The 507,458-nt window shown below is 39.8% G+C and overlaps 1 protein-coding gene across 1 annotated transcript; it reads left to right on the forward strand.

The window, feature by feature from the left end:
- Nucleotides 1–126,061: 126,061 nt before the first annotated feature.
- GMDS (GDP-mannose 4,6-dehydratase) lies at nt 126,062–486,189 on the forward strand. Its single transcript, XM_089518792.1, has 11 exons — nt 126,062–126,451; nt 174,081–174,125; nt 175,516–175,603; nt 176,664–176,773; nt 233,908–234,100; nt 235,666–235,770; nt 249,046–249,173; nt 394,104–394,222; nt 406,565–406,661; nt 482,749–482,817; nt 485,611–486,189. Exons 1-11 carry the CDS (start codon nt 126,299–126,301, stop codon nt 485,671–485,673), a joined length of 1,170 nt encoding a protein of 389 aa, XP_089374918.1. The 5' UTR covers nt 126,062–126,298; the 3' UTR covers nt 485,674–486,189.
- The last annotated feature ends 21,269 nt before the right edge of the window (nt 486,190–507,458 follow it).

Raw genomic sequence — 507,458 nt, forward strand, 5'->3', positions numbered from 1 at the left:
CCTTCCCTGAAGAAACTGGTTTGAAGAGAGAAAAAAAAGTAAACTATGCAAAGTCTGGAGCCAGTTGCAAGGTGAGGCTGGCTTTCTAAAAACCTGTTGCAAGCATTTCCCCTGGTATTTTGCTGGAATGATTTAAAGTTGCAGCCAACTGGCAAATACATGTGCTTTTTTTTAAAAAGAGTATGCCACAAAGAAAACATTTTTATAAGCCTGTTTTAAAAATTATATGTAAAGGAAACAATTTTTTAAAACTGTGGTTATTTTCATGATCACAAAGAAATGTCACTGCAGGCATCCAATTCAAATGCAATTCCCCCAACTAGATTTATGTAGCAAAAACTGCACCTTTGTTCAATAAGAAACAGGCAAAAAGACATGCAGCAGACTGTTTTAAATTAATATATTTTTAATGTTATAATAGTGGTCCAAATGGCCAACAAATTAGAGCACATAGGTTTATGCTTCACTCTTCTCCCTCCTGTTCTGCTAATACAATGCAATCACTTTTGCACAACTTTTAAAAAAGTAGAACAGTGAAGGTGGATTTGATCAGATTGACATTCTTCATACTTCAGTAGGATTCTGGGAACTGTAGTTCTGTGAGACATTTAGCCTTCTCGGTTAGCGAGTCTTGTGCCATAACAAACTACATCGCCCAGGATTCCACTGCACTGAGCCATGGCAGTTAAAGGTGTATCAGACTGGATTACTTCTGCAGTGTGAATGCAGCCTTAGGCAGCAGATTCTGGGAAATTATTTGGTCCCTCAAATTATGTGTGTGGATTTGTAGACATAGACATCATCATCATTATCATTATCACCCCACCCTTTCACCAGAACTGGAACTTGGGGGTGCTACTTCTTAATTTATCTGCTTCATATTTATCCAATTCTGCAACCAGACTACCACATTCAAGGTAGCAAAAGACTAATCAAGTTATTTGGGCACCTGAGCCAGAAACATTTTGTTTATTTACTGTGTTTATTATTCATTTTTTAAAAAGTAAAATCTTATAAGAGCATTTTCCCTTCGCCAGTTGTAAATATATAGCAATGTAAATAACCTACTGTTTGAGACACTTGATGATGGCTGAAATCAGGTTCACCCTACTGAAAGGTAAGCTCGGCAGGAGCTCTCTAGTGTTTCAAACTGGGATCTTTCAGAGCCTCACCTGGAGTTTCCAGAAGTGGATTCATGCGACAAAGTATATATTCTACCAATAAGCTTTGGCCTTTCCTAAAAACCACAAACTTGTAGTGGATCTGATCCAAAGACCATTAAAGCTCTGATTAACATTTTCTTAATAAAATATTTCAAGAGGACAGACCTCTTCAAAGAAGAAACTTGAAATTTGTTATATTATTTTTGGCATCATTCTAGTTCTGTTTCATTCTCTTCCATCTCTCCTTCATTGACTATCTTTTCAATAAAGCTTTTATTGGGGGAGTTTTCGTGTTTTGTGGCAATATTCTCTTTTCTACTTTTTTAATTTAGGAATATGAAGCTGCCTCTGCTACTCAGTATAAAGACACCCATGCAAGAAAACCACTTATTTGAATATGGATCTGTGGCTTTTCTCTAGAAATTTATTTTTTCCCTAATTTATTTATCTATTTAAAAGATGTATATAGGCTGAGTCTCTTTTATTTGGAATTTCAAAATGTGAAATATTCCAAAAACCAAAACATTTTCATGGGTGGCCGAGACAGTGAAACTTTTGCTTTCTTATGGCTCAACATACACAAACTTTGTTTCATGCATAAAATTATTTAAAATATGATGTATAAAATTACCTTCAGGCTATGTGTATAAGGAGCATATGAAACATAAATGTATTTTGTGTTTAGACTTGGGTCCTATCTCCAAGATTATATACCTATAAGCAAATACAGGTATTAGAAAATCCAGAATACCTCTGGTTCCAACCCAAGCAGACTCAGCTTGCATACCATCCTAGATACAAAATATTCTAATTCTAAAAATTTAAAATATCCAATTAAATTAACAACGGAAATATAATACACAAAAAAGAATAGTATAATGGGCTAGTTTGGACACGACTTCAAACTGTATTTTAGTGTTACCTAAATTTAGCTTCCTACCTGCTGCCACTGTCCATCTCCAATGCAGATGTGAAGTCCAGGAGCTTTTGCCTCCATTTTAGATTAAGCACATCTCACAGTTAAGTTAATAAGAACTGATAAATTTGTTAATATTAACTGTGGTTTGGTTGAAATAAGTCAATTTCAAGCTGTTGATTATGAATCTAACTTGTTGAAAAAGTTAATAGTCACCAGATCATAAGGTCTGGATGACAAGCTAACTTGGAATTAACCTGAAATGGAAGCTTCAGCTTCTGTTCTTTTCATGGCGATGCAGAGAAGCATGAAAGTTCACCGGCGCTCATTCTCATAACACTAAAGTCAATGGTTTACAATTACTGGGGGTGTATTCTGTGGAAATCATTGGCATGGGAGTACTACAAGTTACTTTCTAACAAATATAACAAAATAAAACCAGATGAGGTGATGGTAATAGGTCTCTTTTACATGCAGAATTAATGCATTCTGACATTGCTTTTAACTGTCATGGCTCCATCTTATAGAATTCTGGGATTTGTAGTTTGTTGTGGCACCAGAGCTCTCTAACATAGAAGACTGAATACCACACAAAACTACAAATCCCAGAATTCTACAGCATTGGCCATGGCAGTAAAAATGGTGTCAAACTGCATTATTTCTGCAATGCAGATTAGACCATCATGGACACTAGGGTGCAAAAAGGAAAAGGAGTAACAAATACAGCTAGAAAGAAAAAGAGAGTAATAAACCTCAGATTTATGCCAAATGAAATAATTTATCCATAAATAGAGATTAAAATTGTGATATAAATTTTGTCATCAACGAAGGGACAAGCAACACTGATATCATGCACTGCGGCCATATCAGAAATAGCCAAGGTTCTTTTTAAAAAAGGTAAACTATATACATTTTTAAACCTATTGTATTTGTGAAAATATTGACTTAAAGTACATACTGATATTCCTTACAGTCTTTTTTTTTTATATACTAATAATAGTTAGAACCCTGTTGATCAGTTCTAACTAGAATATTCCCATTCAAACAGTTGTTGGATGGTGAGTTAACATATATGTAAATATCATCAATTCAGTGTTTTGTTTTGTTGTAAGTCAGGAGTAACTTCATAATTCCATGGCCCATAGAAATCCACCGGGTGATCGTTCAGTAAGTAACACTCTCTCAGTCTCAGGGGATGGCAAAGGCAAATTTCTGAACAAATCTTGCCAAGAAAACCCCATGATAGGTGGAAACAACAACAAAAATAGGATTCAAGGCAACATTTATATCAAAATCCTTTAAGTAGAGGAAATTAGCTCCACCAATGTACACAGATCATTGTCAGCATAACTGAACCTGTGTGACTTGTGCTAAAAACAGAAGTATTATATTGCAGATGTTTAGAAGCACATAGCAATCTATTAAAGAGTCAAGCAATGTTATATGACTTTTTAAAATGGCCTGTGTGTTGTAGTTCTAAAAGAGTAATGTTAAATAGACAGAAGCATTGACAGGCCAAACACCATTACATAGGGACATTGAAACAGTGATGACAGGTTGGATTACACATGACAGTGGCTTCTCAGGAGAGTCTGAGACTACTGTCACCACTGCCACATCATATGAAAGTACTATTTCTTTGAACCAACATCACTACATATGTAACATCATATAATAGCTGTAATCTTTGTGAAAGTGGAGGCATAAAGAAGCATCGCACTATTATATTTATTTATTTATTTATTTTTATTTCATTTCTATATCACCTTTCTCCCAGAAAGGGAACCAAGGCAGCTCACAAGAAAAAAAATATTTTTAAAAATTAAAACAATTAAAATAATCTAGATGAAACAGTATAAAATTAACACAAAAGAGTACAAAAGTTAAAAAAAACTAAATATGTAAAACACAGCAGAGTATCTACTTTATTTGTTATGGTTCTGTCATAGGGTATTGTAAGCTTTGTGGTTTCATGATATACCTATGATTTCTCTGCCCGAGAGGTATAGTGTATTCCCCTGAACTACAACACTAGAGATCACAGGCACCTCCTCACCAAACTATAAATCCCAGGATTCTATAGGATCAAGCCACAGCAGTTAAAAGCAGTCTCAAACTGCTACAAGGCTGTAGCGCAGATGACAGTCCGGAAGAAAATTAAAACATTTTAAGTTTTTGATATGTCTGCTGGAACATAGGTTCATATTTCTACAAATGCCTCCTCCCTCCATAAAAATCAATGGTGGAGCCATGTCTACTCTCTCTTGGTAGGGCACCTGATTCTAGATGACCTCCATGTTCTTAGCTTCAACTTCCATTTCTGTGGGTTACTGTTAGAAAGGTTAGCATGGGAGATAATGTACTTCGTTAAAACACATAGCAAAATTCATTAAAAAACAGAATAATGAAGAATCATACCCACAGCAAAACCCGATGATGTCTTTGTAAAACCCATTTTGATGGCCTTAAAACTGTTCACAATATCGACTTTGAAGCCAAACAAGATACATGAAATTGTTTTTGTAGTACAGACGTAAGGGAATAAATGACAAAAGACAAGAACACAACAAAATAAAAATCAGTATTATATACAGTTCCTCATTTTAAGAACTTAAATGCTTAAGTCTAGATACATAGCCTTTTTATATTGTTATTAACATTTGAAAATAAATGTCAATATTCTGTTGTTTTTATTCTTTTTGTGTGGCTTCAAGTCATTTCCAACTTAGGGCAAGATTTGTCCAGAAGAGGTTTGCCGTTGCCTTCCCCAGAGGCTGAGAGCTACTTAGTAAAGCATACTTGACCAAGTAAACTCCCGCCAACCATGCGCTTCTCATTGGCAGAATGGAACTCCTTCTCCCAATGTATCAATCTAGTTACCTATTTTTATGCATCTGTAACTGTTCCATATTAATGAAGATTTCATAGTCACAATTCTGATATAATTGCCACAATTGTAATTCCCCCTCCAAACTAGTATACCAGTCATTAGCTGCATGGGGAGAATTTTACCAGGCATTAGCTGCATGGGTCCATTTTGCCAGTGATTAGGAATATGGCTGACTGATATTTTTCTCATGGGGGGGGGGGGAGTTCTGGCAAGGAAAGGTTACTAAGGCCCAATACAAACTGACACAAAACGCTAGCCTCGGGCTGATTTCAGGGCTCAAGAGAGCAGAGTGTCCACATGTTCCTGAGCCCTACCGTGCCATAATGGCTTGTCCCCATCCACATGGGGCCCCCATGATGGCGTACACATGGCGCAGCATCCAAATGGCATAGCAGCGCACAGACATTATTGTTGTATGCAAGGGCGCCAATGGGTTCTTTTTAGGGCTCCTGGAGGCTGCACCGTTTCGTTGCTGCAGCCTCCGTGTCGTGTGGGACAGAACGGGGTGGCATTTCGGTGCTCCTTTCTCCCCATCTGTATTCCTCCTGAGTTAATTATACTTAGGGACGAAAAAGATGAGCATTCAGGAGCAGCTCATTCGCCCCAGTGCCATGGCAAACACATGCCATGGCCCGAGAGCACCTTCTGCCATGGCCCCAAATGGACCACAGCAAGGAGCGGAACAGAATTGCTCCTTTTGGGGGTGGTTTTGGGGGCCCTTAGGTCACCCCAAAACAGCTCTGGGGCTGCTTCTGGGCACTTTGTGGAAGTGCATCATCTAAACACCATGCCCCCAGAGCGGCTGGAAGCTGCCCCTGTCTGCCCATCTGTTTCAGGCTTTAGCTAAGCATATTTAAGTAGCTGAAACAGAATACTGGCCAATATCTTTTCAAAAATAAACAAAAATAGAGAAAATTCATATGAAATAAACAAAAATAGAGAAAATTCATATGAAAGGGAATGAAATCCAGAGATTGCCAGTCCTGTATTTTAGCATAAGCCTGTTGTACAAAAGATTTACATAACAACAAAATGAGTCCTGCAACAAAATATTGCAGTTGGAACGCTCATATTTGCTTTTCAATCATGCCCTTCTTCATTCTATTTCCTCATCCATACAACACATGTAGTCATTCACCATTCTGTAGACTCTGAGCACACTTAATCCTCACTGAGCTGTGTTTAACTCCTTGGAATGCCGATAGGGTTTTTTGGTTTTGGTTTTGTTTGGTCTGTTTTTTAAAAATCCTTCATTACCTTCACAAATGTAGGAGAGCTAAGCCTACTGATGCTTCTCTCTTGTGCACAGTGCCATTGGCATTCATGCTTGAACATCCAAAATAGAGAGGATCATGCTCACCTGGTGTCTCTTCTATAAAATTAGGATTGAAACCTAAAGAAGATTAGCACTGGTGGAATCCCAGTACTTTACAGAATGTGAGCTGTACTGAATAGCACAATCTGTGCAAGTACACAGTGGTAACCATCACTTTTGTCTGAATCCTTGGCAAATATGCACAAGATAGCATATTTAATCATAATGCATTGGTGCTTACATTTGGAAGAAGACAAGGATCCGTTGCTACAATTAAATCTTCAGTCAGATGTTAGGCAGGACAGAACAATCATTACAGTCCTATCACTGAAATCTTTATCAAGATGCTACACTCCAGTGATATACCAGTTGTTAGAGGGCGACCTGGATGTTCAAGTACAACTTTACTATAGCCTTTCCTTTCTGTCTTTATTTCTTTATTTCAGTGCTACCTCTGTTGTCTTTGCTTAGGTTGTGTAATAGATTCTGGTATCAGAAAAGGTCTCTTGAAACACCAATTCTTTTATTCAATTGAGGGAGAACTAGCAGCTCATCTTTGTTTAATTTACAAGGACACAGGAAGATATGTGACAGCTCAGGTCATAAAGAGTTCACCCTTTTTAGACATATACACTTTTTATAGACACACATACATATATCTGAACACATGCAGAGAAATCTCTGATTGCACTAATAGCTTTTATTACTTTTAACATGTACTCACTTAGCCAAACAGGTGAAACTGATTTAGGCCAGTGTTTCAGGGCTGTTGTTTTTTAAATAAGCCCAAAGGCCAAGCAAGTGAATTAGATTTTTTTGTACACGTGCAACAAGGCCCTGGCTTCTCATCCCAGTTTGAAATTTGTGAGAAAATTCAATTTGAGTAAGCACCCCTTTTTTCCCCCTTCCCCAGCTCTGAGGCAAGCTCATGGCCACCTGAATCAAAACCAGATGTACTTATCAAGCCTAAAGATAACAAATTGCAGCTTGAGATCCTGTCAACGGCAGACCACCAGAGTACGGGTTACAAAACTCACTCAACGCGTGAAATTCTAGTCCAATACATATTAATGCTCAGCAGATCTGGAGCCAGGCATCTTCTAATTTTGAATGTGCGTGTGTGGATTCTGAAAAACATTCCTGCATTATAAACTGGTCATCTGAGACTGTTTAAGTAAAATCTAAAGGCTCAGTTGCCTTCTAAGTCCCCCATTCCTTTTTACCCCTAAGAGGACAAAGACTGGTCTTTTCAAGTCTGCCTGTAGCAGGGGATGGCTTGTTTGGGCAAGGAAAGCAGGTGCCTTCTCAAGCTCAGAGATCTGGTGTGTCAGCAGTGACCCAAGGTCTTGGGTGGCCAGCTTCACACTTGCATTTCCCCAGTGTCAGCCGATATACCTACCACCCACATACTGAAAGATTCCAGCAAGTTCAGAAACTTTCAAAGGATCTGACCTTTTTCTCCTCCCTCCCCTGCCCTTGCCAACTCATTCCTCCAATCCCTTTGGAACAGCCCAGTATATTAAGAATCTTTGGCTTTTGCTTTTTATAAACAGCAAGACTGAGGAAAACATTTGAAAACTCAGGCTGTGTAACATTAGCTTTGGGAAGATTATTAAAATGCAGCCATGTAAACAAATGATGCCTCAGATTCCTAGATTTCTTTTTCCGTGGCCAAAGAGAAGGCTGGAAGGGATTTAATTGATGTATGTTTTTCTCAGAAAATCTTAGTTGCTGCTCCCAAACCAGTAGTGTCCATTTCGAGGCTACAATGATCCACTATCCAGTTGCTTTCTCATCATCTTTTTCAAATGGTAGTGGCAGCTTTGTGTTACCACTGGTTCGGATTTCATTTAGTTGGAAGCTTTTGCTAATATTTATTAGCCATGCAGATTCAGACATTTGAAAGTGGTATACAATAATTAAAAGCAATAACAAGAATAAGAATAAACACAACTACCACATTTACATTGTCCATGAAAACAGATGGTGGGATTATATAGGGAAAACATGTAAAAATGGGCACATTTTCTACATTGTTGGAGCATGTCCAATTTCTGAGGAAAGGGTAAATAGTGGGTAGCACTACATAAAATGCTCTGCTCTGTACAGTTACAGAATGGCTCTCCGAGGCTTGTGGTATTCCCAAAAGGACTTCTCCAGATGGCCACAAAGAATGAATGAATCTGTATGGGAGTCTCTCAGATAACAAAGTCCCAAGGACTTTAAGAACTAAGAATAATATGGCCCAGGAGCTAATGGACAGCTAGTGCACTTTCTTCAACAGAAGTGTTGTGGGCCAGAGGTAGGTTATCTCTAATCAGAATCCTTTCCAAAACAATATATAATACTTGCAGCTTCCAACCCTAATGGCAACCCAACATAATGTACATTGCTGTGGGTTACAGGTGGTTAGATCACTGTATCCAAGCTATTACTTTCCCAAACAGCTGTGATTGGCATACTAGTTAAAAGGCAGTATGAGGCACTGAAATCACCAGGGCACTGAGAGACAAAGAGTATTCTCAGGATGCAAATTTGATCCCATATAGTATAGGAAATACGATTTCCCAGATGAGGACAAGGAAGATCATCCCACAATGCCTCCATTGTCCCAGGATTCAGCCTTTATTTTTTAACATCTTAGTACACTGATAAGGGTATTACTAGAAATGTAGCATTTTACCTTAGGATGCAGATCATTCAGAGCAGGCAGATTCCCATTAAAATTATCTAACCAATTGTCATGTATAGCAGCTTCATTTATATACAACTTCATACCATGCTAAGGAGTCTCTAAGTGATTTACAACTGTAACCTGATATTTAAAGTTTACTCTGAAATAACAACTCTTGGGTTTGGTCTCCTTGGGATTGCAACCTACATTTTTTGAAACCCTAAGCACTTATTCAGTAGGCTATACGTCTCATATATTGAACAGAAGCCGCTGCCGCGTGGTAGAATTAATACATTTTGACACTGTTTTAACTGCTATTGCTCAATGTTATGGAATTCTGGAGTCTATGGTTTATTGTGGCATCAGGACTCTCTGACAAAGAAGGCTAAATATCTCACACAACTACAAATCCCAGAATCCCATAACACTGAGCTATGGTAGACATAGTGTCAAGCTGTATTAATTCTGCAGTGCAGATGCAGCCAGAGTGAAATGACAGAGACATAAAAACAATTGTTGATCCGAACTACATAAAGGCATTGAAATTTATATACATCTTGACCTATCAAGTTCTCATTGATTTAGTGGGTATACTCTAGTTGGGAAATTTATTTTTTTAAAGTAAACATATTCTGTTTCAGTATTATTTTTTACTTGTATTTGGAATGGACATGGTCCTCTGCCCTGCCTGAATCCTAGAGAAAATGGATAGATATTGTGTACCTCTTTACATCCATTGCTGGGATGCACAAGGGGAAAGTGAAGTACAGTGGGACCTCGGTATCTGTGGACTTGCCCTCTGTAGACATCCGTGGACCATCCATGGACAACAAGCCTGCATTGTCCCCAACAGTGGCATGTGCACGTGGCCACACCACCATTCGGGACAATGAGATTGAAGTCCTTGCTTCCTTTCTCTCTCCCCCTCGCTCCCACTCTGAAACTGTTGGGCCAGCCTTGGCTTTGAGGGAAGTTCACAGGCGGAGGCTGGAGCCCTGTTGGTCAGAGAGAGCTGCAGCCAGGCCCGGGGCTTGGGTCTCGGAGCCTAGGGGTTCTGTCCCAGGTGTTGGGTATGGGGGGGTGGCTCTGACTCCTTGGAGCAATGCGTCATCACCATGGAGGAGCAGCTCTAGCCCCAGGCTCTGGTGGCAACCATGCTCCTGCTCTCCAGGGGGCTTCTCCAGTACGTCTGCCCAGGGACATGGTGCCACCTGGGTCCTGTTGTCCCTAATGATGATGTGGCCATGTGCATGGGTCACTATGGGGACAACAGGACTTGAGCATCCACGGATTTTGGTATCCGTGGTGTGTCCGGAACAGATCCCCCATGGATACCAATGTCCCACTGTACTATTGTACTGATATCCTACTTGTGGGTATCTAATGAAGAAGTAGTTGGCTGCTGTGCAAACTGATTGCTGGATGAGATAAGCTTTTGGTCTGATCCAATATGGGTCCCATAGGACCCTATTGCATGGGGTTAAAACCCTGGCTTATCTTTCCCAAATTTAGCACTAATTTGGGAGGCAACCAAGTCCTATCACACAGAAATCACTGCCAAATTGCTGCCCGGATCTGTCCCAGATGCAGCCCAGGTCCTGTAAGCTGCTATGGCGGCCCCTTTTAGAAAATGGAAACTTCCAACTTCTGAAAATTGCCGCTGAAGCAGGGATGGACCCGGGCAGCAATTTCTTTGCAATGACACCCGGCTGCCTCATGAATTAGGACTGAATTTGGGAAAGGTAAACCAGGTTTGTTTGTTTTTTTGCCCCATTCAATAGGGTCCTTGGAGTGATCTAGCAAGCATGGGAGGGGCAGTTCTAGAAAGTCTCTTTCTACAATTTGTGACTGACAAGTACAAGATCCCTTTGCATACCAATCCAGACATACACAGACATCTTGGAATTCTTGTTCTCCTTCTCCAACTCCAAGTTCATTCTTATTGGGAAGTCAGCCAAACCACCATAACCATCACATTCATTTTGAAAAGTGGGTTGAAAATGCAACAGATTCTACAAACAAATAGGAAGGCACTCATGAGCCCAATTTATACAACAATCTGCCCAATTTGGAAATAACATAGTTTTTGACTCTACATGTTTAGCCTTCCTAAATATGTTGCTTTAGATACATGAGGGAGAGGGAGGTTGCATACTATCTTTATCAGAAGAAAAGATTTGCTTGCTGGCTAATATCTTGAATGGGCTTACAGCTGCCAACTCATGAAGAACTGCTCTTTTGCCTTTATTAACTTTGCAGACAGAAATTCAGCAGGTGTAGCTCATTCCATTACAGTATTATTCTTTAGCAAGAATAAATGCCTGCCAAACCGCTCTTTGACACACAGCTATTAAAGGCATGGGAACGCCCTTCATGATCAAGCTTTGGCAAGACAAATTTAACATAAAATACAGTCTTCCAAGCATTTGCGTGGAAAAAAACCTGAGTAATTGCAAATGAAATATAAAATGTGTTCTAGTGATAAATGGAGCATGACAGCCGACGTCAAAAATGCTGGTGCAGAGGAAATAACATTTGTGGAGCTGCAAACCTATTTCCTCAGCTTCTTTAATTGACCAAAAAAGAAATATCCTCATAAAATCCTAAGAAAATTACATATGCACTTCTTCTACTTTGCCACTAATGATACCCTCAGACAACCTTTGGACAGAATAAGCCCAATTTCTGGCCTAGCATTTAACTACGTTCTTGTCAGAAAACTAAACATGAGGGTGGAAGCAACCAAACATGAAGGAAGAGGTTGAGGACAAATGTAAAATTTGTGTGAGGAAAAGCAAACAGGGAGAATGGGAATCACTAAATAGATCTAGCAAATTCTCTGGCCATATGCTTGGCTTCCTGAATGATACAACTGCTGTGGTTAGTAGTGCAGAAGTTTATCCCCCCACTCTCCTCCTCTTTCTGGTTATGTTAAAGAATTATGGGAAATAGAAGCCACTTCCGATATGAAGTGCTAAGCTATGTTTTCTTTGTGTTGCCCTAAGAAAATGCAGAGGGAATTTTCTCAACTATGGAGGCTGGGAAAACAAACCAATCCACCTAACACTGACCAATTAGGATGTTCTCAGATCTGTATAAAACCACAAAAAACTTTTGCTCCAATGGCAATTTTCTCAACTTTAAATTCATTTTGAGCTAGGGCTTGTTAAGTCTTTGCCTGAACAATTATATTTTTAGTACCAGGACTTAGAGCAGGAATGTGAGAGGGAGTAATAAAGAACATGTGCAGAGTGCCATCCAATCACACACATCTGGGACTATGTGGAAGAATATCTTTGTAAAAGGGTCTATGTCACAGGTGGCATCTCTCTTCTCACAGTGGGATCCCTGTTCACATATGCCTGCAGCCTTTGGAATCCCTCTGAATGTCAATTGCATTTCTCCAGTTGTTACAATAATATTTCCCCTGGTTCTCTGCCAACATACAAAACTACAAAAGTAAATATGGAGCTCATTCACATATGTGAGTCTATTAAAGGAGGATACAGAGAAGAATCATAACCCTTAACTCTACTGACTGATAGGAATTAGGATGAGGTAGAAATAATCTCCACCAGCAGAAGGGACACATCCACAATGGAGATCCAACTCACTACCACTGAAAGTTTTGTGAGGGTATGGGGGCATTCACACTTTCTTTATTTTGTCCTGAGGAGATGCGGATCACTGCACTGATGCATATCAGATTTCTTGTTACCATTTTGTTTTGGGTTTGCGAATCTCCTTGAGTCATTGTAACCCCTGTGTTATTCACACATACCATCATTTCAGGTTAAAATGGAGCCACCTCCCTCCCTTTTAAGGTGAAGCAATGATCCAGGGTGATCTGAAATGATTCAGATGCATATTCATGCTGTTGACGACACAGATCTTTCAGGAAAACTTGGGGGAAAACAGTATTGAATATCCTGGGTTAAGTGGGGTTTTTACCAGCCCCCCTCCAAAGTGCATCGAGTGCATTCGGGATGTGTGTGAACAAGAAGGATTCAACCCGGATTTATCCTAGATTATTTCTGCATTGTGAATGGAGTCTATGTCTACTGCTGGTGGTGTCCTGAAACAAAGCATTGTGTGATGAGATATGGGGGAGAAGACTGTGGATTTCCTGGCTTCAAAACCCACATCCAGTTCCCCTGAGAAGTCCCTAGGACTGGGCTGTCATGGCCAGCCAAGATCAGCTCTCGGAGAATCCGGAGGAGGATGAGCCTCTATATTAAAACAGAATTTCTGTCACTTTTATATTGCCTCACTTAAGTCACTTTTAGTTATGTACCATTTGTAAAATTAGAATTGTAACTCAGTTTAGAATTGAACTTTTTGGAGCACAGATTCATCCATCCTCTTATCTTACAGAGTAACTAAGGGTGGGTCTACACCAGCTAGAATACTCCAGACTCCTCCCAGAGTATTGTGACTCTGGAGTTGTTCCGAATTCCCCATTACTACTGCAGTCTGGAGTGATGCTGGGCAGCTGTCTATGCATGCATCCAGTTGTCCACCTGTGCTGGTGCTGCTGGCATGAATTGTTCCCTCTGAGATGGAAAATGAGGTGCCTAGTATCAATCATATGACTGGGCACCTCATTGTGAGCTCAGACAACGTGCAATGTGGCACAGCAGGACATGTGTGTCAACAGTCACCTAACATCCTTATGGGGTGATCTGGATTTTCTTGGAAAACCTGGAAGAAAAGGTAAGTCTTTTTAATTTGTTTTAAGGGAGGGATGGGCCTGATTTCATGCAGAACTGGCTTCATGTCATGAAGACAATCTGCAGTCATATCAAGGCTTTAGCCCTTCGTTGTAAGGACAGGGCACCATGAGAGTGCATTTGGCCCATGTAGATATGCCATTAGACTAGTTGAGAGTATATTAACCAAAATGAAGGTAAATTTCCACCAGTCATAGAGGGGGATATTACTTGAATATGCTAAACCCTGCAGATATATCCCCATTCTGGTAACCCACATCACATCACTGCAAAAAAAGCAGATCTTATAGGAAATGCCATAAAAGGTATAGGCCTTTGAATGAAAATACAGAATTGCTTTCCAAAGTTAGAAGTCAGCTTGCATCCTTAAGGAGAAGTTTATATTCCAAAGAAAGTGAGTTGATCCAGGGCCACAACCATTTAGCCTTAACTAGTACTCCTGACCTTTTTTACATTTGTGTTTACATTTTCTTGTTTCATAAATATTTCTTCTCTGTAGTCAACTACCACTAACATTTTTATTTGGAAACCCTTGTCCTCCCTACTCCAAGTATTCTGTTCCAAATCCAAACTCTGCAGTGAGGTTTTTTCCATCACAGTGGCAAATCTTCAGATTCTAGAAGCCTTTTGTGCACAATGAGGATGTCAATGTCTGGGTATGAATATAAATGCACAACTAAGCCTAAAGTAGAAGTGAGACAATTGCATATTATTTCTCTTTTGAACTCTGTCTTCTCTCCTCTCCTCTTCTTCTATTGTTCCCTCTGCTGAATTTCAGCAAGTTGGTAACCTCCTGTCTCATCGTGTTTCTATTCCCCCTTCCTTCTTCTCCTCCCTCCTTCAATTTCCTCCCCTCAAACTTTTTTTCTTCTTTTCTCTGTGCCTGTGCCTGACCTCATCCTGGTTTGTGGCCTCCCAGGGTGAGAGAAGAAGCTGCTGCTGATCTCTCATAGCTCCCAAATCTCCACCACCAGATAATGGCCACGTCTCTAACAGTTCCTTAGTGATGGTTCTGCTATGACTCAGTGGGGAAGTAGCTGGCGAGACTGTAGCGAGGGAGGGGGGATATGGGGATGATTTCTTTCTTAGGAAACGTTGTTCCATAATGCCAAGAAATAGTAGCAAGGGGGGATTAATAAGACGACAGCCACACTTACCTAATTTGTGGAAAGATATGAATGAGTAATCAGTTCATATCCACCAAGTGTAATGAGAAACAGGACAGGAATATGCAGCGGATGATTGTTCCTGGAGCTGGTTTATACCAATTGTGGTTTTGAATTGTTTTAAATCATATGTGGGAATCATGAGACCCTTCAGATTTTGTTAGAGTGTACCTCCCAGCATTCCTTACCATTGTCTCTGTTGAGGTAGTCTGCTGGGACTTCCAGTCCAACAACATCAGTAGAGGCACTCCTGAGCCTCACCCCTATTTTATACTACACTTTTTAATTTAGTTCTGTTTTAAAAGTTGATCTAAGTTTTGTGTATTAATTTTATCATTCTTTTATTTAATATTATTGTACTATCTTTGGGTAAAACACAGAATCAGATCTATAAACAAAGAAATAAATAAAACATTTCCTAGATGACATTAAGAACTCAGTTTGGAGCACTATATTGAATACACATGCTAGCATCCCTCCTCCATTTACAATCAGACCTCCTTAACCACAGAGACTGCATCCACAGATTCCATTAACCACATCTTGAAAATACCCCCCTCCAAAAAAAATCCCAAAAAGCAAACCTTGATTTTGCCATTTTTAAAAAATAAGGGATACTATTCTACCATGCTATTATATGTAATGGGACGTGAGCATCTATGGATTTTAGTATTCAAGGGGGCCCTGCAACCAGTAGATACCAAGGATCACTTGTATTTATCTCCTTCTTTTCCTTATATGTGTTACCTGCCCCTCTTTCTATTACATCCTCAACATGAGCCTGTGAAGTAGGAGAGGCTAAACAAGTGACAGGGTCCAAATCCCAGCAAGCTTTGTGAAAGAGTGAGGGATTCAGCAGTTCTTTCATGCTATATAATTATAACACTGTGATTCCACTTTAACTGCCATGGCTACATCTTGGGGAATTTGTAGTCTGACAGAGGAGTCTAAAAACACCTCCCTAATTTTCAAATTCCAGGATTCTATAGGATGTTACTATGGCAATTAAAGTGGAATCATAACACTTTAATTGCATGATGTGAAAGGGCTTTTGGTCACTCCCTGACATTCTAATCACTGCACTATATAAGCTTCCTTATCATGACCTGAATAATATTTTTATCTCTGGTTGAGTATTAGGATGGTTCTATTTACACCTGTGTTTCTTACATGGTTGCTGGTGTCAGGGGACACATAAACAATTGTACACCAGTTTACTCATTCATACCTGAAAATTATTCATGTCCAATTGTATGAATGGGTTATTTGTTAAGAACCAACAGTCAGTCAATCATGGCCATTTTTTAAAAAAATTAACTCACTAAAACAGTTGTTACCAGTAATATCTCAGTTCTCACAGAGTTTCTTTTTCCTAAACTAGTGTACTTCTTTTTATTGTTTTAACCACATTGAGCAAGCAGATTCATGATAGAAGGAAGCACTGCTGGAAAAAAAAACTGGATATGACCCAGCCCAAGTTAAAAACATCAAGTTGCCCTTAATTTCAATGGGAAAGTCAAATGTGTGACTGTAGCTCCTGATCTTTTACATTATTTCTTCCCACAACCAACTGATCTGCCTTGAGGATTAAAAATATAGGCATTTAGACCATCTGATGAGCAGACTCTTCCATCCAACATTGGCCAGCAAAAGAAATAACAGCTCATTTTGTGTGCGTAATGTAGTGACATAAAGATAAACAATGTGGTGAAAGACAGATTGTGGAATTACTAAAGTTTGCAGGAATAGGAGGGGACAGATTATCAGCGTATTTTTTTTCTTTTTAACTAAATTTAGGACCCTATCCTGTGAAGTTAAAACAGTGGCTTACCTTTCCTGATTTCAGTGCTAATTCAGGAGGTAGCCATATCATATCACACAGAAATCACCACCTAACCACCGCCAGGATCCATCCCAGATGCAGCCCAGGTTGTCTAAGCTGCTTCAGCAGCCATTTTTCGAAGTCTTTTTCAACATGAAATCTTCTAAAAACGGCTGCCGAAGTGGCTTAGACATCTGGGGTGCATCTGGGATGGACCTGGGCAGCGATTTGGAAGCGATTTCTGTGTAATAAGACCTGGCTGGCTCCTGAATTAGCATTGCATTCGGAAAAGGTAAGCCGCTGTTTTAACCCCATGCGATAGGGTCCTTAGGATGGCTGGCCAGGGAAAGAAATTACTTTACACAAGAAAACGTGTTGGTCAAGATTTGGTCTCTGAGTTCCTTGCTCAGTATATAGCTTTTTGAGCATACAATAGATTCAGCAGTTCAAAAAAAGGAAGGAAAAAAAAAAACACACCAGAGAGCTCTGATATAAAGTCATAAAATATTTTAAACACCTATTGACAGATCACACGTGAATAATCCACTAATACTGTCAGGAAACCCCTGGTAGATAAAATTCAGCAGGCTGTATCTAATGCTGGGCTTTTGCTCAGATAGGAATGGAATCTGATGGAAGGCTGGAGGTGCTCAGCTGTAGCCCCAACTGCACCCCAAAAAACTGCTCCAGAGGCCTTTACAACCTCTCACATAATATCTTCTTTGAAAAGAACCCTGCCGTAAAGGTAGAGGGACAAAAATCTTGATGCTTCCAATACCATTTATTGGATTAAGGCCAAGGATTCTAATCCCCAATAGATTAGATTACTATGGACCTACTCATTTTTGCACTTCCACATCAATGTGAAAACTGAGACACAGTTATCCTCTGATAGTCATATCATGGAGTTTTGTGGTGGAATTCTCCAACTCAAGAAATGCATACAAATAATGTATATATTAGAGAAGACACATAAAAATGTATATTATAACTTAGAGTTATTGAGAGGGTGATATTTACCCTTGTAAAGGAACCCATGGAAAGTGGGGTGTGGCTCAGACAGCATCTGAGGGTGATACAGAATTATTATTATTGTGTCCCTCTCACACTTAGCTGGCCCCTTTTCAGCATATCAATGGGGATGCTTTGATTGAGAGTTCCTGCATGGCAGAATGGGGTTGGACTGGATGGCCATTCTTGGGGTCTCTTCCAACTCTAGGATTCTAGGATTAATTAATTAACCTAAGGAATCAATCTAAAGATCTTGGCCTCTCTGCCCTCCTGCCTTGGAAGCAAAGTCCATTGGAAGACCTCTGGGTTTTACTTTGCAAGGAGTTTTTATTTTCCTTATTTTTGACTTTTTAAAGGAGTTTCCCCAAAATTCTGCCAGAGGATGAATTGGGGCTGTGGAGTCCTATGGCTCTGCTCCAGGCAATGCTAGACTGCAGGCCCCATCATCCAGCAGCACCACAGACTGCTGGGAACTGCAGTCTAATAAGGCTGCACACTGCAGAAATAATCCAGTTCGACACCACTTTAATGCTATGGAAAATCCTGGGATTTGTAGTATGTTGTGGCACCAGAGCTCTCTGACAAAGAATGCTAAATATCTCACAAAACTACAATACCCAGATGTTGTTGTTGTTATTTTCTTAAATCCCGCCTTTCTCCCAATATACGGACTCAAGGTGGTGATTTTCCATAGCATTAATCTATAGTATATCTTTCTACAATGTAGATGGACACCTCCATTACATAATTTGTTGGGGATGCTTTGCCTGGGAGTTCCTGCATGGCAGAATGGGTTGGACTGGTTCAGGGCCCTTGGGATCTCTTCCAACTCTATGATTCCATGATTCTATAGCACTCTGATCCTACTGTGATTTTAATTGTTTTTAAATGTATAACATTTTAAAGTTATAAAGTCTTATAATGCAAGCCATGCACTGATGGACTATTGCACAATAATTTTGTATTTATTGATTTTATACCCTGCCTTTCTCTCAAAATAGGATTCTCTTAAAGGGATTTGTTTTTTATAAAAAGAAAGGAAGGTATAATGTCTTGGAATTTAAAATTATGACAGATAGATAGATAGATAGATAGATAGATAGATAGATGAGTCTTGGAATTAAAAATTGTGTGCATGTGTGTATGTAGAGTGTGTGTGTGTGTGTGTGTGTGTGTGTGTTGGAATTAAAAATCCCTCTTGGAAGTGGGAATGAAATGTTGTGTGGATGAAGCCTGGGTTCTTAGCTCAGCTCAGAAGTTGGAATGCAATGTCTCAAAGCATGAGCAGAGTGTCTCTGAGCATGAACAGAGTGGCTGCCACTCATTGCTTGAACAGCTGCGCTTTGCTTTATCGAGCTGAATTTATCTGATGTAAACGCCTTCAGAGGAAGGACTCAGTTTGCATCTGCACTGAAAAAAATAATCCAGTTTGATGCCACTTTAGCTGCCCTTGGCACCATATTGTGGAATGCTGGGACTTGTAGTTTGTTGTGGCACCTGACAGAGAAGGCCAAACAGCTTCTCAAAACTACAAATCCCAAGATTCCATAGCAGCACGGAGCCATAACGGAAGTTCAAGTGGTGCCATTCTAATGTAAACGCTCAACCCCTTTTTGTGTCTTGGGGGGGGGGGCTCTTAGCCTCTCAAAATGGTGGCACTTAGTCTGGACCCCCCCTTCCCAAAATCCTGGCTACGTCCCTGTCCCATGTATTTGGGTTAATGTGCTTTTCTCATGGGAAACTTCCTAGTGTTCCAAAGGTCATTGTGACTTTTAAGACATACCTGGCTCCAGATATGAAATCCCACATACAATGCTAGGGGTGATGGATATGCTAACAAGTTGACCCTATCATGTGATTTTCAAGATTTCTTCAGAGGAGCCTTTGCCTTTCTCTGAGGGTGAGAAACAGTATAACTTGCTGAAGGACACTCAGTGCGTCTCTATGACTGAGTGGGGATTTGAACCCCAGTCTTCCAGAATCTAGTCCAACAATCAAACTACTATGCCATGCTGGCTCTCCAGCTTTCCATACAGATATGAACTATAGGGATATCATGTTATATTGTGAAATGGGCTTGATTTATTTCTGTTTCTGGTTTTTGTTATACCTTCTTACAGATGATTTGGTTTCTTCTTCTTGTCAGCCACCTTAATACTAATTAGAAAAAACAGCTCATAAATAAATATCACAGTGTTAATAATGAGGATGATGACAGTGATGACTAGTAATAGTTGTAGCAAAGGTGAGATTAGCTGTTTAATTTAAATGGGGCAAAATGTAATTTGGGGAGAAGGAAAATACCTCATTGAAATATAACATGGACAATCCTCAGTCCTCCCATTGACTTTAGTGGAGCTGCTGTGTGCCTCAAGCTGTAAGCAGCCCTGTCCACATGCAAGTGAAGCCAGTTTTCAAGTGGTTTAATCAGTGGGTCTGAGCTGGCTCATATTCAGGTATTCAAGTTTGTGGATCTCTCTCTCTCTCTCTCTCTTAAACTCCAATTTAAACAGCAACATACATTTACTTCACAATCCACATCTCAAAAAACTGCCCTGCAATTTTGTTAAGTATGAAGTGAGATGGTGGTGGTTGGGATTGTGGCAATAAATTATTATGAGTTAAAAACTCACATTGCATTCTGAATGCTGTAAAATGTACATTAAATCTGTGGTTTTCATACCCGTAAATAGTTCTTATTATATCACAAAATAACGATTCTTTGTTCGGGCTCTGAAGGTAGAAATTAAAAATATATATTTGCACATATAAACATGAATGTACAATTTGGTTCTTATAATAAGGTCACATTATGCTATAAAACAATTTAATGTAAAAATGCAACCCTGTCCCCATTTTTAGAAATTAATGCAAAGTATGATGAGGTACCCCTGAATCACACTGAAAGCAGTAAAATATTATTTTCCTTCCTCCTTCTTGCTAATTATTTTCCAGTAACAGAAACATAGTAATAGGCCCTTGCATTTGCCAAATAAGTGAAAGTACAAAGTATGATCTGTATGGAGCTAAAAGACCTAGGAGCACCTGCATCTAGTATTACTCAATGTTCCAACAAAATCAATAGACCCCTCCTTAAAGCCATTATATTAATTAGAATTGCTATATTAAGCCTACCTACTTTAAGAGGCATCTTTCTCCTACATCTCACTGGAGTCTCCAAGATCAAGAACATCTCTTGAATGCATGCCAATCTCAAAATGAATCCCAGTGGTGAAACGTTTAAGGGAGGGTGGGAAATGTTTGGCCCTCCAGATGTTTTAGGACTATAGCTCTCATAACACTTTACCATTGGCCATGCTGGATTGGGATGGTGGAAACTGTAGACCAAAATTATATATTATAGCTTTTGTAATATATATACCTGCCATAACTAACAGCGGTTTTCTCCTTGTGAAACTCAATGGTAATTGAGTAACTGGGTTGTCAATAATATTGATCAATGTGTTTAGTCAGAGACCAAAACTCTGTTAGTGAAAGACCTACTTATATCTGTGGAATGACAAAGCCTGTGCTGCTCTAGACATTGCAGAAGTACAACTACCAGAATTTCAGACTATTGGCTCTACTAAACATTAATGAAGAATCTGAAGTTCAACAACATCTGAGGAGCTAACAGGTTCACTTCCCTTTTATACATGAAGTTTTCACTTGGTCATTCCAGTCACAATGCTTTCCACTGGCCCCACATCTATCTATCTGTGTGTGTGTGTGTGTGTGTGAATAATCACATTGTATGGGTGGATACTGCACTCCATTCTAGCCCAGGCCCCAGTGAGACCTGTTCTAATGAAGGCCTTTGAGATTCTGCAGCAAACCCCATTCCCAAGTGATAGTGGATTTGGGATCCTTTCATACCAGACAATTACAGAAATATAATTCTGCTTTTAAGTGTTATGAAAACAGTCTATGGCATTCTGGGATCTGTATTTAGAATGATTTCTAAATATACCCCAGTACAAACATCAAGATTCCATAGAATGTGACTTTTTTGACAATTAGAGTAGAAATATAGTGCTATAATTGAATAGAATAAAAGGCCCCTGCTGTGAAATTCAGAGCCAGTGTTGAAGCATCTCTCTGGGTTCCAAGCAGCGACGTGCCTCTAGTGACAGAGAAATGAGGGTTTTGTCCCTCAAATAAGAATTTTCCTCCCCAGTTTCTCCCCTTCATTCCTTAAATGTCTGACTTTGCAGAAAGTAATACTATGCTCTATTGAAATTTTAAATTACTGCAATTCTAGATATTTGAGGAATCAAGGAAATTTTCATTTAAAGGGCAAAAATCTTATTCTGTCCTCATTCATTCCTCATTCTGTCCTGGCCCCCCAGTTACACCTATTCTTCCAGGAGTCCAGTAAGTTCAAGTCTATTGATGAGCAATGTATGCTTGGAAGGAAAAAAGCTCTCCCACAGACAAGCAGATCTGCTTGAACAAAGATAGCTGAAAGCCAAAGGTAAGAACAGAGATAACCAAATCAAAACTCTTTCAGATTCAGGGCCAAGTTCAGTTTCAAAGAGGTTCTATGGTGCTGCAGTCAGCTGGGCAAGGCAAAGGGCAACCAAAACTACAAACATATTTTAGACTGAACATTTTTCTACTAGTAATCAAACCATAGATATTAATAGTATTTTAAAATGGTAGTAGGCTGCTGGGATACCCCAGAACGAGCATGAGGAAGTAGGCATACCTTTTGAGGAAAGCCCAGAGGACCAAATTGAGATCCTACAAGGCCCACCTTGAGCCCCAGAATTTGAGATGCCTTGTCTTTGCCTTAAAGGCCAGCTTCCATAACCACCACCAGACACCATTTTCTATTTGAATAAACACAGGGGTTGACATTGTTTCACATACCACAGATTGTCATATTTGGGCTGTGGCATTTGGTCAGAAGTTTCTGTTTGGTTCCTACTTTCTTGTTAAAGTTGCTTGAACTTACACTGGAATAACGCACAGAAAAACAAGTCCTAATTCAGATACAGTAAGAATAAGGTTGTCTATCATGGGCACAAAATAATATCTGAATAGCTTTGGGCCTATTTAAAACCAGACACCATTCTTCATCTATATATTTCAGGTCTCTCCACTTCCAAAAGTCAGTTCTAAATAAGCTCCCAAGAGATTGCTCAGCTAACCAAAGCATTTAGGGTTTCCACAACAAGATTCATATTTTCCCCAGTTTCTCTAATTTTGAAACATTTGGTCTTTTTTAGAGCTACTGCACTTAAACATAATATCTTGGCCTAAAAGAAAACCACATTCAAATAAGGACAGATTTCAGGAGCACTAATGTAGAACCTGATGCTTTAAGAACCTATTCCATTACTAGAAGGATGCTAGCTATATATACAAAATGCGGAGTAAATATTCTCTGTGTTTATTTCCAAAGATACTATGATAGCTACAGTAATTTCTTTAAAAAACTTTCCTGTGCTAGTAAAATAATTACATTTGCCCTAAAACACTCTTTGGATTTTTCCTCATTCCCAACAGAAAAAAGACTCCATTAAAGTAGTATATATATGAATGAGGGGTGCATATATTGGGCAAAATTGTGCATAAAAACCATGCACTTGGGGAAACATACATGAACATTCATGAGAGTTTTCATTGGGATACTTTTTAAGAAGCCACATACTGATATGGGAATTGGTTGAAATTTGGGGTAAGGCCAAGAAGAGGGGTCAGAATAGGGGAGTGTTTCTATTAATAACACATTTAACCTTACATTTGCAGAAAGAGAGAGAGGGAGAGAGTGAATAGTCACTGTGGTTAGAAGACCTCAGCTGTTCCTGCATCCTTGTGAAAACTGTCTCAATTTTTCATTGCATTTCCCCCCAAACCTCATTTAAATTTCCATCACTTCCTTTGCTTAGATCACTTTGCAAGAGTTTGCTTTTCAGTGTGCATTCGTCCTAATTTATGCATTTTTGTAAACCCTTTGTACATAAAATGTTTGCACATATTTTTCAATTGCATACATTTGCAGAATGTAATTATAGGTAGAGATTTAGTTTCTAGAAGATCTCACCACTTGGTTCATGTAGATGTTGAATATTATGTGGCACAAAACAGAGTCATGGGGGCTCCACATGCCGCCATAAAACAATGCCACTAAGTCCCATACCAACAAGATGGTCCATAAGGATACTATGATTAATGGCACTGAGATCCACTAAGATGCCAAAGAGAACCAGGGATACACTCTCCCTGTCCAGTGGCAACACATTCTGTATAAGAAAAGATCCTGAAAATGTGTAGGATTTGTTTCTTGGTTGTCCCAGCTGGTGGGCACACAATGAAAATGACAAATTGATTTATGTAGCAAGCAGATGTATACAAATGGAATATTTATTGGAAAGCAAAATATTTCACAACAATGTCCCTAATAGACAAGTAACATAGCAGGGGAATAACAAAAGATTTCACAGTATGCTGTAAAAGCTGCATGAATAAGCATCTGGAGAACTGGAGATGAAAACTTGGCATGAACCACCTACCTAAAAATGTTGGATGTCTTTTGCAAATGGCACATTCAACATGGATTTTCTTTAAATCCATACTATATGATTTTTTTTAAAACTGGGACTAGTTCTTACATTTAAAAAATTGCTTTTAGAGGCAGTTTGTAATCAATCATTCTTTCCAAAGTTACTGACTAAAGAACATGATTGTGGTATGAAAATGAGGAGGGAAATCTGCATTGCCTCAGAATATATCTTACAGCATAGAAGGATTATTCTGCTCTCAGCTATTTCGGCTATTATTCTGCTTTCAGCTATTAAAATGGGAAAGGTATTTCTCATCAGTTCGATCATTCTTTGCTGCTCTGTCTCATCATTAGCCATCTTCTGTTCCTTGTCCCCTCTCCAATTTGGCTCCAGCCAAAGTTGCTAATGGAAGAAAAGTATTGCAGAAGTACCATTCTTGGAGAAAGAAGAAATTTCCATTTTAAAACACTTTATTTTTATTTATCTTCTATACCAGTTCAGCAAACTGTGGTCCTGAGAATGCTGTTGGACTGCCACTCACACCAACCCTAACTAGCAGAGCCAATATGCTAGTGAGGAATGACAGGAAATGCATTTCAGAAACAGCTAGAGTGCCACTCATCACCCACACAGATCTATATATTTGGCATCTTAAGAGTTACAAATGTTTCATCTTCAAAGGTCCATTCCTTTTTCTACTGTAATTTAAATTGTTTATCATGTATTGGTTTACCATATTTCGGTATGTTTATCCCATACTTCACAGTACCAGGGCTCAGGAATAAAAACTGATAGCTGGTAAAGCAACTTTTTAGACTATTACTTGAAAATTAAACCACTTGTATTGTAAAAAAAACAAACAAAAAAAAAACAAAAGATATTGAAAACAGATTCATAAGCTAATTCAGAGGATTCTTAAAATGAAAATCTGTTTTAAACCATAACTCTTATTACTAGGCTTGATGGATGACCAGATAAAGAGGCAATATCAGGAGATATTATATTACAAGAGTGCTGCAGCAAGATTGTTATATGCCCAAAGGTGGGAAAATGTTGAGATTCTGATAGTAGAAGATGGTGGTGAAGATGTTTGATTTATTGGAAATGGACAAAATAACTACTTTGTTAAGGTACACGCCAGTAGACAGATTTGTGGAAGAGTGGGAGTCTCTTTAGAATTTCCTTCAGCAGAGTATGAAAAAATATATACTGGTAGGTTTTGAAAAGTAATTGTTCTTAGTTGTTTTTAAAATATATTATTATTATTATTATTATTATTAACCTTTATTTATAAAGCGCTGTAAATTTACACAGCGCTGTACATACAATCTTTTAGTTAGACGGTTCCCTGCCCTCAGGCTTACAATCTAAGAAGACATGACACAAAAGGAGAAGGGAGTGGTGGTGGGGAATAGGATCAGGTCCAGCAGATCTTCTCCACCTCCGAGGCCTGGACCAAGGCAGATGGACTGGAGGAAGGGCTTGGCTTCTTAATGGATGGTTAAAAGCAGGCTTCCTGGGTGAGAGAGGGGCTCGCCTCTGGGAACGCTTCTCTAAACAATATAGTTTTTAACTCAGTTTTGAAACTGGGTAGAGAAGTGATGAGGTGTGCATGTGGGGGAAGAAGGTTCCAGGAGTAAGGGGCAGCAAGCAAGAAGGGACGAATTCGGGAGGGGGCAGTGGTGTGTGTGTGTGTGTGTGTGTGTATATATATATATATATGTATATAACATTTTATGATTTACTAGAAAGAAGAAAATCTAATTATCATGTAATGCCAATGAGAGAAAAGCATGAAATCATTTTTACTATCTGTGTATATATGTGCGTGTTATGTGTTTATAAAATGCTGTGACTTTTTTCCACATGTGTAGCGACTTTTTATTAACTTAATAAAGTATACAAAATTACTACCGAATGATACCTGTATCTGCGGGACTGATACCTGCAGTTTCATTTACCCATGTCTGAATTTATTTTTACCCATTTATTTGTCTTTTTAGCAGTCAACAGTATCCTCAGAACCACATCTCCAGCACCGCATCTCATGTGAGTTGAGTTTTCTTTCTATCTATCACGTATCTTTCTAGCCCTAAGCATTTCAGATAAGGGAGTCTCAACCTCTAGTTTCTGCTATTGTTCCAAATGACATTATTGTCTGCATAGCAAATCTATATTTTTCAATTTATTTTTTAGAGAACTGTGTTTAGTGACCAAAATCCATTCTGGCAGATTTCTGACATACTAGTTTTTTGCTGTACATTCAGGAAATTAAGGGCTTTCCAGATGATGCATCCTCCACCACTGCCTTTCAGCCTTTTGCCTCCCATACTTCTTTCTGTCTGATTTCATATATTTATGAACAAAAATATCTTGTTGAAAAAGCATAGCATATCTAAATCAGATCCAGGGTAGAATTTTTAAAAAGTGGATATACTCTTGGGGGATCAACATTTTGAAGACGTTTTTGGACTATCCTCCTGGTGAGATTTCTTTTGTCATTCCACTGTGTTGCCTTCAGGTCATCACAGTCTTCTTTCCACATAAAATTCCTTCTGGGGGGACAATATAGTATATATGAGATCTAATTCATATTTATTAGTCTTACAAAAGACGTTGGGTCCACTTTTACACAACTGGTGAATGTTCTGTCTCATAAACATTCAGCAGTGATTTAAATGCTGTAATAAAGCCTGAAAGGAATTTTTTCTGCCTTTACAGTGGGGGTCATATAATATAGAGAAGAAAATTAGAAGTCATTTCATAGCTACAAATATGTCCAGGTAATTTATTACATCTACATGACCCAACTTTTTATTATTTTATATTTTTCAATATAGTAAATTCACAAGTAAAATAAATAATGGCCACAGTCAAAAAGTCAACAGCTCTGAGTTTTAAAAATAAAGCAAACACTTTACTGAATAAAAAGTGCTCTGCACACAGAATAACATTCTTGATCGTTATGGTGTCTTTTTTGATGTGGCTTGGAAGAGGAACACTAACACACTGGGACATGGTTTGAAGTCAGGTTGTATACTTCAGCTCTAAGGTTCTCTCACTAAACCCAGAATCTTTGAAGATGTAGTGAAGTGGTCCCACTACATATTCAATATCTCATGGGCTTTCCTGCCATGTTAGGAAGTGTTAGTAGGATCAGAAGCACAAGTGGTACAGAGCTATATCAAATTTACTTTGGATAATGGTGTGGTAGTGAAGGAATCAATAGTACTCTGAGCTTTGTCCCTAGCAAAAGCTAGTCTGTAATATTCCGTTTATAGGTATAGATAGCCCAGAAGACATGAGCAGCCTAGCAATAATTGTGACTACAGGGTTAAAGAAATGCAATCAGAATTAATGGGTGGGAACCTTACTTAACCATGAGCATTGAAATCAGTGAGGATTAAGACACTTATTGTTAAATTGTTGGATTCAGTATTTCTACCTAACCAGGAGTAAATTTTCAAATCTATGCTCACTTTGTGGAGGGAGAGTTACTGATAGCAATGGCATATATTTCTGAGTTGAAAAACATAGGACTGATTTATAAGTTTGTCCAGCGCGGTGTGTTAAACTGGCAAATGTTGGCTTGGCCTACAGTCTGAGAGTTCAACTTCACAAGAAAATGAATGTCTGTCCTGACAATGCCACCAATATCTGTTAGCCTCTTCCCTGACTCTTCCCACAGCCCCCCTCCTGCTACAATTCCTATTATTTCACAAAGCCATGTCAGAATCCAGTTTGAAGCACAACAGCTCAGACCTCAGTAGCTTAGATGCTTCCTTACAACATGCCACCTATCTTGAGAGTTTGCTATGCATATTTTGTAAATACAGGATATTTTTGTACCTCTCTGCAGTATGAAAAAGTGGCTCCTTTCTGTCCTTCCAAAGTAGCATCCCATCACACACAAACACAAAACACACAGTACAGCAGGGAAATAATGTTTAATCAGATATTGAATTTTTAAGCCACTATTGTGTTTATAACACATATAGACAAAAGTAAATTCTGAGATAGTTCACATCAGTATTATTTGAATCAGTTGGTTAACAGCAGTCCTGTACATATCTGCTCAGAAGTTCCAACCAAGTTTAGGGTGTCTTAACCAATTTAATTTGTGATCTGCCTTGGGTCCCACTCTGGGAGAAAGGCAGCACATAAATCAATCAATAATCCATTCTAGGTTTTAGCATTTAAAGGAGCTATCCAACATGCTGAATTCATCTGGGGGATAGATGCAGTACCTTGGACAGCTTTTAATGTTCAAACTAAAATCTAGAGTAGATTTATCACTCTCTTGGGATAAAGACCATTAGCCATCACTGCTGTTGCATCACAGACAACATCCAGGAATTGACTACTGTGGCAGGGATCAATCTGCCAATGCTCTGAATGAGGTGACTGCTGAATGATCCTCAAAGGGCAGTGAATGTTTAGTTCTTCATGAATGACTGCATGGGACTTTGCCTGTGTTCCTCAGCAACTGGGTACATTGAGGCAGACTGCCACAAGAATCTGATTGGCCTTGGCATTATGCACCTTAACTGAGGGTGATGGAAGGGAAGTATCATTTGTTATTTTACCCCAGGCAGCAAAATGCACTGGACTGGTCCTCTGTAATTCCATTCCACAATAACTATGGCAACAGCTTGCAGCACCTACAGAAGGGATGGGAATTGTGTAATCCTCTGGGAGTTGTTAGATTGCAATTCCCAGCATTCCTCATGACTGACTATGATGATTTGGGCTTCTGGGATTTGCAATCCAAGAACATCAAAAGGCTGCATGAGTCATATCCCTGACTTACAAGAAGAATTGTATTTTCTCTTATACCAAAGTTTGTGCTTATAGGTGCTGAAGTGATGAAAAATGATAAAGAGAAGCATAATTTTGATTGAAGGAGTACATAATATGAGAAGATGGACGGACGGACGGACGGACGGACGGATGATACATTCAGAAAGCTAACCATCCAAAGGCTTTGTTGTGGAAATATTTTCTTTTCTTTTTGGTATTATATTTGATGTTTCTCTTTATTAGCTTACAGGGCAACTAGACACTTTAAGCTTGAAAGAAATTAGCTAGCCATGGACAGTCACTATAATCAGTCTACGCTACAGAAATGTTTAGTGCTGCAAACAGTGCTAAAATAATTCATTGCAAGTATGAAGCTTTATATGTAGCTTTCCTTTACCTGCTCATGACTCAATAACAAGGAACGTAAAGTCAAAGTAACATATTTATCTTAAAGTATGCCCTCATTTGCAGTTGTCTGTTCTCCGAAGCCCACCTTCTGTTGCTTTTAAACAGTTTAAAGTATCGTGAAGTCAAGATTGTTTATCAGGAGATATAATGAAAAGGAATGGTTAAAAAAAGGAGGAAATAACTTTTTTTTTAATACACACCTAGGGAACCAATTCAAGCAAGTGCAGGCAACATGAAAATAAATAATGGATGGTTTTAAACAGTGTAGTAAAAGATGTACTGTCTCAGGTGCTTTGGTAGTTGTGCGTCATTCTGCCTTCTCTTGAGACTGCTTAAACTTACTTGCTGCCCAAATATCCTCTAGAAACCATTAGTCTATATTAAATGCAAAGCCACTAAATTCTTTCCTAATGACAAAGTCATTCAAATGGATAGTTTCAAAGACTTTTAACCAGTCTTGTGCCAGATATATATTTATAGAGAAACTAGGCTTGAACTATACCTTCCCTGAGTAAACCTTTCAAGAACCGAAATGAAAGTTTCTCAATGCCTAGAGACAGGGGGAAGGGGAGTAGACAAAGGTCAAAGCAGTCTCTCACTTTTAAAACACTTTTCAGGCGCCAGTCACCCCATTTGCTATGAGTCTGCCACCTGTTACTTGCTAGTTTTTAGTGGTTTAATCAAGAAGTATTGCCATTGGAATAGCCTATGATACAGAGAGATGGTCAACTTGTCCACTGAAGGCTCTTTCACACTTTTTAAATTAAAGCAGTGTGATTCCACTTTAGCTGACATGGCAACACCTTACAGAATCCTGGGACCTACAGTTGAGGAAGGGCCATTTCAAGTTCTCCATCAGAGAGCTCTAGTACCTCACCAGGCTACAAAGCACAGGATTCCATAGGATGCAGGCAGAGCAGTGAAAGTGGAATCTTAGTATTATAACTGTGTAGTGTAAAAGAGTCCACATTCTCCTTTCAGACTGGAAGGTGACTGTATCCAGCCCTGCACCTCACTCCTAAACCTGTCACAATTTTCCTTTCTTATTGATTTTTTTTTTTACAATTACCAATTTTCATAAACTTGTCCTGTATAGCATCATGCTAAGCATGCAGCCTTCTCTGTTGTTCTGTTTTAAATGTCAGGTACAAACAGTAGTGGTAAACATCAACGAAGTACCCCTTTGGATTAAGCAGTGAGTTTTCCTGTGGAGGAAAATAAAGTCTGAAAATGCTTGGGCAAAGTCCTCTGAAGACTTACAGATTTAATGAATCTTGTGGTGGTGATGTGCCTTCAAGTTATTTATGACTTATGGTGATCCTAAGGTGACTCTATCATGGGATTTTCTTGAACTGAGAGAGTGTGACTCACCCAAAGTCACCCAGTGTGTTTCCATGGCCAAACAGAGAATTGAACCCTGATCTCTAGAGTCATAGTTCAACACTCAAACCACTACACTACACTGGCCCTGTGATACTCTGTGGTGCTCTTAATACACAAGATATTTGCACTTCATCCATTTTGGCTCCTTCTCCTTCTGCTGAAGTATTTAAATAATAAATAAAATAAAATAAAATATTTATTTATAGCCCGCCTTTCCGCAGATCAAGGCGGGTTACAGCATATATCATTACAGCATAAAAACACAATAAAAACAGCAAAAGTTACATTAAAATGGCAGAACACAATTTACAAATAACAGTATCCAGCTAGCTTAAGATATACAGACAACAGTAACAATGAGGGGGAGGGGAGGCTACATCAGGGGCAATTAGGGGAAAGCCTGTTGGAATCACCTGGATTCTTTTACTATTGCCTTTTCCTTTGCACAAAAGCCAGCTATTGCTGAAAATTCTAGAAACCCCAAATCTTACTATTGGAAAACATAGGAGCATATTGCTTTGCTTGTGTTTAAGAATACTGCCATTTAAGACAGCTACTGTTGTAAGAACACAATTTCCCTTCATTTTTTTTGACACAAAAACAGTGAATTGTAAGCCATTGTAAAGAAGCAAAACACTGTTATAAGAAGACTAACAGTGAAGGACACAAATTACAACCGAACTGAAATGAATCTCTCTCTCTCTCTCTAACACACACATACACTAAAATCCGCCAAGCTCAGAACTGGCAGACGGGGCATTTCCTGCTCCTTATAACCCGACATCCCAACCAAAATTTGGAATAAAGGCACATTTAAGTGTGACCCTGAGTTGCCACATATCTCTCAGAAATGTAACAAGCCACTTAATTACTGGGACCACAATATAAACACAGACCTACTGAGGAGTCAGTCACAATATGATACTATGCTCTTTGATTCCAAGAATAAACTCATCAGAACTGAACTTTGCTGCCTGAAAATGACAAAACACTGATTTGAAGTACAATCTGCTCTCTGTATTCATGGATTCTGCATGGATTCAACCATCCATGACTTGAACATTTTTAAATTCCAAAAAGTAAGCCTTAATTTTGCTATTTTATATAAGGGACACCATTTTTTCAACACTACTATATATACTGGGACTTGAGCATCCATGGATATTGGTATCCACAGGAGCTCCTGGAATTAAATCCCAGCAGAAACCAAGGGCCCGCTGTAAAACAGCGATCACTGACACCACCTTTTCTACTTTAGCCTTGCCCAGCTTCTGTGTTCTTCTGATGTACTGGACTTCAACTCCCATCATGCAGGATGGAGATGGAGGGAGTCTTAAGTCTATGGGAAGGCACCAGGTTGGTGTAAGGGTGCTTATTCATTCCCCTTGTCAGCACATTGAAGCATGGTGGACAGTGAAATGTATCATTGCAACTTTTCTTTCTGAAGAAGTGGAATGTAATCCTACATGTTTATTGTGTGGTCATCCAAGGCTTTGTAAAAAATGTCTGTAACGATGGAGATTGAAAGGCAGGAGAAGGGAGCTGTTTAAGCTATCTTGCCTACATTAAAAAAATCAATCTAAATTTGTTCAGAAGCCAAATAAAACACAGTTGGCTAATGGGTCTGCTTCAAATGTAAAATCCTATAACAGCTCCAAGTTTATTAGTGCCCATTTGCTGAACAAACCTTGGCAGTCAGGCGGATTTTCCATTGGCATTAGGAGAGTTAAAGAGACTATTTGGCAGGTCCAGCTTTCAGCAAAACCTGAATCTAATTCGAAGCCCTTGCTAATCTCTGTGTCTGGATAGATCTTTGTTGAAAAGTTCAACAGTTCCATTGAGTGGAGCTAAGCAGATATTGAAAGAGACAGATGGGAGGCAAGACTGGAGGGAACGGAGCCATAGTTTGTGTCCCAAATGCCAATTTCTAGCCACTGCAGTGGGGATTAATGGTGGGCCAAGCTGCCCCTCCCTGTCCAAATTTTAGAATGAGGCCATTCAAGACAGATTAATTTGGAGGAGGTCTGCATGACGCCACAAATAAATCTAATCCAAAATGAGCCCCTTTCTGAATTGGCAAGGTCTCTCTAAGCCCCACTATGTACCCAATAAAGTCATCCGAAGCATGGCATTGCCCATCCTGCCACAAGTTCCTCCTCCCTGCATTCCTTTTCTAAACTTACCAGATGCAAGAGGGGGAACATAGAAGGGTTTCAGGAACCAGATGATGAAGAGTTTATCAGGAAAAAAAAAGTTGCGAGCCCTGCAGCTGTGCTAAAATGATTGAGTACAAGTGTTTCATATTTTAAAATATTACTGCCTAGATAACTTGTTATTGAGTTTATTAACCATACAGTCTGGCAATCAAGCTATATTTAGGCACTTGGTGTGAAGCATTATATTGTATGTATGTATGTATGTATGCATGTATCTAATGGATTTATATCTATCTTTCTCACAAAATGGGATTACACACTTAAAGCACTGATCTGAATCAAGTTCAATTTCTTCCACATTCAAATTTTTATGATCAAGCTTTTCCCATCCCAAATATGGAGGAATGTACAGTTTTGATAAATTTATTTTATGAACTGAAACAAAAATTTCATCTCAATCTCGCTTTAAATCTTTGCGATGATGATGATGATGATGATGATGATGATGATGATGATGATGATGATGATATAGATCTATTTGTATACCACCCAATCACAGGGAATCCGGGCGGCTAACAGCAAGCCACAGATGCAAAGCACTTCTCACAAAGAACCATGTAGGAAACACTAGAGGATGCCGTGAAGTGGAATGGAATTTCTGTGGCCCATGAGGCTTGTGGTTAGCCCACTATGGTACTGTCTGGGTGTCCAAAAGGAAAGAGAAAAGCAACCAGGCTGTGGTCATAAGGCTAGACTTCTTTGAACCCATGGGAAAGAGTGACCAGATTGCTGAGGTGTATACATTCCAAACATCCTTCTGGCTGGAAATCCTTTTATATTTATTTTCTCTAAAGTGTTCTGCTGTTTTATTTCTGCTCTGATGTATATTTGATTTAACAGTCTGATCATAAACATGGATCCTAAGACTGTTAAACAATGGGACCTATTGTTTGCTGGACGACATTAGGCATAATTTTACCAATAAGAAAGAAAATGGGAGTGCACTTTCTCTCTTAGTTCCCTTTGACCTTTGAGGGCCTTTTATAATTATGTAACAAATCCTTCTGGGGAGGCCAGCAGTTGGAGGCTTTAGTCTACAGTGATTTTGCTCCTCTTTAGGCTCCTCATTCCTCCATAGACACCTCACACTAAGTGGTATAGGACAGCTGTGGTTCTATGCCATAGAAATTACATTTCAGAATCTCTTCAGGACTCTTTTGTATACTCTGTTTTTTAAACATCTACATCAGAGCAGGGCACACGTAGAGGGACAAAAGGCCATTTTTGTCCCCTCAAGCCCAACACGGGCTGCAGTGCTGCTATGTTAGGAAACCAGATGTAATGGGGTAAACCAGAAAATTAAAACCAAGTAATTAACTAATTAACTAATTAATTGAGTAAGTAAGTAAACTAGAAATAGTATTTCCCCCAGCCTCGTGTCAGTAAAGTTCTATGGTAAACCTATGTCAGTAGCTAAGATGACCAAACTGAGGCTGTCGCACTTCAGACACATCATGAGAAGGAAGGACTCATTGGAAAAGACAATAATTCTGGGAAAGGTGGAGAGAAGTAGGAAGAGAGGAAGGCCACAAGCTAGATGGATGGACTCTATTAAAGAGGTCATGGCTATGAGATTGCAGGAATTAAGCCGAGCAGTGGAGGACAGAGGGTCTTGGAGATGTCTCATCCATAGAGTTGCCATGAGTTGAGATCAACTCAAGGACAGTTAACAACAAGTGTCATCCTGTACAGACAACTCAGGGCAACAGCCCTGGGTCAGGATACAACAGACCAGATGCAGATCTGGAGGATTCAGCCAAATCCTGGCCCCAAAGGCCCTTCATACAGTCTAAAAAGATCAGCTGTTTGCAGTGCAGTTTCTTTGAAACTCTGCAGAGACCGCTGTCAAACCAGACAGCCCCGTGCACCTTCTCTGCCAACACCATCATGTCCACGCTGAAGGCCCCAGTCACAGTCTGTGATGCTGGAAGGGGGCATCTGGCCACATAGGTGTAGCCAGGTGCCCTGTTTCTGCCCTTACAGGCTGTTGTGGGGGCCTTCAGAGCAGATGCAATAATGGTGGTGGCAAGTAAGAAGTGTGCAGTGGCGGTAGCTTCATAGCACAGAGGCAGGCAGCATGTGAACAGCCAACCATCACAGTGCTGGCCCAGGGACTGAACAGGGTCAGAACCATAGGCAGGATATCACAGAGTTGGCCTGTGGTATCCTGCCCATCTGTTCAGAACCAATGTTCCAGTTACCTATTCAATTTTTTTAGTGATTTTTCAGCTATTTCAGGGTTTCTGCAAAACTGCATTACAATGAAAAACTGCTGCATGTAGAGTCACCTTGAATTCTTTTTCTAGGTAAAAGGCAGGATCGTGGTGATGGTGGTGGTGATATTAATCATAACTATGGTTGAGTTTGGATTATAGATCTTGCAATCCCTGAAAATAACAGAATCAAAAACAAAGAGATGGAAAGGGTTATGAAATATTAAGACCTACAAACTAAGAACCAGTGCCTTTAAAGCAAAAAAACAACTATTCCCAATAGTGGGAGCAATCCCAGACAGACAAATGTCTGAATGATACCCAGGTACAAAAAGTGGCGCTGCTTGGAACACAAGCACATTATTTGGCAATTCCTTATTGATTTCTCGATGCTTTGATAGAATCCAAATCACTGATAGTCCAAAATGCCAGTCAGTAATGCCTGGTAGACTCTGAAATGGAGAATAATTATATTTTTCATCCAAAATGTGTTTATTAAAGGTGCTGGAGATTAAAAACAAATACTGTGTATTAGCTTCTTTAGATGAACACAGGAAGATTGTTTATATCAAGTCTAACAATTTGTCCAGTCATTCCGTCTGCTATGATGGCGGCCTTTCCCGTTATCTGCTCCCTTGCCTTTTGTAAAGGGTTTGCCAGAATTGCAGAATTACAGATAGGGTATCTGGAACATTTTGTATGCAAAACATATGTGATGCCATAGAACTATGATCTATTCTCTTTCATTGGCTTATTTTTGTTAACATCACCATTCCAGTAAATATAAAACCTATTCCAATTGAGAAAATAAATTAGTAGTTATTTTCTAGTAGCAGCTATGGATTCTTTTCCATCCCTCTCAGAACATCAGCAAACATATACATTTCAGCAAATGTAAGTTTTTCCAACCAATCACCCACTTTTCATTTTTTAAAAAAATCTGCTAGCCACCTCTGTTCCTGCTTCAACAAACAAATAAATTGCAGACACATCATGATTCGTGGGTATTAAATCATCTCTAACATCTAAAACCATCCTCATTTGAGATAAAGGTTATGAAGAAGAAAGGTGAAAAATGCTGTGCTAAACATTTTCCCAGTTAGCTTTTTATCATGTTAACTGTCTATTGTGGATATTTGGATTCATTGCCAGCTGTTTGGACAATAATGTACAATCCACATCACTGCTTTTGATCTTCTGACAGGGCTTATTTTTGTTGTCAAGATATAGGGAAGAGTGGAGTTGGAAATGCAGATTCTCATGTCATATCATGACTCATTTTGTGCATTTTGTCTGCAAAATCGGTTCCACAGCACTGGCTGTGTTCTGTCTCTTTACTTACAATGCTTGCCTTTAGTCAGAATGAAAAGTTGACTTGTGTTCTCTGTTTTAAGCCTTCACTGGAGACTAGACACCAGTGAGAAGAAGATGAGCTTTATTAGTCTTTTCACACAGCATGGTGCCATCAGCTGGATCTTTCTGTTAGCCAAGACATGATAGATGGCAATTCTTCTCAAGTTTGCAATGCAGACCGCCTTAGCCTCTGTCCATCCAGCTAGCAAAACACTAGGTCTTGCCAAGACAAACAGCTCAAGGTATGAACATTAACAGTAAGCAATAATTGTGGTGCGAAACATTCTCAGGAAAGTCCAGACATCAAGGATACTGCTTGGAATATCTTGAATGTCCAGCATTCTTTTACACTGAGCGGGGAAAAAAGGGGTCATACAACTGCAGTGTGGGAGACAGCAGCCAAAGAGGAGGACATGAGTCTCAGGGAGCCAGCCATCAATTTTCTAACTGTGGCTGACTGAGGGGAAACTGGAATGTATATTACAGTGACTTCTGACGCCAGCCTCTGTTATGCACAGAGTAAATTTCTTTAAAAGAAAAATCCCAACTATTAATAGGTCTTTTCTTTTTAAAAAGGGATCCCTTGTAGTTTTTAATCATTTTCATATGGGATGGGAAACCACCCATAACATTCTGGTGAAGCTATTACACGGGCCATTGAAATAAGCCCATGTTTGCTAATATGCAGAAATAGTAGATTAAGAGGGGGCGTAATTTGTATCATTTAATTTGTTGACATGAAGATCTGCTTTATGCTTAATCCCATCACTAAAACTATACAGCCTGAGATGACTGATTAAAATCTATGTAATGTGAAATATCAGAATGACGTAAAATGAACAAGATGGACTCCTGAGAAGATTGAGAATTGACCAAAATTGAAAGAGGGATTAAAAATAAGGATGTTAACATATTAGATGTAAAGAACATTGCAACAATCTCTATCCAGCAGACCACATAAAGCCAAGAAGCAAAGGTATTGAGCCTCCCAAATTTTAATTAACAAAACCAAGACTAGTTGGCTAACAGAGCTCACCTCTTCTTTAATATCACAGGGATTACACTAAGAATGTTTTGTAAGGACAAACTTAAGTTTGCTTTAAACCCCTACCCCACCACCACTACCCCAGTGCTATGCAGAGGATCCCGATTAAGCATGGACTGGTTCAGAGACACACAAATACAAACCAAAGGCCTGTGCCAATGTGTTCAAAACTCCATTAATGAAGAAATCATCATTATTATTATTATTATTTTTGCTTTTGACAGAATTGGTTGAAATTTGTAGTGCAAAATTTGCCCTTCTATTCTAATGAAATTGTTGTTTACTTTAAGAGAACTGACTATAACACTTTACATCATTAGCAGAACTGGATGAAATATGCAGCAACCTTTTTTTCCTTTTAAGCTGACAAAAAACCCCTCATCACTTCAGATAATGGGGGAAGCTCATTTGCCACTGCCTTGACTGGAAGCTAGTACTTCAGATACAAAACCAGCACACACAACACACACACACACACTCACACTTTCCCCTCTCTCTCTATTATAGATAATTACAAACAGTATGGGGATATTGTTTCAAGGTTTATTTGTAATGGCTGCATTAGGCTGATCAAATGTACACTTTTTCCAATCTGGAGTTAGGCTTATAGAGTGGGGTGGTCCTCAGTGAAAAAAATGCCAGCATGATTTGATGTGTGAGGCTTTCTATATCTATGACCCCAGGCAGTAAATACCAACTTTTATTCACAGGCCTGGAGGATAGTTAATTAGAAACTGATAAAACAGGTCATCTGGACATCTTATAAGAGGTTTAACCAGCTTACTGGGAAAAATCCATACAACATTTTTATAAAAATCAGCTGTCAAAAAACAAAGTGAAATCATTGAAGGGAAATATATTTTTAAGGCCTCACTTCTGTGTTGTGAAACCAGCTGGGCTTTTACAAACTATTGTTTTTCAATAACTCCATTTCATTTATAGTCCATGTGTATTTCTGTATATAATAATGGCTGTGGTTCTTTTCAACATTTGGAAAGCATGAAGCTTCTCCAGTGCACTTACACATCAGCAGTCTTGTGGTGGCCATTCCAAGCCATTTTGGATCATGAAGGAGCTATGCCCACATGCCAGACTGACCTTTATGTAATCTTATTCTCTTGAGAAGACAGCTATGGGTCTTGAAGGGCCAGTGGGGGCAGAGAAGCTGGCACAAGGCCCTTCCAGACCCATAGGGTTAGGGTTAGGGTTAGGGCTAGGGCAAGGGCTAGTGTTATTGCTAGGGCTAGGGCTAGGGCTAGGGTTATGGACATGGTTAGGGTTTGATGAGACATCTATGGATCTTGAAGGGACAGTGGGTGGAAAAGCCGGCACAGGGCTGTTTCTCTGCTTCCCGGGCTGTTCTCTCTGAAGGGCTGGTGGGGTGTGTGTGGAGAAGCCAGCATGAGGCCATTCAAGAACCACAGCCATTATTATATACAGAAATACACATGGACTATAAATGAAATGGGGTTAGGGTTAGGGTTAGAGCTAGGGCTAGGGTTATTGCTAGAGCTAGGGCTAGCGCTAGGGTTTGGGATAGGGTCTGAGGAGACATCTATGAATCTTGATGGGATGGTCGGTGGAAAAGCCTGCACAGGGCTGTTTCTCTGCATCCCAGGCTGTTCCAGACCCATAACTGTCTCTGAGAAGACAAGTATGGCTCTTGAAGGGCCGGTGGGGGGGGGGGGTAGGGTTATGACTAGAGTTAGGGTTAGGGCTACGGTTAGGGTTTGAGGAGACATCCATGGATCTTGAAGGGACAGTGAGGGGGGGGAAGGACAGCATAGGGTTGTTTCTCTGCTTCCCGGGCCGTTCCAGACCGATAGCTGTCTCTGAGAAGAGATTTATGGGTCTTCAAGGGCCGGGGTGGTGGTGGAAAAGTCAGCACAAGGCTGTTCCAGACCCATAGGTTAGGGTTAGGGCTAGGATAGGGCTAGGGTTAGTGTTAGGGTCTGAGGAGACATCTATGGATCTTGATGGGACGGAAGAGCGTGCACAGGGGTTTCTCTGCTTCTTTTGCTTTGTGCTTTAAGTGGATTCTGCTCACAGGTGATTTCTTAGGCAAGATTTGTTCAGAGACTGTTTTCCATTGCTTTCCTTTTAGGTTGAGAGAGTGTGACTTGTCTTAGGTTACCAAGTGGGTTTTAAAGGCTGAGTGAGTATCCGAACCCTAGTATCTGACAGTGTAATCCAACACTCAAGCCACAACACCACACAAACCTATATATAGATCTTACAAGTTCAATACTAACCAATGTTTTACATGCAAGGCTAGTTAACACACACATGCACAGAAATTAGGCATGTGCCAGGCTGCAGGAAAAGTCCACATACTTTTGCCCTTCCTTCCCTGCACTGAACATACAACAGAGGACATGGAGCTGAAGGTTGTTCACATTTTAATGCACACTTTTTTTTACAATTTTGAATCCATACACCAAAGGTTCCCAAACTTTTGTCTTTCAGATGTTTTGTACTTCACCTACCAGAATCCCTCTCAGCCATCTAGCTGGGGGTTTTGGGAGCTGAAATCCAAAACACCTGGAGAACCAAAGTTTGGGAACCATTGTCATAGACAAATGAAAACACAAATTATACTTTCTGCAAATTGAACTTCTATAAATTCCACACTGGAGGTCTGCAGTCAACAAAATGTAAACAAATCTCTGTATATTAGGAGGAAATGCATATCTGTATATTTGAGATCATGTGTAATTGGAATTTTTTTTTAAAATGCTCAAAATTTTAGACATGCCAAATTTATGGATAAATTAATTAAAATTAAATTAAAGAAAAATTTAAAGAAACCAAAGTTGCAAGTTTGTCTACCGCACATATTCTGGATGGATTGCATGAGAAAATAATATTTTAAAATGCATGTTTATTAAGAAATCCCTTCCCACACGTGTTTTGGAAGGATACATGCTGTCAAATGTTCTCACATAGATGCATGGATTTCTTTGATTAATAGAAATATTTATTCATTTATATCACATCTTTCTCCCAGTATGTAAGAGAACTTGCAAAAGTTAAAAACACATACAAAAACCACAAACATTTATTATTAAAATACATTCAGATTACTCATAAAATGTATCTGTACATTTTTATCTATTCTTTTTGTGAAAAGGGTTGTAGTGAATACTCATTTTCTTGCCCCCAGCCACAAATGTCGATAGATTCAGACACCCCACTGAAAAAAATGGAAATTAAGATTCTCCCCCTCATTTTCCTATCAATTTTGTTGATTAAACAAGTGAAATAGACAATATGGAAGTGTCTGCCAGAATTTATACCATTGAGATTTAGTAATATCCATATGTAATTCAGATTCTTATTGTAGTTTTAAATCTACCATTAACATCAAGATAATAATTTGATATAGTGTTCCATGCACAAAGATACACAGATGCTCCTGGTTTGTTAGAAGATACTTCTTTAGCTTGTTATAAGATTCTTTCAGGTCTTTGACATAAGTTCATATTTGAAATATGAAAAAGAATTGTCCATATTTCTCTTCTCCACAGTCTCATTTTGTATGTGGACTTTTCTGAGATTGCCAATGTGCATATGCTTTGTAGTAATCTTCTGAGGATTTTATTACACACAGCTGTTAAGCCATCATAAAAATAGGGAAACAGTTCTTTAGGTAATACCTATTGCACAATGCCTTCTCTGTCTTGTTGCTGCCTTGTCTTTGAAGGCTTGTTAGAGCACACTTACCATTAATGGGGAAAACCCATCAATAAGATCCCAATCACACTGGTTTAGCATTAGTCTGCAGGTGTGATAAATTACTCCTGCAGCAGTTCCCGGACTGGTCCGTCACATAGTGTCAGATCTCCTCCTTTCCCCTTTCCTTGTCCCCTTTGCTATTCCAGAACAGCCTCATGTTCTTTTAATTTTCTTTTCTTTTCTTTTTTAAAAATAGCACAACTCTAGAATTCTGGACCATGCCAACCACTACCAAGTCAGGATGCACAGGGAAGCCATTGAAATCCACAAACACCTGGACAGTTTCAACAGGAAAGAGGAAACCCTTAATGTAAACAAGGTTTGGCTAACAGTCCTGAAAAATAGCAAGATAAAAGACTCATCAAATGCAAATGAGAAATCTCCCAGCAGACAATGAGCACAATCAAACAGACACTAATCCCATTTTGCAGACCCTCCCACCCTGAGGCCTGCCATTAGCAACAGAACAATACACATGCAAATCACTCCTGCCTTTCCAGGTCACACAATATATATACCCAAGTCCTTTCTAGGCAAGCATTCTCTGAAGATGCCAGCCGCAGATGCTGGCAAAACATCAGGAAGAAACTCTTCTAGAACATGGCCACATAGCCTGAAAAACCCACAAAATCTATGGATATCAGCCATGAAAGCCTCCGACTTCACAGTAATTCCTTTATTTCTTCATCCCAAATATTGTTTAAATTTATCTTCTTGATGGAAGTACATGTGTAACAGGAAGGAACACAATGGGTACACCACTACTGCTAATAGGAGTTCCATGCATGAATAATTGCTACAACAAATGGTTTCACTACTAGCAGGATTTTTCTTTTATGAGGAAGAAGTACTAGCATGTCATATAGACGACTGCCTTCTTCCCTCTCATTCATACCCACTGGACTTTGGTATATGCACAACTTATTTTTGTGAGAAATATTTTTCATTTCTTTTGCAAATGTTTTGCAGGGTATTTTGCATAAATACAGTGTTTTGTGTGTAACTACAGTCAAATATGAGAATGTTTAACAAAAAATGTCACAAACTGGGAGAGGAAAATCATCAAAAAGTTCTCAAAACTTCTTGAAATCTCACCCTCAAAGGAGAAAATTTATGAAATTAGTTGGTTTTATATGCAAAAATCAAAAGAGTGAAAATTTAAGTCCTTTGTTGTAGATGTTTTGAAAGAGGCATAAAAAGCAAAAGGCTGAGATGTGTGCAGAAGGCAGTGTAGGTGTGCACGAAAGCCCCTCCTGCATTCACTGAAGATGGCTGAAGGAAGATGTTTAGCTGAACTTGTAAAGAAGCAGTACTTGCTGACAAAGGGATTTTTGGAACTATAGTCCCAAAAGTAACTTTTCCAAGTGCTATTTCACTGTGATGCAGCACAGGTTTCATGAGTGCCAGAAGTCTTCTATGTGCATGCAGCTGAATGTCCTCTGAATCTCCCTTCAGACCTTTGCACCGAACATAAGATAGACTGGATCAGAGGAAGCCATATCTGCAGGACAGGAACATTGGGAAAAGAGACTAGTATGAATGGCCCTGGAGCTTTTAGTTCGAACCCACTCATTCATCCCTCTGAAAACTTGAACAGGGCTAACACTGAAGCAGATGGACCAATAGTCTGACTCAGTGTAAAGCAACTTCATGTCTGTGGATGCTCTGACAATGAGTTCATTGTATTTGGTAAGAGAATCTTGGAAAGCCAGGCCCAAGCCATCCTTCAGGGGAGAAATGTGTACAACACTGGTGATCTAATATGCCTTTTAAGTTACACAGCTTTTAATTTACCAGCACTATTCATAGTTGTCATTTTTATCATTTGCAGGACTCATTTTAGAATCTGGATTCATTCATTCATTCTACTTCCTTTGGTTGGCTTGGAAGAAGAGACCTCAGTCACACTGTATGCATGGACTTGGGGAGCAGTCCTTTTATAGGCATAAAGAAGGCAGGGAGATGTATTTTGAGAAAGAGACAATTTGTAGCCCTGCTGAAATGCAGCATTCCAGACAAACCCTTGGAGAGTTTCAAAGCTCACAGTGTTGGCAGTTCTCTCCCTCCAAGAATGTGAACGCTTAATACTGGTGCTTTGCAAAGTGACCTGGTAAAGCAAGCATGGAGAAAGGGAATCAGAAGATTGTGACAGGGTTGTGTCAGAGCAGAGAATGGGAAGGAAAGACATTGCAGGGCTTCGTCCGTTGGCAGGTGGTGCCCTCAGTGCCTGGATCCATGCCTCATGCTCTTAACAGCCATAACCAATAAAGTTGTGGTCATGTTTTACTCCAAGAGGGAGCATGTTTGTGTTTTGGTTTGGTTCGCTCCCCTCTTCTCCCTCTTAGGCACAACCTATTTCTCATTCTGTTAATTTATGTACCATGTTTAGAACAAATACACTCTGATGGATGCAGTGGTCAGAAAATGAACTGAATACATTGTAAATATAATACCAACATGTGTCACTGACTACAACATCTGTGTTGCAACAACTGTTTTGTGAATGGCCCCTGTTAATAATATAATAATTGTTTGTACTTTCTGCATATTATTGCCCTCTGGTTTTACAGTTTACCAGTTTTCTACACACACACACACACACACACGGGGGAGCATGTAGAGAGAGATTGAGAGTGAGAACCATGCATATGCATACTTGCAGCTTAGGGGAGCATTAATTGCATTTGACAAAGCAGTGCTTGAAATTAGCTACTCGTCTTTACAAACATACTTTCTTGTAATTTATCACTTTTTATAACAATTCAGTTAAGACTATAATTTATTGCCAGATTTTAATGTAACTCCTTCTTTGTTATAACAATAAGGAGATTACTGCACTACACTCTTAAAGAGTTGCTATTCCACTTAAACTGTCTCCTATTGTATTTTGAGGTTTTTAGTTCAGAGAGACCTAAGAGCTCGCTGGCTAAATATTCTAAGTGTCCTCTTCCTAAACTGCAAATCCCAGAATGCATCAGGAGGCAGCCAGGACAGTTAAAGTAGAATAGCAGAAGGCCAATATTGGGGGAGAGGGGAGAAGGGGTTAAATGGAAATGGCTATGAAAATGTATGTGAAATGACTATATATGGTTGTTGTTACGATATGATATTGACAAAATGTTTTAAATAATAAAAATTATTTGCCAAACATCAAGAGTGTAGTGTGATAATCTCCTATCACCTCGTGCCTTGGATGCTGAAATGGTAACAATGAAGATTCTCACACTGGCACTCACCATGGGTTAAGTGCCAGTAAAGCGCTGGGAATTTTGCGTTAATAGGAAATGGCTGCTCCATGAACGATTCAAGGACGGAAGAGGCGAGGGGACGCTTCACGGATGTTTCAGAAGTGCGACCAGCTTTCACCCCCTTGTGCTTCAAGGATGTTTTACCGGCACTCTACCAGCGCTTAAACCACAGTAAGTGCCAGTGTGAAAATCTTCAATATGGCTGGGAAGGGTATGTACAGTAATGGAGAGAAATGCAGTGAGGAAGGAGGGAGAGATATGTGCTTGTCCCTCTTTCTCTTAGCTCCCTTGAGAGCCACAGCAGCAGAGAAGTGGTGGCTCCAACAGCAGCACTACAGCCTCCCCCACCGCACAGCAGGAGGAGGGACCAACTGTGATCCCTCCTCTGAGATATCACCCGGTGTAGACTGCATCCCCTGCACCGCCCCAGTGACTGCTCCCACAGATTGGAGCCAAGTGACCACCCTAGTTCACCAAGGAGCTGGTGGTGATGAAACGAGGGGCCAAGACTGGAGCAACACTGGCAGAGGACTTGGAGTACGTCCAACCGATCACAAGCTAGAGATCACTGGAAAGCCTATGCCATGGCGGTGATGGCAGCAAAGAAATCCTTCTTCGCTGCCCCCATTGTATCTTCATAGTGTCATCCATCAGCGCTGTCTTGAGTGGTCAGGAGCCTTTTGCATTCTGTTCCACAACAACAACATATAAACCACTCAACAGCCTGCTATGAAGAATTTGAAAGACACTTTCAGGACCAACAACCACTAGGATTCACTCTGACATGAACACTGTAGTTGAAATAGGTCCAGTGGGTGTAACCTTGGTCCCTGCTTGCCCTATGCTATTTCATATGTTTCGTTTTGTACAATCTTAAGGATATGGACGGGATCCAAGGAGAAGTGAGTGCCACCACATGCATGATGAACCCATGACCTTCCTAGTTGTTGAAAGCAGCCCAGAGGTGGACCAATGGATTGGGTAAGTGGAGTAGTGAATGCCTCACTACAGCAAGGGAGGCTTCCATTTTGTCTATATCATACCATACTGGAGAATCCAGACTCTAGTATTCCTTTTCTGGGCAAGGTATTGGAGCTTGTAGTGGCATCCCAGCTCCAAGGGTTCCTGATGAAATAGATTATCTAGATCCATTTCAGTCTGGCTTCAAGCATGACAATGAGACAGAGACAGCTTTGGTCGCCTTGGTAGATGACCTATGCAGAGAATTAGACAGGGGGAAGTGTGTCCCTATTGGTTCTGCTGGACCTCTCAGTTGCTTTTGAAACCATGTTATGTGGGTTGCCCCCTGAGATAGGGATGGGGGACATTGTTTTACAGTGGCTCTGATCTGGAGGGGCAGACTCAGAAGGTAGTGCTGGCAGATGCCTGTTCAATACACTGCTTATTTGGCACACTGGTCACTATCCTATATTGTCCCTCAGCTCTGTCTCCCATGCTGTTTAATATTTATATAACTCCATTGGAAGAGGTTATTTAGAGTTTTCGGGTTCAGTGTTATCAGTACACACAACCCTATTTCTCTTTTCCATCTGATTACAAGGAAACTGTTTCTGTACTAAACCAGTGTTTGCTGTCAGTAATGCACTGGATGAGGGTGAACAAATTGAAACTTAATCCAGGCAAGACACAGGTGCTTCTGGTCAGTTGGAAGGCAGATCAGGGAATTCTACCTGTGCTGGATGGCGTTACATTCCCCCTGAAATCTCAGGTTTATAGCTTGCGTGTACTTCTGGACAGGCCTTTGAATTTTAATTATGAAGCAGTTGTGTGTGTTTAAAGTGGCATGCTGCATTTTTAATCTTGTACAGGAAATTATGTTTGAAATAAGTTTTAAGTATTTTAACTATTTTAATCATATTTTTCTAAAAATATATCATTTAATTCTTTTTTTAACTTTTGTAAATGTATGTTTTAATCTAAAAAAAATTAATTATTGTAAGCCACCTTTAAACCTATCTTGGGACAAAGATGAGCTATATATTCAATGAATGAATGAATGAATGAATGAATAGATAGATAGATAGATATTTCACTGTTTGTTTGTTAAAATATCTATGACCCACCCTATATCAAGAGATCTCAGACATAAAAGTTTTCCTAAATATATCTAGTGTTATATAGTGGTTAAAATGGTAGACTGGGACTCAGGAGATCTAGGTTGTAGTTCCCCACTGAGCCATGAAACTCAGTGGGTGACCACTCTCTCTTAGCCTGATCTAGCAATAGCAATAGCAAGTACATTTCTATACCTATCAGTGAACTAAGCACTCCCTAAGCGGTTTACAATGTGCAATCTAATTGCCCCTAATGAGCTGGGTATTAATTTTAGTGACGTACTGAAGGATGCATGGCTGAGTGGACCTTGGAGTCCTGTCTGGGATCGAACTCACAACTTTGTGGCTGCGGTACAGGCATTTAACCACTGTGCCACCAGGGCTTCCTATCTCTTCCTATCTCACAGGGGTCATTGTGATGTTTAAGGTGGGAGAAAGAGAGATATATACACTTCCTTGATTTCACTAGAGGAGACGTGGGATATAAATTAAACACATTAATTCATAAAATGATTTACTGAATTATTTACTTCTTTGGCCTCAACTCTCAGCATCTCCTTGGTAGAGAAGGTTCTGCTGTATGTATCTCTATCACCAAATCACTCTTGAAGTGGAATGCACCAGAGTTACTAGGATTGCTTAATATATTATCTTACTTTCTTATCTCTTCATGGGCCATTGCTTTGCAATTGTCTCATCCCATTCAATCCCTTTAAAATGAGACTGAAGTATAAGGAAGGATTCGAGCTGATGAACTACTCTTAACGACCCTGAAAATAAACATTTTGGGCTTTCCACATAGAATCTGTGAAGAGAGAAGATGAATATTGGTAGATGATGGTTCTATTAGACATTTAAGGGCTATGTTTTCCACTCAAGGGTCAAGGACATTTCTTTTTCTTTTTAAGAATCTTAAAACACATTCTTTTAATTTTCAGGGGTATGTCAAGTCTTTTGTAACAGATTAACTAAAGTTTCAGCCTTAATTATCTTTCTGGGTAGCCTGAAACATTTTATGTCATTATTATGATATCTCAAATAAATGGCCAAAATTTTGTACACTTACTGAACATTAGCCTGTCGCAATGTATGTGCCTACAGAACTGCAAATTGGCTGTAATTAGAATGATATTCTGTGTCTGGGCTATGTCATGCTGTCTGAAGAAATTATTGTCCTAAGATTTCCTTTTGCCGTGAATGAACATGAGAGGGTGCTGTTGGATTTAGTGTGTCAAGCACGAGAGAGAAATCTAAGTAAACACAGCTTTGTTATCTACACCATATTGCTCTCGGTAGTCTCATTAAATTTTATTTTTTTAAAAAAAGCCATGCTTTTCGGTTATAAAAAAAAATCAATGATTAGTTCAAGATGTAATAGCTTCTGTTTAGCTAGTAAGTGATCATGGGAGTTATATGAGTTGCTGGTCTCTTATCACTCATGTTAGAGGGTGAAAGATGGCAGGCACATTTATAGATACTGCAGAAAAAGAATATTTAGGTCATGGTTATTTTGCATAGCTGCACTGAAAATAATGTGCTATATATTCAATAACGCATTATTTTCAAGGACTGTTCAGGTCCTTAAATACTGGTGTTCAGACATTATGTCCCAGGTACCCTTGCTGCAACATAGATAACTATGCTTTTGTTTGTTTCCTGGCAGCAAATAGCACAATGAATTTGTGTTGAGATGTCCTCCTCCTTCTCCTCCTCCTCTTCTTCTTTCCCTGCAAATGCTATGGGGTTTCTCTCTTATGATGGCACATTATAATCTGTTGATTACATTGGGATGTTCACATGAGATGCTCACATGAGATGGTCATGTGAGAAGAATCCTGCTTCAGTGCTCTGGCATGAATGAAATGCCTATATAACTCTTTTCTGATTCTGTTTTTCTATACTTTCTCATATTGTTATTTATGTTTATATCCTGCTTTCCTCCAATGAGCTCAAGGTGGTAGATAACACTCTGCCTTCAGCCTCATAACCATCCTATAAGGCTAGTAGTCAGGCTGAAAAACAGAAACAAGCCCAAATGCAAATCTTGGAAGCTGTACATTTTGGGACTACAAATCTCAGATTCTCCTAGAAGACATGGCTATTGGTAATTCAGAGAGTTTTAGTCCTAAATGTTTTCTTAGCTCTGGCCAAGTAACTGTAATAATCATATAAATGCAAAGTCTTTTATTATGGTGCAGTATTTATCCTCACAGCACCTTAGTTGTTTTGTTTTTAAATATAAATGAGGAGCAAATAACAGTATGATTTTGGGCTATACAAACACTTCCTAACTTTGTTTTACAAAGGTACAAAGGCAAAAGATTTATACGATCTGAAGAGAAACCAGAGTTTTACAACATTTGCTGAGGGGTAGAACAAAAGTGCAGTTAGGCAGTTTTAAATTTGGGATTTACTGACCTTACACAGTGTGACTGTATAATTAGGAATTTGCATTTCACCTACTTCGAAATATAGTACAAAATACAGCACTCTTGTAATTTTGTGGAGCGTGGCATTTTACAAATTAATAATAATAATAATAATAATAATTATTATTATTATTATTATTATTTGTATACCGCCCTCTGGCAAACCAATCCGGGCGGTTGACAACAGTAAAATATAAAATATAACAATTAAAAACACTTTATCCCTCCCCCCCTTAAGACAGTATTAAACAGTATAACATATTAAAAACACAATATCAAAGCATAAAAACAATTAAAAACTAAAACCCCTGATATCCCTCTGTTGATCCTCAACCATCACTAAGATGGGGCCACGGGAGGAATGAGGGAATCAGGGAACCTGGGCCGGGATGGTTAATCTGGAAAGGCCTGCCAGAAGAGATCCGTCTTGACCGCTTTTTTAAAGCTGTCTAATGATGTTATCTGACGGATCTCATTCGGCAGGTCGTTCCAGAGTTTGGGGGCGACAGCAGAGAACGCCCTCATTGAATGGAGCCCTGGGTTTCTGACCCACTACAGAGGAGTCTCTCTCCCCAAAAGAATGAAGCTTCTACAAAATTTCCTTACACAAAATGCATTTTTGAAGGGTTCCTAATAGGAGTGTTGTGGAGCTTTTGAGCATAACTAAGTGCTGCATATGCAGGACATTTCTGGGGCTCACTCCAAAACTTACAAAGTTTTATCCTTATTAGTATGATCTGATACTTTTAGTGTGTTTTGATTTAAAGATTCAATGCATACTTTCAAATGTTGCTTTTAGTGCAGTGTTGCTCTCCATGAGGAAAGGGAACAGCAAGATTCATTTTAAATGTTTCAAATGTTGCTTTTAATGCAGTGTTGCTCTCCATGAGGAAAGGAAAGAGCAAGATTCGTTTTAAAGAAAAAAAACGTCTTTCCAAATGCAAGTTTCTTTAGCTTTCCAGAAAACTATAAAATTCTCAATACAAGTTTGTTATTGTTGTTGCTGTTGTTATTGCTGTATGCCTTCAAGTCATTTCTGATCTATGGCAACAATAAGGCAAACCTATCATGAGGGTTTCTTGGCAAGAATTGTTTAGATGGGTTTGCCTTTGCCTTTCCCTAAAACTGAAAGAGTGTTATTTGCCTAAGGTCACCTAGTGGGTTTCCATGGCTGAGTGGATACTAGTCACTACATGACTAGAGTAAAGTCCAATACTCAGACTACTATGCCACACTGGCTCTCAGTCATTTAAAACCTACAAAATTATTTTTATCAAACTGGCCTGTGTTCTGGATTTTATGCATCAATAATAGACTGATCTATAATGGGTCAGTAATCAAAATCAATTTTGATTTTATGGATCAAAAACAGCTTGGAGGCAGGAAGACAACATTCTGTTTTGTAAAAACCAACCAACCAACAAACCAACCAACGCAAAACAAAACAAAAAACACAGTATTGCAGAACTTGAGTTCTTATTCTATGTTTCCTTGGCATTCCACTTTCTTTCTTTCATTTCATTCTTCTCAATTACACTTAGCCAAGGCAGCTGTATTTATATCTGTGCTTCCGTTCCAGATGGGAGTGAGGCATTAATAAATATTCGGATTATAGATGGACACAAACAGTGCTATAGGCTTGGTTCACTACAGCCTCTGCAGTATTGCTTCTTTTACATTTTATTATGCTTTTGGTTTTCTTATTCTTTTTTTTTATTAAGTCACACGTGGTATATTGTACATCTCCTTCCTTATGCAACATTCTTTCATTCCACATCTAGCCATTTCTATGCCACTGCACCACACATCTCTGGGGATTTTGTGAATCGAAGGTGAGACAAGGGAGTGGGGCTATGGGGAGAGTTGCCTGCCTCAGGCTTGTTAACTTGAGCATACTCTCTCAAATTTGTTTTCTCAGCTGGTGGCACGCTACAACCCTGCCCCAATGCCATCAGTCCTATAGTGAGCTGTTTCATATGGGATCCAAAGTAGTTTTTAAGGCAGAGTTGAAGGTAGAAGAAAAAGAAAATTTAATAATAGCTCAGAGGCTGAATCTCTGTATTTTCTTAGCATATTGAAATATGTGCTGTATAAACACTGCACATTCCACCTGCTGAAATATTTGCCAAAACAGGTCATAAAAGGGAATTGTTCCTTTTTTAAAAATGAACATCTTCATTAAGTACTCACTACTGGCCGAATATGCCACCCCACTGTCTCTGCCCTCCAACCTACAAGTTGGGAGGGAGCATAAATCTTTCCAATATTAAGTTTCCTAATTCAACTCTTATTGTCATGTCTAGGACAGCTGAAAGTTTTATGCTGCCTGAGGCAAAGGACAAGGCAGTGCCCCTCTCCCATTCCATGTTCAGAAGCTCCCCAGAAAGACAGCTGGATCTTATTATTGATTAATTGTTTTTTTTAGAAATGTCCATATCACTGCTCATTTGCAGAAACCCCCCAAATGTTTGTAGCCATAAAGTGTTACATAAAACAATAAAATAATCCAACAAAATCATGATCAAATGGCACATTTTAGGGCAGAACTCCAAACAACTCATGGCTAAGGGAAAGCCAAGACAGAAAGATTAGTTTAAATAAGCATACTTGCATTGAGGTCTGGCATACTACTGATGGGTAGATCATTCCACAGACTGGGTGCTACCACAAAAAAGGCCTATCTTCATGTCACCATGAAAGAGAAATCCATAAATGGCAGTATTGACAACTATCCTGAATATCAAAGTGGCCTGGCCTGGGAGGTTGCTCAGGCAAAGTGGAGTGATGAATAATCTCACCCTGGGTAATAGAGAGTTATATATACCAATACCAATACCTGAAACCTAGGTTGGTAGTAGATTGGCATCCAACAGAGATCCTTTAGCACAAGTAAGTGCATGTTTAGGCATCCCAGTAAGTAACCAAGCCACTTCATTCTGCACTAGCTGAGACTTTGAATCAGCTTTATGGATGGCCCACATATATTAGAGTAATCCAGTGGTCCTCAAAATTTTACCCTTGTCACCCCTTTACAAATACATGCAGTCGTTATGCCCACCCTCCGCTCAACATAGTATATGAATAAAAATATTTTATTTGTTTAGTGTGCATATTGTCACACATTCATGTATATTCATATTTTAGCATTTTATAAGGAAATAGCTCTCATCTTCCTCCTCCCTCCTCAGCCATAAGCTCCAAGCATCCCCTAGCCTTTCTGTTCCATTCCAGGACAGAAAAAGTTTGGAAAGCGGAGGACCGGGGCGGGGGGGAGGGGAATCAGATCCTCCAAGTGTCTCATCCTCTTTACAAATCTCGTGTCACCCCTGGAGGACCAGCCTCAAAGTTTGGGAACCACTGAGGTAACTCAGTGCCAATGTCATCAGTGTATGCAGGATGTTGATCAGGCTATTCGTGTCCAAGAATGAATGAACCATTTTTGTTTTGCGATTTTACCCTCCCAGGTAGTGAAAAATGTTTCTTTTATAATAGCATGCAATTTTCCTCATTTATGTATCTTGCATTTAGCATGCTTTGGTTTGTGATTAGTTATTAGCAGGTAAGCATGGATTTAACTTGCAAATCTGAACACTGAAGCACATATCTGTGAGGAAATCCCATTGTGAGAGGGAAAATGAATTAACTATAAGGGATGCACATTTCCTTTAACATCTAGTTTGACTTGTAAGAAAAATCCCTAATTCCTCTCCTACTCTGACAAAGGAAAACATACTAGATAAATCTGATCAATGCACATGTTTTAAGTACTCATAAATGAAGTAAACTGGAAAGTTGACCACATAATTTTGTAAGAGGTGATGCTTGAACCTTGACAGATGTGGAATCCTTTTTATAGACACTTGCAAAGCAGAATTGATCAAGATCATAAATAAAACTAGACAGACTGTTTTCAAGATACAGCTAAGCAGAGGTTAGGTGAACTTGGTATTCTAATTTATCTCTAAACCAATCAAGAAAACAATTTATTGGATGAGAAACCAGTAACCTTCATGATGCCATTGGATTGCAAGTCCAGTTATCTCTAAACACTGGCCATGCTGGCTGGGACTGATGGGAACGGGAGTACAACAACATTTTGAGGGCCACATGTTCCCTAACCCAGGATTAAGAGAATACATTGGGAGATAAGAAATCCTGATTCATGTAGGAATAGTATAAAATAAGTGAATATTATTAATCCTTTGGTGTATTGCTGGTAAAGGCCAGAGAGGTTGAGAGATAAAAGCTAGGACTGAAAAAGAAAATGGTTTGATTCATATTAAATTTTTCATTTTTCCTCTCACAACTGGTAATAGCCATCTTTCCTCAGAATAGAAACTCATAACATTCATGATGTGATGTGTTTCAGAGGAGAAAATCTGCTGAAACCATGTGTACATTTTTTAAAAATATGTGCATAACAGAAATACATGTATTTGAAAATGGGTCACAAACATGTCAGTGGGAGACAAGCTTTTAAAATGTATACATTAATGAAGATGAGCGCAAACGTTTACACATTTAAGAGAAATATGCACAAAATATGCATGCTTCATATGGCAAGACAAAGTAAATAAGCCTTGCAACCTGATACACAACTTAGATAGGACGAGAAATGCTAGTGGGATTCTAATAAATACAATGAAAACAAGTCTGATGGATTTTCACATCCTTAATCATGGTTTTCAAGTGAGTTCCTGATTCATAATTCATACTCTTAGTCATTAAATCATTCCATTTCTCATGAGGGCCAGTCCTGCAGTTAGGCAGGGTATATGCAACCCAACAGGCAGCAGATGCTGGGGAACTCCATGATAGTTTTCCTCTGTTTGGGGGCAGAGCTGGGACCTCTAAGCTAGCCTGTTGGCTCCCTTATGGTCAGTGACATCATTTCTCTTCCAACATCAATAGACGATTCAGATCCTATTTGAGCTGGCCTCTTTACAAATTTACATTAAAGGAAAAAAATATTATTCATTATTATTTTATTTATTTATATCCCAGCTTTCTCCCATAATAGGAACTCGAGGCGGCTAACAAAATTTTAAAACAGTACAAGTTACAAACAATGCAAAGCATTACAATGTAAATACAAACTTTAAAAAAAATTAAACAATTTTAACAAAGAATATGTCTCGGACTGATCTTGCTTTTATAATAATTGTCTCTCAAGCATGGCACAAAAAATCTTCCCACAGTTTGTGGTGGAGCAATAATGCTGCTGGTCTAATTTAGAAGATGGTTATTAGGGTTACAATATATGTAAAAGGGAGCCACCGTGGTGTAGTGGTTTGAGCATTGAAATATGACTCTGGAGACCAGGGTTTGAATGCCATATAAACCCACTGGGTAACCTTGGGCAAGTCACAAACTCTCAGCCTCAGGGGATGTCAGTGGCAAACCTGCTCTGAAGAAACCTGCCAATAAACCCCCCATGATAGCTTCCCCTTAGGGTCGCCATAAGTCGGAAATGACTTAAAGGCTCACAGCATCAATGCTATGGTGTGTGTTATATGGATGCTAAGACCAGGCCTTACTCTTTCTTTCTTATCCAATTTTCCAAAAACAAGGAATCCCCTGACTCATATCCCTTCCTGTCCTTCAAAATGCACAAGAGCTTGGAAAAGTTGAGAGTTGTAGTCTAAAAAATAGGTTTTCCAAGGTCTTGTGCTCTTGTTTCCCTCTGTTTAAGAGCAAAACTGTGAGAGCTACCTGTTCTGGCTGTTGCCTCAGTTGTGATGGGTGACAGCAGTCTCCCAGTCAGAACATCCCCTCCATAACTTTTCCACACTCTAATTTACACTCTTGAGAATGTCTGACCTTGTTTATAAAGCAAAACCATGTGCAACTGATTTTGCAGCTTGCAGCAAGCATAGTTCCCTGCAAAATGTTTTGCCCATTTCCATCATGCCTGAAAAGTGAATCATGCACAAATATCTTTGGCACTTAAAAAACACCCTTCCCCTTTCTTCCCAGCAGGGTGACCATGCTTCAGGGACTAAATGTGAAGAGAGGGAGGAGGAGGTAAAGGAAATAAATAATCCTCTCCACCCTTCCAGGCACAAAAAGAAGTTCTAGTAATCAGTCAGATGTAAGAAGGTCAAATGAACAATAACAAAAGGTACGGCATAATGAAGTGATGGGTGTAGTCCCAACTTGAATGCCAGAGTCTCTTGCCAGCAGAAGCAAGAATGAAAAGCAAGGTAAATGATGTCACCAGGAGATGGGTTTTAATCCCCTTAAGGCAGGTGGTTTTCTCTTGGAAGGTACTCTTGACATATTATTAATGATTGAATTCAAAATGTGTCCAGTTCTACAGTTCTCAATATTAATCCTACAGAGGCATTCACCTTGGACTGAACACATAAACCAGGCATGCAAACTGTGTTGTGCTTCAAGTTCTCATGAGCTGCAGCTCCCAGCTTTCCTCATCACTGGCTATGGTGGTTAGGACTGATGGGCATTGCAGTTCAGCAACATCTGGTGAATCACTCCTACCTCTGAGCTATAATATACAGTTGGCCCTTCTTATACACGGATTTTTTTATACACAGATTCAAGCATACACGGTTTGAAAATGTTCCAAAACAGTATAAATTTACCTTGATTTTCCATTTTTTATAAGGGACACTATGTCATTATATTTAATGGGACTTGAGCATACACGGATTTTGTTATATGCGGGGGATCTTGGAACCAAACCCCAGTGTATAACAAGGGTCCACTGTAACAGCCTTAAGTGAGTGGGTATAAGGCAACAGCTGAGAAGTGTGTGTATTCATTATTCCCCAAGAAAAGGTCATGGAACTAGAACATCAAGTATACTTTCAAAAGGATAGCATTTCATCAGAAACAGCCAGAAATAAGATACCATTTGGTAACTTTGCTAATCCATTAGGCATACATTGGGCAATCAAGCTATTATTTGGAACATTCTTCTGACAAGGAAACAATATCCCACTGAGTTTAGGTGTGGTTTATCCTCAGACAAAACATAGCTTTCCAGAAGTTTTAGGTTGATCTGCAAGTATATGGGCCTTTAAATGGCAGCAACCAGAATTCTCCTTATCATACTAATAGCATCGTAATGGTTTGCAAAGATATTGATCATGCTATGATGCAACATTTGAAGTAAATTATTTTTATAGGGAGTTACAGCTGCTGTCACACTACAAAATTAATGCGGTTTGACATCACTTTAACAGTCACGGCTCCAGCCTATGGAATCTTATGATCTGTAGTTTGTTGTGGCATTAGACTTCTCTGACAGATAAATCTAAATATCTCACAAAGCTACAAACCCTAGAATTCCATAGTACTGAGTCACAGCAGTTAAAGTGGTGTCAAACTGCATTAATTCTCCAGTGTTGATGCAGCCTATGTGGTCCAAGGGTACAAAATACAGACAACATGATGCTGCTAATCAAAATTAAGTCTGTGGGTTTTCAGTATTGGATATGAATGCATTTGACATCTCATGTACATTGAATTGCATGATGAGATGTATCAGAACAGCAAGCCCAGAGGTGGAATCCAAAACAATTTGAAATCCTCAACTGTCAATAATAGAAATCATTGCTTTTTCAAAATAAATCACAGCATTTAAAAATGTAACAGAAACTATCATACCAAAATGACATCTCCATGAGTTCATGTTTCCAGAATATGTTGGAGGTAGGAGTAAACAACTACTGATATTTCATCTAATGATGAAGTATAAAGACTTGCAATTTAAACATGTCTCAAAACTAATGTGGCCAGTATTATAGTGGGTGCTAGGACAAGATCTTGTGCAGAGGTCATTTCAAGTGGTTTTGGTGTAGTGACAGGCCTACTGTTTCTAAAACAGTTGTTGTTGTTTGTTTTTAACTGCTGTCAAGTCAGTTTGACCCATTGCAACCTTATGAATGAGCAACCTCCACGACAACCTGTTATTAACAGACATTTTAATAACTTTTTACTCAGGCCCATGGCTTCCTTGACTGTGGAGCTTAGTGCACAGCAAAATAAAGTGCTCCTGAATTCAAGCCAAATCTGGGCTGGCTCCTGGTGTTATTGCATGATTTTTACTGCCCAAAACTGTCATCCGGGTACAGCCCGGCTCCAATACTGGTCCCTGAACTTGCTTCAGAGCCATTGTTCAAAGCTGGAAAGCTCAATAGTAAAATTAGTAAACATAAAACATGGTAAAGACCCAAGGTCACTTGCTTCACTATTGCGTTTTGCCCTTTGATTTCAAAGATTGCATTTCATCTTGCTACCAAATACACTTTGAAATCTGTCTGCATGTGGATGGGATACTTTTTGATCTAGATTCTACATAGTGACTATGAAAGTTATGTGCTCAGCGTGGTGTAGTCTTTTGAGTGTTTATCAATTGTGCCCCTTCAGATGTTTGTGATTGCAGCTCCTACAATCCCTTACTACTGTCCTATGCTGTCTAAGGCTTATGTGTGTTATACAGCAGAAACATCTAGAAGGCCACAGTTGCTCACACTAGTGTAGATCAGGGGTCGGCAACCTCCGGCCCGCGGGCCGGATGCGGCCCGCGGAGGCCTTCTAGCCGGCCCATAGCTGCTGTTGCCGCCGCCGCCGCCGATTGCAGCTTTTGCCGCTCTGGGCGCCGCCATTTTGGGTGAAAAAATGGCGGCGCCCAGAGGTGAAGTCTCGCGCGACCTCAGAAAAGGTCGCGCGAAACTTCGGCCTCCAGGAGGCCCGCTGCGGCCGTCGGAGGCCTCAAACAGGGCTCCGACGGCGGCAGCGGGCCCCTCGGAAGCCTGGAAGGAGCAGGCGGAGCCGCCCGCGCAGGTGTCCTCCTCCTCCTTCCCGGCCTCGGAGGGCCTCCAGGCCCCTCAGAAGCCTGGAAGGAGCAGGCGGAGCCGCCTGCGCGGGAGTCCTCCTCCTCCTTCCCGGCCCCTGAGGGCCCCCAGGCCCCTCAGAAGCCTGGAAGGAGCAGGCGGAGCTGCCCGCGTGGGTGTCCTCCTCCTCCTTCCCGGCCTCTCAGGGCCCCCAGGGCCCTCAGAAGCCTGGAAGGAGCAAGCTAGGACGCCCGCGGAGGTGTCCCTCTCCTCCTTCCCGGCCTCTCAGGGCCCCCAGGGCCCTCAGAAGCCTGGAAGGAGCAGGCTAGGACGCCTGCACGGGCATCCCTCTCCTCCTTCCCGGCTTCTCAGGGCCCCCAGGGCCCTCAGAAGCCTGGAGGGAGCAGGCTAAGACGCCCCCACGGGTGTCCCTCTCCTCCTTCCCGGCCTCTAAGGCCCCCAGGGCCCTCAGAAGCCTGGAGGGAGCAGGCTAGGACGCCCGCACGGGCATCCCTCTCCTCCTTCCCGGCCTCTCAGTGCCCCCAGGGCCCTCAGAAGCCTGGAAGGAGCAGGCTAGGACGCCCTCTCCTCCTTCCCAGCCTCTCAGGGCCCCCAGGGCCCTCAGAAGCCTGGAAGGAGCAGGCTAGGACGCCCGCACGGGCATCCCTCTCCTCCTTCCCGGCTTCTCAGGGCCCCCAGGGCCCTCAGAAGCCTGGAGGGAGCAGGCTAAGACGCCCCCACGGGTGTCCCTCTCCTCCTTCCCGGCCTCTCAGGGCCCCCAGGGCCCTCAGAAGCCTGGAGGGAGCAGGCTAGGACGCCCGCACGGGCGTCCCTCTCCTCCTTCCCCGCCTCTCAGTGCCCCCAGGGCCCTCAGAAGCCTGGAAGGAGCAGGCTAGGACGCCCGCACAGGCATCCCTCTCCTCCTTCCCGGCCTCTCAGGGCCCCCAGGGCCCTCAGAAGCCTGGAAGGAGCAGGCTAGGACGCCCTTGCGGGTGTCCCTCTCCTCCTTCTCGGCCTCTCAGGGCCCCCAGGGCCCTCAGTAGCCTGGAAGGAGCAGGCTAGGACGCCCTTGCGGGTGTCCCTCTCTTCCTTCTCGGCCTCTCAGGGCCCCCAGAAGCCTGGAAGGAGCAGGCTAGGACGCCTTCTCCTCCTTCCCGGCCTCTCAGGGCCCCCAGGGCCCTCAGAAGCCTGGAAGGAGCAGGCTAGGACGCCCGCACGGGTGTCCCTCTCCTCCTTCCCGGCCTCTCAGGGCCCCCAGTGCCCTCAGAAGCCTGGAAGGAGCAGGCTAGGACGCCCTTGCGGGTGTCCCTCTCTTCCTTCTCGGCCTCTCAGGGCCCCCAGAAGCCTGGAAGGAGCAGGCTAGGATGCCCTCTCCTCCTTCCCGGCTTCTCAGGGCCCCCAGGGCCCTCAGAAGCCTGGAAGGAGCAGGCTAGGACGCCCGTGCAGGCGTCCTTCTCCTCCTTCCCGGCCTCTCAGGGCCCCCAGGGCCCTCAGAAGCCTGGAAGGAGCAGGCTAGGAGCAGGCTATCATCATCATCATCATCATCATCATCATCATCATCATCATCATCACTCTGGGGGCGGAGCATGCGGCCCCGCCCCTGGATGGTGGAAGCTCCACCCCCAGCACACAGCCCCGCCCCCAGAGGGTGGAAGCTCCACCCCCCAGCTTCGGCCCCCCCAGTTGTCTGAGGGACAGCAACCCGGCCCCTGGCTCAAAAAGGTTGCCTACCCCTGGTGTAGATGAAAAGTTTAAACATGAGAGCATTTGGCTAGCAGTTTCGTTCGCTCCACTCCATTCTACTGCACTTCATTGTTTGCCATTAGTTTACATGCAGTAGAGACGGGAATCAATAATGCCATGATCTAACATGACTTCTCCCTCCAGGTAGACCTGGCACCCCGGTATGGTGTACTGGTTAGATTATGGGAGACCATGGTTTGAATCCCCATTAAATCATAGAAATCCACTTGGTGACTTGGGCAAGGCTTACTCTCTCAACCTCAAAGGAGAGCAATGGCAACCCCCCCTCTCAATAAATCTTACCAAGAAAAGCTTGAAGGTCACCAGGAGTTAAGAACAGCTGGAAGGCGCACAAAAACAACAACCAATATATTTGAGGGAAATGAAGCTCACATCTTCCCCATAAAGGATTTGGGACTGGATCAGAGCATGTAGTTTCAAAAATTAGTTTTTGAACTGTAACTCCCAGTAACTATGCTGGCTGGAGATTCTGGAAATATGTTAGCTAAGACTTGGGTCCCATCTTCAAGATATCTCATGATGTATTTATATGCAAATACACATATTCCAAATCTCTTCCCCCCTCCACACACAATAAAAAAATACTTCTGATCTCAAGCATTCTGGATAAGGGAGACTCAACTTGTACTTTATTAAAGGAGAAGTAGGACATCAGATTAAACTATTTGCCAGCTCAGAAATGCTGGACTCCTTGTGAAATCTGAATGTAGAGTCAGATTTAATTTCCCAAGAAATGACATGTCTATTTATTTTATTATTATATCTTTGGCCAAAAACAGAAAGGAAAGCAGCAGCAAACATTTGTCCTCAGCAAATGGAGCACACTGACTTCTACTGTCTGCTGCAAATCAGTGGAAGGGGAGGGATGTTCTGTTTCTTCTCACAATATCTATATCACACACTTTCACTTACATCCAGCCTCAAACTGTTTTTGCCATGGGAATAAAGAATGGAAAATGTGTGTTTATCAGAGGAAAATCGTCACAAATTAGTCAGCAATGATAGAAGTAAGAAGCTGCAAACCAAAAGTGTGGGGAGGGAGGCATTACATCTCAGCTGTGCCTTCATTTCCAAAAAGATTGGAAAGAACTGAATTGTACTGTGCAAACATAACAGAGGAAGGAAATCTGTGACAGTTCTTCTTTTTTTTAAAGAAATGCTCATTTAACCAAAACAACTCATTTTCCCAAATGTGTCCTTAAGGAAAAATTAAGATCTGTGCATGTTTAAATATATTTTCAGTGCAATGAAATGTCATACCTTTTTAATTCCGTTGCTCATGATCAGAAAAGCATATTACCTTGGAAACAAAAAATAGTGTAAATTTGGTATTATTATTATCCCACATTTCTTCCCTTCACCTTTTGCGACTCAAGGCAGCTTCCAACAATTAACATAGGTAAAAATTTACAGCACATAAAATTTAAAAGTGACTAAATTATCAAAAAATACATTAAATTAAACCAGTTAAAACAGAAATCATAAACATCAAATAAAAATCCTGCACATTATGCAAGGTCTGTTTTTCTTTAACAACAACAACAACAAAACCCCTCAAAGGTTGCTGGAATAAAAAGAGCTTCATTTGCATGCAGAAAGATGGTACTTATTATTATTATTATTATTATTATTATTATTATTATTATTATTTAGAAATATACAGTACTATGGACCAGTGATCACTACAATGGACAACTGATCATTTTACTGATTTCACCTTTTCAGCATCATATCTGAGGTTGGATTCTAATAGGCAAGTGGCATGTTGAACATCTTGTGTGAGCGATCCCTGCAGTGTGGCACATACTGAAATGGTAATGTAATTGCTTCTACACACACCCAGCTTGCAACTGAACCCAGCTTTGTAATTAAGCCACTGAAATGCTGTCAGATCTTGGTAAATGTGAGTCAAATGGAGAGCTGAGTACATACTGAAGCTATTAGATGTCTGCTTTTACCACATGTCAGATGTCACACCCATGATCTCTTCAATGCATATTCTTAGTATGCTAGCTGGGTGCTGTGAATTGTGCCTCTGTCAGTCTAGGCAAAGAGCTGTGTGTACTGCATAAATCTAATGGAAAAGTAGAAGCCACATGATGCTAATGCAGGGAGAGCAGAGAGCAATAACATGCAGTGGATGTATTCTAATTCTTTACCCTCACAATTTTAACTACCGTATATACGTGACTATAAGGAGATTATCACATTAGCTTCACTGCCAGGACAGACCCTTAAGAAAGTTACATCCTGAGTCTTTCCCGGCAGTGAGGCTAATGCGATAATCTCCTAAATCAACCTCATATATAAATCAAGAATAGGTTTGGGGGCAAAAATTATGGATTTTGATATGACCTGTCGATAAGTCGAGGGTAAAACTTAGAGGAATGTAATAAAGGAGCTAAAGAATGATGCAAAGGAAAACAGTGCCCAAGAACTTACAAAATTCCAGCAAGCATAATTGTTTGTGCTCACATTAAAGGCTGCATGGATGAGAGAACAGTGCTTCCAGGACAGATTGTGCTCTTGTTTTCAGCAGGGGATGGTTCCTTTTTTAATGAGTTAAAGTACTTGTATTGGCTTGTGGATATGTTGACTCAAGTTTTGGGAGTCAATTTTCTGACTAAAATTTCTACAATTATACACAAGTATATTACTTATACTTATTGCATGTGCGTGCATGTGCATGTGTGTGTGTTATTCTTTATGATATATGTGCCTCTGTGTATGTGATTGTTATGCTCTTCTCCCTCTATCTCCCTCTCTCTATGTATATATTCTCTCTCTGTGTTTAGTTCTTTCTACTCTGTCTGTCTGCCTAAAATTCAATATAAACATTGGTTCATTACGTTTTTGTTTAATTTTGTTAAATTTTGTTAACTGTAATATAATATAATATTATTATATTATATTAACTTTTGTGTGTGCATGTGTGTGTTAATGTATTTCATAATAATATAATAATCATACTAATCACACACTCTGGTTTTGAATAAGTCTGTTTCTTACCTTTTTTATATATAAATTCTTCAAGGATGTGTCCGTTTTCCCACATAACAATAGGAGGAGGAGATGACCCCAAAATTTTTCAACCCTATTCTTTGAAACTCTTCCAAAATAGGTGGCATATTCGCTTTGCATATATTTAGACAATTTTGCTCTTAAGAATATGATTCTAGCTCTACTTTGACAATTTCTTCTTCAGAAAACCCCCAAATATTACTTTTTTATCCAAGAGGGTAGAATATTTTCCAGTAAATCTTAAGATCTGATTCCAGAACATGTCTGTAACTGAACACTTCCAAAATATTTAAATAAAATCAGCGTGCGCTGCAGGTCAGTGTTCAGTCTAGGACATTGCCAACAGGTATCATACATCCAGTAATATATATATTTCCATCGATAGGTGACAAGATACCACTGAAACAGAACTTTGAGGAAGGATTCCTTGAAAATAGAATAGATCAAGTCATACCATTATTCTATATAATTAAATAATTTTGAGGTCTCGTTTTCCTCTCAGCTATAAATTTCTAAACATCGGAGTCTGCATTTTGTAAAGTAGTGTTCTTGATATAATTTCTGTAATTTTTTTAAAGATAGTAGATTGGATCCAAATTTAGCTATACTTTAGAGTAGAGTCATGGGAATTAATTAAATGTTTATAATTAAATCTGGATCCAACACAATAATTTCTACTGGGAACGGTATGTTATTCTGAAAGAATATTCTAACTAGAGTTTGCTGTAGCATGCATGAGCCAGCTGGTTTTCCAGTATCTCCTATGAATAGATGGGTCACATCTAGCTCAACTGTAACCATTTTGTGGAATGAATCTTCAAACCATACCCTAGTTCATGCAACTGAACAATCCACAACATCCATTCATAATTTTTTTTTGCCATGGATCTTGACATTTTGAGAAAAGAATTGAAAATGACAAAAATATTCCTTTCATCATTATGCGTAAATATTGTACATTGTTTCCTGCATGGTCCAGGTTATGGCCAGAAGGCATAACACTGTATTAACCATTAAACCATTAAACTGTGAGTCACTACCTGATCTAGATGATTAATGCTCTCTGTATTTTGGAGGGACAGGGCTATATATAAATAATATTTTCAGCGTAGAACAACAAGTAGTACTGGATACCTTTTTATGGCAAAAGCCAACCCAAAGCACATCAACATGGCTTCTGTGTGAAAAAGGTTGATGAACATATCATAGCTTAAGAGCTATTCCTATCATGCGATGGAGTGAAGTAGTACAGCAAAGAAGAGGGTGTAGGTAGGGGTAGCACAGTACACTTGCAACCTTTTTTTAAAAATGCCCAGACTAGGGGGAAGATGGGGGGTGAAACACATAATATATCTTGGGAAAGGTAATGTCCTGTTATTGTTAAAAACTGCTGGGACCTCATTAGTGACTATGAAAACATCATCTGCAAGTTCTGTAAGGTAATAAATCTACAATGGTCAACTGGGGGGGCGGGGGGGAGAAGAAAACAAGAGTTAAGAATATTCTGGGCTCTTTTTCCCCTCATACAGCTGTAAGTCAGGCATTTCCACATTGCCTAGCCAAGCAGCTTCCAAAAATTATAACTGATTATGTGAGTTCAATACTCTGCTGAAGTATGGTAAGATAACGGATTCAGGTTTTCAAGACTGTAAATGACAAATAATTCCTCATGGGTCTGCAGTCTTTGCTCCCCTAGGTCCTCTTTTCTTTGGCTTCCTCATCAAGTGCTATGCATTATGGTAGAGCTGGAAGACACCACAAGGCCCGGTTATTTTTACTGCATAGCCAAATTTCATGTCATGGGTTTTGCACTTGAACGATACTATGCAGTTTTCATGCACTTGCCAAGTTTGTTTAGGGAGGTTTTGTTCAAAGATTTGGGGAGGGGATGACAAAAAGCGATGAAAGGCAGAGGATGGAGGAGGAAGAGTGTGATCAGAAGCCATAGGAAAGAGCTAAGAGAGAGAGAGGGAGCTACTCAATAGAAATAAGCCCCATATCCTGTCTTCTGGGACATCTGCTTAAAGTAATTTTTTTTTCACAGCTTCCAGTAAACTATGGCCAGAGTTTTTGTGCACAGTGGTTGGAACCAGTTCACTTTGCATTTTGAATGAAAAGTGGACTGCGCAAGAATTTCAACACTGTCCAGACTGCTGTCCAGATGTGTACATTTAGGGAAAACTTGGAATGCACACACTTTTGAACTGCCAGTCTCTATCTTTAATAGATACAGCCTCTAAGACGTGTGTGTGTGTTTAAATATCAGAACAACCCAGGATATTCATTATTTCAGTCAGATAATCAATGAACGCAATTGCAGATAGTTCCCTTGATGAATATTGTTATCCATGCCAATTATTTCTTTTGTCTGGGATTTGAAAGTGAAATTAGGAACACATCTGCTTATGTGATACAGCCAAACATTGTCATTCAACAGTTTGGGAGCACAAAATGAAAACATTTAGACCACTGATTGCCAAATACATTTTTTAACCTTGCTCAGATTATGTGTCACAAACAACTGTGTTGCTAATCAGCTGCCAAGAAAATAATCAAGTAATTGTCTGTGATTAAAAAACTCATTGCTGGTAAGACTGGACATGAAATTTTCTGCAAAGGCTGGTGTCATAGCTAAATTGCTCTCAGTTAATAATTGGATTAATAATACCATGAATCTAAGTCATTCCATTGCAACTAAGGAAATTCCTACCTAAGTTGTATTTATGGAACCTTTCCAGAGTTCAAAATTCATTTACATTGATTTCTTTCAAAACGTTTGCTTGAGCTCAGTACTTTTATGAACTAAAAAGAGGCAGAAATGTTTGACTAAGGCCCTGTTCATACAGTTTCAGGAGCTACTTCATACAGGAAGAAGGAAGAGCCCTCCCTCCAGTCCATCTACCTTGGTCCAGGCCTCAGAGGGAGAGAAGAACCACTGGATCTCATCCCCTTTCCCTCCACCATTCCCTTCTCCTTTTGTGTCGTGTCTTTTAGATTGTAAGCCTGAGGGCAGGGAACTGTCTGATTAAAAATAATAATTGTAAGCCGCCCTGAGAGCCATTAGGGCTGAAGGGCAGGATATAAATACCTAAATAAATAAATAAATAAATAAATAAATACTTCCTCCAGTATGATCCTTGTTGAATAAAATGTTAAAGTATTTTAGTATGTGAATCATTTCCACCAAGTAAGATTTACATACACACCAGGAGGTACCCACGGGACCTAAGTGTTTACATGCTTTCAGAACACTACTTCATTCTAAATCATTATTATTCCCATTAACTGAGGGAGAAAGCATTGTTTCACATTCATTGACATTATTTAAAAGAGTGAAAGGTTCTAGTCTATGAAATATGAATTCACAACATAATGTATCTAGTTGACTTTGAGGAGCTGACACTTTTTAGAAAATTAATCATCATAGGCTGCATCCACACTGCAGAAATAATCCTGTTTGACACCACCTTAACTGCCATGGCTCAATGTTATGGAATTCTGGGAACTGTCATTTGTTGTGGCTCCAGCTCTGGTGCCACAACAAACTACAGTCCCCAGAATTCCATAGCACTGAGCCATAGTCAACATTTTATCATTCAGTCCCAATACCAGGTTAATATGATGGAGTATAAACATTAAAGAAATTGCAGCTTCTGCAAAAGAAACAGTGGCAGAATGTGAAGGAAGGAAGGAAAAACAAAACAAAACCAGAAACACCAAATACTTGACCCTTGCATCTTTTCAAATGAATTCTAGTTCCCAAAAAAGTTATGTTAACCTTTACATTGGTCCATGTCTCATTCTTATTTTTAAAAACCAGAATGTTCAGTTTTTCATCCATACCTGAAGGTTCAATGGATAGCTGTGCAGTGTTCATAATAGAACACAAAACATGTAATGTTTTTTTTCCCTTGATTTTGTGAACCTCCTTTTAACTTTAGTGAAACAAATATTCATTTCACTGTAATGCAGAGGTGTAATATATTCATTTCACTGTAATGCTGAGGTGGTCAGGTACTTCACGAATCTTCATTACAAATGTGCTCTGAAAAAAAATATGCTGCTGGAGGTTGCTGCCAAAGATCTTTTAAAAATCTGTCTAAAAGAGTTGGAAAAAATAAAGCTGAGGATGAAAAATAGTAATTAGGCTCATGTGCCAGTTAGTAAAGCCATCCATAATGTCGAGTCTTTGGAGCAAATGAGCACTCTTAATGACTGCCAGAAAGTTTCAGCCCACCCCGCAGGTCATCCACGGGTGCTGCTGATCAAGTGCCAAATCTGTGACTCTGCCATTTTGGGCTCATGTTCAACAGCACTTTTTAAAAAAAATCCTGCTATGTCAATGATGGTTATTTTCAGCTATTGAATCTTTGGAACCTGAGTCTGCTAGACTGTATGCTACTGCGCTGGAAGATTATTTGTAATTAAGCCAAGGAGGCTTGCCATTGTTTTGTATTTTAAAATGCCAGTATCTCTCAAGACACCTGAAAACACCAACAACAGAAATGAGACGGGGGATGTTTGGCTTCCCCCCCCCCCAAAGGGAACTCCTGTTCTGACCTTTGGCAATCTCTGAGATGACTCATGCTACCCGTTTGACTTTTATGAGTATTTGGCTAATAATACCCAAGAGTTAATGAAAGAACATGTCAAATTATGCCTTTGCTTTCTTGAGAAGAGCTTCTCATTTTCCTGGGTGTTTGCATTAACAAGTACAAATAACACTGTGCTCCCCCACCCCATTAAGATATTTTAATAGTGAAATTCTAGCTGCTATGGCCACAGGGTTTTGGATGACAATGCAGGCATTATCTAGGAGATGGGCAGCATTTGTTGGTATTAGAAGATTGGTCAGCTATAGTAGTATGCATGGAGAAGTACCAGAAGTGGGAAAAGGGTGTTTTCTCTGAGACCATTTGCAGAGTCCTGAACTTCCTACTAAGAGAAACTAGGCTGGCTTTCTCCCTGTTGCCTTTCCACCAGCAGGCAAAGGCTGTTTTTTTTATAAAAGGATTTTAGTAATTGACATCACTTGCAGAAGAACTGGATTTTAACTGGATGGCTTTATTATTATTATTATTATTATTATTATTATTCCTTTTACTTCATAACCCCCACCTTTCCCAATTTGGCAGGGACATTCCTGATTAATCCTTTCTCATACTTTTCAACTGCTTTTTAAATGTCCCAGTTTCTCTCTTCTCCTGCCACTTTCTCCTTTCATCCTTCGCTTACTTCAGTCGCTTTAAACTGAGTTCAAAGTGCAAAAGTAGTTTGTACTCAACAAGGAGGGAGAGAAAGGAGGAAAAGCAGTGCCCTTCCCAGTAGACTCAAGCAAAAGCAAACTGCAGCAGCCTCTCCTAGTTTATGTGCTTTTCTTCAGTGATACCTTTTGCCATCTTGACCACACTCTGATATCACTTGGCCACACGGGCCCTTGTTTTCATTTGCAAAATGTTGGAGGATATGTTATTCTTATGTGTTTTAAATGTGTTATGCCTTTGTTCATTTTATGTTTTAGTAGTATTTTACTATTAAATGTCAAGTCCTGTTTGTGGCAAAAAAGTAAGAAATAAAATGTATTAGACAGATGAGGCAGACTGACAGACTCTATGAGGCTGATTGATGTTGGATATACATGTCCAAATTTTCAACATTTCAGTTCAGAAAAATGGTTTCACAATTCTCTTTTTCTAAAAGCCTCCCTGGATTATTATTTCTTTCGCAGGATATGTAGTTTGTTATTCAGCAGGAACACTGTTCTGGATGCACACATCTGTAAGGTATAATATTCCTCATGCCACAATAAGCCAGATAGTATCTAAGATACCTTATGCTTTTTTGCAAAACTGATCCATAGCTCTTTCCTCGCCAGCTGCACAAAACCCAAACTGCATTCCCTAGCCCTCTGCAATCTTAAAAATGTAACAGTCCCAGAGAAACTCTCATTATGAAAGGCCTTTCTCTGACCCTGCCTGAAACTTATTTTCAGACAAAAGCCATGCAAATCAGTAGTGAGTAAGATAAAACAGTGGAATTAAAGTATGTAGCCATAAAACCTCTGCATGGGAATACCTTTGCAGAACCTCTGGAAATGGCAGGTGGTCCAGAATGTAGCAGTAAGAAGGCTGGTGAATAGTCACCTGTCAGATCATATTACACCTATAGTTCAACTGCAAGGGCATCACTTCCATTTTTCCCTCAGGCGCAATTCAAAGTATTGCCAATGATGTTTAAAGTCCCACATGCCATAGGTCTAATCTGTACTGCAGAAATAATGCAGTTTGATACCACTTCAGTTGCCATGGCTCAGTGCTATAGAATTCTAGTATTTGTAGTTTGTTATGGTACCAGATCTCTCTGACAGAGAAGGCTAAATAACTCACAAAACTACAAATCCCAGAATTATGTAGCCATTGAGCCATGGCAACTAAAGAGGTGACATACTGCATTGTTTCTGCAATGCAGATTAGACTTCAGCTTCCGACTACCTCAAGAAAAGCCCTATTCTACCCCCAGCAATGATGGAGTGAGCGTTTATGGAAACAAGAGGAAGGTTTTCTTAGTTGCCACAAGTTAATTATGGGACACTTTGCATACAAGAGTGGCAACTCTGTCCAAAGGCATAGCTGAGGGAAGGAGGCACAATGAAGACATTACTCTTCCAAATAAAAATTCTGCCTCTCCCATGAAATTTTCTTTCAGTCCTCAAATTTTGCTTCCCTTTTCTTTGGATGCCTTAACTGCATTTCCAGATGCTTTGCTGAAGTGTTATGTTACTACATTTTGGGGATAGGAGGAAAATTGCATTTGGGAATCAAAATTATTTTTCTGAGAGGCAACACTTTCATCCACCACCACCACCCCAAAACACACAGAGATAAATCCCTGATCTGCACGACCCAAATAAATCAGCCTCTCCCATTCTTTCAGCAGGGAGACCATACAATCCACAACCCAAAGCACGGTTCTGGTGCTAACAAACCAGATGACATCTGGCGCATTCAGCACCAGAACTGGGGTATATCCTCCTTCAAATGAATTAAAATACCTTAGCAGTTGCTCTAGATCTTCCCAGAAGATCTAGAGCCCTCCGTTCCTTTGCCAGGCAGGTGTATCTTAGCATGCCCTCCCTTTGCTGCCTGGAACAACTGCCCTGTCACTAGTCACTCACTCTGAGGTCAGAACAAGGTGCCCAGTCATGTCATTGTCACTGGGCACCTCATTCTGACTTCAGATCAAAGTGACCCACCATGGTAGCAGGTGCACCAGGTGGCTGAGCATGACCCACATACGATCAGCTGCTTGGTATGAGGTAAAAGGGAAGATCAGATTACCTCCAGGGCCAGGATATTCTATACTGTCCCTCGAATATCCTGACCAATGCAGACAGAACCTGAGTTACAGTATTTTACCATATGAAAAAGACTTTCCTGTTTAGGTAGGTGTTTGCTCGTGAGCTTTATCTAAAATTTGACTGTATTCTCCCTCGGTTTTCATTGTTTTTGCTCCGCACAATGTATTGTGCTGTATGTAAGTTTGAGGTAATCTATCATTGGTTTCAATTGTTGTTAATTATCCCAAGTGGTTTGTAAATGTTAGGTGGAAGAAACATATTGCAATGCTAAATAACACCAAGAACAGGTAGAATCCCAAATACATTGGGTTGGTGTGGGAGCCACAAAGGTAACATTGAAATTGGATCTTACAACACAGTGGAAGCTATAAGTACAGTACATGCAATTGTATCAAATAGCTTTAAGCACAGGTTCGGCATATTATGCTCCATGAAGTCAGGGCTTGCTCTACTTCATTAAATCCTTAGCTCTTTGGTTCACTCCTCAAAATAAAGCTTTTCAAAATAAATAAAGCATTTCAAGGAGACAACAAGGAAGTACTATCATTGAGCCTTCCTTGCTTTCATCTCTTGAAATCACATTAAAAGATGTATGATAAGGCAGAGTTCATTGGCGATGCTTTCACCTCTCATTCTATTTGTAGAAAGGTGACTCATCAATTAACTGTATATTTCTACACATAGCAACAGCTATATTAAGGTTACCAAAGCAAAGCCACTGTTCTGTGCCTTGCTCATACTTTCACTTCTTATTCTGAAAATATTCCAGATTAATTTTTGTTCATGCAATCAAATGAGAGGATTTTTTAATATCCCTGTTCAGATTAACAAGGAATCCCAAAGTGTTGCATACACAATGAAATGAAAATGAAATGTATCATTATTATGCTGAGATATTCATTCCATTGTTGATCACTTCAGACAGGTGCCATATCTTACCACTTGTTTGAATATCTTTGTTACAATTTTCTTTTTCTTGCATATAGCCAAAACTGGTACATACTATTCCAGATTTTTGTTGCTGAAGTCTTCTCTTTCTTATTCACACTTTGATATCTTCTTTTGCAGCTTTACCTTTCCTAACCTAATTTTGAGGATCCGTTCAGATATAATGATTTTATTTAAGTAAACAAGAGTTGTAGAACTTTTAGTCAGGAAGTCTGAAGTGGCCCAAGAGGCTTCCCTAGTCATCTGCCATCCTTCAGATACTATCTGTAGCAAGGAATGAGTGATAAGATGTGATTTAAAGATAAGCAAACTTTCAGTAGTGTGCAAAAAACTAGGTTGTGGTTTGTAGGCCAGAAGGTTGTTGGGTGGAATTGATAAGGCAAGAAAGCTGTTCCTTTAGGCTGCTTTCAGTAGACTTGCATAGAACTGTGTCATACTTAGATGCTTTGTGGAACAATGTCCAAACTGGTTAAAATTACCACTGGCCTTGCAAATTTTTCTTTGGCCAGCTGCCATGCCTGTTGTCTTATACATTATTGAAATTTATTCCTGGGTTTGAAAAACATTTCTCAACCTAGCAAGAAATTACAGTGCGCCTGCGTCATATGCGGGCGCATTATACGCTGCATTCAGCATACACTGAAAGCAGTGCCAGAAAAAGTGGCGGCATGCACCGGAAGGAACAATAAAGCCACGAGTAAAATTTCTTTTACACGGGGGGGGGGGGGGGGTGGTGGTGGTGGTGGTGGTGTCTGGAACGGATCCCCACGTAAAAGAAGGGTGCACTGTACTGTTTTTGGTCTGAGAATGAGCTATCTACCCATGTCCTCTTTTTCCACCCCATTACTGATATACCTCCCATACAGGCCAGGGCCTTGGACATACACCCCATCTTCTTAAACTAGCTTCCATCAATTACAAACTGGGAAATATTGCTTGAAACCAAGATTGTCTGAATGTGGTTTCTTCCCTGGGATCCTCCAAGGACCACAATGACTGCAATTATTGTTGTTGTTAATCTCCCAAACATCAACTGGATATAGGCAGATATACACATCTGGCTTTCAAAAGCTGGCATTTTTACATTAAATAGAGTAGCCCTCCCCAAATAAATTATTTTAAAATTGAATTGCTAGTGGTGGAGGCCTCTGGAAAAGGTAATTCACCTCCCTTTTGGGGAAAGAAAATGGGTAGTCTAAGGAATCTGGAAGTGTCAAGGATCACAAATACAATCCGGAGAGGAGTACATATCATGCCGGGGCTACAATTTCCTCATCTTTGTTTCAAACACAGCATATAAATCAGGATATGAAAGCAGAACTAGAGAATTTAAAACTAGAGGGTAAAAACTGCAATCAGTGTCATTGTTGTTGTCCTAATGAAATAAATTTCCTCCCCACTAAAAAAGGGATAAAGAAAATATGCTACTCTTTAAAGGGGGAACTGTGCATATGCTCAAAGAACCACTGTTCCTTGTTTCTTTAAAAGAAACATTGTTCTGCTAGATGAAATTATAGTTTGCTATGTGCAGAGGAAGTATGAGGTACCAGATTTTTTGGCGGGTTACAGACCGCCAGAAAGTACGCGTGGAGTGCGTACTAGGGTTAGGAAGGGGTGGTGCTTCCACACCCCCTAACCCTAGTATGCGCTCCGCACGTAGAAAATGGTGGCGGCCGTTCCACACGGCCGCCGCCATCACTACGTCACGACTGTGCCGCCTCCAAACGAGGCGGCACGGTTGTGACGTATTGGGGCACCAGGGTGCCTAGGGCACCTAGGGTGCCCTTTTCGCGACCCCGGAAGGAGCTCCGTTTCGGAGCTCCTTCTGGGTTTGCATTGCTGGGCGCAGCCTTCAGACGGCTGCACCAGCAACGCAGAGGAGAAAGGGGCCAAGTGGCCCCTTTCTCCTCCTCCACGCCGTCACCGGGTGTCCTTGGGGCTTGAAGCCCCAAGGACACCCCTTTCCAGGCCACAGGAAAGCGGCCTTTTGCAGCTTCCCCGCAGCCTGGAAAGTGGCGGATTGGGGCCTCGGAGGCTGCCAGTCTGGCAGCTGAGGCCCCGATACAGCGGGGAAAGGGGCGGGTGCACGCCGCCCCAAACGGGCGGTCTGTAACCCGCCTTTGAAAACTAAAGATGACAAATCAATCTGGAGAGATGAAGGATAGGCCACTGTATCATGGACTCTTCTGTCAAATGATGTCAGGTTCTAGAAGAGCTAGCTACAAACAGTGTCTCTAAACGCTCTGGCAAAACCCACTATAACTTGTCACAGCTGCAGTATATTCATAAAGCTCTTTTTAAAAGTAAAACTGGGAAATAGTAGTTCTGTCAAAACTAAGACAGAACTTTTTCTTGCAGGGGAGGGGGGGGAATCACTGCCAATTATTCTATCATCTCAGCAGGAGTGGCAACATTCAAAAGAGTAGTTTGAGAGAATATGTCATCACAGTATGTTTTGAATAACTGACTGTATAATTAATATTTATAAAATTATACTTGTAACTTGCTGTTGTTTTATATTTTGTTGGAAAGAACCTTATGTTTGTGGATTAGGCAGATGATTATTGCATAGTTCTGTATGTCCTAATTTCCTCTGTAGCTTTTTTTTGTTAAGCACAATCTAATTGTCTCATATTTTGGATAACAAGACATTGAAAAGATACCAACTTTCCTGTGGATGTAAAAAAAACAAACAAACCCCCAAAACATTTCTGTCTAAATGCCACAGGTAATTCTCAGGAAGCACCCTGTAATTCAAACCTAGATTCCTTAGGCACAAAATTTGTACATTTGTATTTTAAGGAGAACAGATCTTACAATGAGAGTACTGAGAGCTGGTGTGCCCTGAGGATTATATATATATATGTATACTCCTAGCCTCTGTCAATTGTAAATTGGGGTCAAGAACCTGTCTGGGTGGAGAAGGCACAGCCAACGCTTTCCTGAAATCTCTCTTTGTGCCAGGAAATAGTCACTCCACCCACGGCTCCTACGACTGAGCCAAGGTGTTGCAGGGACATCGGCTGTACTACAAGGCACGCCCGTGGAAAAATAGTTTTATAAAGTATATCCCGTTCTTTAAACCTTCCATTTCATATGGCTGAATTAAATGAGGGTGGCTTTTTTAAATTACCATGGCTAGAGTTTCGGTTTACGGTCTGACCTTAAATAAGTAAAACTAAACCTATTTAAGCTGTCATTTTTCATTATAATACAGAACAGTTAGGAGAGGCATTGTTAGTTTAAGTAAGAATTAATTCATATTACAATCCAGTCAAACTCAAAACATTCTTAAGATGCTTTGAAAGTTGATAGAGGAGATATAAGTGCATCCTTAATTCTCCCACTGGGTATGTCTACAGTATCATTTTTAATTGGTTTTATACCACTTTATGTCTTGTGGAAATTCTCCAAAAAATCCTGGCAACATGTAATCTGGGTTCAGGAATGTCTCTTGGTAGAAAAGGCATGGCTGATGCCTTCCTGAAATCTCAAGCGGTTCTGTAGACAGATGTTTCCACTGCTATGGGAAAGGGGTCTCAGCCTATTTCAGATGGGCTTGCATTCTTCTAAAGGATCATATTCATTGTTGAAGGAAGGCTCTGAGATTTTGCCTTCTCACTTGCAGTTATGGTAGCTTCCATGATACAGAGTACTTTTAAACAGATTGGGCTGGTATACAGTCTCTCCTAAGGCAAAATGGATTTTGCACTACCACTCCCAGTGTCCCTAACCCAGCATACATCTGCCCAGGCTGGCTGGATGATTCTGTGGTTTGTAATCTAAACAGTAATTTTTTTCACTCTGTCCTGAGGAAAGGTAGTCTTTCTATAGTAATCCATGCTTTGATAACCTCTTCTTGAAAATAGCATCGATACTTCAGTTATTATAGGATGCAGCTACTTAAGATGGGACATAAACCAGTCAGAAATGTATCTCAGCAATGTTGAAAGCACAGCAGTGTCTTCCAGTCTATTTCTGATCTCAGGTCAAGCACCCCAAGTACCTAAAAAGGCTGCTTATTCCTGTGTGTTTTGTCAATGCCTCCTTCAAGACCTCCAGATCCTAAGCATTTTTCAATCAGTAGAACTGTCATGTGTGGATTTACAGAGAATGCTTTTTGAGGTGTTGCAACTGTTGGATTCTAACTTCCTTGAAACCCTAGAATATACTTCTCAGGTGAACTTTAGAACAGACCTTCAATTTTGCCATATAGCAGCATGTAAAATATGTAATACACTGAGTTGCAGAAGAAAAAGTAGTTTTTCGGGCTATACAGACTAATTACATTTTGAAAGGTTTGAGTTTATGACGAAAATCGTCTGAAAATTGCTTAAGGGATAATTCATCCACTGTGTTTCCCCAAGTCTCTGTATTAAACGTCTATGAATATTTGGTGTCTTGTTTTAGTTTTACACTTCAGCAACCTCGCTGAAATATAGTGCCAGCCTATTATGAATTCATTTTGGTGTGCTATTCAACATTGTCCAAATGTGCCGCCTGACCCTTTCTTTATATGTAGAACATATTTTCTTAATATTATTCCCTAGTTGCTCATTTTAAGCCTTTTTGTGTGTCATGGTTGCCATCCCTTTCCAGGAAGGTTTCTGTACGTTTTCTGGCTGCACAGCAGGCAGCTGCACATTATATGAAAATGCAGCTATGCCAACAGCTTTCATGTGTTTTATGTCTGTCAATTGCCAGAGAAAGTGGTAAACCCACTGTTTTTCTACTGTATGACAGATGGCAGAAGTACAGGTTACCATATGTAGAGAGATGTTGCTCCTTCTGCTCTGTTGAAAGATTCCAGATATGGGGGTAACAGTACTGGAGAGAATAGCCACCTGATTCCTTTCTGTCACTCCACAAAAGCAAGTGCAGAGAGTGCCTATGGGTAAGACAGGTATGGTGATACGCAAACCTATTTTTAATTCAGCGCTGAACAAAACAGATACATCTGTCTACCAAATGGCACTTGAGACATAGTAAAGAGGTATGTGATCCAAGAATAATCTTTCTTAATTTAACATTTATGTAACAACTGTCAAGTGTTGACAAAAGTAGTTCCAAAGTGTCATTTCCAAAGTGAAACAACTCCATTAAAACCGATCAGTAAGTTTAATTCTATTACCACTGGTCTGAAATATGGGTTTTCTATCACATTATTGTGTTAATTCACTTGTGAACAGTAGGATTTCCCCCCTTATCTGATTTTGTGAATAGTTGCTATACCTTCAAACATTATTCAACATAATTATCACAAACTGTACTCTGTGTATTTCCTTCACATGCAAATTGTGTATGACTTTTTTCAATATATCTGCTGTATGAGGATAACACTTGCTACATCTAATGAAGTACACCCTAGTTCACAAAATGTATGCCATAATAAATGTGTTATTCTTTAAAATGCCACAGTATTACTCTCACATATTTCCAGAATACTGCCGTTCCATAATCCCTTTCATTACATCTTGTGGCCCTCTACATTTATCATGGGCTACGCTGGCTAAAGCCTCTGGGACTTCCACTCAAATAACGTATAGAAGACTATATGATTTCTTCTCCCTCACCCAACAGTATAATCTGGTTTTTAAAGTGCAACTCAGAAAAATGTCCTGTTTAGGCACTGTCTGTGTTGGCTAAATAAAAAAGTTTTCCCCATCCTCTCAGTAGGGAGTCCAGATGACACAAGGCCCAATCCCCAAGTCTAGTGCAAACAGACCAGATAATGTCTGGTCTGTTCAGTACCAAACCTGGGGTGTACTCTGCTTTAAAAGTATTTTTCAAAACTCAGTTTACTCTGGATCTTCTCAGAAAGTCTAGAGCCCTCTCTTCTAATGCCAGGCAGCTGTTCTCATGTGCATCCTGCTGTGCTGCCCATCACCAGAGCCACAACCATGTATCGCTTGCTCTGAGGTCAAAACAAGGTGCCCAGTCATCTAATCAAGGCTGGGTGCCTCATTCTGACCTCAGTGCAAAGTGACATGCCATGACATCATCAGAACAGAGAGCTCCATTGCGAAAAAGCCAATAAAAACTGGTCAACCATCCTCTAAAACAATGCGGAGAGTTTACAGATTAAATTGAAAAAGGAGCCAAAAGTCCTCCTCCTAGGAATGATAGATACAAAGTTTGAAAATGAATTTGGGAAAATCCTGTACTACATGATTTCATCAGCCAGGATTTTATTTGCAAGAAAATGGAAGGAGACGGAGATCCCAGACACCCAGGAATGGAAAATGAAGCTCTACAATTGGATGGAATGTGACAAGCTAACACTATTCTTAAGAGATGCACCAATAGAAAAATTTAACAAGGATTGGGGTAGGCTGTAATACTATCTGAAATCAGCATAAAATCTGTATGTTAAAGAGAACCCAGCCCTAGTAGTTCCTACCAAGTTAGGTTAAGCAACTAATCTAATCAAGTATAGGTATATGTAGGAATCTATAAGATCTGATTTAGATATTTTATAATTGTGATGATTTTGTTATATGCTCAACAATATACAAAATCCAGGAGGAAAAAAACCCAGGTGAAGCATCAATTTGGACAGATCCAATGCACATGTAAGATAGAGCTACATAGAAAATTAGAGTGAACTAAGTAAAAGATATTTGAGAGGTTACTGAAAAAAGGAAGGAAGCAAAATGTTATGTCTAAAATGATTGAATTAATGTAGATGTCTAAGGTTTCAAGATAGGAAATGATGATGATGTGTATAGGTGCAATTTGTGTCTATGTTTTTTTTCATTTGTTTGTTTGTCTGTTTGTATTTTTTATTGTAGATATGGCCTGAATGTTTTATGTTTTATCAATAAAAATTTAATAATAATAAAAAAAGAACAGAGAGCTCCAGGTAACAGGAAAGTCAGGGCAGCTCTGGGAGCAGGATACACCAGGCTGCTCCTGGAGTATCCTGGCCTGTGTAGACACCACCTTAGTTTAATGAGGTTTAATCCCAAACACAAAAGGTTTTAAGATTAAAGGTCCGTTTTATCATGAGATTTGCAGTCCAGGAATATCAGACACTACTAAGTTTGCAGCCTACATACTCTGTCTCAAACGGCAGGATTTGAATTTGTCAGTGGCCATCTCTTTTTGAAGATAGAGTTCTGTCATTGCAAGTGTACAGTTAGAACTGGCCTTGGCTAATGGATTTTACTGAGCTCTGATCCAAATTAAACTCTATAATTCAGTGCTTGAGTATACTGTTTGCCAGAAGTTGAAGGGAAAAGTGGGAAGGAAATTTTTAAGTTCTGTAGGTCTAAAGGTTGAGCCCTAACTACAAAAATTAAGTTCCTTCAGTTAGGTTTCTTCTTCAGTTTCCATGTTGATGTTTACTCTAGATTTTTTTTTAAAAAATGGAAGACATCTTTAATTTGCTAGACCTTGTCATTCTACACAAGCCATCCAACTTGACAACTTGGGAAGGGGGTATCAAAGGCCTTTCTCACACAGGGGAGTCCCTCTGTACATTGCATTTGTACAAAATGTATGGTTCTGTCTTACAAAAGAGCCAGGTCTTGTTCAGAACTAAGTAATGCTATCAGTTCCACAGGGTGGATCCTAGCTAAGTGGCAAAAATTAAGTTTCCTCTTGGCTGCAGTGCAAAAATGTTGATATGTCCAAACTTTGGAATAGTGTTTTGCATCAGCTGCATGCTGTGTCATTATTAATACAAAGCAAGGTCTTGAAAGGGTAACACTTGGCCATTAAAAGGGCACTGCTAGCCAACTCACCATGACAAGGCTTCGTGTTCTGCTGTCCAAACACTGGCTGAAATTAAAACCACATGGAGGTACAAAAGTTTATTCCACCCCCTTAGGTGGAATAGCTATGCACAGTATCCTCTCCTACTTGGGAGCCCCTAGGGATATTTCACGTGGACTGCGAGTCTCCGCAGTCTCTAGATCTGCCAATGTAAAGTTCCCAATGAAAACATTGGTGTTCAAAATCACAGCATGGCTTCAGGACCACCCTCATCCAATTAAAATGGCTTTGGCAATTATAGCTCTCTTCCCACATGCTTCATCAAAAAGCTGAAGGCGGCGGGGGTGAGGAGTTTTCAGGCCAACACTTTGAAATCACCAGAAGATTCTGAGTTAGGTTTATCAGGAATACAAATTAGGAAAAACGCACACAGACAGTGTTCTGTATGAAGTGCTGTCTTTTACTGACATTAAGCTTCAGCACATCATAAGTATGTATGTGGGAACAGCTAGAAATGTGGGGACAAAAGGAAAATTTCATTGGGATTCATGCAGAATTCTTCTCATGGGGCAATGTCCACATCCCCCCCTACAATAGCTACATCCCCGTGAAATAACTGTGCTGAGGACTTTGGGCGGGTGATTGTTGACTATCATTTGAGTGTAGTCACTCTTTTCATTTCCCAAACATTTTTTGTTTAACATTCTCTTGTTTTGACTTTCTTACATATCTGTTAATTTGACTAGTTATCTGTTTGTGATTCTGTGCGTTTTAGATAGCAAAACATATTCCCCCCCCCCCCCCCAATTTCAAGTTGCCTCCATCTGATTTGCTTTCTCAGCATGATTCATTCTTTAAAATCATCTTTCTAAGTATTCTTTCTCAGTGAGAAGAGAGAGTTTTGTGCATGTGCAGTTTTAGTCTGGCAACGGACACGTTGATTTAATTGACAAAGAACATATATAGTTGTTATATTTTTAATAGTATGGAGCAAAGCAAAATATAGTTATTTTATTGCCCTTATTGTTGTGCAGTTAAGCCACTCAATTTAATTTCTGTTAGATCTCCTTGTTAGTTACATTAGCAGGTTCAACAATTATGGTTCCCATTACATTGGATCAAAAGCTGAACTTAACCACAAGACATTAGTAATACAAATACACATGAAGCCCTGAAGGAAAGGGGAAAGCAGAATGCTTCTCTTCACCCCAAAGTAAGACTTGGAAAGGTCAGTTGTTTTTGGTGGTTGTGGGAACAAGCTTGCTTTGCTCCAATAAGACTTGTAAGGGTTCAAAATGGGGGAGCTGGAGGAAGACTGATTCTACCGGGGGGGGGGGGGGGGGGCTCTATTTAAAGTAACAACAAAAGAGCATCAGCAGCACAGTGGCAGACCAGCCACAGAGATGGAAGGAAGGAGCCGTCACAGAAAGGTTGAGCATTGTTTGAGATCTCTTAGAAATGGCAATGATTCCCCGGTTTTCTTCCTTCACTATTGCCAGGGCGTTACAGTACCAGCACCCTTTTCAACCACTTTAAGAGGCAGTGTGAGGAGAGTATGCAGATATGTGAAAAACCAAAAGAATAATAGTTGCATTTTCATTTCCCAATGCAAGTCATGGGGAATGTAATGGCCATTTGGATACTTTAATTTCAATTTGGATTTGAGGGTCCAGGTTGGCTTGAGTCCTGATTAGTTTGGACTGAATTTGACTTCTGATTGAATACCCCATGCACGGTCTTCATATGAAGGAGTCCTACTTATTTTACATGATTATCAATGAGAATGAAATCTTCACTGAACTCAGCATGGCTTATTGCCAGGGAAATAACGATAGGTTTGAAATCCCCTGTTTGGGGATTGGAGATGTTGATTAACTATTATTCTCATCATACCTTACTACTAGCTAGGCTAAGTAGAGCTGATAGGAACTGGATTTCAACTGCCTTTATAGGAGCACAGGCTCCCCAGTTTTGTTTTATATCTGTTCACTGACTCCCAAGTCCAATGTAAATGTAATTTTTAAAGAGCTTATAACATTGGTCGTTGCTGTACTGAGTGTTGGTAGGTTACAAAATCCCATTTTCTGTCGTGAAGGGAAAATGTGCTTATTTTCACATCATTATTCAGATTCATGACATTCTATAGGCAGTTAATACTGTGAATTACTTAACCAGATGCGGGATTTTTCAATGTACCTTTGTCCCTCAGAAAATGAAATACTTGGGAGCTGCCCTCTGAAGTAGGCTTGAGTAGCTAGTGAGAAATTTCTAAATATATACCAGCAGTAGAAATTGCCTGGATAGATAACTACAGCCTTAGGAACCCTCTCCTCGTGAGAGTCCCCAAGGTCCTCCCTGGAAATTTAAGTAGAATGCTACCGTAGTTTAATATTTTGTCTTGTTTTGTTTTGTAATAATGTGTATGTGATTATGTTGTTTTAATTTGTTGGTTTTAATTATAATTGATTTAATAACTTTTTAAGGGGGGAGGGAAGTAGATTTTGATGCATAATGTATTGTATTTTATTACTGTTAGCCACCCTGATTGACCTCAAAGGGGCGGGATATAAATAAATTATTATCATAGAATCATAGAATCATAGAATCGTAGAGTTGGAAGAGACCACTAGGGCCATCCAGTCCAACCCCCTGCCATGCAGGAAATCACAATCAAAGCATCCCCGACAGATGGCCATCCAGCCTCTGTTTAAAGACCTCCAAGGAAGGAGACTCTATCACCTTCCGAGGAAGTGCATTCCACTGTCGAACAGCCCTTACTGTCAGGAAGTTCCTCCTAATGTTCAGGTGGAATCTCTTTTCCTGTAGCTTGCATCCATTGTTCCGGGTCCTGTTCTCTGGAGCAGCAGAAAACAAGCTTGCTCCCTCCTCAATATGACATCCTTTCAAATATTTAAACAGGCCTATCATATCACCTCTTAACCTTCTTTTCTCCAGGCTAAACATCCCCAGCTCCCTAAGTCGTTCCTCATAGGGCATGGTTTCCAGACCTTTCACCATTTTTGTCGCCCTCCTTTGGACATGCTCCAGTTTCTCAATGTCCTTTCTGAATTGTGGCACCCAGAACTGGACACAATATTCTAGGTGGGGCCTGACCAAAGCAGAATACAGTGGCACTATTACTTCTCTTGATCTAGACACTATACTTCTATTGATACAGCCTAAAATAGCATTGGCCTTTTTAGCTGCCGCATCACACTGTTCACTCATGTTCAACTTGTGGTCTACTTGGACTCCTAGATCCCTTTCACACGTAGTTTCATTCAGCCAGGTGTCACCCATCCTATATCTGTGCATTTTATTTTTCCGCCCTAAGTGCAATACCTTACATTTCTCTGTGTTGAATTTCATTTTGTTAGCTTTGGCCCAGCTTTCTAGTCTATTCAGGTCATTTTGAATCTTGATCCTGTCCTCTGGGGTATTAGCTATTCCCCCTAATTTGGTGTCATCTGCAAATTTGATAAGTATGCTCCCAATTCTGTCATCCAGGTCATTGATAAAGATGTTGAATAGCACTGGGCCCAGGACAGAGCCCTGTGGGACCCCACTGGTCACTTCTCTCCAGGATGAAAAGGAGCCATTGTTGAGCACCCTTTGGGTTCGGCCGGTCAACCAATTACAGATCCATTTAACAGTTCCTTTGTCTAGCCCACATTTTACAAGCTTGTTTGCAAGAATGTCATGGGAAACCTTGTCAAAGGCCTTACTGAAATCAAGATATACTATATCCACAGCATTCCCTTCATCTACCAAGCTGGTAATTTTGTCAAAGAAAGAGATTAGATTTGTCTGGCATGACTTGTTTCTCTGAAACCCATGTTGACTTTTTGTGATTATGGCATTGCCTTCTAGATGTTCACAGACTCTCTGTTTAATGATCTGCTCCAGAATCTTTCCTAGAACTGATGTCAGACTATCTGGACGATAATTCTTGGGATCCTCTTTTTTCCCCTTTTTGAAGATGGGGACAACGTTTGCCCTCCTCCAGTCTGCTGGGATCTCTCCTGTTCTCCAGGAGTTTTCAAAGATTATTGCCAATGGCTCCGATATTACTTTTGCCAGTTCTTTTAATACCCTTGGATGGAGTTCATCTGGACCCGGAGACTTAAATTCATTTAGATTAACAAGGTGTTCCTCTACTATCTCTTTACTTATTCTGTGCTGAAATTCCCCTATTCTGTCCTCTGCTCCATTATCCTCAGGTTGAGCACCCTTTGCCTTTTCTGAGAAGACTGAGGCAAAGAAGGTGTTGAGTAATTCTGCCTTTTCTCTATCTCCTGTTAGCATTTTGCAAATAAATAATAATAATAATAATAATAATAATAATAATAATAATAATTATTATTAAGACCAGCTGAAGACATCAGAGGCACAAGATATCAGAGGCATGCCTCATTCCCATTCCATGTACAGAAAGTGAACAAACTAGAAGTTGACTCTTACCTCAACACTGTTAAAAAGCACATCTTCCACTCTACCTGACAGCTGCAGGTTAATTTAGGGCAGCAAGTGACAGGTCATTTGGCAAGCAGAGGGTCCCCCCCCCCTTCCAACAACCTTATGTTTGAAGCAGCTGCTTAATCCTGACTCATGACAGGTTGGCCCTGATTGTTAATCCATAAACCTAGAATAATTACTGAAAATCCAACTGTAAATTCGGACTCTATTTTATTGTTGCTGCTGTTTGCCATCAAGTTGACCTTGACTTATGGTGACACTATGAATGAGAGCCAGCGAGGTGCAGCGGTTTGAGTATTGGACAATGACTCTGGAGATCAGAGTTCAATCCCCTGCCTGGCCATGGATACCAACTGGGTGACCTTGGTCAAGTCACACACTTTCAGCCCCAGAAAACACCATGGTAGATTTGCCATACAGTCAGAAATGATTTGAAGGCGTACAATAACATACGAATTAGAGGCCTCAAGAACCCTCTTCAGGTCTTGCAAACTTTGGCTGTAATTTCCTTTACTGAATCAATCCCCTTGTAACTGAGTCTTCTTCTTTTTCTACTGCCTTCACTTTACCAAGCAGACTTGTTGAATTAGTGGGAACATGGTAACTCAACAGTTATAATTTAGTAGCTCTGCTCTAGCTAGGATTAAGAACAGGACTTAGACCTAAATTACTTATGATAATAATACTGCCATCCCATTAAGAAATGATAATGCTTCTTTATGTACAGCAAACCAGGTTAGATTGTATGGAGAATTCTTCATGATTCTGATGTACCATATGAGTTGAAATTGATGAGGATTCTGCTTTTGAACCATATTCATATCTCTCAATATACTGATATGTCAAGACTGTAGTCATTTCCCACAAGGACAGACAATCATGTAGTCTCCCAGTCCAGAAATTTAGCTTGTGCTCTACTAAACCTCCCGTCAGTAAGAGTTGTTTGACAGTGGAACATACTCCTTCTTCGGAGGGTTTTAAACAGAGGCTGGATGGCCATCTGTCAGAGGTGCTTCTATTTTGAGTTCCTGCATGGCAAGGGGTTGGACTGGATGGTCCTTGTGGTCTCTTCCAACTCTATGACTCTAGGACATTCATGTGTACTCAAGTCCACATCTCTTTTTCCCATGTAGTTTGCCACTTTCTTTCAGTCATGAAAGGATCTCCATGTGCAAATGAATTTTCCTGTTGATGGACAAAGGTTGATGAAAAAACTTTTGACAGGTATGGTGGTCTGTGTGCAATTCAGATCCCCTGCTGCATGCATGCAATACCTGTAGATTAGAACAAACATCTGGAAAGGAGAGAGAGAGAGAGAGAGAGAGAGAGAGAGAGAGAGAGAGAGAGAGACTGCATTACATTCACACTTATGAAAGGGAATCTGCCTTTTGTTCTGGCAGCTGATTTCTTTTTTTTACCCTCATATATATGTTAAAGTGATCAGTGACATCATGCCCCAAGCTTCTCATGCTCTTTTCTCTATATGACCCAGTCTGACAGGGTAACTGTAACACTGATCCCAGTACAGCCATATTATATCCTATTGCATTTGTCTGGGAATTAACATTTCAGTCAGAATAATGAGCCTCAACACAGCTTTCCATGTCAAAGTAATAGAAAAAGTCTTTAGCAATGTTTTACTCACATTAGATAATAGCATATTTATGTCTTGAATATATTATAAGAGGGAGTATTTTTGGCATTGAGAAAAGCTGCAAGAGGAGGGAAAGATAGCTTTTACGCCACAAAATTAATACTTGTAAGAACTGATTTTCCAAATTGCTTTCTATATAAAGAAGGTTTTTGTGTTTTGTTCCTGTGTGGTTCAGACAATGAGTAATTACATCTCCATTATTGTCAGTTATAAATCTTTGTGAGGCCTAGACTGGATTGAAGCCTTCTCACTGACTGGGATTAAAACTATCAATTACTGTAGCACATCAGTAGTAAAACATTAAGGGCATGTGTTCTGCTTTTTCTAACAGTGTTCCGTCTCTCTCTCCTATTCCTACTACTCTAGCTTGTAGTATCATTAGTAAATCACAAAAGACTGTGTGTGTGTGCACGCGCTTTCCTCTGGAATTCTTCAGTCATGATGTACTTCTTCATGTAATTTAACATCAGTTATTCTTTATTCTCAACCTTTATACAAAGGTATAAAAACAAGAACTGGTATTTTAATAAGTTATAAAAGCAAGGTTGATTCCTAAATTCTCAGCTGTATCAAATCATGTACAAGATGAAACTGAAGTGTAACAAAAGGTCTTATTAGTTTTCTGTCAGGGCATTTTCAATATTCTTCTTATTATTGCTATTTTTTAAAAATTAAAGCCTCTGAAGTCTTCTGCTTCATCATCCACTATCTCAGATTTGTAATTAAATAATTCATGCATGCAAAAAGGAAAAAGTAACTTGCAAAGCAGTTCTTGGATCTGGGACGGAGAACATGTGGTCAGATGTTGGACAGTGGCTTTCATCAGTCCTAGCCAGCATAGCTAATGTTGAAAGGTACTGGGAGTTGCCTTCCAGCAATATTTGGTGAACATGTTCCCCATGTCTGCCTTACACAGTAGCTGGTCAACCTATACACATGTAATGGGCAGAAAACATCCATGCTCAGTTTATGTTGCACAACCAATTTTGATAATAGAGATTTAACAGCCAAGGAAAGCAAGTTTAGTAATGTAAAGGAGGATATTCAAGCATTTTCTCATATTCAATACCCTATCAAAACTTTATCAGCCACAGTGAAATTATTCACTCTTGGGCAAGATAAAAAGAGCACTTTTTGGCTTTCACAGACACAGACACAGACACACATGGTGGGGCAGGGGAAATGCCCCAAATTCCCAAAATGTGAATAATAATTGAAAATACACAAACCTTCATAATCTCACCCAATTGGGAGAAAATTTATTATCGCATGGAAAAATGAAATATACAATCATTTATATTCCCTAACTGAGGTGATATATAAAGACAAAAATCTATCAGTGATACCTTTATTGGTCAACCAAAATGCACAATATACTTGTTGCAAGCTTTCAAAGCTCCATAGGTTGTCTTATCTTTCTTAAATGGCCAACTCAGCTATCTGCATATTTTCTTTAACAGAAACTGTTAAAGGATTGCTTCTCAATACAAGGTATTTGAAGTGGATCAATGGATTTGGCTGTTTATTGGAGAGTTCATATTGCTTCTCCATATATGATCAACTGGTATATATTAAAATACGTTCAGATATTATAAAACACTATAGACCTTCAGCAACTTTCTTTCAAAGGAAATGGAACCTGGGTAAATACAGTCTAATTGCTCTGAGATGTTAGTGTAACACCACTAGTTATGAAAATGTTTAAATAATGCTTTAAATAATATAATCATGCTTCGACTTTCAATCCTGAGCTCCCACAAGTGTAATCTTGTTGTGGTGGTATGGCAGTTCAGAGATAGTAAGCAATGTATGTTCAAAGGCTGATCCCTCCCACTCCATTGAACGAATGTCCAAGTCCTTGTGCACAATTAAGGTTAGAATGTATCAGAGCTCCAACAAATCTAGAAATCCCTATGCTTGGGCCTTTGAATGAGCTTACTGGTTAGTAAGCGTGTCCCTGTTGGTGCTCTTGGACATCTCAGCGGCTTTCGATACCATAGACCATGGTATCCTTCTGGAACGCCTAGTAGAGGTGGGAATCGGGGGCACTGCGCTCCAGTGGTTCCGATCCTACCTCTCTGGGAGGTTCCAGATGGTGCAGCTGGGAGACGTGTGCTCCGATAAGAGGGCCCTTACATCTGGGGTCCCTCAAGGAGCCATTCTGTCTCCCATGCTTTTCAACATTTACATGAAACCGCTGGGAGAGATCATCCAGAGACATGGGGCGTGGGGTTATCAGTACGCTGATGACACCCAAATAGTCTTCTCTATGTCTCCAACTGATGCAGTGACCGGGGATGGCATCTCTCCTCTCGTGGCCTGTCTGGAGTCGGTAATGGGCTGGATGAGGGAAAACAGACTCAGTCTGAATCCAGAGAAAACAGAGGTACTTGTGATAGGTTCCCCTGGTCCAGGAATGGCGGTGGTTCCACCTGTCCTAAACGGGATCACGCTTCCTGTGAAGGACTCCGTGCGCAGTCTGGGGGTGCTCCTTGATTCGTCGCTCCACCTTACATCTCAGGTGGATGCGACGGTCAGGAGCACCTGTTATCAGCTTCGGCTGATACGCCAGCTGCGTCCCTACCTGGGCCAGAGGGACCTTGAAACGGTAGTACATGCTCTGGTAACCTCTTGCTTGGATTTCTGCAACGCGCTCTACATGGGGCAACCCTTGTACCATACCCGGAAGCTACAATTAGTACAGAATATGGCAGCCCGACTGGTCACTGGCATATCCAGAGCCAGTCATATAACACCAGTGCTTAAAGATCTGCACTGGCTGCCTATTCGCTTCCGGGCGCAATACAAGGTGTTGGTCATTACCTATAAAGCCCTAAATGGCTTGGGCCCAGGATACCTTGAGAACCGCCTCTCCCCATACAATCCGCCCCGCATTCTCAGAACATCTGGGCAGCAGCTATTGAGGGTTCCAGGGGCCAGACTAGTGTCTACCTCTAAGAGGGCTTTTACCATCTCGGCCCCTACCCTCTGGAATTCCCTGCCCATTGAGCTCCGCTCGGCTACCTCCCTAGTCCAGTTCAAAAAGGGGCTGAAGACCTTTCTATTTAAACAAGCTTTCCCTGAAGCAAGCCCCGACTAACTTCTCCCTCTCCTCTTTTCGTCAGCAGTGGCAAGCTGGCTAGAATGGTTTTAATGGATGTATATGGTTTTTAATGGATGTATATGGTTTTTGTATTATGTAAACTTATGAATGTTGTACACCGCCCTGGTTTTTAGAAGGGCAGTATATAAATAAAATTTTTATTTATTATTATTTAAGAGTTGCACATACCAAGATATTTTGCTAGATTACATTAAATTATTCAACCAATAGAACAGGTAACCTTATTTGCACACTGCTGGTATTTTGACGGTGTTCAGTCAGAGAAATAATACGGCTAGATAGGATCCAGGATTCACAAGGTCAGCTGGGGCATTTGCCAACTTTCCTTTCCTGCCGTAGCCCCTCATGCCTCCTCAAAAGCTATTCCAGAAGATTCCCTGAGCTTCAGAAGTTTTGTAGCACAAGGGGATACAGTGAGAAAAGAGTCTGGGAAAGCACCAGTGAGTGAGAAGAACATTGTATGTGAACTTTGGAACCTATCCACGAGCTTTAAATTATGTAACACTCACATAATTCATAACTCAGTAAGACTAAAACCTTGTGGTTCCACCCTCCCAGGGATAGAAACAGGTAAGGACTCCCAAATTCTGCCATGGATTTAAAGGCTAAGCCTTTTCTCTAGCCTACTGTCCAGCTGGCTGCAATAAGGTGGACTCCAAGTATGCTGCACAGGAGGCTGGCGAAGGGGGAGTTAAGACACTAAGAGAAAATGGGTGATTTATTTTATTTATTATTTTATTTATTGCACTTATATCCCACCTTTCTCCCAAATGGGACTCAAGGCAGTTTACAATAATTTAAAACGATACAGCTAAAGCACTAATGTACAAAAGTTAACAAGGAATTAAATATTACTAATATTAAAAACATGCTAGAAAACAGTTAAAACACAAATGTATTTAAAATGTGGTTTCAACAAAACAAAACAAAACAAAACAAAAAGATTAGAGAATAGCACATCGTTTACACACGGTGCCATAAAATTCACAATTCAAAAGCCTGCCTAAATAAAAACGCCTTTGCCTGCTGGCACAAAGAGTGCAGGAAGGAGGCCAACTGGATCTGGGAGGAGTGATGGAGAAGGCTGTCTCCTAAGTCCTCACCAACCATGCCTGCAAAGAAAGAAAGCCCTCTCCCTTCCCCATCTTAAGGCTCAACAACCTGATCACTGCATTTCAAACCTAGTGAGATTTCAGAATAATTTCGAAAGGTAGCCCTACACTGAGCATGTTACAGTAGTCCAATGAGATGTAATCAAGTTATCTCTTATCCTAGCCAGATCCGACTTCTTAAGGAATGGGCAAAGCTAACGTAAGATACAGCTGCTAGATCTCCTACCTCAGATTTGAATGTAAGCTTTCAAACCTGTTTTGTTTAAAGGGGCAACATATTCGACTAGATTGACACATACCAAAGAATCCATGTTGATATCTACTTGTAATGCCCTCACAAAGTAATGAGTCATTCCCTGTTCTTTAAAGTAGCCCCCCATCATGAGATTGTTCTCCATGAATCTCTTAGCTCCAATTACCTCTCTATGCATAATAGGATGGCTACAATTAAATTATACCTATTAACGTTCAGAGCTTTCAGTTCCATAATAAATAGGCATAGTAGAGCAAAGAGCTGTAGTTTCTTGACTTGTAAGATTACTATTTTATATTTCTTTCATAATGACTTCTCTTAGCTCTTTCATAGGTGGGTGGACAGATGTTTGCAATTATGTCCCTATATGTGGTCCACAGGTATTCCAGAACTGAAGAGTCTGGCTTTTTAAAAAATATTTTCAAGAAACCAGCTGCCACATGGCTTCTTACAGCCAAACCACACCAAGTGGAAATATACTAAAAAGATGGGTAGAGTGAAGTACTTCTTTAAAAACAGAAAAATGACTCATGCTCATAAAATATAATTACTGTAGTAATTTCTTTAAAATATACTGGCTGACGAAAAGGGGGAGAATTTCAATTGCCTGTTCATTAGAGGGATTTTTTCCCCTCTTGCATGGTTCTGTGCCCATAATTGGCACAAATTATAAACTTTCTGTCCTAAGAAGGATTTCCTAATTTGGGGGTACTTGCTAACATTATCTTTCTGACTTCAGTGCAAGGTGTGATAAAAATTGTTTGGGAACAACCAGGATCCAGATAATACTCAAAATACTTATTTCAAATTAAGCATGGGGGTTCTTTAGCAGTTTTAAACTTCACTCATGGAATGTGGCTGCTGATAGAAGGATGGCTTATATCTCATCCATAGCTTCTTGACATCTAGGTAAATTATGTATTCATTTAAAAAGAAGAGTCAAGTCTTTATGACTACAGATACCATCATAACAATATGCAGTAAACAATCATTAATGTCTCATTCTCAGAAACTTTGTATTACTTGTATTAACAGAAAGCAGAGTAACTTCATTTATTGTGTTTATGGCTTCTGCCACATGGCAGCTTGACATAACTTTAACTGTCACGCTTCCATCCGATGGAATCATCGGATTTCTAGTTTGCTGTGATGCCAGAGCTCTCAAACAGAGAAGGCTAAGTATCTCACAAAACTACAAACCCCGGGATACAGTAGCATTGAGCCATGGCCATTAAAATGGTGTCAAATTGCATTAATTCTACAGTGTAGATGCAGCCTATGAGTGGCAAGTCAGATTGTCACTTCTACACACTGTATTATTCCATTTTAGCCCTAAATAAAATGTATTATACCTTGTTGTGTTGTCAATATTATTATTGTTATTATTAACCTATTATGGTATACATACCCCACAAAAAGGGGAATGTATAGTGGCAAATAACAATATATAGTTCATGTGGAAAAGTGGTGGTAAATTTCAGAACAATACAGCACTATCTACAACGTCCTGCAAATTTGTTTTCAAATAAATAAATAAGATATTAAGCTTGGACATTTTTAGAGGAATATTTTTCTGAAAATATTTTCTGAAACCACTTGTGTGCCATGCATGCTTTTAAAGATTAAAGCTATTACTAGCATTTGGAAAGTGTGTGTGTGTGTCATTTAACAAACTGTTTTGATAATACTAAATGGTGAGCAGCCTTCTCGAGTAAGATTATCTTGTAATAGTTTCTCAGCAATATGTGGCAGGATAATAATGGGCTCTTGAGACACAGAACATATCCTTTTATTATTTTATTTTCTTGGCCATCGTATCCCATTTCTCCTGCGTGGGCGCTTCCATCATGACAACTTTGGAAACAGGTTGACTTGCACTGCCAAGAAATTCACCAGTGTGGTAACCGTAAGTGCTGCTATGGTAAAGAGTCAAACGTGGGTGGAGGGAGGATTTAAATAGGAAAAATTAATAGTCCCAAGGAAGGAGTAAAACTCCAGCTTGAACCAAGTGAGCTGGAGCTACTTTGGGGGCTATACATTCTCTTGGCATACTCCCTTTGGCCTGGGTCAGTTGGGTGAGGAAAAACACACACTTTGATGACTTGGTCTCCTCTTGCAAAAGAAAAAAAATCTCCACTATTTTGGACAGCATTTTGGAAAGTAATAAAATCAAATTCAGTTCATAACAGATGCTGTTTGATCAAGCAGAGCCTTCCCTTCTCCTGCCAGCACTCTGCCCAGGGACTGAGATATATGTTTTTAAAATGCCTACTTTTCATGGATAGCAGGATGAATTCTTTTATATTGTAATTAATACTAATCACAAGGCCAGATGCTAATTTCTTGTATTCCTAAAATTTTAGTCCCTGTATATTTAAGTACTCTGCAGCTGAATCCTAAACAAGTTTACTCAGATGTAGGTGCCTTTAATTTCAAGAAGGCCTATGCTCAAATAAGGACAGTGTACTTCTGCCAATTTTGGCAGCCCTGTCCTTCCAGCAGCAATCCATTTACCTAAAACCTGGTCCACCGGGCTGTATAATTCAGAAACATGTTTTGGGCACCTCAGTGGATTGCAATAAGAGGAGGAGAAGTCCTGATTCTGCTGGCATCGAAAACCAAGCATCATACCCTTCAATGTTCCACAGATGAAAATCAAGGTGTGTGTGGCCAAGCCACATCAGATTATGGTCAAGTTGTCAAAAGTTATTAATGAGGAAGGACGAACCAGCCAGGAAGAGTTTGCTTTTGCTTGTGCCTACTGGGAAGGCAAGAATTCACTCTTCTGCCCATCCCCACTGAGTTAACAATGTAAACTACTTTTGCTCTTTGACCTCACTTTACAGCAGCTGACGTAAGCAGAAGAGAAAGGGAGAAAGGTGGAGAGAAGTGAGAAACTGGGACATTTTAAAAGCACAGAAAAAGTGGGATGACAAAGAACAAATTGATACTGTCTCTGCCAGAAAAAGATAGTTGGATCTATATCCCAGTGTGTGTGTTGGATTGCAGCCTATATATATCTGAGGCTGAAATCCTATGTGCACTTACTGGGAAGAGGACCGGACTGAAACCAGAGGGATTTTGAAGAAAACATGCTTAGGCAATTGGCATGTGTGTTTAGCTATGCAACCTCTTCCATTTCATTAAACACAGAATATTTTCTTTCCTGACATTCTGTAGGCTTTAAAATAGAGGGGGTACAACATACTGAGAAGTGGTTGGAGTTAGAGAAATACAACCATATACCCTGGTACATTGGGTCAAATTACTGCTAGATCTTTCTTATATTTGCCTTTAATAGTGTGGGTGGTATGCTAGTGGCAATCCCACTGGCCTGGGAAACCACAAGTGCTTCCAGCTACACGGCATGTTCCAACTCCATCTTTTCTAAGCTTGAAATTCATGTAGCTGATCTCCCAGTGAGAATGGCCACCATTATGTGGTATGTTATATAGTGTTAGAATGAATCACATTCACATTCAAGAAGCTTTATATACACTCAGGGGTTATACAGACCAGCCATTCATGAGGATGTCATAGGTTGACAGGTGGCTTACTTGGTGGCTTACATTCACCAAGTAAGTACTATATATTGAAAATCCCAGATTATTACTACTTCTCTAGTTTATGAATAGCTGCTGTATCCGGACTGCTAGTTTGTGTGTGTGCATTAAGACAATCTGCCATTGTTGCCAGCATTAAAATATTTTTTTTTGTACAAAGGGTAGGGACAGAATTTTAGAACTCTCTTTGATTTCTGAGTATTTTTAATGATGAGTTTTTATCCTTCTGCTCATTTGCTTAGACACAGCTGCACCAGGCTAACAAGAGATATGCATACATATACCTATAGCATTTGCCCCTCACCCTTATCAAACTTTAGAAATTATATGTTTTTGACTGCAGTTTCCAGAATTCTCCAGCCAGCAGGATCACTGACTATTCTGGCTGGAGGATTCTGGGAGTTTTCGTCCAAAAAGTAACTTTTCTAAATTCTGGAATTTGTCCTACATTGGGTGGATGAGGATGTGCATTTCATTTCACTGTCTTGGTGTATGTGTGATACAAAGTATGGAAAATTAGGAAGAAAACATGGAAGATTTGTTAATTTTGTTCACTAATTTCTTTGGCAAAAGTAAACTTGGTAATACCACAGGTGCAGAGCCAAGTTTCTTCACAACTCTTGCTTTTTGGCAAACTAGATAAAATTTGTCAGGCGATGAATTAGTTGCAAGTTAATTGCATAGGATTATCAAAAGCAGTACTAAAAAATAAAATCCCAGTTCTAGGCAAAAAAAAAAAAAAGGTAAATGCATGGTAAAACCCAAAGAAGACTATTGCAGATGGACCATAAGGGGCCAAACTGACAAGGAATGAAATGTGGAGAGAATTCTGGTCTGGAGGCATCCAAAGAACTAGATGACTGTTTTTCTTTCTTATGAGTAATGCTGAATGGATTTGAATAACAATGTAAATGAACTATAAAATCCTAGGGGAAGAACAGCAAATTATAGCTTATTTGCTGAATCCCTGAAAGAATCCTGTCTTCTCTTTTAAAATGATATAGAAGAATAAGTTTTAAATGGCTTTTTTTAAAGTTGAAGATGTTATCTTTTAACATAAGAATTAATTAACCTGCCAGATCCAGCAATGTATTTTCCCATGTTTGAAAACAATACAAAAAACCTGTGTGTGTACCTAAAATCCCTTTCCCCACCAAACACAAATTCAGTAACACTGGCTGCTTAAATCATAGAACTGCCCAAACTTCTTGTGTCACTTGAAAGGAAATGCAGTAACGTATATCTGCAGTCAATCCATCAAACACTCTTATTTCTACCAAATAATGTATATCTCAAGGGTCAGTTGGATAACTAATTGAGGCCCTTTCCACAAGAAACATGTTTCTCAGGTCGCATATCCTGCCCAGACGGCAAATACAATGGGAAAACAAGACTACTGTAAAAGCTGCAATGAGACTCAGGAAAAGCGACATCCGTTGTGTCCATGAATAAATGCTGATGACCTGGAAAGCCCTACTCCCCCCTCAATAACAACAAAAAAGTACTGGAATATATACATTAAGCAATGTGCCAGGAGTCCATTGGGCTTTATCATTCAGTCTGATCTATGACTGTTTATAATACAAGTGAACCAGCTTGTTGGAGTAACTGACCTTTGGAGCTGTTCCACCATGACAATCAAGAAAGAAAATTTAAGAGGTCATTAAATGCTTTTACACCTTTGGCACTTTGGCAAATGAGTCCTTGCAGACGTCTATGTGCATAAAACATGACACATCCTGTCTAGAAATAATTTTCTCAGGGCATTTAAAATGACGGGCAAGCCATGTCCAATTCAAAGTCAAATACAGTCCTATGATTCTGTCCAAGTGGTTGCTTTTTTATTACCATCTGTGAAAATTTAAAAAGATAATACTACCTTTTTTCAATTACAATTTCTAAAAGGCACTCTTGCAGTGTTTCTCCAAGCACCAGAATATTGGAAGGAAGCAAAGACTTCTATGTAGTGGTAAGCCGGCAACCATACATATTCTTGGCTAACAGCAAGATCTATTAAACACTGGGAGCACATATACTGAAGTACAATGTAAGAAAGGTTGAGACTCATGTAGTCCTCTAGATATTGCTGGACTGCAACTCCTAGCATTTCTCAATATTGGCTAAAGTGTTTAGACTCAATGGAAGCTGCAGTCCAACATCACCTGGGCAGGGAAAGGATTCTTACCCCTGGTGTATATTTAATGATTATTGTAGATAAGAATTCTGTCTGTTTCACTTTACCCACATTCAGGAGTTTTTTTTTTTTAATTAATAACTCAAGTTGTTTTCACAAGGTGAATTTTTTAAATTTTGAAGAACAGATGGAGGCAAAATTCTTTTCCCTTTGGATCAGCCGGGTTCAATGGGTATGGCCGTCCTTGGTGTGGACAGGATCATGTTGATCATTCCTGTCTTTTAGATGTGAAAGATACAAGCAAGGTGGCAACTTGAATACACCATAATCCACATGGCTGAGCACATAGGTGGCCCTTGTGGTCTCTTCCAACTCTATGATTCTGTGATATGATTTAAATATTTTGAAGACTTATAGGCTTTCAAAGTCCCAGGCCAATGAATCTTAACTGGTTTTGGTTTGTTTCACATCCCAGTATCTTAAATCTTCCTATTCTAAATAAGCAGACATGATTTATGAGTTATAAATTCTTATAAAAAGAAAGTGAAACAAAATTCCCACATATCCTAGTGGTTATGGTGATGAGGATATAGTGCATATATATGTGTAGACGCCTCAAAACAGTCAAGAAAGTTTGATGGTCAGAGAGGAGGAGGAGACAGGGAAGGGATATCCTGGAACCAGGGTCATCTCTAGAGGTGTGCTTGGGGTGGGTGTGTGGACTGCACCAGATGACACCCTAAGGAGAGGTGGTACCACTGCTCCCCAAATATCTGCCTTTGCCAGAAATAGGCAATGGTGTTCCTCTATGTCCCTGTAAAACACTGAAGAGATGGTGTGAATGGTGCAAGTCTCCATGGGAGGAGAATGGCAAGCCCCCCCCCCTTTTAAATTAAATTTATTTTTAAATAAAAAATAAGAAAATAAATTTTAAAAATTATTCTTATATTTTTTTAAAAAATCACATCTTACCAAATTTTCACTTTAACCGTAATGTTGGCAATACATTCAGTGATATATGGGAATTACGACAGATGAGTAACATTAGTACAAAAACATAAGTAAGGATTCTGTATGGTGTGTTAGGGAAGGAGGTCAATGTGGGGGTGACACCATGAATTACTCCACCACGTGATGCCAACCCTAGTGATGCCACTGCCTGCACCATAGAAGGAAGAAGATAGAAGTGTGAGGTGGGCTTAGGGGGAACAAGTGCTGAGGAAGCAGAAACATAGTTAGTAAACAGTTGAGGAAACCAAGGACTGCAGGAAGAAAAAGAGGTGGCAGAAAGAAAAGTCATCCCAGGTAAGAAGAGCAAAGGAAGAAAAGGACTGATTGTGGGCTTAGAAAAGGAAGAGTAGGAGAAGCATGGCTAAGGCTGTCAGTTGGATTAGGACCAGATGTGGACTGTTGAAAAAAAAAAAAACAGATATGAGGGAAGCAAGGGCCAAAGGAAAAGAAGGTGGGGCAGTATATTGAAAACTAACATTCCACAGAGTCTGCATTGTTTTGACTACAACTACTAACATTGATTCCTGAACAAAAAGGTGTTTTTGGCATTCAGAAAGATAAAGCTTCAAGTTTGGGGACACAAGTTATGGAGCAGCCACTGATGATTTAAAATCAATAGACAGACAGAAAGAAGTTGTTCTTAATTATGATGAGATCCATCTACTAAGCCTGTAATCCTGGGCACACTGATCTTTGAATTCGCTCCATTTAATACAGCAAGACTTACTTTGAGTATTATTATTAAGAGAATTACATTTAAAAGATTTATGGCAAAAGCACGCAGAAAAAGCCCATCCACTTCAGTAGTGCAAAAGCCATTGGGATGCACTGCAAATGCTGAAGTGAAGAAATTTCAGGACACCTTGCAAAAACTATGTAACATATATAGTTCTGTATCCAAAGAATGCACAGTATGTCTACAATTAATTTAGCAATGGAAAATAATGTTTTCAAAGCCAAACTCATAATAGACTGTAGCTTTCAATCACTCTGAGAAAGAGACCTTCGATATCATGGACATGACAGAAATTTAAAACCCAGCATTATGGTTCCCAATACTACAGCAATGAACAAACTAAGAAATGGATGCTTATTTTCCCTCCCTGCCATTTCCCTGTCTCTCTTTCATCCACACATACATGTTCACATCGCCACTCACCAACTGTAGGTTTTTGTGGATAAGACAAATAGGGTAAGATAGAAGAGAAGATGAGATATCTCAATCCCAAATTTCTCCCATTTACTCTGTTTTAGAGCACCAGACTACAACCAAACTGCAGGCGCCGGCTGAATTTTAAAAGTGTTTGCATTTAAAGAAACAGACTTGTAATTCTATTAACACCACTCTCTAAAACCTCACAACACATTTTGCAGCCAAAAATGTCAAATTCTTCTTCCAAATAAAGCAAATGACACGCAAACAAAATCCCCTACTTCAAAAAACTGCACACCTCTGAAAGATGGCTCCTGGCCCATGAATCTCAAAGTTCAAAAAGACCCAGTTTTGGCCAGATAATCATGCAGAAGCACTTTGTGGCCACGGCTCAAACCACATTATATGTGACAGCATACGGCAATTTTTCAAATGGTCATCCAGCTCTGAATGGTATCATTTTAAAAGTCAGAATATGAAGTTGCAAGGAGGGAAAAAAAGTACTGCATCATTGTAGTTTGGTATTCAGTAGACTGGGTGAGGGAGAACAGTCCCCTAGAAAGGTCTTGCATAAAATTTAAACTGAAATGAAAGAGAGATATGCAAAGCCCAAGTATATAATGGCATCATGATATCCTTCTCAGTCATTTAAACCACACCGCTCAAAAGAGGATTCTGATCCATGACATCTGAAATGGTGCAATTTTCTTCTCATCATGTCCTACAACTGGCAATTTGGTTTGATACAGAAAAGAAAGATAATCAAGTCACAGAAAATCATGTAAAGAATGCTCCCAGAAAAAAGCTTATGCTAGGAATGATGGGGTGTTTTGTTATACTCATTTCAAATCCTTTATATCTTGAACTTATCTTAACACATTAATACTGTTGTAAATGCCATTTTAAATGTATCAGAATGTGGTTTCTTTGACATTTCATATTAATTTCAGTAATATAATTTGTAAATTCTCTTGATTTCCTATCTTGGGAAAAAGACAGGAGATAAAAAAAAAGATGTTGCTGCTTATTTTAAAAGCTTTCTTTTGAGAGCTAATATCAATGGAAGGCTGCATTTTCATTTCAGTACTGGAAAGCAACTTTCACTCCTGAGGTTTAGAATTTTAAATTACAGTAACTGGGTTTTAAATGAATAGATTTAAAATAACATGGTTTTAAAAGAGTAGATCTAAATCACAGATGTCATCTCAGAGAGGCAGCAATTGTTGAAACCTTTATCCAGCAGTGTATCTCAGTCTGTATCCACACTGCAGAAATAATCCAGTTTGACACCACTTTATCTGCCACGGCTCAGTGCTATGGAATTCTGGGATTTTAAGTTTTGTGAGATATTTAGCCTTCTCTGTCAGAGAGCTCTGGTGCTACAACAAAGTGCAATTCTAAGATCCCCATAGCATTGAACCATGACAATTAAAGCTATAAATGGATTATTTCTGCTGTGTGGATACAACCTTAGATTTTTGGACAGGCATGCAAACATAAATGTGCCAGAAGAGTTAATGCTGATCTGTCCTTGAGCAGCTTTTTTTCTTGTTATAATTTCCAAGTTCATCCATTCATAAGTATGTCAGTAGTTAGCATCATGCACAATGATGAGGGCAGTCCTTATGCTACCGAAGTGCTGGATTTAAATGTGTTACTGATTTAAGAACTGATTATTTGGTAAATGCTGGAAAAGCACCCACATACATGTGCCAAAAAAAAAAGTATCAGAGAAAATATTTTGTAAACTAGTTTTTAAAATACATATGCAAATGTAACAAAATTGTAACGGGCATCCATTTTAAAACACATGCTATTCTACACTCTTTAGGATTTTAATTGTTTATATTATATGTTTATTACACTCATTCTGGAAAACAGAATAGATAATTTAAAATATACATGTGTGTCTTTTTCTAAATGAGGCCAGTAGGTGGGAGTATTGACTATGCCAGGACCTCCTTGTTAGGACAAAACTAAATAGAAATGTTTGATTTAATCTGAGCTATGCTTAAGAAGCACCCACAGAAGAACACTAAAGAAATCCTAGTGCTTAAGAACACTTTTCATTTCACATACCTTTTGTTGATATTAACTGCCCTGAAGTCGATTTCGATCCATGGTTATCCTGCGGAAGAGACATTTCTAAGAATCCCTGTCCTCCACTGCACTGCTCAGTTCCTGCAAATTCATACTTGTGACCTCCTTAACAGAGTCCATCCATCTAACATGCAGCCTTCCTCTCTTTCTGCTTCCTTCCACCTTTCCTACCATTATTGTTTTTTCCAATGAGCCATGTCTTCTCATGATGTGACCAAAGTATGACAGCCTTAATTTGTCATCTTGGTATCTAGGGAGATTCTGGCTTGAGCTGCTCTAGGACCCACTTGTTTGTCCTTTTGGCAGTCCATGGGATCCTCAGCACTCTTCTCCAGCACCACATCTCAAATGAATTGATTTTCTTCCTATTTTCTTTCTTAACTGCCCAGCTCTCACATCCATAAACGGTAATAGGGAATACAATGGCTCATACAATTCTAACCTTTGTGCTCAGTCGTATATCTTTGCATTTTAGTTTTTTTCCTAGTTCTTTCATAGTCACCCTCCCATCAAACATTAATAAGAATGGGGTCTGCAGCCAGGGACGCATACTACAGGAATTCAATTTCAAAGGATCTGCATTTGAGAGAGAGATCTGGAATCATATTTTAAAGAATAAATAAATAAAGGATTCCCAACCCTACCTATTTTTTCAAGATGTAGTTGGACTGTTTCAGATATTTGTTATCAGTTCCACACTAAATACAGAGTTTTGAAGGAGATTTTCATTGAGATTGTCACAAGAAAGATAGGGACTGAAGTCCCCTTTCCCTGCTCATTTGCTCAGTGGTATCAAAGATACGATTTCATGTTAAATGCAATAACACCTTTACACTTCACTCCTGTGCCCATTTTCCTGGGAGTAAGCCCCACAAAACTCAAAGGAATTTGCTTCTGAATAGATAGGAATAAGAATGCACTATTAAGACATTTAATGTTGCATCCAGTTAGCCCCCTAGAAAGTGGTTAGCCAATACTTAGAATGTAGCAAAGATGACAATGCTAACCAAATGATGTACAGAGTCCAGGAGAAAGGGAGCTGGGAGAAAGCCAGGAGAAAAAACATGGCCTCAGAGTCTTTCCTTTTGGCAGCTCCAAACACCTTGTGAACTGGATCCTTGTGAATGATTATATAGTTAATATGCATATTATATTTTATTAATCTAACTTCCTGTTTTCTGTGAGCTGCTTTGTATAAATGTGTATTCTGAAAGACAAGATATAAGTATATAAGAGAATCATCCAAGCCATGGAATTCCCCATCACCATGTATGGAATGAGAGCTGGACAGTAAAAGAGGCAGACAGAAGGAAAATCAACTAATTTGAAATGCGGTGCTAGAGAAGAGTTCTTAGGATACCATGGACAGCCAAAAAGACAAGCAGATGGATCTTGAAACAGATCAGGCTGCAGATGTCCTTAGAAGCCAAGATAACCGCCTTGATCTGTTGGAAAGGCGGTATATAAATAAATTATTATTATTATTATTATTATTATTATTATTATTATTATTTAATGAGAAGGCATCAAACACTGGGAAAGTCAATGGTGCGTTACAGACTGCACCTTTTCCCGACAGATCGGGGCCTCAGCTGCCACAGCGGCAGCCCTGAGGCCCCGATCCGCCGCTTTTCCAGGCCGCAGGAAAGGGGGTGTCCTTGGGGCTTCAACCCCAACAGCAGCTCGGGCCCTTTCTCTTTTGTGTCGCTGGCGCAGCCGTGTAAAGGCTGCGCTGGTGACACAAATGAAGGAAGGAGCTCCGTTTCAGAGCTCCTTCCTGCGCCATGGAAAGGGCGCCACAGGTGCCCTTCCGCAGCACCAGGACATCACATCTGCGCCTCCCTGTTTGGAGGCGGCGCGGTCGTGACGTCCAAACGGCGGCGCCCAAGTAGAATGGGCACCGCCATTTTGTACGTACTTTGTACATACTAGAGTTGGGGGCGTCTGAAAGATACACCCCCGGGCAACCCTAGTACATACACAGTACATACTAAAGGCCCCTTCTGGAAAGGGTCAATGATGCTAGGAAAGCTAGAGGGGAAAAGAAGGAGAGGAAGACCACATCCTAGATGGATGGACTCAATCAGGGGGACACAGGATGGGCTTGCAGGAACTGAGTAGAAAAGTGGTGGATAGGAGTTCTTAGTAGTGTCTCGTTCACAGGGTGACCATGGGTTGAGGTTGACTTGAGGGCAGATAACAAAATATATATATCTGTATATTCAGAGGACAATAGCAAAAAACTGGGACTTTTTTTCCCCAATTACCTTGAGGTTGCAAAGCTACAAGGAAACATATTAGGACTCTTTAGTCACTTTAGGAATTCAGACCTGCAAAATTCCTAAAGTGACTGAAGAGTCCTAATATGTTTCCTTGTAGCTTTGCAACCTCAAGGTAATTGGGGAAAAAAGTCCCAGTTTTTTGCTATTGTCCTCTGAATATACAGTGGGCCCTCGCCTTACGCGGGGATCCGTTCCGGATCCCTCCGCGTAAGGCGAATTCCGCCTATGCTCAAGCCCCATTGTAAACAATGGGGCTCATGCATGGTGGTGCGGCGGCGCACGGAGCGCAACGGGCGTGCGCACCCATTCAATTGAATGGGAAGTGCCTCCCCTTCTGCCCCACATGCAAGCCGCGGCTTAAGCACATATGCTCAAGCTGCGTAAAGTGCGCCCACGTATGACACGGGCACGCTGTACAGATATATATATTTTGTTATCTGCAAAAGCCACTTCACAAATCCACGACTGGAGTAGTACTTTGGGTATCCCGCATAGTCTCTATGAGCCTTGGTGGCGCAGTGGTTAAATGCCTGTACTGCAGCCACTCATTCAAAACCATAAGCTTGTGAGTTGAATCCCAGCTAAGGGGGCTCAAGCTCAACTCAGGCTTGCATCCTTGCGAGATCGCTAAAATAAGTACCTAGATTATTGGGGGCAATTAGCTTACAGTTGTAAATGGCTTAGACACTGTTAGTTCAGTATGAAGCGGTATATAAATGAAGCTGTTTTGTTTTTTGTTTTGTCTCCACAAATAGGAGAAGAATGACTGAGCTTTTCTACCCAATAAAGGCACCTGTCCCCTCTACCAAAGGCTCCTCTATGCATTTCCTCTTTTATGGTGGTGCCTTATGCACCATTCAAAAGAAAGAAAGAAAGAAAGAATGAATGAATGAATACAGGGCAATGATGCAGCTCTCCGAATATTGTTAAATAGCAACTTCCAGCATTCCACTGATTATGCTGGCTGGGGCTAGACTTGCAGTCTTGCAGTCCAACAACATCTGGAGTGCCACCTGAATGCTATCCTCGATATAGAGATATGCCTTCAAATATAATATTCTTAGATCTAGAGAATGCTAAGACCTTGGTGCTCTTAAGAAGAAACTTTGTATCTTCTGTAGTTCTGGAGTTTCAGTCTCCAGATGTTTTTGACTTCAGCTATCAACTGGTCTAGGTTTCTGAAAATCCAAATACTGGAATGTCAAATGCCAAAAACCACTGCTTTGTGCATTAAAAAACAGATCCTTGCTAGGGCAGGGACAGAGCAATTAACAACTGGGCTCTTCCATAAGAAGATAAGGAGAATAGACTACAGAAAAATATTATAATGGCAGCAAGTGTGTGTATTCATATTCTCCATTTCCTCCTTATCCCAATGTTCACCTTGAAAGCTCATTATTTCAGGGTTTAAATCTATTTATCACTGTAGCCCTTTAACAATTCTCACATAATTAGATTGACAAAGTGAGGTCCCTTTTCATACCAGATGCACCATCTGGGTTTAAAGCATCTATCACCTGTTCCTTCTACCATAATTTATTTTGACTTTTAAGAATTTATTAATCCCAAGCTTCACATCTACATCTGCAATATCAGTACCTGCATTTGTTCTATCATTCACTTCAATGTTTTTACAAACTATAGGCTAGTGACAATTTTGGAAATTATGAGATGTTTAATGTTGCATGACTGACTATCCATAACCTAAAGTTTTATTTTAAGAAGAGGTAAAATGTGTATGTCAAAAGGTGATGCAAGTGCATGTTACAAAAAATAGTCTCTTTTACATTTTTTTTTGGAAGAACATATGAATAATAGGCCCTTTACAGATAAAAGGGTGGAAAACATCTCCATTAATGAACAGTCAACTATATTGGTGAAGCTGTCATTCAAACTGTTAATCTTTAGGGGCCAACTATGATTTTAATACTCATTTTTAAAATACACATTGTATATTTGCTAATGGTTCTGGAGAATCAAAGGTCAGAGTTTCCTCCTTTTCCTGCCATGCCTGAATCCAAATGTCACTAAAATGAAGTGCTGCGAAATCTGAATATGTTGGAGGGGACTCATAAAAGTGGTTCATGCCAGTATGGACCCAAAATCATTCAGCAACTGAGTAGAGATTTAGGTGTATGATGCAAGGGAGAGGATAACTACAGCCTACCTTACCCACATACAGAAGCTAACTGCACTGGCAGCTGAATCTTACTTCAGCATTGGCAAAGAGAGCATCCACCACTGTACATAAAGGCTTAAAACAGAAAAGGCGTGTGACACACACATCTCAGTCCTCCACGAGAGAGGAAAGGCCAGAGCCTCAGGAGAAACATGGGAGATAGGTGCAGCCAGCATATGCTGCCTAATGTTAGGGGTGGCCTTGCTCAGTGAAAGTGAATTCCAGAGCCCTGGTGTGTGTATAACCTAAACCCAGATTAGGATGCTCTTCTTTGTTGGACAATCTGGCATGTTTAATAAATATTTAATCCACAACACCTTGCTCTTACATTACTTTATGGTGCTAGTAAGTAGGACAGAATGGTTACATTTTAGAGAACATAAGGCTTTCTTGTTAAACCCAGTACACTGAAGCAGGAATCTACACGCTCAACTTTGTCTAAGAAACCAGCACATACCACCCAAATTCTCATGTATTATAAACCAAAACAAAGTCATTGCTCAAGCAAGCAGCCGTGAATCAGATAGCAAATAAGTACTGTAATGGCAGGCTTTTCTTTTCAGAAAAGAAAAGATCTCAAACTGTGTGAGTGGAATTTTGGCAAGAGTCGCTTATCACATCCCTGTAGCACTATGACACAAGAAGCTGCACCTGCCAAAACATTCTCTTATGCGCAGCTATGGAGGTACAGAAGTTTATTTTCTTGGAACTATTAGGTTCAGGAATTAGGGCTATGAGAAAAAGGGGGAGGGCTGACTATCTTTATATTAATTTGATCAAATTTGCAGTGGTGGTGGTCACCATCCTAAATATTTATTTGAATAGGTTAGTCATCTTTGATAATTACAGTCTGAACAAATAACCAGATATAACATGCACTTTATTTTCCAAGTTTGTCAAAAGTAGCATGGCTTGGCAGCACAACAGCTCAGAAAGACATTCATTCAAACAGTAAGGTTTTATTTTTCCTTCACACACAAACCGGCAGAGGCTCTGCAAAGTTTCAGATAAAGGTCCTTCCCAAAACCTGGAAGTAACAATTTAGAAGTGATGTAGTTTCTTGTAATGTGTTATTTTGGGGGACTAAGGGGGGGTGTACCAAAGTTACATTTCAAAAGCAAAGTAATGACTAGAATCTGCTTACAGTAATTTATGTTATGTTATGAGAGGCTGTTTCACATTTCTTTTTCACAGGAATTTTCCAACTTTTATGTCATTCCCTTATCCCCATTTCTTTTTAAATAATGTAATGGAGAAAAAGTAATGATCTACATACTGACTAACAAAACAAATTGCTTATTCAACATTGTAATAAATAATCTCAATTTAATAGTTTTTACATAGTATAATAAGTAATTTTAAAAGTAACTTTTTAAAAGTAACCAAGGTCTGGTTTTGCCTGGCTCCTGATGAATGACACCATGGTTTATCTATGCAACACCAGGGTATTAACTACACAACTTCTTATTTAAAAGTTATGTCGTAACCATTTTATTTATTCCTAATCAAGGACTACATTTGCTTGAATGAATGTTCAGAGAAACACGTACCATGTAACAATTTAAGGAAGCATTCCATATAGTGTTGTTGCTGTACAAAGAACGTGTCTTTATTTAAATAAATTGCACCCTACTTTTTGAACTATATATATATAAATATATGGAAATGTTGCACTATTTTTGTTCTGCTTACCAACACCAACCTGTTACTGGAAATAAAAGTTGCTCATACTGGAAAAATGTATATTTCTGGAGAGTCTACAAAATTGTGTACATTCTATAGTTTCCCATTACCCATATTTTATTATGCGGGACTGTTCTGACACATCTAAAAATTGGAAGGGTAAAATGTGTTGCACTCACAGTCACCAGATGCAAAAGTGGATTTCTGTATGTTTAACAACTGTAGGAAAAAAACACATTTTGGCTGGTACAGTTTGTCAGGCAAGAGTGAGAAAAACTGCACCTACTGAAATGTCTCTTTGGCCTGCTATTAAAGCCTTACTTTCCTTTCCTTTCTGTCACGGTAGTTAGTACCTCTGAAGAAGATATGGATTAAGCAAAGCATCTGGAAATCAACCACAGTATTCTTATAGTTTTTAGAAATTCAAAATCGTATTAACTGTGCCTTCATATTTTTAACCATGGCAGTGCCTTTCAGGTGTAACATCATCTCATGTAAAATAAGAACTGTTTCTTATTTTAATTACTTACCATTAGTAGTCTGATACACAAACAGGTAAATAACTGCAAGCATGCTTTATCTCCTACAGAGATGTAAAGTGGGTAAATCCTTTTTAATTAACCCTTTCTGCATAAAACTATTGTGCGTTTATAGACCTCCAATTAATTTTTTACTTAGTTCCAAGTTCAGTCTATTTGTATATTACTATTCCACATTTTCAGACAAAGAGACTGCTATGGCTTTGAGTTTCTAAGGGCCTGAACAGACAGGCCAAAATAAAGCTGCTTTGGGAGTGTGCTGTTTCAATGATGCATGCATCCTAAGAGGCCGGAAGCCGCACTAAAGCTATTCTCCAGTCCTAAGGAGACAAATCTTATCTCTTTCTTTGGTAAGGTACTATGGAGGTCTAAATATCCTAAAGGTTCCAGATCCTGTCTGATCTTGGAAGCTAAGCAGGTCAGCCCAGGTCAGTACTTCGATGGGAAACCACCAAGAAACATCAGGCGGAATTGGCACAAATACCTCAAGTATTGCTTGCCTAAGAAAACCCTGTGACATTCATCGGGTTGTCATAAATTGGCAGGCAACTTTAAGGCACATAGACAATGTACTATGGAATCCTAGGATCTGTAGTTTGATTAGCTACTTAGACTTCTATGCTGGAGAATGCTTGTTTCCCTAACTTCAGTACTATAGCTCTCTAGCAGATAATTCTAAGTACCTCACTAAACTGTAAATCCTAGGATCCTGTATTTGAAAGTTGGATTCCAATCAAACAGGATATAGACTCTGGCAAAAGACTTTGAACCTTTGGCATTGAAGCTGAGATATATATCAAGTGGTATTTAATTGATGTATTTTAATTCTATAGATTTATGTTTTAATTGTCTAAGGGGAATCCACAATTGTGCAAGGCAAATGTGGGCAGATCCATGCAGCCAAAGCACAATTACCTCTAAATGTATGAGAAAACCACAAAGTACAATTTTAGGCAAAAGAACCTTGAAGCACTCATGCTGATAATGCGATTTTTGTGAAGCAGTTCTGTACCATATTGGGGCTTTCCCCAACCACTTTTCCATAATGATCAATGGAGTGCCTGCCTTCTGTGCCAGGGCAGGAATAGAACAAAATTAGGTGTGTTCTCACTGTTCTAATTGGGGGGGAAAATTGAACTATTGCAATAAAATAATGCATGTGAAACCGAAAAGGCTATTTTTGTGTGTTGACTAATAAATACAGCTTTCTTTTCTTCACTATTTATACTCCCACACCCATTTTCAATAGCTACTTTTGTTTTCAGCATACTGATCATAACTGAAAAGTCCCCACAAAAAAAAAAACCCAGCAGCAATCTGGGTCTAACGCAACAACACTTATGTAAGGAGCTGAAAATTATAGAAAATCCTGTTCTCTGAAATACAGAAGATAACATGCCCAGAGGAAATGGCTCTCTCTCAGTGTATCATAGCCATTAAAATAATTTAATTGTGTATAATTTTTTTTTAAAAAAGAAGGCTTCCCTTTCAAAAGTGACCTTATCCACAAGCTTTGCATAGGAAGTCAGATACAGTCTTGCCAATAACCAATTATCACTGAGGGAGGTGGACAAGCATCTTGAATACGTCTAGACTAAACCATAAGTGTTCTTGGAACACTAACAGGAACTTTCGGCTTCGATTCAGAGCAGTAATTTCCCCCCATATAAAAGTAATTTGAGATATTAGAAAGAAAGAAAAAAACAGTGAATTTCAAGGGCCTGAGCTATCAGGAGCCAAAAATATTTTGCGCTTCATGAAATATATATGGAACAAAATATCAGCTCAGGGTGCAAAAGAAAATTTTACAAATTTTGTATACACAGGATAAAATGCATTTCACTATGCTTCATGATGATGCAGTCACTAGTAAGTGCTATATCCAGTGCTATGAAGCCCATAATTCACCTTGATATACAAAAGAATGGAACAGGCTGAAAAATAACTAAATCACGGAAGATGTAGGTCATGGAGTATGACCAAAGTAAACTAAAACTTTGTCATGTCCAATATGTAAGGTTGTCGAAAAAGAAGTCATACCATGCCTCCATTATTTCATCCTCATCATACTGTTCAGAAATTATTGAGAGTGGTGAGAAGCCTCTTGTGACCAGGCTCAGAGAAACCAGTAGTGGAGCCTTTGTTGCCTCCTAAAACAGATTTGCAAGGCACTTCAAGGATTAAGTAACTCCTATTCAATCAGAACTTGATACCAAGGTTATCACAGAGTCTGAGGATGTGTCTAGTGTGTCATCTGGTTAGGTTTCTTGAGATCAGTATTGGTTGTGGCAGCCTGATGATGTGGACAATATGCTTGAATTTGTCCATCTCACCGCATGTAAGCCTGGCCCTTGCCCAGCTTGGCTAATGAAATCTAGCAAAAGTGAACTACTCAGGTGAGTCCAGAAGATAGTATCAGGGGAGATGATTGCTGCTGTGGACATAGCAGTGAGACACCCTTTCCTGAAGAAGGCCTCTCTGAACTTCAAACATGTGACAACTACCATCCCATTGGTTATATCCTGTTTTGGGGCAAGGTGAGCATGTGATGGCTGGACAACTTCAGATGTTCTTGGAAGGAACAGATTCTGGACCCATTTCACTCTGGTTTCAGGCTAAGGCACAACATCAAATTGTCACTCTGAATGACAACTTATTCCTGGTGAAAGCTGGGGAAACTGTTACTCTGGGCCTGAACAGACAGGCCAAAATAAATCTACCTTAGGTCATTTTGGAGGTATGCTGTTTAAATGCTGCATGCGTCCCAAAAGGCTGGAAGCTGCACCAAAGCCACGCTCCAGTCCTAAGGACTGGACTGCAGCTTTGGTGCAGCTTCTGGCCTCTTAAAATGTATGTGTCATTTAAACAGCGTACCTCCAAAGTGACCCGAAGCTGCTTTATTTTGGCCTGTCTGCTTGGGGCCCCAGTTGATCTTTCCAGTAGCTACCATTGATCATATTATCTTACTGTACCAACTCTGCTGGAAGGGAGAAAGAGTGTTTGCCACTGGTTCTGCTCCTATCTGCAGGGTCAGCTTCAGAGTAGCATTAGGAGATTCCTGTTCAGCCCCATGGTCATTAAGCTGTAGGGTGCCACAGAGCTCCATCGTGTCCCCTATGCTGTTCAACATCTATATGAAGATACTGGGGTAGATCATAAAACGTTCTGCGGTGAGGTGCCATCAGTATGTTGTTCTTGTCATTGGAATCAGCTGCAGTGCCTAGATGCTGAATGGCTGGCCTGCATGAGGGCCAATAAACTGAAGCTAAACAACCATAAGACAAAGGCTCTGTGGATTGCAGATATTCGTGTTTTGGAATTGGACAAGTGATCTATCCTGGGTAGGGTGCTCCCACTGAAGGAGCAGCCTCAGGGGAAGGCAAAGGAAAACCTCACGTAAACAAATCAGAGTAACTCACTGGTTGCCTATTAACATGGATACCCCAGGATGTCCATCTCTCTGTTGTTGACTGTTTGAATTTAGACGATATTTTATTATTTCTTATTTGTTATATATAATGTTGTTAATTGGGAGGGAGGGGATAACGAGTTTATCATTGTATTTTAATGTTGTATTCTACTGTGCTGTAAGCCGTCTCGATCCTGCTGAAGAGGCGGGGTAAAAATAAAATTTCTATTCTATTCTATTCCATTCTAAATCTTCTCAAGAAAACCCCATGATGGGTTCGCCATAAGTCAGAACTGACTTGAAGGCAGACAACAATATCAACAACATGAATTTCACGTAGGGTTTTCTTACACAAGGAAGAGTCAGAAATAGCATTGCAGGTTCCTTCCTCTGAAATACAGGCTATGGCGATGCGAAAATATAAAAAGTCATAGAATCATAGAGTTGGAAGAGACCACAAGGACTGCCCAGTCCAAACCCTTGCCATGCAGGAAATCTCAATCAAAGCATCCCCTGTGACAGATGGCCATCCAGCCTCTGCTTAAAGACCTCTAAGGAAGGAGACTCCACTACACTCCAAGGGAGTTTGTTCCACTGTCGAACAGCCCTTACTGTCAGGAAGTTCCTCCTAATGCTGATGTGGAATCTCTTTTCCTGGAGCTTGCATCCATTGTTTCGGGTCCTGTTTTCTGGAGCAGCAGAAAACAAGCTTGCTCCCTCCTCAATATGACATCTCTTCAAATATTTAAACAGGGCTATCATATTAACCTTAACCTTCTCTTCTCCAGGCTAAACATCCCCAGTTCCCGAAGTCATTCCTCATAGGACATGATTTCCAGACCCTTCACCCTTTTAGTCACCCTCCTTGGGACACGCTCCAGTTTCTCAATGTCCTTTTTGAATTGTGGTGCCCAGAACTAGACACAATATTCCAGGTGGGGCCTGACCAGAGCAGAATAGAGTGACATTATTACTTCCCTTGATCTACACACTATACATCTACTGATGCAACCTAAAATCGCATTGGCATTGTTAGCTGCCGCATCGCACTATTGACTCATGTTCAACTTTGTGGTCTACTTGGACTCAAAGCTGCACTACAGACCGCCCCTTTGGGGCGGCCTGTAGGCGCTCCTTTCCCTGCCGGATCGGGGCCTCAGCTGCCAGAACGGCAGCCTCTGGGGCCCCGAACCGCCGCTTTCCAGGCCGTGGGGAAGCGGCAAAAGGCCGCTTCCCTGCGGCCTGGAAAGGGTTGTCCTTGGGGCATCATGCCCCAAGGACACCCGACGGCGGCAGGGACAAGTAGAAAGGGGCCACTCGGCCCTTTTCTGCCTTGTGTCGCTGCTATGGATTCACCAGTTTGAGAAGAGGATTTTAAAAATCTCATCACTTCATACCATTCACAGCAATATCATTGCTGTGAATGGACTGACCTCTTTGGCTGTGCAGGAATACCTAGGATCCGAGAGCTGGAAGTTACTACTAAGGGCCATATAGGCCTAGCCTCTTTGGCCATGCAGGAATACGTAGGATCCTAGACCTGGAAGTTACTACTAAGGGCCATATAGGCCTAGCCTGTTTGGCTGTGCAGGAATACCTAGGATCCTAGACCTGGAAGTTACTACTAAGGGTCATATAGGGCAACCCTCTTTGGCCGTGCAGGAATACATAGGCTCCTACAGCTGAAAGTTACTGCTAACGGTAATATAAGCCAATCCTCTTCGGCCGTGCAGGAATACAGATAATTCAGGACAGTGGGAAGGGAAAGGATTAACTGGGATAATTGGAGAGTTTGCAATGGAAGGAAGCTGAGGATGAAGGGGAAAAGGGAAAGAGAAACTGTTACATTATTAAAAGCAGCTGAGAAATGGAGAGGTCAGAAGGTCTGAAGAAAAAACAAAGCAAAGTGCATGAACACACAAATTACTATTTAACATAACCATTTTTTATTATAAAATAACCATACTAGAACTGTTTTTTGCCAGCCTTCTTGGACTCTCTGCTGCTGGTTTTGCCTCTTTGGCCTGCTGCTGGGCTCATCAACAGAGAGCTGGTTCATTATCATCCTCCCATTCTCTGCTGCATCATGCTCTGCCTCTGGCTCCCAGAGTCTAGTTCTGGATTATTGGGAGCCCTCCCCTTTCATGTTAAGAGAGGGAGGGAGAGGGGAAGGGGAAAAGGGGAAGAAGGGAAGGAAGGAGGGGAAGGGAAAGAAGGGAAGGAAGGAGGTATGGGGAAGGAGTGAAGGAAGGAGGGGAAGGGGGAAGGCGGGAAGGACAGAGGGAATGAAAGAAAGACAGAAAAACGGAAGGAGGGAATGAAAAGGAAGGAAGGAAGGAAGGAAGGAAGGAATAAAGTAAGAAGCAAGGAAGGCATGAAAGAAAGAAAGGAAACAGAGAAGGGAGGGAGGAAGTGATGGAAGGAAAGAAGAAGGGAAGGGAGGGAGGGAGGGGGGAAAAAAGAAAGAGGGAAGGAATGAACGAAAGAAAGAAAGGAAAATGGGAAGGGAGGGAGGAATAAGGGAAAGAGGGAGTGAAGGAAGCAAAGAAGGAAGAGAAGTCAAAACCCAGATTGTGAAATGGGCGCAAAATTTTGGGACAAAATATAGATTTTGATCAGTGGGAGAAAACAGGAGTGAAGAGATTAAAGTATACTTTAAGTGTTAATTACAAAGAAAATTATTGTAAGATATATTTACGTTGGTATAGCCCCTTTAAAAAGGCAAAAATGTTGAAAAACACAAAGAAAATTTGTTGGAAATGTGAGAAAAAAACATGGTACGCTATTTCCTAAGTGCTGAAACTAAAAAAATACTGGAATGAAATACATAAGTCAATACAAATTATATTAGAAGAAAAGATAGAAAAAGACCCCAAAATGTATTTACCTAATATTATCTCAGATGATAAATTAGAACAAAAATATGGGAAACTACTATTTTATATGATTTCAGCTGGCAGAATGGTTTACACTCAGAAATGGAAAATGAAGACAACACCTGATGGAAAGGACTGGTTGATATTATTATTATTATTATTATTATTATTATTGTTATTATTATAAAATTGTATGATGTTATAGAAACTGATGAATTAAGACATTTATTAAAGAAGAATTAAATGAATACGTCTCAAAAGCAATGGGAGCCTTTGATAAAAATTTTAAAAACAGAATGAGGAAAAGACTTTGCTTTTGGACTGGAGTGATAAAAATATTGGTAAAAGAGCAACCACAAATAGATGGACTTTACAATCATGTATGCGATTGTAGATACTTCTTGAAAATGGAGTATGTTTACTTTTAGATTGTAAGTCATATATATCACTGTTAATAATGTCTGGAGACCTCATTTAATACTAGAAGGCAGGAGATCTCAAGTAAAAAGAAGGAAGAGTTGATATGGTTTAGACATATAATTAGATTTCTCTGTGGTTTGTTATGAAAGAAAATGAATTGTATGTGCGTGTTTAAATTTTATATATTATATCTTTTTAAAAAGTTAATAACAAATATATTTTTAAAAAAGAAAGGAAGGAAGTAGATGATAAAGGAGAAGTGGAAAGAGGAGGAAGGAAAGCAAGAGGAGGAAGAAGAGGAAGGAAGAGGAAGGAGAGAAAAGAGGAGAAAGAAGAGGAAAGAGGAGGAAGGAGATGAAGGGGAGGAAAGCGGGAGAGGAAAGCGGGAGAGGAAAGAGGGAGAGGAAAGAGGAAAAGGAAAGAGGGAGAGGAAAGAGGGAGAGGAAAGAGGGAGAGGAAAGAGGAGGAAGGGGTGGAAGGAAGGAAGGAAAGAAGAGAGAACTATATCCCCCAGCAGCCCCTGCCCACCATGCCCTTCCATCCTGCCACTGCTGGTCAGTTGGCTGGGCTCCCTAAGCGCCAGCCAACTTACCAGCAGTGGCAGGATGGAAGGGCATAGTGGGCAGGGGCTGCTGGGAGATATAGTTCTCTCTTCCTTCCTTCCTTCCACCCCTTCCTCTTCTTCGTTACTTCCTTCTTTGGTTAAGCTGAAGTTTGAATCCAGTCAGAGCTCAAAGCACCTGGCTGGACTCTGAGAGTTGAAGCCCCAGAGTTCAATCTAATCCTGGGTTTGGGGGCTAGTGCTCCCCGTGTCTTCCCCATTGGTGCAGAGCTGTGTCCTGTCACTTGAACCCGGCAAAGGCAGCTCGACCTGGATAGCACATTTTAAGCCTGGATGGAACCAGTGGGATTGTCCTGCCCCAAATGGGGAAATGTCCACACCCAACATCCGAGTGCCACAGCTTGGAAAGGCATGATGGCATCCTTCTTCTCCAATGCCCTCCTGCTGCTGCCTGGCCTCTGCTGCCTTCTGTGCCCCTGGTGGAGTTGGGGGAAGAGGGAAGGCTTGCTTCTGCCTTGGCTGCTGGTCTTCCTGAGGGCTGGAGGAATGGCTTTTGAAGCTTCCCACTCCTGCCATGCTCTCCTGCTGCTGCCTGGCCTCTGCTGCCTTCTGTGCCCCTGGTTGAGTTGGATGAAGAGGGAAGGCTTGCTTCTGACTTGGATGCTGGTCTTCCTGAGGGCTGGAGGAGTGGCTTTTGAAGCTTGCCACTCCTGCCATGCCCTCCTGCTGCTGCCTGGCCTCTGCTCCCTTCTTTGCGCCTAGTGGAGTTGGGGGAAGAGGGAAGGCTTGCTTCTGGCTTGGCTGCTGGTCTTCCTAAGGGCTGGAGGAATGGCTTTTGAAGCTTCCCACTCCTGCCATGCCCCCCTGCTGCTTCCTGGCCTCTGCTGCCTTCTGTGCCCCTGATGTACTTGGGGCAAGAGGGAAGGCTTGCTTCTGGCTTGGCTGCTGGTCTTCCTGAGGGCTGGAGGAATGGCCTTTAAATCTTACCACTCCTGCCATGCCCTCCTCCTCCTTCCTAGCCTCTGCTGCTTTCTTTGCCCCTGGTGGATACGGGAGAAGAGGGAAGGCTTGTTCTGGCTTGGCTGCTGGTCTTCCTAAGGGCTGGAGGAGTGGGTTTTAAAGCTTACCCCTCCTGCCACGCTCTCCTGCTACTGCCTGGCTTCTGCTGCCTTCTTTGTCCCTGGTGGAGTTAGCGGAGGAGGGAAGGCTTGCTTCTGGCTTGGCTGCTGGTCTTTCTGAGGGCTGGAGGAGTGGGTTTTAAAGCTTAGCACTCCTGCCACGCTCTCCTGCAGCTGCCTCGCCTCTGCTGTCTTCAGTGCCACTGGGGTAGTTAGGGGAAGGGAGAAGGCTTGCTTCTGGTTTGTCTGCTGGTCATCCTGAGGGCTGGAGGAGTGGCTTTTAAAGCTTACCACTGCTGCCATGCTCTCCTGCTGCTGCCTGGCCTCTGCTGCCTTCTGGATTATTGGGAGCCCTTCTCTTTCATGGGAAGGGGGGGGGAGAGGGGAAGGGGAAGAAGGGAAGGAAGGATGGGAAGGGGAATAAAGGAAGGAAAGAGGGGAAGGGGAAGGAGTGAAGGAAGGAGGGGAAGTGGGAAGGAGGGAAGGAAAAGGGATGTAGGAAAGGAAGGAAAGAAAAAAGAGGGAAGGAAGGAAGGAAGGAAAGAAGGAAGGAAGGAAGGAAGGACAGAGGGAATGTAAGAAATAAAGAAAAATAGAAGGAGGGAATGAAAAGGAAGGAAGAAGGAAATAAAGAAAGAAGAAAGGAAGGCATGAAAGATAGAAAGGAAAAAGAGAAGGCAGGGAGGAAGTGATGAAAGGAAAGAAGGAAAGGGAAGGAAGGAAGGTAGGAAGGAAGGAAGGAAGGAAGGAGGAAGGAAGGAAGGAAGGAAAAAAGAAAGAAGGAAGGAAGGAAGGAAGGAATGAAAGAAAAAGAAGGAATGGAGGGAGGAATAAGGGAAAGAGGGAGTAAAGGAAGCAAAGAAGGAAGAGAAGGGAAGAGAAGGGGGAGGGAGGTAGGGAGGAGGAAGAAAGAGGTAGAAAGGAAGATAGGAGGAAAGAAAGAAAGAGGGAGAGAGGTAAGGAAGGAAGGACAAACGGAAGTGAGGGAGGGAAAGAGTGGGAGCAGAAAGGGAGGAAGTAGAAAAAAGAAAAGAAGGAACGTGGGAAGGAGGTAGAAAGAAAGGGAAGGGAAGGGAGGGAGGGAGGAAGAGAGGAAAGGGAAGGAGGAAGCAAAGAAGGAAGGAAGGAAGGAAGGAAGGAAGGAAGGGAGTAAAGAAGGAGAAAAGAAAGGAGAGAGGGAGAAAAAAAGAGGAGGAAAGAGATGAAGGGAAGGGAAGAGGGAGAGGAAAGAGGGAGGGGAAAGAGGGAGAGGAAAGGGGGAGAGGAAAGAGGGAGAGGAAAGAAGGAGAGGAAAGAGGGAGAGGAACGAGGGAGAGGAAAGAGGAGGAAGGGGTGGAAGGAAGGAAGGAAGGAAAGAAGAGAGAACTATATTTCCCAGCAGCCCCTGCCCACCATGCCCTTCCATCCTGCCACTGCTGGTCAGTTGGCTGGCGCTTAGGGGAGCCCAGCCAACTGACCAGCAGTGGCAGGATGGAAGGGTATAGTGGGCAGGGGCTGCTGGGAAATATAGTTCTCTATTCCTTCCTTCCTTCCACCCCTTCCTTCTCTTTGTTACTTCCTTCTTTGGTTAAGCCAAACTTTGAATCGAGCCAGAGCTCAAAGCACCCGGCTGGATTCTGAGAGTTGAAGCCCCAGAGTTCAATCCAATCCTGGGCTTGGGGGCTAGTGCTCCCCTCGTCTTCCCCATTGGTGCAGAGCTGCGTCCTGTCACTTGAACCCGGCAAAGGCAACTCGACCTGGATAGCACATTTTAAGCCTGGGTGGAACCAGTGGGATTGTCCTGCCCCAAATGGGGAAATGTCCCCACCCAACGTCCGAGTGCCACAGCTTGGAAAGGCATGATGGCATCCTACTTCTCCAACACCCTCCTGCTGCTGCCTGGCCTCTGCTGCCTTCTGTGTCCCTGGTGGTGTTGGGGGAAGAGGGAAGGCTTGCTTCTGGATTGGCTGCTGGTCTTCCTGAGGGCTGTAGGAGTGGCTTTTAAAGCTTACCACTCCTGCCATGCCCTCCTGCTGCTGCCTGGCCAATGCTGCGTTCTGTGCCACTGGTTGAGTTGGCGGAAGAGGGAAGGCTTACTTCTGGCTTGGCTGCTGGTCTTCCTAAGGACTGGAGGAGTGGCTTTTAAAGCTTACCACTCCTGCCACGCTCTCCTGCTGCTGCCTGGCCTCTGCGGCCTTCTGTGCCCCTGGCTCAGTTGGGGGAAGAGGGAAGGCTTGCTTCTGGTTTGGCTGCTGGTCTTCCTGAGGGCTGGAGGAGTGGCTTTTGAAGCTTGCCACTCCTGCCATGCCCTCCTGCTGCTGCCTGGCCTCTGCTCCCTTCTTTGCGCCTAGTGGAGTTGGGGGAAGAGGGAAGGCTTGCTTCTGGCTTGGCTGCTGGTCTTCCTAAGGGCTGGAGGAATGGCTTTTAAAGCTTACCACTCCTGCCATACCCTCCTGCTGCTGCCTGGGCAATGCTGCGTTCTGTGCCACTGGGGGAGTTGGCGGAAGAGGGAAGGCTTCCTTCTGGCTTGGCTGCTGGTCTTCCTGAGGGCTGTAGGAGTGGCTTTTAAAGCTTACCACTCCTGCTATGCCCTCCTGCTGCTGCCTGGCCAATGCTGCGTTCTGTGCCACTGGGGGAGTTGGCAAAAGAGGGAAGGCTTGCTTCTGGCTTGGCTGCTGATCTTCCTGAGGGCTGGAGGAGTGGCTTTAAAGCTTACCACTTCTGCCACGCTCTCCTGCTGCTGCCTGGTCTCTGCGGCCTTCTGTGCCCCTGGCTCAGATGGGGGAAGAGGCAAGGCTTGCTTGTGGCTTGGATGCTGGTCTTCCTGAGGGCTGGAGGAGTGGCTTTGAAGCTTTCCTCTCCTGCGATGCCCGCCTGCCGCTGCCTGGCTTCTGCTGCCTTCTTTGCCCCTGTTGGAGTTTGGGGAAGAGGGAAGGCTTGCTTCTGGTTTGGCTGCTGGTCTTCCTGAGGGCTGGAAGAGTGGCTTTTGAAGCTTACCACTCCTGCCATGCCCTCCTGCTGCTGCCTGGCCTCTGCTGCTTTCTGTGCCCCTGTTGGAGTTGGGGCAAGAGAGAAGACTTGCTTCTGACTTGGCTGATGGTCTTCCTGAGGGCTGGAGGAGTGGCTTTTGAAGCTTACCACTCCTGCCAAGCTCTCCTGCTGCTGCCTGGCGTCTTCTGACTTCAGTGCCCCTTGTGTAGTTGGGGCAAGAGGGAAGACTTGCTTCTGCCTTGGCTGCTGGTCTTCATGAGGGCTGGAGGAGTGGCTTTGAAAGCTTCCCACTCCTGCCATGCCTTCCCGCTGCTGCCTGGCCTCTGCTGCCTTCTGTGCACCTGGTGGAGTTGGAGGAAGAGGGAAGGCTTGCTTCTGGCTTGGCTGCTGGTCTTCCTGAGGGCTGGAGGAGTGGCTTTTGAAGCTTGCCACTCCTGCCATGCCCTTCTGCTGCTGCCTGGCCTCTGCTGCCTTCTGTGCCTCTGGTGGAGTTGCGGGAAGAGGAAAGGCTTGATTCTGACTTGGCTGCTGGTCTTCCTGAGGGCTGGAAGAGTGGCTTTTGAACCTTACCACTGCTGTCATACTTTCCTGCTGCTGTCTGGCTTCTGCTGCCTTCTTTGCCCCTGGTGGAGTTGGGGGAAGAGGGAAGGCTTCCTTCTGGCATGGCTGCTGGTCTTCCTGAGGGCTGGAAGAGTGGCTTTTGAAGCTTACCACTCCTGCCATGCCCGCCTGCTGCTGCCTGGCTTCTGCTGCCTTCTTTGCCCCTGTTGTAGTTGTGGGAAGAGGGAAGGCTTGCTTCTGGTTTGGCTGCTGGTCTTCCTGAGGGCTGGAAGAGTGGCTTTTGAAGCTTACCACTCCTGCCATGCCCTCCTGCTGCTGCCTGGCCTCTGCTGCTTTCTGTGCCCCTGTTGGAGTTGGGGCAAGAGAGAAGACTTGCTTCTGACTTGGCTGATGGTCTTCCTGAGGGCTGGAGGAGTGGCTTTTGAAGCTTACCACTCCTGCCAAGCTCTCCTGCTGCTGCCTGGCGTCTTCTGACTTCAGTGCCCCTTGTGTAGTTGGGGCAAGAGGGAAGACTTGCTTCTGCCTTGGCTGCTGGTCTTCATGAGGGCTGGAGGAGTGGCTTTGAAAGCTTCCCACTCCTGCCATGCCTTCCCGCTGCTGCCTGGCCTCTGCTGCCTTCTGTGCACCTGGTGGAGTTGGAGGAAGAGGGAAGGCTTGCTTCTGGCTTGGCTGCTGGTCTTCCTGAGGGCTGGAGGAGTGGCTTTTGAAGCTTGCCACTCCTGCCATGCCCTTCTGCTGCTGCCTGGCCTCTGCTGCCTTCTGTGCCTCTGGTGGAGTTGCGGGAAGAGGAAAGGCTTGATTTTGACTTGGCTGCTGGTCTTCCTGAGGGCTGGAAGAGTGGCTTTTGAACCTTACCACTGCTGCCATACTTTCCTGCTGCTGTCTGGCTTCTGCTGCCTTCTTTGCCCCTGGTGGAGTTGGGGGAAGAGGGAAGGCTTCCTTCTGGCATGGCTGCTGGTCTTCCTGACGGCTGGAAGAGTGGCTTTTGAAGCTTACCACTCCTGCCATGCCCGCCTGCTGCTGCCTGGCTTCTGCTGCCTTCTTTGCCCCTGTTGTAGTTGTGGGAAGAGGGAAGGCTTGCTTCTGGTTTGGCTGCTGGTCTTCCTAAGGGCTGGAAGAGTGGCTTTTGAAGCTTACCACTCCTGCCATGCCCTCCTGCTGCTGCCTGGCCTCTGCTGCTTTCTGTGCCCCTGTTGGAGTTGGGGCAAGAGAGAAGACTTGCTTCTGACTTGGCTGATGGTCTTCCTGAGGGCTGGAGGAGTGGCTTTTGAAGCTTACCACTCCTGCCAAGCTCTCCTGCTGCTGCCTGGCGTCTTCTGACTTCAGTGACCCTTGTGTAGTTGGGGCAAGAGGGAAGACTTGCTTCTGCCTTGGCTGCTGGTCTTCATGAGGGCTGGAGGAGTGGCTTTGAAAGCTTCCCACTCCTGCCATGCCTTCCTGCTGCTGCCTGGCCTCTGCTGCCTTCTGTGCCCCTGGTGGAGTTGGAGGAAGAGGGAAGGCTTGCTTCTGGATTGGCTGCTGGTCTTCCTGAGGGCTGGAGGAGTGGCTTTTGAAGCTTGCCACTCCTGCCATGCCCTCCTGCTGCTGCCTGGCCTCTGCTCCCTTCTTTGCACCTAGTGGAGTTGGGGGAAGAGGGAAGGCTTGCTTCTGGCTTGGCTGCTGGTCTTCCTAAGGGCTGGAGGAATGGCTTTTAAAGCTTACCACTCCTGCCATACCCTCCTGCTGCTGCCTGGGCAATGCTGCGTTCTGTGCCACTGGGGGAGTTGGCGGAAGAGCGAAGGCTTCCTTCTGGCTTGGCTGCTGGTCTTCCTGAGGGCTGTAGGAGTGGCTTTTAAAGCTTACCACTCCTGCTATGCCCTCCTGCTGCTGCCTGGCCAATGCTGCGTTCTGTGCCACTGGGGGAGTTGGCAAAAGAGGGAAGGCTTGCTTCTGGCTTGGCTGCTGATCTTCCTGAGGGCTGGAGGAGTGGCTTTAAAGCTTACCACTTCTGCCACGCTCTCCTGCTGCTGCCTGGTCTCTGCGGCCTTCTGTGCCCCTGGCTCAGATGGGGGAAGAGGCAAGGCTTGCTTGTGGCTTGGATGCTGGTCTTCCTGAGGGCTGGAGGAGTGGCTTTGAAGCTTTCCTCTCCTGCCATGCCCGCCTGCTGCTGCCTGGCTTCTGCTGCCTTCTTTGCCCCTGTTGGAGTTGGGGGAAGAGGGAAGGCTTGCTTCTGGTTTGGCTGCTGGTCTTCATGAGGGCTGGAAGAGTGGCTTTTGAAGCTTACCACTCCTGCCATGCCCTCCTGCTGCTGCCTGGCCTCTGCTGCCTTCTGTGCCCCTGTTGGAGTTGGGGCAAGAGAGAAGACTTGCTTCTGACTTGGCTGATGGTCTTCCTGAGGGCTGGAAGAGTGGCTTTTAAAGCTTACCACTCCTGCCAAGCTCTCCTGCTGCTGCTGGCCTCTTCTGACTTCTGTGCCCCTTGTGGAGTTGGGGCAAGAGGGAAGACTTGCTTCTGCCTTGGCTGCTGGTCTTCATGAGGGCTGGAGGAGTGGCTTTGAAAGCTTCCCACTCCTGCCATGCCTTCCTGCTGCTGCCTGGCCTCTGCTGTCTTCTGTGCCCCTGGTGGAGTTTGGGGAAGAGGGAAGGCTTGCTTCTGGCTTGGCTGCTGGTCTTCCTGAGGGCTGGAAAAGTGGTGTTTCAAGCTAACCACTGCTGCCATGCCCTCCTGCTGCTGCCTGGCGTCTGCTGCCTCCTGAGCCCCTGGTGGAGTTAGTGAAAGAGAAAAGGCTTGCTTCTGGCTTGGCTGGTGGTCTTCCTGGGGACTCGAGGAGTGGTTTTTGTAGCTAAGCACAGCTGCCAGGCCTTGCTGCGGCTGCCTGGCCTGTGCTGTCTTCTGCTCCACCATTGCTTAGCCACCCACATCCACGAACACCAAAATCCACATCCAGAAAAAGACTCGAAGGCTCCATGGCAGATCTGTAGACGGAAAGATTCTTCTTCAAGAGTGGGGTCTTCTTGACCTCTCAGGCTGAAGACCAACAACGGCAGAACCAGGAGAGGAAGCCGACTGGATCCAGCCGTGTTGGGTTCTCAATGCTCAAATGCCCAAGTGGATGCATTCTGGAACCTTTTGAGCCATGTAGCTGACCTGCCATTGTGACTTCATATGACCTCACAGTTCTGCTGAGCTGTGATGGTTGACTCAAAGATATATGCCCTTGTTACTCTGTAAAATCAGTGTCTCGCAGCACCTTTGAGACTGAAAGAGATAATTTGGCAGGAGGAGCTTTCCTAAAGTCCAATTGCATGAGGCCACTATGACCAGGATGTGGATATCTGGTCTTATAGTATAAGACCGTAACATCTGTTTTATTGTATTGATAAAATCAGTTCCGCCTCCTTCTCCATGGATTCTCCAAAACAAACCAACTTATTTTCATTTTTATGTGTTTATGGTATTTCTAGCCTGCTTTTCTCCTGGGTCAGGCTATTGGCAAGGAGGGGCTGATCTGAGGCAGAGAACATGGGAAACTCTCTTTCTCTGTGTCCATCAGGGTCACAAGATGGGAGCCCCTTGCCATTTATCGGGATTTGCGGAATTAGCAAAAACATCCTTCCTCCAGACTTTAAAGCAGAGCACTCCTTAACGCTGTGTCTACATCACACGACATCCCATTATTAGATCAGTTTCATGCCAGCTGAGCCTCCATCCTATGGAATCCTGGGAGTTTCAGTTGTCTATGATATTTTAGCTTTCTCTCTCAGAGAGTTCTGGTGCCACAACAAACTACTGCACATCCCAGGATTTCTATCAGATGGAGCCACGGCACTGTCAAGCTGCATTATTTCTACAGTGCAGACGCACCCAAAGTTAAACCTTCACTGGAAACGTGGGCTGTATCTACACTGTGGAAATGAACGCAGTTTGACGCTGCTTCAAGCGCTGTGGGTCAGCACTACAGAAAGCCTGAGATGTGTAGTTTTTGTGAGATGGCTTTGGTGCCACAGCAAACTGGGCATCCCAGGATTTCCATAGGATGGAGCCGTGGCAGTTGAAGCGGTGTCAGGCTGCATTGATTCTGCAGTGTGGCAGCAGCCTGGGCTTGAAATGGAATTGCTGCTGTGAGGGTATTTCTATTGCTTATTGACAACTATTTAAATATATTTGTAATTGTTTAAATATTTCGCTAAATTTTGTGCAGTATCCCAATATTTGTTGGTATCCATACTTGGTGATAGTGCATTCACACTCTGTTTTTTTCTTGCTGTCCCCAGTTTTGACCGGTTTCAGTGAAAGCCTCCTGTTAGTGTTAAGTTATTTAGAGAACTCTAGTGCCACAATAAACTACAATACCCAGGATTCCCTAGCACTTAGCCAGGGCAGTTAAAGTGGTCTCGAACTGAATTATTATTGCAATGTATTTCTGGATCAGCGACGTCTTCTTGACCAAATGTAGGCCTGTGATTCTACCATTATTATTTTCTCTTCTATCTGCTGTATGATTTTTAACACCTTGACTTGATGAAGAAGCCAGTGGAGCTTTGAATGCTTGCAACATGTTTTTTGTGCATTTTGGATGGTCCAATAAAAGTATCACCGTTTTGTAGTTTTGGGGTGTGACTGTGTTTTATTTTACTTTGGGATATGTTTTATAGTCACATAGTTTAGGTACCTTTTAATGACTGCAGTGCAGCAATGCTTTAAAATTAATTAATTAATTATATTTTAATTCTCCTTTCTTCCCCCAAAGAAATAGTTTTTATAACAATATTTTGTATATTTCTGTCCAATAAAAGTGGATAGAATATAAGCAATTCAACCATCAAATAAATATAAGCGTATAAAAATGTAAAGACACAGCTTTAAAAGCACAACACAGAACCTACATATTTAAAAGCCCCTTTCATAGAATCACAAATTCTTAGAGATGAGAGAGACTGCAAGAGCCATCTATTATTATTATTATTATTATTATTATTATTATTATTATTCCAATCCCCTGCCCTGCAAGAATACACAATTAAATCACTCCTGTAGGATGAACATCCAACCTTCATTTAAAGACATCCAAAGATGGCAAGTCCACCAGATGCAATTATTCCGTTGCAGCCAAGGTGAGTTGTCAATGGAATAAAAAAGATCTTGGTCTGCTGGTGGAAAAACAGCAACTAGCATCTCTCAGCAGGGAGTTCTAAAATCATTACCAAATATACTGAGGCTGAAAGGGCACTTAAATGGAAAACAGGCAGATAATACGTAGGATGAACCATAATCCCCAAATAGATTCAATGCTGTGGATAACTCCTTTAAGGTTTGGGCTAAAACATGGGGTAGATTCATTGCCCCACTAGCGTGGGAGCAGCAAGGAAGGAACTATCTGCTGAGGTAGCACATTTTTACCTTCTCTGGCACTGCCAATAGTTTTGAAGGAGAACAAATAAGAGCTGATTTTATCCACAGCCATATGCAAAGTCACCACAGAAGCACATAGACACATATCACACTTGTGTCTCCTGGTTATCCACATCGCATTACAAAACATATGTGGGATTTATGGAAGTTGTTCACTCATAGGGACATCTTAACTATATATTTTATATTACTTTCATTATGCCTTTCCGTTGTCAAAGCTTCTTCTGAAGCATCCTATGAATTGTGATTTGGGGAGATGGTAAAGAATACTAGGTACCATAGGCTTTATTTCAGAGGAAGACCAACACTGAGTACGCTGAGTATTCTTTGCCTAAGAAAACCTTATGAAATTCATGGGGCCATGATAAGTCAACAGGCGATTTGAAGACACATGACACACTCACAATCTTGCCCCAATCCATGTAGGATGGCAAGTCCATGTGATAGGAAAATGGCTGCGTCACTCAGATCTGCATCTACATTTTCTCATGATCAAATCATCCCCGACAGATGGCCAACCAGCCTCTGTTTAAAGACCTCTAAGGAAGGAGACTCCACTACACTCCAAGGGAGTTTGTTCCACTGTCGAACAGCCCTTACTGTCAGGAAGTTCCTCCTAATGCTGATGTGGAATCTCTTTTCCTGGAGCTTGCATCCATTGTTTCGGGTCCTGTTTTTTGGAGCAGCAGAAAACAAGCTTGCTCCCTCCTCAATATGACATCCCTTCAAATATTTAAACAGGGCTATCATATTAACCTTAACCTTCTTTTCTCCAGGCTAAACATCCCCAGCTCCCTGAGTCGTTCTTCACAGGGCATGGTTTCCAGACTGTTCACCATTTTAGTCGCCCTCCTTTGGACACACCTCACTTTCTCCACTGTCTTTAAAGTGCTGCTAGAACCCTCCCCTTTTTTCTTTCTTATGCAACAATAAACCAAGGCAGCTATTTCTTTGAAAACATCTCCATTGATATTTTCTTCGTCCAACCTATTCTGTTTTGAGTGTTGGACAAAGACACTGGGAGCCCAGGGTTCGAATCCCCGCTCAGCCACAGAAGCCCCTGGGTGACCTTGCTCAGGTCACTCTCCCTCAGCCTCAGAGGAAGGCAAAGGCAAACAGAAGGTTTTTAAAGAATGTCTTCAGGGTGTTGTACTATCGTTTTAAAGCTTTTTAAAGATTTTAAGCGCTGTTATTTTTAAAAATTATATTATATGTGTGTGTGTGTGTGTGTGTGTGTGTGTGTGTATACCATGTGATCAGTTTTAATATTGTAGTAGTTTAATTCTGTTTTAACAGTCACTTCTGTATGTTTTTAATTGCGCTGAGCTTTTCTATTGTAAGCTGTTCTGAGTCCCAGTTTTGGGGAAAATATATAAATGTAACACTTCTATGCTATACTATAAAACTAATAGAAATGTAACACTACTGTACTATAACACTACTATACTATAACACGAATATAAATGTAACACTACTATACTATAAAATTAATATACTATAACACTAATATAAATGTAACACTACTATACTATACTATAGCACTAATATATTTTGATTTATAATTGTTTTAATCTTTAAAACTGTTTAATTGTATATTTATGTATTTTAATATTTTGTACTGTTTTTAAATTGTATTGTTTTATGCTTGTTCGCCACCTTGAGTCCCTTTATTGGGGGAGAGGTGGGATAAGAAAATAATAATAATAATAATAATAATAAAAATCTGAACAAATCTTGCTAAGAAATCTCCTTGAAAGATTTGCCATAAGTCAGAAACTCCTTCAAGGCCCACAACATCTTTCACACACTTTCCCTTTTAATGCATTTCCTTTCTGTGGGTTTATGGCTCAAGAAGAGATCTTTCTCGGCTGCGCTGACCACCTCCGGCCGCTAGAGGCGCCGCACCACACACACAGTCGGCTTTCCATGTCTTCCCACGACGCATGCGCGCGCTTTCTCCGCCTCGCTTGTCTTCTACATCAATGGGAAACCAGGAACTCCTTCGCCTTCTCAGAGCAGCCGGGAGCGCAGCCTTTGACTACTTCTTCTTCACTCCTTCTCCTCCCCACTTTGCTTCGCCACGTCATCATCCAATCCCCGCCCTCGAGCCTTCCTTTCTACGTCGCCAGGCTTTATCTCTGTACTCTTAGAGAAAGGGCTTTTGGACTTCAGCTCCCAGAAGCCTCAGCCGTGTTGGCCAATCGACTGGGATTCTGGGAGATGAAGTCCGTAAAAATATCCCTTTCTAAGAGCACATCGAATCCTTTTCTTCCCGCCCACAAAAAGAAAGCACAAAAGTGACAGCTCTTCTGATTGGCTGGGACAAAGGACAGCCGCTGGTTTTCAAGAAACGGAAACAGAGAGGAGAGAGAGAGTAAGGAAGCGTGAGGCCAACCGCCTTCTTCAGTTAAAGTGGAGGGGCGGGCGCGCGCGTTCTGGTACGTCATCCTGAGCGCGAGGCTGAAGGGAGAAAGAGTGCGCGCGCGCGCTTCGTTTGCAAAGGAAAAGAGTGGTGCAGGTGGCGCGCGCACTGTCCAGGTGGCGCGCGCGCGCTCTGCCCTTTTTTTAAAGGGCTGCTGCTGCTGCTGCTGCTGCTGCATTTCCCCCCTTTGCAAACAAGGAAAGCGCGCATTGTGCAAGAGAACGTGGGAATGCATGCAGACGCGTGTCTGTAGCAGCGCCACACGTTTACAGCTCCCTTTTCTCAAGCCAGACAAAGCACCCCCCATATATATATATATATATATATTCATTATATATATATATATATATATATATATGTATATGTATATGGGTAGTGTTATGTCTCCTCTCCTCTTCCCTCCTGCCTTTAGCATCACTGCCACAGCTCTGGCTCCCAAAGTGCCACAGAAAGGACTTTGCCCAAAGGGCTTCCCCTTGCCCTAGAGTAGTTTCCTGGTGGAGCTGTGTTTCCTCCTCCCACACCCCTCTCTCAGATACAGACACACATAGAGCCCACAGCAAGCCCTGGTGACGCCCACTGCTGCCTCCCTCCCAGGTCCATGGCATCTCCTCTTCCTCCTCCTCCTCCTCCTCCTGAGCAGCAGCAGCAGCACTGGCAGCAAGGCAACGGCCCCATCTGTGAGTCTGCAGCAGAGGACTGTGCAGACATGAGCACCAGGAAGGTGGCCCTCATCACAGGCATCACTGGACAGGTAAGTGCAGCCTCACCTGAGCAGCCATTCTCTGTGGTGAAGAAAACACAAGGTTGCCTGAGGAGGGACTGTCCACCAGGAAACACGTGGAGGGCCACTGCAAGGGTCTGTTGTTGTCGTTGTGCCTTTCTGACTCATGATGACCCCCATCATGGGGTTTTCTTGGCACAATTTTTTGTCATTGCCTTCCCTTGGGGCTGAGAGAGTGTGACTTGCCCAAGGACACTCAGTGGGTTTACATGGCCAAGTGAGTTTCTTTAATATACCAACAGATAAACTGGTGGCATTCAATGACACAGTATAAGGAAAGTGGGGAGGGGATGGTGAAAGCATAGACTCATAGATTGAGAGTTCCTGCACAGCAGGATGTTGGACTGGATGGACCTTGTGGTCTCTTCCAACCCTATGATTCCGTTCTTCAGAGGGAGTGTGCCATTGCCTTCTGGATGTGAGGGCGATCTGGCTGTGACATCTGTCACCCAGCTGATTGCCAGGGTTGATTCAGCTAAGCTGGCTGGCTAGGCAGGTGTCCTCTTCCTCCCTCACTGCTCCATGCGTGTGTCCCTCCCAAAGCTGTGCGTTCAGTGGAAGAGGACACCATCCCAGATAGAAGGAGTGTTCCATTGTTCGGTCAAGGGTATACAATAGCTGCACTCCCCTGCTAGAACCTCCAAACAAGGTCCATTGCATTCCCCTGAGGCTGAGAGAGTGTGACTTGCCCAAGGACACCTAGTGGGTTTCATGGCCTAATGAGTTTCTTCAGAGGGATTTTCCCATTGCCTTCCCCTGAGGCTGAGAGAGCGTGACTCGCCCAAGGATGCCCGGTGGATTTCCATGTTTGAGCAGGAAATGGAGCCCTCGTCTTCAGAGTCACAGTCCAAACACTCAAACCATTATGCCATGACATGGTTCATAGCTGCAGTTGAACTAGAAAGTCGTATGCGGACTAGTATAAGTTCAGAGCCTGCTTATAGTTGGACTATGCACTCATCCCTCCACATTTGCTGATTTGATTATTCACGGATTTTATTAATATGTTCTCTCTAGGAATATCTAGGCCTTCCAGTGCAACTCTATGATCAACTTTAACCAAAAGTCGCACTGAAGCACCTAGTGATTCCTAGAGAGAACCCTCCACTAGGCATTTGTAGCTCCTTCAGCACACGTCTATGGTCAGTGTCTGGTAGATTTTGACCACAGAGTTGCACTGGAGGACCTAGAGATTCCTAGAAAGGTGTTCTCTCAGGTAAAAGCACAGTGTTTTTGTTATTTGAGGTTTTTCCACATTCATGGGGGTCTTGTGCCTCTAACCCTAGCAAATGTGGAGGGACGAAGGTAATTGTTGTGTGCCTTCATGTCATTTCCAAGTTATGGTGACCCTAAGGTGAACCTATCACAGGGTTTTCTTGGCAAGTTTCTCCAGAGGGGGGTTTGCCATTGCCATCCTCTGAGGCTGAGAGACTGTGACTTGACCAAGGTCACCCAGAGGATTCTATGACCAAGCGGGGATTTGAACCCTAGCCTCCAGAGTAGACTAAGGCTCAAACCGCTACACCATGCTATGAAGGTATTTGGAGCCTATCATCTGATTTAATATTTCCAATCTGAGCTCCTATCTGAAGCCCAAGTAGGTATCTTTTCCTTAACGTGAGATGACAAATATTGGACCTTGGCTAAGATTCTAGCTCTGCTATATATAAGTACCATATATACTCGACCTCATGTATAATTCAAGGGCAGCTTTTTGGAGAAAAATTATGGATTTTGATATGACCTGTGGATAAGTTGAGGGTCAAACTTAGTGATATGTAACAAAGGATGAATCAAAGGAAAATGATGTCAAACAACTTACAAAATTCCAGCGAGCATAACTGTTTTTGCTCATCCTAAAGGCTGGATGGAGGGGAGAGTAAAGGAGGTTGGTACTTCTTTTAGGTGCTCTGAAGAGGGATTAAGCTCTCACCTTTCACCAGAGGATGGCTCCTTTTCTAACAAGAGTTAAAATACAGTACTTACATTGACCCATGAATAAGTCGACCCAGTGTTTTGTGGTCAGTTTTTTGACTAAAATTTCTAGACTTATACATGAGTATATACAGTAGCACCTCCTGTCCTGAATCTCCAAATCCTGGTTTACCAAGCAGCAGCCACTGCAAACGACTGGGGTCAGGACGCATCATACAGACACTTTTACTCCCTGCCACGAGCAATCTGATGCAAATAAATAAATAAATAAATAAATAAATAAAAATGTAACACAGAAACTGCTTCTGAAATGTTACACTCCAGATAGTCAGAGGGAGGAATGTGGAGACTTTGGTGTTCTGCGTTCTAATCGACAGGAGAACAGACTCCTCTGGCTTGCAGCAGCTGCTGCCCAGTAAACGAGGAGTGTGGGATTTTTCAATCACTACCCTATTGAATACATAGGGATCTTGAACGTGACTCAGTTATGAATGCATAATTCTAGGTTATGCATTGATAACTGTGATTGTGAATTCCAGCCCTTGTTAAATACAAAATATTAACTTAATCGGGATAGCCCCTTTCCATAATATTATTCCTAATGTTGAATGTCCAGAAAAGGTCTTCCCCTCCATAATATACACACAGCCTGCCCAATAATTCTTATATAGCAGTGCTTTTTCTGTTTAAATATTTTGAGAGAAGCCTGCTATTTTATTGCAGCAAAAATAATACACAGTGGCATATTATAGACTAAGGAGTTTTATTTGTTTTACATTTTCATAGACTGCAGGCTACTTCATCAGATGTATAGAGTGCAATCTCATTTGGGTGTTAATTCTTCCATGTAAGAATGTGTCATGAGGGAAGGTGCCTTTGACTATTGACTTGGGGCCTGAATCCTGTTGATCGTCTCAACTAGAGAAGGCACATATTGAATCAACAGTTCAATACGTTTATGGAGATCCTTTTATGCAATGGATCTGCTTTAGTTAGTACTGCGAGTTCATTAGGACACAGTTGCCAGGTCTACAGTGGTGCTCATTTGTTGCTGTTGTGTGCCTTCAAGTCATTCCTGACTTATGGTGACCTTAAGGTCGCAGGGTTTTCTGGACAGAAATTGTTCAGAAGAGGTTTGCCTTTACCTTCCTCTGAGACTGAGGAAGTGATATCAGTATATGTTTAAAAGGTGAAAAATAAAACTTGGGTGCGTTACAGACCGCTCAGAAGGGGCAGTCTCGTGCCGCTGCTGGTTGCTGCGTCCGGGAACTGCAGCATCCAAACCGTGCAGTTCCCGGACGCAGCAAAGAAGAAGCGCCGAAATGGCGCTTCTTCTTCCACCCTGGATGAGACGCCGCAAGGCCCTACTCGCGCATTCACGGCGTCACATCCGGTGCGCGATGCGTGGATGCTATGCATCCAGCATGTAAAGATGACGGCGCCCGTGTGTATAGGGCGCCGCCATCTTTACGCTCTCGTCACGTGCTAGGGGTGAGGCTGGTGTGGATGCTAGGTCCTCGGCCAACCTCTAGCACGTGATGGGGGCACCGGAAGAGCCCGTCTGTAACGGGCCATAGTGTATATGTTCAAATCTTTTGACTTTACTTGTTGTGTGCATTCAAGTTATCTCTGACTTGTGTTGACCCTAAGGCCACCCTGTCCTGGGGTTTTCTTGGCAAGCTCTCCCTTGCCTTCCTTGGGCTGAGAGATTGTAGCTTGACCAAGATGACCAAGACAACTCCATACCTGAGCGTGCATTCAAACCCTGGTCTCCTGGGTCTTAGTCCAACACTCCCACCACTATACCGTGTTGGCTGTCTTGACTTTATACTAATTCAAATTGAAGCCCACCATTTATGGCTAAGGTCCATGCCCTGAGACAAATTATGGTCTTTGCAGGGAGAGGTTAAGTTGCAGCCCTGTGAACCTTGTTGCTGTTGGACAATATGGACCTTGCTAACGCTTGTCATTTTCCAATATTTTTAATACTACATTCAATATAACTGATGTCAATAACAAATAATACTGAAGACTTTCCTGCCTTCACTATTGTGGGGAAAAAGCAAATAAAGTCAAATACTGAAAATCATGTTAGCTGGGAGTTATTTCTTAGAGCATGAATGGGAACCATGAAACGTTAGTTGATGCTGGAGTGCAACTCCAAGCCTTCATGACCATTGGTTATGCTGGCTAGGATTTGCAGTCTAGCCAAATATGGAAGACCACATGTTCTCCAACCCCAGCTTAAGGTCTTTTTTTGTTTGTGGACACCCCTGCCCACTTTTTTTTTTGGGTGGGGGGTGGGGTGGGCTTGGCATAGGGGTAGTGGACCTTTGGCTGTCCAGATTTTTCGTCTTCAGTTCCTAGAAGTCCTACCCAATCCAGCATGGCCAATGTAAGAGAGTATGGGAACTGCCCAAAACATTTGGAAGGTTGAAAGTTTAGCTGAGTTAAAGATTATGAGGGGAAGTTAAGATTAGTTTGCTTAGTAGGTCTACAGTGTGTTCAGTTGTACGATTCACTCTGCATTGTGAGTCTTCTGCCTGAGATGGACCTGCTTTTGGTGTTATATTAATTAGAAGAAGATACCTTCAGTTAAGATGTGTGGCTGATATTTTGGAACTATCCACTGTACAGAGGTCCTTCCACATTCACTGGGGTCAGGGTTGAAGGACCCACAAATAATGTGGAAAAACCACAAATAAAAAAATGCTATTCTTTTTCCCTGAGAGAACACCTCTCCAGGAATCACCATGTCCTCCAGTGCAACTCTGTGATAAACGTCTGCCAGAGGCTGATCATAGACCCATGCTAGAGGACCTACAAATGCTTCTAGAGAAGCATTTTCTTAAGGAATTTCTAGGTTGTTCAGCACAACTCTATGGTCAACTTCCAGCAGAATTGCACTAGAGATTCCTAGAGAGAACATATTAATCAAATCCACAAATAATCTATGTTACAAATAATCTATGTTTTAGTTGTTAGTAGTGTTTTTTAATTTTTGTACGTAATGTTTTAACCTTGTATTTTTTATATGTTGTGACCCGCCTTGAGTCCCACTGTGGGAGAAAGGCAGGATATAAATTTTGGAAATAAATAAATAAATAAATAAATAAATATCAAATCCAGAACTCAAAGCCGCAAATGTGGAGGGCCAAGTGTAACGTCACTAATGTTTAAAGAACATTACTTGTTCAATACTTGTTGTTAACTGCCCTCGATCCAACCTCGAGTTACAGCAACCTGTGAGTGAGACACCTTCAAGATCTCAAATCCTCTACCGCTCTGCTCAGGCCTATGGCTTCTCTGATTGAGTCTAACCATCCAGTCTTCCTCTCTTTCTACTGCCCTCTACCTTTCCTACCATTGTTGTCTTTTCTCATGATGTGGCCAAAGTTTGACAGCCTCAATTTAGTCATCATGGGCGGGATACAGACAGCCCAAAAAGGGTGGTATGCTGCTGCCCTGGTTTGCTGCACGAGGGAGCTGCAGCGGACAAACCACACGGCTCCCTTGCACAGCAAAAAGAACCCGCAAAAAGCGGGTTCTTTCTGCGCCGCCGTTTTGATGCCGCAAGACCCCAATGCCGCACTTGCGGCATCACAAAGGTGCTGGGATGTGCAGACGCTACATGTCCATCACGTCAAAATGGCGGCACCCGTATGTACAGGGCGCCACCATTTTGACACTCTCATCACGTGCGAGGGGTGAGTCGCGTTTGGAAGTGCCGCCCCTCGCACGTCACGAGGGCGCGCCGTACAGCCCATCTATCCAGTGCGATGGCTTCCAAATATAGCTCAGGCTTATCTATTCTAGGAACCATTTGTTTGTCTTTTTGTCTATGCATGGTATCCTTAGCAGTCTTCTCTAGCACCACATCTCAAATGAGATGATTTACATATACAAATTCAGTTCCTTTAAAATTTCCTCCTTTGTTGACATAATGGTTTTACAGTGAATGGGCTATTTCTCAATTCATGGCAATCTCAAGGTTTACAGCTCTTGATAATATGCTATCACCAGCTGTTGTTTGAATTAGGCCGGATATGTGCCGGATGCTCAACAGCAGAAAGTGATTTTCTGGATTGTGAACAGGATTGTAGATTTGTGAAGGCAGAAGTGTCTGTATTTAGGAATGCATACACTCAAAAATAATTTTTGTATCTAAGCCCCTCGCAGTTATAAAATACAAAGTATAACTCTGCTGAACAATGCTCAATTGTCAGAATTTCCAGTTGTCCTCATTATAGAGAGGTCAACATGCTGAAATGTAGAGCCTCTGCTATCCATGTATTCATCTTCTTTTTCCATTGTCTCAGCTCACATGGAGAGCCTCCTTTATCTTCTCCCTGTTTCAGAATGTTGGCCTTGGTGCACCAATGGCATCTGGCCACTTTGATTGAGGGGCAAGGCTAGTGAACCTCCTGCTCCTGTATGTGAAGAGAACGCTTGCATAGGACTGTGGTGTTACTTGTATTCCAAACAGAGATAATATAGAAGAACTGAGGTTGCGAGTAACAAGGTAGTGAGTGGATTTCTTCCACTGATTATACAAAATCCATATAAGGTACTGTTACACATTGCAAGCACCTTTTGGGCACACAGTTTGTGGCACTAGAGAGTAGTAAGGTTTCAGCTGAGGCTTCTAGTATAAATCTAGTATATATCTATGGCTAGATAGGAATTATAAACCATGGCAAGCAGGAGCACAAATTGGAACGTGATACTCCAGATTGCTCAAATCAGAATAGAAATGGGAAGAATATTTTATCTTTCAAAATGAATGAACTACTTTGTGAAAAATGATGGGGAATGGCCGAGTCTGACAAATGTTGGCATTGCTGTCCAGGATGTTTGTGCTTCTTTCAGTCTCTGGAGTTGTGAGGTGAGTTTGTGTTTCTGGAATTGACTGTTGACACAGATTTGATTGATCCTGAATAGTCCATGTTATATGACTCATGCCATATTTAAACACAATATGAAGATAAACAGATGTCAGAAAGGCTAGTTTCCACGTACAACAGGTGTGGCCAAATGATTAGTCCTACCAAGCCAGAAAGTTAATTAAGGTTTTAATTGATGGACTTAAAAATAAGCTATTTTGAGACTCTTTAGAAAATGTTTGACATCTAACAAAAAATCTTTGAGATGTTTGGGTCACAGTCTTATGCAGAGTTATGTAGAAGTTCCATTGAGTTCATTGGTTGACAAAGCAAAATTGTGTACCGTCAGTTTACTAAAAGAACCTCAGGTGAACTAGTTTCATTAATAATAATAATAATAATAATAATAATAATAAATTTTATTTATATACCACTTTTCCACAGATCAAAGCGGTGTACAGACAATTAAAACCATACAATTACAGAACTCTAAGCACAATCATTCGCCTTCAAGGGTAAGCAGGGAATTGATGGCAACAGGGTAGATAACTTCATTCTTCAGGGGGGAAGGCTTGACAAAAAAGAAGAGTTTTAAGCCTCTTTTTGAATGTTTCTAGGGGGATTGTCCGACGGAGCTCCTCAGGTAGATCATTCCACATGCGTGGGGCCACCACTGAAAAGGCCATCGGATGTGGCAACATATTTGGAAGGTGGAATTACCAGTAAGTTCTTCCCAGATGTTCTGAGTGTGCGGGGAAGATCATATGGGGAGATGCGGTCCCTCAAGTATAACTCGGGCCCAAGCCATGTAGGGCTTTATAGGTAGTGACCAACACCTTGTATTGTGCTCGGAAGCGAATGGGCAGCCAGTGAAGATCTTTCACGATAGGTGTTATATGGTCAAACCTGGACGCACCAGTGACCAATCTGGCTGCCATATTTTGTACTAATTGAAGCTTCCGGACTTGGTACAAGGGTAGCCCCATGTAGAGCGCATTACAGAAATCTAATCGAGAGGTTACCAGAGCATGTACCACAGTTTCAAGGTCCCTTTGGCCCAGAAAGGGCCGCAGTTGGCATATCAACCAAAGTTGATAGCAAGCACTTCTGACCATCGCATCTACTTGAGATGTCAACTGCAGAGACGAGTCCAGAAGTACTCCTAAACTGCGAACTTCGTCCTTCAGGGGAAGTGTGACCCCGTTCAGGACAGGTGGATAAACTTCCTTCCCCGGGCCTGGGGAACCTATCACCAGTACTTCTGTGTTCTCAGGCTGAGTTTGTTTTCCCTCATCCAGCCCATTACCGACTCCAGGCAGGCATTCAGAGGAGAGACGCCATCCTTAGTCACTGCATCAGTCGAGGACACAGAGAAGCATATTTGGGTGTCATCAGCGTACTGATAACACAGTGCCCCGTGTCTCCGGATGATCTCTCCCAGCGGTTTCATTAGTGGTGTGGTGTTTTCTTGTGTTTGTCTTTATTTTACTATTTGTAGAGCCAGCATGGTGTAGTGGTTTGAGCACCAGAGTATGACTCTTGAGACCAGAGTCTGAATCCCTGCTTAGCCATGGAAGCCCACTGGGTGACCTTGGGCAAGTCACATTCTCTCAGCCTCAGAGGAAGGAAAAGAAACTGCCCCTCTGAACCTTGCCAAGAAAAAGCTTATGATAGGGTCGCCATAAGTTGGAATTAATGTAAAGGCACACAATGACATTGACAACAAGTTTAGTAGTTATTGTTACTTTTAACAGTAATCCTTGACATGTTCAGTCTCTATGTGAAGTCAGTGCATGTTCAGTCTCTATGTGAAGTCAGTGGCTGCATAGGGATAGATCTTTTTATGAGTGATAAGGAAAGATTGTGGGTGAAGTAAGAAGCTGTGACTACTGCACCTTTATCTGAAATATCTCTGTTTACTGACATTTGTGTGTGTGTGTGTGTGTGTGGGATAAACAAAAATGTTATTAAAAAACAAATTTCTTGTATAATAGTTCACTACCAAGTCATGCTACTGCTGGACCAAAACTCCAAAGATAATAAGTAGTGATAAGTATTTTACTACAGTACCTGTAAGTAGTCATAGTAGTAGTAATATGAACTTTACACCAATTCCTTTGTCCAACAAACTGCTGTATCTATAAAACATGCCAGATCAGCACTGTTATCCTGCTTCAAATCTTAGATGTCCACACTTGCTTCATCCACTGGTCTGGCTATAAGGAAGCTAGAGATTCATTCTTGTATTATTTAGCACTATGTGTGTACTAGTGCTTTGTTTGATCGACACACCCGTGTAAAATTATCTTTCTGGGGCAACAAATTGTGTTATGCTATACAAACATTTCCTGAAAGTCATGCTTTAAAATGGGGCAAGAAGTGATTATTTCATGAAGATCAGCATGACTTTATTGAGAAATCATGACATTTGCTCCTATTTGTCACCCCCATTTCTTCTTGTAAACTTTAGTGTGATTGACTTCAACCATTTTACAGTATTTGAATGATAAACCTTATACATCTGAAGATGGGAGGAAACAATGTTCCAGTACTGAGTGTTTGTTCTCGAGGACTAGTAGTCAGGATAGAATGGGGATTTTCTTGGCGTATTGCATTTCCTGATACAGTCTGCCCTTCTTATACACTGATTTTTTATATACTGATTCAAGAATCCACGGTTGGAAAATGTTCCAAAAAAAGTATAAATTTCAAATATCAAACCTTGGAAACATTTTTTATAAGGGACACCATTTTGCTATGTCATTATGTTTAATGGGACTTGAGCATACACAGATTTTGTTGTACACGGGGGATCTTGGAACCAAACCCCAGTGTATAACCAGGGTCCACTGTACTGAACGGTTTCCATACCAGAGCAAGCTGGTATTCTGGAGCATGGTGTCAGTGGTACAAACTGGTATCTCTGGGTGATGTTAGTGTCAATAAAGAAGTCACCCTATTGGGAGAGATTCAAGACATCATGGCCTCCATGTTAACTGTGGGGCAGTCCCCAATCATATTGGGCCCTGCTCAATTAATAATAATAATAATAATAATAATAATAATAATAATAATAGGATTTATTTATATGCCGCCCAATCACTGGGAATCGGGGTGGCTTACAACAGAGGGGATAATAGACGGTTCCCTGCCCTCAGGCTTACAATCTAAAAGACACGACACAAAAGGAGAAGGGAATGGTGGGGGGGGGGAAGGGGATCAGGTCCAGCATTCTTCTCTCCCTCTGAGGCCTGGACCAAGGCAGATGGACTGGAGGGAGGGCTCTTCTTCTTCAGGCTAGCCCTGGTGGAGCTGGGCCAGCCTATTCTCTCCCTCATAGGCCGAAGGATGAAATTAGAAAATTAGAAAAACATGCTATTAGTTTAGATTTATTGGAAATCCAACCTGTTGCAGTTGTGGTGTTCGTATTAGAATGGTCTGCCCACAGAACAAGATGGTTCCAAGTGAAAAGTCTTTTACATTAGAATGTGTGAAAGTTGAAGAAGCAGTTGTGTGTCATACATTTACTGGACATTTTGTGAATTACAGTAAGTTCTTCTTGTTTAACTGTTGTTTGCTGGTAGGAGACGTGTTTTTCAAAAAAGAGGAGGCTAGAGGGAAACCGGGAAGGGCCATTACCTTTTATGAGATGTTCTTGTCCTGCTGCCATTATAGTAATTTTCAATGGGCTTTCTTAAGGTGCAAGTACACAGGAAGGATACAGTGGGCCAGCCCCGTCATATTCTGCCCATGGATTCAGCTCGTTCCAGTTCCCGGCACTTACCTGGGCCAGCACAGCTGTGGCAAGTGTTCAGATGTTGTACTGTGACTCTGCTGCCACCAACACCTTGCATGTCACCACTTCTGCTGCTTTTCGTAAAGACATCTGTTGTGGCCTGTAAGGGTGGAGATGGGACACCTAGCCTCACCCACATGGCAAGGTCTCCCCTTCTGACATCACAAGCCGCAACTGGGTCTTGCGTGGAGAGTGGCTGCACGTAAGGTGGGACACAGCTGACTGGGAAACTCCACTGCAAACAACTGGTTAGTTTAAACCTGTCTAAGAACCAATTGGGCCAGGGTTGGGCCAGATCTGCCAAAATGGCATCCAGTCTACCTCTTCTTGGCCTGGGGTGGACAATGCCAGGCCGGGGGCAGGGGGATGGCCTTTGTAGCCCATGTGTACCAGCCCCTTGGTTGCCAATCCAAGTACAGTTGAGCTTTTCTGTTTGTGTTGACACTTTGTATATGCTCAAAAAAGGCAAGGTTGTGTTATCCTGCTGGCAGGTTGCTGCCTTTTTCAGGCCCTTCACTTGTTGTGTTGGGGTTTCAACTGGTTGGGTGCTGTTGGGTGCTATTACCTTTTGTTTTTAAATAATGCTGAAGAAGTGATTTATTCACGGCTAAATTAATGTTAAGAGAGCTTATTCTTAATTGGCGTTCAAAGTAAAAAAAACTGTATTTGTTGAAGAAATATAACTAACCATAGTCTAAATGTGTATACATAATTTCCAATGTGTAAAGTGGCCTCTTGTAGCCTTTTGTTATGTATCCTCAAGTTGACCTTGACACATGGCAACCTGTGGATGAGACACCTCCAAGAACCCTTCTCTTCCACTTTTTTTCTTACTTCCTGCAAACCCGTGCTTGTGCCTCCTCGAGTCCATCCATCTAGCATGCAGTCTTCCCCTCCTTCTTCTACCATCTACCTTTCCTAGTATTATTGTCTTTTCCAATGATACATGGTTTCTCATTATATGGCCAAAGTAATATGGCCAAAGTATGTCAGCCTCAATTTAATCACTTTGGCTTCTAAGGGAATCTCTGGCAGACTCATTGTTTGTCCTTTTGGCTATCCATGGTATCTAAGCACTCTTCTCCAGCAGTACATTTCAAATGAGTTGATTTTCCTTCTGTCTGCTTCCTTTACTGTCCAGCTTTCATATCCATATATGATGATGGAAAATACTGTGGCTTAGGCGATTCTAACTTGGCTCAGTTGTACATCTTTACTCTTCAGCAGCTTTTCTAGTTCTTTCATAGTTTCCCTTCCCATTCCAAATGTTTTTATTTCTTGTAGCCTACTAAAATAGTAATATACACTATTGATTCTCAGGGTGGCATTATTGGTTCTCTAGATTGTGCATACTCTTGAGTGCTGCTGATAACTTGTCATGACGTTCTTGACCATTCTTAGAGTTGACAAACCAGTTTGGTTAAGGAAGTTATGTACAGGTTAAGTCACCCTTACCCGAAATGCTTGAAACCAGAAGTATTTTGGATTTCAGAATTTTTTGGATTTTGGAATATTTGCATATACAAAATGAGATATCAGAGGTGGGATCCAATTCTAAACTTGAAATTTATTTATGTTTCATATACACTTATGAACATAAATTTTATACACAATATTTTAAATAATTTTGTGCAGACTGAACCATCAGAAAGCAAGTATCACTATCTCAGCCACCCATGTGGACAATTTTGGATTTTGGAATAATTTGGATTTCAAAATTCTGAATAAGGATGACGCAGCCTATGGCATTAAGCTTGTATTATAATTCAAATTTCATAGGGAATATATGTGACTTCATTACCCTCAAAAGCTACATATTACTGATCTTTGAAGAAAAGTATGCTAAAAGTGCTGATAGAAGACTGGATTAAATGGTGTGGGGAAAAGAGCTTTTTGGAAGAAATAATAGAAGATACTGAAAAAAGGATTAACTACACACGCGCGCGCGCACACACACACACACAGGAAATGAATCTTGGACCCATTCACACTACAGAATTATAGCAATATTATTCCACTTTAATTGCCGTGGCTATATTCTTTGGTACCCTGGGATTTGTAGTTTGGCGAGACACTAGAGCTCTCTGGCAGAGAATTCTTATTTCTCTCCCTAAACTGCCAGTCTCAGGATTCCATAGGACATAATCATGCCAATTAAAGTGGAATGAGTAGTATGTAATTGTGTAATATGGATGGGCTCCAGTTTATCACAGTTCTGCTGATATGTACAAGCATGTATGCCCACAATCGGTCACCAATATTGCCACAAGATGATTTGATTTATGGATGTGGCAAATCACTGGACCATAAGAGGATCTCTGTTGCTTTGGTGTATAGTTCTACAAGTTGGGGATTGCAGAGAAACTTTTGGTAAATATGTAACATTTCAGAACCCCCTTGCTTTTGATTGTCTCCCACCAAATCAAAACATCTTTAAAATCTTCAGTAACCTGAAATGTTTCATATTGTGGAAACATAGTAAGAATTCTAGCTTTAAGGTTAAATTAGTGTATTTTGATAAGGTGAATATTTGGGCCATGACATATACAGAAACTTATAAGATTTTAGAAGTGGAGCTGACATTGTTCATCCAACTGTAATTTTATTGTGGGATAAATAAGAGTGGCAGGAAAATGACAATTAAATGCCCTTCTCTTTCTCACCCCAGGACTCCAGTTACTAGAAAGATGGCTATTGCATGCTATATTTATTTATTTTGTTTATTTTATGTTTTTATATATTCCTACATGCATCTTATTCTAGGCTGAAATTCACTCGGGTATATTTACAAAATTATGAACATAAGGTTAGAGAAATAAAGTCAGTGGTGTCACTAGCATTGGTGTCACATCCCATAGACCACCTCCCATAGCATACCATACAGAATCCATAGTAATGTTTTTTGTACTAATGTTACTCATTAATCATAATTCCCATATACTGGGGAATGTAATGACAATAGTTGTGACATAAACAACTTGCAAAATTAAAACTATACCTTTAAATTACAGTATCATGCACACAGCCATTTTTAATTTTTTAAAGGAAAAATACCTATTTTAAAAAAAAAATCCGAGAGCTCTCCTTTCTGTTCCCACTGAGTCTCACCCCAGTCACTTCATTTAAAAGGATGCAGGTGAATGTCATAGGCCATTTCTACCAAAAGAGAGATGTTTAGGAGCAGTGGTGTCACCTCCCCCCATTTAGGGTATCACCTAGTGTGGCTAGGGTTGCCATAGCTGAGGACCTCCAAACCGGGACAAATGTAGGACAATGTTTAAAAATGTAGGACTTTTTTTTTTTAATTTCCTAGCCAGGAAATCAAAAAAAAAAGGTCCTACATTTTTAAACATTGTCCTCCTTCTCCTTCCCGGCTTGGGAGGAAGTCTCGGCCTGCTCCCAGGCCGGGAAGGAGCGTGGGGGCCGCCTGTCATTGCGGCGATCGCCGCGATGACAAGCGGCCTCCTTGGCCTCGCAGAGGCCTTGGAGGACCCTGTGGCTGGACCTCCGACCACGGAGTCTTCCAAGGCCTCCCTGGGGCTTGGGAGACGATGTCTCCCAGGCAGCAGGGAAGCCTGGGAAGGAGGGAGCAGGGCGCCCGCGATCGCGGCGATCGCGGGCGGCCCCCACTCCCTTTCCCGGCCTCTGTGGAGGCTTGGGCCTCCATAGAGGCCGGGAAGGAGGGAGCAGGGCGCCCGCGATCATGGCGATCGCAGGCGGCCCCCACTCCCTTTCCTGGCCTCTGTGGAGGCTTGGGCCTCCATAGAAGCCGGGAAGGACGGAGCAGAGCCAGGCCGCCTCCCTCACCGGCGGAGGAGGCGACAAAGCAGCGGAAAAGGGCCTTGCTGAGGCGAGACCCTTTCCTGCTGTCAGGCCGCTTCCCTCGCCGGCGGAGGAGGCCAAGCAGGGAACGGAGGCGAGGCTCCTTTCCCTGCCTGGCGTCCGTTGCGTGGGGGGGGGTGTCCCGGAGGCGGGGCCAAACCGGGGCGGGACCATGCGGACCCGCCCCAAACCGGGAAAGTCCCGCCCCCTGGCGGGATATGGCAACCCTAAGTGTGGCCTGCACCCCCCTGATGACACTCTTGGATAAAGTACCAGTGATGTAAATACTTATCAATCCTTTTTTCATTGATAAACATGTGAGTAGGAACTGGGCACATTAAAAAAAACAAACACTTTTTAAGGTTCATTAACTTATGTTAAGTTGCTTAACAGACTGGGCCCCAATTGAGACCCTCTAGCAAATCCATTAGCAGATATTAAATGTAACAGCCATTACTTGCTGTAGCTCCTCAGTAACTGGTGTTCAGTGTCTCATCCTGGAGATAGCATTGTGGCTAGTAGACTGCATGGTCCTCTGTGAACTTGTATAGTATGCTTCAAAGCTAGATTATCTAATGGCCACCTCTACAGTGGCGGGTTACAGACCACCCATTTGGGGTGGGCTGCAACCGCCCCTTTCCCCGGTGTATCGGGGCCTCAGCTGCCAGAACGGCAGCTGCTGAGGCCCCGATCTGCCGCTTTTCAGGCTGCGGGGAAGCGGCAAAAGGCCCCTTCCCCGCAGCCTGAAAAGGGGTGTCCCTGGGGCTTCAAGCCCCAAGGACACCCCGAGGCGGCGGGAAGGATGAGAAAGGGGCCGTTTGGCCTCTTTCTCCTTTGGTCCGCTGGGCGCAGCCGTCTGAAGGCTGCACCCAGCGGACCAAAGCAGGAAGGATCTCTGTTTCGGAGCTCCTTCCTGCTCTGTGCTCAGGGCGCACTATGCGCCCTGGCGTGGAGCGAGGAAGTCACGTCCGCGTCGCCCCGTATAGAGGCAGCGCGGCCATGACGTCCTCATGGCGGCCCCCATGTAGATGGGGCGCCGCCATTTTGTACGGACTCAGTCTGTACTAGGGTTAGGAGGGTGTGGAAGCACCGCACCTTCCTAAGCCTAGTACGGACTGACTCCGTACTTTAGTGCCCATCTGTAATGGGCCAGTCTCTAACAGAGAATTCCTTGAATTTCTGAGTGTTGCAGAATTGTATTTTATTTTGTCTGGGTAGCTTCCAATTTCATTGGATGACTCTAATGGGCCTGAACAGGCACGCCAAAATAAAGCTGCTTCGGATCACTTTGGAGGTATGCAGTTTAAATGACACATGCATCTTAAGAGGCCAGAAGCTGCGCCAAAGCTGCGCTCTAGTTCTTAGGACTGGAGTGTGGCTTTGGCATGGCTTGGCCTCTTAGGATGCATGTGTCATTTAAACAGGACACTTTCAAAGTGACCCGAAGCAGCTTTATTTTGGTGTATCTGTTCAGGCCCTAATGTTTCATACCGTATGAGGAGATTTTGCCCCAAAACTGTATGTTTTTATAAACTTTTGGCATGTCTTTCCTTCTGAAAGAAAGAAAGAAAGAAATAAAGAAGGAAGGAAGGAAGGAAGGAAGGAAGGAAGGAAGGAAGGAAGAAAGGAAAGAAAGAAAATAAATTCATATTAATGCTTCTCACCCCCCTCCATATGGAAGGTTTCCTAGTTCCAAGTATGGCTACACTGTAGATTTGTATAAAAATATTTTACTGTAGAAATCATGCTGATTCTTCCTTGGCAAGACTTGTTCTTTAAAATACTTGTTTATTTTATCTCTAATATTGTTTTTCCTCCCCAGCCCCCACCCCCTTGGCTGCCTCCTTGTGGCTTGGAGGTGACCATAAGTTCTTGAAGGTTCTACCAAACTGGTAAGGCTTTGAGTGCTGTCCAGGTGGGAAACTGAATCTGTACTGTCCAACAACCAGTCTAGCTAAGTACAGTCAGACCTCCATATCCACCGGGGATCCTCGATGGACACCCTCGCAGATACAAAAACTGTGGGACCTCAAGTCTGTTCTCTCTAATGGTGGCATGACGTGTGTGCTCCTGCTAGTGCAGTTCCATACATGTGCACTCCTGCTAGTGCAGCTGTGTACACGTGCCACCATGGGAACAATGGGGCTTGCCATCTGTGGATGCTCAGATCCACAGATGGCAAGCCCGCAGATATGGAGGTCCAACTGTATAAAGAGCATTATTAGAAGACATCAACAGGTGATGTATTCCTTGATAAAGTTAGGATGTACTGATACTACTTTAACTGCCATGAGCCTATCTTATAGAATCCTGGGGTTTCTAGTTTCGTGAGGCACCAGCACTCTTTGGCAGAAAAAGCTGAAGATCTTGTAAAATTACAAATCCCAGGATTCAGTAGGATGGAGCTATAGCGCTTAAAGTCATGTCAAACTGCATTATTTCTACAGTATAGATATAATCATTGTTGTGATCTGCATTAGGGAGGAACTACTCCCATTGATGGATGTTATTCATGGATCTTCAAGACCTTCAAACCAATAATGCTTTTCCTACAAATTTACCTGGAACTAATATTAAGCTGTCTGACCTGTAATTTCACAGTTCTCTTTTAAAAACAAAACAAAACAAAACCCAAACTGAATCCTTTGGCTATTTTCTCAGATTTATGGTATGAAACTTTAATGTCAGGGAACAGTTGCAGCTGTGATATCTGTATCTTGTGCCTAGTGATTTTTAATTTGTAAGCTCTACAACAGGTCCAAATCTCTGTTCTTGGGACCCACTTTTAATTTTGGAAAAAACAGGGTTTTTAAATGTTAAAAATGCAGGGAGTGGCTGTAACCTATTTAAAAGGTGACTCACAACTCCTGGACACTTTCAGGCAATTCAGCCTTTTTACAAAAAGGAAATCAGGAAAAAGTGTTGTCTGGGGAAGATTGGGATGTCCAGGCCCTGTAAAAACAGCCTTGAGTATCTGATGTGTATTTTCTGCAGTGAAAACAGATGCAAAAGATTAATTTAGTTTCTCTGTGATTGCCTCACTTCCTATTTAATGGCCAAACAATATCCATAGCCAGTTTATTTTGATCTTAATGTTTTAGCAAAATTATAAAATTCTTTGGTTGCCTTATCAACTTACATTTGTTTTGACAGAGTTTGTGCCCCTTTTTATTATCTCTGTATTTTGAAGAAAGATTTTTTTTCCTCTAGCAAGATTCTTGACTTGGCTCAATAATCATATTGGCATTCATATGGGCTAGTTGGCCCACTTTCTAAATTGTAATAGCATTTTCCTGAGATTCTGTTATCTTGAGTCTAAATCAGGTGGAGGAAGTGTGGCCCTCACAATGTTGCTGGACTATAACTCCCATGTTTCCTTATCATGGCATTGCTGTTTGGGGTGATGGAAGGTGCAGTGCTACAACATAGAAACATAGACTTGTATTTCCAATAAACATAACTTTCTTAAGCTCTGGTCAAGTGAGCAACAAATTCTCCACACATATTTTAAATTGTTTCTGAGTGTTTTAGAAAGATTAAAAAATGCTTTGAGACCTCTTGGGCCCAAAGCTGATGGGCCAAAAGGTGTGGCTTCCAACCACTTTGGGGGCATGGTGTGCAGATGTCACATTTCCCCAGATTGGCCTGAAGCCGCTGGCAAAAGGAGTGGTCAAAAACTGCTCCTTGCTGGCAGCCCATTTGGGACGATTTAGGTCACTGTGGTCCCAGGCTGATCTGGTACCAACTGGGACCGGAGGGGCCAGAGGTTGCTCCAAGCCATCAGTATTCTTCGCCATTTGATTTACTATGAAAAAATTACCTTATTTTGGAAAAGTTTCTTATTTGGGTTTTTAAAAAGCTGTTTCCTGTTTATTTTGACATTGTATGGCCTTCACGTTGTTGCCAGATGTATAGTTGGCCCTTGGTATACACGGGGGATCCGTGCAGTCACCAGCCCCTCTGCCTGCAGCCTTTTCTCCTCCTGCAGCAACATTTGAGCCGAGTGAGATAAGAAAGGCAGCGACACCTGAAGTCCCATTGTCCCTAATGGCAGGGTGGCTGCGTGCATGCACTACCATTGATGACAACGCGGGCTTGCCATCTGCGGATACTTGAATCGGTGGATGGCAACTCCACGGATACTCCACTGTATATTATCCTAGCCAGGCTTGTTGTTGTTCTCGGTGGTGGTTTGTGATAAATATGTATTTACTTTGAATCTTTAGAGAAACATGATTCCAACCATGTGTGTGTGTGTGTGTGTGTGTGTGTCTATCGATCTGTCTATCTATTCTGGCATATGTTTAGCAATGAACCTCTGTAGGACTTTGACTCTGGATACCAGAGTTTGAGTCATGGAAACCCAGTGGCCAATTTGCATTCTCTTTGCCTCAAAAGAAGACAAAGACACCACCACCCCGCGCAGTACAAATCTTGCAGGGAAAACTCTGTGATAGGTTTGGCATAGGGTCACCATGATATGGGAAAAACTTACAAAGGCACACAACAATAATATTTCACAGAAATCTCTGTAATTGAGTCACTCTAGACAAATTTCCGATGTCTGTTTGCTGTGTTTATTTTTATAGGTTATATTTTTGCATTCTTAATTAATGCAGAGATATCTATATACTTGGCCAAAAAACAAAGAACAAATTCCTATCTGAAAGTGCTCACAGGGTAAAAGTAAAAGTTAAGCAACATAGAAAGGCAATTGTGGTGCTATGGATCAACAGAACCAGCATGGCATAGTGTTTAGAGCATTGGACAGTGATTCTGGAGGCAAGAGTTCAAATCCCAGCTCTGCTATGGAACTCCTGGGTGACCTTGGACAAGTCACACGCTCTCAGCCTCAGAATAGGATCTCTTAGGGTTGCCATAAGTCAGAAATGACTTGAAGGCACACAACTTCATCATCATCAACAATAATGATGGATCAACAGGGGAAGGATGTATGATTACTTCAATTATGTGTACTTTGGCGTAGACTAAAATATAGTCTAATTTATAGTCTGGGAGATAATTGAAGAGGTGAATTTTGAGAAGGGACTTGGATGAAATAAGGGGATATATAGCCATAAAACTGCATAATAAGCCATGTAAAAGTGACTCCTTTTTTCTACAGAACAGTCCTTGTGACTTTTAATGATTGTTGCACACCATTTGTTTTCGAATGATAAATTACATCAAATTATTAATCAGGATTAGTCTCTTATGTAAATAAGAATGATTGCCTGTTTGAGATGGAGGAAATGATAGAAGGATTTAATGTGTTTCTGAAATCACTACCTATTCTGACATTTGTGCCACAACTGTACTCTAGCCGGAAACCAGAGCTTTTATGCCTGACTTCCTGTAATTGAGTTACTCTAGACAAATTTCCACTCGGCATTGTACAATACATATAGTGTTGAACTTTTGTGTGTATTTTGAGACTTACTTTCTTTGATTTCCTCATTCCTCAAGTGCATTCTGTATGTACTGAGAATGTCTGCCATCAAACAAGTTGTGAGTTCAGTGCTCTGTATGGCATCTTTCAACAAAGGAACACTTTTTGAAAGTATGTTTTGTGTATGTAGAATAATAATGAAACTTCTATTTTGCCAGATAATTAATTTTATATTTGAAGGAGTAAAATATAATAAGGATAGCTTACCAGAGTTTGTAGTCATGGATATGACTCATTAGAGTTGAGGAAATTTCTTCTTGATTCTTACTTATTTCAAATATTTCTGTCCCACACCATATCGTAAATTCTCTGGGCAGCTAACAGGAAAATCTCTTTGAAAAGTAGTGTCCACAGCTTTCATGGATATAGTCTTATTGTTTTTCTGGCTTTGAGGTATATGCTGACTACAAGCTATGATAATGAAAGTATTCCAATATTATTCATGTTTATTCGGAGATAGCAAATGTGTATTGCAAAGGATCTGTCTTCTAGCTTTTAACCGAAAACAATGTCATAATGAGATTTCTATTGCACTGATTATGTTAGATGTTTGAATTCCATATTTTGAGAAACAAGTGTTGTTTTTTAAAATTTACAGTACTTGTTTTGTCTGCCATCTCCCTTTACTAACATGCCCTCTGTTTGGGAAGAAAGTTTCTGTCTAATCCAGAAGGGTGTTGAGTATTACTTATAGAAAGCTACGTGGATTATAAGAAAAGAGGGTGTGTAGATCATCTGTCTTTTAGTGTGACAGTCCTGAAATCCCACTAACCCTTACCTGGCTGGCTGTAAATAAAAGGATTAAGCAGCAGCAACTACTTCTTAATGCAGTCTTGAAAGTTTCTTGGTCTGTGTTTGATCATGGATGTTAAAAGTTTTCCAGATCAGTTTTCTGAAATGTTTTTCAGAGGGTGAGAAGCAAATGGTTTATAGTGTAAGTAGTACTGGTATAGTCTTTGAAGAACCTGTGTGCTGTCAAATAAAACGTTTCATCCTTTTTTTGGAGTGACTGCTGGACTGGTAACTCCCAATGTTTGGGACTAAGAAAATTATTATTGATTTTATATGTCATTATCTCATAGTACATCTTAGTACATCTTTTATTGGGGATAACTGATATTATCTAAAGGTCAAAAATACAAATTGCTTTATAATAGGAAGTGGTGTAACTCCAAGGCTTGAAATTTATGAAACGGATGAGAAGTAAATGCCTTGTGCCATCTTTAATACTTTTGGTTTTAAAATACAAACAAACAATTTGAATAAGTTTAGATAAAATTTCTTCATGCTCCTGGAAGCTGTGGGGAGGGGATATTCTTCTCCATGCCCAATTTTCAGAACACCATTCAAGCTGTCTTCAGCTGAGAAGGAAAACACTACTCTCCTCAATTAAGACAAGCATCATATATTTGGATGTAGCTTATTCCAGTGGAAGTTTGTCTAGCATTTTATTTGTTGCATCAAAATTAATTAAATCCATATCTTCAAACAGCCCTTTCCATTGCAAGTACCATTAACAGCTATTACATTTTCTCTCAAATTTTGGCATTGAGAATAAGCCTTATTGATGCTTCTTCCTCAGTCTGTTAACCAGAAAGCCTTCAAATGCATATTTGTGAATAGCAAAAATTACATATTTCAGTTTTTGTATGAAATAAGTCATGAAATTATGTTACTTTAGATATGAAGAAAAATAGTTACAATGCATGCTTGAAATGTTAGTGGTGTGTGTAAAACAAATGTGTTCTTTCTGTGCTAAGCAAAGCTAATTCAGATTTATGTAGAAATTGGAAAGAAATGTTATTTAAATTGAATGTCTAGACAGTAGAGATCCACTTCCTCTTAGGGAGCTGATTTCTTTACTAATGTGGTGGAATTACTCAGGTGTACCAAACAGAAATCATCTAGAGTTACTTCAACAGAGTTTTCTGGAGTGCTAAATAGCCTAGATGGTTTAAAATATACTATTTAAAATCTCCATGATTTTGCAGTGTTGTTTAAGGTACATTGTGAGTGAAAAGTAGTTCTCTTGCTGCTTGTGTACAAGGCCTGTATAAATATATGGTGTGCTTGAGAGAGAAAATATTTTAGGAAGTTCATATTCATATGGGTCAGTCATTAGTAGTCTGGAATTGGAAGTCAGCTGGCAGAATTTAGCCAGGCACTGTGAGCCTTTCTGGTTTTTAATTTAATTGTTTGATTTAGACTTTTAGCAAAGAGCTCTGACTAACATTGCAAGTGTTATATGAAGGAGTTTATGCCTATCTTTAGATAGCACAATTATTTGTGCTTTAAGATTCATGGGGAGAGGTGGGTGAGAAATAAATATTATTATTATTACTATTAGATGAGAATTGAGAATATAATGCTATGCGTCTGTGATTTTTACATGAAAATCATTAGCTAATTTTGCAGGTAGTAGCAATAAAGTGAGAAATGGTTATTGTATTTCATGTTGTTCTCATATTTATTTCAAGTTTATTTTAAATAGGCAAGAAGGTAAGAGTACAGCCACCATAATGTGGTACTTCCAGTAGGTAATCCAAACAAGTGGCTCAGAAGTATACTGGCTGTCAATGGTATTGAAAGCCACTAAGCAAAATTTTAGGCGAACCATGTTAGACTCAAAGCATGAAAATTTAGAACATATTTTAGTTCTGCTCTCAAACTGTATGAAGAAAAGAAACTTGGTGGGATTTGACTACTACTAAAAATAGAATAGTTTGGAGATGGAGAAATACTTCAACCCTCCGTTCTTGTACAATTGACATCTAAAATTTGGATGCTTGTTGAGATTGCAAAATTACCTGATAAATGTTTGAATGGTGATGATAAAAGAAGTTATATTTGTATGTAGTAATTATGTATCCTTTTTATATAAAAGAAGATATAATCAAATATAGCAGCTTCTACTTTGACATACGGTATACAGGCATGTAGAAGTCTAGAAATGTTAGTCGAAAAATTGACCCCAAAATTGACCACAGATCAAAGTAAGCATTATACTTCAACTCTTATCAGAAAAGGAATCATCCCTTTCTCTGAGTAGAATAGCGAAAGGCGAGAAAAAGAACCACCAACCTTTACTATTGCTGTCACAGTATCCCTACTGATCTTTATGAATAGTGGCAGCTCTTTGGCCCTTCCCTTCAAAGAAGCACCTGGTGGAACCAGGCATTTGTATATGTTTGTCTGCTTTTCTGGGTTAAAATCAGGCAAAGGTATCACATTAAAGGTATAATCACTGCTAACATAGTTGCAATTTTGTTTTGCCTTTACATCATTTTTGACATGTGCACATTTTCGTAGCTCTGCCAACACCTGGTCGCCTCCTCGCACATCATACAGCGACCATTTACCATAGTTCCCTCCTCATTCTTCCAGCCTTTAGGGTGATCACTAACAGTAAGGCCTGCCAGAATTTTGTAGGTACTTTAGCATAAATTTCCTTTGCTTTGTCCTTTACATCCTTTGTTAAACGCCCCTGTGTTTGACCCTTGATAACCACAGGTATCAACATCCTTAATTTTGGTCCCAAAAACTGCCCTCGACTTATACATGAGGTTGACATTATAAACTTATATCTATATCATTCCTGAAACTGATCTCCTGGTTTGATGTCCTATGTTGCTTTTGTTGTGTGCCTTCAAGTGATTTTTGACTTATGGTGACCCTAAGGCAAACCTATCATGGATTTTGGGGGGCAAAATTTGTTCAGAGGATGAACTTTATTACACAGGCCCTGGAATAGGCCTGTTGCATTCTAAAAGGGAACATATCTGGGACGCATCTAGAATGTTATGGGAATGATTGGTGGTGGCGGCAGCAACGTTCTCGCTGTGCAGTAAACAGCGTTCTTTGCCACCTCTCATCCCCATAATGTTCCCTTTTAGCACGTGACAGGCCCGTTCCAGGGCCTGTGCGATAAAAGTTAGAGGTTTGCTATTGCCTTCCCCTGAGGCTGAGAGCATGTGACCTGGCCAAGGTCACCCAGTGGATTTCATGGCCGAGTGGGAAATTGAACTCTGGTCTCCAGAGTTGCAATCCAATACTCAAACCACTACGCCATGCTGCTTTTACTGTTGGAATTATATTTAGTTCATTTAAATATACTGGCGGGATACAAACCGCCATATAGTACGTATTCTATACATACTAGGGTTAGGAAGGGGTGGTGCTTCCGCATCCCCCTAACCCTAGTACGTATAGAATACGTACAAGATGGCGGCGCCCCTTCCACATGGGCGCCGCCATCTTTACGTACTGGACGCATAGCGTCCAGACGTGTCGCGGTGCCTATGCCGTCGCGAATGCGCCAGCGGCGCCTCACGGCGTCATCAGTGCGCCGCGGAAAGAAGCTCCGAAATGGAGCTTCTTTTTTGCTCCGCGCGGGAGCCGCGCGGTTTGGCTGCTGCAGCTCCCGTGCGGATCAAATGGCGCCGGTGGGAGACCGCCGCGGTTTGTATCCCGCCAATATAACTGTTATTTTGAGATAGCTCATAGGTTTTGAGCCTGTATGAATAATTACAGTATAAAATTCTATTTGGATAGGTATATATTTTGCATATGCCATAATAAGTTTATTCAGAAAGGAAAAAATATTTCCACTGATAGAGTGAGGCAAATTAGCATGCTTGTCATTAACCCTGGCCTTTGAGTGCGAAGCCAGATGGTAAGGATCTAGATCAGGGAGGGCAACATGTGGGCTGCATGTGGTCCTGTTTGTTGTTACCATCCCAGTCACCACTATACCTGCTGCTGCATTGCTGTTTGGTTGCAAAATAAGACATACGTGCAGTTGTCACCATGTTCTTAAGATGAAATACACCGGAAAGCACAATTTGCCTTAAAACCAAGGCACATGTTATCCACTTACCTGGTAAAATTTGGATTGAAGGTTGTTTGCTGCTATCACACTACACAATGGCAGCAGTATGGTGAGTTCCCAGGTGAAGCTGAGGACGCAGTTCTTCACCCGATGCTGGATAGTTCTTTGAAATTTCACAAATTATTACCCTCCCTCATGTTTAATCTTATTCGATTTATGCAACCTTAGATAGATAGAGATTAAGTTCTGTTTGACTCCCTTAACTTTCAACTAAAGAGAGGGGGGAAAGTTGAAGCTAGTTTCAGTGATATACAGTTGTGTGTTCTTAAAACAATACCCCATTTATAATTATCGGGTATAATTAACAGTATTTTTTCTAGAGAATATCTTTGAATATTAAAGTGTAAAATCCACTGATTTCAACAGAATGTGTTTCCACATACAGTAAGCATGATTATGATCGCTGCCTTAACATTCAAAGGAATTATTATAATGTGCCTTTTCTGGCAATACACTCCTATTGCAAACTGTAGGAAGGAAGAAAAGGCACATGGATAGCTGAATGTAGGAGGACTGTACATGTACCATGTCTCGAAATGTGGCCGGTGTATTAGGATATTTTATCATTCACATACTCTTGAGACAGAATAATTTGATATGTTGTACATCTTGGATATGAGAGTTGTGCTCTTTCAATATTGATTTGCTAATATTATTTTTTCTCAGATGTGATATTATTCAAGGCCTTGAAGAAAAGTTAGTGTCCAGATTTATTGCACAAATTGTGAGAGGTGGTAATACCCAGTGCTTACTGTGTAATACTTAGGTTCACAATGTAGCTTTTGAAACAGCCCATCTGTGGTGTAACCAGTATCCTGCAGCAGGTTTCCAGAAGCAAATGAAATGTTGCTTTATTACCACAGTATTGCTGAGTTTTACTATGTGTGAATTCTGTAGTGTCAAATTGGCACCTGGGAGGGTAGAGGTGAAATCCTGTTTAAGAATATATGCTGGCTGCATGCTGTATTCCACTGCAGTGAAACAACAATGCCAGCAGATGGCTCAAGAATATAGGTTGAAAAATCCCTTTTCTCATTCTGTAGTTGTGTTATTCTTTAAATATTTAAAGTGTTGTGGAAGCTATTGTTCTGTTGAATGTGCTTTATTGTATTACAATACTGAAAGCAGAGGTCTTTATTGCATAAACTGGATTTTTGTATGACAAACTAAAACACATATGAAGATCTTTTTACAACTTAAAAAAGAAATACACAAAATATCTTAGGTTTATCTTACTTTGCAGTTGCAGAAGCAAAGCTTAACTATAAAATAATGAGTGTGTTCCTAACTTTACAGCTTCTGTAAAAATGCTCATATATACTAGTTTATAATATTTGAAAGGTGGTTGGAAACAAACTTACTCATGTGTTCTACTTTTAAATATAGATGTATTTTATATAGTTGTTGTCCTGCTTTATAGGAAAGTCTTAGAACATCTTGACAGGAGGGTAACATTGAATTACAGAATAAATTTCAGAATAGGTTTCTACACTTGGCACTCTTTTCAACCAACATCGGAAGGTTTCTGCAAAGGGAAATTAATTTTCAAACTTTTTTGGTAACACATTCATTTAAATTCCTGTTGACGTGAGGGACTGTTATAATTGTAGGAGAAATAGGTCAGATTTTTAAAATGTTATTTTTCAACTCCACAGTAGCCACAAAGATTGGAAAAAGTAGGAAAAAATAAATACAGTGTTTTAATTGTGTATGGCAGAAATATATTTTCCTGCTGGGCTTATTTTTAACTTTGATTGTGTGTTTCTTAAATCACAATTGTGTTTTGCACAGAATACAAGCATGGACTTGATGATAAATCTGACAAAATATTGTGCTTCTTCGCATAGACCAAAATCAAATGTGATAGCATAATTGTTTTTGTTTGTTGCTCACAGTGTACAGTATGGAGCAGTTCAAAGAACTAAAGGGCTAAACAGACCGACCAAAAGGGCTGGCATCGGGGTGGAGTGGCATGCCCCGACTCCACCCCAAGACTGCACAGCGGGTGGCATTAAAGCGCTCCTTTGGCATGGCATTCAGATGATGCACGCCAAAAGGAGTGTGGGAAAGTGCTGTTGTGGCAGCAAAAGAGCCCTTTTTACAGCTCCAAAAGGAATCATAGAATCATAGAATAATGGATTTGGAAGAGACCAGAAGGACCATCCAGTCCAACCCCCAGATTGGGGCAGTTGCTGCAGCTCAGATCTGGCTCTCAAAGGGGCGGTGCCCCTTTAGGGCCATCTGTTTTGGCCCTATAACAACTAGTATAAAATAGGCATTGGGAAGAGTTTCTTAATTCAAAATATTAATTTAACTTGACATTTTTAATGTTTTCAATATGAATTCAGTGAACATTGTGACCTAATCCCATTAACAACTCTAGTTGGGATTTACAGTTAGATTTAAGCCTTTATATTCTTTACTGGTGTTTCAGGCTATTTGGTGACTGTCCTAGCTATCAGTTTTACTAGGTGGGCTGGAAAAAACACTGTTCAATCTGTTTCAGCTCCCATCTGTAATTAAAGAACAGTGGCCTATCACAGGATGACAGTAAAAAATATTGAGGCAATGTTTGTAAAATGTTTTTAATACTTGAGATATAAATATATTGAGTAGTATGAATACTTCAGAATGTTTCTATCAAAGTGTATGGATAAGTATGACTAAAACTGTTGCTTAAAGCCAAAGGGCCCTAGACTGTGAAGAAGTCCAATTCACACCATGCTTTTAAAATGTCTTGAGTCAACAAATACCTAGAGAGTCCCTGTGTCAGTGGCGTTATTTTTAACCACAGGGAACCAAGGAAAATAATTGCTTTCTGTTTCCAAGGATGTGGCATAATGGTTCTAGTTATATATTTAGATGACATTGTGCTATACTAACTGCCAGCACAAAGCAGTTAGAGTTAAATCCAATAATAGTTCCTTCTAGAGCAAAACCACTGGATCATTTGCTGACTGTTAACTCAACATGTATGTAAATCCTAATGTTTCAGTAAGTGTACTCCAGCTAAGATTGGCAATTAGAATTTGACTTTAATGGTTGTATTCATGTATGTCACAACCACAATTTGCAGGGGAGAGGGGAATCCATTCTACTAGCAGTGTGAATCAATTGCAGAGTAGAATCCATGCCATCACTGCACACAAGATGCAGTGGGTGGTCATCACTGCACACAAGATGACACTGCATTATGGTATATAACATTCCTACTCGTCATTTTATAGAATGTGCATGAAGTTTACAGAATGTGTAATGACTACCAAGAAGCACTGATAATAGTTTATGCTATGAATGCTTCAGATATTCATCTATTTCATGGCCAAGTGATAGTTATGTTCATTATATGAGAACATAATTAGGTTATCTGGCCATAAATTCATCCATTTTGCTGTGGCTAATGACTGGAGATTTGTACTTTACTGTGATCTTCTATGCCTAGATAATTAGCTTGTAATTCTGGAACAAATTACCAGATTTCTATTCTCTGTGACAGATTATAATGGTTGGGAATGGGTACATCTCATATGATTAGGGGATTATACTCTTTGCATAGCTATGCAGGTGATGCACAGTGTTAGGAACCAACACATATCGACCTGGTGTATACTTAGCAATATTTTACTTGGCTAGTTTCAGACCTTGAAAACACAAATGAAGATATCTGAACTATGAAGAGACTAGTAAGATTTGGCCAGTTACAGTTGCTCAGCGTAACCTACCTCAGAAAGTTGTTGGGAGGTTGAAAGGGGGAGAAAGGATGGGATAAAACTTGCATTAACAAAACAGTTATGAATTGTTTTCAGTTCTGTTGTTTTGAGAAACAAATGGGCAATGTAATTGGAGCGTGAGTCTGTTTATGACATTATTTTCAAGCTGTTTTCTCTCTTTCCAGCTCAGAGGATAGCAGTGGTAGCCACCCTCCCCCCTGAAGAAAGTTGCAAGAAAACCCTGTGATAGGTTTGCTTTAAGGTTGCCATAAGTTGCAAATGACTTGAAGGCACAGAAATCAATAACTAATTTAGTTATACAGTAGACTCTTGTTATACGCTGGGGTTTGGTTCCAAGATCCCCCGTGTATAACAAAAACCGTGTATGCTCAAGTCCCATTAAATATAATGACATAGCAAAATGGTGTCCCTTTTTAAAAAATGGAAAATCAAGCTTTGATATTTGAAATTTATACTTTTTTTGGAACATTTTCAAACCGTGTATGCTTGAATCCGTGTATAAAAAATCCGTGTATAAGAAGGGCTGACTGTATTGTTAGATTTTAGGTGTGTAAATGGTTCTGGTAGTTTCCAAGATAGAGCTGCTTCTGCCTTCGCTAAATTATTGGCTGCTTCAACTACTTTCCAGGTGTGGAGTGTGTGGAAAGACATTGGTGGAAGTGAATGGAAAAAATGCAGTTTGGTTTTGTCATCAGATATTAGAGGATTTACACTTCTCTATGTCAATGTATGTGACAAGTCCTCTTGCTCTTTGGCTAGCTCACAAGGTCTGTGTGGATCATTATTTGCATCCTGAGGACTGCAAAAAGTTTGGCTTACAAACGACTGTGGTTCTAGTTCCTGTCTGAGGTTTTCCATTAATATCCTAAACTGGTCCAGTAGTTACTATTAGTCATAAATGTAATTTTAAACTCACCGTCTGGTTGGCAGAAAGCTAAGAACTTGAGTTCTTGGCTCTTACTCTGTTTACAGCTGTCTCCAGTCTCCTTGCAATATGCTAAATATTTTTAACCATAGCATGCTAAAACATTTTATTGCCATTTTACCTGCTCTCAGATGTTTCATAGTCTCCTACCTCATTTATGTTGTGAAAGAGAAGGGATGGAGACAGAAGGGATGTAACTGTGAAATGGCATCTGTTTTCTCATAGAACCTATTGTTCTTGATAATTACACTTTATCCAACTGTGAGATATGGGGCTGGATCTCGGCTTCACTCTGCCAGTGATAACATCCCCTCAGCAGAGTTCTGTTCAGAATAATTCTGTCAATGGACAGGAGGGAGTGTTTTTTCTCTTAATACATCTCTCCCACTGATACAGAAGGTTCCCCAATTTGCTAAAGTAGCTTTTTCAGGAACATGGGCCATGTAGAAAGAGGGAGAAATCCATTAAGACTTCATTTTCGATACTGACAGCAAAAGGTCCAACTGCTGTGGACAGAAGGAACTCATGGCTGAGGGAGGTAAATGCTGGCTGTATCCCATGGCTTCTCTTCTCCCTTACCCTCTCTCAGAATAATCTTATTTTAGCATTTCTAATAAAGAGTTAAAATCCTCATTTAAAACAATGTAAGTATCTGATAAGCATTAACCTAAACTGCCATGTGCTGCCTTAAATCATGTGCTCAGCAGAATTAGGAATAAAATATTGTAAGATCCATAATTAAATCCTACTATGCTAGTATACCATAATTAAATGCTAGTGTTCAGTGGCTTAGTGGTTAAGACATTGGCTCTGATGATCATAAAGTCAGCAGATCAGCTGTTCAAAACCCAGGTGCCATGTGATGGAATGAGCTCTCTATCACTAGTCCTAGCTTCTGCCAACCTAGCAGTTCAGACGCATGTAAAAGTGCAAGTAGATAAATAGGTACCACTTTGGTGGAAAGGTAACACCATTCTATGCAATCATGCTGGCCACATGACCATGGAGTTATCTTTGACAATGCCGGTTCCCTCGGCTAAGTAACCGAGATGATCACTGCCCCCTACAGTCGAACACAGCTAGATAATATTGTCACAGGGGAAAACCCTTTTCCTTTTTTTGCCTTTATGCCTAATAGAGTCAGCATAGAAATAACTCAGAGATTAGGTAATATTATCAAGTTTACTACAGTTCTATGGAGACACCAGTTCTTTGCAGAAATCAGGTGAGATACAACATACCGTATATACTCAACTATAAGTTGATCTCATGTATAAGTCAAGGGCAGGTTTTGGTGCCAAAATTATGGATTTTGTTATGAGCCATGGATAGGTCAAGGGTAAAACTTAGGGGCATGTAACAAAGGATGTAAAAAATTGAACAAAGCAAAACAGTGCCAAAGAACTTACAAAATTCCAGCAGACCTAAGTGTTTGTGCTCACACTAAAGGCTATATGGGTGAGAGAGTAGAGGGGGGTGGTCAGTGCTTTCAAGGCAAAACTGATTTTGCCTTTCACCAGGGGATGGTTCCTTTTTAAATAAGAGCTAAAGTGCAGCACTTACATTGACCTGTGGATAAGTCGACTCATGTTTTTTGGGTCTATGTAGTGACTAACATTTTTAGACTTATACATGAGTATATACAGTAGATGTTTTGTTGTTTCCCCCTATTAAGGAAGCATAATACATTCATAGCTAGCTAATTGTTTGAAGAATTTCTCCCCATTATTTGAGAATGTTGAAGCTGCACACCTACTGTAGCGGCTTTGTGTCTGAAGAGGTTCACTGACAGAATTTATTAATGGAATACCAGATGGTGATCAAGTGGATGGGAGAGCAAGAGGTTGGACTTGTAAAACAATTTATTACCAAGCCAAGGGTGGTCTTTTGTCAAGGGTAAGGAAAACTAACTTGTTAAACCACATAAGTGAGTAACAAGGGATCTAAAACTCTATAGATTAAACAGAAAGGCTTTGTCAGTAAATTTCAGTATAAACAGCTAGATAACGACATAGTTACATTGAGGAATACAACTCAGTAGTAGATGTTCTTTCCAAGCCATGTTGCAATAGAACTTCTTGTTTCTTAGTTCTTCTCTTCTTTTTCTGCTCCACTAAGATTTTTGCAGTTTTTCAGTTACCTAGCTTAAATGCCTAGGGAGAGAAGTAAACAACTCTTTAAGCATACATAAATATTCCTTGTTCCTTAAGCTTCTGACTTAATTCCCTGATTGTACCATCCCATGCTTTGTCTCAGATGTTTCCTAATATTGTGTTAAGTCTGGGAAGCAGCTTTTGGACAGCCCAAGTGATCTGATGTCACTACAGGCCTCAGAAGGCTGGTTGCATCTATACACAATTCATGCTCTAATGTGATAAAACTGTTGTTCCCAAAATCAGATTCATCCAGTTCATCCAAGAGGTAGCACTTGAATGGAATTCTTGTGCATGTAAGGAATTATTGGACTAGATCTGATGTCTTTAGTGTTGGTTGGAACATAAATGCCATGAATGAACATAACTGTAATACTTTCTCTTGTATGGCCAAAAGTGAAAAATTAATCTGTGGGCATACTGAAAAAGTCTGGAAAGGATATTGTCACACACACCCTTTTTTTTCCCCAGGTCTGAGAGATCATGCCCTTAAAATGGCAAAGAAATATAAATAAAGGCATGGGGAAATATCTAAAATCAAGCTCAAATGAACTGTGCAGAGATCATCAAAGTACAAAATGGTACATTTGGAAACTAAGCATTTGATTTCTTGTTCTAGATCTAGTAGTATATACTGATTTTATTTCCAAATGTATCTGCAGCCAAGGTGCCAAATGTTTGTATGTGTTTTTTTAAAAAAAGAATAAGCTTCTCATAATAATGATAATACTACAATGAGCAATGCAGAGAAATAGAAGACATCAACAAAAAGGGAAGAACGAGAGACCTCTATTAAAAAGTCCAAGAAATTAGATCCAAATTCAGTCCGAGGGCAGGGATGCTCAATGGAGGGGAAAAAAGAACATAATACAGGAACAAGCTATGGACCGCAATCAAAGACATGGGATTGCCACTACACCTGATAGTCCTAATAAGGAATCTCTAGCAAAGACAAGAGGCCACCGTCAGAACAGAATTCAGGGAAACAGAGTGGTTCCCAATAGGCAAAGGAATCAGGCAAGGCTGCATGCTATCACCCAACTTGGTTAATTTATATGCTGAAAACATCATAACAAAAGCAGAATTAGAATCAGAAAAAGGAGGAATTAAGATAGGAGGAAGCAGCATTAACAACCTCACATATGCAGATGACACCATATTATTAGCAGAAGACATTCAGGAATTGAAACAATTAATAAGAAAGGTCAAAGATGAAAGTGCAAAGGCAAGTCTGATGCTGGACATGAAGAAAACAAAAATAATGACCACAGAAGAAATACACAAATCCAATCTAGACAACAAGGAAATTGAAATTGTTAAAGGATTTCATATCTAGGATCAAACATTGACCAGAATGGAGACTTCAGTCAAGAAATAGGAAGAAGACTAGGAATGGGAAGGGCAGCTATGAAAGAACTGGAAAAGATACTGAAGAGCAAAGACATACAACTGAGCACTAAAGTCAGAATCACCCAAGCCATTATGTACGGATGTGAGAGCTGGACAATGAAGGAAGCAGACAGAAAGAAAATTAACTCATTTGAAATGTGGTGCTGGAGAAGAGTACTTGGGATACCATGGACAACCAAGAAGACACAAAATGAGAAGGCACGGATCACTAGAAAAAACAATAATGCTAGGAAAGGTAGAGGATAGAAGAAAGAGAGGAAGACCACTAACCAGATGGATAGACTCAATCAAGGGAATTATAGGCATGGGCTTGCAGGATCTGGGCAAGGCAGTAGAAAATAGGGATTCTTGGAGATGTCTCATTCACAGGGTCGCCATGAGTTAGAAGTGACTCGAGGGCAGCTAACAACAAAAGCATGTTTGCTTAGAAAACTGTGTCACAAGCCCAACATGCTTTATGATGGTATAGAAACATGGAGCAGCCTCTGAGGATAATCTTTATATATAGGCAGATTCAAAGAAGGTGGTCTTTGATTTATCTTAATACATCTCCCAAAACTAGGAAGCAAAACAGTTTACAAATTATTGTGAATGCAATGTAAAGTTGTTGTTTTTTAAAAAAGACATTATAAACTGTACTTCCTGGATCTTGGAACAAATTTCATAGTTGATTTACAATGTCAAGTTGTAGCAAGGCACACGTAATTAAGAGACAGGTAAGTCATAAGAGATTACAATCAGTAATTGTAATTAGTATAAAATAATAATGCTACTTTGTCATTACATGTTTCTTTGGTGTATTTTGGGATTACATTTTGAGGTGTGTTTCTGTTAAAGTCTAGTCTGGTATTTTATCAGATTTAAGTGATCATTATCTGTGTTAACCTCCTTATCCGAAATCTGGATAATATACCAATTAATATGCATAAAAACTGTAAAGCAGACAGATTATTGTAATTGCATGAAGATTTCTTCTTTTTATGTAGTTATGTGACAGTAGCCATATAAGTTCTCATCTTGTAAGCAAAAGAAAGAAAATACCATCACATTTCACTTTCTTTTATAAAACATTATTAATATTTTGTAAAAGAATCCTAATTTGCATTTAACTGAGGACCAGGGGTGAAACCTTAGAGGTGCAATCGTGAAACGTTAAAATGGTTCCCTGCCATTTTGTTGTGGACAGGAAAAGAGGGGCAGAGACAACATTTCCTCCTTCTTTCCCATTGACTATAGCTTGAGGGAAACATATCAAGCTGGTGTAGAATTGGACAGTATTCATGGACATATCATTCTGTAGGCTTTGGACAAAGCGCATTCATTCATCCTATGAATGAGAGTCACATTCACATGAAATAAATAGGAAGTGTTCCCACTACCTTTTAATCCGGATTGGAGGCTGGTAAAATGGGGTGTTTTTTGGGCTGAATCAATTTATTTATAAATAAATCAATTCAGCCCAAGTGGGAACCATGCAGATTCGAATCAGATTAAAATCTGCCCAGGTTCCCACTGGCAGCCCGGGCCGGGTAGCTGGCATGGCCCAGCCCCTCATGGCCCCGGTGTCCCTGGCCCAGCCTCCTTACCAGCTTCTTTGGCCGGGGAAGCCGGAAGGAGGTCACATAGAACCCAGAAGTCTTGCAACCACTTTCCCGGCTTCCCCCGGCTTCTCTTCGACCTTCTTCTGGCTTCTCTGGCCACAGAAAAATTTAAAAAAGGCCACAGGGAAGCTGGTCAGCGGCCAAAGAAGCCAGTAAGGAGGCTGGGCCAGGGATGTTGGGGTCAGGAGAGGCCAGTGATGGGTCAGGCCATCAAGCTGCCTCCCACCACTTGCCGGTTCCTGAACCAATTCCTGAAACCAGCGCAAGCATAGTAGCAAATTTCCTGCATGGAAAAATACATTTTCTGCTTTTAAAAAGTGTTTTTTTTTTGTTTTTTTCTACTGCATTGGTGAGAAATCTGTAGAATTTGTGTAAACAAGAAAAAAAAATGACAATGTACTTCCCTAGTAAAACCCAAGTTTTTTTCAGCAGAAGTTTGTAGTCTCATGAAAAGGGCATATAAAGCATGGTCCACCCTACAAAAAAAAAAAAAAAAAAAAAAAAAAGAGGAGTGACCGGGTTTTCCCAAGAGCAAGTGACATTTGGGATGTATGGCTCCTTGAACATAAAGGGCTTAAAGGCTAATATGTTGTAGAGATTACCCACCATCTTCATATTGGTGGTCTGCATAACCTCAATAAATCCTCTGGGCAAAATAGGGCCCTCTCTTATTTAAAACTATAAATCTGACAGACATTTTGTCTATTACCAACTGTAATAATTGGGAACTATGGCCCGTTACAGACCGCCCAAAAGGGGCGGTCTTGGGCCGCTGCCGGTTGCAGCGCAGAGGAGCCACAGCAGCCAAACCGTGCGACTCCTCGGCGCTGCAAAAAAGGAGTGCAGAAATCGCACTCCTTCCGGCAACCTGGAAGAGCTGCCGCAAGTGCCAAAGCGCACACTCGTGACGGCTCTTCCGGGTTTAGATGTCCGGACGCTGTGCGTCCGTTACGTCAAGATGGCTGTGCCCGTCTGTATAGGGCGCCGCCATCTTGCCGTACGGAATACGCACGAGGGGCAAGGCGCGTCCAGAAGCGCTGCCCCTCGCGCGTATTCCTGGCGCAACGACGGCGCCGCTTAGGCCCGTCTGTAAGGCGCCTATAATACCCTTGGTCCACTTCAAAAAGACCATGATGTTTTGAGCTGCACATAAAAGAGCAGCTTTTACAGCTTCTTCTCATCAAATATGTTGAAGGTATTTCGTAATGGTGTTCATTTTTAATGATCCTACATTGTACAGGATGGCACATGCCACCTTTCTATAAAAAAAAAGGTGTAATGCAACAGATGGAATCAAAAATCATTAAAACAAAAATTAAAATTGATTTCAAAACACTAAAGAGCAAAACAAAGAAATAATCCATCCAAATTGTTTAAAAGCAAGGTGAGAAAGCAAATTAATTTCACAATTGGGGAGTGCCAGGAGAAAGCCCTCTGTAACATACTTGTCATGTAGGCCTCTGTGGGTAACAGTATCCTTAAAAGGGTTTCTTCTGTAGGTTATCATGACCATACATGTTCACAGTGAGACAGGTGGTTCCTTAGATAGCTCCAATCCATTTGTTTGTTTATTTGATTTATTTATAGCTTTTTTCATCTCACTCCTCAGCCAAATTGGCTCTCACCACAACTTACATGCAGTCTATTAAAAAAAATATGAAATGCCTGCTACATGCCAACCTCCCCACAAAAAAACTAAAAACCCTGCAACACATGTGTTCATGCAAACACACAAACACACACAGTGAGAAAGGAATCAATGGAAAGGGGGGAAAGCAAATAGTGTGGAATGGCCCAATTTTCCATGTCATAATCTTATGTTTCAGTCTGCTGGAAAGGCTGCTGGTGGTGATAGTGGAGAGAGGAGGTTTTATAGAGATGAGATGTCAGCATGGCTGGTGAGATGGCCTTGCAAGCCCTTTCATCTCCTTCCTCTGAAGCCTGTTGAAATAGCTGCTGGTAGCTATGGATTTAAAGGTTACAATGCAGTCAACACTGAATTGAATTTAGAAAACAGCTGATATCTAGTGCACATCATCCAGTATTGGAGCAACACAATTACTGTACACCATTTAGCATAATAGCTGCCACATTTTGCACTAATTGAATCTTATATATGCTCTTCAGAGTACACACATAGTAGTAGTCAAAATTTGATGTGAGCTGTGTGCGAATGACTTGGCAAATCAGGCTGACTCGGTGCGCTAAAAACAATTGTGCAAGCAAACTCCTTACCACTGCTGCCACTTGGTAATAAAGTATAGGGATAACATATAGAGAGTGATCTTACTTTAACTCTTCATTAGTTCTGTGCATTCTGCTGAACAAAAGTAATTACACCAAAGCAACCCAGCAAATTTGATTCTTAACTATACTCTTAACTATACACTTGAACTGAAATAACTGAAACACTAGCTCTTTTTTGACAGTGTCAAATGTGTGCTTTCAAGTCTCTAACATGCTAAAAGAAGCAGCCATGCTTTTTTTTCTTCCCAGCACCAGCCTTTTGCATATCTGGAGAAAACATCTGCAGACACATTTTGGCATGAAGTGGTTTCTGTGGGTTGCGCTACGTGACATCAAAATGCCAATCCCTTCATTGTTTCAAAGTTATCCTTTTCTATATTCTTATTTTCCTTAATCCTTGGATGACACTTAATTATCTGTCTACATCAGGGGTAGGCAACCTTTTTGAGCCGGGGGCCGGGTTGGTGTCCCTCAGGCGACTGGGGGTCCGAAGCCGGGGGTGGAGCTTCAACCCTCCGGGGCGGGGCCACATGCGAAGGGTGGAGCTTCCACCCTCCGGGGCGGAGCCGTGTGCCGGGGGTGGAGCTTCCACCCTCCGGGGCGGGGCTGCGTGCCGGGGGCGGAGCTTCCAGCCTCCAGGGCCCACGCCTCCCCATCTTTGCTGGCCCCTGACGGGGCCCCAGGCCCTGTCAGAGACCGGCAAAAAAGCTGGTGGGGGCCACCAGCGCTGGAGGGCCCCCTGGAGGGCCCCAGTGACGGCACTGGGCCTCCCAGAGGCCCCCTGCCGCCGTCGGAGCCCTCCTGGAGGGCCCCAGCGATGGCAAAGGGCCCCCCAGAGGCCCCCTGCCGCCCTCGGAGCCCTACTGGAGGGCCCCAGGGATGGCAAAGGGCCCCCCAGAGGCCCCCTGCCACCCTCGGAGCCCTACTGGAGGGCCCCAGGGACGGCAGCAGGCCCCCCAGAGGCCCCCTGCCACCCTCGGAGCCCTCCTGAAGGGCCCCAGGGATGGCAAGGGGCCCCCCAGAGGCCCCCTGCCGCCCTCGGAGCCCTCCTGGAGGGCCCCAGGGACGGCATAGGGTCCCCCAGAGGCCCCTTGCCGCCCTCGGAGCCCTCCTGGAGGGCCCCAGGGACGGCAAAGGGCCCCCCAGAGGCCCCCTGCCGCCCTCGGAGCCCTCCTGGAGGGCCCCAGGGACGGCAAAGGGCCCCCCAGAGGCCCCCTGCCGCCCTCGGAGCCCTCCTGGAGGGCCCCAGGGACGGCAAAGGGCCCGCCAGAGGCCCCCTGCCGCCCTCGGAGCCCTCCTGGAGGGCCCCAGGGACGGCAGCGGGCCCCCCAGAGGCCCCCTGCCGCCCTCGGAGCCCTCCTGGAGGGCCCCAGGGATGGCAGCGGGCCCCCCAGAGGCCCCCTGCCGCCCTCGGAGCCCTCCTGGACGGCCCCAGGGACGGCAGCGGGTCCCCCAGAGGCCCCCTGCCGCCCTCGGAGCCCTACTGGAGGGCCCCAGGGACAGCAAAGGGCCCCCCAGAGGCCCCCGGAGCCCTGCTGGAGGGCCCCAGGGACGGCAGCAGGCCTCTTAAAGGCCCGCCGCCGCTGCCGCCGCGGCCGCACATCGCAGCTTTTCGCTGCTGTGGGCGCCGCCATTTTGGGCGAAAAAATGGCGGTGCCCATAGCCCCAGAGGCCGCTCTGGGTGCCGCCATTTTTTCACCCAAAATGGCGGCGCCCAGAGTGGCGAAAAGCTGCGATGGGCGGCAGCGGCAGCAACAGGAGGCAGGGGCCAGCCGCCAGGCCTCCGCGGGCCGCATCCGGCCCGCGGGCCGGAGGTTGCCGACCCCTGGTCTACATCCAGCACAGAGAATCCTAACTACTTTGAATGATCTGTGACAAGGAGTGTGCAAAAAAAAGGTAAATAAAAACCTGCTGAATCATATTAAAGGTCTACAGAATTTACTGTGCTGTTTCCCACTGTATCCAACATTTGTCTATGAAAAGACCAAGAACAGGCTTCTCCTGCTGTTTATTTCCTTAGGAGGTAACCTCCAAAGGCATGCTTTCTCTAACCCTGTATACAGTATGCTGCATAACCACCTTTGATAGACTTTTTGTGTGGCTTACCTGAACTGTTTTTTTTTCCATTTCTTATATGCACACTGTTAGTTTTAAATAAAAAGTTTCCTGAAATGTTGAACTATTGTTCTTTTTATCAGAGTGGGAACCAGTATCTATTCTTACCATGGCTTGATCTAGACGGGCCTTTGCGGCATCCCCATCACGTGCTAGGGGTTGGCTGAGGGCGCACTGCCCATATTGGCCTCACCCCTAGCACGTGATGGGGGTGTCAAAATGGCAGCGCCCTGTACACACGGGCGCCACCATTTTGACACGGCGGACACTTAGCATCCACATGTCCCAGTGCGTTTGTGATGCTGCAAGTACGCCATTGGTGCACTGCGGCCTCACAATCGTGCCGCAAATAGAACCCACTGTTTGCGGGTTCTTTTTGCTGCACGAGGGAGCCGCACAGTTTGTCCGCTGCGGCTCCCTCGTGCAGCAAAACAAGGCGTGGATAGACTGCCCTTTTTGGGCGGTCTGTATCCCACCCATGTTATTTCTGCTTCTGGTACCAAATACTGTATTCTGTTAAAGAAGTGATGCCCAGGAATACATCCAGATTGTTAACTGAGGCATACATGTATCCTTTTGCAATCCTTATTTGTTTTTGTTGCCATAAATAATTTCAAATTCCTAACTCTACATTTACAAACTAAGTACAGTTGAAAATTGTTTATCTGTTCTACATTTGTGGCCTCCTATCTTTAACTAATTACTGTTTTAGAGGAATGCCTGATCAGTTTACCTGGAAGCCCTTTGGTGTACAGACTTCAATAACAGCTTTTGGAAACTCTAAGTTGAGTGTTTTCCACTAGTTTTGCTAACTGGCCCATCCATTCTTAGATCACTCCTGGATCTCTTCTAAATTGTGGTTTACAATGGCCACATTCAAGGGCTCTGGTAGAGAAAACATAAGGAGTAATTTATATATATATATATATTCCTCTGTCAAATAATAGACTGTGTATTTGTCAGTTAAGCAAGGACAGAGTCCAGTATGAGCCTCATTAATGTTTGGGAGTGTAGCCAGATTTGCTCAATTTTCCAATTGTCAAATATGAAACCTAGTCTTATTACAGTTACACATATATTAGGATATCAGCATTTTCAGTCTTTAAAAACATTAGAGTGAATATCATTTGATAATCTGTAATCTAGTACAACAGTGGGTTGAACAGAGACAATGCATTCCTAACACAGAACACACATTATAACTCTAGTTAACTCATAGGGCTTTCTTAACCATTTCATTACATCTCCTTTCTGGTTCCCAGCCAGCATCACACTACATTCCACTACTCCCACCACCATTTTTGTATAGTTAGCTACTCACCTTGGCTTTAGTCAACATCCTTCCTCTTGTTTTTGACCTCAATTAAAACTGAACTTGTCACCTCTTCATCATACCCACATGTTTTGATTTTCTGTTGTTATTCTCACACACAGCCTGCTTGTATAGATCTGTTTCTCAAACCTCCACTCCATGCATCTGAAGAAATAGACTCCTGTATTCTGTGGCTTCTTTCATTGTGGAGATTAGCTGCAATGGGAATGGGCCAAACCTTGATGCAAGAGAGTAAAGGATGCCTCCTTTCCCAGGCAACCCATCCAGAATTGTACAAGAGGAATCATAAGCAACCATACTGCCTTGTTAATTGGTGCATCATAGATTGGTTCATGTAATATCTGCCTCTCCTTGTTCTTCATCACGTAATACTTCTTGACATTTCAAAGTATTTTTGTTCATATACTTTGGTTTGAACTATAGGCATGAATCATTGAGAGAATAGTTTTTACTGTGAAGAGACAGAGTAAAAATTGGGATGATTTTTAAAATAGCTTATTATCTTGCTTTTAATATATTTTAAAAAAAATTCTTTGGAAACCATAATGGAAGATGTGCACAAAATACACCATTGTTCAGTATTAGTAATTCAAATGTTCTCCACAAAATGCTCAGCATGACCAGAATTATACATTTCTATTAAAACCACTTTTCATTAGGTGTGTCATAATGTATTTCTTTGAAAGATGAACTGCATATAGGAACCTGTGTTTCTTTTTGAGTGTCATAATGTATTTCTTTGAAAGATGAACTGCATATAGGAATCCTGCAAAACTGCCCCAAAAGAATGGGTTATTCTACATTTCAGTGTTATAATAAATTAATATGTTAGCCTTTTTTTTTTGGTTTTTCAGGCTACGTGGCCATGTTCTGGAAGAGTTTATTCCTGACATTTTTCCAGCATCTGTGGCTAGCATCTTGAAAGAATGCTGGCATGGGAGTGAGTGGGATATATATACATACTATGTGACCCTTGGTGTCATTTGGAGCCATGGAGAGGAAGATCTGACCATGTTTTTGAACCATCTGAACAACATCCACCCGAACATCCAATTCCTGATGGAAAAAGAAAAGGAAGGAACATTGCCATTCTTGGATATCCTGGTCATCCACAAACTGGGCCATACAGTATACAGAAAACCTACACAGAACTGACAGATACCTACACAAAAATCCCAACCATCACCTAGGACAAACAAACATTGGTAGACTAGGCAAAAAGGATCTGTGAACCTCACTTCCTGGAAGATGAATTGAAGCACCTAGACTGGGCTCTACAGGCTAATGGTTACTCCAGCTCAGACATCAGAAGTGCTGCCAGACCCAGGAAAACCCATAAGAGTGAGGACAAACAACACCAAAAGGGAAGGTATTTTTATCATACATCAAAGGAGTTACAGACAGAATAGGGAAACTGGTGAGGAAACACAACCTCCAAATGGTCTACAAACTGACCAAGAAAATCCAGCAAATGCTGAGCTCAGCAAGGGCAGGAGAGACCCTCTCACAGCCACAGGAATTTATCACATACCATGCAGCTGTGGACAAGTCTACATAGGAACCACCAAACGCAGTGTCCAAATATGAATCAAGGAACACGAGAGACACTGTAGACTGGGTCAGCCAGAAATATCAGCATTAGCAGAGCACATTATAAGCCATCCTGGGCATAAAATGCTATTTAAAAACACTGAAATTCTCTGGAGATTATTGCACACCATTTTTGTCTGAGCTGTGCAGAGCCTGATCCCAGCCTCTGGGACAGAAATGGCCATGCGATAATCTCCCGGAACGTCCCAAAACTATCAGGTCAGAATGCACAGGGAAGCTATTGAAATCCATAGACACTTGGACAACTTCAACAGGAAAGAAGAAACACTTAACATAAATAAAATTTGACTACCAGTCCTGAAAAACACCAAAATCAAGACCCAGCCCATGCAAATGAAAACCGCCCAAGGTCAGGGGGATTTCCCAGCAGGCAATTGATCATTAATTAAATAGATACCATGAGGCACTGCCGTTCAACAACAGACGAACACAGAGATTGTCATGTAAATCACTTCCTCTCAACCAAGGGTCACACAGTATATATACCCCACTCAATTCCATGCCAGCATTCTCTGAAGATGCCAGCCACAGATGCTGGCAAAATGTCAGGAATAAACTCTTTCAGAATGCGACCACATGGCCCAAAACCCCCACATAAAACTATGGATTCCGGCAGTGAAAGTCTTCGACTTCACATAATATGTTAGCATTCATCAGTTTTTTTAAAAAAGCAACAACAACAACTGGTTTGTAGAAAAACTATAAGTCAAACAAAATTTCACCAGTGAACTCCCTACATTTTGTGTCTGAATAAGATTTAACCATTTTCTTCAGCCTTTTGTACCAGCTTTCAGCTTGGTGTGTGCATTATTTTGTATGACTACAAAAATACATTTTAGGAGGGCCTACTATATTTTATTCTAAAACCTGTAGGTTCAGTCTGGTATGTGGTGACTTGGGGCCAATTCCAATTTTAGCATTCCTCCTGCAGAATACATATGAAAAGCATTATGAAATGTATGTGGATTTTACAAGAAGGTTTGGCAAGTAGTAAACTTCCTTCCTGCTCCATTTTAACTTTGAACATGACATTTTAAATGCAGGTTCTTCCACTGATAATACATTATGGAAGACAGTTTTGTATTGCAGTCAGTCTGCTTCATCTTCATTTTTGCAGAGTGAATCTTTCCTTCAATATTTGACAAACATCCTGTGAGTTACCCAGTTATCACTTGCTTCTGCTGCTTCATTCACTCAGTCAAATTGAAAGTGAAGCATGTGAGGAATGGGTATTCCCTGCTCACCATGCTCCTCTGTGACAAGAGTCAGTCTCAGTGATTGCCTTGCCTGGGTGCTTCTCCTCTGCTTTGCATCATTGTCATGGGCTTGTGGAATTTGGAAACATTCAAGAACACGAATTTTTGATTAATCATGCCTTGCTGTGCCATGCAAACTGACAAACTGGTTAATGCAATAGTATCCAAGCTGTGTGCCATGGTGCCCTGCAGCAAACTGGCAAGCGTGCTTTGGGATAGCTTCCCTCCCACGTTTTGATATGGCTCAGCTCTGTTGTGTGGAAGAAGTGGAAGTGAAGAGCTGGAGGGTGGTGACTCAGCCCTTAACAACCTTGCCAGCTGAAGGAAGCACCAGCAGTGACAATGAGGAGTAGAGTAGAGATTTGGCCTTTAGAAGCTTGTTGTTGCTGCTGCTGCTGCTGCTACAGAATAGCAACCATGAGGACAAAGATTTCTTCCTCCTCCTCATAGAGTGGAGGTGAGTCAGGAGCAGTGTGAGCCCAGCTGCTAGAAGGGCTACAGCCACAACCACAAGCACTCTTGGCTCAGTGCTAGTTCCATGGCTGCTCCCCCATGTGAAACTATCATTGAGTCAAGGAAGACTGTGATGCTAGCAGCAACTCCTAGGCTTCTCCCATCTTGCCTCAAACCTGGAGGAGCAGGAGGCAGTTAGAAGTGCAGTTAGAATAGAAGAGAGTAGCCTTAATGGGATTCAAACTCCCATGTAAGGAAGGGAGATTTAAAAGGACAAGAGAAGTCCTGGAAAATTAGTTGAGTGTGCTATGTTCTTTGGGAAGTGAAGAGCCAGTTAAGGGGTGGGAGGGATCATAACCGCCTTGTTCTGGGGGATTGCGACTTGTAAATAGAGCTAGACTTTCATAGGATTTATACTCCTAATGGAACTTGAGTTTGAGAAATAAAACAGTTTCAGGTGAAATCAAGTCAGTGTGTGAACTGGAACAAAGATGATTTGTAACAACAAGCTTTGCAAACTGCAAAAAGATATGAGCTTCAATTCTGTGTGTAAATAAAAATTATTGTTCTTCTTGTTTACAAAGGAGTGGCTTGAAATAATTTATAAATAACAAAATGAAAAAAGCACGCTGCCAAGAATAATAAAAGACTTAATAAGAAAGGATACTGGGAGCCCATATCTGAGTCACTTGTTTAAAGGAGTGGACTAGGATAAGAGTTGGGGCCAGTGAAAGGACCAAGGATTAAAAAGACAGTTCTGAGGTAAGAAAAGCCTCAAATTGTATGAAGCAGGAGAAGAATCCTGTGTAACCCAGTGGTCACACCCTCCCAACTGTGGGATTCATCTCAGGAAATCCCACTATTGTGGACTTTTTATTCCTTAACCCACTAATGTGAAGACTTCTTTAGTGCTTACTGCAATTACCAAGACTGAGGGCTTTCTCCGCCTCCACCTCTTCCACAACATAAAGACTTTCTCCTGTCCCCTTTGTGTGACACCACCTGAGGACCCTCTAAATGTCTACAAGGTTCCTATGAGGATTTATGCAGATTCTATCCTCAGTGGACACTACCTTTCCATATTCATTGGTGTCACCACAAGGACCTTGCCTGAATCCAGCCTTTCATATAGTGTTCTCGGAGTCCAAAGGTGTACAAGAATAAAAGCAATTCTTTATTTACAAAAGTTTAACACAGCAAGTCATGTAATTAATTATTACATTTAAAAGATCACACACTCTCACATTTCTCATTAGCTAACTCAAATCCTTATAAACCTCTCATTTGTTCCTAAACTTGATTGGCTCTTAATCTTAAATCTTCCACATACCCTCACCCAGACCATCCTAATCCCCATTTTCTAACCAGAAAGCAAAACACCAACTGCTTAATGGCCATTTAACAGCTGTCCTTCACCAGCTTTATGCAAATGTCCTCAGATATTCAACATTCACTCTAGCATCCCATTTTCTCTTCCCTCCTTTGCTCTATACTCTACTCTTTACTTTATACTCAGCAATAAATTAAATAATATTTCTTAACACATGTCCATAACATCACACTGCACACAAGGGACCACGAGAACAGAGGCAGCAGCAACATGTTGCTAAGGGACAAATCACTGCCCTACTCTTCATCTTTTATGCTGGTGCTTTCTCCATCTTGCAAGGTTGCTATGCACCATCCTCATCCTCCTTGTGTCTGCGTCTTCAGCTAGCCCTAGCCATGCCTTCATTGCCCACACTGACCTACAGGGCCACTGTTGGATATTTGGCTGTCCATTTGTCAATGGACTACAACTTCCATCATCATTCACTATTGACTCTGCTATTAGGGCTTTGCTAGGATGTTAATGAAGGCTTGACTGGGTTGCAATCTATAGACATTTACAAGGATTTAATCCTACTAAATTCAGTGCAACTTAGTTCTGCATAGACACTGATAAAATTTAACTGTAAAATAACAATTCATATTGTGAACAGGGCCAGAGGGCTGTTACCTTAGTAGCATTGACTTCTGGTTAGATTATCTTAAACTTTAGAAGAAAAAAGAGATAAGGGTTGACAATTTAATCATTTTTTTTTTAGTACAGTGTTCACTGACCACTACCTCACTTGAAAGAAAAAAGAGAAAAAGTATGAAAAGATTGTGATAATGTATTTTGAAGTAAGCCTTCACTAGTTACATTTTGTGTGTGATTACTGGGTAGGTAATCAGCAGTGCTGTGTTGGAATCAGAAACCAGTAGCTTCTGACAGTTGCCTGTTTCCCACTCATTGTCATGTCATGTTCTATCACTTGATAGACCTGGAAAGGAAATGCAAGGGAAGTGAATGCCACTGCCAGTTCATAAAGTTCCAGTGTGGTTGGAAAGTTTGAGAAACAGCCCAAGTGAAAAAAGCAAGACCTTACTGACAGCATACAGTTGTCCTTGTGTCTGTTTCACATCATCACTCAGAACAGTCAAGATCTTAAACCTCCTCTCTTTTTTTGCATCTTGTGCTACTTTCATCTTTGATTTGAACATGTTATGCAACGGAAATAGAACAGTAACTATCGATATTTTAAATATTCTTCTAATATATAATTTTGATGTATTTGATGTTGAGTGAAATTTGTATACATGGTATTCTACTGACTAACCATGTTAGTTATTCTTTAATCATTAGAGCAAGTACGCCTATGAAAAAGCACCGCAATAAGTCTTGAGATTTATTTATTTATTTTTGCTCAAAGAAAACTGATTTATATTTTAAGATCTAACTGGTATTATTCCACACAATGCATATGATACCCTGACACAAATTAAGCGTTATAGTTAAGTTTGATGCATGACTATATATAAATAATAATTGTTGTTGCATGCCTTCAAGTCATTTCTGACTTGTGGCAACCCTGACACTACCCTATCATGTGGTTTTATTGGCAATATTTGATCAGAGAGCCTTTGCCTTCCTCTGATTCTGCGAGAGTGTGACTTGCCCAAGATCACCCAGTGGATTTCCATGGCTGAGACTCCCAGTGTCCTAATCTAAGACTCAAACCAATACACCATGCTGGATCTCTTACAAATAAAACAACTTTATTTCTGTATATTTCTCTTTGATATGAATGGGAAAAAAGAATTTAAAAAGGGAATACATATGGTGGCTTTCTAAATCTTTTCAGCAAGAGGCTATAGGTCATGGTCTTTTCTAATATTAATCTGTGTTTTTATGGTATTTTCCTCTAACTGTAGCAGTACTTGTCAACCTGTCAGTCTTGATAATCACATTTTGCTAGTTTGTGTAATGGAAATTGTGAGAAGATTTGTACAGCCTAGTAAGCATACTGGTGTCAGGTGGGAGGTGGGTGAGAATCTTAGAATGCATTAACAAAAACCCTTTACCGACTGGATATGTGCATTAGCTTCATGTTTGAAATGTGAATGTATGAAACATGAATTCTATCTTGTATTATTACCTATTTTTATATGTATTTTGTAGAATGTATGCAATTGGCAGGTTTCATTTTTATTATTATTTGTATGTTCAGCGCTGTGTAGATCGACAGTGCTATATAAATAAACAATATTAATAATAATAATAATAATAATAATAATAATAATAATAATAATAATTGCATATATGACATATGATGACCTTGGGAAAATTGTTTAACATAAAAAACTAAATGAAAGATAATAGTAGATGCAATGGTTGTGTGTGTGTGTGGGAGGGGTCAAAGCAGGATAGAGGAGAATAGATAACTGTAACATGAAATACAGATGAATTAGTGTATGAACTGAAATGTCCAGTTACTTTCTTTTGGCAGGTTCTGTGCCAAAGACATTTATGCAAATATTGGTGTTCAGTATACATTCCATATATGCTTTTTGTTACTAGTTCAGGACTGGTACAATATTGTTAAAGGCATAGGGAGCCTAAAATATCTAAAAACAGATGCCTTAGTTCTAACATTTCATAACATTTTCCTATCTTTATTCTTCCTAGGATGGCTCATACTTGGCAGAGTTCCTGCTGGAAAAGGGCTATGAGGTGAGTGACTAGTCTTGGTGACTGACCGCAGACTCATGGAATAATTTGGAAAGAGTTTCCTTCTCCTGTCCCTTTCAGCATATGTTTTCCACTCAGTCTTTAGATAACAAATCAAAACTTTAACAAAGACTATGCAGCATAGTCTGTACTCATGCCAACTTATTGTGCTATTTATCATAGAGGACCTAATGGTGGAATCCCTTCAGTCCTCGGGGTATAGTTGTTTTTGCACACTTCCTGCTAGTTTCAGATAAACAGCCAAATGTAAGGCAAAGTGAGCATATTATGGTGGCATGTACAACGTTTTTTAAATGGGAGGAAGAAATCCTCACTCACTTTGAAACAGCTACCGGAATAACTTATATGTTTTTGGGTAAAGAAAAAGAGACTTTTTATATTCATAATCTTTCTGCTGTTCAACCACTAAATAAATTATGGAAGAAATTGTTTATGCTGTTCTGTTGGTATTGTTTGGAGTGAGTGAGTGGCCTGCAGAGAAAGTAAACTGCAGCCCACTTTTGACCAGTTTTATAATGTTAACATGTTTTTGGTGCTATATTCCTTTGTTGCACAGTGTAAAACTGTTGTTTCATGGTATTTTAAAGTACATTTCATATCCTCTTGTGATACACTTAATTTTTGAAAAGGGACATTGTATTCTGCATCACTATCTGCCATTATAAAAATGAAGAAAAGTGTGCGCTTTTGACATTACCTAAATCTGCATTACTCAACCTGGTGCCTCCTGAATATTTTAGACTGCATTTTCCATCATCTCCACCCAGCATGGCCAAAATGGTTGAGGATTTTGGGAGAGATGTAGACCAAACAACTTGGGGCCTCTGGCTAGGAAAAAGCTGATCTAGACATTCCAATCTGAGCAAGAGTCATGAGTCATATGCATTTGAGAGGCAAACAGGACCCTATAATAGTAATTCCATGTGTTTAACGTTTGAACTTTCAATTTTGAAGTGCCTTGAAAAAGTGGTGATGGGGAGGTGACTTCATCAGCAAAAGCCTTGTTCTTCCAGTGAAGGTCACTTGCAAGTGTGTAAGCTTTGCTAAGAAGTAAAACAAAGGCTTTGCATTCCTCAGTCATACATGGTAGTGTTTGTCACCCTCTATTCTTTCCTCATGGGCACCTTTGGCTGTATTCCATTCTTTCTATAAGATAGGGACAGTACATAGTGTGTCATGCAGTGGGCACATCATTACATCTACTTTGGCTCTGATACTAGAAAACATTTCCTTGTTAAGTGTAACTTGAATATATGGGTCATGTGAACTGAAAGTTTTTCAGAGGGACATTACAGTTTTTAACAGTGATCTCAAATATAGAATAAAACACAAACAAACTGAAAAATTCATTGTTATATCCTTTAAATTACAGGTGCATGGAATTGTTCGTAGATCGAGCTCTTTTAATACAGGACGGATTGAACATCTTTACAAGAACCCACAGGCCCACATAGAAGGAAGTAAGAATTTGTTTTAGATATGAGGTGGGATGCAAGAATGACAAGTGATGCATTTTTATTTGTGTCAATAGTGTTGTATATTGGAAGATTTGTATAAGAGAAGTTAGCTGTGGTGACTAGTGAAATAGAGGTCTTCCTTGCTCAGGCTTGGAAACTGTGCTTTGATAACACATTTTTCAAGCTTTTACACCTAAAACAATTTAGTACAGCAGAAACAGGACTGATGGGCAGATGTATAGTCAACACATCAGCAGAATACAGAGGACCTTTCCCTTACACGGGGATCCATTCCGGACATACACACACCCCGCATAAGGGGGAAAGGGCATATACTCACACTCCATTGAAAATAATGGGGGGCAAGCCCACAACGCAGCACAATTGGTTTTCCCCACACGTGGCTTCTGTGTAGGCTGAGAGCTGTGTATGGTATGGGTGCACTGTACATGATTTATATCTCTTCCCAAACACATGGCAGATACAGTGCAGCACTTGTTTAGACTCCTCTGGTGAGGGTGTATTTGGGTTACTCCCCCCCATGTTTTAGTGTAAGTGGTAAATTCTTTAAAAGACTGGATAAGATGAGTGTCTTTAGTACACATGGTATGATAGATTATATGACTAACAGTCGCATCCGGTCTGATTATGTGAGATGTCACCTGGAGATGGACACATGCAAGACCAAGGAAATGACATGTCAAGCAATCTTTTGTCAACCATAAAGATAACTGTTTGTTTGTTATTATGACACAATAGAGGTCTGTGTAGCTCTAGGATTGTTATATACTTGCCAGTCTTTCACTCAAAATAAACTATTAATGAAACAAATATAAGAAAAATTAATGAATCATCAGTGGAATCTCAGTTGTTGAATGGTGAGTCAATATGAAGGTAAATCCTAGTGATTTACTGGGTTTAATAAATTTAGGACTGCAAATTTAACAGCATTCAGGCCTGTAAAATTTTAGGGTGCTGCATGTTCATCACCATACTGTTTGGAATATGTTAATATTCACATCTGCGCAATCCTGATTCTGATTATGTTCTTTTTCATCTGAAGACATGAAACTACATTATGGTGATCTCACAGACAGTACTTGCCTAGTGAAGATAATTAATGAAGTGAAGCCCTCTGAAATTTACAACCTTGGAGCTCAAAGCCATGTCAAAGTAAGTAGTATAGTAGCTGTTGTTGTGTGCCGTCAAGTCATTTCCAACTTATGCCAACCTATCACAGGATTTTCTTAGCAAGATGTCTTCAGAGGGGTTTTTCCTTTGCCTTCCTCTGAGGCTAAGAGAATGTTACTTGCCCAAGTGTATTTCCATGGCCAAGCAGAGATTCAAACCCTGGTCTCCAGAGTAATAGTCTAGTGCCCAAAGCATTACACCACTCTGACTCTCTATAGTAGTGATTACCAAATGTTTGTTTATGGCTTGGGGGAGGAGAAGTCAGCATCCTGTGTGTTTTATTGCTATTTTTTTTTGTTAGACCTAGAAATTAAACAATATGGATGGGATCCAAATCTCTGGAATGCTGCTGTGTGTAAAAGGGTTTTCCCATTGCTTCCACACACTCCCTAAAGCCTTTTCACCCTTCTAAAGGCTGCTCCTGGGGGTTGGAAGACCTACACACACAAAAAAAGTGTTATGTTGCAATAATGGGAGGGAGAAATTAGTGTGTGTATGTTTGTGTCTGCCTTTCAACTCAGCTAATTGACATGTATTCCATTTGCTTTGGCCAGTTTGAATATAATTCTTTGTTTTTAAACATTGTCTCAGATGCATCAGAGCACTAATATAAGCAACAGACACTTCTGCGCTTAGGTGTGTTTTTTCCCCTTCTGTTATTGCTCCCCATGCCTCATAAATATGCTACATTGAATGCCCACCAATAAGCTGCATTCTAGAGGATCTGCTCACTTTCATGAGCTATTTATTGGATTTCTGCAGAGGTATACAGCAAAAGGGCCAGGTGGGAAAAGCAGACTTTTAAAAACTGTTAAACCTAAGCGTGTTTAACTCTGTTGATCATCCTTGACAAAATGGTTTAACATACTTCTTTGTGTTTAAAACACGTTGTTCGCATCCAGCAAGGGTTCTTCTCTATATTTTATTCATTCAGTTTGTTTAGCACACAGCCTTTTCGTGGTTTCTGGTATGGTTTCATGGTAATCATTCTATAGTGTGGAATGGTACAGACTATAAAAATGACCCACCTTTTTTGGGGGGAAAAGAGAAGCTCTTGCTTCAAAATAGGTAAAGTGGTTGAATCTGGGTCAAGAAAGTATATTGTGGATCCTTGTTATTTGCTGGGTTTGGTTCCAAGATCCCCCGTGGATAACAAAATCCTTAGATGTTCAAGTCCCATTAAATATAATGACATAGCAAAATGGTGTCCTTTATACAAAATGGAAAATCAAGTTTGATATTTGAAATGTATACTTTTTTTGAACATTTTCAAACCGTGGATGCTTGAATCTGTGTATAAAAAATCCATATATAAGAAGGGCTGACTGTATTTCAGTCTGGAGTTGCCTGTCTGTTTGAGGGAAGTGATGCTTACTTCAGTGCTGATAAATGGGTTGCCCTAAAAGAGCATAGTACTAACTATGCAGATATGCCAACACAGTAAATATGCTACAGTCGGCCCCCTCATATTCACAGATTTGAGATCTGCAGATTTGATTATTTGTGGGTTTGCCACTGTTTTCCAAAGCCTGTCCACACAAGCCTGAGACTGCCATGTGCACATTCAGACAACAGCCTTGGGGTTTGGGAGTGGGAAGCACCAGTGATTCCCTGTACTAGAAAGAGGTACTGTAAGTACAGGAATGCAAAATACTATTTCAAACTATTTAAAGCAGATTTTGTGAGTATGTATAACACTGTGTAAAGGAAGATTTAATAAAGGGAAGATACAACATTTTGGTTTGGAGGGGAGAAAAAGTCTATATTTAATACAGTCAGCCCTCCATATCCACGGATTTTTTTAATCCATGAATTTAAGCATCCACAGCTTGAAAATATTTTAAAAATACATAAATTCCAAAAAGCAATCCTTGATTTTGCCATTTTATATAAAGGACACAATTTTGTTATCCAATGTATTTAATGGGACTTGAACATCCGCAGATTTTGGTATCCATGAGGGGTTCTCGAATCAAATCCCAGTGGGTCCCAAGGGCCCACTGTACTGTATACAAAATGCTTTCCTGAATCTTTAGTGATGTCTGCTTCAATATGGCAAATGTGCAGAGTCTTCTTATTTTCTAGATTCTAAAGAAGCCATTTCACCTATAATTCTGGGATATCACCCAGTTGTACAACCATGCATACTGAGGCACAGATAAATAGAATCCTTGGACAAATCCAAATCTTGCTCTGATATGATGACAGTGTATCATGTGAGATGGTGAAAGCACTCACACAGAGTAAGTCTTTTAGGTTTAGAGCCTCCTTCATGAAGAGTATCTGTAAAATCAGTGTGCAGCCTATTGAGCTGAATTATCACACTTTTATGCACATAAAATATTGCACTGAAGAGATAGATAGCAATCTTTATTCATTTCTTGGTTTAAAAGAAATTGCCCTGTTAATCTGTTTCAGCATTAATGACATGGGGAAAATGTGTTGGGAGGAAGAATCTAGCAGGGCTTTTGAGACTGATTTATTTTAGCATGAGCTTTCATGAATTTCCATCTACTTCTTCAGACATACTGATGAAATGTAGTGTTGAGTCACAGGTATGTATGAACAGTTACATAACTGGGGGTAAGATCAGAATGAAATAGGGTACAGGAAGATTCACCTTGACATGTGAAATCCTTGGGTTTATTAGTTTTGAGGTGTGCATGCAATAAAGTATGGTTCTTTGATCATCAAGCCTGTTGTGGGAAAATTTCCTGGAGAAAAGACTGTTTTTATATGTATACTTGTGATTAAAGCTCATATATTAATATATGTAGTGTGCCAAGGAACCATTGTCTTTGTTTACGCCTCCTGCTAATGGATTCATATTTTGGGATATATCCCTACCTCAGCTCTTTCTATAGTTTTTTGTGGGTGTGTTCTAAAAGAGTTTCTTCCTGACGTTTCGCCAGCATCTGTGGCTGGCATCTTCAGAGAATGCCTGCATGGAAAAAGTTGGGTATATATATACTGTGTGAGCCTGGGAATGCAGGAGTGATTTGCATGTGTATTGTTCTGTTGCTGATGGCAGGCCTCAGGCTGGGAGGCTAAGCTCTTTCTCTTTCCATTTTTCCAAAGCAGCAACTTAAGAATAATTGATTATTCATCAAGATTAAAGTGTTCTTGATTGCGCATCAAGATTAAAGTGTTCTGCCATTTGTGTCCATTTATGCTCTTGCATAGTCTCAGTCCTAGTTATCAAATGTAGTCACAGGGGCATTACTGACAGAGGATACTAATGATAATATTAATAATAATATTTATTTATATCTCGCCTTGCATATATGACATTGGAAGATGAACAACTAAATGTACCTCATGTTGAGAGTGATGTTATTATCTTTTGTTGGGTAGCACTCATGTCATAGAGGCCACAATGGAGCTTAGAGTTCCTTCTTAACAGTAAAAACATGCTGCTTTAAAGTCTGATGTAGCATGGTTTTTATTGCATTTAGTTCTTCTACACTGTGGTATTTGTTTTTGTGAAAAGAAACAGTCTACAAAGGTTCAGTGATACCTGCCCAAACAAATTGTTTTAAGGGATCTAAAAGGAGCTATAACTTTATAAGAAGCTTAATCATGTTTGGAATTTCTCTTAAATATGTAGTTTTTCACATTGTATAAATCCTGAATAGTTGCTGTAAAAGAAGTATTGTTTAGCCTGAACAAGAGCTATAAATCATATATTATTATAATAGGCCAATTTAAGTTTCTTGTATTGAATTAGTTAATTGTATCATTTTTGTTATAAATAAATGCATACAATGGATAAAACTGTGGAGCAATAAATGAAAAGTTATTTTTATTTATAAAGGAGACAGCTTCATTTAAAATGGGTGTTTGAGTCTATAATAGTTCATCTTAAGCTATCTCATGTCGGGGACTGACAAAAAAACAAATATCACAGTGTGAAAGAACTGAAAGACATAAAATACGTAACTGAATCCAAGGCGGCTTATTATTCAGGTATTGTTTTTGTGTGTTTTAAGTGGTTTAGTATTTTAAACGTAGAATGTTTTTGATGATCTTATATTTTTAACAGGTTAGATTAATGTGATGGTTTTAATTCTGTTTTGAAAATTAAGTTGCTATAAAGAGTCTTTTGTAAACTGCCTTGGGTCCAGTTTATTTTAGAATTATCTAAAATAAAATAGATAATTCTCTTCCACAGTTGCAGGGCCTGGCACTATATTTGTGCCCATTGGGTACAATTATTTCTTTCTTTCCCGGAAGTTCACTAGGGATTGGCAGCCAGTGTCTTCAGGACCGGCACCAGTCTATGGACCACCGATTTGAGTAGCAATTAAAAACAGACAAACTCTATTTTATCTACCTATGGTAGATTAGATAAATAAGGTGTTGTTGTTGCTCGAGCCAATGGTATTATTACTTCATTATATAATTTGCAAACTTTTAACTGCTTATCTGGGAGGAGGTCTCAATGGATTTGCTCCTGAGTATTCATTGTCAGATTGCACTTTGAGTAAGGTATTTGTAACTGACATTAATGCATCTTGAGGTTGGTTAAAGGATTGCAAAAGCACTATGTATGTTAAATAGTATAGAATATAATAATGTCAAAAAACTTTTCATATTTATTTTGTTGCAACATTGATAAGAAACAGTAGTATAATCTTGGGCTAATAAAAAACTAAGCACTTGCTTAATTATATCCCATTTAAGAAAGCACTTTTTAATAAAAATGCTTACTATGTTCATTCATTTACTACTAAAAAAGTTATACCCATACCTTTACAAATTTTTAAAGTGGCTGACAAAGAAATAGATATGCAATATATTGATAGATAAAAACATACAACAAAAATCAAAGTAGGATAGAGTAATACCTTAAAAACATCACACATGCATTTTGCTAGCTAGTGTCTCATATAGCTGGCACAAGCCCTTCAGATAATGGTGCCCTCTGATTCCCATCATTCTACACTGGAAGGATTGATACACATGAAAGTTATATAAGTCTTTTATGATTTAAGTCACCAAGAGAGAACCCTGACGTAAATGTTGTTTTCCTGCCGTATGGGGAGTGAATCCTTATGCTTGGTCTCATCCCTGCCTCAAAAGATTTTCTGGCATATTTTCCTTCCCTCTTCCCTTTTCCTTTTTAAAAAAACTCCCCAATATTTCTCAAGCCTCATTACCCTAACAAGACAGCAAGTACTTTGGGAGGGAGATGGAAAGGACACTCAGCCCCGTGTCTCATCAGATGAGGAGTGCAGGGGCAGATGGGCAGAGGCAGAGATACTTGTCAGCCTAGGGGTCAGATTGTGCCTTCTCTCAGACTGCAGAGACAGTGGCAACACTTGAAGTAGAAACACATATGAAAAGGAAGGAGACGTGGCTGCTGGCACATGCAGCTGGGGCCTTTGTGGGTAAATGAGTGTGACATTCCCTTTTCTCTGCCACCCCTTGTTATAGAGCAGATCTGCACAACTTGGCCATAGGTAGGGGCCAAAATTAAAATCGGCTAAATTTCTAAATCGGTCGCAGATAGGTTTTAATTAACTGTTACAATTAATTACCAATTGTTTATTATTATTACAGTCTGCCCTCCCCATACGTGGAGGATCCGTTCCGGACCCCCACCAACATATGGGGAAAAGAGCGTGTGCTCAAGCCCCATAGAAAAGAATGGGCCGAGTGCTCGCGGTGGCACACAGGGCGTGCGGCACGAGAACATGCCCCATTATTTCTGCCGGGGCTTGCCTTCTGCATAAGCTGAAAGCCATGGAAGGTAAGCCTGCCTATAAGGAGGGCCAACTGTATTATAATTTACTAATTGATTAATAATTAATATTAATTCCATCCTTCTCCTTGCTGCTCTTCCTTGGGAGAAGGCCAAGTAGCGGAGGAGTGCTGACCAGGGTGACCGGATGTCATAACCAGAATGGAGGACAAGGCACCACAAAATGTAGGACATTCAAGAAAAATGTTAGACATTACAAAATAAATGCTAAAAACAATAATATAAATTCACAACATTTACAAACATAAATGCACAAAAAACCCTCCTGATGCCCGCCCATGCCATTGTGCTCCCCCTCCTACCCCCTGGCAGCCCCCTCCTTACTTATAGGTGACCCAGTTGGAAATGTACATCTCACTCCAGAGGGTAAATATACTTGAGCAGTTTTTACTCTACATCTTTCTATAATAATAGCTACAAAACTGAACAATGGTAATAGCATATCGGCCATTTAGTTTTTTTAAAAGTCCAGATTTAAATGCTGCTTTAAAAAAGAAATTGTCATGATAGGTACTTATGTTCCAATTTAAATAAATAAACATTTCACCTGTACCTCTTTACATATTTTTAAACAGTAGTAGTGCAAATCTGATAACTAAAATATGTTCATTTACAATTAAGTAGATCATCTTTGTATTTCTAAAGATAATTTGACAAAAATTAATGTAGGAAATGGTAGTATATAGTAGACTCATTACCTGTGTCAGGCTGTATAAATCTTTGTCATTGCATTAAGAATGATGAGCAAACTGTTCACACAAATATAGTAGCACTTAGTAAGTATATTAAACAAAATGTTAAATGTTACAATTTTTTCACATTTGCTGTTGCAATGTCACTGTCTTATGGCTGGGCATGTAAATACTGATGTAGCACACATCTCCTCATCCATGGACATCTTAAGTATTTTATGTAGGTACTGTATCTGGGACAGTCCTCCAAGGGAAGGGAAAACAAACACAGAATTGATATGGATACAGCCAAAGGCCAGAGTTTAGATCATTTGGCTGACACAGTATCCTGCTTTCTTCAGAAAATTCAATTAAAACAAATGTTCAGTTTTGAATTCTTTAATCTGAACAGCAAGTGTAGATGTACATTGTCTTGAAAATTTCTGCAATTAACTCTCATCTCCCACACTCCCATGGTATTTTTTCATAGACAAACACTGAAATATGAATTCATGCTGCTTCATGTTTGATTATATACTAACACAATCAATGTGTGTGAGTGTGAGTGATCCATTTTATAACATGGCATGTTTATGAAAGCCAGCGTGGTCTAGTATGGGTGTTGGACTATGACTATAGACCAGGTTTTGAATGCTTGATCAGCCATGGAAACCCACTGGGTAATCCTGGGCATGATAGGATTGTTTTAGGATTGCCCTAAGTCGGAAATGACTTATAAATGTAAATAGAAATAACATCTGAGACAAAATATAGACCTTTGTATGATTTGCCATATGTTTCCCTGATGAATAAGCCAGTGAGGTTTTGAAAGCTTGCATGATGTATTCCTGCATTTTAGTTGGCCAATAAATATATCGCTCTTTTGTGAGTTTTGGATTTTGTTGCATGGCCTACAGGGCTGCCCCAGAATGTTTGTGGTGATATTGTTGTTTTCTTTTTGACAAATAGATGGCAGCAAAGTGCTAGACAATAGACTATTCACTCTAATGAAAGAAGCATGACAGAGAGTAGACTTTTATGAACTGTAACTGTATAGAAGTTATAGTTATCCATTAAATAAGAAAGAATGCTACTATTGATAAAACACAAGAATAGAAGACGGAGAAGGTTATGCAATGCTATACATTTCTGAATAGTTCCAGGTGGGAAAACCCTATTCTTCTAAGGTATGACATCAACTCATGAAATGTGCTTGGAGTCATCTAAGATATTATATGCGTTAAAATGAATAGACAGAATGTATTCAGAAGTTTCAAGTGAATTAAATACTGCCTTGGGGTACTGTGGGACTAAACCTACCTGCCCCTTCAGAGATAAATAGAGAAAGGAAATGTCAGTCTTCAGATTCAACCAACATTATTTAAGGACAGGGCTCTCTAAGGATTAGGATTTTGTTTTTAGACAGATTTTCTCATCCATGTCATACTGCTTTTGCTTTTAAAAAAGAATATTTCATTATGTTCCTTTCAGGATACTGTAACAAAACTAGCCAAGTATCCCAAAAGTGTGGGTCGATAAATAAAATAATCTTTAAGGTTTTTTGGCAATATATACAGAAGTTTGTAATCTTGAGACTAGGTTTTACATGTGCATTCCCTTTGTTTTTTCTCCCTCCCCCCGGACATTTTTATAAGATCAAGTATCTATGCAACAATTTTCGTTTTAACAAAATAATTGATGTTTTAAATTAATCTGCAGTTGTAAATATTTAGAACTGAATTATAAGTGTGTTTTCTTTTAATTTTACCCAAACATCACTGTATTGTGTAAATATGAATAATAAAGACAATGTATTAATTCTCTAGCTCAGACTAAATGTTTCTACAAGGAATGTGAATTTAATTGTAATAGCTGAATGACAATTTGTGCATGAGCCAGCCAAAGTTATAGTGTAGAACAAATGAATAAATATTTAGTTTGCTTACAGAAAAGTAAATCTCATGCTTATCTGAGATGTGTAAGCAGTACATTTTTAAGATACTCATGTTTAAATACATCTTGTTTTAAACAAGTATTATAATATAATATTATCAGCAAGTAGCATAGTATTGTTTGATGGCAATTATTATTTTATGGAATGAATTGTGTTTATCATTGTGATGTCCAGGTATTTCTGAAAAGCCAGTTATAGCTTGACCTGCTTTTCCAATCCCAGTTTAACAGTGTCGCTGCCTCTCTTTGTTAAGTAAGTTAGAGTTTAGTGTGCATTCGTCAGTATAAATTAAATACAATGTGACAAGCCAGACATCTCAACCTGAGCTGGAATATGACCTTTATTTACAAAATGAGATTTTTCATTGTTTAGATTATTATTATAGCAGGACCAGAAATATTTTCAGGGCTAGAAATACATAATTACTGAAAACCTGAAATTATCAATAATGTTGATACAGAAAGCTGTTGACTTTAGTGATCTCTGTTATGCTCACAGGATGGTGGGCAAATTAAATGGGGATCAAAATTTTGACTACAGTCCAGAGATCTGGTCATGCAGCTCAGTCACACTGTCAGCATGTGGAAGGTCAGCACTAACTGATCCTTAATTGAAATTGGGGATAGTCTGGATTTCCCTGAATCAAATCTGGGAGAAACCAGCATGGTGTAATGGTTTGAGTGTTGTACTACTACTTTGGGGACTATGGTTCAAATCCCAGCTCTGACATGAAAACCCACTTTGGTTGACTTTGACTCATATGAAGGTAAACGCAAATCACTCTAAAGAAAACTTGCCAAGAAAATCCCCTCATATGATCATATGCTGGAGTTGCCATATGCTGGAAATGACTTGAAGGCACAGAACAAGAACAGTACTCAAAGTGTAATTGTTGTTTTGGATGAGCCGTTATTCAAACATCTTCAATGGAGACATATTTTCAATGAGAATATTTGACTGATGGAAGCCATGAAAAGCAACTACTGCTTCTCACATTTATTTACTGTATTAGGAAAGCTCAAAACATTCCTAAGGTTGACTAAGGACCTTTGTGTGACACCCCTTCATATCTTGACAGTGTGATTAAGCTGCATGAACATTTCTCTAGGCTATAACTGCAACTTGGTTTTATTACAGTGTGTAATCAATATGTACAAATATTTTTAACCTTCTAGAGTAGCATTAGAACAGAGGCAGATAATTTGTTTTCTATCAGATGCTGTTGGACTGCAACTTCCATAATCCTAGCCAGCATAGTTAGGTTTCATGGGAGGTGAGGGATCGTGGGAGTAGTATTACCTCTGAAGGAAGGGACACTATTAGTAGCTCACCCCTGCATTAAATGTACAAGAGATGTGTTCTATTGCAGCTATGTTAATATACTTACCTAATTCCATGAATAAATAAAAGACATATTTTCAACAGAAATACTAAATTCTGATCTTTCTTCAAAACGCCAAACATGGCTAGACTTGGTCATTCATCTTAATAATATATTTCCAGTCAACTAAAATGTATTTCAAAATTGACTTTATCAGTATAAGCAGATGCAAACACTTTATCTTTGTTACATGATTTAATCCATATACTTGTAAGATATTTACAAATCCAGAAAATAATATACTCCACAAAAAGAAGCTGTTGGGAATTAGGAATGTGAAGAAAACACATATGAGACACATGCCTCTTGTTAATATTACAGCATAAGTGTTTGATCCCTAGATTAAGAACAAATCATAAACACAATTATAGGACCTTGATCTATATTTAACCACAGGGAGTATCTCTAAGATAACTAGGTGCACAAATATTTGTAAAGATTTTCATGAGTCCTGTAGTTTTTTAATCTCATAGTACAGCAGTGGTTTATTTGCTCAGTGACAAACTTGTTCTGTCGTAGGTTATAGACGCTTCTGATCCAAGAACAAGAATATTAATCATTTCATTATTGCAACAAATCAACTATAAAATGTTATACTTTGTTTTAAAGATAGGCCTATTGCTGTAACAAACTGATAGCAGTATGAATAGCTGTTAAATTCCAATATTTGTACATCTTAAAACAAATCCTTGAATGTTGTAGTACGGCTATACTGTCTTTATAGTTAAATCTTTACTGTTGTACAACCGTATAACTAAAAGTTTAATTGTAGGAGTTTTGTAGCTGCATCTTGCAGCTAATAATTGATATAAAATTATCAGCAATTTATATAAGCATTCTATTCTTAGTTTTTAATATGATCATGTTTATTTTAAGCATATTATTATTATTATTATTATTATTATTATTATTATTAATTTTGGAAAAAATTAATTCATTCCTTTGCATGATAAAAAGGCTAGATGGTTTATTTCCATCAATTTCCAATTTAAAGCATTTTTAAAAATTTAGATGGGTGATTAAAATTGGGGAGTAGATAAAAATGTACCTTTAGAAAAATTTTAAGGAGTTTGAATAGAGCCATCTGTTTCATTGTTTAATCATCAAGCTATTCTTGAAAAATAGGCTAAACATCCCAAGGGTACTAGTAGATACAAGTAGTTACAAAAATAATAAAAAGTGGAAACAGAAAATAGGCAGATATCAAAAAATATCTACAACAATCTTTTCCTTGCTTCTGGACTTGCTGAACCAGGCGTCCTACTGATTCTATCACTAGTAAGTTTTAAAGTATTGTTTTCATGACACAAATAGAAATAAACCAGCTGCAGATGGACCAACTCTTTGTTTTTTGCCACCATGTTGAACTGATCTAGAAAAGAAGAAGAGGAAGAAAAATAGCTCCCACTTCTATCATAAGAGAAATACTAACAATTATTCAACTCTGTGTACATGGCCATGTTAATCATTTGAGATAAGAATGAACCCTTTGGTCATTCGTGGATCACTTTGATTTTCATGGTGGCAAACAACATGAAGGGATTTCTGTTAACGATTGTTTCCCATTTGCTCCAAACTGGGGATTTAGTTAACAGCTTTCAAGCAGGCCAAGATATGAAGGTGGTTTGATATCATGGCTTGTTCAGAAACTATTCACAGGTCATGTTTAAAAGAACTTGTTACTGGGTGTCCATCCTCCTATTCAAATGATTCATGAGTAGAAGCTTCTGCACTACATACAATCCTTTATTAACCTGCCTGCTGTGTGTCTGTGTCTGTGTGTCACTATCTCTCTGTGGGTGTACTGGGGTTTGGTTTTATTTTGGGTTTCCAGTAATTTGGTGAAGGTATTAAAATGAGGTGGGAATCAGGCATGCCTCCAAATGTTGTTGGACTGCAAGAAAATATTTGTATCACAGTTTACAAGCCATTGTTTTCCATTGTTTGACCATGGTTAAGAAGCCTCACATACTCCTTCCCTCTACCATATATATTTTTTAAAAATTAAAAAATAATCCTCATTCTTTTCCTCTTTTAATTTGGGTAATTTTAATCTAAAAGCACGAGATTGCCTCTGTTCTTGGAAGCTAAGCAGAATCAGCCCTGGTTACTATGTGGATAAGCGAGTGCCAATAGATACCAGGTGCTGTAGGCTATATTTCAGAAGAACGAACTGGCAAAACCACCTCTGAGTATTCCTTGCCTAATAAAACTCTATGTAATTCATAGTTTTGTAATAAGTTGACAGACAACTTAAAGGCACATGTTGTTAGTATAACCTACATCCCTCTCACTGAATATGGAGTTTCATATTTTATATTTAATATCTAGCATCAGATATGTTTTTAAGAAGTCATGATGACTTTGAATCACTAGAACGTTACCCGTGTTAGAAGGCATGCTAGCCTGAGGACATGTGGGAGACCTAGATATAGTAATAAAATAAAAATTGAATGGGTTTGCTGCTTACTCCAATCCCCCCCCCCCCAAGCTTTCTGCATATCCTCTCTTAAGGAAGACTAAGCAAGGCCCCTCACAAAGCACTTAAAGAGCATACCTCCATCTCTATTCACTTTTCCTGTCCAAATATCCAGGCATTGTCTCAAATCCTATCAATGTATTGTTACTTTGGATTAACACCCTTAGTCATTCCAGAGTCTTTTGGCCAATTCCATGGGAAACCCATCAAGCCTTTGTCACACCATGGCATAAAATCAAGTAGTCGTTGAGGCTATGAAGTCAGATATGAATATCAGCCTCAGTTGTATCCTCAAGCGCTCACAGTTTGCCCACTGACACTGTTTGCACATAAGGTCCCTCTCACGTATTGTGTTGCCCTCAGACTCTGTTTGAGCCACTCTCCATTGGCAATGTTCTAGATTGATAATTATTACCCTTTTGAATTCCTGATTTCTCCCTTTGCAACCTTGCATACCTTTCTTTAGCCCTCTATGGTTCTTAAGGTTGCATTGGTTTTGTTTGTTTGTGTGCATCTTTTCACATGTCTTAAATACAACTCTTTTATTCATTAAAACCAGAGTCTCTCTACAGTGACTACTAGTATATGTAGATGGAAAAATCCCCAAAATTACCCACTTCTCACAGGCTAATAATTTCCCCCCAAGTATCAAGGAGATGCTGACACTGTTGGTGGGAACCCCAGGTCTCACCACCTTTAAGTGTAATGATATACACATGGACATTTCATGAAATAATATATGTTAAGATTCTTTCACCATTATACACCTTAGAGATTATTTGTAAAAATTGTTCAATTATGTATGTATGTTGATGGGAAATTGAGATGCAGTTTTTCTAGGGCTGAACAAAAGAGACACATTTCACAAATATATTCCTCTATGCAAAGTCCCCATAGTTTTAGTGGCCAAGATCTTGGCTGGACTTCTACTGTATTTGGCTGCCTTCCCCACAATCAGCAGTCCTCTCTCTCTCTTGTTAATAGCAACACGTACCTTAAAATCTTGTTATAGAGGGACTATGAAGCCATTACAACTGCCAGAACCCAGCCATTGGACTTAGATTCATGTAGGAGACCATGCAGCTATAAATTATCTGTTATCAATGCTTTTGGGGGGAGGGCACCGGTTTTGAGATTATGTTTCTTTGGCAGCCCCTTCCAAACGCTGAAATTTGGATTTCCCTACTGTAAAAGAGGAGTGTTTGCAGAGAAGAGGAAATGTGTATTGAGTTGTGTTTTTGGGTTGGGTGGTGTTAATGTGTAGGTTGTATATGTAAAAATTGAGCACAGAAAGGCAAAATTGGGAAATGACAGAGAGAAGGTGAGGGAGTGTCTTCTGAATTTTTTTTAGTAGGATTCTAAATAAGGGGGGAGGAGTTGACTGATATTCTATATCAGCTACTTAATTATGAATGTGTAACTAATATTTCCTGGTCCAAGTCCCTCAAACCTACTTCAGCAGACAGTAGCTACACTGAGAGACTGAGGTTTGTTCAGCTGCCAGTCAGGGCACAGGAGGATGTTTCATCCCCACCAGCAAGTGAGGCTATGGAAAGGAATTACAATGGATCCTGTTTCTGATTGTTGTGCCTCACATTCTCCTCCTGCTCCCTGATTGTATCTAGGGAGGGCATACTCTTCCTGGGACTTTCATATTTGTTTTTGTCAAAACAGTTTTTCTGTTCTCTTCTCATAATGGGTCCTGTTCATCTGTCCAGATTTTATTGGCATGCAACTCAGCAGCCATAACAAGTTTAACCTATGGTGAAGCATTCTGAGAGCTACAGTTCAACAATATCTGAAAGGATGAACAGGTCTCACCCCATTATAGAATCATGGAATTTTAGAGTTAGACAGTACTTTAAGTGTCATCTGCTTTAATCTCTGGCTAATATTCTTTTATGGCCCCTATATAATAACTAATAAAAAGTACTAAATATCATACAGTGTGCCCGCGTCATACTCGGGTACACTATACGCATATGCTCAAACCTGTATAGAGCCGTACGGGAGCGCGCAGTGCGCAAGGGGCGGCGCACACACACCGCTGCACCTCTGTGCCGCCGTCGTGTGCATGAGCCCCATTCAAGTGAATGGGCTCAAGCATACACTTTTTTGGCTTACGTGGGGGGGGGGGACGAGGCGGGCGGGCGGAACGGATCCCCCACATATTTGTATGAGGAACTTAAAAAAGATAAATACCTAATTCAAATAAGTATGTGTTTAACTTCCAGGCTACAGTTTCTAACCATTTGTAAATCAGCCGTTTCGCCATGTACCGAAATGCATGATAAGACTAGGAATCTTTTACCACCCAGTCTATATGAGATCTAAATTCATAAGGAATAACAATGAAGGAGAGTCCTCTCTCATTTACATTCGACAGAGCTGACAGATCTAAAGGTAGAAATGAGAATTTCTAGGTGCTAGGTTGGAAAAATGAATCTAGCTTATTTTGTTTAATAGTGCAAAGATTTTGTTTAATTGTTTAGTTGGTTCCACATACAATTCATTTTTATCCATTTTGATTAATTAGTTTAATTAGCAAGCATTTCCTCATAGTTATATTTTACATACTTAGCTCATTTAAAAGAGACTCCTAATTAATCCATAGTTTAGATTTTTAACTAAAATTTCTAGATTTATACATATGTATATTCAGTATGTGTAAAACACCAGCAGGATTTTGACCAATGTCTGCTATTCTTTTAGTTTGGCATAGCTGTTTAGTTTGGTGTAGTGTGCGTGCATGCATACATATGCACACACACATGTACGTATGTCTATGCCTTCAAGTCACCTGTTGACTTACGATGACCCCATGAATTTTGTAGGGTTTTCATAGGCAAGGAATACTCAGAGGTGTTTTTTCCACTTCCTTCCTCTGAAATACAGCTTACAGCAAATGATATTCCTTGGTGATCTCCCATCCATGGGCTTTCTGAATAATGAGCTGAATCCAAACTAAGTTGAATTTAGATCACATGTATGTTTATTGCTGTATGGAAAATAATGCTATAAAATAATTGTGCAAGCTGTTCACCATTTTAAGTCATTGGCATTGTTATTAAAATATAAACCAAAATAGTTATCACTTTTATTTTCCCAGTTTTTCACCTGCATATGATCAATTCTGCTGCAGTGTGCATAAAAATTTTAAGAACGGTGAAAAGAAAAGAAGCATATTCTTCCAGGTGTCATATGGGTCCATTCTATAAGCTGTATATCATCTTTAAAAAGGATATGACATTTTCAAGCAACAACATAATGTGTTACACAAGTACATCTCTATGAGAGCTAGTAACTATTTGTAACATCTATTTTTGAGCATTAAATAGAAGTGGCAAGAGTGGCTGTTATTTATAGGCAGTTCTTTTCACCTTAGAGAACTCATTCTACTCACTATACTGTTTTTCCTTTTTGCTCAGAGCACATTTGACACTCAAAACAAAAGTCGCTTTTGTCTTGCAGTGGAAACATAGCAAGCTATTTGACATAATGACAGGTGGGATATTGTTTAGCGTTGCTAAAATTTTGGCTGTATAGGTGCTTTGTTCATGCTAGATTGTGTTTTGACTTGCATGGTTTTGGCTGCCGTGTAGGATTCTCCTCCTTTAATGGATTTGAAACTTGCCTTGAATAAGTGTTTTCCTATTATATAATTTTCCAGTTACAACTTGTCCATTGTACATGTACATACATGATTCTCCTTTTATTTTTATCTTTAAAGTGCTAATCAAAAATTAATTCTATTCATTTTGGAAGTACTAGGAGTAAAAGAAACATGTGCAAGGAGTAGAAGGAATCTTGTATTAAACAATCAATCTCATAATAGCTGCACTAAATATGTAAAAGAAACAGCAATAATAGCTTGATTGAACATAGTGTGCATTCAGACACTATCATGCAAAAGTTATTTTCAGCAATACCAATTTTTTGTATAACAGATATCCTTTGGAATCAATTCACCTAAAAAGGGAGAATGAAGATGGTGGTGCTAAATTGTTCAGATATGCATATTTAGTTATAGCAACATGCATTTTTTAAAATCAGGCCATGATAACTTTCATTCCTGTAGAATTTCAGATTTCTGCCAGTATGTTCTTGGAAACTTCCTCCTTTGTGTTCCTGTCTACAGTAGATCCTCACATCCAATGTCTAGGTCTGCAGTGGATCCTCACGTCTCAATACATTTTAGTAGGGCAAAGAATCAGGAGAAGGAGACAACACCATGTCATGGATATGATCTCTGTTACAAAAATAGAATCATACAGTTGAAAGAGACAACAAAGGCCTTTCAGTTCAACTCCTTGTTATGCAGGAACACAGAATCAAAGCACTCTCAAGATATGGCCATCCACCCTCTGTTTAAAAACTTCCAAAGAAGGACCTACCACACCCCAAGGAGACGTGTTCTATATTCAGCAGTTTAAATCCAAATCAGGAGTTCCAGTTAGAGTCACATTTGCAGTTAGATGAAAATATATCTATGAAATGGCATGTCTACATCTAAATCTATTGCAAAAAGAAGCAGTGATTTATTAGATGCAAAATTCAGTTTTACTTCCAACAATTGTATGTAAAAAGCTGTTTTCATAATAGTGAGGTGAGTTTCTTAATATTGATCTCAGACATTCTGTTCAATTAGGAAGATTTGTAGTAACGCAGACAGCTCTAATTATGCAGATACATAGATCAAATGTATTAAATGAGACAATGTTGAAACAGATATGAAATGTAGCAAAAATGTTAAGATTACAGCTATGATTAGCTGCCCAGAGTTGCATAATATGAGCAGCTGTCTGAGTGTCATAACTTCCTATTATATCTCAAAATATGTGAGCTATGTTAATTAACCTCTTAAGTTATGGTTTTGGAGAGGTAAAATGAACATACTGCTTCACTGAACGGTACTTCATTGAATGGTACTTTGAGTTTCCTTTCCAAAACTACCTTATATACTCGCCTATAAATCGAAAAAATTATGCCCCAAAATTGACCCCCAAATCCTGTGTCAATTTATATATGGGCTAGTTAACTTATATACGTCTCAGCCCTCCCCCATCCTGAAGGAGCCTCAGGAAGCAGCAAAGAGAGGTGGGGAAAGAAGAGGTGGGGAAAGACTCCATCTAATCCATTTCATTTCAAAAATAAAAGTAAAACTCAAAAAGAGAAGAAAACCAGTCATCATACTAAAATATAATTTAAACAACATTTCCACAGAATTCAGTGACAGTACAGTCCGCCCTTGGCTTATGTGGGGGGTCCATTCTGGACCCCCCCCCCCACTTAAGCCAAATACTGCGCATGCTCACTTGAATGGGGCTCGTGCATGTGGTGGCGTGCATGCGCCATGGGCGCATGCCCCATTCATCCAGATGGAACACATTGCCCCCTTGCACCCTTTCATCATATGCTGAAAGCTGTGTATAGCGTGCCCGTGTATGACACGGGCACACTGTTTAAGGAACAGATTTGGAGTACTAAGACTAATAGATTGTGAACTGGAACAGCTTTGGTCTGGAGCCAGGGACACCGCTATGATCATTGCGGAATAGCGGTCTATAAATAAAATGTATTATTATTATTATTATTATTATGAAAGAAGAATGCATAAAGACACTTCCAACAGACAAAAGGAAAGGAAAGAATCCATGGATGACAAATAAAATGCTACAAGCAATAAAGGAAAGAAGAGAAACAAAACAAAAAGAAGATAGGAATAAACTAAGAACCATGAATGCAACAGTACAATGCCTAGTGCACAAAAATAAAGAAAATTAATACAATGACAAATGTAGAGAAATAGAAGACAACAACAATAAGGGAAGAATGAGAGATCAATTCCACAAGATTCGAGAAATCAAGGGAAAGTTCAAACCAAGGACTCTACGACAATAAAAAATAACATAATTAATGACCAGAAAGGAATAAAAAGACAATTGATGCAATACACAGAAAAGTTATACAGTTGGCCATTCTTATACATGGATTTTTTATACACAGGTTTAAGCATCCGCGGTTTGAAAATGTTCAAAAAAAGTATAAATTTCAAATATCAAACCTTGATTTTCCATTTTTTATAAGGGACACCATTTTGCTGTCATATTTAATGGGACTTGAGCATACACAGATTTTGTTATCCACGGGGGATCTTGGAACCAAACCCCAGCATATAACAAGGGTCCACTGTATAAAAGAGATGACAACATGAAGGACACATGGAATGAAGAGCCATATAAAGATGAAGACCAAATTCTAAAAACAGAGGTGGAAGCTGCAATAAAGGAAGTGACAAAACAAACAAACAAAACAAAAAACAAAAAACAAGACTCCAGGAACAGATGATATTCCAGTTGGACTGCTGCAATCCACACTGACAGAGTCTACCCTTGTGCTAACCAACATATGTCATCAGATATGGAAAACAAAATGATGGTCAACAGATTTAAAGTAATCAATATACATTTCCATCCACAAAAAAGGAGACCCAAGAGACTGCAGCAACTATAGAACCATAGTACTAATCTCCCATACAAGCAAAATCATGCTCAGAATTCTGCACTATAGGCTCCGACCATACATGGAGAGAGAAATCCCAGAGGTCCAAGCAGGGTTCAGCAAAGGAAGAGGCACCAGGGATCACATTGCAAATATACGATGGCTAATGGAGCAGAGCAGGGAGTTCCAAAGGAAAACCAGTATGTGCTTTATAGACTATAGTAAAGCCTTTGACTTCATAGATCACGAAAAGCCTGGAAATGAGAAGATTAAGAATGAGGAGGGTGGCTATGAAAGAACTAGAAAAGATCCTAAAACGCAAAGACATACAACTCAGCATAAAAGTGAGAATCATACAGGCCATTGTATTTCCTATTACCATGTATGGACGTGAGAACTGGACAATCAAGAAAGAAGACAGGAGGAAAATCAACTCATTTGAGATGTGATGCTGGAGAAGAGTGCTGAGGATTCCATGGACAGCCAAAAAGACAAGCAAATGGGCCCTACAGCAGATCAAGCCAGAAATATCCCGAGGCCAAGATGACAAGACTAGACTTATACTTTGGACACATTGTGAGAAGGCATGAATTATTGGAAAATACAATAATGTTAGAAAAGGTGGAGGAAAGTAGAAAGAGAAGAAGGCCACATTCTAGATGGATAGACTTTATTGAGACCATGAGTATGAGTTTGGAGGAGCTGCACAGAGCAGTAGAGGAAAGAGGAGCCTGGAGATGTCTCATCCATAGGGTTGCCATGGGTCGAGATCTATACGAAGGCAGTTAACAACAATGGTAATGTGATGGCAGCTCTTTCAGATTTCTCTGCCGATTCAGTGGGGAGAACAGTTTCTCTTTCTCCTGGGCCATTGGGGAACCAGAGAGGGTGGTGGGTGATTCATTGCTGTTTCTTTAAGAGTCTCTTTCTCTCATGCACACATGTGCATACACACACTGAGGAAGCCTCAGAGTTTTATCATTGACATATCTACAGGTCATACCAAAATCCATAATTTTGGCCCCCAAACCTGCTTCGACTTATACATGAAGTGGACTTATAGTTCTGTATATTCAGCAACTTGTTTCTGTGTGATGTAGCCTAGTAATGCACAGTACTTGGTTCCATCTTTAGTGTATAGTGTTGAATATGAATTTATAAATTCTTATTAATTTTTCAATCTCACCTAGCTGTTGGAAATGACAGAGAGGATAGTGCTCAAAAAATGATGGTGGTTAATTTTTTTTAAAACAAATTTGACTTAAGATTTTACAAGTATTTAACCTGATCTGTTAATTCATTGTGTTAGTAATAAACTTTATGAAACAAATGCATTTATAAAAGACAAACATTTTATGCAGGAAATATTCTATCCAAGCTCATTATTTGCAACCACTCTGTATGTAAATCTTGTTCTGCACACATAACCTTTGATAGACTTGTAAGTGCCACCAAAACCAATTCATTCTTGGATTCCTGCATTCTTGGATGAATAGTGGCCACAGGTGTTCCTTACCCCAAATGCAAAACAATTTGGAATTACTTAATTTGCTCTGTAGAAGTACACTTATTGATGTATTTATTTTGGTGTACATATATTTATTGTCCTAGTTTTAATCAGTTATGAGTAGCTAAAAATATGACACCCAGTGCCTAGAGGATATACTCAGAATTTGTCTTTACCCATCATTATTTCTTGATAGTGAACATTTAAAGAAACTGTTCCGGAATGTTTCTGAGATTATTGCTTTTTTCCCCAGCCAAGAGTTTAGATTTTAAAAAATCTGATTGCCTGTGAACTGGCACGGTTTACCCATGATTTACTCATATTTTTTTTATTCTAGATGCTTTTAAAATGTTAGAATGATACAATGGAATGAAGGAATGGATTTTTTAAAAAAGTAATTGTATGTTAGAATGATATAATGGAATGAAGGAATGGATTTTTTTAAAAAAAGTAATTGTATGTGTACACACCTGTATAATATTCAGAGGACAATCTAGAATGGATTGTCTACATGTGGTTTTGGCAGAGAATAATGCTTGAAAGGTCAGGAACTATGACCATCTATTTAGCACTGAAAGTTTGGTTCCTGGGAATGGTGCAGTCTGTATCATACATTTTGAAATACAAGTGTGCAAGCAATGGAAGAGAAGAATGAAAGAATTCCTGAACTCAACCAAATGGTAGTGGAGTCAAGAATGTAATGGTTGGATAGACTAGATAGTTGTTTAAGATGTTTTTATAGTTGAAAGAAATCAGAATGTGTGCTACTAAAGTAGACATTTCCCTAATGGTTTCTAACCAATGTCAGTAGCTTAGAGGCTATAATTTAGATGCATTTATTTGGTTACAGGTTTCACTAAATCAGTTTGCTCTGATTAAAAAAACTAAAATGCTTGGGTTGAATTCTGTTAGGGGGAAAAAACCAGGCAATTTATATCTCTTGTCAGTTTTCAGTGTTGGTTGCTTTGGTATATAAACAAAATACCTAGTAAAAGTCCAATTTCCTTCACAAAGTGGTTTCTCCAAGGAGTATTTTCCCTCGGGAATAGAGGGAAATGTCTTTCATTCTCTGAAATGAATCTGAAGAATGAATGTCAGTATTTCTTTCAGTAAAGTTGGTCAAGACAGGCTTTTTAGATCCCTGACATGACCACAGACTAGGAGTCATTACTACATGGCCAAACCCTTTATATAGTTTATTTGGGCCTGTTACAGACAGGCCAAAATAAAGCTGCTTCGAGTCACTTTGGAGGTATGGTATTTCAATGATGCATGAGTCCTAAGAGTCCAAAATCCACACCAAAGCTGCACTCCAGTCCTTAGGACTGGAGCATGGCTTTGGTGTGGGTTTTGGACTCTTAGGACGCATGCATCATTGAAACACCATACCTCCAAAGTGACTCGAAGCAGCTTTATTTTGGCCTGTCTGTAACAGGCCATAGAGTCAGTTCCTTCCTTCTCTTCAGGCTAAAAATGTAACTTCAGTCTCACCTGTTTGCAAGCTGTAGCTTGTTACTGAATGTTTGCAAGCTGTAACTTATTACTGAATAGTATTTCTGGTTCTATATGCAAAAAAGGAGCTTTCATGGCTATAATCCCATGTCTTCAGATTCAGCACAGAGTGATATTGAAGCCCAGGTTATAAAGCGTATTTATACAGTTGTGAGAGTGGGATACCATGTATGCTCATGGGGACACATGTATGTACATAGACAGAAGGAGACTGAGAGTGAAATGTCTTACTGGAAAATGTTCAGTTTAAGCAGGCTTTTAATTCTTTATTCATTTACTAAGAAAGATTTTTATTTATTTGTGTGTTTTAACAAGTAATGTTTTAGATTCAGTCTGTATCTGAAATTGAATATTTTTGGGAAACATACAAGAAATTTCTACAAAAACATCAAATTGTTATTTTACAAGAATTATGATGATTTTGCAAAGTAGATCTTTGGCTCCAAATAAATGTTGCATAAGCAAAATTAGTATCAAGTACTTCCTTTTTTGGAGTCCTGATTTTTGTTATACAATCTTAAAAATCTATTAAAAGTAACATATAGTCTATTTATTGATCTTCCAAAGTAAAACCTGAAATAGCAAGTCCATCATGCGCAGTAATTTTGCACCTTTTAGTATGTGAAGCTACAAGATCAATGGCTTTATACAGATGCACAGAACTCCACAGCAGAAAGTTCTGTTGTGAAAGAACACTTACTGCATTTCCAATTTAGCTTTGCAAGGAACCTATTTTTCTTCTTTGAGCAGGAGTCAGATTTGCACAGTACTGATTGTGTCCATTTTAAAGTAATTTCCAAACTTTTGATCTCATAACTGTTCAGGCACTTGAAAAACAAAGTGAACATCCCACATGAAGCATGGAGTGGCTCTGACAAATCAGTTTTTGATCCATAGCCAGGAGTGTGTGTCAGTTCAGGAGTGAAGGAGAGGGAGTGAAACTCATCTGCAGCAGCCTTCCTGTTCTTTTAACATATGTCCTTTTGCTGCTTTAGCAATAATGCTTTAGCAATCCCGTAGCAACAATATCTTTATTTGAACAAAAGAAGTGATTGCTTGTTTGCTTTACCTCTTTGGACTGGGCTATAGGTGAGGACCCACCAATGGTACTATCTTTACACGTTGTTGGCATTTTTTTCCTCCTGTGAGCCAAAAGCCTATGCTGATGACAACAGTGCTGCTGGTAGGGTCTCTCGTGTCAGACAGGATTTTGCTGAGGAGCCAGATTAAATGTTCCAAAAAGCTACTGGGCAGCAGTGGTACTGGGGTATGACACTGATGGAGGATCTCTCAGAGACAATGGCAGTGGAACTATAGCTAACACTTGTTAGTACTGTGCACAAGGAGACTCTAGTTCCAAAATGAAAGAAGAGATGCTGCCCGAAGATGAGACTTCCCAGGTCAGAAGGCACTACTGATAAAGAGTGGAGAACAATTAGCGCTATGGCTAATGATGCAATCGCATTCAAACTGATAGGACATTCCACTGTTGACCTGCTTAGAGATGAAAGGAAAGTCTGAAGCTACCCAAGACAAATTATACGATCATGGAACACGAGAACCAGGAACTGTGGGAAACTATATAAAGTAAAACAAAAACATTGCAATATTTGGGATGAGTGAGCTAAAGTAGATAGGAACGGGAAATTTTCAATAAGATAATTACACAATGTTTTACTCAGGAAAGGAAAATCTAAGAAGAAATGTGGTGGCATTAATAGTGAGGAGAAATGTAGCAAAAGCAGCCAAAGGATAAATGTAATGCAAAATCTGACCAAATCATATCAATAAGACTTCAGAGAAAACCCATTAGTATGACCCTAATCCAGAATTATGCTCCAACTACAGAGGCAGAAGAAGAAGAAAAAAATTAAAGATTTTATACTGAAGTCCAGAATCACACCAAAACAAGACTTCTTAATCACAGGCAATTGAAATAAAAGTAGGAAACAGAAGAGTTGCAGATTGTGAGAGCAACAGTTTGTTAATCACTGTTGTAACTCACACCCTTGATGACTCAGATAAGGAGGGAGAGCAGGCAGATTGCCAGGAAGCTGCAACTCCTGATAGTGAAGCTCGTTCTGAGTCCAAGGAGATGAGGACAGGGGACCCTGTTCTCCAGCCAGAATTGGCAGAGGCTACAAATCCTGAAGATGACATGCCCTTGCCCTTTGTTGAGTGCCAGAGAGAGAAGCACCAATCCTGGCACCTGTTAAGTAATAATGTTGACCCAATTAGGTACAATTGGATGCCTGTGGCCTTTCAGGAGTTGCCCATAAATATCCCAGTAGTTCTCTCTCAAGCTTGGTGCCGACAACTGTCTTATCAGGTTGAATGGCAGTTGAATGGGAGGGGAAGAGGAATACAGAATAGGCAAGGTACTGGATTGCTTCGTGTGCCATGGTTCATTCATTTTTCCTGTTTTGATGACCTTGGACTGGCAACATTTTGGACTACTCTCTTTACTCTTTACTGGCTTGAGTATCTGGACTGCTGACTTGCTGTAATGACTTTTTAATGAGCTGACAATCAGTCTCATTCTTCTCTCCTTGTCTTGAGATTGACCTGGACCTGGACCTGAACTTAGACCAAGTAAACCTGACAGTTCTTACCAGCAACCACCTGCTTCCTCAGGCATTTGCTGACACATATTCAGAACAGATTGTCAGCACTCCCCAAACAATTCTGGCAGCATTGTGGCCAATCTGCAGGAACACCTTAACCAGTGGCAACAGCTGCCCATTGTAGCCTCCTTGGTGCATGTGTGTCCACCCGAGAAATGCACCTATTCTGGTCAGCAACATTCCTGGATGTGAAGAGTACCTCCTGTCTGGACCAAGAGATACGGGGATCATATCATGGCATCCCTAGGACCAAGAAAAAGTGAAGCACAGTGGAACCTCGCCTTACGTGGGGGATCCGTTTAACCCAGCAACAAATGCAACTGTCCCTGTTCTTTGTTAGGTATAACTTTAAACTCACCTATATTGCCTGCTCTCAGAACTGGCAAGCAGACACCTTATCTAGGAAATCAAAATACCCCTCTTTGAAGAGAGAGAAGACCTACTTTACTATTCTCTACCCAGAACACTTTGAAGCCACACCTGAACCCCCCAATCCTGTTGGATAAAATCCAGGAGCAGCAAGGTTTGGTGGCATCAAATCTGGTGGGTCATGGAGCACTGAGTGAAGACCTATCTCACCTGCCATCATGCCAAAAATAATACAAGAAGAACTACTGGTTTACTGCAGTCCCTACTTACTTCTCTTGGGCTCTGGAGGATGATGCCCATGAAACTTATTTTCATGGACCTACCCTTGGCAGCTGGTCACTACCATTCAGGTGGTAGATTTATTTACCATGGTGGCACACTTTATGTACTTTTCAGGTGTGCGTTCTGCCAAGAAAATGGGCCCCTGTTTGTTCAGCACATCTTCTGGCTTCACAGGCTCCCCAAAGGGGTCATATCCATTAGTGGATCCTAGCTAAGCTTCATCTGTCCTTGGCCTGCCACACACAATCAGTTAACTAGATGGAACAGACCACGTTGGAGCAGTATCTCTGCTGTTACACTGATTGCCAGGAGGACAGTTGTGTTGAGCTGTAGCCATTAGCGAAATTTGTCTACAATAACTCCATCCACACCTAGAGCCTTCTTTGCCAACTTTGATTTTCACCCACACATTTCCAGCTGTGTCCTGGTTGTGTCTCGCCTGGACTATTGCAGCCTTCTGCTGACCGGGCTTCCTCTTTCCCATCTTGGCCCCTTGACCTTTGTGCAACATTCTGCTGCTAAGATTGTCTTTTCAGCCCACTGTTTGGTGGTAATGTGTATTAATCTGTATTGTTTTAGAGGTTTTTTTAAAATGATATCTTGTTAATTTTATAATTTCCTGCTTCTTGTTTTTAGACTGTATGCCATAATCAGGTTTTATCTGTATTTTGGTTGTTTCACTGTGTAAAGCACTGTGTAAACTTTGGCGCTACATAAACTTTATTAATAATAATTACAACAACACAGAAAGCTAGGTCTAGAAAATTAAGGGGGATTTGAAGTGAATGACATACTGTTAAAAAAAAGCGGATGTGAATGTGGCATGTGTGTGCTAGAAAATGAAATCTTCACTAAAAAAATGACATGTCTGAAAATGTGAACATTTGTAGCTGTTCTCAGACCTCTCACAGCCCATTCACTTTATAGTAAAGGAGGTGGAGAGAGGGAAACCAAATGATTTCCCTGGCAGACTGTTTGCTGCATGTGCTTCTTCACTTGTGCAAATATACTTATTTAGTATACAACTACAACAATCAAATGACTATGAACAGACCACAGACCAGTTCCATGAGCTGTTACCATCGGGTCAATAGAAAGTGAGCTGAGAAGGAAGTACAAGCTGGACCATAATGGCTCCCAAGGACCCATTACTTTCTAATGGGCAAATAAATGCATGTTTTCAAAACCTGCACACATGACAGTTATCCATTCAGCTTTAAGTGCACCATACTGCCAAAACAGATATGGTGGATAAAAGTTACCTATGTCCAGAGCCAAAAAGCAGATTTGGATGAATGAATAATTTCAGCTCAGCTTTAAGCTTTATCCAAAAAAAAAAAAAAAAGCCTAAAAACAACACATATTTACACAGATATTTGAAACTGTTGAGGTGGCTTAGTAAGCAGGCAATTAGAAACAAAACAAGGATTTCTAAGACAGGATTTGAATATTTATGGCCACTTTTCAGTTAACTCCCTGAGCTGTCAAATCCTTTTCAAGCCTTATATTCATACAGTCAACACCTCAGCAACCGAACACATGTGCACACATAGAGTAGCTACAGATGTTACATTCTCTAAGGGTTCCAAATGTTGTCACATCTTTCAAGTGTTCTGCATTTTACAGACTTCCTGTTTTATAAGCATTTTTTTCTGGCCTTCTCCCACCTTATTTCTGAACTTTGCTTACACTTTTCCCATGCTGCCAAGGCTCAGCTGCATCTTTTAGTTAATGCTAACACTCTCTGTTTTTCTCTTTAAATGGAATCAGGCAAGCAACATGAAGGAGAGAGTACCAAGATTATAGGTTGAAGACTCAGATATGTTGGATCATCATAACAACCTTGAGAAAGGAAAGGTGAAGATGATGTGTGTCAAAGAATCGTGTATAAACTACATGGTTAGGAAGAGAACAGATGAGTAAGACTCTAGTGATATCAGTAAAATGGGAAAATATAACATATTGATGGGAGAATGAGCAAAAAAGGCATGTAAATGGGAGAATGAGTAATATTGTCTTATTATATAACAAAAAAAAACCCCACAAAAAACTTTATTAACTAAATGATATGAACTAATCTTATATAATTATATGCAAATAATTGTAAAATTCAAGTTGAATTTTTGGCTTTTTACAAATGGTAGCATTTTTATAAATTTACAAAAGTTTCCCTATTTTAAAAATTAAATATTTTGCTTCACTAAGCATTATTACAGATAGCATGCCATATGTCCCAGAACAGGATAAATAAACAGCTGTGTCATTGCTAGAAAGATTTTAAAAATTACAATATTTCAGTTAACAATAAACTCTTTATGAAGATTAGGCAAAAAGAAGTGCAGATGATGCCCTGAAGAAAGTACAGATATAAGGAGGTATCTAAAATTAATGTATGACACACTTCTTTTAATGATATAGAAGATGACAGGTAAATCATTACAATTTTAGAGAAGAAAAAAGACCTGTGTAGAAAAGTGGTCCCAAGCTCTAAAACAAGGCATGCATTTAGAAACTAGAGCAAAGAGCTCTTCTGTTTCTTTTCATCCATTTGAAGAGCACTTCCTAAAGAGAAGGTGACAAAGTTTGTTTTGTTAAAACGCACATATTTTTAAACGGTTTTCTTGAATAAAGAATCTGTTTCATGCATGCAGGTATAGTAATAGGAATACAATTATTTGACAAGTATCAGTAAAACATATACTGTACAAATAAAAGAAATATAATGATTCTGTAGCCAACACTGCACTGTTCACAAATAGTACAGTTTTAAAAGCTTATTCTTAACTTTGGTATCTTGAGGGATACTGCAGTATAATGCTTACTGTATATTGTGCTGTCCCATATCAGTCAGTGAACATCGTTTTAAAATGAATTAGTCCATAACATCCTTTAATTTTAATAAATGCAGACTTAACATATGAAAAACCCAACTCAGTCTCTGTATGGATATTGATAAAACACCTCTGTATTAACTTTTGGTTCTGAGAAGAGTCTAGAGGTTAGCCAGGCTGTCCCTGTTCAGGAAAGGCTGGTAAACAGACCCTTTGGTACCAGAGGCTCCCTAAAGATATGCTGTCCTTTTTTGCAGGTTATGCATCAGTTTTCTGTGAGGAAGAAAAAGACTGCAACACAGTACAGTGTGTCTTTGATATCCGTTGGAATTGGGTTCCATGGATACCAAAATCTGTGGATGCTCAAATCTCATTAATACAATGGCAGAGTAAAATGGTGTCATATATATAAGTGGCAAAATTAAGGTTTGCTTTTTGGAACACACACACATATGTTTAAATATTTTCAAACCATAGATGGCTGAATCTCTAGATAAGAAATCCATGGATACAGAAAGCCAACTATATACATTCCTAGTTGTGAGAGTTTGGTTGGAGTGTTTGTATATGAGGTATACAATTTTTGTAAGCTGTCTTGAGTCCCATGCCTAGAGAAAAAGTAGGATATAAATAAGAATTAAAAATACAACAACAATAATATATGGAGTTCTGAAACTGGTTCATGGGAATAGCTATCAAATGTTTATTTACTGACAAAGTCTCTTTTAAGGATTAGGAATTATAACTGAGCATATTTAACCCTGGAATTTAGTACTCTACACATACAATGTCACCCTTCCATATCAAAAGGAGCCCTTTATTCCCTGACATAAATCATTCTTTAATAAACAACTTACTTTTGTTCAATTTATAAACTTGTCTCTGATTTTTACTTATTGATACAGACCAAACACAAGTCCCAGGGGTGAAACAGTACCCCCCAAGGTGCCCCTGAGAGAACTGGATTGGGGCCACGGCAACCACATGCCAATCTGGCTTTTCACCAGTCCCTAAAGAAGTGGCAAATTGCAGCTTCTTTTTGAAACTGTTAAAAGAAATTCCAGATTAATATTGTATATGGTTACTCTGGCAAGGATATTGTATGCCCAGTACTGGAAAAATATACAGATCCCCAAAAAAGAGGATTGGATAATTAAACTTAGTCCCAGTACAGACGGACCCTTTGCTGCGTGCCCATGAAGTGCTGGGCTTGGTCAGGGCGGGGCGTGCACACACCCTGCAACCCTAGCACATCATGGGCGCGCCGCAGCTGCACGGCACCATTGAGATGGTGCACGCAGCAATGACGTGCCAGCAGCGCAGCGTCCAAACGGCACTGCACCTCTAGAATGTCACTGTGCTGTTGCTGGCGCTTTGGCACAATTTGGTTGCAGAGCAAGGAGAGGTGCCTCCCCGGCACCTCTTTTTGGCACTCTGTACTGCGCCTTAGAGAGGCAAGGAGAACAGACATTTTAACTGCAATGATGAAGCAATTGAAAAAACTACAGAGAATTGGTTTTGCTTAGAGCGTTTTTGTAACTTTAATTTTTGATATATCTATGGAAATTAGTAAAGTGATTATTTGAACGTCAGAGGTTTAAGTATCAAGGGCACATTGAAGGAATATTGGTAAATTAGGTAATCAAGTCACTTAAGCTTATTTTGTAAGTGATCGAATAGTATAACTTTATTATATTAGTTTTGAACACAATAGTATATGTGTATATGTTGTATTTGGAATGTAATGTTTATTTGTGTTGTTGTGGATGTATGTCTTTTATAGATTTGTTTAATAATAATAATAATAAAATTGCAGCTCCTTTTTGAGCTGACAAGCTTTTCCCTCCCCATCATGACTTTATGGTGCTCTTGAATCGTGTGGTGTGTAAACACCACACCACCCAAGCACCCTAAAGCCAGCTCGTGTGAGCGGACAGGTGGCATGATGCCGGCTTCAGAGCATGCGGCATGAAAAGGCGCCCAAAAGCCAGCACAAAGGGGCAGTCTGTTTCATCCTCAGTCACTGCCATTGATCTTCTACATGTTGAATCATTTTGCATAAGGATTTCCCAAATTTTGTAAATACTGTACAAATGAGGAGATTTAAAAATTTGTATATAAAAGAAAGTGATATTATCAGATTTCTTCATTTTGGAGTTTGCAGAGCTTCTAAAAGTCATAGATATTCAGAGTTGTTTTTTTTTAAAAAAAAGTCATAGATATTCAGTAATTACAGAGGTGCTGAATTGGAATTGTTTCCATTTGCTTTCCCCCACCGAACAGGCTCATCATCTTTAACAGTTACAGAGCAGACAGATACTTCATGCTGGTAGTAAGTGGACCTATAGATATTGGACATAATTCCACATATGTTTGAGAACTTCAGTTCATTTTTTATAAGTTACCAAAATTTGCATTCCTTTCATAAAAGTGAAATACTTTGGGTCTTTTGCCAAAGTGAATATGGAGGAAAGGGAAACATATTTTATCCACCCACACCTTGTTGAACTTATCTTTACCCCTTTCCAAGTCCACCACCATAAAAAGGTGAATTTTTTAAAAGTGTAATTTCGATACTATAATTCTTTAGTTTAGAAATAGACCAGGAAGACTTGGTTTGAGGGGCTCAAACAATTTACAAATTTTAAAAAACAAGCTTTTTTAAAAAATGCATTCACAAATCAGTCACTTCTGACTTTTCAACATGGTGATACTGCTTACTACAGTTTTTCATAGAGTAAATGCTGAAAACTAAGGCCCGTTACAGACAGGCCTTTTAGTACGGAGTCAGTCCGTACTAGGGTTAGGAAGGTGCCGTGCTTCCGCACCCCCCTAACCCTAGTACGGACTGAGTCCGTACAAAATGGCGGCGCCCCATCTACATGGGGGCTGCCATGATGACGTCACGACCGCGCCGCCTCTATACGAGGCGGCGTGGACGTGACGTCGTCGCTCCACATGAGGGCTCTTAGTGTGCCCTTTGCGCGGAGCAGGAAGGAGTTCTGTTTCGGAGCTCCTTCCTGGTTTGCGTTGCTGGGCACAACCTTCAGACGGCTGCGCCCAGCAACGCAAGGGAGAAAGGGGCCAAGCGGCCCCTTTCTCCTCCCCGCCGCCGTGGGGTGACACCCCTTTCCAGGCTGCGGGGAAGTGGCCTTTTGCCGCTTCCCTGCGGCCTGGAAAGCGGCGGATCGGGGCCTCAGCGGCTGCCGTTCTGGCCACTGAGGCCCCGATACCCCGGGGAAAGGGGCGGGTACAGGCCGCCGCTTTTCGGCGGTCTGTAACACACCTAACTTATCAAGTGGTAAATGAAGGGAGATTTACTCATTCATCTTTATTTAATTTTGTTTTATTTGAAATATTTTAAGCCATCTTAAAAGGCAGCTCCCAAGATATAAATAAAAATAAACTTAAGGTAACATGATTTTTTATTTTATTTTTTTTTTTTTTTGGTTCCTTCAAGTCATTTATGGCAACCCTAAGGCAAACTTATCACAAGGTTTTCTTAGCAGGATTTGTTCAGAGGGCATTTGCCTTTGCTTTTCTCTGCAGCTGAGAGTGTGTGACTTGTTCAAAGTGACCTAGAGACCTGCCACACTACAGAAATAAAGCAGTTTAATACTGCTTTAACTGCCATAGCTCCATCCTGTGGTTTCCTGGGATTTGTAGTTTTGGTGAGGTATTTAGCCTGGTCTGTCAGAGAGTTCTGGTGCCTATAGTTGTTGTTGCTAGCTGCTTCAAGATGACCTCGACTCATGGCAACCCTGTGAATGAGACATCTCCAAGTCCCACTATCCTTTACTTCTCTGCTTAGGTCCTGCAGGCTCAGGCCCATGGTTTTCTTGACAGAGTCTATCCATCTTGCATGTGGTTTTCCTCTATACTGCCACCTTCCTCAGCATCATTATTTTTTCAAATGAGTTGTGCCTTCTCATGCTGTGCCTTCTCAACTATAAATCCCAGGATTCTGTAGGATAAAGTCACAGCAGTGAAAGTTGTGTTGAACTGCTTTATTTCTACAGTGTGGATGCATCCTTTGTGGGTTTTCATAGCCGAATGGGGATTTGAACTCTAGTCTCCAGAGTCATTGTCCAGAGCTCAACTACTACAACCACATAATAATAAACAAATAAACAAAAATTAACCCAGAAATATTTGTATACAAAAACAATCAGCAGCCCAATTCTCTCTCTCTCTCTCTCTCGGGAATGTCATCAAAAACAATTGCACCTTTAAGGCTTTTCTCAAGACATTTAATGATCATCCCAGAGATGTGGTAGCATATTCCACAAACGTGGAACTGCCGAAAAGGCCTTTCCCCTAATATCTCCCGTATACTAGGTCTACAGCTATATGTTGTATATGTTGCTTTGGTGACACTGAAAGTCCCCTTAAAATGTTAAATGCTCCAAGTAATGTTGGCTTCTTTCCCTGTGAGGGTTAAAGTAAACCAATCCCAAATATTAGCAAGCACCATAATACAATGCTCTTCTTGTCAGGAGCTCTGAGCTAGCTCTACAGCACATAGTGTACATATTGAAAAACAGCTGTTTGGTGACAGACTGCTAGCTGGGAAGTTAAAGCTGAGTGAAGTGGTTAACCCACATCCCTTTGCCACTGATAAAGTGCTTTGATAAGCAGACTATAGTGGTGAAAACCAGCGAAAGAGCCAAAGATTCCAATTCTTTAGAATGAATGTAGGTCTTGTTTGACAAACACAGCCTTCATCTCTTGCATACTGTTCCCCATTTTGTTTTTGCTCCTTCATTCTTTCATATTCAGTACAGTATATACTTGGATTTATCCACCCAATTACTGTACTGCTGGATACTGGGAGTGGAAACAATCCTAAGTATTTTCAAGAAATACATTGCAAAAAAAAAAGCTATTAAAATATGCAAAAGAGTTATTTGTCCCTTCTGTAGTTAGTTATGTCACTTTGGGAGGGGGGATAAGAAGGGAAGAGAAGAGAGGGAGAGAGTTTTAAAAGAAGTCTTTGGTTCAAAAATTGCTTGTCTGGTTTTAACCACAAGCCAGCAACACATGGGCATATATTTCTGCATAATTATATTTTAAAAGAAATTCATAGAAAAAGCATTCTTTGTGATTTAATTTCTGAGCCTGAATCAAGCTCTTTTTGAAATAACTGAGTACAGATGTTGTGCATATATTTAATTCCACAAACGTTATTCATAATTTCCTAAATATTATAAATAAGGATAATTATATTCTTGGATCAATAAAGAACTACATTCTAATGATTAATAAGTTTAGCTGCTTCCCTAAAAGATTGGTTTGGAAACAAGCTTCATTAAAATCCCTGGAACTCAATTTCCTGGTTGGAAAAAAATCAGCAAATTTTTGAAGTATCAGTGACATACATTCACAATGTTTCTGTGTGTGTTCAGGCCTTAATTTGCCCCACATTAACGAAAAGGCTTGAGTCTAACAAAGCTTCACACCAGGAAACAAACTAAGCATTATTTATTTATTTATTTATATTTTGTTAATATGTTTATATTATTCTGTAGACTTTTGTATTTCCCACACTGAATTCCATAACTATTGCAGGAGTTCTACCACTGAGTTCTCTTAACAACTCTTCAAAATTAATCATTTAAAATATCTTTTTGGCATGTCTTCTTAGTAGGCTTCCACTCAATTAAAAGTCTTGTCTAACCAATATTTCTGACAAAAATATAAATATTTCACATATTGCCTGGGTAATATATATGGAATGTTCCAAACATATGAAGTGCTAAGTGTCATTGAAACAGTACCTAATTTATTTTGAAAAGTTACACATTTTGACTTGAAAACTTGGCTTCTTCATCCTAGAGATTTTGTGGGAAGGGTATGTTTTCTCAGTATTGAGAGAAATTTATTTTACAGCATTCAAAAGCACTGTTCCTTTAACTAAAAGGATTCTTTCACTTCTCCCAGCTCTAAGATCAGAAAGGTTTGGGAAGCAATGGGGTTTAGTTGCTGCTTTTTCAGTTCTCTGGGGCTTAGCACGGTCAGATTAAGCCACTCATCTCCAACTCCAGCTTTTCCGACTCATGTTTTGGGTTCTGCTAAATTACTTGTTTGCTCAGTGTTTTTGACACATATTAGCTAACTTGAGGCACCATTTTATCTAATTAGTGCAAAAATATTAATTGACCATTAAATGTTCATTTTATTTACTGGTTTGTTTAATTTATTTATTAGTTTATTTATTGTTCCAGCCCTACGTATTAGGAGAGAACATGTTCAAGGACCAATGTTCTGAGGTCTGAGATGGAATGCCCAGGGAGATTGAAATGTCCTGCCACTGGTTCAGTCTCCCTGGGCATTTCAATCTCCCTGGGCATTCCATCTTAGACCTCAGAACAGCAATCCTTGAACAAAAGCACTACAAGTGTAAATTGGAAAGAGAAACAGCAGAATTAGAGTTCATCCACAAACTACAGCCCCTCAGCAATGGGTTGAGCAAAGATAATGGCTTCCTGGGACACTACACACATTTCAACACTATTTGACTCCATCCTTATGGGGGTGTCCAACACTCATCTATTCTCTTCACCACTGGCAGGTTCCATTTCTAAACTGGATATACCATTTCATTTCACTGCATAAAGGCTAGTTTACAATGCCTTTGTTCACAAAGAACCATCTTCAAACTGGGCTTGCCATTTCATTTCCATACACAAAGGATTTTGAATCAAATTGACATTCTCACACAACTAGGGCATATATAAGTCTGTCCCTGGCTTACCACTTCACCAAATGCATGAGGAAGTAAGATTAAGTCTATGAAAGTTTATTCTGTCAACTTCTTTCTTTAGTTAGTCTCAAAGGTGCTACTAAATCTCTCGCAATACAGGAGACTAAAGGTGAATCCATAGTGCAGAATTAGGGCAGTTTGACACCATTTTAATTGCCATGACTCCATCCTACAGAATCCTGCGCAAGGCAACAGAATTCTCTAACAGACTTGGCTGAATATCTTGCCAAACTACAAACCCCATGATTCTGTAGGATAGAGTCATGGCAGTTAGAGTGCTGTCAAATTGCTTTAATTCTGCAGTGTGGATATACCTTAGTTTTTTACCAAATCAATTCAGATTTATTTTTATTTTATTTTTGTCAAATCTGTCCTTTCTAAAGCTCCATTTTAGTTTTATCATTACTGTGATCAAGTTTCTGTGATTCTTGGCCTTTGTGATTCTTGGCTTTCAAAGGGTGTTGGGCTTTGTAGCATCATGTGAATTGGATGGAATTGCTGGCATAGTGGTAAGGGGGAGCATGCAACTGGCATAGTTTTTTAGAACTATGGCAGCTTTTTTTTTTAAGTGCCACCAGCCTAGTTAATTCAGCTGGCACCTTTGTCTGGCCCAACCTGAGTTTCCAGAATAATTTCTTGAGACAGCTAAGTGAAGCCAAGAAGCAACTGAGCCTGTGCAATCCATTATTTATCTATCTATAGAAATGGAGCATCCATCTTTTCTCATTAATGATTTTTATTGATTTTGAACAGAAGAAATAAAAATAATAAAAACAATCGTACCACATATACCTTACATCCAACATTTGACATTACATAACTTAAACCAACATATACTTTCTAGACAATATTAACTGCTAAACAGCCCTAACTTAAAACCTTTCTTACACATACCCATTCATCCACCTTCCATAGCTATCATATTGCTCTACAATCTATGATCTTTGTCTACTGTTCTTTAATACTTCATACTCAAGTCTATATCAAAGGTGAGTGTCTTACGTAGTTTAAGTACCTCATTTCCCAATGGTACTACACAGAAAAAAAAATACTTTTAAAAGTATTATCCTAAAGATCATAAGGGCGTAAAATTCAACAATTTATCAAACAGCTGTATTCTATTATCCAACCTAAAGGGAGTTCTAATACCAATATCGAGAGATAATGTAAAATAATCTTATCTATTTACAATGAGTTTGGAAGCCAATTATTCCCCCATAAATTTTGAAAGTAATTCCGGATAGCCAACCATTCTTTCTCGTAATCGCTCAAGGGCTCATTCCGTATGCCTCTAGACAGTTTGTCCATAGCCATCATGTCCATTAATTTCAAGATCCAATCTTCTTTGGATGGTGTTTCCTTTGACTTCCACTTTTGGGCGTAGATTATTCGCGCTGCCGATAACATATAAAATAATAATTTACCATATTTTTTTCCCCATGATTGGTCAATTATATTTAACAAAAAGATCTCTGGTGAGAATTTAAGTGATAGCGGTAAAATCTTTTGGATTTCAAATAAAATCATTTTCCAAAAGAGTTTCGCTTTCCCACATGTCCACCACATATGGTAAATAGAGCCCCTCTCCTTCTCACACTTCCAACAAATATTACTACAATTTTTAAACATTTTACTCATTTTTTCCGGGGTTAGGTACCATCTAAAAAATATTTTATAGTAGCTTTCTCTGATCTGTTGAGAGCTAGTGTAACTCAACCTTTTCCGCCACGTGTACTCCCATTGCTCTAACTCGATTTCAAATCCAAAATTTTGGGACCATCTTATCATATTTTCTTTAATTAATTCATCTTCAGTGTAAAATCTAAGAAGGCATTTGTATATTCTTGCTAATAAAGATTTTTTCTCTGATAATAATTCTTTTTCTAGATCTGAGCTTGTTGGACCTATCCCCAGTTGCTTATTATCCATTAGGAAGCGTTCCCGTAATTGCCTATAAAAGAACCACGTAACATCGTAAGCTTGTTCATTGAGCTCTTCACAAGTTTTTATTTTATAACTGGAACCCTCTAATTTTAATAAATCTTTGTATGTTAGCCAGGTTCCCATTTTTTTAGGGTTCAATCTGAAGAAGGCTTCTTGCGTGGATGCCCAAAGAGGGATTTTAGAACAAATCCATTTTTGGCATTTTTTCCATATTCTCATTAGAGAGTGCCTTACAAAATGATTATTAAAGTCCGTATTAACCCTTACTTTGTCATAAAACAAATAGGCATGCCAGCCAAATCTCAGATTCACACCTTCCAGATTCAATAAGTTTTCATCTTCTAAGGTGAGCCAATCTTTAATCCAAGTTAAACAAGCTGCTTCATAATATAATTTGAGATTTGGCAAGGCTAGTCCCCCCCTTTCTTTAGCATCCTGTAGGTATTTCAATCTAATCCTCGGTCTTTTTCCTTGCCACACAAATTTTGAGATCCTTTTTTGCCATTCCCTGAATGGTAAATCTTTCTTAATAATTGGGATCGTCTGAAATAAAAACAAAAATTTGGGTAGGATGTTCATTTTCACTACTGCAATTCTACCTAATAATGATAGACTTAATTTTTCCCAGCTTTCCAAATCTTTCTTAATAGTCTGCCACACCTTTTCATAGTTGTTAATAAATAGATCCGAATTCTTATTTGTAATGTTAATACCCAAATATTTTGTTTTTTTAGTCGATATAATTCCTGTTATTGTTTCTACTTCCTTTATTTCCTGTACTGTTAAATTCTTAGTTATGATAGCAGTTTTTTCCTTATTAATTTTTAAACCCGAGACTTTCCCATATTTATAAAGTTCTTCCATCAGATATTTAGCTTGTTGGGTTGGATCACTGATAGTTACCAATAAATCATCAGCGAAGGCTCTTGTTTTATGTTCAGTTCCTTTGAGCTGTATCCCCTTAATATTCTTATTGTTTCTAAGATTTTGTAATAACGCTTCTATACATAAAACAAAAAGCAACGGTGATAAGGGGCAACCCTGTCTTGTTCCTTTATAAATATTTACATAATCAGTCTTTTCCCCATTTACATTAATCCTTGCTTGTTGCTTTCGGTAAATAGCTCTTATCCATCCTACAAACTTTTCTCCCAACCCAACTTCTTCCATTACACAAAATAAGAGATTCCATGATACATTATCAAACGCCTTCTCAATATCAAAGAAGAAGGCGGCTAATTTCTTATCAATAAAAACCTCATGATATTCAATTAAATCCAACAAGTGTCTTATGTTGTCTTTGATGTATCTCTTGGGGATAAAACCCTGCTGGTCTTCATGTATCACCGTTGTAATGATTCTCTTTAATCTTTCAGCCAGTATCGTAGAAAATATTTTATAATCATTGTTCAATAATGAGATGGGTCTGTAGTTTTTAACCTGAGTGGGGTCTCTGTCTTCTTTAGGAATTAATGAAATTGTCGCTTCCTTCCATGTAGGGGGAAAGTTGTCTTCACAAAGCTTGTTCATTAAGTCCTGTAATGGCTTTATTAACTCCTGTTGAAATGTCTTATAATAAAGAGATGGGAAACCATCAGGACCAGGTGCACTTCCTGTCTTGCTGATATTAATAGCATTCATTATTTCTACAGAGGTTATAGGTTGGTTTAGACTAGATTTTTGATCTTCCGTTATTTTTCTCAACTTCGAGCTACTGACGTATTCTCTTATTTTTCCCAAATCTTCTTTATTCTGGTAATATAGCTTTTCATAAAATGCCTTAAAGGCTTTCTTTATCTTATCTTGTTTTGTAATGGTCATTTTCCCTTCTTGTATCTTAGTTATCAACTTCCTTTCCTTATTCTCTCTTAATTTATATGCCAACCATCTCCCCGGTTTGTTAGCATATTGAAAAATTTTTAATGCCCACTAACAATATCTTTTTCTCTTGTGCCTCAACTTCAACTCCTATAAAGTGACCATTTGTATCATTAAATATTTCTTTGGCCTGGAAAGATTGATTTATATACATTACAATTCCTTTTTTCTTTTTAACTGAAGATGAAATAAATTCATTGCCTAATTTCCTATTTTTCAGCAGGTTAATGTCCTTCTTTCTAATATGGGTTTCCTGCAAACAAATAACGTCCTTTTTTAATTTCCCTAGATTTTTTTCCTCTTAACTGGTGAGTTTAAACCTTTTATATTCCAGGATAAAATATCCATCCTCCTTGTATTTTCAGATCTTTCTTCCTTTCCTCTTTCTCTTACTTATCCTTGAGTTGTTTGTTTTTTTCCCCCACCACCACTTAGAGGATGTTTTTTTCCCATTTTGAGTAGGCTCTTGTTTATCTAAACAATCCATACTTACTTGCCCCAGAGTTTCCTCTTCTTTATCTGATTTATTCTCTTGGCCCTCTTCCTCTTCACTACTGCTTAGCAATGGATCATTCGGTAAATCCTCATCTTGTGGTGTTCCTCTATCTTCCTCGTCTTCTAGATCTTTGTTAGGGCCCACAGATTCAATCTTTTTCCCATACTTACTCCAGAATTCCTTAGCTTTCTGGACAGTATTTAATTTATACCACTTTTGTCTCCATTTCACAGAAATCCCTTCCAGTTTCTCCCATCTGTAGATAATCTTGTTTTTGTTCAGATTAGACGTGATGAATTTATAGTTCCCTCGTTTCTGCAAAATTCTCTTAGGGATATCTTTAAAGATCTTCAGTTCTTCTCCTCCTACTGTCAAAGGTTTCTCATAACTTAGAAATAGCAATTCATCTCTTATTTTTTTCCTGACAAAGGATATTACCACGTCTCTGGGCTGGTCCTTGCTTCTGGCAGCTTGGGAGTTAATCCTAAATGTTTTATTGATTTCTTTAGAGAATTCCTGATGAGGGGTTTCTAAGTAATCGGCCAAAATTGTGGTTAAATGTTCATAAAGATTTTCAAATTTCTCCTCTTTCAGTCCTCTGATCTTCAGTGAGTTTTCCCTAAGTTTTAGTTCTTCTAAAGCTTTCAGATCCAATTGCATCTCTTGTTGTTGACTAATTAGGTCCGTTTTCTCCTCTAGATTTTGTGTTTTTTCCTCTAAATTATCTATTCTTACTATCACCTGATTTATTTCTTTCACAACTTCTTCCAAAGTGCTCTTAATTCCTTTCAATTCCGTCCTTAATTCCACTTTGATGTGATCTTTTAAATCTTTCCTTAAGTCCTTTATCTCTTGCTTGAAATTCCTTTCCATATCTTTTCCATTTTTCTCCATTTGGCCTGTAAGTCTTCTGATCTCTTCCATGATAGAGGGTTGGTCCAATGAGTTTCTTCTACTCTGAAGAGTGGCTGCTTTCGCTGCCATCGTTCTTGTATTCATTACACTATATTTCAGTACTCCTACTGGTGACCTTCTCAAATAATAGTTATAACCTTTTCCAATTTCCACTTCTTCTTTAATTCTTTGCTTTTAAGGGGTCGTGTTTCACCTCCAGTTTCTCTCTCTTTCTTTTGTACCTCTTAGCTCCCCTTATTCCTTTATAAATCCTAATATGCTTTATGCTTTTATGGCTCTCTATTCAGTGGAAGAGGATCATCTTGAAATATAAAACTTCTTTAAATCAATACTTGATTTATTAGTTCTGTTGGTAAGTAATAAATTAATGTAGTCAAATGCCACCAGATTGATACCAGTTTGTTGCCTTTCTCTTTATTTTCCTTAATGAGACCTTTATAAAGTTGATACTTCATAAACCTCTCTCTAATTCCATTAATTTTCTTTTACTTCTGCAGTGGTTCCCCTCTTACTACTCTACACAAAAGAAGCAAACAGTCTTCTTGCACTGGGTGACCTTGAGAAGTCACACTCTCTCACCCTCAGAGGAAGGAATGCCAAACCTCCTATGAATCAATCTGGCCACAAGTCATAGCAGAAATTGAGGTGAACTGACATGAATTCACATGAAGTCACTCAGATTTGAAGGCACATAAAAATAGCAATCTCATTGGCTTCACCAATCCTCCATTGCCTCTTGGTTCCAGTTTCCTTCCAATTCAAGAGTTCTTCAGATTTAAAATATATTAACTATAGCCTCTTGTTATTTCTCAGTTCCTTTGAGTTCATATAGCCTTTATCCAGTTCCTTCTTTCACAACCTTTAAGTTTTGCTCCCAATCTCTTTAGCTTCTACAAGTTCCCTTTGAGGATCTTATACAGGAGCTTGAAAAAAAAAGTGGAAGTGCAGAGTAACAAGCAGTTCCCTTCGCCCTCTCTATTCAATTCAGCTGGCTAATTCCGCTCCTACAATCACTCTAGCGCAGCTGCATTTAGCAGTGTAGATACAGTTTCCATTCCCAATTGCATGAGGTAATCCTCTTCCTTATTTTGATACAAGAGTAATTGCCACAGATAGTTTTTAAAGTGGGCAATCTTGATAGCTTTGCTTTATTTCAAGTCGCTTGCCTGTTTGTTGCTGCTGATTAAAACCCCAGCAAAGGCGCTTGTAGCCAAAGGCTCCGTTTGCGGCTTGGCTCCTCTCGCTGTCCCCGCTCTGGGCTTCCCCCTCTCGCGGATCGCCCTCCGGATCTCCGCTAGTAGGGCTTCTCAGGAACGAGATTGGCAGCTCTGTGAGGGTCCACTAGAACCCCCTATGGCAAGGGGGTTTGCCGGACAAACTGCGACGATGAAGGTTCGCTAGGTCCGGAGAAAAAAGCCCCTGAACGGGAGAGTTTTGGCGGGGCTCCACCAAAAACGCTCCTCACGCCTCCGTAGCTGGGCGGAAGTCGAGCATCCATCTTTTCTCAAGGCATTGTTATCTACTGCATTACTGAAATCTGAATATCTGATTCACCATATAGCAGCTACTTAAGAAAAAGTCAATTTGACATAATCCTGTCTCAGAGTAGGGTTGTACCTTTTATATTTCCTTGGACATGTATACCTCAGTTAACAAAACATCTAACAAAGAAACTTCTTTTTACAATTTTTTTAATGCTTTCTATCCTTTTTCTCCCTGTTCTCTATCTAGTTAAAAAAAATTAGAAGCTTTGGCATTAGAAGGATGGTGCAAGAGAGCTACAAAGACTTTCGGTGTTGTGTGCAGCAGTGTGTCTGCACAGTAAACAATGCATTAAATTTTGAGTTGTGAAAAAATGGAATTCTACTCTAGCTGACCCTCCTGTAGCTGAATGATCCCTTACTGCACATGAATGAATAGCAAAACAGAGAGGAAAGAAGAGAGCAGATAAGCCTGCTTTGTTACACCACACCTGCCACATGTTAAAAAAGCAAAGGTCTACATATTTTGCCAGAAACATAAAATGGAAGCCAGGGAAAGAAAAAGTCATCCCTGGATGCAATTTGGAAGAAACCTTCAGGTGGTCTCTAGAAAGTTAAAAATGTTTCTGTTTATTTATGCAAGGCTTACCTGACTTGGTTGTTTCCTTTCCCATGTGCATATTTAATTTTGGATGAAAAAATTGCTCAAATACATTGAACTGCTCTTCCTTTTTGTGATGTAGGAACCTATCCCTAATTAATCCATGTTGTTTCTTTTTCTGGTATTAAATTTTCAGTTAAAGAAGTAAAGCTCAAGGACTCATATATTTTGGTTCACCTGTATATAACCGCGTGTTTTCATTCAGGATGTGCATTAAATTCTACCAAAACAAAGGCAAGACTTTTCAGACCAATTTGATTGTTCTTTGGGTGAAGCCGGCTTTTTTCTAAAACCAACAAAGCTTAAGTTCCATTTTCAGAAAGGGGAAAAATACGATTTAAAAAAAAATTGTCCATTTGTTTTAATTTATTTGAAAACACCCAAGGTAGAAAAGAGGATGGATGAAGGGTGTTGTGTTGGATGACTGATATGTCTGCCTTTGAATCCTGGTCAGGTGTTATGAGAGTCTTTCCAGTTGCTATGTTCTATGGGAGGCATGTTACTTTTTAAAGATATACTGTACAGTGGAGTCTGCTTTCCTCTCACTAAGTTTCCTCTCTGTTGATTGTGTTATATGGCTGTGAGAAGTGTTTCAATATTGACTACAACTGGCTAGGCTGGCTGAAGAATTCAGAGAACTATAGTCCAAAAAAGTAGCTTTTCCAAGCTCTATCTGAAACACATGCTCTGTGTATATATATCACTAACTCAAAAGAAATTGTATAGAGAAAGTTAGGAAACCGGTGTTCCAATGATCTAACCTCTTCTGGCAACTTCATTGGAGTGGAGACAGTTAAAAAAAGCTAGAAGCTTCTGGAGTACAGTCTAAAGCAATATGCAAAGGGCTCTTATAACACCTTTGAGACTGAGAGAAGTTGGTAGGAGAAGCTTTCCTAGACTAAGGTCCAAAACACATTTCAGAAATAATCCAGTCTGAGACTGTTTTAATTGCCCTGGCTCAGTGCTAGGGTATCCTGGGAATTGTAGTTTATTGTGGCCCCAGAGCTCTCTAACAGAGAAAGCGAAGTGTCTCGGAAAACTACAGTTCCCAAAATTACTTAGTGTTGTGCCAGGGCAGTTAAAGTGGTCTGAAACAGAATTATTTCTGTAGTGTGTTTTGGACCTAAGTCTGCTTCATCAGATGCAGAAGTAGACTTAGGGCCAAAACAGATGACCTCAAAAGTCTGGCTCTATGCTGGCTTGGGAGTGTGGCATTTAGACGCACCATGCCCCCAAGCTAGACAAAAGCCGTGCTGGCAATTACACACTAGCCGGCTTCCATCCAGCATGGGGGCATGGTGTTTAGACACCATTCGCCCCGGAGCTGGCAAAAGGCTGGCTCCAGCAGCAAAGGGGGGGGGGGGTTCAACTCCAAATAGGAGCTGGGTTTTTTTCCACTCTTATGTGGGCCAGACGCTGGCCAGATTGGGGCCACTGTGTGTGGTTGCCACGGCCCAATACAGCTTATTTTTGGGCGTCTGTTTCATAAACTGTTTCATTTTCTGAAAACTTTTGTTACCAATTCTTTCTCTCAGTCTCAAATGTGCTACAAGATCCCTTTGCATACTGATCCAGACTAACACAGCTATGTCTTTGAAGTTTAGAGCAGTGCTATTCAAAGATGTGTTTTCCAGACCAGTTTCTGGTCTGTGAGCCATCAGATGACAGTCTTAAGAAAGCTTCTAAGAAAGAAATTATTGTGGCCAGTGGGCAGAAATACAGTACTGATCCCTGGCACATTTGGGGGGTGGGGATGGTGGTCCCCCTCAGACAGACGGAGAAACACTGCCATAGTTAAGAAAGAACAGTAAAAACTCCTATATGATGACTAATAGCAAGCTATTGAATTTCATAGAGTATTGGGTGGCTTGGGAGTGTGGTTTTTACATGCCGCATGCCTCCAAGATGCCCGGAAGCTGGCCTCACACCACCTGCTGCCCACAGATGGGTTGGTTTCTGGGCAGTCCAGCAGCGTGGTGTTTAGACATTTAAAGCTGGCTTCTGGCTGCAATGCGGCCAAAAAGCTGGCTTTTTGACAGTGCAAAAAGGAGTGGCTATTTCCACCCCTTTTTTTGGTTGGCAAAAAGGTGGCTTTGGGGCCTCAGCATGCAGTTGCCACAGCCCCAGTCTGACTTTATCAGGGGTGGCCCCTTTAGGACAGTCAGAGTAGTTTCCCATTACCCTTATCTGAAGTACAGCTAGGGTTGCCATAAGTGAGGACCTCCAAACCGGGACAAATGTAGGGCAACATTTTCAAATGTAGGACACATTTTTATAAAAATGGAGGACGCGCAAAAAATTGAGGTTTTTTTAAAAAAATGTTAATATAAATGCATGTTTTTAGGCATGATCAAAATGGAGGACATTTTGGCATTATTCTTAGACAGATGGCAGAAATGTACTTGCCCTCGGGTTCAACTGTACTGAGAAGTGTGTACTTGGTCAAGGGACTGTGGTTTTTCTTCACTGTGCATGAGTTTGTAAAAATCACAGCAAGTTACATTGGCCGTGCCTCAGAGGCTTGTTGATATCAATATCGCCATCATCATCATCATCATCATCATCATCACTATAATTGGCCAAGAAAGGCAGACTTGTTAGCATTCAAAGCACCATAAATACACAAAAAATGCACTTGCATATATTTAATAATAAAAAATAATGAAAAAATAAATAAAAAACAAGGCAGGGGTGTATATATTTGATAATAAAAATTAATGTAATAAAATAAAAAACAAGCAATAATAAAAATTAATAAAATAAAACAAAAACAAGCAATAATAAAATTAATGAAATAAAATAAAACAAGCAATAATAAAAATTAATAAAATAAAATAAAAACAAGCAATAATAAAAATTAATGAAATAAAATAAAACAAGCAATAATAAAAATTAATAAAATAAAACAAAACAAGCAATAATAAAAATTAATAAAACAAAAACAAGCAATAATAAAATTAATGAAATAAAATAAAAACAAGCAATAATAAAAATTAATGAAATAAAATAAAAACAAGCAATAATAAAAATTAATAAAATAAAATAAAAACAAGCAATAATAAAAATTAATGAAATAAAATAAAACAAGCAATAATAAAAATTAATAAAATAAAATAAAACAAGCAATAATAAAAATTAACGAAATAAAATAAAACAAGCAATAATAAAAATTAATAAAATAAAATAAAAACAAGCAATAATAAAAATTAATAAAATAAAATAAAAACAAGCAATAATAAAAATTAATAAAATAAAATAAAAAGCAATAATAAAAATTAAAAAAATTGAATAAAATAAGTATTTTATATTTTAAAAAATAATTTAAAACCCCCAAAATACCAAGGCAGACCTAATGGCCACTGACTCAGCTTTCCTCTTCCTCCTCCTCCTCCTTCTGTGGCCCAATTCTGCCCTGGCCTTCAGGCACCCTTCCTCTGGCTCCTTCCTCCTCCTCCTCCTCCTCCCCCCCTCCTCCTCCTTAGGATGCCTGGCGCGGGAGGAAGGGAAGCGGGGCAAGCACGCGCGCGCGGGGAGGGAATGGGGCAGGCGCGCGCGGGGAGGGAATGGGGAAGGTGTGCACGCTGCCACTGGCCCCTACTGAGGCCTGGGCAGCACGCAAGCTCTCTCAGTGGGGGCGCGGTGGCAGCGGCGCTTCTGCCGCCGGCCCGCCGAGGAAGAGGAGGAAGGTGGAGCCGGAGGAGGAGGAGGAGGTGGGTCGGCGCCGCAGCAGCCGCATTAGCGGCAGCGGCAATGGCCGGAGCGGACCCCCCAAACCGGGAACAAGGCACAGGTGGGGGCCCAAACCGGACCGTGACCGGGAGGGGCCCCCCGAAACCGTGAATGGCACGGGGGCTGCCGGGTTATGGCAACCCTAAGTACAGCCTAAAGCTCCTAGAATTCCTTGGCAGTCCCCCATTCAACTACTAACCAGGACTGATCTTGCTTAGTGTCTCCAGAACTCTCTGAAATACAATTACATGAGAGCTAACTGCTATGAATGACATGCAAAATTCAAAGTGTGCCACAAGTGAGTGGAAAGTACTAGCATGTGTGCAGGAAGAGCTTGCTAGTCCTCCCCCAGTATATCATCTCAGCTGCTTCCAAGTACCCCATGATTTCATGAGTACAATGGACTGTAGGAGAAAAAGAGGCTCAGGAATAGTACTTGTGCACAACCATATCCACCTCTTCTGATCATGACAACTGAATTTTGTTTTTGTTGTAGAAAAATATGAGGTTGCATCCAGATCTGTAGAAAAGATGCTCCTATTGACAGAAAGGGGGATGGGGATATTTATTGATTTCTCCTCCCTGAACCCACTGAAAAGTTACTATGAGAGACTGGTGGAGGCTTTCTTTAGGCCAGAGTTAAAGGAATGTTTAGTCCAAAAGTTATACAGAACTACTTTGATCTCAGATGTGTTTGGATACTACTTGGTCATAGTCTGAAGTGCAACTTTGGCCCACTCAGGAAACATGTGCTAGCATGGTATCTTCATCTCCTCATCCCATAAACATTTTTTGAAATCACTGTATTTTCAAAAGCAAATTCTAATGTAGAAAGGGAGGTTTGGGTTTGAGGGAAATAAGTTCCAAAGCTTCTAAGGCTGATAAAACTTATTTAAGCCCTGCATTAAACAAGTCTGAAATCCACAGAAGAACCTGCATAATCTAAACTTATATTAAATCTAACAATATCTGTTTCCTTGGATCATCACTTGTATAGTGTTTTGGTTTTTTAAAAGCACCTTTCCATATGGAAGGAGATGTAACTGACAATTCTCAAAGCTGAAAGTCTATGCAGTGTATTTTGTTAAACACGTGCAAAATATTCTGGCTAAATCATTTTGATTTAAAAACTTTGTCCTATCTTTACAGGTAAGACACAAGCAGGATTATTTTTTAAAAATCAAAGGATTCATGCCTTTTCTTTTTAGAAGCTGCTTATACTTAATAGAAAGCAGCATGTGTACATCCTGCAAACTCATTTCCTTATTTAAAGTGAGCATCCTTCCGTGCTGAGATTTGCTTCCTTTTATAATAGGGAAGTTAGTAGCAGGCCTTTGTAACCTCTTAAAGGCACATCCCTTCCAAATGACCTTTGTCCTATGCGACCAAACTATATTGTGCAGTTAACTGTCTTGTTCCATGTAGTTATATAAAATACTCAAGAAAATACAAACCAAAATGAATTTGAAAACATGTTTCCTTGTTACAAAATATAAGTAGTGATTCAGAAAAAGAGAGGATATCTTAATGATATTACGATACATTATTTCTTGCAATGATCTTACAGCTTTATTTAGATTTTTTGGCAACCTGAAATAATCAATATGACATTACAAATAATAACAAAATTAATCAATACTCCAGTTCAAATCATTTTTGTACATATTTTTTTGCTCTGAAATTATTGATTTTTCAAATAAAATGCTAAAAGACATTGGCTTCAATAACAATTATCTAGAAGCAGATTTCCATATTTGGCAGTCCACAAGTAGAGAAATTAAGATATAAACCAAACCCATATGGCCTTTGTGTTCATTTACCCTTTTACTGGTTATCACAAACATGAATTAAAACCAATTTTTCATTCTCAACTTGCATGAAATTTAATTCCTAGTAGTGGCGAAGCCCAAGTGAGCCTAATTTCATTGCTATGTAAGATTGTGACTACTGTTGCCAGGAGAAAGTAACTGGTATTTGTAAAGAGAAGTTCCTTTTTAATGTCAAACGCTAAACTGTGACACGATATTCAGAAAGCAAACCGGCAGTCCAAAATAGATGCAAAGCATTGTTGTATGTCCCTTCTTCCAAATGTTAGCTTTACTCCGGTTGTTATTTCCAACTAGTGTTTTGGTTCAATGGACTCCATATAACCAGTTACTTACTAAGGTCTCACTGATACAATGAGTTTACTATAGTGAGATTAACAACTGGATATACGCCATTATTTCTAGAATGTCTTTGTTTGTTCATCGCCACTATCAGTCCTTCTGAAATAATTTCACAGTATTCATTACACCAAGTGGAGTTACTTGGCTTTAGTAAAAGCATTTTTGAGATTCACTTAACTTTTGTATCTTTTATGACATCTCTTAGATTGGTGGTTAAAGTAGTCAGCAGATTTTTCTGCACAGTAATTGCTCTGTGGTATTAATTTAGGAGGACTGTTAAAATATTGGTTTATGGAGGTGAAAATGATCTGCATTCTTGTAAGAAGGGTAGTTATAAATAGACTTGAAAATGGTAACAAGCTGGGCCTGCTTCTTTTCTAGGGTTCCTTTTGAAACAAATGATTCATCAAATAAGCAATAGTAAAGGAAGAAATCTGCCAATTTGTAGAATTTGACTCCTCCTAATCAGAGCAAGGCTGCAGGATGTTGAGTTCCTGCCCTCCACCTGATTAAAGCCAAATGCACTATGAAATGGCTGGGACTAAGAGGAAGCTCCAAACACTTCACAGTTGGGGGTAGGACAGCAAAAGAATAGAAAAGAATCCCTTTACCTTTGTTGTTTTTCTGGCTCTCATAGATAAGCACTTATTTCCTGTGGTATGTGGACCTTTAAGAAGCTGTGTGCAGTGGAAGATAGAATTTTAAGTGCCTAGTCTTGGCAATTTCCCCCCATTGATACTGTAGCTGTTTTCTGAATAGTCAATTTTCTTCAACTGTGGTCACTATATATGCCAGATTTTCAGACGGCTGCCCACCCACCTTTTTGTAAACCATAAATTTTATATGAATAAGAAGCAGATTCAGATTAATTTTTCCATCTGGATCGTTGTGATGGCTCCCATGCTGCTGTAGGATTCTTTACAACTTCTTCCATTTGTTTTTTAAAATAGTAAAACACATTGCTAATTGTGAAATAATTACAAATTATCTTAATCCACCTGAGTTTTATGTAATTATCTGGAATGATAGAACTGACCCAATGTACATTTTGTTTATTAAAATGTATGTATTACTTCCCAATACCATAAGAATTCCAAAGTAATTTATAAAAAAGAATAAAATATAAAAAGTATATAATAACAGTTTTCAGAAAGATGTAAAGGATTCATCCAAAAGAACATCTTAACCCATTCTTCTCATTCAAGAAGATACAAAGTTAATTATAACATTAATATATTGGAATATGTGGAAGAAGATAAAGTGTTTCCTTACTTCTGAAAAGATGACAAAATTTGTGTTTAGTGAATTTCTGCGGGGAGGAGCATTTTATAATTTTGAGGAGTAATACCAGACAGAAGGCCTGCTGTCTTCTTGCCACGCTTCAAATAATGCTCCTTAACAGTCAAACGTTTGGGACTGTTCTAATATCTTGCTGTCCCAAAAATATTTTTTTTTAAAAAAGACTGTGTTGCAGTTACAATAAAGTCAGTCAAAAGACTTATTTCAGCTGGAAGATGAGGGAGGAGGAGGTGATGATTTGTAAATATCTCACATTGCTGACATATCTTTAACTCTGTATGATGAAGCATCTTTGTCCTTGATGTCCCAATAAGGACTAATGCCCCTTATTAATAAGTAAGATATGGATCACATTAGAGAAAATATATGCAAGGTTTTCATTTAATGTTCTTAGGGTAGATTAATTTAGGGTGCAATCCTAAAATACAATTTCCAGAGAGTAACGCCTACTTAGGATACAATCCCAAAATACAATTCCTAGGGAGTAACACCTGTGGGACCACCCAGTGGGGCTTATTCTCAAGTAAACATGCATTGGTTTGCACCACAAAAATAAGGAAATTTTATTTTTATTTATAAGAAGTGAAAAACAAGTTAGAACAGTTGATTTGGTGTAAGAACAAAGGCAACTTTTTAATAAACTAGTGTTCTAATTACATACTACATTTAGGGTTTTTATTTACTTCTACGGAATTAATTATTTCCAGGATGAAAAAAAATACATTTGGCTGGTAGACACGTGTGCAAATTTTTATTTTTTAATTAATTTGAGCTCTATTTGCATACCCTCCAACTGTAGTGATTTAGCAGGGACAGTCCTGATTCATCCCATTTTTTCAGTTGCTTTTGGAAAGTCCCAGTTTCTCTCTTTTCCCTCCACTTTCTTGCTTTGTCCTTAGCTTACTTTAGTTGCTGGAAATATAGGGCCAGAACAGTTGCCTCTTTAAAGCTGGCATCCAGGCAGCTTGGGAGCATGGCATTTGTACGCCACATGCTCCCGCGCCGCCCTGAAGCCACCTGCAGTTTGGGCAGCCGCCCAGAAGTGGGCAGCTTCAATGCATTCCAGTGGCATGGCATTTATATGCCACACGCCACCGAGGTGGCTTGTAGCCGCAGTGGGGTAGGAAAAGCTTCCTTTTCCCTGGCCAGAAAAGGAGTGGTTCTTTGCTGATCCTTTTTTGGCTGCCTTCAAGGTGGATTGGGGCTATGGCATGTGTTCGCCATGGACCCAATCCATCCTTGGAAGGGGTGGCTTCAAGCCATCTGTTTCGCCCCTGAGTTCAAAGTGCAAAAGTAGTTTGTGCTCAATTAACTTAGTGGGGGATAAGAAGAGGGGGCAAAATCTTGCGCTTTACTGTAGACACAGGCAAAAGGAGACTATTGCAACCTCTCCTAGCTTCTGTGTAATAACTTTTTCCAGCTTGTGTCCTGGTTTTTACCTGTGAAACATTGGAGATTTGTTTGTACCAGTACAATGTTTTCAGTTGTTTTTGAAAGAAACAAGATAGAATGCTTATCAATAAATAGTTTAAGACTATTTTAGTTTAAGACTATTAAGACACTATCCACGATCATCCAGAGGGAGAGAAGGGCGGGCTAGCTCCATCAAGCCTAGCCAGAGAAAGAAGAAGGGGCCTCCCTTCAGTCCATCTGGCATGGTCCAGGCCTAAGAGGGAGAGGAGATCTGCTAGATTTATTCACCTTCTCCTTTGCCATTCCCTTCTCCTTTTGTGTCTTGTCTTTTTAGATTGTAAGCCTGAGAAGCAGGGAAATGTCTAATGAACAATTTGTAAGCCACTTTGAGAGCCTTTTGGCTCAAGAGTGGGGTATAAATATTCAAAATAAAATAAAATAAATAAGACAGCATAATGCTTCTCGTATATATAACAAATGCTCCTGATTTAATTCAGAATGATTTGAACTCAATATTTTCTTAATGTGTTATTGAATAAACAGGTACTTATTAATTCATGATGTGCTTGCTTTATATAGCATCAGAAATTACTTATAAATTGTGTATGATCTGTGTCACATAAAAATAGTGTTTTAAATAGACTGGAACAAAACCAGTGTAGAATTAAAAATTGATTCGTAATTAGGAAAAATTTTCCTGTTCCACCTTGCCAAAAATGGTGTTTGAAAATATGAACATGCACTAATCTTCTGAGTCAATGGAACTTGCCTGTCTGCTGGTTTGGAACATTGTAAGGTTACTTGTTCTTAGATGTGTCTGTATTCAAAACAGAAAACAGATGTTTCATAATCATCTATGCAGAAAATTTATCAGTTTCTCTTGTCATTTTATATGGTATTGCTGCAGAAGAAAACCACATGATGTTACTAACTATATGTAAATGCAATAGTTAAGAACTAGAATGCTGTCTAAAAGGGAAGATCTATTATAAAATGACTAAATATAGTTGCATTTTAAACATACTTTGCCTAAATTACAAGGCAAGAATCCACTGAGAAAAAACTTATTACCTTTCAGTCATTCTTGGAGTTACAAATGAGTTATATTGATAAAGAAAGGAAACTGAAGGAAACTCCAGAATGCACCCCCTCCCCCCAGATGAATTCTCACATTTTCATTCAGTAGTGATAAACATTTTCAAAACATATTGTGACTACCTATTTAACACAGATGAAGAGAAAGGCAGATCTGTTCTTTTGTGGTAAGACTATAGGTGATGCGAAGTACATCTGTTTCCCTTTTCAGACTTAAAATATAGGTGATGAGATGGTCTACAAGACTGTGGAATATGTTTCTCCAAGCTTGCTTTCATGGCACTTCAACAGTACTGAAAGAAGATGGGAAAACTGCAGATCTTACGGACAGAATAATATCTCAAGAGTTACTCTTGGCCTCTGACAATTTCTGATTTGTCTTATATGAGTTGTGATAAGGTTATGTGAATTTACGGCTCACCTTTCTATGTAATGAGAGCACCTGGATTAACAGCTGCCCTTGTTCAGAACTTACTATAATTTACTGACTGCACTTCAGGACTCTTCACACCCTTCAACCTCCTTACTCTCTTCTGGTTTGCGCCCTTTGCTGTTCTTAATGGAATATTCATTTGAAATGAGTGGTGGGGGATGTGCTCATATGTGCAGCGTATGTTGTGAAGTGATCTATTTCTATATAATTTCCCTTCCTTCTGCCTCTCTTTAAATGGGAAGAAGAGACAAAAATAGTCTTTGCATTATAGGCATATGCTGGTGTTCTGATATAACAGAAAACTATGATTTATTGCTAGAGAAAAAGCCACAGAAAGTCTTCCCTACACAAACACAAAAACACTGTCATGGCCACAAGATGGTGGCAGAAAGTGAAATTTTCCTTTTCATTAAACACAATTTAGTGTTGTGTGTTTGGGCCAGAAGTACATTGATCAGTATTCTGTGAAGAGGTGAGGTAGCACTTGCCAATTCAACCTGTTTCAAATCTCCTCCAGAATGGAATGTGGGAACCATGCAGTCAGTGTCAGGAAGACTATTCAAGAATGACTGTCCTGCCATTGTCTTTCAGCAGATGGTTCTTTCTGGATACCACGTCTTTCTGCCAACAGAAGGAACAATTTCATTCATGAAGGATCAAATACAACCCAGTTGCATGATTTATTGAAACAAGCCTGCTATTAGCAGTTGGCTATAGTATGCCTTCACAACGGCACTTGCACATTTTGCCTCTCATTCATGCCCTGAATACTCAGCACTTCTTTTTCTCTGTTTATGTAGCAAAGAATGCTTTCTTGTGAGAAACAGTTCTAAGGTTTCTAGCACAATATTCTTGGTTTGCATCTTTTTTCCCCCTGGGTATTCCCAAGTGATGTCTCTGGCTGCTCTGCTGTGAACTGCTGTTGCATCTCTGCACCAGATGTTTCCACCCTTGCTTCTCATGACATCAGAACTGACACATTGTTCTTCCTGTTCAAGATCAAGTGAGGGTATGATTCCTATCCTCATACCTTTGAACAGACCAACAAGGTTGTTTCTTGTATGAACACTGTCACTAAATGCTCTACATCATCTTCAACTATAAAATGGTTTCTTCCAGTACATTGCATTGTGTACAACAAAAAAAGAACCGAATAACTCATTTGTTGGTTTTAAAAAAACAAAAAACTTAGTTGCTTTTGGTCTGGACTTTTAAAAATGCCAATGGAGAGTGGCTGAGACCTTTCAGGTGACATCATTTTAAACTGTTTTAAGTACAAGTATTAGTTGTATTTCTTTGCCTGGAAATTTTATGCTGTGGACCATTTTTGTAGATGCCTGTGAGAGAAAAGGTAGCATATAAACATAGATTAGCTGGTTTTGGTAAAAAAAATTAAAGTTAAAGGCCATTTGGGGGGGCAAACAAAATTGACAGGTCAGTTATGCCACCCTGGGCTTCTTTTTTTTAAGACACCAAATTATTAATTCTTGGTCAGGTTTATAATGTGCTGTTCTTCAGTATGTTACATATGGGTATATACAATATGCTATATTTTAAATTACTATGGATATTTCATTGTATGAACAGCCAAAAATGCCCTCCTCTGAAACTGAAAGCGGCTAGATGTTTTTATGTCAAATTTTACAGGAGGGGGCCCACCCGCTATCCAAAAGGAAAGTTTCCACTTTTGCAGGTTTTGTGGAGAGAAAACTCACCCTTTGTTTTTGTAAAAAAAAAAAAAAAGCAGTCTGGGTGTATGCAGAAGGTTCAAGTACTAAAAGAAAAAACTTTAGAGGGAACAGGTGGCCCTAGGGCCATATGTTACCCACCACTTTTGCAGTGGATCAAGTGAGGTGGTCAGTGAGGTGAAATGAGTTCAAATTCTCAGAGCTCTCTGGTTGAGTTTGGGCTACAAGCTGTCCCAGCACAAAGGACAGACTAATTAAACAAATGGTTCATCTTTCTTTGAACAGTCTGTTTCATCCACACTTAAAACTACATGGTAATGTACCCCATCCCTATGTCTTTTAGACTTATAATTAGATTTAAATACTGTAGATAATGTTTTGAAGAACTGCTGAGCATCTTCACAAAAGACCTTATTTTGAAACAGAAATATATAGAACAGAATTAACTCTAGCCAGCCTGTTGCTTGAGGAAACTGTCAACTTCTTATTTATTTCAACATTCTTGCACTAGGAATATGGTGGCAAGATGTAGAACTACCATGTTGGATGACACAGATATATCTGTGTAGAATGATTGACTGATGTATTGTTTTTTTTTTAGACATGTATATAAAAAAAAGTTGAAATTTGATGTTCAAAGTCACTTCAATATTTTATTCATAGTCATTGAGTCCCATGGCTCCAATAGAGTGGAATTAATTGACTGTCTTTTTTACAACTCCCTTGCTAAAGTTAAAGACTCTGCAAGACTTCTTTTGCATTTTTTAAAATGAGTATTTAGCACAGCAGGATTTCCCTGTGTAAGAAGATTTTGAGAATTATAATGTCACTAATCATTGATATTGCAACATTTTAAACGGTTAATTTCTTCCCTGGCTGCACTGCAGCCTTTCTTTACCATGGAAAACCAAGTAAATATTTTGTTAATTTTTTTTTAAAGGAAATACTATTACTATAAAATAGTTCTATAATTTAAGGTTCAAAACAATTTAATATTATTGTTATTATTTTAAAAATCTTATCTTATATAAACCTGATAATCAGCTCCATCAATTTAATGAAAAAGGAGGGAATGATGAGAAAGCTAAGACTGTGGTCCAGAGTATACTTACTAGAAAGCACATTCCATTGACTTGGTGGTTCTTAGCTCTGAATAAAAGTTGAATTAAACTGAATGCATGAATACATTTTTGTAGTAAGCTTTGGTAGCTATTTTGTTCTATTACTTTATTTATAACCTGCCTCTTTCCCAAAGCTGGGACGCAAGACAGATTAAAGAAATATGAGTAAAAACCAATATAGCTAAAAACAACAACAAGAAGTAAAGATTAAAATATTATTAAACAGTGTATAGAAATTAAAACCATTGAGAACACTGATTTAAAAGTAAAGAAAACAAATAATAAACTAACACAGCACACTTTTCTGGTAAAGCAGTCTGTTTCCAAAGCCTGCTAAAGTAAAAAGATCTCAACTTGCATGCGAAAGGACAGCAAGGAAGGGAGTAAGTCTAGCCTCCAGAGTCTAGGAGCAACCATTAGGAAGGATCTTTGAATTATATTCTGAAAGTGTGAAGTTGAGGGCTTTCATGGCCGGCATCCATAGTTTTTTGTGGGTTTTTCTCCGAAGATGCCAGCCGCAGATACTGACAAAACGTCAGGAATAAACTCTTCTAGAACACGGTCACATAGCCCGAAAAAGCCACAAAAAACTATATTCTGAAATATTGCAATCTATAGGGCCTGTAGATACTGGCCAAAATAAAGCTATACTTTGGAGGTGAGCTGTTTAACTGATACATGCGTCCTAAGAGGCCAGAAGCCACGCCAAAGCCACGCTCCAGTCCTAAGGACTGGACCATAGCTTTGGCACAGCTTCTGCCCTCTTAGGATGCATGTATCAGTTAAACAGCATACCTCCAAAGTGACCCGAAGCAGCTTTATTTTGGCCTGACTGTATGGTTTCTATAGTGTACTTTCTATTTATCATTTTCCCCTCCAGTTCCAGTGCAGTAGTTGGCAAGTATGTAACCCATGAATCACATGGAATCCCACAGGGACCTACGATCCTCTCCCTTCCTTCAATTGAATTAACAAAATGTCAAATTACCGGTGATGTAGATTTGAGTCAATTGACTCGGACTCAAGTCACTTCAGTAACTCAGCTTGAACTTGACTTTGCAACAAATAATGTACTGAATTGACTCAGCCCAAGACCTATGTATTTTTAATGGTCGACTTTCTGGTGTAACTTGATCCAGAAACAGCAAACGTGTTAGGATGTGGGCTTGGGGAAAGGGTTGAGGTTTACTCAGCAGGCTGTCCCCACTGCACATTGGAGGAGCCCCTTCTGCTTCAATCCTGTTGCCATTTCCTGTTCCCATCTGAGAATTCTACCCCTAACTTTGTGCCCGTCTTTTTTATTTTCTAGTTATCCATTCCATCACACACACACACACACACTACCAGAACTTCCTTTTTTCTGTTAAAAGTATCTCCCAGATGTGAGACTCAACTTTACAAGCATTTGAGACTTGAAGGTTCAGACTTGAAATTTGGAGTGAAAGGCTTGAAACATCACTGCAAATAACACCCATAAAATCTGTTAAATATAATCTTCCTCCTGGGACTTCTTCTTTAGAGGGGAGGATAAGAAAGGCCTTCCTTTTGCAAGTGACCAGTTACAACACATTAATTCTTTGACCCCAGTTCTTTCCCCAGATTTATCCTGGTAAGACACTTTTCTCCATAACAACTTGCATTACCTTTTTTATAGTGTAAATATATATTTGTGGAGTTACATTGGATCAGACCATTACCCAGCCAATTATATAGCAGGCACTACAGTCTTGTAATCTCCCATTGCACAATGGTCAATTGTATCACCACCACCACCTGCTCAAATGAGAGAATATACACAGCTGTAGAACAGGTGCAAAAGGAAGGAAAAGCGGGAAAATAGAGGATAGAGCAATTGTTAAGGAACCATTTTGGCATAACACTGCATAGTTATCCAGTTTCTCCTGAGAAGAAATGGCTTAAAATTTAGCTTGAGCAATGCTCATGGGCATGTGTGTGTGTGCACACATACACATGTACACCAGTTTTATTGAGAATGGTGGAAATGTGTACTACAACATACACATAGTCATATATGTGCAGCCTTCACATTTGCTAAGGGACACGTTTGAAACCTGCAGTGTGAGACTGTTTCATTTTCACTCCAATGTAATGATCTTTATTTGGATGCAATTTTTTTTCTGTGTCTCCTTTCTTCAGATATCTTTTGATTTAGCAGAATATACAGCTGATGTTGATGGAATTGGCACATTACGATTGCTAGATGCTATCAAGACATGTGATCTCATAAACTCTGTGAAGTTCTATCAAGCCTCAACAAGTGAACTTTATGGAAAAGTTCAGGAAATACCCCAAAAAGAGACCACTCCTTTTTATCCCAGATCACCATATGGTAAGTACAACACCTCCACTCATGTGTTTTGTCATAAATCGATGCAGACTTATAGCTGCCATGAAGCATAAAGTGACTTGTGCAGACAGAAGCAGCTCCAGAGTTCTCAAGGTTCCAGTCAGGTCTACCTTTTATTTGTTTTCTGGAAGAGCAATTTGCATTGGTGGCAAGGCTGTGTAAACAAATTTAAAACTGATAGATTGAAATCTTCTTCATTCCTTTGTGCATTAATTCTCCTACTCCCTATCTCATCTACTCCTCTCTTCAATATGTCTTCAGTTATAGAAAGTCATTTATGGACAATATGTTGTACTTTTATTGGTGTACTTAATATGTTTCATTGTAATCACAGTGAATATAATACTACTGAAATGCTATTACAAGTTGAGTCTCACTTACTTGAAATGCTTGGATCCAGAAGTATTTTGGATTTCACACACACACACACACACACACACACACATATATATAATTGGCTTTTGGAATATTTGCATATACATAAGACATCTTGGAAATGGGACCTTGCGTCTAAGCTTGAAATGTTTCATGTACACATTATAAACATAGCCTGAAAGTAATTTTATATATAATATTTTAAATAATTTTGCGTATGAAACAAAGTTTGTGTATATCAAACCATCAGAATGTAAAAGTGTCACTATTTCAACTTATATTGGATGATTTTAGATTTTAGAGTAATTCCGATTTCAGAATTCTGGATAAGGTATATTCAACCTGTGTGTATGTGTATGTGTGCACACTGATTCCTACTAATGGGATTAATGCATATCATAATAACTGCATGTCTAGTCTATCCTGTGAAGATTTTGTGTATAGGCAGCACTAGGGCCTTTGCTTGATGGATGTAAATTAACATGCTTTTGTGTGTTTGCTTGATGGATGTAAATTAACATCTTTTTAAAAAATACTTTCTTGTTCAAATCCAGTCATGTGGAATTTTTCCTCATGAAGCCAGGTTTCATGGGTATGTGGTTTGTTTTTTATCTAAGTTAAAATTTCTCTTGAGCTCATTTTCATGATGAACCTGGATTGAGTAGGCTGTGTGCAATATTGTAGTGCTAAAATGTCCAAACAAATTAAGATCACCCCAATAATCTAATTTGGCCAAACCATCACTACAGCAGCACATGCACATGTGTTAATGCAATGTTTTAATGTTAACTGTACTAAGCCAGTGATAGGAAATTTTATTCTGCTAACACTTGAGTGCTGTTGAGCACTCTTTATGGTTTGTTTCACATCATTTTAGTGAGAATCATATGGCTCTCCAGATGTTGTAGAGCTGCAGTTCTTGGCAGCCTTAGGCAGCATAGCCAGTGGTGAGAAAAGCTGGGAACTGCAATCCAACAATGTCAGGAGGGTTCCGTGATTTCCTTCCCCCTTGGAAAAAAGAAAAGGAAAGAAAGGTTTCATCCAAATATTTCAATGTGTTATCAAACTGGAATGAGTTTTGTGGGAAATATCTTTTCATGGATGTATTTGTTCATATGGATGAGTTCTTCTTTGTAATTATTTCAACAAATATATTTCAATGTTTTCTTCAGGTGCAGCCAAACTGTATGCATATTGGATTGTGGTGAACTTCAGGGAGGCCTACAGTCTCTTTGCTGTAAATGGCATTCTTTTCAACCATGAGAGTCCCAGGAGAGGTAAGAAAAATGTTCAAAAATGACTTCCCTGGAGTACAGCAGAACAGGAATGCCTTTACAACTGTTCTCAGATGGGTTCCAAATCTGTATAATCAAAGCTTTCACTTTTTCATACAAAATTATTTGCTTTTTATGCAAAGCACCACACAATACTTCTATAGAAATAATTTAGTTATTTCTTACATATTTCAATATTTGGCAGCTGTATTTCCATGTTAACCCTCCCAAGGCAAAGTCATAGTATACAAAAAGATAAAATTTCATTGAACTATTTTATAAGCTTTAAGGCAACAATCTATAAAACCCGAATATATTTAAGCTTTATAATAATAAAACAAAGGAAATGTGAACCCTCCACTTTGTCAAAAAGCTGGGTTTACTGATTCCCACTAATGGGATTAATGCAAATCATAATAACTAAATGTCTATCCTGTGAAGATTTCATGTAACGGCAGCGCTAGGGGTGTAAATATCCACTACATGTTTCACCCTTGATAGGAAAGGATGTTTTGATGGACGCCCTGTCAAAAAAAATTCCAACAACAGCAAGGAATTTATTTTTGGTTGGGTTTTTTGTTTTTTTGCACAAGAGCAAAGCTTTCCTTTTTGTCAACATCTCAGAAATTGGTTGAAGAAGCTTCTGTACAAAACTAGTCTCTTGTTGTTCAGTAAAACAAAGCTGATGATACTGCAAGCGCAGAAAAATCTGCGCTTGCAGTACTTATACTTATACTTTTCAAAAGTCGTGCAACTATACAGTAGAAATCAAAAATGTGCAAAAATGATTTGTGAAATTTGCGCAGATATTTGTTTTGTAAATGTAAAAAAACCCCTCTCCTATTGTCTACTGTGGCAAGATTTTTTTTAACTGTTTTTGGTCCCCCCTTATGAAAACGAGATAAGCATGGATTTACATTCCTACATCACACTCTGTCAGCCTCATTCATGTGTGCAATTAATGGTTAAGGTTTTGTAAAAAAATGTTATCAGGGTCCAAACTGACCTTTATACTGAACAGCAAGTAGAAGAAATGCTTTTTGTTCACTATTACAGTTGTATACTTCACTCACCTCTTGATATAGTTCTGGGGAGAAGGGATACTACCATTCCTTTGCCACCTTTTACACAGCTACAGCTGTCATCCATCTATTCCCATTTAGGTGTGAGGATGATCTGGCTGTGACAGCTCTCACTCCATTATTGCCAAGGTTGATTCCACTGATCTATTCCCATATCTGAGTGGCAGCAAGAAGGGTTCTTTCATACGAATCTTAAAATGTCCCACAGTTATCCCTGGCCAGCAGGGTGTGATCATGTCTTTGAATAAGCAGGATCATCATGTATAAATTTAGAAATTTTAGTCAAAAAATTGACCCAAAAACCTGTATTGATTTATTCACATGCCATGTAGGTACTGTACTTTAACTCTTTTTTTTTTTAAGGAACCATAACCTTCTCTGAGTAGAGTAGTGAAAAATGAGAGCTTAGTCCATCCCTGGAACACATAAAACAAGCACTGACTCCCTCTACCTTTTCCCTTGCAGCTCTGCTTGTGACCTTTTTGAATGTCTGTGCAGGAAAATGGTGGTGATGGCAGCTCTTTGGTGCCCCCCCCCCAAGGAGTGCTGAAAGGAATCAGGCTTTGAATGATTTGAATAAGACATGTCAGCTTTTCTGGATTAAAATCAGGCAGAGTTGACACATGATAGTTAAAGGCTGTGATCACTGCTAATGTAGTTGCCATTTTCTTTGCTTTGCCTTTTCAACCTTTTTGACAGGCTTACATTTTCTTAGCCCTTCTTGTATCTGTTTGACTTCCCAGCATATCACGCAGCCATTTATCATAGTTCCCGCCTCATCTATTCCTTTCTTCTTGAGTGAGAACCTAGCTCCCCCCATCTATTTATTGATATTAGGTCTCAGCCATGCCCATCTCTCTACAGCCTCTCGTGTGTGAATACAGCAGTAGCGGTGGTAGAGGCCCAAATCTGCTCCTCTGTCTTGCCTGCACCAACCTTACAGCCAATGGAAGGCCAATTGGTTGGCTACTCAGTTGCTGTTCCCAGGGTGATTGGGTGCAAGAGGAGCAGTGACTGAGCAGCTGATTGAGCAGTGACCAAGGAGTCAATCAAGAAGTGACCAAGAAGCCTCTCACCTGTGCTGCCTTTGCCGCAAAGCTGGTGCACCCGAGAGACTTCTCATTCACTGCTCGAACAGCTGCTCGCTTACTGCTTGATCAGCTGATTGGTTATCCTGGGAGCAGCAATTGAACAGGTAGCTGAGCAGCGACCAAGAAGCCTCTTGCTCATACTAGCCTTGCAATAAAGTCCAGCATGGGTAAGAGACTTCTCAGTTTGTGTTTGACAGGCTGCTCTCTTGCTGCTCCCAACTGGGTGCAAAGGGAGAAACTTCTCCCCAGTGAGGAAGAACTCAATTTGAGAGAGGTGAATAGTCAACCCGAATACTTCTCCCTGTCCTTCTTCAGAGCCGTCCTTCTCCCGACACAAATATTGCTTCTTCTGCTACCTCTTCTCTCAGCCTGTCCCACAAAGGAAAGCAGGAGCAGCAGCACAACTTCAACCTGCCTGCCAAGTCATGGCAAAGCTCACAAAACTTAAGCAGAATCCCAAACGTGAAAGCTCCTTTTTTGCCACCACTTCTAGCTCGCTGCCACATGGCCTAACTCTTCTTCCCCACCCTTGTCCTAAAGGCCGCTTGATCAAGGTTCCCCTTGATTTTCTTGCCACCAATACTTTGACTGAAGGCCCCCTTGTTGCTCCCATTCCTCCTCACTGCCCTGCTGGATCTTTCCACTACCCCCAAGGGGACATCCCCATTTTGGGGATCCTTGCTTTAGTGTGTACACAAACAGTTATGCCTGCCTTAATTTTGTACGTTCTTTGGCATCATTTTCCTTTGCTTTGTCCTTTACATCCTTTGCTGTATGCCCCTAGGCTTTACTCTTGACCCCAAGGGTCATCTCTAGTTCCTTAATTTTGACCCTAAAACCCATCCTTGACTTATATTTGAGGTTGACTTATAATCAAGTAGTCAATACATTAGTCAATTTTGATGCAATGACAAATAAATATATTTGAAAACTCATTGTATTGAAAGAATCATTTACTGCTTTGTCCTCTCAGTGAAATTAATTTAATAACATATTTATTGAATTACATAGTTGTTGATTTGTTGACTTTCATAATACTTCAAATGTAACTAATGGATTTATGACAGTGAACATCATTAAATATGTGATTTAACTCATTTCACTGAAAAGATATGGGTATATGGATCTCTCAATACAATCAAATCTTGAAATTTTAGGATTCTTATTTGTTGTTGCATCAAAATTGATTTGCCTGAAAATTCTAATTCTACTGGAAAGGATGCTCCTGCTTATTCAAATATGTACAATTTATTGCATTGTTTTTTGATATTTAAAAAATTGGCAGTCAGCTGGATTTCATATGAAGCTGTTTTCAGATCAAGTTGCCTTTTTAAAGTGAGTGTTGTGGTTTGGGGGAAGAAGAAAGATCATCTGTTTCCATTGCTGCTTTTGATCTGTAAGATTTCTTAGACATTCTATATAGCTCTGAGACCACTTCCCACTGAGCTTTCAGTTTTACGCATCTCTCTCATACATTTATTACCCAATGGATATTGCTAACCTCTGATTCTAAGTTGCAGACTTCGCTTTTACAAGTTACACCTGCACACACATATACATGCCATTTTCCCATGAACAAAAGCCCTGGCTGAAAAATACATATATTTCAGCTGCATTAGAACATGAACAAAATCACCTAATGGAACATAGTGGGTGAGACCGGTGTCATTGTCCTTTCAGAGTTAATGTAAAATGTCTCCAAATTTTGTAATTCTGGAAAGGGCAAAACAATGATTTTCTTCACTCAAGTTAGAGCTATTAATCGTTTTCAAACCTTTATCAACACTAAAAAGCTTATTTAGTGTGGGAGGTGAAAGGGCAAATTGTGGTGTTTCCTGAATATTGAAATGTTCATAATATATGCTTTGTTATTAGGCGTTTCTCAGGAGCTACAGGAAATAGGGATTTTACAGAGCAGTAAATGTTTCTCCTAAACTGTAAGATACGAATGTTAGACTAAAATTGAAGTGAATTGGATATGTTATACAATAGAAGGTGTGGACTGTTGTTCATCTTTTTAGATACAGCAGTTGAAATGTCTGCTGGGTTTTCTAGCCTTCCTGTAGTTCATGCATTTTCTGGTAGAAGCTTATGAAACAATACATCAATAAATAAAAAATTAAAATTGCATAGTAAAAAAAATCACACCCCACTCTACCTTATCCAGAAGTGTAACCATATCAGTTTATCTCTTTGCAAATAACAATGCTGGTCCGATATCTTGGGTGTGTGCCAGAACATTTGGCTAAATGAAGCATCATTCATCATGTTTGATCCTAAAGCAAATTGTATGGACAAAAGAGCTGTACTATCGGACTTGGGTAAATGAAGAGGCTGCAAAAGTGAGTGTGGTAGCTAATGCCACATCCACTCTCTTCCACAATAATGAGACACTGGTTTGTGAAGAACAAAGTATTCTATGGCACTTTGTACTTTATATGGCTTGTCTTTATTGAGGACGTTCACGTGAATGGCTTCCATGTGCTGGGTAGTTAGGATGGTGTTCTCCAGGAGACCATCAAAGATAATAAGGAAACCTCTTATAACTATGACCTTTCCTGGGAAACTACGTTTACATTTACATACTAAGATCTAGCTTAACCTAACTAAGACACTCGATAGACGGGCCCTATGGGGCGCTGTTGCCACGTGCGAGGGGTGGCGCTTTCAGACGCCCCTCACACGTGATGAGGGCGTCAAAATGGCGGCACCCTGTACAGACGGGCGCCGCCATTTTGACATGACGGACGCCTAGCGTCTGCATGCCTCGGCACAGTTGTGACGCTGCAAGTGCGCCATTGGTGCCTTGCGGCGTCACAACGGCGCTGCACTGTTTGTACGCTGCGGCTCCCTCGCGCAGCAAACTAGGGTGGCAGCAGACTGCCCTTTTGGGTGGTCTGTATCCCACCAAAGAAACTTACATTTAGTTAAGTTTTGACACTGACATCAGTAATTTATGGTTTGCGTGTATAAGTTCTCAGAGCATCTCTAGTTAAATTGGTAAGACTGGGGGGAAAGGACCTTTCTATATGATGTGGGAGAGCCAATCAAATTGTGTAGTGTGGTATATGGAACACTAAGCCTTACCAACAGATCATTATAGGTTCAGTTTTAGAACATCTAATTTAATGTTATTTGGTATTCTCAATTCTTGCTTCCTTGGATATCAACTTTAGGATAATAAATTAATCTATAATCCTTTATGTAATAATATGAATTGCATAATAGACCTGTGAATTAAATTGCAGCTGTTCTCATAGACATGGGTGGCGAACTGATGATGGAGATGGATAGTTGTTGGTGAATTGTGCATGAAGTCCATAGCCAAATATCCTTCTGGGCCTGGTGCTCCAGATAAGATATTGATAACTTATCCAGATAAGATATTGATAACAGAGAACACACTGGTTCTCTGGTAATTCAGATAACATTACATATTGTTTAGCATGGTTTGCCAGTATACTATTTTCTTTACATATAAATTGCTACTCTGTCTAGACTTGGGGCTTCACTGGAGATAGCAAAGTATTGTGAGTGTACCAATATCAGCAGATTTTGTGCAAGGCTATTTTTACTTTATTTGTGAGACTTGGTAGGACTGTTTCCTATTGAAATTGCTGATTGTCAGCCCTTTTGCTGGATCAGTCATTGTTCTCCAAGAACATTTCCCCCTCCCCTTCACAGTACATCATCATTAATAGCAACGACAGATTGTCCCACTCTCAGTTGATATAATAGAGTCAAATCCATTGAAGTTTTTCTGCTGATGGAATAGCTTCCATTAGTGGAACCAGGAAAGGGCCAATTCCCCCTTCTCATGTAGTCCTCCCCATGTCCCTTTTCCCTGAGAAGAAAAAAGGCAACAAAGGCCTGTTACAGACTGCCAAAATAAAGCTGCTTTATTTGATGCATGGGTCCTAAGAGTCCGGAGGTCGCGCCAAAGCCACACTCCATTCCTAAGCACTGGAGTGCAGCTTTGGTGCAGCTTCCGGATTCTTAGGATGCATGCATCTTTTAAACAGCATACCTCCAAAGAGACCCGAAGCAGCTTTATTTTGACAGTCTGTAACAGGCCAAAGGTTCTGTCACCCATGCAGACCTCTGTTCACATACTAATGGATTCTTCCTATAGTTACTTGCAGTGTTTATTAAAACATACTACAATATTCTCCTTAATTTTTAGTAATGCTGTGAGCCTGACCTTTGTTAAATGTATAATCTACTTAAAGGATGAATGAAGTATCAGAAACAGTTATTATAGTGGAAGCAAAGCTATTTGCTTTCCTTGGTGAAAATATAGCATTTATAAGGTACTGATTGCATTCATCTGTTTCTGTATAGCCATAAATTTACTTTAACATGGCAAGAATGAATAATAGAAAAAAATGTGTCATGCGAGTCAAGTAAGATATTGTAGAGGTAGGAAATCCAATTGCGTTGTTTTATGGCCATTTGTCTTGTCCCCATTCCTTGACAAATGACAGCTTGGATCAAAAGACTTTAAGAGGCTTTCCTGCTTTAAAGTAATGAGAACAACAGAAACGTTCAAACTGCAGGCGGTTCATAACTATGCCTTTCCTTCTCTGACATGGCTACCTGCCAGCTATTTCTTTGCATAAAAGCAGCTTTGTATAATAAGTTATATAAATTGGCTTTACATAGCTTCTTGATTGTCACTGGCCTCAGAATAATAAAAGCAGTATAGAGTTCTCTGTGAAGGCTACTGTATCTCTGTATATGGAAGTTGAATACTAGAGACTGACATTAAAATTCACTTATATATCTTTAAGAAGCCACTGCTTTGTAGCATGTTTAGAAGTGATGCTCAGGGTTGGTGAATATTCCCAGAAACGTCAAGTAACAGACAGTAGATGACACATTGTCCCTCATCCACCTTTCCACTCTGTGATTTCTCTTGGTAAGCTTTAGGGTGATGAAGATTCTCTGTTTTATCATTTACCCTCTGACCTACACAGTGAGGTGATGAAGACATTTCTTCTCCGTAGTTACTGTGACTCACAGATTTGGAATATTCCTCATCTGTGCAACCCATTTGCAGGTGGAATTGCTAAATCTGGACCATTGCAAGCAGCAGTGATCAGCAGTAGAATTTTGGCTTGTCTATATATCCAAACAGGCCCTTTAATTTTTAATGTGTCATAAAATTATCTTTATGAACTTGTAGGATGATCAGCTCCCCCAAATCCGTCTGGTTGATAGATGACCAAGCTATCATGTGGTGTGATTAATAGACTTCAGAATAGTTTGGACAACTATATGCTCTTAATTCCTCTCCAATCCCAGTCTATTTAGAATAGGAGTTTATTCTTATTTATTTAATTTATGTAGTACCTTTCTCCTGGAATGAGACCCAAGGAGGTTCACAAACAGAATCAACTATTACCGAACAATAAAATTTTAAACACAATTAAAATAATCATATTAAAACAGTAACAGACATGGGGCGGGGTGTTATCAGTACACTGATGACACCCAGATATGGCTCTGCATGCCTCGGACTGCAGCACTGACTAAGGATGGCATCTCTCCTCTGAATGAATGTCTTAAGGCGGTAATGGACTTGATGAGTAAAAACAGACTGAAACTGAATCCAGACAAGATGGAGGTACTTGTTGGGGCCCCTAATCCGAGTATGCAAATATGTGAACTGGTCCTGGACAGGGTCACACTTCCCCTAAAGGACTGTGTTCACAACTGGGAGTGCTCCTGGATTCGTTGCTTCAGATGTCAACCCAGCTAGGATAAGGAAGGTATTTGGATGACAGATTATCTTCAGAAGGGCCAGTTAATGAAGAATACTACTCTATGCCAATTATAGGAGGCATTGTGGGAAAAACAGTATGGGGAGCTGTGGAAGGGTGTTTTCCTTTTGTAGGACAATGAAACTGCTCACTGGGCTGGCAAAATGATGGATGTTTTGAAGAATTTGGAGTCTCAGTGCATAGACTATCCACCCTACTCACCAGATCTTGTTCTATCTGACTATTTCCAGTTTCCAAACATTAAAAGAGTTTGAAAGGAACTTTTAGTTGTGAACTTTTTTTCTAAAGGAAGAGACCTATGAACTAAAGTTTTGACGAAACACTCTACAAGTTTAAATTGCATCATAACCATTTCCAAAGGGGCAGCTGAATTAATTTACTGCACCAAAAACAACAGTGTTTGGATATTCCTTGAACATAAGCATATTGCAGTGTTAAACTCTTGCAGACTAGAGCCTATTTCATCACATATAAATTCCATTGTGTTTGTATAAGGATATTAATTTTGTCCTCATGTATCTTACAGTGATGTTTTTAGGCTTTTACGTTAATTGGGCTGTGTTTATTAGTTACACACCCTTCAGGATTTCATGTGGCAGACATCCACATTGATTTAGTGAGGTTTTGGTTTGTCTTTTTGTTTTTTAAGAATGGCTATGGTCAGCCACAAGTCAGAGAGGGCAGAATTAGGCTCTAATTTTGCCGATCTGTTATAATGTGCTGTGGGCACAGAGCCAAATGCTGCTACCCTGTTATAGTTCTTTGCACACAGAAGCCACCATTGAAGGTCTTCTGGATCCCCGTTCCACTCCTGCTGAGCTGGATGGTACCTCTTGAGACGCACCTGCTGAGCTGGATGGGACCCCTTGAGACTACTATAGCTGCCATCATCTGGTGAATTACCTGATCCTCCCCCTTAGCAACACACCAGGACTCTGACAAATGGAGGGACTCCCATTTATCACACCACCCTTGATTTAAACATACTAAGTCTCCCTTATTTGGAATTCTGACATCTGAAATAATCCAAAATTGTCCACATGGGTGGGTAAGATAGTGACACTTTTGCTTTCTGGTGGTTCATTGTACATAAACTTTATTTTCATGCGCAAAATTATTTAAAATTATGTATAAAATTACAATTAGACTTGGGTTTCATCTCCAAGATATTTCATTATGTATATGTACATAAAAGCTCCAAAATCCAAAACTGTACTTTATGATAATAACTTTCAATTCACCTTTGCAAAAAGAGTCATTAATATTATCACCCGATATTTTATTTTTATGCCTTTAGGTATATTTGGCCTCCAAAACAGTAAATCTTGATATCAGTTAAATGAGTTCAAGTCTATTGGACTTCTACCAACAAATGCTTAGAAATGAAGAATCAGGTTTACAAAAGGTTTTGATTGGATCTGAAATTGTAAGGAATTTTTAAATACTGCATTTATAATATAAAAGCTGTGCTCTGCTTTTCCCAGTGTTTGTTAAATGTAATAATTTTTTAGCCAATACAAAATGCAGAGTTTGGCAAGAAGGAAAAAAAAATTAACCCAACCAAAAGAACACGAAGTTTTTTAAGCTCTTGTGATATCCAGATTTTTCATCAGTTACTTTTTTTTTAATGCCCTAATATTTTTTGGATGAACCATTGAGACAATTTTGGGATCTGCCAATGGGACATTGGATATTTTAAGGACATTACAATGATAGCTAATTCCCACAATTAGTAAATGGACTGGGAAGGAGAGGCCAACCATCTTCTTTATATCACTGGTGGTTCTTCAGTAGCAGGTGGAACTGAGAGCCGGAAGCCACTTTCCCAAACAATTTAATGTTCCCTTAAGAGGTAATCATTGTAGAATTGAAGTTTTCTTGACTGAGCCTAGTAGGTCAAGGCACCAAAACACATGATGATTACAGATCTAATTGCTCATACAATATAAAGGTGTTGAAAGCTATTAGCTTCACATGCTAAGTTCTTGCAGCCTTTAATCCGAGATTGTATATTTTTACTTTATTTGTATCGGAGAGGGGGGACGGTAGCTGAAAAGCATTTCTGCCTTTGCAATACAAAATGTTCCAAAATGACAAGAATGGAAAAGGAAGGCTTAAAAGCAGATGTTAAGAATTTTCTAGCAAGTTATGATAAGTCCTGTGTAGATTGGGAAATTCTTTAGTTTTGCAAGTCCCAGTCGCTATGTTGTAATCATAGCAGTTAATAATAATAATAATAATAATAATAATAATAATAATAATAATAATAATTTATGTTGTGGTTGTTGTATACTTTCAAGTCATTTCCAACCTACAGTGACCCTTAAGCGTCCCTATCATGGGTTTTTCTCAGGCTAGGAGTGTGTGATTCATCTAATGGGTTTCCATGGCCAAGTGGAGAATTGAACCCTGATCTCCAGAGTCATGGTCCAATGCTCAAACTATTAAGAGTTCAATAATTGTGTTTTTATAACTTTTGAGTTTTTTATAACTATAATTTTTTATAACTTTTGTTCTACTACATGAGAAATCTGTTAACTATGGAGTATTCTAAACATATTCCATGAGCGTAATTCAGTACAGTTGCCCTATAGGCCTTCTGTGTGCAAAATACAAAAAATTACAGAAATGCAAAGTGGATAGTTTTTTAAAAAAACATTCTCACACTGCATTCCTGTCTGTTTGACCATGTCTACAAGAAGGCAGAATTTTGCATTCTAATTATGTGGATGCATTAAATCCCATGAAATATACTTTATATGACTAAGAGGAAGTGGGGATATGTTACTGGCCCATTTTGTAATTTGCAAAGTTATTTACAAGGATAAAACCCTGCGATGGTCGGCATGCATTGGCTTTCTCCCTGGTCTCAAACAGATGGGCCTGATAAAGTGGGTCATGGCCACTCTGGTGTTATTTGCACCAGAGATGCAACGACTGCACACGTCTGGCCCCAATCCAGACTACCACCATGGTTTTAATAATAAATAATAATAAATTTTATTTCTACCCCGCCCTTCCATAGGTATGATCAGGGCGGCTTACAAAATTATTAAAACATTCCAATACAAGATAAAAAATACAATATAACAGTTAAAAACATGAGTACAAAAACGGGAACAGGAAGACAATAAAATATACATGTCAGGGGCAAGGAGAAGAGAGAAGGAGTTTACAACGGTCTGGGGTCGAAAGGGAAAAGGAGAGCAGGAAAATAAACAGACAGGCCAGCAAAAGAAGCGGGTTTTATCCACTCCATTTTGGCCTTGTTCTTTTGCCTTGGAGCAGCATCGGGGCAGGTTCCAGCCACATTCAGGGTGTGCATCTAAACGCTGCATCCCCAATGCGGCTTGATGGCGGACCTTTTGGCTGCTCTGTTTGAGGCCTCTATGGGTTTCCATGCTAATTGCCTTAATGTTTAGCGCAAGGCTGGATCAGTAATACACCCCTGATGCTTCTCTTTAATTACATGAAGTTTTCATGTGAGAAGGGTACTTTAATCATATATTCAGTATGTGCCTGTTTATAAAGCTTTGTTTTATTTCAATTTATGTGTTTGAAGATCAGGAGAAGACAGTAATCTCTTTCAATATTTTCCAAATATTTTTCATGAATACAATCTCAGATTGGTTGTTAAAATGTATAGGAAGCACTTTTATTGGCACACAAAAGGGTAGTCCTTGTTGACCTAAGACTGACATTGCAGACTAATGTGAAAAGGCTAGACTGTGCAGCACATCTTAAATTTTAGAAGCAACATCCTCTTAATACATAAGTGCCAGTACAGAAGGACGTGAATAGGAAATATATTCCCACTTCTTTGCAACTGTTTTTGTCATATCTTGAAACACAAATATTCTTACATTCACATGGCTATCAGCATATATATAGACCAAATCAAATCTTTAATCCATCTTTTTGTTACTCAATTGTTTAATGATATATTTGTGCAACTCTATTACAAATAACACCAGAGAAAAATTAAAAACAGCATATAAAGAACAAAAAGCACTCAAAAATCTGTATAACACTCAGTAGACATCAAACAATAAAAGCAGTACAACGCGTGTAACTGCAGAGTCTGCAAAAGCTCATCAGGTACTAAAAAGTCTGCACTTTTTTTAGATGTTAAAACCAGCTATGACAAATAAAAAATAGGTTTGAACTAAGTGAAGTTTAGCTCTTTTTAAAAAACACACAACACAACAGTACAGTACAGTAAACTAAGCAGGAGACAATCAAAATATGCACAATGCTGGCTGCTGTCTCTGTCCAGAGAGCATTGCAGCTGGTTTATCAACTGAAGCATACTCTCCAACATTTCACAAATGAAAACTGGGACACATGTGGCCAAGCAACATCAGAGTGTGCTCAATATGGCAAAAAATTATTAATAAAAACACACAAACTAGGGAGAGGCTGCAACAGTTCGTTTTTGCCTGCGCCTATTGGGAAGGGCAAGGTTCTTCCCCCTCCCCTCCTCTCCCACTGCTGAGTGCAAAGTACTTTGCACTTTGAACTTAGTTTGCAGCAACTGAAGAAAGCTGATGAGAAATGAGCAAAGTGGGAAGAGGAGAGACAAACTGGCATTTTAAAAGCAGTTGAAAAAATAGGTAAAAGAGAATTAATGGGGACTGTTGGAAGGTATGCTGAAGCAGAAAAAGGCACTTTGAAGGGCTGAGGATACTGTAGCTATAGCTCAAGGCATTTTGATTTCCAGAATCTGGCCTGAACCTGGATTGATCTGGATACAGAAATTTATTTTTACCCCAGAGCCACTGGTTACCACTGAATGAATGGCAAAGAGTGCCTTATTCATGTATTGTTAGGAGTCCTAGAGTTTTTGCACGTTCCTTACTTCACAGTTGACCATTCAGATAATAAATTATAGAGAAAAATTATCTTGGGTTTGTGGCTAAATGTTTTTCTTTGCAAATGTATATTTTATATTCCTTCCATGCAGAAAGGCTCAAATTTGTTCTTTAATGTTTGGGTTGTCATCTTGTTTTTCTATTTTGTTTTCAGAAACTTACACTTGAATTTATTTTTCTTGGCTTTGTGCCTGAACTGAACATTGAGGCTTCAGATTAGCGATGCTTAGAATTTCAAAGGAAGATATTTGATGAGAAAGTATAGCTAATGTGTCATGTATGTTGGCACTTCTTAGCTTGCAAATGTGATAAATGATGACAGAATGTAGGTGATGGATGCAAGGAGGGAAATCTGAAAGAAATTATCGTAAACTGTATTTCTTAAGATCAGCTAGGAGACAGTTACCAGACAGCTTCTAATCCCTATATGCTATCTTTCTCTTTCTTTTAGGAGCTAACTTTGTTACTCGGAAAATTAGCCGTTCTGTTGCTAAGATCCACCTTGGGCAACTGGAATGTTTCAGTTTGGGCAATCTGGATGCCAAGAGAGACTGGGGCCATGCCAAGGACTATGTTGAGGTATGCTGTTGATGAAATGTCTGCTGTAAAACAGTGGCTATCTTGCATTATCTTCAGAGAAAAAATATGACCTGCAGGACTCCCCTGCCCCCCCCCCCCCAAAACACAACAACAACTAGGATTTTCTCCAGTTGTCTAGAGAAGTCACATAGGAGGCAATCTCATGTATAACATGAGGATTAAAAAGTTTGTTGGGGGCTGGTGGAGAGATCCTGAGGTTTAAATTTCTTTCTATATTATTTTGGAAAAGGAGTGAAAATTAGATAATATCCCTCCCAGCCTCTGCCACCAATAATGTTTTTATGTCCTTTTATGTGGAGTATTGAGATCAGATAATTCAAATGCACTGAAACTTTTCAAGATCTTACTACATTTTGATGTCTGCTTATAGTGCTAAGAGAAAGTAATGCTGTGTTAGCTGTGGAAGGGTATTTTAGTTCTCATTTGAATGTCATTGTAGAATTACTAGTTTTTAATGTTGCTTCAAGCTAAAAACAGAGGTCAGAAAGAGAGTGCAATGGAAACAGCGGCTCTGGTCATGCGATTGAGTGAGGTGCAGTGATGGCTGCCTGGAAAGTGTATGTTTCCATTTTATAATTACTGGTGTGACTGCTGCAAGAGTGTGATTCATGAAATAAAGTCCCACATTTTCCATTGCACCTAACTGTGTTCTTCAGAGTACAACCTTTCCTTTAATGTATAATTTACAACCTTTTCAACCTAAGATGCTCTATCTGTGTCTCAATGCTACCTGGCCACACTTCCTGCATGAATATTAGGTGCACTTTTATTTAGCAATACCAGTTAGTTTCCATGTTCTGGCCAACAGATTGCATGTATTCAGCTGGGGTCTCTGCTAAGAACACATGTTAGTGATGTAAGTAGCATTCCAGATCTTTCATATATTTTGGGGCTGTCCCAATATTGTTCTGCAATAGTTCTTAACTATGCTAGAGGTCATCTTGAATATCTCTCTAGAGATTAACTCTTCGATTTAATAGGCCACATGTTAATTCCTGGAGATCCTGAATATATGAAATGCAACTATAAAATACAATAACTTTAAAATGGAAATTAACAGTGGTTCCAAATGTTAATGGACTAGTAAGCTAAACAGCAATATTTAGTGTTGCAGTATAGTTACTGTAGAGTGCATAAAATATCGATAATACTGTGAGCATTTTTAACCTTCTTGTAATCCTTGAAACAGAATAGATGGGCTTTCAGTACACTTTCTGTTTAATTTTTTTGGTACATAGTAGAGCTCCACACATTTTGGCTGGAGTTAATAACTACCCCATATGCAGCATTTATGTAAGCATATGAACACAGATAGATTCACAGCTTTGTATGCATATGGACATATGACTTATAGGAGGGAAGTCATATGTCTATATGCATAGTCATAGAACCAAATAATAACAAGAACACACTGCTATATAATGAAGGCATATATCTAAGGAAATAATTCTATGGTCATATGTTGTGTGCGTTTGTGTTACCTATATTTGAATGTGTTGCATATATTTGAAATTCTATTCAAATTGCTTTGGGAGGAAAGCCACCTTTGATACTTAGATAATGATGTATTATGACCTATGTCGGAAAACTGTGAGCTGTGTGCCAGTCTGAGACACCTTTATTTCAGATCCACAGATACCCAAGCACTCCTGCTGAATTCCTTTGTGTTGCTGAATTCTGTTGCTTCCCTCCCAGTTTTCCTTCTTGCTGGGATGATCTTAATCAGAGGGGAAGCCTCTTCTTTCTCATGCATCATGAAAGAGACACTAAAGGATTTCTCTCTTGCTGCCCTATTCTGTCTAGGAATCTTCTTGCATTGTCCCAGCTATGATAACTGTATTTTCATTTATTTTATAATAGCCCCCGAAGAAAGCCATTTAGTGACAAGGTTGAAATGTGTTGGACTTTTTAAGAAGTACATGTTTTTGGACCATCACACAGCATGTGGGACTTTGTCTCCTTTTTCTCTTCTGCTAGAAATCTCCTTGCATACACTAAAAATAGAAATAAAGCTAAATGGAATGAGATGGGTGGAAAGAAAATAGGGATGGGCAGATGGGTACATAGCTTTATGTGTGGATATGTGGGAAAAGATGAGGAGAAACTGTGAGACAGAAATGACAGGATATTTGAAGCATATTGTTTTATGTATGTAAGAATGATTGAGGGAGAAGGGAGAAGCAGGAAGAGAAAAAACATTTAGATGACTGAAGAGGAGAAGAAAGAGATGTCCTCATTTACTTTTGCTGATGTCTAGTCAAAATAACATGGATTTCAGCCATTTTTCAAGGAAGGAATGAGTCTCCCATTGCTCAAAAGGTGGCCCTCCCAGGCCTAGTAAACAAGAGCTTCAAAAACTCAAATGCAAATGACTGAGCTTTTTATCTTTTTATTGGCAAATGTGTTTTTTTGGATATAATTTAATCATAGAAATGATTAAAAACCCAAATCGTTGCTATTATTAAACAGGATGCCAGAAGTTGTATATGTCATGGCTGTATCTAAGTCTATTTAGATTAAGTTTTGGAGGGCAGTCAATACCACTGAGGTTGGATATGGGGGAATAAGTAGTATATCAACAGTGTTGATATATGAATCTTCTGTGTTTTGTTTTGTTCTCTGAAGATAATTTATTCCTTTTTATTTGCTACAGTACAATAAACCATCTGGTAGATATGTTCTAATTCTAGTACAACAGTAAGCACTTAACAGTCAATGATTCATTTCCTATACAATGTAAAAAAAATTCCAAGACATGTTACAAATATCCTTGCATGCTCCCAAGAGAACCCTATTTCAAAATAATATAGATTCCCACAAATATTTAACTTGGAGCAGTGAGAAAGTACTTATCAACCCATGACCAGTGTTTTATTTCTCAGCAGCTAAATACCAATAATACCAGAATCATGAACAGATAAATCTGAAGAGAAGATTATTTCTAAATGTTTTAATAAAATTGTTCACAAATTAAAGTGTTGTTCTGCTAAACTCTTAGGATTTGTTCCCATTGTGTTTAAATATCAAGGGATTTACATTTTTAAAAAATTTAATTTAATTCGACTTAGTCATCATGGCAAAATTAAATTAAATTAAATACCATTTGAAGTTAAACCAACAGTTTTAGAAAGTGAAATGGAAAAGGCTATCAAAGCACTTGGAAGAAATAAATCACAGTAGATTCAACCTTTAGGGACATTACCTATTCAAATTCTAACAAAAATCTCCCAACAGTATTGAAGAACAAAGTGGAAAAGTTCAATATACATTCTAATCCCCAAGTAAGGGGATCTCAGAGTTGCAGTAAACATCAGACCACAAATTATGCAGTCGAGTTTCCTGCAATGATCACCTATGCAAGGAATTTGTTGGTCAATATTTTACAAGAAAGGCTTTTGCCATATATGCCAGATGTTCAAGCTGGGTTTAGGAAAGGAAGAGACACTGGGGATAATATGTTGTGTGGTTAAATGTATCAAAGAACTTCAGAATAAAACTATCCTGTCCTTTACAGATAACAGCAAAGCCTCTGACTGTGTAGATCATGAGGAATAATCATTTGCTCCAAAAGAAATGGGAATGCTTCAACATCTGATTGCAATGATATAAAATAAATAAATAAAAATAAATAAAATAAAACTTTTATTTGTATCCCATTTTTCTGTGACAAGACAAGCAAAGCAGCTCACAATTTGTATCCTCTGTTCTGGACAAGAGGCCTATCATTCATAGGGTCACCATAAATTGAAGTTAACTTGATGGCAAATAACACTACCGACAACAACGAACTATATAAAACGGCATAATTCCTTGATTATAGGTATTAATCAGTAGTTTTATTCTGTACACTTTTCACAACTAAAAATGTTGATCAGACTTGGATCCAATATACATTCCCTGTTTTTTCTCCACATATTTTCACAAGGAAGTCATGTCTGTTGTTGTTGTTGTTGTCATTGAGGATGATGACATTTGTGAGTATTCTTTACGTCATTAGACTCTATGACCCTCAGGAGTGACTTTCACTAACCATAGGATCTACTGTGGAGAAGAAGAGGCAGTAAAGGCCCTACTATGCAACTGGCATTAGGAAAGGTTTTTTTAAATTATTTTTTTATTATTTAAATTCAAAGTTTAGTTTTGTTTATTTGTTTCCTTATAACATCAAAGGAATTAAGAAAGATCTGTCAATTTACACCTGGTCTTCCTAATCTCCTCCATTAATTTGCTCTATCATTTTATGTTAGAGAAGCTGGTATTACTCATGTGTACATTGTGATTGGGATTGTGCAGTGTAACTAAATCTTACATGCTCAAAGTTCTCTGGTACTAAACCTTCAAAGGCATTATCCAGTCAGCGCCAGGTCATTCATACAAAACAGATAACTGCAAGACTGGAAGCCTGCGTTCTTTAGAACTTCACAGCCATTGGCAAAATGTCATTTAGAGAATGTAAATTAAGGCATAAATGCATAGAAGTGACAGGTGGAAAAGCAGGTAGGAAAGTTGAGAATCAGTACAGAAGGGAGAACCATATAGGAAAGGTTGGGATCAGGTAAGGTTCTCCATGTAGACCAGCAACATTCTAAGAGCCAAGACCTCTAATATGAAATTCATCCCCTCTCCCTCTTGAGATGCCACTTTATCATTCATGCTTCATATTCACATAATTATAGCTACATATGTGACTTTTGGCTCTGTGCCACCTGGGAAGAAGGGACAGTTCTTTCATGTGAAGGAATGAAAAAGAGTTGCAGGGCAGAGGTTCACTTTTTTTCATCAGAACATAAAGAAAAATTATGCATTGCTTGATGGGGCCAATCTTGTATGCAGAGTATGTGTGAATGATTGGCAATAAGAGAGGAAAGGAAGAAGAATGTAGGCTATACTTACTTTAAACATGAATGGGTTCTGTATTTGAAAGCACATAATTGAGGCAAGAAAGTGGTTTTAATGATAATATGTAGGAGCTCTGTCTAATACAAATCATATGGCATTCATTTACAAAGCACTACAGTTGTGTCTACAAGTAAGTGTTGCTAATAGTCTCCTTTCCTTCAAGGAAATTATACTCATGTGTTTCATAGCTACTGTACTATGTTGCCTTTCTGCAGCAGCTCTCCCAAATGTGAATAATGGAATTTAAAACAAAACCAAGCATATCTCTGTTTATGCAGATCTTTTTCAGTATCTTTGCATTTTTGAAATTATTGGGCTATTTGTGGGGTGATGCAGGGAGTTATAAAGCAAAAATAAAATCGCTTTCCTCAGTAAAACCATCTGGTTTCATTTCCTGTCCTTCAGTAACTGTATGTGTATTATTATCAAGATATTCCCATGGTTTTCTAAGTGGTCTCATAACACTGGTGGTCTTAGAATGTGGTAGAAATAGTTAAAGCTAAAGATTTATTTCAAGTATAAAATTATCCAAATTAAAAATTACTGTCCTATTTTACAAACGAACAGTTTTTTAAATTAACAACATGAAATATATTTAAAGTGTTTAGGAAATACATGTGTCCTGACAAATTGTTTGTTAGTTATACTATCTAAAAAAGAATGTTCTGGTTCAACATTGTACCATTTTTAAGACTGTCGTTCAGCAACCGTTTTATTTCTATTTTTATTTTCAGCTAAATGAAGCTGTGAATTAATAGGTAACTTAAAACTAATTCACAGTTTGCATTTCTGTTTTTAACGTAAAAACCCATCTTATCCAGCATGACTAGTTGTGCTGTTTGGTTGACTTTGGCTCACAAAGCGATCTTCCCTTTCATGTTTTCTTTGATTTATATATAATCAATGAAACTCTGTGCACAATGTTCTCCTAGAATCCAGAGATCTGATAAAGCTAATGAGAGAACCACACGTTGAAGCAGACCTTTTGGTTGTATCAAATGATGGATTAGGACCACTGGGCATAAATCTTCACATCCAAATAGGCATCTGAATATTTGGCCAAGCATTGGATATCATCCTTCCACACTTCATTGCTTTCACCCATATTATTGTAGAATTAGTCATGTATAAATATCCTTTGTGGCTCAAGTGTTTACCTGTTCTACAGATTCACTGAGTTCTGTAAATATTTACTACATTTTTTGGTAGGAACTCTTAGTGTGTGGAACTCTTCAGTGTTTTGTACAGTATTATGGAGTATAGGTTCATTCAGTAAACTAGCTATTTTTCACAATTGTACGTGAAGCAACTGTGATTATTCTTCAGTGTCAGGGAACATTCCACAAATCTACAGGGTATATTTAATATGCCACTTCCAGTTTTAGAACAAATACTTGAATTTTCAGCTATAGGTGTTTTGGGATGTGGCTTGACCTAACAAATGATGTTAATGATCCAAAGATAGAGCAAGTGAACTTTCCAACTGGTCTTCTTTGGCAGGTTTTCAACTTATCTCAGGGGACTGGCAGTTCTGGTTACTGGGATAAGTATGTGCAGAAATTTTATTACTGTCAAGCAGTATTACTACATGTTTGTATTTAGTATTCCTAAAAGGCTATGTTTTTCTCTCTCCTCTCATCCAGCAACGTAAATAGTAGATAAATATCATACACAAATTATGAATTACAAACTAATCTTACTGCCAATATGCTAAGCTTAGTACAGTTTACATATTCCCATTATTTCTCTCTGATCACCTCCTTGCTACAGTTGCGCTTCTATTTAGAGACAGAAGCACTGTAGGAACATTTCCACAAATTCTTCAAATATTTGTGTTCTCCAGAATTTTTGGACGATTATGTTGAATTGCACATATCTTTCTGACCCTTTGACACTGTAATAAAATTGTTTTGTACTCCTAGTTCTCAAGTAAAAAGTTTTAAGTAACATGGTATTAGTTTTATCTAGGCACATAAAAACAAGCAATAAACAGTAAAAAAAGATGAGATTTTCAATTACAGTATCAAACCTAGAACAAATATTAAAGGTACACACTGTATGGCACAGTGACAGGCACAACATACTAATGTCAATTCAAACACTTAAAATCTAGCTAAATCCTTCTTACTGTATATACTCAACTATAAGTTGAGAAATTTATGCCCCAAAATTGACCCTAATATTTTGAGTAGACTTATATAAGGATTGATATATCAGTACTGCTTAGGAAGGTCCTAAAGCAAGCAAGCCTGATGCCCCAATCTCCATTGAATACCAGTTCCTTCCCCCTCCAGTCCGTCTTGCAAGCCTTTGCTTCCTATCGGAAACACTCCCCATTTAAATCCACTTGCTTCTTTCTCGGGTCTGTTTTAAATGCCCTGGCTTCCTGTGGAAAAACATCTCCATTTAAATCCCCTTGCTTCTTTCTCTAGTCCGTTTTACAAGACCTGGCTTCCTTTTTTTTTAAAACCCTCGCCATTTAAATCCACTTGCTTCTCTCTCTGGTCCCTTTTGCAAGACCTGGCTTCCAATAAAAAAAACCTCTCCAATTAAAACTATCCAGTCCCTTTTGCAAAACTTTGCTTCCTATGGAAACATTTCTCCATTTAAATCCATTTGCTTCCTTTCTCAATCTGATGTTAAAACCTCTCCTCCAGCAACTGGGAATTGGTTGGGAGAGGTCTAGAGAAGGAGAAGGAGAGACGGACGTGGTCTTTCCTCCTTTTCATCCTTCCTTATAGCCCCCTAAGTTTTACCCTCGACTTACCCAGAGGTCATATCAAAATGCAGGATTTTGACCCTGAAACCTTCCCTCGACTTGTACATGAGTATATACAGTAAATCATGTACTGGAAAAAAGGATTTAGCTAAATCTCTGCATAAATGCATTATTGGGTTGGATAGCTTATCATTCATTTACTACAGTGCGCCCGCATCATACATGGGTGCCTCTTACGCGGCTTCCAGCGTGCCACCGCGGGCACAAGCCCCATTCAAGTGAGGGCTTGAGCATCCACATTTTTTCCCTTGTGCGAGGGGGTCCAGAACGGATCCCTCGCGTAAAGGGAAGGTGGACTGTACTTGTGTCCGACAGTATGATGACTTATTTATATATAATAATTTAGTTATTATTATTGATATTAGGATCCTGCTATACTGGGTAACTATAGCTAAGTCTCAGACATTCAGTTTTTGAGCAGTGCACTGGAGCAAGTGGTGGCTTTTCCAATTCCAGGGATTCCTGGATGAAGCAGATTATCTAGATCTGTGGTGGCGAACCTATGTTACACGTGCCAGAGATAGCATACAAAGCCATTTTTGTGGCATGCAAGGGGGGGGGAGGAGGAGGAATAGGCGTGCACCTGTTCTTCCTCCTTCTCGGCCATCCTGGGCTTTCAGCTGCCTCCAGAGACAGTCCTGCCCCCGGCACTGGGTAACACCCGGTGCTAGAATGCCTTTGAGTTTGGGCACTCAGTCCCTAAAAGGTTCGCAATCACTGATATAGATCAGTTTGGTCTAGTTTCAGGCCTGGTTATGGAATAGAGACAGCTTGGTCAACTCCTCAGATGATCTACATAGGGAACTGTGTTTTGGTTCTTCTGGACCTCTTGGCATCTTTCAATCCCAAAGACCATGGTATTCTTCTGAGCTGCTTCTCTAGGATGGTGGTTGAAGGTACTGTTCTACAGTGGCTCGTTCTTTCTGAAGGGACACTCTTGGAGGATGGTGCTGGGGGATCCTTGCTTGAATCCATGGTCACTGGCCTGTGAGGTCCCTCAGGGTTCAATCTTGTCCCCTATAATATTTAACATATACAGTAGAGTCTCGATTATCCAACTCTCGGTAATCCGACATTCCGGATTATCTGACGTCGGATACGTCAGTGGGCGTGGCTTGGAGCCCTTGCCATGCCCCCAGCCGGAAAGGGCTCCAAGCAAAAAATGTTTGCAATTTGTATTTTTATAATAATTGGAAGGCTTTTCATAGTGATTGGAAGGCTTTTCATGGTGATTGGAAGGCTTTTCATGGTGATTGCTAGGCTTTTCCTATGACCCTCCGGATTATCCGACATTTTCGGCTATCGACCTATGGGACCGCCAGTTTACGGCGGATATTCGAGACTCTACTGTACATAGAACTGCTGTATAAAGTTATCCAGAATTTGAGGGTCAATCTGCAGATGACACCCAGCTCTATTATTTCTTTCCACCTGATTTCAAGGAAGCTGTTCCTGAGCTAAACTGGGGCCTGGCAGCTGCATTGGACTGGGTGAGGGTGAACAAACTGAAGCTTAATCCAGACAAGGCAGAGGTGCTCCTGGTCAATTGAAAGACAAATCTGGGACTAGGCATTCAGTCTGTGTTAAATGAGTTTATACTCTCCCTGAAAATGTAGGTATATAGTTTGGGGGTACTCCTGAATTCACCTCTGAGCCTGGAAGCCAAGGTTTCAGCAGTGACTGGGAGTTCATTTGCCCAGCCAAAGCTTGTGTGCCACCTGCACCCGTTCCTGGAGAAGTTTGATATGGCCATGGTGGCACATGCCTTGATTGCATCCCATTTAGATTACTGTAATGCACTCTACATGGGGCTGCCTTTGAACAGTGCTCAGAAACTTCAGTTAGAACAAAGAGCTGCTGTCATCTTGCTAAATGGGATTTGCTACATGGAGGGCACAACTCCCTCCCTGGTTGCAATAGATCTACTGGCTACTGGACTGTTTATGGACACAATTCAGAGTGCTGGTTTTGATCGGTAAAGCCCTATAAGGCTAGGTACCAGGTTATTTGAAGACCTGTATCTCCCTTCTTGTACTGCTTAGAGCTCTACAATAATCTGGACAATAATCTGTTGCACCATCTCCCTAGGCTCATTTGGTGGGAATAAGGGAGAGGGCCTCTTGGTGGCTGCTCCAAGTCTTTGGACCTCCCTCACTACAAAGCCCAGGAAGTAGAGTCCTTGCTCTCCTTTAAAAATAGCTTTGAATAACTCTTATATTTTTACTTTTAGTAATGACTTTGCATGTTTTTAATCTGTATTGTTTTTAAGTATGTTGTTAGCTGTCTTGAGACCCATTATTGGGAGTAAGGAAGGATATAAATGAATAAAATAAATAAGAGTAAATAAATGTGTGTTATCTATCGACTTATTGCAACCCCATGAACATCATTGGGTTTTCTTAGGTAAGGAATACTCGGTGGTGGAAGTTGCTCATTTAGTCTAAAAGGTGTTCCAAGACCCCTTTTCATACTGATATTCCAGACTAACACAGCTATGTGTCTGAATTCTAATAAATAATAAATAAATAAAATTTTTATTTATATACCGCCCTTCCAAAGATCAGGGCGGTGAACAACATAATAAACAATACAATAACAGAATAAGTAAAGAGATAGTAGAGGAACACCTTGTTAATCTAAATGAATTTAAGTCTCCGGGACCAGATGAACTCCATCCAAGGGTATTAAAAGAACTGGCAAATGTAATATCGGAGCCATTGGCAATCATATTTGAAAACTCCTGGAGAACAGGAGAGATCCCAGCAGACTGGAGGAGGGCAAACGTTGTCCCCATCTTCAAAAAGGGGAAAAAAGAGGATCCCAACAATTATCATCCAGTTAGTCTGACATCAGTTCTAGGAATGATTCTGGAGCAGATCATTAAACAGGGAGTTTGTGAACATCTAGAAGGCAATGCCATAATCACAAAAAGTCAACATGGGTTTCAGAGAAACAAGTCATGCCAGACAAATCTAATCTCTTTCTTTGACAAAATTAGCAGCTTGGTAGATGAAGGGAATGCTGTGGATATAGTATATCTTGATTTCAGTAAGGCCTTTGACAAGGTTTCCCATGACATTCTTGCAAACAAGCTTGTAAAATGTGGGCTAGACAAAGGAACTGTTAAATGGATCTGTAATTGGTTGACCGGCCGAACCCAAAGGGTGCTCAACAATGGCTCCTTTTCATCCTGGAGAGAAGTGACCAGTGGGGTCCCACAGGGCTCTGTCCTGGGCCCAGTGCTATTCAACATCTTTATCAATGACCTGGATGACAGAATTGGGAGCATACTTATCAAATTTGCAGATGACACCAAATTAGGGGGAATAGCTAATACCCCAGAGGACAGGATCAAGATTCAAAATGACCTGATTAGACTAGAAAGCTGGGCCAAAGCTAACAAAATGAAATTCAACACAGAGAAATGTAAGGTATTGCACTTAGGGCGGAAAAATAAAATGCACAGATATAGGATGGGTGACACCTGGCTGAATGAAACTACGTGTGAAAGGGATCTAGGAGTCCAAGTAGACCACAAGTTGAACATGAGTGAACAGTGTGATGCGGCAGCTAAAAAGGCCAATGCTATTTTAGGCTGCATCAATAGAAGTATAGTGTCTAGATCAAGAGAAGTAATAGTGCCACTGTATTCTGCTTTGGTCAGGCCCCACCTAGAATATTGTGTTCAGTTCTGGGCGCCACAATTCAAAAAGGACATTGAGAAACTGGAGCGTGTCCAAAGGAGGGCGACAAAAATGGTGAAGGGTCTGGAGACCATGCCCTATGAGGAACGACTTAGGGAGCTGGGGATGTTTAGCCTGGAGAAAAGAAGGTTAAGAGGTGATATGATAGCCCTGTTTAAATATTTGAAAGGATGTCATATTGAGGAGGGAGCAAGCTTGTTTTCTGCTGCTCCAGAGAACAGGACCCGGAACAATGGATGCAAGCTACAGGAAAAGAGATTCCACCTGAACATTAGGAGGAACTTCCTGACAGTAAGGGCTGTTCGGCAGTGGAATGCACTTCCTCGGAGGGTGATAGAGTCTCCTTCCTTGGAGGTCTTTAAACAGAGGCTGGATGGCCATCTGTCAGGGATGCTTTGATTTGGATTTCCTGCATGGCAGGGGGTTGGACTGGATGGCCCTAGTGGTCTCTTCCAACTCTAAGATTCTATGATTCTATGATTCTATGAACATAAAAATACATCCAATCAATTACATCAATATAAAAACAATTAAAAAAACCCGTTAGCCAATCTTCTTGCCAGCAAAAGAGGAAGGGAGGCCAGCTGGAACTTCAGTCGGGGAATGCAGCATGGAATAAGAAGGTTTTTAACTCCCTTCTGAATTGAGCCAGGGAGGAGGCCGAGCGGAGCTCTGTGGGCAGCGTGTTCCATAGGGCCGGGGCGGCGATGGAATATGTCTTCCTCGTAGTAGAGGTAAGCCTAGCCCCTGGAACCCTAAGTAATTGCTGCCCAGAAGTTCTGAGGGTGTGGGGCGGAATGTACGGGGAGAGGCGGTCCTTCAGGTATCCTGGGCCCAAGCCATTTAGGGCTTTATAGGTAATCACCAACACCTTATACTGTGCCCGGAAGCGAATAGGCAGCCAATGCAGGTCTTTTAGCACAGATGTAATGTGGCTGACCCTGGAAGTACCAGTGATCAGCCTGGCTGCCGTATTCTGTATCATCTGTAGCTTCCGAGTTTGGTATAAGGGTTGCCCCATGTAGAGTGCATTGCAGAAATCCAGTCTCGAGGTTACCAGAGCATGTACCACTGTTTCAAGGTCCCTCTGGGCCAGGTATGGGCGCAGCTGGCGAATAAGCCGAAGCTGATAACAGGTGCTCCTGACCGTCGCGTTCACCTGAGCTGTCAGGTGAAGCGACGAGTCAAGAAGCACCCCCAGACTGCGCACGGAGTCCTTCACAGGAAGCGTGATCCCGTTCAGGACAGGTGGAACCACCGCCATTCCTGGACCAGGGGAACCTATCACAAGTACCTCCGTTTTCTCTGGATTCAGTCTGAGTCGGTTTTCCCTCATCCAGCCCATTACTGACTCTAGACAGGCCACGAGAGGAGAGACGCCATCCTCAGTCACTGCATCAGTCGGAGACATAGAGAAAACTATTTGGGTGTCATCAGCGTACTGATAACCCCGCACCCCATGTCTCCGGATGATCTCTCCCAACGGTTTCATGTAAATGTTAAATAGCATGGGAGACAGAATGGCTCCTTGGGGGACCCCAGTTGTAAGGGCCCTCCTATCGGAGCACACGTCTCCCAGCTGCACCATCTGGGACCTCCTGGAGAGGTAGGACCGGAACCACTGGAGCGCAGTGCCCCCGATTCCCACCTCTGCCAGGCGCCCCAGAAGGATACCATGGTCTATGGTATCGAAAGCCGCTGAGATGTCCAAGAGCACCAACAGGGACACGCTTCCCCTGTCGATGCCCAGACGGAGATCATCGACCAAGGCGACCATGGCCGTCTCAACCCCGTAACCCGCCCGGAAGCCAGTTTGAAATGGGTCCAGATAATCCGTTTCATCCAAGACCGACTGAAGCTGGATTGCAACCACCCTCTCGATCACCTTCCCCAAAAATGGCAGCAGCGAAACTGGCCGGTAATTATTATGTACCAGGGGGTCGAGGGAGGGCTTTTTTAATAAAGGTTTTACAATGGCCAATTTTAAATCAGTTGGAAATTGCCCTTCCCTCAAAGATGTGTTGATAATCCGGCGTAACAATAAAGTTACCACCGGTCCCCCCTGAGCCGCTAGCCATGAGGGACAGGGATCGAGAGAGCAGGTTCTACCTGGAGTGTTGTCCATCACCGCTGTGTCACAAAAACATCTCTCAAAATGGCACCTTTCACTGATTCAGAAAAAAAAATCAAGCAGGTTTACTTTATGAAAATAATTATGATTTCTTTCAGATATATGAAACTGGATGGGAAAAAAACATCCCAGAAACTTTTCAGTCTTTCAGTTTTTAAACCGATGTTGATCCCTTTATCTTTTTATTCAGTTGTTATATCTTCTTTGATAAATACATTTTTCAACCTGGGACAAAAATGTATCTTCCAGACAATGGGTAGTATAGTGTGAACGTGTACTAATTGTCCCATCTTGTTCTTTCATTTGTGTTGGAACACTAGTCATAATCTTGTAGTGTTTTGCAAAAATTCTAAATTTTGTGTTGAATTACATATTTGAGAAATCTACATTTTTTCCTAACCACAATAATAGCAAAGAACAATGGCATATAGCACTTCATCCATGTTGAGCCATAAGGCTCAGGAACCGCTAAAGAGTAAAGCACAAGCCTTGCAACTTTCACATCTTAATACGAAGGCCCACCTTTCACTTTTGATAACTAAAGAATTAAACGTGAAGACAGCATATACAACTGATATTTTTTTAATGTTATAAATCTTAATCATTTTCGGCTTTATATGTCAATACTGAGCATTCTTTTCCCCATTTCATTAAATCTTTATTGTTTATAATGCTGTTAGCCTATCTAATTCTTTCATTTACAATATTTTGTATTCCCAATTCTCCATGCGTATCTGGAGATTTCCAGTTTTTTGCCACAATCATCCTTGCTGCGGTTATTAAGTTTAATCCTATCCTCCAAAACTTCCTTTCTCCTTCCACGCCCATATACAGTTGATATTAAGGAGATTGTTCTTCGTAACTAAAAATAGGCAGTTCAAAGAACAGGAGAATGTTCCATAGTTCTGTTTTTTTTTGTTAAAGCATAAGTATGTTTCTATATATTTCCCAAAAACTATGAAGTGAGGAGTATGTGGTGTATACATACTACCCTCCACTCTTAAGTAAAAAAAAGCATCATTTCAAGATTCAAGGCAAAGGATACAAGAATTATTTTTGTTCCTATTTCTTTTGTCCCAGTGAGAGTAGATTTTTAATAAAAAGAAAAAGAGGGGGAACAGATTGTTATCATCTAATTTATTGTTCTTTTAAATCTGCTAATTTTAAAGAGTTCCATTGGCAACCACCTTGTGTGAGTATAGGTTATCTAAACTTGCTCTATAGATCCAGATGGTGGATTTAAAACACTCACCTGCCTTGGGGCCATTTTGTCACAGGATTACATCAGGATGCATTCCAACAGTGCTAGAATCTCAGGAAATCAAAACTCTGTGAGCTTTCCAATGTTTTGAGAAAATGTTTTTGCTTAATGCACCACTGTACTGTGCACAAAACTACTGTTGTGTTTATATGTGATGTTTGAGGGCAGATGGGAAACAGTTGCATGTTCACACATTCCTGATAGAACTAAACATACTGAGCTGCTTTGGATTACCAAAACCAACCCAACCCAACATATGTTGCTTTTTGGAATGGAGCAGCAATGATTATCCAAAAAATTCAACATGTATGATACCCTAAGACAATCAGTTTACCTTGGCAAAGGAGGCAGGAACAATTCTATATTGTTATGTATAATTAACCTACCCATCTTTTAAATGATTAACCTTTTATGCAGTTAAATCAATAGATTGTGAAACATGACAAAAGTAAACCTATACAGTTGGCTTTGGTTTTTCATCTATACAATTTAATAACTTGTAGCTTCAGCTTTTTTAAAAACGTGAAAACTATTTAAACTATATATGCTTGTGAACCAGAAAAGAACTATGGAATATATGCACTGGTGGTCTTTTCCAGTGGAATGAGTGCTGCTGGCAGAAAAAATCCCCCCTCTTGCCTGCAGCATCCTGTGTAACTCTTTTTCCCACCACCACCAAAAATCATCTGCTCTGAAAGATCAGGAGTTCAGAAGGAGGGGGAGAAGGGAGATGGCACAAGAAGGGAAGTCTGCCCGTGTGACATTGGAAGTAACCCTCTGTAATGATCATGATCAGGGGTAGGCCACAGTTCAGGGGTAGAATATGTACTTTACATGCAAGACAGCTTTGTTTTTTGGTTTGCTTGGGGTTTTTTTATAGAAAGGGCCAAGAGATCTTGGATAGTCAATACTGAGATAAGTATAAGGCATGTTCCTGTCCCCTTATGCTGCTGTTTGTTAACCTCCTTCAAGTCGATCTTGACCCATAGCAACCTTGAAGTTTACCACACTGTTCCTTCTGGGTCCATTCTGAGGACGGAACGGAAGGAGCAGGAACGAGTACGGAATGAGTGGGGGACGGATTTTACCGCACACACCAGTCCCTCATTCGTTCCGTTCCCCCTCTCTTCCGTTCTCAATCCGTTCCAGAGGGGGGAATTTTTGAGAACTGTTCAGAACAGTTCTCAAAAAGTGTTCCCTCTGGAACAGAATGGGAACAGAAGAGAGGGGAACGGAACGAGTGAGAGGCTGGTGTGTGCGGTAAAATCTGTCATATTGAGGTGTAAAAAAGAGTAAAGGAAAAGGAGACAAATAGAAATGTGGCAGCACCTTTAAGATTAACTGTTTTTTGTTTTAGCATGATATTTTGTGGATGTAAACCCACTTCTTCAGATGCAATACAGGGCTTCAGATATAAACCATATTTGTGCAGTGTTGGAAATGGAACAGAATCTATTAGGATCCAGAAAGATGCAAATCATGTCCCTTGCCCTAAATTTTCAAAGGACTGGGCCAGGTGGTACAGGTCTTTCAATAATTATAGTGGTCAGTTAGTGTTGATGTGTGAAAGCAGTGAATCTGCTCATCAAAAGTCAGTTTCACTGGGTTTAAAACTCTCTCTCAAACATTCATTTTGTTATATATGCAGTAGTGAAGACTTGTATTGTATGTAGTGTACCATGAAGTCATTATCTTTGTTTGTACCTCTTCTAATGAATTGGAATATATGAATATTCACAAATTCAGCTGTTTCTCTTTCTAGTCTTACAATTTCCATCTGCCTTCTGATAGTGTTAAACAGCATCTTAATACTGATCTCTATTAGGCCCTTCATATTGGTCTTTTACACAGTGCAAAATAAGAAAATTGTGTATGTTTACATGAGTGCCATCTAGTGCTGCCTTCAAGTTATTTCTTAGATTTGAAGTTGAAGGGTTTCTCAAAACAGTGCAGTTAGTTTCGTTTTCAGTTTTCCTGGATTCTAAACAACTAGCTATTGCAGTTGTCCATCTCACATGTTATTGTAGAGGACATACTAACAGGGTTTTTTTTAAAGGCTTAATGCATTTGTGGCATCAACACATCTTTGTTCTCCATGTGCACACTACACACATTGAGAGAGAGAACTATATTGGCCTCTAGTACAGGAATGGGAACCATGTTGCTGTCCAGATATTGTTGGACTGTAACTGCTAGCATTCCTCGTCATCAGCTATGTTGGCTAGGGCTGCTGAGATTTGCAGCCCAACAAGAAGGAAGGTCACATGATTCTCACCTCTGCTGTAGCAGCAAAAACAGCAAAGGCTTATAATACTTAAGATAATTAACTGAGTTGTTATGGCATAGCAATAGCAAGCAAGTACATTTCTATACCGCTTATCAGTGCACTTAGCACTCCCTATGCGGTTTACAAAGTATAAGCTAATTGCCCCCAACAAGCTGGGTACTCATTTTAGCGATCTCGGAAGGATGCAAGCCTGAGTCGAGCTTGAGCCCCCTTGGCTGGGATTGAACTCACAGCCTTATGGTTTTGAGTGCGTGGCTGCAGTACAGGCATTTAACCACTGCGCCACCAGGGCTCCTCAGGGGCATAGGCTGTGGTGAGTCTCCTTCTTTGGAGGTTTTTTAACAGACTGGATGGCCATCTGTCAGTGCTGCTTTGATACTGTGTTCCTGCATGGTAGGGGGTTCGACTGGATGGCCCTTGTGATCTCTACCAGTTCCATGATTCTATGAATCTAAGTAGTTCTATGGAGCCAGCATATCATAGTGGTTTGAATGTTGGACTATAACTCTATAGACCAGGGTTCAAATCCCTGTTTGGTCATGGAAACCCACTGGGTGACCTTGGGGAAGACACATACACACAGCCTCAGAAAACCCTGTAATAGGGTGACCTTAGGTTCATCGTAAGTCAGAAACGACTTGGAGGCACGCAACAACAACAAACAAAAGGAGGTCCATAGTTGGAATGCAGCCACAGAGAAAGCTCTGCTATAAGTACATACACACTTATATCTACACATGACTCATGAGGTCTTGAAACATGCAACAAGGGCTTTTCTGAGTAACTCAGATTTCAGGTAACCTCAAATGGGAGGTGGCAATCGTTCAGATATTCTGCCCCCCAACCCCTTTTACTGGGTGAGGCTGATACACCACTTTTATTTGTTGCCTATGCGCTTCCAAACTCAGTTTAAAACTTTTGATCTCTAAAGCCTTAGTTTGTGTCTGGCTTACCTCACTCACCATTCTGCCAGACTATTCAATCAATGTGCTACCTTGTTTGGGAGTAGATAGGCTAGGGACTATGGAGGAGAAGGTCCTTTCTGTGGTGGCCCTATGTCTCCAGAATGCATTATCTTTTGGAATCCATCACATTCTGTCACTTTAGAAGAGCTGTGAAGACTCATTTGTTTATCTTATTCTTCAGTTTCATTTGGGTTGTTAGCTCCTATTTTATTGTGGTTTTTACTGCTTTCTGGTTGGGATATTTCTTGTGTTCTTAATGTCAGCTTTTATTTGTCATTTCTGTATTTATTACTGTTTTAGAGCTTATTCTATGAACCACCTTGAAAGGGTTTCATACTTAATAAAACACAATAAATAGTTAGCTATATATAATACATTGTAGTTGTCCTAAAGAAAAAACAAATCTTGTGAATGGACTGGTTTGAAAGTTTAATACCTGATAGGATAGTGACTTTTTTAGGTGAGTACTTTAGCTTTTCTTGCCCTATTCTTTATACACAGAAGACTTGGAACATTGTATATTTGCTTAATCATCAAAAGAGACTTTGATTGGGATGGAGGAAGAGCTGATATAGGAGGACATCCATCTAGCTTAGATTGGCAGACAATAGAACATCCTCTCTAACAAAAGCACCTCATTGGGAAAAGCATCAATTCTCCCTTTCTGAATTTTGCTGAATACAGATGATAGCCACAATTAACCCAAATGAGCGACTAGGGATTTATTGTTTTCTTAGAGATAAGACATGGATTTCCTTTGTTGGCACTTCTGGCAAATAGCTTGAACTTTGCTAAATGCATGCAGCATTGTTTTAATACCATTGTCTTGGGCTCTTTCACTGATTCCTGCTCATTGGTTTGTTGTGGGGGGAGGATTATTGCACATTGTTGTTTATTGCAGTTGTCTGAACTCTTAGCATTTGTGCCACAGACATTTTGGAGGTCCTTTTTTGCCTCATGTGCTCTACAGCTAACAGTGCTTTTTCTGTTCCATGCTTGCCCTTCTCCCCAAAGCTGAAATAAATCAAAGTTGGTTGAGACTCAGTCGCAATAAATCAAGACCTGTCCAAAACTGGAGCCTGCCCAGTCAAAATGTCATAGCTTGGCTTTCACTGAGGATTAATTAAAGGGCTGATATAAAGCCCAGATGTGCTTCGGGAGAGTAGCAAAAAGCTTGGTGGTGGCCATACTAAAAACCAATGCATCCCATGAATCTGCCCACCCAAGTATATGGAGGAGGATAAGACTCAGAGGGAGGAAAAGTGAGAGAAAAATGAATAAAGTATGTTCTTAGATTTCTACATCTAGTAGGAAAACAAGACAAGCTCTATGTTGCATCTTTCTGGGGTGAAAGTGTGTGTGTGTGTGTGTGTGTGTGTGTGTGTGTGTGTGTGTAAGTAAAACTGAAACAGAAACAGCAGCAGAAGCAAACGTAATTGTTAAGAGCTACATTAATCAAGGGGGAGGAGAAAGCTGACATAAAGAATAAACTTCTGCAATTCTATGGCACCCTTTCCTCTTGCCTCAGCAGTGTCTGCTTGATGCCTGTTTTGTATTAAATTCCTAAACTTCATTGAGATTAAAATAATTCAGCTAAATATTTCTGGGACTGACAGATTTGCCTGTTAAGGCATTTATTTACGTATTGCTTTTCAGCACAAGCATCCAAAAATGTTATTTTTGGATTATGAATAAATATTCCCAAAACATTAAGATCAGACTTAAATCCTTATGAAAAACAAGCAAACAAATAAAAAAAAAAACTCTGTATATAATTGTACTCAGAAAATATAGGCTTTTGTATTGGGGGGGGGTTATGAAAGAATAAAAAATGCAAATGTAATTGAAAAATAATTCATTATTTTAATAATTTGCTGCACTTAAAATCTGATATGTCAATTGCAGGAGAAATTCTGAGGTTGTCTATTGTAATTTTTGAGGGCTTCTAGTTTTCTAATAAAAATAATATAAATTAACAAGAAATAGTCTAAAGGTCCTTACTACAGAAATATAATAGTGTTATATAACCTCTTCATGGCAGCAATATTTGCCATAGATGGTCTGTGAAGCGGTGCTGAAATATGGCATCCCAAATGCTCCCCTGTGTTGATAACTTTTTTTAGTGTGATCAAGTATATGAATGAAGGGAGAGGTTTTATTTGACATCAGAGTTGATGATGGCTAGCTTTTATAGCATGACATGAATGATGTTATTGTTGTTCCCTTCTCACACTGCTGTTATACATTGTCAATACAGGTGGTCTCAAACGTCTGTGTAGAAAAGGGGGGTTAGCTGTCAGGAGGCTTTGTTACTGTTATTATGTGCTTTCAGGTCACTTCCGATTTTCAAGTACCTATGCAAAGGCTTTCTGGGCAAGATTTATTCAGACAAAGTTTGCCACTGCTCTTTTCTAAGGCTGAGAGAGTATACCTTGCCCAAGGTCACCCAGTGGCTTTTCTTGTCTTGAGCAGTTATTTTAACCCTCGTCTCCTGAACCTTAGTCCAGCACTCAAACTAGGCTGGGTTTCTTGGCACTGGCATCCAGGAGACGGCATTGCAGGTATACAATCATAATCAACGTATTGATAAATGCTAATATATTGGAATAAAATGATGCATCTTTTACATTAAATGTTTTTAAATATATTATAATGAAACGTTCAAGCAATATTTTTGTTAATCTGTTATATGTTTGTGCTGATAGAAACTGCAGACTGTGCCATAGCAGCTCACTGCATCTCCTTCCATCTCGCTTGGGAAGGATTTGGTGCAATCCAGCCCTATTTTGTGAATAATCCATAAAAAATGGATTAATTGTGCAATGGCCACATCTCTGCTTGTATAAAACAGATCTTCACCACCCAGTGGAGTATTTTGACTTTACCCAAAATTGTGCAGGTAGTGGAGAGGACCTCAGGATATACTAAAGCCCTGGATGTGACTTTATGCACATTGTGTTTTCAAAGTATTGGGGTATACAGAACACAAAAGAGGACACTAATCCTCTTTTGCATTAGCCTCGCAGCCTGAGGTCTGCCATTAGCACAGAACAATACACATGCAAATCGCTCCTGCATTCTCAGGCTCACAAGTATATATATACCCACTTTTTTCCTGGCAAGCATTCTCTGAAGATGCCAGCCACAGATGCTGGCGAAACATCAGGAAGAAACTCTTCTAGAACATGGCCACATAGCCTGAAAAACCCACAAAAAACTAAAATATTTTTGTTTACTCATGCAAGGCTTAACAGATCTGGTTGCATATTGTTAGTTTTGAATAAAAAGTTTGCTCAAACATGTTTAACTGCTCTTCTCTGTCTGTTGCATAGGAATCTATCCTTATTGTTTTCATACTAACGTATCCCCCCATGTAAGGGAAAATCCATGTATGCTCATGGCCCATTGCAAACAATGGGGCGTGTGCTCGCGGATTGGGGAAGCATGTGCGCCATGGGTGTGTGCGCCTTTATTTTTGTTGTCACGCAGCTTCCGTGTAAGCCACGTATAGTGTTCCAGCGTATGCCATGGGCGCGCTGTATTTTTGTGTTTGGTACCAATGAAGTGATTCCAGAATACTTAAGAAGAATAAGAGTGGCATTATGAGGTTCCCTGGATGGTGATGTGCACAATCTTTGTGATTCCTAAGATGAATTCAATCTTTATTTGTTACTTGAAGGTCTTACTGGAATTTTACCTGAAGGCTTCCAGACAGCAATAAAGAGCCATTTCAAAGGGTTAGTCTTGAACTATATTGAATCCAGTTTGCACAAGGTCTTTAAACAAGAACACTTTAGAAGGCATTTTAGTATGGAATATATGTGGAGAGATTTTGTAGCACCTTTGAAAGTGCTTTGAAACTGTATGAAAGACATTGTGCCATAAGCTTTCGTAGACATGGTCTACTTCCTCAGATACATATGGTCTCCATGCATCTGAGGAAGCAGACCAAGTCTGCAAAAGCATATGCTACAATTTCTTGTGCTCAGTTAGTTAAAAAAAACACTTTAATTCAGCATTTGGAATACTCATATTTTCAAACATTTGTTGCTACTCTAGATCAGGCATTGTTGTTGTTGTTGTTGTTGTTGTTGTTGTTATTAGAAACATCACTGCCCTTGAAATAATGTTTATAAAGATGAAATTACAATAATTATTAAAACAATAATTACATGTGTTTGAATATTAAGGGCAGCTAAGCTCTGTAAAGCAATGAAAAATATTTATTCTAATATCTTCAAACAAGTTATAAAAATATAAAAATTATTAGGCAGTGTGTAAAATATCTTCAAGTTTGGAAGTAGGGCATTTGTTCAAATGGGCCAGCATACCAGGTTGTTAAAGTAGATCAGTCACACAGAGGGGACTGGTGTAAGCTCACAAAAGACTGCAACAATTACTCTATTTCATATGCGTTGAGCAAGAAGCAGATGGGATATGTGAGCAAATGCGAAATTTAAAGTAGAGGTTGGGCTGTGAGGGGCAGGGCCTGTGAGAGAGCTTGGGGGAGAATCTTGCCTACTAAGAAAAAGCTTTAGAGGATGTTACCATACTTGTTTGCTGTGTTCCACTCAGAGAAACACTTACTGTGCTCTGAATGTGAGTTTTGCCTGCTGCTTAGAAATGCTTTAGATGACTTCTCCTCCTCCAAGTCCAGCATGCCAGTAGCTAAAAATGTACAAGGCTCAAGTCAAGTAAATTCAGTGCTTCATTTGTGGTACAGCCCAAGTCAGGTTGTTAAAACAACGTACATCTGCCTCAAGACCATGTTAGATGACTTGGGTCTGCATCATTGCTAAATAATTTTCGCATCTTGGGTGTGTGTGTGTGGGTCAAAGGGCCCATGTTTCCCCTGGCCTGGTGTCATCCTGTGCAGACAACCCAGTCAACAGCCTTGGGCTGGGTTTGGCCAAACCAGATGGCGATCCAATGTTTCCAGTCCCACCCCAGCCCCAAATGCCCTTTGCACAGTCTTTTAAAACTGACTGTTTGTGGCAGCGTTTCCTAGAAATTCTGTTCTGGCATCTGGCAGGCTGTATGGCTGCACACACCCCATACATGCCACCATCATTGCATCCCCTGTGGATGCCTCAGTCACAGCTTGTGATGTTAGAAGGAGGCACCTGACTATGTGGATGAAGCTAAGTGCCCTATCCCTGCCCTTATGGGCTGTGGCAGGGGCCTTCACAGGGCATGCGATAGCAGCGACAGGTAAGGTGATGTGTAGCGGTGACTGCAGCTCCATGACATGGTGGCAGCCTGGCATGTTAATATCCCATGTATAAAAAAGTGTTATATCTACAGCTCAAAAAAGGCTTTAAAAATCATGGCAGAACCCCTGGTCACCACTTGTGGAACCCTAGGGTTGTAGAGAATTCTGGTTGAGAGGCTCTGCTCTAAGTCTTTGTAGACTCCACAGCTGAAGTGGGATTTTTATTTGTCTTTTCAGTTGTCTCATTCTACCAGTTTCAGTAATATGCATCTTGCCATGTCATACCTGGTCAAGTTTTTCTTTTCCTCATGCATCATAATTTCTATAACCATCATCACAAAAGATTTTTTCAACCAATGTTTTTTTAGATTATTGCTACTCAAAGTAGTGGTACATAGACCAATGCCAATCTTTGAGCTACCAGCTGCAAGTCCCTAGTGAGTTTCTGTGGAAATATAATAATACGAAACAAATATGCCAATGGTCACAAGTACTTTGAGTGTGGGGGGGGGGGGGTCTGAGACATCAGATAGCAGACCAATTGAAACATTAGATAGCATGAGAAGCAGTACAGGTTGAGTCTCCCTTATGTGGTATTCTAAAATTGGAATCATTCCGAAATCCAAAATTATGCCACATTGATGGCTGAGATAGTGACATCTTTGTTTTCTGATGGTTCAGTGTACACAAAGTTTATTTCAGCCACAAAAATATTAAAAACATTATGTATAAAATTACTTTCCAGCTATGTGTATATGGAGTGTACAAAACATAAATGAATTTCATGTTTAGACTTGTCCCATCCCCAAGATATCTCAAGAAAACCCCCAAAATTCAAAACACTTCCTGTCCCAAGAATTTTATAATAATAATAAATAAAACTTTTATTTGTATCCCGGTTTTTGTAAAAACAATCAAAGCGGTGAACAACATATAAAATCATACAATAATATACGTAACCCCACCCCCCTTAAAACAGAATTAAACACATTAAGATTAAAATTACATGATTAAATTTAAAACCTAATAATTTCACCCAGGTTAACAAAACCAAGAATATCCAAGGTGTATGACAGTGACTACTAAATGGATAAGAAAACTCAATCTGTATATTAAAACAAATCCTGTCAGCTTCAGACTTTCATATGGATTATTTGTTGCTATTACAGATCAGAAATAACCATATTGTAGTGCCATATAGGAGTTACTCCTTGAGTGTGAAGGAAGCTGTTACTAATCTGTTTTTTGTTGGAAGAACATGACTTCTGTATACCTGAAAATGCCAAAAGAATCTATTTTTGAAGAGGAAAAAAGGTAGCTGCCATGAATGCCCTATGTCCATGTTGTAACAAATACCTGCCAATAAGTGAAGTTGTGAAACTGGGAGGAAACAATGTCCACTATGCCTATATCCTGCTTTGGGCTTTAGAGATATCTGCTGTTATAGCAGCCTTTTAAAAAGTTTTTTTGTTAAAACACAACTTCTAATAATATAAAACAACATACAATTGGCCCTCCATATCCACAGATTTTTTTGTCCATAGATTCAACCTCTACAGCTTGAAAACACTGTGTGTGTGAGTGTGTGTGTGTGCATTCCAAAGGCAAAGCTTCATTTTGCCATTTTAAATAAGGCACACCATATTACTGTGCCATTGTATTTAATGTGATTTGAATATCTATGGATTTTGGTATCCACAGAGGTCCTGGAACCAAACCTCAGCAGATGCCAAGGGCCCCCTGTATATGGGGAAAATTACTGTATTTTCACACATATACTATACATAATAACAATACAACAACAAACAAGAAAAAGGAATTGCATATGACTTCCAACATACTAAATTATTATTACAGTTATAGTCACCCCTCCACATTTGTTGGGGTTAGGGGCAGAGGACTCCATAAAAGTAGAAAAACCACAAATATGTTAGCTCTTCCCCTAAAGATGAATGATAAAGAGTCCTCTCCCACCAAGAGCACCACCTGTAACTTTGCATCCTTGCAACACATAGCCTCCTCCACATTTCCAAGGTGCTTTCATTTTCAATTTGATGTTAGCAGCCACTGCTGCTTGCAGAGGATCCAACTTCTCTCCTTCCCTTCCTCCTCCCACTTTCTCCTGGCCAGACAAAAGCAGCACCTAACTATGGCCTGTTACAGACAGCCAAAATAAAGCTGCTTCGAGTCACAGTGGAGGTATGGTGTTTCAATGATGCATGCGTCCTAAGAGTCCAGAAGCCACACCAAAGCCACGCTCCAGTCCTTAGGGCTGGAGCATGGCTTTGATGTGACTTCTGGACTCTTAGGACGCATGCATCATTCAAATACCATACCTCCACTGTGACTCGAAGCAGCTTTATTTTGGCTGTCTGTAAGGATTCAAGCATCCTTGCTTTGACTATATATATCGTCTGTATATGAGGTGTATGCTCTAATTAAGAGTTTAATTTTTGTATGTTTTATATAATTGTATACTGTTTTTAACTAACTGATTTTGTTTTTAAAATTTTATTGTAGTTTTAAACAATTTTATCTGTGAGGCTCCTTGGGTCCCTTTCTGGAAGAAAGCCCACATAGAAATGAAGTAAATAAATATATATATTGTTGCTTATACTAATCCAATTAAAACAAAAAATCTTTACCTTTATCTCAACAAAAAACAATGGCCCAAGTTCACCTGTATTCCATATCTAGTTTCTCATGATGGATGAAGATGATTTATCAGTTATTGAGTGGCTGGCCCTCTTGACAGAAGATATCAAACGAATAAAAATCTTCTTGACGGACTGCCACAAGGTCATTACACTCTTATTAGAAACCTGTAAACTTGCAAATGATTGCAAGGGCTATCTTGAACTCTGAGACCAGTTCATCAAAAGAGAGCCACAGAACTGCTAAGGCTAAAAACAGTAAAGAGAGGGCCACTGAAGTCAAGAAAGAAAAAAAACGTTAAACCCTGCAAAGTAGTTAAAAAAAAAAGAACACCATACCTTCTGCACTTTGCTAGACTTTGCATCCTCCTCATCCAAAGTCCTTCCCTTTGATTCTAGTGTTTACAGCCACCATGAGGGAGGATCCAACTTCTCTTCCCCTCTCTGGGCCAAAGAAAAGCAACATTGTACAATCCCCATTGACCATAACTAGTTATAGGGAGCAGATAACTCCCTTGTTGAAACAGCTTCATTGGCTACCAGTTTGTTTGTGGGCACAATTCAAAATGCTGGCCATGATCCATAAAGCCCTCAAAGACTGTATCTCCCTATACAAACCTGCAAGGGTCCTAAGATCTACAGGGAAAGGCTTTCTCGGCCCCGCCACCATCACAGACTCACTTGGTGAAGATACAAGAGAGAAGCCACCCAGAAGCTTCTTCCCTTCCATAGGAGGCTAGGCTGGCCAGTTCCTTGCTTTCCTTTCACTAGCAGGCAAACCTATTTTTATTCAGGCATATTTTAAATATATAATCGTATCAGGGAGACTTTTATATGAGGTGTATGCTCTAGTTAAGATTTTTAATTTTTGTATGCTTTATATAATTGTATACTGTTTTTAACTAGATGATTTTGTTTTTAACATTTTATTGTAGTTTTAAACAATTTTATCTGTGAAGCTCCTTGGGTCCCATTATGGAAGAAAGCCCACATAGAAATGAAGTAAATAAATAAACAAATAAAATATTTCTTTAATCAAATTTATCAGTTTCTTCATTTCTGCAAAGTTATATAGCAGCCTTTTATCTTTATGCTCTTTAATACTTATACTAGAGTTGTTCTAATGTGATGATTTATTTAACTGTGTTCTAACTTTTTATTATCAGGTTCTTAGCTTATCTCATTTTAGCCTTCTGTAAGCTACTTTGGGTCCCATGCTGGGAGAAAGTAACAGATAAAATAAATTAATAATAGCAAAGAATCATATATACTAAAGCTCATTGGGTGGTATAATATTGGTCAAGAGATTATACTGTTTTCTCCATGTTAGCAACAATTTTTATCTGCAGTACAAGTATGAAACATTGCAGGGTTTATGTTTCATATCACAGTATCATTTACAATTTGCCTGTTACAACATTTGGCATATGCTAGAATTTGCAGAATTTTCAGTTATTTGACTATACTATTTTAAGCCAGATATCTTAATTGCTACAATCCTAGTGCATAGCTGTGTTTAAATTTAAAAAATATTTAGTGTAATTTGAGAATTTTTTTGCAAGCAGAAAGTAAATTAAACACTACATGCGTAGAAGAAAAAATGTATTAAAGGTTAGAATTGAACAATTAGCCACTGTACATGTTCAAAACATTTTTCTTTTTAATATTTTTCTTTTCTCCTGGGTGGTCTGTAATGTCTGTTTCTTTATAATACATCCTCTACCCCATTCTACTTTTCTGTTTTCCCTTTTCCTCTGTTGGAGGCCCTCCCTTCACGGACACCATGCTTCCTGGTCAAGACAACAAGCTATAATTCACAAGGGCACCAGGCAGGAATAATCGATTTTGCAATTATTAAGCTTGAAAATGATTAAGGTTGAAAATGGCAAAACAAAAAATAAACAACGAAGACAAATTTCATGAGGTCTCTAAAGTAAGAAAAAGGGTTATTTCTCCCAGCTTTCATCAGGTGAATCTTGTTATGAGTGGATAAGAGTGTAGTCCAGCTATATGGACTGAATTTGCTTCTTTTAAGGGAGAAACTGGCCATAATCTTCTCTGATGTTTTATTTCTCATGTGAGTTGGCCACTTGCATTAATTGCTAGTATAATCCCCTCTGCAAAAATGGAAATTCACCAATATTCAAGGCCCATTGGCATGAATGGTGGTGGGTGCCCCATTTTGTCCCCCTCTGCTTGCCGCCTACGAATGGGTGAGGGACGCAGACTCCAAGCCTGCAAAAACAGAGGCGTGACTGTAACTGGTGATACTCAAAGTGATGGTCTAAGTCACTGTAGTATTGGCTGCTGGTCCCTGGTGAGTTGCCAAAAGCACTGGCAAAGTTGGTGAACAGTCTTGAGACATGATGATGATGATGATGATGATGATGATGATGATGATGATGATGATGGAGGACGATGTGGTGATGGTAGTGGTGATGATAAAAATGGCATGTGTTAATAGTATTCTCTCTCTCTCTCTCTCTCTCTCTATATATATATATATATATACACACACACAGTATGTATGTGTGTGTGTGTGTGTGTGTACACACACACACACACATACACACATAAATACCAATTGACTGATATTTAAAAAATTAGTATCTGAAATTCAGATGCTTTTATCATTTATTTCTCTCTTATTATTTATTTTAGTATTTATACCGCGCACTGTATCTCAGGATCTCAGAGTGATGTACAAGTAAAATCAAGTTAATCAGTTTAAAACCATTTGAAATTTAAGACAATAAAATTAATTCATTTGACTAAAAGCATATTTAACAATTTAACAAGATAAAATGGGTTTAAAATGTTAAAACAGTTTATAACTATGCACAAATACATTTTAGAATAAATGCACCAAACCCTAAAGGCTTATATTAAAAGCCCTTACTTGGCACCAGAACAAAGACAATGCTGAAGCCACTGGGGCTTCCAACAGGAAAGCTCTCCATAGTTGGCATGCCAAAGCTGAAGAGACCCCTGCCACTTTCTCCCACTGTGTATTTCCCCAGCTGGTGGGTCAAGAAGGAGAGCAATTCCAGCAAACCTCAGTCTTTGGACAGGCATTTATAGAAAGAGGTGCTACCTGAAGTATCAAGGTCTGATGTTCTTTAGGGCTTTGAATGTCATCACCAGCACCTTGAATTCAAACCAGAGGTAGACAGTGTAATTCCTGCAAGGTAAGTGTCATGTGATATCTGTATTGTACTCTGGTTAGCAATCTAGTTGCAGCCACATTACTTAAGACCATGCTGAAGAGACAGTATGTGATTCATTTGGTTATTAATCAAATTCAATTTGCGCTGATCAGTTTATTCAAATACTTGGATAGTGCAAATGAATAAAATAACATGAGGGGGGAGTATTCAAGAAACAAGCAGCTAAGCAAACATTTCTCCTCCCTCATCTTGTCCTGCTCACAAGATTTTCCCCACACTGCACCATCACAACTTGAAATGAATTATTTGCGTTGTTAAACATATTTTGCGGATAAAGTTCTGCATCTTGGCTTGCTCCTTTAAAGTTCAGACTACAACCCATGGAGGAACCCTCTACTAACATGGAAACCAATCACTCCAAATATATTGCACTGTTCCTGTAAGTCAGCCTTTTGCACAGTACCTAAACAAGATCAGAATGGATTAAGACCAGCACATAAAATAACTGGCTGTGTCTCAATCATTTACTTGCATTGGAGTAATGTAAAATTGCCTGTGGAGGCAGAGGTGTTTTCAAGAATGTAGAGTCCTAACTTTTGCAATGCACTCAATGAAATAATTAGACCTAATAGGACTTATTAAAGTAGTGACTTTTCTCTTGGGATAGCTAAAGTATGGTCTTCTTTTTCTCTCACCTCACCAATTGTAATTGGTTATTTGATGTCTAATTAGAGTTTGAAGGGATACCAAAAATAGAAGTTGATGCTGATACTGGGGAAAAATATTTAACATATTATTTTGGCAAGTTATTCTATTGTGGCAAACAGTGTTAACTGTCTTCAAAATGCAATATGTAATTTTTTCCTTATTTTGGTAGAATATTTTGTCAGGAAAGTGAAAAGGCATGCTTATAAACATCTGATGCAAAATATTTTCAGCATGACTTCTGTTCTTCAGTTTACATGTACGTGAACATACTCTGAAGAAAGAATGCTCATTTCAGAGAAACAAATATGTTTCGTACTGACATTAAACCAGGTTTGTTATTGTTGTTTTAAAATGCTTGTTGAAGCCAGCCTTTCCCATTTTAGTCTTTTGATCAAGACACAACACTGATCTCAACAGCTTCTGGTAACCCAGAGGTTTCTGCTTCATAGTAGGTCAGACATTTTTCAGTATACTGTATTTTTAAAGATTTGACTGAGCTAATTTAATTTTTTAGCATTAATTTATTCCCTCACACCCCCTTGAAAAGAAATGGTTTTTCACACGAATCCAATTTAGATTCAATATCCCTTATTTACTCTGTCTTTTATTGCAAGCTGCTGTTCATCTAGTTATAAGATTTCCCAGCTGCCTCAAGTTTCTCAGCTGAGCACTGGAAATGATTTCAGCAAGGCAGAATCATTTTACTGTCCAATTTGGTAACAGGTTCCAATTTGTGAAAATATCTCAAGATTAAATATTTTTGCTCTTTGAAGTTGGGGGTAGAACAGGGATTCTTCCCCCCTTGCTGTTGGGATGTGTATCTAACATTGTTTTATCTACATTCTGTTTTTTCAATAACTGAGAGTGGCTGGAGTGCTCGCTTGATATTAGCAATGCATATAGTATGAAATTCTGGGTAGAGGCAGCTGGAAGCGAACTGACAGCAAAGACTAGGATGGAGTTTAGCAATGAGGCAAAAGAAAACAGTTTTGTCTAGAAGCAATAGCAGGAAGGAGAAATGCCTTCCATACACCTGGCTGGTGTATGCATGTCTAATCAAATAGGCCATGCCTCCAACATTCATATACACTTTGCTGCAGGTAATGAATAGTAATATTTTCATCTCATGCATGTTTTTATCTTCTTTTTTTAAGCTGCATCAAATCTAAAAATTAGTTTGAAAGCTGAGACTATATTTACAATATCAGTGAATCAAGTATTGAGGGAAAATTTAATTTTAGGACCTGCTCAAACAAAACGTACACATGCAATGCAACAAAATCTAAAATACACTATTCTGCAATGCAGAATATTCAGTCTCTGCTGTGAATTATAAGGTTAGTCTCAGGGTTATTGTTACTGTTTTTGTTTCTTCTCAATAGCACTGTAATTTGAATTTAAAATTCTAGTAATATCAAATAAGAACTCTTAAAACTTCTCTGACAAAAACTTCAGCTAGGATTGCCAGAGCTTAGGGCTTGGCCCATTTTCTCCAATCCCCAGTGAAGGAGAGGAATCTCAGGGTCAGAGCACTATCTTGAAAGATTATTTGTGTCTAAGAGAGAGAGGGAGGGAGAGATATATTCCTCATATGTTAGACTTGGTATTTTTTACTTAAATTGCATATTTTGTGCAATTGTGGTTGGGCTGCCCCTTGTAACACTGTCCAAGGCTCATTTCCTGTGATATCACAAGAGATTATCCCTAGGTTTGGGCTGAGAAATCTCAGTGACTAGCGTAGTAACCCTAATTCTGGCCGAATAATATTTTTTTTGGTCAAATCCTGTGGATTGACATGGCAACATTATAGTGCTCCTGATGAAACAACAATCGTAACCTGTGGCTTTGCAGTAACCAACTTTAGTTGGATTATTGCTACGGTATCACCAGGTGAAAATGACAGTGTATACCAGTTGTACTGATAATACTATACAGTCGCCCCTCTTTTTCGCGGACTTGAAGTCCATGGTCTCAATTGCTCAAGGAAGGGTGAACCCCATTGGCTAAATGGCATGTGCATGGCCATTCAAGCCAATGGGGCTTGAATGTGTGCATGTTTCTGTTTTCACAGGAGGGTCCAGAACAGATCCTCCACGAAAACAGAGGGGCCACTGAACCTATATGTAGTATGTGTTATCATAGAGGAGGGGTTATGTAGAAGGATAGAATAGACTACTCCATTTGCAAAAAACAGGATTTATTTAATGTGAGTCATTGTATACATTGGAATAGGCAGCATCTGAGGGTTTAGAAAGGACTGGAGTGCAGCTTTGGCACAGCTTCTGCCCTGTTACGATGCATTGTGTCATTTAAACAGCATACCTCCAAAGTGACCGAAGCATCTTTATTTTAGCCTGTCTGTACGGGCCCCTAAGTGTCATTGATTTCAAAAGTACATGCCTCTTGTTCAAGAGCCAGCATGGTACCGGTTTGAGTGTTGGACTACGACTCTGGACACCAGGTTTCAATTGCCTGCTTAGTCATGAAACCCACTGGGTGACTTTGGGCAAGTCACATGCTCTCAGCCTCAGGGGAAAACAATTACAAACCTCCTCTAAACATATCTTGCCAAGAAAACCGCATGATAGTGTCACTTTAGTCTGACACCGTAAGTCAGAAATGACTTGAAGGCACCAGGCAATAACAAACTTTAACCATTATACACCAGAACAGGACTTTTTGTTTCCCCAAAATTATGTGTTATTTAAGAATACACGTTGAACTAAACCTACAGTGTAAGTATTCTACTTCATTGCTACCCAAATAGTTACAGTTAGTTTCTCAAAATGTAATTCACTTGCCTGTTACAGTTTATTTTTTCCAAAGAAAAACTACAAATACATACTGCTTTTTGGCTATCAATGTTGAAATGAAAGAGAAGTTAATACACTTGTTCCGCCACATTTGCTGAAGTTAGGGGCACAGGACCCCTGTGAATATGGAAAAACTGCAAATAACAAAACCACTATGTTTTTACTTGAGAGAACACCTCTCTAGGAATCTCTACGTCCTCCGGTGTAACTCTGCGGCCAACATCTGCCAAACAGTGACCATAGAATTGTGCTGGAGGAGCTACAAATGCCTAGTGGAGTGTTCTCTCTATGAATCTCCAGGACTGGGGAGTAGGAGTAAGGAGTAAAGGAGTAAGAGGTTTTTAGAGGAATAGGAATAAGGAGTAACAAAATTTGTTACTCCTTATTCCTGTTATTATATTGTACATGCAAACACCAAAAAACAATTTTATTATATTGCACTGGGGAAGGGACTGGGAGGCAAAGAGAGTAACTTACACACACAAACGTGCCTTGCAAAGCAACCCAGGCTTTTCCCCAGGGCTGAGGAGTAGGAGTAGGAGTAAGGAGTAAAAAAGTAAGAGGTTTTTACAGGAGTAGGAGTAACATTAGGAAAAAAAAAATATCTTAGTCCAGAGTAAGACTAGGAGTAACCTCCAAATCACCAGTACTCCCCAGCCCTTTGAATCTCTAGGTCCTTCAGTACACTTTTGGTTAAAGTTGATCATAGAGTTGCGCTGGAGGATCTAGATATTCCTAGAGAGAACATATAAATAAAAGCCATGAATAATCAAATCCACAAAAGTCAAAGCTGCAAATGTGGCGGGATGAGTGTATTCTTGTTTCTTGTTGGCTGTCCCTATTGTTAACCAGGTGGGGAGGCTGTTGGAATTCTTGTTGGAGGAAGCAAATACTAGAAGTATTATGGATTATCTTTGCCTGAGCCTCGCTATGGGTAGTGTGTCCCTGCTGGTGATGCTTTTGGTCTTCTTAGTGGCCTTCAATACCATTGACCATAGTATCCTTCTGGAATCTGGTAATCAGAGGCACTGTGCTTTAGTAGTTCCACTCCTACCTCTCATGCAGATTCCAGATGGTGGTTTTTGGGGATTGCTGTTCCTCAAAAAAGGAATTATTATATGACATACTACAAGAAACTATTTTGTCCCCAGTGCTGTGTAGCATCTACATGAAACAGCTGGGAGAGATCATCCAGAGACATAGGTCAGGGTGTTATCAGTATGTTAATGAAACTCAAATGTACTTCTCTATGCCTTCAAGAATCACATTAGCTAAGGATTGTATGTCTCTCCTGAATGAATGTCTGGAGAGGTAATAGGTTGGTTGAGGAAAAAGATACTGAAACTGAATCCAGACAAGATGAAGGTGCTGACTCTCGGTGGTTCTAACCTGAGTTCGGAGGTATGTCAGCCAGTCCTGGATAAAGTTACACTCCCCCTGAAAGGCTATGTTTGCAGCTTGGGAATGTTGCTAGATCTGTCACTCCACTGACAACCCAGAGACAGTCAATGCAACAGTTAGGAGTGCTTATTATCAACTTCAACTGATATGCTGCATCCTTTCCTAGAATTGGAGGACCTAAAGATTGTAGTATATGCACTGCTAACCTCAAGACTGGACTTCTGCAATGTGCTATATATTGGGCTATTTCTGTACCAAGTTCATAAACTTCAGTTAGTTCAGAACATGGCAGCCAGTTCACTTACTGGTACATCTAGGAGTGACCATATTAAACCCATAGTGAAATCACTCCACTGGCTGCCAGTTAGTTTCCAGACAAAGTTTAAAGTGTTGGTTATTACATGCAAAGCCCTACATGGTTTGGGGCCTACAGGATCACCTTCTCTTATATCAGGGGTCGGCAACCTCCGGCCCGTGGGCCGGATGCGGCTTGCGGAGGCCTGGCGACCGGCCCCTGGCTGCTGTTGCCGCCACGGCCGCCCGTCACGGCTTTTCGCCAATCTGGGTGAAAAATGGCGGTGAAGTTTCGCGCGACCTCCCCGCCATTTTGGGCGAAAAAATGGCGGCGCCCATAGCCCCAGAGGCCACTATGGGTGCCGCCATTTTTTCACCCAAAATGGCGGCGCCCAGAGCGGCAAAAAGCCATGGCGGGTGGCCGCGGCGGCAGCGGCGGCAGGCCTCTAGGAGGCTCGCTGCCGTCTCCGGAGCCCTCCAGGAGGGCTCCGAGGGTGGCAGGGGGCCTCTGGGGGGCCCGGTGCCGTCTCCGGGGCCCTCCAGGAAGGCTCCGAGGGCAGCAGGGGGCCTTTGGGGGGCCCGGTACCATTGCCGGGGCCCTCCAGGGGGCCCTCCAGCGCTGGTGGCCTCCCCAGCTTTTTTGCCGGTCTCTGACGGGGCCTGGGGCCCCGTCAGGGGCCAGCAAAGATGGGAGGCCTTGCCCCTGGAGGGTGGAAGCTCCATCCCCGGCATGTGGCCCCGCCCCTGGAGGGTGGAAGCTCCACCCCCGGCACACAGCCCCACCCCGGAGGGTTGAAGCTCCACTCCCGGCTTCAGCCCCCCAGTTGCCTGAGGGACAGCAACCCGGCCCCCGGCTCAAAAAGGTTGCCTACCCCTGTCTTATATAATCTGCCCCATACACTCAGGTCCTCTTACTAAATTTACAGCGCAATATAAATAAAGCTTAACAATAATAATAATAATAATAATAATAATCTATTTCAGTCAGCCAAAAGTAGGCTGACTGTTATCCAGAAGACATTTTCTTTGGCTGCTCCCAGACTGGGGAATGACCTGCCAGAAGACATTAATTAGCTGGAGATACTGTCTGAATTTAAATCAGTAGTAAAGACCAGTCTCTTCTAGTATGCCTATCTGGATTATTTTTAAATTATGGTTTTTAAAGTATTTTTTTATTTATTTTAATGTGTATTGGTTTTATATGTTCTAACCTGATCCACATGGAGAGGTGGATACGAGATGATGATGATGATGATGATGATGATGATGATGATGATGATGTGATTCCCTATAAATTTAGATTTTAGGTGGGGTCAGACAAGCATTTTTGTTTTGTTTTTGTTTTGTTTTTGTTTTAGAAATCCTGTTAATTAGAGTTTGAAAAGTTATATATAACATTGAGTATTAATATGCAATAGTAAAATACCTTTCACTTTCTTTATGCACACATTTTGGAAATCCTCCCCCCCCCCCCCCCGGCATCTTCTTTACAAAAGCACTTCGAATGATTCATTAAAATCCTGTACTATAATACAAACAATTAAGTACTGTATTTTCTGGCATATAAGACTACTTTTTAACCCAGGAAAATCTTCTCAAAAATCGGGGTCGTCTTATACACCGGGGGTCATCTTATAGGGCAGGTGCTGAAACTTCCGAGCCAGACTGGGGAATCTGCAGTCGCCGCATATAGTGGGGGGAGCTCAAAAAGGCTGCGGACGCATCCCCACCGTATGCGGTGATCGTATGAAAACAGCTACCACTCTGATAGTCTTGGAGACAGGGAGGGCTGGGCAGGCCAAGCAGGCTTTGTATACAACAAGGTTTCCTGCTAAATACCTGCATGTCATAAGCATTTGAATTAAAATTTGAATTAAAATTACCATACTGAAATCAAATCTGATGTTTTATTAATTTTTATTTGGTGTGCGTTGGAAGAGGGGTAGTCTTATACGGCGAGTATATCCCAAACTCTATATTTTAACTGGAAAAGTTGGGGGGTCGTCTTATACGCAGGAAAATACGATAGTCTAAATATAAAACTATAATAGATGTAATCACATAAAAATGTTTAAAAGGCATGCAAAAGTTTTAAAATGTGTTTGTAGATTAGGCTGGTAAAAGTAGCTAACAAAGATAAGCGCAATTGATAGGAATGCAATCCTGTTATCTTTTTTTCTAAAAAAAAATTCTATATAATGCAGAAAGTGGGATGTAATGCAAAGAGCTATGTATTAAAAATACTTTTGTTTTAGACTGCCACAATTAGTTTACATAGTCTACTGTGGCATTTAAGTCTAATCTCTCAATACAGTAACCAGACAGTGTGACCTTTACATGAGAACTGCATTGCATTCTTTTTCACATTGATATTAGTACTAAAAATAAATACAAGACAAGGTTTCAAGGGCTTTATGTTCTTGATTAAAATGGTCTGTGATTAATTAAGCTGAGGTGAGTAATGTGGAGGGAGATTGTTCAGTGAGAACCAGAAATTGCAGATCCACCCCAGCATTAATGTGTTGCTCTTCCAGAGCATATGCTCTTTAGCTGTCCACTTTCTTACTGTTATGAAGTAGATCATATTTTTGAAATACATCTAAAATGAAGATACTTTATTAAATAATTTAGTTAAGATTTGATAAGGAATTAACTCAGTGTTCATATCCTGGAATCAATCACATTGTTATTTATAGTGGTACAATTCAAAGATATAGCCGTGTTGGTATGCAGAATCAGTACGTAGAGAGATCTTGTAACACCTTTGACACTAACTGAAAGAAAGAAATTCGCAGCATGAGCTTTCCTAGACTTTAATGTACTACAGCAGTTCATCTGAGGAAGTAGACTGAAGTCTATGAAAGCTCATGCTACCAATTTCTTTCTTTCAGTGAGTCTCAAAGGTGCTACAAGATCATTCTTCATTGTTATTTATATTAATTTTAGATTATATTCCTGTGTCAATGCTGTAATATTAAACAATAGCATCCTCATCTAACTTTAGTCACATTTACCAAAGTTACCGCTTTTCTGATTACTGATTACATTACATTTACTGATTATTGACTTATTGATTACATTGTATTTTATATTTTTGGGTGGTCTGGAAGGGGTTGTATTTGTGTTTTTTGTTGATTGCTGCTATGACCAGCATTTGTTGGAAAGGTGAGATACAAATTGTATCACAACAGAAATATGAAAGGAGATTGTTAATAGATTTTTAGTGCTATTAAACAGAAACAGTTCGCAAACGCTCTCCCGTGGGAGAACAACAGAAGAGCAACAGCATCATATGATAAGGCTGAAGCAATAGCGAAACCAATGCATTGCCATGGTGCAATAAAATTTTTACTGAGAGAAAGAAGTTGGTAGCATAAGCTTTCTTCAGTCTATAAAAGCTTATGCTGTCATCTTCTTTCTCTTAGTCTCACAGGTGCTACACGATCCTTTTGCATGCAAACTGAAACTGATATCTGCCAGGTGAAAGCTAATAGGAATTTTCAACCTAGATTTTGAAAATATAAATATATTAACCCATAAAAAAACCCATACTAAAGAATGCTAGTCTATGTTTTGAACCATTATTTTGGAAGTGATTTCACACCTTCCAACTGTCTCGATTTGACAGGGACAATCCCAACTAATCCTCTGTCATCTCACTTTTTCAGGTGCTTTTAAAATGTCCCAGTTTCTTGCTTCTCCTCTAATTTCTTCCCTTTGTCTTTTGTTGGTATCAGTTAATGTAAATTGAGTTCAAAGTGCAAAAAATACCTTGCCCTCAATTAACTTAGCAGAGGGAAGAGGACAGGAGGAGGTAGAATATTTTTTTACTTTGCAATAAATTCAGACACAAGAAAACTGCTGCAGACTTTCCTAGCTTATTATTCTTACTCGTTAATAACTTTTGCCACCTTATTTATTTATTATTATTTTGACCACACTCTGATGTTGTTTTCCTGTATATGTCCTGATTTTGATCTGTGAAATGTTGGGAATTAAGCCATTTTGATTCCAATATATTGTCCAGTAGGGAAGAGGAGGTTTGTTTGTTTTTCTTTTTGTTGTCCAAGCATACATTAGAAAAATATCCATTATGCCTTTCAGTATCCTAAAACAGAAGCTACTTTATTCAGGATTTGGAGTATATAATATATTTAAATTTATTTAATCGATTGATTTATGTTTAAAAGGCAGTTAGTTGACTTTTATAATCTTTCAATCTTCACCACCATTTTTTGTCCTTAGCTGAATTCTGGAATTCTAGGGCTCTCCCACAGGCTGTGAAAACAAGCCCTAGGGGGTGATTGTATGCCCACCCATGATGTAGAATATTAAGTTGTTATACATCCAAATGCAGGTCATCTTTATACACACACACACACACACACGTAACCCTGTACACCATTCCAGGTTGTGTTATTTAAAAAAAATCTCCCACATGTTAGATTGTCTTACACACACATGCATATGTTTTTGTTTAAAACATTTTGCGTGCACTTTTCCATCATCTTTCCCACTAGAAGGCTCGCTGTGCCATGCTGCTTACTGATTCATTTGTTACATCGTGAATGATGTCTCCTGCCTCATCCCTGCTGTGTTTGAGATGAAAGCAGATGCTGTTCATTATACAGTGTAATCTGAAGCCTTAGATTTCAGTTTGACCTGGCAGGATTTATGTCAGTAGACTGTGATACTGTCCCCATCACACAACTGTAAAAGGCAATATGGAGGCATAATATTGTTTCTGTAACTCATTTTGTTAAAAACAGACCATTTCAGAGTTTCAATGTTCTTTCTAGGACATTTCTGTGGAATGATGCAGTCTATAAAAAACTAAGTCTTTGCAAGCATATTTAATGGCATTTTACCAGAATATTTTATTGTGTTAAATGCAAAAGGACATTATGGGGGTTGTGTTATTCAGGGAATTTACTAAGATGCTAGATCAGGGGTAGGCAACCTGCGGCCCGCGGGCCGGATGCGGCCCAGCGAGGCCTTGGGACTGGCCCCAGCCCAGTCCTGCCACCGATTGCCGCCGGGGCCTTTGGGGGGCAATTGTCTATAGAAGCCTCAGAAACATGCATTTATCTTAAGATTTTTTAAAAAATCAGCAACTTTTTTCACGTGTCCTCCATTTTTTATTTTAAAAGTGCCCTCCATTTGAAAATTTTGTCCTACATTTGTCCCGGTTTATTTATTTATTTAATTTTTTAAAAAAATTATTTAATTATTTATTTTTGGCTTCGGCCCCCCAGTTGTCTGAGGGACAGCTACCCGGCCCCCGGCTCAAAAGGGTTGCCTACGCCTGTGCTAGATACTTAGATATGTCGTCTGTGCCACTGAGGTGGTCCTCTGTCAAGAAGGCCACAGAAAAAAAGCAATTCCCATTTTCTTTAGAAGAAACATCTGTGTTAACTGGCAGCTGCTGCACTAGTTTAGGAACAGAAATATGTGCAATGGGTGAGAGGCATCCTTTTCACATTATGACAATATGAACACAGATTGTGGGGTTTTAGAGGAAGTGAGGTTATGCTATTGTTGTTTCCATCATTCCTATTCAGTATGTTATAAAATATGGAGCTATAGATTATCTAAAATTTTAAGTGGTTTATAATTTTATGTTATGTTTTGATGTAATTCAGTTCTCAAGAAGTGCTGGGTTCAATTAACATAGATGCACATCAGCCACTCCCTGAAGCTGGTGATTTTCTGAGGTTGGTGCGAAGAGAGAAAATCAAACTGTTGGAATTATTTCCCACATCAGTATTGAGATGTTTTCGCCATCCAATTACGTTTGTATCGACATTAATGTTACAGTACTGTAGTATTAAGGGAAATAATTTCCATTGTTTGGAGGAAATAATCACATGTCCCTGTTTGCTTGGATATAATAATCCAAAATCTGTTTTTAAAATCCCATTTGGATTACTGCAGTGTGCACTATATGGGACTGATTTTGAAGAATGTTCAGCTAGTCTAAAGAGCTACAGCTGCACTGTTAACTGTGGCTGATTGCAGGGAGCACACAACTCCCTTGTTTAAAACAGCTCCATTGGTTACTGGTGTATTTTTGGACACAGTTGAAAGTGACCAGTGAAGCACTATACAGCTCAGGTCAGAGCTGTGGACTGTGTCATCCAGTAGGAACCTGCTTGGGTCTTTAAATCTTTGGAGGAGGCCATTCTTTTGGTGGTGTTTACCTCACAGGCATGTGTAGTGGGAACACAGTAGAAGACCTTCTCACTGGTTGTCCTTAAACTCTGGAATTCCTATTCTCACTGTCCTTCCTTTGGCAATTGAAAAGTTTTTTATTCCAAAATGCTTTTGAAAACTGACTTCATGGTCTCTAAATAATATGCTTTTTTATTGTTTTTGTTCATGCCTTTTAAAAAGAAATAAATAATTCTGTAATTAGTTTAATTAGATTTTAAGTTTTTTGTATATTTTTATTTGATGTAAACTCCCTTGAGTTCCAGCTGTGGGCAACAGACAGAATATAAAAATATATAATGACAGATGTACAAAAATATTTATCGAATAACTCACAAAATGATAAACATTTTATTACCTTCCTAAATGATGGGTGCTTAATCCCTTGGATGCACTTTCCATGCAGAAGTTTTTTTTTCCTGCTCGTCAACTCCATGCTATTTCTTCTTTTCTTACACCATCATGATTAAGAAACCAAAGAGCACTGTTTAGTAGAAGGCAAGAGCGATTGTGATGAAGAATGTGTTGTTTATAATTGTTAATCTCTTAAATAGCAGAGTTTATAGTTTATGAGGGGAGCAAGAGGATTTAATTTCCCCCCCAGTTGTCATCACACTTAGATTAGCTGTTGTTGGCCATGGTTGTAGAGAATCCAGAAGATTTTGCAGTCAGTGAAAGTGTGGGTATTAATTCCATTTAAATGGTAGGGTTTAGCATTGGTCTGATTTGGGCAACACCACAGACAAGGGAACAACAAGAACCTTGTTTTCTCATATACAGTGTGTGCTAGTCTCTGCTGCCTGATTGCTTTTGCTGATATCTTTTCAAGTTTGCACCATGTTTTTTGTGCTGTGTAAACACAGGTGGTTTCTTCTCTTTCTCCTTCTGTAAGAAAAAACAGCCCACCTTCCCCTGTCCTTTCTCTGTTTTGTTGTGGGAGGAACAAAAACGACATGCCAACAAAACAGTTAACCAAGCCAGGAGTGTTGTTCAGCTGAAGGCAAGAGCAACTGAGTAATGTGGCCCAGAATTCTCCATTCTAACTTGACTGCTCCACTACATCATCACTTTCTTCCTCCCAAGAGGGATATGGAGATTCCCTTCGTTCATGTCATAAATACAGTTATAATATGTTCCAGAAGACCAAATAGATTTTATGTATTCATATCAATATTCATAATTGCATATAATTCTGGAGTTTTCAATAGCTTCCAAATGAAAACCATTTCCTGTGTTCAAAAGGCTGGCCTTTTTTTTTCATTGGCTGCATATGTCACACCATCATTTACTGATATATTTTTAATATTTTGTAGAAGTTCAAAACAATTAACCAATACTTTTAAGCAGATCTTAAGAACGTTAAAAAATGATCCTACTTGATGAATTTGATATTAGTGCAAAACCCAAGTTCTCTTTAAAGAAGTAGTTGTATTTATATGCTTTCATTATGGAAAAAAAAATGTATATAAAAACCTGGGGTCATTGACAAAAGGCTGTCCTAAGTAAAGAATTAAAAGGACCAGATGTGTAGTTTTCTTTCCTTCTTTTTTGATGATTGATAACATCTCACTATTTATAATTTTATGCTTTCCCTAAAGCTATTGATGTAACAAGAGTTTCTTGTGGCTTGGAAAATAAGCTTTCTGATACAGGTCCCAGCTGTCTTTACCTATTGACATACCTAAGCAATAATTATCTCTATCTTTGCAAACACCTCCTCATTGCTCTCTTATTTCAACAACTTCTTGCATCTGCTTAACATCAATAGGCTGGTCATGCTTGTCAGCAAGCAGCTCTTAATTTCTTCACCTTTAGTTTAATCTCATTCATAAAGGATGCTGCTAAGACTTCCCCTAGTCTTTGCTTTTCATAGTTGCCTATTTGTTTGGAAGCAACACAATCAAGCTGTTTAGCAAATAAATAAATAGATAAATAAATAAATAAATAAATGTTAATATTTATTTATTTGCAGTATTTCTATTCCTACCTGATATAACAAAATCTGTAAACAGTATATCTCGCAGAAAGTATAAGAAAGACTGCTGTCCAATGCCTAGCAGAGTTATTAATCCGGAGTACAGTACCTTTATTTGGCTTAAATACACATTTGCCACAGTATAATTCTGGACTGCCTTTCCAGGGGATGGTTTTTTGTATGATTCACTTTTTCTTGGACTCTGGATTCCGGAAGATGATGCTGGGTGGATTAGTAATCATCCTTGTAGAAATTAACCTATGAGTTTCCACATGGTTGTTTTATCATCAGTTGTAATTACATAAAACTACAGAGTGAAGTTAGCCTTGGAAAGTATTATGTTATCAATATGAGGACATGCATTGCTTTACTTGCCACTTTTATTTCCAGGATCCAAATGATGTTTCTATTATCCTATAATTCCCAGTAATATTTCCTGTATATTTCCCAGTAATTCACATCCACTACTGGAACTTTTTATTCCTTAGTAACTAAGGGTTAGTTTATATGGATTTTTTTCCTGTTCCATTACATTTGGTACATTTTGAATTCCATATTGAAATGTACCTGTCACTGTGGTTAATATTATTTTCTTCAAAGGCAATGCCTTCTGGTGTGCAGTGAGTTTGGCTGTGCATGTTAACTTTTTATACTTTCATGCTCCATTCAAGAATTTCCATTTTCCTAACTGTTATAGCTGGTTTCTACTTTTTCTTTTTCCTTTTTAATATTTTTGTACTGTTAGTCTAGCATCTGAAAATTTTAAAAATATGTCTTAGAAAGTTTTATATTATTATAAATAGTATAGAGTTTTATATTATAAAATTTAAGTTTTATATTATTAATAGAATGTTAATTACTATTATGTGTTTTCCTGTATTCTTCCATATTTTCCCATACTTTTCCATTAGAACCTGCTGGTGTTTAGAGATGTTCAGGGGAGGCCCTGCTCCCTGTCCTATTGCCCTTATAACATCTTCCATACTCCCACCTCTCCCATGGTGGGAACAAGACAGGGGATCTTATTGGTGGTTGCTCCCAGGCTCCCTCCCCGGAGAGATTAGACTGGCACCCTCTTTGCTATCTTTCTGCAAGCAGGAAAAACCCTTTTCATTCTGGCAGGTCTTTGCAATTTGATTTGATTTTTTTTTTTAAATGAGGGAAAAGGCCATGTATGATGTGTTGGGCTTCATTGTTGTTGAATGGTTCATAGTTTTAATTTTATGATAGCTTAACTGGTTTTGATAGTTTTAATGATAATTTTATGATAGCTTATCTTTCAATGCTTGTGAATTTTTAACTATGTTTCATGTAAGCTGCCTTGAATCCAAAGCTAGAGAAAAGGTGAAATATGAATAAATATTATTTTTATTGTCGACATCGACACCATCATCTTCATCTCAACTTTTCACCAACTGACATTCAGAATACCTTAAAAGAAATTAAAATGAAATGCAGTTTTAAAATGTAGTTAAACTATCAATGCCCCTAAAACAATTTAAAGCATGTAATTAAAAAAATATTATAACAATACAATCAAAAGCCATACAGCACATTATTAAAAGCTTTTTCATTTTAAATCATTCAGTTCTCATAATCCTATCAGATTTTTTTTTAGGTATTCTCCTGGCAACAGAACAGCAAGGAAGCTTCTACTGTGCACCCTTGCCTTATGCGGGGATCTTTTCTGGACTTTTCCGCATAAGACAAATCATGCGTATGCTCAAGCCCCATTGGACTGCTTGTGACTTTTGAGAAAAGAGGCTGCTTAATCTTCCTGCTATGTGTCCTCCTGCATATCTTGTGCATGTCCACATTCAATCTCCTGTAGCTACTGTTCATTTTAAAGGGAAAGAATTAAATAATTGTGAAATGACTGAACATATGCAGTCCAGCCTCACCAAAACTTGGAAAAGTTACTCTTTAGGTCTACAATTGCAAATCTGGACAATTGTGGAAGTGGTAGTCCAAAAAGTTTTTTCCCCCTTCCTCAGCTGTAATCTGTAAATCTGTTTCCCTCACCTTTTCCAGTTTGTGTTGCTTCTTATCTAGATGCTAGCTGGAGGTTTAGTATGCCTTCATTCCATGTGAATCGCACACCAGTGTTGACTGAAAAGGAATCCTTGATAATGGAAGGAAAAGCCCAATGGAATCTCCCACTCTCCCGCTTGCTATAATGGGTCAGATTGAGAGCCAAGGGTAACATATCATGGGCTTGCTGCTATCAAGTTTTCCACATCTCAATGCTATTTTGAATTGATGTGTTTGTTTTGGCTCATTCTAAATATAGAGGATTCCAGTCATAGATGCTGATATGCCATTTCAATCTCTCTCCCCCCGTCATATATTCCCCCCCCCCATGTTTTACATTTCATCATTAACTTGTGCTGCGATCATGTAAACAGCTGCAAAAGAGAAGGGGGGAGGAGGAAGAGGAGGAGTTGTATAACTGAATAGGCTGCCAAATGCATCCCTACCATGTGTGCTGTGTAATACTTGTCATCTCAAGTGACTCATTAAAAGGTTTCCCCCAATGGTGCTTTGAAGTAGTGTGACAGCTTGAGAGCATCTATAAATTGTCACACACAGCCCTCATGCTGTGTTAGCTAATTGCTTGCTCTTTGACTTATTAGGAGTCACTGAGTTAAATAATTTGTCACATGTGTGGCTCTTAATAAATAATGTGAATAGCCAGTTTGTTAGCTGCTTTTGTGATATATAGAGACAATTTTGGATATTGTCACATACAGCTAGCAAAAATGTGCTCTTTTTGACCCCAGCATTGTCAGAAATTTGTGACAGTAAAAAAGGAAAGTCTTTCCAAACCAACCTGTAAAGGAGAGGGATGGGTCTTATAAAATCCACAATGGAATTTAATTTTAAAATGCATAGAACTAGCTTTCTTTTTGAAATGATTACATTAATGTTCAGACAAGCAGATTGTAGCTTGAAGTTTTACTGATGTACTGGAGCCCTTTTCTTCTGCGTTAATTAAAGGCTACTTGCAAAACAAAGCTCCATGAAATCAAGAGAAATATATAGATATAAACCATAGCAAGATTGAAAGGGATGAAAAAAGATGGTCACAACTACACAACTTCAGTACTCCTTCACAGGTTGGTTTGGAAACGCATTTGGGGCTTCAGATTCTTACTGCTTGAAATATAGTATATACTAGAGATGAGCAACTACAGACCTGGTAGGAGCCATTTTTCCACCCACAAACTCTCTCCAAGGGCCACACCGGTGCAATCAATATGACCAAAAATAGCATCAAATCTTTTTACCAAGATGGGGGACAGCCAGTATCGTGTAGTGGTTTGAGCATTGGACTAGGTCCCTGAAGACCAGCGTTCAAATCCCAGCTAGGCCATTTAGACCCACTGGGTGACCTTGTACAAGTCACAGTCTCTCAGCCTCAGGGGAAGGCAATGGCAAACACCCTCTGAAGAAAATTGACAAGAAAACCCCATGATAGGTTCACCTTAGTGTCATCATAAGTTGGAAACAACTTGAAGGCACACAACAACAAACCAGGATGGGATTCTTTTGGTCAGTGTGGTAGTCTTGGTGTACAGTCATATTTTACTCTTTTTTTCTTTTCTATTCTTTTTTTTTTTTTTTTTTTTTTTTTTGCAAAAAAAATCTTTGGAGGACTTTTGGGGCTTCAAGAGGACTTTGAGCCCACACAATGGTCTCTATGGAGCATACTTTACCTACCCCAGTATACACATTGAGAAGCTCCAGGTGTTATATAAAACCATGCACACCCTCCTTTGTTACATGGTCATTCTTTCCCTCCTTTCTTGTTCTAAGGCTAGCCATAGTTTGCCATTTCACCCGAAATGGCAAACTGATATATTCCTTATCCTGTAAAAAAGGATTTAGAACCAGGGTTAGATCCTGATCTCTAGTCCCGTTTTTCAGGGCAGACACAAAGCATATTAAGGTATTCTGACAAAACAGCATATTATGATTTATCTCAGAACACAGGAAAAGAGTGAGTAGGTTATTGTGTTTCTGAGGCCATTGAGCTCCAAAACATGGTTGAATATTATATGTAGGCATGTTACTAGGGAGGGTGCAGGGGGTGCAAACCACATGAGGTGACCCCCCTCAGGAGAGATGTCACCACTGCTCCCCAAACCTCAGAAACTGGCTATGGCATTTGCCTGTATCCCTTTAAAATGCTGAAGAGATCGTGTGAGTGGCGCGAAGCTCAGTGGGAGGAGAAAGGAAAGATTCTAGGTTTTAAAAACAATTTAAAATTTTTCTTTAAAAACATGACATCTTACCAAATGTTCATTTTAACCACATGAAACTATGTACATGTAAATACAATTAGATTGTGCATATCATATTGTAATTTAAAGGTATAGTTTTAATTTTGCTAGTTGTTAATATCACAACTATTACATTATATTCAATGACATATGGGAATTATGCCTTATGAGTAACATTAGTACAAAAAGATTAGTAAGGATGTTTTATGTTGAGGTAGGGAAGGAGGTCAATAGGGGGGTTAACACATGAGTTACCATGCCAGGTGACTCCAACCTTAGGGATGCCACGGATTACATGTTAGCCATCACACTGTTATTCGTTTCTCTTTTTTCTTGTTCTCTTCCAAATAAATAGGATCTGCGTCTGATTTGTCAGTTGTGAAAAACATCCTGAATATTTATAGTAAACGTAGTGGTAGTAACACTGTATGTCTTTTCCCCAAACATATGCTTCTGTTTTGTTGTGTTTCGATTTATATGTGCTCCCATTTTTCTCCTAATTTAATACATCGCTGTGCTTGCACATTATCACTAGAACAACAGGCAATAAAAACGTCAGAAAGCCTAACATGAGGCAGAGAAGTCACAAATAGCTCCCAGCTGGAATGTTTTAAGTTAATTTGGGGCGTGGTGGGGGTTGGTTTACCTTTTGGATTGCAGGATAGCTTACCACAATTTAAATGGATGTAGTAATTAAATGATTGTTTAATTTAGCTTTCAGTGCAGACAAGTACTTTCTCTGTTTGAAGTTTACAGTGCTACTTAGTCAAGTGCTATTTGCCCTTGGACACAGCTACAGAAGAGAAGAAACCATCCTTAGGTTAAAGTAAGGAATCCTGTCAAGAACTGTGTTCATTTTTATTGATGCATATATATTCATTTCATTAGTAAAGATGATACTATAGAAAGATGGTATTATAGGTTAATTTAAATACACTCAATTCTGACTGACCTCTCTCAAGAATGGATTAAAATTAAATACATTTTTTGTGAATTTGCCTCCCACTTAGTGCACTCAAAACAGATAACAGCTGCAGATAAGAGACAATACTCATAAAATACAAGCAGTTAACAATATAAAACAGAGAATACTTTAATGCCATAAAAATCTTAGTAAAATCAATACAAAAGGCATAAACAAGATCCAGAATTTCACATTTTTTAAAAATTTATACACTGGATATGTGGTCAATGAATGTCATTATTGCTTAAAATCACTGTAAAACCCATTGAAAACACAAATATATTTTGCGTCTAATGAAAAGAGGTTCTGACAAATTATCAGGAGAGTATGCCAGCTGAGGCATTGCCACAGCAAAGACTCTTTATGTTGTGTTCACCAGTAGGCATCTTTGAATGGCATAGAGAGTAGGAATGTAAACACTTTTCTTAACACCTGGTCAGATTTGTATGGAAGTAAAACAAACTGAGGCTATTGAGAACCACAGAGGGGAAGGAGACATTTGGGAGCTTACAAGGCTAAGGCTCATTCATGTAATGTCAAATCATAGTTGTGGTATTACATCTATGAGTCTCCCCCCCAACCCCACCCCTGCTGTGTCCTCTCCAGGGGAATATGTTCCTCATATTTAGTGACTGTGACAAACTTGGATTGTGCGGGGATTGAAATGAGAATATACACCCCCATAAGAAACATAAACCATTTTGCAGTTGACCTTTGGAGAATTAAAAAGGAATTAATAGTTTAGTTTTTATATTTTCAGGAATTTTTTTATCCAGTTTAGATCTGTTAGCAGAAATTGATAGTTTAATATGCTTAGACATTTATTCCACTTTTCCACCTCATTTCATTGTAATCTAGAACTGAATAATTTGCTTCCAGGAGTTCTTGTGTCTTTAGTCTTTTGTCACCAATAAAGACATTACATACAGAAATGTTATATTAATATAGGCATAAATAAAGTATCTGGTGAACAATGTAAAGGACCTGTTAGGCTCCAGATTTATCCCTTAATTTTAATTTCTTCTTCTTATTTCTCCGAGGACCTTAGGGATATTCTATAATTAGTATAAAGATGTCTACTTGAGATGCTGACCAGGTTGACTTACATGCAGGCAGATATGTGCTCCAGAGGCTCATAACACTTATCTTAAGACCTTATCCCCAGGCCAGATAAGAATTTCTTGATAAGAATCTGTCAGTTCATCTCCCCCAGAATGCATCCAGCTGTTCCTTTTAAACAGTGTTTACCAAGTCAAGGCAGCAGTGGCCATAGACAAAGTATAGGAGACTGAGAAAGAAGTACAGTATGTACTTCTTCACAGAGCATAGTGTTTCAGTTTGGAATCCTTTACTACAGAGTATAATAATGCCAAAAATTAGAATGGTTTTACAAGAGAATAAGACTACTTAATTAAAGATAAGATTACCAATGGCAACCAGTCATAGTGGCTGTTATTATGTGTAGTATTCCTTAGTTACTGGGGAACATGAATACAATTGCATCCATGCCCTATTTTATGGGCTTCCCTTTGAGATATCTGTTTGGTCCCGGTGGAAACAGAGCATTGGACTGAATAAGCCTCTGATCTGATCCAATGTTAATCTTTTGCATCACTTTCACTAAAGGGTCTGTGACGAGAACTATGATTCTCATGCATGATTCCAATTCACTATAAGAAGTGATGAAAGAAGCTAAAAATCTGTCTTCAGATACTTAGAGTAGCATATTTATTACTATTCTTCTTGGCTGGCATACGGAAAGTCCCCCCCCCCTCACCTTTGGTTCAAATAAGGTGCTGCTCGAGTTATTCCTGAACAAAGGAGTTTTACAGATTTTTACCAGTCCTCTGCTGACATGTTCTCACAATCTTCTTTGTCACTAGAATCTCTGCTATTGATATAATATCTGCAAGTCCTTGTCTAGTTTCTTTGAATGTGGTAGTTTGCCAGAACCTCTGGAGTTGCTCTTTAGTACACAGACATTGAATGAAAGTAACACAGGATGGCTTGTATTGTTCATACTGATAACAGAACTCTTTCTCTACTTTTTTCAACTCCAGCCCTAAAGAGGTGTATCTGGAAATAAGCCCTGTTGAACTCAGTGAGACTTACATCCAAGTAAATGCATTTCTGACTTCATTGTTAGAATCGTTATTAGATTCCTCAGTTTTCTGACATACCTCTGGACTCTGACTCTGGACAGCTTCTCTCCTTCCATACCTCACTGAACCACAACAGTTTTGTTGAAGTTTTGATTTAAACTTACTGCTATGAAGATGTGATTTGTTTTATGCAGAAACTGACCAGAGCTGAAAGAATTTTATATCATTTGAATGGGTGTTTGCAGTCAGGTTTTTATAACTTCAGAAATGGCAGATACCTCACCATACACATTTTCAGATATTACAGAAATATTTAAATGGAAAAATAATGGAGAGACCTAAAGTTGCATCCAAAATTAATGTTCCAATCCTGCCTAATTTTGTGAGTACATTTAAAAAGCTATCTGGAACCCTGATAAATTCATCAAAACGTACTGTACGCAAAGGTCCATGATTCTGGGCTGCAGCAAGTGATTTACATATTTGGCAAGATGTGTGAAAGTAAGTGCTCATTGCTGTTCTTCTACTTAAAATCAGCATGTGATTAACTATATTTATTTTAGTATGCCATGTGATTCTTGGCCAGAGGGAAGGAAATAAATATTTGAATAAATAAACATATAATTTCCATAATCTATTTTTTTATTTAAAAAAACCCATTGCTACCACTAAATTTGTTTTTTGTATTTTAATGTCTGTGATATTTGAAAATAAATATGTAATTATCTTTGGCATAGTGCTTCTGAAGATACTATATATTTCAGAAGCTTAAGGAGTCTAATGACAGAGAAATATTTATGCTTTATAGCACGTGAAAATACGCTTGTCCAGTGTTTATCTGATTGGAAGTCTGCATACATTTTAATTACAATATAAACATCTTGAAACAGGTGCAGATCAGCAACAGAACTTTCAAAAATGCGCCTCATTGAATGCATTAGCTTTGCTTTTTAAACAGTCCCACCTTGCTGTCACCAGGATAGGGCAAACAGACAGGGACAGGGCAGAAAAATGCCCCCAATCCCACATAAATCAGAAGTTTCCAGTTGTAAATTGCACACCTTCATAACATCCTTTACCACAGTTAGCATGCCAGGAGTGGGAGCTTGAGGGTAGTTTATAGCGGAAAAATGGTTTCTGAATGGATAGTACACCCTCGCTCTGCTTCTTCTCCTTGGACCTATGCACAAGGTCTGTGGTGTGAGGAAATATAAAGCAGCGTTTTTCTAGCTGCCTTTTGAAAACAATGAATTCTCTGTTACCAGCAGCTCAGACTTCTGCAGTGACTGCCTCACCATGTTGGAATGGCTAGTTAAATGCAGGTTCAAAGCTCCTGGTTTCCAAGTACTTTTAATTCAGCACTATTTTTGCTTCTCTAACCTCTGTTTTTTCTACTTAAGCATCTAAGGTCCCCTTGTTTTCCAAGAGACGAAGCAGTGACTTTTTATAATTAGATTAAAGATAATCAAATGAAATCTTGAATATTTTTAAAAGGTCATTTAATCCTTTTCTCACTAAAAATATTGCCTTTATAGATACTGCCTAGTTTCTTGTAAATTTACACCTTGTTTGGTGCTTAGCTGTATTGCAGGCTTCTGGTTTTAAAGCAAATGCAGCTGATATGTATGTAAAATGTTTTGTCTGTTTGATAATTTAAAGTTTACTTCATCTATCCATGTATTTACAGCCATTAGAACAAAAGAAAGAAAACTGATGTCAAAGTAACAAAGGGAAAATGAGTTCTAAAAAACTTGGAAATGTTAGGATATTTTTATCTTTATTAAATATAATGTGTTTGATTGAAATATACACTTTTGCATGTAGAAAGTTTTTTTCTGCTAACAATGGCTGCTTCATACCTCATGGCAAAAAATTACACGAGAAAAGTGAAGTTAGATTGGAAGTTTTACTTCAGCTTGAACAAGAATTCTCCATAAATGCTCAAGAAACACAAATGTGAGATATGCTTTAAAAAGTACTACAGCACAGAACTCATGGAGACTAGCATCAGGGTTTATTTGTCACTCACATTTTTGAATCCAGCCTTTTGTTTGGAAATGGTGTCCTGGATGCTAGGATGACATGTAATTACATGTATGCTAAGTAGCTATTATCACTATCTTACAACACGATGTGGAACAATTATTAAAGGAAGTAATATTTATTTTCAGTTTATTATAACATTAATACAGACCACACATAGTATTATTAACTTTGTAGATCACAATAATGTTACTTTGTATGAGATTTAGTTTCAGAATGATCTAACTTCGATTTTTCCAGTCTACCATGCTTAAATTCCTTGGAGATAATCTAATACAAATGGCTTGTACATTTCTGCATCCTGCTGTCTACAATTTAATTTTGTGAAATTTCATGAAATACCTTCCTGTTTAAAATACCTGGAATATCTACTCCACTGCAGATCCCTCCCCCACTCCCTACAACAGGGATGTGTTGATGAGTCCAGTAAGAAGTAACCAATCTCAGATCTTGACAAGTCCATTCTTTACACTGACTGCAGATATATCTAGAGGGGCCAAGGCAGAGATCAGGTTTCTAGTTTGTTACTTTAGATAGTAGGAGGGCAAGTAAGTTGATAAATCTGTTTTTCATTTTAAAGGTGATGGCTAAGAAGGTCAGGGTTTGCCACATAATATATTATGGACATCAGCTGTCAGTTTACTCATTTATTTTGTATGTGGGCGTAACAGCATTACACTCTTCTTGAAAAGTGAACGGGTTCATCCTGGGAAAAGGTTGTAGATGTCAGAAGATGTTTAAATACAAAATAAAAATATTTTGGTTTATAACATTACATGTAGTGACTTTGAAAAAATTAAATTAGGCAAAGGTTTGGCTTCCAAAGAAAACTAGGGATGTGTCTACACTCACAGGAAAATCCATCTTAGCATTGCAACTCATCTATATACACTGAGGTGGGTTCAGGAGAACTGTGTCCACACAGTCAAAATTTCAAACACATTCAATAAATGCCAGCATGTTTAGCCACACAGTTACAGCCAGTCAAGTTTTTTTTTTCCCTCCACCCCAATGTGTGTGGATGTATATATTTCTAAACTCCCCCTTCCCTGCCCCGGCCTCACCCCAACATTGCTGTGGGCTGCAGTCCACACACATGCCTAGATATCCAGGTTTTTCACTCAAAACGGGGATACATCCCCACTTTTTTTCTGGATTAAAGTCCTGAAGTGATGAAAAGGCCTATATGGAAAAGAAACCATGGAGTGGATCTGGATTCATATTCAAATAACATATATTTAATCTGCACACTGGTCTTGCCTGTTATTCTTATTCTCAAACAGCAACACCATGCAATAGGCCAAATTGTTTTTAAAATGTGGAATTTTACCAAAAGAATCATAGAATCATAGAATCATAGAATCATAGTTGAAGGATACCGCAAGGGCCATCTAGTCCAACCCCTGCCATGCAGGATATCTAAATTAAAGCATCCCCGACAGATGGCCATCCAGCCTCTGTTTAAAGACCTCCAAGGAGGGAGACTCCACTACACTCCAAGGGAGTTTGTTCCACTGTTGAACAGCCCTTACTGTCAGGAAGTTCCTCCTAATGTTGAGGTGGAATCTCTTTTCCTGGAGCTTGCACCCATTGCTCCGGGTCCTGTTCTCTGGAGCAGCAGAAAACAACCTTCCTCCCTCCTCAATATGACTTCCCTTCAAATATTTAAACAGGGCTATCATATCACCTCTTAACCTTCTCTTATCCTAAGGCCTGAAAGTCTATTATTTAAGGTTGAGAGGATTAAAAAATTCCCATAGTTTAGGATCATTACTGTTGACATCCTAAAGACTGCTTATCAAGATCTGATCCAATCAGGATCCAAATAACAATAGCTGTTTTGGATTAATGTATCTTGCTTTTATTCTATACACTGAATATAGGCTATGCCTATAATACTTTAACAGTGTAATCTATGGGTGGGCAACTGCAAACAGGGCAGGAGGCATTTTCCCCTTCTGTGCCCATCTGGCAGGCTGCAGCAGCAAGTTTCAGTGTACCCAGAGTCACGTGATGTCACTTTTGGCTGACATTTTTGTTGATTTTCAGCCTGATTTTTTGTGTCTGTTTTGGGAAATTTATGGGAGCAAACTGTTGCCTTTTTACAAACTTTTGGGAGATTTGGGGTGGTTTGGGAGGTGAAGCCCCTAAAACAGCCTGATTTTCTTTTAATTTGAGAGAATTGGGGGCTTTGAAGGGCTACGGGGGGGGGGGTCTGTGGGCTGCACATGGGGGGTCCCAAGAGCCATAATAAATAAACCGTAGAACTTTTTTTTTGTTCCATGCTAGATGGAAAACTATTTTGAAAATGGATATCTTTGCAAAGGAATTTTTGATAAGGTAGAGATGGCTACTGTTCAAAGAATGCTTTAATGTCCCCGCTGTGTGTTCCTGATGTAACTCTCCCAAACCCATCCATGTTAATAAGGAAGATGTGTGTAAATGGTTTTTCATTATAGTGCAATGTTATGATAATGATCATGCATACACTTGCTGGCTTTTGGGCTATGTGTTGGCTACCATCAGTTTTTATTATGTGGGATTTTCCTTTTGACTTATTATTTCACCCATAACTGCAATTTCCATTGAAATTGGAAGTTCTTCTCTGAATTATACAAAGTCTTATCCCATAATTCTCTGGGAAAGGGGGATAAAAAAGACATACAAAAAGCTATTTTAGGATAGGATTTCCGTTGTTGTAATATTGACACCAATAAAATACTATCCTTTATATTCATCTGATAATGAGCTTTCTTTTTGATGGCTATGGAAGATATATTCCATGCATTGACAATATATAGGAAAAGCTAGCTGTTAAAATGATATCTTTTAAACAGACATCTTGAAAATGTAGGTGGTATGTTATAGAACGTTTCTTTTATATGCCTATGCAGATTTTCACCTCTCCCTTTTCTTTAAACCTGAATATAAACCTACTTTTGTTTCAGCAACAGTTCAACAGCACCATAATATACCTGTGCATTTTTAAAAGAGTTCTCAAATACTATTCATTTGGTGGCAGCTCAGAATATGTTAGTAATAGCAACAGACCTCAGCACTCTCAAAGTGGTTACAATCTGTAAGCCAATTGCCCCCAACAAGTTGGGTACTCATTTTACTGAGCTACAAAAAGATGGAGGACTGAGTCAATCTGGAGCCCTCTGTGATCAAACTCACAACATTGTGGCTGAAGTACCTGCATTTAACCACTGCACCATCAGGGCCGTCTTCATATCATATCCATGCCACTAGGAGGAAATAGTCTTTAAGGTTATGAGACAGAATTATAACAAAACAGACAGCAGCACTGTTGCCTATTTCACCCCGTGATAAATCCAGGAAAGGCATGTAGCTGATGCTTCCCTACCAATCACTTGCCCTAAGTTCGCTGTTACCCATCCATGCTGTTTTATCACTGTTTCTCACAATGCGATCTCAGCATATAACTCCAAACCTTTTATCATCTTTTTAGTAGGTCGTTATTAGATGATCATTTATCAAATGACAAATTTATCAAAATACATGAATGGAGGTTCCTCTTGAAGGAACAATATAGTCTGAAGAAAAATAACTATATACAAGAAACCAAAATGCAATTTTTGTTTTAGCACCATAAACTTTGGATTCCCTGTCCTGCTGTATTTGGCTTATTATGCTCTTTCTAATTTACCTCTTAATACTTTAATATAAATATACCTTTCTTTTGAAATCACCAGTCTCCAATCTTTCTTATTCCTCATGTTATCTCATTAACCTCTCTGTCCACTTTTCCTTCACAACAGTGAGCCCTTCTTATCTGCTGGGGTTTGGTTCCAAGATACCAAAATCAGTGGCTACTCAAATCCCACTATATATAATGGCATTGTATAGAATGGTATCCCTTATATACAATGGCAAAGTCAAGATTTGCCATTTGGAATTTATAATTGTTTTGAATATTTTCAAGCTGTGGATGCTTGAATCCATAGATAAAGAATCTATAGATACAGAGAGCTGACTGTATTTGTCATACGTCTCACTTCTTCGTTATTCTTCAAACCCTCTGAGGTAGCAGAGATTTCTCTAATCCTTTTGGATGACCTGCTTCTACATCCTAAGTTTAACACAAACTTCTGCATTGCTAAACCTTTTAATTCCCAAGGATGCTGTAAAAATAGAAGTAAATGAAATAGATGGCCTCATGCCAACCATCAATAGATCTAGAAAATAGCCTTAAGCAGCTGGCATTTTTAAATATATGTATATATATTGACTTTTTGTCACAATAAAGTTAGTCTAAGAACTGATTCCTATGTTGTGACTCAGGAGGAATGATGTAATGATGCACAATCATATTCATACAATACAAACTAACAAATTCAAGAAGTGGTATATGCTGTGGATCTTGAGTTTCCTGTGCATATTTTTCATCTAAGTAGTCACCTCTCCATCCGTCCAGAGAATGAGAGCCAGTTCCTAATGAATTGGGTCATTGTTAGCATATTCAGGAGTAGAACTGGACCTCTTGGATTAATAAAAACAATCCATTGCTGCAATAAACACTTAATGGTATGCTCCCCTTATGTTTATTTTCTTGTAAGTTTACTTCAATTTCCTTTCCCCTTCCTTCCCTCCCTGTGATGTCAGGTACAAAATTGTTTACTCACTTTAAGGATGTCCTGCATGATTTGACGTAGCACCATGTTCTCCTCAGTGGCAGTGGTACACTATGGGAAATATTTCATCAGCAAATGAACAGGACATGCAGTTGACCTCAGAGCTAAAATTTAGGGAATTATTTGTAAAAATAAAATCTTAAGCAATGACAGACTTCTAATTCTGTCTGATGGATAAGCTTATTAACCCTCCCCACACTTTAGGGGGTGGGTTGCATCTGGTGTGTCTCAAAAAGGCATATGCCCTTATGCAATGAAACAGTTACCTTATCAAAGCAACAGCATAGCTGTGTGTGTGTGCTAATGAAACAACTGAAATGGAGGAATGATTTAATAGTCCTGATTTAATTTTAATTGAAGATTCATCCATATGTTTGTGTTTTGAAAGGATATGCAGAAGTCTCTAGAGCTTTTCTAAGGAAATTATGTTCTGTTTACTGCACTGCTGATGTCAGCAATTTATTACTTTGTTAGCATATGTATAGTTGTGTACAGGAGTGTGATTTCAGCTTTCTGAGTATGGAGTGAGAGCAGACAGAAAAATATTTTAGTGGATGAAAGAAGATTAAAGTGCACAAAGTATTGTAATGTAAGATAATTTGTTGAGATTTTATAGCTGGAGGAGCTATTGGTGTTTTTTAAGAAATGAAATCATGCATTCTGAAATAAAACTCAGTTGGCTTAGCTACCTCTGCCCTTCTCAAAAGCTATCTCTGCTTTTGTGAAACTTTTAAATTCTTGAAAGGTATTTTGCATACTGAAGCTTAGTAAACTTTAACTGATCTGATCCTAAAGTTTCTCCAGCTAAATATATATATATATATATATATATATATATATATATATATATGGGGGGGTGTATTTGTATCATCTGTGATCCGTATTGCATTGTTTGTAATGACATTACAAGACTATCACAGACCGATATGCCAGAGTTTAGGTCAAAGGATCAGCTATTAACTTTCCATACAAAGAGCTTGAGGACATTTCTGGCAGTGGAACTCAAAACATTATTTAAAATTATGCACGAGATTGAATTCTGTGATATCCTTTCATGATCTCCAAGGTGAATGCTGTGTCTAAATGTCAAAATGTAAGTATATTGGTCAATTAATCACTGCAAGTGAGCCACAACATGTCAAAGCACTCTTTAGTGCTGACCTCCTCATGATGTTTGTAAAAATAGATTATGTATTTGCAATACTATAGACTCTTATTTCAGTATTGTGTTTTGGATTTCCATGAAATAGAGACAGAAGAGATGTAGGAGTACATTGTGAAAACTTAAAAGGCAAGTTTAAAACTCAACATATAAAGCTATCTTGCTCAACAGCACTGTTTAAAGTTTCTGAAATGGCTGAATCAGATATCATGCTAAATGCATTCAATGGTGAGTACTAGAGTTACAAAATGTCAGTTTTCATGTCAAACTTTGCAGTTACAAAGCAACACAAATTTGGTCCAGTAAAAAAAGGCTTTGTTGAACTATTCTTTTCATAATATAATAATGCACGTTACAATGTATAGAATCAGCATTGAATAACAGTGATTTTTCTCAAAAGACTCAGAATCATAAAATTGTAGAGTTGGAAGAGACCACTAGGGCCATGCAGTCCAACCCCTGTCTGCCATGCAGGAAATGCAAATCAAAGCATCCCCGTCAGATGCCCATCCAGCCTCTGCTTAAAGAACTCCAAAGAAGGAGATTCCACTACACTCTGAGGAAGTGTGTTCCACTGTCGAACAGCCCTTACTGTCAGGAAGTTCCTCCTAATGTTGAGGTGGAATCTCTTTTCCTGGAGCTTGCATCCATTGTTCTGGGTCCTAGTCTCTGTAGCAGCAGAAAACAAGTTTGCTTCCTCCTCAATATGGCATCCCTTTAAATATTTAAACAGGGCTATCATACCACCTCTTAACCTTCTTTTTTCTAGGCTAAACATACCCAGCTCCCTAAGTCGTTCCTCATAGGACATGGTTTCCAGAACCTTCACCATTTCAGTTGCCCTCCTTTGAACACACTCCAGTTTCTCAATGTCCTTTTTGAATTGTGGTGCCCAGAACTGGACACATTATTCTAGGTGGGGCCTGACCAAAGCACAATACAATGGCACTATTACTTCCATTGATCTAGACACTATACTTTTATTGGTGCAGCCTAAAATTGCATTGGCCTTTTTAGCTGCCGCATCACACTGTTGACTCATGTTCAACTTGTGGTCTACTTGGACTCCCAGATCCCTTTCACATGTAGTCTTGTTCAGCCAGGTGTCCCCCATCCTATATCAGTGCATTTTATTTTTCCGCCCTAAGTGCAGTGCATTTCTCTGTGCTGAATTTCATTTTGTTAGCTTTGGCCCAGCATTCTAGTCTATTTAGGTCATTTTGAATTTTGATCCTGTCCTCTGGGGTATTAGCTACTCCTAATTTGGTGTCATCTGCAAATTTGATAAGTATGCCCCCAATTCTGTCATCCAAGTCATTGATAAAGGTGTTGAATAGCATTTGGCCCAGGACAGAACCCTGTGGGACCCCACTGGTCACTTCTCCCCAGGATGAAAAGGAGCCATTATTGAGCACCCTTTGGGTTCGGCCAGTCAACCAATTACAAATCTATGTAACAGTTGCCTTGCCTAGCCCACATTTTACAAGCTTGTTTGCAAGAATGTCATGGGAAACTTTGTCAAAGGCCTTACTGAAATCAAGATATACTATATCCACAGCATTCCCTTCATCTACCAAGCTGGTAATTTTATCAAAGAAAGAGATCAGGTTTATCTGGCATGACTTGTTTCTCTGAAACCCATGTTGAGTTTTTGTGATTATGGAATTGCCATCTAGATGTTCACAGACTCTTTGTTTAATTATCTGCTCCAGAATCTTTCCTGGTATTGATGTCAGATTAACTGGACGATAATTGTTGGGATCCTCTTTTTTCCCCTTTTTGAAGATGGGGACAACGTTTGCCCTCCTCCAGTCTGCTGGGATCTCTCCTGTTTTCCAGGAGTTTTCAAAGATTATTGCTAATGGCTCCGATATAACATTTGCCTGTTCTTTTAATACCCTTGGATATAGTTCATCTGGTCCTGGAGACTTATATCCATTTAGATTAACAAGATATTCCTGTACTATCTCTTTATTTATTCTGTACTGAAATTCCCCTATTCTTTCCTCTGCTCCATCATCTTCAGGTTGAGCACCCGTTGCCTTTTCTGAGAACACAGAAGCAAAGAAGGTGTTGAGTAATTCTGCCTTTTCTCTGTCTTCTGTTAACATTTTGCCATCTTCTCCATGCAGTGGCCCTACCATTTCCTCCTTCTTCCTTTTGCTGCAGATATATCCATAAAAGCCCTTTTTATTGTTTTTAACCTCTCTAGCAAGCCTGAGTTCATTCTGCGCTTTAGATTTTCTGACTTTACCCTTATACATGCCTATTTCTTTGAATTCCTTTTTCATGATTTCCCCCTTTTTCCATTTCGTATACATATTCCGTTTAAAACTTAGCTCAGTTGAAAGTTCCTTAGTCATCCATCCTGGTTTCTAGAGATACTTCATTTTTCTTTCTCACTGGAACTGTTTGAAATTGTGCCTTCAGTATCTCCCTTTTGAGAAACTCCTATCTGTCCCGAACTCCCTTCTCTTTTAGTATTTCTGACCACAGGATCATCTTCAATACTTCTTTAAGTTTACTGAAATCCACTCTCCTATGTTTGTTTATTTGTTTGAGGGGGTACAGTTTGGCTTATTTGTTGCCCTATCTCTGCTTAGCAGAAATAAGTTAAGGCTGAAGTATTATTTTGACAAACTGGGAATATTAAAATCAAGCAACAAGCAAAGTATTGTGTTGCTAGTGGAAGGAGGTATATAAGAAAAGTTCTTCTACTTCACAGGCCCATTTAGGAAAGTTGGTCACTGGTACAAAGCCATGCAGCTGCACATAATATAAAGTATGTTTAACTGTGTATTTGGTGAGTTTATAAGTTCCCTCAGGCATGTTAACATTAAAATAGTGATTGTTAACCCAGTCCATCTGAACTTAAATATGAACTTATTTTGCAAGAAACAGATTGATATTTTCAACTTATTTTGGTTGTTGCTGAAGGGTTTACTTGTCTTTTTACATGAATGATGTAGCTTTTTATATTTATTAGTCAGTGTCGACATAGATGCTCAGATCTTGGTCTAAACCAGGGCTGGGCAACTGCAGAAGAGGCAGGGGCTACTTTTTGCCTTGGTAGTCTGTACCAACGTGCCTGAAACAACCAGAAGTGGCATCTGGTTGTCACTCCTGGTTTCATTTTTGGCTGATCTGTGGGGACATAGGTTTGGGAAGGTGGGGGATTGTTTGTAGATGCACAATTTATGGAAACATAGGCCCAGTACAGATGAGCCTTTTAACGCATAAGGAATACGTGCTAGGGTTGCCTCGGGCCATCACTTACAGACGCCCTGCAACCCTAGCTCGTATTCTGTACGTCAAAATGTACAGATGGGTGCTGCTATTTTGATGCGATGGACGCTTAGCATCCACACGCTGCGGCACACTTGTGACGTCACAAGTGTGCCATTGGCGCACTCAGGCGTCAAAAGTGCACTGGGAAAAGGACCTGCTTTTTGGGCGGTCTGTACCCCGCCTTATTTTGATAGGTGAAAATCACCCAATTTTAAAAATTAGGTGTGGTAGTTAGCGGGTCTTGGAGAGCTTCAGGGGCCACATACTGTGGCCCTAAGGGCTTCATGCAGCCCACAGGTCATGCTTTGCCCACTCCAGCCTAAACAAAAGTGGCAGTTCCCATGGTCATCCTTTAAATATTCAGATAGTGTGCTTTTTGTAGTTGTATACATTCTGGGGGGAAATCAAATCACAATGCACCGTCATAATTTTAACCACCTTTTAGACAACAGTGATAAATTAACTGCTTTTATAATAGATTGCTAGTACACTGTGCTTGAGAAATGTAAGAAGAAAGACATTGCAACTGATCTGACATTTTCCCAGACTGTGCCAAGTGTGAGAACTATAAATGTAGTCTACATATGGTAAACATTGTCACACATGTTAATTAGCACAGCTACAAATTATTAACATCCAGACAATTGCTGTAGTAAATTGTCTCCTTAGACATTTCTCTGCCATTCACAGCAGATTTAGGCCCTAATAGTATATGGCATGTTTAAGCGTTCTTCCACATCCTGTCTGTTATATGAACAGATTAATGGTTGTCGTAGAGTTACTCTTTTCGTTCCCTTTTAGATTTACAGGTTTTAAGTCAAATATCAGGACAGATTTCTCTTGTTTCAGAAAATTGGACTTGAGTGGAGGTATCCCTTAGTTACTTGAGCTAGTTCAGAATAAAGGCCATAATCTGTGTTTAGGGACTCTTTAAAAAGCATGCTATGCACCATTTTATTGTAAAGCTTTTGGAGCCCCCATTGGCTATTTTAAAGCTGTATTTATAGAGCTCTGTGTGGTTTCTTCTTGGCATCAAGTCCTTGTTATCATGATTTCATGTGCTCTGTGAATAAGAAGGCCTTGGCTGCATAGGCCACAAATACTATACAGCCTGACTTTCTTATTAGTGGAATTTCTGTGCATATATTCTATAACTATATCCCTATATATAAAGATTAACTTAATTGGTTCTGCACAAGAGACCAGCGTGTGGGCGTTGGAAGGGAGAACACCCACTTAGAGGTAGAGTGCAGAGCACTGGCATTCCAAGCCTATTGTTAAATTCCAGGAATAGTGGCCATAAATGTCTACAGCTATGTTGTAAGGATTCCAACCAAGTGCAATCTCACTGCTAAGGAACAGCAAATAGTGTTTGACTGTGGTAATGTCATTGCTTCTACAACAGTTCATCTCAAATGCTCCTCTAATGTTACCATGTGAAGCTCGGAGACATCTGTTTAATTTTGCATTCTTGTGTACCAGAAATGTGTCCACTTCTCCAGGCCTGTGGGAGATTGTGGGAGGATATCAGAGGACTTATATTATGTACTTTGCTGGCTACTTCCCAGCAAATTGTGATTTATATATTTATTTATCTCTGCACTGCTGTTTGATTTGAATTTGGCAGAAATACTCAAATCAGAAGACACCTGGATTAAATATTGCTATGGGAGAGCAGAAAATACCTCATATCAGTCCCCACTATTTGCTCCCAGTCAATTTCCTGCGACTTGACATCTTTTGAGCAGCAGAATATGCCACAAGTGTACAGTTTCTAAGCTTTGTAATGAGACCTAGAGCCAATACTTGTGTGTTGCTTATGCTTATTTTGTGTTCTTTGTTGTGCTCGTCTTTCTTAAAGAGAGTACAGTGGATGTATGGTTCCTGCAAAATGGTTTGTTGTACACAAAATTGTATATTATGAATAGTTCTTACAAGGGATAGGAGAAAGCACTGACGTAGGAGCAGATTCTCAACAATAATTCTTGCTTTAAGAATGGCATCTTAAAGACTAAAATTCCATGTTGCATAAACTTCCATGAGTTTCATCCTGTGTCTTCAGATGCAGGGAATGATGCCTCAGTTGGTATATGGCAAATTTTTGTACCATATTTGTATGGTGAAAAATTACAGTCCCTGGGGGTCAGGAAAAAAAGCAGAGCTGCTTTTTAGTTCCTGCAGAAAAAAATCAGAATGCAGCAGTATGAAGTACAAATGGAGTAATGTTATCTCTCATTCAGTTACAATCATAATGTAACTCAAGTAAAACTCATTAATGGGAAAAGGAAGTAATTACAAATTACATATTATTAGTAGCTGATTATTTCTGCTCAGAGCATATGTTCCTTCCTCCTATCCTCAGTCCTCCTTCTGAGTCTAAACCTGCATACAAGTTGAACAAATAGGGTGATAAAAATCAGTCTTGCCTGACCTCTTTGCCAATTGGGAATCATTCTGTTTCTCTATATTCTATACTAACAGTAGTCTCTTGTCCTAAATACAGATTTCTCATCAGTATATAGTGGCACTCTTATGTCTTTAAGAGTGTTCCATAGCTTTTCATGATCTATGCAGTCAAATGGTTTGCTATAGTCTATAAAGCACATGCAGATGCTTCATTAGCCATCATACGTTTGTGATGTCCCTAGTGTCTCTTCCTTTCCTGAACACCACTTGAAACTCTGGGATTTGTTTCTCCATGTAGGATTGAAGTCTGTGCAGCAGAAACTTGAGCATAAATTTGCTTATGTGAGAAATCAATGCTATGGTCCTATATTTGTTGTAGTCTTTTGTGTCTCCTTTTTTGTGGTTTGGGATGCATATTGATCATTTCCAGTCTGTTAGAAACATTTTGTTTTCCATATTTGTTGGCATATATTAGTTAACACTAGGATTGATTCTGTCTGTGTGGATTGTAGCAGTTCAATTGGAATATCATCTGCTTCTTTGACATAGGAATAATAAATATCCCAGCCCAATAAATTTTATTTGGCTTAGTTTGGAAATAATTTCAGGTTGACCAGTTCCAACAGGTATGTTACATATTCCTACACAATTTAAGATGTGCTGATACTAGGAAAAATAGTTCAAGTGTAATCATGTTACATAATCAACATACAAGTTATACGTTTTTAACATATCACACTTAAAGAGACTTTCTTTACTTAATATTAGATGGTATTTCCTGATAGTGCTTTGAAATGGTATCTGAGACAATATATCAAATTGTTTCAGGAGGCTTCCTTTTTTATATAAACTCCCATGTATTTCATTCTTTAGTCTTTTGAAAAACATGTGGATCATACAGCCCTTTTTCTGAAGGCTTTGTTTCAGACTAAATCAGTTTATTTTGATCTAGTATTTTAAATAACTTCATTGAGTCAATTTAGGTACACAGACCTCTTTTTGACATTCCATTGACTTTGCATAAATATTATACACAGGTGTTCAGACATCTAACTGTGCCTCGGGCAGCAAAGCACATGGTCACTGTGGTAATAATAATAGTTTATCCCATCTTGACACACAAAAAGCCAACATTATTAAGAACAGTATTAAGAAATGTATTAAAGTAATATATAAAATTGTGGTTCCTGTAAGAAATTCTAAATAAGAGACTGCTGTAAAGGGTGATAATTTGCTTATACCATGTAGCACGTCTGTGTCATGTGCCCATCAGTTTGATTATTAAATTATCTGCTAAGAAGAAGAAATTAAACATTTAGAAAAGTTAAGTGCAGATCTGTCAATTTTGAAAAGAAGTTTAGAAATGTCTCTTTAATGGGGGGCTTTTAAAATTGTGAGTATACAGTAGTTCAAATCCATGAGCTAAATCCAGTGAAAGTCTTCCAGTGAAATTAGTGAGGTTTGCTGTGACTAACAAGTTGTTATTTTACAAATCCCATTAATTTCAATGGATCTGCGCTAACTATGATTAACATTATACCTGGCCCAGTGTTTTTTATATACTATTGTTTTTATTTAAATTTTTTAGTACCTTCTCGATTACATATTAATAAATTTAAATGTGTGGTTCAAAGGTTATTACTCTTCCAAAAAATGTGTGGTAGTCGAGATCTGTGATTCCTTATATACATTTTCCTTCTGCCTTTTTAATTATTCAAAGTGTCTAGCATCGATACATAGCTAAAATATGTGAAAATTTACAAAATATTCTAAATATCCAATAAGGCTGTTTTGTAAACCAGTTCGGAACATTGTAAACCCAGTTTTGGAAGGGAACAAGTCTTTGCAGCTATCATCTTCTGGTGTTGGTTTTTTAGTGCAAATGGCTACATAATGGTCACTATATGTCGAGTTTTTTTCTCCTCTGTTTAGTTCATTTACATGTTTTTGTTGTTGTTATTTTTATCTTCTGACTGGTTGATATAATGCAAAGGGTACTGAAGCCTCTGCATATGGTGATTGATACCAGTACTGCCATTGATACCAGTACTGTAATTCCCACCCCTGCAATAGAGCAATTCTGCATGTTTTTACTCAAAAGTAAATCCTACTGTGTTCCACCCTACTTAACTGTGTTTAGAATTGCACCATGAATCTATTTTACTCAATTTCATTGTAAAAGAAACCACTCTTCATCATTATTTACTTAGCAAATATGATTGTGTTGAGCCAAACCACAACATTATAATCTCTGTTATTCAAATACCCACTTCAGCAATATGTGTATGAGCCATCCTGGCACTTGCAGCTGAATTTGGTGACTACACAATGCCTCCTTTTATCCAGCAATAATTCACCACTTGGTTGACAATGAAAGGTCTTCAGAAGCAATTACTTTGATTTTGATCTAAAGATGCCATTCCAAAAGCAGAAAGTCTTCTTCCACTGGTGGAAACATTCTTTCTGATTTAACAGAATTTTGCATTTAAAAAGCAAACTTGAATTTAAAAATGTTCTTCCATAAACCCAAGCCTTTGCATGACCATCAGCTATATTTTTAGTCTCCCAATTTCAGGCTAATGCCTGGGGGCACAAAAAGTTCCCCACTGTAGAGCGATTACACATATTTCTGCCTTTAGAGTTTGGTTTGCAATAAGAGACTCCATTTCACCCATCTTAAAACTTACTTTAGGAATATATAAAGAAATAATTCTGAAAATAATGACAGATATGGATTCTAATTATTTATTTTTGTTGAGCAGACAACTCTACAGAGAGTTGGTTGTTTACACATTGTTGGAGATTTGAAACACATTTCCTGATTTTTTCCCCCGCTGTTTGCTACATGGAATGGTAACAAGGTGATTCAGGAGTAAGAGTAGAGACTGAAAGAAGGAGACAGAATCATGAACAATCTTATGCAAAGCTGCACAGAAGCCAGTGCAAACAGAAGAACATGCTGTGGTTTCAGTTTACTTAGTGATCTTCTTTGACTTAAGTTGGAAAAAGAGGCTTTCTGTTCACAGAAGTGCAGCTCTGAATGCAGTATGAAAGTGCACTTCATCTGTCAGAGCTTGCTTTGCAATATCTTTAAAACAATATGGATTCTCCTCAATCTCAGAAAACTGCATGTCTGAAGGTCCCACAGTCACCCACTACGGTCTGGATTATCCATCATATTTTGCATATTTTTACACAAACCTACCTTTGCCTATTGTTAAACAAACCTGCTTGTGAGCATTGCAAGTTTGAGGAAAAACACAAATGAACGAATTTTTTCCATTCACATTACTTGAGCCATCACCCAAAGCAATCAGTAGAAAATTTATTTTCAATCATGGGGTTTCAGAAGGGATGCTAAGGTCAACTGAAGGATTGTACATACAACCGGATCTGTTAACGGCCTGTTTGGCCAGGTCATTGTTACTGTAACGTAGCAGTGCTGGTATAGATCAGTCCTGGTAACCACGGTCCAAAACACACTGCAGAAATAATCCAGTTTAACACCACTTTAACTGCCCTGGCTCAGTGCTAGGGAATCCTAGAAACTGTAATTTTTTCTTCTTAAATTTGGAGTGAATTCACATGTTTTACTTCTACAACAACAAAATGTTCCTGAAGCAAAAAGATGGTGACTTCTTGAGGAATCCATTGTTCTCTACCTACAAAGAGGCCTGTAACCTCACTGGAATGGAGACATACTGGATTGCAAAAGATGGGTCCCTGTTGAGATTCAAAAGGACTTTAAATTTCCTGGACTTTGAAAATGCCCGTATTGCCGCAGTGCCAGAAGGAGGAGGAGCCTGCCTGCACAAAATATATCCTCCCCATCATAACATCTTTACTAAGGACTGAAACAACATGCAGGCCTCTGACTAACATCTCCAATTGTTTTCCCCCTTCTGTTTGGTTTGTAACATCTTGCCTTGATGAAGAAGCCCATGGATCTTCGAAAGCTTGCAACAAGTATATTAGGCATTTCAGCTGGCCATTAAAGGTATCATTTGGATTTTTGTTTACATCTGTTAAATGGCTAATATAGCTACCCCTGAATGTTTTCTGGGAATTGTAGTTTATTGTGGCACCAGAACTCTCTGAAAGAGAAGGCTAAATATCTCACAAAACTACAAATCCCAGGAAACCCTAGCATTGAGCCAGGGCAGTTAAAGTGGTGTCAAATTGGATTATTTCTGCAATGTGTTTTGGCACTATATTACAAATGTTGCTTGTTTGTGGAAAGACAGGGAGTTCCAGGTGTCACAAGCAATTTGCATTCCTAGAGACTGGTTGTCCAAGCTATGGTTTTTGTGGGGTCTTGAATTCTAGATTCTTGAAATAAATAGGGATCACTATGAATTGGCTTTAAGGGCTATAGATCTGAAGAATTTTTCCATACTGGGAGATATATGAGGTTAGCATTTATTCAACATGTTTATATTTTATTTTCTATGTTTTCTGCTTTTTGCAATGTTAAGCAAGTGAACAGTAAATTCATTTTAAATAATATCTCATAGCATTAACTCTATATATGTATTCTACAGCACAGGACAGAGAACTTTTTGTTGAGAAGTTACTACCTAGATATATACTGTACTTATTTATTTGGCTTAGATTTTACCTTTCAGCCCAGAATAGGGACTCAAGCCAGTTCTCAACAGTATTAAAACAGGTATAAAGAAAAGTCCGCCAAGAATACGTTAAAACTTTTTCTGGGCAGCAGGACAAATGGCAGCTAGAAGAAACCATTCAAACCTCAGTTTGGAGGGACTGTATCCTGGAAGCAGCTACTGAGAAGCTCTACTCTCTGATCTCAGTTAGTTAATTATCAATATGGTCATATTTTTATCATTTTAATATATATGTTTAATCAGTTTTATCATAGTATGTGTGCCATTCAAAAAGAGGTTTTGTAGGTATTTTCACAAGCCCATGATATAGTCTCACTTGGTGCAAATTTGTTTTTGTTTTTAAATATAAATCAAACCATCTCCAGATTTGCACTTCCAGATGAATTACTGTGACATACTTCCACCATTTTAGAACGCCAGAGCAATTGGCATTACATTTATGGAGACTTGTGGACTGCACAAAGTCATGCTGTGTTTGCCAGTTCCAGTATATTTCTCTCCACACTATATAGCTTTAATTTCGTTTCCCAGTTCTTGCATACCTGGGTTGCTACATAATACATTACACTTAATAACCTTGGAAGTCGCACAATAAAAAAAAGTGCTGTCATAAGAATGTTCCTTTGTGGTCTTGATTTTTAGTCACATCAATCATAATTAAATTGTATGGAGGCAGAATAAATTATTATAAGCCATTTGACCTTTATTCTTCTGTTCAAAGTAATCATGCAAAGCTCAAAACTTCCTCCTATGCATTTCTATGAGATTTCCTCTTATTTTTGTTTCTTTAAAATGTAAGAATGAGGCTTTGATTGAAGCCACATAGTAAATCTCTCAAAATTCTTCACCACTTTGCTGCTTGCTTGATATAGTATTTGCTGTTTGTAATTGGCTGCTAGTAGATTGGCTTTCTGTGTAATAAACTACTCCAAATCGCATAGGGTTGGATCAACTTGGGTGTTCTGCAGTTAATGTGGTGGTGGTTATGCCTAATTCCCACAGCAGAGAGGTGGAATTAGGAGGAGCATCACAAAGAACAAAAGTTAGTAGACTGCCAGCTGAGTAAAGCCCTTGCTGTGAACAGGTTTGAGTAATAGCAATATTTCTAAAGGGGAGAATAATGACACTTAAGTGAGGTTGGTCTCAGTGTAAGTAGTTGCAGATCTGTATCCAATAATGTATCATTTACTGCGTCTGGAATAGATCGCATGGATAAATTAACTGAACTCTTACCCTGCTGTGAGCTCTTTTGCTGTGTTCTCTCTGCTTGTTAGCCTCCTAGCCTCTACTTTGACCCTGTTCCTCTCCTTAATTAATGCATCTCCAATTCCCTAATCTGGACTTTTTTTAAAAAAATCTCATATTTCTTTGTTTCCACCCAACTTGAGGAAATAGCTGAAGAGTTTTCAACAGTTTACCCAGAGGCAAAATTAGCAGGTGCATCCAGGGTTATTGTAAAGCTGATCAAATGTGCTGAGAGTTTGGCCTAATTCCAATTCTGATAAACAAACTAGCATTGTAAATTAACTGAAAACTGACACGAAAAGCATAATTCAATACATTATTTTGAAATCTTGAGTCTGTGAACAGAATAAAATATATTTGAACAATCAAGACATTGGGCAGCAAACACAGTGGGCCAGATTTTGAGTGAGGTGTGAAGACCTGGGTGAATGAGTAGGTCTCTGCAAGATTGACATAGAAGGAAAACCTCGCAAAGTTGTGGTTGTGAAAGACTATGGCAAAGCCATCCCTTAGGATGTCGTGGAGTACTGTATCTGTGTTTTCCAACATGTACAGTTGACCCTCCATATCAATAGATTCTTTATACATGGATTCAATCCCCATAGCTCAAAAATATTTTTTAAAATACAAATTCCAAAAAGCAAACCTTGATTTTGCCATTTTATATAAGAGACACCATTATATTCTTGTTGTTGTGTACTTTCAAGTTATTTCTGACTAATGGCAACCCTAAGGCTATCATGGGGTTTTCTTGGCAAGATTTGTTCAGAGGAAGTTTACAGTTGACTTCCCCTGAGGCTGAGAGCATGTGACCTGCCCAAGATCACCCAGTGGGTTTCATGGTCAAGCCGGGAATCGAATCCTGGTCTTCAGAATCATAATCCAGTGCTCAAACCACTATGCCATGCTGGCTCTCATCCATTTTACTATGTCATATGTATTTAATGGGATTTTAGCGTCCACAGATTTTGAGATCCATAGGGGAACCTGGAGCCAAACCACAGTGGATACCCAGGGTCCACTGTAGAAGTATGGGACTATATCTGGACAGGGACACACAGTGTTGGTTTAGGGATGATAGCTGTGTGTTGTATAGTTTATTATAAAGATACAAAACTTTTGCAGCTAGCACAATGTGGAGATCTGTGGAACTGATCTGTAGAATCTGCTTGTTTTATCTGTACTGGGGCTCATCAGTTTTCGTTTTCAGAAGTAAGAAAAATATATTGGAAAACATTACCAATGAAAATGAGGATGGTAGGCAGACTAGGTAGCATTGTACTGCTAGAGATTTTCAGCTGTCAGAAAAGGGGGGAAGATAGTGGGTTTGATCAGGCCTCTTGAGTTCACAATAAGGGGGAGTTTAACCTCTTTTTTTTGTTTCCCCACTGAATGAGATTGCTGGTCCTACAGACTTAGCATTCTGTGTGTGTGTGTGTACTCTAGATTACTATTTCTCCATCATTATGTTGTTTCTGAAAGTACTTTAAGAACACTTCTAAAGTCTCATGAGGATATTATAGATGGCACCTATGAAGTTACCATGCTGGCCATAGAGTGTGACTACATTTGTCCCCTCTGGAATTTTCAGCACATTGTAAGCTGTTTTGCATGCTATTTTGTTAAGTGATATGAGTAAGAGATCCTTACTGCTTGGTACAACAGGGCAGATGATGTGGCTAAACTGGAAGTTGACATGAACAGTTATGGTGAATATTGACTGATAAATAATTAAAACAAATTGAATTTGTTTGCAGCTTTGGATACAACACAAGGATGGTGCGCAATTCTGATCTATGTACGTATTTGATGACCATCCATGAAATAAAACCAGATACAAAGAGTTCAGTTAAATAAAGGCCACATCATTTAACTTATAACCTATTTGTGTTGGCTGAATCTGAAAGACACAAAGCAGGGAGCAATCTAGTTCAGGTCCAGCTGAGGCTAGGCATCAACCCTTGACTACCTCCTCAGCCTTCCCTTGAGCAAAACATCAATAATTTGATTGCTCTCTGGGTGACAATTTACTGGGACGCAAGCCCAGGACATTTTCTTCCAGTTCCAGAACTTTATATGAAAGAGCAAACCCCCAGGTGAGCCCCAAGGGCAGCTCCTTCCCCACCCCACTCCATCCCAGGACCTAAAGAGGCTATTCCAGAGCCCTACTTTTCACCAAAAGGATGCCAAAGGGTATACCAAATCTTCATATTCTCCCTGCCACAAACAAGGGATCAGCATCTACATAGAGGCTGTGCACATAGCCCCGAAGGGGTGGCCTCCAGCCACCCCTGTTACAGCCACATTGGGGCCATGGCAACCGCATGCCACAGCCCCAATCTGGCCTTTTCAGGGTGCAAAAAGGAGCTGCAAAAAGTAGCTCCTTTATGCACCCTGCAAAGGGCGCAATAGCCATGTTTCCATGGCTTGGCAGGGCTTCTTCGGTGCTGTGTCATATGTATGCAGCACCAGAGGAGTGCTGTGATGATACACACTGTGTTGCGGCGCACAGTGTAATGCCACCCTGGGAGTGGAGCTGGGGCATGCATTGTGTAGACGCTACACCCTAACTCTGCCCCAAGCTGACCCAAACTGCCCGTCTGCACAGCCCCATAGTCCCTTTCCCACACCAGTCCAACTAACATGCCCCTCACTCCCTTTTGCTATTCCCCATCATCAGCTTTGGCCATGAGAAAACTATAGTGAGATGAGAGTAACCAACCCTCTGCTCAAAGCATTTTGTATTTCTCTATTCACCTTAGCCAGGAACAATCAAGGCAGTGGGGATCTCCAACACCCTGTCAAACTTTCTGTAGCAAAATATCAGACCAGACTAGTCACTCCATGCTGTCTTGCCCTCCACTTGGGCTTTCTGAATAATAATTTGCTTGCATTGGACACACAGGGATCATAAACGGTATCCAAAGCTGCAGACACACCTGGCCCCACCTCATGACAGGTTTCATGGCTTCATGGCTGAAAGCCTCATTATATAAGAAGCACACAGGCCCAGAAAAGTCGACATAAGCTCTGTGAAATTACATCCAAATAATGGATGAGTGAATACACTGCCCAGGGGTGAATCATCCCAACATAAATAAAAAACCAAGAAAGCCAGTTTCCATTTATGCACTTGCTCCCTCTCCTCCTTATCAGACATTCCCATCCTTTTTTCTCTAACTGCCTATAGAGAAGCAATCAAAGATGTATGTACTCACCCTGTACAACCTTGTTTATGGGTGCCTGCCCTAAATCCTCTCCTAACAGCATAGTTAAATCACTGAAAGGAAGGTCACCATACACTAGAGCACATGGAGGTTGCTGGGTATTGCCCTGGGGTCTGGAAAGCCACTGATGCTATTATTATTATTATTATTATTATTATTATTATTATTATTTATATCTCACCTTCCTCCCAGTACAGGGACTCAAGGCGACTTATAAATCTAAAACAGTCCAAGTTAAAACACTATAAAACATGCAAAATACAAATTTAAAAAACAATTAAACAATTCCAACAATTAAAAACATTACATTATTTAAAGTTAAAGTTTAAAATTCTTTAAACAAACAAACAAACAAAGCTTCATTTATATACCGCTTCATACCACCTAAGCAGTGTCTACACGGTTTCCAACTGTTTAAGCAGTTTAAAACAAAATCATGGCGCTGGATTCCCCTGAGATCCAGAAGGCCCCTGTTTAAGACCTAGAGATCACCACCCCTGAGATCTCAAGAGCCATCACTGCTTACAAGAAACTGGATAAGCCAGCTGCAGATAAAAATGCTAGGAGGGTATTTGCATATAATCCACATTAAAATCTTGGGGATTTGAAAGCCCACCCATCCCCAAACTAGTACCAGAAGACTGTGCAGCCATCACCGAGTATTCATTGGGCTTGTTCCACACACCTGACCCACATGTAGATCTAATGGAGGTGTAATTGTATCAATCATTTCACCTGATAAACTCTGCACAGGCTGGTTGCCTGAGCAGAACCACCTTCAACTGTCCTGGCAGATTTTCCAGCGCAAAGCTGTTTATCAATAGCCTCTGGGCAAGACAAAAGCATCTTGTTAAAGGATTGTTTATCATCCTTCTAAGACCCCTGACTAACCACCTTCTAACGGATCCCTGAAGTTTCTCAAGCTCCTCTATACAGTGCACCCTTGTTTTATGCGGGGGATCCGTTCCGGAACCCACATAAAACAAAAAAACGCGTATTCTTGAGCCCCATTGCAAGTAATGGGGCATGTGCTCACGGTGGCGCATGTCAGCGATGGCACATGTGCACCATGGGCGTGAGTGCCATTGTTTCTTCGGGTGCATTGCACCGGAAGAAGCAGTGCTGCTTTCAGCATATGCTGAAAGCAGCATATAATGCACCCATGTATGACACAGGCACACTGTACTTGCTAAAATAGCAACTTCTGAGTCTTCCCAATGTCATCATCTGGAGAAACTGGGTTATGCACTGTGCACCCAAAATTGGACAAAGACCTAGTTCCAAACTAAATGTGCTAAAATTGAGGAAAAGTCAATCAGTCTGAACCACATCTTAGTGCAACATTTAAACCAATCCAAAGGGGCACTCAATGAAACAAGAAAAATGGGATAGGGGTGGGGGAATGGAGGAGGATGACCAAGCATCAGCACTCTCTTTCACTAAAGAGCCCCAAAAGCCTATGGCAATAATAGGGAACTAGGTCTAGTGAGCCCCAAACAGCCTATCCAGACCACAGGAAACAAATGTGGATTATAAAGGTCTAGCTACCCAATCTGCTGGTATGTCCAATCATCAGATCACAGCAGGACATGTGAAAACCAGAATACCTGGCTAGGCCACAGGCTGCAAAATGTGGGGGCAGGGTTGCAGTCTTTGTAAAGGCCCAATGACCCTCCCAGCACAAGGGGTGAAAAACTGTACAACCACATGTTATGCAGGCCTGGCAAAAACTGTTTGGGCTTATCGGGGCTTAACCCATCAAGTGCTGTGGCCTCTCAGTGGGGAGGCCATGAAAAGCTTACCCTCCTCTGCATCACCATTTGCGATACAGGTGCCAAGTATATATTGGATGTATGTGAAGACATTGTACTTTTTTTAAAAAAAGCAATGGGTAACTGACTAGAGAGCTTTGAAGATAGCTATAGGAGCCAATTGACATTTCAGTATGTGAGTCAAGTGGATGCTTATTAGAGTTCGATTACTATCCATCTAATAGACTTCAATAAATGTTGGATTACATATAAGAATATACGATGTGAGATTCTACAATGTAAACATCTACAATCATACATTCATATGAATGGCTCCCAAGTTGTTCAGTACTGTTAAGGTATATTCTGGCTTTCTTTTACTATTCATTTCAGATTTATGTAATTGGCTTCTATTTTTTTTCCTTTTTAAAAAAATTATACCTAGCAGCGATGAATCAACAAAAAATAACTACATATTCTTTAAATTTTCAGCTGTGTTGTACAGTCGACCCATGGGTAATCTGTTCTGGAGCCCCCTACCAAAATCCATGTATGCTCAAGTTCTGCCATTAGGGACAGCCCCCATTGTCCCGCGGCAGCAGTTACATGCAGCTGTGGTGCCATTGGGGACAACGGAACTTATTGGTGGTGCGGCTGTGTGCACACGCTGCCATGAGACAATGGGGGATGTCCCTAATGGTGGAATGCTGTATTCGTGCACACACCACCATTGGGGACAACGCAGGCAGGCTTGTCATCTGTGGATGCTTGAATCCATGGATAGCAAGTCTGCAGATACCAGGGACCAACTGTATATGCACTAAAGAAACCATTTTTCATTGGAATGCTATTTTAAAATCTCTATATAAAACTATAGAGACCATATAGTGTAGTGGATAGTTAAACTATGAACCAAGGAGATATGACTAAAATATCTATACATTTTGATACCCTTTCTTCCTTAGCTTAACGTACCTTACAGGGTTATTGAATAACCTCCCATATACATGAGCTTGAAATCACAAGGGCAGGGCAGGGCAGGATACCAAGAACAGGTAAGTGTTTTACAGTATTCTGCATTAAGAGATCATTTACATTAAGACTTCAATAAATGTTGGATTACATGAAAGAGCAATCTAAAGAGGTATAAAAGGTCTTTAATATCCAACTTCCTCATTGTGAAAATTGAAACTTAGATTTTGCAAGGCTCTCTTAACTCCTTCCAGGCACTCCCAGCAATTAAGATGGAACGCTTTTAAAAGTTCTTTGTTAGGAGTCATTGTGAAACTGGGAGTCTGTCACAACATTTGATAGTATAATATGCTTTATAAAAATGTCATCAAGCTTCAAGTTCAACTGGCCTTGCATAAGAGACTTATGGAATTTAGAAAAGAAGGGGAAATTATTCCTGTTTGTGTTGGCATTTTTCCCTCCTTGTAAACATGAGTTGGGATATCTTTTTCAGTATTTGTGTTCTAGTTGTAGAAATAATACATTTAAAGTGTGTTGTTACTCTCAGTGGCCCCAAAATAAAAGAAAATTGTGGTTTAATGTTATGAGCAGGAGGCTCATGAGTTCGTCTCCACTTTCCTTCAGCATGGCTGCAAAGAAGTAGAGAACTTTCCATTCTATTTTCATTTCTGTGCATTTTACTAATATGAACTTCCAACTTTATTGTTATTTACTGCAACAAACTAAGTTCATACATCATTGTTTGAAGTTGGCTTGCTTCAGTAAACTAGAGTTAAGATTAATTATACAGTCGCCCCTCTGTTTTTGTGGACTTGAAGTCCCATCCGTTTGCGGGTGGCAAACAGAGGGGGACAAAATGGGGTGGGGCGTGCCACCATTCAAGCCAATGGGGCTTGAATATAAGTGATTTTACATTTCCGCAGGGGGGGGGCGGAATGGATTCCCTGCAAAAATGGAGGAGCAACTGTATTTTCTTGAGGTTTAGACTTAATTCTAAGCTATAATTAGTTAATAAAAATGAGTTTCCAGTCTCTTCTGGGTTGTATCAAAAGAGAAAAATGGGACTGAGGAGCTCATTAATCTGAGGAACTTTCACATTAACTCATTATTTCGTGTTACATTCAAATAAGGCCGTTGTGTGCATAGTGAACCTATAAATTGTTCATCAGAATTATTTTTTGTCAGACTTCCTTTGCTATGGCACATACACTGTAGCTGACACTGTAATGTTACACAGGGAGAATAGTAAAAGGGTTAGCTTATTTTACAGTATGTCTTGTAAAAACAGTGTTCATCCAGTAATTCTTTCATCCTGACAGAATATTGTGAGTAGACCAGACTTTTCTGATCTAGTTATTCACTGTAGGCCTCTGTCTGTTGAACCACACACAATACATTTCAAAGCCTATTCCACATTATTTCTCTAAGGCACAACAAATGATGTAAATTTGCTACTTCCTATCAATTTGTGTCAGCCAGAACAATGAACACCTTGAATTTGTCAGTTTGTCTTATATTTTGGTATTATTTAAGGGTATTTCTGTATTTGCTTTGTTTTTTAAAAATACCTGTATAAAAGAAGGGCCATGGAGCATGTTTTTTTAATGAGAGAAAGAATCAAGACCATGTTTCTGATAATCCATTTGAAACACCGTCTATACTCAACTATAAATCAACCTCATCTATAAATCAAGGGCATGTTTGGGGGGCAAAATTATAGATTTTGATATGACCTGTTGATAAGTTAAGGGTAAAACTTAGGGGCATGTAACAAAGGATCTAAAAGATGTAGCTAAGGAAAACAGAAGAACTTACAAATATTCAACAGGCGTAACTGTTTGTGCTCATACTAAAGAGAGGGGTCAGTACTTCCAAATCAGATTATGTTCTTGCCTTTCACCAGGGATGGTTCCTTTTTTAAAATAAGAATTAAAGTACAGTACTTACACTGATCCATGGATAAGTCAACACAGGTTTTTGGGGTCAATTTTTTGAATAAAGTTTCTGGACTTATATAGTTGTCAAACAAAATACTGTAAACCACATTTTCTGTTATAGAGGTATGCTGAGCAATCAAGTTTGGATCACTCAATATTGATTTGATACACTGAAATGAAATTACTAGAATGTTTTTCAAGATTTAATTCTGAAGATCAGTTGTAATCATTTTTAGGTAGTTAGACAGTAGAAGAGACAACACCAGACCCAACCATCTTGCAGAGAATTGTATGACTTTTTTTCCTAGTAGGATTCTTTCCTACCAGACATAGCACGGCATCACAAATCTATTCCCCAAATCACCCTCTTTCCCATTATGTGACTTTACTACATCAGTTTTGCATAATAGCACTGTTTTGGAGATACTCAAACTGAAGCACAGGTCACCATAAATAATTGATTAGTGTCTTGTTACTCAACCTGAGGAGAAGGGAAGAGGATAATTCCTGATCTAATGCTGCACTTGAGAGGTTCTCAGAGTGCCTCCTAAATTCAATATAATGATAGAGAAAAGACCTAAATGTTTTTTTTTTTGTCTAGTGCCATAGCTGAAATAAAAAAATAAAAAGAGAACAAGAATAAATACAGAAGACATAGCGGGAGAAACCACCACAAGCCTTTAAATCTAAGATTTAAAGGTGCTGCTTTACTAGAATAACTTGGCAAACTGAGGAAAGTGTCCACCTAAGTATACTGGACAGCTATCTACTCTTTTTGTTAGAATCTCTACATTTTTTCAGTATTAATTTGAGACTTCGAGACTCTGTATAAGACTACCCAAAATTTGGGAGTTTCACATAGTAACTGCATGCATGGGGATTTTGGTGGTAAATTATATGTATAGTTTGAAGTGTGACTTCTTATTTTTCCTGTACAGTCATCTTTCTAAGAAATGAAATTCAAGAAGGACTTGTGAGCCATGTTATGTCCCACTCTCAACATTTGATAACTGTCTTGTTATTCTCATGTTTAGAGTGAAATCTTGAACAATAAAAACCAATAACTTAGTTCCTATATAATAGCTTTGTTAATTAAACTATAAAATTCTTGGTGTTGCTGATTTAAGTTCTCTCTTCATATATTTTTTGATTTCTTACCAACAGGCTAACCACTGTATACAATAGACTAACAAGCAGAATTTGAAAAGAAAAATTCAGCCCACATCTTTGCCATCCAACAAGCCTGATTTGGATTGACTAGACATGTAACTCATTGGAAGAATGATAGATGTGAGATACACTTGAAGGGATAATTGTATATACAATCAGTTTAAAAGCTGGTAAATATTTAAGGGTCAAGGGTTAAATGTCACAGCTACAATACTTAGGCTCAGGTCCATAAGGTATCAAGAATGGTAATTAAACCCAGGGTATATTTCAACAAAGGGAAATAAATTTGACAGCTAACAACCAAAACTGGATTACCACCTTTCAGAGGTTAGGGATCATGCTAGTAATTGTAGGTGGTTTACAGTTATTAACATAGTAAGTACAATGATAACTGTCTTTGAGGTCTGTAGTACTGAGTGAAACAATACTAATTTTTATCTTTCTCTGTAGAAAAAGTAGAAGGACATATTTTTCAACATATATTTATAACCATTTTATGCTTGTCATTTTCCAAGATAGGTTCTACACTTAACATCCTCAGATTATCCTGCCAGCATTACCAAACCAAATGAAATAATGTTCATCCATTTGTCAGGTTAAATGTTGTGTTTTGTTTTATGACCAAAACTAAATCTTGAATAGCAAGATTAATGCTTATAAAAGTGTGTTTTAACTGCAATTAAAATATTAATTCCATCGATATTATTCTTTAATGCCTATTTCATTATACAATTGTTAGGCTATAATAGATTGCCATACTTCAAAATTTTGAACAAAACATTTACAATTTCATGTGCAGTAAAATTAATTATATTGTAAAAAGGTGATTCATTTGGAATGTATTTTGTGAAGTGAAATGAGAGACATTGTCACTGTGATGAGAGACAGAGATTTTGCTGTAGCTGATTATATTTTTACTTGGTTGAAGATAACTGGAGGTTTGAATGGCCAAGAGTAATTATTTTGGTGCAAATGAGTTAAATGAGATGAAGCATAAAGATAAACCTCTTTCCACAGTTTGCAGATTTCCTGCTGGAACTGAATATTCCCCTTGATTCAGCATGAAGGAAGTCTTGTATGAGCAGCATAAAAGAAGCAGATACCTATTCTTGACTTCAGCGTGGGATTTTTCCCATGGTGTCTTTTAGAACTCAGTATGAACAGGCAGGCCTAATGTGTGGTATGCTTTGGGTTTGTCTCTTAGGTCCTCCCGTTTCCTCCTTGTGGGGCCCAGTATTTCCAATGTCTGCTGTAGATTTGGGTCTTCCTCTCAGAGAGGCAAACGCTGATCTGCAGATCCTGTTCAGGCCTGTGGGAAAGTACAGCAAAGCAATAGCTATTAATACCGTTCCTTTCCCATTTAGTGTGAAAGGAACTCTCAACAGGAAGGTTTGAACAGTTTAGAGAGCAATTCCACGCTTTTAACTCTTTGAGTCCAGTGCTCTTGAAACATCTTATAGCAGTGGGGGTAGGGGGAAGGATGGATTTGCTTTGAAGACAAGTCTAGCCATCAATTCTAAAAAGACTCCAGCAAGTTGAAACAGTGATTTATCACATTAAAACAACAAGAATAACAAACTGTCGCAAACTAGGAAGATGAAAAACTGCCATTGGAGCGCCTTGAACATATGTGAATCCCCGCCTTGCTGTGATCAATTTGCCTTGTCATAATCACACTTTGGACTATGTTGCAAAATCTTACTAATATGAACTCTTAAATTTACGTATCTTGTCATGAGAAAAATTTACAGATGCTATAAAAATAATTTGCCATTTCAGCTACATTGATTTGGTTTTTTAAAAAAAAAAACAGAACTAAAATAAAATAGCTATACAGCTGCAAATGCAGCAGATTGTAGTTCTTTTCCCAGAATTGTGATTGAGGGGAGAAAGGAGGAAAGTTCTGAGTTGTCAGTACCAAATAGCATGCTGCCAGAAAAGTTAAAGGTGGCTGTGATCATGGGCAAATTAAGCATGCTCAAGTCCTAAAATTTCAGTGTGACTTGCACGGCCACTTCTCCTTCACATTCATTCATCCATATTTATAACACATAACTCTATGTCTGAACATCCATTTCATTATCATCATCATTATTGGAATTAGTTGTAACATCTGTTTCTTTCCCCAGAGAGTTTAAGATTATTAGGTTTGACTGGAGAACAGATCTCTCTCCCCTTGGCATCCCTGCTACCATTATTTGATATATATTAATGAGTTTAAATTTTAATTGTTTTAATAATTTAATTTTTTTTAACTTCTATATGCTGTGAATTTTTGAGTAAGTTTCTTTTAGCTGTTGAACTAAACAGTTCTCCAGTCCGCCTTGAGTTCCAATCCTGGAGAAAGGTGAGATGATGATGATTGATGATGGTGGTGGTGGTTCTCATTCTCCCAAAATCCAGTGCTCCAACAACATATACTTTGGTAATTCCTGGATCCAGAACTAGGATATTTAACATCTTCCCAACAGCAGCCACAAATAAATACTACCAAATTTTGATTTGCCAGTCTTCACTGACAATAGAAATATAACATCTTCCTAAACAAACCTTTTTTTAAAAATAACATTTCCTTATTTAAAAAATACTATCAAGGCAAAATATGAACATAAATATTCTTTTTTCCCATTTACAGTGGACCCTTGTAATACGCTGGGCTTTGGTTCCAAGTTCCCCCATGTATAACAAAATCTGTGTGTGCTCAGGTCCCATTAAATATAATGACATAGCAAAATGGTGTCCCTTATAAAAATAGAAAATCAAGGTTTGATATTGGAAAATTATACTTTTTTGGAATATTTTTAAACTATGGATGCTTGAATCTGTGTATAAAAAATCCGTGTATAAGAAGGGCTGACTGTACATTAAAAGCAAAACCTGTCTTGGGAGAAATCTAGGCAATTAAGTATATAAAACTGATTTGGAGATTTTTTTACTGCATTTGAATGTTAACTTTTACCAATCTTTTTGAAAAGTTATGCTTTCAAGAATGTTCTATCAACAGATAGCATGTAGGAGCAGCTGGATCCATGAAACTCCTGTACATGAATCATTCCTCTTCATTATCTTTTTCATAACAGCTTTTACTTTCTATAAAAAAATATTACTGTTTTGTTGAGGATTTGTTGTTTGGGTATCTTCTGTTCTAAATTTAATTTGTGTTGTTGAAATGACCAGTTTTCTATCATACCAATAGAAATTTATTGGAAGGAGCATACATTTAAAAAAAAACATTGATGCATGAGTTTAAACAACTTTTTCATGAACAACATTGTTTCAGCAGTTCTTCTGCATTCATCACTATATACTCATTCCACAAAGGAATATATTCATGTTGCTTAGGTATGAAAGATTATCAAACATGTTCATAGCATCTTCTACTGCAGCTGAAACCTAATTTTGAGTATTAAACAATAAAAAAAGTACCAGGCTGAAGCTAAGTTCTATAACATACTTAAAATGTGAATTGCCTCTCCCAGGGGGTACCAAGAATGGCCATTCATCGTTTTCTGGGTCAGGAAAGGGGCATTCTAGAGGAGTCTGGGTATGTTGGTGCCAGGGGTACATTTGGCCTCAGGTGTCCGGGAAAGCAGCCAAAGGGCTGATAAGGCAGCTAGTTCTCAAACAAACAAACCCCCTCCCAGCACAGCAAAGTCAGTGTAAGCTACACAGTCCTGGAGATTCACAGTAGTTCTACCAAAGGGATTACCAAGAGAATTGTCAGACGGTCCGAGGTTCAGGGCAACAGATAGGCAGGTCGATAAAGCAGTCCAAGGTCAAGGTTTCCGGGTAGTCAAGACAAGAAGCCAAGGAGCCAGAGACAGAGTCTTTCCTCTAAAAGAGTCAGATATCCACTGGCAAAGAACCACACATGCTCTAGGTGCTTAAGAAGGCAAGGAGCCGGCCTACAGCTGTGTCTGATTACGAAGACGCTTCTGATAAAGCCTCCGAGATCTTCGAAGGCCCTCTCTTTCTGCTCGACGCTCATTGAAGGTAGGCACACTGCCCAGATCCTCCTCCGTGTCCACAGCCTCGGCACCAGGCAAACTTGACTGCTGAATCTCTGGAGGGGCCATAGACTCTGCTCCAGCAGAACTAGGGCCAGCCTCTGGCTCCTCCATTACAGGTTCAAGCCCCAGGGGCTCTGGCTCCTCCATTACAGGTTCAGGTCCCAGGGGCTCTAGCTCATCCTCTGAGTCCTCCAAGCCATCCTCCAGGCTGGGCATGACATCAGGGCCCACACCTGCCCCTCCGCTAGTGGTGTGCATTAATATCGGGTGAAACTGAGGTCCCGAACCAAACAAGCCTATTCAAGACAATTAAGGCATTGTCTATAGTAAAATAGAGCTTTCCAAAGGCTCAGCTTTCCTTCAAAGATTTGTAGAATGTGGGATTCATAGAATCATAGAGTTGGAAGAGACCACAAGGACCAACCAGTCCAACCCCCTGCCATGCAGGAACTCACAATCAAAGCACCCCCAACAGATGGCCATCCAGCCTCTGTATAAAAACTGCAAGGAAGGAGACTCCACCACTCTCCAAGGGAGTATGTCCCACCGTCAAACGGCTCTTACTGTCAGGAAGTTCCTCCTAATGTTTATATGGATTCTGTTTTCCTGTAGCTTGCATCCATTGTGGATTGGAGCTGCTCTGACTGTCTGTTTAAAAAATTTTCAATCATTCCCCCAGCTCTCTTTTAAAAAGAAAACAGCAGATGGTTGGAGGGGAAAGAGGTGACAAGAAAGCAATAGTGTCCAACCATGGAATAAGTTTAACAGGGCCCTCCTTTTTCAGTTTGAATCACAATTTTTAAGGGGAAATGTATAAAAAGAACTTTACCATTGTGTTGGTCGAGTAGAATTCAGGGGTAATGCTTCAAACTGTTTTTTATTCAACATAACCCTAACCCAGTTGTTCCCAAATTTTAGTCCTCCAGATGTTGTGGACTTCAGCTCCCAGAACTCCTGACTGTTGGCCAAGCTGGCTGGGACTTCTGTGAGTTGAAGTCAAACTAGAGAACCAATGTTTGGGAATCCCTACTCTAAGGTGGGTTATAGACCGCCGCTTTGAGGCGGTCTGCCGCCGCCGCCGTTTGCTCCATAAGGGAGCCGTCGCAGCTACACCGCGCGGCTCCCTTGCGGAGCAAAAAAGAAGCTCCAAAATGGAGCTTCTTTCTGCGGCACCTCTGTGACGTCGCGAGGCGCCGCTGGTGCACTCGCGACGTCACAGGCGCCGCAACACGTTCGGACGCACAGTGTCCGATACGTAAAGATGGCGCCGGCCGTGTGGAACGGCCGGCGCCATATTGTACGGACAGAGTCCGTATTAGACCCAGGGGCGTTTAGAAGAGACGCCCCTTTTTTAAAATGGGACGTCCTGTGGACGTCCCAAGTGCCGGTTTGTAACCAGCCTAAGATCGTTAACAAGCCTGATTATTTGTTTCATGTTACCTAAAGAGAGACATTATTATAGTGTATGTATGGCATTTTCTTCTTACCACATCAATTAAAAACAACGAGGAAAGCAAATGCATATTCTCAAAAAACTTTAAAGAATCTCACTTAGCACAATATCACTACTGTCACTACTGTCTGTCTAAAATTTGACAGTATAGAATCTCTCAGAACAGCAACTATGCCTGAAAATGCCATCCAATTGTATAAACCAGGGGTTCCCAACCTTTCTGACTCGCAAAGCCCTTTTTCGAATCAGTTTCTATGGTGAAGCCCCTAAGAGGCCTACCCTATTTCTTACAAGTTAATGGTGTTTAGGAGTAGTATTACTTTTTGTTTCTTATCCTTTAATTTCATTCATTCAGTTTTTATTTCTTTCATTTTCCTGGAGCAGCCACAGAGTACCTGGAAAGTGCACAGGGAGCATTAAGGGCTCCCGGAGCACAGACTGGGAACTGTTGGTATAAATAAAAGCATAGGCATCCCTTTTAGAAATTTTTAAAGCACATGCCACTCTCTCCCTCTGGGGCTGGATGATGGTGGGTGGAGGGGGGGCCTTCTTACTCTGACTAAGGCCTGGTGGAGTACACATTCCATTCTGTAGATCAATAATTAGGTATCTTTAAAACTTTATTATAGAACCACCTAGAGTTGGGCTGTCATGCATCCTCTAGTTCAACATTCTGCCAGTGCAAGAATCCACAGGTAAAGCATCACTGACAGGTGGCAGTTGAGATCAATGAACATATAGTTCTGTTGTACAGCAGGTGTTTCACATGCAGCTCAACGGTTTGCAAATAGAATACACTATGTGCATTACGAATGCATGAGCCACTTTTTCTAAGATAGGTCTATCTGTGTACCCACCAGCTTTTCCCAAATAAGTAATGATTCATGGTGGTACCTTTCAATAAATGTTTGATGATAAGAATGATCAACAATATTAAGAATAATCAATTCTTAAAAGGATTCCAAGATGAGGGCTGAAATGGCATACCCAATATCACAGCCTAAGAGTGGAGAAGTGGCTACTGGAGCAAACCTGGCATGCAGAGCAGATAAAAATTCTTAATTTACTAAAAGTGTGGTATTTCTATTTGGTTTACCTGGAATTTAATCTTAAAGTCAAATCTTTTCAGTCTAGGGTTTGAAACATTAATCTTGAAGCCAAATGCTTGGAAGTCTGGAAGCGAAGACATCCTCCTTTAAATAACTGATATATATATATATATATATATATATATATATATATATATATAAATAGAGAGAGAGAGAACAAACAAGTTGATTTCTTTATTTATTTTATTTAAATCATCAATCTCTTTTAGGAACTGTCCTATCTACATGCCAAACTGTACTTCCCCATCAAGGGTGAGTGGAGGATCTGCCTCCACAAGGCTGCAGATCCGCTCTTACTTTTGCCACCTGTCCTTCCACAACAGTTCTGGCTTGTCCAGGAGCTCTTCTGATACTGGCTTCTACCCCTTCAAAGGTTTGGCACCAGGAAAGTTCCCATGCAACTTAAAGCATTTGCAGTAAAATCAAGAGTGGTTTCACCAACCTTGTTGCAATGGATCCACCATCTGCTTCACAATATTACTACATTGCCTCATATGATTAACAGACCTAAAGTTCTATTTATGCTTAAGGTAGCATAATATATTATAGATATAAAGCAGTCTGGACTGAGAAATTTGCTGTCTTTATCCTGAATGCTGAGCTGCAAATTTGTTCTCCTTTTAGCTTTAAAAAGCTTTCTTTCTCATCTCTGACAGACTAGTCAGGGACAGATGAACCATTATGTTTTGTAGCTTTACCTTGCTATTAATAACTGCAAATAATTAAGTGATATATGTGGAATATGTTATATATGCATATGTATGTGTGTGCAGAATATCCATGTGCTAAAATAGATGGGATAAGAGGCAGCCAAAAATGTAGGAGGGAAAAACATTAACATATTATTAAAAATCACTGATACAGTACATGCTTTTTCTAAGTTCAAGTTGGTGTACAGTTTGAGTACTCCACAAATATCTCCAATGAACATTAGAAAATATTAAGCTCTTGTGATAAAAGTAACACTTTGTCTTAATATTCCTTTGGTTAAAGCAGGATTTTGCACAAGCAGTGCTGTGAAGTTAAGATTGTAAATACTGCTTCTATCAGAGGGAAGGTGTTCTCGGTATTTAAAAGTAATTTACATGTCATTCATTTCACTTGTGAGTTTTCAGTCATTAATGTTGGATAATTATTAGCCTGTCAAAGTCTTGTCCATCATCTCAAGATGTTAACTTGGGCCTGTTACAGACTGCCAAAATAAAGCTGCTTCGGGTCTCTTTGGAGGTATGCTATTTAAATGATGCATGGGTCCTAAGAGTCCGGAGGTTGCGCCAAAGCCACACTCCGTTCCTAAACACTGGAGTGCAGCTTTGGTGCAGCTTCCGGATTCTTAGGATGCATGCATCATTTAAATAGCATACCTCCAAAGAGACCCGAAGCAGCTTTATTTTGGCAGTCTGTAACAGGCCTGTGTCTTTAAAAAAAAGGTTCTTATCAGCTGCTTCCCTGAAGTCCTGATTAGGTGTTGCCAAGTGCTCAGATTCAATGTTTTTTAATGGAAATTGTTTTAAAAGGAGTCAGTAATATGGTGTTATTTGCAGTAATAAACCTACATACTACATATAAAGTTAAGGGAATAAAATCTACTCCTTGTGAAATTTTTAAGGAAGCATGCAACAGATGAATGATAGATCCCTGCTTTAACTGATATAATGTTCTGATTGCATGTGTCTTTTTAAAACCACAAACACAAGATGCTCTCACAAGCAGAATGTACTCAGCCTCCCATTTATATGTTTCAAAACCTGTTTTTACATCCTTAGCTTTTCTATTAGGAAAAAGGAGGGCAAGAAAATGTGTGTGTTGGACTCCCACGCCACTGCAAAGATGGTCTGTCATGAGCATAAGCATATGCTTCCCCTTATTTTAAGTAATTTACAGTTTAATTAGAATCTTTTCTAGTCCCATGGGGAATAATGGGGTGGGGGGAGACAGAAAGGGCTTTGTAATCTTGTGCTGCTTTCAGGGTATAGATCTCACCTTGTAAAACATTTTATTGCACCCTCCTCCTCCACTTGTGGCATGAAACAGTGAATCACTCCTCCTTGTCTATAAATGCAACTGCAGCACTCATGTTTTATCCTGACATTCCAAAGATGAGCTTTCCATGCCTAAGGAAAGGGGGGACATTTGATGCTCCTAATGCTATTCTGCTGCCCTCTCTTTTCGGAGGAGTCAACTTCACTAGCAGCCATTGGCCGTTAAACCTATCATGAGACTCTTGGCCTGGTGATTAATCTATCTGGGGGCTCAAGTCATCCCTCATCCTAGTCTAATTCCTTCCTTCTCAGGGCATAGCATTTCATACCTTCAGCTGTAGAGTGACCTTAAGGGAGGCCTAGTGGCGCCAATAGTTTCCCAGCCTTTGTGCAAGCATCCAGAAAGACTTACATGAAGAAACTGACAGTGACTTCACTCATCACTGCTAACAGTCTTCATAGTAGAAAATGTCTGTCTTGTGTGTTCTTAACAGTTTGCTTGGGGAAACGTGTGGTTTTTAAAGGAGAACTGAGTGTTCCTAGTTACATTTGTTGTGAGTAACTTTAGTCGAGCTTTCTCCAAAAAATGATATTTCAGGTATGGTTGAGCTAACAGATCCTATACTAACTCTGGTCTAATCTGCACTCTAGAAATAATGCAGTTTGAAACTGTTTTAACTGGCATGGCTCTATTCTCCGGAATCCTGGGATTTGTAGTTTATTGTGGCACCAAAGTACTCTTGACAGAGAAGACTGAATATTTCACAAAACCACAAATCCCAGAATTTCATAGCATGTCAGTTAAAGCAGTATCAAACTGCATTATTTCTGCAGTGCAGATTAGACCTGTCACTATAGGCCTAGATCTTTGTTCCTTAATTTTCCCCTGAGAATTTGTCTAGAGGTTCCCAGGGACTCATTCAATATGAGAAATGTGTCTCCAGTTACAATTGCTATTTTACATTTAGTAAAATTGTTCTCTCTTCTTTGCTTGTATCTGATAAACTTGGAAATGGCCCAGTTCCTTGGCTGGAAAAATAGAAATTATTTGCTTAATATTCTGAACCAATCTGAGGCTCAAAAACCAAACAATGTTTCCCACCATCCCTCCCTCCAAACAGCTTTCTTCTTTCAAATGCTGGACCTTCTTGCTCCTATTGATAGGATAAATTTCTTATTTAAAAAAAGTGGGCTTTTGAGTGTAGCCACTATGCAAACAGATGGCAGTGGCTTCATGCTTAACATGTATAGATAACAATAACAAGTTAAACAACTACCACACATATGTCCTCATAGAGTAAATCTCAGCAAACATTTTTTCAGAAGCAAACCTAAAAGGCCTATACTTTACAGTCAAGGAGAAGAAAAGCCACCTAGGATGCATCTACACTGTGGAAATAATGCAGTTTGACACCACTTTAGCTGCCATGGCTCTATCCTACAGAATCCTAAGATTTGTAGTTTTGTGAGGCACTGGCACTCTTTGGCAGAGAAGGCTAAAGATCTTGTAAAACTATAAATCCTAGTATTCCATAGGATAAATTACAGCAGTTAAAGTTGTGTCAAACAACATTATTTCTACAGTGTAGATTCACTCCTAGTTTGGGGCCTAAGGTTTGGAGGCTAGATAAAAGTTTACAGCTGACAGTCCAGGTAGCAAAATGGTAGAATAATCCTTGCCAGTTAATAGCTTGAAACAAACGGTTGTGAATATAATCTCTGAAATTGAAGGGATGGGAGATGGTGCTATGGATGAAGGCATAGATGAAAACAAAATTTCTTGCTAAGTGAATCAGGAGTTGCAGCTCAAAATGGAGGATATGGTGAAAGGGAATTGTCATTTCAGTCTGGAGAGCCAAGATGTTCCAGAATTTGAAAGAGGAGGAATGTCCTGTACTTTCTAATGACCTAGGATTAATGAGCTGTTGCCTGATTTTGTTTTTCGGAGCAGAAGACATTGAGCAAGCACACATAGCTGTTCCCACAGCAGGAAGCCCAAGGTGCTAGAATTGTAAGACCTGGAAAAATAGCACTGTGGGTGGAAGAATTCCTGCATTAGGTCTGAGAAGTTTACAGAGAAGCAAATATTTTTTTCTCCAAGAAAATCTGTAATTTAACCCTTTCTATCAGTAGCTCCAAATTTTAAACAGCCCCCTTTGGGTGGTTCTGCAAAGAAAAGATGTTGGTGAGGAACAAAATGTATGTTAATCATAAAGTTGTTCACTGTCACTTTTGTTACAGTCCTAAATTAAGGTAGTATATTCATTGCTTTATTGCAGTCAGTTTATCTCACAGCTTAAAAGCTCCTTATGGTTAGGAGGAGGTGGGAGGAAGCAGCAGATAAGAATCATGGAGATAATTGAATTTGCTTCATTCCCACTGTCTCAAGTGGCTTTTTGAGCCCAGTTTCAGTCCACAAAGTTGTGCAGCTGTTCCCATTTGGGGATCTATGTACTCAGTTATATTCTTGTTCTGGTTTGTAAAAAATCTGTTTTGTGCACAAGAGTTGAATATCAAGATTACTTTTTTTTACATTACAGGGGAAGATGCTAAAAGGGGGATAATACAATAATGCAGTTTATTGCTCCTGTATGACTATAGAATATAAATATGGATCTTACTACATTGTAGTCACTTTGTTGAAAGAATAGGGATCCTTAGTTTAAAATGCAGGAGAATGTTGAGCTTTCTTTTTGGGGCAAATCCAGATGTATTGCTACTCCAAGAAACCTATCACAGGGGATTAAAAAACAAAAACACGATAAAAGAAAAATATACTGGAGACACTGACATCATGTGATTGCCAATGTCATAACTGCCCCAGCAGACACATTTTGCATCTTGGGACTAGCATGATTGCAGCCGCATTGACGGGTTTCCCCGTCAATGAAAAGGGAGGACCTAACCACCCTTCGGGGACACAGCAGCTACAACCATATTCTGTTTGGACTACTGTAATGCACTCTGCATGCAGCTGCCTTTGGAAACGGTTCAGAAACTTTAGCAGATTCAAAATGCTGGCCACGGCCAGTTTTATGCAGACCAAGGCAAGCTAGGATACTGATCAGGCCCAGTTATAGGGAGCATATAACTCCCTTGTTCAAACAGCTTCACTGGCTACCAGTTCATTTCTGGGAACAATTCAAAGTGCTAGTAATGACCTATAAATCTCTATATGGCTTAGGTCCAAACTATTTGAGAGTCTGTAATTCCCCATATGAACCTGCCGGAGCCCCATGATCTTCAGGGGAAAGCTTTCTCTCAATTCCACCACCCTCGCAGTGTTGCTTGGTGAGAACAAGGGAGAGAGCTTTCTTGGTGGCTGCTCCCACCCTCTGAAACACCCTTCCCTGGGAAGCTAAGCTGGCCCCCTGCCTGCCACGTGGCAAGCAAAAACAGTTTTATTCAGACAGGCTTTTAATACATAATCTTGGCATGGCTTTTATATCGGGAGGGGGCTGTTATATGTAGTGTGTGTTGTAGTCATCTTTGTTTTTTGTTTTTAATATATGTAAGTATGTACTGTTTTTATTTGATGTGGTTTCGGAAGATATACCTTGTAATGTAAACTCAAATCCTGAAATTAAATCCATCTTCCACAAACGAAGTGGTTAAGACAGTGTGATCCCTGAGGCTAGTGCGAGGGGAAATTGGGGGATGGACTGACACAGCCTCCGGAGGGCCAGAAGTCACTCCCCCCAGCAGCCTCCACTGCTCACAGGGGCAGTTCTGTGGCCTCCGGAGGGCTGTTTGGGGTCAACAGAAGGGACTTCCCCCGCCCCAGCTGTCTCCACTGCTCAAGGGGACAGTACTACAGCCTTCAGGGGGCTGTTTGGGCTCCAGCATGGCTGCTGGGCAAGAGAGAAAGGGAAGTGATGCCCTTTCTTGCTCACCTAGCAGCCATGCCAGTCCCATTAGGTGTACACCCCACTGGATGTACACACATACCCTGAAGTGTCACCCGGTGCAGTCTGCACCCCCCACACATCCCTAGTAATTCCATTGGGTTAAGATCCCAGTATTAATTTTTTGAAAATAAATGAGGACTATATTATGAGATACCTTAAAGAAAATACAATATCCATGGTTGAACATTAATTTTAAGTATACAGTATCAGTGTACAGTATACAGTTTCAAAAATACAGTTTCAAAAATTATGGTTGGCATCCTGTTCAACATGTAAACTGTATTAAAAACTTTCATCTGCCCATGATGCACATTTATGGTCACAAATGACTGAGAGCATGACCCAAAAATCTTACCTTTACAGCTTGGGAGCTCTCTAACCAATGTGTTTCGAAGACATTGTAGATGGGTTTGAGAATGACATCTGCAGCACTCACCCAGTAGCAGGAACATGGAGAGAAACAGTTATGGCAGGACCCCATAACAGGCTCTCCAGCATGGGGGTATGCTCAGCACATCCCATAACTGAGAGAACACTACAGACATCATTTTCCAATGCCCTGATCTGCAGCACCTCAGAAACACTACAGTCAGGGTGCTGATAGGCTGCAATGGTAGTTGTTTAGGGGATGGCATTGTCAGACATAACTACAACAGTGGAACTCCATCATCATAATTACATTGATGGTGCAGAATCTTGGGCATTATTTTTAAAATTGCTTTGTACAGATCTCTATATAGCTGCAGCAAAATCTAAGGAAATGGTGAATCTCATAAACATAGTGCTGTTCAGGTTAATGGTAGCACCCAAACCAGGATATGATCCAGAGGTTGTGGAGTCATACAGGGTGGTAGTGCTGTTCCATTATGTTGCCTGTTTCCCCATAGCCATACTTGTAACTGAGCTGGCCCATTCCATTTTGCTGTGAACAACCTAGCCAAACATGGTTTATACCAGATAGACAAATTACAGATTCCATTAGAAATGTGTTTCACTTACCAGTAAAGCAGAATCAAAAGGAAAACTTTTTTTTAAAGGTCTTGAAAGGTGACTGTGAAATATATTGTTGTCATTTTATCTTTGGATGCCTACAGAGCCATGAATGGCTTGGAAAGGCCCAAGAACAGCCTGGCTGGAACAGATCAAAGGCCTGTCCAGCATCCTGTTTCCCACAGTGACTGACTACGTGCCTTTTGCCTATGGGAAATCCAAAAAGCAAGTAATACGTACACTAGCAACTTCCCACTCATATTGACTAATAGCTGGTATTGAGAGTCATAGAATCATAGACTTGGAAGACACTACAAGGGGGTGGCAAGTTCAACCCCCCTGTCCTGTTGGAATATAGAACTAAAACATCCTAGAGAGATGCCATCCAATCTCATTCTGAGGTAGTCCATTCAACTATCAAACAGCTGTTTCAATAGAGAAATTCTTCTAATGTTTAAATGGAATCTCTTTTCTTGTAATTTGAATACATTGGTTTGTGTGCTAGTCACCTCTGACCCATAGCTGCTGTCTCTGAAACATGGTCAGGGTGTCCCTTTTCATTGATGGGGGAAACCTGCCAATAAAATCTCATCCGTGTTGCAGTACCATTTATCTTCAGGTATGGAATGTTGCTGCCATGGCAGTTGCATTATTGGCAGTCACTTGGTGTCAGTGTTTCCTCCTCTCTTTCTGTCCTCCTCATACTTGTTATTCCCAAGCAGACTAATGTTTGTGTTTTTCTTTCCTTTCCTTTTACTTAAATCACATTAGCATAACTCCAGAACTACATTAAAAAGTACAGTACAAATTAAAAAGTGGAAAGGCATGTTGGAAAGGACATATGGCTGGCAGGTGGGGCTGAGGGGGAATGTGGAAGAAAGTGCAATGGCAGAAACAGTCCCAGTCTCACCATTACTGAGACATGTGATTATGGCTGCTCTCAAACTGGTATGTTTCCATTTTCTTTAACTGACATGGTGATTATGAGACTCATAATTTCTTGATATTGATTCCCCCATTATCAAGAGACATAATGCCTCTCGATACTGTTCATAACCATCATGTATTCCCACCTTTGTTAGCTTTATCCTCCTTTTTAAAAATCAAGTTTCAAAGCTCCCTAAGTTATTGGCCATCCCCTTACATTGAGGAAATATTTGTTACCAACAATGCTAATAAAGATAAAGAAGTGGCAGATAAGAGGATGTTTTTACATTCAGTAACAAACTATATCAGACTGAAAACAGAGGCAGTCATGTTAGTGAGAGAAAGAAATGAGAAAATGACCCAAAACAAAATCTTCAGACAAGGCAACATCTTTGTTTGGATCAACTAAAATGCCAGAAAGGTTTACAAGCTTTTGAGTTTTCCAGAACATCTCATCAAACCTCAGGGTGCCACGAGGTTCTGTCTTGGGCTAAGTGCTATTCAACAAATTTATCAGTGACTTGGATGATGGAATAGAGGGCATGCTTATCAAATTTACAATAGACACCAAATTAGGAAGAGTAGCCAATACCCAAAAGAATAAAATCAGAATTCAAAATGACCTTAAAAGATTAGAGAGCTGGTCCAGAACTAACAACATGAATTTCAACAGGAAGAAATGCAAGGTACTAACATAGGCAGAAAAAATTAAATGCACAGATACAAGATGGGCGACAGCCTATTTGACAACAGTACATGTGAAAGTGATCTAGGAGTCTTTGGGGCTAAATAGACCACCCCTAAGGGGCTGCCTGCAGCCATCCCTTTCAGCACTGGATCAAGTCTGCAGCAACTACATGCTGCGGCCCCGATCTGGCCTTTCCACAGCACAAAAAGGAGCTGCAGAAAGCAGATCCTTTTTGTGCTGGGGAAAGGGCACCATAGCTGCCGGCGCTGCAGCTTTTCAGTGTTCCTTTGGTGCTGCATCATCTGTACACAACAGCAACAACAAATTGACAAGCTAGAACAATGTAAAGTTGAAGGCTTTTATGGCTGGCATCCATAGTTTTTTGTGGGTTTTTCGGGCTATGTGGCCATGTTCTAGCAGAGTTTCTGACATTTCACCAGCATCTGTGGCTGGCATCTTCAGAGAAATCTTCTCTGAAGATGCCAGCCACAGATGCTGGCGAAACATCAGAAGGAAACTCTGCTAGAACATGGCCACATAGCCCGAAAAACCCACAAAAAACTAAGCTAGAACAAGTCCAGAGGAGGGCAACCAAAATGGTGAAAGGTCTGGAAACCATACACTGTAAGGAGTGACTGAGGGAGGTGGCTGTGTTTATCCTGGAGAAGAAAAGGTTAAGAGGTGACATGATAGCCATATTTAAATAGTTGAAAGGATGTCCTTTTGAAGATGGAGCAAGTGGTGCTCCTGCTTGTTCATTCGCATGGCAAAATCAGGCGGCTAGTGGGCTCCCTGGAACTGGGGGAGCCTGAAAAATGTGCACCTGGCAGTCAGAGCTTGCTGCCACCTCTGCTGCTGCCCTGAGACTCAGCCTGTTTGCACTAGATCTCCACTAGATATTTCAAAATCCAAAAAATATGACATCGGAAACACTTCTGGTCTCAAGCATTTCAGATAAGGGATGCTCAACCTATATAATAAGCAAAACTGAGAGTGTTTGAAAAGGATGGAATTTCCAGTGGAATCTCCTCAGAAGGGAGAATCTGTATCATGAACCCGCAGCACACAAAATGGCCTACTCTAAAAAACTAGAGTTTCAAGGATTGAAATCTAGTGGCAGAAAGATGAGGGGACAGAACATTCCTTAACTGGTGTGGAATGCAATGCAGCAAAAACAACCATTAAAATCATGTTCTGCTCATATTTGGGAAAGTGCTATGAAAACACTGCATAGATGGTATGCAAGCTCAGTTCAGTCCTGTACAAAAGAATTCCAATCCTCCATGCTGGAGAACAACCTATCACCAGATGTGGTGGGTGTTCAAGGTGCTATTGAGATGCTGGGTTATAATCTGTAATGAGATTTATGATTCCCATTTTGCTGTCTTAGAAAGACTTATTGCATAAAGACTTGATACACTGACTGCATTACGCATGACAACAGCATTAAATGAACGGTAATAATATAATGGAGGGTGGTAAACATTGTTGGCCACGATGCTCACATAGCATGGCTGGTTGGCTAAGTACTTGTAAGGGAAGACCATTTTTTAATGAAAATTGATATCTGTTTATTTACTTTGTTAATGAGTACCAAAACTATATTTACCCAGCTAGTAACTACTACTAGGGGGAAAGGGATGCGTTCTAGTGTTGTTCTTTGCAACGTTACTGAAGCATGTTCACTTCTCTGCAAAAAAATATAAACTTAGTTTATGCTTGATAATTACCTCCTTAGCTTGGCTGCTTGTACACTAATCTGAAATAACAAGGGATTTGCTTACTTACTATATTATGGGGCATCAATAAACTTTTTAAAAATCCTTTAAACAAAATATTTTAATTGCCAATACTTTAATATTATGTATGGCATATATTCCTGTATTTAATTATCCACAGCGTCACTGCTTCATACCAGTGTGAAAAATGAGCAAGTTTTAAAAACTTTCCATCTCAGGGTAGTTTTTACTGCTGAAAGAAACATGAGAAGAGGGTTTGAAAGAAAACAAAAGAGCTTCACATTTTTTTTCTTTTCAGGAAAACACACAGAAGCTAAATTTAGCTCCTTGATCAAATTGACCCAGTCTTTAACCCTGGCGAACATTACCACAACACACTTCCAATAGACAATAGTTTGCATACCAACATCACACTGGAAACAGATGTGCATGTTGAGCAGGCTTTCTTGGGTGATTCTCTGGAAGTCAACTAGAAGCAAAATACTGAAAGGGCTTTCTTCCTAATTGGGGCATAAACTGCATTTCCTCACAAACACAAACTGCAAGTATTTCTGAATCTCTTCTCCCAACCCTACCCCCATCTCCCTCCCTTCTTAAATTTATTATGTCACAACTATGTTTTGACCAATGTTTCATAATATCAGTCACTGGAAAACCATTGCTTGGCATGAAGCTCGATTATTATCTTTTAAAAAAATTGTTAACAGCTGGTCTATTCATGGGTGATGGTTCCACAGTTTATATATCAAAATGTTTGGAATGTGAACAATTACCTCTTCTAGTTTCTCATAAAGTCTCCCATAGATTATATAAACTATTTTTTGTCCTTCCTAAAATATATATAGTCCTCCCACTACTGCCTTTCATTCATCTCATCGTCATTCTCTCCCTCTTAAAATACAACTGCCCTATTCTCTTTGCTTTGCTTTGCTCCTCTTGTGTTCTGAGACTCTAAGTACATGAAGGGATTGGCTCTGTCAGCATATGATATTAGTCTGTGAGCTTATTCACACATTGTTTTTGAGGCTTCTCTTTCCTGTGAGTTGTGCCCAACAAATAGGTGGACCATGCCTTTAAAAAAGTCACAGTTCTTTCTTTACAGCATCTGAAGCATTTCTGCATTATTGAATTACAGCAGTTTGATACCACTTAAATACCCTTGGCATCATCTTATGGAATCCTGGAATTTGTCTTTTGTGGGGTGACTAGAATGCTTTAATAGAGAGCTCTAGTCCACTGTACTTAACCTTGGGCCCTAGAGTTCACTAGAAGATATTTCTAAGTATGTCAACCAAACTACAAAGCCCAGGATTCTGCAGAATTGAGCCGTGACAGTTGATGTGTGATCAAACGATTCAAGTGGGATATTACTTTGTAGTGTGAATGTTCTCTTGGTTTAAAGCAGTTATAGGACCAATATTTCTGGCACCATAATAGAAAGTATGATAGTAAAAAGTGATGATATCTTGCTTTGTCCATTTCATCTCCTAAACCCCGAAGAGAGTGCATTAATGAGTGCATGGTCCATTCTTAAAACTAGGAAAGGTAGGCACTTCAATTTTAAACACTGAATTGTTCTTAAAGTATTAAGAACTTTGTTGTTGCCAATAGAAATCAAGTTTTGAAAAATTGCTAAAAAGAGCATAAAAAGCAGAACTAGCCATGTTGACCATCATCATCACCACCACCATCATCATCTCAAATCCATGTTGGTGTAATACCTTTATTTGGCCAACTTAAAGTGTGAAAACTGTTGAGATGTCCTGATATCCATAAAAGGAAAGAAGTTAACAAGAACTGGTATGGGAGGAGGGTGTATGCAGTGACTGAAGTGGTCAGTGCCCCCCGACTTACTGTAAAGCCACTGAAGTTAGCCTGCATTCCATGATATGCAACATTCCATGATAGGCCATTCCATGATATGCAACAAGCAGACACCATCAGAAAAGCATGTGGCTGCAACCCAATAGCCAGATGCAAAATGGTGATGTCAGCACTGAGATCTGCTGAGGTCCTCCAGGGGTCTCAGCACTGTTACAATCATTGTGTGTCTGGCTATGGGGAGATATCCAGATGCTTCTCCAGTCCTGCCTACTTACCACAAAGCACAGAATGGCCAAGCAGGAGGCTTCAGGGCTTTACAGTAAGTCAGGGAGATAGAAAGCTCAACGTAGTATAGGACTGCACGTGGATATTTCCACTACACTGAAGCATGTTGAATTAAGGCCACAGTTTGCATTAAAATTACAGAGTGAAGTGTTGGTTATCACCTGTACAGTTTGTATGAGTTGAGTCTTTTATACATTTTAGGATTGATCTCTGGTACATGGAACTCCAACACAGAAACAATTTATTTGTTTGTTCCTTTTATTTTGCTTTAAAAATATAACGTTAGCCACCATTTGCATTTTTTTTATTTTTAAAAAGGAAGATGGAATGTCATAATAAACAGGTATGTTGTTGTTAACTGCTCTCAAGTCGACTTGAGAGCAGTTATCAACAACATACATAAGTCGACTTATGGTGATCCTGTGAATGAGTCCAGGTCATCCAGTTATTAACAGCCCTACAGACTCAGGGTGGCTGTTGGTTCCTTGATTCAGCCTATTCACTAGTAATGCAGGCCCAGTACAGACGTGCAAGAAGCACCATACTCTGGCCGAAACTAGGGTTCAGGAGCGTGCAGCGATCACATGCACCTGAACCCTCGCACATAACTGTGGCACCATCATGGCAGCTTCCCATCCAAACGGGGGCCACCATGATGACGTACATGCCATACAGCGTCCAGACATCACTGGCAGGAAGTGGCATCATGGTGGCACCCTTTCTTGTTTGCGGCACCTCAAAAAAGAAGCCGCTCTAGGCAGCGTCAATGCTGTAGCGTGTGGCTGCTGCAGCACTGATTTGGGGCAAAGATGGGCCACCCATCTGTCAAGTCCCACAGTCTTCCCTTTTCCTACTGCCCTCTATCTTGCCAAGCATAGCCACAAAATAAAATGAAGTGGCCTGATTTTGCTAATAGGGGGAAGGTTAAGGTTTCAAAAAGATTTGAAGATGTGCTTCTCTATATAAATCTTAACAATGGCCACAACTGCCATAAGAAAATGTATTTCTGAAATTTAGAAAAGAATTCAGCAGCACTTCTTAGCAGAATTATGTTTGACAAAATCTCCTTTAGGGAAGTATGTGTATGTTAGTGTGTGTTAGTGCATGTTCAATCTTTAGCATTTCCTTCTTTTGTAACCAGTGCTCTTTGTCAATCCACAGATTTAACAGATTGAACTTTGTGTTTTAAAAATGCCAGTTTGTCCGGGTGGGCAGCTGGGGCCCTCAAGATGTTTTGGCTTAACCATTCCATCAGCTGTAGCAAACATAGGCATTGTTTGAAGCACAAAGTCTATCTACCAGGCCAAAAACCTCTGGCAGGCCATAATTTCTTAGTTTCGCACTAGGCTGTAGTATCAACCCTTTCAGCTGTCCAAATACCATGGCCAGAATCCTGTTGATGTCCTTTTCCCAGGGTTATGCAACAGTGGTGAAGGAAGGCAGATGAAATCTGCTAGCTCCAAGCAGCCTGTTTCTCCAGTGCCTTACTTCCATAGCCGCTGTGCTCACAAACTTTTTTCTCCTGCTGCACCCCCTTTACCATAATAGTTACAACAGGATTGTGCACCAACAGGAGTAGCCTTTGTCATCTAATCCCAAAGGCAAAGTGCTTTATAAAAACCTAGCCTTAGAACATGCTTCTATTTGTTTATCATAACTAAATTAACTAAATGATCCCTCTTTGAACCCAACATCCTGTCCTGGGATGGTGTGAGTGCTTCTGCCAACTAAGGCAAGGATGGGCAAAATGTCATTCCTCTCCTCATATCCCTGCCAGTGGCACAGGAGGAGGCAATGAAGCTCTGGCACCCAGCAGACACAAAAGAAGAGGAAGCAAAAACTAAAGATTATCCAATGGCAACCGCAAAGAAGCAAGAGACACCTCTTGAAGTGATCAGAAATTGTTGGTTTAATAGTAGAAAAATGTTTCTGCTGATTCATTTAATGGGCAAGTGAAAAGCAGTATACATTTATCCAGGAAATGATTTGGGAGTTCCTATTTCAGAAATTTCTGACGTTTAATCCTAAGTAGTCCCCTGCTACTTGCCTTTGGTCTCTTGAAGTGATGGATAACATCACTGGTTGATGCACAAACCTCACTGTTTGTGGAGGCCAAAATGTTACCCCAAGAAAGAATGTCAAATGCACATATTTTTCAGCAAACAAAACTGTATCTTGATTTGACTTTATTTAACTGATTTCTGGTTTGTAGGAAGAGTTTCATTGGCTTGGGCACGTTTTTCTTTTTGCTGTTAGTTTAAGCTACATTCCTGTTATAACGAATTGTCTTTACATTTTTTTAGCTCTACAAAATATTTGCTAATTTTTATTAGGATTTGAATATATTCCAAGTGAATTAGTGGTTGTTCTAAATTGTTTGTTTATGTGAATTGTAAGTTGCCTCAGTCTCTTGTGGAATGGGTGGGATGAAGTGCATTTCATTTTGGCTTGGCCTTTTGTCTAAAAATCCTGAAATGTGCCCAAGTAAGAAATGGAAGTTTGCCACACTGTTGTTGAATATACTTGTGAGTTCATTTGCCTAATTTTTCCATCTGTATCTGTATTTATTTGGCATTCCCTTTCGGTTTAATGTTTAGCTGCCAGTGCTTCTATTCTCCTGGGAGATGTGTGTTCTTCAGCTTTCTCTGGAATGTCCACTGCCTGAGGCAATGGCTACTTCCAAAAGAAAAAAGAAAGAAAAAACGTTGCTTGTCGTTTATAGTCTTCCTTACTGACTGTGCAGGGCCACTGAATAAAGCCAGCTGGTAGTTTAGATTTAGTGGCCACAGAATGTAGAGAGACTTCTCAGCCCACATATCTGCTTCTTGGAGCTAAATAATTATTGTTTCAGTTGTAATTGTCCAGTTAGAACACTGTTTTCTTCCTTATGATAGAAACTGCCAAAAGGAAAATTAATACGAACAGCAGGAAATGGGGTTCCCCTCCAAGAACCTAAAATTGTTGGCTCTTTTTCTCTCTTTAGGCTAGCTAAAGTTGGATACAATTTCCTTTCTGCTTAGCACTATGTTAGACTATGAATTTAAGGAAACTGAGATGGAGAATCAGCCTTCTTGGCAAAAGGATGTAAATATCCCCAGGAGCCTTAGTTTATTATGCATGTTTGCTCACAAGTTTTGTCAGATTACACTAGGCTTTCCTAAACCAGATGTATGTAGAGTTCTAAATAAATGTACATGATATGTTGAGCATTATTAATGCATTAATATTACAAATTGCATTGAATATGGTCCATAAAATAATAACTCTGGAATAACCTCTTGGTTAGATTTTGTGAAGTTCTGTGGGGTGCTTCTAAGGTTATTAAAAATGAAACTTTTTTAAAAAAAATTCAGTGTTCGTTCAGTATGTACCAGTCTACCATTAGATAAAGATTAACAATAACAGATGTAAAAAATTGGAAAAAATACTAAGAGCTATAGTGAACGGGGCTTTGGAGTGTTTTGTATGCATAACATACTCATGGTGCTTTGCAACATTTGTCTGCAGTTTCTGTTCTGCTTGCACCAATGCAATATAGATCAATAATATGTATAATGTGCATTATGGAGATCTGAGCTCAAGTCTCTATTGAACATACAACTTGACTTCAGGCCAGGTGCTATCTATTGACTTAATCTACATTCCAAAGTTATTCTGAGGATAGGAGGACAGTAGTGTAAGCCTACAGATTGCCCTGAGATCTTTAGAAGAAACATCTGAAACCAATTAATATATGTGAATAAGAAGTATGTATTTTACTGAGTGAAGTATAATTGACTCTGTGTTGCTGGTCAGTTTTGCAGCAGAGGGCTTCTGGTTTTGTAACCTGATATCTTATTGGGTTTGCTGCACAAGCCCAGTGCTTGAAGAAGGAAGTACATCTAGAGAAAATATTTCTTTTTCATTTCTGGCTTTGAGTCACTATTGATAAAACTCATAACTGTAATTTAAATCAGCTATCTCTAAAAGTCCATTCTGATGCTGTTTAATATATTAAAATGTGAAGGGATCAGGTCATTGGAATATCTTCCAGATCTGTGAAATTGTTGGTGGCTACAACTGTTGTTCATCCAAGCCTGAGCAGCATCTCACATCACACACATTTATGCCAAATTGGGGGTGGCGGGTATTGTTGTTGCTGTTGTTAACCACCTTCATGTCGATCTCTACTCATGGTGACCTTGTAGATGAGACATCTCCAAGACTCCCACTATGCTGCTTACTTCCTGCAGTTTCATAACCGTGACCTCCTTAATAGAGACCATTCATCTAGAATACGGTATTCCTCTCTTTCAGCTTTCCTCTTACTTTCTGCATTCTTTTCAAAGATTTTCTTGCAACAGGGAAAAAAATATTACAGTTACTTGTTCCATCCTTCAAGAAGAACATTAGTGGATTGCATCCCTAATGTTCATATAGTGATATCATAGCATGGAGCAGCTTCTGTGATTCTGCTTGTGCAAGAGATTCAACAAGAATAAGAGTGTTCTTTGGATTTAATTTCATTGTTCTGGTACAATCGTTTAATAAAGTAGAACTTCTGTAGCCTACAGAAAGGCATTTTTAATTCAGCTCCATCAGAATAACATGAGAATCACTTTCAGTCACCTACAATTATACTTATCCATGGCCTCCCCACCCCACAACAAAATTACCTTCATTGTAGTTGGATATTATCTATCAGTACCTCTGTGATTTGGGGATTGTTTTAGAACGCCCACACATTGCACTAACTCTGATTTATACAGTTGGCTTTGCTGTGGCCCTCACCCTGCCTACAGATTTATCCCATGTCATCTCCTTATACCAATTTATAACCTCTATAAAATGTCATCTAGAGTTCCTTTTTATGTTTTCTGAGTAATGGCTAGAAAGAATTGTACAGGGAATCAAAAATCTAATGAGTTGTACATTATTTGACTATTTATAACCAGAAAGCAGTCACTGACAAATTTTGGCAATTTTACAGCTAAAAGCCTATGCTATTGTGCTTTTGAATGTAATTTATTAAGCCAATAAAACTCCTTACTGGTAATAGGTCCTGTTAAACCTGTGGTACTGCATGAGCTCCAGGCTTCTACAGCTGTGGAGGCTTCATAATACCTGCATACATCTTGTATGTCTGGATACTAATATTTTACACTTACATCATAGTTTCATTTATTCAATTGCTTTTATGCTCATGATTGGGTTGTAACCAGACGTTTAGAGTGAAAACCTTAGGTGGTAGGAGGAGCTGAGCAAGAAATGAATTTCATTTATTTTGTGAAGATTTAAATCCTTATTTTATGAGGCATGGCGTTTAGTAAAGCCAAGTGGTAGAAAAAAAATGTTAATGGCTCAAGTGATGTAAAAATAACCTCAGGAAGGAAAACAGAAGGCACAGTGAATAATACCAAAAAGCACAGAAACAATTGGGAGGGGGGTTGTGTAATGTTTCAGTATCATTCCTGCACTGTGGCTGGATTTTGGTTCAGTCTACTTATTTTATCAACTCTCAGCAATACAGATTAAAAACTGCAGTAGCAGCAACAACATAAATTGATCGCATTATTCTGGGCTATTGTTTTACCCCAGATTGTAATATAATTTGGGATACAAAATGTTCCATGTCCATAGGAGTGTTTGTGGGTGCAGATTACTGTATTCCAGAATTCTGAAACACCCAGTCAGAACACACTTGTGGTCGAACATTGACTCTGAGGAGCTATTTCTTATTTCTCAAAAAGTATTACCAGCACAAATACAATACATAACATTCTTACAATTTTTGTCCCAGCCATTTTTTGTGTGTATTTTTAAAAGAATATCTACATGATTGGTGCCTGAAAGTCAGCAGTATTGTTTACAACTCTTCAGGTGACAAGGTCATAAAATTTCCACCTTGTAGATCTAGTCCTTTTTGAATTCTGGATGAGGGTGTATAAAATAATGTCTTTTGTGGTAAAAAAAAAAAATTGCTTTACCTAAGGCTTTTCCAAATGTGAGGTGGATTTTTGGCCACTTCTAAATTTGTTGGTGACATTTTTGCCAGTCCATGTCTGATACCTGAAAGAGTCCTGGGGCAGAAATGTTGCCCTAGGCTACAGTTGCTGACTCCTTATATAAATAAACAAACAACAACTATGTGGAAGGTGAACTGAGGGAAACATCCAAAGGAGATAATGTTGTAATAGTAGGAATCGTTAACTTTTCATTGACTAGATAGTTGCTTTTCCATTCGTAACTAAGGCGGGATACAGACGGGCAAAAAGGGGTGTGTTCATGACGTCATGAAGGTATAGCCTTCAGACGGCCCTTACCTGAATGCCGCCATGAACACGCCGCCCGCACGCCCCAAGCGGGAAGAAGCGGCATTAAAAAGGTGCTGCTTTTCCCCGCTTCTTTTCTATATACTGCGTAGCTACGCATCTCCGTCTATAAGCTGCTGCACCGGTATGCCAGAATTGTTACGCCACTAATTTAAGTTGCCCATTTAAAAGCTGCGTCGCATAATGAGTCGGGGTCCTGGAACATGCGCAGTTTGCACCGAGGCTCTAATTAGAGCGTCAGATGCCATGCAGATGTGGAAGCTGCAGCACAGCTGCACTCTATTTTAATGCTCGTAACCCTAACCCTAACCCTAGAGCAACATGTACGCATGCGCTGCTAGAATTGGGGAAAGTTTGGAATTTAAAGTGAACCCCTACACACATTCCTGTGCCATTTTCACCTAACAATAAAAAACCCCTAAAACTTTAAATATTTACATATGTACAAGGGAGGTGATGGGGGATGGCAGAGGGACAGCGGTGGCAGCGGCGACAGCTGTGGCTGTGCATTGCAGATTCAGCAAGAGCGTGGGGACCAAAGGAGAGGAGGCATCCATGATGCTGGTGACACTACCAACGTGCAAGCGGACAAGGATGCCAACACCAGCTGATCACCAGCTGGCAGGAGACCACCATTGTTCTTGGGCAGGGCGAGGGAAAAAGTTTAAAGGGGCCTGGGCGCTTTAAATGTGCACATAGGCTTTCTGCCACCGGTGCTGAGCGCCGCAGCTGCGCATCTGCCAGCCAGCAAAAGAAAAAAAAAGCCCCGTTTTTGGCCGCCCATGCAGAAGCTGCCTCTCTCTTTGCAGCGTCCTCCGAGGCGGCGGTATGGAAACTGCGGGTCAGAAACGGCCCCAGGTGAGGCGTCTTCACTGCCCCCCATGTGGAAGCCCCATACACCTGAGCCACGCCCCCGGGGCGGGCGGTCTGGAGGCTCCATATTCAGCAGAATACACCTCCAAGACGTCTTCCCCTGCCCGTCTGTACCCCGCCTAAGAGTAACATTTAAAGATACCTGAAATGACTGTGTCTTAAAACAACTGGTCACGGAACCATCCAGAAGCAACTCTGGACTTAAACCTAAGGCTTCCTGCTCAGGATCTACCGTGAGATGTGTTTGTGGTTGAATCAGTTGGAAACAATAACCAGAATACTAAGGACTGGGGTGCAGCTTTGGTGCAGCTTCCAGACTCTTAGGACGCGTGTATCATTGAAACACCATACCTCCAAAGTGACTCGAAGCAGCTTTATTTTGGATTGTCTGTGTAGGGCCTAGGAAATTACGGAGCAGTTAGTCTAGCTAAAGTGAAGATGAGTACATACCTTCAAGTCACCTGTCAACTTGTGCTGGGGGTGGTAGGCATTGGACACTCAGAGGTGGTTTTTCATGGCCTTCTTATGGAGATAGTTTGCAACTGTTAGGCAGTCTCCCAAGAATTAACCTAGGTTGGCCCTGATTAGTTTCCAAGATCAAATGGGATCTGGTGCCTTCAGGATACTGAGCTCTTAGTTTAACTTCTGAATAATTGGTGGATTAAATTGTCTTGCACATAGAAAGACTGAGAAAGAATGAGCATGGCTTCTGCAAAGGAAATTCCTGCTTCACTAATTGTTTGAAGTTCTTTGAAAGTGTTGGTAAGTTGATGGACAGGAATGATCCAGTAGATATTGTTCACTTGGACACCAGAAGCTTTTGATAGAGTCGCTCACCAAAGATTTCTGAGTAAACTTAGCAGTTATGGAGCTGGAGAAGTTATCTTATGAAATTAAAATTTATTTAAAAATAGGAGGCAAAGTGTAGGAGTAAATTATTATTTCTCACAATGGAGGAATGTGAGAAGTGGGATTTCTAAGTGATCTGTACTTAGATCACTTTTAACCTTTTCATAAATGGCCTGGAATTACAGGTGAGTAATATGGTGGTTAGGTTAACTGACTTGCAACAAAATGATTAAAGGTGGTAAGATCAAAAACAGATTGTGAAGAGCCTCCAAAAGATCTCTCCAAACCAGTGGAATGGCATTAAAATGTCAAATGTAATTCAGTGTAAGCAAACATAAAGTGAAGCAAATTGGACACCCCCCCCAAAAAAAAAAAAAAAAACCCTAGCTTCATATATACAGTATATCTGTAGGATCTCAGCTGGCAGGAACTAACCAAGAAAGAAGGGCTAGGGTTATGGTAGACAGCTCAATGAAAATGAGAAGCAGGTCCCTCATTTTTTTGGCCAAAAAAGAATGATTCAGGCTGCTGAACAATCTTTTGGAGCCATACCCAACCCCTAGGCCTACACTTTGTATACCTCTGCTATTTTCATTTTACTCTAGCTTATAAGGACAGAGAAGCTTTGCCTTTTAATTCAGGAGAGAGATGAAACTAATCAGCTATAAAAGAAATTGCCAGCTCTTTCTAATCGGCATATCTCATGTTGTTTGTAAAAAAACCTATTCAGTCTTGGGTGGCAGCCCTCCAAAGCAACCGAGCTGAATTACTGGGGAGCTGCCCCACAGTAATCCCTCTCTCCGTTGGTCAGTGATTTCAGATGACTATGACATCATATGTGGATAAAATAATCTCAGAGATTTGTATGGATCAAGTATAACTCTCTCTCTCTCTTTCTCTGTGTATCTTAGTAGTGGTCAGTATTCCTGTTATTTAACTTGGAATCCTTCTCTAAATATCATCTACCAAATTATCCTGAAATAATGGCTGACTGTCTTTGCTTTTCAAGAATAAAACCCTGTAAATTAAAACTCTAGATTTAATAGAAAATAACTGGTTTATATACTGTGAGGGTGGGGGAGGTTCTTGCAGTATACTATTGCAAAGATCTTGTGTACCAATTTGTTTTTCCTTCATTAACCTCCATTACCACCTCTTTCCCCCCCTCAAGGTAACCAGATGCCAGTTGCAGCTGGAACCCTATGCAATCTAGTTAACTTTAAAGTTTTCTTTGTGATTTATTTGATGCTAAAGATTTGGTAAGGTAGAATGTTAATCAACACCTCTGCAGTCCTTCTCTGATTACTGCCTATCTCTGGAGTCTGATAAAGCTGATAAAGTTCTCCTCCCCACTACTTTCTAGCTTTCCTAAAAGGAGCCCCTGCCATCCGTAGTAAATTGTAGCCCTAGTCTTGGTAATACGCTGCTTGGACAATAAGGTCTCAAGGGGTGCTTACTGAAAGAGATTAAACTGTAATTAAACTGCCCTGTGAGTAAGAGGGAAGGAAAGAAAAGATTTGTGGTTTTCATAAAGTAGGACAAAAAATACATGGGCTGATGTTTACAGCTTGGAGGCTTTTTTGCCATCTTGACACAAAACAATTTTATTTTTAGCAGAGCATGTTTTTGCAATGGTGCCTTATCAATCCCACAATCCTGTTCAATGAAATAATTGGTCTGAGGTAGTCCCAGATCAGCAGTAACAGACTGACATTCAGGAAAGAAGCATTAAACACCCATATATAGAAACAAATGACAATTATCTTAGAAGGCTGAATTTATGTAAGCATGTTGCAGTTCTACATTTTTATAAAAGAAAGAGTTTAACTGGACATACAGCAATAGAATATCCTTTTGTTTAGGTTCAAAAATAGTTTGTGTGTGCATTTTTAAAAACCTTTTCCTTCTTATCAGCTCAGCTATTAAATATTATGGCTTACCAGCTATCAGTCTCCGATCAGCACAGTTAGTGCATTTTACCTTCCAAGGAAGTGCACTTTGAGCCAGCTGGAGCACGAAAAATGTAGGAGCTGGAGAAAGTCATAATTGAAACAGGCGACTGCTCCAGTACAGACAGGAAATAAAAGGAAGACTGGACCCTTCACTGGATTAAATTAGATGTTTCAAATTCAGACAGTATCGGAGAGAGAGAGAAAAAAGACTTATTTAGAATAAAGAAGGTAACAGTAAGTTCATTCAGATGAATGCCCTCCTTCCTGAACAGCCTCCCCCCTCCATTATACATGCATTTGCTGAAGTCTCTCCGTGATGCAGTCTTGGATAGAAGACTTAGCCAAAAGAGTAGCAAGTTCCATTGGTAAACATCTACTTTTCCTCTCTCTGCATACATGCTATTTTGGAATAGTATTTCCAGATAACTTTTATAGGGAAATGACTCACGATTAAGAAGACACTGTGTTACCAACTGGGCTTGTGCAAACAGTTACATTGTTACCTATTTTGCAAGTATATTTCTAATACTAAAACACTTTGAAGAACTGTCCATAGTCTCTGTGTCATCTTACACTGACACATATATTTTAAAAATACAGTGGTTTCTATCTTTCGTCTTGCCTCACAGCTGTCTCGCAGTGGATGCGCCATCGGCGTTTGAAGCTCAACATGTCCAAAACGGAGCTTCTTGTCTTTCCTCCTAAGCCCACCCTTCAACACTCCTTTTCTGTCTCTGTGAACAACATTTCTATTCAACCAGTCCAGCAAGCCCGCAGTCTTGGTTTTATCTTTGACTCTTCTCTGTCGTGTATCCCTCAGATCCAGACCACAGCCAAGGCTTGTAGATTCTTCTTGTACAATATTGCCAAAATCCGACCATATCTCTCCGCCTCTACTGCCAAGATCCTGGTCCATGCCCTAGTGATCTCACGACTTGATTAATGTCCTCCTGGCTGGGCTTCCTCTTTCTCACCTCCATCCTTTAATCTCTGTTCAGCATTCAGCCGCACGCATTATCACTTCCACCCACCACTCTGACCACATCTCTCCTGTGTTGGCATCCCTTCACTGGCTCCCTCTCCCTTTCCGTATTCAGTACAAGCTCCTGCTGTCGACGTTTAAAGCCCTCCATGGACTGGCTCCTCCTTACTTATCAGACCTTCTTTCTCCTCACCTTCCCTCTAGGGCCCTCCGTTCTGGTAGTCAAGGTCTGCTGTCCCAGCCCAGGATTTCCTCTGCCCCATCCCGGATTCGCCCCTTTTCACTTGCTGCCCCTCACTCCTGGAACCTTCTTCCCCCACAAGCAAGAGCCATCACTTCTTTAACCAGCTTCAAAACTGAGTTGAAAACCATCCTGTTCAGAGTAGCCTTCCCAGGCATTGCATAATTGTCGCTTGCTATTTGGTGTTCTTTTGTTGTCTGTTTATCAAACCATTTCCTGTATTGCTATGTACTGTATATGCATTATCCTACTTGAGAGTATGTATTTTCCCTGGAAAATGATTAACCATCCATTAAGAACCCAAGCCCTCCCTCCAGTCCATCTGCCTTGGTCCAGGCCTCGGAGGTAGAGAGGAACTGCTGGACCTCTTACCCTTTCCCTCCACTGCTCCCTTCTCCTTCTGTGTCATGTCTTTTTAGATTGTAAGCCCGAGGGCAGGGAACCGTCTAACTAAAAAGATTGTATGTACAGCGCTGTGTAAATTTACAGCGCTTCATAAATAAAGGTTAATAAATAATAATAAAATCTTTTGCCAGGTAGTTTTTCTATTTTGTTGTTTTTTATTCTCCATACATCTTACTTTCCTTCCTTTAATCATCTCGGTTTACACCAGGTGTAATGTTTCCTTACCCAGTTTCAAGATGTAATGTTGGGCATTTTATTCCTGAATATTTGTTCTTGATAGCCAGAATTTCAGCTTTGTCATAATATCCTGAAAATAGAAGCTATGCAGAAGAGCCCTGGTAGTGCAGTGGTTAAATGCCTGTACAGTTGCCCTTTCCCTTATGCGGGGGATCTGTTCTGGACCCCCCCCCCCACATAAGGGGAATTCCGTGTATGCTTGAGCCCCCTTTAAATGAATAGGGCTCGTGCACGTGGCCGCGCAGTGGTGCATGCGACATGGGCGCACACTCCATTACCCTTTCTGGGACACGCCACCCCTTTTCCCAGCATGGCTTTCAGTGTATGCTGAAAGCCACATAAGGTGCGCCTGCATATGACGCGGGCACACTGTACTGTGGCCACTCACTCACAAACTATAAGGTTGCAAGTTCAATACCAGCCAGGGGCTCAGTTTTGACTCAGTCTTGCATCCTTCTGAGGTCACTAAAATGAATACCCAGATTGTTGTGGGCAATTAGCTTACACTTTGTAAACCACTTAGGGGGTGCTTAAATGCACTGATAAGTGGTATAGAAATGTACTTGATATTGCTATGTAGGGAGAGCACCAATCAGGATGCTTCAACATTGCTTCTGTAATGCTAGCTTTCCCTGATCTGAATTTGGGCCTGATTCAGGAATGGCATGTTGCAATAAAAAGTAGAATGTCTGAGTTAAAATTTTGTTCCTGTTCAAAGTTGTATGCCCCTATATTATCACCTCTGATATGGTACAGTGTGAATAGTTTGTGTTGAAAGAAGACTAAGAGACTATGCAGACTGGCATAAAGGGCTGGCATTGGGGTGGAGTGGGGGCATGGCGACAACGTTTAGATACACTACACTAAAGAAACAGTGAAAAGCTTTCTGCCGCTTCTTTTGGAGCCAGCAAATTGCCAAATCACGACAGCGGCATCTGTATAGGCCCTAACTCAGTAAGTCCTCCCACCCTATCACAGAAAGTTCCTGCTAGTCCTCAGTTCCCCAACAGAGATTGCATTGGAAGAGAAGGGTAGGAACACCCAATTGTGCAAGTTGCTTTTTACTTACATAATGTTTGGATGTAACCCCATGTGTTCAGAATTTAGAGAATTCAGAAAACACAAGTCCATAGTTTCAGAATAAAGGAAATTACATGTATTGAAATGAATCCAAAAACAATTTTACTGTCATGGAATTCAATATAGATAATAATAATAATAATAATAATAATAATAATAATAATAATAATAATAATAAATTTATTTATTTATTTATTTATATCCTGCCTCTCCCTTCTGGGATCTAGACGGGTAACAGCAGTCCAATAAAACAGATATACAGACAATAATAAAATTTCCCCAATTCCCTTAATCCTCCCTCCTTCTGCTAAAATTACACATAAACATTAAGACACAGTACAATATCCCAGTACAGTGTACTTAGTTACAAATTTTGTAACTAAGGTTCGACACAGGTCGAATTATTCCAAGAGACCATCAGGAGAGGCAGTGAAAGAGTAAATGGATCAATTTGGTTAACTCAGCTGGAGGTTAGTCTGGAAAGGCCCGCTGGAAGAGATCTGTCTTTATCGCCTTTTTAAACGCCTCCAAAGATGTAATATGGAGGATCTCTTCTGGCAGGTCATTCCATATTTTAGGAGAGGCAGCTGAAAAGGTCCTCTGGGAAGTCACCACCAGCCTGGTTTTTTTGGCTGGAGTAGGTTCCTCCCAGAGGACCTGAGTGCACAGGAAGGATTGTATGGGAAGAAGTGTTCCTTCAAGTATGCTGGACCCAAGCCATGTAGGGCTTTATAGGTAATAACCAACACCTTTTACTGAGCCCAGAAGCTAATAGGCAGCCAATGAAGAGATTTCAATAGGTGTAATAGGGTCGAATTTAACTTTACCTAAATTTTAGCATCCATCTGTTCTCTAGGAAAGTATTGATTCATTGCTGAGATTTATTCAAAGTTAATTGGAGTAAAATACCTAAAAAGCCATTAATTCCCATTAAATTAAGAAATTTGGAACACTGAATATTCTTCATCCCTGGAGAACAACAAGAGGTTTTGACTGAGGTTCTCCTAGAGGACCACTGTGGATTGCAGACTTTTCTTTTCTTACATTATGTTCATCTCCAGTAGAACCCCATACATGCTTATGGAGAAATAGCTCTTAGGGCAATCAATAGAAGTTCTTGACAAGAAAATGTATCTTTATACAAATCTTTATTAATTTGTCTAATCTCCTTTTAAATTCACCTAAGGTAGGAGCTATCATCACCACTAGTGTGTCTAGTTCATTACAATGTAAAACTTCACTAACAGGATGTTCTTGTGATATTACATGCTTATGTGTGACATTAAATTATTTTTAGAAAAAACAAACCAACCCTAGAGTAGTTTAAAAGCTGATGTTCTGGCCATTTAGGAAGAGAACTGTTAGTTAAAAATTAAAAATTAAGCAAATGTAGTATTTAATGGTTTAGTACTAAATCAATCAGTAGGCTTATTGCTTAGACTTCATCATACTGTTCTCTGATTTCGGCTGTGTTTAAGTCAAAGTAACATTTGCAAGTGGGGTCAGGATTCCAGAGCATCTTCAAATACACAGCAACTTGATTATATGGATTTCAGTAGTCTCAGTGGATTTGCACTGGTCTAAGTGAGAATAGAATGTGCCCCACTGTTTGTAATAAAAACCTTTTATTATAGTTGATGTGACTGAACTGCTGTCACAATAAGCACATCTGTTTACATTCATATCCATTAAAGCTATATACATACTCTTCATATGAAATGTTTAATGGGAATGACATTCTGGGTCATTCCTGAAATGGAGCTTTGTGTCACATCTGAGACAAGAGGCCCTTTCAGTTATGCCCTATAGCATGTGTGGGGCATAGCACACACGAAGCTAGTTCAGTGTGCTTGTAAAATACATTAGTGTTCAGAGAATATAAGGCAGTGGTTCTCAGTCTTTGGGCCTCCAGATGTTTTGGACCCAGAAGTCCCAGTCAGTATGCTCATTGTTCAGGAATTCTGGGAGTTGAAGTCTCAAAAATCTAGAGGACCAAAGGTTGAGAACCATTGACATAAGAGGAGCTCATAATAAGGATACCCCCAGTCCACCTACTTGTTTTCCACAAAGTCCAAGCAAATGCTTCTAGGAAAGCAGTAGCCCTCTTCTAGCTTTAGTGACACTTTTCAACCTGGAGGTTTATATTATATTATATTATATTATATTATATTATATTATATTATATTATATTATATTATTATATTTATTTGTATCCTGCTCTTTTCCCAGAACTGGGACTCAGAGCGGCTTCACAACATTAAAAAACAGTACAAATAAAAATATAGAAAAACGTACATTAAAAAGGAATTAAATTATTACAATATTGAAACAGATAATTATTAAAGTAATAAAACACATTTGAAAAAGATAAAACTATATATATATACACTGTATCCATTTTTTTAAACGGTACAACATCCCAGCCTGTCCTTATAACAATTCCTTAAAAGCCTGTGTGAACAGATAGGTCTTAACCTGCCGGTGAAAGACCATCAAGTAGGGAGCCATTCTGATCTCCCTCGGCAGAGAGTTCCAGAGTCTAGGGGCAGCCACTGAGAAGGTCCTCTCCAGAGGATCTCAGAATCTGGCCTGGTTCATACAAGGAGATATGGTCTGCCAAATAGTGTGGGCCTGAACCCTATAAAGCTTTATAGGTAATAACCAGCACCTTGAATTGTGCCTAGAAACAAACTGGCAGCCAGTCAAGCTGTTTCAGCAGTTGTGTGGTCTCTGTAATCTGCCCCTGTTAGCAGCCTGGCAGCAGCTCTTTAAACCAGTTGAATTTTCCGAACACTTTTCAAGGACAGCCCCATGTAGAGCTCGTTACAGTAGTCCAAACGGGATGTAACCAAGGCATGTACACCATGGCCAGATCAGACTTCTCAAGGAATGAGCGCAGATGGCATACAAGTTTTAAATGTGTGAAAGCACTCCTGGTCTCAGGAGAGACCTGGGTCTCCAGGTTCAAAGCTTAGTCCAAGAGTACCCCCAAACTGTGAACCTGTGTCTTCAGGGGGGGTGTGACCCATCTAACACAGGTTGGATTTCTAATCCCTGATCTGCCAAATAGTCATCATCAGTCATAGCCGTATTAATACCTCTATCATCCATCAATTTTCCCAATCTCCTATCCAAAAACATCCAACCAAGTGGCTTTCTCCACTTCTTGTGACAGAAGTTCCACAAATCAATTATACACTGTGAAGAAGTTGGGTCTCTCTGCTTTCTTGAATCTCTTTCAATTTAATTTCAGGAGATGGTCCAACAATTTAATTTCAGGAGATGGTCCAATGTTATATGAAAGGAATTTTAATTTAAAAAAAATGATTATGATGACATTGATGGTGGTGATGGTGATCCCTCACCTAGATTTTGTCTTTTTCCCAGCTGTTAGAACTGAAGAACATCAGGTAATCAATACGGCAGTTAACAGCTAATTATTAGCATATTATATGCAGTGTACAAAGTGTAAGAAGTGATAGAAAGTCAGGGCCCTTTACCTATATGTTTTATTAGGGGATTACTTCTAATTTAAATAAAATTGGGATGATTCAGGAGATGGAGCTTGTTGGATTAGTAAAAGTACCACCCTCATATTTTCTCCTATAAATCTACTATTGACTATAAAAGAGCTGTGCTGTGCTAATTTTTGGACATATGCCATAGATATTGACAGAAGACTTGCAGGCTGGATGAGAAACAACTGTGTCTGCTTTATACATAAGCACTGTAATGTAATTATAACATTTATAGTAAAGAGTCCCTGCTTTTCACTTGACTACAATTATGTGTCCTACAGTTGTGACTTTACCAAACATGCCAAAGTTAGCTTTTTCCTGTGTGACATTCATCAGATGAAATTTACTTTGCACATTTGTTGCTAAAGATACAGAATTTGTACTGAGACTCTATATGTGCTGAATAGTTTATATCCATTTATTTTAGGAGAGGGGTGACATTTAATTTGGACAGGGGAGGGTTTTGCCTTGATTACAAGTTAAGGAGACAGGTTTTTTCCAAACTATATGTTATAGGGAAATGTGGACACTGCATATCTTTGTCTCCTTCTATATGTCCCTAGAAATATAACATTGGAAAACATGGGTCATGATATCATTGTGTTACCAGCTCCTCAACCATCACAAGCTGTAGCCTGCTGGGGATGGGGTGACACAATGCTTTGTCATAGATTTTTTTAAAATCCTATTTCACAGCTCCTCTTAATGTGCTCATATGTGATTTGGGTCTCAGAGCTCATCTTCTGCCTGTACAATAATGTAACTGCAATTCTGTAGTTTCTGACAGACTGGGTTTAATAGAAGGTGGTTTAGCAGAGCTCACTCTCTATCCAAAGAGAAGGAGGATTGTGAACAGAGAAGAACATCTACCCAAAACCTGCCCTTGATTTATACACGAGGTAGACTTATAGTCGAGTATATACAGTATCTGCCATTTTTTCTCACCGCACTGCTACAGTATTACTGTCGTATAGTGCTATTATATAGGAAAATGTGACGTGCTTCAGTATACTGAATTACTCACAATCATTGGTCTTCATAGAGGGTGAAGCAAGATGAAACTGAAGGCAAGGATCAGTTATAAATGGGTGTGTGCCTTCAAATTACCTGTTCACTTACGGCGATCCATGAATTTCCTAGGCTTGTGTCAGGCAAGGAATACTGAAATGTAATTTTGCCAGTTCTTTCATCAGAAATACAGCCTACAACATGTGGTATTTGTTGGTGGTCTCCCATCCAGGACTGGCCCTATTTAGCTTCCACTATCAGATTGTATGTGGTGCCTTTAGGGACGAGCCTACAAATAAGAAGATAAAGGCAATTAAGGCAAGGGAAACTACATAAGGAGGGAAAGTAAGAGGGAGACTTAGAAGGACAAGAGATAGCAGAAGGGATTCAAAAGGGGAAATTCAACATCTTTTAAAATTTTAAGTTTTTGGAATTATATGTAGATTTTAAATTAATATTTACTGTACTGTTCTTCAAAACAAAACAAATTTGTAACAATTTGGAAACAAGTACTAACAACAAAATCATCATCGAAACTAAAGTGGAATTTCCACCATCTCTTCAACTGTATAGTTTGCCTGAATGTTGAGCAGCACACCAATACTAAATACTATTGGGGACTTTATTTCTTGGGACTAATGTGGGATGAATTTCTTCCACACCGGAATAAAGTACCAAGAAAAGGCAAGCAAGGCTTGCAAGAGGAAAGGAGAGCAACTGTATATATTATTTAGCTATTTAATTATTTATTTATTGTGTTTATGCCCCATTCTTAAGCCATAAAGGCTGAACAATATTTGGACCTTACAATGCCTACTGTTGCTGTTCAAAGTCTTTTCTTTGTCAAGTAACATTCAGATTCTAGTAGATAATTGGATAGTCCATTTGTAGTGTTTTATTTTATTTTTAAAAAGTGGTTTAGCTGGATTATACCAAGGACAGTTTTCAGTTGTGAATGGGTGTGTTGTTGATTTGAATCTACTACAAATTTAGTGTGTACATGGTTACACACCAAGTCTCTGATCAGTAAATTGTCTCTTAGATGCTGCTCTAACCTTCATAGCATAAGGAAGTTATATCCATATGCTACCCAAATCACAGAACCCCTTGTTTCTGAGATGAACTTATAACATATTTAGCAGCTGGAATTTATAAGGAAACTTATTAAATAAAACAGCAGTAGCCAGCTCCCTCCTACTGCAGCATACTTGGAAGTAAAGAACCTGAACTTTTCCAAATGCGCTTGGCCTTTTGTACTTAAATCTGCATCTCTGTATTTCATCTTCGTTATGTTTGACAGTTTTTGACCTCACAGTAATTTATTATTCTTTTTATTACTACTTAAGATCATGATAATTGAAAGGCTTTATTTATATGATTACAAGTTAGTAAAAAGAAGATTAAGACACACCCAGAGAGCATGCCATAAAAATAAAATCTCTAACATTAACTTTGATTTTATTAAGTTGTGAACTTTCTGTTTGGGCCTCTGCATTGCAAGATGGTGGTTACAACATGTGTTATAATTGTTCAGAGCAGGCCTGTGCATGGGAGCAGTACTGTACTCTTACAATAAAACAGTTTGTTTTATGCAAACAGTTCCAATGCATTTAAAAGCTATTAATTACAACAGTGGTTGGGGGAAGTATTTATATTTTTGAAGTGGTGTATCACTTTAATTCTTAGTTAATATGTTTGTAAGTAACCAACTTCAACATACTAAGTTTTGAAGTGGAATGTCCACACCATCATTGCTTTGTCCCATATGCTTTCAATTTTTTAAATATATTTCATGGAAGTCAGGTGCAGTCCTAAACATGTTTACTCCAAAATGTGTCAAAAATTAAAGTGGATATGATTTTTCAGGACACCTTTCCACTGAATTTTCTGGGTATTTTTTAATAATTATTTCTATTAAACACACAATTTTATAGCATATAATTATGTACAAGGAAAAAGCAGTACACAAAAGACAAAATAATATATATATAACACTACCAAACAAGAAAAACTTAACTAAATATTCCCAGTTTACCAACTATTGCTGATAGTTATCTACAAATTCTACCTCCTCCTTGACAGATAAACCTTTACTTATAATCATTTCTAATAACTACATAAGTAATTTAAACAACAGAGCAGATCATTAAACAGAGGCCGGTTACAGACCGGCACTTTAGTGCGTGATGAGCACGCACTAGGGTTACAAAAGGGCGGTGCTTCCGCACCGCCCTAACCCTAGTGCGTGCTCGTCACGCACTAAACGGCAGCAGCCCTTCCATACGGCCGCCGCCGTGAGGACGTCACGGCCGCGCCGCCTCTAGACGGGGCGGCGCAGACGTGACGTTCTTGCTCCGCGCCAGGGCGCTTAGTGTGCCCTGAACACGGAGCAGGAAGGAGCTCTGTTTCGGAGCTCCTTCCTGGTTTAGTTCGCTGGGCACAGCCTTTAGACGGCTGCGCCCAGTGGACTAAAAGAGAAAGGGGCCAAGCGGCCCCTTTCTCTTCTCCCCGCCACTGCGGGGTGTCCTTGGGGCTTGAAGCCCCAGGGACACCTCTTTTCAGGCTGCGGGGAAGCGGCGTTTCGCTGCTTCCCCGCAGCCTGAAAGGGGCGGATCGGGGCCTCAGCGGCTGCCGTTCTGGCTGCTGAGGCCCCGATACTCCGGGGAAAGGGGCGGGTCCAGTCCGCCCCAAATGGGCGGTCTATAACCCGCAAGAGAGTCTGGGAACATCTAGAAGGTAATTCAATAATCACAAAAAGTCAACATGGGTTTCAGAGAAACAAATCATGCCAGACAAATCTTATTTCTTTCTTTGATAAAATTACCAGCTTGGTAGATGAAGGGAATGCTGTGGATATAGTATATCTTGATTTCCGTAAGGCCTTTGACAAAGTTTCCCATGACATTCTTGCAAACAAACTTGTAAAATGTGGGCTAGACAAGGCAACTGTTACATGGATTTGTAATTGGTTGACTGGCCAAACTCAAAGGGTGCTCAACAGTGGCTCCTTTTCATCCTGAGAGAAGTGACCAGTGGGGTCCCACAGGGCTCTGTCCTGGGCCCAGTGCTATTCAACATCTTTATCCATGACTGGGATGACAGATGACAAATGAAATTCAACACAGAGAAATGTAAGGTACTGCACTTAGGGCAGAAAAATAAAATGCACATATACAGGATGGGGGACACCTGGCTGAATGAAACTACATGTAAAAGGGATCTAGGAGTCCAAATAGACCACAAATTGAACATGAGTCAACAGGCCAATGCAATTTTAGGCTGCATCAATAAAAGTATAGTGTCTAGATCATTGGAAGTAATAGTGCCATTGTATTCTGCTTTGGTCAGTCTCACTGAGTAGCATAGCATAGTGGCTGATAGTGGAAAACAGCTGGGCTACATCTCTTTGCAGAAGCAGTTGAGGATGAAAATCAGCTAGATGCAGCTATACTGGGTCTAAATAATTTAGATTTTTAATTAAATTCCTTACGTGAAAGTCTGGGAATGAAATAACACCTAAACTTTTTCTTAACTGCTATCAATTCAGCGTTGACTTATGGGAACCCTATGAATGAGAGGCCTCCATGTCACCCTTTCATCAACAGCCCTGCTCAGGTCTGGCACATTCCGGGCTTTGTCTTTCTTGATTGAGTCTATCCATCTGTAACACAGTTTTGCTCTTTTCCTATGACCTTCTGTTGTTGTTGTGTGCCTTCAAGTCGTTTCTGACTTATGGCAACCCTAAGACGAACCTATCATGGGGTTTTCTTCGCAAGTTTCTTCAGAGGGGGTTTTGCCATTATCATCCCTCCGAGGCTAAAAGAGAGAATGATTTGTCCAAGGTCACCAAGTGCATTTCATGGCTGACCTGAGATTCGAACCTTGGTCTCCCAGCATCCTAGCCTAGTGCTCAAATCACTACACCATGCTGGCCTTCTACCCTCTATGGCCTTCTACCTTGTTAACTGCTGTCAAGGCAACTTAGACTTATGAATAAGAGACCTTCAAGTCACCCTGTCGTCAACAGCCCTGCTCATATCCTGCAAACTCATGGCTTCCTTCATTGAGTCTATCCACCTGTAATTATGTCTTCTGCTCATACTGCCTTCTACATTACCAAGCCTTATTGTATTTTCTAATTAGTCATATCTTCTCATAGTATGTCCAAAGTAAGACAGTCTTTGTTTAGTCATCTTGACTTCTAGGGAGGGGCTTGATTTGCTCTTGGGCCCATTTATTTGTCTTTTTGGCAATCCAGGGTATCTGCAGAACTCTCTTTCCATCACTACATTTCAAATGAGTTGATTCATTTCCTGTTCTTTCTTCATTGTCCAACTTTCAAAACCATATGAAGAAATTGGAAATACAATGACATGGACGATCCTGACTTTGATACTGAATGAAATATCTTTACACTTCAGGATCTTGTCCTTCCAAGTTGCCCTTCCAAGTCCTAGTCTTCTGATTTCTTAACTGTAGTTCCATTTTTATTAATAACTGTGCTAAGGTATAGCAAATCTTTTGCTATCTAGATGTCTCATTGTCTACTTTAATGTTCTTCAAAGCATCTGTGGTCATTATTTGTAATGTACCCCCAGACACCCCTCCCCCCACCACACACAGATAGCAAAAATGCAGATGCTCAAATCCCATTGTTTTTAATGTCCACCCATTTAAAAAGCCAGGGCTTGCCTCCTGCAGAAGCTCAAATCCACAGATGGCAAGTCTGCAGTAGGTGTGGGCATACTGAACAACTATAAATCTACATTTGCCCTTTCTTCAGTAGTTCTCCCAAGTGTTTGCTGTTTTCTACTTGTAGTAGGGTGTCATTTGCATATCTTTAATTGTTTATGTTCCCCCACTTTTCCCATCTCCTTCTTCAGAGTCTAGTTCAGTAAGCATATTACTTACAGGATATTATAATAAAATGCAATCTTGCCTGATCCCTATGCCAGTTGAAAACTATTCTGTTTCTCCATAATCTGTCCTAACAGTGAGCTCCTGAGTACAGGTGAGGCATTAGGATAATCAAATATTGTTGTACATCCATTTCTTTTACTGGCAATCTATAGTTTCTTTATATTCTACATAGTCAATAGCTTTGGTACACTCTATAAAGCAAAGGTTGATTTTTTTCTCAGATTCTTTGGTACATTCCATTATTCAAAGTATGTTGTGATCCAGACTGGAGCTTTGTGCCGGCCTGGTCACATACTAGGGTTGCCTGCGGGTGGAGCGTCTGCATGCCCTCCAACCCTAGTACGTGGCAGCACTGTAATCATGGCGGCCTCCCATCTACATGGGGGCTGCCATGATTACGTCACGCACGCACCATGTCCAAACGGCGCAGAGCATGCATGATGTCTCTGTGCCGCCCCATGCGGCTTATGGCGGCCTGGCTGCAGCACGAGAAGGAGCTCCAAAACGGAGCTCTTTCTGGGTGCACACCTCATTCCCACAGCCACAAAATGGCTGTGGGAACAACGCCAGGGAGAAAGGGGCCAGGCAGCCCCTTTCTCCCATGGCTGCGGCTCCTGGGCGTGTCCAGGGGCATGAAGCCCCAAGGACACCCCTTTTCCACGCCACGGCATTTTGCTGCTTCTCCATGGTCCGGCTGCCAGTGAGAAAAGAAGAATTTTAAATATAAATCAGTGATTTATTTTTTCCTGGTCATCAGTAGAACTGAAATAGCCAAGAACTGGAAGGCAAGCAGCTTGATAATGGATAATTGGTGGCATAGGTTATGGGACAGTTGGACAGGATAAATAACCTCCACTGTACCCCTTTTGAAGAGAAATGGTCAAAATGCTGAAATTTCTCCTCTCTCTGTCCAATAGATCTCTCTCTCTCTCTCTCTCTCTCTCTCTCTCTCTCTTTCCATCAAGTGCTACTTGGTGACAATCTCATTCAACTTCCAAATCATCAGCAAGCCTTCCTGTTTCCAGAAAACATTGGTTAAAGAGTTCCTAAAGGATTACAGGAACCTTCACCATCCAGTGTTGTGTCCAACGCCTCAATGGCATTTATATTTGGTCCTCTTGAGCCAATGACATCTTGTGATATCTATTTACTTATCTGGAAGATTGCCAGAAGAGTCAAAGAACTACACACCCTTGAGGTGGATCTGTCTTACCTACAATTTCACAGAAACAAGGCCATTTTGAGACTGGACATTTCCTTTCTGCTGATAGTAGTGACAGCCTTTTTATATGAATCAAGACACTGTGTTACCTACATTGATATAGAACCTGAACTCAGACCTTGAACAGGCCCTCCATTTTCTTGATGTTAGCCAGGTGCTAGCATTTTATGTGGATGGGACTGCGGCCCTCCACAGGTCCCTAAGACTTTTTTGTGCTACTCCTCCAGGAAGAAAGAACTGTCAGTCATAGAATCATATAATCATAGTCTCTTCTCAACACTTCACAAAGTGGATCATTTCTACCATTCACTTAGCCTACAAACTTGTGAAGCAAGACCCTCTGGCTTACATGCACAGCCATGTCACTAGAGCCCTGGCTACACCCTTTGCCTTTCTGTGGTGTATACCTTTGGAGATTGTTTTCAGAGCAGGTACGTGGCCATAGCCTTTGACCTTCATCTCCCACTACAGGGCGGATGCAAAGTCCAGGGCTATTATTCAGTCAGACTTCACATTATATCCTTTTACTGCTTTTGCTACATCTCTTTTCACTATTAATGACACCTAAATTCTTAGATTTTCCTTTCCTGAATAAAACATTGTATAGTTATCTTATTCAAAATGCCCCATTCCTGTCTACTTGAGCTCACTCGCCCCAAGTATTGCAATGTTTATATGTTCCAATTTTTTGTTTTACTATATCTAGATTCCCCAGTTCATGCTTCTCACATTCCATGTTCCTATAATATGTGTTATGCATCTTCAGACTTTCCTTTCATCTCTGATAAGGTAAAAAAAAACCTGAACATTCTTTCAGCTTGAGTCCAGTTGCATCATTAGCCATAGTGCTAATTGTACTTGTCTTCTGCTCTTCTCCAGTAGTTCATTGAGTGACTTCCAGCTTGGAAAGTCTCATTTTCTGGCACTAACTCTTGTTTCGTTTGGATTGTCTCATCCAAATTTTTCATGGTAAAAACACTCCTTCTGAATGGTAATAACAAATAATAGCTAGAGTTCTACTGCCGTTGTCTCTGAGAGATCCTCCACAATGTCACCTCCCACTACTGCTGCTGCCCAGTAGCTGTTTGGTATGTTTAGTCTGACTCCTCAGCAAAAGCCTGTCTGACATGGGAGAGCTGACCAGCAACACTGCTGCCATCAGCATAGCCCCTTGCTTTACAGCAGCACACAGTCCCAGCACTGTGGAAAGGTAGTGCTATGGTATACTAACCATTTGCAAGAAAACCAGTGAGCCAGTAGCTCAGTTAATATTAAAATGCATTTCATGTACCCATTTTTGAAATAAAAGAGATTATCTGTAGGCTTTATCCATGGCTTTGAGTCTCCTTACACTAGAGAAGTTTCATAAACAACTGCTGTTGAAATATGTTATCTTACTGGTTTATCATGGGTTTGTTATTTTGTTACTTTTTATTTCAGAGTTCTTTTTTGGAAAGTATACCCTTTTTAAAAGTTCACTCCAAAAATTAAGGGATGAGGCACCAAATATGAGCAAGGGGCATGATGGAAATTAATTGGGCATCAGGTTAAGTAATATTACTTTAATCCCACAGCTTTGAGCAGTTGGACTGGGTTTATATTTTATGGTCTGTGTTGGAAGCTTGCATATTTTACGTTTTGGCGGTTCTGCTCAGGAAACACGCTTCTCTGCTCTCAAAGGCAGGAGTTCATACATTGCATTATTCACCCTGGCATGGTGCAGATGGACAGTTTTCCCTGTTTGCTATCTTTCTGTTGAGCCTTTCACATCAGCTCATTTATCTTTCAGGTGTTATAATCATTGACCCTCAATCAGTATTACATTATCCAAAACAGGCAATTATCCACATTGTCACTTTTGCATTTGCTCTTTTGACCTGGAGGTCATGGAGGCCTAGTGTAACTGAATCCTACAAAATTATTCCCTTACCTGTCATATAAATAGTCATCCTGGCAAAATGAGGCCCATGGGGGCTTTTGCTGAGGTGTTGAGAAGGCCAGTCTAACTCGATCCTTTATTCTGCTCTTTAAGGAATGCAGTACTGTTTTGGCACTCCATCAAAATAAAACAAAGTTCCATTTTTGGGGCCTCTTTTTTTAAAAAAATATATATTGAGCACCCCTGTGCTTACAAATGCTTCTTTGTGGCCTACTTTATTGAAATTTCCATTCAGCGCTTCCATCTGTTAGCTGTGTTTGCCACTATTCCTAGGGCAAGAATTCTACCTTTCACCTTCATTTGGGGGTGTAAGGTCATAAAACTGTCTGGATTATTTCTGCTATATTTATACCTAAATTAATATTACTTCTCTAACAGATTTAAAGCTTTTTAATTCCCCAGCTCATTATTCATGGCGAATTTATCCACTGAAGAGAATAACGTTTGTGTTCCATAGAAGAGAAAACCATTTTATATTAAAACAATGTTTTCCAAAGTTACTGTAGCCCTAAAAGCTTATTCATAAGACATACATTTTTCACTTTCAAGCTTGGTTGTAGTATAAACAGTATTGACTCTGTGGGCAGCTCTTGTTTCTAGTAATTGAAAAGAATTTGCTAGAAACTCCCCACCCCCCACCCCAAAAAAGTAGTTTTGCGTTTATTCCAAGCTAGCAAATACAGCTTGCATTTTGCAAATATAAATGCATTCCTGGCTGCCACTGAAAATCCCAGCTTCACTGGCCTGAATAAATTAAAGTAAAGGAACAGGTAATAGATAAGATACAAAAGTCTGAAGTTCACTGGAATAAAGTAATCATTCCAGTAAAGGCCTGGAATGATATCTATCTGTCTGTCTATCCATTTGATTTATATACCACCTATCTCTCAAAACTGGGCTCAAAGCATCTTATAACTGAGATATAAGCAAGTATGCAAATATGAATTGTTGATAGATTGTTATTGTAATTATATGCTCTAGTGTTGTATCATTTTTGGTTTGGGCACACTTAAGTGGACTAATGGCATACAGATAAAACAGTGAACTAATGTCAAGACGGATCTCTTCAGGCAGGCCTTCCCAGACTAAAATATCCCGGCCTCAGGATCTCCCCCCTCCTCAGTAATGTCTCCAATGCCCCCTTATCTTTGCTTTAGAACTGAAGTTGCAGTGGTTTATCAGTTGGTATTATTTTGTTTAATTTATTGTTGTTTTAACTAGTTATTGTGGTTTTAATTTAGATATGCAGTTTAATAACTTTTAAGGGGGGAGGGAAATATATTGTTTTTATGTTGTATGTTATTTTAATGTTGTAAACCGCCCGGATTGGTTCGCCACAGGGCAGTATATAAATAAAATTTATTATTATTATTATTAGTAGTAGTAGTGGTAAAATTAAGAATCTTTATATAGTTTTTCAAACAAATTACAATAAGTGCTAGATAACCTGACAATGTTCTATAACCTAATGAAATATTGCATACTGCTTTCTTTTAAGAAACTTTTAATCTGAAACTGCAAAAGGAATAGTGTTTCTAATTGATCTGAAATTGTACTTTTGTAATATGTAAGTCTTTTCTGATATGACTGTGAAGCACTTTGAACATGGGCCTGTTACAGACTGCCAAAATAAAGCTGCTTCAAGTCTCTTTGGAGGTATGCTGTTTAAATGATGCATGAGTCCTAAGAGTCCGGAGGTCGCGCCAAAGCCACACTCCATTCCTAAGCACTGGAGTGCAGCTTTGGTGCAGCTTCCGGATTCTTAGGATGCATGCATCATTTAAACAGCATACCTCCAAAGAGACCCGAAGCAGCTTTATTTTGGCAGTCTCTAACAGGCCATGGTTTACCATGAAAACGTAGCTTCCAAATATCATGATGGCCATAAGAGGTTTGCCTATAAATATATTCTACTAGGTAGCTCTTATGCCACCTAGATCTACAATAATATAGGCATTCCATATCTTTGCATTTTAGGATTTTACTTTTAAAGTTTCTATAAAATGGATTAAGAAAGCTGTCACATATAAGAACATAAAGTTCTGTCTTACACATATCCAAGACTGATGGATCTTAGTCACTCCAGCAACAAATTTGTGGTCTTATACACCCTCCAATTCTGAGGAAGAATAAAGGTAGACAGAAATATGTTCTGCAGTGATGGTTTAGTGGTGTTTCATAGATAAAAGCATTCAAAGCCATCTACAGTTTATTGAGCAGTAACCTTGTAGTGACATGACTCCACTTACAATTTTCTTTGATGTGTTGACAGCATGCCACATCCCAAGATACTAGCACTGTTGTTCCTAATTGTGTGGTAATTGCAAAAGAATGACAGGATTGTGTTTCCAGGTTTTATTGTTCTTTTTCCATTTCTTCTATATTGCTGTCATTGGAGAAGTAATATAGGAGGGAACATATTGGAAGAACATGAAGGGAAAGTAGATTTGACCAGCGCAGCATATTGGACATATTATTGTTTCAGCTAATAAATGAATTTTGTCGAAAATATTTGAAAGGAATTTATATTAATTCCATTCATGTGATACCTGCTGGTGAGAACCAAACTGATCAAAGTCAAGTAGCCTTGATGACAACTTACTCAGGGCTTTGGCAGATTTTTATGTTCTTCTAACTGTGTGAAAGACTTTATAGACTATATTTTGTCTCTCCATGTTGCAAAGACAGAGCAGTAAATCAAGTCTCTAAAATTACATAGCTTGTCATTAAGCGCTTCAGATAGATCTGTCAAGAAAGTGTTTTGAACTCTTCTAAAAGGAAGAGAAAAGGAAAGGTCAAAAGAAAAATAATAAACAAATAGAAAGTAAGGTATTTAAATTTGCAATATTGTTTTATTCCTTATTTGATGTAGTAATTTAGTATTATAACTTTTGTTTGTTTATTTATATTCTTTTTTTTTTTTTTTTTTTGTACCAGTGAATTCAAGGTGATGAATATAGTTCTCTCTCTTACCATTTTATCCTCACAACCACCTTGTGAGATTGATCAGGCTGAGAGAGACTAGTTAGCCAAAGGTTATGCAATTTGTTTCATTGCTATTTGGGTATTTCATAACCTCCAAATGTCCCAATTTGGCAGGGAACATCCTGATTAAGACTCTCTATCATTCCACTTTTTCAGGTGCTTTTAAAATGTCTAAGGCCTGATACCGAGCGTCCTAAAAGGACGCTCTGCCGGTGCCTCCTTTTCTGCCAGCGAGAAACCACAGCAGATAAACCGCACAGTTTCCCACTGGCAGAAAAAGAACCTGCAAAAAGCGGGTTCTTTTCTCGGTGCACTTGTGATGCCTGAGTGCGCCAATGGTGCACTCATGATGTCACAAGTGCGCCGCAATGTGCGGACGCTAACTAGCCATCACATCAAATTGGTGGCACCCATCTGTACAGGGCTCTGCCATTTTGATGTACGGAATTCGTACTAGGGTTGTGGGGCGTCTGTAAGCAACGCCCCAAGGAAACCCTAGCATGTATTCCTTACATGCTAAAAGGCCCATCTGTACTGAACCTAAATTTCTCTCTTCTCCGTTCCCTTTCTCCCTTTGTCCTCAGCTGACTTTAGTTGCTGCAAAATTCAAATTCAGACAGGAGAGGAGAGGAGAGGAGAGGAGACGAATGTAGGGACAGAATCTTGCCCTTTCCAGTAGGCTTAGGTGAAAGCAAATGGCTGCAGCCTATCCTAACTTGTGTATTCTTCCCCATTAATTTTTGCTATCTTGACCACACACTGATGTTCCTTGGCCACAAGTATCCCAGTTTTCATTTTCATATTTGAAGGTATGGGATCTGAATCTGGGTCTCCTTAGTTCTACTCTGACACTCATTAGGCCAGGGATGGACAACTCTTGGGGATCCAATTTTCTGCCTCGGAACCATCATGGGCCATACTAGCTGCCAAGAATGGTAAAAAAAATGTGAGGAGGATACTCAGAAGTCAGCAGAAGTCCATTTCTAGATTTGAAAGGGGGGGCATTGTATTAAACGGGTGGCTGAAATGTATTTAAAGGGGGTTGCTGCATTTCACCCTTTCAGTACGGAAAAATATTCTAGTCTTGACTGGTCTATTGCATTAATTGCCATGCTCAGTGTTATATATTAGAAACTCCACTGTCCTATCATCTAATATTGCTTGTGAATACTGGAAGGATTACAAGAGGATGTCTGTGCAAAGCATTATATACAACACACACACCGATCTCATTATATTGTTGGTTGTTGTTGTAGTAGTTGTTTGCCTTCCAGTTGTTTCGGACTCATGGCAACCCTAACGCAACTTTCTCACAAGGTTTTCTTGGCAAATTTTTTCAGAGGGGGAGTTGTTATTGCCATCCTCTGAGGCTGAGAGAGTATGACTTCATATCTAGTATATTTTTCCTGATTCTGTTTTGAATTTCTCCTGATTCTGTTTAAGCTATTTAATTTTGCTGATAGAGGTTGCATTATGGCATGGGATCTGTTCCTTCTTTCACTCTGCTCTTCTTCTCGAAAGCACCACACAGATAACAGCACTGTACATTTATGGTTGTGAAATTTCCCTACCTTTCACTATTTTATGAATGAATGTACACTTTTTAAAAAAAAATCCAGCACTGTCTGGAATAATGCAATTAAGACTTGCAAGCTCCAAAGGCACATCTTGTACTGTGGGTATATTAAAATAAAGCAATAAAAGATCTTCTCCCCCTTTTGGTGTCTTATGAGCTTAAAAATACGTATGACATCTGCTCATAATTTTATATGTCTGTCATGTATTTTCTCATAAGTTTGTGCCTCTCTGTGGCATGATATATCTGTTGTGGTAGTTTCACAGTGTCTCCTTGCACTGCAAAAGCAAGGTGAAAATATTTCGGTCTTGCAGGAAGAGTCCCAACACAACTTCTTCTCTTGGCAGCAATGTCTCCCCTAAAAACTGGGGTAGGATCTACAAGACTCCTCCCATGCAACCAGGAACTTGTTACATTACTTTTGTGTTTCTGAAAGGAAATACTTTGCAGAGGCTCCACAAAAATCATGTCAGGAGGAGCCCTTTAAAATATTGTGTCAGGAAGCTTGTTCTCTCTCTCTACAACTTACCCTACACTCACAGGAGGAATGTATGAATTCCTCCATTAGCATCTCACCAAAGGTTCTCCCCATAGGGTCTCAACATATCACCAAAAAAGAGGACAAAAGAGGAGATTTTCATAAAAATGCATATACAATCTTATATATACAGATCCACATTTGTTTATACTTTAGTTATTATAGTATTTATTATAGTTATTATTATAATAATAAATTATAATAAATAGATACAGTAAGTTTCACTAGGAGGACAGCCAGCTTTACCAGATGACCTATGTGCCTGTTCTGTGTGCTTATTGTCTGTCATTTATGTGGTCATGGTAGATGAGCAATAACAAAATCCACATTCCCATTTTTTCTTGATCATTAAACCAGACCTGCTGTGGACAAAGCATCAAACAGTAGATGCCCTCAAATTGGAGTCTGCTCTTTTTGGAACATAATGGCTACTTTAACTTTTGTGACATTGCAAAATAAAGTGGGTATACATGGTGGGTTTAGAGGCCATTTATGCTCTCTGGGCCCATGACAGGCTATACATGCACCTTGAAAGAAAACTGGAAGCATCCAGAAGGTCAGTAGTAGTTTTAAAAGGAGGGGGGAGGGTTGGAACATAAAACAAGGTCTGGGGGAGCATGCCTAATTTTATGGGGTAATTGATCCTTCTGTAGACTTCTAGGTGTGCAGTTATCTAATGGAGGGATTTGAAAAGAATTTGGGGCCAAGAAGGATGCCATGGGCCTTACCATTGGCTGCAGGAGCCACAGGATTCCCACCTCTTGTTGTAGAAGAATGCAAAGGAGGACTACATGACAAGCAGAAGAAGGGAGAACTTTGCTGGAAATTCTTTTCATGTTCATAAGGAGCAGCTGAAAAGCACATGTTTAATGTGATAGATGAGTGGAAGAGAAGCACCAAGTGCCCTTCAGTGCTCCCTAAATCACAGAGTTAAGCTGAGTGAAGGTGGAATGGCCAACAACCAGAAGGGCTCCACCATTCTAATAGGAGTGGGTGACAGTTTCAAGATGTACATATTGATTCTGCTTTTATCTGTGGAGTCCCAAATTTAATGAGTGGTTGTGTTTTTCAGATTAGTGAAAACATACCACAGAACTGGAAACTGTTCAGATGGATGGGTGGATGGCTAAAGCATATTTGTGTGTGTGAGAGAGAGAGAGAGAATGGCTGGAACCCTGTTGTTAGTCTTGACTAGAATAGTCAATTTGATTCAAAAGGTAGATCTACTGTAGTTGAGACTAACCAGCAGAATTCAGGCCTGTGTACATTCAGGCTTTGGCTGACAAAGTATAAAGCTCTTCTTTTCTAATACGTTTTAAGCTAAAGCAATAGATAGCTAGTATGGTTTAGTATTTTAACATTGGACTAATAGTGTTGGAGACCAGGATTTGAATCCCCACTTGCCCAAGAAAAACCATTGTGTGACCTTCAGTGTTACATTCTCTCAGCCTTAGAGGAAGGCAGTGGCAAACTTCCTTTGAATAAAGCTAAGTAAAAAAAATCTAGGATGTGCTTGTCACTTTTTTAGGAAGGAGGTGATACCACTGAATATTTGGTGGTTTATCTCACATTCAATTATATTTTCTTGCAAAATTGTATATGCAAAAGTGTTAAAAGTGTTTACAACAGCATCGTGCTCTGGGTGGGTGTGGAGGTGGGTGTTGTTCATATAATGAGGTCTAGAAGGATCCTCCAGGTTTGTGATTCAAGACCTAGGCTCAAAACATTTTGGCAATAAATGTGTTATATACTGCTGGTGTTTTCGAAGCAATGAATAGCAAATGGGGCAGGAACTATTCCCACAGCTGGTGGTCAAATAATCAGACAATCAGTTTTAAGGAGGAAATGCCTTGCTCCACAAACTGCTTTGTATGTGCTTTGAAATTATGTGTTGGGATATGTAACAGCAACAGCTTTTAGCTGTTGGGATATGTAACAGCAACAGCAGGACAAATGTGCCAGTGGACCAAGTTCTACTAATGCATCATATTTTCCAGGAACAAACATACCTTCTGCCAGCATGGGTTTTTTGTCCACGATGGGAAGTTAGTGTCTGTTAGCTTCCTTGAAATCTACAGATAGGTTATATTTTTGTGTAAATTTACAGCGCTATATCAATAAAGGTTAATAATAATAATAATAATAATAATAATTTTTGCTGTAAAAATATGTCAGCTTGCTGTCTGTCTGTCTTTTTCTCTCTCCCTTCCCCCTCTTCTCTCATTCTCTCCTTTTTTAGATGAAAGTTATGTACTGTATTGTATTTTGCTCAGCTTACAAGTTTTCAATGCTAAGGAGTTTGAAAGAATTAGTCCAGCATTTTCAGACTAGGACGGACTGATTTATTTTCCACTGATAGGACATAAAAGTGCCTCTTTGAATTGCCCCTGTGTATTTTGGAGTTATGTTGTATTTGCTTTACTAATGAACACTGAAATCTGCAATTGTATATATGAGTTCCAATAGGCCTGCATATTAAACTGCTCATGTTTCCTGTTTTAAAAGCTCATATAAGGCCGAAGTACTGAAAATGTTTATCTTTTGCTATTGGATCTCTACAGCTCTACAGGGTGACACACAAACAGCCCGAGTAGCTACTAATCAAACTCTTTAAAGCCGCCAAACTCACTTTTTGTCTTTATTATGGAACTAAGATTTGGTCAACTGAGGTCAAGTTGTGTACTTAACACAGCTTTTTGATATAGGCAGTGAACTCTGTAACAGAGAGTAGAGTCGTATATAAACACAGAACTTTTCTGCTGCTGCTCAGGGCTGGGATTAAGTTGGATCACCTAGTCTTCTGCTTTTAATGAAATTCTCTCCCTTCTATTTTCTTGTTTGGAAGACAGTCCAAAGTTATCTCATGCTAATTTAGTTAGGCAGTGCCCTCCAGGGATGTCACAAGCCTCCATGACCCCTCCAGAGAGACTCCGGGAAGGGATGAGGAGAATTAAACATTCCTGAGAAATTGCAAAGCAAGAGCCTCCAGAGATTTTGTCGAAAAACTAGCTCCAGACTATCTGCCAGAGACCCAAGTCACCTTTTCAGCACTTCCTTGACATCTCTTGCCAGTCCCATCTGGCTTGACTCAGGGGGTCACTGTGGGGACTGGGAAGAGGTGGCAGTGAGAAAGTGTGGAATTCAGGGGAGGTCTGATTTACACTGTTTGTGTGGGATACATCAGATAAATGGAAAGAGCAGTGCCAGAAAAGAATAGATCTTATTTCACTTCAATGCTTTCCTCCCTGCATTTGGAGGGATTGTTTTTCATTAAAGATCCTGAATAAGGAGATTTAACAGTTCATTAGCAGCAGGATAATTTGATGGAAGTTTCTGTGACTTTGGATGTTTATGAGAAAAGTATTAAAGGTTTGTTTCTCAGTGCCTAATCTTGCAAATGCTTACTACTCTGGATTTGTTTTAATGGTGTTACTCATAGCAAGTATTATAGCTATCTCCTTATTTTCCATAGAACAAAGCTGTTTTAACTGTTTTAAATTTTCAAGTGAGACAAGTATGCTCCCACATCTCAGTTCCTTTGCATGAAATTCTTTGCAGTATAATTTGGGGAGAGTTAAAAACATGCATCTTCCTAATGGAAGATCTCAGGAAACTGCTTAGAATTGCAATAATAAATCATTCCTTCTAGAAGTGAAATAAGCACTCATTAATGCTGTTCAGAGATGGTTCGACATATTTTCTTGTTTTAAAACCTCCTTTTTAGATTATGCTGGCTGAACTTGTGATCAGATGTGGATGTAATTCTTAACACTGGATACACAGGGAGGAAAGAATGAAGAAGAACTGAAAAGGGGGGGGGGGGGGGGGGGGACAAAGCATTCTACATTACAACTAATTTCCAAACATTTGTAACTTTAGTATAATGTTTGGGATGCACACATTCCCAATAAGCCCTAAAAGGCCAGCTTACCTACATGATACATATGTGTTTGTTATTAGTTTGATAAAAATGGTTTGAACACACCATTTCCCTCTGTTGTATAGAAGTGTATCAATTTTTAGATAGTTATGCTGGTTTATTAGGAAAGATCTATAAGGTGCAATAGAGTAGTTAGGACCAACTAAAATGTTGCAAAGTACAGCAGTAAACAGGCATACAAATCTTTCAGTGCTTTTGTTATAGCTGGATTTAACACAAAACTACATCCAACTTGACTAATAGCTTGAGCACTATTTTGTAACATTTTAGTTAGTCCAAATAGAGATATTAATATTACTGTGATTTTTAGATACTTTTGTGTTTCCTTTTATGAAACAAACAAACAGAGCTGTGCTGGTCCATAAAGGTAAAAGAACTCAGAAGGCCACAGGTAGGTAGTGCCTTTATTATACGGGAAAAGAGATTCCACCTTAACTTTCGGAAGAACTTCCTGACAATAAGAGCTGTTTGAAAGTGAAACGCACTCCCTCGAAGTGCGGTAGACTCTCCTTTTGAGGTTTTTAAACAGAGGCTAGATTGCCATGTGTCAGGGGTGCTTTGATTGTGTGTTCCTGCATGGCAAGGAGTTGGCCTGGATGGCCCTTGTGGTCTCGTCCAACTCTATGATTCTATGACCAACTAAAATAAAATATGAGTGTGCAGGTTTTTTAGATATGCAGAACTCTCGGCATGTTTACATGGGCCATTAACATTGTTTTCCCCCTGCCCTCATATGCCTTGTTCACACATGGACAAAGGTTCGATTTGAGTGCAGCCTCTCTTTACGTGGGAAGGCCACTTTCCACCAAATCCAGACTATGCCTGCCTTAATCCATTTTTTGAAAACTCACCATTTTCTCCAGATCTTCCAGGAAAATCTAGAGCACTCCAGAGTGATGCCATCGCTGCTTGTAGTGCATGTTGCTCTCTCTGAGGTCACAACAAAGTGCCCAACCATGTGATCAATGCTGTGCAAACTCATTTTCAATCTCAGGGAGCGGCTGCATGACATTGCAGCCAATAGGAAGGCCAGAGAAGTGGGGCTGGCCAACCTACTTGGGGCTTCCCCATGAGACTTTGGTGGTATAGGCAACAGTGCAAGCACCCAGCAAGGGGTACACTAGCCTCACTGCCCGTCAGCAGGGGATTCATACAGTAGCTTTTGCCCATGTGGAATCCCATATCTGCCACCGTTGCTGGTTCCCGATTGGGCTGTAGATTGTTGGCCAAGAATCAGATTGCCCAGTGCTCTGATCTGGAGCCATACATGGCCAAGTCTTTTACAGCTGTTGCCAATAGAAGTTATGGCCTTTTCCAATCCAATATCATGATGCCTGTGTAGATTATTGTAAAGTGTAGCCCCTTGGAACCTAGCCACTAGGAACAATCCTGAGACTCAAAATTTTGCTATATGCAACAATGAAGTGATTATATGTCATTCATTTAGTAGTAAAATTTGCTCTGAATATATGGTATATGTAGACTGATTTACTCAAAATGATTTACTAATTACTAGTAGCTCTTCTGGGTGTGTGTATGCAATTCTGTATTGCAAGTATAGAAAACTATAATGTGAAGGCCCAAATACCATTCCCTGCCCCCCAGCCTCCAATGACTAGATGATGACAGCAGCATCTGCTTAAAATGTACCTCAGGAATGACCAAACTATACTTTCATTTTACAAGCTCTTCAAATATGATCCTTGATTTGTTTTAAGGGAATGAATCAAATCAGTTAAGAAACTCCACACACAAGTATACATATCTGAAATTCGCAAGGAAACGGGAAAGTGGTGGTGGAGAGATAGCTTTAGAACATTAGTAGGAAGGAGAAGGAGTACGGCTCATGGTATTATAGTTGTGTCTTTGCCAGTATCATGTAATAACAATACTATCTTTTCCCTGAACTACTTCCTACTCATTCTCAGGAATTTATTCCTAATCAGGACACATTCCCTTCAATGTCTTAGAGTGTCCTTATACTTAGAGGTGATGATGACTCCTGTGTTGTTGTTGTTGTAGTAGTTGTGGTCTTCATAACTGCAATTTCTTATGGTTCAAGTGGTCTATTCATTCAAAGTACAGCATTAATTCTGTTTTCTTCCAAAATGTAGACGGAAACACATAAAGAATAAATTCATCTGATTCCAACAAGTCTTCCAGCCAGTTCTTGCATCATAGTGCACCCAGTGTGATTAATACTTTCAAGGGGATTAAGTTGTTATAGCAACAAACCAGCACTTGAAACTTGTAAAAGTCTGTTCAGGTCCTTTGTAATAAGCACATGGCCTGGAAGAGTAATTTCCTAGCATTCATTCCTATAACTGCCCAAGTAACATTTTGGTTACCACCCTTTACATCTGCAGTGCAATTACATTGAGTGGCTTCTTTGAGTGTTCTTTTAATAAAGCATTTGCTCATAATTTGTACATCTACTAGAGAAAAATAACTTCTGGAGGTCCTTACCATGACCCTCACTCTCTTTGTTGTTTTTTACTGTCCTCGAGTCGACCCTATCTCAGGGACCCTGAAGATGAGACATTTCCAAGCTCCTTTCTTCCTCTGCTCTGCTCACATCCTGTAGATTCTTACCTGTGGCCTCCCTAATTGAGTCTATCCATCTAGCCCAGTACTTCTCAAATAGTGGGGTGGGCCCCCCAGGGGGGGCACGAGGCTCCATAAAGGGGGGTGCGAGGCTCCGTAAAGGTATGTTATGCAGAGGTGTACTTATAACAATTTTATAGACAAATGATACTAGTTACAGTCGCGCGAAATGTTTTCTTCTTCCTGGGGGGGGCATGACAGAAAATAATTGAGATGCACTGAGAGGTCTTCTTCTCTTTCTACTGCCTTCTACCTTTCCTAGTATTGTTTTCTTTTCCATTGAATCATGCCTTTTCATGATGTAGCCAAAGTATGTCAGTCTCAGCTTGATCATCTTAGCTTCCAGGGAGACTTCCAGCTTAGTCTGTTTAAGGACCCATTTGTTTGTCTTTGGGATTGTGCATGGTATCCTTGGCACTCTTCTCCAGCACTACATCTCAAATGAATCAAGATGATACTGAGTATCACAAATCCTGGAAACTGCGTTTGGGCTGACACCTTGTTCTTACCCAATGAAGATGAAGGTTCCGTTGTACCATCTGCTGCTGGTGGCAGAAACGTACCAGAAGGCATGATCCAGGCTGGTGAAAACCCGTTTTCTGGTGGGAAGTTATTAGACTAGGGATTTGAATCTATATACCATCATATAGATCTAAGACAAGAAGGGAGTTCATCTGGCAGAATGAAAAAATAAATGGCATAGTCATTTCAAGGAATGGTCCTCGCTGTTGAGCAGATTCCCTAATCAATGGTTCATGATGTCCAAGTCCAAGGGAAACAGGGTGCCCAGTCTTGTGAATCCTGTTCAACTGAAGCATATTAATGTCCCTGAAAATAACACCAACATGTGTTCTTTGTTTTTCCATTCAATGCAGTTGTTTTAAGAGCAGTTTCATTTGCTTGCCCTCTGGAACTTTAAAAAACTGGGACACTTTTTAAAAAAAAATTTAAAAAAACTGTGGGGGTTGGAAGATTGAAATTCATATCTTCACACCTATAGATTCCCAGATTTTTGTACAGAGATCGTACTTTCCTGACTCACATTTTCATCTGTGAAACAGCAATATAAAAAGTCAGTATACTTTTGGAGAAGGCTAAAGAAAACAAAGCACTCAGAAAATCTTAAATGACACATACTAATACAAGATGAAAAATGACTCTGGATTTCTTTTCCTTAAAAAAAAGAGAGAGTGATATATTTAAAAGCTTATTTAAACTTCTATTGTCAGTGAGATTTCTCAACAAGCAGCTTTGCTATTTCACTTTGCCTGTGGCAAATAGCTAAAGATCAGTTATAAAGCCTTATACAAATACTTTCATATATTGAAGGAACAGTATTTTGACACTTGCCAATACAAGGAAAAAGACATCTCTGATTTAACATCTCACAATACAGTAAGAGCATTGTACATTCGTAAATGATGAAAATGTTAAAATGAATTAAAGCAGAAAGGTTCCCAGTGTTCATATTATCAAGCTCACACTATTTTCCCAAGCATTGACTTCTATTGCCTTACAGTGCTGCATCAAGTGATGTAAAACAATTAGACCATACAAATGCAAAAGAAAAATTATACTGGTGAATATGAATTCATTATTATTTCTTCCAAGCATCCCAGCATGCCATGGGACACTACTTGTTTTTTCTTATAGTGTAGTTGACCAGGGAGCAGTGGCAGTTAGTGACTTCCATGTTAAGGGTCAGTGAATCTGCACCAGGTTTTAATCCAGACATTAAAGGCACACCAGAATAGGATCAACACCAGAATAGAATCAGCTCCTTGGATAGCTACTTGAAAATTCATACTGAAACACAGAATGGATTCAGTGCTGCTTAGGCATGGGAATTAGAAGCTGCCACTGTTAGTAAGTAATGATTAAATCATGGGTTAATGATAGCTAAAGAAATATATCCCCACTATTTACAACTATAAAATTATTGCTTTTACAGCCTATTGCCTTAATTTAGAAAAAGGAAGTAAAAGTAATTACATGGATGACTTGTACCAAATGCATCAGGTATTTGTGGTTATCAGTTATTGTTATATCATTCAGTGGCTGGTGTAAATGGAATATAGCTGTATTCCTGATAATGCTAACAGTACATTGAAGCCTGTAATGGTTTTATTCTACTGTAAGAGAAAGACTAAAATTTATTCATGTTGTTCATCCCTGCAGTGCACACATGTAAATCTGCTCTCTACAATCTGGACTTTTGAAATCATACCATGAGTGCAGCAGCATCCTTACAGACTCCTTCTGCTACAGTAATGATTCTGTAGATCATCTCTTTGGTATAAAGCAGTGGTTCCCATACTTTGGTATTCCATATGTTTTGGATTTCAGCTCCCAGAACTCCTGACTGTTAGCCAAACAAATTGGAGCTTCTGTGAGTGGCAGTCCAAAACACCTGGAGCACCAAAGTTTGGGAGCCAGTAGTATAAATATTACTAAACATGCCTGCATCCCATGCTGGTGGAGGCAAGTGTTACTGTAAAGATACTGTTACATATATTTAAGTTTAAATTGCAGCCAGTTGCATATAGTAAAACTATTCAAGCTGTTCCTTTTCCATATCTCATAAGAAACTATACCCAAGAAGCTTCATTCCACAAGTTCTGAAACATACGGGAATGAGGTGTCTCTTCTGTTTCTTAAATAAGCACAGTTGTTTAGTGTGTATTGTTGACTAATTGCTCAGGCAGTTAGAATAATGCTGTATGTAGTGCATAGACCGGTGCATTATGAATCTGCAAATAATGTATGGTTTAAAATTCAACATGTATCCTTCAAGACATACTGTATAAATTGTTCTAATGATCTGGCACAATCACATTAGTCAGCAGATAATTATAGCAAGGATTTTCAAATTGCAAAAAACATCATTTCCAGCAGTTGTGGCCTGAAAGGATATGTGTGACAAGCCACTGCAGGAAATGGTAACAGATACTCTTGTGAAATTAGTTTGAATGATTTTACAATATTTGGAATTTGAATGCGATTTATATATGTCATCAGCTATCAAGATGAAAATTTGGCCTTCAAACCTGTTCTGGTGTCATTTTTAATGTAAATAAAACCAAATACATTTGGAATTTTATTTACCTGCCATTGTTAAATGTCAAAACAGTCAGGAAAAGCATATATCCTTAAAACTCTGCATCATTACATTTGAGCTCATTCAGCTCATAAGACTTTAAAAAACACTTTGGTGGAAATTCATCCATTTTAATTTAAACACATATTGTCTGTTTCGAGTAAATCTTATACATACTTTCATGATTGGATTGCCATACCCCCAGAAAAATAGCACCATACTGGTAAAGACACTTTTCAGCTGCGTGGTGGTTTTGTTGCCTTGAACACTTGGAAGCTTGGTCTAGAAGAAGGAGTCAAATGACATAGTTAAAATCAGCCTTGATTAACAAGTCTGTATTCATAGGTGACAGAAAAGTTAATAAGTGCTTTTGGTTGGAATTGATAAGAGGCAATTATACTTGCTTCAGTTTCTCCATAAAATGGGCATACACACGTGTGTATTTGTGTGTGTGTGTGTGTGTGTGTGTGTGTGTGTGTGTGTGTGCAAAGAAAGAAGAGATAATAGAATCCCCACTCAGTGACAATGCTAACTAGGGGATTTGGGAAGTTGTAGTCCACAAAGCAGCTTCTTCAAGCTCTCTTTTGAGTTATCATGCACTTGTTTACTAACACAGGAGTGAATATTTCAGAAAGAAAGGTTTTTTTTTCTGAAACAATGTTGGCTTGCATGAATATTCACTGACACCTAACATCTAAACACTTGGATTGCCAAATTTCCCTGTAATTCCTACATAATGTCCTTGACATAACATCCTCTTACATGATGTTACACTAGGTCAACAAAGAATATTCATCCTCACCCCACCTCTAGTCAGTTAGGGTCGTGTTGTAAGTTTACAGATATTGTTTGCAAAGAAAATCTTGGCATATGCAAAGCATGAATCCAAGTCAAATAGTTAAAACAGCACATTTGCATACTGAATATCACCATGTTTCCTTCTATATATCAACAGCATTGTATTCATCGTATATTACTAATTGTTATGAATGGGATTTGCATGTGAAAATTCCATTTATAGGTTTTGTTCTATTATTGACACACCTTGGCAGATTATAGAATTTTGTAGAAACCTCAAACTATTCAAGACACAATTTCACCATAAAATATTAAAGCCACTTAATTTCTAAATTTCTTTGTTTTACATTCAGTAATTAGTAAAGGTCCATCACAAACATGTGGTAACAAGACATTATTATGCAAAAATAAAAAACTTGGAAATCCTATTGCAACACCGATCAAGTGTCTGCCTACTTCTGTAGGCCATTCTGCCAAGAAATTGAAGAACACTTTGGCTCTTCCTTCACCTCTACAAAAATTCCTCAAATATGTGACCTCATGATGGTTAAAAGATAGCCAGACCCAGGCAGTGATTTTATCACAGATTGAGGCCTGGCCATGTCATGGGTCATGGGGTTCAGCATGTGAACAGGAAGGTAAGAATTGCTGAACTTTTACTTCAGTTGTGCAGCCCCATCAGAGAATAAATGGACCAAATCATTCTACAGCTGTATAAAGATGTGAACGGCTGAGTACCTATTGCATAGAGGTCTTTGTGTTCTAGACATGATCCAGCATTATGATTGGACTGACTAGGTTGCAGCTTTGTAACAGTTACTAAGCCATTATCACACAAGAACACAGGATCATTTATCTCCTAATTTAAGTGTCACCTGTTCTTCATTTGCAAGTCAATAACTCTTAATTATCCTCAGTGGAAGTTTAAACAAAGATTTTTCCCTCTGTTAAAACTAGTAAGCCATTCAGTAATGGCAAATAAATTTGAAACCGCAATATTTTTCTGTTTTGATGCTGGAGTCAATATCATATAAACTTAGAAACTGATGGATCAAAAACCAGTATTGTGTGATGGAGAAGAGCAGATGACTAGCATTTTAACTGCTGTTTAAATGTATAGTTCCAATCTTTTTTGACTTTATAATATTTATTGATAAGGTAACAATTATTAAAGGATTGATTATTATATCACTAACAATGATTGCTTATCATATTATAAAATAAGGAGGTATTAAACATGCAAATACAATTTTGTTAAACTAAATAGTATTTTTACTTTCAAGACACAAGTCACAGTACAATAGTGAAAAGTCTCATAAACCATGGCCTGAATCCAACTGCTAGTCCCAGCTAGAGGAGACTCATTGAATAAACTGCTAATTTACGTAATTTCTATTGACTCAATGAGCCAACCATAGTTGCATAAACCTCCAACATTTCAGAGATGAAAACTGGGACACTTGGCAAGCAACTTCAGAGTGTGGTGAAAAGGGTATGACCAAGGAAAGGACATAGAAAAATAATATTTTGAGCAACAGACACATGGTATTTATGAACTAAGTTTATGAAAACCCAAGAGGGAACCAAAGTGAGTCCACAGGGAATAACACATCTGTTCCTCCCCCCCCCCCCCATCCTGCTGAGTTGAGTGCAAACAACTTTTGCAACAATTGAAGTAACGTGAGGATGGAAGAGCAAAGGAGAAGATGGAAAGAGAAACTAGGAGATTTCAAAAAGCAGCTGAGAAAGTGGGACTGCAGATAATTACGATTGTTTCTGTCAAATCAGAACAGTTGGAAGGTATTTTGTTGGTTTTAGGTCAAGTACTGTAGAATAAGAGACTATTTTTGCTGAACTTTGGTTGCTTCCTTATTCACGTTAAAACTCTAAACCCAGATACAAGCACACACAAATCCTAATTAAATATTTTCTGGGGAGCAGAATTCTAATGCATTTTAACCCTTTTTTAAAATTACTTTAAATAGCACAAAGCTATCTTTGGGGTGAAACATACCACCCCAAAAGGGTGGATTGGGGCTGCCCTGGTGCTGCAGCAACCACACGCCTTGGCCCTAATCAACCCAGAAGCTGACCCAAATAGGAGTGGAAAAGATCTGCTCCTATTTGGACTGGTAAAAAGCCACCTTAGGCAGCCACGCTGCAACCCCAGGGCAGCTTCAGGCTGCTCCAGGGATGTGTGGTGTCAAAATGCCATGCCCCCAAAGCAGATTGAAGCCTCCCCCATCTGAACAGCTGGACTGCTTCCATTCTGCTTCCGGTCAAAATGCCATGCCCCAAGCCACCTGGAGCTGGCTTTTATGGCTGGTGTGTTCAGCTCCTTCGTCAGGTTTTGAATGTTATGGAAATTAATAAAATCATTTTAAGCAAACAAACAAAAAGCTGAATATGGAGATTATTAATAAATGAGCATCATGCAGAGGTAATATAGGACACTCACACGTTGTAGATGTGACATCGGTGACATACATTGATGCCCCATGGTAATGTGTTTTGTCAAGTAGTCGACATCTTGAATGTTGGTGGGAAAGGACTACTGAAACACCTGAACTCAAAAGACAATTGCTTCAATCCACCATAAGTGTTAGCTTTATCCCACTCTTTTAGGAGCAGAATATACTTTATATTCAATGGCAAATCCTCAGGCACATAGAAAATAATACATTTGAATGGAAAGTTGCTGTGTGTCTGGGCTTTGTATTGTATCTACTGAAATTAGTGTGTCATATTTTGAAGCAATTTGGAATTGTGATGCTAGACTCTTACCATCTGTGACATATCTGTACCTTGCTTCACCCAGTAGCTGCTGTCTGTTGTCAAACTATGATAAGAAACAAATGAAAAGAATTGATTAGAATGTGATGAAAACATTAGTATTGGATTTATTTTGTCTCTCTAAACATACTAAACTTGTCTTGACTTTTGATTTAATGTATCAAATAGAAGTGATACAAAAATGCACATAGCGGCTTGACAGCACCCAGATGAAAGTAGTCTGTCTTACAAGGCATTTTTTTAGCGTACAGTTGGAAAAACATTTGTGCAATGGAAAACTGATAATGTGCAGTTGGAAAAATTGGAGGGAAACAAGACACATTAGCTTATTAAGTGTTTATTATTGAATGACAAGGACTGCATGCATCTAAATAAGTACTGTGCTTCAAAACACACTGCCCAAACATATTAAACGTCTTGGCTAGTATCACCTCGTTTTTATCTTCATGACAGGCCACACTACAAAATGTGGAGTAAAATGGACTACTGTATATACTCATGAAATTTTTGTCAAAAAATTGACCCAAAAAAACTGAGTCGATTTATTAATGGGTAAATGTAAGTACTATACTTTAACTCATATATAACCATCCCCTGATGAAAGGCAAGAGTTTAATCCACGCTGGAAGCGTTGACCCTCTCTATACTCTCTCATCCATCCAGCCTTTAGTATTATACCTGCTGGAATTTTGTAAGCTTTTTGGACATCATTTTCCTTTGTTTCACTCTTTAGATCCTTTGTCACATGCCCCTAAATTTTACCCTTGACTTTTCCACGGCTCATATCACAATCCATAATTTTGGCCCCCAAACCTGCCCTCGACTTATACATGAGGCCGGCTTATAGTAGTTTAAGTTTTTGGCTGAATTGTGATGATCAAGTAATCTTGGTAAAAACAGGAGAAGCCCAGTTTTGGAGAGGTAACAATTTTGGCAGAATACATTTGATGAAACAGCAGGAATGGTGTAAGTCTCAGTAGTGAAAACTTCAATGAGTTGAGATTTACATTGGTGCATGAGATGATACATTTTCCTCTTAGCTTATTAGCTAAAGCAAATTCATAAATCAATCATTGCAGTACAGTAGATTAGAACTGCTGACCTCTGTGAAAGGAATGGCCACTACTAAAGGATATAAGTAAGAGATAATGTGTTTTTGTGTGTGTTTGGCTTTTCTTAATGTGGGTTGTCAATTGGGGGGGGGGGATAAAACAAACACTAGATCTTATGCATGAATTGATTTTTTAAAATGCACTAATTTCTGCTGATCGTGTCTCAAAGTGACTCATTAAGAAGTAATGTTTCTGATAACTTTCCATTTCAGGAACAAAGTGAACTATTTTCTAGCTTTGTTGGCATCGATGGCATATTGTTACTTCCAAAGCAGCCATGATTTTAGCCACCATGTGTTAGAAGGTCTGGTTTTCTTGAAAACATCAGCACATCTGAAATTAATCACTGTAGAAATTCCCACAGTACACAGTAGGCTGATCCACAGAGCGAGCGTAGTCCAATCGATATAGTATCTTTCATTTTTCTCTTTCCATCCATGTGTGCCTCTAAGAAGGAAGATCTATACATAAGTGATGGATTCGACTCAGGAGCAGGAATTAATGACACCTCTTCAAAGAAAGATTTAATCAGTAAGATTGGGATGCTTCAGTACTGAAGGGGGGGACCAAAAAAAACAAAGAAACTCTTTCCTGACCCCCAAAAACTGATGTATCACAACTAAGATAATAAAACAAAGATCATAAAATGTATTTCATAAATTTACCCAAACTGCTTTTTGAGCCTAATTTGTTCAATCCAACTAGAACGCACTAGTGAGACCTTTGCCTATACATTTCAGCTGTAAAAAAATAACTTATAAACAAAGTAGTTCTGTGAGAATGCTTTCATTCTGCCTATATTCCTGTTGTGGGGTGTGGTGGAATCTGAACTTTTCAGGTGGTATTTACCAAAAGAAACTGAGCTGTCCCAGAGCTTATATTAATCTGATTTGCAGAGTATCCACTAGCATCTGGGGACCTACTAAAGTTGTTTTCTTTAAATGTGATGTGAAGAGGTCAATGCAAATAGCATTGTGGGTTACCCTACAAGATAGCAGCCTCTTTATAACCTATGGAGAGAGTTTGAATTATTGTGTTTGCATGCTGATTATTTATTAAACAAGGGTTCAGCCTTACAGGTAGCTCCCTGTTTCTTTCACTAAGGGATTAAAGTTTTCCAGTCATTTTGGATTGATTTTCAGTGGTAAGTTTTTCTCCAGATAGCATTTCAACATAGCAGTGTGGTCTAGTTGATTGAGTAGTAAACTGGGAGTCAGAAAACCACCAGCTCTGCTCTGTGCTTAGCTGCTGACCCAGTGCAGGATGTTGAAGACATTTTCTTGCTCATGAGCTCTCCTCTTTGCTTTTTCTCTGCCTCAGTTCTTTAGAAATGAAAATTCTGCATTGCCTTTTGTAGACTTTTGTAATATCAGACCTATTTGTGCAAATTTGCTGCCAATCACAGTAACATGAAGAAGGGCATGCGATCCTAATTTATGTTGAAGCTCTTTGTTTATTTAAAATGGGGGGAGATATATGGAAATTTGCATTTTGCACTTCATAAAAGTTTCTTTGTAAAATTTTAGCCAGCTAGCTGTAGTAACATGGGGTGTATTGGCTAGCTATATTAATGCTATGAAGTTTATATCTTTATATATTTTTAATTCACTTAAATTTAACAAGTATATTTGGCCACCCAAAATAAGATGTTCTGCAAACAAAGGCATACAATATAACCAATATTCTGGTTTTTAATGTAATCCAGTTGCAAAATGTAGACTTTTGTAGTGACAAAAGTTATCACCCGACCATTTTTTATGTCAGAACACCATCTCCATTTGATACTGTTCCAAAGTGATTTACTGCATAATTGTTCTTGCATATCTTTCAAAATGGATAAAGATGGCAGGCTACCAGTCCTTGGAAACCTTTGAAACATGACCTCAACTACATAGCCAAAGACACAAATGGCTAGTCAATATTCCAAATACATATCTTCAAATACAATGCCCACTTAACTGTCCTGTCCAATGGCTAATTTAATTGAACTTGAGGTGTTACAGGACTGTCAGCTAATAAACATGCTAGGAGAGATGGCCATTTGGAGGAACAAAAGTGTGCTAGGGTGAAAAATTCCTGGGTTTGGGTCGTTAAAAGGCACATACCAATTTGTTCTGATGTTTAGAAAGCATTCTCACAAAGGCCATTTGTCCATGGGCAAATGGTGTGGTTCTCCCAGAAACACTGCCATCTGCTTCACTCCTGGCTTGGCCAGTTTGGTCACATTCAATACAAGGAGAGAAAGCACTTTTGGAAGAGGATAATCAAATGCTTCTTCTTTCTGAACGTGTGTATATATTTTTGAACTTTTAGAGTGCCAGGAAATAAAGATTATAAAACAGTTCTACATTGTTACTGACTCTACCTTGACATTTCAACATGCATTAACTTTGGGTGGGTTAAAGAAGCACTGTGTTAGTGGGAAATATATTGTTGCACAGTGAGGGGAAGGAGGTGTTATTGCATAGATAATATTTTAATACTAATACAAATAATGCTAATACTAATCATACCAATAAATAAGTTAAATAAATAAATGTAAGAGGTTAGACAAATTAGACTGCATTGCATTATTTCCTTCATCTTCATTTGTTGCAATGGTTCAGGTTTTCCTAGAAGTGCTGTTACTCTGCTTTCTAGATTTTCTAAAAGTACAATACCTTGTGTGAAGGAGAGTCAGAAGCAGGTGTACTAAATCAGGATTTGCTTCTCTTTCTGCAGGCAATGTGGCTAATGCTGCAGATGGATGAGCCAGAGGACTTTGTAATAGCTACTGGAGAGGTACACAGTGTCCGTGAATTTGTGGAAAAGGCATTTGAGCACATTGGGAAAACTATTGTGTAAGTAGACACACGTAGTAACAATAACTTTGGATGTCCATTGTTTGTTTAATCTATTTATAACCCACCCTCTAGACAAAAAGGTTCTCAGAATATCTTACAAATATTTCGACAGTTCATTGTCCTCAGAATTACCAACTAAATAAAACATGACACTCAAGGGAAAAAGCTGGGTAGGGGCAAGATTGAGTTCAGCACCTCCTGGCTGAACCTCTCCTTCAAATGCCCAAGAAGGGGCAATTGGAACCTAGAAGGAGGGCTCTCACCCGCCACTAGACCTGTGGACTGTGGTGATGTACCTAGCTACTTTTTTCTCCCTCAGAATTCATAAACTTTTCGTTTTAGTTTATGTATTGTAGTCACTTTTACAGATTGGGTGTCAATTGTCATAGTATTTTTCATCCATTCTTCCTTACTAAAGAGAAAGGGAGAAATTAAAGAAGTAAAGGGGGGGGGAGATAAAAGAAGTCTGCCTATTGGAAGAACAAGGACATCTTTGATATGTGATAGCTGATCAGTTTAAGAAAGTCTATCTGATGTCCATTTGCATTTTAATCCATCCCTTTCTGAAAGTTTGAGGTGGGTAACAGTGGTCCAGTTCCACACTGAATATCTCCCTGTCCTCTTAGGGAAACTGAAATTACAGCCATTGTTGGACTTCTCAAAACTGTTAAATCTTTAATTTTTTGTGGGTTTTGGGAGCTATGTGGCCATGCTCCAGAAGAGTTTATTCCTGACATTTTGCCTGCATTTGTGACTGGCATCTTCAGAGAATGCTGGCATTCAAGAGGTTTGGGTATATATATATATACTGTGTGACCCTGGATAGAGAGGAGTGATTTCCATGTCAATCTGTGTATTGTTCTGTTGTTGATGGCAAGGCCTCAGGGTGGGAGGATATGCAAAGAGGATTAGTGTCTGTTTAATTAGTGATCATTGTCTGCTGGGAAAACCCTTGACCCTGGGTGGTTTTTCATTTGCATGACTATTATTATTATTAAGCTGTATTTATAAAGCGCTGTAAATTTACACAGTGCTGTACATACAATCTTTTTAATTGGACAGTTCCCTGCCCTCGGGCTTACAATCTAAAAAGACATGACACAAAAGGAGAAGGGAAAGATGGTGGGGAGGGGGCCTCTCTAGTAGGATAATACATATAAAATACATAGCAATACAGGAAGTGATTCAATAAAACAGACAACAAAAGAACATCAAATAGCAAGTTCATGAGGCTAAAAATTTGGAGGAGGCACATTTTAGGAGCAGAACCCTTCTGCCACCAGAAGGCTGATCTTGGATCCAATCCATTGCATGTTTTTAAAGATATAATTTCTGTTCTCATGTTGCTTTTCCATACAAATAATACCCAGAGCAGAATACATCCAGGAAACAAATACCCAAAAATACATAGTAAAATATATAACATGGTAAAAATATGAGAGGAGATTTTTAATATCACAACAACAAAATATGATAATCAATAATCCTGTGGTCTTGTTAGTCCCAACTAAAGTAAACCCACTGAATCGATGATAACCTGATAAGCTGACAATTATTTACATTCCAGTGATTGAAAGAGTCTACCCTAGTTGAGTTTAACAATTGGATTGAAGGCCCTGTATTTGATTAATCCCAAACATTAATAACCAATGGAACCATGAGGAACCAATTTTGGCAGTGGCTCAGCTTTTGAACAAGGGAAGGGAATTCCATAATTGTGAGGTGAGAACCAGGCTTGTCGGTCTTTCACTTTTCTGTTCAAATCCAATGTGTTATTAAGAGGGGTTGATCTGTGATTAAAATTCTGTAATATTACAAGTTAGTCTAGTAGCATTTTGCTACATTTTATCGCTTATGCCTTTTCTACAGTGTTTTCTCATCCCCTAAAACAACTTTTCTTTAAGAAAAGAAACCAGAAAAGAAACAGTTCATCACAAAAATAATTTCCATATTCTGACTAGCCTTCAGTTTCTATAGGAATCTCATTGCATTTTCATTCTATTAAGCTGTGAATGTACTGAGGCATAGGAGATTATCCGATTGGGATGGAAGCTAGGAGTAAAAGGCATACTCCTGACAGAGATGTGTGATTGCGCTGAAGATTTTCAGATGCATCACACTTATCCAGTACTTAATCCATGAAGATCTAGGAATGTTCCAACAACAAACCATTCATGGGGAAGTCCTGGGAATGGTTTGTTGCTGGAGCATTCCTGGATTTTCATAGGTTAAGTCCTGAATAAGCGCAGTGTCATCTGAAAATCTTCAGTGCAATTGCATGACTTTGCCAGGAGTATGCCTTTTTCTTCCCTGATTTTCCCGTCTGATAATCTCCATAGATGCAGATTGTTTATGTGCATATTACCCATAGATTTACTACAAATGCAAAATTCATCCCCAAAGCCAAATAATGAAATCAGAATGGATTTGAAAATACTTTCAGTAATTTGTATTTATATTTTTGTTGTTTTCTTTTTCTTTTTTAAATTTTCTTGCCTCTGTATCTTCTTTTGGGCCCTGGGCTTAAGCATCGAATGGAAAGCCACAGGTTTTTCCACCATGCTGGCATGAGGGTTATTCTACAGGCCAGCAGAGTTGTTGCCATAGCTCATAAACATCTGAGAAGGCCAGTAAGTTTGGCCCAAAACTCACTGCAGAAATAATCCAGTTTGAGACTGCTTTAACTGCTTAGTGCTAGGGAATCCTAGCAATTGTAGTTTATTGTGGCACATGAGCTCTCTGACAGAGAACGCTAAATGTCTCACAAACTACTGTTCCCAGGGCAGATAAAGTGGTCTCAAACTGGATTATTTCTGCAATGTGTTTTTGACCTTAGACTTGGCAATCAAAGCCTAACAAATTTAGTTATGGATGGGTGCACTGTGGCATACCATATTGCTATAGCTTTTAGCAGGTTAGCAGAAAGAAATTGTTTTCCAAGTGTGATCTGAAGTAGTTGTCAAATTTGGGGGTGGGGAATATAGTGGAAAGTGAATTTTTATTCCAGAAATGAATATTTTCCAAAAGTGTTCAGCAGCATAACTCTAGACTGCAATCTTAATTCACACATCATGCTTAACCATAGTTTAACATTCATGCATGAGTTTGTGTTCTGTGTTATTTCACCCCTCCTTTCCTCTCTGGTGCAGCCATGAGTAGATATGCACAGTTTCTTCTTATGCTTGAGCAGAGGAACTGTGATTAGAGTGAATGTTGATTGATTGAGACAATCCTGGGTCATTAATCATGGTGAGAAGCTGTCTCACTTTATTATACCATAGGTAAGGCTAACCACAGCATGAGAAAGCATAGTTAATTGAGAATGAAATGAAAGAATCCCATCCCTTCCATACACCTATAATTGAGGAAAAGTGGAGAGTGGAGATCATACAAGTCTATTGTTTGTCCATATAGTACTAGAGTCCCCAGCGTAGTGTTTGCCCAAGATGCTTTGAGCTGTATCACATTATTTGTCACTTCAACTGAAATCCTGCAAGAATGAAGGTTGGTTAATAAACATCATTTAATTAGTTTTTATAATAAATCCATTACTTTGTAAAGCTGTGGAAGCACTGAGGTTTAGTCAGCATTAAAATTAGCAGTTATGTCTTATAATAATAAAATAATAATAAAAATTTTATTTTATCCCGCCCCTCTGCACAATGCAATAATCAACAGTAACTGCAGCAAGAAATCAGGGTCCAGCAAGTTACATTTTCTCTTTTTGGTGGCCGGGTATATATTCAAGAAAGGCCTGCCAGAAGAGATCCGTCTTCACAGCTTTTTTCAAGGTGCTTAAGGTAGTTATGCGATGGATGTCATCCGGCAGGCCATTCCATAATCTGGGAGCGGTTGCCAAAAAGGTCCTCTGGGTGGTAGCAGACAGTCTTGTTTTTATAATTCAAATACAGCAATGCTTCAATTCCATTATTGGTTTCAAACAATGAAGAAAAGCCTATTTTGGCAAGTAAAATGTAACAATTTTTGTCTACTTCGTTTTTGAAATTAATTTTAATTTTGCTTCTCCTTTAACCGTGTTATTGCCAAGGGAAATTTTGGCATGATAAGACTCAAAGTGATGCTAATTCAGTTCCTTGCATTGACAGGAAGGCCTTTGAGCTACAAATATTTTCTCCCTATAACCAGTGCTCCTTTTTTCTTTACCTTTTTCCTCTGCCTACTACTAATTAAGCAATATGATGGGGGAACACTTCCATTCTCTAATTTGAACTCCAGCAGCATAAACCAAACAGGCAAACACTTGTCTTGACTAATTTTCTGTCATTAATCTTATTAAATCAGAGCAGGATTGTACAGATAGCCGCAAACCACTGCAGCAATGAATTCTTAGCAGATTGCTGGAAAAAGGGTAGGGGAACCTATCCAATAATGGAAAGATTTATGAATTCTTTGTAAAATATATATATAGAATTCTGCATGAAGATTTGCAGGAGAAGTATGTTTTGCTTGAAGCATTGATATTAACACATTTTATCCTGAAAGTGGCATGATGATTCTGTTCTTCAGAGTAATTTCACATAGTTTTTGTCTGAGGTGCTTTGAGTATTTATAGAAAAGCAGACTACTTGTCACATGTTCCATCCCTGTTGAACATTGCCAAACTTTCTTTATAAGAACCAGAGCTTGGAAGTAACTCTGTTTAAAAATAATGCCACTTATTCTTACCTCTTTTAAACAAGCACAGCATCCTGGCTCTTTTCTGGCTATAGACTATGGAATTCTGGGACTTGGAGTTTGTTGTGGGCCCAGAGCGGAGCAGATCTCTGGACCCCACAACAAACTCCAACTCCCAGAATTCCAAAGCCTTGTGCCAGGATGCTGCGCTTTAACTCTTTTCTGGCTCAAGGCTATGGAATTCTGGGAGTTGATTGTGGGTTCCAGAGCGGAGCAGAGCTCTGGACCCCACAACAAACTCCAACTCCCAGAGGAGCTCAACCCTGCATCAGGCCTCTCCCAGGCCCAGCAGACCCAGCAGACCCCTCCCAGGCCCAGCCGGGGCAGAAGCCACCAAGGAGGAAGCAATTAAGCAAGCAGGGAAGGAGACAGGGAGAGGGCCAGGAAGGAACGAGGGAGGGAGGGAAGGAAGGAAGAAGGGGGGAGGAGAGGGGGGGACCTTTGTCCTTAAAGGTGTTGCAGCTGCATGGCTGCACCACCATTAACGACAAAGGGACTTGAGCATACGCGGATTTTTGTATATGTGGGGGGGACCGGAACGGATCCCCAGTGTATACCAAGTGCCTTCTGTATATCCTTGCATGTTAGGATCTTCTCTAGTTCTTTCATAGCTGTCCTTCCCATTCATAATCTTCCTCTTATTTCCTGGCTGCATTCTCCATTTCTATCAGTGTTTGATCCCAAGTATGAGAATTATTTTACTATTTCTATTTCTTCTTTGTTTAATTCAAATTTGTGTAAGTTGTCTGTGGTCATTATTTTTGTTTTCTTTATGTTCAACAATAGGCCTACCTTTGCACTTTCTATTTTGATCTTTCTTAGTAGTTGTTCCAGGTCTTTGAGGTTTTCTGCTAGTATTATGGTGTCATCTGTGAATCTCAAATTGTTGATATTCCTTCCTCCTATTTTCACTCCTCCTTCTTCTTTGTCCAGGCCTACTTTTCTTACAATATGTTCTGCACATCAGTTGAACAGGTGGAATAATAAGATGCAGCCTTGTCTGACCCCTTTTCCAATTGGGAACCATTCTGTTTTTCTGTGTGCTGTTCTGACAGTAGCCTCTTGTCCTGAGTACAGATTCCTCATCAAGATTATCAGATGTGTTGGCACTCCCATGTCTTTAAGGGCGTTCCATAGCCTTTCATGATCTATGCAGTCAAAGGCTTTGCTATAGTCTATAAAGCACATGCTGATTTTCTTTTGGAACTCCCTGGTGCACTCCGTTAGCCATCATATATTTGCGATGTGATCCCTGGTGCCTCTTTCTTTTCTTAACCTCACTTGGACCTTTGGGATTTCTCTCTCCATGTATGGTTGGAGTCTATATTGCAGAATTTTGAGCATAATTTTGCTTGCATGGGAGATTAGTGCTATGGTTCTATAGTTGCTGCAGTCTTTTGTGTCTCCTTTTTTATGGATGGGAATGTATATTGATCATTTCCAGTCTGTTGGCCATTGTTTTGTTTTCCATAGCTGTTGACATGTGTCAGTTAGCACTATAGTTGACTCTGTCAATGTGGATTGCAGCAGCTCAATTGGAATATCATCTGTTCCTAGTGACTTGTTTTTCGCCATTTCTCTTATTGCAGCTTCTACCTTATTTTTTAGAATTTGAGGTTGATCTTCATATGGCTCTTCGTTCCATGTGTCCTTAATTCTGTCATCTCTTTTATATAGCTCTTCTGTGTATTGCATCCATCGTCTTTTTATTCCTTCCTGGTCCTAAATTGTGTTATTTTTATTGTCATAGAAGTGTCCCAGTCCTTGGTTTGAACTCTCCTTTGATTTCCTTGATCTTGTTGAATAGGTCTCTCATTCTCCCCTTTTTGTTATTGTCTTCTATTTCTCTGCACTGCTCATTGTAGTAGTTTTCTTTACCTTTACGCACTAGCCGTTGTACTGTTGCATTCATGATTCTTTTATTGCTTGTAATGTTTTATCCGTTATCCATGTTTCTTCTCCTTTTTGTCCATTTAAAGTGTCTGTCTGCATTCTTCTTTTATTATGTTCTTGGCTTCAGACCAAAGCTCTTCCGGTTCTTGGTCAATTATGCTTAGTAGTGCAAATATTATAGTTAATTCTAAAATGAAGTGAACAATGCCAGCCTGCACACGATTTGCCAAGCTTCAGTTAAAGACCGGGTCTGACCATGGAATAAAGAGCATGGCATGTAAACCATAATAAAATACCACTTTACACTGAGATTATGGACCAAATCTTGGGTGACCCTCACTTAGCCATGAAATAGCTTGGGTTAAGTTGGGCCAGTCACTGTCTCCCAGAGTAAACAAATCATAACACTGTGGCCTTGTCTGCATGGATCAAAAAGCCTCCTCCTACGCCATCGCACATTTCAGGCAATGCATTACTCAAACCCCGGTTCTAGTGTAGGTCATCTGGATGATATTCGGCATGTCCTGCACCAGAAGATCCAAAGCTCTCTGTTTTCACAAGATAGTGGTTAGGCCACCAGGAAACAGGGTGGAGTATCCTGGCCAGTTCAGACACAAGGCCTGTGATTCATTTTTAACTGCCATGAGAACATCTAGGGGAATCCTGGGATTTACACTTTAGGGAGAGGCATTCAGAATTCTCAGCCACTGAGCTTGGTTTCGCCAAACTACAAACTCCTGAATGCTATAGAATGCAACCAGTGAAATCAAAGTACTATAGTTATATAATATGAAAGGGGCTCTGGTTAAATAGATAAGATATTTATTATTTGGCCAATTTTTTCTTTGGAACTAAAGCTTTTATATGTGGTGCTAACCAAGTGAAAAACACCAAGTGAAAAACACCACTAGCAAACCTACCCTGGATCACACCACTGGGCAAAAAGACAGGGTACACATGTCAGTACTAAAGGCACTAAATTCTTCCATTATGCTAACTCTGGATGTTCATTTCTACTAGTGCTGTGGATCTTGTGCCACCCAACCATTGTGTTTAGCCCTAAATTTTGGATTGCATGTGGTTGCTGTCCACTTTATATCAAAAGTGTAATAAGATGGTGGAAAGAACTGGGAATGTTTACCTTTTTATTTTTAAACAGATCCATGAATTCATCATTGGTCTGGGAAATGGTCATCATATGTGCTTATCTTCTTGTTATTAGGAGCTAAGCTGAGCAGAAGAATAAGCAAGCTTTTTAAAATGGGCTTCTATTTTGGTCCTTTGCAGAGCAATTAAGAATCTCTGAACATTAACAAGGAAGGAAAGGAAGGAGGAAGGGAGGAAGGATACATTAGCATGTGGGTTCTTTTCAAATTCAAGACCTTTGTGTTTGTGTGTGTGTGCACGCGCGATTAAAAAGCCCATGCAAAACTCTATCACACACGTTAATATTCTGTTATGTGTGCACTGGGCAAGCTCCAGTGAAGTGGCTAATCTGGTTGATAATTGGTGACAAACTTAACTAGCCTGAAAAATTGCTTCCTATGTAAGCTGTACCTCATTATAATCATGAAGGGTGTTTTTTATTTCAAATACTTGATTGCATTACTTTTCCACCAGAGTGTGTACTGTACATTGTGTAATGAAATATATATGGTATAAAAAGTATTTAAAGTACAAGCATATTCAAAATTGTTATCAGCTCTAGTGTCCATACTGAAAGCTGATTCGAGGGGCAAAAAAAGATTTATGAGAAAGAAACTAAAACCTTTTGGTAAGGTTTCTCTGCTTTTTATGATTATCTCTGTTTAGAACATGAGAGGATGAAATGTACAACACATAGAAATAATGAACCGATCTGAAAATGTTTTCAAAAACTAGGCAGCGATTTGAAAAGAGCAGTCTTAAATCATTATGTTTAGTTCTCTCAAAATGAGAAATGGTCCCAAAGGGATTTATGAGACAGCTGTAGAGTAACTGTTTTTATTCTTAAAGTGTATGTATAGTATTCTGTTGCATTCCTTCTGCTTTAAACAATTAAAATCGCCTTTTAATGTGAATGCTTGACAACAAGCCTGATTTTCTTTAGATAGATCTCTGTTTAAAACCACCTTATCCCCAATTTTCTATAAATATTCTCATTTTCCCCTGTGAAGCTTTTATCCCACTTTTTGTAGTAATCTTCCAAGTTTGGGTTATCTCTGCCAGAGATCAGGACTCCTGTAGAGAGGGTCCATCTGCTCTTTCAACACACTCTGAGCAGAAATGCAGACAAAACGTAAGCACTGAATACTCTCCCACCCCCAGATATTTTCATTCTTTGTTGTTGTTAACTGCCCTTGAGTCTGTTCTGACTCATGGCTACCCTGTGGATGAGACATCTCCACGAATCCCTATCTTCCACTGCCTAGATCCTGGAAGCCCTTGCCCATAACTCCCCTGATTGAGTCTATCCATCTGGTTTGTGGTCTTCCTCTCTTTCTTCTGCCCTCTGCCTTTCCTAGCATTATTGTTTTTTCTAGTGAATGGTGCCTTCTCATTATGTGGCCAAAACTTGATCATCTTGGCTTCTAGGGAGATTTCTGGCTTGATCTGCTCCAGGACCCATTTGCTTGTCTTCTTGGTTGTTTATGGTATCCTGAGTTCTCTTTTCCAGCACCACATTTTGAATGAGTTGATTTTCTTTCTGTCTGCTTCCTTCACTGTCCAGCTGTCACATGGTAATTGGGAATACAATGGCTTGAATGATTCTGACTTTAGTGCTCAGTCGTATGTCTTTGCTCTTCAGTATCTTTTCCAGTTCTTTCATAGCCACCCTTTCCATTCCTAGTCTTCTTATTTCTTGACTGCAGTCTCCATTCTGGTCAATGTTTGATCCTAGATATGGGAATTCTTTAAGTGTTTCAATTTCCTCATTGTCTAGATTGAATTTGTGTATTTCTTCTGTGGTCATCATGTTTGTTTTCTTTAAACTCAACATTAGACCTGCCTTTGTACTTTCATCTTTGAACTTCTTTATTAACTGCTCCAATTTCTGAATGTCTTCCACTAATATTATGGTGCCGTCCGCATATATTAGGTTGTTAATGTTCTGATTCTAATTCAGCTATTCTTATGATGTTTTCAGCATATAAGTTAAACAAGTAGGTTGATAGGATTCAGCCTTGCCTGACCCCTTTGCCTATTGGAAACCACTCTGTTTCCCCGAATCCTGTTCTGACGGTGGTCTCTTATCCTTGGTACAGATTCCTCATCAGGACTGTCAGGTCTAGTGGCACTCCATGTCTTTGATTGCTTTCCATAGCTTTTCATGCCCTAATGCAAGGAAACACTTTGCTGTAGTCTATGAAACACATGCTGATTCTTCTTTTTTTTTAAATTCTTTGGGTGTGCTCTGTTAGCCATCAAATGTTTGCAATGTGGTCCCTACTGCCCTTTCCTTTTCTTAATCCTGCTTGCACCTCTGGAATTTCTCTTTCCATGTATGGTTGGAGTCTATGCTGCTGAATTTTGAGCATCATTTTGCTTGCATGTGAGATTTGTGCTATTGTCCTATAGTTGCTGCAATCTTTTGTATCTCCTTTCCTGAGAATTGGTATGTATATCAAGTGTTTCCAATCTCTCAATTTCCTCTTCATCTGCATCTGTGGTTGGTGCATATACCTGGACTACTGTGATGTTTATAGGTTTACCCTGAAGCTGTCTGACTTTGCATTGTATCCTTTGACTGCTCTAGCTATATCTTTCCTTAGTATGAAAGCCACTCCATTTCTTCTTGTTTTTTCATTTCCTGAATGGATTTCATTCTTACAGAGTTGAACCTCTGTTTGTTTCAAAATAGCTGTGTAATATCCTATCATTAACATGGTACTTCACTAAATCCTTAAAAACACTCTCTATTACATTACCCTAGGGACTTGAGTGACTAATAATTATTTGCCAAATCTGTGGTTAGTCCCTGTTTGAGTAGACTCATTGAAATGCAAGTGACTTGGTGATTACTAACAAGCCCACTGTTAATGTTTTCTTGCATTCATCCTTACTTATGTCTTTAACTTCTGTTCACAGTTCTTCAGGTTCCCGGTCAATTATACTCAATTACAGCATATTGCTAGACAACAAATATGACTTTCCTTTCTCTCTTCTCCTAGAATCTGCATAAAGCAAGAAGGAATCAAAATTATGATATATAAAAATAACAAATATCCCAGCCATTATACTAACTAGCTATTGAGCTCCTGTTTGTGTGCATTATAGGATATGCTTATCAATATCGCCAATTCCCCTGCATGCTGGTGTGAAAGTTGATCTTCCACTATACCTGCATTTTGTTTAGATTATTGAAATGTTTGTAGGTATGCAGCTATAATTTTATATGTATGTTCAGCAACAACACATTATCATGGATCACACATTATTTTTAAAGTTTATGAAAAATGAGTAGTTGTTGTTAAGCAAAAATGTCCAGATTAGGATCTTCAGTAAAATTCATCCCTTCCCAAAAGTTAGTCTCTTGTTTCTGGGCCTGCAAGGCATATGGTTGAGGGTGGGAATGTTTGATGTTTCAAAAAGTACTCAGAAAGACCAGATATGCATAGGACCCTCTGCATTTAAGCCTGTGTGGGAGAGAAAATTTCAGCCTGATGCAAACATATGCACACCATTTGCTCATTTTGGTTGCAGTTCACCCCGTGGACATGAGGTCTACTCACCTCCTTTGTTCCATTTCAGTATTTTTAAAAGGGACAAGTTGTGAGCAGGAGTAATTGCATGAATGCACCATATGCTGGTCTGCCATACAGAGTCATTTTCCCCCCTTGTGAAGCCAGCATGTGGCTTTTAGGAAATATTCTAGGAAGTATTTAGCTAGTGTAATAGTGGACAAAACAAAGCGGGCCATACTAAAAAAAACAACAAAACAACAAAAACCAGAAAGCTGGTTTAAAAATAGTTAGCCTTAGTATTATGATAGAGGAAAAGGCAATATAATGAAAATAGAACATAATTAGGTATCTGGCTTATCAGAAAGATGTTCAAAGTGATTACTTAAGTGTTCTTTTTCAGTAGATTGCAAAGTGCTTGTGCTTTTGACATTGATCAGGCTCAAAGAATAGAATTATTCTTTAACATTAACATCTTTACTTTAGATCTCATTCCAAATGATAATGAGCATATAGGCTTTTTATCCTGTCTATATTGTGTTTTATATTTTAAGATTGTATTCTTCATTGTCATTTTACATTGTAACATGTTTTTACCATATTTCAAACAAACAGGCTAAAATTCCAAAAAGATAGCTAAATCAGTTAGTAGCACTAAAACCACAGATACTTGTGGCACCATAAGGACTAACAGATCTGTTGTGGTGTAATCTTTCATGGACTTGTGCCTACTTAGTTCCTAATTTGGCAGATAAAGATACAGAGATAACACAACACACACACACACAAATAACATCACAAGAATGCTTATCTGTATGCAAATCAAAGATAGCAAATCGTGTATCTGATGAAATAGGCTCTATCTAGTACATAAGTGTTTATAGTCCCACTCAAGCTGCACATGAAAACATGAAACAAATGAGCCCATTGTACTTCCAGGCTGGTCACATTTCTGCCTTTTCTCCTATGATTGGTGTGTGTACATTTCCCTGTCGACTCCAGCCTTGTTTCAAACACCAGGCTTTTTGTCTTAGAATCAGAAGCCCAGTAAAGTCATTATGAGGTGATTAAATGTTTGTTGTGTTTACAGGTGGGAAGGCAAGAATGAAAATGAAGTAGGCAGATGCAAAGAAACTGGCAAGATCCATGTGACGGTTAATCATAAATACTACAGGCCAACTGAAGTGGTAAGCAGAGGCATTCTTACAGCTTTGCAAATGAATGATGCAGACAGTCAGTCATAAAATTGTTGCATTTGGGCAGTTGTTTGCAAAAGGTTCTAATTGCTTATCCCACTGCCAATTTCCAGTCTTTCTAAATAGTCGCCAAGTCACTTATACCCAGACATTAGCCTAAGCAAACAAACATGGGATGAGACTCAGAAATCAGGATTATTCAATATTTGATGCTATATTTAGCTCAGTTTTGATCTGACCAAAAATGATGATGTCAGTAGTTTTCCCCCTTTTGTTTTACCACTGGAGAAGAAATAATGTCTACCATGTCTATGTGAATTTAAAACCTACATTTTTGTGTCTGTTAACCATAATGTGTTGTTTTGTAATAGCTGAGAACTGAATGGGAAGAAAAAAGGAATCAGAAATTGTTCCAGGATTTACAACCTCAGTATTTAATTAATTTATTCTTTATCTATCTGCTGTTTGTGAGAGAATGAAAGTCGCTACAAATCCATAATTTTTGATCCTTCCTTTCATATCTCAAGGAAATAAATAGTAAATTTACTTTTAGATCAATAAATCTGGAGGTAAATTTAGTTAATTAAAAGAAGATATCCATATGGCAGTAATTTGTTTGTTTAATATTTCTTTACTATAAAGAATGATGTTAGCATACTCTACCCCCCTCACTGGATGCGGGGTTTCATATTTTCATATTTGATATTTAGTGTCAGGCCTGTTTTTAAAAGGTCAAAATGAATACTAGGAAGTTACGCATGTGAGAAAGCACACTGGCCGGAAGACATGTGAAAGACCTAGATAGTACTAAAATAATGCTTAAATGGGTTTGCTGCTTACTCTATCCTCCCTCGGGCTCTCTGCATATCCTCTCCCAATGGAAATAAAGCGGGTCCCATTGCGAAGCTAGTATCCAAACCCAGGCTATGTTCCTATTTACCTTTCTTGTCTGACTACCCAGGGGTCGTCTCAAATCCTATCAATATTTTGTCATGCCAAAGCTAAAGCCATCAGTCATTCTGGAGCTTTTTTGTCAGTTCCATGGGAAAACCATCATGGGAAAAGCTTTGTTACACCATGGGATAGCATTAACCATGAGGTTATCTCACATGCAGTCACACCCAGTTTGCACTCACAGTTGTTCACAGTTTGCCCATGGACCTTGTGTATAAAGAAGGTCCCTCTCAGTATGTTGACCTCAGACACTGTCTGAGCCATTCTCCATCTTCTGTGGACCACTCTCTTCAGGACTGGTAATTAGCAGCCTCTCTTATTCCTGATTTGTCACTATCCAACCTTTCACACCATCCTTTCTGTTAACCTGATATGGTTCTTAAGGTTGCATTGGTTTAGTGTGTTGGTGTGCATCTTTGCACATTTCTAAATAAAACTCCTTTATTCATGAAAACCAGTCTCTCTGCAGTTAGTCTGGTATACATAGGTGGAAACATCCCTGAAGTTACCTTCCTCTCACAAGCCTCCTTTTGCACTAATAATTTCCCCAAAATACCAAGGAAACACTGAGGCTGTTGGTGAGGACCAAAAGTCCCCTCCACACACACACACACACACACAAACTATTTTAGGGTACCAGTGACTTCTGTTACATATGTTATAAGAATCTATCTTTTAATATGGTTATAGATGTTCCTGCTAGCCTTTCTCAAAAGCCCACCAAATGAGAAGGCTGCAGAAGTATAATGGAATACCTCTGAAGATGTTCCTAATCTGGAAAACTACACATTCTCTGTGGTACTATAGAATATGTAAGGTGGAAAATACCCACTGACTGTAGGACTAGGAATTGTATTGTGAGTCATCTTTTTGCAAAATTGATTTAGGTTTATTCTGTCTGCAAAACACCACTGAAGCCTCCCCTCCTTGAGTGTGTAATATCCATGAAATAACAAATTTCTTAAGCATTTCCTGTCACCAATTGATTTCTCTCTCTCCCTACTTCACCTATATCATCACCCCCCCTCCCCAAACACCTAATTAAAAGTCTTTCCTCGATTTCTTATCTTCTGATAGCACACTGTCCAGGAAACAGATGCACACGAGAGTGAATGGACTGATCCCAATTATGGAGGAATGTCCTATAGTGAAATGGAGCCCCATCCATATTACAATCACTGATTCTCTACATATTCCTTTACATTCCTATACCATTCAGGATTTGTGAGATTTTGCCTCTGTTGCAGAACATGAAACAATAATGAAGCAGAATTTTTTTAAAAGACTCTTAAGACTCTTCTGAGAAAACAGTTAAATGTAAAATATTACAGGGAGCACACACTGTGAAAAAGAAGCAAGAGTTGTTTATCGAAGCAAAGGATCGGTACTGGATTTTCTTTTCCCCCAAATAAAGCAAAACATAGTGTCAATTTACCAAACAGAAACCTAAAAATGCCTTCACTTTCTAAAGAGTCTCTTTGGAAATCTAGAGACTTGTGCCCTCCAAGAACCAAATATTAGGTATACAATGGCCTCCTTGGATAGCTGTCCAGATGGCTACACTCAGGGATGTAGCGGGGGGGGGGCATGGAGTCTGGACCCCCCTTCCATTAGATAGATTAATGGTGTGCGCCACTATGCCGCTGTGCCCAAGCCCCATTATAATGGTGGCACTTAGTCTGGACACCCCCTTTCCCAAAATCCTGGCTACGTCCCTGCTACATTTAGCCCTGGAAAACTACTTTTTATAAAATAAAGTTTAGGTTTGCATATTTGGAAACTGTATATGCCTGTGATACTGAATCAAATAAAGATGAAAGAAAGGGGGGGGGGAGGAAGGCTAGCTTTATATTAAAAAGAGAAGGATTTTAGAGAAAGAAAAGGGATGTTTTACAAGGGCAGAAATTGGGATAGGTGTTTTAATTCTTGACTTTGAGAGGGACTTGGTGTCCTTGCTAGGTGCCATTTAACATCTGTTCTCCTGGTGTCTTTAATGAGCCTCACCCTTCCTCTAAACTCCCCAGTTCTTTCCCTTTGCTTAGATTGCAGATTACATCATGACAGGAGGAAAAAGTGACTCAATGGAGGAAAGAAATCATGATGGTCAAACATCATGTTTAAAAGACTGTTTGCATACTGAATTACAAGAGATGTATTCACAAGACATCATTAAGAACAGGGCTCATTAAGAACAGGGTTGTGAATGTGTAGTAATGCCAGAGAATGTGCTAATGCTTGGGGCTTATTGAAAATCATATGTATTTAAACATAGCAGCTTTCCTTAGAGATGCAAATATAGGCTTGAAAGGGTGTAAACCAGGGGTAGGCAACCTGCGGCCCGCGGGCCGGATGCGGCCCAGCGAGGCCTTGGGACCGGCCCCAGCCTGGTCCTGCCGCCGATTGTCGCCAGGGCCTTTGGCGTCTCGCTCGAGGGGCATGGTGGAGCAATTGTCTATAGAAGCCTCAGAAACATGCATTCATCTTAACTTTTTTTAAAAAATCAGCAATTTTTTTCACGTGTCCTCCATTTTTTATTTAAAAAGTGCCCTCCATTTGAAAATTTTGTCCTACATTTGTCCTGGTTTATTTATTTATTTAATTTTTTAAAAATTATTTAATTATTTATTTTTTGGCTTCGGCCCCCCAGTTGTCTGAGGGACAGCTACCCGGCCCCCGGCTCAAAAGGGTTGCCTACCCCTGGTGTAAACCATCATCCATGAATCTGAATGGGGGGGGGGGGGAATCCTGCATTGAGACTTCCATGCCCTATGGCTCCAAGGCTTGTAGCAGAAGAAGAAATTATGCAAGTTCATTACAATACTAATTTGCATAATTTATACAGGCCACAGAATTCAACATTTCCAACTTTAGATTTGCATTTCCAACTAAATGCTACGTTTCCAACTGTAAATACTAGCAAAATTATTAATTTATTTTATTTGCAATGACATTTAGATTACAGAATGATATTTGAAAAGATAAAAGCCAACACAAAGTGGTTTTATTTTTGAAACTGTTTACCAAATGTATAGGATGAGTCTCCTTTATCTAAAATATTTGGGACCAGAAGTGTTTTGAATTTTGGATTTTTTAAAAAAAAAATTGGAATACATGTATTTACATATACATACATCATGAGGTATCTTGGTGATGGGACCCAAGTCAAAACACAACATTCATTTATGTTTCATATAAACCTTATACACATAGACTGAAGGTCATTTTATATAATATTTTAAAATAATTTTGTCCATGAAACAATGTTTGTGCACACTGAGCCATCAGAAAGCAAAGATTTCAATATCGGGGCCACCCATGAAAATATTTTGGCTTTTGGAGTATTTCAGATTTTGAAATTCATGTCCATCAATTTCAGTGTGCTCCCTTTACATTTTGAAAAGGTGGTGATTTTTTTTTTATCTGATCTCTTCTTTTTTAGCTTACATAAATCTTTACATCCCTATTTAACCACACTTGGCCTCAATTGCCCTTTTTCTTCTTTGGACGTCACCAGAATAAGCTTTGCATTTTTAGTCTCTTTGGGGAAAATGGTTTTTAATACTCAGCTCTGCATTTCCCAGACTTCACAAGATTGCAGTAAAAAAAATAACCTCCTTTGGGCATATCATATTCTCCCAAAGTCAGCTGTCCTCGGGTCCAAAAGCATTTCTGGTGGTTCATTTTCTGAAGAGTTATGGCTCTTCAAAATATAATGAAACTGATCACAAAATCCCAGTTCTGTCTCCTTTACTTCTTGGATGCATATCCCATTTCCTAGAGTTATATTCCAAATGGACTGTGAATCTTAACATATTTCTAACAATTGTGTAAGAAATATAGTTTCTTTTGCTTAAAGGTCATTTTGCCTATTGCTTTGTCTGTAACCTACACTGTCAGTGAAGATTTGTACATCCTGTTATAGAAAGAATAACTTTTAAGACTAGGCTTTCCCATGACAAACAATATTGCATTCACAATGTTAAGTCTTTGGGCAAATCTTCCTTATCTATAAGAAAAAATCCCAATAAACTTTATTTTTGCCAAACCAGAGTTTTATGTCAACATCTGAAAATCACTACTTTAGTAAATTATTACCTTTATTGTCTTTCTGAACTGAATCACTGTCTTAGCCAAAATATTTATATCATTACTTGCTTTAGACTCAACAGTACCGTTCAGCCAGAGTTACTACTTTGGCAGTTTAAAACTGACCTGGTATTTTTTTTAAAGTTCATCATAATCAACATGCCAATGTTGAAAGCAAATTATTTATATTTGTAAATGAGTAAGCAGTTTAAAGAGAACTCTCAAGGCATTTGAGGTTCTTCATTGGTAGAACACTGTAGTATGGCATTAACATTTCCTAGATGTCATTCTGTTTGAAGCAGCTTTTAAGATAGTGTTTTAAAATAATATTACTGCTATGCTGCTCCTAATAGAAAGATTCATAAGTAGTATTATTAGTAATAAGAGTATTATTATTTGAGATCATCTAAATTATTAAAGAAGCAACAGTCTTTGAACTTGATCAGTGTTGCAAAATATTGAGCAGCTTTATGTGCATGATCCAAACAAGGAGTTTATCCCTGCAATATGACTGAAAAACTTTATACAAAATACCCTCTGACTGTTCTTGCTTTAAATTCTTCTATCTTCTATATCTATTTACATAAACTGATTGATTGATTGATTGATTGATCCTAAGATGGGATTCAAGGCATATAATCAAGGAACAAGAAAACCAGTAGTTCACATTACATGCAAACCTCTTATTTCTCTGAAGTCCATGTAAGTGTGCTTTTCAAAGTGAACGTGCAGAATGAGAAGTTTTAAGACAGTGATGGTCAGAGAATTAAACTTGACTTAATATGATTTGATTTGTATTCCTCCTTCCTCCCATTATGGAATCCAAGGCAGCTCATGATTAATTTGGAGTCAGATGGTGAACAGGGCTTTTTGAAACAGGGGTCCTATCTGCACTGGCACAGGGCAGCCTGGAATATCCTGGCTCCAGAACTGCCCCAACTCTCCCCCATTGCAAAGGCCCTCCGTTCTGATGCCAGACAGCTTATCACACTCACATCCCACTCAGCTGACCGGTGCAGTGGCAGCCACCAATGGCCACATCACTCTGAGGTCAGAACAAAGTGCAAGGCAGCTGAGTGGAACACATTTCAAACAACCCCCGGGTCGGAACAGAGGGCACAGAATTTTCTCAGAAAATCTGGAGCAGCTGGTGAGTTGTACCCCAGTTCTGGTGCTGAAAAGGCTGTCCGCCATCCAGTCTTTTCACACTAGAACTGGGATTTGGTCCGTGTATCATTTCCTCAAAGGACAAGGGGAGTCCATTTTCTTTGGCCAGTTCACACAGGGTCAGGTCTAATCAGATAAAGAAGACATGCTGGCTTTCACAACTCAAGTAGTTGATTACTTTGGGAATTTACTATTAAATCCAAAAGCCTGTCTCTTTAGTATTAAATCCAAAAGCCTATCTCTTTTGTCCAGTGTGCTATCCTTTTATATTCATAATTGAAACAAATATGTACAATCACCATGACTCTCTCCTACTATTTCTTCTCAAGGAAACTAAATTCTCTAGTGCAGCTCAAAGAAAAACTCAGTGGCTGCGCCCAAGTTTTGGAAATCCTTACTAAGATAAAGACAGGCTTCTTCTCTGTTGTCCCTTCTCTGTCCCCCAGGCCACCATTTTTGTACCCAGGGAGTAAATAAGAGGTGTGAAACAAGAAATTGGTTTAAATAGCATTTTGTTGTTCTTGTATACCTTTAAGTTGTTTCCAACTTATGGCGACACTAAGGTAAACCGATAATGGGGTTTTAATGGCAAGTTTCAAAGGGAGTTTGCCATTGCCAGCCTCTGAGGCTGAGAGAGTGTGGCTTGCCCAAAGTCACTCAGATTAACCAAAATCTGCAATGGAGAGGGAACACGTGTGAGAGAATTCAGGCAAGTTGAAGAAATAAGTGAATACACCCAGAACAAAGGAAGGCAATGCCAGTATAGAGGACTTTCCTGTGTCACCTCAGACCTTACAACTCACTATTCCAGTGGTAAGGAAAATTAGTTTCAAAGATTTATCTTCTATCCCCACCTGTGGATCCTGAAATCCTGGGCTGCAAGATTCAGGAGCCAGCAATTCCCTTATTTATCAGCTCCCAAAACTGCAAATTCCTCTCTTCCAAATGTGACTGAATTTGTCCAGTACTAAAATTAACCATAATATAAATTAGACAAGCAAAATTAACCTAACCAATAGTGGCACTGAACACAAATCAATTCCAGTAACACCAAATCAACCTTTTTAAGAGAAACAGCACCTACCCAGCAAACCTGGGTCAAGACAGGTGTTAACTAGTTACGTGTTGCTTCTTTCTTAATAGTGTGATATTGAGCCCGAACAGACAGGCCAAAATAAAGCTGCTTCGGGTCACTTTGGAAGTATGCTGTTTAAATGGCACACACATTTAAAGGGGCCTGAAACTGCACCAAAGATGCATTCCAGCCCTTAGAACTGGATCATGGCTTTGGCACAGCTTCTGGCCTCTTAGAACACATGCATCATTTCAACAACATACCTCCAAAGTGACCCAAAGCAGTTTTATTTTGGCCTGTCTGCTACATTTTAAATTGTGGCCTAACTCTGATTCTGGTTACAAGTACAGTTGTGTAATTTTGTAAGAGATGCCACCTAACATTAGGAAGAAGTTTTTGATAATAAGGGCTGTTCAACAGTGGAATAGATTGCCCCAGAGGGTCCTGGACTCTCCGGCTTTGGAGGTCTTTAAACAGGATCGCCATCTCAGCAGTACTTTAGTCATGTATTCCTGCCTGACAGGGGACTAGATGACCCTTGAGGTCTGACTCAACTCTATAATTCAATGATTTATTTAACAGACCTCTATTTGAAAAAATCAATTACAAAATTTATTTTGTAATTCTTGAATAGTTATGTCAACAGAAGTGTTGACATAACTATTCAAGAATTGATTCAATGTGTGTAGTATAGTTAAGGACAGCACTTCGATTTAAGCATGTGTTTTTAAATGATCTGTTTTTATATTTCTAAATTAGATTCTACTTATATTGTGCTTTTATTATTGTTAGTTGATCTGAGCACTGTTTTTGCCAGAAAGGTAGGACATAAATTAATTAAATAAATAAATAAATATTCTTGGATTTCTCACTGATAGGAGAGCAGAGGGTGCTGTGAAGGGTCTGCCTTCTTTCATGATGTTTCCTCTTTTATGGGCTAGTGATGTACTCCGTAACTTTCTTCTTACATCACCTTCCCCTTTTCTACTTTTTCTAACCTATCCCAGTGACAGTGTCATGGTGACATGTAATACAGTGAAAATTTTCTCTTAGAATCATCCTGCCAGTGCTATTCAGCTAGCCAGTTGTTGCCTCTTTTGTCATCCTACTTCCCCTCCCCATTTTTTCAGCCACTCGCATTGCTGGACCTGCCTCCCACCCCACTACTTCTCACCCCCATTCCTGTCATTCCTGAGCTTTTAAAACCAGGCATGTGTCATCTGTGAACTCTATGTCTTCATTGATCTTCCTGAGAACATCAGCCTGTCCCTCTAAATCTGCTATCTGATCCTTTTTAACTGACAGCTCCCAGCCCCCAAAAGGTATACACTTACTTCCTCAGATCTAAGTGAAAATTAAATGTGGTGTCTTGGTTGCCATACCATGGTTACCTTCTTTTAGTGACAGTCCTGAAAACTGGAGGGATTAAATAGTGTGCTAACTCTTTTAAGCATGCTGGAAACAGAATAGGTGAAGGAGAAGTGATCTATGTGCCGTAAAAGAGTGAGAGAGGCCCTGTCATCTGCCCAGCAGGATATTTTGTTTTCTTTGCAGGTTAACAGCAGAACCAACAGGGCCTCTCCCAGAGACACTTCTCAGGCATCCAAAACCTTTCTAGATACTAGACCTTTCTGTTTCTGTTAGTGACAGCTAGGAAATACAAGCCAGCTATCTTTTTTTCAAGGAGGTGCGTGTTATTATTTATTATGACAATGACAGTGATTATTATGTTTCCTTCATCTTCCTTACTGTATCGGTATTGTTGTTTCACTGTGGCCACCTAATAACAGATGTTCTCCAAGTAGTTCATAGGAAATGATTTTGTAATGTAATCAACATAGTCATAACTGTAGGTATTTTTCTATAGAGGGAAGTTTAAAGACAAATGTTAATTATTGTTGGGTAGCTAAAAGCAGAACTTGGGACTTCATTTGACCAAAATAAATATTCATTAAGGCTTTGTTTTGTATGTTCTACTGAATGACTGTTTTGGCTGGCTGAATTGTTTGGCCACATTGTTTTATTTCCTTGTGCGTGCTGATTTCATACCACTTAGCTGAATGGTTCTGGATGTGGGTAAGATTTGTAAAGAATATTTTCAAAGAACATTTTGGATTCAGCTAATCATGTCTGCAATACTACAGCCAGGTCCCTTTAGCTTTTCCTTATGTCCAGCCCAGAGGCTTCATCTTACAATGGCATATTATACATATGGGTTCTCCCCCTCCCTGCCCCAATTTATGTATACGCTGCTAGAGTATAATGACAATTGTCATTTGAAATAGTGGTGAATCTTTATATATACTTAAGCCAATCTGGACACTGTGTTTGCTCTGCAGGGGAACAGGATTGATCCTGCCCTTATTTATTTATATAAACACAAGGAAAATAGTTTTAAAGTGATTAAAACAGTAGGATGTGGTAGCTTAGTGGTTAAGACACCAATTCTGACAATCATAAGGTCGGAAAGTTGGCAATTCACGGTCCAAGTGCTGCATGATGGGGTGAGCTCCCATCACTAGTCCATCTTCTGCCAGCCTTGCAGTCCATAAGCGTGCAAATGCAAGTAGATAAGTAAGTACCACTTCGGTGGGAAGGTAACAGCATTCGGTGCAGTCATGCTGGTCACATGACCACCAGAGTCGTCTTCAAACAATGCTCTGGCTCTTTGGCTTAGTAACAGAGATGAGCACGGCCCCCCTACAGTTGGTTATGATGAGACATTCATGTCATGGGGAAACCTTTACCTTTAAAATAATAAATACAATTGAAACAGATTAAATACATATTAAACAATGAAATAAATTTAAATTTTAAAACAGTTGAATACCATGTGCATAGACATTTTAAATTAAAGTCATTCTTGGATGTCCTGGTCATCCACAAACTGAACCAACGTTTGGGCCACACAATGTACAGAAAACCTACACACATGAACAGATATCTGCACAAGAACTCCAACCATCAGCCAGGACAAAAAAGAAGCACCATAATAACACTGGTAGACTGGGCAAAACGGATTTGAGCACCAAACGTCTTGGAAGATTAATTGAAGCACCTACACTGGGCTCTATGGACTAATGGTTATTTCAGCTCAGACATCAGAAGGGCTGCCAGACCCAGAAAAACCCAGAAGTGTGAAGACAAACAACCACCTAAAGGTAAAATATTTTTACCACATATTAAAGGAGTCACAGACAGGATCGGAAAACTGGTGACGAAACACAATCTCCAAATGATTTACAAACCGACCATGAAAATCCAGAAAATGCTGCGCTCAGTGAAGAACAAGAGAGACCCTCTCAAGCCACAGGACTTTACCGCATACCATGCAGTTGCGGAGAAGTCTAGATAGGGAACACTAAACGCTGTGTTCAAACACGAACCAAGGAACATGAGAGACACTGTAGATTAGGTCAGCCAGAAAAATAGGCAGTAGCAGAATATGTTATAAACCATCCTGGACATAAAATGCTATTTGAAAATACTGAAATTCTGGACCATGCAACAGCTATCAGTTCAGAAGGCATAGGAAAGCCACTGAAATCCACAAACACCAAGACAACTTTAACAGGAAAGAAGTAAGCCTTAAAGTTAGCAAAGTTTGGCTACCAGTTTGAAAAACACTAAAATCAAGACCCAGCAATATGCAAATGAAACCCACCCAGGGTTAGGGATTTTCCCAGCAGACAATGATCACTAATTAAACAGACACTAATCCTCTTTGCATATCCTCCCACCCTAAGGCTTTGCCATTCAACAACAGAACAATACACAGATTAACATGGAAATCACTCCTCTCTACCCAGGGTCACACAGTATATATACATACCTCACCTTCTTCCATGCCAGCATTCTCTGAAGATGGCAGCCACAGATGCTGATGAAACGTCAGGAATAAACTCTTCTGGAACATGGCCACATTGCCCCAAAAAACCCACAAAAAAACTATGGATGCTGGCCATGACTTCACATTTTAAATTAAATCAGTGAGTCAAAGGTCATGCTTTTATATGGTGCCAAAAAGAGGCCATCACTGATGCCAACTAGGTTTCTAAAGAGAAGACATTCCACAATCAGTCTGTTATACCTGACATGTGTGCCATACCTTTCCCACACCTCTCACAAAGGTTTTTGACCACACTGTTGGGTCACAGCGGCGCCCTCTGCCCCCAGCAGACTGCATCAGACTAAGTGAAATAACCACAGCAGGCAGCAATTGTTGTAGGCAACAAATAGTAGTAGGATGTTTTGAGGACTGTATTGTATGTACAGCATAACTGCCTCTTGCCTACTAAGCCAGTGTATTAACCTTCAGATGTGTTGGAAAGACATTGTCCCATCAACACTGTTAAAGATTCGGTTACCAGATTTTTCAGATTCTGGACATAGAATGATGGAACATTGCCATCTTGTCCTTGGTCTGATGTAGCTAAATGTCATGGGCCAGCCCTCTCCTCCAACCCAGGGAGAATTGATTCCCACCAATGAATACACTAATACCAAAAGTGGTATTGGCAGATTAAAATGTGCCATTTGGACCAAGCCAGTTAAAATGCTGAGGAGAAAACATCCATGGGGAGATTTGCAGGGAAGAACTTGGGAATGAAGGAGGTTGAGCAGCCTGTTCCTGATGGTTAATTCTCCCCTGTAAATGTCCACTTTGCAGTAGCATTACAATACAAAAGACAGAATTTGGAAGTGTATGTTTTCCTGGTATCTTGTACTTCCATATTTTCTCAATATATTTAGTTGTTTAGGCAGATTACTAAACTAAGTAGAATTAAAATTTATCTGTTAGATAAAATTAGAATTTTATCTCTAGATTGTTTTTGTTTTGTTATCATGGTAAAAGATAAACCTGCTACCTGCTATTACATTGTACTGAAATTCAATATTATTTTAAAAAATGAGAATTATTATATTAGCAAAAATATTGTGTTTTAAATAAGATACCTGACCATTTTCTCACATACAAGTTTTGCACAAATTCATTCACAACACCTACAAGGTCAATATTATTCCAAACTTTCTGCAAGCTTTCTGAACACATTTTCTTTAATTGAAATTGACTTGCATTGTAAGGATTTGTTTAGGGACAACCTGTAAGTCCCTTGACTGGGGCTGCGTTTCCCTTGATCCTAGACTCTGTTTCCACTAGTTGCCGAGATTAGAAAGTTGATTGTGATGAGCATATTGTTAGTAGAGGAAATGTGAGGTATTAGTAAAATCTCAGGTGAGCAGTGTGACTACGTTTGTTCTGTGTGGTATGCTGGTAACTATGCAACAAATCCTGCTAAACCTTCTTGATGCCAGTTCACATCACTTCTGAGTGCCTATTGTGACATTTATTCTTCACTCCAAACAGTCTTTCTGTAGAGCTAATCCTGTGTCGTTCGCATAGCCTTTTATTCTGCGTATGGAAGGTTAAAGAGGTCAGAAAGGGTTTTCCTACTAAGGTGTGGCCAACACAGTTAGTTTATATTAGCTAATGTATTATTTTGGATCCAGAGAACCATGAAGACAAAGAAGAAGCCATTTGTTGTTCAGCCAAGGCCTAAAAGACCACGTAGAGCTGTAATGAGTAGAACTATTACTGCTTGTGTTTATCAAAGAGGTTGCCTAAACAGAACATCATCTTTGGATTTAGTTTCTTTTCTTGGAGAACACTCTATTATGAGAAATTATATTAGCACTCCTATGAATGGAAGTATACCTTTAGATCCAGCCTACAGTGTTCACTGAAAATTAAAAGCCAAGCAATTAATTGATCAATGATACCCAACCAAATTTTGCACACACAAAAAAAATAGCTGAACCCCAGTGATGATGAAGAAAGAAATGCAAGGCAAACCACCTAGTAAAAATGCTGTAGCTGTTAAAAATATCTACAAAAGATCTGCAAGACCTGGTTAAAATATGAACACCACAATAGGAGACAGCATTCAGTAATATTCCTAAATAATACAGTGATTCAGATTTTGCATGCATTGAGTGTGAGAATCTGTTCAACTTTATCTCCAAACACTAAGGATGTAATCAGATTACCAGATTACCTAAAATGGTGAGGTTGTTTTTTTTACTGTCACTGCATATGGACTTCTTATACAACTGTGTTGATGTGGCAGCTAAAGCCTAATCACATACACATACATAACCATAATTAGATCCTCCAAACCAAATTGCACACTAAGAGAAGGGATCTTACATCACAAGCTATCTGTCCTCTATTCAATATATGCTGCATATGTGGAAGAGTAACCTTGTCTTATCTTAATGAATGGCATGAGGAGAGTGAATCTAAAACTCTTTTCTCTCTTTCAGTTTCTTTCTCAGTTGTAAAACTTAAGCCCAGTAGATACCAGCACTTTGCACTGGCCTGGGGGTGAAAGTGCTGCGGGCACCATCTTGGAGTGCTGCCATTTACACAAGGCGCGATGATGATGTCTGCCATGCGCAGCGCCCACTGGCGTGGCACACGAGGGATGGCATAGCGCCATTCCAGGGTGCTTATGGAGCCTCTGTAGCAACACACAAAGGAGCCATGTTTCGTGGCTCCTTTTCGGAGCAGGTCGCTGCTGTGCCGTGCGCTTGCCACGGCAACGATCCAGGGATCGCAATCTGTACAGCCCCTTATTTCTTTCTTTAAATTGATTAGCAATATATTAAGTGTAAACATACAATTATTTCATATATTATAAAATTAAGTTACAGAATTGATTATCATTAGCTTCATAATTGTTCTTTTGAAGAATAAAATACATAATGAAAGAGGGTGTATGTGTATCTGCCATAACCATAGTTCCAAGTCCATTAAATCTAAACATGAGAAACTTGGTATGCCTACTAAGGGGACTCTAGGTGTCTGCTCCTAATAGTTACTGAGGTCTTTAATGAATTAATTAGTTTTAATGTTTCTGTGTGCCTGAAGTTCCATCTTCAGTCACTAGGTTGTAGATGTTCCTAACAAATAGTCCTCCTTCTGTTCTTGCGGACTTGGGATCCGCATGCCTTGATTATCTGCAGGAGGCGAACAAAGGGTGTTAAAATGGGGCACATGCCCACAGCACACACCGGCATACCCTCATGGGGGCACACCTCCATTTGAGCCAATAGGGATTGAATATACACAGTTTTCCGTTTTCACTGGGAGGTCCAAATTGGATCCCTGAGAAAACGGAGGGAGGACTATACATAGTTTTGCAGTTATAGTTTGAAGACAAGGAAAATAGTCCAAGGCTTCCCCTCTTCTTGTTGTTATTAAAATTGAGAATGCATCAGCAGAAAGAAGGAATAAAAAGAGAGTACAGATTTCCATGAAATCTGAAAAAGCTAACATATGCAAAAAACTAAATTTAGAAAGGATTATTTTAACTACACAGAACAGCAGTTGTCAACCTATGAGTCGTGATCCTTTTGGAGGTCAAACAACCCATTCACAGGGGTTGCCTAAGACCATCGGTAAACACATATATCCGATGGTCTTAGGAACCAAGACACCACAATTTTATGGTTGGGGGTCTCCACAACATGAGGAACTGTATTAAAGGGTCACGTCATTTGGAAGGTTGAGAACCACTGACATAGAAGGACAATACATAATAATGAAAGCTGTGATTGTTGTCCATATGGACCTCTTCAACCTGTTCTCCTAGTAGTGTTGATGGGCACCTTCAAGCCCTTGCTGTCCATTCTTTTGGCTCATTGTCTTTAAATTAATAGTGCACTGGTTAGGGATTCAAATACAAGATGTTTTCAAACAGAGAACTGCTACTTTCTGAATGAAGACATCCACCTACTTTTGGTAATGTTTGCTAGATGGTGAAGATAATCAAAAGGCAAATATTTTTATCCTGAATTGCTTGCTTAAAAGATTCCTAGATTTCTTTACAACTAATTATTTGTTTGAAACATTCTCAGAAATGCCTTGCTTAGAGAATGCTAAGTTAGAGCACTCTATGGTCCAGTTAAATCAACATGTAATTAAGTCAACATGTAGTTTTTGTTAAGTCAACATGTAGTTCCATCCAGTTTTTCATCTTTCCTTTCTGTAAATGGTTATAGGGAGGTGAAAAGGGGCACAGAATACCTGTTTTGTAGAAGACACTATTTTAAACAGGACTTCAAACAGGAAAAGATGAACTGACATCCACATTTTGCAAATAATGAACTTGCCCAGCAATAATAATAATAATAATAATAATAATAATAATAATAATTTCTTTATATCCCGCCCCTCTACAAAATGCAATCGAGGCAGCTTACAAAGATTTTTTAAAAATACAATCCAAAAACCCCAATCCCCCCTTAAAATACAATTAAACAATATAAGAATTAAAGCATACTTAAAAACAATACAGCAGAAGTAGTATACAGCTTTCTGTCTAAGGAAAGAGTGTTGACAAGCAAGAACTCTGTGTAATCCTCCTGCTACAATCAAGACATTGACTTTAATAATTTAGGTAACATAAAAATAATTTACTAAAATAAGCCATCTACATCAGCTGAGCCAAGAGAGCTTTTAAAACCTATTTAAGATTTCCAGGAAACGTTAGAAAAGTTAACCCTTTTTTAATGGAAAAAAGAGAAATTATTTGTTTTTCTATTTTGTCTGATTACTTAAATATATATGAATTGCAGACTCTGGAAACTAAAATCAGTGAAGTACATACATTTGAATGACATGTTGTTGGGATCTAAATCATCATTGTTTTGCTCATCTACAGGTAGAGCAAGTGGGTGACCTAATACTAAGAAACAGTGCTACTTTAAATGTGTGACTTAATTACTATAATTGCTTCTCTGAAGAGGAAATGAAGTAATGGACTGTTCTGTATATAGCTCAGTGCCACATATAAGAATGAAAGGTTGTGGAATGATGGCTTTAGTTAACTGTTTCTAACTTTCCCATCTCACTTCTTCCTATCTAGGAAAATGCCATACGCATTAGATCACAGGGAGTTTTTCCATTTGAAATGTTGAGAATATGCAACCAGTCTTACGAGAGTGAAAATACAACTTGCTGTTAGTGCTGCTTCTAGATGCAAGAGAGTTTGTTAGTTTATACTGTTACAGCATGAAATCGAGGAGAGTAACAGAATGCACACATATTCCATCCATATCTGAGTAGCAAAGACTCTTCTGAGCATCCATAGCATAGCGTTTCCTGGTCAGGCAATGATGGAAAGCTAACTGCGCATGTGGGTTTCCATCCCTCCTTTTCTGAGATCCCAGGCTATGTAGTTTTATGAATGTATATAATCAGAGGAAATTTAAGAGCTGCAATATACTGGCTCAAGAACAAGGTGCCTTCTGTCTCAGTGCTTTCTGTCTCAGGGAACTCATCTTCTGCCTGGAAATTCCCTGGATGTCACATTAAAGGAACTGAACTGTATTTCTTTTACATAGTTTCCAGTCATATGTGGTTCAATAGGAAGGCTGTTCTGGAGGCCAAACCCGTTTTTCTTTGCATTAGTAGTTATTAGGCTGTGTAAACTCCTAATTAATGGCCCAAAAATGTAAACTTAGATTCTCAGTGAGAGATATGTGTTTAATGTATATGTTCTGTGGTGTGTATGTATAGTTAAAACGGTGTGAAATATGCACATGCACTGAAGGTGGTTTGCCAATACTCTTATAGTGCTGGAGTTTAGAGCTTTTGGTACATGTGGCACTTCCATGCATACAAGTACATGTATGAAGTGTTTATTTCCAGTGATATGCCTAGGTGTTTGCCAGGGTTCCTTTTCAGTTAATGGTCCATCAAAAGATGAGCTCTTTGCCATGTATGCATGATATGCAAGATTTTAGTTTCGTTTGTTTATAAAAGGTATTAGCTGATTTTTAACCAGAGCTCTGAGAGATGCTCACATGAAAGGGTTTAAAGCAAGTACAGAAAATAAGAAAATAAAATAAAACAGACAAAGAGTTTCATTGTAAAAATTCCACAAAATCCATAAGTAGAGCCCCATATCTTTAAAAGTCTTGTGCCCAATTTTTCCAGAACATCTTCTCTATCATAGTTGATAGATTTTGAGGAGTGGTAAATGGATACTTATGTGCTAAATCCTCCTCAGATCTATAAAATGGTCATTTTGTTCTCAGTACAGAAAGGAAAGTACAAGTGGAGTGAGGAGAGTCTTCCTCAACATGTGAACAATCTGAATAGTAGGGTTATTATGTGTTTAGTGACAAAGCTTACAGTGCTACTATAAGTCAGTGGTTTTCAGTCTTCATGTTCCTATGGCACAGTGTTGGAAAATTTGTTCCAGGTTTTATTCAGCACTTTAAAGGAACTATCTAGGGTGCTGAACCTATGCTGAGGGTGGGAATCGGCACCTTAGACATCTACATTAAAGTTCAGATCGAACCCTAGAGTGGATCTATTGACATAGAAGCCACCAAAGATACTAGGCTTTTCTCTAATTTTGAATAGTTTATCTCCGTTCCCAACTCTCTAAGGGTAACTGATGATGAAAAGGCACTTTCCACTCTTAATTCTCACATACCAGGTCTGACTCTTGCCATTTAGAGTGTGATTCAAATTAAGCCTGTGATTTTTGTCCAAACATTCTCATAGACATGTTTCCAAGTGTAGGCTTCATATCTATACTATCGGATAGTATAGTTTGTTTGCAACCCATTTTAGAGGTTGAGACTGCAAGTGTTGTTCCTTGAAAGTCTTCTGCTGTAGTTTCTCAGAGTAAGAAATACATTGCATATATTTTTTTTCTGTTGAATGGCTAGAGAAACACTGCCTCGAAGTGTAGTGGAGTCTCCTTTTAAAGTTCTTAAACGAGAGGCTAGATGGCCATCTGTCAGGAGTGCTTTGATTGAGTCTTCCTGCATGACAGTGGGTTGGAAAAGATGGCCCTTAGGGTCTGTTCCAATTCTATGTTTCTACAATTCTACAGGCATCTTTGGCACAACCTTGCTGGGCTTTAGATTCCACAGACCTTTAACAAATCCAGGCGTAGAGAAACTTCAGAAAGAAATCTATTCCATGACTCAGTACTGTCAGTTTTTGCACTTAATAATTTTCATTACTTTATTGTGATATCAAATTTTATTTTCAACTCTGGTGTAGAGGCAGAGACAGAGATTTTCAGCCTACTTTCTTAAATGACCTATTATCGTCATACTGCTCTAGTTCATATCTTCAGCCAGTGACCATTATGCCTTCCAAAAGAATGTTGGATCACATGGCGGATCCATTGATAGAAGCGGCTTGAATAGTTTCATAGGTTATCTGTGTGGCAGAACATATGGGGTTGCATTGCTTTTCCAACGGCCTATTTCATAGTATTGCCTCCAGGCTCATCCATGACCTTGTGTTCCAGAAACACTTAACTAGAGCTAATTCACCCAACCAAATTGGTTTTGAAAGTCAGGTGCAGGGACTGGCACATGGAGTTGCATTACCATCTCACACTTAGCCCACAGTTACTGTGCCACTTGTAAAGCTCTTGAAAGTGAAGAAGGCCAGTTATCACAACCATATCAAGCTTGTTACTGGGGAAAGCCCATTTCAGATTGTTAGATCACTAGATGTAAACAGTGTTACAAAGAAATTTATTTGCACAGAGGGCATGTCACAGAAAGAGCTGTAATTTAGTGCAAGCATCTCATTTAACACCTTAAATTGTCTTTGCATATGTGGGCTAGATTCCAATAGTTTTAGGAAATAAATCTTTGGTGGATAATAATCTGAAGTGTAAAAGCCAGCAGCTGTGATTCAACACAATTGATCATATCTGATTAGTGCCGTCTTCAAGTTAAATTATTGTAGAAACTAATTAACTTTTTCACAGAAACAGCACTTCCTTCCAGAGGAAAAGGAAAGTCTTTCAAAGAATATTGCTTTTGCTAGTTTCATAGGAAAATTAAACCTCGTGATGCTGAAAATGTGCGGATACCTTACAGTCAAAACCAGTGAAACCCATCAGTTATCATGTTTGGGCAAGGGACTTTTACTAGTCTTTTCAGTTATTCTCCTTTTTCTTCTTGTTGAGGGGTTGGGGTTTTTTGCACTACATTAAAACTGAGGTCTAAAGACAACTGCTATTCACAAATTGGAGTAGACCCAGTAAAGCAATTGGGTTTGCATAAATGTTGGTTGATTCAATGGATCTACATTTGGATTTAGGTCAGAATATTTTGGATCTTGTTATACTTTGTATATTGGGAGAAAAGAGGGAAGTAAAAGAGGAGAAATAAGAAGAATGATACATTTATTTCATATAATTCTATGTTGTTTATTGGGGCTGTATGTTGTTTGTTGAATTTCCCACCTGCTTAAGGCTTTCTTTATCTGCTTTGGTTTTTTATTTATTTTTGGGACCTGTGGTGCTACCTTTATCACAGGAATGCCTTTATTACTTCTTACTACCATGGGACTGGTTGGTACTGAATTTATCTCTCCATAAATAAAAATGAGCATATCAAATGCTGTTACAGAGACAAGGAAATGCAAAGCACCATTTCTCACTTTTTATATATAAAAAAACCTAGGCTTTCTTGGCAAAGCATCTTAGCAATGTTCTTAGCAGAATCTCCAGGTTTTTTTTACAGTGTCTTGTACAGGAAGGAGCTATATCAGCATTCTAGTCCAATTCAGAATTTGACAGTGCCTAAGGGAAAGGATGCGTCAGTTTTAAGGAATCCCCCTCACACCCTACAAATCTTGGAAATCTTAACGTACATAACATCATGTCTGCTTTTCCAAGCAAATATTGTCCTCAGGATCAACTTTCAATGTTTTTTTCTTTTCTTTTTCATTTCTTCTTCTTCTTTTTTAATTGGAGTTTTTCAGAGCTTTTTTGAAGAGCTGGTTCAGATTGGCTGATGTTACATGTCAGTCGTCAGTATGAAATAGAGTTAACTATATGTGATTAGCAATGTGCAAATAGATGTAGCTGAAAGGTGATAAAGATAAATGCTCCCAGGAGAACTGAAACCTCAGGATAAGTACATTACTGTCATTTAATTTACTGTTCTTTTTATTGTCCCTTTTCTCTCTTATTTAATAATACATTTAGTAACATTCTTGGTTATTATTCACATTTTTCAGAACCAATGCATTACTTAGAAAGGGGTTCAAGCCCAAACCTTTTCAGTCTGGGGCATCCAAAGAATCCACGTGAAGATCTTTTTGTGTACATAGAATATTCACATATACTCTAGACCTTCTGAGTGGACTCTTCAAGCTTCTTCCCCTTTAGTCAAGCTCCACTCCACCCAAATAAACTACTTAGAAAGTCAAGAATTTAAGCAATGTCTTACTGGTTTGAGCACTGGATTATGACACCAGAGAACAGGTTTATAATCCCCACTCAGCCATAAAAACCCACTGGGTGGCTGAGCAAGTCACACTCTCTCAGTCTAACAGGAAGTCATAGCCTATGAACAAATCTTGCCAAGAAACTCTGTGATAGGGGTGTGACATGAAGACACAAAAACAAACAACAATAGAACCTCTTGAAAGTTGACTTGGAGCTCATTAGTTCCTGTATCTGGAGCTTGCTTTCCCTTTATTCCTGTAAAAACTTGATGTGTCAATATTGTAAATGTATGCACCTTTCTACATTAAGAATAGTATTTTTTGACTTTCTAGTGTATATCCTTTGTAAAGAAATGAGCCAAATGTCACACATTGCATTTTTATTGCTGTCCCTTCCATGCATGGGAATAATTTACTGAGGTAAGTTTCATATGTAAGATACATTTGTTTTTTTATGAAATGCATCTCCTTAATGGAAAACATAACTTTGAATTTATCCTCAGTGTAAACAGGAAATCTGAAAAGTAAAATCATCTTTATATTTTCATGGAAGATTGACTTAGAGGTAGCTACCCTTCTATGAAGACAATACACATCTATGGTATCCATTTTCCCTTAGAGTTCCCTTTTATTCATTCTTAGCCTTCCTTTCTTTTCTCTTCCCTAAAACACTTTTAAATATGAAGTTCAGAACTGATTTTATGTCCCATGTCAATTGTTGAGTATACAGGGGTTTCTTTTTTCTCTTTAACAAACCTTAACACTATTTTTAATCACTGTAGATTCTCCTTACAGTATGTTTGTACTTGTATACTTAAACGTGTAACATGTGAAAGGAATAAATAACTTGCTTTGTTTGAAATCCTTATCAATTCAAGGGCATGTCTTCAAGTGTCAAGATTCAATGCAGATGGAGATCTGGTAGGAGAAGGTGAATTTTTCAGGTTCAGTATGGTGGAGGGATGTAGAAAGAGAGGAAGACTGCATGTTAGATAGATTCTATGAAGGAGGTCACAGACATGAATTTGCAAGCAGAGCAATGGAGGATAGGAAATCTTGGAGATGTCTCATCCATGGGGTCAACATGAGTTGGGTTCAACTCGAAGGCAGTTAATAACAACAACAAATGACATTGGGAACAAGTCTGCTTTAGCAGAGGGGGAGAATTCTAGTGAAGGCAGAAATTGTATTGTCTGTGAACGCTAGCAAAATGTGTTGATCCCTAAAGGCACAATGGGTTATGTGAACTGTGACAGGTGGTATATTGTAGATCAGGTGTGTGAAACCCTTTTCAGCAAATCACTTTGTGGGACAGATCATAAGGGTTATATTCCAGCAAAGGTTAAAGGTAAGGGCATGGGATAGGGGCTGAAGCTAAATGGGTAGGGTAAGACACAATACCAACATGGACATTTTCCCACTGAACGTGCAAAGCATAGGTCAGTTTTCTATGTATCTGCTAAGGAGAACATCCAGTGCAACAGCTTGGCCACAAACCAGACCTGAGTTCCATACAGTTGCTTCCGAAGCTTTTGGTAGTTCTAACCTCCAGTCACTGACACAGAAAAAAATTGTAAGAACCTTGTTGCCTAAATAAGGATTTCCTCCATGGGCCGCATGTGGCTCATAGGCCAGAGTTTCCCTCATCCCTACTTTGGATAGTGAATCAGGACAGAATTATGAACTTTGTGGTGTTAGAGTATAACTGTATTAGCCAAAATATAAATAGGAGCAGAATCAATTTTTAAACTATACATTCACAGTTTTTGTATTCATAGTGTAGTGAATTCCAAAGTATTATACCTCCTCAGAATGTGCAGAATTTCTTTTAATACTATTACATTCATGTTCATATAGAGACCAGTTCTTCATCAGTCTGCCCTCATCACAGATATCTCCCTTACACTTCTTTGGATTCCTGCTGCTCTGATTCAGTTAATATCCTAAATACCTCAATAGGCTCAAATTTCCAGCACTAAGGTACATCAAGAAAGATTTAGCTGGAGACATTTTTGTGATTTTATGTTGCTTGGAGTATCAGTTTTAACAGACTTCTTCCTGAAGCTCCTTAAGTGCCAAAGGGAGATAGTTTAATAGTAAAAGGTAAGATTTGCTACTTATCATATAGCACTGAATTAGGTGATCTGTTCTTTGGTGTTAAATTAAGTATTCACCCATTTTAAAATACAAGGCCATTATATATCAAACAGAAACACTAGCCCCTAGGTCATTCTCCTCTTGAGTATTCCTCCTGCATTTCAGTGGGTTAATAATGTTTGTAATTTATCTCCTTTCTGTCTTTCATAGGAATTTTAAATATGATTCAATATCCCTCCTAATGCAGCCTCTGACCTTGGCATGTCAAATGAATGACTTGGGGCCTAAAAATGTTCACATTTCTCAGACTGAGAGAACATTTGCCTGGAGATTATTGCAGAGATTGCTAGGTAAAAGCCAATGGTTTGTTGTTTCTGCTATTGAAATAAGCAGGAATAATAGATGCATTTTAAACCTTATTCCATCAGAACATGGCATGAGCTAGTTACAATTAACTAGTTACTTTTAATGCATTGTTTTCATGAATAATTAAGGTATAATTATGAAGAATTTAGTTATAGGTGTAATAGTGTGTCCTCAGTAGACGGTGGAAGAGAAATACCACATGCTGCCTCATGCTAAAATCTTGTGCTCTCTTTTGGATGCTGAGGTAATGACAATGTGGATGAGAGAAGAGTGTTTTGTACCACAGGTTAATGCCTTCTAGCATTCAAATGTTTTTTATAATTAACAGGCTGTACAGACCAGCACTATGAGCCGCCAACCACCCCGACTTCACCCCCAAAGCGGTATCACCGATGGCAAGCCATGTCATGACATTTCTTCGGTGCAGTGTTTAGATATGCTGCACCGAAGAAACGAGCAAGAGCTGCATGGCGGCTGCAAGGGCAGCTTTTTTCTGCCCCAAAAAGGAGCAGCATTTCGACATTTCTTTTGGGGCTGGAAAAATGCCAGATCTGGGTCTCAGCTTGTGGTTACTGCAGCCCCAATCCAGCAAGCAAAGGGCCAGCAGTAAACCACTCTATCGGGGCAGTCTGTTTTGCCCCTAAAAGTACTTTTCAGTACATTTATTTGAATTTTAGCATTACTGCCTTTCCGGAGTGCCATTTTTAGCACAAAGGATATAGATTAATGGAAGAACGAAAGTTAGTTTACATATTTGGATTGGCATACATTGGGCACTTCGTATTCACTGGGGGTTGGTTCTATGACCTACTGTGGATAACAAAATCCGTGGATTCTCAATTCCCATTAAATTCAGTGGCATAGTAAAATGGTGTCCCTTATATGAAATGGCAAAATCAAGGTTTGCTTTTGGGATATATATATATTCAAAGCAAGGATGCTTGAATCCATGGATAAAGAATCCATAGTTACAGAGAGCTGACTGTCTAAAGAATGCATATAACCAAGCATTTTAGAATATAGCCCATGAACTATAAAGACCTCCAGCATTTTTCTCAGCCTCTAAGATCCCCACTGTCATTGTAGTGGTAGCAAAATAATAATAACAACAAGAAATAATAGCAAGAAATAGCATTTTCAATCATTTATTTATAGTGATAGACAAGATATAAAATAAAGTGCATAAAATATCAACAATGTAAGATATGCAGATGAAACCATATTACTAGCAGAAAACAGCAAAGACCTGGAACAATTACTAAAGAAATATAGTATAGATATAAAGAAAGTCATAGGTGAAAGTGCTAATACAGGCTTAATGTTGAACATTAAGGAAAAAAATAAAGACTGTGAAAAATTTACATAAATTCAATTTACTTTATGAAGAAACTGAAAAAGTATAAAAGTTCCCATATCTTGGATCACTCATTGACTAGAACAAAGATTGCAGTCAATAAATCAGAAGAAGACTGGGACTTGGAAGGCCAGCTATGAAGGAACTGGACAAGCTTCTAAAGTGCAAAGACATGAAACTGAATACTAAAGTTAGGAGAGCACTGTTCTTTTCATGTCTCATTGGTGGCAGCATCTGCCTGCCAACTGTTGCAAATGGATTCCTGGACTAGAAAGGCTTTGGGTGTCTTCTACCAGGAGTCTTTTTATATTTTTGTCCTATTACAAGGAATAAAGAATGAATGCATAGCTGAGAGTAAGATCAAATATAATGTACAGTGAGTCCGTCATATCAGCAGGTTAGCCATCTGCGAGTTGGATTGCCCTGCCCCATTTTAGCCAATGGCAGCTTGTGCACATTGCTACCCATTGGCTAATATGAGCTTGAACTCTTGTGTTTTTCCCCATCCACAGGGAGACTAAAAACCAAACCCCCGCAGATGGGAAGAGCCCACTGTATTTAAAGGAAGGATGGTTTCTTTCTTCATAAACTGAAACCATTTTAAGAGCCTGCTAAAATTATATCAAGAGTAGAAGTTATCAGGCTCTTTCTTAATTTTTAAGCAAGTTTTTTGTTTTGGTTTTGTTGGAGATTTGGCCACCTTTCTTCAGATTTTGTCTGAGCTGTTCTCAGTATGCTCCAGAGTTGTACAGATGCATACTGTATGTAGGTGTTTAGTTTAAAAATAGCCACTGTCTATTTTTTTTATACAACACAAGATATTTTTGTACCAAGGTTTTATAATGATAGGGTATTTTGCTCTGCTATAAGAACCTATGCTATTTATGTCTAACCATTCTGAGTTCTTATACTTGTTTATGTTATAGTTGCCTACATTTCAAATAGCTTAGATGCATAGGCCTTGAAGGTAAAACTTTCAAGAGCTATCATTTCCAATGGTCCATGTGACAAAGTAGACAAGATACAAAGTTCAAATAGATATCTACCATCCAAGCGGATGCTTAGTCATTAGAAGTGAAGTCCAGAGATAGAAGACTCTTGTCTTTTTGTTGGTGGGGGTTTGCATATTACGGATGATCCAGATTGACAAAAGATGTGGAACATGCCAATACACATCATCCTGGTGGTCGTTGATAGTGCTGCCTCTGTTTTCAGACAGGAACCATTGTCTCCAATTTCTTTTCACTAATGGTTGGAGCAAGAGTGGATGGAGTTTGTCCTGACATCCCATCCCATACAACAGACTAGAAAAATGATCATGGGGTGATGGGAGAGCAGTGACTCTTGCAGTGCCTGGGGAATGTGCTAGGATGGAGGAAACATTGTCTGGTTCTTCAGAACAGAACTGAGAACTACAGGTACAGATGCCACAAACTTAAGGAACATTTGCGCCATCTGGATCCAGTCTTAGAATGCACTCATAGTACAGAAAGAAAAGTCCCTGTACATGCTAATACAAACATATTAGTATTTAGCTAGCATGTTGGGGAAAAGGCTCAAGTCGACTCTTCTTTATAAGCTAGGTTTCTCTGTGCCAGGACAGCATTTACACTTCCTCCTGCAATTTGGATAGTAGATTCTACAGACTATAAGTTTCAGTTGTTAATGGCAAACATGCATTCCTCCAGATTATGTTAGATTGTGACTGCCGTCTTCCTTCACCATTTACTGTGATAGCTAGGACTAATGGGAGTTGTAGTTTAATAGCCTTTAGAGAGCCACATGTTACTCATCCCTAGACAATGATATTGATGTGCTATATGCCCTGCCATTTCTACTCAGAACATTGGGAGTCACCAATTCAAATATTCTAAACTATTTCCATTCACTAAAATTCATGAACTTTTTCCAGGCCTAATACTTATAAATGTATGCAACAGTATGCCTAAATGATACAGATATAGCTCTCTCTTTCCCCCCCTCCCTCTCTCTTTCTCTCTCTCTTTAAATACATGAGGATATTCTATACAGAGCTCTGAAGTGTACATTAATCAAGATAAGATGTGTTTGCCAGTACTTTTATCTCAGTGGGAGACAGTTATTACTGGAGTCAGAGTCTTGAGCACCAGCTGAGGCTAGGAAACTGGATTCAGACTTGTAGAGTGTGTGACGAATCTCTTTTTCACTATCCTAGCCTTTGTACAAGTAATATATGTGGCCCTGGATGATGTAATGTGTGTTGCTGACTATAAAAACACTATCCTTTTTAAAGAAACCAACATTTCGTAGCACTGCTATTTTAGAATGTCACCTTCCTGTTAAAAGCAGTTTTTAAACATAGGGAGAGAGGGATAGGATAACACTGATGCTTTACCAACCTGTTCTATTTTATTTCTTTGATGCAATTTACTATAAGATGAAAACCAAGTAATTCTGCAAGGCAACCTGTCTGTCACCTGATGAGGAATATGAGGGTGGGTTCACATTATGGACTCTTGTTTCCCTACCTCTCACCACAGTCACCATGGATGGGCAAGAGCCATTGTGGGTTATTTCACTCATCCATAGGCCCGTTACAGACAGGCTAAAAAGTACGCGCAGAGCACGTACTAGGGTTAAGACGGGGCGGTGCTTCCACACCGCCCTAACCCTAGTGCGCGCTGTGCACGCACAAAATGGTGGCGGCCGTTCCACACGGCCGCCGCCATCGATACGTGACGACCGCGCCACCTCCAAACGAGGCGGCGGGGTTGTGACGTATTGGGGTCGCGGCAGGGCGCCTAGGGCACCCTTTCCGCAACCCCGGAAGGAGCTCTGTTTCAGAGCTTCTTCCTGGTTTGGTCCGCTGGGCGCAGCCTTCAGACAGCTGCGCCCAGCGGACCAAAGGAGAAAGGGGCCAAACGGCCCCTTTCTCCTTCTCCCTGCCACCGCGGGGTGTCCTTGGGGCTTGAAGCCCCAAGAACACCCCTTTCCAGGCTGCGGGGAAGGGGCCTTTTGCCGCTTCCCCGCAGCCCAGAAAGTGGCGGATCGGGGCTTCAGCGGCTGCCGCTCTGGCCACTGAGGCCCCGATCCGGCGGGAAAAGGTGCGCCTACAGGCCGCCCCAAAGGGACGGTCTGTAACGCGCCATAGTTATACTTGGGCCCCGTACAGACAGGCCAAAATAAAGCTGCTTTGGGTCACTTTGGAGGTATGCTATTTAAATGCTGTATGTGTCTTAAGAGTCTGGAAGCTGCGTCTTAAGGACTGGAGCATGGCTTTGGCATGGCATCTGGACATCATTTAAACAGCGTACCTCCAAAGTGACCCGAAGCAGCTTTATTTTGGCCTATCTGTATGGGCCCTTGATTACTTTTTTAGCTTTTATACATATCAAACCAAGTGTTGCCTCAGTGCTTTTCATTGACATCTCACGTGTTCATTTGCCAGTTATCCAGTGCTAAATCATCATGTGAACCTGTGCTTTAGTTATTCACTTTGCAGACAATATATATGCATGCAAGTATGCACTGGTTTAGTAAGTTGTTCAACAAGAAATTTTTCAGCTTGTTATTGCTTCTCGGCCTTTTGGCTAAGATCAAGTGTGAAGAAATGTTTCAGCTTGTGATGACCACATGATTAACTGTTGCTCTTTTGCACAACTAAGTTCTGGATGTTGTTGTTGCTATCATTATTATTATGTGCTGTTAATTGGCCTCCACTTTTTGTAACCCTGTGAGTGAAAGAGCCAGCATGGTGTAGTTGTTTGGGCACTGGACCAGGACTCTAAAGATCAGAGTTCAAATCCCACTTCAGCCATATAAATCCTCTGAATGACCTTTGGCAAGACACAGTCCCTCAGCCTCAGAGGATGGCAGTGGCAAATCCTCTGAAGAAACTTGCCAGGAAAACCCCATGATATTTGCCTTAGGGTCACCATAAGTCAGAACCTCAAGGCACATAACAACAACAACATGAGTGAAAGACATCCAGGAGCCCTAGTCATCTACATTCCTGCAAACTGAGGTCAAGGAATTATTTGACTGAGTCAAATCATCTGTATTGTGGGTCCTCCTCTTTTCCTACTGCCTTCCATTTTCTAAGTTATAAGGTATAATAGCCTCAGTTTAGTCATTTTGGTTCCGAGTGAAAGTTGTTGTTGTTAGTAGTAGTATCATCATCACCATGATTTATTTCTATTGTGTCATCAGTGTACAAAGCATTGAAGCGTGATTTGCTCTTGGATCCAATTTGCTCTTGATCCCATTGAGCCCCTGGTATCTATAAAACTCTCCTCCAGCATGACATATCAAATTACTACAAGATCTCTCAGTGTGTTTCAAAGTATATCTCTCAATGAAAAATGTTTCTCAATACTATTTTAATCTACACTCATTCAGTTAATTACACCCATTCAGTTAATCTGTATGCATTCAGGTAATTTTCCATAGTAATGAACTTGTTTATGGCTGATAAAGTATTCAAATATTTAAAGTCCCTTAAAATATGAATAATAGTCCTCTGGGCCAAAACCTGTATGAGCTGCCAACTGTCTGCTCACATCAGAAGTTTAAAAAAAAACTTGAGAAGCCGAGTTTCTTTTTGACAACTCCCATAGTTAACTCACAAATTACTATTCAGATTTGAGAGACTTTTTAATACAGGCTGAGTACTCAAGGTAGGCAGCTGTTGAAGGGAAAGGCTAAAAAAATCATCTTCCAGAATGTGTATGGATCTTTAATGTGTGCTCATGTAGATAACTTTCAGTAAGTGGAGCATAGAATGTTTATTACGCTTGGTCCCATTCTTTTCTGCCAAAGTTAAGTCATGAACATTCATGATAACAATGTAAACTATGAGCAGGTCAGTCAGCTTTTCTTCAAGAACATTGCACATGTTCAGAAAAAATATCTCCCAGGGTGCCTGCCAAATATAACAGGCATGTTGAGCTTTCCTTTGAAATTTCAAATTCCAAGGTAGTTTTATGGTATTGTAATAGAATTGCAGTGATCTTGTGTTATTGTTAGTTTTTGGATTCTAAATAGATGGAAGCCAGAGCTTTTCATTTCAGCTTTTTGATGGAGATGTAAACACACTTTTTAAAAGGCTTAATTCCATGGCAATGCCATTTATTTAAAAACTTGTACCTCCTTTAAATTTTGGAATCACCAATCTCATGATGCATAGTTCTGTGAAATTATATTGCAGTGGTAGTGTGACAATGAGTAGGGTCTTGCTAACCTTTCCATTTTCTTACATTGTTTTGTAGGGTAACCTATTCCCTTTGTACAAAAATCCTCATGCAAACTCTACAAGCCCCAAGTTTACTTGTCAGCACCTAATTTGGCTGACTAGCCAGAGTCATGACTCATGACTGATGATAATGAGAGGATATGTGTGTTGGGAGAGGTGTAGAAGAAGAAATTACCATAAAACCTGTCTTTGTCACAGTTCAAATGGTGCTATAAATTCACACTGTGCTTTGCATGTGAAGATAAGTCTTCTGTTGTCAAAACCAACAACTACAGCAAGATTGCACAGACTACCTGTCTGAATAGCAATTTTGTACATGCTGCCTGAATATTCACAAGGAAAGAAATAATCACATATATGCATAGGCTTTTCAACAGTAATTAAAACAATTGTGCCCTAGTCAATCTCCTACTTGCATTCTGGCACCCGGTACATGTGGAACATTCTGGCATATTTTCTTATCCTCACTTAGAAAGGGTTTCTCAACACACTTGAGACATTGTCTCAGGAAAATGTTCAACCACCATGAGAATTTTCACATTTCTGGGCTTTTGTGTGAAAAAATCATTTGTCCAAAAAAAGTGCAGAAAAATGTATTTATTTATTTATTTATTTATTTCATTTTTATGCCATCTGTCTCCCAGAACAGGACCCAAGGTGGCTCACAAGATTTTTGGAACAAAAACCAGTGTATTTTGTACAAAAGACAGTGTTTGGATTAGAAGGGAACACAGTAGGGAACTATGTACAGTTCTATTCATCCCACTTCAAAATCATCATCATCATCATCATCATCATCATCATCATTGCAGAGCTGTAAAAGGTACAAAAAAGCCACCCCCAGTGACATTACTAGGGGGGTGCAGATTGCACCAGGTGACACTGCAGAGGGGGGAATCATCCCTTTCTCACTTGCCCAGCAGCTGCGCTGAAGCCCAAATAGACCTGCTAGGGCCAAGGGAGTAATTTGTCATCACATTGCAGCCACCTTCACACCCTCGAAAACCTACTCCAGTGTTATTCTTCAGGCGAGTCTGGAGGAGAGCAAGAACTGTTCCATGCCATGGATGTTTATTATATTGGCCTTAGGCTTATATCTGTAGACCCCCACAGATAATATTCATATTGCTACTAGACCCAGTCCCATTTCTAAGAATTAACAAAAACTATTTTTACACTTAAGGAAGATCCTTCTTAACAGGAAATGGTTTGGTAGTACCTTTTTGGGGACTTTTCTCTATTATCAAAACATGTAAATCATACCAATATGTAACTTGGAACAAGAAATCCCATTTGGAAAACAAAAAAGCTACCACCCAAGGGTGAATCTCAAATAGGCCAGTTAAGGTGATCCAGGATTATTCCACCACTATCATTGCTGCTTCAAACTAAGATAGAGTATGAATTTAAGAAGCATGAAGCTCTGAGCTACTGAAGATTAAAGTTTAAAACATGGTAATGATACCTTGATGATTGAATGATGTCTGCCAAACTTCCTCAGGGACTTCAGTAATATGAAGGTAATATATCATTAGAAGTGTTGAACACTGTGTCTGACATGTTTAAATGTATGTATCACGTTTCTCTAAAATAACAACTAGTAAAAGGGTTTGAAAACTTAAAATACAGTATGTAAGAGGGGTACAGGAAACCACAGTAGGTGATAGTATGATTTTGTGGTGCCAAATCAAATTAAAATATTCAGGATTCCTTGGTATTGTAAAACAAGTTTAAAATAACCTCAGGAATTAAATCATTCTTTCAATATGTTATCAATGAAATATTACAAATGGTACAACCCACAGAACACTAGAACTGAATTAGTGTAATATCTCTCAGGTCAGTGGTATTGGGTGCTTTGATTCCAAGGACATGGTGAATTTGGTTCACTTTTATGTGAACTGCACAGGATCTGAATCAGAAGTGGATCATGGCCCCAAGTCCCAGTGTGAAATCTACTTTTCCTTGGTAATACAGTTGAAATTTATGTATTTTTCCATTGTTTGAATAATTGTGTGGCTTCAGAGTAGTCCTGCACTCTAAGTTTATGCTAAAGAATTTTGTAACTGGAATGTATACCTGAAGCATCAGTGCCAAGTACTATGTGAATGTACCTATTATTTATTCGATTTATATCCTGCCTTTCTCCCAGTATGGGACCATGCAGCAAAATCTTGCTGACAGTTAAAACAAAACGTCTTTAAAGTACAGGCTGGGGGGTGTTGTTTTGTTTTATGGTGTACTGTTTTTAAGTGTTTTCAAGTGCTTTTTTTTCTTTTTAAAACTATTTTTTTACAAGTGATCTGTTTTAATACTGTAGTAATTAAATCCTATTTTAATGCTCTCTTTTATATGTTTTTAATTGTACTGTTGTTGTTTTTAATTGTAAGCTTTTTGGGGGGAAACAGGATAACAATAACAATAATAATAGTTATTTTTGTATTGTGGTATGACAAAATATTTATAAATTAAATCCTGCCAGTACTGAGTACTGAGTAGGACTCTCTAGTCCAGTTTCTTTATCCTGTTTGAGGGCAAGATGGGGAGGGGTCCAAAAAAAATTCCTGACATGGAAGCAAAACTAGACAACTTGGGTGGATCTAGAAGCTAATTTCAGGGGATCCCATCCCACTGTAGTTTGCATCTCACTGCTGTAATCATAAGTGGTTGGCTGGATTAGTACACACCAGTGGCAGCTGTTGTTGTGTGCCTTCAAGTCATTTCCGATTTGTGGTGGCCCTAAGGCAAGGCTATCATGGGGTTTTCGTGGCAGGTTTCTTCAAAGGGTGGTTATAGTTGTAGCCAAAGTTAACCAAAAATCAGTTTTAGAAAGTAAAGCATGCCATGTTGTTATGCCTTGCTTTAGAGTGGAATTATACTTTTCTTCATGCAATATTTTTTACTGAACTGATACTATAAAACCAAGTTGTACTTTCCTTACAAAAAAAAATAATTATAAGTTAATATATTAACTAACTAATACACCATCTTATCCTGACTCATATATTCCCTCTGAATATGATTTCTTTCTTTAAATGTCCTTCTTGTATATCCATTCTTTGCTGGCATACGTTTTCTTTTTTTCCCTCTCTTTTATCTTGTTATTGTTCTTGTGTTGTTTTTTTCTTATCTTGGGTTACATTTCCTTCATTTCTCCTCAGAATTATGCTTCTGAGGAGCATAAAAATTTAATATTGAAATGTGGTTTGTTCTACCACCAAAGCACCAAAATTGAGCAACAGAGGCCCAGGGCCATAAAAATAGCTTGGGATACATGTAGCCCTGAGGCCACATGTTACTCACCTCAGTTTTAAACATTAAAGTGGTGGGTTGAGAATGCCACACAGATGTACTAATTCAAATCTTCCATCCGCAAAAGAAGCCCTATCAGTTTCTCCTTCTATTATTTATTTAGTTAGTTAGTTAGTTTATTTAATATTCCACCTTTCTCCTAAATCGGACCCAAGGCAGTTTATAAAATATACTTTAAAAAGAATTGTAGTTGTGTCCCATCATGCTGCATGGAATATTGCTCTAGAAGATCTTCCAACTTTTTAGGACAATGGAAAAGGAATTCCTTTAAAGGAGAAAATAAAATAATTCTTTGTGCTTCACCCATTCTATCCTACGTTTGGAAATACAAACATGCTACTCACCTTAAAAAAACAGAGGGTAAATATGGAAAACACCGAATTTCTACACAGGGCATCTTTATATTGTTATCCATTTTATCCTGTCTTTCCTGCAGTGTACTTAAGGTGCACACATGCCTTTCCTTCTCCCTGACATTATCTTTACAATAACTGTGAGGTCAGTCAGGCTGAAAGAGACATATCTCAGTCCAATAGTCTATTTGCTAACCCTCACCAGCCTTAGCTGCTACTCCTGGAATACAGCTAAACTAAAATAACTTGCAGTCTTACAATGATGTCCAAATCCACCTGCGCCCACCTGGTCACTTCTACCTGCTGTGTTTTAACTTCAGGTCTTAGGTTCTGAAAGGGGCTTTTGAAATATGCAGATACTGGCTTTCATCAGGGTGTGGGTTTTTTGGCTGCATCTGGATAGGTGTTTGGCAGGAAGATTTCTCTTTTTGAACAAAACAAGTTGTAACATCATATTTCTGTATTTATACAATATTTAGCAACAAAGAGAAAGCACTTCACATCCATGTCAGTCTGCACAATCTGGATGACTTCACGATATGGCACACGGTACTGTCTGAACACAACCAGTTCATGTTGGCTGGATGTTTATTCTTCCAGCCAGATACTTTGAGATGATAATATGTAAATATGCCCCCAAAATCCCAGTCAGTCTTTGAGTAATGCCAATTATCTTGACAGAAAAATAAATCTCAAAAACATAGGTGTGTTTAGGATTGTAACCTAAGTATATCCATTTTACTTATTGTTGGACTCTTTGCCAAATGTGTCATTTTACTTAATCTTAAATTGTAGAAGCTCAGATTGCATTTCTCCTCTTACTATATTTTTCTGTTTAGAAAAACACAGAAAGGACACTTAATTTTTTTGATAAACTTTTTTACATATACTTTTATCAGCTGGGAGTTCTAAATGCAATGTTATGAATTCTGCAAAGATGCATCTGATACATTGCAATTTTTAAAGTAACTGCTCTAAATTTGGTGATTCCAGTAGATTAATTCTGAAAAGATGCAAAAAAAGAAAAAAAGAAAGAAAAAAAGAAAAGAAAGCACTTGATGTTGCTGAATTGCTGGAGTAAATTAGCTTAATCAATAATAATTGTCCCATCACTTTTCATTAATGAAAACTTCTGTTAATGAAAAGTGACGGGACAATTCCACTTCATTGTCAGGATAATGACAGGATAAGCACGACGTCGTCTGATAATTTTTGCGTGATTGCACCATAAGGACAAGAGTGATAATCTCCTAGAGAATTGTGTGGCACTCCTTCAGGGTAGATCTCATGTTCCCATTGCTGAAAGAAATTCTGGCCTCCAAATGGCAATTCATGCTGCAAGGGACCTCTAAAAGATATTATTCTTTATCTTAAGTCTATTTCTGAAGGCAGATCTTCTGAGGAGTGGCAAACCTTTGTTTAGACAGTAGTGATCAAGAGGGATCCATCATTGCTTGACTTGGCATAAGGCAATTTCTTACGTTCCAGTGTAAATAGACCAGTGTCTGAGTGTCCCCAAAGTCTGTACTTTTCAAGATATCTGATGTGACTAGCAATTTACCCACCCACTATTGTTCTATGGACCAATGCCATATTTGTGCCTTTGAGCTACAATTCTTTCTTTCTTTCGTTCTTTAAATTCACCCAAGAGCAGCAGCTGACAGTTTCTGAATCAATACCAATCTATGGAGCACCACTGTGAGTAGTGCTCCTCTAAAGCAACATTTGAGGAGGCTTTTGAGGAGTGACTTGAAGCACATATTGGTGACATTCTTGGAGGGAGTTTCTGACATAAAGGAAAGCATGTGAAAAAAACTCAGTGGAGATGCAAGAGAATGTTTGAGACTTGCAAGTTTTCAGCTTGGACAAGTAAAGGTCACAAGCAGAGATTGTCAGGGGTATAAGAGTGAAATGACAGAAGGGACTAAGCCATATTTTGAGGAAGGGTGTCGTTTTGCCAAAGTATGAGAGGGAAGCAGCAGCAATAATGCTATACTACAATTTGTTCAAGTAGTTCTTGTTCTTAGAAGGAGCAACTGTGTAATATTTCTTGTTCATTAATTTCTGAATCTGCACAAAAGAATTCTTCCAATAAAATTAAAACATTTTCAAAATTGAAAAACCTCAGATCCCTTGGCAGAGTGAAAGATATACATTTTAGAAGATTTTTCTGATTTCAGCAAAAGCAACTGCTTCCATTTGCCTGTGCTGCTTCTGTTGCTTGAACAAAACCACACTGGTTTTACTTTGAAATGCAGAATAGTTCCCAGCACAAGATACAAAATATAAGAAAGAGATGTCTACAATGGATTTGTTGTGTGGAGGATGGAGATATCACATCTGTGCTGCGCAGACAGAGGTATGCCTTCAAATCATGGCAAATCTTAATCTTGATTAAATCTGCTATTAAATAATTGATCTTCTCTTTAAAGTTTCACTATGTTGGTGTCTAGAATTTCATCCCACTCCACATGTAATTGAAGGATACACATCTAAAATCTATACCACACATTTACTCTACCCAATGTAATGAGTCAGATTACACACTTATTTAAATTCATTAATTTCATAGATATGTGCATAATGCAGCTGCTTTCTATCTGCTTTCAATATCTATGAAGAAAAGCAATATCAGTTCTTCGTTTTATTTTTTTATGTGTAAGCTTAACTAATTGTTAAAATTCAAAACTTAAATATTACGTAAAATATTCTGAGCTCTTCCCATGGCCTGTTGCATTGTTACTAACAATAGACTTATACGTGTTGCACAGTGACAATCCCAAAATAAGTAAAAATTCTTTTGAAATGTCTAAGACACACTGAGACTCACAGACCATTAGGAAACTCTCCCTTTACATTGACAAACCATGTGAGCCAGTTAATGGTTGACAAGCTTCTAGTTACACTATCATAAGTTGCCTTGAAGACAAATGAGTGTGTTTATTCTTGAAAGCAAATAAAGGGAGGCAGAACTCTGAAAGCTCACTCTGTATGTTCCATTAATCACTTTATATGCTTCTGTTATGTCTTCCTCTGGTATGTTTTTTGGAATTAAAGGTTAATTCCCACTTGTAGAATCTTCCAAGAAAAGCAAATCATCTTTTAAATCCCTGCTTTTTACATACCCTTTTCACTTTCTAGGTATAGATAGAATCATGGGCTGGCCCCTCCTTACTTATCAGACCTTCTTTCTCCTCACCTTCCCACCAGGGCCCTCCGTTCTGGTAGTCAAGGTCTGCTGTCCCAGCCTAGGATTTCCTCTGCCCCATCTCGGATTCGCCCCCACTTCTTTAACCAGCTTCAAAACAGAGTTGAAGACCATCCTGTTCAGAGAAACATTCCCAGGCATTGCATAATTGTTGCTCGCTATTTGATGTTCTTTTGATGCCTGTTTTATCGAACCATTTCCTGTATTGCTATGTACTTTATATGTATTAGCCTACTAGCCCCAGCACCTTTCCCTTCTCCTTTTATGTCATGTCTTTTTAGATTGTAAGCCTGAGGGCAGGGAACCGTCTAATTAAAAAGATTGTATGTACAACGCTGTGTAAAGTTACAGCGCTTTATAAATAAAGGTTAATAATAATAATAATAATAATAATAATAATTTAATATACCTTTAGTTTACTCCAAAATGTTGTTACAAAACATTTTATCAATGACTGATATCCCCACTATTTACCCCCCTCCATTGTGAAAACAATGGGTATTTGTCTCTGAGCCCTGATTTCTAGCCAATTTCGAACCATAGGAGCATCTGCCCCTCATTTTTGAATGGTGGATTTCCATGGGAGTCTTTGGTTAAGACCTTGGGGCATTTCTTACAGAACATTTGATGTTCACAGATTTTTAAAAGAAATTACATATATGTTTTCAGTGAGCACTGATGTCAGTTAGATGTATCTGTATTTCTGTTAGATCCTATTCATTGTGTGCATGCTTGCATGTGCATGTGTATTTTTAGGCTATTAGAATGGGACTAGTCAATGAGATACTGTATTTATGTAATCTAATGGTTTCCCTCCTTATAATGCAAATTATAATACTGTGTGTTTTATAAATGGCAAAATTATAAAATCACCTTGCTTATTCTCCCATTTGAAAATATCCTGAAATGCCAGGACTGAAGAGGCCCTTAAAGGGATTGCCTACTCGATAATACTGCTGTATACACACTTGGAAACTGAGGCAACTAAAGAATAAACAAGAAACTACAGCTAGATACAGGATCATTGACCAACAGCACCAAAACTCAGTCAGAAAGAACCCCATGCCTGTTTCACTTTGATATATTTTAGTGACTGTTCCTCTTCACAAATACAGATGTTATTCCATATTTTTTGTAACTATAAAAATTTTATTCTCCAAAAATTCCAGTGCAGAAAATCCATGCATTCTCTGGGAAAGAAAGGGAGCTGTTTTCAAGAAAACCATCGAGGGTTCTTTTTCTTTCTCTCTTAATAAGCCAAAGTAAAACATATCTATAGCAAGAATTTCCCTAGTTGGCAATTTAAGAAGCGAGAAATTATATTCTTTTACCCACGCTTTCATTTATCCAATTTCATTTTCTTTGCTTCACTCTGCATTCCACATTTCAAAGCCAGATGTCAACTGACGGTCATACCATGGCCTCAGGTGCTATTTAAACAATTTCTTTTTAAAAATGTATCTTCACACTGGCTACACACTGAGAATCCGCTTTGTTTCATTTTCATAAACAACCTCTGGTTTAAGCTCCCCACTCCCTTCATTTCCTGCTCTTTCTCCAGCTTTCATAGCTAAGTGTTAACTCAGTGCTTGAGTGTCCCGGTACAGCTGCAGGGCTTTTGGACATTTTAGATAAGGTAGCTTATTTCTAATTCACAACAAACTCAAAAACTCAAGTTGATTGCAGCCCAATTGCTTAGTGTAAGAATATGCAACTTAATATGTCACGCTACAGATCTGGATTAACCCTTTTAAATCAACCAAATATTCCCAGAGGAATCAGCATATCTGAGACATCAATAGTGGTATCTTATACTCATGTCTGTGTGTATGTGCCTTTGAGTCGCCTGTCAGTTGATGGCAAACCCATAAATTTCAAAGGAATTTCTTCGGCAAGGAATGCTTAGAGGTGGTTTTGACAGTTCCTTCCTCTGAAATTTAGCCTATAGCACCTGATATTCAATGACAGTCTCCCATCCAAGTACTAACCAGGGCAGCCCCCGCGTCACTTCCAAGATCAGATGGGATTTTGTATCTTTAGAGTATTTAGGGTATAAACCTTGCTGAAGCCAATACAATTTGCTCTCAGGTGATTTATGTACATGAATGCAGTCTTAAACAGTGTTATGGTTACTATCACCTATGATTTAACCTCATTTAACTCAGTTGGACTTAAGTTAATGTAGACACTTGTAGGATAAAAACATAAGCCCTCCTGGATCAGACCAAATGTCTACCTAGTCAAATACTCTGTTTCTCACGGTGACCAAACATATGCTTGTGGGAGACCCATAAGAAGGACTGGGGGTAATAAGATCAGAGTGTACCTCTTTCATTTAATTTTATTTTGGTACATGAATCAAAGTTATGGTTGAGTTGAAACCCCAGCATTTTGAAAATAGGCCCTGGGCTCCCATTTTGCTCCTAGGTATTAGCAAAACCACAAATGCTGATATAACCAAACCAGACCAAACCTGATATAAAATTGGGATGGAAGTGTGGTTTAACTTCAGTGTCAAGGAGTCTATAAAAGTTTAAATGATTTCCTTTGAAAGAAGAAGACTGTGTATATAAAAAGCACAAAGTCTAGCATACTAAATGTAAATTTACAAAAAAGCAAACTGAAAAGGACTTTGAAGAACAAACTCCTAAAGATGTAAAAAAAACCTGTTAGTGATATTTTATTTGACTTTATATATTGAAACCAGCCAGAGAAGCACTGGTAACTTTATTTTATTTAAATATTTTTATCCTGCCTTTTTATCATGAAACTACAGTAGGTGACAAAGCTGGGGTAAAAGTATTGATGGGGGGATGAAAGAAGTGCAGAACAACTGCAGAAGTTTCTTATTTAACACTTGGAACTCCGAGATCTTTTTGTTTAACTAGATGTGTTTCCTTGTGAAAATGTAAAGTAGCGTATATCAACTTTACTCATCTCAAACCTTTTCAGAACTGTGACCTCCTCTCCCCATTTAATCAACGGCATTAGATTAACTGGCAATCTTTGTCCAGTGTGAGCTGACCTAAATATGCTAAAGGCACAAGATTCAGTCTGATCTTGAAAGCTAAGCAGGGCCAGTCCTAGTAAGTACTTGGCTGGGAGACCACCAACAAATACCAGGTTCTGCAGGCCAGTGGTTCTCAAACTATGGGGCTGGATCCCTGTGGAGCATGACAGTTGCTCAGGGGTGTGTGTGTGTGCAAGAAAAAAGCCTGCAAGTAAAAAAGAAGATCAAGTTTCTGTGTGTGTGTGCACCTCTGATGAGTGACTGGTCCCTGCAAAAGCGACCCTAAATGTCCTTTTGTCCAACCTCAAGCATAGCAAAATTCACCTTCCCTTTTTTATGCATTTCCTTCTCCGCTTCTCTGTACATTTTGTCAGCAAATGCATGCCCCTTAGTGATCATGAGACACTTCATCCAGTGGAAGGAGGAGAGTGGTGAAGATAGGAGGCAGAGAGCACAAAAGCTCAGCCTTAAGGGGGAGGATGAGTGCAGTACAAGAGGCCTGTGACAATGAAAGAGGAACTATCAACAGAATACTATCTGTGAAGTGAACAAAAATATCTACATTACAATTTTTTTTATTCATATGCTATGTTTCAATGGAGAGGGGCCTGACATCTGCCTGTAGATGGAAAGGGGGTCACGGGGTATAAAGTTTGAGAACCACTGCTGTAAGCTACATTTCAGAGGAAGGTACTAGCAAAACCACTTCTGAGTATTTCTTGCCTAAGAAAACCCTGTGAAATTTGTGGGATCACCATAAGTCAACAGGCAACTTAAAGGCACACACAGAGAGAGAAACACACAGAGAGCTCCATTGTTTAAGCATTTTATGGATATTATCTCTTGAAAGAAACACTTATGAGGAACCTGGTTCTTGAAGTATATAATATTTGTCATACATTAACATAATTTGTCTTACATATTGAGGCTTCTGGCACATCCCATACAGGCATTTATCTATACGTTACAGCTATGGTAGTACTGGAGACCAGGATTTGAATCTCGCTCAACCATGAAGCCCGTTGAGTGACCTTGGGCAAATCACATCTTCTCAGCCTCAGGGGAGAGCAATAGCAAACCTCCTCTGAGCAAATCTTGCCAAGAAAACCCCATGATACATGTCCTCTTCCCTCACCCCACTCCAATTCATTATTTGAACACTGTGAAACTGCAGCTTCATCCATTCTGTGTTGTTTGATGTCACTTCCTGGAAATCTCTTTTCCTACAAGACCTTCTTGCAACATCTCCATAGTTGTGAAGCATGCTATATTAGCATCCAGTTCTTCTTTTGGCTTTGGCAGCTGCTACTCCTTCTCCTGCACAAAGTATACGAAATACAGAAGTTGCATTTCCATCTGTAGTTTGTTGTTTTATGTCAGTTCCTAGAAATATCCCTTCCTGTGAGAGGCTCCTGCAAGCATCATGCAGATCTCTATAGTTGTGATGGTAGCTCTAGCATTGTCCAGGGTCACACAGTGTTCCTTTTTGCTGCTGCCCTTTTTCTCTTGCACAATGTTACTGGCTAAGAACAGCAATATTATATGAGAATACATGAAAGCTAAAACAATACAGAATTTCAGAGTGCCGGACTGGTATGAGAGGTGTGGTATGAAATATAGAGATAAACAAGAAAAGATGAATAACAATAACAGCAATGGGAAAAATAAATGGTTGGAGCAGGGAAAGATGGGGAACTGTTAGAGACTTTGAGTAGGCAGCCCCCAATGGTTTCCCAAGAAAGTCATTGATATAATTTAACAGACGTTCTAGAAATGTGGACTCAAAGCATAAGGTGTATCAGTTCTATGGTTTCACTCATTAGTTGAATAGAGTTTTTAGAATGTCTAAGAATCAAGGAATGTGGTTATAGATACCATTAATTCTGGTGACATATATTGTATTTTTCTTTACATTAGAATAATTTCCAAATTTCTGTCTATACTTACAAAAGAAATCACAACATGCAAATGTTGTGCAAACTTTCTCTTTTTTATTAAGGTATAATTGGCCACTGTACAAACACTTCTAGAATTTACAAATACACTCGACCCTCCACTTTGGGGGGTTTAAGATTTGCGGATTTATTTATTCACAAGTACAGCTGGAAATGGCATGCACACACTCCTCCTCCTCCTCCTCCATCCTGGGCTTATCGCCTTGGGGGAAAATGCTCAGGAGGAAGGGAGCAGCCTGGAAGGGTGTGTGCATGCCCTTCCCTCCCTCCCCTGTGCTTTGGCCAACCAAGGGAAGCTTCTCTCAGCCAGCCAAAGCATAGGGGAAGAGGAACGTGTGTGCACACTCTTCCCACCTTCCCACATGCATTGGCCGGCCAAGGGAAACTTCTCTCAGCTGGCCAAAGCATGGGGGCAAAGAGGCTTTGGTCAGCCAACCAAAGCATGGAGGAAAGCAGGAGGGGTGTGTGTGCATGCTATTCCTCCCCCCACGTGCACACGCCCTTCCCATCTTTCCTCACATATTCACAGTTTTTTAACTTTCGCAGGGGACTTGTGCCCCTACCCCTGCGAATGTGGAGGGCCGACTCTACAGGTATACTTCAGATAATGATGTAGATATGTTCCTAGGCATTACATCTTCAACTGAAAATGTGGTGCCAGAGGCCGAAATAACATGAAAAGAATAAGGATACGTTTCTGAAGCACAAAATAAAGCATCATCCAACATGTTTCAGCAATTTTAAAATTCAAAATTAGCAAAAGGCATATGAAACTATCAGGCCAGGTAAGCCTTTCTTAAGTCATCAAAAACATTCCAAACCTTCTAGAACCACTTCAACACTTTTTCCAAGGTGCATACAGGGCTGGCTTCTTCTTTCACTTGCCTCCACTTTTCTTATAATTTCCATTTCGGGAGCCAGCTCTATGCTATTTTAGCATGCTGGGCATATCTGGTAAAGCGATTTTATCTGCTTTCCCATTTTTTCTCTATTTTGCTGTTCACACAGGCTCAATATGAGATTCTGTAGACAGCAATTGTTTAATTTACCAGTTGTGGACAGGTATATCTGGCTACAGAAGGATTAACTAGAGTATGAGATAGTGCAGAAAAGTTCTTGGCCTGACCAAGAAGGGGGAATAACCTAGAGCTATGAAACATACATGCTATTCCACATATTCACACTGAGAGGTTCAACCCAACTGGCACATCATTTCTCAAGTATCTTTAACCGTTCCAAAAAACGCATTCTTCAGAACATCCATTGTCTTCCCAGCCCTGGGAGTGGATGCATTTTCCTGCAAAAAGAGAACACCTTTCCACAGCTTCCCTTGCTGTTTTTCCTCCAATGCTTCCTTTAATCAGCACAGCAAGTTAGAGTAGTAGTCTGCATTAACTGGCCCCTCTGAAGACAGTCATCAAAATACCTTCCTTATTTTTTTAAAAAAAAATGTGGCCAGGATCTTTCCTACTGACTTTGTCTTGAATTTCTTCAGCCATGGAGAACCCAAGTGCCGCCACTGCAAGGAACATTTCATCAACACAGATGAGTTGTTCCAAAAAGTATAATTAGATTGCTCAAAATGTTGCAAAATCAATTTGGAGGTATCCACTCAATTTTATTTCTGGTCAGTATCAAACATTTTGATACTCACTTGGCTGACAGCTTTTGCATAGTCAGCTGTTTATGAATTATAAACACAATGCATTCTTGATGTATCTCTAGTATCTTGGAAATTGTTTTAGCTGAGATTCACCAGTCTTCCAAAATCAGGTCATGAACATGCTCAACAATTTCAGGAATTTGACCCTGTTGAAGGCCTCCCAGACCTTGCTGTATCTTCAGTCACAAAATTTCCACTCTGAAAGTTGGCACACCACATCTTCACAGTTGAGTATGTTGGACACTTTCCACTCAGTGTTTGCCTCATACACACATGGATTTGCTTTGGAGTTTTCTTCTGCAAGAACAGGAATTTCATGAGGGCCTGGAGTCCAGCAGTTGAAAATTCCACACTTTCTGTTGACATGGTTCTATCAATTATCTGGAAAAAAAGAGAAATTAGAGCCATGATCCTGCAAACGGGGAATTTACAATATTTCAAGCTATGCTAACAAAACTGCACTCAGATTTTGGGAAGTGAGTTGGGACAAGAACTTTGCTTCATCCCTTGTACCATCCCATTCTTTCTCACCTCACACGTTATTGCATTGTTTACTGAAGACACACTTCTACAACCTCACACCAAATGTCTCTGTTTTTTCAGCCCTCATTCACCATCCTTCCTTTGCTAATGGTGCTAGAACCTTCAAACTAGAAAAGGTGACTGGGCAGGCATGAAAAGACTTTGCAAAAAGGAGCTTCTTTGTCAAATGTTTCTTAACTGAGGTGTGCCTATATAGATAAATTATGCCTATTTTAATAGGCAGCTTCAGAGACACATTCAAGGAGAACATCTTTGATCTGTCTGCCAATTCATAAAAATCACTGAAGAGTTATTCTAGCTTTATTAATGACCTGCTAAAGTTAGTTTATGTATCTATGCTATTTCAGTGAAAGCCTATAAGGGCTGAAAAACATATTGAGAATTTAGAACCAAATTGTATCTCATTCATGTTCAGCTTTATTCACAAACTTATGCTCACACATAAATACAAACTGCTATAAATTTCACTAAGTATGCTATTTTTTACAGTGCAGCTCTAAAACGAGAGATGAGAATATGACATTAATCTATACATGAATTAGGATTTCTTTGGGATTGTAATTAATGAGGTAGCCAGTATTTCCCAGCAGCATTTTCTTTCTAAAATACCCAGTTTATATTATATTATATTATCAGCCGTTTTTTAAATCAGATTTTATTTGTAATTTATGAAGATTTTCTGACTTCAAACGATTGAGCTGTTGAGTGGATAATTTTTTTTCTTTTAATTATCAGGAGAATGCTTTTTGCCTGTAAGTCAATAGCTATGTTCACTCCTGCAAAGAATTCAGTTGTAACTGTTTTTTCTCTATAATACTAACAGCGTTAGAAAACTGTTCAATGGTAAATTAATCTAAATCACCTACACTTCAATTTCTAAAGGGGGTGTATAATTAATACATAAAATACAATGAATAACAATCTGTCCAAAACTATTCTCAGACTCAGCACAACTGGTTACAGGCTGACATGATTTAAACCTTTTAAAACCTCTGCTCTTCCATAAGTCACATCTAAAATTCCTGTGACATGATCATAATCCTTCCATAGACTTTTACTTTTGTAGACACTTAGGTCAAGAGAGCAGAACCCACTAGCTACCTAAAGTCATTTAAACCTTGTGTCAAGACTTTTGCCACTATGTATAATGTTACTTATTAATCACTTCGCTTAAATAACAGCTGAGTTACCTTGACCATTGAAACATTTTCAACAGAATAAAATACAAGCTTGATTAATTACTGGTATACAGATGTTCCTACAACTTTAGTTAGTTTTTAGGATAATTCTTTGGGAGTGGCATTTTTTTTAATGTTAACAGATAAAATAGTGATTTAAAACTGACTGTAGGACACTGTAATACTAGTAAATATCTCCTGGCCTGACCCAAGGGGGGGAAAAGAATAGATTGGTGTCGTTCTAAATTTTTAATGATTTTAGGGGAGGGAATTAATGTTTCGAAGCAACTGTTTGAAATGTCCACATATCCATCTTATTCTTGAAAGCTATATTAGGCCAGTTTCAAGTTGTGCTGACATCCTACATACTGGTTTTCAGAAAGGACTGTCACCATCAATTTTTCCTTTTTAAAGAACTTTAATTCTTTCAGCATGTTCATATGGTTTTATAAAGCCCCAGATACATGGCAAATCCCCTTGGTGTTGTAAGACAAGATTGCTGTTAAAAAATGTTTAGGCTTAGTCAGCTTCTTCTCACCACTGAAGTCATGAGGGACTCTGGGAAATGGTGTTTATACTAAGCTTAAATTGATAGGGCAAGTTTAATGCAACCAGGTCAAAGGTACAACTGCTTAGCTAGTCTCATCAACCACTCAGGTTTCAGCATCAGTTTATAAGCAAGGGCCTGTAATGATAACATCTGGCTGCTAACTCATTGACTGCTTTTTTTTCCATGCCATTATTGAATGTAATTTGATGGTGGGGAGGACCACAACCTAGGGCAACTTAATTCCTAAATTATATGATTCTAAATAGATAAGATAGAAATGCAAGAGCTTGGCCATTCTCAGGATTGTGCTCTCTTTTTTATTTTCTTCTCCTTTATATGTTATTTTCTTGCATTGTGCCGGTGGGCAAACCATGAATGAAAATTAGGAAGTGTGAAGTTGATTTCTTGGCCTTTGTATCACCATGAAAAAAAAGCCAAGTCCGCATTAAATATTTCTTGTCTTAGCACTTACTTATCAAGTGGAGTACAGAGAGATGCTGTTCCAAGAACTGGTTTGGATCCCACTTTAATCATACTTAGATATATTGACATCCGTGGCCTTAAGTGAATGGGTTTTAGCTAGGCTTGACTAAGTCTGGATTCAGTTGACTGTTTTCACTACGAATTAGATAACAGGAATAGGATCAGTTTGAAATGTATTTGCTGAGATCACAGCATATTTCAGTTCTCTCAGGGTATGAAACTATCAAATACTGTATACATAGGATTCATACTGAATAATTCAAACTTCTGTTCCCTATAATCAGCAAAATCTATATTAATTTCTTTAATTACCCAGGACTCATGCACAGTGTACAAACTGTACCTTCTGTTGTATCACATTTTGATTCTAGTATTAATCCCCATTAATTTTATTAGGTGAAGAATACCAGTCCTTTTGTAAATGAAACAATTTGTTAACATTTTTTCTCCAATTCTACCATGTCATTGTGAATTAATCTCCTTACAGATACATGTGATCAATTATGAAGACACATTATGGCTGTAGATTTATATTGACTATATCATTGCTTGTAGAAGCTATTATTGGCCTAAAACCAGTTGTTAGTTCCAACTAGAGTAGACCTAAGTAGTACTTGGCTAGTCAAAACAGGTAAATTCTGGTGGTTCTGTAGGTCTGTGGGATAGTCTGGACCAGCCAAATAAAGTGGCTTCTAACTACTTTGAAGGTGCGGTATTTAGACAATGCACAAGACAAACCTGGGTGCAAAATGAAATGAAACCATGCTCCAGGGCTAAAAAACGGAGCAAAAAGAATCTGGGATATACCGACTCAAGGCGGAAAATGATCTACTTTTTCTTGCAAGTCTGCTCAGGCCCTATTATGTTAGTTTGTACTAATAATTGGATTTAGGTTTTCACAATTGAGTTGTCACCCAGTTTTAAAAATGCTGATTAATTTTATATGCTGTGTTTAGTTAAGCAAAACTAAATAAATGTTGTTATTAAGGAAAACAATAGCTCTAAAGGGGGGAAATGCATTATATTTGTTTTTACATGATATACACATATTCAGCCACAAGACATAATATTGAAGTCATAGCCAGCAAAGATAATCTGCGGCTACATCCACACTGCAAAAATAATCCAGTTTGACCCAGCTTTAACTGCCATGACTCAGTGCTATTGAAGTCTGGGAACTGTAGTTTTGTGAGACATTCTGTGTCAGAGAGCTCTTGTGCCTCAACAAACTACAGCGCGTTACAGACCGCTGAGAAGCAGCAGTCTGGCTCTGCCTCCGCTTAAACGGTGCGGCTCCCGGACACTGCAGAGAAGGAGCACGAAAATCGCGCTCCTTCTCAGGCCCCGGAAGAGGCGCCGCGAGTGCCAAAGGGCGCACTCGCGGCATCACTTCCAGTGCGCCACGTGCAGATGCAGAGCATCCGCTACGTCAAAATGGCGGTGCCCGTATGAACAGGGCACCACCATTGTGTACGGACTGAGTCCGTGATAGGGTAAGGGGCGTCTAGAAGAGACGCCCCTTTTTCAAACTGGGACGTCCTCAGGACGTCCCTAATGGCAGTTTGTAACCCACCTGCAGTTCCCAGAATTCCATAGCATTGAGCCATAGCAGTTAAAGCCAAACTTGATTATTTCTGCAGTGCAGATGCAGCCTCAATTGTGTTTGTGGGGAATAACCATAACAACAAGATGAATCACAAAATTGAAAAACATCAATTGTCCAGAATAGAAAAAGCTGAAATCTAAGTCAGTCTAAAAACCTTCAGCTTTGCTCTTACTACCTCCCAAGTCATAGTTTTCACGAGTACAATGCTCACCACCAAACACATAAATTCCTGTCTAAAGTCCTATTATTGGTAGCTTTGAAATGCAGACATGTTATCTGTTGGTTTAATACATAAATAGGAAATTCAAAACTTCAGAGGTGGTAAGTGTATTTCTGAAGTCATCCCTATTTTTCATCACATCATTTAGCCCATGCATCTCTCTATATATTTTAAGATATATGTGATTTTATTTATTAACTGTTCAGTTAAATATTGGCTCCATAAATCTTTTTTTCTTAAAGTGTATTGCTTAGGGTTTTAATGCTTACATTACCCATTTACATATTATTTCTTCCAAGATGGAATGGGACCTTTTTAAAACAATACTAATTATACACATTGAATTGTTCAAAGCATAAATTGCCTTTAAGGGTATTAACAAAAGCGAAACTACTAATTGTTATGTTGATGAATCATATGGTGTACAAGAGTGTTTCTTTTTTTAATACTCATAGGAAAATCCAATGTGTGTGTGTATATGTGTGTGTGTATGCGCATCTTGTGAGGATGTATTTATCCACCACATGGATAAGTTATAAATGGTACTGGTGAATAGTATGGGAGAAAATTATATTAATATAGCTTTAGACTGAAGTGTTTTACTATTTAATTTTAAAATGTTTTTACTGCATACTTAGATTGAACATGAGATAAAAATGAACTAGTTAGCTGCACCCTTTTTGCAACTATGAGTATATTCTACATTAATCATAGTCAAAATTGAGCATATGCTCTCTGAGTATTCATTGCTGAGCATTTTGTTTAAGCATTAAACATTGTCCCTTTTTTCCTCTCTAATTCCAACTGTACATTTAATACAGAATAAGAAATAATTCACAGTATTGCTGGGGAATAATGTTGAGGACTTCACTTTGAACAAGTAGTGTAAGTTTATTTCATGGTTAGATACAAGTAGAGTTTGGAAAGATTTTTATTAAAAAACACACACACACACACAAACCTAGAGCTCCATGAATCCCCCACCCAACATCCAAAAATGTAATTTTCTCAAGCTCTTGTACATGTTATCATGTTTTGAGTGACAAAGTACAATTTGGAATTAAGAAAGTGGAGCCAAATATCATGTTTCTGCCTTTCTTCCTGTTCAACAGCCTGAGATGCAACTTAAAAGCTTCTCACCCTACCCATGTTTACCATATAAGCCCAAGAAAAACTACCTAGAAATATTTCAGTGACTTTCTGAAATAGTAGCAAGGTAATATATTTTTAAAAACTGAATTCATATTTTAAAACATATGTGTACTAATTCTAACAGAATAAATGCCTAGGAGTGATACCTTGACTCTGAGTATTTTATCACAGAACTGAAACACTGAAAATAAGTATGCTGCAGTTATTTACTGGAAACCCAGATGCTGTGCCACATTGATGGCTGCTTGATCACACAGCATCCACATTTATCGCCAGTACAAAGATGTGCCCAACTTGCCAGTTCAAACATGCCATGAGCCATTTAAGCTAAGAACCTAGAGCAGGAACTACATAATCACTACAACCTGCGTTTCATATTGCAAACAACACTTTTCCTGTAGGCCAAAATTCAGACATGCCTGGTATAGGCTGGAGTTAATTACACTGGCTGCATTAATTATAGTCAAGTAACATTAATCCCACACAAATTCAAAAGGAGATCCCTTCCATTCTCATTGGGTGAAATCATGCGTTTGTTGATGCAAGTGACAGTTTTCCAGGTAGCTTGCCAAGTCAGGAATTTCAGCTGGACTGTTTGAACTATTTCAGCCATCGCGTTTGATAACAAGAATAGAAATGAATGGCTGTCATAACAGCATCTTGACCTCCCTCTAGAGGGATCTATCCAAATTACCATTACTAACAATGTGTGCAGCACCTACATGCACAAAAGTCCTGCCCTGTCCCCCCACCTAAAATTTCCCCCTCCTTACATGTGATGCACAAATCCAAACATTGGCAAGCAAGCATTATAGGAATTTGACTGCAAGTCAGTGTTAGTCTCTCATCTTCGAAGCCATACAGATTCCTTGTACTGGAGCACAAGCAGATTGTGTAAAGCAATGAGGATGAGCTGGTTGGGGGGGTGGGGGGTGAAAAGTGCACATTGACCTCTGATTTCCTGCAGTGTCGCCTCTTGCTGCTTGTGTGCCCGTACATTCATGTCAGTAAAGGAACCTGAGAGAAGAAAACTTTTTTGATCCCTGGGACTCACAGCATGCTGACCCAGAGCCCGCACTGTGCTGGATTGTGTATGAATTGCATCATAATATGTTTTGAATATATAAACCCAGATAAATGCAAATGAAAACTTCAGCAGTTCATGTGTTTATATGGAGGGGGGAGTTTAGTCACCCGTTATCCCTGGATTAATATCACTACATACTTTACTGGTGTTCTTTTCTGTCAGGCACATACCTTTGCCTCATCCTTAAATACTGGGGAAATGAGAGCATTTCACACATTCAGTGCTTTAGAATGCTTGTTCTTCTGCCATAACACTTATTAAGAGGCTGGATATATAATATATCACTATAATATCAGCATGTATGATATTGTGCCAAAGAAACCACTGGGAGATTGGATTGCTTTAAATAATAGGTGCTAATCGTACTAGTGATTGCTCACTGGTGGAATGCATTTCTGTGGTAATTCATCCTAGTCTTCAAGTTCAAGTCACTGTATGTGTTCAGTTCATGCTAGAAAAAATAACAGTGTGTTAAAACAAGTTGTACTACATTTTGGTTCCGGCTCTATGACTACATCCTTGAATTATGCTGGTAAGACACAGAGGAAAGAGGGTGCAACTGTATCTGGCCCCATATCCCAGTGATCTGGAGAGATTTAAAGTTTTGACAGATTGTCACCATTCCACGACACTAGAAAAATTCATTATGAAAGTGACTTCAACAGCTACTGTGGTTAAGGTCCACTGTGGTTCTGTATTAGTTAAAAACAAAGAAAGAGTGTGTGTATGCGTGTGATGCTTACTTAACAGTAATTAAGAGATGCTTCTGAGCAGCACCCCCAAGATCCAAAATCTAGCATACCCCAAACTGTGTGGTAGTTGCCTTATCAGTCACTGGGCTGAACAAAAAAGTGCCCTAAAACACTAGATAAAAATCTCCAGGGATCTCTAGTTAATCGCCTTGATGGACTGATTAAATTTTGATGGATGACTGTGCAAACTGACAAAATATCATCATGGATGTTTTTCTGAGATATTGAAGAAAGTGGAATATATCTTATAATGTAGTTGACAAATTATATATATATATATATATATATATATATATATATATATATATATATATAAAATTTCAGGACAATGTGCCAAAAGGAAAATCACTATAGAAATAAGCAGAGGTGCAGTTAAATTGCATCCACTTTATTTTTACCAATTAACTAGCCTGCTTTCATTTATAAATGAATGTTTAATGCCTTGTTTCTCATCATGATAACCATTAAGTGCAAAAGACATTATCAAAAGGTACGAGAAGTTCAACCGTTGCCACTATTAAACTCAAGGGAAATAAATAAACAAGAACACAAGTCATCACTGTTTGGGCCACAACAGTAAATCCACACTTAGGCGTGTTACAGACCGCCCAAAACGGGCAGTCTCGCGCCGCTGCCGGTTGCTCTGCGAGGGAGCCGCAGCAGCCAAACTGCGTGGCTCCCTCGCGGAGCAAAAAGAAGCCCCAAAATGGCGCTTCTTTCCGCGGCGCAGATACGACGCCACGAGGCACCAATGGCGCAATTGCAGCATCATATGCGCTGCACGATGTGCAGACGCAGCACGTCTGCTACGTAAACATGGTAGCCCCCGTGTGGAACGGGCGCCGCCATTTTGTAGGGACTGGGTCCATATTAGGGTTAATACGGACCCAGTCCATACTTTATGCCCGTGCGGAACAGGCCTTAGTTTCCCTTCAGAAATTTTCCCCTCATAAATAACCTGGAAAAATCAAGTCTCTTCAAACTGGTAAAATTCAAAGTCACGTAAAGTCCATAGTACTTCCAACTGATTCTGATTTCTCCATTTCGTCAATGATATTAAGCTGTACTTTGATGATGCATCAAATTGTCACTGATCATATAAAATCTTTGACTGGAGGTCCTCTCACATGTTACACTGCAGCGGACAGGTGCTCTGACAACAATAGACACAACAACAAAACCCTTCAGCATTATTCTCATCTTTCTAAACATTATGTGCAGCTCAGGATGTTCCATAAATAATTGCTTGATAGAGTAGGTCTAACCTGTGAGACTGGGCAGTATGCTGGTTTAACTACTGTACGATCCCCCTCATATGCCCCTCCCTGAGCAGCTCAGTTGGGAATTAAAGCATCTGTTCCTGGTATCCACACCTACCAGGAACACTGAGGTCAGGCAAAATAAATAATATTCTGTCCTAACTTGCATGAAATCCTCTGCAAGGCCTTGCTGGCAAGAGGAAGCTGAATCTAATCCTTTCTGTTGCAGCTTCATTGAATCTGGCCCACTTCTCTTCTCATTAAGTGCCTTTGTTTCTTGCCCGTGGATTCACAGTGCATGTTGCTGTGTTGCAATAGCACTTAGACACCCTAGGGTGTGATCATTCTCTAAAAAGGTCACTCCTAGGCCAACTGTACAAACTATGTGCAACCGATTCTGAGAGCATCCGAACAATGCAGTGATTGTCATTGTCTAAATACAGAGGGATGTGTATAATGTTTGTCTGTCTTTCTGGGGAATTCTTCCTCCTGGAGCCAACAAAGGCTTCTGGAGATGAGAATATGAGTGTCCTCACAAATTTTGGAGCACCTTTATCATAAAATTTCACTTTAAAGTTGTTACTTACATACCAAAATTTGCAAAAGAGCACAGCAACATGTCCTCCTCCCAATCACCATCCTATCTAATAAAATCACATTAATGGTAGAAAACTAGAGCCTTAGTCAGGTGTTACAAAAGTCGTGAAACGTGCCACTCAGAATGCCACATGTCTGCTTGATCCTTGCCTGTCATAGCTAATACCAACTAGCATAGTGTCATTCCAGGAAATGTATAATACATTTTTAAGAAAAAGAAGTGGTTTCTGTTGACCTTAAAGAGGCAGTTATGAAAAAAGCTTCCATGGAAATCAATCACAAATATCCCATACATGAGCAATGTAAAATAGATAGTGGTCATGCAGTTCATTGATTACCACATCTGGATCTGTTTCAGTCTGATCTTATGGACATGGTTCAATCTGATTGGGCATGGAAGTAGTTTTTTCTTCCTTATGGATAAGCTATTGGGACAGAGATTAAAGCAGGGCAACCTCATTCATTTTCTGTTCCTCTCTGAACCTCTGATGATTTCCCTAATATCTGCCATGGTAAGTTTCTAAGAGTGAGTCAACACTAGCCAGAATACGCCGGGCTGCCCCTGGAGTATTCTGGCCCCAAAGCTGCCCAACTTCCCCGTTACCTGCATGTTACAGAGCAACAAAGAGGGTTGTCTACACAGCATCCTGCTGTGCCGCCCATTGCCACCGGTGCAAGTCACTCCCTCTGAGGCCAGAAACAAGATGCCAAACATGGATCACATGACTGGACACCTCGTTCTTATCTCAGAGGAGCAACTTGCAGCAGCAATGGCAGTGGCAGGAGGCACAGAGGAATGCTGTGCAGACAAATGTTCAGCATGATTCCAAAATGTTCCCAATTTTTTGAGAAGATCTAAAGCAAAAGGTAATTTTTTTGGAAGCGTGAGGGATCCACTGTGGTACTGCCCTTTCCATGTGTAAACAGTCTGCAGTTGAATCTGGCCTTTGGTCCTGTGTGGTCTGGACAAAATGATGGAAGGACATTGGGAAACAAGGTAATTTGAGCCATATAAACATGCACTAAATCAACTGCAAGATGGGGCAGAGCTTGAGAAAGTTGCTGCCTAGGAAAGTGAAGTCTGGGAGATGTAGTTCCTGAAAAAAGTAATTTTTACTGTGTTTATATATTTATAACTGTTCTGTTTTGTGGGTTTGATAATGCAGCATTACTGTGTCTCCCTATAAAACCTGCTCAGCTTTCTTCCAATCCAAGATCTGAGAAGCAAATAAGAAAAGGCATCCACAAGTACTGTGCAAAGAATTAGGAGTAAGACAAGGTCTAGCTTAAGGGAGAGAGTGAACATTTACTTGTTCATTGAGAATGTTGGTGTACTCTGTATACTGGTTGAAAAATAAGGTGTAATTAAAATGAGCTATAAATGTTTTCCATTGTGTATCTAGGGATATATTGGGAGAAGAGATTATCAGACTGCACTTGATGCATTAAAAGTAATCTGGACAGAGGCCATATTCATAAAAGCTTCCTATTAAATGTGAATAGCTGGCAAAATCATGTTGGGAGTTTGGCATCAAGCCTTAAAGGTGCATACCAGGTGACTAAAAAGAGGAAAGTACTTTGTGTGGAAAGAGTTTGGGTTCCCCTCTAATCCCTGAAACAGGAAAATAGGAACAACAATTGCACAACCCCTTTCTGATGCCACCTAGGGAAAAGGGTGAGGTTTGGGGTTAAGAGATGGTCAGATCGTTCAACCAGATAACGTGTGAGGTGATCTTTAGGTAAATGGAAGGCCTGTTCATACTTCTTCACTAAGGATGCAACTTGTAATGAAGGAATGTTCAGTAAATCAAAACTGTTTAGCCTCTGTAACCCACCAACAGGGAAAGCACCTAAGTTGATGAAATATTAGCATTTGGCACTATGCACTCAAATGATTAATCTTGATTCTAAGGACTTCTCCACATGGTCACTAGTAAATTTCCAGTAAATGTTGGGCTATTCTGTTTCTGAGTGTCGTACCTTGTAATGGTTGTTCCCTCTCCCACATCCATTCGTACCCTAAAAACACCAGGGTTTTGTCCACTCTTTTTCCCCCTACTTGAAGCGTGTTTACCTTGAATATGGTCAAGGTTTCTTTCTCTCCCCATGATAAACACCTTCCCTCCATGCTTCTCCTCCAATATCCACATCCCCAGTCTGGCACATTTAAAAATATGTATTTTGTACAATCAGTGCAAAAATACCAAGGAAATGCATCACAATACTTCTTTAGCACTAACATTGTGGAGAAACTGGAAGGGTGAGCAAGAAAAGATCATACCTGGTGACTGGATACATAGTGAGAGAAGAAAGGTCAGTAGAAAATCTCGGTGGCAAAGGTCACACCCCCTTTCAACACGTTATCACTGGGACCACCCAGAAGTACTGAAGGTACTGAAACAATGAATACAGAATTTATACTTGCCTGTATCAGAAGCTCCAAGGACAAGGAGGAGGGAGAGGAACACTGCCTACTCCTGGTTCAATGTCACAGCTAGCCTCAGAAATTCAGGAGAAACAGTCTGGAACGGTGGGTATGTTGTAAATATACATGCAGTACCCACAATATCCTGATGCTTTTGGCCCTAAGTTTGTTAAAAAGACTGAAATGCTCCATATGATGTCAACAATTGAAATGCAATCTTCATACAACAGATATAAGAACATTGGAATTGAAGTGGAAAAGACTGTAACATATCTGCCATGAACACATTAAGAGCTATAGAGAAAACTCACAAGTGATATTTAAAAAATGAGATTTCTTTTTGAAATTGCTAATTGCTAATTAAAATTGAATTGCTAATTAAAAATACCGTCTCCCTGTGCCCAGGTTATTTCTTTTTATGTGGCTTCTAATGCTGATAGCCCTAAAGGTTGGTTTTCTACTGTAGTCTTTTATCTGCAAGAGCAACCCAGGAAGCTAGAGGGTTTTTTATTCTTCATCTTCAGGGGTGAAGCATGACTCTTTAAGAGAGCATTTCTCCTCAGGTGCACCCCCAGTCCTTGAGGAAGACTTTGCAAACCTATATCTAGAATCATACAGTTGGAAAGGTCTGCAAGGTCATTTAGTCCAATTGTTGTGTGAATGTGCACACAGCAGCATTGGGTTTGGAGAGGTGGAGCATGAGGTATGGCCATCACCAACCATCTCCTAAAACTGGCTCTTTTGTGCTCAGCAACAATTGGTCATTTCCCTTCCTCTCAAAGTACAGGACTGCTCTTTTAATGCACACACAATGGTACCAGGCTTGAGGAGGAGGAGGAGGCAGCCATGGGGCCTGGCCACCAAGTGCAAATATTTTGTATTCCTCCCTCCAGGAAGCCTCCCAGATGCCCACCACAAGCCTGAGGAGCCCTTCTAGGAAGGAGCCTTGGCTCAGCCTTTAGACACCTCTCACTTTTCTTCCTTATTGAAACGGTTTGCAGCTGTGTGTCTCTGATAGAAGAGGCAAAAGGTAGATGTTCTTCCTCCTTTCAGCCCTGTCCACACAAGCCCAAGAGAGCTTTAAGTCTTAGCAGCCCACCCCAACCAGTAAGATTATTCTCTGTGTGTGTAACCACAGATATGAATGCTCCTTTTTTCTGCACCAGATTAGGTAATCTCTGCTATTCATAAACCTCCTAAACATTTTCAACTGCTAATTTGAATTAGAAGCAGCTCTTTCTGAATACAAGTGGATCCAAAGTGACTATCAATATCATGCTTGAAAGCATTCCAGAATTAGCCAGTGTCATAAAACAGCAAAGAAAATAGACGTTTTTATTGCAGCATGTTTAAACTGAGCTATTATCAGTTGAACAATCTTTTTTTTTTTTCATGTTTCAGAGTGAGAAATTGGCTGTCATGTAAGGAATAGGTTTCCCATCATAAAACCTGCCTGTTTAATGTCAGCACCTCAATGAGTTTCTCTTCAGCTAGTAGTAAACACTAGGGGAGAGTCCACCCTAGGCTGTTGTCGCATGACCAATTATATTCCAATGGTGGGTTTTACAAAATTCATCATCGGAGTTGCTCAACTGGAAAGGAACTGACATGCATTGAATGCAACTATGAACAACCTGGGCGCTGTAATATTTTGGGAGTGGTGTGCACACCCAGTATAAGAGAACCGATTTAAACATGGCAACAGCAAATGAAATGGAATGAGTTCTACTCAAACAATCAAGTGGATGTTGAAGAATACCTTTAAAAAAATTTCCCACTGCCCTTCACATTCACTTGCTATGCATATTCATTACCCATTGAAAAGCATCATTCAAATAGGAACATTTTTATTTAAGTAAATTCAGTACCCAGCTCCGCACAATGTTTATACTTGATGTGATACATATACTTGTTTCCAGCTGCAAAGTTCACCATTGAAAAGCTGGTGTACTGCTGCTTTAGTACACATTCCATGTGTTCAAATGGATGGCCAGGAAATTTGGGGGAAATGAATCTTCCAACATCAAAATTCCTAGCCAGTAGTCTACCTTTTTGTGCATTTGTTGCAGTTAACAAACAAAGTAAATGAACGTGTTCTGGACTATATACACTAGGATTCTGCTTGCGAAGAGTTAGAATATATCAACTATGTTTGTATTTAACTGTGCAAGATTATTTTTAAGCAACTTACCACTATCAGTTATTAACATAATGTTAACATAATAAAAGATACAGCTGACATCCTGGATCTGTCAGAATTTTTAAAAATCTGACTTCTTTTGGTTAGAGGGAGGTGTACTATATGACTAACTACAATAATAGAAATCTATAGAGAAACAGTTCCTAAAACAATAGATTGTTGTTATTTCTGAAAATATTCAGTTATCATTATCTTTAGCACACATAGGACAATTTAGAAAAAAGTACTTTTTGTATTACAGTTCCCACTATCCCCTAAAAAGCATGGGCACTGCTAAATCAAAAAGTGAGTAGGTTTACAGCATGACAAATAATGGTTCAAATTCCCCTCTGAATCTCACTTTTCAGATCTGTTTTCCCACTCTCACTCCAGAAAACACTGTAAAGAGCTTAGTTAACTCCTTTAGCATGGTTTTATGTCAGCTTTGTTCGGCTATCATTCAAAAATTCCGATTATGGGTCTTATGTCATTGGTATTTATTCCCCGAAGGTATGTTGTTTAGCTATGAAAGGGTACTTTCCACACACAAAAATAAAAAACAAAAAATTATTCATTCCTTCCCCCCCAAAAAAGAAAAAATCTGGAGCCTCTTTACTGAATATGAATTAAAGTTGGGCGTAGAAGTAATAATTTACATGCTTGAGCTCCTTTAGATATGGAGCCAAAGAACTGTCTGCCTGTGTATGTTTTTACACATCTTTTAGCTAAATCAGAAATACAACTGCAGAATTACAAATAATAATAATAATAATAATAATAATAATAATAATAATAATGCAGATCTGTGACACTCCCAAAATGACTCTGAGGTCATAAAAGTAGTCATATTCGTTGTTATGCCCCCCCTCAATATGTAGCAATGTTTTAAAAAGGAAGTTAATCTTTTGGTAATGTATTTTCACACAAGTGCCCCAAGCAGTGTTTGCTCATAAGTTATTGAAGGGCTGATTTAAAGAAGGAAGTCAAAATAACACTAGAGTATATGTCCGTTTTTAAAGAAATCACCTCCAGATAAAATAGACATCTGTAGTGTGTGAATTAAAGATTTACAATCTGAGTTAGAATCAGCAATAGAAAGAAAAATTGAGATTTCTAAATCTTAGAATAAAATACAATTCATTCCTCCTATTTCTGATATTCAGAGGTGAGAGCCAATGCTTATGCTGCCAGAATTTCACCCTGCACAACAGATGGCAGCAAATGTAGAGAAGCCCTGATTCTTTTCAGAATTCCAGACAAGCCTAAATCCATTGAAATGGTTTTTGTGTGTGTATGTGCCTTCAAGTTGCTTGTCACCCTATGGTGACCCCATGAATTTCATCGGGTTTTCTTAGACAAGAGAATACTCAGAGGCGGATTACCTGTTCCCTCCTTTGAAATATAGCCTAAAGCACCCATGGTGGCTTCCCTGCCAATTACTAACCAAGGCTGACCATGCTTTGCTTCCATTTTCAGACAGGATGTGATGACTTGAGGATATTAAGACCTTATTGAAATGTTAGTGGAGTGAAAATCCCTGCTAGCACAGGCCCGGTACATACTTCTTTGTAAGTCCAGGCTGGTGGCAGCATTTTTTCCTCTGGAGGGAAGCTGCAGCCGCCAAACCACGCAGCTTCCCTGTGGAGGGAAAAGAACCCGAGAAAGGTTCTTTTTAAGCCACAGGAGCAGAGGCCGTGCAGTACTTACATAACACAGGACACCGCCATTGTTACGCTGTCTGTCCATACTAGAGTTAGGGATCATGCGGTTGACATGCAGTCCCTAACCATAGTATTGGCCCTGGTACGCCGCTTATTGATGGTATGTACCAGGCCACAGTTACATTAGGTTGCATCTTTCCATAACCAGTTGCATGAAAGATCAGCATAAGAGGTTGTGGAACTGATTGCACAACCACAAGGATCAGAGGATGCATATCAAGTACTGCAACCAGTTGTGCAAATAATTGTGGAACTCCTTATCATACCTACTTTTATGGTTTTAAAAAAAACCCTATTTAGCATGCAACCCTTGTGCTAACTTTGAAAACAACTGCCAGTGCAACTGGATTTATACTAATACAGTAGCATAATTAGACATCAACTACAGTCTTTAGGGGGGAAATGACAGGAGCAGAGGGTGTTGGGGACATCCCAGAGCAACCCATTGAAAACTGAATGTGCTTGGTGACCTTGTTGACTGGCAGGCGGTGGAGAGATGAAACATTGAGAATAGAATGGACCGTCCTCAAGGATGAGATGATACACTGGATCAAACAAGAACATTAAATTGGAATATTTTCTTGCACCTACTTTCACAGGAGAATAATTACAACTGTTTTACATGGTTGACATTTAGTTACATGTGTTGCATTTATTTCAATACAACCAGTCACAGTATTTCTGACAATGTATGGGAATGTAGAAAAATATGAATTACGCGGACTCATAAATTTGTAAAATTCATCTATGAATTCCATACACAGAACATGACATACATGAAATATGGCCACTGAATTGTGTGTTATTGATACCCATATAAAAATGAATTAATAAGCATAAAAAGGGATTTTACTGGTGTAGTTGTAAAAACTGCTTAAAGTCAAGAACTGAGGAACAGGTTGAATGAATCAATACAATTAGATATCAGATAATAGCTATGTTTTGTAAATTAGATACCTATTAATATATCATGAATGCTCAGTATCTTTGAGCTCATTACAGCTGTACAAAGGCTCCGGTTTTTGCATTATTTTGCAGTTCACCCTTGCCACACCTCTTCTACAGGTTTGCTTATATAGGGTAACTTTTCAAGGACTGTTCTTCTTATTTAGCACATCCAGTATAGTGCCTATGATCAATCTACTCTAATCCTTTTGTACAAAAGATAATGTTTCTTTTAGAGTGAGGCTTGCCCAGATATACAGGAAGGTATGTGAAAGAGATGGACTTGAACCATGGGTGAATGAGTAAAAGCAGATGACCTTCCCACAGGCCCATTGAAAATGAGTAGGCAGTTGCCAAGATAAAGAATATTAGACTTTAGTATGATCATGTTATTTTACCATAAATATTAATGACGCCTTATAGAGTGACATCACACACCTCAAAAAAATTAGCAACTATATCCTTGCTGTGATAAGCTTACAGTCTATTTATTTACTTGCTTATTTATCCCACTTACCAGGGAAAGGGGCTAAGGTAGCTTAGAGAAGAGGTTAAAAAGAAGTACAGATAATAAACAAATAAATAAATAAAGTGGATGTTGTTAACTGCCTTTGATCCCGACTCATGGTGACCCTGTGAGTGAGACACCTCCAAGATTTCCTGTCCTCCTGTAAATTCAGGCCCTAACCTCCCTGACTGAGTCCATTCATCTAGTGTGCGGTCTTCCTCTCTTTTTACATCCCTCCACATTTCCTAGCATTATTGTCTTTCCTAATGAATCGTGCCTTCTCATGATTTGGCCAAAGTATGACAGCCTCAATTTAATCATCTTGACCTCCAGGCAAAGGGGGAAAAGAAGAGCATAGTCCTTAAAAAGTAATCTGTTGTCTTCATTTTTGCAGTAATAACTACTTGCATAGATCAGCACTAATATCTAGATAAAAAACAAATACTTTTGTCTCCAGAGTGAGAGGCAAACACTTTTGGAAAAAATGTTTATGTCTTGGCTTAGGTATGTCTTTTGGTGTATTTCTAACAACTGCCACATTACAAATGTTTGTTGCTGCTATTTTCTCTTTTTGATTGAGAAATGTCAGTACGATTTTTATTAGTGGTGAACTTGAGCTTAAACTAACACAAAACTAACATAGATGTAACATACATTAGTACTTATTCCCAAAGTCAATAAATTTGCTTTATTTTACTTGGTATGGTACAGAGATTTTCTCCCATGTTTTGCTCCTCACATTACATAGATAAGTGAAAAATTCATTCTAGATACTTCTGACAGAAAGAACCCATTGCCTAAATACATCTAAGAATGGTGACCTAGAGATGTTTGTGTTTGTGGTATGAGCTGTCCATGTTTGATGAGCATATGGGTGTGGAACACATTCTGATCAGTCAGTATACACAGGGTGTAAACTGGAAAAGAAAGATGAGATGTAATCTGCATTAATTTGCTCCCAATCAAAGAAGATACCAAATTCTTTGCTTACATGCCTTGCTGGCTTCACTCAAAAGCTTGTAAGGAGAAACACGTCTCTTTGCCCTAAGCAGTTAATTACAAGATTGCAGTAGCTCAGAGAACAACTTAATTGGTGCTTTTCTTGTCAGGTCTAGCATTTTTCTCCTACCTTTTGTTTGTGCTTTGAAAGATCTTGCAGAAGGAAATCATTTAAAAAACAGTAGAGAAGAATTGAGAGGAATTAGAAGAAGAGTCTCTAACACATTTTAAATTCTTTTTAACTATATAGATTGTGTTTCGCTGTATTACTAACATTGTCCTAAACTGTGCAAGAAGTAAGCACTGAGAAAGAATAGAACTGAGCCAGCCATGGCATACAGGCAGCAGCAAGCAAAATTACATCGTCACAAGGTAGCTCATGTTCCTAATAAAGATATTAACTATTTCATGTTACTGAAACACGTGACTTTCATTACCAGAATAAGCAATTTGAAAAGACAGGTCCTACTGGAAAACAAGCTCTATTTGCTGTTCTGTTCTTTGCTGTTTACTGATGATCACTTCATAATATCCATCAAGGACTTCATTTGCACAGACGAAATATCCCATAACTGTTTTTTAAAAAGCAGTTTGGTTCTCAGTCTGTAATTCATGTCATACCTTAAAAATTGGCAGCAAAACCACAGAACATAACAATGGTTTCCTGCTATATTCTGAAATGCACTCTGGTAATCTACAACCCATATTAAACATTACTTTGGGGATTGCTGGTTGTGTGAGGTAAGCTATTTGAGATGTGATATGCCCTACCTAAAAAAAATACTATATGATAGGTAGCTGCAACAGAACTGTCTAGTAAGCATTATTATTAATTAGGGATAAATTAATTAGGAATTATATAATTAAAGATCCAGTGCGGTATAGTAGTTTGAGTGCTGGACCAGGACCCCGAAGGACAAAGGCTGCTCAACCATGGAAACCCTTAGAGGGATCTCGGGCAAGCCATTCTCTCTCAGTCTTGGAGGAAGGCAACAGCAATGGCAAACTTCCTCTGAAAGAAATCATGCCAAGAAAACCCTAAAATAGTGTCACTGTAAGTCAGAATTGACTTTAAGGTACATAACAACAACAACAAAGACAGTCAGCCATCAACTTTCACATAGGTTAGTGGGTACAGGATCCCTGTGAAAGTGGGGTAAAACACAAATACAGGGTGCTATTTTTTAACCTGAGAGAACACTTCTCTGGGCAGTTCTACATTTCCAGCACCTATAAGACTTTTGATCAACTAGAGAATTGCACTGGAGGATCTAGGAATACCAAGAAAACACTTCTTTTTCGATTGTGTGTAGGGCAGCCAGGGAGCCGACAGCAAATACAGTAATCCACAATAAGATCAAAGAATCCATGTGCCTCCCCCCAAGAGCATTTTTGAGGCCCACAGGACCCCATGTTTTTATAAAAGCTAGCATTTGGTTTACTTCCTGGTATTAAAAAGGCATCTCCTGGGCATAGAGGGGCATAACAAAATTGCTCCAGCACCCTGAAGGGCATGCATGAGCATTTTTAGTTTAAAATTTTACTTTAGTTTTTAAAAACTTGGGGTGGAAGCATGGCAGTCATTCTCTGGATGGCATAGAGGAGCAATCCGCTCACTCAGATTCCCCACCTGCCAGCAAACAATGCAGAAAAAATTAAAATTTGTCTCTAATAATGCTCTGCAAATTGGTTTTTCCATGCTGATACTCTGACCCCACAACCCCTGGACTCTCTAATTTAATGAAATATCTCAAGAGATCATACTCTCCAATATTTATTAGATGAAAATTGGGACACGTGTAGGCAAGCAACATCAGAGCCTGGCAAAAGTTATTATCATGGAGGAACATGGAAGCTAGGAGGGGCTGCAACAGTTTGACTTTGCCTGAGCCTACTGGGAAGGGCAGTTGGCTCTCCTCTTCCCCCCTGCTGAGTTATGGGAATTGAGTGAAAACTACAATGGCACTTTGAACTTAGTTTCAAACAACTGAAGTAAACTGAGCACCAAGGGGGAAAGTGGGAGGAGGGTACAAAAACTGGGGTATAGCAGCTGAAGATAGGAGACAATGTGTGACGACAGGATTGTCCTTGCAAACTGAGAACAGTCAGAGGGTATGAAGGTTGAAAATCAATCAATCAATCAATCAGTAATTTATTTCAGCCAACAAGCCATCAACATCAGAATATATATAAAAATATAAAACATATAGAGCATTTAAAGTATTTAAAACATAAAAACATTAAAATACACGGATGTTTTAAAATGTTTTTATGTTTTAAATACTTTAAATGCTCTATATGTTTTATATTTTTATATATATTCTGATGTTGATGGCTTGTTGGCTGAAATAAATTACTGATTGATTGATTGAAAATCAAAAAGGGAACTTATTACTTGTGATGAAGCACACAGACAACATGAAAGTAAAGCAGATGGGATCTCTTCCCACTCAGTCTGCTGCCATACTGCAGAATTAATGCAATTTTATATGGTTTTAACTGCCATGGCTGAATGCTGTGGAATCCTGGGATTTGTAGTTTGGTGTGGCACCAGAGCTTTCTGGCAGATAAGACTAAATAGGTCACAAAATTATGAATCCCAGAATTCCATTGCATTGCACCATGACAGTTAAAGCAGTGTCAAACTGCATTAATTGTGCAGTATAGATACAGCCTGAATGTCCATTATTCTTTTTAAAAAACCTGGAGAATGCTCCTGTGCTGCTGTTTCTTCTGAACATAAGAGTAATTTGGGCAGAAGCATTTGAAATTAACAGTTTTTCCTTTTGTGAAATGTTCTTTTGCATTTGCTGGAGGGTGAAAAAAATCAAGATTTTTTTTATAGTGGATCAAAAATGCCTTTTTCAGTTGAAGGTATTTAAACTAAGAGTTCATAGAGAGGACAGACTGACATGTACACTGTCTTCATTTTGTGATGATGCTGATGCCCTGAAAAAGTAGTGGAGCGTATAAATATTTTAATAACACATATCTGTGAGCACATTCTTACAACTGTGAGGCTTATTGATTAGATCTTAGCATGGATGTACCCAATAAGGCTGCCAGGAGAAAAATGGAAAGTGCAGATATCCATAGTCTAAATAGCCTGGAAAGTAAAATCTCTAGACCAAAAAGATAAGTACAGTGTGGTCATAGCTAGATTCTATTTAATGGTGAGATAACAGGGAACCTTTGACTTAAGATAGAGAGAAGGTGGGAGAATGTTGTATTAAAAAGTTCAGCTAAGGCACTGTCTGTATGGACCAAAAGGTTCTTTTTCGCCTATTCTGGCACCATCCTATGTACAGCCCAAACCCCATTTCTGGTGCACGTAGTCTGGACAATCCAGCACATTCAGCACCAAGGAACTGGGGTATTACAATCTTAAAACAAAGTAAAATGACCTGCTCAGAAGCCAGTGACCCTTGGTAGCGGCAGATACACCGGGCTGCTCAGTGAGATACCCGTGTAGATAGCCGCTAAGGCACAGAAACAGAGGGACAGGTAATGAGGAGGGGGGTGAGATCAGGGCAGATCCGAAACCAGGATACTCCAGGCTGCCCCAGAACCACCCTGGTCCATGCAGGCAGGGCCCATGAAAATTAGCAGCCTTTCGAAATCCAGCCCATGCTCTGTAGAAATCTTCATTCTGCCTTCACTCATGTCCCGTAACATCTGTGACACAGTAAGAATAAAAGAACATAATACAATAATGGTAGTAATCTGTTTGATGTCATTCTTCCTTAGCTTCTGGCAGTCTGTGGTTTTTAAACCTTGAACATGAATCCACATGGTTTAATAATTTTGCTAACGCTAGCTGTTATTTCTGTTCATCATGATTTTGTCCTCCACTTTCTGAACCCTAACATAAACCACAACCTTTCCATAGGTCTATCCCACAATATTCATGGGATGTTTAAAGGTCCAGCACCTTGTGAACAGAGCTAACTCTGTAGGGCCTTATCACAAAGTCATCATCTAAAATCAGAAGTGATGATTAGGTGATAAGGAACTATGCCATTGGCCACATCTGTACTAGGAGACCCTGGAGTGTGTGTTGTTGTTTTTTACATTGTTGAATCTAACTTGATAAGCTTCTCAAGACTGAGTATATCTCTAATATGCTTTTATTTAGATCACTGTTTACTGACTAGACTGAGCTTGTGTTGGTGATTTTAGTACCCTCTTAAAAGACCAGTTAAAAGTATACTGTACTTCTTTTTCTGAGCTCAAGGTAAAACAGTAAAGAGTACTGTAAAACAATTTTTCTTTTTTAAAAAATCTTATAAAGTATAATAGAGTTTAATTAACAGTGATGCAGTTATCTTTAATTTAGGCTGCACCTGCATGGCACAAATAATCCAGTTTCATGCCACTTTAACTGCTATGGCTCAGTGCGATGGAATTCTGGGAACTGTATTTTTGAGAGACATTTAGCCTTTCCTGTCAGAGAGCTCTGATACCACAACAAAGTATGTACCTAGAATTGCATATTATTGAGCCATGGCAGTTAGTGGTGTCAAACCAGATTATTTTTGCTATGCAGATGCAACCTTAGTCTCCAGTAAAGCTGCATCAGGCATTAGGCAAAGACCATGTAACTAAATCATCTGTGACAGATGCCTCTATTGCAGACATTTCCTTGGATTGTAGGAATAGTCCCACTAATATCATAGGCATGCCTGGTGAGAAGATTGGAGAAGCCTTCTCAGTGGCTGCTCCTAGACTAGGAATTTACTCCCATGAGAGACTAAGGGCAGATCTACAGGGGACAAATGTACTGGTCCCCCCCCCAACCACATGTCACACCCTGTCCACAACTCAGGGGCCAAAGGCCTAATTCGACTGCAAACTGTCTACACATGCAAAGGGCAGTCCCACAGTGAATCCAATCCATCCCTGCTTTAAAGCAAATTTAAAAGACTGACCATTTGCTCAGGATCTTCCCAAAAAATCTGGAGCACTGCCTACACTAGTATGGGTCTCTCCCACTGAGGTCACAACAAGGTGATCAACACCAGGCACCATATTTTTGGCCTTTGAAGAAGGCAGCGGCAGGCAGCACAGTGGGACTCTTTGTAGACAGCAACTTCGTATCATTTCAGGGAGCCCAGGTGACGGGGGGAATTCAGGGCAGCTTTGGGGCCAGAATATTCCATGGGTAGCCCAAAGTATTCTGGCTAGTGTAGACCTGCCCAAAGGTTGCATTTACACTGTAGAAATACTGCACTTTGGCACTACCTTAACTGCCAAGGCTCAATGTTACATAATTCTGGGATCTGTAGCTTTGTGAGATATTTAGCCTTCACTGTCAGAATATTCTGGTGCCACAACAAACTACAGATCTCAGGATTCCATGCAATAGAGCCATGATATTGCTGTTTTTTTGTTTTGTTTTTGTTTTTAAAGCTTTTGTGGGCTGCCTTAGGTCCAAGTTAGGAGAAAGCTAACATATTAATTAATTAAAATAACAGTTAAAGCGATGTCAAACTGCATTAATTCTGCAGTGTAGCCTGTGTTGAATTTCTCTTTCATGGTGTGTGTGTGTATTGTCTTTCGACTTATGAGGACCCAATGAATTTTATAGGGTGTTCTTAGGCATGGAATACTCAGAGGTGGCTTTGCCAGTTCCTTTCTCTGAAATATTGCCTATAGCACATAGTATTCATCAGTAGTCTTTCATCCAAGTACTAGCCAGGGTATTAAGGCCTCATTGATACGTTAGTGGAGTGAAAATCCCTGCTAGCACAGTTGCATTGGGTTGCAGCTTTCTGTAAGCAGTTGCATGAAGGAGCTGCATAGAGGGCTGTGGAACTGATTGCACAACCATCTGGATCAGAGATTGTGCAGAAAGTGCTGCAACTAGTTGTGCAAATAACTTTGAAACTCCTTAGCTACCTGCTTTTGTAGTTTAAAAAAACCTGTGTAGCATGCCACCTTTGTGTTAATTCTGAAAACAACTGCTAGTGCAACTGGACTTGTCCTAATGCAGTGGCATAACTAGATATCAGCTAAAATCCATGTCCAAAAAAAAAAAAAAAACCACCACAAGTGACAGATGCTGACAGGAGACAGTGGCACCCCACAACTGCTCCTCTTGAGGGCCTGCCCAGTCTTTCCCCTCATACAGACAGAGCTGTATTACTGTGGAGGACCCTGTTCCGTTCCCTGTGCTAAAGTAAGGTCCATCTATCAGTTTATTGAAATGGAATGGAGAATAGGATTGCATCTTATTTATTTGTTTGTTTACCTCAGACAGCAAATGACTTGGGTTAGCCCAGGAGTATTTTGGTACAGGTTTATATCTGGAACTTTATCCAATTAGTTTTAGGTCAGCCTTCTCATTTAAAATTTCTTGTTCAACAAATAGAGACTTTCCTTGGCATGAAGTAGTTACAATTCTGCTATCTGTCTGTAGAGTTCTGTGGCAGAGGAAATAGTGTTACCCCATTTTGTCCTTGGATTCAAGAATGATACAGCTGAGAGCTTCATGCTGCTAAAGAATTGTTTCTGTGTTGAGTGATCCCCCACTTTATACAAATGTGGTCAATTTTAGTCTTGCAGGTCTCTAAATATGATTCTAAATATGGAATATGAAGGCTGGAATCTCACTTTGATAGTAATAATTAGGAACATCGTATCTATAGAAGGAGAAGCAGGAAATATTATTTGGGATGAAGAATGCAACAGAAGTGTAAGAGAAGCTCTGTGAAGACACGCTTATCCGTAAACAAGCACCTGCAAAGGGTTACTCTTTGTAGTGTCCTACTTGGACTCGCGTATTAAAGCTGTCATCAAAGTAGATCTGATTATTTTGCACATGGCTTTCCTGAAAGGATGTTATGATTTTCTAGATGTTTGGTGGCTGGTGATAAATTAGGCTTTTATGATGTCATGTGAAAGGCCATTGCTTGGATTTCCTCTTTTGTTGATCATGCTGAGGGATACGTTTTGGAGACTTGTTCCAAATACAAAATTATCCCGCCTTCTTTTACCTTAACCCTTTCGTTCATCGTATGCTTTGCAACAAGGTAGTCAATGCAGGGAAAAGCCTATTAGAAATGTTCAGCGGTTATAGAAGAAGTATATTTAGTTTTACACATTATTGTTGAAAATCATGGAAAACCTTCTGCCAAGATGCGTTGTTGATTATCAAAAACTAATAAACAGCAAGTATTTTTGCTAAAGCATGATTTTCCATTGAGGAAAAGATCTCATGTTTTTGCCTGTTTTCACACTTCCCAGATTCACAGAAACATAAACTGTCCTTGTGTGATTATAGGAGGGACAGGAAGACTTGTAACTATTAATCAGAAATGTCAAGAGAAAATATCTCCCACCTCAGAAATATACTGAGGCAAGATATCCATATAAATCACAACCTTGTGACTCCCTCTACATGTTTTAAAGTGCTTGTGTTCGTCAGACTTTATACTTCTAAAGCATCTAAGAGACTGAATTTTATGAGTACCGTGAGAACACAGTGACATCATTTATCATGTATTGGAAGCTCCAGAATCTGACATTTTTCCATGATTAAGTGCAGTGCTGGGGAAGAGCTTTATATATTCACAGCATCATAGAGTTTGAAGGGAGCAAATAGCAGGTCAATCCATCACTCTCATAGATACAAGATGTATCAAGTAGAGATGCTTCAAGTACATAATTTGGGAAGATGTTTAGGGCCCTGAGGTAGCTGTTTCATTCGAGAGATGTAACTTTAGTATGCCAAGATACTATTCCTTGTAATAATCATCTGAGAAATCAATAATCTCCAAGTCGAAAAAGTGTTGTTTATTATGTTTGTTGTTATGTGCCTTCAAGTCAGCTCTGATTTATGGTGATGAGGACCCTCTGCTAGGGTTTTCTTGGCAAGATTTATTTAGAGGTGGTCTGCCATTACCTTCCTCTTAGCCAGAGAGAATGTGACTTGCCTAGTTCCATGGCTGAACAGGGATTTGAACCTTATCTCCCAGAGTCCTAATCCACCACTGAGGCCTCAAGTCTATTCTGGCTCTCTAACCATGATGTAGGTGGGCTGAATCAAGGGAACAGGCAAAGGAGGTAGAAATGCAGTCATATGGGGGGACATACTAGAGTGGTATCAGTGGTGGATCTGCACAGAGAAATAGTGGTTGCTAAATAACAGTGGCAGCTTTAACAATAAGAATAATAATGTAAACCAATGCCATTTATTAACAATATGTAGATTTTGTTAAATGATCTGCAGAATTTGGAATTTCAGATCCATGCCAAGCTATAATTTCTCCATAAAATTGAGAAAGAAGCATATTTATTTACTAAAAAACTGGGAGGCAAAATTTATAATTCTAAACGGCAGTACTAGTGATAAGGGCATTAGGTTAATTTAGGATGTGAAAAACTCACTACATATTGATGTCACCATGTCATTTGCATGCAATGAAGATGTTCTTTGTCTAAATAAAAAAATACATGAGAGTGAACTGACAATTTCTGATTGACAGAAAGGTGGCCAGCTGTTATTAAGTGCCAGCCAATTCAAACAATAAATTCTCCCCATGGAACTGATGTAATAAAACCATCTCGTGGTAACTTGACCACATCACCATGTAATATGAATTGAACCGTATGTTTCCATAATGAGAGAGCAGGAGAAAAGTTAAAATCACTTCTGTCTCATCTGTACTGGGAATACAGCTTTTCCTTTTGTTTAACATAACTAAGAGTAACACTTTCCTTCCTGATGTAAAGATGGTCTTAATGGGCTAATCTGAAGCCTGCTGAAATCAGTATTGCTGACTGTAGGGTCTATGGAGTAGTCTTCCCACTGGAGAACTGTCTGAGTAGGGAACAATTTTTGGCCAAGAGAAGCAGTCACATAATTTTGCCTATATTTATATTGTTGGCCCTGTGATTTGGTTGACATAAGCACAAAGATAACACCTCCATATGCTCTCTAAAGAGATAGATATGCTTTATGTCTCTGTGTTGATTAACATGTGCACTGTTTCCATCAAAGCATTTAAACGCCAAATGGCACAGGATACACACTGCCAACTCCCTCTGTTTTGCTCCACTGACCATTTTATCTCCATTGTCAATGTGCTTGTCAAAGCCCCTGTTGACTGTCTCTCTTTCCCTGAGTTTGATATGAAGTATTGTTTTAATACTGACGGCATTCTCTTGGCCCCTCTGATGGACAATGCCACCAGTTCCTAACTTCCTGAACAAACCAGACAGTTGGCTGTTTGCTTGTCTCTTATCACTCCCTGTCACTAAAGGAGAGGTCTGGATTCAGCTTCGATTTGTGCTGATATACTGCAGTACGGTGGGAAATGTGGGCCGAAGGCTATTCATTACCATTATCATCAAGCGTATGTTTATTACTTTTCAGGATCCATGTCCCTTCACTTTTTTGAGATACCCGAATGAAAATTAACAGACAGGTTTGGGGTGAATGATGTTTTTGTTTTCCCTCATTTCTTACTGACTTAGCAGTATCATGGAAGCATTTTAATGGGATCTTATCCTAAAATGTGCTGAGTGTCAACAAAACTTGAAAGCAGTGGAGAGCTTAGAAGCTCAGCACCTTTCAGAATCAACTCCTAATGGAAGTCATCACTATTACACACACACACACACACACACACACACACACACACAGCCTGCCACAAAAAATAATGATGATTTATATGCAAGTTTTTAAAAGATTTGAAATGCTTTTTGCTTCCTATACATAACAACTTTTAATTGCAACTGAACCCCACTGTATATCTCAACTGAGTAGGAATGCTGGCAGTTTCTCGTCTTTGGGGCTTTTCATAAAACTGCTCTCCTAAAACACGTTTTTGAAAAGCTGTTCTTCCAAGAGCAGAGATCAGCCACCTTGCACTACATTAAAATAAATATAGTTGAAGAACAAAATTCATACCCATTCTTCTCCATCGCCTTGGTATTCTGCTTGTTCTTCAATTTTGTTTTTCAAAAATAATGAAGGGGGAAAATTAAAACTGAATGCCATTCATAGATGTCCTTTTCAAATTCCTAAAGATGCTGCTTTTCCTTTTAGATTCCAGCCTTGTCAGGTAAAATACATTGAACTGTATTTTTCCATAATTGACTGTTAAGTAGCCATGCTGGCTGGGGTGATTCGTATTGAACTTTTGGGACACCCGTCTGGGAATGGATGCTTTACAGATGTGTAGTAGCTGACTGAGAGCCTGGGAGACCAGGATTCCAATCCTTGCTTGGCCATGGAAACCCTCTGGATGACCATGGGCAAGTCACTCTCAGCCTCAGAGGAAAGCCATGGCAAACCTCCTTTGAAGAAATCTTTTCAACAAAACCCTGTTTGCCTTAGGATTGTCATAAGTCTGAATTGACTTGAAGGCACACAACAACAAAGCAGCTGATCCACAGATGATGCAGATATTTACTGTATTGTTACACATTTCCCATTGTAGAATGATAGATATTTAGGGCAACAGTATGAGGTTTAATTTCCTTCAGATAAGACCACCATGAAAGAAATGTATGGCATCCTTATAAAGTTTCATTTTCAAATAGGAAAGCGGTACTTATTTGAAACAAGCATGTATTCATTTGGCAAGTAACAAATCCATTCATACAGCACCAGATCCCCAGATATATGATGTTTGCTTCTCCAGTGTTGGCTTCCAGGCTCTGGACCTTCCTTCCTGGCAGGGCTAAACCCTTCTTGATATTTTTTTAGACAAATTAAGACTTTTTGGTTTGCAGGCCTTTGTATATGGGAAAAACACCTTCAGTAACATCTGAATTGTTTTGATTTGTTGTGTTTCCTTTTTAATTGGCATGCTTGTGATTGCTTCTTAATTCTATTGATAGTTTCATTATATTTTAACATTTATATGATGTGTACTTTTAGCTGTATCTGTTTTATGTTTTGTAAGCCACCTTGAGTCCCAGGCAGACTTGCTGTTGTTGTTGTTGTTGTTGTCATGATTATTGTCACCCTCTACCCAAGAATCCAGGAATCAGTGAGGTCTGGGCAATGAAATAGTAATAGATTGGATCACAGTAGCACAGCTACAAAATATGATGCTGCTTGAAATGTGCCACATTGTCGGAAGAGCAGGAGCAGGAGGATGGCAGTGGTGATTATTGTATAATCAAATCTCAAGTCTCCCCCTTAGTTTCAGCTAGAAACTTCCAACTTGGTCCGATTTCAAACTGTAGAAACTACCTCTGCTTCCACGTTTTGCAAGCTGGATGACAGACTGTTGAGAAGAACAGGCACAAATCTTTCAGAAGCATTTCTATCTAGCAGGTCCTTGGCTCCTAAAAGATTATGTTTGGGGCCAAACCACAGTGATAGACCCATTCAAACCAATCAAGACAAAACAAACGCATATGAAGACCGGAACAAAATGACATTGCACCAGCCTACAAGACATGACATGCAAAGGGTCCAAAAAGCTCATACAAACACAAATGTAGGTTTTCAAGTTTCCCCATTTCAAATGTTTCACCAACCTTTACAATATTCGTTTCATGAAACCAGTGACATACAAATTTGGGAGCTAAGGTTATTTAAGTGCACAGTCCCTGAAGAAGGGGGGAAAATGGTTCCATAAAATTCTTGAGTAAGCACTATCAGTTCTTCTGCAATACTGACTGATCTGTTGACTTCTGCTGTGAGTTTCTTGTATATGGGCACACATTAAATTAAAATGTGTTGGCCCTAAGCCTGCAGGACTTGAACAGAGTGGTTGAGGACAGGGTAAAACAACAATCACTACCACTAAAACAAAATCCCTTCTTTGGACAGAACTTAATACTGGTTTCATTATGTCCTCAAGGAAATTACCCTGTCTGTTTGCCTGTGTTCTCAGTAAAACAGTGATGTGTCAGCTATAACACCCTATACTGTGCCATTGTACGTGCCTCCCTGTTTACACGTCTCTCTTTGTGCTTTCCACCCACTGCGGGAAGCCTACCTGTTTACACGTCTCTCTTTGTACTTTCCAGCCACTGCGGGAAGTCTCAGGATTAGGTTTAAGTTTCTGACAAACAAATAAACAAAACACATCCCTTCTTGGAATTCTGTTAGCAACACCCTGGAATTGTTCTGATGGTTCCAAAATGCTTTGCTAAGAAAATTGAATTAAACAGTAATACATTGCATAGTGTAACCAGATCATTCACCTAATGAGCTAAAATAAAAGCTATGATGACACCTAGATCCAGAACTCAGGAAATGGGATATTGACATAGAAATGGTTGCATTTTTTCCTTCAATGTTCATTGCTTTCTTTCCAGACCACACTCAACAATTGGTTCTTTGATGCAAAAGTATGTGCATTTACTAAGATCATCAAATCAAAATGCCAAGATCATGTTAAATAAATGTAATTGTGTAGTATTTGACACTTAAGACTGCAATTACAAAATGGGAGGATGGTTTTTTAAAAGCCTTGCTAGATAAACTCACTTTTTCTCCTGTCCTAGAGAGATCATATCACAGTTAAGTGAATTTAAATCTGTGGGAGATTTGTACAGTAGTGTTAAAACAGCAACAATTTGGCTGTTGGCTCTCAGCTGCTTTGCCAAGTACTCGGGTTTTCCATAGGCTGGTTTTCCAAGCAGAGGTTGTAACTCACATTTTACATTTGTAATTGGTAAGCATTATTTTCCTTTTCACAGAACATAAAGATACAGATTATTTTGTTCTAAAAGATATACTTTAAAAACAGAACACTTCACTGGTTTTTCAGTTACTGACAAATTAGTGAAAGCAAGAATGCTGCCTGGTATTTTTGTTGAGTTCTTTGCATCTGTCTCCATTCATATCATGGTGAATTCTACAGAAAGTTGTCTGTGGGATTTCCTCCTCTCTGCTCCCCCCCTCCCAGCCTCAGTCTTGCCCCCAATATCTTGAGTATTTTTAGAGTCCATTGGCAACAAAGCAAAACCATTTTGTAGAACAAATAAACAGCAAACTAGATGGTGCTTTGAACTCAAAATCATTTTGTACTGAATGCCAGCAGAAGCGGAAGACTGGTGGGACTGCATTTGGCTTGGTCAGATGGCTTTTGATTTTGATACCTCCCCACTTTTTTAGAGGGGGGGGGGCACATCTTCACCTTTCAGAATTGTTCTGATCTCATTTTGCCTCAGGAAAGCAAAATGCTGGCACAAAGTCTCTTTCGGTTCCTGGACTGGCATGTAGGCTCCAGTTCAAGATTTAGAAGCAAAATAGGTCCATATCACATTTCATGAACCATGTTAATAATGCAGCTGAACAGTGGTTTTTATTCCCCATTCCCCCTTGCAACTGTCCTTTTCAGGTTGTAATTATTGTTTTTCATAGCACTGCAAAATCAACCTTTCATATTGCTCAGGGATCATTGAATTATATCTAATATATCTTCTTGTAATGAATTTTACCACTAGATGGTAATGAATGCTTTATAACTAATAATGGGACCAAATAAGAATTCACATAGGAATTTTAGCCATTTTTGTAAATCCTAGATACTATACATATTTTCTCAAACGTGAGTCGTAACACATCCTGCTGTCCAGATTCTAAATGGATTTAGGTTGGTAGTTTTAAATTGGTTGTTGCATTTCCACTCTCTGAATAGATAGACCTCATTGTACACAATTTTCACATGACCTTGCATCAGCCTTTCTTAATTTCTGGTATGCATTAACAAAATTCACATGCAGTGTGATACAGTTTAAAAGGTATTACTTGGAGTTATTTTCAAAATCATAACACCTATCTGCAGCCTGTGACTGTTAAACTTAACAGGATTCCCTTCCAGCAGTCCAACAGTGTGGAAATAAAGGGGGTGGCCCATGACAAAGACTGTTATGGTGAGAGTGAGGTGTACACACTGTATAGGACACTAGTTTGTGTGAATATTTTTTCAGAAGTAAAGTTTAGACTATATTCTGAATCTCTGTAAGTGTAAATACAAAGAAAATCCTTCTTTATCAGAAGAGTTTTTAATCAGTCTTTTCTTCAATTACTGACTTTCTTCTGTTGTGAATTTCCTAGTATCTGATGACTTGTGAACAGATCTTTATCCTTAATGAAGAAAGTGAAACATTCAGTAGCTCCATTTTATATATAATAATTGTTTCATCTATCACATGGCATTTCTTAGGTTTATCAACACTGGTCACATGCATTGTACCTGAAGAACATTATAGTGTCAAGTTTACTTTTTGTTTTAACTTCTGTAAGAATGTGTCACAGTAGGATACATTCATTTCAAATAGTTCTACCAGTAGCACACTGTGGGATAACATAAAACAAGACCATCTCCATTCAAGAATCATTCATTTTTAATGTGCAGAATGCCTTGTAAATACAGAAAGCTTTGAAGAACTATTCTGAAGTGCTGCCTCCTGGTGAATTGTAAGCCACAGTATTTCAAATGGGATTGCAAAATGTGGAAAGAAGGAGAGGGAAGGTTGTTGAAAATTTCAGAGAGGCACTAGCACTGTCCAGAAACTATGAGTGGATGGAGGCATCTGTAATGAAGTTAGGGGGAGGTAATGTCTATTAACACTTTTGTAACCATCAGGTTGTCTTTCTTCTGCTGCTGCAACCTGGAAAGCAATCAGCCTGAGGCCTTGCTTTCATTCTGTTAAAGACAAATTATTATTAGCTCTGTGTGTTTGTGTGTGTGAGTATGACAGAAAGAAAGAGGTTCAAATTCCTCTACAAATAGTTACAAAAGAAACAAATAAAGATGCTGGGTTTTTCTCTCCTCCACCCTTTCCTATAGGATTTTCTACAAGGTGACTGCACAAAAGCAAAGCAAAAACTCAAATGGAAACCCAAAGTCACTTTTGACGTAAGTTCTCTCTCTCTTTTCTTCTCTCCATACTCTTGATATGGCGGCCCGTTCCACAAACATTTTAAAATGTGTACTCTATTTACAGCAGAAACAAGTAACATTTCACAACATTTAAAGTTTGGGCTTTTTTAAAGGTAAAAATCTGGAAATCCATGTATAGAGCAATAGAAGAGGCTCACTGCACTACTCACTACTTTAATTGGTCTGTCTCACTTGTAAGCAATTCTGTGAGTTGGAGCTGGACACAAAATCAAAATTTGGACTTCAGTATTTTCCTGAATATACTTCTTTGTAGTAAACTACAATGGAAGTTTACTTGTTCCCATCAGTATTTGGGGAGACTTTTTTAACCCTGCACAGGACAGAGTTAGCCAGGATCTCAATGGAAGTTAATCTGCTGCTGCTAATGGCCTTTGTCCCTGGTAATACATATGGCCAAGAGGAGAGGCCATTGAGATCCCTTCAGACTATCTTAACTGACAACAGAAATAACATCAGAGACAAAATGTAGGCCTGCAACTCAGCATCTCTACTTTTCTTCTCGTCTGTGCTTTTTAACATCTTTGCCTGATGAAGAAGCCAGTGAAGTTTCAAAAGCTCACGTCATGTGATTTTGTGTCAGATTTATGTCATATTTTGTGATTTTTATGCCCGTTACACACGGGCATAAAGTATGTGCTCCACACGTACTAGGGTTAGAAAGGGGTGTCACTTCCTGATGCCCCTAACCCTAATACGTGCAGAGCGCGCACAAAATGGCGGTGCCCGTTCCACACGGGGCTGCCATGTTTACGTAGTGGACACACTGCGTCTGCACATCGTGTAGCGCATATGATGCTGCGAGTGCGCCATTGGCGCCTCGCAGCGTCATATCCGCGCTGTGGAAAGAAGCGCCATTTGGGGGCTTCTTTTTGCTCCGCGAGGGAGCTGCGCGGTTTGGCTGCTGCGGCTCCCTCGCGGAGCAACTGGCAGCGGCGCGAGACCGCCCGTTTTGGGTGGTCTGTAACGCACCTTAGTTGGCTCAATAAAGGTGTTACTGTACTGTGAATTTTGGATTTTCTTTTAAAAATTATATCCTACTGATGATAAAAAATGCCTAAAATCTCCCCAAATGTGTAAGAGGTGACAAATAAAAATTACTTACATCACTTTTAAAAAATCTCTGTAGGTCCTCCAGCACAATTCTTTGGTCAACATCTGGCAGATGTGGACCACAGAATTGCGCTGGAAGACCTAGAGATTGCTAGAGAGGTTTTCTTTCAAGTTAAAAAAAATAGTGGGCTTTTAAATTTTATTTGTGGTTTTTCCACTTTCATGGAGGTCCGGTGACCCTAACCCCAGTGAATGTGGAGGGCCAACTGTAATGTGTTAAAAGTAACACTGCTACTAGTAATACATTAATTCCAAACTCTGGTTCCAGTTGCATGTTTCAGGTTTAATACTTCAGACATATCCAAAGCATGTTTAGCTGCATCATGGATGTATAGAACCAATGTCAATTATAAAAAACACAACACTTTTTGTAAATCACAAAATGGGACAGATGCTGGTGAGCAGAACAGAGGAAGTTGTCATGTTAACATTTTCAGTACTGACTGGAGCAATTTATGCAGCACTTTACTACAAAATAGTTACAATAGTAATTAATAAACTATTGTGGGACAGTATTACATTTTCTGAAGCCCAAGAATTTGCAGACAGGCTGCACAATATCCTCCAAAAAAGAAGGATTAAGTTCTGATGAGTAACAGAAAAATAAGATGTCAGTTAAGAAAAATCAATGTGTATTCCTGGTAGCAGAATGAGCCTGAGCTGCTTCAGGCTGAAAATCCAAATAGTACCCACTGTAGTTGGGGCAAAAATATCAAATAAGCAAAAGAAATGACACTTTGCTGGCATTTAATTAGTCCCTTAAAATTTTGCTACCTAACCATAGGACCAGCTCTAGAGGGCACAATAAATAAACTGACTATTCCTTCATAAACTGGGGGGAATACAAGCCTACCAGATGTCATAACCCTAATAGGAGGACAAGGCACAACAAAATGTAGGACATTCAAGAAAAATGTGGGACATTACAGACTAAAAACACTCATAAATAAACATCCATGCTTCTTAATCATATTCAAAATGGAGAACATTTTGGAATTCCTCCTGGACTGAAGGCTGAAATGTAGGGCATGTCTTGGAAAAGGAGAACAACTGATCACTATGGAGGGGATACTAATTAGTGGGGGGAAATGTTTCAGCCTTTGATAAGGAAACAAAAATATTTAAATGTCAAAAATACCAAAGCTAAGTTAGGGTCTCGCTTTAAATCAGCAGAGTAGCAGAGTAACTATGCTTCCCTAAGAACTGAGATTGACTCCAAAAACAACACAAGTGGCTTGTACTTTAAACAAAAGTTTACTAATGGCTTTAATCTATATATACATAAAGGCTATATCCTAATCTACCTAGTGAATAGTTCAGGTAAAAAAAATCTTTTATCTCACCATCTTTCCCAAAAAGGTTGAGAGAGGAGGAAAATGAGAACATGTAGTGCAGGAGAAAATCTTTGAGAGAGAATGTTAGTCCCAAAGGGGGAGTGACCTAAGTCACAAGGTTAGTTTGAATGGAGGGGGGGGGTTTGCATGCAGGAAATCCCTATCTATCTAAGAGAATGCAAAAATCTTCCAACAGCAAATGATTCTGGAAGAGAAGGAGGTAATATTGTGGGGACATAGTGTTTAATCTATGGAGAGCTCCTAACTTGTGTGTTTGTGTGTATTTTTTCCTTCCTTCTGGCAGGAGCTGGTAAAGGAGATGGTGAAAGCAGATGTGGAACTCATGAGGAACAACCCCAATGCATGAATCTGCTCCTTGTTCCCTACCTGCACAGTCCCTCATGGCTGAGGCTCTAGGAATGAGGCCCGATTATGAATCACACAGCTGACATTCATGGGGATGGGGATGACAATCACTTCTGGGGGTGTTGGATGATTTGCTGCCATTTTATTTCCCTGTGCTTGTGCAATGGATGGGTTTTCCTTTCCAAATCTCAACCATGTATCATGGCTTTGAATTCCTTGCAAAAGGGTAGGATGAAATGGTGTTGTTTTTTCTCCCGATGTGTAGATAAGAAGGTGAAGGTTAGCTTACCATTCCAGATCATTTTCTTTTGCTATTAAATACATCTTTCATATGTTAAGATGTCACAGGGCATTTTTAATAAAGTGAAGGGGGAAGGGGTAGAATAGGGAGAGGATGAGTTGCACTTGCATTCCAGAGTTAGGGGACATGAAGGAAAGATCTGGAAAAAAGAGTGTCCAGACTACTGGATCCTGTCACATTTAGGTTTATGTACCCAACGGAATCATATTAAATTCTGAACATTACATTGCATCTCCTGTTTAATATTTACCTAATCACTCAGACTGTGATTAGAGGTTTGGTAATTTGTTATGCACAATCCACATGTGAGTTATATACTGCTTTCTACAAATGTGTTTTCCATGTCGGAAAAGTCAGGTAGAAATGACTTACTGGCGTTCGGTGGATCTTTGCATTGAAAGCAGTGTGTCATTATTATGTTTAAGGTCATGCCAATGTTTTTGATGAAAGAACAATGCAGCAAAACTGTGTTGTTTCCCACTAGTCTTTGGTTATAATGCCTGCCTGTCTCTATCCTGTCAAGCTCCTCCACACGATTTCCAGCTATCTCACCCTTTCCCTTTGCTGCAGTAAGCTGACACATTTCTATACCAGACTTGGGGGCAGGGTAGCGGTGTTCTCAAGTTTTTTTCCTTCACCTCTCTCACACAGAATTGTGTGTGTACATATTCAGGGGAACCTGCTACAATAAGCTGCTCTGTGCAGCACCCAAATTCCTGTGCACAACTGAACTATTCACATCTCATCCTGTTTCTGCTTACTATAATTAGACCTATAGGAGCCTGAAGCAGCCACAAAGATGGCCTTAAAAAGATTAAGAGGGGAGGAGGGAAATCCAGACTTCAAGACATTTGGTGCCAACATTATCCAGGTTATGAAGAGGTCGTGGATACCATACATTTCCCCTTCCAGTGGGTGCTTCCACCTAGCAATCACTCCGCTTCCCTTCTTAAGTCTTTTCCCTAACACTAAAGCAGTGTGGACATTTAAGGAGCTGTCTGTGTTTGGAGGCTGAGCCCAGGCTATAAAACTCACCTGACAGTGAGGTTTCATTAGAACAAGACATGAACGAACCTGGTTATCATCTGAACTCCCTAATACAAGAAAAGTGAAATGTCAGAGCTTCAAAATGGGGGGTGGAGGTAGACTACAATTCCCAGAATTCTTCCACCAGAATGGCCAAATTCCTTGAAACCTAATCTTTTCAAGCTCTGCAGAAATTGAACCCCTTGTAGTCCAGAAAATCTCTTACAGGATATGTGGAGGGGGATATCTATGGGTAGATGAAAAATAAGGGTATAAGAACTCTGTTTCCCCCCCCCCCCCCAGGCTCCAAATTTCTAGCATTTGAGAGAGTGAGCCACTGAACTTAAGTCTGCTGTGTCCCCGTTCCCCAGGTACCTTTGCAGTGTAGATGCAGACAGAGAGAGAAAGGGAGAAGTCATTTTTTGTGTGGTGCGAGGCCAGGCTGGGCGAGGAAGATGCTTGGAGGGCAGTGGGGGCTGGCAGGGGTGGGGGATCCCAATTGGAACCAGATGTTCCCGACAGGCTGTTGGAGAAGCAGCAAAGCCAAGCAGCCCCTGGCCTCTTCAGGCAGGTGGAAGGCAACAGGGAGGCAGGAAAGGAGAACAAGCTGGGCCCTTGTTTGGCCACCAAGGGAGGCCAGCCCTTTCCCTCCCAATGGCTTGGCTTTGGCGCTGGCCTCTGGGGCCTCTGGAGGGGAACCAAGCACATCCTCGTTTTCCAGGACATGTCCTCTATTTCAGCTCTCTCTCCAGGAAAAGTTCCCAAACGTCTTGCATTTGGAGCAGGACTAAGAAGCACAGATTTACATTTCTATGAGTATTTTTAGCTTTTATTTGGCCAAGTACTTCATGCCCAGCCTTGGTTCTCTGGAGACAGGGTGGCCTCATCCACAAGGAGGACACGGCACTGTGAAATGAAGAACCTGACCAAATCAATGCTAAAAAGCACTTCTAGAAATACATAATCCAACCGCCTTAGCCCTGCTCCAAATGAAGGACATTTTGGATTTCTTCCTGTGCAGAAGGTTGAAATGAATGACATATCCTGGAAAAGGAGGACTCCAGTTTCCTGTCTTTATAATTCTCAGCTCTACTGCCTCCCCCAAACTCAGGGTGACCAGAGATGTCCTAATAACGACAATGGATGAGAAGGCACTGCAAAATGGAGGCCATTCCCAAGAAATGGGGGATGTGACCAAATCAAAGCTAAAAAGCACTCCTAGAAATAAAAATGCATGGTTCTTAGTTACACTCAAGATGGAGGACTTTCCAGGGGGGGGGGGAGGAAGGCCTTGCGCCAGCATGATGTAGCAGTTTGAGGGTTGGACAAAAGTACTAGAGACCAGGTTCCAATTCCATTTCATCCATATAAAGCCACGGAGTGTCCTTGGGCAAGTCATATCCTCTCGGCTTCAGAGAAAGGCAATGGCAGACCCCCTCTGTACAAACCTTGCCAAGAAAACACCATGGAAGTCAGGGAGGTGATGGCTGCCCCTTCTGATGTCTTCTTTAACCCTCTTACAAGCCTGGTGTGGGCACTTACCATCATTAGTGAGGGGAGAGGCAGACTGATCCAGAAGCAGACTTTACACCCATTAAGTTGGAGTATTCTGTGAGTTGCAAGTGAAGAAGTAGTAATACAGTTGTTATTGTCATTTCTCAGGCTGGATTTCTTAAGAACAGGTCTCCACCTGAGGTTTCTGTACCAAGAAAAAGCTTTCAGTTCCTGAAAGGACAGGAATGATGCACCTTTGGGTAGCCAAGAGAGATGTGTCTCAGTTTTGTGAGACTTGGTCCTAGAATCTGGTAAAACTGGAAACCTCTCCCCCAAAAAACTCCAGGAAGGAGACCTCAGTTCTGCTCATGGCCTTCCTCACAATAAAATATTTATTACAACCAGGAGCAGAAAGAAAACACAAGATTTGTAGGTATCCTCAATGACCTACATCCTACAGAAGAGCTGATTCACCATTTGTCTGTGGACTCAATGGACCTAGTCCAATTGGGATAAACAATTGGATTCAGGCCCTTCCTTGTTTGAAGACCATTGAGGGATCGGGCAGGGAATCCCTTGGATCCTGTGAGGAAGAATATGTGAATTAATATGGGTATCTGAGAATTAATATGGATGTCCACCAGTTCTTGAAAGGACAAGAATGATGCACCTTTGGTGGTCTTGATCCTAGAGTCTGTGGAAACTGGAAATCTGTCCCCCAAGAAACTCCAGGAAGGAGACCTCAGTTCTGCCCACAATAAAGTCATATGTCACCTCAAAATAAAGTCAGAAGTTAGAAAAGACTAGAAAGCACACAACAAATAAAAGCCTTAAAAAACACTCATATAAATATAAATTCATGCTTCTTAGTCCTGCTCCAAATGGAGGATATTTGGAATTCTTCCTGGAGAGAAGGCTGAAACAGAATACTTCCTTAAAAAGGAGGATGCCTGGGCACCCAGTTCAGAAAGAGTTGCCTTTTGGAGACTGACGCATTGAGCATTGGAAGGCTGTGGCTTCTTTCCTCCTCCCAACCCAAAGGTTCAATCTGGACTCCTGGTTCAGCCTCCAGCAGGCACCCGGGTCAGGAGGAAAGCAGATTCCAACCTGGCTTGCCCTCCAGAACCGGTTCTCTGGGGCCCAATGCAATCTCCATCCCTTTCGGTTTCTACTTGGGAACACTGGAGGCTGCAGCATCTGGAAAGGTCTATGATGCTTCAGAGATTCAGGAAGCTGCAGTCCAACTAAGTAACTTTCCCCCACCTAACGCCCCTGGCTTTGCTGGTTGGAGGGTCTAGGGAGTTGTAGGCCAAGCCAGTAACTTTTCCAAGAGGGAGACAAAAAGGGTACCAGCTTCTGCTTTTTGACAGTGGTTAAACATTTCCACAAAGAGAAGGTCTGGGTTGCAACTTAATCTTAACACTCAATTTAACAGGATTAAATAATGGAATGGAGGATACATCTTGGGAAAAGAGGATGCCCGGCCCATTTGGAGCAGAACTGAGAAGCAAGAATTGGCCTTTCTGTGAGTGTTTTTAGCTTTTATCAGGCCATGTCCTTCCTTGTTTCTGGAATGTCCTCCTTTGCAATGATGCTACCCTGCCCAAAGGGGCAGCATCCTACAAGCTTGAGGGTGGCCTCCTCTGCCTCCAAAAGAGACGGAGGTCAAGATTGGGGGGGGGGGGGCTGTTAAGGAAAGTCTGTTTTTGCAGCTGCCTTTTAAGAAGGACTTAAAAACCGTTTAAGGAAAGAGAAGGCTGAGAAATGGAGGCCCTGGGCAGCTTAAAAAGGCTGCATCCGCCCTGCAGAAATAATCCACCTTGACCCCACTTGAACTGCCCTGGCTCCATGTTATGGAATTTTGGGAATTGTCATTTGTTGAGTTGCAGTTCCCAGAATTCCATAGCATGGAGCCAGGGCAGTTAAAACAGGGTCACACTGGCTTATTTCTGCAGTGTGGATGTAGCCAGAGAGAGAGATGTGTCTCAGTTTTGTGAGACATTTAGCCTTCTCTATCTAAGAGTGCTGGTACAACAACAAACTACAGTTCCCAGAATTCCACAGCATGGGGCCATGGTAGTTAAAGCGGGGTCAACCCAGATTATTTCCACAGTGTGGATGCAGCCAGAGAGAGAGAGAGAGAGAAATGTTTTGTGAGACATTTAGCCTTGTCTGTCTGAGAGCCACAACAAATTGCAATTCCCAGAATTCTATAACATGGTGGGATCAAACCAGATTATTTCTGCTGTGTGGATGCATCCTGTTTGTTTCCTTACACAGTGTTTTGGATTTTTCAGTTGCCCCATAACCCTTGGCAGGTCTCAGAAGCAAATGCTTTTGAGTGGGATTTATTGCAAGGGAAGGGTCCACTGGGTAGGAGTGCAGCTGGAAACAGTGACAAGGGACATGGTTTTAGGAAGCAGCAGGAAAAATAAAAAGTCACTGGATTCAAGGGGAGGCTGGAGGGAGCATCCCATGGATGGCCCAATTGGGGTATTGCTTTTCTCTGGTAGGTGCTTTTCAACCTTCTCCAACTTGCTTCTCTTTGTTTCTTGGGGAGCAGGCACATGGGAGTTGCTCTTCCAGCTTTCTGAAAAGCAAATCGCTCCAAAAGTGTTGGATTCCTGCTTTCTCCCAGGAGTGGAGGGTGGGAAGAGCAAAAAGGACGAGAAGGAAGGGAATTCTTTATTTTTAATTCATTTGTTAAAAGAAATGGAAGCTGGGTTCTTCTCTGGCTTGTCATCTGGCCTTCTTGCCAAGGGAAGACTTGCATCTGGCCTTCCCTTGCACCTTTTCTCACCTCCTTCACCTCCCAGGGCAAAGTCAGGTGAGTGAGTGAGTGTCTCCTGCAGGTAAGGCACCTTCCTCCACCACCCACATTGACTCCAGATGGTTTATTTAAGGAGCCAAAAAAGAAAAGGTGATCCAGTCGAAGAACTAGATAGAAGCCATCTCCCCCCCCCCCCCTTCCTTCCTTTTCTCTCTCATGTATGGGATGGCAACACAAACACACCCAGAGTAGCAAAACCTGACAGGAACACCTGCAACAAGGACAAACTGAAGCCTACAATTTACACAGAAGGATGCTCCACCAAATGCAAGCTTCGAAGCTCTCTCTTTCCTCTTCTCTTCCTTTCTCCTTTTTATGGCAAAGCCTTGCTAGGCAAATCCAGAGCCTGGCAAAGATAGTTTGGCCAGTGGAGGAAGAGGAGTGGATTGTGGGACTTGAAATCCTCCCCAAATACCTTTGCCAGGCCCTAGCAAGGGCCAATGGGGGGATTCTGGGACTCAGAGTCCTCCCTAAGTACCTTTTCCAGGCCTTGACATGTACCAAGGGTCAATGGTGGGACTCTAGGACTTACTCTCAAAATAACTTTGCCAGGCTCTATATTTGCCTAGCAAGGGTCAGAGGGGGATTCTGGGACTTAGAGTCTCCACTAGAAAGTTGGGGCAAGGAGAATCTGTTGAAAAGGGAGATGCGTTGGAGACTTGAACCCAGAGCCAAGCTAGGGGCACTGCCATCCTCTGTCTCTTTCCCCCTTGGCTCCAGATCAAGGCAGATTGTCTACTTTCAAGAGCAAGTGAAACTCTCCAAGGAAAAAAACATCAACAGATGCTCCAAATCTGTCAAATGATGGAGTCCTCCAGACCTGGAGGAAAGTACTTATTTGAACTACAACTCCCAGAAGCCCACCAGCATCCCCTGTGGCTTGTCTAAGATGACCAGATGTCCTCATTGCAAAGGAGGATAAGGCACCCGTAAAATGTGGGACATTAAAAAAAATGGATGACATGGCCAAAGAAAAGCTTTAAAAAAACACTCATATAGAAATGTAAATTCATGCTTCTTAGTCATTCTCAAAAGGGCGGACGCTTTGGCATCCCTCCTGGACAGAAGGTAGAAATGTAGGATGTGTCCTGGAAAAGGAGGACCTCTGGTCATCCTGGGCTTGTCTCTTTCAGGCAGGTTCATCGTGGCCAGGTTCTGCTTTCTCTACATACTGGGGCTGGAATTACAAGGCCTAATAGTAGTAGTAATAATAATAATAATAATAATAATAATAATAATAATAATAAGGGCAATAAATTGCAAATGGGGAGGGATAAAACAAAACTGGGAGGAGGAGAGGAGGAACAAAGAAGCATCAGCTAAATAAAAACGAACGGAAACAAAAGGCAAAGATGCCCTTGTTTTAGCAATCCACCCAGAAAAAAAAAGGATCATCAGAAAAGTCCTGGTAAGGCTAGGAGCAAAGAAAGGAACAGGGTGACCAGAGGTCCACCTTTTCCAGGACACATCCTACATTCCAAGCTTCTGTCCAGGAGAGATTCCCAAATGTCCTCCATTTGAAGCATGACGAAGAAGCGTGCATTTCATTTACAGGACTGTTGTTGTTTTTTAGCTTTTGTTTGTCCTACATTTTCCTGGAATGTCCTACATTTGTGGTACCTTGTCCTCCTTGGCGGCCAGGACAGACCTGGTCACCCTGGAAAAGATGAGACCCTGCTTGTCTCCTTCCCAATCCCTGCTCTCTTTCTCAGACAAAGGAGGCCAAACTTCTCAGGAAGGCCTGACTCCCAAAGAGGAGATTTGGAAGCAGATACTCCAAAGGTTTCTGCTGCTCTTTTTCAAAGACCTGGGACCTCCAGGGAGAAGATGCTCAGGATTGCATGGCTGATGTTAGGCTCTCAAGCCAGTTGTGTGTGAATGCACTTTCAAGTTGCCTGTCCACTTATGGCAACCCCATGCATTTCATAGGATTTTCTTAGGCAAGAAATATTCAGAGGAGATTTTGCCAGTTCCTTCCTCTGAAACAAAGCCTACAGCACCAGATCCTCCTCTGAGGTTTCCCATCCAAGTAATAACCAGAACTGCCCCTGCTTAGTTTCCAAGATCAACCCGGATTCGGTGCCTTTAGGTTATGTAGGCCTTCAGCCAACCGTCAAACTAGGGAATGGAGAGGAATTGGATAAAAGGATCCTTTAGCTGCATTTCAAGGCCTAGCTGGAACAGGCAATTGGATTGAGGCCTCCTGAAGGTGCATCTGCACTGTACAAATAATGCAGTTTGACACTGCTTTAGGTCCATCCTATGGAAGGTTGGGATTTGTATTTTTGTGATGTCTTGAGCCTTCTCTGCCAAAGAAATTAAAGTTAGAAATTAATTCCAAAAAACAAAAGTATATAATGGACAATATATAGAATCTTGCAAATTCTACTTAAATAACTGGACAGGAGTCTACAAGCTTGTTCAAAGAACAGATGGGTTCCTCAATACTTACTGTAGGGCATCCACAAAACCCATAAAGATTAGGGTTTGCATTCTGCCATATTTCCCTGCTGGGGCCTCACAAAGATCCAAATCCCAGGCTTCTATAAGATGGAGCGCTGGCAGTTACAAGTTGGGCCAAAATGCATTATTGCTGCAGTGTAGACATGCAGCCCCAGGCCCAAGGTTGTCAGTGAGCAGAAATGGCTGGGATTGCCTTCAGCTGAGTCTTTCCCTGAGGATAAGTCTGATTCCAAGGAGCCTGACATTTTTGGAAGACCCTTCGTTGCAGGTTGAAGGCTGCTACCCCATCTTCACCCACAACCTCCCTGGGAGTCTGTCACCCTGAAGGGTCTCCCTTCCCAGTTTGGTAACTCATGGTGTCACCCCCCCCCCATTGACCTCTTCCCATATGACCCCATACAGAATCCCTAGCCATGCATTTTGTACTGATGTTACTCAGCTGTAATTCCTGCATGTCACTGAATGCAGTGGCAACAGTTGTGGCATAAGCAACTAGCAAAATAAAAATTATACCTTTACAATAGCATATGCCCAGCCTCAATGTATTTACATATACATAGTTTCATGTGCTTAGAGTGACATCTTGGTAAAATCTGATGTTTTAAAAGAATTTTAATGTTATTTGTTTATTTATTTTTAAATGGAACTTTTAATTCAAAAGAAACCTGGTGCCTCTCCTTTCTCCTCCCCATCAGCCTCCCCCCACTCACCTCATCTCTTCAGCATTTTAAGGGGATGCAGATGAATGCCACAGCCCTTTTCCTAGATGTTTCCAGGGCATTGGTGTCACCTCCCTGCGGATGTGATCCGCACCACTCTAGTGATGCCAGTGGCTGCCCCTCCTGTGCCCACCTTCCCTGGTTGCCAGATCTGCCCCCTTGCCCAAGATTTCCTTCCCTTGGCTTTGAAAGGAGCTGTGCCCCACTGAAAGAGATTCTCGGCCAAATCCAATGGTATTCAAGGCCCCAGAATTGCAGAGGGAGGGACTGCCAGAGTAGGCTGATTTCTCCTTCCTTCCTTCCTTCCTTCCTTCCTTACTTACTTACTTACTTACTTATTTTCTTCTTTCTTTTCTTCCTTCCTTCTCTCTGCCATATATATATCTCAGAGTTGGCATTTAAAAATAAAATGCAATCCTCATATACTAGGAAAACAACCACCAGGAAAAGCAAGAATCTGGGGAAAAAACTATCAGCCTGCAAAGGGACCCTGCCTTGTCCTCCTTGGCGGCTATGAGGACCCCCCCCCCCCGAGTTTGGAGGAGACCCTTGAGCTGAGAATTATAAAGACAGGAAACTGCAAATCCCAGGAGTTCAGGGTGACCAGAGGCAGAGGTCGAGGAAGCCCTGGCGACCCTTGACCTCTGCCTCTTTAGGGCCCAAGGGATCAGGACCCCCAGCCTTCACCCTGACAGCCTCAAGGCCCACCCAACAAGGGGCCAGGGGAGACCCCCCCCCCACTGCCAAGGAGGACCAGGAGAGGACCCACCAAAGGGAAGGAGGCAGCCCAGAAACAAGGCAGGGCCTTCGCAAAGGAAAGCTCAAAAGACACTGGCAGAAATACACACAATGCAGGCTTCTTTGTCCAGCTCTGAATGGAAGACCTTTTGGCATTCCTCCTGGACAGAAGGCTGGAATGGAGGACGTGCCCTGGGAAAAGGAGGATGTATTTTGAACCCCTGGCATTTGCAGTTTCGTCTATTTATGATGCTGAGCTCTAGTGCCTCCTGCAAACTCCTGGGATTTGCAGTTTCCTGTCTTTATAATTCCCAGCTCTAGTGGCTGCTGCCAGACCAGGCTGACCAGAGATGTCCCCATGACCTCCAAGTGAGACCAGGCACCGCAAAAGGGAAGGAAAAGGAAGGACTTTGCAAAAGAAAAGCACCAAACACTCACAGAAGTATATATACATCCAGGCTTCTTGGTGCTGCTTAAAATGGAAGACCTTTTGGCCTGCCTCCTGGAGAGAAGGCTGGAATGGAGGATCATCGTGATCGTGATCATAATAATTTATTATTGTTATTATTCACCAAGCAAAATGTTGTTTTTAAAAGGTACTCTGGAGAGTAAAGTGGCTGAACAGATTCCGACATTCGGAGATATGGAATATCTCTCTGTGTGTGTCTCTACATAAATACATGTATACATTCCCTATCTCCATACACACACAATGGAATTTTTGGTTTTGCACCATTCTTTTTGAATGGATGCATCCTGTATGTATGTCTATGTCTATAATATGTATGTATAGAGACACACACACACATATTGAAGAAAACATTATGCATACATACAATAGAAGAAGACAAGAAATACAAGTATATGTGTGTATGTGAGTGTGTATGTGTATGTGTGTCTATATACACACACATTATAGACATAGACATGCATACAGGATGCATCCTGGAAAGGCGATTCAAAAGGAATGGTGCAAAAGTAAAGTTGTTCTTATCTGGCTTTGCACCATTCTTTTTGAATCTGTGTGTGTGTGTGTGTGTGTACACACACACACACACATATTCCATTGTGTGTGTATGGAGACAGGGAATACTACGTGTGCATGTATACACACACAGAGGTGTGGCTGTATATTCAACATCTCCAGCTGCACATCTCCAGCATACATGTGTGTGTATATGTGTAGGTAGGTAGGTAGGTAGATAGATAGATAGATATCTACATCTAGACATGTGTACATACACACACATGCATGTATTATTTCTTCCCTCCAAGAAGAAGAGAAACAGTGAATATATATATATATATATATAGAGAGAGAGAGAGAGAGAGAGAGAGAGAGAGAGATTATATATATATATATTGAGGGAAGAAATAATACATGCATGTGTATGTATGTATGTACATCTAGATGTAGAGCTCCGTCTGTCTATCTATCTATCTATCTATCTATCTATCTATCTATCTATCTATCTATCTGTTACATACAGAAAGAGATCGTGGGATTTACATCCGCATTGTCAAATTATCACTTTCGGGAAAACACACAAGGACTCTTCGCTAACTCTTCCAAATCCTAAAACAATAAGATTGAAGGGAGGGAAGGGGGAAAGTACCATCCGACTCCGAAGGATCTGATCTCAGTTCTTCTCCTTTTCGGAGTCGGGCCACAACAAACTACAATCTCCAGGATCCCATAGCATTTGAGCCAGGACAGTTAAAGCGGTGTCAAGCCGGGATATTACCCCGTGTGTGGATGCAGCCACATTCCCTGCTAGACAAAAGGCTCACCTAAATCTCCTACAGACTGGAGAGGAAGAGAGAGCGATTACTTTGCAGAGAATTAAAAGTGACCCAAAGGAAGGAACCGGCCTAAGGCATCTCTTCGTATAGGAAACGCGGTGGGGGCAGATCTTAGCAGTCTCCTATTGAGGAAATCTCTCTCTCTCTCTCTCTCTCTCTCTCTATATATATATATATATATATATATATATATATATATATATATTCCCTCTTGTACATAAAAAACGGGGAATTCCTATCTGTAGTAATGTGGCCATTTGGAAGGATCTGCAATTCAAGAGCATTCCTGCAAAAAATCCAGACTCTTTTAAGATGCCAATCCATCAAGGCTTCTAGCAAAAGTAACTCACCAGGATATAAATGGAGATTTGTTTTTCCCCACACACACACTCCCCTTGTATTACTTTAGAAGTAAACGAGTCGAGTAAGTGTGTTGTCTCACTTCGCAGTGAGTTTATTATTTACCGCCGCAGCCGTCCTTCGGCCTGCGTTTTCTATTCAACTTGAAAAAGCCGCTTGTTTTGGGGGGGTTTCTTTTGCTAAATCCAAACAGACAAATCACAAAATGAGAGGTGCGTTAAAGTTACACACCGTTTTGCCTAGCTGCACAATTCAGTTCAGTCAAAGCGCTGTGATTTTCAAGGCGGACAGAACCAAACTGACTTAATTCCACTTCCAACCCGACAAATCAGAAATCAGATTTGCAGCCAGATCCAAAAATAGTATTGATTCTGAAGCAAGCCTCACTGACTTACTCTAAGACAAGCCTTTTGGGAACGGAGCCTAAATCAGTTTCATGTTCCCCAGAAGAAATAACGGGGAACATCGAGAGTCATTAAGGATGCAACCTTTTTTATTTCTAGGCATAAACCAGAAAACAGTGGGATTTGCTTCTGAACAGACATGTCTAGAATTGCAGAAGAAATAACGGGAAACATAGCAGCTATTAAGGATGCAATCTGTACATTTTGAATTTGCCTAGGAATCAATTTGAAATCAATGGGATTTACTTCTGAATAGACAAGTCCAGAATTGCATGTTCTTCAAAAGAAATAACGGGAAACGTCAGTTATTGTAGATGCTACCTTACTATTTCTCATTTGTCAGGAAAAACCCTGAAATCAATGGGATTTACTTCTAGAATTGCGTATTCTTTAAAAGAAATAACGGGAAACATTAGGTCTTTATGGATGCTACCTTCCTATTTCTTATTTGCCAGGAATAAACCTGAAATCAATGGGATTTTCTCCCGAATAGAGAAGTCCGGAGTTGCAGATTAATGCAAGGCAGTGGAGTGTTTCGCCTCTCCTTCCCAAATAAATCCTCTCTCTTTTAATTATTTTAAATCCATTCTAAAGTACATAATTAATTCCCTCTGGATTATTATTATTATTATTATTATTATTATTATTATTTTCACAAGAGGAGAAGAAAAGGGCATACTATGTGGAAGGAGAGAAGTTGCAACTGCGAGATAAATCCCATTCAGCCGTCTGGACAAGGACTGGCTTCCTAGTTCTAAATCGCAGCTACAGACGTCCAAAGCTCCTGGATTGGGGCCGGAGCAAGGGAGGAAAGCGTGGACAAAGCAGCCAAGGCTTCCTTAGGAGTCAGTGTCTTAAAAACAGATGCGAAAGCAAAACCGGCCGGGTTTCCACCAGCTTATGCAGCTAAAGGATCGCATCGGGAGTGGATAGTGGCCCTTAGGTGGGGCCCACATAGGCTTGGTCCTAGTCCCATCTGCCTTGACAGAAGCCTCCTCAACGCCTTCAAGGAAAACTCCTGCTCCCTTGAAAGCCGTCACTCAACCTTTCCTTTATTTCTCTCCAGATCGTGGGTGGGCAATCTGGGAAGAAAGTCTGGACCTTAGGGGAGGAATCCGTTGCAGATCCGACACTCATCTCTCTGCTCTGTCTCTTGTTCCCTGATTCCTTATTGAGACCGCATCCACACTGGAGACATAACCCGGTTTGGCCCCGCTTTAATTCTTTTTCTGACCCAAGGCTATGGAGTTGGAGTTTGTTCCCAGAATTCCATAGCCTTGAGCTATGCAGAGCCAAACCGGGTTATTTCTCCAGTGTGGATGCAGGAAGCCCCACTGCTTTCAAAGGCTGCAGCCGCATTGCAGAGACAATCCTTTCTGACGCCAGTTGGCTCCATGCTATGGCATCCTGGGATTGGTAATTGGTGGTGGCCCCAGAGAGAGCAGGCTAAACGTCTCTGACAAAACGACAATCCGCAGAAGTCTGTAGCATGGAGCTTTTGAGCTGCTTAAAGCGGTGTCAAACTGGATTGTTTCTGCAGTTCAGATGCTGCTAAAGTAAACCTAGCCAGGGGTGGATCTTGCCCTTTTTTTGACAGGTCTCTGAATCAAGGCAGGCTTTTCCCTCAGTCTCCTTCCCTTCACATCCTTTGTACTTTCGGCAACAGAGAAGGCCGGATTCACAGGACCAAGTTACAATAGGAAGCCCTTGCATGTCAGGCGAACTTAACAACAAAGCCAGTTTAGTTTAAGTTTAGTTTAAGTTTAAAGTTTAGCCCTGGGGGGAGAGGCTTTGGTGCTCCTCTCAATGCCCCCCAAAGAAGAAGCCCAAGGCAAAGGGTACCTTTCCCTCCCATGAGCTCAAAGGGCGCTTTCTAGTGCCCACCCAAATGGGTCCTGATCTGAGCAGAGAAGCCCCTTTGGATGGCTTGGGAGCGGAGGGGTCCCCAAAATGAGGCCCCTGTTCCCCCCTAAGAATTTTCTCCCCTCCTTCCATGAAATGCTCCTCCCGTTCCCAAATATCTCACCTTGCAAGGCATACTGTACATATACTCATGTATCAGTCTATAAATTTTAGTCAAAAAATTGACCCCCAAAAAGTTGAGTTGACTTATCCATGCGTCAGTCTTATCCATGAGTCAATGGAAGTACTGTACTTTAACTCTCATTTGAAAAAGGAATCATCCCCTGGCGAGAGGCAAGGATGTCATCTGTCCTGGAAGCACTGACCCTCCTCTATCCACTCATCCAGCTTTAGTATGAACACCAACAGTGATGCCTGCTGGGATTTTGCAAGTTCGTTGGCATTCTTTTCCTTTGCTTCGTCCTTTAGATCCTTTGCTTACAGGCCTCGACTTTAATTTGTTAATAATAATTTGTTTTATTTATATACCGCTATTCCTTGTGGCTTTGAGTGAATGGCTGCAGTACAGGCATTTAACCACTGCGCCACAGGGCTCCTTTAGTCAAAACCCATCATTTTGGCCCCCAAACCTGCCCTCAACTTATCCATGAAGTCAACTTATGGTTGGGTATATGTGGTAATGCTCCAGTGGAACATGCCAAAGTATGTTTTAGGCCTTCCAAGAAAAAAGAGGCCTAGCGGTTGGAGGGTCGGACTACCCTCTGCAAGGCTCAGCCCCGAAACCCACTTTGGGGGCAAGTCACATCTCTGCTTCAAAGGGCAGCATTGGCGAATCTTGCCCTGTGATAGCTTCACCTTAAAGTCGCCCATAAGTCGGAAACGACCTGAAAGCAACAACAGCAACAGCGACAACAGCCACAAAGGCACCCAGGGATTGCAACCTTGCAGCCAGTTGAAGAGATCTAGCTTCAGGGTCTCACTCTCTGTAATGCTAGGAGTTTGGCGGAGCAGAAGCCTTCTTTGGGGGGGGGGGGGATGCCTTACTTTTGGATCCCCTCCCCAGCTCCCCCTTTGGGCAGAGAGGGCTTGAGTGAAGGGAAGGGAAGGGAAGCCTGGACTGTGTTAAGGCTCAGCATGCGAAGTTGCTATATCCCAACACCCCTCTGGTACAAAGGAGCTTATTCATGGGGCAGCCCCCCCCAAAAAGGAATCAGGGCAAAGGAGGGCTCTCTCCTGCCCCTTCCAAAGCAATCCCTCTCAAAGCCAAACTTCAACACCAGAGACTTGAGAGGTGGCAGGGGGGGCTTTAAGACCCAAAGGAGGCCCATTTTACGCCTCTCCCCCCATCCCTGCCCAGGGGTCACCTCGCTTATGCTAATTTTCTTTCTTTCACACAGGTCCAAAAGCAGACCGCAGAAATAATAACCCGGTTTGAGATTGCTTGAACTGGCTCTGGCTCCCTGCTCGGGGAATTGTAGTTTATTGTGGCGCCAAAGTTCTCTGAGAGAGAAGGCTAAATGTCTCACAAAACTACTGTCCCCAGTATTCCCTATCAGTCTCAAACTGAATTATACCTGGACCTTCGTCTCCAAGGTGCCACAAAGAGCCCTTTTCCTTCTGAATCTCCAGAGGCCTAGGATATCTTTGGATGCGACCACTGGGGACGCCTGGGATTTATAGTTTCACAAGGTCTTTCGCCTTCTGTGCCAAAGCGGACCGGTGCCTCCCAAAACTACAGATCCCAGGACTTTGTAGGATGGAGCCGGGGTAGTTGAAGTGATGTCAAGCCGCATTATTTCTACAGTGTAGATGCACCCTACGTCTTCCTTGCCAGAGGATTGTGGCTCCTGGCTTTGGAGGTATGGAGGGTGATGGGGTGTAAAGGGGGGTACAAAGCCCTTTTTGGAGCCCAGAGGCGTTAAGGAATGCGTTCCCATTGAAATCAAGGGGACTTTGCACCCTCCCTGCATCCCTCGACTCCATCAGGTTTGAATAAGCACAAGTTTCGTAATGGGGCCAGGCCTGAAAGCCTCCCCCAGCTCTAATTCCTCGCCTCTAAGAGGCCTCTCTCATCAGTTTTCTCCTCCTCCTCACATGTGAGTCTCCAAAACAAGGCCAAGAAAAGGGCGGAGGAACCCAACAAGTTTTGTTTGTGACATCTTGCCTGATGAAAAAGAAGCCGTGGAGCTTCGAAAGCTTGCAACAACTCTATTGCTTGTTTCGTTTGGCCCAATAAAGGTATCCCTGTTTGGTGGATTTTTGTTTGGATTTATAAATGGCCAATACAGCTACCCCTGTATGTTTCCAACAAGGAGGAAGAAGAAGTAGCCCTGGGAAGAGACAAAAGGAGAGTCGGAGCAGGAACTCTTCTTTGCATCCGCACCGAAGAAATAATCCGGTTTGACACCACTGTAACTGCCATGGCTCCATGCTCTGGAGTTCTGGGAACTCTAGTTTGTTGTGGCACCTGAATAAGAGAGAGCTTCCTAATATAACCCTCGGATTTCCCCCCAAAAAGAAGGGCCAAGGCTCACCAAGGAAGGAGGCTTTGGCTGGGCCTTCGGACGCCTGTCCTGCTGCTTCCCTCCTTGGGAAACTGCCCTTTCACACTACAGGGTCATCGCAGTTTGATTCCGCTTTAGCTGCTGGGGAAGTGCAGTCAGGGTGGGATCAGGTAGGTCCTCACCGCAAAGGAGGACAAGGCCCCGCAAAATGTAAGACGAATTCAAGAAAAAAAAGGAGGACATTCCAAAGCAAAAGCTTTAAAACCAATGCCTCTTTAGTCCTGCTCAAAATGGAAGACATTTTGGCATGCCTCTTGGACTGAAGGCTGGAATGTAGGACGTGTCCTGGAAAAGGAGGACGTGTCGGGTCACCCTGTTTATGTGCCTTTCTACCCTTCCTCTTGCACCCACTTCGCTTCTAACCTTTTACGCGGCTTTTAACTGAGAATCGGGCCGGATCCATAAAGCTTCTCCAAGGAAACTCTTCCTAAATAGATGCTCCTCAATTCCGACCAGAGGGGCTTTTTCTAAAGCTACTGAAAGAGCCAGATTCTCACTCAGATCTAAGACTTCTCCCAAAAGGTATAAATTTGGGTCCCTGGGAAGAGGGGCCGGGACCCAAGCCTAGGAAGGCAGGCGATGGAATGCATGCCAGTGAAAAAGCACCACCGATCCCCATAGAAAGGGTTTTTTGGTGCCCAGGAGAGAAAGGACAGGATCATTGAAATAAATGGCCCCTCATAAAAAGCACAACCTACACAGATCGAGTCAGAAATAAGCCCCGTTGAGTTCAACAGATCTTTTGGGGCTTTTAGGAATGCGTTCCCATTGAAATCAAGGGGGCTTTGCACCCTCCTTGCATCCCTCGGATACATCCAGGTTTGAATAAGCACAAGTCTCACAATAGAGCCAGGCCTAAAAGCCTCCCCCAGGTCTAATTTCTCAATACGAAAGCAAGGCGCCACTCATTTCAACAAGATTGAAGCAAGCAAAAAAAGCTTGCCTCGGGGTTTACTACTTCCAAGATACTACTGTGTTAGGATAGCCTTGAGAGACTATAGCCACATATCTTCTGGACTAGACAGAGACAAGTTCTGGGGATGCAACAAAGGCATGCGGTGCGATCCAACGGAAAAAAGGAGCGCAATCACAAAACTATAGTAAATATAGTAGCCATAAAAAATAGGAATCTATATTATGGGCCAGGATCTCCAAAGACAGGCGTGCAACTGCCATCCTAAACATGTTCAAGAGCCATCCACTTCATCGGGATTTACTAAGGCTTGAATTGATGTTATATTATATTCCGTTTAAGCTTACTCAGTGCATTTACTAAGAGTTTGGATCCCCTTTAAACCCGACAGTTTTCAGAAAATGGTGAAAGGCGGCTGTCAGTTTCAACTGCACTTCAAACCCGAACCACATCCTTTGCCTTTTCAGTTCGCTTTCCAGCATCCAAAGGCAATCTTTATCCGAGTTAAATGCTAAAAGTAAACCCCAAATTTCCACATAATCTCGCTCTTGAGAGTAAGGCCTATTTAAATCCCAGTTCTATATATGGAAGTATATTTTACGGTATTCACTCCTAGGTCCGGGTCCACAGACAAAAAAGCCTTTCATGCAATAAAAACCAATTTCAGTAAAAACACTCATAGGATCTCAGTACAATCCTAACCTACCGACCTCGGAACCCTTATAAAAATGAAAGGAAAACGTCAATTTTAAAAACAAAAAATCACCTACGATCACAACAGCAGAGTCGCATAAGATTACAGTAATTCCGTTCTCCAATATTCCCATTGCTTTCCCTTCCCTCAAATGAAACCAACCTGAATTTTTAAATGAAACCAACCTGAATTTATTTGCAAGGAGGATCAGGGGCAAAATTGCTTCCAGAAAGTGTTCCCTTGCACAGATCGGAGACCCAGAGAGGATGCGGCCTCTTCTTGAAAACGAACCCCGGAGTCTTATAAGGGTAGGGAATAGTAGTAGTAGTAGTAATGGTAGTAGTAGAATTCAAAGCTATGGCCGTGTTAGTCTGTAGAATCAGTATGTAGAGAGATCTTGTAGCACCTTTGAGACTAAACTGAAAGAAAGAAGTTGACAGCATGAGCTTTCCTAGACTTCGGCCTACTTCCTCAGATGCATCTGGACAATAATAATGGGCAAACAATAATAATAATAATAATAATAATAATAATAATAATGGGCAAGCAAAAGAGAACAAAAGAGCAATCAGTATGTAGAGAGATCTTGTAACACCTTTGAGACTAAGTGAAAAAAAGAAATCGGCAGCGTGAGCTTCGGTCTACTTCCTTAGATAATAATAATAATAATTAATAAATAGGAAGAAGAGAAAGAAGCCCAGGATTATCAAGCCTCTCCTCGCCTCTGGTTGCAATATCCATCCCTCACTGGTATTATTTATTTATGTATTTATGTATTTAAAATCGTGCCTTGTTTTTTCTTGGTTATTCCGAGAAATGGAAGCAAGGGCTGCCTGGGGGTCCTGACAACCTCCCTGGAAACTGACCTGGAGGCGAAGTCCTTCCTCGCCTGACAATCTGTCACCCATTTGCTACCGCAAAAGCCACCACCCCCCCCCCCCGCTTTCTTCGGAGTTTTGAGCATGAATAAGAGAGGGAGAGGAAGGGGTTGGGGGGAGAGGTAAGAGGGGAGAAGGGAAGACCTCTGCAGAGTTAGGCTGCACCCACACTGGAGACATAACCCGGTTTGGCATCGCTTTAACTCTTTGCCTGGCTCAAGGCTATGGAATTCGGGGAGTTGGAGTTTGTTTGGGGCCTATAAAATCCTTCCACACGGGACCATTTGTCTCCCAAAACAAATAAAAAGAGGTGCAAGATCCCCGACAAATGCATTCCCTTCGCTCCTCTTTTACAGGATCTGTTTTAATCATCAAAGTCCCTTTTTTAAAAATAGAAAGCTAGAGAAAGGCTGTTTGCAGCCCTAATTTTAACGATTATGAGGCTGGAAGGATAGGAAATACGTAAACATGGGCTTCAGAGTCCTACCAGCACTTCACCAAACGGAAAAGTGGGACCGCGGGTCCAAAACACACTGCAGAAATAATCCAGTTTGAGACTGCTTTAACTTCCCTGGTAATTCTAGGAACTGTTTTGTGAGACATTCAGCCTTCTCTGTCAGAGAGCTCTGGGGCCACAATAAAGTGCAACTCCCCGGATTCCCTAGCCCTGAGCCAGGGCAGTTAAAGCGGTCTCAAACTGGATTATTTCTGTAGTGTGTTTTGGACCTAGTAAACGCGCAGTTAAATCTCCAAAGGCCTAAGTGGCTTCCCTACATTCATATGGACCTGAACACCGGAGTCGGCTTTCTCTACCAGTTGTATACTATCACTCCCTCGATCTGACACAATATTTCTGCTGAAATACTCCCCGGCTGCAGTATTTATCCTCCGTACGTCTTAAAACTACCAGACCCTGCCTGATCTTGGAAGCTAAGCAGGGTCAGTACTTGGATGGGAGACCACCAACGAATCCCAGGTGCTGCTGTAGGCTATATTTCAGAGGCAAAATCCTCCCTGGAGATTCCTTGGCTAAGAAAACCCTAGGGAATTCATGGAGTTGCCATAAATCACAGGCAACTTGAAGGTAGATACAGACACACGCAGAGCTGGCCAAACAACCTCCAACGCCTCCTATGCCTATCCTAAAGATACAATTAAAAAGCAACAATACTCCAGCACCAGTAATAATAATAATAATAATGATGATTGCACATCCATCTGCAAAACAGTCGAGGCAGAAGCATTTGCTTTAAAATCAATTCTTGCTTCATTGCAAGTGAATTGAAAGATATCAGTGCTGTTGGTTTATAAGTAGCGAGGCTCAAAATTGGTGATCAGTTGAAATTATGTTACATTGACGGGTTTGTAGAGGTACCTAATAATACAGTACTAATACTACTACTAATAATGATTTTTCTGATTGTCCACAGGGGAACAAGTAAGTCTACTAACCACATTTTTACTTACAGGATTTTTTAATTGTTTGGTTTGAAAAAAGGGGATTAATATATTCAGGCCCGGATGGTCTCAGTCCAATTGAAAGGTCATTTATTAATAAACAAGTCCATAACTTCAGGATATCTTCAACAACAACAACAACCAAGGAAAAAAACCGATAAAATAAGATTAATACACGTTTCCCTTTTCATATATAATGGAGAAAAATATATATATTTATATATATATATATATAAACGTTTCAGGTCAGCTTTTCGGATGGAAGCGGGAAGAGGAAGCAAAAAAGAACACTTTTCTGGCGTTTTGGTCCAAAACACTCCGACTACGGCTTTAAAAAATAAATTACTATATATACCCATTTACACTTTAGAACAAGTCCTTGCGTATCAAAGAGAGCCTTCTCAGGGAGATAATAAAAAAGAAGGGAACAAAAAAAGAAAGATAGAAAGAGGGGGGGGGGGGAAGGTTGGGGAAGAGAAGAAGAATCCTTTCTCAAAAACCGGTGTGTCTTTTCTATTAACCGCGCAATCCAGAGAAGTCAATATATAAGGCTTTGATTTGAGGTCCCCGGTCGCATTGAAACCGGTGACAAAACCCAGATCTGGACCCAGACCACGCGGCCTTTGAACACTTAAAACTTGGATTAAAAACCCTGCTCAAAAAAAGGATGGGAGCCGGGTTTTCTTCCGATCTTAAAACTCTGTAGGTTGCAAAGACTAAAAAAGAGGTTTGGGTTGCCTTAAGAGGAGGGAGGGGAACCATCTATATCATTTTTTCCAGAGGTGGGGTAAAGAAAGACAAAAGGAGGAATCAAACGACAAACTTACGTGTTATTCGGAGTAACACTGTCCTTTAACAAACCATGACTTAAACTAAAGAGGGAGGGGGCTATATAGGTCTACAAATGGCTGTCTTTGGCATAGGAGGGGGAGAGTTTGAGTTATGGGGGGGCTAAAGGGGGGCCGATCCAGTCTCCGTGGGTCTTTTGGGGGGGTCAAAACTTGCTGCAGTCGTAGACGAAGGCGCCGGAGGGTCGGTAGAGGCTTTGCCCGGGGGCCAGCGCAGGTCCGGCGGGGGCCGGGAAGGCCATTTGGCAGCTGCCGGGGGAGCTGTTCAAGGGCTGGAAGGGCTGGCCTTGGTAGGGCGAGGGCGAGGGCGAGGAGGGCGAGGGCGAGGAGGCCAGGTGGGCCATTTCTGGGCCCGTCGGGCCTTGGCTGAGGAACCACGAAGCTAGGCGTGCTCCTCCTCCTCCTCCTCCTCCGCCTTGGGGGTGCCCTT

This window comes from Sceloporus occidentalis, unplaced genomic scaffold (assembly GCF_023333645.1).
Source record: "Sceloporus occidentalis isolate IW3139 unplaced genomic scaffold, rSceOcc1.0.p SCAF_3, whole genome shotgun sequence".
NCBI classification, from domain to species: Eukaryota; Metazoa; Chordata; class Lepidosauria; order Squamata; family Phrynosomatidae; genus Sceloporus; species Sceloporus occidentalis.

What these genes read in the sequence shown, in the direction of transcription:
- GMDS (XM_089518792.1), top strand. Translation starts at nt 126,299, where the DNA reads ATGGCATCTCCTCTTCCTCCTCCTCCTCCTCCTCCTGAGCAGCAGCAG. An exon ending in TCACAGGCATCACTGGACAG is followed by an intron (nt 126,452 to 174,080) that starts GTAAGTGCAGCC and finishes TATTCTTCCTAG; the next exon opens with GATGGCTCATACTTGGCAGA. An exon ending in TTATCCCAGATCACCATATG is followed by an intron (nt 234,101 to 235,665) that starts GTAAGTACAACA and finishes TGTTTTCTTCAG; the next exon opens with GTGCAGCCAAACTGTATGCA.